Source organism: Pleurodeles waltl, chromosome 10, assembly GCF_031143425.1.
Source record: "Pleurodeles waltl isolate 20211129_DDA chromosome 10, aPleWal1.hap1.20221129, whole genome shotgun sequence".
NCBI classification, from domain to species: domain Eukaryota; kingdom Metazoa; phylum Chordata; class Amphibia; order Caudata; family Salamandridae; genus Pleurodeles; species Pleurodeles waltl.
The window spans coordinates 569,928,516-570,473,175 of NC_090449.1; the positions used below are offsets into that span (position 1 = coordinate 569,928,516).

Here is a 544,660-nt window from a genome sequence, read left to right on the forward strand (position 1 = left end):
CTTACAAATATTAAAAATGAATAGTTAAGCCTAGCAAAATATTTACTTTGCCAGGTTGAAATGGCAGTTTAAAGCCACATTCTGAGGCTGCAGTGGCCAGCTTGGATGGATGTTTTACGGTGCTACTTTAGAGGGGAGGCATAATGAGTGTTGCACCCCACTAGTAGCATTTAATCTGCAGTCCCGGGGTAGAGATAGTGTCAGATACTAGGAATTTATAAGTAAATTAAATGTGCCAGTTAGGTATATGCCAATTGTACAATGTTTAAAAAGGAGAACACAAACATGTTACCTCTGTTTATCAGGGTAAAGTGTTCAGAGTTCTCTAGCCAACAAAAATAGGGTTCAGTGAAAATGTTAAAAAATCCAAGGTGACCCTGCAGGAAGGGCAAATTTCCACCCAGAATTTAAGAGAAGATCTTCTTGATACTAGCAGTTGTAGTGTCTTTATATCGCCAATATACTTTTTCTCACAGGCTTCTCTAAGGCAGTAATTTCATGATCCACCCTCTCATCTTGACTTTTTTTATAGCGAGGGAAAAAAGAATAGTGGGGTGATAATGGAGCCCCGCCTTCAATATAATTTTAAGGCAGCTTCAGAGATTAGGTGCTTTCAGGTTAGTGTGGCCAAAGGTTCAAAACAAAATTTCTTCTCCCTGTTTACAGCCGCTACTTACCTGTATGAGCTACCTTTAAGAGACTCCCAAATACACATTTGGTAAATGAAAGTCCATTCATATGCAGAGGAAAACTATCTGCGCATGTGCAGAATCATTGCCATTACTTCAGGCCCTCACAAAAGTGCTCTAATCACCTGTGCAAGACTGAACAAAACTTAAATTGCTACAGGAAACTGCTAACTATTGTACTTATATTTGTACCCACACTGACAGGTCCCTCCAGTGCAAGACATTCAACAAGTATCAGTGGGCAATTTCATCTCCTTGACTACCCTTCCCACAAGACATGCTATGATTTGTGCTACCCCTCTCACTCTGTGCTGAGTACAGAAAGACCATAGGGCACTATATAGGCCAAATCTGAGCTAAGCAAGGAACTCAATCCCTTGGTCCATGTCTCAGCCATGTGCAGAAGAAATAAACAGAAAGTCTGTGGGTAGGCTTTGCTTTATAGCAAATGGACATTTCTCACTTCCTGTTCCTTTTCTCCTGCCTGTGGTGGCACCACCTCAGAAGTAATGGGTGGGATGAGGACTAAGAGATGGACAGATAAGGAAGCACATTGTAGTTTTTTGCACCATCTGGCACATCTTCTCGGCCCGTGCTGAGACGAGTGACGTAAGGACCTCTTGGACCTCTTCCCCCTGTTTTTAGTTTTCTTTTATATTTCATATTTTATTTATTTTAGCTAACCTGATTTTAACTCTGACATTTACACACATTTGTTGCATGATATTTTTCAAGAAAATGTGGTATGAGTTGCTTGTTTAGTTAGCCCTCGCACAACATGTAATCACTACTTTCTGTTCAAGGCTAGGGCACTGTAGACAACATCCTAGTTTTTATGTTGCTGGTGCTAATCTACAGTTTCCTGAGAGGATTGCCATCTACATCACAGGCCGACTCCTGACACTGTCTTAAGGTACGGGGTTAGGGCTAATCCTCTAGATCAGGCCAGGCAGAAGGCAACACTTGCTATGCTCTCAGCATAGATTTAGGGTTATGTAGGAACCTCTAAAATATCTAGAACCTCATTCATCATGGTTAGATTGTTTATTATCTTTACCATGTTTATAATGCTGAGTGCTTTGTTTCATCTGCCTAATTATCAAAGCTCAGTCTTTTTATGTCAAATTGCAATTGTTTCAATAAACGTATTGCAAACTTATCTCACATCTCTTTATGTCTCGTCTTGGAATGCATGAATAATACAATGAAAGGGTGAGATCTATTTCTACAGCTCTTTGAGGAGTTGGAGTGTCATGTTTAGATTAACGTATTCACGTTCCACACTGGTTGGTTTTGGGGTTCAGGTGAGGCACTGTGAGCTAGCCAGGAATTGGGCGGCAGCTTCTGACAGTGTGGACAGACTCAGATTCCCACAATCTGAAGTTCTGTGTCCTAAATACGTAGTCCTGTTTACCGAGTAGGAATTGCATAAAAGTTTCTGGGCGCCGCACTGGGAGAGGAGCACTTTCAGCCTAAAGAGGACAGCTGAAGCACAGCTGGTGATCAGACAGGAACAGCTAGTTTGCGTAAGCCTCTCCATTTGAGCCTGTGATAAACGGGAAGGCTTTACACCTACAAGTATATACTAATGCAACTCCTAGTGCCTTAAAACTGCTTATCATAGCCTAATCTGTAACATATAAATAAAGAAGGTTGAGTACTTCAAGACACAAGTCTACCTAAAGTTTGTGTACAACTGCAGCTGATCTCTGCTGATACTAAGGCACTAAATGCATCTGTTCTTATTAGTGAATTTCTTTAATATGCCGTCATTTCCAATCTGTGCTCTGCACAATGCATCTTAACAAATGCACCAGCGAAACAAGCAACGCTAGTCAGCAGTGAAACTACAACACCAGAAAACAGGGCCTCATGTACAAACAGTTGCAAAGCCCCAGATTCCGTATACCTGAGGGCCTGCCACTGCTAAAGCATGTTTTAAAATGTACTAAACATAATTAACCATTATTGAAACGTTTTCTAAACTATTAAACAGGTTTAGGAATCAATAAGGAATCAGTATTTGGAAGAGAGGTGTTTAGGGTGTCCATTGCAAATACAGATTTCTCATGCTACTATTAATATTTTATCACCAAATCAAAAGAGGTGGTTACAAATTTGCAAATGAGACCCTTCCCTTTTGTGACTTTTGTCAAAAACATCTCGAGGCCCCAAAAAGTGTAGCTTTCCACTTTTTTTTAAATGCAACATACTGTTCATGCTTTTTGTAAATGCTTTATTTAAAAGCAATCACAGACCTTTCTCGTGAATATTGATGAGGTTTGCTGAAATGCAACCCACTACAATTTTGTATTTTGATTAACCGACCAAACAGCAAACTTAAAAACAATTTACCATTTCTACGTAATCGCATATTTGTCCTTGAGGCCCATAATCCGTTGCAAAGGTAAACACAAATGTCAAAGAAATAAGATATTCTCTGATTTATACTTGATAAATATGTTTAATTTACATTAATGTTTCGATGGCAATTAGGACAAAACGCCACAAAACTCCATCAACGCCTATGAGCTCCTGCAACACAACGCACAAAACGAGGTAGGAGGTACTGTTCTTGTAAGCGTTATTAAGTCGTTGCTAAGGATTTTCCTCTAATACAAAGTATTCCTGACTGTACGCACTACACAGGAAGTACGGCGTGACGTCCGCATCACGTGACGGTATTTCGTTGTGAATGGTCATTCCTCTAAAGGGACCTAGTCCCGCCTCCTTTGAGGTGGGTGCTTTCGTTTGGACAAGGTTCCTGACGAGTTGAGCCCACCCCACACCCCCCCCCCCCGGCCGCCGAAGGGACCGAGAGTCCGGGGGCTCAGGTAATAAAAATGAGTAGCAAATCGTTCAGATCCTCTCCCCTAAGAACGTTCATCCTTAACACAATGGGACGTTACATCTGTAAGGCGGGTGGAGCTGAGCGCGAACCGTCACTGTCTCACGTAGCTACTTTTCATGTGTGGGGGAAGGGTGATCTGAGTCTTCCCTAATTTCCCTTCGACGCGTTCGCCATCGTTTATGATTTCGCTTTTACCATTTATTACAGGCCTATGTCACTTTGCGATTGAGCTACGACCCACAGCCTATCCCTCTCCATGTGTCTCTGATTTTCTCGTCCCTTGTAGAACTCGCTCCTCCTGTCGAACCTTGAGTGGTTCTGAAATCACCAGGTGGAGCAAATTAAAGTTAAGGGAGACAAACACATTTGAAAGTATTGATCTATTTGTTTGCAAGGGTGGGTACTGTTGAAATCCGTGCGAGCTTTGTGGGAGCACGAAGATTGTAATGAGGACGAAACCCTCCAAACGAGTGTTAACTTAATGAATATGGCGTTTCTGCCCGAAGGCATGTTCCATTGGGTATCCAGTTGAGCTATCCTTTGCCCTATTACGTTTACCCCAAACACTGGGATCTCAGCCACAGAGGCCTCTAAAAGTGCCGTTCACATCATGATGTGGATTGACGGATAATAGACCTAAATTAACATCTTTTTCTCATGCGAATCAAAAGGCGGGGGTGTGAGGTGAATCACGGAAGGCGGTACAGGTTGTTTTAGGGCTAGTTTAGTTTAGGGCAGTGCCACGTACCTTTGGCGGGGCCCGGAAGGATGCGCAGAACAAGGAGCATATCTACTTTGTACAAGGCATAGAATAGATACAAGGTGTCTCGGGGTCATGGGAGGCTTTCCTGAGTGTCGGTGATTTTACATAAGGAAATGAGGACTGCCGTGTTCTTCCTTGTTCTTTCGCCCTTAGGGCATGATAAGGTATTTGGCACAACTAATGGCACTCGTTACGAATGATGTTGGGTCTTTCGCTGATTTGCATGTGCAGTAGAGAGGACATGCAGAGTAGTAGTTCACGAGTTGTGCTTAAACCGACGTAGACTCTGCTGGCTATTATTGGCAACGTGTACTGGAAACTCAGATGGTGACTTTCACCGATTATTAGCAATGATATTCGTTCATTCCATTTACTCTTAATTACATAAATAACTCAACAGGAGTTGGGTGATCTCCCTGCTCCATCTCTACTCTGTCTGCCATTTATATCTCTCATCCGCTGAGCTTTCCATGAATCACACTCAGATGAAACAACAGACGAGACAAGGCACACCACCCCTTTCGAAAGGATGAAATCCAACAAAGGATGAACCAAGATTAGCAACTTCGTGCGTGCATATAGGGCCACAAGATGGACAAAACGTTGTAAGTAACATAAAGGCACTGATAGCACTCTTAGTCGCATTGTTGTACTCTCATGCACACTGTTTGCGAAAGTTGTACTCTGGCTTTCAACAGTTGTCACAAAATATGTGCACTGGGTGCAACAATCTATACGATTGCACTGTTACAGTCCTCTGTATAGTAACAGTAATTCGCAGTACTCCACAACAATGAGGATTCCGTTAACCACACTCGGTAACACGACACTTAAAGCAACACCTAAGCATATCCATGCTTCTCACTTCGTACCAAGTAAATAAATGGAGGATTAATGCATCCTATTCCAGGGTTATAATGAAACCCCTTTCGAATACTCAGCTAAATGACGAGGTGTGCGATTAACCTATGAACCCAATTATGCTGACGAATAAGATAATTGATTATAGTATGTATTGCACCTCTCTGCAAATGAAGGGCACTTTATCTAAACACATGTAGAACGAACGTAAGGAAGAGCCTAGAAGGTTCTCAACAACCTTTGTGGTATGTAATGGGACTTGTTATGCTTCTTTTCAACACTACAGTGAATTACAGAAACTTGGGAATAAGAAGACACCTTTCACGTTGTCACCACACCCATGGCTAAACAGTTAATGCCAGCTCAAGATTACTAAACATTGTCATAGTACCCAAAAATGTTGAAACCCCTTCTTTAAATGTATATCTTTCCACTGACTGTGCGCAGGTGTTAAGAGGAATGGAGGACCCTAACTGCAAGCTATTATACTGTTAACTGACATTAATGCTATTTCCAGCGTTGACTATCACACATTCTTACAAGATCGGACATTCTGTGCTGGAGCAAGGAGACCTACGTGCTAACCGGACTCAAATGACAAGACACAATAAAACAGCGTCCACTGCAGAAAGATGCGGGGGGATGCATTTTATGGTACCCTTGATCACATGGCAGGAGTGGAGGATTAAAGAGGGAAACTTGTGGTTTCCTTGAGTATGCAGGCGGTACAGGTCCTAACAGTTGGTAACTTGTTCCATTGTTAGCTAATGTTTCCTTTCTGTTCCTTTAGCTATTGTTGCAGTGCCTTTTCTCACAATTAATGTTCTAGGTGGAAATTCTGTTAGTAAGTGAATACTTTTGAATGTTTTTTTTTTTTTTTTTTTACTTGTGCTGGGTAAATGGGATGCATGTTTGATACTTTATAGCTAAGATCTTTTTAGCACACTTTTTGACCTAAAGTCGTAAGGGTAATCGGGCCCTTGTAATCACTGTTTCTGCATAGAGGAACTAGGATTTTAAGACTCTTGAAAGTCATGCCAGGTTGAAGGTCACTGTACTGTAAGACAAAAATATCTCATTGACTACCACTAAATTGTATAAGGAGATGTTGATTTAATCATAGTGAAAATATACATACCTTAATAACTTAGGAGTAGTCAATGTATTGGATGCAATATCTTTGTAATCGGTGTTGTGGACCCCGATAAAATGACATACAGCTAAAGTTAGGAATATTTTTGGATAACCAGTAGGGAGTATGTTGTTAATGAAGGGTATTTGGCTTTTTTCAGTGCTTTGCAAAAATGAATGCACTTGATTGTGAATTTATTGCTTAGGGTGTTACTTTATTAGAAAGAGTGTTTTTAATCCACTGGAGTCGTGTCCAAAGGAGGTACTGTTGATAGAATGTATCCTCTTTCCAGCAGCTTCCTACTAGTTTTTCACCAGGAGTTACTGCTTCTTTGTTGTTCAGATGACAACATGACCTTGTGAATGGCCTTTAGAAACTTTGAATATGTTTGAATGCAGGTCAAGAACTATTGTGTATGGGTATTAGAAATGGGATTTCTAGTCGGCTAGGGTATGCACCTAGGCCAGACAGAACCTACTCACTCTAGTCAGGACGAGGGAGTTACAAACCCAAGATAATCCCTGCTCACCCCCTTGGTAGCTTGGCACAAGCTTATCCCAGATGCAATGTGTAAAGTGTTTGCACAACACACACAGCACGCGAGACACAATAAATACACCACAAAGGAACCACAACAAGTTATATAAAAATAAACTGTATATTGCATAAAACATCACTAGACTAAACACAACATGTATCAACAATAACCTGCTACACAAGCAGCTATCAAAATACACAGGTTAGTGGTAGTCGTCGAAAATAAGCAGTAGTCAGGTTGTCGTTACCTCCAAAAATGCACGTCAGGATAACCCCATTATCATGAATGCCTAGACATCATCATGGGTGCACATAAAATGAAGCATCCCATATGGTGTGTGTCCTAGAACATTACTTTCCCCAACACAGGTCATCATTGTGACCACCGATGCACATGGTGTAATAAACACATTAGCAGAGATGCCAGGACACCACCACCACCACCACCACCACCACCACCACCATCATCATCATCACTAAGAGCGTAAACAAAAGTAATTATATACAGGTCCCGAACATTACATCAGGCTGAAAACTATGTAGACCCATTGAGGGCAAAGGAAACAATCGTGAACCAGGGAGCCTGAGACCGTCACCACATCGCCTGCCAAACGAAAGGCATAGCGCGCAGCTGTGCTTCTGTTACAGAGTACATGGTGAGAGCAAGACCCACTGTGCCAATTAAAGGAGTTCTTGCACTCATACAACCATTGATACAGTAATGCTATAAAAGGGGTAGCAGTCCTGCTTCTTTCACGTGACTTCAACTGCACGGAATGCCCCTCCTGGCCGGGTATCCCCCAGCAAGGGAGTGGCGGGGGAGACCCTCTTTGGGCTTCCCCAGTCAAGAAAAAGAAAAAGGGGGTAGCCAGGTGGCAGCTGTCTGTGTCCGGACGGTACAGCTGCTGTCTCTCGCACTGCGCGTAGCTTGGCTGAGGCCCCCAGCGCACCTGCACCATGACCTCTCTTCTTGAGAGGCAGGCCGGCTCCTTCTTTTTGTCTCCTCCTGGGCCACGCTGGTGAAACCTCTACTGTAGAGGCCTGTCGGTGCTCTGGGGACACTAGATGGAGCACGCTTCATCTGCGCTAAACTGAGCTTATCGGCGGTGTTTGCTGTAGGTTCCCTTCCGTCAGGGCTTCCTTCACCAGTGGAGGGGAGAGGGGAGGAGTGCGCAACAGGTGCTTTCCTTGCGCTGAATTTTGTGAAACCATCAAGCGCTGTCTCCACACTCAGGGTAATCAGCCAAACACAGTGCTCTCCAGGTGCTTTTAGGAAGGAAGTCACTAACCCTGCTGATCGGCCAGCACAAAGGGAACACAGCACTTCCGAGCCTCCAATGCTTCCATCGCATTAGGAAAATAAATGGTCAGATGCCCTTCCTGCACCTTGAAGAAGGGGAAATGTAGAGGAACTGGGGGGCACACTTCCCAGCCCCTGGAGAAAGCAATGGGTCACAGGGCTGCAGGGCCCAAGCAAGCAGTCCTGCACACCGTTTAGCAATCAGTGGTAGTCCCTTTCAATGACCTAGCAGGTCATAGGTCAGCACAACAGCAGCAGTTCCTGGCAAGTCCATTCAGCAGCATCTGGTGTCCTGTTCAGTAGTCCATTAGTGTCTGCGGATGTGGGGGGAAAAACCCCCTGTACTTAAAATCATTTTGAACAGCCTCCACAAAAGTGAGATGGGATTCCAACCAGTACTAACTGGTTCCAGGAGTGTCCCCTTTCTCCGCCAGCGCAGGCTCCAGACATCAGTGGGGGGTAAACAAGCCCTTTGTGTGAGGCCAGGGCACAGCCTTTACAAATGCAGGTGTTCCACTCCTCTCTCTCTCTCTCAGCCCAGGAAGACCATTCAATATGCAGATGCACCTCTGTGACACCTCTACCCTCCCTGTGTACAGGCTGTCTAAAAGATATGTACAAAGCCCTGCTGTCACACTGCCCCAGGCCTGGATTGGAGTCAAGCTGAAAAACACCAGAGTTATAAGCACAGAGAAATGCCCACTTTCTAGAAGTGACATTTCTATAAGGGTAATAAAAAACCCACCTACACCAGTAAGCACCATTTCTCGCTACCATTGCAACCATACAAAATATGCCTACGCTACCCATCATAGATCAGACAGTACCACTTAGACCTATGTTAGGGCATTTCCAATGCAATCCTATGAGAAGGGCAGCACCCACAGTAGTGGGGAACCAAATAGGATGTTTGTCACTACCAATATAGGCTACACAACCAGCCTATGTTTTACCCACACAGTACTCTGGCCTTATGGCTAGCTAGGGCCTACCTTAGGGGTGACATATATAGTGAAAGGGGAGTTCCAGGCTTGGCAAGTGAATTTAGATGCCTGGTCCCTGTGGCAGTAGACTGCGCATGCAGGCCCTGCAGTAGCAGGCCTAAGAGATTTGAAAGGCTACTTCAGTGGGTGGCGCAAGCTGCGCTTCAAGCCCACTAGTAGCATTTAATTTACAGTTCCTGGGTATAGGAATACCACTGTGCAAGGGACTTGCAGGTAAATTAAATGTGCCAATCAGGTGTAAGCCAATCATGCCAAGTTTAAAGGAGAGAGCACATGCATTTTAGCACTGATCATCAGTGGTAAAGTGCCCAGAGTCCTAACATCAACAAAAAGGGTGGAAGGAGGAGGAAGGCAAAAAGTTTGGGGATGACCCTGTAAAAAGGGGAAAGTCCAACAATTGGTGTGAATGTTTCTTTTCCCTGTGATGGTTTTGGATGGAACTGGAACTGGTTTCTGTAGCGTACGTGCCTTCAAACTTCTCTGATTCTGCTGCTATCTCTGGATGGTTAATATCACATATCAGTAGTTGTTCAGTTGTCTGACTGGTGGGGTATTTAAATAAGGTAAATTGTAATGAACAATACTTTCTCTTTTTTGACGCTTGTGAAGGTGAGCTGTAAATACTGCCCCATACTTAAGAATTGGCTAATCTCCACTGAAAGGATCAGTGGGACTTAGCGAGAATACATTCCAGCCCTGGAAATGTCTTCCTTTTGCTTGTGCTACAGGCATCTACCAGGATTTTTTATTAACTTTTTATCTAATATATATATATATATATATATATATTTTAAACTACGTGTATTGAGAACATTCTCCTATATTGGTCATAGTGGTCTACTTTTCCTGAAGTTGCCAAGTGACAGACATGTAAGTAGGGTGGCTCAGCAGGCCTGCAGATTGTGTATCCAGGTGAACGAACTGGTGATTGGCTCAACAAGGTTTTGTAACTCCTCTGATTATATTTTATTATTCTGTCCCCGGAGTCTTCTCGAGTCTTCTCATTAAGTTTGTAGAGGTGGACATCTGGTGATTGTGTTTGGCAGTGACGCAAAGCAGCAGCTTTTCGGACCGTTTATTTTGGTTCCTCGTGGATCCATAGTTTGCAATATTTTGAAGCGTTCTTTACTTTACTACAGCAGCCAAACCTTTGTCCTTTCTTTTATGTCCCAGTGACTTTGGCTTACGGGGTCAAAGATCTTTCGTGTAAATCACTTCTTCGTTCGTAATTGAACTTGATAAAATTTGTATTTGTATGGGGTACTTCTTCCATGTCTAAGACTGTAATGGACAGGTGTTACAAAGTTTAATATAGCCTTAGAACCCGCCGTAGCGGACTCTACCGGCTATTAAAGGCCCGAGCCTTTACACTGCCACTTCGACCCTATATGCGGAGAGTGAGGCCTCCACTTCTGAATTGCTTCCAAAATAACCTTTCTTCTGGCATTGATGGATGTCAAGTATGTTTTGAACTCAGAAGGAGTTGAATATAATTATTTGTTTTTAGCTGTCTTTTAAAATCTAGTGTAAAATTGGAATTTATAAGTAAAATTGTGATAGAGCAAATACTGTGGTAGCAAGAAAAACAGTTGCTTAAAAAAAAAAAAAACACCAAAACTTGTAGTCTTGAAGCACCTGCAACGTAATTTTGTTAGGTTATCTCATACTTTAGGTTTCTGTCAGTGTGTGTGTGTGTGTGTATATATGTGTGTGTGTGTACATATATACTGTATTAAGAAAGCAGACTATTAGGAATTCCTGACCATTGGGTGTTACATCCCCTGGGTCTTATATACTGAAGAGCCCGGGTTTAAGCCGTAGAGTAGGGCAGTTCCTTAGCTTGATAGAAACACCTACTCTCTAGATGTGCATGCAGTCTCACACCTGGCTTTAGGAGTTACCCAAAAAGCAACATAACTCTCCCAAGAGATGTGTGTGTGGTCCTTTACTCCTTAAGATTGTTCTTTCTACCAATCATTCTGGAAATCCAGAAGAATTGCTTGGAGGCCTTGGTGTTACCTGCGGCATCTTCTCACACCACTGATGTTGAAATTTAGGTTTGAGAATCACATGCTGACTTTGTTCCGTGGCATAGACGTGAGTGCTTGGTGGTCAGACACATTCCGTTCGCATATCAGTTTATTTTTAGTCGTCAGTGGGCTATTTTTTGTGAAGGAGAATAGAGCTCAGGATTAGTGTTAGTGGATAAGTTTTATTTTTCATCTCAAAGCTTAATAAGGGACGTTTGGATACGTTTTACTTCTATCCATTTCCAAATCTAGTTCGATGCCGTAAGCAGTTTTCACTCCAAGTAATAGTTATAAAGAAGATCTCTAGCAAGCATGGACATACTTTTCACGAAATGGTGTGGCAAAACGGCGTTCTCATGTATCGCAGTGCGCTGCGTCGGTGATTTTTCATCGATTGATGTATAGATCCTATCAGTGTATCAAAACTAAAATGCATCAGTCTTTGTGGCTCTACCGGCGATTGTGCGTGTCTGCGGTATGGCTATGTAAAAAACGTTCATAATGTGAGGGTCTGTCATCTAGTTTTCTAATGTGCCTGGCTGCTCCGAGTTGTGGCTGCTCCGAGAGGTGACGGCATGATACGATCCCACGCCTCCCCGTGACTGTTAGAGCCATGCAGCAGAGACAGTGGTTCAATTGTCAAGTGGTGAGCTTTCACGGAACGGAGGTACAAGTGCTGCCGAGACCTTCACCCGTTTCTGGTGCGTAGAGTATTAGTTTTGGGCTGACGTGGACTGCTCAGCAGCGGTGGGGGAGGGAGTGTTTGCAGATGTCAGTAAGTCAACTTTATGGTTATTGGATAAAGGTACCTGGGCGTTGCACGAATACAATCTAAAGTGTGCTGAATTTTTGAAAACACAACCACTCCTCCCTCACGTCGCTGTCAGTCGTACTTTCTCTTTCAGTCTGAAAAGCAACCTTATAGATTTCCGTGTTTTTCTGTTTAAAGGGACAGTCCCTGCCAATGGCTGTTGCTGCCTCTGCCATGGGAGTGAAAGTTCGGCCCCAGTGCTACTTTGACATCGAAATCAACCGGGAACCTGGTAAGAGAACTCTAAAAGATACATTTTCTATTGTATTGCTTTGTGTAATTCTTGCAGTTATGATCTGTGTATAATAGGTGCATACAATTCATTTTTTGTTGTCGGAAATGCTACGGCTGTGGGAGATTAAATGAAAAATGGTGTAACTTAAATGCTTCAAACAACGCTCACTAACGGCTCTTCAACATATTTTACTCTATAATATTAACGGCTAACGAATAAAACGTTTCCGTTTGGAGAATTTAAAATAATTTGTCTTGTCTGCCCCAAATTGTTTTCATTTTTAAAATCGGCATTTGCAGTATATTTGTGCTGTGTGTGTGTGTGTGTGTAGGGGATTTCTTATGTGCAATTAAGGATGATATCTGACAAAAATGGCTGCTGCCCCAAATTTGACTGTAGGGAAAAGTTATATTCTCGTTTCTGCCGCCAGTGTGTTTTTTTATTTATTTAAAATCTGCTAACACTCTTTATATTTCTTTAGGAAGGTCTATTGAACGTTGTAGCTCCTGGGAGGGACAGCTGGCACCATTACATTGGGACCAACGTACAGCCAAGGCAGTCATTGTTTAAAATTAGAAGTAAACTGTCAAGGCGTATTTGCAGCGCATTGATTAATGGTCTCAGTGTTTCTGTGTTTTTAATAATAATGTAGGACGATGCGGTTTAGAGACTATTGTTCAAAAGGCCAACTATTTCATTAAAATATTGACAAATTTAGATACTATTCAGATTTCTTTCATCAGTTGGATTGCAGAAAATGTGGTGTGCAGTTAAATATGTTAGAATATACAGCTTTTGTTGGTTAGCTGAATGGCAGACGTTGTTTTTTCTAGATTGTTTGTTTACAGTAAGACCTGTTTTTTGTTAGGATGCAGGTCAACAGTTATCTACAAAATTCCAATGCCTGGATATCATTTTTGAAGCAAGGAATTTTGACTAGTTACTTACTGTAAAACAGTACCCCAGGAAACCAAGCAGTTGCTCCAGCTCTTCATGAGACAGTTATCTTATTATTTTCACCTGACTGTACACTCATGTTGGGGACCGGCCTAGCTTGCACAGTACTTGGAAGAATTAACTCTCTGCTGTTGGTACGAGGAGGCTTATTTGCTCCACGTATGACTAAGCCCTGTGCTGGGTCTCAAATCAGCGTTTGTAATGTCCCAAAATAAGAAAGTAGGTAAACAAAGATCATCACATATGCTTTAAGTGTGAGTGGAGTATCTTTAAATGATAGGATGATTATAAATGGACTATTCCAAAGGCAAGCTGAGTTTCTGCAGATGTATCGCATGTAGTATAAAGTTTGTGCCCACAGGCTAAAGCACAATTTTGATACATCTTGTACCCTTTCGATTGTACTGTCTTTTAAAAAATCCTGTTTCAGTCTTTGAACCAGTCCCCTTAAATCTTTCACATTTTAGGAAGTCTAACAATAAAGATAACCAACCAGGGCATATTCTGTGCATAGTGGTAGTAGCTAAGTATGCAAATGCCCTTATTTTACTGCCTCACTCATTATTGGCACAGTGGTTCGTACATATGGTGGGTGTAACAGTACATAGCCTTTAGAAATCCATTACATCCACGTTAAGGTGCGCTAGTCCATTCAAATGTACTTTTTTGGACCCATAACAACATTGATAATAAAGTTTCAATAAACTTAAAATCATTAGATCTGAAATAGGTTCTCTGGGCTGAATGGTTGAAACGAATAGTGCTTTGCTATTTTCAGTCCACAGTGCTGGCCTAGCTTACCTGGGCACAGGAATGACTTTGATTCCCGTTATTGCTTATATGCAGTAAAACCCTATTTACCATATTAACGATCAGAGCAAGTAGAGACTCCTCTAGTATTTCCCATATAAAAATTGCTGAAGTTGATCTTACATGCAATGCCTGCTGCACAAGTCCACGTGACACATGATCATATTTGTTCTTTAGAGGTAGAACTCTGAAATTTATATTTTCAGGACACTTCTTTATATCAGCATTGCAACTTTCATTTAGTCTCTTATTGCTGGAGCTAAACGATTTGCCTATAAATATAGTGAGACATTTTGTACCCTAAAAAAATGGTATGCTGGCTTAAATTTCTTGAGTTGTTTTTAAAACTGTTTACAATAGGTTAAGCTTACAATCAAGTACAGTGTAAAACAGCAGATTGGTGTGAGGTAACCTTCATCTAAATCATCATATAACAACCTCATAAATTTAGGACGACATGGTCAGAAATTAAGTTTTTCAACTCCTCCGTTGAAACTTATAAAAACTTGTGTGTTTAGTTACGGTCTTGTTTTACAGAATTAGGCTTACCAATCTTTAACCCTCAAACACAAATTGCCTTTTTTAAATTTTGCCGTAGTGTTAGAGTAGTAATCTTATCAGCAGTATTGGCTGCTTTGGGAGCATTTATGGGTGGATCCCCTGGTAAAAGTTGTTAAACACTCAAAAGATGGAATCTTTTGATATTGATTAACCAGTTGCAGGAAGTTTCTACTCTGGGGAAATGCACACAGGATTAGTTCTCTGAAGGACAGGGGTTTGTGTACTGGCGTTGCAGTGAAGGGGATGAGAACTAGGAGTTAACCTCCTATTCATTTGAAAAAATGATGGGAAAACATGTTATTGCACTCTTAAATCATTTGCCAGACTGAAAAAAATGTTTGCTTGTTGCAATACGCACGCTGAACATTTGACGCATTTCAGTGTGTCCAAACATCTTTAACCTGGGTAGGCTTACAGTGGTACTCCTACATTGCTTTCTGAATCCAAAAATAAGACATTTTCATTGAGAAAGACTTTCTTTCCCAAGTTTTGGCAATCTGTTTCCTGATAGTTAAACTTTAACTGAATTCGAGCAGGTATAGTTTTAGTTCCAGGTGAGAAATCCCAGAAGTATTATGGCTTACCACCTTTTTAATTAACTGTGGAATTGGCATCAGGATAGTAACACTAATTGTAAATGTCCCCAGTGATCTGATACAGTAGGTGCTTCTGGGCTTGGTAAGTAGGGTCTGACCTTCCAATCCTAACAGCAGCAACAAGGTTGCAATGGCTAAAGTCGCCTCCATTTTTCCTTTGACTTACTGGCATAGAAATTATTTTACCCAGTTTTGGTTAAGTTATTGATTGAGCTTCAATAGTGGAAGAAAACTGTCACTTGCTAGCTCATCGCCTTTTTTGAGCACAGTAGTGATTTATACTTCATTTTGAATTAATGTTTATATAAAGAGGCGAGAGGATCATATCTGGTATTTGATTTCTGGCATAATCAGACCATAGATATAAATTCCTTCAGATCATCTCAAATTACACCCTATTGAAGTGAAAAATTGATCACATTGTTAAGATTATCTGCATTCTAAGAAAACATACTAGCTGCTCAAGTACCGTTAATATTTTTGGAGGGCCACAAACGACAGAGAAAAATTACACTTGGTGCTTCCTGCAAAATTGAGAGTTCAGAATGGCATTTCACTCTGCAGTAGTGAAATTACTCAGGGTCTCCATCACACTCAGACATGCTAGCCCAACTTATTTCAAAGATTTGTTTTACTGCAGGCATTACATGCACTCGGATCCTGTCCTAGTCTCCAATTATTGTTTTTATTAAGACCACCACCCACTGTAGGAGTCAGGGGAAAGGGATTGATGAACACGGGAGGGAGAAGGCTCTCATATGGTTTATGTATGCCCTGGAGTAGCCCTAATGATTTGCTGCCCACATTTTCTCCAACAGGATCTCCCTCATTAGTACATTTGTACCTGTTTCAACCAGAGCTTTGTCCCCTTTGCTACAGACACTCTGAGTGAATGTCTAGACCTAGCTACCTTGGGTACATTAACAGGATAAAAGAAGTGCTCCTTACTACATGCTTTTGCTCTCCTTTTGGTGGCATCCTGCAGCAACTCAGCATGCCTGTGGTAGAGGCGAGGAGCAACACATAATTGGCCCCACTTCTGTACTAAAAGTCACATTGTAGTGCAATAAAATGGTCAACCACCTTGACAAATTACCTCAGCAGGTTAAAAGTGTGGAAAATTGTGAAAAAGGTAAACATTTATTTGCCTTAAAATTATTTTTACGATTTAAGTCATCATCAGCTTTTAGCTGTTTTAGCACTAGGTTGCAAAGACTGCCTCTTTAGCCTTTGACATCATCGGCAATTCTGGAGATAAACGAGCAGTTGTGATTGTTTTGGATCTGGTTATCACACAGAAAAACATAGCTATCCCAAACCTAAAAATGTGTTTTATATTTTTTCAAAGAATTCATATCCACCTATGACTCAGTCATATTCACATTTAGGTTATGAGCTTGTGACAGACCTCAAATGATTTACATTTAAACTGCAGCAAATGAAGGTTTATTTTGGAGTGACAAGGGAAATATATACTAGCCCTATTCACACTCCTCAGCCTCCCCTAATATGGAATTTTACACACTTTGCTAATGAAAACAGGTAGAAAGGATTTGTTTTTGAGTATTGGAACATATGTATGAGACTTTCGTCAAAGCAGCACCTCTTAAACCTTAGCAGTTAACTTAAAATCTAAATTTGAATAGATATCCAAAACATCTAATTGTATGCAAAGCAGCATTGCTAGTCCAGATAAATAAAAATAGTTTCTGGTGAAGCGTTTTCCCTGCATAATGATTTATCAGTCAAGAAATGCATTCCGTGTAGTATGGTGCTGCCCACAGCCAGCTTGCACACATTGATACATGAAAGCCAGTTGCTTGATACTTTAGAGATTTGCCAAAGGTCAATGTACAAGCAGAACTCCTTTTTAAAGTGAAGTCTTTTAAAATGGTACATATACAAACAGCAGAATCCGGGTAGGAAAATACCCTGTATTAACACAGACTGAAAAGGTTCGTTCAAAATATAGAAACACTAAAGAATGAGTCAGTTTTTCTGTTTGTGGACTTGTAAAAGAAAAAGTTTGAACTTGCAGCAGAACTCTACAATAGCGAAAAGAATTGTGGCAACACCTTGCATGAGCCCTATTGGGAGAGTTATCTGATGTGTTGTGTATGACTTCCGGACTTCTCAACATAAGTGCTCTCCCTGGACAGGAGACAGGTTGCACACATAAGAAACCTTTACTCAGTGTGTTTCGCTACAATTAGAAAATCACCCAGCCACATGTGTAGACCAGTAATGTAAAATGGACTTGTTTCACTTCTTTGAAGGAACTTTTGTAATTTGATTAGTACAAATAGTAAAACACAGACGCAACAAAGGAATGCCTCTAAGTTAGAACAAATGCCTCTTAGGCCACAATTGTGCCTGTAAAAGAACAGAAAAATTATACAAAAATATTTGAATTAGTGTAGGCAAGAGTTAAGTTTTCTAGTGTGACCAGATACTTACAATTTTTAATTCTAGTAATAAGGGACAGTGGTAGTTTTCAGTTTTGGTGAGAGACTTTACTACGGTATTGCCCTATATTCCGTATTTTACTCCATATCTAGACCTATGCTTATCCTGCCATGTACCTATGATGAGAAGTCCTGGGGTTGTATGCCATAACCATTCCTGTGGAGCACATCCGCAAATTATCACCACAATTAATTACATTGTTTAAAGAGTTAGTCGTGGTTTAAAGCCTTTCCCAAAGAAGTCCAAAAATAGAAAAATGTACTAAATTGTTTGTGGTTCCAGAATTTTTATAAGAACCTGTTCATCCTGTATGGATATGGGAGGGAGGGGTTTCATCCCATGATCCTATTGTTTGTATGGTTATTATTTTTATTTTTTATGTTTGTTAATTTACACTTTGTGCAGTATGCATTGAAAGTACAAACAACATAAAAGTATATTCATGGTTGTGGAGAGGTTGACTCCTCTGGGACAAGTCCTTCTTAATCTTCCTTTATTATTATTTTTTTTAATCTGAAGCCACTGCAAACAAAAAAAAAAAAAAAACTGACTACACCCATGACCACAGCTGAGAGTTGTCAGCTGATGTAGCTATAAGAGTTATATCATAGCCTCCATGTTGAAAGTCATGTTACGTTGTGCTGCCACATTTGTACAGCATATTTCTGTTAGAATACTTTTCATTATGTATTTCCATCAACGCAAAGTATAATGCATGTAAACATATAACAATCCTATTACTGTAGCACTTTGGTTAATGATGAGTGAGATTGCCCAAGGCGAGGCAATCTTAAATATACCATTTGGAGTTAAGATCTTGGGTCTTCTTTGATGGCTGTTGCCTATGGTTCTAATGCCATGTGGTGAAAAACTGCATCTTGGGCCTAGTTCCCCTGCACACTTATGTTGTTTCTGATAAAAAGCCACTGCAGTTTACTTGGAATGTTGGTTTATTGCAAAGAATCTGCAGTATCTTCAAGTACCTCTGGCCAAACTCTGGATAGTTCACAGACGAGGTAGTACTATTACACTCAATTGAAGGCTTTCTTCGCATTGAGGTATATGGCCATCGCCTCTTTTAGATTGTTTGTAGTCTGCCAGAGTATATGTGGTAGGGACTGCAGATGGTTTCTGGAGAATGTTACTGGAACAAATCCTGCTAGATTTTTGCCTGCAGTGTAAGGTGTTGCTTAGTTAAGCCTATTTACTAGACTTTTTGCCAGAATTGTAATATTGGAATTCAAAAGTGAGATTGGTCTGTAGTTGGTATAGTGAAGGGGCTGTGTGCCAGGCTTTGGAATAAGTGTTATACATACTTTGTTGAATTCTCAGTTAAGCATGTTTGTATCATTAGCTTTTCTATAGACCTGTGTCTGCAATGGTAGTGTCACCTGCACTGTAATTTTATAGACGTCGCCAGGGAAGCTGTCTACTTGCAGCCCTTTTCTAGATGACATATATATTTTTGTATGGCTTGCCCAGTCTCCTCTTTTGGGATTGGAGGATTGTGGACATACTTGGTATATGTAGCTTATGAAAAAAAAGTGTCTTCATCCTTGGTATCTCATGGTGCCTCTGAGAAGTATGGTTGGGAAAAGTAGGAGACAAATTCCTTTGTAATATTCCTCAGGTCCGTTAATAGTCCTGTTTGAACTGTGTATCGCTGATATTGCAGAGGCCATCTCTTTGTTTTAGCTGCATAGCAAAGCAGCCTTATGGGCTTCTCTCTATGTTCATAGTGATTAACAAGTATTCTTTGTTACATTTCTCTGCACCAGTTGAGTACAGATTATTTAGTTTGTATTTCTTCTTAACCAGTAATCTTAGGTTTTCTGTGGAAGTGAAAATTCTATGGCGATTTTTGGGTGGTTAGGAACTCTTGTTCTGGAGACTTTTTTTTGGTCTTATGATTGTTCCCACTGGTTACTAGCTTCCTTGATCAGTCTACCATGCGTGTAGACTTTTTCTGCCGCTTACAGAATTTGGGCTGATGCAACAATTTTTGTTGAGGTCCAAGAACTATTTCACCTGTTCACATAGCTGTCTTTCCTTTGTCGGTTGCCCTTGATATAGGGTATTCATCCTCCATGTGCTTTAGTGATAGTTAGCTGAAGGTTTGGCATGATTGTTATGGGTGCATGGTCCAAATTACTGATGGGTTGTGTACTGCAAGCACCTACCTTTGGGAGTAGGTGGTATGGGTTAGAAAATAGTCTATTCTCTTGTCTCTTTGTTCTGTGAGCAGGAGAAATAGGTATAGTCCCCATAAGCTAAAACAGTAATCAAAGATCTCTGAATCCATGATCACTCATGAAGATCCTCTGTGTGTTCTTATCTTGGTTGTTACTGAAATCTGGTTTGCCAGACTGGTCAAGTACAGGATCAGTTACATTACTGTCCTCTTCCATTAATAACTGTTTGGTCAAATTCAGGACAGAGTCTGTTCTAGGGAAAAAGGCTACCTTGTTAGTATTTTGAAGATTATATTGATTCCACTAAGATGCAGTGGTTCTGTGTGTTCAGTTTTGCAAAGACAAGTCTACTGTGTCAGTCAATGTCTTTAGAAACCTTGTTTAGAGGAGTTTGTGTAGGAGGAAAGCTAACTCTCTCTCTTTTTTTGGTAAGAAGTTAGTGTATGTTTTTGTATCTGCATTTGGCGTGCAGGACCTTTCAGAATAGATAACCTTACCTGCCCAGTCTCTGCTTGAGTTTCTGATTCATCCTGTGTGTGTTGCGTCTGTTGATAGCATAGGGACAGTCAAGGTTACGAGAATCTGAGCGTATCCCTCTGTCTCAAGGGTTCTTGCTCATCTGTTCTCTCTTTGTATGCTTCCCTTAGGCATTGTGGTTTCAATTGCTTAGTGTCTAGATTTTTATAAGTCTTGTTATTTGTGTAGTTGTGAGTCATTACCCCTTTGCTGGTACCTTACTATTTACATTTCATTGTCTGCCAAGTTTGATACAAAGCTTTCTAGATCTTTTGGATCTTGGAACTCACAGATTCTAGCATCACAATCCTGATTGTCGGGTCTAAGAGTCTGTATCTGGCATTGAGGTTTTTTCTGTCGTAGGCGCAATGGGAATATTTTATTTTCTGATTAAATTTGTGTCATAGGAGAAGTCTGTAGAGAAGGTAATCACATTTTTTTGTAGTGATATGGTCGGTCTATGTTTTTGTATGTGTTGAGAAGTTGCCTTACATGTTGGGGATGGAGTAATCAAGCAATAATAGATGGGGATGATCTACTAGGATTAAATGTCTTTTGTTGCATGTAGTGCGATTAAATGTCAGTCCCGGTATAATGGGTGTTATGTTTGTTAGGTGGAGTACAATATTAGTACATTTGTTTAGCTCTGGGAAGCCGAATATGTGTGTATTATTTCTACTACTTCTCTCTTCAATAGAGGTCTCTTTTTCTTAAGGTTCTTTAATTTGATACCCCAGTGGGTACTGTTACGGACCTTTCTTCCAACTTGTCAATCTGGTTTTCTGATCATTTGAATTGTGACCTGAATTCTGCCAGTTCTTCAAGTGTCAGTTTTAAATCCCTTTTGATGAATGCTGTAGTCACTTCCACATTTTCTATTGAGATTTTATGTCCTTCGGCATGAGGGAGTCCAAGGTTACTGCCGCTGTGTTGGATATTGTTGATTGTTGTGTAGGCTTGGTAGCCTCACTTGAAGCTGCCTCAGTGCTTTATTTTTTGACGTAGTGTGGACGCAGGAACAGTCAAGGTCTGTAGATATTTATTTTATTTAAGTAGAACACATTAATTATCAAGTTGCAGGCTTTTTATGGAGAATCAGAAGGTTAATTGTTGCAAAGTTGCCTACCGAGCCTAGCAAGAGCAGCTTTGCTGCATTAGCTGAATTTTGAAAGGACGTAATCTGATTGTTGTACCATGAGTACCACCAGAAGCCTCTGGTGATTACTGCAGATAACCAGCAAGTGGCACTGGCTCCTTATTTTACAATGTTGGAAAGCTGTATGCCTCTATCAGGGCTGCACATATCTTTAAAATGAGGCCATCTTGATCCAAGATGGCTGCTCCATACATCGTTGGTTGTGGGGGGGGGGGGGGAAATCTCCACTGATTACCGGCTACAAGGGGAGAACAGTTTAGTTCAATCACTGCAGCCACAGTAGAGCCTTTCAGAAATTACTTCAGGTGTGTGACCACCATAGTGGGCATTGCTGTTTGCCCAGTTTTTCTTCCCTGGCGGCCCCATCGTTTGTGAGGCAGCTTGCCCCTCCATCGGCATTGGCAGCGTAGTACATCTTATGAGCTCCATGAAGTCCTGGGGCGATGCTAGTTGGGACGTTGTGTAGTCCTGTGCTTCGCGCATGGTTGTGGCATTGGTTTGATAGCAATTCAGTACCAAGTTATCAGAAATGGAGAGGAGCACAGATTCCCATCCTTGCAAGTGTATTCCCCTCGGGATCTGCATCCTAAACTATGATATATTGACCCAAGTAGAAGCATCAGTTCACAACATTTTATCCTTTGTATGCAAGGATGTCTCAGATCTCATTCAGAAGCTGGCTATCACCATGCGGCTAAGATCCGACCCCTGTGTAGATCATTTCTTCCCTTGCTCATGTCCTATCAAAGAATGGTATGTGCACAGACAAGACGAAGTCTATACTTTTAGTGATGTTTACTATATGCATGTAATTTGAAAGATTGTTGTTTAAAGTTTCTAGTTTCACACACTAGATATGCCATTAGGGTTTCACTGCTGTACTGTGAAAATATCTGCATTTAAAATAATGCAATATTATCATTTAAGCCACTTCAGACAATCTACATTCTTAAATTCATACCTTATCCATTTTGTGCATAGAAAGTTGAGCAAAATGGACTGAGCAAGGAACAAGTACAGAGGCCTACTCTTATCGGGTATCTTCCCTCTTTTCATTCTTCCTTTCGTAGGTAATTTTGTTCCTCTGTAAATGTGACTCTATTTCATTCCCAATCTTAGGGCACCCTGCAGTGTAAGTGATTTAACCTGAAACTGCTTTTTTAAAAATAACGCTTCATTTGAACTTTGTGCCAGTTACCATACATGCATGCATGTCTCATATACAGATTTTCAGTCAAGTCACCAACCATTTTCAGCATCTGACTTTATTAACCTTTATGTTGAATGTTTAGAAACCGGTTGTTTGCTGTGCTTCTGCATGTTTAGTGATGCCTTCTGTATCAGGTGCGTCTTGGGCTAGCTGAAGAGCATGCAGACCAAGTACAGGTGCCTCTATCATGTAGGGGGCCATTAGCTTTAATAAACGCCATTTTGGGGGAGTTTATGGGATCTGAAATAGGCTGTGACGAATTGAGCCATGGGGCACAAAGTCCAGGGACCTCACTCCCCTGCCCGATAAACATACATATAGCTGGTAAAATGATGTGGGAGCCTGTCACTATGGTGCTACTCCCTAATCCCCCATTACCACATATTTTGTGCCCGCTTCATCAGGCTATTGAAGTGAAGGGAAGGACCTCTAGACTCCATAGAGGTGTGCTTTGGGGACTAATCTCTCTCTTGCTCAGGTCCTTTACATTGTTGTGTTGAAAACCACTCCCTGCCTGTGGACAGGCGTTCAAAGGTGTTGGCAGTGTATTGTATTTCTGAACCAGGTTATCCTACTCTGTGTTGAGAAGGTGTTTTTCTTCAATTGGTCAGTAAGTCGGAACTTGTCAAGCGGCATCTGACTTGCCATGATCTCAGCCTGGTTAAACTACATTAATGCATAAACCCATTGTGCTCATGGTAGCTTGCAAATTGAAGATTATTTCTTTGAGGACTTAGCTGTTTGCCTTGAAGGGTGCTTGCTTGCATGTGCTACAAAAACACCTCTTTTGGTGGCCAATCTGAGTAAGTAGGTTAGATGTAGAGTGGGGAAAGTTTGAATCCTATTTTAACTTGAGAATTGTCTTAGGATGTTTCTAATTTTTTTGTATTCTCTGTGGGGCTTTTTTGTGTGTGTTCTCGATGTGCCCCATAGCTGCTCTTGGATGGGATAAGCACCACCTCAACTAATATCACAAATATAAGCTACACATTGGCAGCGCTAGTGCCTGTGTAATTATAGTGAGTTCTGGCTTTGCATAGGAAATTGATTTTCTTCTTCTTTGGGGCTGTTTGCTGAACCTGCATGAAATTCGATTTATTTATTTATTTTAAAAAAGCCCACTCACTTTGCCTCTTTTATGAAAGTTGGAACTTTATTCAGAGTGATTTTCATTATTTGGTGTAAATCTGCTCAGTCGCTTTCGAGAAATTTGTGTTTAAAAGTTAGCTGGACCACTATGTGCTGCGGGATTCCTGCTGAGCCGAAAATTAACAAAAAAATACTCTAATTGGCTGTGTGAGCCTTTTCTCCCCTCAGCCAATGGGGTACTGTATTGCGTGATCTGATGAACCAACTGCAACATCTCTTCAAACTGTTGGAGCAACCATGACAGGACTCCCACTTTCCTAGGCATTGGTGTGCGAGGGGGTTAAGGGTTCAGCAGTACACTTACAGGATCCAGAAAGGCCCTAGTTTGAGGCTCTGCAGTCCTCCCACCACCCCCACTTCCTAATCCGCCCACCCTTCCCAAGACCCACCTTGTAAGCGTCCACTACATGGTACAGCAAGGCCATTCAGTACTCCTGTATCCTGGGGTGGAAGCTTGCAGGGCAAATGCCACAGTAGTAATTTTTCAGTGTGGAAGGGGGTGTTGGATGCATTCAAAGAGTTGTCCTTTGGTCCAGATTAGAATATTATAAGAAAAACCGAAATTCACTGAAGAAAAAAAAATAATGTTGAAGTAATGCTATGGCTGAATTAAGTTGCAGACCTTAACATTAATGTGTTTTACCCATGTTGGGCAGCAGCACAGTTAAAGGCAAAGAAAAAGAAAACGCCATGATGCGGTCTGCGCCGACCGAGTCATAACCTTTTTCCCCCTTTACTTTAAGCATTTACTGCAGAGCAGCCTCTCTGGTGTATAACATGCTTAAGGAAAACACTGACAAAGCCAATTCCCATTGTGTAGGCAATATTTATTTTAAAGAAATCTGCCTATTATGAATGATTTCAGTTAACTATCACTCTGAATAAATTTGAACTGAAGTGACTGCCATATACCTGCACCAGTTGTTGATGTCCATCCAAGAACCTACTCACCTTCCTAATACTTTTCCTAAAGGAGCTGAGAGATGCATTCAGTGAAGCCAGATGTAACCGGGGATTCTGCAGTTATAATTCAGGGTGTAGAGTAGCCTAGAGGATTATTAAATCTGCTACTTAGGTGGACATGTAACATGGCGGGCACAGGTTCAAATCCCTTCTTGGCCTTTCCTGATTCAGTGCGGTAAATGTCTTGCAGGTTATAGTAGCTCGAATGAAAACTTTGCAGGGTGGAGATGCAGGCTGGAAAGCATGCTGTGTGTTACTTATTACTGATGAGGTGTGGTATAACATTCCTGCCCCTCAGTGTATCAGCCAGATTTCTCTAGCAAGGTAGCTAGGTGCCTTAGTTCCACATATGCTCAATGGGTTAAAAGAAGGGCTTGGTTATAGGAGCAAACACGTTTTTACTGTACCCAAAATCTCCACGAACTGGAATTTTCTGCTTTAGTTCTCAGATTTGCTAATCTAGGACTGTCCTCTTTAATAAGCTGGGTGGGGAAGTAGAGGGGATAGATTCTTTTTGCTACGCTTCAATATCTCCTTCAGAGCGAATGAAAATGAAAACCCTTGGATCACTACCTGGGTTGACATTAAGATAAGGATAATGGAGGTCAGTGAGACACAGCTAAAAATGTTGGAGGAAAAAGCACACTGATGTGGCAAGCGCTGGTCGCGTCATCTTTTTTTGTTATGGCAGGAAGTGAGTAGGCCAACATGGACATCTGGAGGGGGGAAGCACCACACGAGACAGCATGAGTAGGGCAATGGGTGGAGCAGGATTAGAGGCAGCAGGAGGGGACAGCAAAACAGCAGACTGCGTGAGGGGTAAACAACACCAGTGACAGTGGGAGGAGGTCAGAAGGGGGCATGAAAACCATAAACAATGGTAGAAGGGAGGTCTGCTGGGCAAGCAACGATGCAGAGCAGGGGAGACAACTTCAAATACATTTCCTCTACAACTAAAGCTTAAAAGAAAAAAACCTTCGGAAGCACATGACAAGTGGAGGATACTGGGCACTGAAAGGAAGTTCTTGGTCCATGCTTTACTGAACAGACAAAGGGACGAAGAGAAACTGAAGCTGGCATTTGCCAGTTCAGTTACAAGCAAGCAAATGGGAAGGACAATGAAGCCAACCAATGGTAAGTAACGGGGGTTCTGAGACCTCTTGATGTTGTTTAACAAATCTCTTGCAAGCGACAGCGCATATGCTGTTTCAGACAAGATCTAAATAAGTTAGTGATGTTACAATTGGGCGTTAGAATGAGAAATGAGCTAATTTTCTAAATCAAGCATCGCAATTCATGTAATTTGTATCCCATCATGCACTGCTTATGTTCTCACATATTACATCACTAATGACATGTAAAAAAAAAAAAAAGGAGAGACAGGAAAGTGAGTTTACTGTTTAACCTTTTGTTTTTTTCAGTGATATCTCTCTCTTTTTCTGTCTTTGCTCTTATTTGTTTTAATTTCTATATATTATGAGACCGTGGAGGAACCAATTGTCCGGTAAGAAAAGACAAATAATGCTGTACATTTTGTGATAGCATTGAATCATTATTTTGTCATTTTTCTACATGTTAACATTACCTGGGCAACGGTTTCACCTCATTAACAACAAATTGTCTCACAGATACAGCAATAAACACTTTGCGAGTGACCATCCACTGCTAGTTAACACGTTGCCTCATTGTTTAGAAACATTTGACCTATTGGAGCTAATACATTTTTTTAAAAAATCTGCACATAATGCAGCAGATGATCAATTATGTGGCAAATGCTTTTTCCACATAAATTTGGATTTGCTGCAACAGCATCAGAATTGCATAATTAGACTGGGGGTGGGTGTGTGTTACGAGCCCGTGTACAAGCTGAGCTTAGAAATTATTTGGAAAATCAGTCATACATCAACCATTTGAAAAAGTCTAAAGGGGCTGATCAAGAGTTTGGCGGATGGAAACACGCGTCTGTCAAACTACTGACTGGGTGGTCCCCTCCTTGCTGGTGACCTCTCCGCCGGCCACATTATGACTTTCCCACTGGGCTGACTGGCGGAAACAGCAGCATTGTGGAACCCGTGGCAATGCTGGCGCACCAGCACCCTCGAAATGACAGTGCACATACACCAGCAACCTCGAAATGCACACTGTCTGTAGACAGTGCGCATTTCGAGGGTGCTGGGCAGGGGGACTCCAGCACTGCTTATGCCGCAGGCATGGTCAGTGCCAAGGCCTTCCTGTGGCCCCATGCAAATGTTCTCCGCCAGTCTTTTCATAGCGGTTGAACCGGCATGAAATGTTTGGCGGAGAACAATTTTGTAATCAGCAGGGCGTTACCGAGTTCAGCGCTGCCCTGGCTGATTACAACCTGCACCGGCTTCAGCCCGTCGGGATCTGAGATCCTGGCAGGGATCCGCCAACCATGTAATGTGGCGGTCGGACCGTGGTGATCCTTGGACTGCCACCCTCATAATCAGGCTCAAAGTCTTGCCAAAAATGTGTATTTCTTTAGCAAAAATTAGTATTACACGTTAGTACAAATTGTTTTTAAAAATGAACTTAAAAAAAACTGCCCTTGTGGGCTGACAACAGTCTTACTTGTGAACTAAAAGGCAAGTCAGTTTTCATATCTACCCTACATGTGTCTTACACTTTTGTAACATGACTAACATTATAGTCTATTAAACCAAACACAAGGTTTTTGTGCAGCGGATATCTCTGAACTCACAAACTAATGTATTTTCATTGATGATGAAAAAAAGGAGGTTAGGTGAAATAAAATGTTTGTAGTCCGAGTTCATATTTTGATATTTTTTGAGCAGCCCAAGACCGAATTTCCACGATCCTGCATGGCCCAAGTCTTGGGAAGACACTTCACTCAAAACAGTTCACTGACAGTCCTGCAAAGTAAAAAAAAGTATTGGGACAGAGTTACATTGGTAGGATGGGACAGTTGGTACATTCGGATAAGTTTACTTTACTCCTCACAAGTTGACTTCTGAAGTTAAACCTGTGGTCCTTTTCTTGAAAGTGGTATTGCTGGAGCACATGACTCTTAATTAATTTATTTATTTATTTATTTATGGGGGAATGCAGAGTTTAAGTGATAGCCCCGTATGGCGAAGTAAACCATTTGCTTCTGAAAAGAGCTAGTTGTTTGTGTTTTTTTTTTTTAAACTTAAGTGGAGATGATAAATTTACCGGTGATAAGAAAGATTTTCTTTTTATTTTCAGCTGATTTCCAACAATTTTGTTTTAATTTCTAATAGCTACGTAAGGGAAGGGTATACTCGTTTCTTCCTGTGACTACCACTAGATTTGTTTTGTGCGTGATTACTTCTAGAACATAAATAATTATGATTTTGCTCAACAGGCAACTAGTTCAGTGTGTGCTTTACATAAGTGGCCCAACAAGTGAAAAAAAAGTGTGTCCTCTTACCCATACTTTCATCCTTAACGTTTATTAACAGTGGGGGTTTAGGAAAGTCCCTTTATTAGATTCTGTCTGGTTTGGTTGGAAAAACATTTGTGACATCATTCACTAGAAGGCCTACTTAAAAATGTGCTTCTTGTACCACCCAGCCTCTTATTTTGTACTCTTTATATGTATTGTTGAGAGATGCCATAGATTACATGACACACATCGTTTCAGAGCATTCAGCATGTCTAAAATATTGCTTCTTACTTGCTTTCCATTTTTGAAAAAAAATAGATAACCATATCTGCCCCTGAGAAGTAGGCAGCTCCTACATTCTGGATCTATTTCTGGCTGGTTTACATGTTTCAGGGCCACTTCTAATTCTTTTCAGTTTTTTGTTTTCTTTTGAACTATGTTTTTTGTTTTGATTCTACTGGTTCTTTTTCTTTGTTTTCTGGTAGCTAAGCTGGGCAATTTTTTGCCATAGCCTAATTCAAAGCAAGAATACACGTATTTATAGAAAACCTTATGATTTGTATTATATTTAGAAGAACAAGGCTTGAAAGTTACTTCTTTGTCTCTGGGGTTCAGTACTTCTAACTTGGTATTCCATGACTACTAGCCTGTCAGTTATTTTTAATGTATTCATCCTTATGGCCTATTCGTTTGCCAGGGATATGATCCTAAGGTTAAACTGTTTTACTTTACCATAGTTTGCAAATAGTCCTGTATGCAGGCTGAGGTGCTTAGCCATAGGTTAAGAAGCTTGCAGAACTGGAGAACACCAGAAGAATCTCTTGAAAGAAGCATCCTAGATGAACATAAGAAAGTCCCCTTTCTTTTCACATAATCCTTAACTAATGTTTGAATTGCTTCTGCAGATGTTTAACATTGCTGCACGGGGAAGGGCTGATCCTAAGATGCAGATGCTGACTAACAAATCCATCAAGTCCTCTCTGTGTTTCCCCGTTGAAACTCCAGAGAGTGCATTGTTTGATTCTTTCTGGCACCAGTTTTCTTTTATAACACTTTTGCAGTATTTGTCTGTTCTACCCCTGCCTAAAGGCAGTTGCAAACATTTGACGGTCGTGTTTGCACTGAGTCAGCGCCAGCTCTTTAATCATCTTTCATTATAAATGGCACCCATTTTGTGTATTGAGGATCCAGATGCAAAGCTCAGTTTCCCTGAAAATGCAGTTTTTAATTCAAAATGTAGTACCTGCGTGTACGTTATTCAACCTGTCAGATGTGATACTTTTAAAACTATGCTGTGATCAGTAATTTATTGAGCTGTTTGTTCCGTGTAGTTGAATCTCCACCTTTCCAAAGCTAGAAGGACTTGGTATCAGTGCAGTTGCCTGCAATTTTTGTGTTTTATCATGATTGCATTTTCCTATTCCAATCATTCTCTTGGCTCTGTATGGTCCAACCAAAAGTTTAGAAGCTTGGAATATTGGGGAGCCCCTCAAGAATCCCAAAAAAGAAGCAACACCTAGTGGAAGAAAGATCCAAAAGTGAAAATCCCCTCTCTTTTCCTGACTCTAGCTAAGAGTTGAAATTCCTCTGCAGGTCCCAGAAATTCTGAATGCTCTGAAAGTCTTAATTTGGATGGAGAAAAGACTCTTGCCTTTCAAAGAGTCTGTATGCGCATCGCCACGTTTTGGCAGATGTATTTTCAAAGGCATACAGCTCGTTTACATTTACTTACTAACCTGGTATTGTTTAAAAGGTGTACGTACAAGGTTTCACACACACACACTTATAGCTGATTTTCCAATACATTATTGATGATGAGTTGCGTTATTGCTATTTGCGAGCCAGAAGATGCTGAGTGACGATTTTTGCCTCCTGCTGTGGGGTCCTTGTCTTATTTGAAAGGACCATGGTGCATATACTGGTATGGTTAAATTGTTTCGCTTAGCACTGTAGCTCGTTCAGGACTCTTCCTGGAGACTATAAAATTTAGCAGTATAGTACCAGACAGGGCAGTTGGAAACCGAGGGCAAATCAAGAGTTTTCAAAAACTTTAAGTTGTGAACCTTAGTTTTATTTTCCTTCTCCTGCATGTCCAAAGTTGATATGCTTTCAATCTTTAACTTTAGCTTTTTTAAGTACATGTGCAAGGTACTCGTCAAATAAGTGTTTCTCAGCTACATGACAGCTTCACTGAAAATAAGGATGTTTGGTATCAGAACCTCATTTATAAAGCCCGACTAATACTAGGGATGGACTTAATAATACGTGCATGCAGATGGCACCTTAGTGGTCCCCCCTGAAAACCTACCAACTACCAGTGTGCGGAGTGACTAGTTTTAGCCAGCTTGCCACCACCACACAGGATGCTGACCCCCTAGGGCGAGAGCCTTTGCTCTTGGGCAGTCAAAGGAAATCTGCTCTGGTAGAGGTGCCAACACACCCCACACAACAGTAAGGCCTGTGAATCTGCATTCCAAGGCAGAGAGCTTCAAAGAAGCTCACCACACTTGATGTGCAGATCTGGCTTCACTCAAAGCAGAGAGGCTGAGCCCCTGGCCCGATGGTCCATTTGGCACTCGGACAGGCAGGAAATTTAGTATTCAGAGTGGCGTTTTCACCCCTTGGGTCAGTTCCACCCCTGATGCGGCCGCCACATTTAGAAATCTGCTATCTTGGTATTGGCAGAAGTAGGAAATCTGGGACAGGGTTATGCCCACTTCCTACAGAGTGTGGTTATATAGGGAGCTTAGTGACCCCAGAATTACGTAGCCCATTCGCTACAACCCTACACTCCACCAAACGCTCCTAAATTCAATATTTAGGTGATCCCCTGGCACACGGAAATCTGCTTGATGCTGACCTACGAAGGACACCCAAGAGCTGCAAAGACTGATAAAGAAGCACCTGACTTGGCCCTGCAGGCCTGTCTGCTGTTCCTGCCAATTTGCATCAAAGTCGACTCGTCCTGAAAGCTGCTGTGCCTCAAAACCCTAGGAGGCCTGCCTGCCTTCAACCATGACCCAGGAACACCTGTGGAACAGCTTCCCTGTATCTTACAGGCATCCTAAGAGAACTGGGTTTTCAGTGGGCCGGCGTCCTCGCAAACACTTGAAAGTACTACTGCACCCATGCTGCCTAGCTCAGGCTGAGTGGGCAAACTTTGCCAACTTGGTTCCCCCAGCCCTACAGAGACAAAGCCCATGTTGGACTTGTCCATTGTGTGATCACTGATGCCGCTTGTAGCCTCTACCTGCAGGCCCCCTCAACCGCAAATGCTCCTGGTGGAGAAAACCTGACGCCTCCGGGCACCTCCGTACTCGTTGCCTCCTGGCCCTTGGAGAAGAGGACCGAAGGTGTCCCTCTGTCCTGAGCATCTCAAGACTTGAACCCACCTGTTTAGTTTTCTTCGAATGGACTCCCTGTCCAAATTTGCAACCTAATTTCAAACAGACCGATCCACATTGAATAACATTGAGCACCTGATGCTGTACTACACATCTGCACCTAGCCACCCCACTACTATCAGGTTTGACCTGTTGGTGTGGTCCTGACCGTTGTTTAGTACTTACGATTGGTCCCGTAAGTCGTTGTACTGTACCTGTTTGCCCTATTTGTTTTTCCTGTACTGTTTTCAAAACTGTAAAAAAAATTCTTGCACAACATACTTAATTGATTGTATTGATTCTGGTGCCCAAGCATATATAAAGATACTTGTTATTTTGGTAAATTGGTGTGGATCCCTTTATTGAGTCGTGTGTCTTATTTGACTGTGTGTGTATTTGCAGATGTCTAACACTCCTCTCTAATAAGCATAAGGCTGCTCGACCACACTACTCCCGTGATAAGAGCGCCTTGTGATTGCTAGAGCAAGCCCGTGTCCACTGGTAAGGGAACCCCAGCACTCTGCACAATATATCTCATTTTGATGTATCCTATAAAGAGCCAGCTTCCTACAGTTGAGACCCTTCTTTAGTCCTTAATGAATTTGGTGATAAACGTCGTCATCTTATTGAAATTTTTGGTGGTGCAAGCCACCATACTGGCTAATGATGGTCTAGGGCACTCAGCCCTCGGCCATCCCATACTTCTTTATCCATCGGTTTCATAATGTGGCTGGCCACATACCTTTGTACTTTTATCGGTGGGAACCCATTGCGCAGAATGACAATGATATATGCCCTCTGGATTTACCATATCATGTACATCTGCAGAATCCTGCTTGGTATGGTTGCCCTTATTGTCCAGCCAGGATTTTATTGGCTTTGCCCTCTGGTCGCTACTGTCTGCTCGGACCTGGTTCATCACCATAGTCCCCATCAGGGGTGCCAGTCTTTCCCAGCTTTTTTGTCTAACTCCTGGGGGAAGGAGGTGGGGGGAGGGAGGTGGGAATGAATAATAAGAATCTTCATCTGGGGTGAACCCAGGTTGGGAATCCTTTGGAGTGTCCAGGGCGCTGAGACACTGCTTCAGGATGGCTTGACACAATTTTTCAAATGCATCAGAGGGTTGTGATACTGCTCTAACTTGGCCGTGTGCCTGCATTTGCCCTTATCTTCCCCATCAAGGGGTAGACTAATGAAGCGTACAGTGAGCTCAATAGTTTTCATGCTTGTGGGATCTAAGGCTGAAGAATCCACCCCTCTCTGCTGTGGCATCAATAGCATCCACCAACTCCTCATGGATGGGAAGGAGCATCTGCTCCTTCTCCACGGACTCCCAGTAGTCATTGCCATGCCCGCTCAGGCGGGATATATGTGTAGTGACCTATAAGGAAAGAAAACAGGCAGGAAAACCTTTTCTTATTCATAGGCAGCAATTATATGTGCCACTGCTTGTTAGACAGTGGTAATGTTTGACAACCACCGTCTAATGGAAAGCGACCAAGTGATCTCTAACGCACCATCTAATTAGTACAGTCAGCGTGAAAGAGCTCTGCAGGTAAAACTGCTTATCTGGAGCAGTTAGGGAAACCCTCACAGTCCCGCACGCTCGTGTCCTAACAATGTCTTCCCTTCAGTGTTGCCAGATTTTGAACCCCATCCAGGCCCAAAGCTGTCCATGTTCAAGCCCAAATTCAGCCCAATGTAGACTAGTATCAATCCAAAACCATCTCAAAGTTGCAATTTTCAAAGTATGCAAAAAAAAGCCTTCAGGAAACATTCTGACCATAAATCTAATTTCTGTTCAATAAGCGTATAGTGGGAGGAGTTTCAATGGACACCTATGCACTTCTGCAGTCGTGTCCAAATTCTATTAATTACCAATTTTGCAGATTGGTCTCCTGAAGGACCTTCTATATGGCACTTCACCACTAATCTGATCCTGGCACTGATGAATGAACTTTACAAGAACAGACAATAACTCATCTTAATTAAGTGCAAGTGCAGAAATGTTGAAACTCTTTAAGTAATGTAGTCCCTAAAACAGTATATTTAATGGATCTCGCAGGATTAACACCACACAATGATACACACATAAAGAAACCACCTTGTGGTTAAAGCAATTCCAGCACAACTGGTTTGGCAAGCTGGTAGGGTCATCACAGTACAACAGGAGTCCCATTTCTTCTAGTTAAAATTTAAGAAGGCCAGAAAGGCGATAGTCGCTTACTCTGATCAGTCCCCTGTCCTTCACTCGAAAGTCCTTCCACATGAGCACATAATCTGGCAATGAATGATACAGAGGACCTGTGTCGTTGCCTTCATTTTGCAGCAGAAATTACACTAAAGCATCCAGGCTTGGCAAGAAGCAGCTAGGTTTGTTTTAGTTCTAATTGAAGTAACGACCATTGGAGCAGGAAAAAAAAGATGCATTTCCTAGAACTTATGGTGAAACCTTCTCCTCAACATTTCAACTGTGACGCTGCCTCATCTCTGCTGACGCTGTCCTCACTCTTCCTGTCCCATCCAACTTCATCTTTAGCACTGTCCTGCTATCATACTATTACTGACCTGGGCAATCTCCTGAGGCGGTGCAACTCCATTATGGACTTTGTGTGACCGGTCCGACAACTGCCTTCAAAATGGATCCCTATATTCATGCTGTTAACTTTAAAGGGGAAAACATTGATTGGCTTTTCAATGAAGACTGGAAAACCCCTTAGATAATCCATGTCAGCAAAGCAGTCCCTGTTTATATTTCACATGCTTTATTCACCCATATGAATATTTCTTTTTCCCAGATGTTGTGTTTCTGTATTTTTATTTTCATATGACTTGTACAGTACATATTGCGAACTGAGTCGCCTCTTGGTGTCTGGGTGAGTTCAGATTATGGCTGGGTATTTGTGTGTGACATGGTTAAGAGCTCTAAGGCTGAAAGCAGTACAAGTTTCTCACTGTGCTTGCCAGTGAGTTTTTAAGATGTTCAGACTAAATGCAAATGCAATATTGTGCCTCTCTGCAAATGAAAGAAGTACTGCACTTGTGCAGCAGGAAGCTTGGTCAAGGGTATCTGGGCAACATGAGGCCAGGGCGGTTGGCTCCTTTCACTCCTATATCTTTTTCAAATCTTTCATTTGCATACCTCACATCACCCCTTTTCTCTTCAGCACCAGTTTCCACTCTCTTCTTCTTCTGTACATATTTCCTTTAATATGTGCAGGAAATGTGAGGATCAGGCAGCTATTATTGAGGTGGATTAGGGCCAGCATTAGTGCAATACTTTGAATTTGTCCCTGAGTAAGTTGTCTGCTTTAGTTTCATAGAAGCAATCTGTTGAGGGTCAGGAGGGCTGTATGGCTGTATGAGTAATTATACTAATGATGTAAATACCACTTACTCATTTACTTTTTTACTTCCTTTTATAGCTCTATTTTTCCTACTGTAGGGTGTCAAGGCACTATATGCTACTTAACCATATTTGACAGACAATCAATCATACAAGTGTGTAAATCAATGCATATGTTTTTTTTTATGTAAGGCAGTGAGAGGTAGGAGGTATAGGAGCCACATATCATCGTTCATTGGTAGCCATTCTCTGCATCTCGGGTGCGTGCTACGCTGGACGGGGCTCAGCTGACTATACTGAAAACAGCTGAGACCTCGCCACGGCTGCCTCAGAGGCAGTACCATCGTCACAACGCTCGTAGTTCCTTCCATCCTGTTTTTCAGCTGTGACACACCTCTGTCTGAGGACTCCTCTGTCGCGTTGGACAAAACTTATTTAAAGAACGGAAGCCCCTGGCTTGAGGTGAGAAAGGCTGCCTCCCAGCACGACCTCAGCAACAGCATGATGAGTGCATTGATTAGCACAACTGTTGCACAGTAATGCACTGCGAGGCCTGTGGCAGCTGCAGCATTTTCCCCAATTTGGTAATGTTTCATCCTAGAGGATTGGTTGCAAGTACATCTGTGTGTATGCCTGCACTTGTAATTACAGCATAGGCCCTCGCACCTCCAAAACAATCATACTGGAGATCAGAAGTTGTAGTAGAATAAAGATGCCTTTAAATTTTGTTTGTATCTAGCCCCACTTGCTGCGCATTCAGACAGAGGTCACATGTAAGGGTATGGCTTATGATAAAACCGATGCTTATTGTCTTACAAGGCAGTTTGGTGTTTATTTTTCTTTCTCACCCTGAAAAGTTAGAGAATTTTCTTAGGTGAACTCTGCAATAATCTAGCTTGGTACAGTGCGTGGGAAAGCAAATGCTGCAAATGGCATATTTTTCCAAACACACAACGAAATTGAAATACATGTAAATGAACATAATTTTGTCAACAAATTGAAAAAGCACAAGTGAAGCACATTTTTTTTTTTTAATTGAAGAAGGATGGAAACATATTTTAGTACAGTCAAAACAAGCACAAATGAAATGTTTAGTGAAACTAGAGTTCCACACTTCATTTGTAAATTTATTGGCCTTTACATTGGAAAATGTGCTGCCTGTAATGGACAGTGTGCTACCAAACTGTGCTTTTGTAATGCTTTATGATTTTTTTTTTTTACTTTATTGCTTGGTTCTACACATGAAACATTGGCAGTAGAAAATCACTCATTAGTACCTTGAAACCTTGGAAATTTCACACACATGTAAACTTGCTATGACTCTCTAGCACCCTGTGCAGCCCCGGCAAGTTAAAGCAAGATCGAGGATTCTCCAGGGATATAGAGATGCGCCCCTCACAATTCCCCCTCAAAAACAGCTCCCTGGAGGTCTGGATCGTTGTACACCCACCATTACTGATCTCTGTGAACCTGCCCACATCTAACACTGCAAGCAGCCCCCTCCAGGCCGCACATGCCATGCCTGCGGCATCGCTTAACTTGGCTGTTCTCAGCAAGCACTCCAGGCAGCAGCAATCTGCTCGTCCTTCCTCTCGATTCAGAGTGGAGTGTGTGCCTTGTGGGAGTTGCGGCCCGCCCAAACCATAGCTGGGCCAATCATAACAACAAAAATGAATAACTGGCTTGTCCCTAATGACTACATTGGTCCATAGTCAGACAATCTGGGGGCAGACCAGCAGCATGAAGCAGGGTGGTTAGGTAGCGCTTTTACGCTATTAATGATTGATAGCATGTTTTCAGTGGCAGCGCCAAATTCACACATTTTGTGCACAAACTGGCAAATAAAGACCAAATTTGTGCAACCCGCAAGGAGAGTTATTTCCTGCACGAATGAAAAGAATTTAGCCAATTGTGCGGGAAATACCCCAATCTTGCAACACTGCTTCCCTTCACTGGTTGATGGAAGAAGTCGACGAGCCGATGAGTCTGACAAGAAAGCCAGGAATGTGAGGCAGCCGTTCTCCATTGTTGGGAGAAATGTGCCCTCTAGTGAGCCTGACAGAGCACCGCAAGCCCCCCTGCCGTGAGCGGGTCCTCATGGCCTCACACACCCTATAGTGGTGGTCCCACTGCAGCGCATCGCACAGGAGCGGCGCTGTTATTAGGGGAAACTAGAGAGTGCTAGAATAACGCGCCGAATCCTGCAGTCCATGTAACACATTAACGGAAAAATACATGACATAAAAACTAATATGCTTCCTAAACCAGCTCAAAGCGGCAGCGAAGAAAGAAGTGTTTTCCTTGATGTCAAATGTATGGGGCTTGATCTATGAGTTCTGTTGTACTGAGTTTACAGCAAAGACACATGGGATAGGTCGTCTTTGAGTCTAACGCTATTGTTATGGGCTACTGAGTAAATAAAAGGACAAAAATAAAAAAGAAATACATAATCTGATCCTCCGGGCCTGACAGAAGTGTGTGACACGGCACAAAAATAAAAAAACAAAAAAAACTTGAGGTTCTAGGAAAGCTCTTCTCTTGCGTCCTGGCTTTGTTTAAAAAAAAAGAAAATCCTTTTGTAGATTGCACAAGAAACATTTTTTTGTCCCATGTGCAGGAATTGAGTTAACGTCTTTCAAATTAATACAGTAACGTAGGGGGCATAACCGCTGTGTCCTTCGTATTTAGAGTGTTTAAAGAATGTGAATGCTGCTATGCCAAACGGTACAAAGTGACAATAATAGCCTTGTGCAGCAAGAATAATTCCCTGGTTGTCAGCTGGAATAAGATCATTAAAGAAAAAAATGCTGCTCACGTAATTTCTAGGCGCACTTGCATGATGCTATGAAAGCTCAAATATCACCATGCCTGCATGCACTTATGAAATGACACGGCCAGTGTCCTTTACTTTTTATTTTTTTTAATGGCCGATGCTTCAGAGCTTTTTGGCAAAGCTTCAGAGCATCAACAAACCGCATTGACAAAGCAAATGGGTCCAAAACGACGATACTTGTTAGCATTGCCAATGCTTGACTTTTCCTGCCGTCTCTTTGGCAAAATTGATAAGTTTATAAAATGTTTGTTTTGGAGTTTAACTTTGAACCTTGTACATTCCTCGCCACTTCTTTGGCTGTTTGCTTTAATTCAGAATTTAAAGGTCAACAAAATAACAGTGATTTGAAAATGAAAAGTGATTTAACCGACTGTTTTTGAGAACATATTTACACTTGTCCCTTGCTGATCCACGGTGTTGCACAGGCATTTGCAGATATCTTAACCTTTGGATTTTGTTTGAAGTATCCTCTTGTAGTGAAGAAAATGAAGTTTTGATAGGTATGTTTGTTTTTCAAAGTAATTGTGACTTACCGAAAGGATTCTGTGGATTGGTTCATTCGAAACCTGCTTCGATATTTGCTTTAAGTGAATAAAATGCATGTTGAATTTGACTTGAGATTCTCACACCCTTTAATTCTTGTTTTCTTGCAGTCGGCCGTATCATTTTTCAGCTGTTCTCTGATGTGTGTCAGAAAACGTGCAAAAACTTTCTGTACTTATGCACAGGTAAATGATTGTTAATACATTGCACATTATTTGGCTGTGTTTGTCAAGTCTTCCCCATACCTGCTACCTTAATATTGGAAACATTTAACAATCGTTTAGTGACAAGTGAAAGTCTTTTTTTTGTTGGCTGTTAATCAGCTATGAGAAAAGTCCCTAAAATTGCTTAAATTTCAAACCTCTAGTAAAACGTTGTGATACTTTAAACCATAACACTGTTCCCTGTGTTATGGGAACTTCATCCACATTATATCTGGCATAAGCCGTTTTTGGAGGTCTTTGTGAAAATTGATTTAATCATTGAAAGTCCTTATTCACCACCATTGTAAAAGACAGTACTTGCCGCTTGACATGCAGTGCTCCACTAACAACATGTAAAGAACACCTATCACCCTGAAATAGAGGCAAGTAATCATTCTTTTTAACCTCAGTATTAGGAAATTGGAGTATTTGCATTCAAAATTTTCACGCTTCCCTGTAACCTTCATAAAATCCTTGAAGTGAGCTAGGCACCATGTGGAGACTTAATTCTACCGCTCATAAAATGTAGTGTATCTGGGCAGCGAACCCCAAAGATTTGGAACCAGCTGTCTAGTGCAAAGCATGATAATGGCAAACTGACCTCTTTAAATGCGCAGTGCATCCATTGGTCCCCCAAATGAGCCCAGAGCACCCAGTTGATGTAAATCCCCTGCTATTAAGCAGCCTTTTGTTCTCCATTTAGACATGTCTGCATTAAGCTGTGCAAATTCAGGGATCAGCCACAACGGTAAGTCCTGTGTGTACGGCAGCATCTTCCATCACTTGAATGGAAATATCTTTCATACAATTTCCACAAGGAGAGGAGCAGACTGTGCAGCCCTGCGAAGTTCCCCAGTTCCATGCTTGATGTTTGCTCCAGTCCAGGTTTTTTTTCTATGAATTCTTGGACCTATTATCTTGCTTATGCCTTTATAAAACAGGAGAACAAGTCCCAGGATACAGAGGTAAAAATCTGAACTGGAGCAGCGCATCACACATGGACATGGGAAACGTGATAGCTAGGACTGTGCAGCTTAGATTGTGAAAACAGATACCTTACTAAGTTATCATTTGTTAGTGCCATACCCAGAAGTTCTTTATCTATACTCCACCCTGAATCGAACATGCAGCCACAAACTATAATTGGGTAGCTGTATTTATGCTTCAGGATCTGGAACCCATAACCCGCCTCCTCATAACTTACATTTTAACAGTTCCATTTTGACTCTGTTCCTCTTTCTACCTCAGATTAGAGCATTCTGCACCGATCTTAGTTGACTAAGGCACACCCGGAAAATAGCATATAAATAGCATAGCATATAAACTACAATGGAAGTATGGGCATCTTGGCAGTAATAGCATTATTGCCACTGCTCTGCGCCCTGCCATCGATGGAGAAGGCAAGACTCAGAGATATAATGACCTTTGTATTTGCAGTCAGTTTGGGTGTGTTCAGCTCACACCATTTTGCTTGTTATGAGTCACCATTAACCCCACAAGTTTTGAAATAATGCCTTTTTCCATGGTATCTCTAATAACAAAAGTGGTCAAAGATGTTGAGCTGCCTAACATCCCATTTGGAATGTAAATGACTTGTTTGGTGAAGAATCTGGTTTAAGAATAAACACATTGCTGTAGTAGTCTTAGTAAGTGTAGCATAGCGTTTGTTGGATCCAGTAAGTGTAACTATAGATCATAATCGTACACAAGACCAGGTGTTACAACCATGAATATCTGTTACAAAGTTCCACAGGTATGACATAAGTTGGTATGCTATAGTCTGCATGACCGAATCAAACAAAAATGGACACAGATGACACTCCTGCCCTGCTCTCTGTTCCAGCTCCCATTCCTCTGATATTATCCAGTTTGTGTTACCCTTGCCATGCCAACAACTTTGTGTACAGGAGTTTAACTATTTTGATGAAACCAGGTCCAAAATTAATATCCTTCAGCTCTACAAACAGATAATGCCAGGACATAGTATGGAAGGCTTATTTTTCATATCTAATAACATCGAGCTCCTCCTGGCCATCCTCAGACTTGCCCGTTACATGTTCTAGTCTTCTGATATTAAGAGCTGCTCGTCTATCGGCTATACAACCACACTAATCCATGTGTTCTAGGTGACTTACGGCAGCAGCTTGCCCACTATCTTATCTATATTGAGTTAGAAAGTAAACCGTATGCCCTGAAATCTGCTGGATCTTTCCCTAGTTTTAATAATACAGCTATTAAGGCTTCCCTGATAGAACGTGTCGGATAGTTCACTTGCAGCAGCTCTTGCTATACCTCCAGTAATTTTCAATCAACTTCAAGATATATGTTTGGTATCTTGCTGCTGGAAGGCCATCCTTCCCCATTGTCTTTGATGCTTTAAATTCTTTGACAGTTACAATTTCATTCATTCATAGATATTGGTGTTTCTAGTTGTTCCCGTTGATTGGCAGTCAGGTGCTTCAAATCTCAGGATGTAAGGACCAGGTGCGCTCCTTTCCTACTTATCATATCTGTGTTCACATACAGCTGTCTACAGTACGAAAAAAGCACCTACAATATCTGTTGTTTTGTGTGGTGGCTAATCCCCTGGACCTTCTCTATAATCAGTAATTCTTGTGGGGGCTAACTCCCTTTTCAGGAGCCAGTCCAACTGTCTACCTGCGTTGTCCACGTCCATATGCAGTACATTGTGAAAAGAGCAATTTAGAAGTAGATTTTTCCAGGCGCTCTTTTCTAGTTTCTCCGTTCTGAGCTTTTCTAACACTACATCCTGTCTCACATTGGGGTTGGGTCGATTGTATTTTCGTTAATTCCATTGCCTTAGTGGTAAGGGGCAACTCCAGTTCTTTTTAATAAGTAATGACACCTGGGAAATGGCCATACCCCTCACGACCACTGTCGAGGTATCTTACTACACTCCCCTGATAGTAGCCCTATTCTCGTTTAGTTCAAAATAATCTGTTATCACGTTCCCCAATTATCAAATGAAACTCAAGTTCTCTCAAGGCCGAAACTGGTAGTTACCACACAGGTATTCTGACTATATTTGCTTATGTTGTACAGAAAACCTTACCAGGGGCAAACCCCTTCCCAGGTGTTGTATTTGTATGAGGCATTTTGTGTGGTCTCTATCCACCAATAAGAAAATCTATCCTTGTGTAGGTGTCCTGAAGGGAGAGGGGTAGGAATCGTGGGAGTGAGGCCAGAATTAGTATACTCTTTGTGTACCCTCCAAATATCATTCATATTTAAGCATTCCATAGCAGAAAGCAGTGAGCAAGACTTCCTTTGCTTATAAATAAAACTCTGCGGTGATCTACCCATCCCTTCATCTAAAATACAATTGATATCTCCCATTCACAACACCGCAGATCCCAGATACTGGGCTACAGTGCCGCTCAGGGGCCTATGAAAATAGGCAACATAAGGATTCAGGGCATAGACGCCAACCAATGTTCTATCTCTACCATTCGTTTAACCATGCAGTATCAAACATATGTACTTTTGTCTTCTGCAAATGGTACTTTAATTGGTGATCCAGAAACCCACTTGTTTCACATATCTGCTGTCACAAGCATGGTTAAAAAAACAGCTCTTCGTTTGCATTGTACCTCAGCAGTGAATATGTGTGTCTCCTGCAAGTATGCTATCCCTATTCCCTGTCTATGCAGGTATGTCCCAGCCTCGATATTTTTACGCAATTTTGTAACCCTCAGACATTCCAAGTAAACATTAACAGTTAGGAGCGCACCTGCCTGACATCCCAGCAATTAATCTGCCCCATTGCATCATGGTAGATGTAGTATCTTCAAAAAACGAACTCCATTAATTTTTAAATATTTCACCTTTAAGTAGGTACAGCCTTTACTGTGCATCTCTGGACACATGTGTTTCTGGGTTAGTCCCTTCTTCAGCAGAGAACATATTTGCGGGGTGCTGGGAATGCTGCCATAAATCCCCCGGTTTCAGTACCTCTTTCCTGGCATGCTGGTGCCTGCTCCAGAGCTCGTCAGCCCAGTAGCTCAAGGGAGCCTTTAAAGTCACAAACAGTTAGGAGCGCACCTGCCTGACATCCCAGCAATTAATCTGCCCCATTGCATCATGGTAGATGTAGTATCTTCAAAAAACGAACTCCATTAATTTTTAAATATTTCACCTTTAAGTAGGTACAGCCTTTACTGTGCATCTCTGGACACATGTGTTTCTGGGTTAGTCCCTTCTTCAGCAGAGAACATATTTGTGGGGTGCTGGGAATGCTGCCATAAATCACCCGGTTTCAGTACCTCTTTCCTGGCATGCTGGTGCCTGCTCCAGAGCTCGTCAGCCCAGTAGCTCAAGGGAGCCTTTAAAGTCACAAACAGTTAGGAGCGCACCTGCCTGACATCCCAGCAATTAATCTGCCCCATTGCATCATGGTAGATGTAGTATCTTCAAAAAAGGAACTCCATTAATTTTTAAATATTTCACCTTTAAGTAGGTACAGCCTTTACTGTGCATCTCTGGACACATGTGTTTCTGGGTTAGTCCCTTCTTCAGCAGAGAACATATTTGCGGGGTGCTGGGAATGCTGCCATAAATCACCCGGTTTCAGTACCTCTTTCCTGGCATGCTGGTGCCTGCTCCAGAGCTCGTCAGCCCAGTAGCTCAAGGGAGCCTTTAAAGTCACAAACAGTTAGGAGCGCACCTGCCTGACATCCCAGCAATTAATCTGCCCCATTGCATCATGGTAGATGTAGTATCTTCAAAAAACGAACTCCATTAATTTTTAAATATTTCACCTTTAAGTAGGTACAGCCTTTACTGTGCATCTCTGGACACATGTGTTTCTGGGTTAGTCCCTTCTTCAGCAGAGAACATATTTGTGGGGTGCTGGGAATGCTGCCATAAATCACCCGGTTTCAGTACCTCTTTCCTGGCATGCTGGTGCCTGCTCCAGAGCTCGTCAGCCCAGTAGCTCAAGGGAGCCTTTAAAGTCACAAACAGTTAGGAGCGCACCTGCCTGACATCCCAGCAATTAATCTGCCCCATTGCATCATGGTAGATGTAGTATCTTCAAAAAACGAACTCCATTAATTTTTAAATATTTCACCTTTAAGTAGGTACAGCCTTTACTGTGCATCTCTGGACACATGTGTTTCTGGGTTAGTCCCTTCTTCAGCAGAGAACATATTTGTGGGGTGCTGGGAATGCTGCCATAAATCACCCGGTTTCAGTACCTCTTTCCTGGCATGCTGGTGCCTGCTCCAGAGCTCGTCAGCCCAGTAGCTCAAGGGAGCCTTTAAAGTCACAAACAGTTAGGAGCGCACCTGCCTGACATCCCAGCAATTAATCTGCCCCATTGAATCATGGTAGATGTAGTATCTTCAAAAAACGAACTCCATTAATTTTTAAATATTTCACCTTTAAGTAGGTACAGCCTTTACTGTGCATCTCTGGACACATGTGTTTCTGGGTTAGTCCCTTCTTCAGCAGAGAACATATTTGTGGGGTGCTGGGAATGCTGCCATAAATCACCCGGTTTCAGTACCTCTTTCCTGGCATGCTGGTGCCTGCTCCAGAGCTCGTCAGCCCAGTAGCTCAAGGGAGCCTTTAAAGTCACAAACAGTTAGGAGCGCACCTGCCTGACATCCCAGCAATTAATCTGCCCCATTGCATCATGGTAGATGTAGTATCTTCAAAAAACGAACTCCATTAATTTTTAAATATTTCACCTTTAAGTAGGTACAGCCTTTACTGTGCATCTCTGGACACATGTGTTTCTGGGTTAGTCCCTTCTTCAGCAGAGAACATATTTGTGGGGTGCTGGGAATGCTGCCATAAATCACCCGGTTTCAGTACCTCTTTCCTGGCATGCTGGTGCCTGCTCCAGAGCTCGTCAGCCCAGTAGCTCAAGGGAGCCTTTAAAGTCACAAACAGTTAGGAGCGCACCTGCCTGACATCCCAGCAATTAATCTGCCCCATTGCATCATGGTAGATGTAGTATCTTCAAAAAACGAACTCCATTAATTTTTAAATATTTCACCTTTAAGTAGGTACAGCCTTTACTGTGCATCTCTGGACACATGTGTTTCTGGGTTAGTCCCTTCTTCAGCAGAGAACATATTTGTGGGGTGCTGGGAATGCTGCCAGCACCCCGCAAATATGTTCTCTGCTGAAGAAGGGACTAACCCAGAAACACATGTGTCCAGAGATGCACAGTAAAGGCTGTACCTACTTAAAGGTGAAATATTTAAAAATTAATGGAGTTCGTTTTTTGAAGATACTACATCTACCATGATGCAATGGGGCAGATTAATTGCTGGGATGTCAGGCAGGTGCGCTCCTAACTGTTTGTGACTTTAAAGGCTCCCTTGAGCTACTGGGCTGACGAGCTCTGGAGCAGGCACCAGCATGCCAGGAAAGAGGTACTGAAACCGGGGGATTTATGGCAGCATTCCCAGCACCCCGCAAATATGTTCTCTGCTGAAGAAGGGACTAACCCAGAAACACATGTGTCCAGAGATGCACAGTAAAGGCTGTACCTACTTAAAGGTGAAATATTTAAAAATTAATGGAGTTCGTTTTTTGAAGATACTACATCTACCATGATGCAATGGGGCAGATTAATTGCTGGGATGTCAGGCAGGTGCGCTCCTAACTGTTTGTGACTTTAAAGGCTCCCTTGAGCTACTGGGCTGACGAGCTCTGGAGCAGGCACCAGCATGCCAGGAAAGAGGTACTGAAACCGGGGGATTTATGGCAGCATTCCCAGCACCCCGCAAATATGTTCTCTGCTGAAGAAGGGACTAACCCAGAAACATGTGTCCAGAGATGCACAGTAAAGGCTGTACCTACTTAAAGGTGAAATATTTAAAAATTAATGGAGTTCGTTTTTTGAAGATACTACATCTACCATGATGCAATGGGGCAGATTAATTGCTGGGATGTCAGGCAGGTGCGCTCCTAACTGTTTGTGACTTTAAAGGCTCCCTTGAGCTACTGGGCTGACGAGCTCTGGAGCAGGCACCAGCATGCCAGGAAAGAGGTACTGAAACCGGGGGATTTATGGCAGCATTCCCAGCACCCCGCAAATATGTTCTCTGCTGAAGAAGGGACTAACCCAGAAACACATGTGTCCAGAGATGCACAGTAAAGGCTGTACCTACTTAAAGGTGAAATATTTAAAAATTAATGGAGTTCGTTTTTTGAAGATACTACATCTACCATGATGCAATGGGGCAGATTAATTGCTGGGATGTCAGGCAGGTGCGCTCCTAACTGTTTGTGACTTTAAAGGCTCCCTTGAGCTACTGGGCTGACGAGCTCTGGAGCAGGCACCAGCATGCCAGGAAAGAGGTACTGAAACCGGGGGATTTATGGCAGCATTCCCAGCACCCCGCAAATATGTTCTCTGCTGAAGAAGGGACTAACCCAGAAACACATGTGTCCAGAGATGCACAGTAAAGGCTGTACCTACTTAAAGGTGAAATATTTAAAAATTAATGGAGTTCGTTTTTTGAAGATACTACATCTACCATGATGCAATGGGGCAGATTAATTGCTGGGATGTCAGGCAGGTGCGCTCCTAACTGTTTGTGACTTTAAAGGCTCCCTTGAGCTACTGGGCTGACGAGCTCTGGAGCAGGCACCAGCATGCCAGGAAAGAGGTACTGAAACCGGGGGATTTATGGCAGCATTCCCAGCACCCCGCAAATATGTTCTCTGCTGAAGAAGGGACTAACCCAGAAACACATGTGTCCAGAGATGCACAGTAAAGGCTGTACCTACTTAAAGGTGAAATATTTAAAAATTAATGGAGTTCGTTTTTTGAAGATACTACATCTACCATGATGCAATGGGGCAGATTAATTGCTGGGATGTCAGGCAGGTGCGCTCCTAACTGTTTGTGACTTTAAAGGCTCCCTTGAGCTACTGGGCTGACGAGCTCTGGAGCAGGCACCAGCATGCCAGGAAAGAGGTACTGAAACCGGGGGATTTATGGCAGCATTCCCAGCACCCCGCAAATATGTTCTCTGCTGAAGAAGGGACTAACCCAGAAACACGTGTCCAGAGATGCACAGTAAAGGCTGTACCTACTTAAAGGTGAAATATTTAAAAATTAATGGAGTTCGTTTTTTGAAGATACTACATCTACCATGATGCAATGGGGCAGATTAATTGCTGGGATGTCAGGCAGGTGCGCTCCTAACTGTTTGTGACTTTAAAGGCTCCCTTGAGCTACTGGGCTGACGAGCTCTGGAGCAGGCACCAGCATGCCAGGAAAGAGGTACTGAAACCGGGGGATTTATGGCAGCATTCCCAGCACCCCGCAAATATGTTCTCTGCTGAAGAAGGGACTAACCCAGAAACACATGTGTCCAGAGATGCACAGTAAAGGCTGTACCTACTTAAAGGTGAAATATTTAAAAATTAATGGAGTTCGTTTTTTGAAGATACTACATCTACCATGATGCAATGGGGCAGATTAATTGCTGGGATGTCAGGCAGGTGCGCTCCTAACTGTTTGTGATTCCAAGTAAACATTGCAGTAGTATTCTGTCCCTTCCACTCCTTGTCTCTGTAAGCAATATTGACTTGCTCACCGAGCATACTGTGTACATTATGGCAAACTCCAACTAACGTGTATTAGAAGCACACCAATTATCCAGTCACAATGGGGTCTATGATAGTCGCCTAATCACTCATATATAGGAAGAATTTGAGGCATCTCATATTTCGTGGATATGATTTTGGCTGCTAAATCATTTAGGTCCAGCATCCATAGCCTGCATGCACAAGAGCTAAAACATATGAAACAGTACCTATAGTAGATATTATAGAAAGTAGGTAACAAGCTGTTGCAGACCCAGACGTTCCTGGTGGTGAGATGGAAAACAAATAGCTGAATCCCACAGTTGGGGTCCTGCCGAGAGTTCACATGATGGTGGGGTTGTCTCTTACTTAATGGTTATGTGTTTGCTGGTTGGGCTCCACATATTAAATGTGGCTCCTTACTTTTCCCCTTTTTCATTCTAGACCCTTGTGTGATCATTTGCCCAAAATGTCTGCGGTCCACAAGGACCCTGTTTCTCCAGTATTGGGGTATCTTTCATAGATTCACATGCTTGAATCATTCCCAGTCGTCGAAGTGGGAGTCCCACGTTATATAGAAAGCAGTAGATTAAATTTTAACATTGAAATCAATGGAAAAATACATTTGCTTTAACAGCTCCATTATAAAAGACCCAACGTCCATTCAGTGAGGCGAGACCACCCTTTAGAACCCTAAGAACAGAGGCTCCATTCTCTGATTTTTTTTTTTTTTTTTTTCTTACCGCTTTGCTCAGTTTACTTTTCCTGACAGGAAATTTTTCTAAATATTGTGTTCCACATAGACAGCTCTAAAAGGTTTATTTCGACCCTGCAACCCCTGTGGTAAGCTAGAGCTTCACTAGGAGGACCCTCACAAGGACTGCATTTACTGTGTTCACCAAGAGCACAAGGTGAAAGACTGTAACATTTGTAGAACTTTTCCTAGCAAGACCTTGAGGGACAGAGAAGCCAGGCTCCTGCTTTGGCTTCAGAAACTTCAAACCAAAGAAACTCTCTCTGATGATGACAGTTTGTGCCTCTGTGGCATCAAGGAAAAGATCTGTTGAGAATCTTTCTCCAAAAAGAAGTAAGGCAACCAAAAAAGTGCACTCTCTGAAGGAAAAAGCTGAAGAACTTCCTTCTACTTCAAAGAAACATGGCATAAAAGTCAGTTCTGAACCTTCCACTCCAGCTGTCAATTCAATAAAACTTAAGAAGCCATCTAGCTCTTTGCCACCGTCAACGTCAAAAAGCTCAGTCTTGTCGATGACAGGTTTAGCATAATCTGTTACCATGGCGACTTTCACAGCATCCATCGTCATGATGATATAAACGTCGTCACCGTTGTCATCGACGACCATAACATCGGTGAGCTTGAAGTATGGCTCTTCTTTATCTACCTAGGCTATAAAAATATCAAAGAAGTTCACTTCGGGTAAGAAGTTAAAATCTACATCGTCGACGCACACACTGTTGAGAGCTCTGTCAACGTAGACAGGTGAGCCACAGATTAAAACCCCGTCAACGAAAACCCTGTCGACACAGACTATGTCGACAACTACAAAAACGAGCACTCAGATGACCAGCACACCATCTACTACCGTACCATAGACCACAGCTCCATCGGTGGCCCATTTCACACTGTCGACAGTAGTGGAATCTGGAGGATATTCCTTCTTGCCCTTAAGAATTATAGAAATTAAATGTAATTCCACTCATCAAGCATTACTACATTCCCATACTTTGCCTAGTAAGGTGTCACTCGTACATCCACAACATCTCCTTGATGAGGACAACGAGGAATATGGAGATGACTACTCTGTTGATGGTCTGTGTCCGGTGGCACGTAGTCCTTCAGACCTGCAAATAAAATGCCAAGAAGAGAGTGAACAAGTATATATTCAGCACATCAAGAACAGCAACATTCACATGCCCAAGAGCAGCAACACGAGCCAACAGTGCAAATGCCAGTCAATAATTTCCAATTTGCAGCATATGCTGCAGAATTATTACACTAGATCCATGCCACCAGGATCAACCACTCCTCTGCAGCGTCCGCAAATGCTGTTGAGTCCTCCTCCCAGAGACCAATCCTCAGACTCTCAAGTACTTACGGTACTGATACTAACTCCATTGCCACTTTCTGAAAACCATCCGCCTTCTTCGGAAGACGAACAGGAAGAAGGTGAGATACAGGGCAGGTTCCCGTTCGAATTTAAGGAAGACACCAGGAAATTGGTTTGTGCGATCTTCCATTCCAGCGGTGCTTCCTAGGTTGGACAAAAAATACAAAGCACCAGAAAATTCACCAGTCTGTTTAATTGGTCAACCTAAACCTGACTCCGTAATGTCTAAGGCGGCCCAGCACAGATCCAGAAATTTATCCTCTCCACTTTCCGCACCCCCGGATAAGGAAGGAAGGCGCTTAGATTCTATAGGGAAAAATGTTTCCACAATGGTGGCTACAACAGTCAGAGCAGCAAACTCCTTGGCGATTTTAGGCAGATACGATCGACTAATGTGGTCGGACATCTCCCAATTCATCTATCTCCTTCCCGAGGATGCTAAAGCTAAATCTCAGAAGATATTTCAGGAGGGAGTAAAGATCTCTGCTGAGATCTTAGTCTGTGTAATAGATGTGTCATCTACAGGTTTCCGCAGCTAGCCAGAGCGGCAGTATTAAGACGTCAGGGGTGGCTAAAGGCCACATCCTTCCGCCCAGAGGTTCATATGAAGGTCCTGGATATGCCATATGATGGAGAACTACTATTTTGTAAGTACGTCGCTGATGCACTTCAATCTATAAAGACGGGCACAGACACAGCTAGATCACTGGGTGCTCTGCAATTCAAAAGGCAGCCCTTTCGTGGGGTGAGAGGAAGAGGACTGTATTATTACAGAGGCGGCCTGCACCAATATCAGCAGTACCAACCTTACCAGAGCCAGTTTCGTCCAACCACCAGTCAGCAGCAGCCCTATCGGCAACCACCATTTGCAGCCTACAGGTATACCACAAGAGCACTTCTTATAGAGGCAAGGACACAGCCAGAAAACACTGACCTCCATTTAGTGCCTGCATCCAACCCCTATCCCAACACTCTGATAGGGGCCATAATTTCCAGCTTCACCCACCAATGGTCCAAGAACACCTCAGACAGATGGATCCTCAATACTGTCACCAGAGGGCATACCCTGTAATTTCAACAATCTCCTTTGGAGGTACCACTATGTGGACGCCCACTTAAAATAGCTCCTTGTACACATTTCCAATTTGATAGAAAAAGGAGCAATAGAGATCATTCCAAATTCTCAGAGGGGAACCGGCTTCTACTCTTGCTTCTTTGTCCGGAAAAAGACAGGACAATGGCGAAGTGTCATAGACCTTCGATGTTTAAATAAATTCCTGAAAAAACATTAATTCCAGATGATCACTCTACAAGATGTTACGATTACTCACCCAAGTGGATTTCATGTCAGCCTTGGACCTCCAAGACACCTATTTCCATATCCCGATCCACCCCAGTCACAGGAAATTATTACGCTTCAAAGTTGCAGGCACCCACTACCAATTCAGAGTGTTGCCTTTCGGTCTGAGATCAGCTCCTCCAAGGTCTTAACTCCAGTGGCAGCCCACCTCAGACAGATGGGAATTCAAGTGTTTCCATACTTGGATGATTGGCTAATAAAAGCACAAACAGCGTCCAGGACAGCCAGAGACACAGCAACATGCTTCTTCCTCTTCCAGAGATTAGGCCTCTCGGTCAACTACCAAAAATCGCACCTAATGCCATCAAGCAACATCACCTTTCTATGAGCCGTTTTAGATACGGAACAAGCGAAAACCTTCGCCTCTCAGGACAGGCAGAAGAGGATTCAAAGTCTGGCGCTCCGCCTCAGCAAAAGAAAGTCCACTTCTGTCTGGATTTGCAAATCTTTTCTGGGTATGCTCTCCTTGTGCATTCCGTTGATACCAAACTGCCTTCTCCACATGAGAACACTTCAGCAACAGCTACAAAGTCAGTGGAATCAAATAGGCGGATCCTTCGATATTGTCCAAATAACCCCACCAATGAAACAAGCCATGGAATGGTGGAGGAAGACCCTCCACATCTCTGAGGGTCTCTCTTTTCTAAATCAAAGACTACAGCATGTTCTGACCACAGATGCGTCTCTGGAGGGATGGGGCGCGAACTTCGAAGACCTGACAGTGAGAGGGAAACTGAACACCCAGGAAGCAATGCTCCACATCAACCTGTTAGAATTAAAAGCCGTGTTCCTGGCACTCAGTCTTCCTCACCAGGATCAAAGGCTCATCGGTTTTGAGCCTAATCGACAACACCACAAGAATGCATTACCTCAACAAGTAGAGAGGTACAAAATCGCTGGTGCTCTCTTCAATTGCAGAAGAAATGGAATTGGGCACTTCAGCATCACATAACTCCCAGAGCAGAACACGTCCCAGGAATGTCCAACACCTTTGCCGACTCGTTAAGCAGAACCTCAACGACCTGCCACGAGTGGGAGCCTAACCAGGCAACTCTCTATCATCTCTTTATTCCCTGGGGCAAACCCAGTCTGGACCTATTTGTGACAAAAGAAAACAAAAAATATAAATACTACGCAAGCTGGCAACCGCAAAGAGGGTAAAGGGAGAATGCATTTTTGATCAGATGGTTAGGAATCTATGCTTACGCTTTTCCCCCGCTTCGCCTAATCCAGAGAATTTTACAGAAAATGAAGTGGGAACCTTGCCGACTGTTACTGATAGCTTCCAGATGCCCTTGCCAGTTTTGGTTGACGGAGCTCCTGCTCCTCTCGGAACAAACTCACATTCGGTTGAAACCAATACTGGACTTGCTAACGATGACTCAGTGCCAGGTCTGTCATCCCAACCCTACTTCTCTTTGATTATCGGCCTGGCTCCTGAATTCTATGAATTTGCGGACCTAGATATTCCACCAGACTGTCGAATTACTCGCCAGTGCCAGAGCCCAGTATACTAATAAGACATGCAAACTCAAATGGAAACAATTCTGTATATGGTGTAAAGCTTTCAGTATCCACCCTCTTCTCCAGAACAGACACTTCCATATCTTCTTCAATTGGCAAAATCAGGTCTCTCTCACTCATCGATCAAGGTTCACCTGTCAGCCATTTCTCGATTCTGCCGTACTGCTATTTCACCATATTTATGGTCCTCCAGAATAATAAAGCAATTCCTAAAGGGATTATTCAGATTGTTTCCTCGAAATAAACTCCCTCCTCCTCCTCCTCCTCCTCCTCCTCCTCATCCTCCCTGGCACCTCAATATGGTACTTTCACAAATGACGAAACATCCATTTGAACCTATTCACAAAGCAGAATTGAAATCTATTTCCTGGAAGACAGTGCCTCTTCTAGAGCTTACCTCTGCTAAGATGGTCAATTTAAACTTGACATGGTCATCCTTAGAACTAATCCTAAATTCATTTGTAAAGTTCCCTCGAACTTTCATCTGAATGAACCAGTAATATTAAAGACTTTCTTTCCATCACCAAAGCTCCAGCAGAAAGAGCGCTACATTCCTTGGAGATCAAAAGATTCTACATACAAAGAACTAGCAGCTTTTGTAAAGCTGTAGGTTACTGACAACTCAGAAAGGGGTACCCTGTTACCAAACAGTCGGTAGCCCGGTGGATAGCCACCGCTATATAATTTTGTCACCAGCTAGCGGGAAAAGCACTAACAGCCAACGTCAACGGTCATTCCTCCAGAGCTGTATCTACCTCCACAGCTCTCTTCGCAGGAGTGCATCTACAACAGATTTGCAGAGCGACAACGTGGACTAGCAGCCTCACCTTTACTCAGTACTACTGCCTAAATGCAGCAGACAGAATGGACGCAGCGGTAGGACAAGCCATTTTGAGTAATTCATTTGCATAAGGTGAGTCAGTATTTCTTTACCCCCCATCCTCTAATATTCGTGTATACGTATGTCTGTGTGTGTGTGTGTGTGTGTGTGTATGTGTAAATATGTGATGGCATGTGTAGCTGCAGATACACATGCTCTGCATAGCTCTTCCGACATCTAGGGTTGGGCTTGGAGTGTTAGAAGTTGTTTTTCTTCGCACAAGTCTTTTCGGAGTCACGTGACTCCTCCTCTCGGTTACAGTGCGCATGGGCATCAACTCCATTGTTAGATTATTTTCTTTCCGCTGTCGGGTTCGGACATGTTTTCTCTCGCTCTGAGATTTCGAATCGGAAAACCTTAGAAAACCTATTTAATCATCGGTATTGTTTTGATCGCGTTTCCATCTAGCATCGAGTTGGTAGTACCGTCGCAATCTAAATAAATCTGCCCTTCAGGGCGCATGCGCCAGACTCTGGCCTATTCAGGCCCACCACATGGAAGCCTGATGGATCATACTCCCATTTCGATTCTGCCCTCGGTGCCACGCAAAGTACCCGTATACAGACCAACATCTGATTTGTAATTTGTGCCTTTCTCCTGACCATCGAGAAGAAGATTGCGAGGCCCGTTGATCGTTTTGATCTAAAAAGACTTGCAAGAGATCGTAGAGGCCGAAGATTGGAATTGGCGTCAAAAAGCACAGAAGATCTCGACGTCATGGAAGAAGAGCAGACGCAGACAGCAGCCTCCATTTGAGATACTGATTCTGGGCAGGAATCTATAGAAGATAGACTCATCACCTCTGGCCAGCATGTGAGTATGTCTGCCCCTACTCCCATACAAAAAAAACTACAGAAGGCCTTGGGTACACCACTGCCGGAAGGCCATGGGTCGGCCTGAAAAAAAGACTGTAGGCGACTGACCCTCTGGTTCGGCGCCGACAAAGGCCACTCCTCCGTCTACTTTTGAGTCGAGAAAGTCAGTCAAAACTTCCACCTCGGACTCAAGTAAGTGTCCTCACTCCTCGGAGTCGAAGATTCGACACCCTGCTTTGTAGCTGAAACAGCCGACTTCTTTTTCAAGACAGAAAAAGATCCAGACTTCGGAACTGAAAAAAGCCTCATACACAGAGGAACAAGGACTTTCGAGTAAACTTAAACAAATCTTGAAGCCGATATTACAATCCTGATCAAGAGGACACTAAGATTCACCCAATATTGGACATTATGGATGAAAGACAATCTAGAATCCATATACATAAAGAGACTGGCAGAATTTTGACTGCACCTTAAAGACTAAAAGAAAGCCGGCCAACCACCAGCAAAGGTTCAAAGGGAGACGCCAGCACCTCTCCATACTTCTCATCCTCACTCTCCACAGCTTTCATTTTCACCTCCTCACAATAGTCCACCACCATTGCCTTCTCCAACACACTCACTATACTTGCATGGAGATACAGTGGATCCTTGAGATCTGTATGATCCTGAACCCATTCCTGACAATGATCCTGATCTATACCCCTCCTAGCCTTCTCCACCAGACAACACTACTGCCTACACTCAGGTAGTTTCTAGGACAGCTGCTTGCCATGGGGTGCTTATGCACTCTGAACCCGTAGAAGAAGATTTGTTATTCAACACTCTGTCTTCCACTCACTCTAGATACCAGTGTCTCCCAATGTTGCCTGGAATGGTCAAACATGCTGACCAAATTTGTAGTAAGCCCGTCAAGGCTAGAGTAATTACTCCTAGAATTGACAAAAAAAAATAAACCTGCTCCTACAGACCCAGACTACATCACACATATCCAGTTCCTCCAGACTCGGTAGTGGTGAGTGCGGCTAGGAAAAGAGCTAAGAGACAATCATCCAGAGATGCTCCTCCACCTGATAAGGATAGTAGGAAATTTGATGCTGCTGGCAAGAGTGTAGCCACACAGGCGGCTAATCAATGGCGAATTGCAAATTCACAAGCACCGCCTGCCAGATACGATAGAGCCCACTGGGATGATAGAGGCTCCTTTCGCAGGCCCCAATTCAGAGGAGGATATAAGCCACACTCCTCTGAACCTTCTACCTCCCAGTCAAAGCAGCGACAACAGACACAATATCAAAGAGGGGGCTTTAGAGGTTCCTATAGAGGGCATTATTTCAGAAATAGAGGCAAATTCCAAACCTCAAAGTAAGCCACTACACCATCCAAACAGTGACTTCTTTCCCACCCCTCCACCACACACATCTCCTGTGGGAGGAAGACTACAATTCCACTCTCATTGGCAAAACATCACCACAGACAATTGGGTGTTATCAATTATCTGCAATGGCTATTGCCTAGAGTTAATCTCCACCCTTCAAACATTCCACCACGTTACCACAAATTGTCCCCAGAACACAATGTTCTGTTACAACAGGAAGTCCAGTTCCTACTACTAAAACAAGCAATAGAATTGGTCCCACATTATCAACAAGTAACAGGTGTATACTCACTATACTTCCTCATTCCCAAAAAAGATGGCACTCTAATGCCTATCCTAGACCTCAGACCTCTCAATCTATACATTCTGTCAGAACATTTTCACATGGTAACTCTGCAGGATGTCATTCCACTACTACAAAAGCAAGATTACATGACTGCTTTAGACCTCAAAGATGGGTATTTTCATGTTCGATGGCATGTGTAGCTGCAGATACACATGCTGTGCACAGTCCGCCGTCTGGTGTTGGGCTCGGAGTGTTACAAGTTGTTTTTCTTCGAAGAAGTCTTTTCGAGTCACGAGACCGAGGGACTCCTCCCCTTTCGGTTCCATTGCGCATGGGCGTCGACTCCATCTTAGATTGTTTTTTTTCCGCCATCGGGTTCGGACGTGTTCCTTTTCGTTCCGTGTTTCGGGTCGGAAAGTTAGTTAGAATCTCTGAAAAAAACGTCGGTATTGTTGCGTTCGGTATCGGGTTAGTTAGGACAAATCGACACCGAATTTTGAAGAGCTCCGGTGGCCCTTCGGGGTAATTTCGATCCCCCGTCGGGGCCTGGTCGGCCCGACCGCATGCGACTTCAACACTGATGGAACGGACCCCGTTCCGATTCTGTCCAAAATGCCATAACAAATATCCGTATACGGATCACCATTTGGTCTGTAACTTGTGCTTGTCCCCCGAGCACAAGGAGGATACGTGTGAGGCCTGTCGAGCGTTTCGGTCCCGGAAGACGCTGAGAGACCGAAGAGCCAGAAGACTACAAATAGCGTCCACGCCCACAGGTCCACATCGGTTCGAGGAGGAAGAAGAAGAAGCTTTCTCCATCCACGAGTCGGATTCCGAAGAACTCGACGCCGACGAAACGTCAATTGTGAGTAAGACGTCGAAAATTAGGACTCACGAAAAGTCCACAAAAGCCCAGGGGACGCCACCGCCGACAGGCCAGGGCTTAACCCAAAAACAAGGTGACCGAGCCAAGGCACCGAAAACGGGCATGCTGGTGTCGAAGTCATCCGACTCCGGTCGTGATACCGCCACACAGCAACCTCGGAGCCGAGACAGCGGTTCCGAGAAACCTCGACACAAAGATGGCGCCGAAAAGGTTCGGCACAGAGACACCGAGCCGAAGCACAAGAAAACTTCTTCGGAGCCGAAAAGAAGTTCCGAAAAGATTTCGGTCCCAAAACACCCAGCCTCGGAGCCGAAAAGTGGTTCCTATACAGAGGAACAAGGGCTAACCACCCAATTACATAGCTTTGGAGAGGACCTTCACTCTGTGGAACATGACCACACACAGAGAAGGCTTCATATCCATGAAGATACAGGGAAGATAACCACTCTTCCCCCAATCAAGATCAAAAGGAAACTTGCCTTTCAACAAGGGGACAAGCAACCACAGGCAAAGGTGGCAAAGAGAACAACCCCACCACCTTCTCCACCACCATCAACACATGCATCACCAGCAACCACTCCACCACCAATGCACTCACCAGCTCATACAATGAGTCAGGATGACCCCGATGCATGGGATCTCTACGACGCTCCAGTGTCTGACAACAGCCCAGACTCTTATCCCACAAAGCCTTCGCCACCTGAGGACAGTACATCTTATACACAGGTGGTCGCAAGAGCAGCCGAGTTCCACAATGTATTGTTACATTCGGAACCAATTGAGGATGACTTTCTCTTTAATACCCTATCCGCAACCCATAGCCAGTACCAAAGTCTTCCCATGCTCCCAGGAATGCTAAGACATTCGAAACAAATATTTCAGGATCCTGTTAAAGGCAGGGCCATAACTCCAAGAGTGGAGAAAAAATACAAGCCACCACCCACGGATCCTATATATATTACGACACAACTGACACCGGACTCAGTAGTTGTGGGGGCAGCTCGTAAGAGAGCCAACTCTCATACCTCAGGCGACGCGCCACCTCCGGACAAAGAGAGCCGCAAGTTTGATGCTGCGGGTAAAAGGGTTGCAGCACAAGCAGCAAATCAGTGGCGTATTGCCAACTCTCAGGCACTTTTGGCAAGATACGACAGGGCTCATTGGGATGAAATGCAACATTTCATCGAACACTTACCCAAGGAGTTCCAAAAAAGAGCACAACAAGTGGTGGAAGAGGGGCAAAGTATCTCCAACAATCAGATACGATCTTCCATGGATGCAGCAGACACAGCTGCAAGGACAATAAACACTGCAGTTACAATAAGAAGACACGCATGGCTACGCACTTCTGGGTTCAAACCGGAAATCCAACAGGCTGTGCTCAATATGCCGTTTAATGAACAGCAATTGTTTGGGCCGGAGGTAGACACTGCCATTGAGAAACTCAAAAAGGACACCGATACAGCCAAAGCCATGGGCGCACTCTACTCCCCGCAGAGCAGAGGCACATTTAGGAAAACACCTTTTAGGGGAGGGTTTCGAGGTCAACCCACAGAAGCCACAACCTCTCAAACAAGACCTACCTACCAGGGGCAATATCAGAGGGGAGGTTTTCGCGGACAATTTAGAGGGGGCCAATTCCCAAAAAATAGAGGAAAATTTCAAGGCGCCAAAACCCCTCAAACTAAACAGTGACTCACAAGTCACACACCCCCATCACATAACACCTGTGGGGGGCAGACTAAGCCAGTTTTACAAACTTTGGGAGGAAATAACAACAGATACATGGGTACTAGCAATTATCCAGCATGGTTATTGCATAGAATTTCACCAATTCCCTCCAAACGTCCCACCGAAAACACACAAGATGTCAAAACAACATATAGATCTTCTAGGACTAGAAGTTCAAGCACTGCTACAAAAGGACGCAATAGAATTAGTACCAATTCAACAAAAGAACACAGGAGTTTACTCACTGTACTTTCTAATACCCAAAGAGGACAAAACTCTGAGACCAATACTAGATCTCAGAACACTAAATACCTACATAAAATCAGACCACTTTCACATGGTCACGCTACAAGACGTACTCCCACTGCTCAAACAGCAAGACTACATGACAACATTAGATCTAAAGGATGCGTATTTCCATATACCAATACATCCTTCACACAGGAAATACCTAAGGTTTGTATTTCAAGGATTACATTACCAATTCAAAGTGTTACCATTCGGAATAACAACTGCGCCAAGAGTTTTTACAAAATGCCTGGCAGTAGTAGCTGCGCATATCAGAAGGCAGCAAATACATGTGTTCCCGTACTTAGACGACTGGCTAATCAAAACCAACACTCTAAGACAGTGTTGACAGCACACAAAATATGTCATACAAACCCTTCACAGGCTAGGTTTCTCCATCAACTACGCGGTCACACCTTCTGCCGTGTCAAACGCAGCAATACTTAGGAGCGACAATCAACACAGCAAAAGGGATTGCCACTCCAAGTCCACAACGAGTTCAAACATTTCACAAAGTAATACAGGCGATGTATCCAACACAACAGATACAAGTCAGAATGGTAATGAAACTACTAGGCATGATGTCTTCATGCATAGCCATTGTCCCAAACACAAGGTTACACATGCGGCCCTTACAACAGTGCCTAGCATCACAATGGTCACAAGCACAGGGTCAACTTCTAGATCTGGTGTTGATAGACCGCCAAACATACATCTCGCTTCTATGGTGAAACAGTACTAATTTAAACCAAGGGCGGCCTTTCCAAGACCCAGTGCCACAATACGTCATAACAACAGATGCTTCCATGACAGGGTGGGGAGCACACCTCAATCAACACAGCATCCAAGGACAATGGGACATACATCAGAGACAGTTTCACATAAATCACTTGGAACTGTTAGCAGTATTTCTAGCGCTGAAAGCATTTCAACCCATAATAACCCAGAAATACATTCTTGTCAAAACAGACAACATGACAACAATGTATTATCTAAACAAACAAGGAGGGACACACTCGACACAGTTGTGCCTCCTAACACAGAAAATATGGCATTGGGCGATTCACAACCACATTCGCCTAATAGCACAATTTATTCCAGGGATTCAGAACCAGTTGGCAGACAATCTCTCTCGAGATCACCAACAAACCCACGAGTGGGAAATTCACCCCCAAATAATAAACAATTACTTTCAGATTTGGGGGACACCTCAAATAGATCTATTTGCAACAAAGGAAAACTCAAAATGCCAAAACTTCGCATCCAGGTACCCAAAAGATCAATCCCAAGGGAATGCTCTATGGATGAACTGGTCAGGGATCTTTGCCTACCCTTTTCCCCCTCTCCCTCTCCTTCCATATGTAGTAAACAGGTTGAGTCAAAACAAACTCAAACTCATACTAATAGCACCAACATGGGCAAGGCAACCTTGGTACACGACACTACTAGACCTGTCAGTAGTACCTCATGTCAAACTACCCAACAAACCAGATCTGTTGACGCAACACAAACAACAGATCAGACATCCAAATCCAGCATCCTTGAATCTAGCAATTTGGCTCCTGAAATCCTAGAATTCGGACACTTGCACCTCACACAAGATTGTATGGAGGTCATAAAACAAGCTAGAAAACCTACCACTAGACACTGCTATGCAAACAAGTGGAAAAGATTCGTGTATTACTGCCAGAATAATCAAATTCAGCCATTACACGCATCTCCAAAAGATATAGTAGGATATTTACTACATTTGCAAAAATCAAATCTAGCCTTCTCTTCCATAAAGATACATCTCACAGCAATATCAGCTTACCTGCAAATTACTCCTTCAACTTCACTATTTAAAATACCAGTCATTAAAGCGTTTATTGAAGGCTTAAAGAGGATCATACCACCAAGAACACCATCTGTTCCTTCATGGAACCTCAACATTGTCTTAACAGGACTCATGGGTGCACCGTTCGAGCCCATGCATTCTTGTGAAATGCAATACTTAACGTGGAAAGTTGCATTTTTGGTTGTCATCACATAACTAAGAAGAGTGAGCGAGATTCAGGCATTTACCATACAAGAACCATTTATTCAGATACATAAAAATAAAGTGGTTCTAAGAACGAATCCTAGATTTTTACCAAAAGTTGTCTCACCGTTCCACTTAAATCAAACGGTAGAATTACCAGTGTTCTTCCCACAACCGGATTCTGTAGCTGAAAGAGCACTACATACATTAGACATCAAGAGAGCACTAATGTACTACATTGACAGAACAAAACTAATTAGAAAAACAAAACAACTATTTATTGCCTTTCAAAAACCTCATACAGGAAATCCAATTTCAAAACAAGGCATTGCCAGGTGGATAGTTAAGTGTATTCAAACCTGCTATCTTAAAGCAAAGAGAGAGCTGCCTATTACACCAAAGGCACACTCAACCAGAAAGAAAGGGGCTACCATGGCCTTTCTAGGAAATATTCCAATGAACAAAATATGTAAGGCAGCAACATGGTCTACGCCTCATACATTTACCAAGCACTACTGTGTAGATATGTTAACTGCACAACAAGCCACAGTAGGTCAGGCTGTACTAAGAACATTATTTCAAACTACTTCAACTCCTACAGGCTGAACCACCGCTTTTGGGGAGATAACTGCTTACTAGTCTATGCACAGCATGTGTATCTGCAGCTACACTTGCCATCGAACGGAAAATGTCACTTACCCAGTGTACATCTGTTCGTGGCATGAGTCGCTGCAGATTCACATGCGCCCACCCGCCTCCCCGGGAGCCTGTAGCCGTTTAGAAGTAGATCTTGAACAATTGTACATTTGTAAATATATTACTTTAACCTTTATTATGTACATACGTATTCATTCCATTGCATGGGCACTATGACTAACATACACAACTCCTACCTCACCATCTGCGGGGAAAACAATCTAAGATGGAGTCGACGCCCATGCGCAATGGAACCGAAAGGGGAGGAGTCCCTCGGTCTCGTGACTCGAAAAGACTTCTTCGAAGAAAAACAACTTGTAACACTCCGAGCCCAACACCAGACGGCGGACTGTGCACAGCATGTGAATCTGCAGCGACTCATGCCATGAACAGATGTACACTGGGTAAGTGACATTTTCCATACCCATCCATTCAGCTCTCAGAAAATACCCCAGGTTCGTCATAGCAGGAAAACATTACCAGTTCAAAGTTTTGCCGTTCGGCATAACCGCTCCATGAGTGTTCACAAAATGTCTAGCAGTAGTAGCAGCCTACTTAAGAAGACAGCACACTCACCTCTTTCCATATCTAGACAATTGGCTAATAAAATCAAGCAATTTTATACAGTGCCACAACACTCTCAATATGTAATAGAAACCCTACATACACTAGGGTTCACTCTAAATTATCAGAAGTCACACCTTCAACCAGCACAGGTACAAACCTTGGTGCTATTCTAAATACTTAAAAAGCCCTAGCATATCCCAATACACAAAGGATACAAGCTTTCCAAAAACTCATCCTAAATATCCAACCAAAGCAAGTATACACAGTAAGATTTATCATGAAAATTCTAGGGATGATGGCATCTTGCATAGCCATAGTTCCACATGCAAGACTAAACATGAGGCCTTTACAACAATGCCTCTCACAACAGAGGTCTCATGCACACGGTCAGCTTCAAGATCTAGAGTTGATGGACCGCCATACACACATGTCCTTTCAGTGGTGGAATCTCAGCAATCTAATGAAGCGGCGGTCATTTCAAGACCCTGTACCTCAGACCATAATAACAGACGCATCAATGATAGGTTGGGGAGCTCATCTCAGCAATCATACCATTCAAGGGAAATGGGATTCCAAACAGGAACAACTTCACATAAACCACCTAGAGTTACTGGCAGCGTTTCTTGCCCTAAAAGCGTTTCAGCCCCTTCTCAAACACAAGAATGTTCTCATAAAAACAGACAACATGACAACCTTGTATTACCTCAGAAAACATGGCGGAACACATTCATCTCAACTGTCACTACTAGCCCAAACAATATGGAAATGGGCAGTTCACAATCACATTAATCTATTAGCAGAATACATTCCAGGAATACACAATCCGTTAGTGGATCGCCTAAGCAGAAATCACCAACAAACTCACGAATGGGAGATTCACACCGAAGTACTTCAAAAGTACTTTCAAAAGTGGGGAACACCAGAAATAGACCTACTCGCAACAAGCGAAAACTCAAAATGCCAGAACTTCGCATCCAGTTACCCACATCCTCTATCCAAGGGCAATGCTCAATGGATCAACTGGTCAGGGATATTTGCTTACGCTTTTCCCACTCTCCCACTCCTTCCCTTTCTGGTCAGCAAACTACGTCAAACATCCCTTACCATGATACTCGTCGCCCCAACATGGGCACACCAACACTGGTACACAGCACTCTTAGACCTGTCTGTAGTACCTGATTCCAAACTTCCAAACAGACCAGATTTGTTAGTACAGAACTAAGGTCAAATCAGGCACCCAAACCCCAATGCTCTCAATTTAGTGATTTGGCTCCTGAAGTCCTAGAATTTGGTTACCTAAAACTTCCATCAGAATGTATGGAAGTGCTTAAACAGGCACTGAAACCTACTACCAGAAAATGTTATGCTAACAAATGGAAAAGATTTGTTTACTACTGTCAATCTAAAAATACTGATCCACTCACAGCATCTATACACGATATTGTATGGTACCTACTTCATTTACCAAAATCAAATGTAGCTTTCTCATCCTTCAAAATCCACCTTACTGCCATATCTGCATATTTACAAAATATTCAACACACTTCCCTATTTAGAGCCCCTGGTTTTAAAGCTTTCATGGAAGGATTAAAAAGTATTATTCCACCTAGGATATCACCTGTTCCTTCTTGGAATCTAAATATCGTACTTACCAGACCATGGGCCCACCTTTTGAACCCATGCACTCTTTTCAAATTCAATTTTTAACATGGAAGGTTGCCTTCCTTGTAGCTATTACTTTGTTAAGAAGAGTTAGTGAAATACAAGCCTTCACTATTGAGGAAACGTTTTTCCAAGTACACAAACATAGTTGTACTTAGGACAAAAGTAGTATCTTCTTTTCACATCAACCAAACAGTGGAATTGCCAGTATTTTCCCACAGCTAGACTCAGTTGCAGAAAGAGCTCTTCATACTCTAGATCTCAAAATAAAAAAATCTCTTATGTACTTTATAGATAGAACTAAAGACTTTAGGAAAACAAAACAACTTTTTGTTGCTTTTCAACAACCACACAAAGGCAATCCTATATCTAAACAAGGCTTAGCAAGATGGATTGTTAACTGTATACAGACAAGCTACATCAAGGCAAAAAGACTACTTGTGATCACTCCTAGAGCACATTCTACAAGAAAGAAAGGTGAGTCAATGGCATTTTTAGGAAACCTACCAATGGCTGATATATGCAAAGCTGCCACATGGTATGCTCCTCCGACCATTACAAAACACTATTGTGTTGATGTTTTCTCACAGGAACAAGCCGCTGAAGGCCAAGCTGCCCCGCAGAGGGTGAGGTAGGAGTTGTGTATATAGTAATAGTGCCCATGCAATGGAGTAAATATGTATGTACATAATGTTGTTTAAAGTGATATATTTACAAATTTACAAAGATCAATATTTCTCAACTTAAAACGGCTTCAGGCTCCCGGGGAGGTGGGAGGGTGCATGTAAATCTGCAGCGTCTCATGCCACGAACAGATGTACACTGGGTAAGTGACACTTTCCGTTCGATGGCATGTGTAGCTACACAGATCTTGAACAATTGTACATTTGTAAATATATTACTTTAACCTTTATTATGTACATACGTATTCATTCCATTGCATGGGCACTATGACTAACATACACAACTCCTACCTCACCATCTGCGGGGAAAACAATCTAAGATGGAGTCGACGCCCATGCGCAATGGAACCGAAAGGGGAGGAGTCCCTCGGTCTCGTGACTCGAAAAGACTTCTTCGATGAAAAACAACTTGTAACACTCCGAGCCCAACACCAGACGGCGGACTGTGCACAGCATGTGAATCTGCAGCGACTCATGCCACGAACAGATGTACACTGGGTAAGTGACACTTTCCGTTCGATGGCATGTGTAGCTGCAGATACACATGCTGTGCATAGACTAGTAAGCAGTTATCTCACCAAAAAGCAGTGGCTCAGCCTGTAGGAGTTGCAGTTGTTTGAAATAAAGTTTACAGTACTGCTTGTCCTACTGTGGCTTGCTGTGTTGTTAACACATCCACACAGTAATGCTTGGTAAACGTATGAGGCGTAGACCATGTGGCTGCCTTACATATTTCAGTCATTGGTATGTTTCCTAGAAAAGCCATGGTAGCACCTTTCTTTCTAGTTGAGTGTGCCTTTGGTGTTATAGGCAGTTCTCTTTTTGCTTTGATATAACAGGTTTGAATGCATTTAACTTTCCATCTGGCAATGCCTTGTTTGGATATTGGATTCCCTGTATGAGGTTTTTGGAAAGCAACGAACAATTGTTTTGTTTTGCGAATCTGTTTTGTTCTATCGATTGTTATTGGTATCTTTCATAGATTCACATGCTTGAATCATTCCCCTTTTTAAATGCTTGTTCATTCATGAAGGCTATATGTATGTGTGCATATGGTATTTCTATTGTGTGAACCTATCCAAAAGGCGGCAGAGTACTGTACATGGTCAAAGATGAGCATTAAGCCATTGAGTAAGAGGAGTGGAAGCAGGGTTGTGAATGGTTAATACATTGTGATGTAGACCTTTAAAGAGGTGAGTCTGTAACTCTTTCCTAAATTGGAGCAGTGCTGTGGTGGCCCAGAGGGGTACAGGGATGTTATTACAGATTCCTGGTGCACAGACTTTTTTTTCTTTTTTCTTTTTACACTTTATACTCCACAGTCTGATGTCTTGGCTGTGGATGTGCCAAGATCCACAATAAATGATGAGCTTGCCTGTAGGATAAGCGGGGTGCCGGTCATGATAGCTTTGTTAATGATGTAGCTGGTTTTGACGATGATGCAGGCTGATAAGGGCAGCTAGTGGAGTTCAATCAGGATTTGGAGGGGGGGGGCTGGGGGGTATGATCATATTTATTCAGCCCTGGATGAAGCGTGCTGCAGCATGTAGGATGTCCCTAAGAGATGCCAGTGTAGATTATGGGAGGCCATGGAGCAGGGCATTACCACCACCTAGATGCATCAGTATGAGGCCTTGAACAGAAGTTCTGAAGTTGCTTCCTGGAAGAATGGTTTACTCTTTCTTTAGAAGATAGAATGGTTACCAGGCTGTCTTTGCTTTTTTCACAGTGTTTTCTTTTAGGGTATGGTTGGGGTCCAAGTTGAAGCCAAGAGACTTGGATTTTAGTGAACATCGGGGTTTGAAGCCTTCAAAGTTCATGTCCTTGAGCCAGGTTTGTACTGCACATTGTTTCTGGCAAGGAACAGGGTTTCGTAGTTAGGTTGAGCATCAGGTAGGCTCTGGACATACAGATCTGGATAGTGTAAAAGCAGTGCTTGAGTCATTGAATGTCTGAAACAGAGGAGACTTTCCAGTAGGGATATGCATCATCAGCATATTGGTGATACGTCATGCTGTAATCTGAGTAGTGCACCAAGGATAGAGGCACCAAGGATAGAGGATAGGTAAGCCCCTCGAAAGCAAAAGGGAATGTTTACTTGTACCAAAACACACCTCTCAACCAGGAATTCAAGGTTTTTGGTTGAAAAATTATCATAAGGGGGATGAAAGCCCCTCTAATACACCTCAAACGTGACACATACTCATGAGCACCTCAATAATTGAATATCTAAGGATGATCCCCTTTGTGATGGCTAGCTCAAGCCATCAATAGAGTGTGCTTTGCCTCCATATTTCCAACTACATTTGCAACTTTCCTCTAATTTCTTTAGGTAGGTTATAGCAGGTGGGGGGGGGGGGGAAGGGGCTCAAACACTTTCCTCTTGAAAGCTCTTCAAATGCATAAGAAGGACACCTGGATGCGATAGGGACTACACCAGTTCTAGTCAGCCAGGGCCATCTCCAATTAAAGGGACATTCGGCACCGAGTTCTAATGGCCTGCAACAGGAATGCACATTTAGGTGGAGAGGATGGTTATAGAGTGGCTATTATCCCCTGCTCACAAGCCTGCTGCAGCTTGAAAGGTATGTGGGCCTATGTATTTGGTGAAAATGTTAAGCTTTTTTGTACAATCAGAACCCCATGCTCCAGCAGTCAACAGTGCATGCTGAGGAGCAACAGACAGACTAGAAACATTAACAAGATCTATACTGGAGTCCAAGATTCCATTTCTTACTCTACACTAACTAGTATGGGGTTTCTGGGTGTAATGCTCATTATATGCACCTCTCATATGGGATACACGGGATAGACTGCATTAATGTTTCAGACGAGTTCCAGTCTTGTTCATTGGCGGAAAGAGACTCTATAACCCGCCAGGATTGTGCCCTATTTGGGTAACATTCTTAATTGCGACCTTGACCATATAACATTGCTACTCCAGAAAGGGAAATGGGCAGTGGCTGAGACTTCGCTTGGTTTTCACCGTGAAATGACCAGGCTCACGTTATAAGGTCTCACATTATGAGGCCATTCCTCTGAGAGATAAGTGCTCCCTGGAGTTTTCTTGGTGCTCATTGGACTGACAGACCCTGCGTCCAAAGGTTTGACTGTCGCTACTTAGTAGTAATTCAGGAAGGATTAAAACGTAGTAGTCATTCAGGAAATGGAAGCAAATGTAGGAACCTGAACACGGCTCACAGCACTTTAAGAGAGATCCATTTCAATAGAGGGACATTGCTGCTGTTCCCTTTTCAGAATCCCAGATACCTACCCATGCAGCTGCCAGAAAGTCTGAAGAGTAAATGGGGAGGGCAGGACCCCCTCTAGGATTACTGTCAAATTTGTGAGGTAAAGTGCAGATACTTCCCGTACAGTCCGTGTCAGCTTGTGTAATCTGCCCTTCCTATCCAGAATCACTTTGAATATAGTCATCAAGATCTACCTCACACTATTTCTTACCCCCTTACATTGTATGTCACTGTGACATGTCAAAGGATGAACACGTTCAGAATGTACTTGCTCTCTTTGCCCCATGCCCTGTCGTCCTGCCAACACCGGACCCAGTGGAGTAGGCCTCTTTAGAAACACATTGAATGTTATTGTGCCCGTGCTACCATCCTGAGGCCCACGACCTTCCTGATTGCAAACCCGGTGGCTGGGGTCCCAGCATTCTCTGCCAGCAGGCCTGTCTGTTAAGAGAAAGAATGGGATCATTACTAACAAATTTTACTTATTTTACTGTGCCCTTCGGTTACAGTGTTTATAATTGTTTACTCTTTTTCCATTTTTCCCTAGTAGAGGGAATACACCTGTTTCTATTTCATTGTTTGGTATGGCTTGTAGCTATTACCATTGTTCATGATAATGTGTGAGGGACAGGAAGGTGTCCTTTTATCTTTGTTTTCTGTTGGTACAGTGCAAGGTTCTTCTCCACCGACCCCAACGACGTAGCCCTCAGCCTCACTCTTTGGATCACCAACTGCGCAGACAACCTCGCACCTCTCAGACGCCTCCCAAGACAGACCAGCACCAGGAAACCTCAATGGTTCATAGACACCCTCAAGGAATAAAATAAAACCTGCCGTCAACAAGCAACTGACCAATTTCCTTGAAGACAACCACCTACTCGACCCCTCTCAGTCCAGATTCGAGCCAATCACAGCACAGAAACCACCCCCATCTCAGTCACAGACGACATCAGAACTGTGATGGACAACGGAGAAACAGTCGCCCTCATCCTCCTCGACCTCTCGGCTGCCTTCGACACCGTCTGCCACCGAACCCTAACATCCCGCCTGCACTCCACTGGTATCCAAGGACTGGCCCTGGACTGGATCACCTCTTTCCTCTCTAACCGCTCCCAAAGAGTCTACCTCCCTCCGTTCCGCTCAGACCCCACCGAGATCATCTGCGGCGTCCCACAAGGCTCCTCACTCAGCCCGACTCTCTTCAATGTCTACATGAGCCCCCTCGCCGACATCGTACGCAAACACAACATCAACATCACCTCCTACGCCGACGACACTCAGCTGATACTTTCCCTCACCAAGGACCCCACTGGTGCCAAGACCAACCTGCAAGATGGAATGAAAGACGTCGCAGAATGGATGAAACTCGGCCGTCTGAAACTGAACTCAGAAAAACCGAAGTCCTCATCCTCTGAAACACCCCGTCCGCCTTGGACGACTCTTGGTGGCCCACGGCCCTAGGCACCGCACCAACCCCCTCAGACCACGCACGCAACCTCGGATTCATCCTGGACCTGCTTCTCACCATGTCCAGACAAGTCAACGCTGTATCATCTTCCTGCTTCCTCACACTCCGCATGCTCCGAAAGATCTTCCTCTGGATCCCTGCCGACACCAGAAAAACTGTGACCCACGCCCTCGTCACAAGCCGCCTGGACTACGGAAACACCCTATACGCAGGAACCACCGCTAAACTCCAGAAACGTCTGCAGCGAATACAAACCGCCTCCGCCTGCCTCGTCCTCGACATACCCCGCAACAGCCACATCTCCGCCCACCCGCCTCAGTTTCTACACGCCCACCCGTCAACTTCGCTCCGCCAACCTCGCACTCGCCGCCGTCCCTCGCATCCACCGCACCACGGCAGCTGGGAAATCCTTCTCCTACCTGGCGGCCAAGACATGGAACTCCCTCCCCGCCAACCTCAGGACCACCCTGCATTCCGGAGGCAGCTCAAAACCTGGCTCTTCGAGCAGCAGTAACCCCCTTCCCCTAGCGCCTTGAGACCTTCACGTGTGAGTAGCGCGCTTTATAAATGTTTTTGATTTGATTTGATTTGAAGGTTCCATTAGCCCTTTTTGTCCTCTCCATTGTTTTGGAACCTCTAGTGAAGCATGCTCACCTACCACCTTCACACACCAGGATGGCAAAACAGGTGCAACTCCTCTAGACCGTTACTGGAAAAGCCCATTTCTTCCAAGATGCACCGCCATTGCCCACCCTTCCCTCAGACCTCTTTATCTCCCCGCTTTCCCTTACAATACCAGTCACGAAACGCAAGTATGCCAAAGGAGTAAATGTCCCCCTTGCTGACTTGAAGTGTTGACGTTGACTGACCTTAATGGAATTATCCTCAGCTGGTGTTTCAGACAGCTTACTCGATGCTATACTTGGACTGGTGTCAGGAATTATTCTACTAAAGCATTTCATGTCTAGGACAGATCACGTAAGTGGTGAGAAGAGCTTGACTGTTCCACTGTGTACTTGGTCATATGATCTCATGAAACTATCTGTGCACACTTCTTGCATGAGACTCTGATTTTCCAGTATTCCCAAACATTGAATCCCTAACAGTGCAATGTAAGTATCTCAGAACTACCACCTGATCCTCTTATGCTGGCTCAACAAGAGCGTCTTGCTGCATGTGTTCATCTCATCATGTGATTATGATAAAACCTTGTGAGTTGCAGGACTGACCTTTAGGTTGTCTGAAAAAGGAACTGCGCATAGTTAGAGCATCATTTTCTAATATTAAATGTATTTAATAAGTCCGTCTATAGCAAGAAGCATCTGATCATGATGGTAGCATGGAAGATAAGCAAACTTTTCCCTGATCTTAAATTTCCTCAGCAGATTTGTTCAATCTCACAATAAGCTGAGTGTCTTCAGCATGAAAGATCACCTTCAATCTCTGGTAGGGATAGTGAGGATGCTGCGTTCTTACCTTTTGTCGTACATAGAAACATTTTGTCAGGTTTTACAGCAGAATACTTTGATCCCTGGGTTTTTATTCGAGCTTTTACTGCTTGGTATTCTTTTGAAAGTGATGGATCCATGTAGTTCATTGTGGTAACAATTGTTGTCCCTGTGACAGTTGACATCTGTTAATGAAAACAGTCTCTGTGCTATCAAGAGACAACTGGTGCTCTTTGTTCTGTGCATTAAAGCTTAAAACTGAAATCTGGGCAGTGCCTTAATCGTACCCATTCCATGGAGGTTATGGACATGTTTTGGTACTGATTTGCTTCTATTTATTTTATTATTTATTTATTTTAAACAGGTTTCAGAGAGGCAATGCTGGGCAGTAATTTATTAATATGTAATATGTTTTAACAATAGCCCTTGTCATGTAGAGAACTAATCCTTTGTGATCATTCCCACTCTAGAAAAATCTCCCTTCAGTCCCCTACCTCATATTCCTTCACCCCTTTTTTTTCTTTACTCAATCTCCAGCCTGGTGTGGATCACAGCCTGATGGTGGTTTTTGGGTCTAATCAAGTGCTTTTCTGACCGCACCATAGTTTGCCCAAGCTATATTTTAATTAGCATTGCATTCACCAGCATAATGAAGTATGTAGGCTGTGTAATTGTTTTGACCAGAACCCATGGCTTTGTCAGTAAATGCCCAAATGTTGTGTGTGTATTTCCCTTTTGCAGGTCAAAAAGGAACTGGAAAGACAACTGGAAAAAGGCTGTGCTACAAAGGCTCTACTTTTCACCGTGTTGTTAAAAATTTTATGATTCAGGGAGGAGACTTCAGTGAAGGTAAATGTCCAAAATGCGAATTTTGGTAATTTTGATTTTAACTTGTTTTATATATGTTTTAACAATTACAGTTGGTATACTAATGAGATTGTTTGTTTAGCACCAGGAGGTTTTATTTTTGACCAGTATTTTGTATAATATATGTATAAATGTTTCAGAAATGTTATGCAGTTGAATTAATTTTGCCCAGCAGAAGCATATGTCCAATGGCATGTGTGGTTGTAGATGCACCTGCTGTGCATACTCCTGCCATTTAGTGTTCGGTCTGGATGTGTGAAAGGTTTATATCTTTGAAGAGGTTTCTTGAGTCACTAGGTAAACTGACTCCTCCTATTGGTGATAATGCGCATGGCCATTGACAAAAGCATTGTTAGCAAGGTACGATGGGTCCTATTGGGATGAAGTGGAGAAACTCCTCCAACATCTCCCTGATGAATATATAAAAAAAAAAATCATCAAATAGTACAGGAGGTTAGGCTTCTTTCAAATAACACTATCAAATGTGCTGTGCACTTAGCGGACACAGACGCCAGAGTAATTAACACCAGTGTACTTTTGCATAGACATGCTTGGCTGTGCATATCTGGTTTTAAGCCAATGGTGCGACCGAGTTCTAAATGCACCTTTTGATCAACTTCATCGGTTTGGTTCCAGGTGGGCCAAACCTTAGAGAAAATGAACAAGCATTTACAATGCAATTGGTCTCTCATTTGCTTGAGTTAGAGCTATTGGCGTTGTAAATACATAACTGAACTTTCAGGGTCTCCACTAACCTTGTGTCGGGACCCAGAGATGTTCTAGACAGAGAATGTTGTGGTGTACGTTTTGAAGGTGGTTGTCCTAGGGCCACAACAGGCCGAGTTATGAGCAAAAATGTTTTGTAAGTAATGCCCTACAAAGTATAATGGTGCGATTTTTAGTTGTGCAAATATTATAGTATGTTAACTTTAATTCTCAGAACAGCGCCTAGAGGACACCACAATAAAAATGACATTTGTAAGAAACATGGGCATGCAACCATTTAGTAAGCCCCTAGAGGGCATAACAACATGAAAAGAAAATGACAGAAAGTAATGCAGTGTTACCATAATTTTAGCCCTTAGAGGGTGTAATGCATTACACATTTGCAGGGCTAGTAGATCTACTGCAATGATATTACAAACAATACCCTTAAAAATAAACTACTCCCAGCTTTAATACAAAAGTTCCAGCCATGAGATGCTTAAAAAGACACTGAATGATAGGAGTGGTTATTAATTTGGGGTCCCCACTAACCTAGTGTGAGAACCCAAAGATGATGTAGACAGAAAGAGCACGTCGTGAACACCAGAAACCAGCCGAGCAGCAGAGAAACCAGTTTTATAGCTCTGGGTTTGAAAGCCTGGAACAAAATGATAGTGGATAAAAATACAATCTGACAGTGGAAAAAAAAACCGAACTTGTTACATATAAGAGACAGGCCAAACAATGAGTGAACAAAACTTATTCAAGACAGAGGAATGTCCTTTATGAAAATCCATTATTATTGGAGTACAAAAGTGAAGATTAAGCAATAGGGTTATTGTAGAACATATATTTATTTCTCTAACATATTTTATACCTTAACATTATACCTGTAAAATTATTTCTACTAATCACAAACATCAATACTTTGCTTTTCTCCAGAATTATGATGAAACGTATGTCATTGTGGTAGTATGAGCGAGAATGACAATCAATGAAGCTTCACACAGAGAGGTCCTTACCTTTTACTGGTCTACAAACATTTGATGATAAATTCTGGTCAGGCAAAAGCGAGCCATAATAATGGAAAAGTAAAAATAAAATAAAACAAAAAAAGTGAAACAAGCAACAGGAAAATTCTACAGTGGCCTGAGCTGAATAACAGACAGCGTAGACCACAGTAGTCATCCTGCCGAGGACTCAACGATGTCCGCGCTAAAAATCTTTTAAACTGCCTAAAGTTGGGTACACTAACTTTTATTTTTCAGAATGATGGAGTAAGCAACCCATTTCACATTTAACAAGTGCATTCTGGATACACATTGATCAAACATGGCTGATTGGCAGCAAGAAAAGCATAAACAAAAACATCAAACCCTGACTAAACGCCAGTGTGGGCAGATCAGGAGGGGAATCCCTAATGTGACAACTACGCTTCAGAGTACAATATTTAAGAACATAAGCGAGCTATTCAACTATTATAGACTGACAATTGTTGTCCATTCCTGCATGTGCATGTGCACTGTTCACTGGTCGAAGAGGAGCAATGCTTGCATGTCAAAAGATGTTCACAGGCTGGGGTGCACAGATGACAAAAACACTTTTATTTGGTCAAATGGCAAAGCATGACGGGCCCTGCAATCACCAACAAGTGTTCTATTTGTGGGCCATGCAGCAAACGTCAACAACTAGAATGCTAAATTATCTCTTAAAGTAAATCAGCGACCATGATGCAAGGCAAAACGCCTTCAAAAACCATCCCTTCCTTGTGGCGCAAGGTTAAGTTGTAGAACAAAATTGGTTCGGAATTAATCGCTCTCTAAAACTCAGGATACAAATGTGGATGCTGCTTCCAGTTGCAGAAGTGTGGAATGATGAGCGTGGAGTTCTTTCCTCCCATTGGTCATAAAGATTAAAAATGTAAACATTGCTTTCAACTGTGGCAAACCATTCATTTTTCTATTTCTAGCGCGATGAGCGCGAAGGAGAGATACAGAAGAAAGTTTACTCACAGTCAAACATATCAGCAATCGTGTAATTTTTCATGTAACAGGGTAAGTCTGCATGGCGGCAAAACAGCCCCAAGGCGGAACAAACATACAGCAATTACCAGTGCCATCAAGGGATTGTTGAAAGGCAAGCCCAGGAACGAATGAAGGTGATAGGTGTGAAGTGGGCGTGGTTAAAAGTCCACAATACTTACAACAGGTCACAAGCGCTTGCGCACTCGACTTAAAAAGAACATGGAGGTTCCTACATTTATGGGGGGCACAATAGCCCCCCACTCCTCATGGCCCCTTTCAACATCCCACATATAAGAGATGTAGTAGAACCACACAGTCAGATTCCTCTACCACCTCCTACAAGCAACATCACGCCTCCCTTTCAAGGGGATATGCAGACACACATATAGAGGGAATAATTCCAAGGGTCATAGAAAGGGTGCTTCCCCTTGCACCGCACCTTCCACCTCAAAACAGTAACTCTTTCCTCCAATCACTTAACCCTTTGGGGAAGACTGCACCAGTTCTATCACAAATAGAAAACGATTACAACAGATCAATGGGAATTGAATATTATTCAACATGTTTGTCTGAAGTTCATCAGAGCACCTCCCAACATCCCACCTCGCACAGTCTTTCTATTCACCATCTAACTTTGCTCAAACAGGAATTACAAGCTCTTTTGCTTAAAGGAGCCATATAGCCTGTTCCTCCTCAACAACAAGATTCAGGAGTATATTCTCTATACTTCCTCATTTAAAAAATGACGGTTTACCACGGCCTATATAATAGACCTCAGGCCATTAACTCATTACATCATCTGAGAGCATTTCCACCTGGTGACTCTACGGAATGGGATTCCTCTAACACAGCAAGCCGATTTTATGTCTGTGCTAGACTTAAATTACGCTTACTTTCCCATTCCAGTACCTCAGTTTTGTGATGGATGGGCACACGTTATCAGTTCAAGGTGCTCCTATTTGGAGTAACTTAAGCTACCCATGTTTTCTTCAAATGTCTTGCAGTAGTTGCAGCCCATCTACACAGACAGAGTATTGAAGACTTCTCATACCTGGACGACTGGCTCATAAAAGCTGGTACAAATCAATTATGTCTACAACATACTCAGTCCTTTCTTCAAAGTCTTTATCATCTAGGATTTAGAATCTGTATACAGAAGTCTGACCTTCAACCTTTACAAAATCAGCCTTATTTAGGGGCTGTTCTCAACCCAGCTGGGACTAGCCTACCCCAATGCAGCCAGGATTCACCATATCACAAGGTTGATTCGAGAACTTCATCATAATCAACAAATAGAACAATACAAAAACATTTGGGCATGGTTTCATCCTGTATTGCAATAGTGCCACATGCAAGACTACGTATACAGCCACAGCAAGAATGTCTGTTGAGCCAACGGTCACAGTCACAGGGTCAGTTACAGATCTAGTGTTGGTAGACCACCGCACCCATTACTCTGCAGTGGTGTAACCTACAAAATCTATCTAAAGGGGTGCAGTTTCTTGACCCTGTTCCCCAGATATTTTAACAGCGGATGCATCAATCACAGGATGGGGAGCACGCGTACAGAATCTAACAGTTCAGGGTCTTTGGGACACCAGACATCAGACCATTCACATCAACTACCTGGAGCTTCAAGCAGTATACCTAGCTCTAGTCCACCTGAAAGGCAAGGTTGCCTTAATCTGCACAGAGAACACAACAGCCATGTTCCCTTTACAGAAACAGGGGTGGGGACATTTGCTTTACAGTTATCACTCCTAGCTCAGATGATCTGGCATTGGGTAATATGTCACAGCATTCACCCGTTAGCAGAACACCTCCCAGGAATGGACAAAGAATTTGCCCACATCCTGAGCAGGATGTGGCAACAAGTCCAAGAGTGGGAACTCCATCCCAAATTCCTCCTCTCATACTTTCACAGGTGGGGGTTTCCACAGAAAGATCTGTTCGCAACTGCACATAACGCAAAGTGCCCACAATTGCCCTCCAGGCTTCCACACCCACTATCCAAGGGCAATGCTCTATGGATGAACTGGTCAGGGATATTTGCCTACACTTTTCCACCTCTCCCACTTCTTCAGTTTTTGGTTCGGAAGCTCAGGCACACAGCTCTCACCCTCATTCTGATAGCTCCCACTTTGCTCAACAACCATGGTTCACCACACTATTCGAACCTTCTGTGGTGCCTCACAAGAAGCTTCCCCTCAACCCGGATTTTCTCACTCAAAACCATGGAGAAGTCAGACACCCAAATCCAAAGGTACTCAACCTTCGGATTTGACTCCTGAGGTCATAGTTTGGTTACCTCAATCTCCCACCAAAAAGTATGACCATTCTCAAAGAAGCCTGTAAACCTACAAGAGCATGCTACATTGCTGAGTGGAAAAGATTAGTTTTCTACTGCCAGAGTAAACACATTGACCAGTTTCATGCAACCGTTCAAAATATTACCTGCTGTCTACTTCATTTGCAGACCTCTTGTCTAACAGACATTTCAGTACCCTTGCATCTGGCTGCAGTTTGTCAGTTGCAAAACAGACACACATTTATAACTGTTCAAACATGGGTAATTCCACCTGGAGTTACCCCTGCACCTACATGGAATCTCAACATTGTACTTACCAGACTGATGGGTCTGCCATTTGAACCATTGCATAACTGCTCCCTTCAGTTTCTATTCTGGAAGGCTGCTTTTTTAGTAGCCATAACTTCACTTTTGTGTGTCAGTGAGCTCCAGTCATTAAACTTGAAAGATCTTTTCTTCCAACTACACAGAGACAGGGTAGTTCTTCGAACTAACACAGAATTCCTACCAAAGGTAATCTCTACTTTCCACCTACACCAGTCAGTTGAATTACTGATTTTCTTTCCACAACCTGATTCAGTTGCAGAAAGAGCCCTTCATACATTAGATGTAAAAAAGAGATTTAATGTACTGTATTGCTAGAAATAGAGTTTTGTAAAACCCAACGTTTTGGTGCCTTTTCTCCCCCTCAAACAGGAAAACCCACATCTAAATCAGGTAGGTCAAGATGGATAATAAAATTAAACGTGTTATGTCAAAGCTAAAAGAATTTTGCCCACACCTCCTAGAGTACACTCTACTCATAAAATAGAATCATCGTTGGCTTTCATGGGCAATATGCCAATAGCTGAAATCTGTAAAACAGCTACACGGTCCACTCCACACACCTTCCCGAAGCATTAGTGTGTGAATGTATTAGCGTGCCAACAAGCAAATGAAGGACATGCAGTGCTTCATACACTTTTTCAAACAACTGCAGCACCCACAGGTTAGCCACCATTTTCTGGAGGACACTGCTTGAGAGTCTATGCACAGCATTTGTATCTACAGCTACACATGCCATTGAACGGATTGGTACTTACCCTGTAAGCTTCTGTTCAGTGCACGTAGTGCTGTAGATTCACATGCATCCTTCCTCCTACCCGGACATCTGTGGCTGTTGTAGTACCTTCATTAAACTCCCATATACGTGGACATCTCTTTACTAACACTTGCACTCTGTTCTCGCCCGAATGTGGAATTGATAGTGGGAAACTATCAGAACATGTTATGCCAGAGCTTGGAATATCATATTCGCACTGCATGGGACGTACTCCGATAGGAATGCAATTGTTGTGCCCTTCTTTCTGGTTAACATACCTCTTGCCAACATCTGCACGGCTGCAACCTGGGCATCCTCACACACCTTCACAAAACCCTACTGGTTGGACATTTGTTTCAACTAGGAAGCACAAGTGGGACAGAAAGTACTACAACACCTGTTTGCAGTTTACACACATTGCAATGCGTCCTTCTCATAGGACCAAATACCACTAATTAGATGTAGAGAGTTTGAATCCAGAAAGAGAATCATGCTGTAAAGTGAAATGGTTACTTACCAGCAGGAATAGTTTTGCAGCCTGAAGAGTGTTCTGGATTGAAATGCAACCATTCTATCTCCCCAGAAATAGGAGAATAGCTAACAGCTAAGGAGAAAAACGCGGGGAAAGAGGAAGGTAAAAAGGAAAAAAGAGAGGAAATATGAAGATGGTAACTCACAGGAACTTCTTGAGTGCAGTCTGGCTTCATACAAGTGATGGACTTACCACCAAATAGTGGTTAACGATGCCCGCCAAAAAGTTTAAAAAAAGAAAAAAAGGGGGGGGGGGGGATAAAACGACAATACATGATTCCAGACCCAGCCACTAGCTGGCGGAATAAATGCACAGCATGTGAATCCAGCAAACTGTTTAGGCTGCAAAACTACTCCTACTGGTAAGTAACCAGTCCCCACCCCTGCAGCTGCTGCAAAACCACTTCAATTTGTTCTTGTGGGCGCAAGATCACCTGGTAGGAGGTACTCACTTTTCACTTTCTCCAATGGCAGATCATCACGACAGACCAATGTGCGCTCCAGATCATAGAACACTAATACTCCCTATCCTAATGCCTTGGACATGCCACCCAAACTGCAGCACCTCTTGCCGGGCCACTTTACCGTACCCTGCAAAGATGTTCGGGCTCTCTGGCCAAGGGATCAGTAGAGAGGGATCTGGCATCAAAGATCAGGACTGGTTGCTTCCATAATTTTCTGGTGCTGAAAAAGAATGGAGGCATTCGCTCCCTCCTAGATATTCTCCCCCTAAATTTCTTTCTATGTAAGGACAACTTCAAGATGCTTACCCGGCTCAAGTTCTGTCTGGCTGGATCCAAGAGATTGGATGGTAGTGCTGGACTTGCAGAACGCATAGTCCTGGACTTGCAGGACACTTATTTTCACATCCTTGCCAGACAGTCTCACAGATGTTACCTGTGGTTTTAGGTAGGCCATGAACACATTCAGTTCTCTGCTCCCCTTTGGCCTTACCAGTGCACCTTAGGAGTTCACAAAGGTGATGGTGGTGGTTGGTATAGGATAGTCTTCCCAGCTGCTTAAGTTGGGCTTATTTTAAATAGTCAAGACTTCAGACTGCTGCTCTGTTGATACTGCTGGGTTTTGCCATCTACGTGCCAAGGTCACATCTGACTCCTCTTAACTGGATCCCTCCTGGAAATCTATGCTCTTTAAAGCCATTCCTGTGTCCTCAACAAGTTCCCCACAATTGGGATATGATCTTGATGCTTAAACCTTAGACCTGAGTCTCACTGAGAGCGGCTCTAAGACTCCTCTTTCTCTTCCCCTCCTGCATCCAGCGTGTGCACTATGTCAGGTGACACGTGAGCTCTGCAATGGCACCTGAAGTCTTAGTGGGCTTATCACCAGGGAACCCTTCAGACTCCATTTGGGTTTGGAAGAAAACTGTGAAAAAGTCTGCAGTGGAGGCTCCTCAACTGTGGTTCGACTGGTTGCATTGTTGCTGGTTTGAGAATGTCATCTGGGAGAGGTGGAGATCACTGGACTTTGGTCTTTGGCAGAATCTCGTCTCGCGTCAAATTGTTGGCGTTGCGCAGGATTTGATTGGCACTGAAGCATTGCTCCCGAACATCAAGGGGCAAAGGATGCAGTTTCTCACAGACAACACAACTGCTGTGTGATGTTACACCAAATAGGGTGGCATGTGCTTGTGAGTTCTCTACAGGAGGCTTTGCTTTCCTAGAAGTAGCTGAATGCTCAGGGAAACTTCTTGATTCCGCATAACCTGGCAGGATTGTTAAATGTCAGACGGAGACTTGGACGATGTTGCGTAACGGATCATGAATAGCAGTCACATTCAAAGGTGGCTCACATTTTAGCAGTGTGGAGAACACTTGATTGATCTGTTCTCCAATGCAGAGAATGCTCAGTGTCAAAAATGTCCAAAACAGTCCTTCCTTGGAGACTCCTTCTGCTGCACTGGGGTAGGGATTCCTGTATGCCGTACCTTTCCTGCTCAGGGTATGGAAGATCAAGAGAGACCAATCATCCTTGTTGCCCTGGCCTAGATGAGGAGAGTGTGGTACCCGCGACTTCTGACCATGCCCATTTGTCCTGTGATCTAGCTGCCCCTTCTCATAGATCAATTGTTGCAGCAATAGGGCCGAGTCTGGCAGTCAAACCTGCACAACATACACCACCAAGCATTGAGACTGAGCAGCGACAGCTGTTAGCTTTTGAGCCTTCTCCCGAAGTGGTTGATGTCATCTTGGCAACCAGGTATCTATCCACAAAATCTGTTTATTCTGTTTATCCATGATGCTGGAAGAAGTTTATTGCTTTGTTTTTCTCCCGAAACATCCAAACCTTGAATGCGCAGTTATTGGATATATATTTTTTTTTTTGCAGGTAGCCTAGCAAGGCTTGGCTGTGGCAAACATTGAAGGTTACCTTTCAGCTTTCTTACCTTTACCTGATCAGCTGCCCCGTTTTTACTACCCTGTGATGCGCTGCCTGAAGAGGCTCATGGTTTGTGATGCCGCAGTGGGACCTTAATTTGGATCTTGCTTATCTTGTGTGCACTTTATTCGAACCACTACACAGTTGCTCTCTTTGCCTCCTCCCTATCATGATGTGATTTCTTGTAACAGTAGTTTGGTGAGTGAGCAAAAATCCAGACCTCATCAGTGGTTCCTCCTTATACATATTTTATCCTGAGAAAAAGTGCCACTTTTGCCCAAGGGAGTCATGTCCACCTATTTAGTATTCACAATCCAACTACCCATATGGCAGCTTCCATACAACCGGAGACATGGTACAAACACTTCCCTGAGCTTCAATTTCTCACCTCAGGAAAAAGTTGTGATGTCACATGCAAAAGGTTCTCTGCATTAGCCTGGTCACCTTGCACAATCTTTATAGGATTAAGCAAACCTGTGAGGGCAATAAAAACCATACCTGCTGGCAAAGCTGCAGAGCTGGAAGGGGTCCAGGGAGACCTTTTTTATCTGATAATGAGCGCTGAGTTGAATATTTAAACACCCTATTCTTTCAGGGATGGAAATTCCACCATATTTGGAAGGGATCTGAAATTGTCCCGCTATACAAGCAAGAACAAAGGGATTCTCCTGCCTAACTGACGTATCACAAAAAGTTTTTAGTAGGCAGATATTGTTCCACTTGGATCAGTGAATCGTAGACCGTGGGGCTCCGTCTTGTCTCCAAGGGCACCATCGATCAGGTTTACAGGTTCACGGCCGTTTACTGAAAGACCATTTTACTGGAAAAATCACATTTATATCTGGTGTTCGTGGACTTGAAAACTGAGTTTGATTTTTGTCCCTTCTCAAAACTTTGGGAAGTCTTAAAAGGAAGTGGGGTGCCACCTGATCACTTGGATACAATCAGGCGTTTACATGAGAACACACATGTACAGGTCTGGTGGGAGGCCTATGGGTGGGTTTACAGATAAGAACTCGCAAGGCAGTCCAGCAGAGGTGCGTTCTTGCTCCCACTCTGTTTTTATTATATCTGAATGGTGTAGTTGCCTATTCGAAAGATTTTGTGACTAATGCACCCAGGCTGCTTTAAAGGTTTACATGGCCAAGGCAGAGGCCAATGCGCTCTATGGAGCAGAGTTATGGGGCAGCCAAACATAATAGAATTAGGCATGGTGGAAACCAACTTTTTGTGTTCTCTTGTCAATCTCCTAAAGAGCATGCCTCTAGTTCCTCTGCTACACAATCTGGACCTTGAACGGTTGGCCTTGACATTTACGCTTCATGCTCTTTTTTTGTGACATAGATAAAAGCAAACTCCTGCACTTTTGGAATTCCATCATGCTCTTAAGGATATTGCGGATCTAGACAAACCATGTACTGTTAAGTGCTTGCTTTTGTGAGACTCCATTTTTATTTTTTAAACTGACCTGGTTAAGTTCTGGGAGGTCGGTCCACCCCCCACCCCCGACTTTCAGCAGCTGTCTTAAAGGACTCCTTTTGGAAATGCAGGTGGGCAAAAGATAATTAATTGTGGCTCCCTTACTGAAGCCTTTCTGCAAGTTAAACCCCATTCAGAATTTTTTGATTATGCGATGGTCCCAGTTGCAAGAAACCTACTTCTTAAGTTGTGGTATGGCACTTTGCCTCTGTTATTTTTCACTTCAAAAGGGCGCTCTAAGATCAGCACTAATTTGCTGTGTCTGGTGTGCCTACAGGCCAATGAGTCTTTATTACACTTTCTGCTTTTCTGCCCAGGCTACATCAGACCACTGAAGAATTGGATCATGCAGATTTGTAGGCAGGTGGGGACCAGCCAGTGTCGCCCCCCAGTTTGTACAGAAACCAAGGAACCTATTTTATGTGCTGTCTAAATATTTGAAATGGAGCTAGGTGATTAAAACCAACGACTTGGAGTAGTGTCTGTTAAGACCAGCTGCTATTTTTCCAGTATTTATTTTGTATTCTATTGATTTTTGTTGTTAATTATTTAAGTATGTGCACTGATGTTATGCCCTACTTGGGCCTTGCGGCACCATCTGAAAACCCACTAATACTTTCGTATTTTACCTTGATCGTAATAGAGTAACACCCGAGTTATGGTGACTCTCTTTTCAGGCATATACATGTTGTTTGTCAAGCTTCAAATGTGTTTTATGACGTTTGCTATATTTAGTATTTACTGTTTTATTGTGGTGGTGTATGGTGATCTTTTTTTTTAATGTATCATCGATCTGTATTTGTTCTTTTATGTCTCGAATCAAACTTAATAATGATTCTGAAGGTATTCATAGTGGAATGTGTCAGTTGTTTGTAAACTCGTTTGTGGATGCAAACCAGGGTCCATTTGCCAATCGCTAAGTTTGGGTTGTACTGGATTTGAAAAGGGGAAGCTGTCCCATGGATACTCAAGGGGACAGCTTCCTTTAAAAAAAAAATTGGCAGTCTCTGGAAGAGCACGCAGTAGTCCAGGAGTTCACTGCTTGCCCGTCCTTATGTGCTCCCAGACTTTATTTTTTAAAAAGCAGCACCTGTCCCTATAATGGACATGGCTTGCTTTAAAAAATACTTCTGATTTGGATAAGCATATGCAGGAATAGAGGTTGGCTGCCTGTTGCAGGTCTTCTTTGCTGCATTTGGGGTTTATAAATTGCAGCCTGTTTGATATTTATTTGGTGGGCCCCTTTGCAAATTCACAATTTGGGATGCAGCTAATTAGCATTGCACGTTGTATTCTCTTTTGCACACTGGTCGCTGTGCAAATTGCACATCCTTTGCTTGTGAATGAGAACAGTACTTCAGGTCCTCATTGTAAGTTGTATGTCCTCGAAGATCCTGTGAGCAGCAAGTGTTCCTAAACATTGGGTACATAACAAAAAATATGGTCACTGCAAAGTGTTTTGGCAAAAAGAGATATAAGAAGGTTTTCATACTTATCTGTTTAGTTTGGCAAAAGAATATCTGTGAAGCTATCCTCAAGGTTTGCGTAATACAGAAGATAAGACAAAGATATTTGCCTCTCCTGTTGTTTAAAGTCTCTGTCTGTATAATTGTGGTCCCTTCAGTTCATATTAGCACTTGTATTCTTTACAATTCTAATGAAATACTGATATTAATGTGATTAGTTTAGTTGTGTTGCATCTATTAATAGTGTATTGGGTGCCTTATAGAATATAATATTACTTTCTTTTAATGACTAGCAATGTTTATACTTCTTATTTTTGTAATGATTTGTTTGCCCACAGGCCAAGATTTCTTTTTTTTAGTAGAAATGTCAGTTGTTAAAAAAATAGGCTGAATTGTGTTTTATTTTTTCAAGTGATGATTTTGTGACAGACGACAGTCGTGCTGTCACTGTTTGACAAATATCAGTGCAGAGTCTTGAACAGGGTCTGGAAATGTGTGGACTTGTTGTGTAAGTCTGTGGCGGTTGTACCTGTTACTGATTGTCCTAGCATTATCCTGTTGTTTTTTTCCCCAAATATGGCTTGCTGTCAAGTCCGTAATTACCAGTGCAGCCCTTTAAATTGGTGGCATTTCTTAGCCTTTAATTCACAAGTCTCAGAAGTTACATAATAAAGTTCCCTAATTTCAAAATAGAATTTAACAAACCTATTTCGAAATATAAGTTTTAGAGTTTACATTTTTGCATTTCTTTATCTAGACACTTACTAACTAAGGATATTTTATGAAAATTGGTGAGAGATCCTAATTAATATATGCAGATGACCTTTGACCACTATCTCCCTCGCTGTCCTCAAGGGCTTTTTAAACTGTAGATTGGAGGAAGGAAACGTTGGTTCTGTACTACTTGAGATCTGATGTACATCATCAGATCACTTAGCTCTCCCTTTGTCTCTGGAGCCCTGGCTACACTCTGTGAGTTCATTAGCTGAGGGAGATTCTGTTCTGATGTACTCCTGTGGGTGTTGCATATCTTTGAAACATGACAGGTGGGTATATTGACACAAGTACTCTGAGAATTCACTGATTAGTGGTCCACTCTCCAGTCTTGGTTTATCTTCCATTGTGATAAAAAAGAGCTGTTATACACAAATTGGAAATGACATGGTGGACCCATTCATCCTTGTCCAAGTTTTGGGAAGGAGATTCACCCCTCCTCCTCAGGTTGAACTCTGGAAATATTCTTGTTTTCTACCTCAGTCTTGCCTAACCAAACATTTCTGTTGCATCAAGAAACCTTGCCGCCCCAGAACCAGTTGAGCATACATTCTGCAGTGTCTGCAAACTAATGTTTGAAAATTAACTTCAAGCTTAAAATGCCTGGTAGATGCGTGGTACTGGATACAGATGGGAGAGAAGCTCACTTACCTGGTGTGGAGGCTTAGGAAGAAATATGTTTGGTTGGTCAATTTGTGCTGTTCTTACCTACGCTTAGCTTAAATAGACTATATTTGTTTAATAACTTCCCTGAAGATTAACAATGTACCATCTATCTAGTGTGATTCTAGTGCTTCCAATGCTGGAGCGCCAGTGGTAGAATGTTGCCTTTTTGGTGATAACTATTAGTGTGTACCACTGGGGCGTATCAGGATAGCTCGGAGTCAACGATTCAAGAAAACTCAAAGCATTTTACTACAAGCCCCTGACACTGCAGCCTGAGCTTTATGATCCCTAGCTGAATTTAAGTCCTCAGCACTGAACCTGTTAAAGCATCATTAAATATGAAAAATGACAACCATCCAAGGGGAAGGTTCAGTGATGATCTTGCCACTTCCCTTTGCATCAAGACCATCATAGAGTACTTTATTCAACTTGTCACTGACTTCATATTTTCCTACTTCACAGAAGGCTGATTTGGACTCATGTAGCCTGTTGAAATTCACCTTCAGCCTCTTCACCATGGATTTTAGCAACATGATGATGAGTGTCAGCGGGCCCTAATTCATAGAGTATACAGCTATGTGCTCCTCCTGGTTGGCCTGACCTCATTGATAGTCCTGTGAGAATTCTTGTTTATATTTGAGAAGTTTCTCCGGCAGTGTTTGAATTTCCTAAGCATCTTTTGAGCATGATATCAGTTTGTGTTCTTTTTATTAAATATATGTAGTATTATTTAGTTACATTGTGGTTTGAGTTATTTCTTTACAGTATTATTGTTTGAAATGTTACACCTCACAGCCCTCTGATCTATCTTGAGAGCAGTCTTTGAGCTCTGCCAAGTTAACAGTAGGTGATTTGAAGGATACTCTTTGGAAAGGGGTGATTTAGCTTTGTTGATCCCACATGGTTAGGATTGGTTTGTGCTCAGTTTCTCATAGTCTGTTGTTAATAAACCCAGGTATGTACGGTGTTTTAATGGGCATCTGTTGGCCAAAAGAATGTCTCTAAGTATGTATGTATGTGTGTATATATATATATATATATATATATATATATATATATGTTCTGTGGCATGCGTTGCTGGAGATACACATGCTGTGCATTATCCTGCCATCTAGTGTTGGGCTCGGAGTGTTACAAGTTGTTTTTCTTCAAAGAAGTCTTTTCGAGTCGCGAGACCGAGGGACTCCTCCCTTTCGGCTCCATTGCGCATGGGCGTCGACTCCATCTTAGATTGTTTTCTTTCCCCCATCGGGTTCGGACGTGTTCCTCTTCGCTCCGTATTTTGAATCGGGAAAGTTAGCTAAATATCGAAAATTTGACGGTATTGTTCTCGCTCGGCACCGGGTTAGTGTTATCGTATCGGCACCGATAGCAGAAGCGCTCCGGCGGCCCTTCGGGGCTTTCGCTCTTCAGCGGGGCCTGGTCTGCCCGAACACATCCATCGACGAAGACTAATGGAGCGGACCCCCTTCCGCTTCTGTCCGAAGTGCCACTCGAAGTATTCTTATACAGACCAACACCCGGTCTGTAATCTGTGTTTATCACCAGAACACAGGGAGGATACTTGTGAGGCCTGTCAAGCCTTTCGATCAAAAAAGACCCTTCGTGATCGACGAGCCAGAAGACTACAAATGGCGTCGACACAGAGACAACAACTCGACGCCGAAAAGGAGGAAAGAATTTCTGTCCAGGAGACGGACTCTGACGATTCCGAAAGTGAGCGAACCCGACGATTCTGAAAACAGGGAGTAAAACTGCCCCGTCCAAAACTCACACAAAGATCGTTAAGGTCAAGGGGACGCCACTGCCAGCAGGCCATGGCTTAACCCATCGAAAAGAAGGTGACCAAACATTGGCACCGAAAAAGGCCAGAGATTTGCCGAAGACTTCTGACTCCGGTCGAGATTCCGGCACCGAACGATCTCGACACAGAGAGTTCGACTCACCCAAGGTGTGAAAAATAACGTCGGAACCAAGAAAGACTTTATCGGAAACATAGGTACCGAAAAAAGCGGCTTCGGAGCCGAAAAGAAGCTCTTACACAAAAGAGCAAGGACTTTCCAGCCAAATGCATGAAAAACACAGATTTGAGCAAGAATATAGTATGGTTGAGCCAGACCATATGCAAAGGAGGTTGCGTATCCAGAAAGAGACTGGAAAAATACAAACTCTTCCTCCAATTAAAACAAAAAGAAAACTAGCATTTCAAGAGTCAGAAATGCAGCCAAAGGCGAAGGTGGCCAGAGAAAAAACACTACCACCAAATCTTTCTCCACAACCTTCCCCACTACACTCACCACAGTTGTCTCCGGTGGAAACACCTATGCAGTCACCTACGCATACAGGGATGACGCAGGATGATCCTGATGCATGGGACTTGTATGATGCACCAGTATCAGACAACAGTCCGGACTGTTACCCAACAAAGCCGTCCCCTCCAGAGGACAGTACTGCATATACGCAGGTACTATTAAGGGCAGCTACACTCCACAATGTAGCAATGCACTCTGAGCCAATAGAGGGTGATTTTTTGTTCAACACCTTGGCATCCACCCACACTTCCTACCAGAGTCTGCCAATGCTCCCGGGCATGCTCAGACATGCAAAACGGGTATTCCAGGAGCCAGTTAAAGGAAGGGCTATGACGCCTAGAGTGGAGAAAAAATACAAGCCTCCCCCAACGGATCCTGTGTTTATAACACAGCCACTTACACCAGACTCGGTGGTTGTAGGAGCAGCACGAAAGAGGGCAAACTCTCAGTCGTCAGGAGACGCTCCACCGCCTGAGAGTAGGAAGTTTGACGCAGCGGGCACACGAGTGGCAGCACAGGCAGCCAATAAATGGCGGATCGCAAACTTGCAAGCCCTACTTGCTCGTTACGACAGGGCACACTGGGATGAGATGCAACACATTATACAACACTTGCCCTAAGAACACCAGAAACGTGCCCAGCAGGTTCTGCAAGAAGAACAAGCAATATCCAACAACCAAATAAGGTCCGCATTAGACTCTGCAGACACAGCAGCACGAACAGTCAACACTGCGGTAACCATTCGCAGCCATGCATGGTTACGAAGCTTTGGATTCAAGCCAGAAATCCAACAAGCAGTCTTGAACATGCCTTTTAACCAGGAACAATTGTTTGGACCGGAAGTGGACACAGCATTCGAAAAATTAAAGAAGGATACGGACATGGCCAAAGCCATGGGCGTGCTCTACTCCCCACAGGGCAGAGGCACATTTAGAAAGCCACAATTTAGAGGGGGGTTTCGAATGCAAACACCAGAGCCTTCCACCTCGTAAACCAGACCCACCTATCAGGCACAATACCAGAGGGGAGGGTTTCGTGGCTCATATAGAGGTGGACAATTCCCAAGAGGAAGGGGAAAGTTCCAGACACCTAAAACAAGCCAAACCAAACAGTGACTTCAATGTCACAAAACCCCAACACTTAACACCAGTTTGGGAGACTTACCGCATACTATCAAAACTGGACACACATTACTACGGACGCATGGGTCCTAGCCATTATCCAACATGGTTATTGCATAGAATTCACAAAGTTCCCACCAGATGTGCCCCTAAGGGCACACAATATGTCCAAACAACACTTAGACCTATTACAAATAGAGGTCCAAGCATTATTACAAAAACAAGCAATAGAGTTAGTACCCAACCATCAGAAAGGAAGAGGCGTCTACTCACTATATTTCCTAATTCCAAAAAAGGACAAAACGTTACTACCTATATTACACCTCAGAACACTGAATCTCTTCATCAAGTCGGATATCTTCCACATGATAACACTTCAAGACATGGTTCCCTTACTAAAAAAGGAGGAGTACAAGTCAACATTAGGTCTCAAGGATGCCTACTTTCACATACCCATCCATCCTTCTCACAGAAAATACTTAAGGTTTGTCATACACGGCGTACACTATCAATTTAAAGTGTTACCGTCCGGGATAACAACAGCCACAAGGGTATTCACAAAATGCCTTGCAGTAGTAGCTGCTCACATAAGGAGACAGTACATGCACGTATTCCCATACATAGACGACTGGCTAATAAAAACCAACACTCAACAACAGTGTCTTCTACACACGCAGTACGTTATAGAAACTCTACACAAACTATGGTTTTCTATAAATTACCAGAAATCACATCTGCAGCCATCCCAAATACAACAATACTTGGGAGCAACACTCAACACACAAAAAGCGATTGCCACTCCAAGTCCACAAAGGGTCCAAGCATTCCAAAATATAACATCAAGCATACAGCCCAACCAACACTACCCAGTAAGGTTTGTAATGAAACTTCTAGGCATGATGTCTTCATGCATAGCCATTGTCCCAAACGCAAGATTACACAGGCAGCCCTTACAACAGTGCCTAGCAAAACAGTGGACACAAGCACAGGGTCAGCTCCAAGATCTAGTGTTGATAGACCGCCAGACACACTTCTCGCGTCAATGGTGGAACCTCAACAAGCACAGCATACAGGGACAATGGGACAATCAACAAAAACAACTCCACATAAATCATTTAGAACTGTTGGCAGTGTTTCTAGCATTAAAAGCATTTCAACCACTAATAGCCCACAAACACATTCTTGTCAAAACCAACAACATGACAACAATGTATTATCTCAACAAACAAGGAGGGACACACTTGTCACAACTGTGTCTCTTAGCACAACAAATTTGGCATTGGGCAATTCACAATCACATTCGCCTAATAGCACAATACATCCCAGGCATTCAGAACCAGTTAGCCAACAATCTCCATTGAGATCATCAGCAAACTCATGAATGGGAAATTCATCCCCAGATCCTACAGGATCACTTCCTTCGCTGGGGAACACCAAACATAGACCTATTCGCAACAAAAGAAAACTCAAAATGCCAAAACTTCGCGTCCAGGTACCCACACCCTCAATCCAAGGGCAATGCACTATGGATCAGTTGGTCAGGGATATTTGCCTACGCTTTTCCCCCCTCTCCCACTCATTCCTTATCTGGCCAACAAACTAAGTCAAAACAAACTCAAACTAATACTCATAGCACCAACCTGGGCTCGCCAACCGTGGTACACAACACTGTTGGACTTATCAGTAGTACCTCACATCAAATTACCAAACATACCAGATCTGTTAACACAACAGATCAGACACCCGAAACCAGCATCGCTCAGTCTAGCAATCTGGCTCCTGAAGTCTTAGAATTCGGACACTTGAACCTTACACAAGAGTGTATGGAGGTCATTAAACAATCTAGAAAACCTTCAACGAGACATTGTTACGCAAACAAATGGAAAAGATTTGTTTACTACTGCCACACTAATCAGATTCAACCACTACATGCCTCCACAAAGGATATTGTAAGCTACTTATTACACTTACAAAAGTCTAATCTAGCATTCTCTTCCATTAAAATACATCTCACTGCAATATCTGCTTATCCGCTTTTTAGAATCCCAGTAATCAAAGCATTTATGGAGGGACTAAAAAGAATCATACCCCCAAGGACACCACCAGTACCTTTGTGGAACCTTAATATTGTATTAACACGCCTCATGGGACCACCATTCGAACCCATGCACTCTTGTGAGATGCAATTCTTAACTTGGAAAGTAGCCTTCCTAATAGCTATCACATCACTTAGAAGAGTAAGTGAGATACAAGCATTTACTATTCAAGAACCCTTTATACAAATACATAAACAGAAAGTGGTTCTCCGTACAAATCCCAAATTCCTACCAAAGGTCATATCACCATTCCACCTAAACCAAACAGTGGAACTCCCGGTATTCTTTCCGCTACCAGACTCAGTAGCCGAAAGAGCCTTACATACATTAGACATAAAGACAGCACTAATGTATTACATTGACAGAACTAAACAATTTTGTAAAACAAAACAATTGTTTGTAGCCTTCCAAAAACCTCATGCAGGTAATCCTATATCCAAACAAGGCATTGCCAGATGGATAGTTAAATGTATTCAAGCTTGCTATATTAAAGCAAAAAGAGATCTACCTATTACACCCAGAGCACATCCCACTAGGAAGAAAGGCACCACAATGGCTTTTCTTGGGAATATACCTATGATGGAAATTTGTAAGGCAGCCACCTGGTCTACGCCTCATACATTCACTAAGCATTACTGTGTAGATGTGTTAGCAACGCAACAAGCCACAGTAGGACAGGCTGTGTTAAGAACATTATTTCAGACAACTTCAACTCCTACAGGCTAAGCCACCGCATTTTGGGGGAGATTACTGCTTATTAGTCTATGCACAGCATGTGTATCTGCAGCTACACATGCCACATAACGGAAAATGTCACTTACCCAGTGTACATCTGTTCATGGCATGAAACGCTGCAGATTCACATGCGCCCTCCCAGCTCCCCGGGAGCCATGTAGCCGTTATTAGTTGAATGAAAATTGTAAATGACTATTATTTTAATACACCTTATGTACATACATACCTACTCCATTGCATGGGCACATCTAGTATACTCACAACTCCTACCTCACCCTCTGCAGAGAAAAAAAAATCTAAGATGGAGTCGACGGCCATGCGTAATGGAGCCAAAAGGGAGGAGTCCCTCGGTCTCGTGACTCGAAAAGACTTCTTCGAAGAAAAACAACTTGTAACACTCTGAGCCCAACACTAGATGGCAGGATAATGCACAGCATGTGAATCTGCAGCGTTGAGTTTCGACCTCTCGGTCTTGTTCACAGTACATAGGTATTTCTTCTATGTTTGTTATTTATAGTCTCTCACCTCTAACATGTATAGTGCATTATGGGTTATGTAGTGACCTTTAAAACCATATTTCCAAACAAAACAGATATACTTCGCAATAAAACTATTTTAAAGGTGCATGTAAACCAACCAGAATCCAGGAGCATTAAAAAAGTATTATTGAAAACTAATTCATATACAAATTGGGAAAGAAAGTATGAAAGGGGTCTACATATTAGATGATGATCAATAAGCCTAGCATGGATTCCAAAAAGAAAGGAAAGTTAACTATTCTCCAAAATCATTAGTCACAGTCTATTCATATTTTCATATGTTCAACTTGGTATCAACATATTAACTGTTCATACATGTCTATTTCAAGGCACTCAATTATAAATGATAGTGGAGTTCCTCATCTCCATTGAGTCCCCTCTGGATCTTAGTTTTAAGCTGGATTATAAACCATGATTCCAGGTGTCTCAATTTGATTTCTCAATCTCCCCCTCTCTCACTACAATCAATATTAGCAATTCCAAAGAATTTCATATTTGTCCAATTTGCACCCTCATGTACCATCAAATGTTTTGCCATGGCGTATGTCATATACTTATTTTGTACAGCTCTTATGTGTTCCAGAATACGTTTCTTTAGTGGGCAAATCGTTCTTCCCACATAGCGTAAACCACAGAAACATTCTATTATATACACCACATGAGTTGTGTTGCAGGTAATCCTCTTGTTAATCACCAATTTGTAGCCACGATGATCTGAAAATTCTTTCATGTTGTTCCCTATACGGCACGCTTTACATTTCCCGCAACATACAAACCCAGTTGTCTGAGCTGTTAGCCAATTCGGCGATTTCTTCATTTGAAAATGGCCATTCACTAATAGATCTTATAGCGATGGTACCTTTTTGTATGTTACCATTGGTGTAAGGAAATGCCTCCTTGGCATGGTTGCCCCCTGACTTTTTGCCTTTGCTGATGCTATGTTTACAATTGAAAGTGTGCTGAGGCCTGCTAACCAGGCCCCAGCACCAGTGTTCTTTCCCTAACCTGTACTTTTGTACCCACAATTGGAAGACCCTGGCATCCAGATAAGTCCCTTGTAACTGGTACTTCTAGTACCCAGGGCCCTGATGCCAAGGAAGGTCTCTAAGGGCTGCAGCATGTCTTATGCCACCCTGGAGACCTCTCACTCAGCACAGACACACTGCTTGCCAGCTTGTGTGTGCTAGTGAGGACAAAACGAGTAAGTCGACATGGCACTCCCCTCAGGGTGCCATGCCAGCCTCTCACTGCCTATGCAGTATAGGTAAGACACCCCTCTAGCAGGCCTTACAGCCCTAAGGCAGGGTGCACTATACCATAGGTGAGGGTACCAGTGCATGAGCATGGTACCCCTACAGTGTCTAAACAAAACCTTAGACATTGTAAGTGCAGGGTAGCCATAAGAGTATATGGTCTGGGAGTTTGTCAAACACGAACTCCACAGCACCATAATGGCTACACTGAAAACTGGGAAGTTTGGTATCAAACTTCTCAGCACAATAAATGCACACTGATGCCAGTGTACATTTTATTGTAAAATACACCCCAGAGGGCACCTTAGAGGTGCCCCCTGAAACTTAACCGACTATCTGTGTAGGCTGACTAGTTTTAGCAGCCTGCCACAAACCGAGACATGTTGCTGGCCCCATGGGGAGAGTGCCTTTGTCACTCTGAGGCCAGTAACAAAGCCTGCACTGGGTGGAGATGCTAACACCTCCCCCAGGCAGGAATTGTCACACCTGGCGGTGAGCCTCAAAGGCTCACCTCCTTTGTGCCAACCCAGCAGGACACTCCAGCTAGTGGAGTTGCCCGCCCCCTCCGGCCAGGCCCCACTTTTGGCGGCAAGGCCGGAGAAAATAATGAGAAAAACAAGGAGGAGTCACTGGCCAGTCAGGACAGCCCCTAAGGTGTCCTGAGCTGAAGTGACTCTAACTTTTAGAAATCCTCCATCTTGCAGATGGAGGATTCCCCCAATAGGGTTAGGATTGTGACCCCCTCCCCTTGGGAGGAGGCACAAAGAGGGTGTACCCACCCTCAGGGCTAGTAGCCATTGGCTACTAACCCCCCAGACCTAAACACGCCCTTAAATTTAGTATTTAAGGGCTACCCTGAACCCTAGAAAATTAGATTCCTGCAACTACAAGAAGAAGGACTGCCCAGCTGAAAACCCCTGCAGCGGAAGACCAGAAGACGACAACTGCCTTGGCTCCAGAAACTCACCGGCCTGTCTCCTGCCTTCCAAAGATCCTGCTCCAGCGACGCCTTCCAAAGGGACCAGCGACCTCGACATCCTCTGAGGACTGCCCCTGCTTCGAAAAGACAAGAAACTCCCGAGGACAGCGGACCTGCTCCAAGAAAAGCTGCAACTTTGTTTCCAGCAACTTTAAAGAACCCTGCAAGCTCCCCGCAAGAAGCGTGAGACTTGCAACACTGCACCCGGCGACCCCGACTCGGCTGGTGGCGATCCGACACCTCAGGAGGGACCCCAGGACTACTCTGATACTGTGAGTACCAAAACCTGTCCCCCCTGAGCCCCCACAGCGCCGCCTGCAGAGGGAATCCCGAGGCTTCCCCTGACCGCGACTCTTTGAACCTAAAGTCCCGACGCCTGGGAGAGACCCTGCACCCGCAGCCCCCAGGACCCGAAGGACCGGACTTTCACTGGAGAAGTGACCCCCAGGAGTCCCTCTCCCTTACCCAAGTGGAGGTTTCCCCGAGGAATCCCCCCCTTGCCTGCCTGCAGCGCTGAAGAGATCCCGAGATCTCTCATAGACTAACATTGCGAACCCGACGCCTGTTCCTACACTGCACCCGGCCGCCCCCGCGCTGCTGAGGGTGAAATTTCTGTGTGGACTTGTGTCCCCCCCGGTGCCCTACAAAACCCCCCTGGTCTGCCCTCCGAAGACGCGGGTACTTACCTGCAAACAGACCGGAACCGGGGCACCCCCTTCTCTCCATTCTAGCCTATGTGTTTTGGGCACCACTTTGAACTCTGCACCTGACCGGCCCTGAGCTGCTGGTGTGGTGACTTTGGGGTTGCTCTGAACCCCCAACGGTGGGCTACCTTGGACCAAGAACTAAGCCCTGTAAGTGTCTTACTTACCTGGTTAACCTAACAAATACTTACCTCCCCTAGGAACTGTGAAAATTGCACTAAGTGTCCACTTTTAAAACAGCTATTTGTGAATAACTTGAAAAGTATACATGCAATTTTGATGATTTGAAGTTCCTAAAGTACTTACTTGCAATACCTTTCGAATGAGATATTACATGTAGAATTTGAACCTGTGGTTCTTAAAATAAACTAAGAAAATATATTTTTCTATATAAAAACCTATTGGCTGGATTTGTCTCTGAGTGTGTGTACCTCATTTATTGTCTATGTGTATGTACAACAAATGCTTAACACTACTCCTTGGATAAGCCTACTGCTCGACCACACTACCACAAAATAGAGCATTAGTATTATCTCTTTTTGCCACTATCTTACCTCTAAAGGGAACCCTTGGACTCTGTGCATACTATTCCTTACTTTGAAATAGTGCATACAGAGCCAACTTCCTACATTGGTGGATCAGCGGTGGGGTACAAGACTTTGCATTTGCTGGACTACTCAGCCAATACCTGATCACACGACAAATTCCAAAATTGTCATTAGAAATTCATTTTTGCAATTTGAAAGTTTTCTAAATTCTTAAAAGTCCTGCTAGGGCCTTGTGTGTTAAGTCCCTGTTTAGCATTGTCTTTTTAGAGTTTAAAAGTTTGTTAAAAGTTTGAATTAGATTCTAGAAACAGTTTTAGATTCTTAAAAAAGTATTCCAACTCTTAGCAGAATAATGTCTGATACAGAGATGCAGGTGGTGGAACTCGACACCACACCTTACCTCCATCTTAAGATGAGGGAGCTAAGGTCTCTCTGTAATATCAAAAAAATAACCATTGGCTCCAGACCTACCAAAATTCAGCTCCAGGAGCTGTTGGCAGAGTTTGAAAAAGCCAACCCCTCTGATGATGACATCACAGAGGAAGAAATTAGTGACTTGGAGGCCAATGTCCCTCCTCCAGTCCTAAATAGGGAGAACAGGACCCCTCAAGTCCTGTCTCCAACTGTGTTAGTCAGAAATAGTGAGTCCCTCACAGGAGGGTCCCACATTTCTGAAATCACTGAGGATGCTCTCAGTGAAGATGACCTCCTGTTAGCCAGGATGGCCAAAAGATTGGCTTTAGAGAGACAGCTCCTAGCCATAGAAAGGGAAAGACAAGAGATGGGCCTAGGACCCATCAATGGTGGCAGCAATATAAATAGGGTCAGAGATTCTCCTGACATGTTAAAAATCCCCAAAGGGATTGTGACAAAATTTGAAGATGGTGATGACATCACCAAGTGGTTCACAGCTTTTGAGAGGGCTTGTGTAACCAGAAAAGTGAACAGATCTCACTGGGGTGCTCTCCTTTGGGAAATGTTCACTGGAAAGTGTAGGGATAGACTCCTCACACTCTCTGGAAAAGATGCAGAATCTTATGACCTCATGAAGGGTACCCTGATTGAGGGCTTTGGATTCTCCACTGAGGAGTACAGGATTAGGTTCAGGGGGGCTCAAAAATCCTCGAGCCAGACCTGGGTTGACTTTGTTGACTACTCAGTGAAAACACTAGATGGTTGGATTCAAGGCAGTGGTGTAAGTAATTATGATGGGCTGTACAATTTATTTGTGAAAGAACACCTGTTAAGTAATTGTTTCAATGATAAACTGCATCAGCATCTGGTAGACCTAGGACAATTTCTCCCCAAGAATTGGGAAAGAAGGCGGACCATTGGGTCAAGACAAGGGTGTCCAAGACTTCAACAGGGGGTGACCAAAAGAAAGGGGTCACAAAGACTCCCCAGGGGAAGGGTGATGAGACAACCAAAACTAAAAATAGTAAAGAGTCTTCTACAGGCCCCCAAAAACCTGCACAGGAGGGTGGGCCCAGAGCCTCTTCACAAAACAATGGGTACAAGGGTAAAAACTTTGATCCCAAAAAGGCCTGGTGTCATAGCTGTAAACAGCATGGACACCAAACTGGAGACAAGGCCTGTCCCAAGAAAGGTTCCACTCCAAACTCCCATCCAGGTAACACTGGTATGGCTAGTCTCCAAGTGGGATCAACAGTGTGCCCAGAGCAAATCAGGGTCCACACTGAAGCTACTCTAGTTTCTGAGGGTGGGGTGGATTTAGCCACACTAGCTGTCTGGCCGCCTAACATGCAAAAATACAGACAGCAACTCTTAATTAATGGGACTAGAATAGAGGGCCTGAGGGATACAGGTGCCAGTGTCACCATGGTGACAGAGAAACTGGTTTCCCCTGGCCAATACCTGACTGGAAAAACTTACACAGTCACCAACGCTGACAATCAGAGAAAAGTACATCCCATGGCAATGGTTACTTTAGAATGGGGAGGGGTCAATGGCCTGAAACAGGTGGTGGTCTCCTCAAATATCCCAGTGGACTGTCTGCTTGGAAATGACCTGGAGTCCTCAGCATGGGCTGAGGTAGAACTAAAAACCCATGCAGCAATGCTGGGTATCCCTGAACTGGTGTGTGTGAAAACAAGAGCACAATGCAAGGCACAGGGTGAACAAGTAGAGCTGGAGTCTGGAAGGATGGCCCAGCCTACCAAGAGAACAGGAAAGTCAGTTGGGAAACCAACTACAACACAGCAAAAGAAAGGGAACCTCTCTTCTCAGGAAGAAGTTCTGCCCTCTGAGGGAACTGAGCCTTTGGAGCTTGAACCTTATCAGGTTGAGCTCTTAGGCCCAGGGGGACCCTCAAGGGAGGAGCTGTGTAAGGGACAAGAAACCTGTCCCTCTCTTGAAGGCCTTAGGCAGCAAGCTGCTGAAGAGTCCAAAGGCAAGAAAAATGGAACACATAGGGTCTATTGGGAAGATGGACTCCTGTACACTGAGGCCAGTGACCCCAAACCTGGTGCCACTAGGAGAGTGGTAGTGCCTCAGCTGTTCAGGAAGTTCATCCTAACATTGGCCCATGACATTCCCCTTGCTGGACATTTGGGACAAACCAAGACGTGGGAGAGGTTAGTCAACCACTTCTACTGGCCCAATATGTCCAACATGGTTAAGGAGTTTTGCCTCTCCTGCCCCACCTGTCAAGCCAGTGGTAAGACAGGTGGACATCCAAAGGCCCCCCTCATTCCACTTCCAGTGGTGGGGGTTCCCTTTGAAAGAGTGGGTGTGGACATAGTTGGTCCACTAGAACCTCCCACAGCCTCAGGAAATATGTATATCCTGGTAGTAGTGGATCATGCTACCAGGTATCCTGAAGCTATTCCCCTTAGGTCGACTACTGCCCCTGCAGTAGCCAAGGCCCTCATTGGTATCTTTACCAGAGTGGGTTTCCCTAAGGAGGTGGTGTCTGACAGAGGTACCAACTTCATGTCAGCATACCTAAAGCACATGTGGAATGAGTGTGGAGTGACTTATAAATTCACTACACCATACCATCCACAAACTAATGGCTTGGTTGAGAGATTCAACAAGACATTAAAGGGCATGATCATGGGGCTCCCAGAAAAACTCAAAAGGAGATGGGATGTCCTCTTGCCATGCCTGCTTTTCGCTTACAGAGAGGTGCCACAGAAGGGAGTAGGATTCTCACCCTTTGAACTTCTGTTTGGTCATCCTGTAAGGGGACCACTTGCCCTTGTTAAAGAAGGCTGGGAGAGACCTCTCCATGAGCCTAAACAGGACATAGTGGACTATGTACTTGGCCTTCGCTCTAGAATGGCAGAGTACATGGAAAAGGCAACCAAAAACCTTGAGGCCAGCCAACAGCTCCAGAAGTTTTGGTATGACCAAAAGGCTGCACTGGTTGAGTTCCAACCAGGGCAGAAAGTCTGGGTTCTGGAGCCTGTGGCTCCCAGGGCACTCCAGGACAAATGGAGTGGCCCTTACCCAGTACTAGAAAGGAAGAGTCAGGTCACCTACCTGGTGGACCTGGGCACAAGCAGGAGCCCCAAAAGGGTGATCCATGTGAACCGCCTTAAGCTCTTCCATGACAGGGCTGATGTGAATCTGTTGATGGTAACAGATGAGGATCAGGAGGCAGAGAGTGAACCTCTCCCTGATCTTCTGTCATCAGACCCAAAAGATGGCACAGTAGATGGAGTGATCTACTCAGACACCCTCTCTGGCCAACAGCAAGCTGATTGTAGGAGAGTCCTACAACAGTTTCCTGAACTCTTCTCCTTAACCCCTGGTCAGACACACCTGTGTACCCATGATGTGGACACAGGAGACAGCATGCCTGTCAAGAACAAAATCTTTAGACAATCTGACCACGTTAAAGAAAGCATCAAGGTGGAAGTCCACAAGATGCTGGAATTGGGAGTAATTGAGCGCTCTGACAGCCCCTGGGCTAGCCCAGTGGTCTTAGTCCCCAAACCTCACACCAAAGATGGAAAGAAAGAGATGAGGTTTTGTGTGGACTACAGAGGGCTCAATTCTGTCACCAAGACAGATGCCCATCCAATTCCAAGAGCTGATGAGCTCATTGACAAATTAGGTGCTGCCAAATTCCTAAGTACCTTTGACTTGACAGCAGGGTACTGGCAAATAAAAATGGCACCTGGAGCAAAAGAGAAAACAGCATTCTCCACACCTGATGGGCATTATCAGTTTACTGTTATGCCCTTTGGTTTAAAGAATGCCCCTGCCACCTTCCAAAGGTTGGTGAATCAAGTCCTTGCTGGCTTGGAGTCCTTTAGCACAGCTTATCTTGATGATATTGCTGTCTTTAGCTCCACCTGGCAGGATCACCTGGTCCACCTGAGGAAGGTTTTGAAGGCTCTGCAATCTGCAGGCCTCTCTATCAAGGCATCCAAATGCCAGATAGGGCAGGGAACTGTGGTTTACTTGGGACACCTTGTAGGTGGAGGCCAAGTTCAGCCACTCCAACCCAAGATCCAGACTATTCTGGACTGGGTAGCTCCAAAAACCCAGACTCAAGTCAGGGCATTCCTTGGCTTGACTGGGTATTACAGGAGGTTTGTGAAGGGATATGGATCCATTGTGACAGCCCTCACTGAACTCACCTCCAAGAAAATGCCCAAGAAAGTGAACTGGACTGTGGAATGCCAACAGGCCTTTGACACCCTGAAACAGGCAATGTGCTCAGCACCAGTTCTAAAAGCTCCAGATTATTCTAAGCAGTTCATTGTGCAGACTGATGCCTCTGAACATGGGATAGGGGCAGTTTTGTCCCAAACAAATGATGATGGCCTTGACCAGCCTGTTGCTTTCATTAGCAGGAGGTTACTCCCCAGGGAGCAGCGTTGGAGTGCCATTGAGAGGGAGGCCTTTGCTGTGGTTTGGTCCCTGAAGAAGCTGAGACCATACCTCTTTGGGACTCACTTCCTAGTTCAAACTGACCACAGACCTCTCAAATGGCTGATGCAAATGAAAGGTGAAAATCCTAAACTGTTGAGGTGGTCCATCTCCCTACAGGGAATGGACTTTATAGTGGAACACAGACCTGGGACTGCCCATGCCAATGCAGATGGCCTTTCCAGGTTCTTCCACTTAGAAAATGAAGACTCTCTTGGGAAAGGTTAGTCTCATCCTCTTTCGTTTGGGGGGGGGGGTTGTGTAAGGAAATGCCTCCTTGGCATGGTTGCCCCCTGACTTTTTGCCTTTGCTGATGCTATGTTTACAATTGAAAGTGTGCTGAGGCCTGCTAACCAGGCCCCAGCACCAGTGTTCTTTCCCTAACCTGTACTTTTGTACCCACAATTGGCAGACCCTGGCATCCAGATAAGTCCCTTGTAACTGGTACTTCTAGTACCCAGGGCCCTGATGCCAAGGAAGGTCTCTAAGGGCTGCAGCATGTCTTATGCCACCCTGGAGACCTCTCACTCAGCACAGACACACTGCTTGCCAGCTTGTGTGTGCTAGTGAGGACAAAACGAGTAAGTCGACATGGCACTCCCCTCAGGGTGCCATGCCAGCCTCTCACTGCCTATGCAGTATAGGTAAGACACCCCTCTAGCAGGCCTTACAGCCCTAAGGCAGGGTGCACTATACCATAGGTGAGGGTACCAGTGCATGAGCATGGTACCCCTACAGTGTCTAAACAAAACCTTAGACATTGTAAGTGCAGGGTAGCCATAAGAGTATATGGTCTGGGAGTTTGTCAAACACGAACTCCACAGCACCATAATGGCTACACTGAAAACTGGGAAGTTTGGTATCAAACTTCTCAGCACAATAAATGCACACTGATGCCAGTGTACATTTTATTGTAAAATTTAACCGACTATCTGTGTAGGCTGACTAGTTTTAGCAGCCTGCCACAAGCCGAGACATGTTGCTGGCCCCATGGGGAGAGTGCCTTTGTCACTCTGAGGCCAGTAACAAAGCCTGCACTGGGTGGAGATGCTAACACCTCCCCCAGGCAGGAATTGTCACACCTGGCGGTGAGCCTCAAAGGCTCACCTCCTTTGTGCCAACCCAGCAGGACACTCCAGCTAGTGGAGTTGCCCGCCCCCTCCGGCCAGGCCCCACTTTTGGCGGCAAGGCCGGAGAAAATAATGAGAAAAACAAGGAGGAGTCACTGGCCAGTCAGGACAGCCCCTAAGGTGTCCTGAGCTGAAGTGACTCTAACTTTTAGAAATCCTCCATCTTGCAGATGGAGGATTCCCCCAATAGGGTTAGGATTGTGACCCCCTCCCCTTGGGAGGAGGCACAAAGAGGGTGTACCCACCCTCAGGGCTAGTAGCCATTGGCTACTAACCCCCCAGACCTAAACACGCCCTTAAATTTAGTATTTAAGGGCTACCCTGAACCCTAGAAAATTAGATTCCTGCAACTACAAGAAGAAGGACTGCCCAGCTGAAAACCCCTGCAGCGGAAGACCAGAAGACGACAACTGCCTTGGCTCCAGAAACTCACCGGCCTGTCTCCTGCCTTCCAAAGATCCTGCTCCAGCGACGCCTTCCAAAGGGACCAGCGACCTCGACATCCTCTGAGGACTGCCCCTGCTTCGAAAAGACAAGAAACTCCCGAGGACAGCGGACCTGCTCCAAGAAAAGCTGCAACTTTGTTTCCAGCAACTTTAAAGAACCCTGCAAGCTCCCCGCAAGAAGCGTGAGACTTGCAACACTGCACCCGGCGACCCCGACTCGGCTGGTGGCGATCCGACACCTCAGGAGGGACCCCAGGACTACTCTGATACTGTGAGTACCAAAACCTGTCCCCCCTGAGCCCCCACAGCGCCGCCTGCAGAGGGAATCCCGAGGCTTCCCCTGACCGCGACTCTTTGAACCTAAAGTCCCGACGCCTGGGAGAGACCCTGCACCCGCAGCCCCCAGGACCCGAAGGACCGGACTTACACTGGAGAAGTGACCCCCAGGAGTCCCTCTCCCTTACCCAAGTGGAGGTTTCCCCGAGGAATCCCCCCCTTGCCTGCCTGCAGCGCTGAAGAGATCCCGAGATCTCTCATAGACTAACATTGCGAACCCGACGCCTGTTCCTACACTGCACCCGGCCGCCCCCGCGCTGCTGAGGGTGAAATTTCTGTGTGGACTTGTGTCCCCCCCGGTGCCCTACAAAACCCCCCTGGTCTGCCCTCCGAAGACGCGGGTACTTACCTGCAAACAGACCGGAACCGGGGCACCCCCTTCTCTCCATTCTAGCCTATGTGTTTTGGGCACCACTTTGAACTCTGCACCTGACCGGCCCTGAGCTGCTGGTGTGGTGACTTTGGGGTTGCTCTGAACCCCCAACGGTGGGCTACCTTGGACCAAGAACTAAGCCCTGTAAGTGTCTTACTTACCTGGTTAACCTAACAAATACTTACCTCCCCTAGGAACTGTGAAAATTGCACTAAGTGTCCACTTTTAAAACAGCTATTTGTGAATAACTTGAAAAGTATACATGCAATTTTGATGATTTGAAGTTCCTAAAGTACTTACCTGCAATACCTTTCGAATGAGATATTACATGTAGAATTTGAACCTGTGGTTCTTAAAATAAACTAAGAAAATATATTTTTCTATATAAAAACCTATTGGCTGGATTTGTCTCTGAGTGTGTGTACCTCATTTATTGTCTATGTGTATGTACAACAAATGCTTAACACTACTCCTTGGATAAGCCTACTGCTCGACCACACTACCACAAAATAGAGCATTAGTATTATCTCTTTTTGCCACTATCTTACCTCTAAGGGGAACCCTTGGACTCTGTGCATACTATTCCTTACTTTGAAATAGTGCATACAGAGCCAACTTCCTACAATTGGTCTGTGTCCAATTATTTTCCCAACATCTGGATCTTTCTTTAACACATCCCAGTATTTATTCTAAATATTTAGGATTAAATGATTCTCTTGGTTATGTCATTACCAATCTGATATTTTGTCCATCCTTTGTTGTATCAATCATTGGTTTGTTTAATATTTCTTCCCTTGCCTGAGATCTTGCTTTTTGGTCTCCAGATCTGATATCTTTGTATTTATATTTTCTCTGAATGAATCTGTCTTGTTTCAAACTTTCTCCATTTCTTGTTCAGTAGAGCAATTTCCTTTGATCCTAATAAATTCCCCATATGGTGTGCTCCTCTTTAGTGACATTGGATGGAAAATGTCTCCATGCAGTATGCTGTTCGTTGATGTTGCCGTTCGAAACAGAGTGGTCTACATTTTTTTTATTTTCTATGTATATTTGTACATCCAAAAATTGGATACATTTTGTGCTCATATTGTAAGTACATTGTAAACCCAAATCATACTGGTTCAATTTTTCAAAGTAGTGTACAAATTCTCCTTCTGTTCCATTCCAAATCATAAAAAGATTGCCTGTGTACCTCAGCCATATTATTGCTTTTTCTGCAAGCTCTTCATTCTCTTCTCCCACCAGCCCATGGTGAGATTTGCGTAGCTGGGTGAAAAGGAAACGCCCATCGCTGTTCTGCATATTTGGGCATTCAATTGATGGTTGAAGAGAAAGATTAATATTTCTCCAACATGGATCGATCATTTTCAAAAGCATTTGTGAATGCTTAATCTTACCAATGTCACGTTGTTATAAAACATAGCATACCGCTGTAAGCCCTACCTCATGGCTCATAGATGTATATATGGGCACTACATCTATAGTTTGTAGCCCTCCTCCCATCCAATCCCAGCCAAAACTCTCAAAAAGCCACCTGTATCTTTGATGTATGAGCTGAGATTAGATACCATTGGATCCAAAAAATAGTCCACATATGTTGAGACCTTCTCATAAAGTGATCCACAGCTGGATATGATTGGGCATCCTGGTGGTTTAGTAAGACTCTTATGTATTTTTGGGAGAAAGTATATTGTAGATACAATAGGACTTTCATTTCTCAAAAACACACTCTCCCCATCATTCATTATGCCCTCGTTGTGCCATATATCCAGATACTGATTTAGCTCTAAAGTCAATTTGGTAAGGGGTTCTTATCTAATTTCAAATAATGATTTTTTACATTTAGTTGTCAATATGCTTCCTCCATGTATTGTTGTTTCTCCATGATCACTATGTTACCTCCCTTATCATCCAAAGAATTACAAAACGACACCCCCAACGCGTTTCAACCTCTCGGTCTTGTTCACAGTTTGAAAAACTGTGAACAAGACCGAGAGGTTGAAATGCGTTGGGGGTGTCGTTTTGTAATTGCTGTGAACAAGACCGAGAGGTTGAAACGTGTTGGTGGTGTCATCTTGTAATTCTTTGGATATAAGCAATTAAACTCCTGGAATACAACAAATCAACTGTTAGACAATTGTTTGCTTTGGAGATTGTGGAGGAATGGTCCTTTCCTCACGTTTGCAACTGTGAAATTTGCGCGCCACATTGAGGCAAGAATTAATGAACATTTTTCAGTCTGGTACACCGATGTACTGAAAGGACAAACGCCTCGGTACAAGAGCCAACAAAATGGTGCTGTGCAAATCCGCTTTCTACCAGAAATGCCGAAAACATGATTTTAAACCAACCTTTCAGATGTCTAACCTCCAGATGGCTAAAACGTTTACCATGAAAAACAGAATATTCAGCACGGTTTCTTTAGACTTCTGAAAATACTTTTGTGACCTATCTCTTTAGACAACCTGTCCCAGACAAGCTGTTTGTTTTTGTTGCATGACCTGCGTTAGATCTCTGTTTTGGATTTAACTTTTTATCTTGACATCTTTTTCTAATGGTGACTTTTCACATAGTTTCCTCGTATCACGAGAATGTGTTGTTCACACATTGTTTCCTGGTAGATGTTGTTGCCCTGAAGTCTGCACATTCAGTCCAGAGACATAGTCAGAATGTGATGCCTTTGTTTTCCTATTCTGTGCTTGTTAGGAGACAACCGATTTTCGCTAGACAATCTAAAGTAGCAGTTCTGCACCTCTGTCACAGTGTGATAGGGAGAGAGTTTTGTTACATAAACAGTACCCGTGCTACGCTCTTTGAGATGAGCACTTCACGCCAGATGATCATGGAACCGCTGTGAACTGTGAGATGCACCCTTGCTTACTATGACCTGTATTTAAGAAAAGTAGGAGGACTGGGAGATTCAAACAGTAAGTTTGCGGCCTGCGGGTAGGTCTCTGGTGTGAACTGACAGAGCAAGAATTTTGCTGCAGTTCAACAGCTCGCGCATTTCCAAGGGGCCTATTTCTTATTTTGGGAGGGTCACCAACTAGGAAGTCTATACATCAGTGTAAGTAACACTTGCATGACCTATCCTGACACTGATAGCATACTTACTCTCCTTACAATGAGGACTAGGTGTTATTTTTCTTTCTGATCCTGAAGAAACATTGCTCGGTCCATAGGGATATGGCAGGCGTGAAACATGTCGACCAGTATTCTGTATTATTAACATACACAGATTCACATGGGGCGTGTAGGAACATTACTTTCCGTAATCCTCTTCCCTGTTTTTAACCTTGGCATAAGCACTTTTAGTTTCAAATAAAGAATAACTTTATCCACCACGATATTGGCCCCAAGATTGTAGGGTATTCTACAAATACTTGCTTTTTTTCTGCCGTAGTCTAGGTTGTATGAAGAGGTGATTACTTTTACCTTAATTCTCAAAAACCTGTCTTGATCAAAGTCCTCTGCATTAGACCGCAAAAAAAGTATTCACGAAAATGTTTGCTGGAATTTTGTTACCTGCAGTCACACAAAGTTTCTTTTGTAGGTAATGGAAAAGGTGGTGAATCTATTTATGGTGGCTATTTTAAAGGTAAGTGAGAAGTAACCTCTTAACATCTGTGTAACATTGATGTACCACACCGCGTGTGAGAAGCTAGTTTAAGTCCCTAGATTGTTATGTTATCTACTGATAAACTTACTTTTTGCATGAAACTAATATTGCATGAAAATATTCTGTGTGCATGATGTTCGGAATAAATATTTATAGAAGCTTAGTTAAAGCAGAAAAAGTTTTAATCTTGTTGGTTAAACACGACTTTCAGCATGGAGGTAAGGCAACTTTATTCATGAATATCTCCTATCTTCCTGCCTAAAACTGTCAACATATTCTTTTATTTATAGAGAATGTGGTCTTTTGCAAAATGAGAAGGTAAGCGACAAAAGCTCAGTAACACAATAAACTCTGTTCCCTTGCACCACCCCAGTACACAGATTACTTCATGAATACTCCATAACGGGATTTTTGTGTAGATTGAAGATTTGGAGAGTTATTAAATTATTTCTTTTTTTGACCCATAAGCATTTGTCAGAAAATTTCTGCTGCACTTGGAATAAATCCACTTAACAATCCTTTTTATCCCCTTTTGAAACAAAGTTAGAAATGTGGAATTTTTTCCTCACATTCAAGGTCTGTATGTTATTCGCCTGAAATTACTCAATGTTTAGTGTTTCAATTACTGAAGGTCTCTCACTTTTAGCATGTCTTTTCGTGGCTTGTCTCCTTGCTCAAGGTTACTCTTGGAAAGGTGTAAGTTAAGCAATCGTTTGAAACTCATTGCAGGTGTCGTAGAAACAGAATCATCCTGCAGCCCGTTGAATTATGCTAATATTATATGTTTTTTTAGTTTGCTTGCGTGTTTTTCCGTAATTTCCTTTTTGTATTTCAACTAGGTTAGTAAGTGCCAGTGTTTTACTTTCTACTCTGAGTACTCATCTCTACACTGCATTTTAGTTTCTTGAAGTGCCATTTCTCTTTAAGTGTGTAACTAGGTTGATCCTAGCTGGGTCTGCCTAAAAGAAAGAAGAATCAGTACATTCTGTGAAGCTGCATGATAACAAAGCATTGTGTGGATTCCGTTTTTTTAGGGTTTGCATTTCTGAATGCTACTTGCAGCATTCGTATGCAATATCCTTTGGGAGATATTTTTGTGGTGCAAGGTAGCAGGCGAACCAGTTGAGTTTCAAAACTGCATTAAAACCTTATATTTAGTTGGTTGCATTAAGTATGTAATATAGTAGATAATAAAAGAATAGATTAGACCCATACCTGTTTCCCAGTACTCCTTTTTAAAGCATTTTGATTCAGTTCTGTTGTGCTTTGGGTGAATAGTATTGCTGTTGATGGCACTAAATTTTAACAGGTTTAACAGGATTATGTTTCTAATAGATAATCCTATAGAGCACACCACGTATTGAAGACAAAGAATGTCTTCAACTGCATAGTCCAGTCTTTTCTAAATATGAAAATCATACTAGTAAATGTTAGTCATACATTGTGTTTTTGTGTGCCATTTTAGTAGTAATATCTCAAATATTATACCATTTAAATTTCTTGATATTGCAATATTTCTTGCAATGAGTACATTGAAATATTCATATTTTTCATTGCACCCTCAGAAAATCTGTTAATCATAGTTATTTTTCTACTGTGCTCCAGTGTTACTGCATTGTAATGGATCACATGTATTTGGCTCCAGCAGTATATGCGAATACAAGCAAAACACATGTTTTTATTCATTTTTTCTAGTTTATATTCTACTTTTGTGTTGGAAATTTGATTTGAGAGGTAGCTCTCTGTTGCATTCTTTTTTGGTGTACTTTTTTCTTTCCTATACTTTTTGGCCTTCTCTTTCATCATCTGTTCGCACACCAATCAGCAAAGGCAACACAACCAGTTTTTCAGTTTAGGCACATTTTGAGGCCCACTGGATTTAGCCTATGAAATTGCCCTCCTAAGAATGCTTGATTCCTGGCTCATCTTTCTGGAATGCTCCAGCCCACCCAGGAATATGCAGTATTTCAGGGATCATTTTTCACATGTTGCCTTGTGCAGAAATACTCATCTTGAAAATTATGCTCACTCTGTTTTTGTTGGCAAAGGATGGAGGTACTTACTATAAGTCGAACATCCTCTCTTCCTCTAAAGGCATTTGGCATGTTCTATTTCAGTGCCATTTTTTCTGTATTTCATAGTTATTTATAATTGGAAAACATATTGGCAAATCTCTCTGCTGCATGTAAAATAGTATCTGACATTTATGTGTAACTAATATCACCTATTGCTTTGCAGTTGGAGTGACTAACCGTATTTCTTTCCCCCAAACAGATGAAAACTTTATTCTCAAACATGACAGGGCATTCCTTTTATCAATGGCAAACAGAGGGAAGCATACTAATGGTTCCCAGTTTTTCATGTGAGTAGGCCACATTCAAACATTTACCTTTTAAACAGATGCATTTAGAATGAGAACTATATTGTGAACGTCCTATTATTTTTTTTTGTGTGACCAGTTATTGATAGAGATAACAATGCAGGCGTACACTGCTGCTTGTTGAAATGTTCATCTTAACTCCCATCATTGCCTTTATAACAATATACAGGTTTCAGTCTGTATGCAATTTTGTTAGAAGGTACCAAAAATGGTATGTTCTCGGGGATCATGGAATTCAAGCAAAAAGAAGCAAGAGCATGTGTAACTTCAGTACTTAAAGCAATAGAAAACCCTTGAATGGAAAAAATGTCTTCAGGAGGAGTTTCATTATCTGAAAACCTTCACAAATGTTTGTAAATGCATTGTGTAAACCTACCTTTTAATATTTCTTCTTTAGAAATCTGTTCTGTAGCAGTACACTGTCGGTTCTCAAGATTTTTTTGTTTTTATCTGAAAGGTAAAAACCTCCCTGTAGCACACAAAAACTGTACCTATTTGCAAAATAATTTGGCATAGCTTTTTTTCCCGAGGTTTAGGCAGTCATTGTTTTTGTAGCTATGTGGAGGGTTTGAAACCGTTCTTCTTTTTTCAGTCATCATTTCAGAGGGCATTCATAAGATTGAACCCATCCCCCTCACTTGCCAGTGGCTTTACTCATTGAGAACACTAGTAGTTCACATGCGCCAACTATTAGCAAATTACAGCCCATTTCTAAGAAGTAGGATTATTTGTAGGTGACTACCCACCTCAGGGAATGATCACAACCCTTGCCTTTGTGAACCTTTACTGTCACTATAGTAATTTGAGTTCAACCCTCTGGATTTATGACACAGAACAGATGCTTAACTCACTGCGATGTGTAAAATATTTATGGAGTAACAAAACTATTATAAACTCAAAATTTAAAACAATAAAAATCTCAAACTGAGGTTGAAAAATAGAGTATGCTTTAATAAACAAGTTGACACCAAAATGACAAACGTCCAGTAAGCGGAACTGGAGTTAAGAATTTCTGAGTAGTAATAGTTCCAAGAAGCACAAAGTGCCACTGATACTTAATGGTTGTGGTTTATTGGGCCCTGGGTGCAATGTGAGGCTGATTGCAATGGAGCACGGGTCGGATAGACCAATCTGATTCATTTTGTTCAAGATTTTACCTCATGACATAGTCCTTGATGTCCCAGTCCACCACAGGAGTATACTTCTAAAGGCCCCAGGATCTTAGGGGTGCCACGTAGAGTCTCAAAGTGCCTCAGGCAGAGGTCAGCAGTAGGGTCCATTTCTGGTTAGATGGGCAGTTACAGGAAAGCCCACTTGTAACTTGTGATATCGCTGTAGCTTGATTCAGGGGTCGTCCCTATGGCCCTTTGGGTCCACTTCTTTGTTCTGGGTACAAGAGGGAGCTGGTCCTGCCAGTCAGCCTTCTCTCAGATCCGAGACAGCAGGTCCAGTCCTCTATTGTTCTTCCCCAGGTTCAGAATTGTTCTGAAGTAGTTGCCTGGTGTGCCTCTTTTATGCCTGGCATGAGCTAGTGAGTAAGAGTGACTCCTGGGCATGTCCTAAACAATGGAGGACATGTTCTTGTGGCCAACCATACCCACTTTGGGTATTTTCAAGATGGCGAAAGTCTTGGTCCACACTCCACTTAGGCTTGGGGGACTTGGGTATGTGTGGAGAGTGTACTATAGTAATATAAATGTCCTTCCACACTGAAAACTAACATCCAAATTAAGGCAGCTCAGCAAACCCAGAAATAAGTCTGGTAGGACAAAAACTGGGTTCTTCAGCAGCTAGACAGTAGCTGCACAAGAATTGTCATGCCATCCTGTTCCCTTCCTTTCAAGTGCGTGCCAAGTGTTATATGTGAACCCAGAAGACCTGTCATGCAGAATTTGAAACTCAAGCAGAATCTTACTGGAATGTCCAGGAGGATGCTCCCAATCCCGACCCTTCTGCTGAGTCATCCCTGACTATTAAGGTCAACGTGTGAGTTAAAGTGATCTATTGTGGAGCTCCTACGAGGAATTTCACACCTCACTCAAACCAAGTGCAGGTTGTGGAAAGCTAGAGACTTAGAGCTGAGTTACATATACCAATTAAGAGTAAGCCAGTTCGATTCAACAATATTTAAAAAGTGACCAAAAGCTTTTTACTACTGGTTCAAAAGGGTGAAGTGCACCGAGTTCAAAAGCCAGTAAGAGGTGAATAATCCAGGGCTTCTATGCAGAAAATGCATACTTCCTATATGATTGATACCAACACTTAAATGCATCCCTTGAAATTCAGTGTTGTTTGCAAATTAGAACTATGTTTAAAGTATTGCACAATAAAACAAAAGTGGTCAGTTGACAACACTGTGCACAGTGTACTGCCGAATATTTTAGTTATATATGTAGATTTGTAAATTTACATTGACATGACTCCTCAAGAGAGTTGTTGCTCATACCCTGATGCACAAATTCAACACATGAAAATATTGCCACCCCAACATCATATTCAAAATGTCTTTGTGTTTCTACATGTCAACAGGCAATTTGTGTTTATGGCGTCCTTTCACTGTTGACCTCTGGCCTTTTTCCTACTTAGAAGTTGAGTGAAATTGTTGTGTTTTACTTTTACTAAAATTGGAACTTCCATGCACAGGTGATGACAGAAAGCGAAAGATTACTACCAAATACCAAAAGGACAATTTTTCAACATGCCTCACGCGTGCATGCTTTTTCTATTTTGTGGTCCTAAAATACAAAATTGCTGATGGGGTGCATTGGGAAAATGTTGATTTCCTCCATTAAATGTGTGTGCCATCAAAGTTGAGTCTAGTAAAATTACTTTGACGATTGTGTTTAAAAGCTTTTATTCCATTTGTTGGCTCATTTCTCTGTGTTATAGTCCATGTGATGTGTTACAGTTTTTAAATGCTCAATGTTATGGAGCCTAATTTTTTGTTTTCGGGTCGTCTTGAAACATTTTTCGTGTAATTTTGTAGGATCTGCTTGAGAAAGGTGTCACCTTGATTGCGGTGAACCAAGTGGTGGTGACATTAGCAGTAATTTAAGTTGGACTTATATTTTGAGAAAGAAATTTCCTTACAGACAAGGATGCAGAGTTCAAAGAAGGGCTGCTAGTTATCTTGTGCTCAGAAAAGCAGGGGAACTGTCTAAGGAGCCGTGCAATATTTGAAGATAACAGGGCTCCAGTAGATGGTTGTACCATAATCCATCTTCACACAAGTATTCCAGGGATCTGTTAAGTGCCATTTACCTTCTGCACTGGCCTCCCCTCAGTTTGAAGTCCGTTATGGCCCGGAATCTTCATCTGTTAGGCACCAATCTGCATCCAGTCATGACTGTATTATAAGAGCTCACCAAAGAAGTTCGCACCATTCAAACATAACTTATACATTGAGAGCTCTAGTATCCCAACCACCATGGGCCAAAGGAGTGCAGTGATGTCAGTCTAAGAAAGAAAAAACTCAAAACTGCAGAGTTTGTCTCTTTAACTTTCCATTGTTCCTTATTTTCCTCATATGTAGTTCATTGACTCCCATTGTGGGTCTGTGTTTGGCAGTTAGCTACTTATATACTTAGTAGTCATTTCTTTGGAGCTACAAGCCACCTGCCACACAAGAAATAATTATTACAGCTTGATAAAATATATTTTTCAAATGTGTTTGTTGCCATGTATGACATTCTTTCTTTGGACTAAATGGTGGGGGTAACTTCCATTTTTATTTCTTACATGGTTTATATTTGCTTGAAGCTTGTATTATTTGTTTATTTATGAGTCATAGTTATAGCAGAACAGGGCCAAGGGGTTGGAGTTCTTGACACTATGCATAGTTAGATTAGCACAAGATGCATTTAATCAAATACTGAGAGAAGCGACTGAAGTAAGCAACTCATTGGATCAATCTTATTGTAAGTATAACATGGAAGATTAATGTAAAGGTTTATATGCTGCTTCTTTTACAGAGGGTAGAAAGAGGGTTATGTGAATGACTGAGGAAGACGAGAGTTAGATAATTTAGAGAATTTTCCAAGATGTATGCAGTTTCGATTGCAGGTCAATAAAAAGATGGATTTTGGTACAGTAAAGTGTAAGGGATAAAAACTTGAATTAACGAAAGTGGTGGGATTGGAAGAATTGTAAAGGGGCCTGTTAAAAGGAGATTGTATTAGAGATAGTACATAGAAAGTAGCCTAGGTTCGTTAAGATAAGATCTATTATGTTAGTTTTTTTAAATTCCAGGCAGAAGCATTTTGTGAGAGGTCTATTGTCCGACAGGTAGTGTTGATGATTACAAAAAATATTGTTAAGCGAGCGCAAGAAAGAGTTTCAGATTCTTTTGTAGGGGATCTTCTTTGTTAATCGTAAGCATTTGAATAGTTCTGCCAATGTACTGGTGGAACTATCAAATACTTACAACTTCAGTGGAGTTTTCCCTACCAGGGAACTGGAGTTACAGGTTAGAGCGTATTCCTTCCTTCAGATGCAGTACACAATCTGCTTAAGTGTTGACTGATAGGGAAGTGCTTCAAGATTATTATTTTTTTCCTGAGAAGTTGGTAAGTAGATCAAACAAAGCTCTAGAGGATGACCGTTCCAAACTTTGGGGGTACAATGTTTCAATAGTGCAAAGTGATTGCAAAGTTTTTCAGTGGGATGGTAATGAAAGACTTAGGAATTGGACAAGGTAATTTGTAGGGGCATCTAGCACCACATTTTCAGTTGCCAGGCAGAACCCTTTGCCCAGGGGCAAGTCTAACCTCACTCAAGATAAATGACATAGTCTAGCACATGAAAGTTTTAGAACGAGGCATCTCACGAAGAGGTTTCTGTGTCATTTTATGAGAGGGCTATATCAAGAATTAAGTAAACTTACATTTAGCAAACTACTTTCTGGTCATTCAGTTTCTGCATCAAAGTCAAAACATAATTCATCCAAAAATGGTGTTCAAATCCAGTGAACTTATGAGCCATCCAAGATTGGTGCCTAAAATTTACGTTTGATAGGGAAGACATTTCTTCATTGTTGTTGATAGCCATTTTCAATAAAAGAAGTTCTTTTTTTTTTTTTTTTTCTATTCCACTGATTCACAAAGCGATCATCACTTTGCACTCTGTACATTTTAATAATGATGCCCCTCCCACTGACCTGATCGGACTTTGATTCAGACTTGCTAAACAGATGAGCCAAGTCGTAGGGCTTCATTACGAGGCTGGTGGGCTGACCGTCGGCCCGCCAGCCCTGTGAAGAGTTGATCACCATAGAGATGACAGCAACCTTTTTTTTTTTTGTATGTATTTCTATTTTTAATGTTCATGTTCATTGAAATTCACAACTTAGCATAGGCAAAAAGTTGACAGTAGTATCTTTTGCATCTACTTCACATCCACAGGCCAGTGCTCATAACCAATAACAGCCCACAGCTGCTCTACCTCCAGCCTCCCTCCACACAGCACCTCCATGATCATTTTCCAGTATGTCTGGATTGAGGGACACTCCCAAATAGTGTGGAAAAAAGAGTCCTCTGGGTCGTTGCATCTCAAGCAGTGTGGGCCTGGTGCACCCTATCAACAATCTTAACCCAAAATCTTATCCTAATGGTGTATACTGAACACTGCATTACCACTTCTCTTAATTGGTGGTTGAAAATCGTCCTATTCATAGGGCTGGAAGTTCTGGTTCATACTTCTAAGTAGAATTCACTTACTCTAATAACTCATGTATTCTTTGTAATTTAGGACTCCTTTATTTGTTCTCCTAAATTACCATAATTTCCACTTGCATCTCCAGAAAAGAGGATGGAAGTAATGGGATGCCTGTGTGATAATGGTTTGGAAAGAGCTAACACACAGAAGGTGAGAGAGACTTTTACCTCTATGGAAAAGAGAAAATAAAGATGTAAAAGTGTATCCCTCTACAGTGTGTAGAAGTTGTACTTATGTATTGTTTAAGCAGTGAAATTGATGGTACACCAGATATGGAGTATGACATCTTCAGAGATACATTACAGAAACACTAGGTTTATTGTTTAGTACACATCGTGCTTCTCATTGTTGGGAGTCCAACACTGACAGGTGGCAAACTCTGAAACTCATCCTAGTGGTATCTCCTACCACTTGGCATATACCTAGTAATATGAGCTGAGTCGGTGTCTGTGAGTCTGTATGGAGTACATTTTCTCTTGTATGTCTACAGCTGTAAAATCATATGTAACAAGTATGGACTGTTAAGTGAAAGTTAAGATACACTATAATTTTTGCTAGTTCCAAAGGACTTAAGAAAAAGCTGTATTGGCTCAGCAGCATACCCACTCCCGAGTTTAGGAAAATGTAAACCTTGCCTCACACACATTACAATCCCTTAAACAGTGCCATTTGTTTAAACATATAAGTGGTTTACCAGTTAGTTAATTGCCTGAAGTGAAACAGGTTGTTTCATATCAAGCACCTTATTTAAACTGAACAGGATCAAAGTAGGCATGCACAGAAAGCTGTACTATGAATTCACAGAATGTTAACCTCAAGAGAAACGTGGATATCTCATATAAGAGTAACACTTTTTAAGTATAGAAATTAGCATGGCAAAGCTCTTGGATCCACTGATAAAAGCAAAAGAGGTTCCATGAGGATGCTTGTGTTTTATTTGAGAAAAAAAAACATTTAAACCTTTTCTTGGGTCATTCCTCTCTTATTTCGAATCAGGATTGCCTTTCACCTTTTTTTCTTCTTTAAGCCACTATTTTAGAGCATCTCGTGCTTTTCCCCAGGCACTCGTTAATTTTGGAGCTGGGAGTGTGTGAAGCCACCCACTGTGTTTCCAGTAGCTGAGCTTGTAAATTTAGAGTACTAATACTCTTGTTGATTAATGTTAAATCTGGGGATTTTGCATTTAGGGGAAGGACTAAGAATTTGTGCGCTATTGTTGATAAAATTCATTTATTGTTTAAAAGTGATTTTTTGGTAAATTTGAACATGATGAATGCCTTCTGATAAACATTGTTAGGGGTACTTTGTGTGAGCCAAAGATGTGCTACCCGAGTTACCATTTACTGGAGGAGGTGTATATAAAACCATTAACTGTTTGAGGTTGTCACTGATGGCCTCCATTTCCTGCTGTGACATGAATCATACATATGGTTCAGTGCACTTTGAGATTCCTTTTCAGGCGCTCTCAAAATGTGGAACTGGGTCCAAATGAGGGCTTCTCTATACCCACTTTGGTCCCCTATCCTCGATTCACTTCTTTCTCCTCACCTTTTACAATGGTGTTTTTGTTTACATTTTTACAAACCTTTGTACTCAAACCTTGCAAAAACAGCAAGGCAAAGTGCTCTTTATGCATGCAAAACAGGTCAGCCTGTGAAACTCATTATCTGAAAAGTTTTTTTTAAAATGTATTTATTGTTTGAATTTTTTTAACCCCTTCGCTGCCAGGCCTTTTCCCCATCCTGTGCCAGGCCTTTTTTTTGCCTATTTGGGGCAGTTCGCGCTTAGGCCCTCATAACTTTTTGTCCACATAAGCTAACCAAGCCAAATTTGCGTCCTTTTTTTCCAACATCCTAGGGATTCTAGAGGTACCCAGACTTTGTGGGTTCCCCTGAAGGAGGCCAAGAAATTGGCCAAAATACAGGGAAAATTTCGTTTTTTTCAAAAAAAATTGAAAAAGTGGCTGCAGAAGGAGGCTTGTGGTTTTTCCCCTGAAAATGGCATCAACAAAGGGTTTGCGGTGCTAAACTCAGCAGCTTCCCAGCTTTCAGGAACAGGCAGACTTGAATCAGAAAACCCAATTTTTCAACATAATTTTGGCATTTTACTGGGACATACCCCATTTTTGCAATTTTTTGTGCTTTCAGCCTCCTTCCAGTCGGTGACAGAAATGGGCATGAAACCAATGCTGGATCCCAGAAACCTAAACATTTCTGAAAAGTAGACAACATTCTGAATTCAGCAAGGGGTCATTTGTGTAGATCCTACAAGGGTTTCCTACAGAAAATAACAACTGAAAAAGAACAATATTGAAATTGAGGTGAAAAAAACATCAATTTTTCTCTACGTTTTACTCTGTAACTTTTCCCTGCAATGTCAGATTATCGAAAGCAATATACCGTTACGTCTGCTGGACTCCTCTGGTTGCGGGGATATATAAGGCTTGTAGGTTCATCAAGAACCCGAGGAACCCAGAGCCAATAAATGAGCTGCACCCTGCAGTGCGTTTTCATTCTATACCGGGTACAGCAATTCATTTGCTGAAATATAAAGAGTAAAAAATTGCTATCAAGAAAACCTTTGTATTTCCAAAAAGGGCACAAGATAAGGTGTTGAGGAGCAGTGGTTATTTGCACATCTCTGAATTCCGGGGTGACCATACTAGCATGTGAATTACAGGGCATTTCTCAAATAGATGTCTTTTTTACACACTCTCCTATATTTGGAAGGAAAAAATGTAGAGAAAGACAAGGGGCAATAGCACTTGTTTTGCTAATCTATGTTCCCCCAAGTCTCCCGATAAAAATGATACCTCACTTGTGTGGGTAGGCCTAGCGCCCGCGACAGGAAACGCCCCAAAGCGCAACGTGGACACATCCAAATTTTTGGAAAAAAACAGAGGTGTTTTTTGGGAAGTGCCTACCTGTAGATTTTGGCCTCTAGCTCAGCCGGCACCTAGGGAAACCTACCAAACCTGTGCATTTCTGAAAACTAGAGACATAGGGGAATCCAAGGAGGGGTGACTTGCGGGGCTCGGACCAGGTTCTGTTACCCAGAATCCTTTGCAAACCTCAAAATTTGGCTAAAAAAACACATGTTCCTCACATTTCTGTGCCAGAAAGTTCTGGAATCTGAGAGGAGCCACAAATTTCCTTCCACCCAGCGTTCCCCCAAGTCTCCAGATAAAAATGATACCTCACTTGTGTGGGTAGGCCTAGCGCCCGCGACAGGAAACGCCCCAAAGCGCAACGTGGACACATCCAAATTTTTGGAAAAAAACAGAGGTGTTTTTTGGGAAGTGCCTACCTGTAGATTTTGGCCTCTAGCTCAGCCGGCACCTAGGGAAACCTACCAAACCTGTGCATTTCTGAAAACTAGAGACATAGGGGAATCCAAGGAGGGGTGACTTGCGGGGCTCGGACCAGGTTCTGTTACCCAGAATCCTTTGCAAACCTCAAAATTTGGCTAAAAAAACACATGTTCCTCACATTTCTGTGCCAGAAAGTTCTGGAATCTGAGAGGAGCCACAAATTTCCTTCCACCCAGCGTTCCCCCAAGTCTCCCGATAAAAATGATACCTCACTTGTGTGGGTAGGCCTAGCGCCCGCGACAGGAAACGCCCCAAAGCGCAACGTGGACACATCCGCATTTTTGGAAGAAAACAGAGGTGTTTTTAGCGAAGTGCCTACCTGTAGATTTTGGCCTCTAGCTCAGCCGGCACCTAGGGAAACCTACCAAACTTGTGCATTTCTGAAAACTAGAGAACTAGAGAATCCAAGGAGGGGTGACTTGCGGGGCTCGGACCAGGTTCTGTTACCCAGACATTGGCGCCAAAAAACAAATCCCAGGTACCTAGTGGTTTCTGCCCCCCTAAAATCGGCCAATCTGCCCCCAGGGGGGGCAGAAATGGCCTAAATACAATTTGCCCCCGACGGGGAGCGACCCTTGCCTGATGGGTCGCTCCCCATCTCTAAAGAAACAAACAAAAAAAAAAAATTGCCCTGGCGCCTAGAGGTTTCTGCCCCCCCCCCGGGGGCAGATATGGCCTAAAATAAATTTGCCCCCCCCCCCTCCACCCCCCCTGCGCCGGGAGCGACCCTTGCCTACGGGGTCGCTCCCCCTGTGTGACATTGGCGCCAAAAAACAAATCCCCGGTGCCTAGTGGTTTCTGCCCCCTTGGGGGCAGATTGACCTAAAATCGGCCAATCTGCCCCCAGGGGGGGCAGAAATGGTCTAAATACAATTTGCCCCCCAGGGGAGCGACCCTTGCCTGATGGGTCGCTCCCCATCTCTAAAAAAAGAAACAACAAACAAAAAAAAACACAAAAAAAAAATTTGCCCTGCCGCCTAGAGGTTTCTGCCCTCGGGGGGGGGGGGGTGCAGAAATGGCCTAAAATAAATCCCCCTCTCCCCCCCCCCCCCCCCCCCCCCCACCCCCCCGGGAGCGACCCTTGCCTACGGGGTCGTTCCCCCTGCGTGACATTGGCGCCAAAAAACAAATCCCAGGCGCCTAGTGGTTTCTGCCCCCGGGGGGGGGCAGAAATGGCCTAAATACAATTTGCCCCCCAGGGGAGCGATCCTTGCCTGATGGGTCGCTCCCCATCTTGAAGTACTGGGTGTTTCAGAACCCAGCGGTGCCAGGGAACACACCCTAAGACTTCGAGTCCTTCCTGTTTCAGACTACAGAAACACAGAGTCTTCTTGGTGAAGTCAAAGATCTTGTTTATTGGCTGCAGCCAGTAACAGGTATCCTAGAAGTACAACACGGTGTATATTCTCAGGAGACTGCTCCCTTTGCAAAGCTAACCTTCTCTTTTATACAAAATATTATGCTTTGGGCAAACATTCCTTATTTTACAGTTGACCATTCACATATTTTCACTACAAAGAAATAGAAGGTTTATGATGACAAGCCCATATTCCAGTTTGTCCAGCCCTCAATCAATTACCCGGCAAGGCTTAGTACTTTCATCAGATATCGACGGACCCCCAATATAAACGGGCACCTCCTCCTTGTAAAACAAGTCATAAAGAAAGAAACAGGGACAGGTGTGTGTAAGATTAGGCATGGTTTGTGTGTGATGAAAGGTTTATGATGTGTTGTGCCTTGATACTAATCTCATTCGGCCACTGGGAAAGAAACTGGCCGAACAGGTTTGGCTTCAGGCAGTGGAGTCAGCTTGCCCAGGTCACAGAGGAGTCAGCAAAGGTGTACGTGTCCTTCAGACTCGTTTTCAGCATTAGACATTGGCCTATGTGAGGGCAATCATAAAATGGCTGTCGTTTAAATGGAACATGAGGGTTTAGGACGGAAACTCTGATATTCGGGTGATTTCGTTACCCGAATATGAATACAATGCTTGTGCATACTATTCTAATCATTCCCGGTCTGCTGATACCAAAATCGTTGTGATACGACGACGTTTACAACACAGGTCCAGAATTTTCAGTACCACAGACCCTCCTTTTGCCCTTACATAGGCAATAACCTATACTCACGCTAATCTGAGTCCAGCTCTATATTCATAAAGTCGTTGAGATGTTGCTGTAGCATCATCCTATTACTTAGCTCGTCCCTTGATACAGGTTTCCTTACACACGATGTAGCACAGAGGCCACATATTGCAGGAGCACACTGTACACACAGGCAGGACAGGAAAAGAATGGCTAAGATCATCCCAATGACTACCAGAGTCTTCCATCCCCAGGAGGATATCAGCTCCCAGAACCACCCCATCAATGACCAATCTCCTTTATCCACGTGAATAGACTCAGAGATCTTATGCAGTTTGGAAATGGCCTGGTAGACTGTCGGAGCGTTATCTGGGATTAAAACACAGCAACTTGATTGGATCACTTTACATACCCCACCTCGGTCTGCAAGTATGACGTCTAATGCGACCCTGTTCTGAAGAGTCATAAGGCGATCCGACTGGAGCTCAGCAGTCTAATTACCAAGGGCACCGGCGGTTTCAACTACCGTGGATTAAACCACCCTTGTCAATTGCCTTATGTTCCTGCTGTTAACCATAGGACCCCAAAACGGCAGAAAACCCTTTACAAAATCTCTAAATTCTTGTCCTGTAGTGTCTTCTTTACTTATGACACCTCTAACTATCCTCGTCTTATGGTAATCTGCCGCGGCCGTGTAGGTGGGAGCTAACAGGAACGAAACAAAACATGTGCCTGAGAAGTCAGGAGGCAACCATGTATAGGCTCTATTATGGCAGATGAAATAGGTACCCTTAGCTGCTAAGAACGAAGGAGAAGTCTGAGATGCAAAAACATATGTTTCAGTGCAGATACTTTTCCCTAACTGAGCTCTGGGATTCTTGCCATTACCTTGCAGACATAGGTGACCCTGATGGGGTACAATCCAAATCGGGGAGGATCTCTTTGCTCGCTGGTTCCCACTCAGAGTAACTCCATATCCTGTTACGTTCCATCCAATATATGCTAGTGTCTCATCTCTCGGGATAGTCTCATAGGAAATATCTTCCCTAATCATATCTACTATACCCTTAGCTAGAGCACTATTCTTAGGTTTATCTTTCACAGAACGTAGGGGGTTGGCTTCATACGCGTATATGAACACCGTTCTATATGCCCATACAGAACCATTATGGCTGAAAGGCAGGACCAGATAAGGGATACCTTTATCAGTAGTATGGAGCGTAAGACCACACACCCAACAGTTAGTTGTGTTCACTACTAATTGGTGTTGGTGTAGAAGCTGAATGAATGAATTGTTGGCAAACTCTAATCTTCTGGCAGACTCGTGTTCAGGCAGGGGGTGAAAAGAATGCGAGGAAACAGTAGAAGGAGGTATGGGCTGAGTAATGGGTGCAAATGTCACTTGAAAAGAGAATAAAACATATCCTATTAAAAACGTCATTACACTAAGCAACATGAAAATACATAATATCAAAAATCGTTTCTTTGTCATTATTATACCCATTCTGGCTTTAAAGTCCAACTGTCTGGCAGGTCTCTCATTCTTGAAAAACTCCATCCTCTCTAATTGCTGCTCGTGGTGGTAGGGTGTTCTATGCTACGGAATGCTTCTGTCAGTCCAGGGCAACTCCCTTAGACCGACCAGAACTGTCGACCTAACGTCTTCAGCTGCACTCCAAAGACTTGGGCAACCACGACCCTACAGCTGAACCCGGATGGCGGTTCGAAAAGAAAAAAACAAAAATAAGAAAGTTTCTCAGATGAGAGAGCCGCACTTTAAAAACAAATATCAAAGGAACGGGAAAAAATTATTTGTCCTTAGTTCTTGGTCTCAAATTATAACGGCTTTTTCCAGGTACTGTCTGGTTCTGGAACAAGAGTTCAGGCTCTGTAGTGTTCAATCGAATTGACGGTGGCACAGCTTCTTGCAAATTATTGTCACTTTCTCGTTCAGAAATTGTTCCTTTTACACGTGCATCGCTAAATGGCAAAAACCGAGGCTCAGTCTCAGTCTCAGAGTCAGCGATCCCCCCCCTGGACCCATCGGTCGTACGGTAGAGGAAAAGGGACCCTCTTGCAGTGTACGCCATGGATCCAGTTCTTTTTCCCTTCCACTCGAACAGCTGATCTTGTTGAGAGAAGGACGAGGTAGGGGCCGGTCCAACAGGGCTGGTCATTCTTTGTCCACTGGAAGTTCTTGACCAGCACCCATGATCCAGGATCGATAAGATGTCCTGGAGCTTCAGAGACCTGAGGCAGAATATTGTGAACCTGTTGGTGTAGAACACGCAATTTAGCCGTCAATTCATACAAATAATCAAGCAGTACAGGGTGTTCGATCTCACTGAATTTTGTTGGTCTTGGCACTCCCCATATGTTGGCCGGGCGGCCAAACACCATTTCATAGGGACTAAGTCCCACTCGCGAATGTACAGTCATTCTTGTTGATAGGAGTGCTAGAGGCAGAGTGTCAGGCCATTTAAGACCAGAGCTCGCTTGTATCTTTGCCAACTTCAGTTTTAGCGTGCCATTATAGCACTCTACTAGTCCAGCTGATTGGGGGTGATTTGCAGCGTGGAATTTTTGCTGGATACCTAGCCCTTCACATACTTTTTTCATCACTCGACCCACAAATTCACTCCCATTATCACTCCAGACCATTCTCGGCATTCCAAACCTAGGGAAGAATTCTTTGACAAGGGCTTTAGCTGTGGATAAGGCAGTGTTGTCTTTTAAGGGATATGCTTCTACCCATCTTGAAAAAGCACAAACAACAACGAGTACGTATTTCAGATTGTTGCACCTTTCCATGTGGATGAAATCTAGCTGCAAAACCTCGAACGGATACGTTGGAGGTGCAAAATGACCAGCTGGAGTTGGGGTTCCCCTACCAGGATTGTATTTCAGACACACCATGCAATTCTTGACCACATTCTCTGCACATTTAGGAATTCCAGCATTTTGCCATACTGGAGCCAACAACTTACAAATCTCTTTCACACTGATATGGGCCATTCCATGAGCCATTGTCACCACTGCAAGCACATACGCATCGGGTAACAACCATCGCTGATGTTCTGACAAGTCAACCCAACAACCATTTTCATCCAATTTACCCGTACTTTCTTTCCACACACTCAACTCTTTTTCTGAAGCTTCAGCTTGAAGAGACTTCACACCCTCTATCGTATCTTCACATATTCCAACGTCACCAACCCATCTAGCGGGGCCTGCAACATACATTCGATTCATCACATCTTTTGCTGTTTCTTTTGCGATTTCGTCAGCAAATGCATTGCCACGACCGACATCATCAGTAACCTTCTTGTGTGCACTGCATTTCACAATCGCAACTTGTAATGGCAAGGTCAGTGACTCAAGAAGCTCATTCACCAACTGACCATGCTGAATTTTAGTTCCATGCGAAGTCAGGAACCCATGTTCTTTCCACAATCGTCCAAAACTATGGGCCACACCAAACGCATACTGGCTGTCGGTATATATGGTCACTTTCATTCCTTTCGATAACACACACGCTCTCGTAAGTGCAATCAGCTCTGCTGCTTGAGCTGAATTATGTGGTATACGTGCAGCTTCAACAATCGTATGCAAAGTTGTGACAGCATATGCTGCAGTCGTATCACCATTCGGAAGCTTGAAGCATGAACCATCCACCCATAAGGTACCATCACACTTTACAAGAGGAGTATCTTTAAGATCTACTCTCCCTTTCGTTTCTTATTCTGTCCTAAGAAAACAATCATGTTCTTCAACATCATCTGTCTCTACTGAAATCGGCAATAACGTGGCTGGACTCAACGTATTGCACCTCTTTATGTGCACATGACTCGCTAACAGTGTCAACTCGTAACCTGACAATCGAGCACTAGTTAAATGCTGTGTCTTGGTCCTGTTTAACAACGTGTCCACTGCATGTGGAACCATCACAATCAACATATTATTCATCACTAACCCAGCAGATTGTTGAATAGAAACAGCTGCTGCCGCTGTGGCTCTCAAGCAACTCGGCAGTGCTTTAGCTACCGGATCCAAAGTTGATGAAAAATATGCGCATGGGCGCTGCTTGTCTCCAAAAGACTGTGTCAGCACTGACAATGCACAACCCTCTTTCTCATGGACATACAGTGTAAAGGGCTTACTGTAGTCGGGGGTACCCAACACAGGAGCCGAACACAATGCATTACGCAATTCGGAAAAACTTTTCTGACAATCTTCAGACCACGGAACGGGGTTTGGTGTATCTTTATAGGTCAATGCTACCAAAGGTTTGGCCAGCAAAGAAAAATTTGGTATCCATTGTTTGCAGTATGATGTAATGCCCAAGAAAGCACGTACTTCTCTCTGTGTCCTTGGCACACTCAATTTTGCAATTGCCTGAATTCTTTCTGAGGTCAGTTTCCTTCCCTCCTTCGATAAGAGATGACCTAAGTAGGTCACTTCTTGTCGACAATATTGCAGTTTTGAAAGGGACACTTTGTGATGTAAATCAGACAAATGACGCAACAACAACAAGGTGGCTTCTTTACAAATCTCTTCAGTATCTGTAGCGACTAGCAAATCATCAATGCACTGAATAAGGGTAGCGCCGTCAGGTAAAACAATTGCATCAAGCTGTGTTTTTAAAGCCTGACTATATATTGATGGACTTTCACAGTCGCCTTGTGGAGCGCGTTTGAAGCGGAAACTTCGGCCTCCTAAACTGAATCCAAAAATATCCCTGCTCTGCTCTGCAATCGGGATGCTGAAGAAAGCATTCTTTAAGTCAATCACCGAGAACGAGGTGGCGGAAGCTGGAATCATAGTTAATATGGCAGTGATATCAGGAACAACTGGAAACTGTGGCACAACTATTTTATTTACCTCTCTAAGATCAATCACGAGCCTGTAAACAGGTGGCTTAGAGGGGTCAGTACGTTTCAAAACAGGCAGAACAGGACTATTACAAACGTTGCCTCTTGTCTCTTCAATTACATCTTTTTCAATTAAATCATAAATGATCGCTAGCAACGCCTTTTCACCTTCACTAGAGATCTTGTATTGTTGAATGCGTGGTAATTTAACATTGTCTTTCAATGTCACAACATAAGGCGGTATTTCCAACAGACCCACATCATTAGGACCAGTAGCCCAAATGATATCAGGAAGAAACGACAATTCGGTCGGAAGTTTATCCTTCGACAAATACATTGGAGAGACCACTTTCCTACCCAGTGTAAGTTGTACTCCTGAAGGAGAACAATATAATGTCGCATACAATCTTTTCAACAAATCCAATCCTAACAAGTTTTCACCACAACCTGTCGTCAGAATAAGGGGTGCTTCCAATTCACAAGGTCCAACAGAAAGGGACATAGGACTAGAAATCGTGTTCCTAACCGGGGCGCCAGAAAAACCTACTGAAACATTCATCTCGCCAGACAAAGGTGCGCCAGGGAGTTTTTAGTGCATAATAGAACTCTTTGTAGCACCAGTATCTAACAGAAAAGGCTCCGACAAACCTGAGGTAATTACCTTAACATAAGGTCCATTCTGATCCACTGGAACTAAAAAAACTCCCTCTCTTCGTCTATGGCTGTCCTAGCAATTATTACCTTCCAAGTTCTCATCTTCTCCATAGTAGTCGTCAGCATAGTACTGAGCCGTCCTACCAGACGCGTTATGTTGCTGGTCAAAACTATTCATTGAGTTTTGAGACAGAAAGGAACGCGTGTTCTGGGGAAAACTTCCACGTCCTCTACCTCTGGGAGCTTGTTGAACACCTCGACCTCTTGCGCCAGAAGCACCATTCGTACGCTGTAACAAAATAGGACAACTATACTTGAAATTACCCTCTTCTTTACAATATGAACACTGATTGGGACCTACAGGAACACGTGGTTGAGAAAACTCGAACCTTTGCGAGTTTCTCTGTAACTGTTGAGGTTGCTGATAGTTACTTTGACCACCACGTGGCGGATACGCCTGTTGTAAAAGAACCTTCGTCTTTAATTCTTTAGTTTTCTTGTCTGCTCTATCCTTCTCATCTTTATCCCTGTTTTCGTAGTACTGTGCAGTAGCCAATATTTGTGCTGAAGAGGAAACGGCCCAAGAACTCTCTGACTTCTTCAATTTCTTACACAGCTCTGCAATCAAATTGTGCACAAACTTGTCAACGAACAACCGTTGACCACCTTCTGTACTCATATCTTGACCACTGTGGTCGATAAACGTTTCCTCAAACCTGGTGAAGAAATCAGACAGTTTCATCTTTCTTCTGCTTACACGCAGAGAGTTTATCCCAATTCACACGCATCGCAGGCATTAAAGTCTTCATGTAAGTAATGATCCTAGCAGGCAGTTCTGCTACCAAAGGCTCAGGCTTGGCACCACCAACTTGCCTATCATTTGCAGCACTAATATTAGCCCATGAGTCACCTAACTCTTGTGCATGATCTGTATGGCGAATCAATCCCCACAAAGGCTGTGGAACAACATTCCCAAATAACATGTCTATGTCGGCTAAATTCATAATGCATGAGTCTGCAGTCTGTGATAATTCCTTATAATACCCTGCAGGGTTTTTACGGGGATCAGGCAAAGTCTGCTTAAGGGCTAAAACTTCAGCTCGCTTCCACGGAACATGTACCCAAACACGCTGAAAATGAGCTGGGACAGCATCAATTTGATTAGCAACATCAGCCTCAACGGCGTCCTTCCACAAAAAAAAAAAATAAAAATAATGTTTTGCCCTGGCGCCTAGAGGTTTCTGCCCCCCCTGGGGGCAGATCGGCCTAATAATAGGCCGATCTGCCCCCAGGGGGGGGCAGAAATGGCCTAAAATAAATTGCCCTCCCCCCCAGGGAGCGACCCTTGCCTAAGGGGTCGCTCCCTTTGCGTGAAATTCAAGCAAAGAAAAAACTCCCTGGTGTCTAGTGGTTTCTACCCCCCTTGGGGGCAGATTGGCCTCATCAAAATAGGCCAATCTGCCCCCAAGGGGGGCAGAAATGGCCAAAATATAATTTTCCCCCAAGGGGAGCGACCCTTGCCTAAGGAGTCGCTCCCCACCAAAAAAAAAAAAAAAATGGTCCCTGGTGCCTAGAGGTTTCTGCCCCCCCCTGGTAAATAAGTAAAACACACAGTAAAAATCTAAACACCAATTTATACAAATTAGAAATGTTTTTATCTTTAAAATTACAACAAAATGATGAAAATCCAATTCTGATGTTGCCAGAAAGGTAAAGTTGCCCAACCTCAGATGTCGCTCAACCCACCTCCTTTCTTAAACAGTCAGGACAGAAAGGCATGCTTTAGACCTCACAGAAAGTAGCCCCCCTCTACCTCCCCCTGAGATATCAAGGACTAGATACAGACAGTAAGTAAAGGCATGAAAAAGACGAAAAAAGGGTTCCTTGCTTCCTTTCCTGGTTATCCTACCCTTATGGAATTTGGTAGCACAGATTTGTGGTGCTAATACTTGCTCCTGCCTTTCATTAAAAAAAAAAAAAAAAAACACAGAAAAGCTTCTTATATTAAAAAAAAAAAAAAAAACACATTCATCAACTGTGTAAGGTATGTCCATTCTCAGACATATGGACTGAGCTTTGCATAAATAGTTTTAGTGCAGCACAGAAAGGCTATTTTCTGTTACAATGTTGCCACATGATTAGTGTTTCAAATGCTTGTTGGCAAGCTGACTTAGATTTCTTACAGTGCTTTTAACAGATTTTTTGATTTCTCGCATCACTACAAATGACTGCTTTTTCTTAACAGTTGAACTCCTTGCATGCAAAAATCCCATTTTAAGAAGTGCTTAAACTTCTAGGGTAGTGGATAGATCATTTTGAGATTTAAATATGCTAAGTACAAAGTGTGAAATGTTTACTCCAGCAAATCCATGGACTGGTGGACATGGACACTTCTGCCATACTCATCCATTATAGGTTAACAGTCAAAAATATATGTTTTGCATATCTTGATCAGAACACAAGATGCAAATGAATGTTTTTCTTATTTGGAGGCTACAACATAAACATTGTTTGTCTACTCACAAACTTCCAAACTTGAGAATGAGTGAAATTGATGTTAACTTTATACTCCAGTTTTTTGTAGACTTCATCTCCATTTCAGTAGATGGCTGTTGTGAAAGCCTCTAGTACTTTTAAAGTTGATTGAACCATGTATTGTTATTTTATGCAAGCATAAAAAAAGTTTAAAATGTAACCTGCTTTCAATTTATTGCGCTTTGCACTTAAGGGCGCACTATAGATACAGGCGTTGACCACATGAAAGAGCACCTTCATTGTCTACAAGGCAGTATTTCACCTAGATTCATGATACACTCAGGGAAAGAAAGTTTATTTTTTGTATTCAATTCTCCTGTCATCAAGCTAGCTTTGCCATCTCTAGAATAATATGACTTAGCTAAAACTGTAATATAGAAGTTGAAGAAAAGCTGAATGGTGCTATGTTCCTGTTCTGTTCTGATTAGAGATTTTTAACACCCCTTACTTGTCCCACTAGTTTTCCAGCTTTGTTCCGTTGATTGATCATTCAGGAAATAGGTACAGGAAGAATAAAAAGGGAATACAAGGCACAGTCATTTGTTTGTAGAAATTACTTGTGTTCTTTGTGTTAATCAGGTGGGCCATATTTGACACATTTTACTTTAAAATCCATCAAAATGTGTGAGAAAATGAAATCTTTGATGAATATTAGTCTGACAAAATGCACATTTTCATTTTGGTCTACTGCTTAATTGAATTATCCTATATTTAAAGGATCCCTGTGTTACCATATTACTGAATGGAGGCCCTTTGGGATCTTGGTGATTTTCATGGGTAAATAATGCATGGGCAGGTTGGCATGTCAGCACTAGAAGTTCAGTCCTCTGGTCCTAAAATCAGTAGCCAGTATGAAAATAATGTATCAACATTATATTTTACATACTCTACTGTGATTTATTTATTTTTATTTGCTTTAGCCAAGACAAAAAAAACGAACCCAGCCTAATTTAAAGAGCTGCTAGTATAGTCATAGACTCATCGGACCTGTTATATCCAAGAGAATAGCCGAAGGAAAAAAAAATCATTTACATTTTCAGCTATTGACTTCTATTTGTTCTAGTAATGTTTGATACTCTAATGTAACTTATGTGAAGCATTGAGTATATTTGAGGTTTGCCTGCACACTCACCTTAAAAAAAAAAAAAAAAAATAGCTTGTCTTTCATGTCCTGTATTGAAAAGCAAATAAAGTTCATGCTTAAGCAGAGTCTGTTTCGAGCACAGCACTGTAAAATATTTTTTTCGTATTTGAACAAAACACAATTTGAAAATTTGAGACTCGGATTTGTCTAGATATGTATTGCAATTTATTTTATGCCATTTTTGTATAAAATTTACAGAAACAGTTGCATCCTTCGCTTCAAAGGTAATATCCAATTTCTCTAAGGCTGTGTCCTGTCTTTCTCCTTTCTCCTTTTCTTTGTTTTTTCTTGTCTGTTCATTTACATTTAATACTGTAATTGTTTTCTTTTTTTTTTTTTAAATAAAATCGCACTGCATCTGAAAGGTCTTGTCGGTGAGGTTTTATGGGTAGACCAATGCACTAGTATCTTTTTCTGCAGACTGTTTTACATGTCCTTTCATACAGACCGTTATTCAGCTGCATGCATGTAACCGTATACTTTTTTCGCAGTGTCTCCATTTCCTATATCATTATGCTATGAGATTTATTAGCCAAGAAATGTTATATGTCTGCTGCATGAAGAGAAGGGCATCTGGGCACACAGTGGGCCAGCCAGGCCTCCAGTTCGGACAGAGCATGGCCTGTGGCTGCTTATGTCTAGAAGCTACCGGCCATGCAGCCAGGCCAAATGTCTTACCCGGTTTTCCTTTTTTCAGTGTTCTCTGGGTTTGACCTTCAGGCTGTGTTATTACTTCAGTGCTTTTAGGAATTCCGTATGGGAATTTCAATGAGAAATGTATTTTTAATTATTCCCATTAGCGCCTCCCTACACCTCCTTCTGCACAAGTCTTTACACATCTGCACAATTACACTCTGGACTTTTGTTTTTGGAAAGTTTTGTGCACATTTTACCACACAGGCCAAAGTAGTAAAACATTTGAAAAATGTTTTGGGCTTCGTTAAGTTCCAATAAAAATACTACTCTACAATGTCCTTATCACACTCGGTACCGATACCAGTTAGAGTTAGGAATCAGGCTATTATTAGGTTTAAATGTGTAGTGAAACACATAGATGTGTTATTGATCACTGTGTATTACGGTCCTCTAATGTAATCAAAGGTTATCTGGTGATATGATGAAAAAACATGAGGCGAGAGGTTTGTTATAATAATTCTGACATTACATTTTCGGACCAAAATATGTGTAATCCATAATTCTTGTATTTGATTAATTTGTTTTTGGTAGTGAATGATAGAATTGCTTTTTCCAAACTGAAAATTCCTTTCTAAAAGTCTAAGAGGTCATAATTTGAAGTGTTGTAGTCTGCTATTAATGACTAGAAAAACAGGTTGCTTATGCTGCACAAAAGGAGTTTTTCTGAAAACATGTTTTTTTTATTTTTGATTTGAAAGTAGAAGTTTCTGAATTTGGGTTTGAACATCTGCTTTGTTTCAGTTCTTTGCTAAACATGGATTACTGATTATATATAGTGTTTAGGTTTTGTTAACCTTTGCTTAGTGAACAAATTCCTTCATAAAATAGTTTGACATTTCTTAATTATCTTAACACATTGTTACACTTTAAGACCAATACATTTGTGAGTATCCAGTCTGAATGAGATACAGTTGTCCTAGGCATCATGCTTTTTATAACTGGGCGGAGGACAAGGTATATCATTATAAAATGCAACTCCCAAACATTTGTGTTAAAGGGAGTTCATGGTTAGTTGGATCATAAACTGAGAAGTAAAAAAAAAATATTTATATTCCATGCAAAATCGTCAGTTGAATGCAAGTTATGATTGTGACCCAAAGCATAAAAGTCACAGAATTTCGTCATATATGGTGAGCTGCACATTTTACAATACACTGTTAATGGCATCAAGCAGAACGATGCAAATAATATCAACAGTGAAATTACTGATAACTTTAGGCATTGTTTATAGAAAACATCATGCAGAAAACAACATTTGCTATCGCAAATGTGACACAAAGATGCAAGACTAAAGTTTCTTCTATTACTAGTCATCATCAATCTGTAATCTTGGCTGAACAATCTAGGCTATTTGATGTTTGTACAGAAAACTGGACATGCTTGTTTCCGAACAAACCCACTTATAACTGTATGTTTGGCACATTACTTAACAAAGCAGTTATAAGTCCTCTTTGTTAATTCTTAGAAAGACCTGGAGCTGAGGCCATAAGGCAGTATGTTTTCAGCAACTAAATCTGGAACAATAGTGTGTATTTATTCCACATAAAATATATTAACCCAGATAAACATTAAGCCTCAGGAATGAATGAGCAAGATCTGAATCCCTATGTCCAGATGATGCCAGCACTATAGGGGCCTAAAACACATCTGAGCACCTTGAGCTTTGACTGTAAGCTTTTTTTAAACACTACGCTCCCTATATTCAGTACATGTTGATGTTCTTAAATCTTGAATCCAGATCGGTTGCCAGACCTCATCTGGGATTGGATCCATACTTAATCTGGTCTATTCCCATACATGTATTTGGCACCTGTTTTTGGGACCCAGTGGACATATATACAGAGTAGGTGAGTATACAGGGTTGTACGCCTCCAAAAGTACCATGTGCTCCTGGCCCTGATGGACCTTTCAGAAACCCAATGACAAACATGGATGTAAAGACATTTCTTGTTTCATCTAAGCAACCAATACTTTTCATTCAACAAACTTAAGAGGTAGTCAAAAGTAAAGCTTCCTAATTCTATGGGGCCACTCATGTGCCAGCTAGTGTACGCCTGAGAGTTATAATACCGGTAGTCTTACTAGACTATGGTGTGCAGGGAACGGTAAGAACTGAATTCGTATTATTTACAGATACTTCAGTATTCTTGCATTTTCATTGCGGAAGTTAACGCTGCATTGTTCACATGATATTTAGTAGCCATTCTTCAGATGAATCAGGGGCAGTAAGGATCAAGATTGCTCCATGTTCTTCAGGGTTTCTCGTCTGAGATCAAAAAACTACCTAAGATATATTTTAGGTTGGATGTCAACAAGGATAAAACTTGTTAAAAGATACTATGTAGTTTTTTGGCCTGCATGTGCCTTCGTCCACTTAATCCTTTGAGGTACAACCAGGAACTTGGAAGAAAATTCTTCTTGAAAGCTGCAGTACTCCCGAGCCTAACAATGTCTAAATTGCCCCATCTGTGCAAATACCAGGTGGACCGTAGTACAAAGAGGTGCTGGAAAATGCTCTTGCATCTTATATTGATAAGAAGTGATACAAACGTCAAAATACTCAGTTGTTAAGTCCAAAAAGCTAAAAAAAAAAAAAAATGATAGAAAAAAATATATATATATTTGATGTTTTGGATATGGTATAGATACTTCTTATGGATACATCTACCTGCGAGTTCATCACGTGTTGAATGTCCCCATCTGCCATGATTCGAAGGAAACCTTTCTCCATAGCTCTCCACGCCGACGAGGACATCACAATAGCACCGCTCAGCATGCGACTCTGACGTCATCGGAGTCCTCGCCGGTGTTCTGACGTCATCGCAGTGTAGCAGTTTTTTTCCTTCTCTCCGATCGAGATTCACTGTATCGAAGGGAATCTTGACTTTTTTTGTCCTGCTAGCTACAATGTCTGCTCCAAAAAAGTCTGGCTTTAAGCCATGTACAGAATGTGGGGGTCAGATGTCTGTTACTGACTCGCATGTGGACTGCCTTTGGTGTCTGAGCTCTGACCACGACTTTGGGGTGTATTTGTGTCAAAGCATGAATCCCAAGTCCCTGGAAGAAAGCGAGGCAAAGCTTTTCTTGGGGGAAAGCGAAGAAAGAAAAAAGGAGTAGTCGTAGGTCCTGACCTTATTTGGCATCACCATCTCGACGCTTATCGAGGTCGTCCAGGAAAGAACATAAAAAGAGAAGGCACAGTACTCTAGGGATGCAACTCCGCAGCCATGTTCGCCTCCTTCGGAGGGTCCGAAGGTTCTCCGGTGCTGTTGCTGTTGGAGATTCCAGTATCACATGTGACTCTGGTACAACAGTTATCTCCTATAAATAACCCCCCCCCCCCTCTCCTCACGAAGCCAGAAGTCATACCATTGATGGCCAGGCTCTTATTAGCCTCCACAGCAGGAGCAAGATTTGCCACCTCCTGGAAAGGATCCATTGCATTTTTTTAATGCTATGTACAGCATCTTCAGTAGGGCCATGACTCCCTCGGGTGCGCTGGCCTGCCCCAGGGGTCCAATGTCCTTCTTTTTGGGAGAATTCCTAGCGCTGTACCAGCAGGCTCCATTCATGCCTTATATGCCCATGGTCCAGTTACCCTCGCCTTTGCCAGCATCGAGGAAGGTAACTCCACCGCCAACTGACACACTGCAGGAATCATCGGCACCAGTGGCACCCGCACAGACGTCGGAGAGGTCCCAGCCGACATTGCATCACTCTACTCCATCCCAAGTTGATTCCGCATCTTGAGTATTCAAGTCCCCACAAATGACGTTGGTCTGTGCTCCTCCGACGCTGTTACTGGAGTCGAGGCTCAGGTGTAGAAGAGAAGCTCTGAGGCTGCCAGAGGAGGAGCAGTATTTAGCCTCTCATCAGGATCTGGACCTGTAAGAAGGTGAAGTTATCTCACCGACTCAGGACTTTGAGGGCATAGAGGTGGACGTGGTTTGGACTCTTCCCCATAGTGGAAGTTATTGTCCCCACAAGGGTTGCCTCCACCTGAGGTGGCATAATATCATGCAGTCTTACGAAAGGTGGCTGATATGTTGGACTTGTCTCTCCCAACATCTGAGATGAAATCCAATTTATTGATATAGGTCCTGCTTTCTTCTGTTTCCCCCTCTGAGCTCTTATTGCGACTTAACAGGGCTTTGACAGAACTGGTGTTGAAGGCCTGGCGCAAAAGCCTGTGTCGACTCCAGTGGTGTTGAGACTGATCCCCGGGAGTTATAAGACTGCACCAGGTGATCCTGCATTACTGAACCACCATCCAACACTTGAGCGTTTGGTGGTGCAAGCTTCCTGCTCTTCCAGATCAGCCCCTGGATCCTTTCCATCGTCTCCCTTTGAAAGGGAATTGACGAGAATTGAGCAGACTACAAAGAAGATTTTTTCATCTGGAAGTATGGCACTAAAATTGCCTCTTGTTTACTGGGTCGATATACATCCATGCCCTAATGGACTCAGCCAGATTGGTCCTTCACAAGCTGCCAGAGGATTCGCAAGGACATTTTTCAGAACTGTTAAACGACAGCCAGGCTGTCATGGTGGCATCCTCAAATCTCAAGGGGAGTGGGATAGGGACTGTGGGTTGAGGGTAAACAAAAACATAATTTAAAAAAAAAAGTGTACCTGTTCCCTACACCTCAGCTCTCTGCTCTTCTTCTGGTGTCCCAGCATTGACTGGGACACGAGGATAGGCTCCCCAGCAATCCTGGCGCTGCTAGCCAAACACACATACACACTTAAAAGTGCACAGACTCCCTTCCCCATCCTCTCCCCCCCTCCTGTGGTCCAGCCCCACGCCACCCCTCCCTTCACATGGTGCTGAGCCAGGAGCTGAAAAATAAAATGATAATATATTGTTTTATTTTTCAATTTCTGGCTTAGAGGGGGCACTGTTCCTATTGGAGCATGGTCCAGACTGATTTGCACATGGCTGGTTCCAAACTGAGATGGCATGTTGTGCAAAATAACTATGGCCTGGGATGCAGCCTTAAGTAATTACCAGTGGGTGAAGTTTATTCAAGCATTCCATCCATTCCTTTTTAGTTTACTTTAGAGCAGGACATTGGACAAGTATGGTATTCACAGTGCTGCTTGTGCTTAAGAAGGATGGTGGTCTGTATCCGAACCTAGATCTCGAAGGCCTGAACCACTAGCTCTGGTATGAGAAGTTCAAGATGTTGACCCCAACTCTGATCCTGTTCCATTAAAAGCAGGGGGCTGAGTGGTGTCACTCTACTTGCAGGATGTGTGCTTCCACATTTGGATTATGTAGTGTCACAGAAAGTACATATGATCTGTGGTGGTGAAAAAGGTTAGTACCAGCAGCTCTTTGCCCTCTAGTATCTGTTGATGGGAGCCTTGAAGAACTTCCAGCTGCACAAAGCGTTCTGCCCCCACCCCAAATATATTTTCTTGACTCCTTGGGTTCTTAGAAAGATTCTTCAAGAGCGGGCCCAAGTCATTCTGTTTGCCCGGGATTGGCCAACTGCTGTCTGGGTAGATCTTCTGTCCCAATTGGGGGTACGGCGCTGAATCCCAATCTGCTTGTACTCCACCTTCATGTGTGGATATTTTGCAAGTACATCTATACTCCTTGCGTCTGCCACTGGAGGTGGTGGACGTCATCCTGTCAACAGTTTTGTTTAATGGGTTGCAGACAACAATGTGGGCCCATTATAAGCTTGAGTATCAAGGGCCCTCTAGTTTGCACTCTTTGTAGTTCGGAAAGGGTGTGCTTTAGCCTCTCTAAAAGAATATTTAGCTATGTTGTCCCATTCGTTTGTCCCTGAGCAGCCTTCCATGTTTGTATCCCCTGTTCTCTTATTGTGATAAAGTTCCTTAAAAGGTTGACCAATCCGTACCATTGAAATCCCTTTGTTGTGCCCCAGTGGGACATAAATCTTGGTGTAACGGTTCTTATGGGGTCTCAGTTTGAGCCCTTTCACAGTTGTCAATTGCCCTTATTAACCATAAAGACAGTCTTTTTGGTGGCCATCACTTTGGCAAGGATGAGCGGTAATCTGGAGGCCCATAGTACCTACCCGTTTATTACCATTTTCTCTGATAAGCTAGTGTTGTGAACCAGGGCAGCTTTCCTCCCAAAACAAGTTACACATTTCCACTGGGGTCATTCCATTACCCTCCTATTCCAATGCCATCCAACAAAGGAGGAGAAACAGCTACAGTGCCCAGACCCTAGGCGGGCAGTCAGTTTTTTCTTGACTGGATAAAAGATAAGCTGAGATTGTGCTTTCGCAGTTTATGCACAAGCCGTTTGAAGTGATGGCCTCATGGATGGGACTCAGAGCTACTTCTTGGACCACTGCTTTTTTGGTTGCCATTATTTTGGATACCCATTAGTGAGCAAAGTGACTCCTTGCTCCTTCAAATCGTGTGTGTCATCTTCCATCATGACACTGTTGCACATGATCTTCATTGTTTGTCCCATTCTTCCAAAAGGTCTTACCAGAATTCTGCTTCCGTTTGATATTTTTCTAGTCAGTGCTGCACCCCCACCATTCCTTGGATGGCTGTTGGCCAACACTTTTATCAGGCATGCTTTTCAATTTTATCTAGAACGGAACTGTGTTCCTCTTATCAAACTGCTTATGTCAGCGTCACCATGAATGACAAAGTTTGCCGCCAGTGTCACATGGATTACCTCATATTTTTCTTAATGCCTCAAAATGGACATTTCTAAAATATGTACGGAGTTTACCTTAGCCTAGGTGGATTCTCCATGTATGTATCTACAAGAGACCCACTGGGACTATATGGAACACCCACTTGTAACAATTCAGCCAGTAGGTCACAGAACCGACTGCTGCTTTTTCTCCTCTCTTTAGAATGTCCCTTTGTTGTTGGATCTACCAACATTTGAGAAACAGCACCAAGCTAGGACACAAGAGTACGATAACGTTGCTGTGTGGTAGCTCTACTGTGCTCAAAGTGAAACTCTTCTGTGCTCAATACCACTTAGAAACATCCCACTGGAATGGAACTGGTAAAGGTACATACTCACTGAACACTGGAACAGAGGGAAGTAGTTGGAAGGAAAGATACTTGAAGTGGTAAACCATGTACTGCATCCATAGACTTGTTTGGTACTCTTCACACGGTTCTTTGGTGTACAACAGCTATTTGGTGAAGTTGTGAATGCCTATAGGTTTTAAATAGGAAACTACCTATAAGAAAGATGTAACTGAGTGACCATGAAGTTAACAATATTCTTTTACATTTAGTTGAAAGTTAAAATGACGCTGAAATTGCTTTACTACAAAGAATACCTGGAATGATAAGAGCAATAATGCACCTGAAATTTCTATAAAATAAATTGTTTTGTAAGCTAGATAATAACTAGGCTGACATGGTGAAAACAGACAGTGCATCAAATTGAATTGAGACAAACACTTTATTCTTTAAGTAGATCATTGAGACCAACTGGCTGCTGTTTTGGTATTAATAAGGGAAAATCAACGAATGAATGACAACTTAATAGGAAGAATGATTCTGAAATGGTCATCGTTTTTTTTTTTTTTCTTTTTTTTTTTTTAAAGACGTCAATTGAGTTTTGTTTATATTTAGTTGAAGTAATTAAAAAGCATGCAAAAATGCTACTCTTAGAAAACAGTTGCAATAGATGATAAACTTCATCCAAACCTGAATTCTGTTTAAAAACAAAACAGCAGTCATTTGTTTAGTTAAAAGTAATAGCAGGCTAAAAGTTGTCACAAATGTGTAAATACAAAATAAAATTGTATGCACATAATCTGAATTTGGCATGTACTTTTTTAATCAAAGACCGCCTGAAAATTAAGATTTAATTGTAAGCAAAATTAATCATTTTGAGTCATTTCATGGCTGATGCAAATAAAATCTCCTGGGCAGGTGACATGTGAAATCTAAGTACCACCCTAACTTCCTTTTATGAATTTTCTCATTCTTTGGTCATAGGAGCTTGTTTAGATTTTTCCTATGTTTGTCACAATTGTCTTCTAGGGTTGAGCAGGCTTTCTATATACAGTGTTCTAATTACAAAGGGGAAAATCTTACAAATAACATTCAGATAGGATCTATACTTGTAAGCCTGTTTTTGGGCACCATACTTGATTTGTATCTTCTGAACATTTCAGGTTAATGGATCGTCTGTTGAACCAAAATGAGAGACATTTTCCTGTTTTAGTTGAAATAAGTAATGTTTCAGTGGACAGTGGGCACCTTCACATTGGCAAAGTAATTACTTCGAAACTGCAACTTGTTACGCACTCATTTAAAAACTTTCTGTAAGGCCTCTAAAATTTATTGCCAACAACACAATTCTATAAAGCATCTTTGAAAGTAAAGGTAGATTAGGGAAAATCGATTTACTTTTGCAGTGCTTTTGAGGAATTTGATTTCAGAACATACATTTGATCAGTTGCCTTTGCGTGAGGATTGCCTGTGTAAAACATTATTTTTAATTTCTTTGTGAGAGCTACCTATGTTTGAATATGAATATAGGCACGTACAACCAGTCTTCTTCAAACACACACAAAATATTGACTAATAGTCACAAGATTCCCAGTGTTGTTGGCTTAAAATATACCTATAATCTCATAAGAAAAATTGAGCATGGTGAGATCTCAGTTAATAGTTTTCTATTGGATCTTTGCATGCCTTCACATAGTGGTGTTTTCTTGATAGTTAAGCAGCTCTGTATTTTGTGTGTTGTTGTCTGTTCCGGATGTCCTTATAAAAGTAAATATAGTTTGTTTCCCCTGCCATTGCCACGAAAGTTTCTCATTGGTGTGTGTGTATTAAGTGAATGGGATTCATTTTAACTGCAAACTAACATAAATGTCTTCCCTGTGTAGCTCTGTTCCAGTTGGGCTCCCAGTCCCTTATTTCTGGTGTTGGTTCTTGCTGGGCCTTTGTATTAGACCACTGTACACTCTGTTGGAATGTGTTGCAATAGAAACAGTACCAGTGCTGCAGTACCTTGGCAGTTATAACAGAGCACTGGCTTTATCTGTAGGCCTGATTATTGACAGCAGAGCGTACCCCTGCTTGGATGTAGTCACCCGAGTGGGATGGGTTGAGATCCAGCCACAGCAAGAGCAACGGGCAGTATAGGGGGATGATTCCACTCCAGTTATACGAATGGAGCTCACAGCCTGTGCAACAGTATTACCCAAATATGATAAATGTTCCTTACAAACTTGGACAATCCAACAACTTTGCCCTAGACTTTATACTCAGTTCATAGTCTCCTTTGTGGGAAAACTAGTATATTGGGTGGGGGTGGTACTGTGTTTTAAGGCCTTGAGCCTAAGCTTGAAATTGAGTGAGTTTTGTATGGGTTTTTAATCTGTTTTTGAAGACCTTACAAACAAGTGAGTCAGTCTACATAGAAAGCCCTAGCCTGTGTCAGGTAGAATTCTTATTTGGTAAATAACTTTGTTATGTTTGTAATATGTGAAATCTGAAGTAGGAGAATTGTGCGTTGAAATGAACACATCGCCATTGCCAAATTGGAATTTGGCAAAAGAGGCCTTTTATTTAATGCGCCAACACTAGCATTCACGTTTTCTGTCTGCTGTGATAAAGAAAGTGCTGCTGCTCTAGCATAAAGTACCTGTTCTTCCCTCTTGCCAAGTCCTCCCTTGTACTAACAATTGGTTTCTTTGGACTACGTTCTAGGACCATTATGAGCTCTCACCTCACTTGAAATTGTGTGCTCGCCCCTCTTCTCCTCTCTTTTGAGAAAGTTCGCTCATCTAGTGCAGTTTCTCCTATTCTTCAAAAATCGACCAGAATAGATGTTCTGCCATAGACTGAATGAAAGGTAGCAGTCAAAATGCAATAGGGAGTTACAATTGTTTAAATCCTTGTGTGTGGAGAAGTTGCTGATCTCCATTCTACTATTGCAAATAAACACATCGCAGCTTCATTAAATTGACCCATTCCATTTGATGAAAATATCAGGGCTGGACCTCTTCCTTTGTGTCACATGAGGATGCAAGTAGTTGATCTCGTAATATACAAATTTAGATTTAGCTATCATCAGTTAAAGACCCAAAATTTGTCCAGAATGTGCATCATGCATGACCCTTTAATCTGCAAAAAGAATTTGATTCTTCTGCAGCAAGAAATTCTTGATGAGTTCCATTTTTCCCTGAAACATTCAGTCGGTAGGGATGCTGAAGAAGCGGTTTTACAATACCGTATATGTACTGTCTTTATTCTAATCGCATGCTGTGCCTTATCCAGCCTCACAAAAGAATTAGTGGTGCTACATGTGCAAAATAATCCCTCTCAACCAATTCTGGCCCTGCCTCGACTAATGATATCAGCTCACTATAAAGATCGAGTCCCTCCATTAATTATTACTGAGTGCAGAGATGGAAATCCGAACTATCTAGGATGAAACGGGCTGTTCAGACTGGTGCACTTAAATCTCAAGCAACCTGGATTCGGATCAGGAACTGAATGAAAGAGTAGTACAGCACCGTGAAGTGGGTGATGTCGGGGCTTCAGACTGTTTGGTGGTAATCTACAATATTTTGTAATAGGTATATTTGCGTTGTTCACAGTACTCTTGTATGTGTTCTTTAAGTTGGTAAGGAGTGGATTGATCTTAGCCTGGGGATTTCACAGTACAGAGGTTTGGGTTTTGCATATATTTGTAGTCTTTGTAGGTGGTGTACAGCTTTCTTTGGGGGTTAACTCAGTCAGCATTAGAGTAGTGGTGTTGACTCCCAGGCAGTGTTTCTACTTACACTTTGCTTTGCCCTGGGTTAGAGGGATAGGTTTTCATAGTCTCAAGTAAAGTGTCTGTTCAGGTGAAAAATCATACTGGTTCGGGATGCTTACCTACTTTGGTGGCTATTTATTTTCTGTGATTTTTTTGAATCATCTAATATTCGTTGTAATATATATGTACATCACAGAGCGTAAAATAAAAATTAAAACTGGTTAAATAAGGCTTTTGTACAGCAAGTACCAGTTACAATGTATTTTAATCTCTGACCACAGCCACGGTTCTCATAGGATTAGAATCTTTTTATCAAGACTTAGTTTTGAACTATTCATATAAATATGGCTAGCTTGGTGATGATACCATCATGGTTATTATAGTAATATACCAGAGTAGAAAGATCTATTAAGGTTCTTGAAATGTGGGTTGATTTCTGTCTAAACTTTTTGTTGTGACGCTGCTTAAAACAAGTGCAATATTCAACACTTTGAGAGTTTTTATCTCCTGTCTTGCTGAAATGCAAATTGCTGTATGAAAATTCTGTCGTTCCTGAAACAAATGGCAGATAAAATCCAGTCTTATTCATATGAAACAAAAATGTTCAGATGGAGGTCCTTTATATATAACTCTGCAGATATTCAAGGTCCCAGGGTCTTGGGCTTTCTTAATATCTTCTAGCTCTTCCTCTTGGGCTTGTATACAAGAATCAACATTCTTCCTTACCTAATGAAGCAGTTACCCTAACATAGTCAATTGATTCAAGTTCCCGTCTGGATTGAGAGAACCGTGACAAACTAATGAAGTATAATTGAGAACCTTTATCAATATTTCTCCAGACATGACATAGGAAAACTATGACCAACTAAATCACCTGGAGTTATCTGACCTTTGTCCTGCAAAAATGTTCTGACAGTTTGTGTAAACCAAGGGGATGTACATTTAGTTGACAATTTGAAATCCTAGTCTAACAATACCATAGTGTTTGGGCCTAGTCTTCAACTAAAAAGGGAAAAAAGACACCTGATCACTCCTATTTGTTGTGACTGTTCACAAAAAAAAATTGACTCAGAATTACATTGATCTAATCCCTTAGCATAGTGCATTACTGTTCGGTCCTGCTTTGGGAAGCCTTGGAAGATACTTCAGTTTTATCCCCATAAGCTTGGCTAGGCGCTAGTGCAATAATATCATTAAATTATAAGGCACACAAAATAAATTAACTTTGATTCCCCATAATTACTGTTATATTGCATGATACTTTTTTCCCTGATGCCATTGCTCACCAACCCCAAACTCCACCCAACACCCCTGCCTCCCCCCTCACATTATCTATTGATTTATTAAATCTGCCTTCCGTTATGAGGGTGCACGAAGAGACTTTAGTCACAAGTCTATAACGTGATGGTTCTTTGGGAAACTGTCTCATTTTTTGTTAATATCTCCACATCCACTGCTAGAGCTTTTAGTTGATTCGTAGATTTCACGCAGTCTCTACCCTGGCAAACTTTAAATTTGGCTGCGTCAGCAGATGCCTAAATAATGTACTGCACAGAGTATGTAGAATATACCTCGCAAACAACCATCTTTTGCCTGGGGTAAATAATACACTTCTTATGATTATTAAAGTTCATAAGCTCCTTGGTTAATGATCATCACAGTAGGACTTAGCTAAACCTTTTTCTTCTGCCATAAACATTGGTATCCAGATAAATGATCATATTTTGTCACTTTCTACTGCTCATAACTTTTATCTCTGTCTGAAAAATAAATGGGTTCTGTATTTGATATGAACTTTGTATATAGTAGGCAAAAGGGAAAACTTCTTTTAGAATTAAGCTAATACCTAATCTCCTGGTTGATGGGTCACTTACATGACAAATGCTTTCCATTAGAGAAGTATGACTACACCTTGGAGATTTCACATTTGAATATTTCTGCAACAAAAAAAAAACGTTCTGTGTATAACAAAAACAAGTTGATTAAAACACATTAAGTAACCCTGCTAATTTACTGTGTTGCATCATACGTTGTGAAATCAATTACATTATGGCACATCACTGTCTTTTTGATAAATAACCGCGGTGAAAGGGCAGTTTCAGTAGTAATCAAGTAGTAGAATTCTGTTTGTAACGTGTGGCTGTAGAATACATATGCTCTGCATACTACTGCCATCTAGTACTAGACTCAGACTTTGCAAGTTGTTTTTCTTCAAAGTTCTTTTTAATCACAATGTTTACTGTGACTCCTCCCTTAGTAGGGAACACTCATGGACTCCGACTTCATTGTTGGTTTGTTTTTCCCTGTCACTGGGTTAAGACACTTACCAAGAGGCTCCTGGACTTAGTTTCATGGTTTGTGCTTCAGGCTTCTGGAGTAGAAGCTTCGAGCCCCATCACAGGGAAGTTTCTCATCACCAGCTGCTGACAGTTCATAAAAACCACACCAAACATCGAACTTTGAGCCCTCATCTGTTGGCCTCAGTCTCCATGCTCCCCATCAACTCCAAAGAATGAGAGCTTTGAAGGGCAATGGAATGGACTGTTTTTAAAAGGTTCCCCTAGTGTCACTCCAAATACCCTGGGTCAATGCCTACGAGGTTTGTAACCTAGGCCACTACACTGATCATGGGGACACAGAGTATACTTTCTGTTTAGCATTTCACTGCAAGACGACTGTCTGACAACGAAGGGATCGACACCTACCACCCCCCATTATGCAGTGACAGTCCACTGACATCAAGCCTGACATCCCTTGGAGCTCTGAAGGAGAAGCAGGAAGGAGTAGAGAACCATGGTCTGCCAATTCATCATATCAGTCCACAAGTGATTCCATCCAGAGTGTCAGATAAACTAGATAAATTAGAAATCTATGCCAAGGGATAGGGAGTATTGATCAACCCTTTCACAAGAACAAGCAACCACATAGCGAGACAGAGCATCACCCCACCAGGGCAAGGTATCTGTCCCATCTCATTAAACATTGCCACTTCAGGGGCCTCTCCAGCTGCCTCTGAAGTAAGACTTTGTACTCTAAGAAGGGCTCAGGCAAAGACATTTATACCAATTGGTCCTCAGGCTCCCACATGTCCAAGTAGCCATCATGGCAAAAACCCGTTTCGACCAAGAAAACAGCCTTGACTTCGACTGTTTCAGAGTTTCCTTCTAAAGTTCCATGGGCCTCAAACTCAGTTAGCCCAGAAAATGCCTTCAGACCCCAAAGAAACACAGTCAGCTGCTGGTTCCCAGGACCCCGAAAGCAGATCCTCTAGATACTGCGGGAAAAGTTTGAGAGGCAACACCACAGCCACATTCATCCACAGACATGCAAAATCACTAATGGGGTCCCTACGGTCTCGGAATCCATCCCCAAGAAGAGGAGGTTGACTTTTGAGAAGGAGCCTACAGTGGACATTTCTTCAACCAATGCTTCGCAGGCTAAGCTTTTCAGAGATGCTGCCACCAGTCCTCCTCACTTGCATCTGCCTGTACACCTCCACCTCCACTGAAAGTGACACCTACGTCACCTTCCTTCCACTGCCTGCATGGTCTTCATATTCCTATTCCTATTCCTATTCCTACACATGCAGCCCCATTTCCTATACCCAGGAGCTGGCCCTTGAAAGGATTACAGTGTGGACCTCCCAAGGGATATAGATTTGGAGCCTGTCCCAGTCAGGAATTCTCCCCCTGATGGACACAGTCCCTGCCATAGATCAGTCAGTGGGCTGCAGTCTACCATAAGGTAGATATGCAAAGCATTACAGAGGAAGAGTACTTTCTTGTTGATACCGTATTTAGGTCGTAACAGTCTATGCAGTTACTCCCCGTGCTAAAAAGGGAATGCTTGCACCATATGTCTTTTAACATCCAGTTAGGCCACAAGTTGTCACCGTTGAAGTAGAAAAGAAATACAACTGTTCTCCTTCAGACCCTATATATTTTAGGGTCCATGTCTCTCCAGACTCCCTTGTGTGTACTGTTTGTAAACAGGCCTCTGCACAAACCACAGGGGAAGCTCTTTCCTTGGATAAGGAAAGCAAAAGCATAGATGCTGCAGGAGAAAAATGTAGCAGTAAGAACCACCACTCATTGGTGGGTTGCTCACTCTCTACACTCCTCTCTGCGCATGATAGGACACAATGGAGTAGATTGACGCCCCCTTAAAGCACCTTCATGAACAATTCAGAAAGAGGGGGAGAGGAAGTTGCTTTGGAAGGTAAAATCCTTTCCATCACTACCATAAGGTGCGGGTTAGATGCCATTAGCATCTGTCATTCTACTTGATACTCCTGCCTCCTTATCACTGGTTTTAAACTGGAAGGGCAACAACACTTGGTCAGCCTGTCTTTTCAAGAGAAGACCTTTTTGCTCCACAGATAGACCAAATATTGGAAAACATTAAAAAGGATACAGAGATTTCTAAGAGCATGTTGGTCCTCCAGACACCGTCACCCAGGACCCTTTTTCGGAAGCAACACAACTGGGACGAAGCAAAAGCCACTTCTTCAGAACACCCCCACTTGTACCCATGCCAGCAGCAGTCTTACCGCCAGCAAGCAGGCAAAGGTTACTTGTGTGGGTCATACAGGGCCAATTCTACCAGAGGTAAAGAAAGGCATTCACTTCTTCGGAGGAATCTCCGCCACAAAATAGCCACTTAACTCCTATTTCCCCCAATCACACTACATATGTCGGGGGAAGACTTCAGGCATTTCTTCCTCATTGGGAAGAGATCGTGTCAGACTGCTGGGTTTTAAGTACAGTAAAGCATGGCCACTGTTAAGAACGCCTTTCAACTCCATCAAAGACTCCACCCTGCTCACCCAAAAAGAGGTTCAAATGCTCCGTCTCAAGGGGGCTATATAGCAGATACCTTTGCAACACTGAGGCATGGTAGTGTACTCCCTGTATTTTTTGATTCCCAAAAAGGACAACTCTCTAAGACCAATCTTTGATCTCCAGCCTCTCATCAAATACACCATGTGGGAACATTTCCATATGACCACTCTCCAGGATGTTCTCATGTAGCAAGGTGACTCCATGAGCACTCTGTCTAAAGGATGTCTGCTTCCATATACCGGTCCACTCAGATCATTGGTGCTACTTTCCCTTCATGGTAAGTGGACAACAGTACCATTTCAAGATTCTACCCTTCGGGGTCACTACTACCCCAAGAATGTTAACAAAATGCTTAGCTGTGGTAGATGCCCACCTTACAAGAGGGGAGGCACACCTCTTCCCCCTACCTAGGTAATTGTTTTTTGTAAAACAAGGGCAGATAGCAATGCTTGGCAGACGCTCAAGCAACCATCTTCTGCCATAAAAAATTGGAATTCACAATAATCCTGCCTTTCTCGGGGTCTGTTCTGAACACTGTCACTGGCAATGCTTGCCCCTGTCCCCAAAGAGTCCTAGCCTTCCAGCAGCTGCTGCTGTCACCTCTGATTTGGCCAAATTGTCATCCCACAAGCAGAACAGTCATCCATCTTCCAGAGAGGATGCATTCCTAAGTAGACATATTTACCAATTCTAGATTACACAAGTGCCCGTTGCAACGGTTTCTAGCGACAAGGGTCACAGGCAGAGGGTCATCTACAAGATCTAGTGCTTGTAAATTTTCTCACCTGTCGCTCTCTGCAGTGGTGGAAAAGCAACAATCTGCTGCAGGGCAGCCCTTTAACAGACAGCATTCCGCAAGTGACTGTCAACACGGACCCCTCCCTCTTTAGTTGGTGGGCACATCAGGTACACCTTTGAATGGAGTAACTCCCGAGAGTTGACCACATCTTTGTGGACCTGGTCAATAGGATGCATCGACAAAGCTATAAGTGGGAATTCGACTTACAGATCCTTCTGCCTTATTTTCATTGGTGGGTGTTCGGCAGAGTCTCCTCTTTGCCACCCAAAAATCAAATGCCCGATCTTCGCCTCCAGGTTTCCACACCCACAGAACTGGTCAGGGATATTTGCATATGCTTTTCCTTCTCTCCTGCTCCTTCCATATGTTGTCGGGAAGCTACAGCAAGTCTGTCACCCCCATCCTGGTGGCCCAAAAGTTGGCCAGACAACAGTTCTCCACTCTAGTTGAGATGTCTCTTTCTCCATATGAGAAGCTCCCTGATGGGCAGACCTTCTCAATCAGAAACAAGGCAGGATCAGACACCCATACCACAAGAAGCACAACCTAGCAGTCTGGCCCAGGAGATATTTAGAGTTTAGGTATTTCATTCTACCACAAGAATACGTGGACTTTTAAAGGCAGCGTGCAGGCCTACTTCTAGGGCTTGCTACACAGCAAAGTGGAAAAGGTTTGTCCATAATTGTAACTCCAAGAGTTTAGACCCTCTTAGACCTGTGGTTCAAAACAAAAATCAGGTTATCGCACTCTTCCATACACCTACATCTTAGTCATTTCTTAATATATACAAAATAAAGAACATTCTTCTCTTCAAAATTCCTGCTAAGACTTTTATAGAAGGCTTTAAAAGAATGATTCTATCTACAGGGCCACCTGTCCCTCTATGGACCCTTAACATAATACTTGCTCAGCTTATTGGTCCCCTTTCGAGCCATTGCATTCATGTCCTTTGCTGTTTCTTTTCCGGAAAGTGGCTTTTCTTATAGTCATCACTTCGTTAAGACATATAAATGAGTTGCAAGCACTCGCTTTGCAGGAACCAGTTTTTCCTTTCAAAGGTGGTCTATCCCTTCCACCTTAATTAAAGAGTTTGGCTACCTGTTTTTTCTCTTGTTGAGCCTCTTCACACTTTAGATGTCAAGACCCTTAATGTACTGTATTGACAAAAGTGAGCCTTTTCACAAAACTCAGCAGCTTTTTATCATCTATGCTAAAAATCGTATAGAGCACCCAATATCAAAAACTGGCATAGCTAGATAGATTGATACATTTATCCAGACATGTTATTTTAAATCAAAAAGGTTTCCCTACACCACCTAGCCCACATTCTACTAAGTGGAAGAGGGCTGCCATGGTGTTTTTAGGGAACATTCCCATAACGGACATCTGCAAAGCAGCTACATGTTTAACTCCATGCACCTTTAGCAAACATTACTGTGTTAATATTATTGCCTGTGAACAGGATAGAGGTTGCCAAACCTTATTAAGAATTCTCTCAGACATCTGCATCATGCATGGATTAACCATGCTTCTGGGTGTAGTGCATTACAGTGTATGCAGAGCTTGTGTATCCAAAGCCACGCATGCTATGGACGGAATATGTTACTTACCTGGGAAGTAGATGTTAGTAGCTTGTAGAAGTGAAGATTGACTTGCCCTCACCCTCCTCTCTGGTGGTCAGTGCACTGATTGCACATCTCTGTAACATTATTTGTATACTTTATCATGGTTATCACATTCTCACTACCAACCCCTTCAAACTTAGACTCACCCACTGTGTGGAAATCAGTATAACATTGGAGTCTGCGCATTCCCTACTAAGGGAGGAGTTTCAGCATACCTTGTGACTTGAACGACCTTCTGTGGGGAAAAAAACGAATTGTAACATTCAAGCCAACACTAGATGGCAGGAGTATTTGCATTTTCAGCTCAGAGTACATGGTGAAAATAGAAGTTTAGTCCTCTTCACAAAAGCTAATGGAACTGATACTTTCTTGTTTAGCTCCAGAATATATTCCCTTTGAGTTATGTTAAGTTGCCTTGCCCATTGCTGCTTCTCAGCAGAACATTCTGCTTGACCAGCTCAGGCAGGGGAAGGCAGAACAAAGGAATTCCTTTGGGAGAGGGAGGCAACACCATCTCTCTTGGAAATAAGTGTTACGTGGCTGGGGAGGGGTAGCCTCCCCACACCACAGGCTTGCTTTGAAGGGCATATTTGGTTCCTTCCTTGCATAATCCAGTTTGCGCCAGTGCACGGACCCCTGGTCATTGATCTAACACGAAAGCTCATAGGAGAGTGACCACTCCCTGTCCACCACCACCCCAGGGGTGGTGCCCAGAGGCCCTCAAAGTGGCCATTTAATTCTGCCATCTTGAAAACAAGATGTGCAGATGCCTATGGAAGCATCTGGTTGGCCAGGACAGATGACTGACGTCAGTGACCCCTCTGATAAGTGGTCACCCTGCAGAGTGACCAATCCCCCTGGTAGGACCAGCTAGAGACTCCCTCATGGGTGGGTCTTCAGGTTCTGCGTGCAGGACTCCACCAGGACTCCTTTGCAACAACCACTTCTGCTCCTGGCCACCGGAAGCACAACTGGACTCTTCAGGAACCAAACAAGCCTGGAACTGCTGAGGCGACCTCACCTTGCAACATTGTTTCTCTGGCTCCCTCAAGCAACTCCAACATTTCCTCTGCTGTGCATCCTGTGTGGTCAGCAAGACTTCAGCTACACCAAAGAAACAAGAAGGAATATCCCTTGGAGTGAAGGAGTCACTCCCCTGCATCCGCAGGCACCGAAGGCAGTGGTTACCGGTTGTTGGGATCTTCTGCCATCTAGCTCCATGAAGAATCTCCAACACAGGTGATGGGTCAGAGTGGTCCCCTTGGTCCTCTCTACCTGCTGTCTAACTAGGGAGGTGGTGAGCCCTTGCCTTTCCTTGCAGGACAGTACCTCAGTACACCGCAATTCTTGCAGTAACCAAGGCTTGTTGACTCCTGTGCCACAGGATCTTCCTACTTCAAGTAGCCCCGGCCTCCAGCACTTCATGCTTGCAAGGACATCTCTCCTCTACTGCTCCAGTGACGTGGAGCTCCTTTCCAGTTGTGTTGACCGGGCCTCACTGCAACTTACTGTGCATGCCGCCAGTGACTTGCCGGTGGGGGCTGCGACTGCTTCTGCAAGCTCTCCTAACAGCTCAGTGTCAGCCCGGACTCCCCTCCAAGGGTCAGGTACTCTGGACCTTGCTGGTACTCTTCTTCACTGCAAATCTTCATTTGCTCCAGCTTGCATTTGCCAAGGCTTGTTGGTGGTCCTCCTGACCACTGACCAACTGTGACTCTGCGACTGACGTGGCACTTGATCTGTGCGGCTCCAAGGACTTCTCTGCAGCTCCTGGGCTCCACAGCTGGTTTTCCCTAGTTAATCAGGTTCTTCATCCATTGAAGGGTTGGTAGTGGCTCCTGCCCTGCCTGAACTCTCCTGATTGGCCCAGACTCTGTCCCTTTCTTTTTTTAGGCCCTCTTCTTCCGGAATCCACAGTTGGGTTCCACCGTACTGGTCCTGTGTTAGGAATCTTCCTCTTTCTAAGTCCTGTTGTTAGTCCTTGGGAAGACCAGGTACTTACCTCTGCTCTACTGGTTGCTGGGGGTCACTTGGGTACTCACCTTTTGGGGTCCCTAGATGGGAAAATCCACAAGCTGAAGTTAGACCAGGCCAAACCGAGGCTGCAGCAGCAACAGTTAGCCCTAGAGAGGGAGGCCCTGGCAGCAAAGAGGGAGAGACTGAATTTAGGACTAACACCCCATGGTGGCAGCAACAACTTTAGGGACACCAGGGTCAGGGAGGACGCCTATGACTCCGAGAACCTAAACAAAATTGTCCCTCCTTACAAGGTTGGTGATGATATCCAAAAGTGGTTTCTTGCCTTGGTGAGGGCCTGTAAAGTTTCAGAGGGCCCCTCAAAGACAGTGGGCAACCATCTTGTGGCTTTCCTTGTTTGATAAAGGCAGGGACAAAGGCCTCACCGTCAGAGAAGGAGATGCAGGTAACTATGAGGCAGTTAAGAATGCACTCCTTGATGGATTTGGCTTAATAACAGAAGAGTACAGAATTAAATTCAGGGAGACTAGGAAAGAGTCCACCCAGGATTGGGTAGTCTTTGTAGACTTCTTTGTCAGGTACCTGGAAGGTTGGTTACATGGCAGCAATGGGCATGATTTTCAGGGCTTGTATAATTTTATTGTGAGAGCACATTCCTAATAACTTCACATCTGATAGACTGCATCAATTCATGGTGGACCCAGATCTGACCTCTCCCCAAGAATTGGGTAAGAAGGCAGACAAACGGGGTTCGCACCAGGATGGGTTGGAAAACTTCCACAGGGGTGACCCCTAAAAGAAGGATTCTTCCAAGAATCAGGACAAGGGTGGGGACAAATCTAAACAAAAGAGTCTACTTCAGGCCCACAGAACTCTTCTGGGGTGGGTCTAAGTCATATTCCTCTTCCCACAAGGAATCTTGGTGCTGCATATGTAGACAGAAAGGCCAAAGGGCAGGTAACAACACTTGTCCTAAAAAGAGCACTCTACCCCTAGTGCCCCTAGCAGTAGCCATAACAATTGTAGTAGTAGTCAGTCCAGTTGGCCTCACCCTGGAGAATGTACTGGGCTCTGGGTTAGTCAGAGAGACCACTGAGGAGTTTTGGTCTCTGATGGTGGCATTGACCTTACCACCCTAGCTGCTTGTCCCCCTAATATGTGTAAGTTCAGACAGCATCCCCTTATAAATGGTGTTGAGGCCGAGGCCTACAGGGACACAGGTGCCAGTGTCACCCCTTGGCTGTCCACACTACTCAGTGCCACCCCATGGCTGTTGTTGACTTTAGCTAAGGGGGGGGGGGGGTTACTGTCACAAAGAAAGTTGTGTTATCCGCTGATCTACCTGTAGAGTCTCTATTGGGTCATTTGGAGACTTCAGCTTGGGCAGAAGTGAAGTCAGAAGATCATGCAGTAGTGCTTGATATCCCTGAGCACAACTTTTTCTTTAACCACAGCAAAGACCAAGAAGCAGGGAGAGGAAGGGGCACTGGAGCCTGGAAATTGGTAGGAAGCTTTCGAGAAGAGAGGCAGGCAGGGTAAAAAGTTGCCCTTGCTCAGACTTCCAGTGGGGTCCCACTCCTGAGGGAGTGGAACCTGTGTCTTGGGTGGAACCTGCATTAGAGAAGCTTAAGGCTGACACAGCTGAGCTCTTAGTGGCATGGGCACCCACCAGGGAAGAACTTTGTCTAGAGCAGAAGTCCTGTCGTACTCTAGAAAGTCTGAGGCAGCAGCTCCGAAAGCAGGGGATGTCAGTGGGACCCATAGGGTCTACTTGGACAACAAACTGCTTTATTCCGAGACGAGAGTCCAAACTTGGTGCAGCCAGGAGGTTGGTCATTCCTCAAAAGTTTAGGGAGTTTCTGTTGACTTTAGCACGTCATTCCCCTTGCAGGCCATTTGGGGCAAATCAGGGCTTGGAACAGACTTGTCCCTCACTTTCACTGGCCCCCTTTTGCCTGAGGATATATATTTAGTTTTTATCAAGCATTTATAATTGCTGGATTGATTAATTGACAAATGTATTTTCAGATTCATGTTTGAGGCCTTGTGTGAATTCTTAACTGAATTGGTTTTATTCATGTTCTACTGTAATGTGTTGACTGTTCTTGTGAACAATTCTAACTTTTTCACTTTTCATTTTTTCTTTACCATTCATCTTTCTAACATAACCATCGTTTTCACCTGAATCTGTGGCTTTCATCGTTGTTCCTTTTGATGTTTTTCCCAAGCAGAACTACAAGACCTGCTCCTCATCTCGATAAGTAAGTCTATTCTAACTGCTATTCAGAGCCTTGAACTAGAATTATGTTCTGTTTCTTTTTCATGTGTGCCTTTGCTGTATGACATTTTTTAGACGCATCTGCTGTGGTTTAGCTACACCATCCTTAATGAAGTCATGGAAATATTTATATACAAACACTTACATCAATAACTCCGTAACCACATTCATTCACTAGTTTGGAATTACAAAAATATAAAAAGAGTAAACCACAAGTACATACCATGATGCCAGATCCTCTCCAACTAACATGCTCAACAATTTTTTAGCAGAATAATGTCTTCATCTTTACAAGTGTACTTCAGGCTTATTATATAAAGGTTAATTTTTTTCATACCTTTACCAAACGTCCAGATTCTTGACGTTTTGATGGGTAAGTCTGTGTGTATATCGCATGCCATTAACCCCTTAGCTGCTGATTACCCAACCCCAAGCCCTCCCCCCTTTAAGTGCTGCGCACTTTTTGGTTCTTTGGGATAGTTTACGCTTAGGGCTCCATAACTTTTTTTTTTTTCCTAGGTAGGGTACCACGCCAAATTTGTGTTCTTCTTTTCCAGCAGCTTGGTGATATAAAGGTACTCCAAGGGCGTGTGGATTCCCCTGGAGAGGACCAAAAAAAATCCGCAAAATATAGCAAAATTTTGAGTAAAAAAAGAAAAAAGGCCTTCAGTTAAGTGTCTGTGCCCCCCCCCCTTCCCCCCCACCCCCCATAAAAAAAATCTGGCATCCACGGCTGACTAACTGCATTATATTCACCATCTTCCCAGATTTCAGGAACGTGCAGAGGTGAATAAAAAAAAGAACAAAAATTGAACCACAGTTTTGACATTTTTCTAAGAGGTAGCCTATTTATTCTATTTTTTTGTGCTCTTAACTTACTTCCAGTTTGTGATGGGAACCAGTGTGAAACCCATGGGTGATCCAGAGTTCTCTGTAAGCGAATAAGAGCCTTCTTACTGCCACGGATATAAATTTGGTACTCATTTTTTAAAGTTAATCCACCACTTACACTGGTTGGTTTTAGCACCTCCAGAAATGATGGTTTCAAAGCACGGATACTTATAAAAGTATCTGAATATTGATACCAAGACTTCTGAAGGTGAGCCATAAGGCCATATCAAGGCACCAACCGCTTTATGGTCCATTCACACGCCATTTATGCACCACACACAGGACTTTAATACAACCAGCCATGGGCCCAATCCAAACAATCAGTGCACTCATTCCGACATGCTGCTGCCATGCCAGTTCCTATCACATTCATGTGCCACAGGATGGAATCAGTTTGACTACACTTTACCACCCGTCAAGTAAGAGCCACCCTCTTTCTGAACATTACAGAATGCATGCTTAGTCAGCCTTTACTAATAGCTCCCATGAGAGCCACATGAGGCATGACTTTTATGTCCCTTTAGCGCACTGACTGTGCTAAATCCAACTCCTTCCAGTTTGTGGATGCAAGTTTGGGGTGTCCGAGTATGCCCCTGAGGGCTATTCCTTCGAACTGTGACATCAGTGTGTCGCATTCCCTAAAGTAATAAGCCAAACATATATCCTGCGGGACTCATTCCCTGGCACTTCTACTTTTGCTTTGACAGTGTGAAAACTCAATTACTAACTTGTATCTTACCCAGTGTTATTGTAAAAGGTTACAGGGCACAAATTTTGTATCATGATTGTTTTCACATCTTATGCTAAAGATGATTTAGTGATTGTCTGACAATAAACAATTGGGATAAACAAATCATCACCGAACAGGTGGGTTTCCCAATATGGACTCGATGAGCAAAACGTTTGCAGTAGTCCAATGGTCCGTTTATCCTGAAGGAACTCTGCCCTTGATCTAAGAGGAGCTACTTTAAATTAGGGTACTTAAGCTTATACATAAGTCCTTTTTCCACATTTTTTTAAACTTGCAGAAACACGTTGAGTCTCCATAGTGAGCACTAGGCCGTAGTTGTTTGTCCTGATAAAATGCCACTTGATCTGTAGAGACATTTTTGAGGCATGAAACATGTTGGCCTATACGCAGGGATAGAAGAGAAGATCTCTCTCCCCTCATTCTTTTATAGGTGAGTGCGAGAGCATTATTACTGGCAGCACTACTGCTTCCCTTTTTTAGTCTTGACATAGGCCCAGCAGATAAAATAAACTCATAGTGTTGGGGGTCCTATAGTTATTTTTATTGTTCACTTCCCAGTCCCTCACTTCCCTTATCCACAGGGCCAGTATGTCCCTGTGTTCAATCAAACAGCATCATTCAAAAGTTCTCCGGCAAAGAGCCCCCTTGTGGGGCCCGCTGAACATTGCAGTGCCGGTCCAACGAGGAGCAGGGCCAAGGATGACGCATGACACCTGTTTGGGTGTGTGAGGGCCTTTGCTTCTACTTATAGAAGTGCCTAGATTGACCTGTATCTAATTTAGGGGTCCTAGTTGGAACTCTCTCTTTAGGAATTGTGTACATTTATGTGATATTTATGTCTGTTAGGAGACTATACATTGGACTGTCCAGTCCCCCTCTTGCCTCTTGTTTTGGAGACAAATATTCCACAAACTGTCAAATGTTGAACAACCTGTCATGGTCTGGTGGCAATGCAGCAGAATTGTCATCGAAATCCAGCATGTGCTACAATAGCAAAAAACAATCTCTGCTCATGTACGGTGCAAAGATGTGGGTTACCTATTCTGTGCGAGTAGACGAGTAGGACTGCAATGTTGGATTCAACACTAAAATATTTGCAACTCCTTAAGTGAAGTGGCAGTCCACTGGCATATGCTAGAACCAAACCCTAGAGTGCCTCCATGCTCCCTCAGAAATTGTTTGGCACACACATTTGTTTGCTGGACAGTTGGTTTAAAAAAAAGTCAACATCCAAAAAGAGATGGACTTAAGTCATTTGGCAAAAAGTTGGCCGTACCGACTTTACATCCAGTGTCTCCAGTGTAAAGTGGAATTTGGGTCTGAACTAAATTGTGGGGGCTGCCAAGAGAGCACTTTGTCGGTGTTTGCTGCTGCACATACCTGCGCTCTGGGTTGGTCCAACCAGCTACTGTCTTCCCGCTGCACAGAATGTGCTTGCGAAGGAACAGCCCAGCTTTCATCATCATGTCCCCTACAATCACTGGAAGATGACGTCTGAAAAATCACTTCCAGATTCTGCTCCATTTTCCTCTGCCTGAGATGCTGTCCCAGTCTCTGATCCTGCATCAGAGCTGTCCTCCATTGAGCAGCAGTTATCCACTGAGACGTTATCTCTACTACTGGCTAAAACACTATACTATGTCAAAGGCAGATTTGTTCTAAAACAGTTGGTGCATGTGTGCATGAGTGATGTGTGCAACAGTCAATAACGACAATTACCTTCTGTTCTTCACTAAATCTGCAGGTTCTCCAAAGGCACTAAAAAAGAGACAGAATTACTTCATCTTGCCACATATCCATCATCGTAGCTTTTAGCGCTGGTGGTGCCCAGTTCGAGAATCATTTTTGGTGCCACCCCCCCAAACCACCCCCGCATCACCACCAAAATGTCCACCTCCTTGACTTCCCTCACCACGCCCAGCAAAAGTGCTCCTCATCTCTCCATAGCCCCTCTGTCAAATACATTTCATTTGTTCTAAAGCGCTCTTAATGTCTGGCTTTACCAAGCCACTCAGCTATCCACATGAAATACAGATCTGTTCTTTGCAGGAGGCATATTAACATTCTGAGCTACATTATGGCAATCCAAAACTGCCTCTAGACAAAACTCGGATCTCTCTCTCTCTGTCTCTCTTTCTCTCTGTCTCTTGCAGGAACATCACAGGAGTTATTGTGACTCCTATTGCTGCCTGAAAGCTGTGTATATACGTACGTGTGTGTGTGGGGGGGGGGGGGGAGGAAGAGGGAGGGAGGGAAAAAAGGAGGGAGCGAGAGGGGTAGAGAGAAAGAGAAACACACTCTCCCCCCTCCCCTGTCTGTGTTGGTTTGTGTCACTTTTTATTTTTTTCTTGATCGAGGCCTTTGGCCGAAACGCATTGCAGGGGCTAAGAAATTCTCCCAACCTATTCCTGCTGAGTGCGTGTGACTCTATTTTTGAGGTTTTTTAGACCCAGCACCATGTGACACAGCAAGTGTGTATATTTGCAGACTTCAGTCACTTTTTTTTTTTTTTTTTTTTATATATGTGTGGTCTCCCTGGGGGGCAATTGGCAGCCCCCAGGGTAACCACTCATTCGTTTTTAAAAAAATGACCCCACTGGGGGTCAGCTCGTGATCACCAGGGCAGACTCCCTGTCAATTTCTTCACACTTTTTATTTTTTATACTGTGTTTTATTTTTAAACATATGCCCCTAGGCTTTCATTGGGTGGGGGGGAGGGGGGTGGAGGGGCACTTTCATGGGGGCTGACCCACTTGCATGAGAGAGAACACCCCCCTTCACCCAACCCCTCCCACCACTACTGTGCTTCCCTGGTGTCTAGTGGGCTTTCCTGCCTACGGATCACATCGTTGCTACGACCACAGTCCGGAGACTCTTTCAGTAAGGCTTTGTTTGAAAGGGTAGACTCTCCCCTTTCAAACGAGGCCTCCCTGAAAGCTGGGGAGGCAGTTTCCCCCCCTGCCGGAGTGGGAGAGGATGCTTACCTGCTCCTCCTGTCCAATCCATTTGGGAAAATGTGACACTCTGACGTCACAGATCTAGAGACACAAACTATTCTGTATTTCTTCCTCAGGGTGTGTGTGTGGGGGGAAGGTGGGATATAGGAATCCTCTGGTGCGTTGCACAGCAAGATGTTTCCGTGTGTGTGTGTGTGTGTGTGTGAATCATTGGCCGACACACGCAATGAAGGCTTAGGTGTACAGAGCATGGTGAGGTCAGGTCTGTGAATACTATATTACCAGCTTTGACGCATGTATTTCTTTTTCTTCCTTACTGCGGCACTGCGGCACGCATCATGTTATTATTTTTATTTAATTTTTTTTGTTACAGGTGCCCTTTTGTTAGAGGCAGCAAGCTGGAGGGGGATTCACAATGCCTCTGCAGCCGCTACCGTCTCCCTGTGCGCAGGGCCCCTTTCTTTGATGTCATGCAGGGGGCGTCATCTAGTTTTTCCCACCTGATCTCTATGGGCAGTAGCAGCCCTGCTCTGTGCACCTCACTCCACCAGACATGGAGATTTGGGACAGCACACCACCATACAGGGAGCACAGGGATGCTCCTCCCTCCTCTGTGTTTGGTCCCGGGAGGTGGGGCCTCCTAGGACCATTTTTAGTATATTGGGGCCCTAAAGGATAAGTTCCCTCTGGTTATGATAGATCTCTGGGTGGGAGCCCGATGCACACCCCCCTTCATGAAAAAAGAAACCAATAAGTATGTGCAGACCCTCCAGAATTTTGCTTTCCCCAGCAGAAATGTTTAAAATCGGAGCAGAGTCATATGCATACCATTTCCCCCAGACCAGACTCTTTCCTCAATTTATCTGGTCCCATTATGATGATTTGCTTTAGAAAAGTGAAGTTTGGCGCTGGGAGGTGAGCTCTAGTCACCAGGTGCATTTTCTTCTGGCGGTTAAACATTGCTTTTCCTAGGAAATTGTTTTTAATTCTTTTGTTACTGAATCTGTCCTGGTCTTCCCCTGGGGGCTTTTTCAGCAGCCTGCTAGTAGAGTATCTCACTTGCTCACTCCCCCGGCCATGTGGCTATGGCTTTTTGCTTTTTACTGGACACCTGTGTGTCAGTAGCACACTCAGTGTCCCCCCTCCTGCTCGGGGTCACATGCCTCCTGGATATGTCCACAAAAGATCCAGGGGAACCCTCTATGGTCTTTCCCAGACAGGTCGATCCCTCTGCTGTGTCTCAGAAGGTAAAAGGAGGGACAGCACCACTGGACTGGGAAAAATATTTCTAGTCTATGGGTGCCAGTTGAAGTCAAAAGTCCTTCAGTCTATTGTAGTGAAGTCAGGTGACTAATCCTTCTAGATGGGCATTCCTCTGGCATTGTCGCATTCAGTGAGTTCTAAAGTGTCTATCCCTTATGCAAAGGCTTTTAAATAAAGGTGCAAGGTTCAAGAAGGAAACCACAGCCACTTGCTTAACTGACAAAATTGCCTTATCCCTTCCCACTGAACATTTAAAGGAGAGCCCCGTCTGTGTTTGACTCCAGAGGTCCGACTGTATTCATTCCTTCCTTTGTCAAGAACTGGGCCAGACATGGTCAAAGTTCTATTATGTAGGGAGTCTATTGATCCTTGTACTGCATAGTAATTAATTAACTTGGCTGTGTAGGGTGGTGGGCAAAGACCTGGTATCAGATTATAAGTGGTGCCATAGAAATATGACAATTAGCTAAGTGCCATAGGGAGTACATTTCTCACAAAAGCGACTCAAGGTACTTTCTTTTACCCTATGATTCATACTGGACTGGTATCTCTAGGACTGAGTGTGGCCAAATTGTGTGGTGGCACAGATTTCACCCATGAGATATGTAGCAGTGAGCAAACAGCCTTTTCAGTAATCACTATAGATGTACACTGTGCAATCCCCCCCACCTTATAAGGCCTACACAACGTTAGTACCATACCCTGAATGGTGCCTTCTTGCTGCAGGCTACTTGTGCGCAGACACCGGGTTGAGGTAGATGGTAGTCTCACATGTTCAGCCCACACGTGTGCTCACATGTTAGCTTGTTACCAGTCCACAGTCTCTTATGCAGCTGTGCAGCAACAGATCTAATATTAAAAGGTGAACATTGGTGGTTAGTGCAAACCTTCCACTATTTCAGAATATACAGTGAGGTGTGAGTTGGTGAGAATCACTGTAGGAAGTTGGCTCTGTATGTGCTATTTCAAAGTAAGGAATAGCATGCACAGAGTCCAAGGGTTCCCCTTAGAGGTAAGATAGTGGCAAAAAGAGATAATACTAATGCTCTATTTTGTGGTAGTGTGGTCGAGCAGTAGGCTTATCAAAGGAGTAGTGTTAAGCATTTGTTGTACATACACACAGGCAATAAATGAGGAACACACACTCAGAGACAAATCCAGCCAATAGGTTTTGTTATAGAAAAATATCTTTTCTTAGTTTATTTTAAGAACCACAGGTTCAAATTCTACATGTAATATCTCATTTTTTGCAATGGTATTGCAGGTTAGTACTTTAGGAACTTTGAATCATTACATTAGCATGTATACTTTTTACATAAAACACAATAAGCTGTTTTAAAAGTGGACACTTAGTGCAATTTTCACAGTTCCTGGGGGAGGTAAAGTAATGTTAGTTTTAACAGGTAAGTAAGTCACTTACAGGTTTCAGTTTTGAGTCCAAGGTAGCCCACCGTTGGGGGTTCAGAGCAACCCCAAAGTTATCACACCAGCAGCTCAGGGCCGGTCAGGTGCAAAGGTCGAAGAGGTACCCAAACCACATAGGCTATAATGGAGAGAAGGGGGTGCCCCGGTTCCAGTCTGCCAGCAGGTAAGTACCCGCGTCTTCGGAGGGCAGACCAAGGGGGGTTTTGTAGGGCACTGGGGGGAACACGAGTCAGCACAAAAAGTACACCCTCAGCAGCGCGGGGGCGGCCGGGTGCAGTGTGGGAACACGCGTCGGGTTTCCAATAGTTTCCTATGGGAGACCAAGGGGTCTCTTCAGCGATGCAGGCAGGCAAGGGGGGGGCTCCTCGGGGTAGCCACCACCTGGGCAAGGGAGAGGGCCTCCTGGGGGTCACTCCTACACCGGTGTTCCGTTCCTTCAGGTGCTGGGGGCTGCGGGTGCAGGGTCTTTTCCAGCCGTCGGGAAATGGAGTTCAGGCAGTCGCGGTCAGGGGGAGCCTCGGGATTCCCTCTGCAGGCGTCACTGTGGGGGCTCAGGGGGGACAACTTTGGTTTCTCACAGTCTTGGAGTCGCCGGAGGGTCCTCCCTGAGGTGTTGGTTCTCCACCAGTCGAGTCGGGGTGCAGTGTTGCAAGTCTCACGCTTCTTGCGGGGAGTTGCAGGGGTCTTTAAATCTGCTCCTTGAAACAAAGTTGCAGTTCTTTTGGAGCAGTGCCGCTGTCCTCGGGAGTTTCTTGTCTTTCTTGAAGCAGGGCAGTCCTCAGAGGATTCAGAGGTCGCTGGTCCCTTGGAAAGCGTCGCTGGAGCAGGTTTCTTTTGGAAGGCAGGAGACAGGCCGGTAAGTCTGGGGCCAAAGCAGTTGGTGTCTTCTGTTCTTCCTCTGCAGGGGTTTTTCAGCTCAGCAGTCCTCTTCTTCTTGTAGTTTCAGGAATCTGTTTTCCTAGGTTCAGGGAAGCCCTTAAATACTAAATTTAAGGGCGTGTTTAGGTCTGGGGGGTTAGTAGCCAATGGCTACTAGCCCTGAGGGTGAGTACACCCTCTTTGTGCCTCCTCCCAAGGGGAGGGGGTCACATCCCCAATCCTATTGGGGGAATCCTCCATCTGCAAGATGGAGGATTTCTAAAAGTTAGTCACTTCAGCTCAGGACACCTTAGGGGGCTGTCCTGACTGGTCAGTGACTCCTCCTTGTTTTTCTCATTATTTTCTCCGGCCTTGCCGCCAAAAGTGGGGGCCGTGGCTGGAGGGGGCGGGCAACTCCACTAGCTGGAGTGTCCTGCGGTGCTGGCACAAAGGGGTGAGCCTTTGAGGCTCACCGCCAGGTGTGACAGCTCCTGCCTGGGGGAGGTGTTAGCATCTCCACCCAGTGCAGGCTTTGTTACTGGCCTCAGAGGGACAAAGGCACTCTCCCCATGGGGCCAGCAACATGTCTCGGTTTTGGCAGGCTGCTGGAACCAGTCAGCCTACACAGATAGTCGGTTAAGGTTTCAGGGGGCACCTCTAAGGTGCCCTCTGGGGTGTATTTTACAATAAAATGTACACTGGCATCAGTGTGCATTTATTGTGCTGAGAAGTTTGATACCAAACTTCCCAGTTTTCAGTATAGCCATTATGGTGCTGTGGAGTACGTGTTTGACAGACTCCCAGACCATATACTCTTATGGCTACCCTGCACTTACAATGTCTAAGGTTTGGCTTAGACACTGTAGGGGCACAGTGCTCATGCACTGGTGCCCTCACCTATGGTATAGTGCACCCTGCCTTAGGGCTGTAAGGCCTGCTAGAGGGGTGTCTTACCTATACTGCATAGGCAGTGAGAGGCTGGCATGGCACCCTGAGGGGAGTGCCATGTCGACTTACTCGTTTTGTTCTCACTAGCACACACAAGCTGGTAAGCAGTGTGTCTGTGCTGAGTGAGGGGTCTCCAGGGTGGCATAAGACATGCTGCAGCCCTTAGAGACCTTCCCTGGCATCAGGGCCCTTGGTACCAGAGGTACCAGTTACAAGGGACTTACCTGGATGCCAGGGTGTGCCAATTGTGGATACAAAAGTACAGGTTAGGGAAAGAACACTGGTGCTGGGGCCTGGTTAGCAGGCCTCAGCACACTTTCAATTCAAAACATAGCATCAGCAAAGGCAAAAAGTCAGGGGGTAACCATGCCAAGGAGGCATTTCCTTACAATCACTAATCGTAAAAGTCCAAAAACCGGGTAGTTGGAAATTAAACAGTCGGGGGGGGGGGGGGGGGGGCGTGTAATGAGACAGAATCCGTTTTCTGCAACTAACTTTTATAAAAGCAAATACACATGAAAAATCGCCTGTTGATGTTCACAGTTATATGCTTTCTCTTATTATTGGTTAAAGGAGGGGGTATTTTGACCAACTTGAGAATTCTCATGCATCTAAACCCTCCCACTCAATAAAATGGTAATAAATAGAATTTTAGACTGTGTATGCAGCTATATTATAAACCTATATATAACTCAGTAGCAGACTGCACTGCATATTTATGGTTCAGCTAGCTGCACTTTCCATTAAAAAGGATTTATTTTAATTTGCCCTCAAATTTTGACCCCAGGAACTAATTTTTTGTGCAGGGGAATAAAGTTAAAGGGGATTTGAAAAAGATGATTTCCAATTTTTAGCTCCCAGAGGAAATTTTGCTTGCACCGTCAGCCCATATGACAAAGTATAGCAAACTTGCCATGAAAGTAGAACTTAATTCAAGAGTGCTTTATTTTTATGCTATAAATCTGTTCAGTAGTTTTTTGACATTAACATTTAAACAAGTTGATAGATGGACTTTAAAATGTGATGTTGTGTATGTATGTGCTTTTTAAAATTGTGAATCATGATTTGTGATTCTTGCCAATCACATTTTGTCTCTAACCTTATACGCAACTTTAGCCCATCTTCACCTTATCCAGACCATTATTACATTATTCCACCATCCAGAATCGGCTCGATCTTCAAGTCAAAATTACATCTGCACTTTTTTCAATCAACAAAATGCATAATAGAAGTTACAAAGTACCCTCTGACATACATTATAAGGATATTGCAAATCAAAGAGAAGTTCCATAACCACATCCTTTATAAGATTATGGAACTCCAAGATGATTTGCATATGTACGGCAGGGGGGTACTTTATCCCACATAATATATGGTCACAGCATCCCCTTTCCCACAAACCATTTAACATCTTTGTGGTGTCGCTCTTTAATATGAAAGAACAAGCATGTTTACAAACATGAATAATAATAATAAAATCTGTAGTGAAAAATGAAACATATTAGACACCTGTTAGATATTTGTTGCAGACAGACATTAGAAACAGTTCAATACAAGTCAGTTTAAAAAAAAAAAAAAAGAAAAGAAAAAAAGCTGCAGTAGCTCGGAACGTGTATAAACATGCAGAAAGATTCAAGCTGTTTGCTGTCTAAGGAGTGTAAAAACTTACCATGTTCTCTCTGCTTGCCATTGTAAGCTATTAAAATAAAGCAGAAAAAAGCAACATTCCATTTGTTGCTTTAAAACAGCTGCTTTCATTACTCTCTCTTACCTGAACTGCTTTCCACCTCGGGTGCTGGCTGTGGCAGCTTGCATTGTGACATCATAACTCATCTTTAATAACCCTATAATTGTAGAGTTCTGACATCTTTTCTTCTATAATCGGCAACTGGGTGTCGTTTATACAGGTATTACAGAATTACATGTATTATTCCATGTATTACAACTTCATCACTACATCTTCATCACTCCACCTCAAATGCATGGTCTTCTCCTTAGCGTCATGAATTTAGCTCGTTCCCATTGTGGAATCTTTCAGTCCCTGCGACACCCATCAGTCTCTGATTTGTCAAATGAATGACTTTCACCTCCTCTAGCACAAACACTGCTATATCCTTCTTATTAAAACTTACACTGCTTCCTGACTGTCCCCTTTCCTCACCTCTGCCTTTCTTCTTGGAAATTTTCGAACACATGGTATTCAACAGGTCAACCCACAGCCAGTCTTTAAATTCTGCTCAAACCCTCTGGCCTTTCCTTGCTGTTCGCTCCACTGAGACAGTCTCAACTAACTTCTCCAGCATTATCATCCAAGCTTGCCACAACCGTGTTCTATTCATACACTACATATAAAGAAAAAAAAGGGGGTGAGAAAGAGTAATAAGCGCTCCTGCCCTCAAATCAAACAACCCATAATATAACACACTACACGTTGCAAACACTAGGGTTTCACCCTCCAAACACCCCACACGATAACACAAATGGTTATCCAAAAGTTTGCAATAAGTATTGCACACGTGTACAATTAACAATAAAGCAATACATCAGTCACTGAATAATGATTCAAAACACAATATTTTATCCAAAATAATGTCCTTTCTTCAGTTAGAAACACAGTTCATTCCAAATAAAAATAATCATTCCAAAGATCCATATGTGTATCCTTGTGAAAGTAAAGTCCCAATTCAAACAGTCTCTGATCCAAGAATTTCAAATCATTTCACGTTCCACTTGGTAATCCGAACTTATTCCCATATATAATGTCCAAAAATTAATTTCATTCCAAATTTCAAAATGTATTCACTTGCTTGTCCGTCAACACGTGTTTCATCCGGGGAGTGCCCCTGGATTTCTTCAGGACCTCCTAAAACAATATTCCCATAAGTAATATGTCAATATACAGTTTATTAATTAAATTCCTGATCTCATTATTAGTGATACATAAACATCTCCGTGTCAAACAGTGGGAACCGTGCCAAATACTCTTCCATAGCACTCAGTAACGTCACAACATATGAAAATTATCTTACTAATATTTAATTTAAAGATTGTGTGTGTGTCAAGCATGCTCAACCAAGAGAAACAACCACCACAATAGTGATATATTTACTAAACCCCATACACCTCCTCAAATGTAGACCAAAACGTCCATCTGAGTGAATTATAAAAAGTATATACCTTCCAAATAGACTTAGATTGTTTATCCAACTACTTAGAAAACCCAAAGTTCTGAAATACTTCAATAAGTGTCCATACCCTATAGCTGAAAAACAAAACAAATAAATATACGTGGATATTAAATATCCCTAATACTCTTCACTAATTTAACAAGTTACGTTAATTGAGTCCTCCAAGTAAGGTTTACAAATAGGGGTCACAAATAAGGAAGAACTACACGATGAGATCTCTACCACTTGTAATTACTCTGGGATGTATTACAATCCATCTGTTTTTGTTTCTTATGCCACTACAGCCAGACCAACTGTGGATCAAAAGGGACCACCTAGCCCTACCACAAGGCCACATTCTTTGTGTACGAAACACAAGGAGCAACATACATGGTTCAACATTATTTTGCCTCATTACATATATGCAATTTGATTCCTGTGGAATATTGGGCTATTCAGCATACTTCCAGACATACCTGCCTTCAATAGTGTCATAGACTCTCGCATTGGTAATGAGACTGCTGGATTTCGGGGGTTAGCACCACAGAGTGTGGGGGGCTGAGTCTAATCCCACGCCATGTGACAGCTGTCGGCCTAACCCCTTCTGGCTACCTAGCAGCACCTCACCAGAGAGTCACAGTAAATCCTGGCAGCCTATCGCATGACACTCAAACCCCTCAGGGGAGTTGTGGTGGAGCAGATCCCTTTTTCGCAGACATACAAGTCTCACACATGCAAGGACAGAACAGCAGCAGGGTTTTGCTTCAATAGGTTTTATTGAAGCATCTGTGGTCTACGTAGGAGGGCAAGAATGGTGATATTAAGGATAATGAAACACAGTGTCAGGACAGCAGTAATCACGAGTGAAACACAAGAAAAGTACCACCATGCTGTCATATTAGTACGGTGTTCCTTCATGAAAGCAAGTAGCAGTGTTAGCCCTAATTAGCCCTTCTGGTCTTGGGAAGGAAACCCAATCCTATATCTGCGCTGAGGTCAGAAGAGGTCTGTTAGTCTGCTGGGAGTCCTCCCACGTAGATGAAGAGGAACCAAAAGGTTTCTGCAGAAACTGTGACGAGGTGCATAACAGGATGGCAAACTGGCTGGAATGTCCCCTCTAAGATGTTGTGGGCAGTGTGGTGTTTTATAACAACATATCTGTGGTTCTAAGAACTTGCCCTGACATGAAAGTACATATTTTCTGTGTAAGGTAGACGGTGTTCCCTTTGGATCTGCAATACCTGTAAATCATTGTGGGCAGCCTTCAGTTCAACACAAGATGAGACATGTTGTGCAAAGAACTGAATAACAGTTTCTGCAAGGAAGGACAACTGATAAAAGAAATAAAACCATCTCCTCAAAAATGAAGCATCACTAAAATAATAACAGGAATAAAAAGTGAAATGTAACTGGGTAAATGGGGACAGACCTGAGGACCACGGCTGAATAATTTGCCTGTGTAAAAACTCTAAAATAACCTCACAACTATAGTTACTCCAAAAAAAAAGAACAAAGCATGATACGTTGAATGCTTCAGTTAATGTCAGAAATTAGTCATTATTCCAGACTTTCACCAACATCACCTTATTCCACAATTCAGTCTAACACCTTTTGATCATTGTTAACCGCCATAGTGCATCATTGCCCTAAATTTAGAAACAACCCCATAATGCATCATTGTCCTATATTATGAAATGACTGGTTGAGGTTTTTTTTTATTATAATTGTTTTTGTTGCTTAATAAAAGTCTTAGCGTATTTGCTATATTTAAAGCGGAATTAGTTGTCTGTTAAGGTATATCAAACAAAATTTTCACCATGCATAAGGGTCTTTCAACATTTATAATACTGGCAATAGATGCTTTTTTGAATAGTCCTTACACATTACACCACCTGCTATTCAGGTTAATGCCATCAGCTTTTGAACTTGTGCTCAAATGCCTCTTGATGCACCAGATAGCTGTGCATCATTAGGTAGGGTGTAAGAGCTCCAAACGCTAACAACTAAAGGACAGTTTTTATTGGTAAAATAGATATGGTCGTAATGACAGTATGTCCACCATTTACAGCTAATTACTTTATTTTTTAATAAGACTATAGCATCTCCTGCGTTTTTTTCTAACCCTTAATCATAGCAGAAAGACCTCTTTACATGCTGCATAGAACAGGTCTTTATGTATTACATTGTTTAGGCCAAAGGAGTTCAGAAAGAAAGATCATCTTGTTTTGGTTTTTGATTCTCCAAAATAGTACACTAAGGCAAGTATTAGATGTTAGATTATATACTGTGTTCAGTCTTGATTTATTTCTAGCTCATAAAATGCTAGAAATAAATCAACATTGCAATATAGAAGTGGAAAGGTAGCAGCATGAGTCCTTTTCGGGATTCACATGCTGTGCATCATTCCGCCATCTAGTTGTTGGGTCCAGAATTGTCTTTCTTCTTCTTCCCTCCCTCCTCATAGGCTTCATCGACCACCATTTGGTGCTTGGTCCGTCCCCTGTGTGACATCAGACGTCGCCTCGGACGTTCCTGTGCTTGGGAGCCATCTTCAGATTCTTTTTTCTGCTGTTGGGTCTGGAAGCAAAAGAAGGTGCTCCAAAGGTTTTTTTGGGATAACATTGAAAAAAAATCAGGAAAAATAAAGGTACTTTTTAGAAAAATATCGCAGAATGAAGGAAGAGAAAAGTGACAGAGAAGGGAAACGCTGGACATATCAAAAGTAAGAAGCTATTTTTATCAGTTTGTTTGTGAAAGATGGAGGAATGTAGAATTCTGTCCTTCAATATGATTTGTAGGTCCAGAAAAGCAACCTCCTTGTCAGAAGTGCTGGTACTGAAGTTTCAGTGTTGGTCTAATGTATTGATCCAATACACAGATCTGCTGAACTCATCCATGTCCCCCTTCCATACAATCAAGATATCATCAATGTATATACGCCATAGCCGAATATTAGAAAATAAGGGTTGTTTGGGTTCTAAAATGTGACGATTCTCAAAAGAGTACATATATAGACAGGCTAAACTAGGAGCAAAGGTATTGCCCATAAAAGTGCCTTGAGTCTGATGAAATCATCCTCAAATTGGAAAAAATTCTCTTTGAGAGCTAGTGTGGCACACTCGGTAAGACAAAACTAATGGGGATATTGTAATGCCAGGTATTGGTGGTGAGAATTTCCTCAACCACTTCTAAAGTGGCTTCTTGTGGTATGTTAGTACAGGGAGTGCAGAATTATTAGGCAAATGAGTATTTTGACCACATCATCCTCTTTATGCATGTTGTCTTACTCCAAGCTGTATAGGCTCGAAAGCCTACTACCAATTAAGCATATTAGGTGATGTGCATCTCTGTAATGAGAAGGGGTGTGGTCTAATGACATCAACACCCTATATCAGGTGTGCATAATTATTAGGCAACTTCCTTTCCTTTGGCAAAATGGGTCAAAAGAAGGACTTGACAGGCTCAGAAAAGTCAAAAATAGTGAGATATCTTGCAGAGGGATGCAGCACTCTTAAAATTGCAAAGCTTCTGAAGCGTGATCATCGAACAATCAAGCGTTTCATTCAAAATAGTCAACAGGGTCGCAAGAAGCGTGTGGAAAAACCAAGGCGCAAAATAACTGCCCATGAACTGAGAAAAGTCAAGCGTGCAGCTGCCACGATGCCACTTGCCACCAGTTTGGCCATATTTCAGAGCTGCAACATCACTGGAGTGCCCAAAAGCAAAAGGTGTGCAATACTCAGAGACATGGCCAAGGTAAGAAAGGCTGAAAGACGACCACCACTGAACAAGACACACAAGCTGAAACGTCAAGACTGGGCCAAGAAATATCTCAAGACTGATTTTTCTAAGGTTTTATGGACTAATGAAATAAGAGTGAGTCTTGATGGGCCAGATGGATGGGCCAGTGGCTGGATTGGTAAAGGGCAGAGAGCTCCAGTCCGACTCAGACGCCAGCAAGGTGGAGGTGGAGTACTGGTTTGGGCTGGTATCATCAAAGATGAGCTTGTGGGGCCTTTTCGGGTTGAGGATGGAGTCAAGCTCAACTCCCAGTCCTACTGCCAGTTCCTGGAAGACACCTTCTTCAAGCAGTGGCACAGGAAGAAGTCTGCATCCTTCAAGAAAAACATGATTTTCATGCAGGACAATGCTCCATCACACGCGTCCAAGTACTCCAAAGCGTGGCTGGCAAGAAAGGGTATAAAAGAAGGAAATCTAATGACATGGCCTCCTTGTTCACCTGATCTGAACCCCATTGAGAACCTGTGGTCCATCATCAAATGTGAGATTTACAAGGAGGGAAAACAGTACACCTCTCTGAACAGTGTCTGGGAGGCTGTGGTTGCTGCTGCACGCAATGTTGATGGTGAACAGATCAAAACACTGACAGAATCCATGGATGGCAGGCTTCTGAGTGTCCTTGCAAAGAAAGGTGGCTATATTGGTCACTGATTTGTTTTTGTTTTGTTTTTGAATGTCAGAAATGTATATTTGTGAATGTTGAGATGTTATATTGGTTTCACTGGTAATAATAAATAATTGAAATGGGTATATATTTTTTTTTGTTAAGTTGCCTAATAATTATGCACAGTAATAGTCACCTGCACACACAGATATCCCCCTAACATAGCTAAAACTAAAAACAAACTAAAAACTACTTCCAAAAATATTCAGCTTTGATATTAATGAGTTTTTTGGGTTCATTGAGAACATGGTTGTTGTTCAATAATAAAATTAATCCTCAAAAATACAACTTGCCTAATAATTCTGCACTCCCTGTATATTATGCCTCAACATCAAGGAATATCAATATATCTATACTCCCGCTGCTATTGATGTGATCCAGAAGTATCAAGGTATACTTAGTGTCTTTTAGAAAAGTCAGAGTTTGTTGGACAATAGGTTGGAGAAAGAAATTACACAATTTGGATAAGGGTTCCAATATAGATCCTATCCCTGAGGCAATCAATAGGGTGGCCTAGGGCAGGGGTCCCCTTGTTTATTTTAGGAAGACAGTTAAAATAAGGGACTATCTGGCTCCTTTGTATCCAAGAACTCTGCTTCTTGATGTGTAATTCAACCCGCACTGACTGCTTCCTCAATCATTCTGCGAAGGGTACATTGTGACCTATGAGTTGGGTTGAACACAATGTGTTCACAATGAGAGCTATCACTCAGTAGTCTCCTACATTCTTGGGTGTACAGAGTAGTATCTAGAATTACAATGGCTCCTCCTTTATCTGCTGGTTTAATGGTAATGTTTGAATCTTGGGACAGAGAGCGGATAGCATTCATCCACGACATCTTTCTACAAAAGATCTCCGGCAAAGCGCCCCCCATGAGGGGCCCGTCAGAATTGTAGTGCCAGTCTGACGAGGAGCAAAGCCCGATGATGAAGCATGTCACCTATTGGTAAGTGAGGGCTCTTGTTCCTGACTCTGGACATTCACAGGAACTGGATTTAGTTTTTCCCCAGACGGAGGTGAAAAACATTTCCTTTACACTCTCTTTGGAACTGTGCATTCATTGTTTTTTGGTGTATATGGCAGTGCGTGCACAGGGCCAATTTTTTCTAAATCTCCTACGATTCTGTGCCCTTCTATTTTGGTTTTGACATCCAAAGACATAACCAAGGGTATACCTTTCAAGACAACTCCACCAGTGACCATCACAACAGACATGTCTCAAAAGGGATGGGGAGCACACACACAGACAACTTGAGAATTTGAGGCTAGTGGAGCAAGGCAGATGCAATAAAACACAATTTCCTAGAGGTGAATACAGTGTTGCTAGCCATGAAGCTTTTCAAACACAAGTATTAGGGAAAATCGTACTAACCTAGACAGACAATACAACAACAGTGTTCTACCTGCCCAAACAAGAGGGGCACAAAGTATTTTACCCTAAGCAACCTAGCCCAAGAAATATGGAAATGGGCGATACCACATGGGATCAACTCACAGTCAACCTTCTGGGGAAGAACAGCATAGAGGCAGACAGGAAAACCGCACACATGAATGGTAGATAAAATAAAATAGCTTAGAAAAAATATTTCTGGATTTGAGGCACACAAACAAATGTCAACTCTTCACCTCTAGGTTTCCCCACCACCAGTCAGGGGGAATGCCCTCTCACTAGACTGGTCAGGGAGATTTGTCTATGCCTTTCCTCCAACTCCTCTAATACCAAAAGCACTGGAGAAGGCCAGACAACCGGGAACAAATCTCATCCTAATAGCACCACAATGGGCCAAACAAACACGGTATTCAAACCTACTCGAGCTGTCCAAGGGACAAATGATCAAGATAATAGTGGAACAGGACCTGCTCACCATGCAACCTGTAACTAACAACATTCAATCTAACAGCATGGTGCATGAATACATAGAATTCAGACACCTAAACCTACCACATAGGACAATGGAAATACTAAAGGAGGCTAGAGAGACACCGACAAGAAAATGCTATGCATCAAAATGGAAATGATACCTCCTATGGTGCACAGAGAAGAATACCTTGGAGACAATAGAATGACAGGAAAACTATCTTACACACTTGTTGGACAGCGGACTCAACTACTCTTCTCTCAAGGTACATTTGGCAGCCATATTGGTCTAAACTAGGGGAACTTTGTGTAAACATTTTGTTACAGCATCTATTATAAAAGGGTTCCTGGAGGTATGCAAAAACAATTGTCCCCTCCAAAAATAGCACCAGCCCCAAGTGAAGCTTGAACACTGTATTGACGCAGTTGATGACGAAAAACCATTTGAACCTATGCACTAAACAAACCTCCGGTTTACCACATTCAGTACTGCTTTTCTGATAGCAATCACATTGCTACGAATAGTAAGCAAGATTCAAGCGCTAACAATTCAGAAACCATACATGCAAATTAGCAAGGACAAAGTAGTCCTCAAAACAAATCCTCAATTCCCACCTAAGGTGGTGACCAAACCATCCATTTGCCAGTTTTCTTCAAGAATCCACAGACAGTCGGAAAGGTTCATTAAATTACCTTGATGTGAAAAGGGTGCTAATATGCTATGTAGAGGAGACCAAAAAGTTCTGTAAAGAGTACCAACTGTTTGTTTCATATGCCAAATCCAGAAAGGGGTCACCCGTCACAAAGGGAACTATTGCACAAAGGATTGTGGAGATAATCCAAACAGGCTACACATCGGCTGGCAAACATCTATATCACCACCCTAAAGCACACTCAACAAACAAGCATTTGCAATGCAATGGGTCTCGCGTTTGGTCGTGTTAGAGCTAATAGCGTTGTAAACTCCTAACCAGACTTTTCACTCGTAATGAAACCTATCGTCTAAAGGGCAATTATGTACGTAACTGGAAAAAGTGCAATTAACTGTGTAACAGGGTCAATATTATGCAAAGCGCTCAACTTCTGCCAAGCGAGATCGTGCTGCGAAAATAGAGGAAAAGTAGTCCACGCACTAGACGGAAACACAGGCCTCGTATGTTTCCTGTACTTGGTCAATGCACTCGAGGAGGGCTAACCACCGGAAAAGGCATGAGGTATGCATGCCTTCCACTAATTAAATCAGGCAGATTCTAACAGGCAAGCCCACGAACCAATGAAAGACACTGACGTGACGTGGACGGGGCTTTGAGTCCTTTTTATTTCCTAAAGCGTCTTGCTTAGCGAAAGGCATGCGCAAGCGCATGCGACGCATGCTCGACACTAAAAAGGACACAACACTAGCATTCATGGCAAAGGTGCCCATAGAACACTGTTGCAGAGCAGCAACATTGGCATCCCCACACACATTTACAAAGCACTAGTAGATGGACATTCAAATGCATAAAGAAGCTCAAGTGGGAAAGAAAGTACTACAGCACGTGTTGGCAAGCTCATCATTTCACCCCAACCAACCCAGGGAAGGGGAAACCACTACATAATCTAATGCACAGCATGTGAATCCAGAAAAGGATTCATGCTGCAAAACAAACTAGTTACTTACCAGTAGGAATAGTGTTGCAGCCTGAAGAGTTTTCTGGATTCACATGCGACCCACCCACCTCACCAGAAATAAGAACAGGACAAACGGGTGGGAAAGAGGTCTTATGTATATAAAAGCAAACTGAAAAAAAAAAGCAAATGGAAAAAGAATCTGAAGATGGCTACCATGCAAAGAAACTTCCAAGACTCCGTCTGACATCACACAGGGGACAGACCAAGCACCAAATGGTGTTTGATGTCGGCCAAGAAGAAATTGAGAAAAAAATACCTTCCTGGATCCAACCACTAGATGTCGGAGTAATGCACAGCATGTGAATCCGGAAAAAAATACAGGATGCAAAACTAGTACCATTTCGTTTTTATTTGGATTTAATTTGACACTTCAAAGCCAGATACATACAAGGCTGTAGCGTGGCTATTGGCATGTTGGACCTGGCAGATCTTGGTGTGATCTCCCTCAGCTTTTTGCTTCTGACCTGTTTTTGATCTTGTGCTGATCTTTGTTTTTGCTGGTTTTAGGACTCTGGGCACTTTACCAATGCTGACCAGTGCTAAATTGCAAGTGCTCTCTGTCTAAATTGTATTGGTGATTGGCCTATCCATGATTGGCATATTTGATTTACTGGTAAGTCCCGAGTAAAGTGCACTACTTGTACCCCGGACCTATAAATAAAATGCTACTTGGTGGCCAGCAGCACTCTTTAAACATGACTTAGACCTACCACTGCGTTGTCTGTGTGTGCAGTTTTTACTGCCAGTTCGACATGGCATGTGCACCCAGGTGCCAGGCCCAAACTTTCCCTTTTACTATAGGTAAGTCACCCCTAAGGTAGGCCCAAGGCATCCCCATGGACACAGTGCAGTGTATTTAAAAGATAGGACATGTACTGCTGTACTTTACATGTCCTTATAGTGAAATACTGCCAAATTTGTTTTTTAAATATTGCAAGCCTTATCTCTCCCATAGGTTAACGTAGGGATTGCCTTGAAGTATCTTGTAAGTGCAGTTTCCCATTGGGAATGGCATTTGGGGTCTGAGAACTCACAGTTTAAAAATGCATCTTTTGGTAAAGTTGATTTTCAGACTGTAAGTCTAAAAATGCCACTTTTAGAAAGTGGACATTTTCTTGTTTAACTATTCTGTGCCTCTGCCTGGCTGAATGCACGTTTTGGTCAGACTGACAGTTGGGCTCTTTGTGAATTCACTCTAGACAGTCACACAAAGGGAACTGAGGTGTGTCCTGCATATCCTTATGGCTTTTGCTGGGCTAGAGTGGTGGGAAGAGCTGACATCTGCACCTGAATATGGCTGTGCCTGTCCTCAGACAAAGCAGTCTCCCACCCCCTAGAGTGTGTTTGGGGCCAGGACAGGGAGAGGCAGGGTCTTGTGCACCACAAAAACTGTCCTTTTGGAAGTTTGCCTACTTCAGAGGCAGAAATGAGTATAAGTATTGGACTGTGACCCCACAACTTTAGAACAATTCTGGACTGAGGACATTCTGCCAGGAAGAACAGCTGGATGCTGTAGGAGGAACTGCCACTCTGCCTGTTGCTTTGCTGTGCTAGAATGCTGCTTGCTGCTTCTGTCCTGGGAGTTGAAAGGACTGGACTTTGCTTTCTACATCCTGCTTTCCAAGGTTCTACCAAGGGCTTGAACTGAGCTTGTCTCTGGTTGTGAAATCTCAGGAACATCAAAAACGTAATCTGCTATAGACTGGGCACTCCTGCTGAGAGTCCTGACTTGCCATGTGGTGCCAAATCCAGTCCCTGGGCCCTTGGAAATGGAAGCTAGTGACCTGAAGTAAAATCCACACACCAAGGTCTTCGCGGCAGAAAAATCGACGCAGCGCCTGCACAACAGCTGAAAAATCGACGCAGCGCCTGTCTTTTGTCTGCAAAATCGACCCATCGCCTACTTCAGCACAAATCCATTTTTGCTGTGTCTCTAGTTTTTCCACACATCATCCGTAGGCATCATTCTCTTGATCTACGCTGCACCGCAGTAAGGAATAGCATCGCCAGCCTAGTGGGAAAAGAATTGACGCATCATAAACCCGTCTGGAAAAGAATTGACTCATCCCCCCCTAATGACCGAGCTGAAAACAATCTCTGGAATGCACTTCTTAGTTTAAAGAAGACATTTATTACTTCACGAGGTTCCTGAGAGAAGGGATTAGTAGGTTGGAGGCACACGTTCAAAAGTAGTCACAGCAATGAAAGGAAAAATATATCAAAGTGCTTCTCAATTGTAATGTACACAGCAAATACATGTGATTTATATTATAGCATAACTGTCAAAGAAAAGAATTAAAGTCCAAATTCATCACCGTAGGGCCTATCACTGCTCATCATCTTTCTAATGCCTGCAAGTTGATGACTCCTGTTAAACTGTGAGAAAGAGATTTTCCACCCATACAGGAGGTCAGGCAGCTGACGTCCGCTCCTGACTGAAGTCTTGGAAAATTCCCCCTCACTGCTGCCCAGGGACACTGTTTATAATGAAAAAGCCTGCTAACAGGCCCTTTCCTCTAATAGTCAAAACATGCTGGCTACTGTACATCAGAGTTGGAAAAGAACAAGCTGGAGGTTGGCCAAGTCTCCTAAAGCCTGTTCCTTCCCAAGGCTGGGTAGAAGGAAAAAACACAAAATATACGCTCCCTTATCACACTAGGGTTCGGTGAGAACACAATACGAAAAACACAGCTTGGTCTACCATGTGGACAAACACAGCTCATCTGCAATGTCTCAACTGCAATGTCTAAATCTACGATAAAGCCCATAGGCAGCTAAACTAAATACAAAATGTAATGTCTAATGCCACGTTAAAGCCAATAGGCAGCTAAACTTAATACAACATGTAATGTGCTACTGGTGAACATTGAACAACTAATATGCGCAGTGGTGAAACACAAAGTCAGTTGTCAAACACAATTAACGGCATAACACCCCCATCCAGTGGAGACATAATAGACGCATAGCCTGCATTTCCGATGCATCACCTCTTTTGTAGCCCCATTATCTTTGTTTTTGACGCTTCCAAGGTTCTGTGTGTTATAAGAATACAACCACTGTTTTTTCAGGATTAAGACTCTTTTAATCCTTTAAAAAGTCATAACTTTATTTGCGTATGTTGGATTTTTGGTCTTGTTTTACTCGGATTGATTTTTTTTTTTTTTTTTCAAATTGGTATTGAGTACATTGATGGGAGGGAGGGAGAGGGAGAATATTCTAGTGTTTTGCCATTGTTGCATAGAATTGGATTTAATGTTACCTATGGCAATAACTTTGCAGCTTGACATTTTGCACATAATAATCTGTCTATCTGTGAGGTGTGTCAAGTTAGCTTATAATACAAAGGGTAATACTGTATGTTATATGATGGTAAATTCACTCAGAAGATGGTATCCAGGAATTGGGCCGTTGTTTCGGTATCAACATCATAGTGAGTCATTCAAGTCACACCTTTAATAATCCTGCTGTTACAAAGTTTATTTAAAAAGGGGATTCTGAGCTGCACCTTTCAGTGGAAGAATTCTGTAAGTTTTGTAATTCTGTTACAGGTAGGGATCATATTTATTTCAACTGCCAGCTCTCACTTTTTAGCTTCTAGTGCCCCACAAAAAAAGTACATTCTAAAATCATGATGCAGTTAATTATCTTGAAGTAACTGTGGCCACTTTAGTTCCTTAAATCTGGGATGAAAATCAAGGGGTTGTGTGCAGCCCTGTTATGTTTCCCAGGCCCATGCGTGATGTGCCGCTCCAGTCAAAAGTTTTTATTTTGAATTCTTGGACTTGTAGTCTATTTTATTCCAGTTAAAAATAGGACTGCAAGTCCCAGAATTCAGACAAAACCTGGTCTGGAGCAGCACATCACTTGTGGAACTGGGAAACTTGACAGTGCCTGATGCTTGCATACTACATGCTAGATGTTCCCCATTTTTTTTTTTTATTTGATGGTAGTCTTCCTGAGGACTCCTTTGAAAGTTGGTTAGCTTTGTGAGTCATAATGATGGTGACACCGTCTTTGTTGTGAAATTTGGCCTCATATTCACATGTATTTTTTGTTGATAAAAAGAGTGTCTTCCTGAAAGTCGATTTGAATACATCGCCAGCTTGTGTCTTGATTGAACCTTTACGTTGGTTTAGCTGCTGTGGATTTTTTGTTTTTGCATGATCGATCTGGGAATTTACTGGTAGAAAGGTGTGTTCCTTGTAACAGGAGTCCTTTATGCATATGACTGTCAACACCTCAGTTTTTCTATTTTGTAGACCTTTCCTTAAGGACATAACTGGCTTTACTAAATGTTCGGGTTCTATGCCTGCCTAAGATTTCCTGGCGAAAAACTGGAGAAATGTTAAAAATATGCACAGTTGACGTAGATTCCGAAAGTTCTTCATAGCTACTTAATTTATCATAGATGTTGCTTGTTTGGTCAGTCTTTGTAATCAGAATTTAAAACACAAAATTTAAGTTACAATAGGATTTTTGAGGTTGAGAAAAAGTATAAAATGCAGTTAGGAAAAAAGGACACCTTGTGCTTGTAGGTTGGGGCAAATATAAAAAGTGGCATTGCCCATGTTTGTAGACAGTCAGTGATTTTCTTAGCTTTCTTTAGATCTCCGGAAGGAAGTGGGTGCTTCTAGGCACTGATCTGACGAGTCTGGTAGTGCTAGTGGGAAGCTGTGATTGATACCAGTAGACCCCTGTGGATAAAAGGTTGGGTCATAAATCTGGTTGTGTTAGTTTCTTGTTTTTTTATTCTTGTTGTTAGGCAACTTACGAAGACTTTTGCTACAGCTACCAGATTGCTTCTCTTTTGACACCTTTTTACTTTATGCTGCCATTGTGTGGAACCATAAGATTTCAGAGTAGGATAGTTGGATATTGAAACCAAAAGTCTTCTCCTGGCATTACCGGTAAACCATTAAAATCAAAATGCACACATGGCACGCAAAGAAAAGCATGCTTAAGCCATAGTGGTGTAAGCTTTCATTGTAAAGAAATTGAGGTGTTGAGATTGACTTAAGGGAATTAATTAGCTATATGTATTTGTTTGCATTTAGGTAAGATTGTTTAAGCACTTCTACAGAATCACTGTGAAATAAACTTAACACAGTTGTATTTCTTTGCAATTCCTTAGCGTGCATGTAGTATTCGGATTGGTTATTTCTGGATTTGAGGTTATCGAGACTATAGAAAATCTAAAAACCGATGCAGCAAGTAGACCATATGCTGATGTACGAGTTATTGATTGCGGACTGCTTCAAACACAGCAACCAAATGATGGTAAGTTAACTTTCAGAGATATTTTGCCCAGAGTATGTCTTAGCCACTCATATCAGTCATCTCCTAAAATGTGCAATAGTGAGAAATGTATGCAATTTCTACAGTACAGCACTAAACTGCCTCTTGTTACTGATAGTCGTCTTTGGGTAGTAGTTAGTGTTTTGAAATTTAATGCAACTCCGTTATCTTGGAAACCAACAGATAAGGGTTAGAAAAAATTGTGGGTGTGTCCAAGTCAACCATATGTTTCTCTTTTTAGTGCTACATGTGAATTCATACTGTGGTCACGGTTTCGGAAGGAGGAGTGGGGTGTCCGGGACTCCATTGGTCAAAGATCTAAACGGCCTTTAGAGAAAGAAGTACAATCTGGGAATATTGAGAATACAATGATATGAAGATTATTTTATGGTTTTATTTGTTAATGTAGTTCTGCTCTTCAGCTAGTCCTCACCAATTTGTAACAGGAGATGAATCTAACTGCATATGATAAATAACAAACACAACTTTCGCTTTGTCCTTTATTATCTAAAATAAAAAGCAAATATTTAGTATCATTGTGGGAAAAGGTGTATCCCGTTTCATCAATTTGCGAAAACCCCTTTAGCAGCAGTAACTTGAAATTACCTTTTCTTGTTGGAGTTTATTAGTCCATCGGATTGCTTGGGAGAATCCTAGCTGGCCCCTGATTACAAAACAGCTTAAGCTTGATGATTTTGTAGGGCATTTGTTTATTCACAGCTCTCTTTAAATCCCACAACAGTAGCTTAAAGGGCAGTTGGATGACTAATCTGCCACTTTCATAGTATCTTCCAAATGAGTCCCCAGAATCAAATGCTTTGAACACCATATTGCCTTTGCTGAGTGGTGTCCAAACCTGGAGAGAGCAACTCTGTCGTCTGCCATTATCCATCCTACTCACCAAGCAGTTGTACGAGATGACAATGCACCAAATGGCTCCTTGATTGCTATTAAGAGCTATTGACTTCCTGCTGGTCGAATCTTGCTCCTAATGTCTTTATATGCCTTGGAGCACCTGACCAGCATAACCTAGGCAAATCCTTGAAGGCGTGATAAGGTGCAACCAGTGTTGTATTCTGTCCGAGATAAAAACCTGACTGTGGCACATCTAATGCTCTCACTTCAGATACACTCCTTCAAGATACCAAACAAAGGAGCATAGCCAGCCAGGGTACCAGACAAAGGAGCATAGCCAGATTATCCCAAAAATGGAAAAATAACTTCTTATCCTGTTATGATAGTACAAAATTCAAGGCATTCCATAAAAGGGATAAGTTAAAGAGCTGGAGGGGAAGTCTTATTGATACCTCTCATAAGCCTGCAAACTGTAGGATGTTCCATACCAAGTCCTAGCTGATTTGAACATGACCTGCTTAATTAACTGTTTGTATAGCCTTAGTTGTCCTAGATGGCAATCTGCAAACCCTGAAAGAAATTTTACATGTGAACAAGATATGCCGCCTGCACACCAACAGGCCTGTTATCTTGATACTGATGCTCATTGCTTGATTATGCCTCTGCCATAGCTCTGTGAACGTGTCTCTTAACCTGGCATAAAAACCTTGGGATTTCCCAATGCCCCTGGTGATCCCTCTTGAACCGGTTGATGCAATCTCCCCTTGCAGTCTGTTAGAATGTTTAGAATCTGGAACTATGGTGGAGAATCCCAAGAATGTACTGGTAGATCTGGAAACCACACTTCAGACTCCAAAGTGGTGTCACCAACACCACTTTTGCTAACTGCCTGCGCACCTTGGCTGTCAATCTCTTTGTAATCACAAAAAAAGTGAATGGTGTATTTGCAGCCTGTCCTGCACTCGTGCGGAAAGACCTCTACTGCCCCCCACTTCCCTCCCTATCAGGAGTTTGCCTCCAACTCGGGTTCTTTGGAAGTTGATGGTCCATTTATGAGAGGATTAGGTCAAACTCAAATGGTTCCCAGGCCTTTCAACAGTTTCCTGAAGACACACGGATGTAGCTTTGTGCACTGGAATCTTAGATAAATCTTGAGTTCCAGTTGGCCTTCAGGTTATTTGCTCAGGAGATATTCCTCTGTAACTGAAATCCTTTTGTCCAGGCAAAGGGCCAAAAGGTCCCTGGCCAGATCTCCCCTGTGCTTTGGTCCTGGAACCACCTCCTACCCTCTTTCCATGTCCCACCCCTGACCTTTGATGTATCTCACTGTTGCCCATCTTTAAGTGAACACAGATGATTACTCTGACTTTGGTTAGTTGCTTCACTGTGAAGAACCTGCCAGGACTTCCAGGCAGTTGGTGCGACGTTCTGGCTCTTGAAATGACAAGTGTCCACCTGTTCAAGCATCTTCACTTCTGGCCCCACAGCCTGGCATCTGGTCTGTCTCTTGATCCTACATGACCCCAGTCATTGACCTTCCTTTCCATGCTTCCATGTGATCTAGATGTTGCTGTAACCCCACCCATGCTTCCTGGGATAAGCTTATCACTTCAAAGCATGTGATACCCAGTCCTTAGATGAGACGCCTTGAGACATATAAGTTCATTTTAATGGAGTAGGTGTGCAACAATGACCAAGATGGAGTGACCCGAAAGGCCGATTAGTCTTTCCAATTACCTCTGTGAAATCTTCCTGATTGTCTTACTCCATTCTTTCTTAATGGATTTCTTTGTCTTCTGTGTTAGTTTAACGGTTGCAGACTTAGAATCCAGCACAAACCCCAAATTAAGGACTGTGCCAGGACCAGCTCCTATTTTTCTGTGTAGACCCCTAAGCTCTGGAGAAGACTGACCGCTGTATCCGTGTGGTCTGCGCTCTGGCCTGCCACTGGTCCATGAGAAGAATGTGATTCACGTATACAAACAGAAGGATTCCATCACTGGCCTCAAGAGCTTGTTGAGACACAAAGGGGCCAAGGAGAGGCTGAACTGTAGGTTCAGCAGTATGGGCACCTGCTCTAGCCAAATAAATGAAAGGGATTGTTAGATAGGTTTCTATTATGTACAGCCTGAAAATCCAGTCTCCCAGAAGAAGTACCTCCCTGAGGAAATGAGCACCTTCCATTTGAAACGTCTGTACACCAACCACTATCTCACAGAGATTGATGAATCGCTCCTGGTCTTTGACCTTTTTCTGAACAAAAAATAGGTTGCTAAAAAAAAAAACCTTAGAGTGCAGCTTGGCCCAGATCACCACGTCTATCCTTTCTAAATCCGGCAGCTGCCTGTTTCAAAGACCGTAATGGTAGAGCCTTCTCTGTTGTACAGGAGAGTCTTAGTACTTTGTGGAGCCATCTTACTGTCCGGTGAGCCCAAGTGTTCCCCATCCGATCCTCTCACCTCTAACCAAAGAGGGCCAACTGACGTACGTCTTGTAGGGGGGGGTATTTTTCTTTACTTGAAAAACTACATATGGAGTTAGCAGCCACTTTGAAGCTCCATTTGCCACCATGTCCACCACCTCTGGTGTGGAAAAAACCCTTAGATGGTATGTCATCTTTCCTATTGTCCAATTCTGCCAGTCTGACCTCCCTGACGGTCTTCAAATCCGAGCTGCCCAGTCATCACCCCCTGCACGACCATACCCTTGAACTCTTGGGGTTAAAGACTTTCTTTATCAACACCTTAGCTTTGTTAAATGAACAAAAGGTGATGATTAGTGTCTAATTATTTGATAAACGGTGCCAAACCATTCCCTTTGGATCTGCCTCTGAAATGTCAAGTTTGGGTTCCACCTTGATAAGGAGGGAGTGTATGTGGTCCGTAGAAAGCACACAGTATTTCTCAGGAAACCTGCTGTGCTTTGTGCCAATCTGGATATATTTCTGGAGGGATCAGATTCCTGCATTCTTTGGCCTCTTCAAAAATATCTAGAATTTGGATTAGTGGACTTGTGATCCTGGCATGCCGGTCAGGGCCTGTCCCACCTTTCTTTGGTTCTATTTTAAACCTAGACATTTTGTCAACTATTAGTGGGGAAAAGAATGCAGAAACCAAAAAATGGTTAATATATATTGAATATATATAATATAATATATATATATATATATAATTAGCAATCGATGCAGGCCTCAAAGAGGCTAGTGTGGTCTTCTTGAATGGTGTTTGGTCCTCCGCAGTAACCAGGGAGCTAAAAAATACTCTGGAGAGCTCCAACAGGGGAGCATCACCAAAGCTCTATCAAGAGTGTGCTTTGATGCTGTACTGCACGGTGGACACCCACAAGTTTTCTGTCGGTCCATGCAACTCTGAGAATCTAAACATGAAGAGAAATATATACCAAATGCATAATAACACCAAGAGTCGTGAGCAATCAACATGCATAAATATTGTGTCTTGCTTGCCTTCTAGACAGGATTGTTTTGGTGGTTTCTTCTGTTAAATGTATCTTTCATTAAAGCGTACTACATAAATTGATGTAACTTCCATAATTAGTTTTATTTCAAATGTATTAGCTTGTTTTATTTTTTCTATTTTTACATTTCAGAAAGGAGCACATGTGTTTCAGCATGCCCTGAAGCTCCTGTTTCAAAGAATATTACAAAAGTCATGCCTGTTCCGGAAGCATCTATTTTGGAGACAATTACTAAAATTCCCTCAGTCCCTGAAGCATCTGCTTCAAAGAAAGTTACAAAAATTCCACCAAGTCACGATGCATCCATTTCAAAGAAGATTTCAAAATGTCCACCAGTCCTTGAAGCCGCTGTTTCAGACAAAATTGCTAAGGTTCCATCTGTCAATGAAATGTCTGGTTCAGAGAAAATGAAAGTTCCAGCTGTTTCTGAAGCTCCAGCATTAAAATTTTTTACAAAGGCTCCACCTGGTCAAGAGACTTTACTTTCAGCAAAAAGTACAAATGTCACATATGTTCCTGAGGCTACAGATTCATCTTCCAAATCTGCAACATCTTCCGACACTTCTATCTCCGACAGTGATCTTGAAGTTGAGAAGACCCGAAAGAGAAAGAGAAAGAGAAAAACTAAAATGAGAGCTAAACATGAGCAAAAAAGAAGGAAGGAAGAGCGCAGAAATGAACAGCCAAGAAAAGAAGAAAGAAGGAAAGAAGCAGTCAGGAAGGAAGAGAGAAGGAAAGAAGAGTCAAAGACAAAACGACTTGCAAATCAAAGAAGGTGAACTGTAGATTTTTAAATGCTTTGAAAATGTGCAGAGAAAAGCCTGTTTGTAGAGGAGATGATTCACAAAGCATTTACGAGTGAGAGGTAGTCCTACAGGAGTACTCGTATGCTTTGTGAATCAGCTACCAAAGGTCCAACAACCTATTAGTAAAAGTGTAATTGTACATGACTGTTTCCTACATATTCCCATTGTAGATGTTCTGTAGCCATTTAACTGTGGCATTTAAGATGTGTACAAGTACTACTTTACCTTTTATTTAGCACAGTCTGCTATCATTACAATTGCTTTTGCATCTTCAAGTGACCATACTGTATCTCCTACCATTAATCAGTAGATATTCATTACCTATGTATCTATCTATCTATATAAATATGTGTGTGTGTGTGTATGTGTGGTTTCTTTTTTTTTTTTTTTACTCAGTAAACACACACAATTCATGGCTTGTTCAGTAGTAGTTGGGCAAGGAAGTATTATTCAAATATTTCATACTATTATTCTTGGTATTCCTTCTTCACCTCTGTTTGGGGTTTGCCTGCATGGTATGAACGATAAGAAAACACTTATTGTTTAATGTGAAAAGAAAATCACTTCACAGTTGTGCTGCAATGATCCCAGCGTGAATGCTGCAGGCCCTGTTACAGACCATTCCACTTATTACCAGTAACAACTCAATTGCTGGTTTTGCCATCAAAAAAGGGTTCTTTCAATAATCACCCTTTCTTGGATGTCAACTTTTATATTAGTGTCTTGTCTTCGGTTTTTTGAAGCAGCACTTTTTCTTATGTTTATCAGTTTTGATTGACTTCAAAAATTCTTCCTCTTCCAAATAGGGTGTTTAAGACTAGCTTTGGTCATTGAGTTCACAGCTCATTTGTCCCAGTTCTGCTGTTTATGCTTGGGAAATGTCATGCAGTGAACTCTGCTCACCCAGCACAGGAATCTAGTCAAGGTTGTGGCGGATGAGACCTCTGTTGATGGGGCCAATACTTGAAGTGACCATTGATTTTGGGACTGTGAGCCAGCTATCACACACAAGATGGATTTGAAGCTGGGTACAGTAGTTGTATTTACAATGCCTCTTGGTACCAGTTTGTGCATTTCCTAACTCATTACCCTGCCAGTAGGGAATTTCTCAGGTCAGAAGATTTAGGACTCCACAATACCAGAAGACATATTCAAATCTAGGATTTCACAATATCTGACAACCTATTTAAACCTGAAGAAATATTTACAGTACTCTTGGGAATAGGGCAGAGATAGTGACCTTTCTTTAGTCAGAATACCAATGAAAAGGCTGAGTTTTCTGGGTTTGAACAGATCCCCAAATGTCTTTGTCTGTTGATGAGCTCTTTGTCAAATCAATTCTATGAGGTAGAGTCCAACTACCTGTAGTCTTGTTACATTGTCATCTGGTTCCAACAAAGCTTTGCTCCATTATTGGGCAGCTGAGCTCTCACTGGTTTGCATTAATCCACAATTTTGTAAGCAAGCAAAGGGTTTCTTTTTCTCTAGGACAAGATACTGTACCAGTTTTAGTTCTTTCAACTGTGCACAGCAAACAGCACAAGACTAAGAATAACAAGATGTAGATAGGCAGTAGGAAGAAAAGCAGTTCTGCATTGGTTTCAGTTAGTAATCATGCAATGATTGTGGGTTCCTCATATCAGTAGTTATTGTATTTCATTTGTAACCTTTGCAGCACCATTTTAAAATATTATGCTCCCCAGCATGCAGTCTTTAATTGATTCACATGCATGATCCATTTCCAGTAGTGTTAAAGTTTAATTTCTATTAGTTGTGTTGAATTTCCTATGAAAAAGTAAAATTTTTAACGTAAGCCCCTCCTCCCTTTGCCTCCACTTCCTCAATTAAGAGGCATTTGCATATGCTGTTGAAGATTCAAACATCATCAAATAGATCCCCTATACCACTTTCTTTGGTTGGTAGTCTAGAGATCTGCATTCTAGTATGAACTTCGGTTTGGAGATATCTGAAGGCCTGTCATCTGCAAATGGCATTACATTACCTCCAAATATATTTTCATCTTAAACCTCACCAGTCTGTAGTCTGATCGGGGTGGTATGGGCGCTGTAAAGAATAAAAGTAGATTCCCTGCCATGCATGTGTTTGCTATATCAGCTATCATTTTAAAATAACTTCCCATTGTTTTTAAAGAGGTGGATACACATCCCCATCCTAGCAACCTGCATATAGAAGTACCGTTTGTTTTGATTTTTCTGAACATCTACTAACATTTTAGCTACAAAGGAGATTTAATTAATAGAACCAATCTTTTCATGAAGTAGATTTTCTAATGAAGTCATTAGTTGTGCCTGTTTTTACTATAGTGTCCAAGGTCTGATTTGGATCTACGTACATATCTCTTCTTCAGCATCTCTGCCCCAAAACACACAATCAGGCTTCTGAAGAAATATTTGTACATCTCCCTCTCCTTCCAGTTCTCAGAGGCAGTCGCTGCTCTTCAATTTAGGTTTTCTAACAACTTGCCAAAGTCTCTTGTAGAGCCTGCCAAGCACCTTCTTTACATCGGGCTGGAGCTGGATACACCACCCCTCAGACGTCTTCCTCTACAGGCGATTCAGAACATACAAGCTATGATTCTGATATTTTTGGAGGTAGAAACGTCTTACGTCTTTTACAGTCCTGTGTCTTCTGGGTTTCCTGGCCTTAAATTTTCTGAATGTCAGCCACGCATGTCAAATGAGGGGCCCTCAAGTGGAGCCTTCTCTACCTGTGGGCTCAGCAGTGGCGTGTTATGACTGACCTGATCTAGGTCTCTCTAGAGGCAACACAAGACCTTTCGTGGTGGTTAGTGATGGAGCACTTGATTTGTAGGGGACCGTTCTGTCTGTCTCTAACCGTAGCTACCAAGGTAAAGGATGGCTACATCCTTGGTTGGGGTTCACATCTGGTGACTGTGGAGCTCAGTGGCCTTTGGTCTCCAAGAAGTGCAGCATTGGTGTGCTCGAGCTTAGAGTGATCCTTGCTGCCTTAGACGTTCTTGCCCTCTGTCCTCAAGCCATTGGTTCAGGTCCTTAAGGGCAATAAGACTACCATATAGTGTGCCATCCAGCCGGGAGGACTTGGCTCACTCCTCTTGTACCTAGAAGTGCTTTAGTGGTAGGTTTGGGATGGGGCTTAAGCTCAAGAGGTCTGGCTGGTTGTCAGCTACCTAATGGGGTCCTTAAATGTGACAGCAGACAACCTTAGTCTGTGCTACCTAGCTTGACCAAAAGTCTGCTTTTAAGTGAAGACTGACACAAACAAACTCACTTTGACTCAATTAACCGTCCACAGTGTGGTATCATTCCCACTTTTGAATGCAATTACAGTAAGGTCAAAGGCTGTAGAATTGCGTACTTAAATGTGTTTGTTTCTGTGCATCCAATTAGCATACCAATTAAACAATGCACTATTTTGCCTTTTTCCACAGCCACCACTCTGTTAAAAACAGTTTGAATGAGGAGTCATCTAAAGATTTGAACTCAAAAAGGGAAAAACCAGTTGTACGCCCTGAAGAAATCCCTCCAGTGCCTGAAAATAAGTTTTTGTTGAGAAGAGCCGTACCAGTTCCCACTTCGGAGCCTGAACCGTAAGCCAGAAAAATTATATTTCCTTTTTGGAATCACTTTTTTCTTTTTGCAGCTCCCACCAAAACCACATTACAAATGTTTTAACTATGCTTGTTTACTCTCTACCATGACCTTTAGAATACATTATAGAGATGTCTGTTAATGTTGTGTATTAATGGTGCAAATATTTCTCTTGCAAATAACCATCCAGTGTTGCTGTCTGATTACCCGTGAAGTCCAAATATATGATCAAGCAGAAATAGTTCTGCTCCCATTCTGTACCATCTGGTGGTAGTAATCAAACCTCAATTTAAAATGACTTTCATTCTGATAAAATCCTCTGTTTATCCAGTCTTGTTATCTCATAAAGTAACAAAAACTGATAGGATACCCTATAACTTGCACACAAACTTTGGCAGGAGAAGGGAGACAAAACAGTGGTTCCTGAAATTATATTTAACAGTCATATCTGATACCGACATCTAGTTGCAGATTCCTTACCTTAGAAAGTCTCCCAGTCTAAATCCAGAGATTTTCTTGAGCAGTACCCCTGCGCGCCGTTAAGTGGCTTGGATGGGGCTCTGTGTCAGTCGGCATTGGCGTCCACCACGGATATGACATTTAATTTGCTGGTCCTATATAGACGTGCATTGGAGTCAGTTCTTTTCTTTCTGCATCAGGCAGTGCCTATCGAAAGAGAGCTACCCCTTGGTCATTTTTTGACCAGCCTTTTTTCAGCTTTTCTTCAACGTTTTCTTTTTTTTTTCTTTTTTTCGTTTTTAACTCCTAGTGTGTCGAGGTATGTCATCTATGTAGACCGGGTTCAACTCCTGCAGATCTTGTCATCCAGCGATGTCCTCTGTCATCGTTGTCCCACTCCAAGTCCTCCGGATGATGGGTAAGCAAAGGCATAAGAAGAAGTATAAGAAAGCGAAACGTTCTTCAACTTCACCTCTTCCGTCCTCCAACAGGTTGAGCGAGCCAAGCATCGTTGTTCAAAGCCTCTGTCGGTGGAGCCTGCTCTTGCCTGCTTCTGCGCATCTTGAGTTTCCAGAAGCCTGAGTGACCTATGTCCGGATAAGAGTTTTATGAGGCCTTGCGCTGCATTTTTGGGTAGTCTGACATCGCTGGAGCGCCTTTGGGCCCCATGGAGTCGGTTAGGGCTGCATTCGGCTTCCGCTGCTTCGGCTTCTGCCCTTAGGGGCTCCCATGGATCCATGAATGCATCGGGGATGGTGTTGATCATTCCATCATGACGTTTCGGGATGCTGGTGCTGCCACAGACGTTCCGTGCGCCACCCCCGTGCCCCCATCCTCTTTGCCGATTCCAACCCAGAGCCCAATGGGCATCGTATGAGGCCAACAGGAGCCGTGCCTCCTATGTCAGGTCCTGAGCCTTTTTCATTATGGGCTAGGGTACAGTGAGGAATGGGAGGGGGGTCACTGGACCCTTTCAAATACCATGTCCAAGACCCCGTGGACTGGCGTACAGACTTGGGTGAAGCCAGTGGACTGGACACCTCCCCAGATACTGACTTGCTTTTTCCTTCTGCCATGGCTACGGATGAGAGTGTTTCATATTCTATGGTGGTGAGGAGGGCAGCTGAGGTCCTGGGCCTTGAGCTCCCTTCACTGGCAGTCAGGACTAACCTCTCACCAGAGGTGATTCAATCTTGAACTACATCCTCCAAACCCGTGCCCCGATTCAATGAAGCCTATACAGATGTCCGACTTCGGTACCTGGTCCAAACCCAGCACACGGGCTCCTGTGAACAGGACCATTGCCTGTCACCATCACTCTGCTCTGGACGACCCAAGTTTCCTTACACAGCACCCCACCCCTGAGAGCTTAATTATCCAAGCCTCCACCCACATGGTGCTTTCCCTTCTGCACCCCCAGATAGGGAATCCAAGATGCTAGGCACTCTGGGTAAGAAGTAGATTTCTTCCCTCAGCTTGGCATTGCGGTCTGTGAACACTGCATGTCTTTTGAGCCGTTATTACCATACTCTGTGGGATATGGTTGTGCAGTTGCTGCCTCGGGGTCTGGAGGAGACCCAGGCTGTGCTCTCCTAAGCAGTTGCTGAGGAGAGGGATGCAGCAAAGTTCATGATCTGATGTGAAGTGGAAACAACTGACTCACTCAGCAGGACATTTAAATCAACAGTGGCCCTTAGGCCAGGCCAGGGATATTGGGTCCACAGACCTTGTGTATCAGAGAGCCAGCAGTCCAGTGAGTCAGCTGATTATAATCATCTGGTCTCTGGTGGAGTTTGGACTCCACATCAACCTGTTGGAGCTCCGTGCAATCACACTGGCTCTAAAAGCATTTTTCTCCTCTCTCATGGAGAAAGTAGTGCAGGTGTTCATGGCCAACACCACCGCCTAGTGGTACTTCAACAAGTAGGGTCGGGTGCTGTCAGGGACCCCTTGTGAGGAGGCTCTGCGCCTCTGGACATGGCTGGAACAACAGGGTATATCCGGTGTTGGTCAACATCTGGTGGACTCTCTGAACGCCAAAGCAGACAAACTTAGCTTACAATGCTTAGTCAATCACGAATGGTGTCTCCATCCGGAGGTGGAGCAAGATCTCTTTTAGAAATGGCCGAGAGCCTTGGCTAGATCTGTTCGCTTCTGTAGAGAACGCACAGTGTCGGCAGTATTGTGCGTCGGAATTTCCAAAGCAGCAATTGCTGTGCAATGCTTTTTGTCTCCAGTGGAACTCAGGCCTGGTCTACACCTTTCCGCCCATACCTCTTCTGCCCAGAGTTGTCAAGGAGATCAAGTACGACTGGGCCCAAGTAATCTTTGTGGTACCGGACTAAGCACAGAGAGACTGGCATCCCAAGCTACTGAGCACTGCCATCAATACTCCAATCACCCTGCCCCTTCAGGAGGATCCACCCGAACCTGTTCAACCCACGCCTTCTTGCATTGCGATCAAGTGGTGACAGTTGACGGCTTTTGATCTGCCCACAGTCTATAATGTAGTTTTGGCAGCCAAACGTCCCTCCACCAAAACAGTAAACGCCTATTGTTGGAAGAACTTTTTGGACATGATGAACAACCAAATCTGTTGAGGCCCCCCCGCCCCCCCCTTTCTGCACTTCTTTCGGAGATTTTTGGTTTATATGTCCTTTGACCTAGAAGTTCTCCTCTATGGGCACTCTCAAGGGCTATTTGTCTGCAATCTCCGCCTTTATAAGGTTTCCTAATCTAACTTGTTTGTCTCCTGTTGTTGATAGGTTCCTTTAAAGTCTTAGTCATTTGTTTCCTCCATCCCCATTCATTATGCCCCAGTAGGATTTGGATCTGGTTTTGACATTTCAGAGGTATGCTCCATTCGAGCCTCTCCACAGTTTTCCTCTCAGGCTTCTCACTTTGAAAACAGCCTTCCTTGTGGCCATTACATCTGCCCGCAGGGTGAGTGAGCTGCAAGCATTGTTGTAAGGAAATGCCTCCTTGGCATGGTTGCCCCCTGACTTTTTGCCTTTGCTGATGCTATGTTTACAATTGAAAGTGTGCTGAGGCCTGCTAACCAGGCCCCAGCACCAGTGTTCTTTCCCTAACCTGTACTTTTGTATCCACAATTGGCAGACCCTGGCATCCAGATAAGTCCCTTGTAACTGGTACTTCTAGTACCAAGGGCCCTGATGCCAAGGAAGGTCTCTAAGGGCTGCAGCATGTCTTATGCCACCCTGGAGACCTCTCACTCAGCACAGACACTCTGCTTGCCAGCTTGTGTGTGCTAGTGAGGACAAAACGAGTAAGTCGACATGGCACTCCCCTCAGGGTGCCATGCCAGCCTCTCACTGCCTATGCAGTATAGGTAAGACACCCCTCTAGCAGGCCTTACAGCCCTAAGGCAGGGTGCACTATACCATAGGTGAGGGTACCAGTGCATGAGCATGGTACCCCTACAGTGTCTAAACAAAACCTTAGACATTGTAAGTGCAGGGTAGCCATAAGAGTATATGGTCTGGGAGTCTGTCAAACACGAACTCCACAGCACCATAATGGCTACACTGAAAACTGGGAAGTTTGGTATCAAACTTCTCAGCACAATAAATGCACACTGATGCCAGTGTACATTTTATTGTAAAATACACCCCAGAGGGCACCTTAGAGGTGCCCCCTGAAACTTAACCGACTATCTGTGTAGGCTGACTAGTTTTAGCAGCCTGCCACAAACCGAGACATGTTGCTGGCCCCATGGGGAGAGTGCCTTTGTCACTCTGAGGCCAGTAACAAAGCCTGCACTGGGTGGAGATGCTAACACCTCCCCCAGGCAGGAATTGTCACACCTGGCGGTGAGCCTCAAAGGCTCACCTCCTTTGTGCCAACCCAGCAGGACACTCCAGCTAGTGGAGTTGCCCGCCCCCTCCGGCCAGGCCCCACTTTTGGCGGCAAGGCCGGAGAAAATAATGAGAAAAACAAGGAGGAGTCACTGGCCAGTCAGGACAGCCCCTAAGGTGTCCTGAGCTGAAGTGACTCTAACTTTTAGAAATCCTCCATCTTGCAGATGGAGGATTCCCCCAATAGGGTTAGGATTGTGACCCCCTCCCCTTGGGAGGAGGCACAAAGAGGGTGTACCCACCCTCAGGGCTAGTAGCCATTGGCTACTAACCCCCCAGACCTAAACACGCCCTTAAATTTAGTATTTAAGGGCTACCCTGAACCCTAGAAAATTAGATTCCTGCAACTACAAGAAGAAGGACTGCCTAGCTGAAAACCCCTGCAGCGGAAGACCAGAAGACGACAACTGCCTTGGCTCCAGAAACTCACCGGCCTGTCTCCTGCCTTCCAAAGATCCTGCTCCAGCGACGCCTTCCAAAGGGACCAGCGACCTCGACATCCTCTGAGGACTGCCCCTGCTTCGAAAAGACAAGAAACTCCCGAGGACAGCGGACCTGCTCCAAGAAAGGCTGCAACTTTGTTTCCAGCAGCCTTGAAAGAACCCTGCAAGCTCCCCGCAAGAAGCGTGAGACTTGCAACACTGCACCCGGCGACCCCGACTCGGCTGGTGGAGATCCGACACCTCAGGAGGGACCCCAAGACTACTCTGATACTGTGAGTACCAAAACCTGTCTCCCCTGAGCCCCCACAGCGCCGCCTGCAGAGGGAATCCCGAGGCTTCCCCTGACCGCGACTCTTTGAACCTAAAGTCCCGACGCCTGGGAGAGACCCTGCACCCGCAGCCCCCAGGACCTGAAGGACCGGACTTTCACTGGAGAAGTGACCCCCAGGAGTCCCTCTCCCTTGCCCAAGTGGAGGTTTCCCCGAGGAACCCCCCCCTTGCCTGCCTGCAGCGCTGAAGAGATCCCGAGATCTCTCATAGACTAACATTGCGAACCCGACGCTTGTTTCTACACTGCACCCGGCCGCCCCCGCGCCGCTGAGGGTGAAATTTCTGTGTGGGCTTGTGTCCCCCCCCCGGTGCCCTACAAAACCCCCCTGGTCTGCCCTCCGAAGACGCGGGTACTTACCTGCAAGCAGACCGGAACCGGGGCACCCCCTTCTCTCCATTCTAGCCTATGTGTTTTGGGCACCACTTTGAACTCTGCACCTGACCGGCCCTGAGCTGCTGGTGTGGTGACTTTGGGGTTGCTCTGAACCCCCAACGGTGGGCTACCTTGGACCAAGAACTAAGCCCTGTAAGTGTCTTACTTACCTGGTAAAACTAACAAAAACTTACCTCCCCCAGGAACTGTGAAAATTGCACTAAGTGTCCACTTTTAAAACAGCTATTTGTCAATAACTTGTAAAGTATACATGCAATTTTTATGATTTGAAGTTCCTAAAGTACTTACCTGCAATACCTTTCGAATGAGATATTACATGTAGAATTTGAACCTGTGGTTCTTAAAATAAACTAAGAAAAGATATTTTTCTATATAAAAACCTATTGGCTGGATTTGTCTCTGAGTGTGTGTACCTCATTTATTGTCTATGTGTATGTACAACAAATGCTTAACACTACTCCTTGGATAAGCCTACTGCTCGACCACACTACCACAAAATAGAGCATTAGTATTATCTCTTTTTGCCACTATCTTACCTCTAAGGGGAACCCTTGGACTCTGTGCATACTATTCCTTACTTTGAAATAGTGCATACAGAGCCAACTTCCTACAATTGTCTTCTAAGCCAACCTATTTTTCCATGTTGTAAGGAAATGCCTCCTTGGCATGGTTACCCCCCGACTTTTTGCCTTTGCTGATGCTAAGTTTTGATTTGAAAGTGTGCTGAGGCCTGCTAACCCGGCCCCATCACCAGTGTTCTTTCCCTAACCTGTACTTTTGTTTCCACAATTGGCACACCCTGGCATCCAGGTAAGTCCCTTGTAACTGGTACCAAGGGCCCTGATGCCAGGGAAGGTTTCTAAGGGCTGCAGCATATCTTATGCCACCCTGGGGACCCCTCACTCAGCACAGACACACTGCTTGTCAGCTTGTGTGTGCTAGTGGGGATAAAAAGACTAAGTTGACATGGCACTCCCCTCAGGGTGCCATGCCAACCTCACACTGCCTACAGGTATAGATAAGTCACCCCTCTAGCAGGCCTTACAACCCTAAGGCAGGGTGCACTATACCATAGGTGAGGGCATAAGTGCATGAGCACTATGCCCCTACAGTATCTAAGCAAAACCTTAGACATTGTAAGTGCAGGGTAGCCATAAGAGTATATGGTCTGGGAGTCTGTCATGCAGGAACTCCACAGCACCATAATGGCTACACTGAAAACTGTGAAGTTTGGTATCAAACTTCTCAGCACAATAAATGCACAATGATGCCAGTGTACATTTTATTGTAACATACACCCCAGAGGGCACCTTAGAGGTGCCCCCTGAAACCTTAACCGACTACCTGTGTAGGCTGACTGGTTTTAGCAGCCTGCCACACTCCAGACATGTTGCTGGCCACATGGGGAGAGTGCCTTTGTCACTCTGTGGCTAGTAACAAAGCCTGTACTGGGTGGAGGTGCTTCACACCTCCCCCTGCAGGAACTGTAACACCTGGCAGTGAGCCTCAAAGGCTCACCCCCTTTGTTACAGCACCCCAGGGCACTCCAGCTAGTGGAGTTGCCCTCCCCCTCCGGCCACAGCCCCACTTTTGGCGGCAAGGCCGGAGGAGATAATGAGAAAAACAAGGAGGAGTCACTGGCCAGTCAGGACAGCCCCTAAGGTGTCCTGAGCTGAGGTGACTCTAACTTTTAGAAATCCTCCATCTTGCAGATGTGGGATTCCCCCAATAGGATTAGGGATGTGCCAAACTCCCCTCAGGGAGGAGGCACAAAGAGGGTGGAGCCACCCTCAGGGCTAGTAGCCATTGGCTACTAACGCCCCAGACCTAAACACACCCCTACATTTAGTATTTAGGGGCTCCCCAGAACCTAGGAACTCAGATTCCTGCAACCTAAGAAGAAGAGGACTGCTAAGCTGAAAAACCCTGCAGAGAAGACGGAGACACCAACTGCTTTGGCCCCAGCTCTACCAGCCTGTCTCCCCACTTCTAAAGACACTGCTCCAGCGACGCTCTCCCCAGGGACCAGCGACCTCTGAAGCCTCAGAGGACTGCCCTGCATCTAGAAGGACCAAGAACTCCCGAGGACACCGGCTCTGTTCACCAAAGACTGCAACTTTGAAACAACGAAGCAACTTTGCAACAACTTACGTTTCCCGCCGGAAGCGTGAGACTTGCTACTCTGCACCTGACGCCCCCGGCTCGACTTGTGGAGAACAATCACTTCAGTGAGGACTCCCCGGCGACTGCGAGACCGTGAGTAGCCAGAGTTGCCCCCACAGCGACGCCTGCAGAGGGAATCCCGAGGCTCCCCCTGAACGGGGCTGCCTGCTTCTAAGATCCGACGCCTGGTAAAGACTCTGCACCCGCAGCCCCCAGGGCCTGAAGGATCCGACCTCCAGTGCAGGAGCGACCCCCAGGTGGCCCTCTCCCTTGCCCAGGTGGTGGCTACCCCGAGGAGCCCCCCCCCCCTTGCCTGCCTGCATCGCTGAAGAGTCCCCTTGGTCTCCCATTGACAAACTCTTACTTCCCCCAGGAACTGTTGAAAATTTCACTGTCTAGTTTTAAAATAGCTATATGTGATTTATGTGAAAACTGTATATGCTATTTTGCTAATTCAAAGTTCATAAAGTACATACCTGCAATACCTTTCATTTGAAGTATTACATGTAAATCTTGAACCTGTGGTTCTTAAAATAAACTAAGAAAAGATATTTTTCTATACAAAAACCTATTGGCCTGGAATTGTCTCTGAGTGTGTGTTCCTCATTTATTGCCTGTGTGTGTACATCAAATTCTTAACACTACCCTTTGATAAGCCTACTGCTCGACCACACTACCACAAAATAGAGCATTAGAATTATCTCTTTTTGCCACTATCTTACCTCTAAGGGGAACCCTTGGACTCTGTGCATACTATTCCTTACTTTGAAATAGTGCATACAGAGCCAACTTCCTACACATGTATCCTGACAAAGTAGTTTTTTGCACTAGGACTTTCTTTTTGCCAACATTTTTCACACCATTTCATGTAAGCCAATCCATCACCTTGACTACTTTTTACGCATCCTCACATCCTTCTAAGGAAGAGGAGAGACTCCACAGCCTGTACTCAGAAAGAGCTTTGGTGTTTTACCTTGATAATACAAAAGAGTTCTAGGTGGATGATAAACTCTTAGTCAATTATGTGCTTGCGAAGAAAGGACAGGCAGTGCAGAAGCGAACCATCTCTTGTTGGGTCGTACTCTGTATTGAAATCTGCTACTCACTGGCCAATAAGCAACCACCTGAAGGGTTGCTGCTGATTCTACCAGAGCCCCACTTCATAAGTACTCGGAGATGCAGCCCTCACCAAGCACATGCCAGGCTGCCATTGCGGGCTGTTTCTCTTGGTGCAGACAAAAGGGAAAGCAGGACATGTCGCACATCCCTGTGCGCCATGTCCCCTAAGACTGCATATGTACGTCACCCGTACAGGCAGCCTGACAGCTCTTAAGGCAAGGTCCCTTATATTGCATGTGAGGGCAAATCTGCAAGAGCAGATATTCCCCTACTATGTCTTTGTCTATTCTTAGACATAGTAAGTGGGCAGGGAAGCCATTTTAAATGCATGTGCTGGACACTGGTCAATGCGAGTCCCCCAGCTACATGATGGCTTCACTGAAGATAGGAATGTTTGGTATGAAACATCTCGTATTGATATATCCATCACTAGAATCAATGTGGGTTTATCAATGCATGCACCCAGAGGGCACCTTAGGGGTGCCCCCTGAAAGCCAGCCAGCCTCTTGTGTGCTTGCAGACTGGTTTCTGCCACCAAGACAGTGTTCTGGCCCTCTAGGGTGAATGTCTTCTGCTCTCAGGATACCCAAATCAAAGGCCTATCTGGGAAGCGAGAGTAACACCCCCAACCACAGGATGAGCTGCTGATTAGCCTTTCTAAGGCAGCAAGCCTCAAAGGGTTGCCACCTTTGAAATGCAAATCTATGCTCCCCCTCACAGGAGATGAAGCCAACCTCCTTTTCTAGAGCCCTTTGGCACCTGGACAGGTGGGAAAATCAGTACCATCCTTAAGGTGAGCAAAACCGAAATGAACATGATTTTTCAGACGCAGCTATCTTTGGGATGGCATACCTAGGAATTCTTGGACAGGGTTATGCCTACTTCCCACAGGAAGTAATAATATAGGGAACATAGTGACCCCAAGGGTCAAAAGTACATTGGCTATAAGCCTACACACTCTAACACCCCCTAAAATTCTGTATTTAGGGGAGCCCTTGGCACCAGAGAAGCAGATCCTGACACCCTAAGAAGACCAGTAACACTGAATAGCCACAAAAGCAGAAGAGGAGAAAAGAAGCAGCTGACCTGGCACCAACCCCGCCTGTCTGCATCCCTTGACGAAATTTGCACCAAAGTCGACTCGTTCTGCAGCTGTGACTCCAGAAATTCAGGAGGACTGCCTGCCTTCAATAAAGACTCAAGACCTCCCATGGACAGCAGACCTGTTCTCCTTCACGCCCCAAGAAAGGACTCTGAAGCCTCTCGAACTGGCCAAAATCTGAACCCTGAGACCACCACTGCACCTGTCGCCTTGGGCCCAAGTTGAATTGGACCACCGGTGCCAACAAGGTTCCCCAGTCCTCCAGAGACCTAGTCCATTGTGGTTTCACCACTCCTGGACTACCCGACGACACCTGCAGCCTCTTCACGCAGCCCCCCTCTACCGCAACCACCCCAGTAAGGAAAACCAGACACCTAAAGACACCTCTGCACCTTTCGCCCCTAGACTGTACAGGAGAGGATCAAAGGTGCCTACCTGTGCCCGAGCATTGTGGGGCCTGACCCCGCTGTTGGTTCAGTCCGACTGACTTCCTGGTCAGAGCCTGCAGCCTTTCTTCCACAGTGACCAATCTCCATTGAAACACTTGGTCACCCGATGCTGTTCTGCACCCGGCTGCCCCCATGCCACTGGAGGTGTACTGCTGGTGCTGCCTTGGACCTTGCCCACCACTTACCTTAACTCCTGGAGGTTAGTCTTGTAAGTCACTGTACTCTGCCTGTTTGCAAAACTTGTTTTTCCTCCCATAGGACCACATTGCAGAACTGTGAATTGCACGGTGTCCACTTTTTAAAGTGAAAATAATTACTATTTAAAAATGCACTTACCTGAATGCTTTTTCTCTGATGCCTGAACATATAAAAAGATACTTGTTATTTCTATAAATTGGTGTTGATCTCCTTTTTGAGTCGTGTGGCTCATTTATTGACTATTGTGTGTATTTGTGGATGTCTTGCACTCCTCTGTGTTAAGCCTAAGGCTGCTCGACCACACTGTCTCCAAATAGTGCACTTTGGGTTTGCATAGCAGGCCCTGTCTGCTTATTGGAGAACCCGTGGGCTCTTTACAAGGTACTGACATTCCACATAAAGAGCCAGCTTCCTACACTGCATCTCTTAGGGGATTTCTTTAGTACCTATGCCCTAGGTAACAGAAGTACCATTTACTAGGGACTCACAAAGGTGCTAAAGGTCTGGTCACTTGGGGATCAAGTGATCAGTATCTTGTTTTTGGGGAAGGAGCTCTGGGTTCCTGGTTAGCAGGAGCCCAAGGCGCTTTAGTCAGGAGTTGCATCAAAAACAAGGCAATAAGTGGGGGGACTACTGAAACCAAAACCCAGTTTCCTACAAGCCTTGAATGCGGTAATGGTATCCTATGGGGGGAACATACACTGCATAGGGTCACTTGCGAGCACCTTGCAGGACTGTTCTTCTGGGCCGAAGGTAAGTATGGGACAAGGTTCTGGAAAGCACCAGCGGTTCGGGTTTACCTGCCTTTGTGCGTCCCGGTGCATAGGTGCTTCCAGCAGTGGTAGCCTCGGATGCTCCATGTGAAAGTCAGTGGGGAGAAGTACCTGTGGAAAAGAGGCTGCAAGTGAGGACTAGCGGGACCAGTCTGTCAGAACCCAGAGGAGGTCGGCTCGAAGGGGGAATCGGGACAACAGACACGTTGATTCTCGTGCGCCCAGGCGGGGGAGCTCGGGTGTGGAGGTGTTCTGTCCTGCAGGGTCAGTGAATTAGCTTCCACATTCTTGGTGTACCTGCAGGAGAGGGGAAAGAAACCCAGCGAGGCGATTTATGACGTGGAGCTGGCCTCTCTCGAAGTCCCACGTCATGCCAGTAAGTTGTGGTGGTGTTGGAACTAAACACAAACAGGCCTTGGTGCTTGCATCTGGCGGTGGTACCCAAGATATTGGTGCATAGAGGCATCGGGCAGGCTCAGCATCTTAAAAACTGGATGGATCGATGGGGCTGCATTCTCGGAAACTCTGGATCCTCTTCTTGGCAGTTGCTCCCTCGGTGAACCAGATGGTCATCAGAACAAGGAACCAGCCACTCACGGTTGGGCCTGCTTGTGCAGGGAAGTAGCTCCACTTCTCCAAGTGAGATGTTGGTGAAGTGCTGGCAGGCCTCTGAGGCTTTGGGATGGTGCAGAGCTGTTGGGCATGTCAGGTCTTTGCAGCTGTCTGGACAGGAGCATGTAGGAAGACTTTGGAGCCAAAGTCCACAAGTAGTCCACAGTTCTTTTGCAGGTCGGCTGCTCTTTGTCCTTCTTCTTGTAGGCCGACAAATCTAAGTTCCTGGTGTTTGGGTGCCACCTAAATACTAACTTTAGAGACATTTAGGGGAGTAGCCAATGAGCTACTTACCCCTCAGGTGACTACACCCCCTTTATGAGGTCTTTCTATGGGGAGTAGGCATAACCCTGTCCCAGAGTTCATAATTCCACCAAAACCAGGATGGTGGAACCCTTCCTTCATGGAGCACATCAGACAGCTGCCTTAGGGGTGTGACTAGCCTGGTGTTGCAACACGCTTTTTGCACAGCTAACTACCCACATGCCCGATGCCAAATGGGCCTCAGGGCAGGAGGTACCTTGCCTTAGTGTGCAGATTCATGAGCCATCCTGCTGGAGGAGGTGTGAACACCATCTTCCAAAGCAGGAATTGTTTCTAGCCTCAGAATGTGGGCTCATCTCCAGGGGGTCGGAACCTCGTCGGTGGTGGCAGACTGGTCGACCACAGCCAGCCAACTCATTAGAGGACCAGTAGGTTTTCAGGGGGCATCTCTGAAGTGCTCTCTGGATGTATGTCATAATAAATTCAGTATTGGCATCCGTATTTATTAGGACAAAGTGGTTGATGCCAAACACCATTATTTTCCGTGCAACCATCATGTAGCGGGGTACTCGTGATGACCAGTGCCCAGTACATGTCCTTAAGATGGCTGCCTGGTCACTTGCAATATCTAGTAGTGGAACTAGACCTCACAGGGGCATATTTGCTCATGCAGATATGTCCTCACATGAAGTATAATGAACTGTGCTTTAGGGCTTAAAAAGCCTGCTGTAGAGATGACTTGCATATATTGTATGCAATGACTGTGGCATGGCACACAGTGAGTGTGCTATGTCGTGTTTTCACTCATGGTTTACACCATGACACACCGCTTGCAGTGGCAGACTACGTACATTTTGGATGGGGGTCCTTTAGGGTGGCAAAATACATGCTGCAGCCCTTGGGGACCCTCTTTAGTACCCATGTCATAGGTACCAGGGGTACCATTTACTAGGGACTTACTTACAGGGGTGCTAAAGTGTGTGCCAGTTGGGTTACAATTAGACCATTTTACCTTGTTTTTAGAGAAAGAGCACTGGGGCCTGGTTAGCAGGGACCCAGTGCACTTCAGTCGAAAAACATCAGTACCAGAGGCAAACAATGGGAGGACTATGACAAAAAAAAGGGGAACCTACCTACATTTTATGTTATATATAATATATGTAAGTAATAAATATATTAGTGTGTGTGGGTGTGTGTGTGTGTATATATGTATGTGTATATATATATATATATATATATATATATATATATAAATGTTCGATGGCATGTGTAGCTGCAGATACACATGCTGTGCACATCCCGCCATCTGGTGTTGGGCTCGGAGTGTTACAAGTTGTTTTTCTTCGAAGAAGTCTTTTCGAGTCACAAGACCGAGGGACTCCTCCCATTTCGACTCTATTGCGCATGGGCGTCGACTCCATCTTAGATTGTTTTTTTTCCGCCATCGGGTTCGGACGTGTTCCTTTTCGCTCTGTGTTTCGGGTCGGAAAGTTAGTTAGAATCTCGGAAAAAACGTCGGTATTGTTTGCGTTCAGTATCGGGTTAGTTACAACAGATCGACACCGAATTTTGAAGAGCTCCGGTGGCCCTTCGTGGTTTTTTTCGATTCCCCCGTCGGGGCCTGGTCGGCCCGGCCACGTGTGACTTCAAGGCTGATGGAACGGACCACATTCCGCTTCTGTCCAAAATGCCATAACAAGTATCCGTATACGGATCAGCATCTGGTCTGTAACTTGTGCTTGTCTCCAGAGCACAAGGAAGATACTTGTGAAGCCTGTCGAGCGTTTTGGTCGAGGAAGACATTAAGAGACCGAAGAGCCAGAAGACTGCAGATGGCGTCGACGCCGACAGGACAAGAGCGTTTCGAGGAGGAAGAGGAAGCTTTCTCTATCCACGAGTCGGACTCGGAAGAGCTCGAGGCCGAAGAAATGCCGAAAACCGTGAGTAAGACGTCGAAACATAAGACTCACGAGAAGTCAACAAAAGCCCAGGGGACGCCACCGCCAACAGGCCATGGCTTAACCCAAAAATTAGGTGACCGATCCAAGGCACCGAAAAAGGGCACGCTTGTGTCGAAGTCATCCGACTCCGGTCGAGATACCGCCACACAGCAATCTCGGACCCGAGACATCGGCTCAGAGACATTTCGGCACCGGGACAGCGGCACCGAACAGGTTCGGCACCGAGACACCACCACGCCGAAAATTAAAAAGGTGTCTTCGGAGCCTAAAAAGACGTCCGAAAAAGTTTTGGTTCCGAAACATCCAGCCTCGGAGCCGAAAACAGGTTCCTATACAGAGGAACAAGGATTGTCCTCCCAAATGCAAAAACATAGATTCGGAGAGGAACTTGAAGCAGTAGAGCCAGACTATACTCAAAGAAGGCTCCACATTCAAGAAGACACAGGGAAGATAACCACTCTTCCCCCAATTAAAATAAAAAGAAGACTTGCCTTTCAAGAAAAGGACAAGCAGCCACAGGCAAAGGTAGCAAGGAAAACAACTCCACCACCGTCAGTGCACACATCACCGGTAGCAACTCCTCCACTGATGCACTCCCCGACTCATACTACAATGAGTCAAGATGATCCCGATGCATGGGACCTTTACGATGCTCCAGTATCGGACAACAGCCCAGACTCGTACCCTGCCAGGCCGTCCCCACCTGAGGACAGTACATCTTACACACAGGTGGTCGCAAGGGCAGCTGCTTTCCATAACGTCACCTTGCATTCCGAACCAATTGAGGATGACTTTTTGTTTAACACGCTATCCTCCACTCATAGCCAACACCAAAGCCTACCTATGCTCCCAGGAATGCTAAAACATTCAAAACAAATCTTTCAGGATCCTGTTAAAGGCCGAGCCATAACTCCAAGGGTGGAGAAAAAGTACAAGCCACCGCCAACAGATCCAGTTTATATTACAACGCAGTTAACACCAGACTCAGTAGTTGTCGGGCAGCTCGTAAGAGAGTGAACTCTCATACCTCGGGGGACGCACCACCTCCAGACAAGGAGAGTCGCAAATTTTATGCTGCGGGCAAAAGGGTTGCAGCACAAGCAGCAAACCAATGGCGCATTGCCAATTCACAAGCACTTTTGGCAAGATACGATAGAGCTCACTGGGATGAGATGCAACATTTCATAGAACACTTACCCAAGGAGTTCCAGAAAAGAGCACAGCAAGTGGTGGAAGAAGGACAAAGTATCTCTAATAATCAGATACGGTCTTCAATGGATGCAGCAGATACTGCTGCAAGGACAGTAAATACTGCAATAACAATAAGAAGGCACGCATGGCTGCGCACGTCAGGGTTCAAGCCGGAAATTCAACAAGCTGTGCTAAATATGCCATTTAATGAACAGCAGTTGTTTGGGCTGGAAGTCGACACTGTTATTGATAAACTCAAGAAAGACACTGATACAGCACAAGCCATGGGCGCACTCTACTCCCTGCAGAGCAGAGGCACATTTCGCAAAACACCTTTTAGGGGAGGGTTTCGAGGGCAACCTACAGAAACCACAACATCACAAACAAGGCACACTTACCAAAGCCAATATCAGCAGGGAGGTTTTCGGGGGCAATATAGAGGGGGACAATTCCAGAAAAATAGAGGAAAGTTTCAAAGCCCCAAAACTCCTCAAAATAAGAAGTGACTTACGAGTCACACATCCCCATCACATAACACCTGTGGGGGGGAGACTAAGCCAATTTTACAAACATTGGGAGGAGATAACAACAGATACTTGGGTACTAGCAATTATCCAGCATGGTTATTGCATAGAATTTCTCAAATTCCCTCCAACAGTCCCACCGAAAACACACAATATGTCAAAACAACATATAGATCTTCTAGGATTAGAAGTTCAAGCATTGCTCCAAAAAGAAGCAATAGAATTAGTACCAAAACAAGAATTAAACACAGGAGTTTACTCACTGTATTTTCTAATACCCAAAAAAGACAAGACTCTAAGACCTATACTAGATCTCAGAATATTAAATACATACATCAAATCAGACCACTTTCACATGGTTACATTACAAGAAGTAATCCCACTGCTCAAACAACAAGACTACATGACAACACTGGATCTAAAGGATGCATATTTCCATATACCAATACATCCTTCACACAGAAAGTACCTAAGGTTTGTATTCCAAGGGATACATTACCAATTCAAAGTGTTGCCATTCGGAATAACAACTGCGCCAAGAGTTTTTTTACAAAATGTCTGGCAGTAGTAGCTGCACATATCAGAAGGCAGCAAATACATGTGTTCCCATACATAGACGATTGGTTAATCAAAACCAACACGCAAATACAGTGTTCACAACACACAAAATATGTCATAGAAACCCTACACAAACTAGGTTTCTCAATCAACTACCCAAAGTCACACCTTCTGCCGTGTCAAACACAGCAATATCTAGGGGCAACAATCAACACAGTAAAAGGGATTGCCACTCCAAGCCCACAAAGAGTCCAAACATTTCACAATGTAATACAAGCCATGTATCCAAAACAAAAGATACAGGTCAAAATGGTAATGAAACTGCTAGGCATGATGTCTTCATGCATAGCCATTGTCCCAAATGCAAGGCTGCACATGCGGCCCTTACAACAGTGCCTAGCATCACAATGGTCACAAGCACAGGGTCAACTTCTAGATCTGGTGTTAATAGACCGCCAAACATACATCTCGCTTCAATGGTGGAACAGTATAAATTTAAACCAAGGGCGGCTTTTTCAAGACCCAGTGCCACAATACGTGATAACGACAGATGCATCCATGATAGGGTGGGGAGCACACCTCAATCAGCACAGCATCCAAGGACAATGGGACATACAGCAAAGACAGTTTCATATAAATCACTTAGAACTGTTAGCGGTATTTCTAGCGCTGAAAGCATTTCAACCCATAATAACCCACAAATACATTCTTGTCAAAACAGACAACATGACAACAATGTTTTACCTAAACAAACAGGGAGGGACACACTCGACACAGTTGTGTCTCCTGACACAAAAAATATGGCATTGGGCGATTCACAACCACATTCGCCTAATAGCACAATTTATTCCAGGGATTCAGAATCAGTTAGCAGACAATCTCTCTCGGGATCACCAACAGATCCACGAATGGGAAATTCACCCCCAAATACTGAACACTTACTTCCAAATTTGGGGAACACCACAAATAGATCGATTTGCAACAAAGGAAAACTCAAAATGCCAAAACTTCGCATCCAGGTACCCACAACATCAGTCTCAGGGCAATGCGCTATGGACGAACTGGTCAGGGATATTTGCGCACGCTTTTCCCCCTCTCCCACTCCTTCCATGTCTAGTAAACAAGTTGAGTCAAAACAAACTCAAACTCATACTAATAACACCAACATTGGCAAGACAACCTTGGTACACAACACTACTAGACCTTTCAGTAGTACCTCATGTCAAACTACCAAACAGACCAGATCTGTTAACACAACACAAACAACAGATCAGACATCCAAATCCAGCATCGCTGAATCTAGCAATTTGGCTCCTGAAATCCTAGAATTCGGGCACTTAGACCTCACACAGGAATGTATGGAGGTCATAAGACAAGCTAGGAAGCCTACCACTAGACACTGCTATGCAAATAAGTGGAAAATATTTGTTTATTACTGCCATAATGATCAAATTCAACCCTTACACGCATCTGCAAAAGATATAGTAGGATACTTACTACATTTGCAAAAGTCAAAACTAGCTTTCTCTTCCATAAAAATACATCTTACTGCAATTTCAGCTTACCTGCAAATTACGCACTCAACTTCATTATTTAGGATACCAGTCATAAAAGCATTTATGGAAGGCCTAAATAGAATTATACCACCAAGAACACCACCAGTTCCTTCATGGAACCTCAACATTGTCTTAACACGACTCATGGGTCCACCTTTTGAGCCCATGCACTCTTGTGAAATGCAATACTTAACGTGGAAAGTTGCATTTTTAATTGCCATCACATCTCTAAGAAGAGTGAGTGAATTTCAAGCATTTACCATTCAAGAACCATTTATTCAAATACACAAAAATAAAGTAGTTCTACGAACAAATCCTAAATTTTTACCAAAAGTAATCTCACCGTTCCACTTGAATCAAACAGTAGAATTACCAGTGTTCTTCCCACAGCCAGATTCTGTAGCTGAAAGAGCACTACATACATTAGACATCAAAAGAGCACTAATGTACTACATTGACAGAACAAAACTAATACGAAAAACAAAACAACTATTTATTGCCTTTAAAAAACCTCATACAGGAAATCCAATTTCAAAACAAGGCATTGCTAGATGGATAGTTAAGTGCATTCAAACCTGCTATCTTAAAGCTAAAAGAGAGCTGCCTATTACACCAAAGGCACACTCAACCAGAAAGAAAGGTGCTACCATGGCCTTTCTATGAAATATTCCAATGAACGAAATATGTAAGGCAGCAACATGGTCTACACCTCATACATTTACCAAGCACTACTGTGTAGATGTGTTAACTGCACAACAGGCAACAGTAGGTCAAGCTGTACTAAAAACAAAATTTCAAACTACTTCAACTCCTACAGGCTGAACCACCGCTTTTGGGGAGATAACTGCTTACTAGTCTATGCACAGCATGTGTATCTGCAGCTACACATGCCATCGAACGGAAAATGTCACTTACCCAGTGTACATCTGTTCGTGGCATTAGTCGCTGCAGATTCACATGCGCCCACCCGCCTCCCCGGGAGCCCGGAGCCGTTTAGAAGTAGATCTTGAATATTTGTACATTTGTAAATATATTACTTTAAAATTCATTATACACATACGTATTCACTCCATTGCATGGGCACTATTACTAGCATACACAATTCCTACCTCACCCTTTGCGGGGAAAACAATCTAAGATGGAGTCGACGCCCATGCGCAATAGTCGAAATGGGAGGAGTTCCTCGGTCTCGTGACTCGAAAAGACTTCTTCGAAGAAAAACAACTTGTAACACTCCGAGCCCAACACCAGATGGCGGGATGTGCACAGCATGTGAATCTGCAGCGACTAATGCCACGAACAGATGTACACTGGGTAAGTGACATTTTCCATATATATATATATATATATATATAAATAAATGTTTGGTGGCATGTGTAGCTGAAAATACACATGCTGTGCATTATCCTGCCATCTAGTGTTGGGCTCGGAGTGTTACAAGTTGTTTTTCTTCGAAGAAGTCTTTTCGAGTCACGAGACCGAAAGACTCCTCCCTTTCGGCTCCATTGCGCATGGGCGTTTACTCCATTTTAGATTGTTTTCTTTCCACCATCTGGTTCAGGCGTGTTCCTCTTGGCTCTGTATTTCGAATCGGGAAAGTTAGCTAAATTATAAAAAATTTGACGGTATTGTTATCGTTCGGTACCGGGTTAGTGTTATTGTATCGGCACCGACATCAAGAGCGCTCCGGCGGCCTTTCGGGGCTTCCGTTCTTCACCGGGGCCTGGTCGGCCCGACCACACCTGTCGTCGAAGACTAATGGACCGGACCCCCTTCCGCTTCTGTCCGAAGTGTCATTCGAAGTATCCCTATACAGACCAGCACCTGGTCTGTAATCTGTGTTTATCACCGGAACACAGAGAGGATACTTGCGAGGCTTGTCGAGCGTTTCGATCAAAAATGACACTAAGAGATCGACGAGCAAGAAGACTGCAAATGGCGTCGACACAGAGAGAGCAACTCGACGTCCGAGAAGAGGAAATCATTTCCATCCAGGGATCGGACTCCGACGAATCCGAAAGTGACCGAACCTCGACAGAGCAGCGAACAGTGAGTAAACCTGCCCGTCCAAAATTCACACAAAGATCTTTAATGCCAAGGGGACGCCACCGCCAACAGGCCATGGCTTAACCCATCGAAAAGGTGACCAAACATCGGCACCAAAAAGGCCAGGGATTTGCCAAAGACTTCCGACTCCGGTCGAGATTCCGGCACCGAACGCTCTCGACACCGAGAGTTCGACTCATCCAAAGTGAATAAAAAAACGGCTTCGGAGCCAAAAAGAAGCTCTTACACAGAAGAGCAAGGACTTTCCAGCCAAATGAAGGAAAGACATAGATTTGAGCAGGAATTAAGTATTGACGAACCGGACCATACACAAAGGAGGTTGCATATCCAGAAAGAGACTGCAAAAATACAACTCTACCTCTAATCAAGTCTAAAAGGAAACTTGCATTTCAGGAGACAGAAATGCAGCCTAAGGCAAAGGTGGTTAGAGACAAATCCCCACCACCAAGGTTTTCACCACAACCGTCCCCACCACACTCACCACAACTGTCTCCAGTGGGAACGCCTCCAATGCAGTCACCCACACATACAGGGATGACACAGGATGATGCTGATGCATGGGACTTATATGATGCACCAGTATCGGATAACAGTCTGGATTGTTATCCAACAAAGCCGTCACCTCCAGAAGACAGTACTGCATATACGCAGGTACTATCCAGTGCAGCTACGTTCCACAACGTAGCAATGCATTCAGAGCCAGTAGAGGATGATTTCCTGTTTAACACCTTAACATCCACCCACGCTTCCTATCAGAGTCTGCCAATGCTCCAGGGTATGCTCAAACACGCAAAACAAGTATCCCAGGAGCCAGTTAAAGGAAGTGCTATCACGCCTAGGGTTGAGAAGAAGTACAAGCCTCCCCCAACGGATCCTGTGTTCATAACACAACAACTTACACCGGACTCAGTGGTTGTAGGAGCAGCAAGAAAGAGAGCAAACTCTCAATCGTCACAAGATGCTCCACCGCCTGACAAAGAGAGCAGAAAGTTTGACGCAGCGGGCAAACGAGTGGCAGCACAAGCGGCCAATCAATGGTGGATTGCTAATTCGCAAGCCCTACTTGCTCGCTACGACAGGGCACACTGGGACGAGATGCAACACATCATACAGCACTTGCCCAAAGAACACCAGAAATGTGCCCAACAGGTTGTGGAAGAAGGACAGGCCATATCCAACAACCAGATAAGGTCCACACCAGACTCTGCAAACACAGCAGCACAAGCGGTCAACACAGTGGTAACCATTCGCAGGCATGCATGGTTAAGAAGCTCTGAATTCAAGCCAGAGATCCAACAAGTGGTGTTGAACATGCCATTTAACCAAGAATAATTGTTTGAGCTGGAAGTGGACACAGCAATTGAAAAAGTAAAAAAAAAAAGACACGGACACAGCCAAAGCCATGGCCGCTCTACTCCCCACAAGTCAGAGGCACCTTTAGGAAACCACAATTCAGAGGAGGTTTTCGACAGCAAACATCAGAGCCTTCCACCTCTCAAACCAGACCCACCTATCAGGCACAATATCAAAGGGGAGGGTTTCGTGCTTCCTATAGAGGACAGTTCCCAAGAGGAAGGGGAAAGTTCCAGGCAACCAAACCAAGCCAGACCAAACAGTGACTTCAACGTCACAAAACCCCAACACTTATCACCAGTGGGGGGGGGAGGCTAACCACATATTATCAAAACTGGACACATATTACTACAGACGCATGGGTCCTATCAATTATCCTACATGGTTATTGCATAGAATTCACAAATTTCCCGCCAGATGTGCCACCAAGAGCACACAATATGTCCAAACAACACTTAGACCTATTACAAATAGAAGTCCAAGCACTATTACAAAAACAAGCAATAGAGCTAGTACCCAATCATCAAAAAGGAACAGGAGTCTACTCACTATATTTCCTAATACCAAAATAGGACAAAACGTTAAGACCTATCTTAGATCTCAGAATTACTGAATCTCTTCATCAAATCAGACCACTTCCACATGGCAACACTTCAAGACGTGGTTCCCTTACTAAAAAAGGAGGACTACATGTAAACATTGGATCTCAAGGATGCGTATTTCCACATACCCATCCATCCTTCTCAAAGAAAATACTTAAGGTTCGTAATAAAAGGCGTACACTATCAATTCAAAGTGTTACCGTTCGGGATAACAACGGCCCCAAGAGTATTCACAAAATGCCTAGCAGTAGTAGCCTCTCACATAGGGAGACAGCACATGCACGTATTCCCCTATTTGGACGACTGGCTAATAAAAACCAACACTCAACAACAATGTCTTCTTCACACGCAGTACGTCATAGAAACTCTACACAAACTAGGGTTCTCTATAAATTACCAGAAATCAAATCTGCAACCATCCCATATACAACAATACTTAGGAGCAACACTCAACACACAAAGAGCAATTGCCACTCCAAGTCCACAAAGGGTCCAAGCGTTCCAAAATATATCAAGCATACAGTCAAACCAACACTACCCAGTAAGGTTTGTAATGAAACTTCTAGGCATGATGTCTTCATGCAAAGCCATTGTCCCAAATGCAAGGTTACACATGAAGCCCTTGCAACAGTGCCTAGCAAAACAATGGACACAAGCACAGGGTCATCTTCAAGATCGAGTGTTGATAGACCGCCAAACACACTTCTCGCTTCAATGGTGGAACCCTATAAATTTAAACAAAGGGCGGCCATTCCAAGACCCAGTGCCTCAAGCTGTTATCACAACAGATGCTTCCATGATAGGGTGGGGAGCACACCTCAACAAGCACAGCATACAGGGCCAATGGGACAATCAGCAAAAACAACTCCACATAAATCATTTGGAACTGCTAGCGGTGTTTCTAGCATTAAAAGCATTTCAACCACTGGTAGCCCACAAACACATCCTTGTCAAAACCGGCAACATGACAACAATGTATTATCTCAACAAACAGGGGTGGGGGGGGACACTCGTCACAACTGTGTCTCTTAGCACAAAGAATTTGGCATTGTGGAATTCACAATCACATTCGCCTGATACCACAATACATAACAGGCATTCAGAATCAGTTAGCCGACAATCTCATTCGAGACCACCAGCAAACTCACAAATGGGAAATTCATCCCCAGATCCTACAGGATCACTTCCACCGCCGGGGAACACCAAACATAGACCTATTCGCAACAAAAGAAAACGCAAAATGCCAAAACTTCACGTCCAGGTACCCACACCCTCAATCCAAGGGCAATGCACTATGGCTGAGTTGGTCAGGGATATTTGCTTACGCTTTTCCCCCTCTCCCACTCATTCCTTATCTGGTCAACAAACTAAGTCAAACAAACTCAAACTAATACTCATTGCACCACCCTGGGCTCGCCACTGTGGTACACAACACTGTTGGGCTTATCGGTAGTACCCCACATGAAACTACCAAACATACCAGATCTGTTAACACTAAACAAACAACAGATCAGACACCCGAATCCAGCATCGCACAATCTAGCGATCTGGCTCCTGAAGTCTTAGAATTCGTACATTTAAATCTTACACAAGAGTGTATGGAGGTCATTAAACAAGCAAGAAAACCAACAACAAGGCATTGTTACGCAGATCCAACCACTACATGCCTCCACAAAGGACATTGTAAGCTACTTATTACACTTACAAAAGTCCAATCTAGCATTATCATCCATTAAAATACATCTCACTGCAATATCTGCCTATCTGCAGATTACTCACACAACATCGCTTTTTAGAATCCCAGCCATTAAAGCATTTATGGAGGGACTAAAAAGAATCATACCCCAAAGGACACCACTAGTACTCGTGGAACCTTAATATTGTATTAACACGACTCATGGGCCCACCATTCGAACCTATGCATTCTTGTGAAAATGCAATATCTGACTTGGAAAGTAGCCTTTCTAATAGCTATCACATCACTTAGAAGAGTAAGTGAGATACAAGCATTTACTATTCAAGAACCCTTTATACAAAAACATAAACATAAAGTGGTTCTCCATACAAATCCGCAATTCTTACCAAAAGTCATATCACCATTCCGCCTAAACCAAACTGTGGAACTCCCAGTCTTCTTTCTGCAACCAGACTCAGTAGCCGAAAGAGCATTACATACATTAGACATAAAAAGAGCACTAATGTATTACATTGACAGAACAAAACAATTTCATAAAACATAACAATTGTTTGTAGCCTTCCAAAAACCTCATGCAGGTAATCCTATCTCCAAACAAGGCATCGCCAGATGGATAGTTAAATGTATCCAAACTTGCTATATTAAAGCAAAATGAGATTTACTCGGTCTTGTGACTCGAAAAGACTTCTTCGAAGAAAAACAACTTGTAACACTCCGAGCCCAACACTAGATGGCAGGATAATGCACAGCATGTGAATCTGCAGCGTCTCATGCCACAAACAGATGTACACTGGGTAAGTGACATATATATGTATGTGTGTGTGTGTATACATATATATATATATATATATATATATGTTCGATGGCATCTGTCGCTGGAGATACACATGTTTTGCATAGCTCGCCATCTGGTGTTGGGTCGGAGTGTTACAAGTTGTTTTTCTTCGAAGAAGTCTTTCGAGTCACGGGACCGAGTGACTCCTCCTTTTGTCTCCATTGCGCATGGGCGTCGACTCCATCTTCGATTGTTTTTTTTCCGCCATCGGGTTCGGACGTGTTCCTGTCGCTCCGAGTTTCGGAACGGAAAGTTAGCTATCTATCGGAAGATTACGTCGGTATTGTTGCGTTCGGGATCGGCTTAAATAGAATCGACACCGCATCGAAGTTTGGAGAGCTCCGGTGCCCTTCGGGGTAGCTTTCGATCCCCCGTCGGGGCCTGGTCGGCCCGACCGCGTGTCAGACAACGCAGATGGAACGGACCCCGTTTCGTTTCTGTCCCAAATGCCACAACAAATACCCGTATTCAGACCAACATTTGGTCTGTAACCTGTGCCTGTCGCCTGAGCACAGTGAAGAGACTTGCGAGGCCTGTCGTGCGTTCCGGTCCCAAAAAACACTCCGTGACCGTCGAGCCAGAAGACTTCAGATGGCGTCCACGCCGACAGCACACCGAGAGTTCGAGGAACAAGAGGAGGAAGAAGCCTTCTCGATCCACGAATCGGACTCCGAAGAATTCGACGATCCAAGAACTGTGAGTAAGACGTCGAAGGCAACACACAAGAAAAGTGACAAGGCCCAGGGGACGCCACTGCCACCAGGCCATGGCTCGACCCATAAATTCGGTGACCGACCGTCGGCACCGAAAAAGGCCGAAACAGTGCCGAGATCGTCCGACTCCGGTCGAGACACCGGCACGCAGCCTGCTCGGGACCGAGACAGTGCTGCTGAAAGGGATCGATGCCGAGAAAGCGGTGCCGAGACGGCTCGACGCCGAGACAGTGGCACCGAGGAAGATCGACGCCGAGAGGTTTCGACTCCAAAAAAGAAAAAAGTCACTTCGGAGCTGAAAAAGAGTACAGACAGGGTTTCGGTGCCAAAACGAGCCGCAACCGACCCAGTTACCGGTTCCTATTCAGAGGAACAATCACTGTCCTCTCAGATGCGAAAGCATAGATTTGAGGAAGAGTTGCAATCCACCGAAGTGGACCATACGCAGAAACGTATTTTCATACAGGAAGGAACAGGGAAAATAAGCACCCTTCCCCCAATTAGAAGGAAAAGGAGACTGGAGTTTGAAACAGACCAAGCACCACAAACAAAAATGGTGAAAAAGGTAACTCCGCCACCCTCTCCTCCACCTGTAACTAACGTTTCACCAGCACAAACTCCATCACATTCCCCGGTTCACACCACCGCGAGCCAAGGTGACCAAGACCAGGACGCTTGGGACTTATACGACGCCCCAGTGTCGGACAACAGTCCAGAGGCGTATCCCACAAAGCCCTCACCACCAGAAGACAGCACGGCTTATTCACAAGTGGTGGCTAGAGCGGCAGAGTTCCACAACGTAAACCTCCACTCAGAACCAGTCGAGGATGACTTCTTATTCAACACCCTCGCCTCCACCCACAGCTCCTACCAATACGGCACGCAAAAAACATCTTCAAGGAGCCGGTCAAGAGTAGGGCAATAACACCAAGGGTGGAAAAGAAATATAAAGCGCCTCCTACAGACCCTGTTTTCATCACCTCACAGCTGCCACCAGATTCCGTCGTAATAGGAGCAGCTCGCAAGAGAGCCAACTCCCACACATCTGGGGATGCACCACCCCCAGATAAAGAGAGCCGCAAGTTCGATGCAGCTGGAAAGAGTCGCAGTACAGGCTGCAAACCAGTGGCGCATCGCTAACTCCCAAGCACTACTTGCGCGCTATGACAGAGCCCATTGGGACGAGATGCAACACCTCATTGAGCATCTACCCAAGGAAATGCAAAAGAGGGCGAAGCAGGTGGTTGAGGAAGGACAGAACATATCAAATAATCAGATACGCTCCTCTATGGATGCAGCGGACACGGCTGCGAGGACAATTAACACATCTGTGACTATAAGAAGGCACGCATGGCTACGAACGTCTGGTTTTAAACCAGAGATACAGCAGGCAGTGCTCAATATGCCATTCAATGAAAAAGAACTGTTCGGACCAGAGGTGGACACGGCAATTGAGAAACTGAAAAAGGACACTGACACTGCTAAAGCCATGGGCGCACTCTACTCCCCGCAGAGCAGAGGCACTTATAGCACCTTCCGCAAGACAACCTTTAGAGGGGGGTTTCGGGGTCAGGCCACACAAGCCAGCACCTCACAGACAACACCGTCCAGCTACCAGGGACAGTATCAGAGGGGAGGCTTTCGGGGCCAATACAGAGGACAATTCCCTAGGAATAGGGGAAGATTTCAAAGCCCCAAAACCCCTACAACCAAGCAGTGACTCACATGTCACTCATCCCCTCCACACAACACCAGTGGGGGGAAGAATAGGCCAATATTACCAGGCATGGGAGGAAATAACTACAGACACTTGGGTCTTAGCAATTATCCAACATGGTTATTGCATAGAATTTCTACAAATCCCTCCAAACATACCACCAAGAACACAGAATTTATCAAAACAACATTCAGACCTTCTGGAAACAGAAGTTCAAGCATTATTGCAAAAGAACACAATAGAACTAGTACCAGAAACACAAATAAACACAGGAGTTTATTCACTGTACTTCTTAATACCAAAAAAGGACAAAACACTGAGACCAATCCTAGACCTCAGAACACTAAACACCTACATCAAATCAGAACACTTTCACATGGTCACGCTACAAGAGGTGTTACCATTGCTAAAGCAACAAGAGTACATGACAACCTTAGATCTCAAAGACGCGTATTTCCACATACCAATACATCAGTCGCACAGGAAATACCTCAGGTTTATATTCAAAGGAATACATTACCAATTCAAAGTATTGCCGTTTGGTTTAACAACCGCGCCAAGAGGCTTTACAAAATGTCTAGCAGTAGTGGCTGCACACATCAGAAGGCAGCAAATACACGTATTCCCGTATCTAGACGACTGGCTAATCAAGACCAACTCACTGACAAGGTGCTCAGACCACACAGATCAGGTCATACAAACCCTCTACAAACTCGGTTTCACCATCAACTATGCAAAATCACACATTCTGCCGTGCAAAGTACAACAATATCTAGGAGCCATAATAGACACAACAAAAGGATTAGCCACTCCAAGTCCACAGAGAGTTCAAAATTTCAACAAAATTATACAACGCATGTACCCAACACAGAGAATACAAGCAAAAATTATATTACAACTCCTAGGCATGATGTCCTCATGCATAGCCATTGTCCCGAACGCAAGACTGCACATGAGGCCCTTACAACAGTGCCTAGCATCGCAATGGTCACAAGCACAGGGTCACCTTCTAGATCTGGTGTTAATAGACCGCCAAACATACCTCTCGCTTCTATGGTGGAACAGTATAAATTTAAACAAAGGGCGGCCTTTCCAAGACCCAGTGCCACAATACGTAATAACGACAGATGCTTCCATGACGGGGTGGGGAGCACACCTCGATCAACACAGCATACAAGGACAATGGGACGTACATCAAACAAAACTGCACATAAATCACCTGGAACTGCTAGCAGTTTTTCAAGCACTAAAAGTATTCCAACCAATCATAACTCACAAGTACATTCTTGTCAAAACAGACAACATGACAACAATGTATTATCTAAACAAACAGGGGGGGACACACTCACCGCAGCTGAGCCTCCTAGCACAAAAGATATGGCGCTGGGCAATTCACAACCACGTTCGCCTAATAGCACAGTTTATTCCAGGGATCCAAAATCAACTTGCAGACAATCTCTCTCGAGATCACCAACAGGTCCACGAATGGGAGATTCACCCCCAAATTCTAAACACTTACTTCAAACTTTGGGGAACACCTCAAATAGACTTATTTGCAACGAAGGAGAACGCAAAATGCCAAAACTTCGCATCCAGATACCCACACAGGCAGTCCCAAGGCAATGCCCTATGGATGAACTGGTCAGGGATATTTGCGTACGCTTTTCCCCCTCTCCCTCTCATTCCATATCTAGTAAACAAATTGAGTCAAAGCAAACTCAAACTCATACTGATAGCACCAACATGGGCAAGGCAACCTTGGTACACAACACTGCTAGACCTATCAGTAGTACCCCACGTCAAGTTGCCCAACAGGCCAGATCTGTTAACACAACACAAACAACAGATCAGGCATCCAAACCCAGCATCGCTGAATCTAGCAATCTGGCTCCTGAAATCCTAGAATTCGGACACTTAAACCTCACACAAGAATGTATGGAAGTCATAAAGCAAGCTAGAAGACCATCCACTAGACACTGTTATGCAAGCAAATGGAAAAGGTTTGTTTGCTACTGCCATCAGAATCAAATCCAACCAATACACGCATCTCCAAAGGATGTAGTGGGCTACTTACTACACTTACAAAAATCGAACCTGGCCTTCTCTTCCATTAAGATACACCTCTCAGCAATATCTGCATACCTGCAGATTACCCATTCAACTTCACTATTTAGGATACCTGTCATTAACGCGTTTATGGAAGGCCTCAAAAGAATTATACCACCACGGACACCACCCGTTCCTTCATGGAACCTTAACATCGTCTTAACAAGGCTCATGGGTCCACCCTTTGAACCTATGCATTCTTGCGAAATACAATTCCTAACCTGGAAAGTTGCATTTCTCATTGCCATCACATCTCTAAGAAGAGTAAGTGAGATTCAAGCGTTTACCATACAAGATCCTTTTATCCAACTACACAAAAATAAGGTAGTCCTAAGGACTAATCCTAAATTTTTACCGAAGGTTATTTCACCATTCCACCTAAATCAAACGGTGGAACTACCAGTATTCTTCCCACAGCCAGATTCCGTAGCTGAGAGGTCACTACATACATTAGATGTCAAAAGAGCATTAATGTACTACATTGACAGAACAAAGAGCATCAGGAAAACTAAACAGCTATTTATTGCATTCCAAAAACCTCATGCAGGAAACCCAATATCAAAACAAGGTATAGCCAGATGGATAGTTAAGTGCATCCAAATCTGCTACCTTAAAGCAAAACAACAGCTGCCCATTACACCAAGGGCACACTCAACCAGAAAGAAAGGTGCCACCATGGCCTTCCTAGGAAATATTCCAAGGCACGAAATATGTAAGGCAGCCACATGGTCTACGCCTCACACATTCACCAAGCACTACTGTGTAGATGTGTTATCTGCACAACAAGCCACAGTAGGTCAAGCCGTGCTAAGAACCTTATTTCAAACCACTTCCACTCCTACAGGCTAAACCACCGCTTTTGGGGAGTTAACTGCTTACTAGTCTATGCAAAACATGTGTATCTCCAGCGACAGATGCCATCGAACTGAAAATGTCACTTACCCAGTGTACATCTGTTCGTGGCATCAGTCGCTGAAGATTCACATGTGCCCACCCGCCTCCCCGGGAGCCTGTAGCAGTTCGGAAGTTAACTTAAGCTTTGTACATTTGTAAATATATTATTTAAACCTTAAATAGGTACATACTTAGTCACTCCATTGCATGGGCACTATTACTACAACACAACTCCTACCTCACCCTCTGCGGGGAAAACAATCGAAGATGGAGTCGACGCCCATGCGCAATGGAGACAAAAGGAGGAGTCACTCGGTCCCGTGACTCGAAAGACTTCTTCGAAGAAAAACAACTTGTAACACTCCGACCCAACACCAGATGGCGAGCTATGCAAAACATGTGAATCTTCAGCGACTGATGCCACGAACAGATGTACACTGGGTAAGTGACATTTTCAATATATATATATATATATATATATATATATGTTTAGGGCATGCGTAGCTACAGATACACATGCTGTGCATTATCCTGGCATCTAATGTTGTTATTGGTTGTTATTTGGATTAAATTTGCACTATTGATACCTCGTGGAGTGCAGTGAATACTTTTTGAAATATATATATATATATATATATATATATATATATATATATATATATATATATATATATATATATATACAATTAATGTTTAAGCAGAATTCAAAAAGATTGTAGTTTAGGAAGCAAGTGGCAAAAAGATAGATAGTGAATTAGCATGCTCTGTGTTCAAGCGATTCCCACAACGTACTGTTGTATGAAGTGCAGAGAAGTGACCAGGTAACCAAAATCTTAAGTTGCACAGAAAAAAATGTAATAGCTTCAACACAGGCAAAAATAAATTTGAAAAGGTTCATATGGGTTTAGTTGATATTTCGACCCTTAAAGATATGCGGGTCATCAACAGGACTAGAATATTGGGAGAGAGATAAAGATGCGAACTGGAAAAAAAAGTGAAAAACAAGAGACTGCAGACCTACATGGTTTGCTTGCAGCAATGGCTAAAACAGAGAACGCATCCTCAGAGGGAAGGTTGAGGGTCCTAATTTCTTGAGGGAAAACAAAAACATACGAAGTATGCAACCATAATCACACGTAGGAAAGAGACATACACCCAGACAGTGATACTTAGAGTATGGAGTCCCACCTGTTGAGCACAATGAAGGAAAGTTAGGACAGAAAGTAACACAGGAGAATCCATTGAAAAAAAAAAAAAATGCAGAAGAGTTGGTTTACCTGCTTACCTGTTTCCAAATGACTAACAGTAATACAGTTTGGAGTACGGTCGTATTGGTGCCCCATGGTAGGTGTGATGGAAACAGGTAAGCCAGTGGGCACGAGAGAAGGGAATGCACATAATATGTATTTCCTGTATTCAATAAACAGCATATCGTAACACTGAGTAGTCGTGCCCACAGGGAGGAAACAGGAGTACCTTAAAAAAAATGATGAATCTATTAGATATAAAAGCTAAGGACATCCGGTACTGCTCCTAGCTGTGCCCTGCAGCTCACTATACTACATGTTGACGGGGAGGTTGAGCTCCCCCCACCCTCCCTTAAATTAGCACGTCAACTCTCAAAGCAGAAGAAATGAAATGAGAGGTGGGTATTGAAAAGGAAGGAATGAAGATAATACAGTCCCTTCTATGTCATTCTCTACTTCTAGTTCTTATCCCACAGCTGTTTGATTTCAGAATGCTTTTTTGCCAAGGATAAATATTGTAGGATGGAAGAGCTGCATGCCATTGCACCACATGGAGCCAGATAGTTTCAGATGTTTTTATTTAACCCAAGGAAAAATCCATACAGTGTCTATCTCCTTTCTGGGCCACCGACACACAGTCCTATGACCATGCAAGGAGCCACATGCTGTTTTGATTTATTTCGTTGTCAAAGAAATAAGCAAGGGGCTGTTACGTGCTCTGCTAAAAATTTGACAAATGTTATGTTAGGCCATTCTGCTGGTGGCCATTGAGTGCGCAGGTTAGGTACCCAGCGATAGAAACTTGAGGATGTGTTGATTTGGAAGGTTTGTGGCTGTGGTATTTATCAATGTCGGGGAGGGGTGATATTTGCATCCAAAAGATAAGGACCCTAAGATTGCATTTCACTTTCAGTTTTCCAAATATCATATATGTACTGTATCAAGTTCTGAGGGCATCTTGAATACATGGAGAACTCCTATATGTCTATTGCCCCCACACTCATGAGACTTTAAAAAAAAAACACAGTTGGGCGAGGGGGGTCAATCCTTGGCAGTGATATGATACTGCACAAAAGTGACTGACTGGGAGTTTAATTTATTGAGGAAAAATAGCTAAGAATTGGACCAGCGTCCTTGTCAGCGTGTCTGCCAGTATGCCAGTCTCAGCAAGGGAAGTCTTATTTACTGCAGTAGGTTCCTGAGATTGCATTGTTATATTTTACATATAGTGCAGAATTTGTTGTCTGTCATAAAATAAACAGTGCACCATGAATAAAAATAAAAAATCCCACAATTTAGTAAATGATTGTGCAGATTATGTTCCTTTACCAGATAAAGTCCTCTTGCAGCATCCCTCCTTCAGCCATATACAGCTAGTTCTTGTTAGGTCGAAGCTTACCAGGCAGCGCAGCTGTCCGGTTTGCTGTCTGTTTTGCTAACGCCATCCGGGGGACCTTTTAAAAGCTTCCCTGGAAATGCATTCCACCCATTGGTTACCATTGGTTTTGTGATTTGTAATTCATATTTGCTTGATTGATAGTTGCCTGCTTTTTTTGGTTTTCGTCTGTCCACCTTGATTTAGTCATCCCTTATCCCATACCCTGTTTACGGTATCCTTCCACCAGTTTTAAATTTCTGTAAACAGGTCTTTAAATCTTGTTCTAATCTTGTCACGTTTGCTGTGCATTCAAAAGCAGAGGTCAGTCAAAATAATAATTATTTAGACCATAGTCTTTAAACAACAGTGAAACTGTTAATAATAAAGTGTTTATTTGTTTTACAAAAAGAGATGCAATTCACAGTATATGCTTAAAATCACGATCCCTAAAAAACCTTATACAATACTGCAAGACTGAGATAAACTTTCCTTCATTTTTAGTTAAAAATGCCTCCTCCTCATTGTATGCCTAAAAACGGAACCCCTGAATGTACCCTACTATGCACCTTAAAGCTATGCACCATGACACACCAGTGCCTCCCAAAGTGACCTGTTGGTGCTACTTTGGACCTTGCCGCAAACGTGCCTTAATCCCAGGAGAACAGTTCTGTAAGTCGTTGCCAAGTGCCCAAATGAGGTAGATGTTTCTTTTCCCATAGGATAACATTAGGGCACCAAGCGCTGAAAAGCACCTCTGCACCCGAATGCCCCATTGCCTCCTGGCCTTGCCCTATACTTAACTTAATTGCAGTACATTGGGTCCTGTAATTCACTGTAAAGTAGAAAGATTAGTGTTATTTTTGTAAATTGGTATGGAGCTCCTTGAGTTGTGTGCATCATATGAGGGTGTTGTACCTTGACATTGACAGTTAATAGGTGTGTGGGAGGTTGATAGATGTGGGGAGGATGTAATGGGGTTATCTGCTTCTCACAGGCCTAGCCACGCCCGACCAATCACAGGGTGAGCCTTGACCGACTGCCTCGCAGTTTCAGTAGTATTTTTCCATTGGCATGAACACCACCAAATGTATAACACACATACAACAATGCAGGCTAGGGGGACCTTGCATTGTTTACTGTGTTTAATGTTACGGCTGTAAATAACCTATAAAGGGAAGGAGGGTCATGGCCCATCTAGAGAGGCGATACCACAAGAAATGCACATATCACCCTCAATACCTGCTACACTGGCCAGACATTCTTAGATATTTCTCCTGCTACAGTTCATATTCCTGAGGATTGTGCATACTAATCAGTGAACATGTAAACACCAGATTATCCCAACAATACACAGGCCACAAAAGCTGCTGTATCATAGTAGAGTGGTCACTTTGTGGCAGTCAGATAGTGTTAGTTAATATTTATGTTTCTTGTGTAGACACCCCAGAGTTACTCCCAGGGATATATTCCTTTCTACGAAACATGAAGCCTGGGACCATCATATGGGGCAGTGACTTCAACCTTATGCTCAATAGAACTCTAGAATGCAGCAGACATGCCAACACCCACCAGCCTCTATCAGTCAGGGTACTAGAGGAGACTATAGACATGTGGATTATTTGACATCTGGCGACATCACAGTCACTTTAAACAGAACCGCTTATTTTATTCACTTCCACATAACTTGTTTTCACATGTTGATAACTGGCTTCTTACTAGAGATAAGGGCTCCCTGTCAGAGGCCTCAACTCTTTGGGATACCTTTAAACTGTACATATGGGGCATAGTTATCTGTAAGTGAGTAGGGATACTTGGTGATATCCGTTCCCAGCTGGACCGCACAGAGGCCGATCTTCGGGGTCTCGAGCACCTTCAATCCCGCAGGATCGTTACCTCAAGGAGACTAATGAGCTGCTGTGAAAAATATCAGGATTTTGAGGGCCAAGAAATAGCTTGTTTGGGCACTAATGGGCACTAATGGGTGAGCATGGCACTACAGAGAAGGCAGGTGGTCAACAGAAATGCTGTCCTGGTTTGTGGAGACTGTGGCAGCTTCTTAACTAAACTGATTAGGACTGTTACAGCTAGTGAAGTAATTGTTGATGTTCTCGTTACATTTTATATAAGACTCTATACATATCCAGGTTATACAATAACTCATAACAATACAGGAATACTTAGACAAGGGGTCGTGTAGGTTTGGCTTGGAAATTGCTACAGGTTCTATATATGGAATGGCATGTGTGACTGTAGATACACATGTTCTGCATACTCTTGCTATCTAGTGTTGGGTTGAGTGTTGCAAGTTGTTTTTCTTCGAATATGTGTTTTCGAGTCACAGGATCGGGTGAGTCGTCCTTCACAGTGATACTGCAAACAGGCATCGACTCCTTTGTTAGATTGTTTTCTCTCGCCATCTAGTTCGGCAATGTCTTTGCTCCATCTTTCGACTTGCTCCAAAATCTTTCCTACCATCTTCTCTTTATCTATGGCATTGTTTCTTGATTGTCTGTTTCCATCCTCACATTTGTTTCCACTCATCAGGCCAGACAACAACTGCGTACCCTTTGGGGTGACCTCGTCCGTATTGGGCCTACCTCACCACGCGCCACAGAAGAATATGAAGAGCTGATGGATCAGGCGCTGTTTTGTTTGTCCTCTGTGGCACTCTAAATTCCCCTATACTGACTAGTATCTGGTGTGTAACTTGTGCCTCTCCCCCAATTACCAGGCAGCTACCTGCAATACTTGCAAATCCTTCCGGTGAAAAAAGATCCTTCGGGACCAAAGAGCTTGTCGGTTGGCGATTACTCCAGACGACACTCCAGACATCTTTGGGGAGGAGCATTCCCTCCCATTTTTGACTCCGATATCCAGTCCGATAGCATAAGCCTCCTCCCACCGTAATACTGCTAAAAAGCCCCTTACAGGGGTAGCCAGACTGCCACCAGGCCAGTTCCAGCTCCGAAAAACTGCTTCAGCTGCCCTGCCCGGGCTCTGAAAATAGCCAAGACTGCAACACAGTCTTTGGCATCAACATCCAGCTTCTTGGTTCTAGCCATCTCGAGCTGGACTTTGGCTCTGAGTACTTCGGCTCTGAGCCGACCAGCTTTCACCCCTGCTTCGATGCCGGCAAAAGGACACCAACCGAAAACAAAGGAGCTAACGCCTTCAGAGCAGAAAGCGCCAGCCAGTCTTCAGCTAGGCCATCACCTCTTGAGTCTATTTTGGAGATGATGGACCCTCAATCAATCATGGATTTGTGAAGCGCGGCTAATCACTCATAGGGTCTCAAGGTGCTGAATGTAGGCATGCTGCTTAGTCGAATAGCTAGGTCTTGAGATCCTTCCTCTACTGCTTTAGAGATGCACTCTGCCCGAGCTTGATGGGCAGTGTGTTCCATGTCCGTACTGCTAAGTAGGAGAAGGATCTTCCTCCTCCTGTACTTTTCTGGATCTTGGGGACAGCTGCACGGATGAGCTGGGAGAAACTGAGACATCTGTTGGGTACGTAGAAGGTGAGGCGGTGATTGAGGTATGCTGGTCCTATGTTGTGCAGTTCCTTGAAGGTGTAGATCAGGAATTTGTATGTGATGTGCTTGTTGACTGGGAGCTACTGTAGGTCTCGGAGGTGAAAGGTGTAGGTCTCTGAGGTGGGGCGCTCCATAGCGCCGCCTCCATATCCAGGATGGTGCATTATTCCCCAACCCTCCCTCCCCCAAACAGTCCTTCTAAGAGACTTTGGACACTTCCCCACCTCCAGAGAAAGTCACCAAGGACAAGGCTACCAGCACACCTCACAAGCCTTTTTTTCATCCTCCTCCTCCTTCTCCTGATCCACCTTCGCCACCTCCTCCACTCCCTGCTTCTCCTCCACCTCCCTCACCGCCTCATTTACCTGCCTCACCTACTGCCAAGACCTGACACCTCAAGGCTCCCTTGTTGATACTGGGGAAGATTTGGCTGGAACACAGCAGGACCCAGGTCCATGGGACACATATGACCCTGATCCCATGTTCAATATTGACACAGATTTGTATCACGCACGATCCTCCCCACCGAAGGGTACTACATCCTACCAGAAGGTCGTAGCTCAGGCAGCCGCCTTCCATGATGTTGAGCTGCACAGGGACCCCATTGTTCTGGACTTCTGTTCACACATAGAGATATCCAGTTTCTCCTTATGCTCCCTGGCATGCTTTGTCACGCAGTCAGAATTTTTAGAGAACCTGTCTGCTCTAGGGTTATTACCCCTAAAGTAGATTAAAAAAATATATATATACACCTGCTTCCTCTGACCCGTTATACATCAGATCCCAGGTCCCTCCAGACTGTAGTGGCCACCACTGCACAGAAACAGGGCAATAGTCAGGCCATAGGGTACTCTCCTCCAGATAAGGAGAGTAAAAAGCTGGATGTTGCTGGCAAAAGGGTGGTTGCACAGGCAGCCAGTTATTGGTGAATCTCCAATTCACAGGACTTGCCAGCGAGATACGGCCAGGCTCACTGGGATGAGATGGAGGCACTCTTCCAATTTTTCCCAGATGAACACCGCAGAAGAGGGCAGGAGATTGTTGTAGAGGGACAAACAATCGCAACTCCATCCAATGTGCCGTCGATGCTGCAGACACAGCTACATGCAGTATTCACACTAGTGTGGTAATAAGGAGGCATGAGTGACTGCAATGCTCGGGGTTCAAACCAGAAGTCCAGTAAGCGGGGCTTAATATAGCCTTCGACAAGGAGTGCCTTTTAGGGCCTTACGTGAACTCCACCTCTGAGAAGCCGAAAAAAGAAAAAAGATATGGACACCACAAAAGCCATGGGTGCTTTTGAAGCCCCCTTACAAAGGGGCACTTTTTGTCACCCTGCATTCAGAGGTGGTTACAAATCTACAGCCTCGGAGGCATCTACCTCCAACCCAGACAGCCTTCAACCTCCTATTCTAGGAATTTCTTCATGATAGCCTATAGAGGCAGTAGCAACTGAGGCAGAAGAAAGAGCACCGCTACCTGAGGCTCTACCTCCACAACAAAACAGTGACTACCTAAATCTCCCACCCTCTCAGTCCACACCTGTTGGGATGTTAGAAATGGGGTCTCTACTTGGCAGTGGTTTACACACTTTCCAAGTAGGGACCCTCACTCTAGTCAGGGTAAGGGAACCACACAGCTAGGATAACCGCTGCTCACCGCTTGGTAGCTTGGCTGAAGCAGTCAGGCTTATCTCAGAGGCAATGTGTAAAATATTTGTGTACACACACAGTAATACAGTGAAAACGCCACGGAAGTACACCACACCAGTTTAGAAAAATAGTCAATATTTATCTGAGTAAAACAAGACCAAAACCACTTGTTTTACTCAGATAAATATTGGTTATTTTATGGATGAATTGGTCAGGAATATTTCCTTACGCTTTCCCACCTTTCCCTTTCATTCTATTTCTGGTTTGGAGGATCAGGCAGACATCTCTTACCATGATCCTTGTAGGTCGCACTTGGGCGTTTCAGCCATGGTTCACCACACTGCTGGACGTCTCAGTAGTTATCCACGAGAAGCTCTTCAACAGGCCGGACTGTCTCAGTCAAAATCAAGGTCAGATCAGACATACAGACCCCAAGTCACTCAACCTTGCAATATGACTTTTAAAGTCATAGTTTGGTCACTGCGGAATGTATGGGCATTGTAAGGGAAGCTTGTAGACCCACAACTAGAGCATGTTATGCTGCTAAATGGAAGCGTTTTGCATGCTACCACCAACCCAAACATATTAATCCCATTAAAGCTACTGGTTAAGACATTGTTTATTTGTTCTACTTACAGAAAGCAAATTTAGCCTACACTTCCATTCGCTTAAGTCTCGCAGCTATGCCTGCATATCTACAGAAAGCAACATTCTTTCTTGTTCAGAATCCCATTCATCAAAGCTTTCATGGAAGACCTTGAAAGGGGTATTCAACCCAGAGTGCCCCCTGCACCATTGTGGAACCTCCGTATTGTGCTTACCAGGCTCATGGGCCCTCCTTTTGAACCACTTAAATCATGCCCTCTTTAGTATCTTTCTTGGAAAGTGGCATTCTTAGTCACTATGACATCACTCAGAGGAGTTAGTGAGCTCCAGGCCCTAACCTTGGAAGAACCTTTTTTCCAAATTCATAGAGGCAAGGTGGTCCTTCACATGTGCCGTTCCTTGCGCCATCCTGTCTTCTTTATACTTGTATATAGTTGTACATATGTACTTACCTTTACTTGAACATCTTTCTCTATACTTCCTCAACACTCCTTTTCTCACTCGCCTGCTGGAAAACACTCTTAACAAAGGAGTCAATGCCCATGCGTAGTATCACCGAGAAGGAGGAGTGACTCAATCCCGTGAGTCAAAATTGCTTCTTCGAAGAAAAACAAAACAACTTGCAACACTCCGTACCCAACACTAAATGGTACGAGAATGCAGAGCAAGTTAATCTACAGCGTTACATGCCACAAACAGATACTTATTGGGTAAATAAGCTGATAGCAACTGGCGAGATATTGTCATCTATCTGTACAGGTACGGACTTTGAGTTTTTGGATATTGCATTACGCAAAGAAGGTAATAAGATATTGACTTCACTGCATCGCAAAGACACTGCAGGTAATACATCCTACATGCCAGAAGCCACCACCCCAGCCCACTTAAATTGAGTATTCCCTATGGTGAACTCCTCAGGGCTAGACACCATTGCAATGGGGATGCTGAATTTGCCAGAGAAAAGAATCGCATTCCATGAGATTCTTGCAGAGGGACTATCCACCTGGCATTTTGAAACAAGCCACAGATAAAATTGAATGTGTCTCGCAGGAGCAGGCTCTATTCCCCAATCCTTCTAGAAAAGATAGATCACAATCGGATGTTACTCCCAGGTTTATCACCACTTTCAACAAAAGCTCACAAAAATTAGGGAAATGTATTAATAAACATTGGAAACTTAATAAAACTGACCCGGTCGTAGACCATACAATGAGACAATACAATGAGATACATCCCGGCCAACACCTATAGGAAGGCACGCTCTAAAAGACATATTCGTGCACAGCTATATTTCTCCACGAAAAAAGTCTTGATGGACCCCGAAATCTGGCTTTTACAAATGTGGGACATGCGAAGCCTGCAGTGGTAGTAAAAACTGGAATTCTGTCCCTTTACATACTGGTAGAAAATGGTTTATTAAGCAACTTGTGTTTTTCACTACAGATCATGTGTTCTACATGCTTGAATCTCCATACAACTTAAAGTATGTGGGCAGGTTAAAAAGAGGATTTTTTTATTTCCTGTTTGAACACTTTTTTTTTTTTTTAAATACTAATTGTGGTCACAGCTAGATTTTAACTACACAGTATGCCAGAGGGATTCTGTCAGTGGGTTTTTGTGGAGGATTAAGAGTTGTTCAGTTGGGGGAATAGGCCAAATTATATGGCTAATATAGTATGTATTTGTGTTCAACTGAACAATTGGAATGAGCAGTATTGATTTTTGATTGGGATATGTATTTGGTCAATAGGAGCTCCTATAAATGTGAATTTGCTATTTTTTATTTGTCTTTATTTTCTTTCGTTTTTTGCCTTTCATCCCCTTCCGCTCAGTTTTTTTAAATTTTTTATCTAGAACAATATGGCAAAGGTGTTTTTTTCCGTTTTTTTTGCACTGTTGCACTTTATGCCGAACAAGGTTCCAATGAGCAGCTGGGAGTGTTGATTATATGATTACAGTATAAATTCTCTGAAATTAATTCTTGAGCAGATATGCTGGCTAAAAATAGATTCATGGGTGAATTTCAGATGTATTGTTTTTACTAACGATCCTCTTATGATGTATATGTTCAGCTGCTTGTATTCAAAGTCTTCACTGTCTATGACCCACCTGCGTATTTTTGTGAAGTGTACCTTAACTTGAGAAAGGCTACATGTTGTGTGGCAGTAAATCGAAGTGCTGACTTCCCTGTTCTTAAATTGAAGAGCAAATGTTTGATAATAAATTACTTTCCAAGGTGTTAATGAACTTCCTCTTGCTCCTAATAGAGCTAATTGTAGCTTCAGCCCCGGCTTACCTTGTACCACAAAGATCCACGACCATAAGTCTGTACCCCATTGTAGGAAGTTGGCTCTGTATGCGCTATTTCAAAGTAGGGAATAGTATGCACAGAGTCCAAGGGTTCCCCTTAGAGGTAAGATAGTGGCAAAAAGAGATAATTCTAATGCTCTATTTTGTGGTAGTGTGGTCGAGCAGTAGGCTTATCAGAGGAGTAGTGTTAAGCATTTGTTGTACATACACAAGCAATAAATGAGGAACACACACTCAGACAATTCCAGGCCAATAGGTTTTTGTATAGAAAAATATATTTTCATAGTTTATTTTAAGAACCACAGGTTCAAGATTTACATGTAATACTTCAAATGAAAGGTATTGCAGGTAGGTACTTTAGGAACTTTGAATTAGCAAAATAGCATGTACGGTTTTCACATAAATCAAATATAGCTATTTTAAAACTAGACAGTGCAATTTTCAACAGTTCCTGGGGGGAGTAAGAGTTGTTAGTTTTTGCAGGTAAGTAAACCACCTACCAGGTTCAAGTTTGGGTCCAAGGTAGCCCCCCGTTGGGGGTTCAAAGCAACCCCAAAGTTACCACACCAGCAGCTCAGGGCCGGTCAGGTGCAGAGGTCAAAGTGGTGCCCAAAACGCATAGGCTTCAATGGAGAAGGGGGTGCCCGGTTCCAGTCTGCCAGTAGGTAGGTATCCGCGTCTTCGGAGGGCAGACCAGGGGGGTTTTGTAGGGCACCAGGGGGGGACACAAGTCCACACAGAAAGTACACCCTCAGCAGCACGGGGGCGGCCGGGTGCAGTGTGCAAACACGCGTCAGGTTTTCAATAGGTTTCAATGGGAGACCAAGGGGTCTCTTCAGCGATGCAGGCAAGGGGGTGGGGGGGGGGGGGTGCTCCTCGGGGTAGCCACCACCTGGGCAAGGGAGAGGGCCACCTGGGGGTCGCTCCTGCACTGGAGGTCGGATCCTTCAGGCCCTGGGGGCTGCGGGTGCTGAGTCTTTACCAGGCGTCGGATCTTAGAAGCAGGCAGTCGCGGTCAGGGGGAGCCTCGGGATTCCCTCTGTAGGCATCGCTGTGGGGGCTCAGGGGGGGCAACTCTGGCTACTCACGGTCTTGCAGTCGCCGGGGAGTCCTCCCTGAAGTGATTGTTCTCCACAAGTCGAGCCGGGGGCGTCGGGTGCAGAGTGGCAAGTCTCACGCTTCCGGCGGGAAACGCAGGTTGTTGCAAAGTTGCTTCTTTTTTCAAAGTTGCAGTCTTTGGTGAACAGAGCCGCTGTCCTCGGGAGTTCTTGATCCTTCTAGATGCAGGGCAGTCCGCTGAGGCTTCAGAGGTCGCTGGTCCCTGTGGAAAACGTCGCTGTAGCAGTGTCTTTAAAAGTGGGGAGACAGGCCGGTAGAGCCGGGGCCAAAGCAGTTGGTGCCTCCGTCTTCTCTGCAGGGTTTTTCAGCTTAGCAGTCCTCTTCTTCTTAGGTTGCAGGAATCTGAGTTCCTTGGTTCTGGGAGCCCCTAAATACTGAATTTAGGGGTGTGCTTAGGTCTGGGGGGTTAGTAGCCAATGGCTACTAGCCCTGAGGGTGGCTACACCTTCTTTGTGCCTCCTCCCTGAGGGGGGGGGGGGCACATCCCTAATCGTATTGGGGGAATCCTCCGTCTGCAAGATGGAGGATTTGTAAAAGTCAGAGTCACCTCAGGACACCTTAGGGGTTGTCCTGACTGGCCAGTGACTCCTCCTTGTTTTTCTCATTATCTTTCCTGGACTTGCCGCCAAAAGTGGGGGCTGTGTCCAGGGGGCGGGCATCTCCACTAGCTGGAGTGCCTTGGGGCATTGTAATACGAAGCCTGAGACTTTAAAGCTCACTGCTAGGTGTTACAGTACCTGCAGGGGGGAGGTGTGAAGCACCTCCACCCAGAGCAGGCTTTTGTTTCTGTCCTCAGAGAGCACAAAGGCCCTCACCACATGGGGTCAGAAACTCGTCTCTCAGCAGCAGGCTGGCACAGACCAGTCAGTCCTGCACTGAACAATTGGGTAAAATACAGGGGGCATCTCTAAGATGCCCTCTGTGTGCATTTTTTTAATAAATCCAACACTGGCATCAGTGTGGGTTTATTATTCTGAGAAGTTTGATACCAAACTTCCCAGTATTCAGTGTAGCCATTATGGAGCTGTGGAGTTCGTTTTTGACAGACTCCCATACCATATACTCTTTTGGCTACCCTGCACTTACAATGTCCAATGTTTTGCTTAGACACTGTAGGGGCATAGTGCTCATGAACCTATGCCCTCACCTGTGGTATAGTGCACCCTGCCTTTGGGCTGTGAGGCCTGCTAGAGGGGTGACTTACCCATGCCACAGGCAGTGTGAGGTTGGCATGGCACCCTGAGGGGAGTGCCATGTCGACGTAGTCGTTTTCTCCCCACCAGCACACACAAGCTGGCAAGCAGTGTGCTGAGTGAGGGGTCCCTAGGGTGGCATGCTGCAGCCCTTAGAGACCTTCCCTGGCATCAGGGCCCTTGGTACCAGGGGTACCAGTTACAAGGGACTTACCTGGGTGCCAGGGCTGTGCCAATTGTGGAGACAATGGTACATTTTAGTTGAAAGAACACTGGTGCTGGGGCCTGGTTAGCAGGGTCCCAGCACACTTCTAAGTCAAGTCAGCATCAGTATCAGGCAAAAAGTGGGGGGTAACTGCAACAGGGAGCCATTTCTTTACACCCATCTTTTCAGTGACGCACCAAGTTACACTTCCCCCCACCCCCCAGGAGGAGATGTTGTGGCGCTACTAGATGCCAAAAAGGCCTTTGATTTGTTGGAATTGCGTTTCTCATTACTACTCTGAGATTTGGTATCCCAGACTCGCTAATTAAGCTCACACAGCATGCAGCCAGGTTGCAGGTAAGTGGCATTACATTAGACCCCTTCTCAGTATGTAGAGAAAGGAGACAGGGGTGTCCTTTGTCCTCCACTCATAATTGTTCTGGTCTTGGATTGCCTGGCATGGCTTCTACAAGAGGGACACATATACAGAGGCGTTCACCTCCCTTTGGGACATCTATTACACTATGTATGCTGATAGCATCTTACTGTTGATTCAGATCCCAACTGAGATCTTGCAGCCACTCGTCCACAAAATACAATTTGGATCGGTGTCAGGGGTATATGTAAACTGGGACAAGACTGAGCTATTTCCCCTAACCCATTGTACGTGCAAGCCTCCTTCTGAATTCCTAGTACAATGGAGGGAAGATTTGGTTAAACACTTGGGGGTGACTACATAGGAAACCCTGCAGAGCTATTATGGCTAAATTATGTTCCGGCATTAGAAATACTGCCACATCATGTGGAGTTCTGGATTAAGCTTTCACTGTCAATGGCTGGCTGGACAGCCCTTATTAAAATGTTAGTTGTTAGTGTTCCCATGTTCCTGTTTCTATTTACCACCGTCCTGATTCTGTTAAATAAAATATTTTTCTGCATTCTTAAAACACTCATCATGAGAATCACATGGGTTGGCTACCATCCAAGAATAAGTTTTGACACATGATTATTGCCTTATGATGGGGCAACTTTGAGGTCCCAGATCTTGAGGTTTAGTAGTTGGTAGCACAGTGTCTCTAGAGTCGACACTGGTACCACCCATACCTACACTTTCAAACTTAATACTGGAGAATGTACAAGAAGGGCCAGTCCCCACAGCATCCTGAGTGTGAGAAGCTTGGCAAACAGTTGTTAATTATGTCTGTTGAGCAGATGTCAAGTAATCCTATTCGGCCACTTACTGATGAGAGCAAGGTCATAGACCTACTAAACAGGACAAACATCAAGGAGATGGGACAGTTGTGGGGTGAAGGCCAGTTCCTCACACTAGCTCAGTTACAGGATGTGTGACTTTGTGCACCAGAATAAATGTATACTCTACAGGCTTGGACACACAGCCCAAGAGACAATACCAGGGTTCCCTGCAGAGCTGCAGGAATTTAATCACTTGACCTAACTAATTAGATCCCCTGATGCGCCAAAATGTGTCTTAATGCTTTACAGCCTGGTGGCCAAGAGGAAGCTAGTGGTAGGGAACAAAAACCTAAACAAGCTTGGGATGTTAGTTGGAAGACATGGTTTGGAGATACTGCTGATTTCAGACAAGGGCCCATATCCATAAATCATAGGTATAAATTGCACGTTTATACATTTATGTTGTGTATACTGTTCCCTTGAGAGACAACCAGAATTATCCCAGTGACCAATAGAAGATTTATCGACCTTGCTGAATTGCTGTCTAAACACTTAGTTGCTATAGATTGGCACAGAGATAGCGCACCTACAATAACAAACTGGTCTATGGACATGGCAATGTGCACCGAGGAAGCAGACAGGGAGCGATATGTTTGTCCATTACACTCCTCGGCGAAAAGAGAAGCACTGGTAGACGCACCCCAAAATCAAAGTGCAGCACATGACCAGTAGTCCTATGGGATGGACATCTTGATTAGTGGGCACAGTTTAGCAGCAGTACTACACCACAGTAGGAAATCTAGAGTCAGAGGTCACTTTAGTGCTCTAATGTACCCTTTCCGCATGGTACTGCCCTGAAATGGCATTATTTTGCATTCTACTGTGTAATACTTTGGAAAGTTGCAGAATGAAGCTGTGGTCATATCCTGCACATTGAGGTACAACGCTGTGACAGTATAACAGTGAATTAACTGTATTGTTAATTTTGTTTGTTGTACAATAATAAGATTGGAAGATAAAAATCAATTCATGGGTTACTAGCTGCTGCATGTGTGATTGCAGCAGTTGGAGCTGACACACGGGAATCTCCCTTTCTGCACCAGTCTTCTAGGAACAGTAGAAACAACTCTCTTTTAGATACAAAATTAGCAATTCCAATAAAAGACATTCAGTCATAATGCCACATTGTAGTAAGGACCTCTTGGACCGGAGTTGGTTCTCCCTGTATTTAGCTTTGTTTTACATTTTCATAAAGGGCTATGAACATTGGAAAGAAACAATTGATTTAAAGTAAATTTGGGGAACAAACGATTGGCAAGTGCAATGCTTGGATGCCTCATTTAAAACATCTCTGATTCCATTACAGATGAGTTTTGTGAATGACACTGTTTAGCAGACAAATTGCCTAGGTCGAGCAAAAAATGAAATACATGAATGTGCCCAGTAGTCCTTAATTTGCCAATTTTGACAAAAGATAGGTCAACTCGATGTGATGGTCAGAAATGGTCATTTTCTTTAGCACTTTCAGGTCCCAACAGGTGGTTACTGTGGCCAGTGGACACAGATGGCTGTCGTGCACGTTTTATAAACTTTTCGCAGGATTTCAAAGCAAGCTGAACGAACCCTTGTTATATCATGACACAACACACAGGGATTGTCACCACAAAGGGATTAGTCACCACTTACAGTGTAGGGAAATTGTGTCAGCAATGGTTACATCATTACACTTAGTCAGCTGTAAAAGAGCACCTTTATCTCCCTTCTGATGACATGAATTTGCAAGATTTTGTGTTAGGTTCTAGGTAACGACGCTCCAAAAGGTTCCAAAAAGATTCTTTTATGCAATCTGCAATGAAATATGGAAGCTTTTTCAAACGAGAAGCTTTTGCTCATTTAAGGCAAATACATCAGGCTAATTTGGAGAAAGCATTGGCTGTTGTCAATAATCTAATGAATACCTTGTCCACTCATAATTACAAACTTAACATTGTGTCTTATGCAATTGACATAATACAAAATGACGTCTTTTTTTTTTTTTACCAACACAGAGACAGCTTAGTTCCATAATGCAGTTGTTAGACATTACAGATTCTAAAACCTAACCGAGTGCCCCGGAAGCATTTGAACTCGAAAGAGTTACTCTTACCCTTCAGTTTAACATGCAAACAACAGATAATGGCAAAGAAGAATGCAACATATACAATGCTTAACATATACAATGCTTAACATATACAATGCTTAACATATACAATGCTTAACACATACAATGCTTAACACATACAATGCTTAACACATACAATGCTTAACATATACAATGCTTAACATATACAATGCTTAACATATACAATGCTTAACATTGAAAAGTTTAAAAAGTTGCCTTTCACTGTGGCTGAAACTCCATCGGTGGTGTGGTTAGTACATGGAGTTATCTCCCTGACAATCTCCAAATTTCTGTCCACATCATGTTTGATGCATTTTCTAGTAGGCACATTTGAGACTTTAGGGGAGAGTTTTATACAGGAGGTGTGGGAATGACCTTTCAATTACAAATGTATGAGCAGGGAAAAGGAAATATTTCTCAGTGGAAGTGATTGTGAAACTTCTATAGGCCACTCAATGATTTGTAAGCAGGTGAGATTGCACGGTTTATGTAATGCATCAGTTGTTAATTTGGCATGTTAATTGAAGGGAGTTCCTGTCCCCTTGATTGGGCCAGTGTTTCAGTTGCTTTTGAACGGTAGTTACTTGATATTGAGTGATCAAGGCTGTTGTGGGATAAGAGCAGGTGTGCCTGAGGCGATTTCTGTTTCTCAAATAGTGACCTGATGTGATAACATATTATTTACCCCACACGCATGAGATAGGATAGCGAGTTTGTGGCCTTCCATTCTTACCCTTAATGCTAACTTCAACAAGCTGAGCCGACTAAAAGCACTATTGTTTCATGCTTACAGCTGCCTGTGAAACCTTTGAATTGCAAGTGGTGAGGTCATCCGCTGAGATAGTCGCTTTTGTATACCAACTTTCCAAGACACTTCGTTGAACTTGTGAGGTGCATTTGTAATGCTCCAACACCTCGGGTGTTGTACACTTTTTTTAAGGGAATTCGGTCCAGCACTTGTGGGCTAAGACGGATTCTCTCTGCATACACTTGCTATGTCCTCTGTTTGCTTTGTCACAGAATAATATGGGTTGAGTATGACAATTTACTATTGCAGATTTCCACTTCATGTTTTGTTGTAACACATTTTACTAAATTGAGTGAAATTACATGTTTATTAAATGTTATTTTTAAAATGATTTTCCTAAATTAGAGGACTGGGTTTTGCATTAGAAGAATAACATTTGTATATAATTTACCTAACATAATCCTTAAAGTCAGTGTTGCAAATTGTGTAGTGTAGTGCGAAGTGGATGTGTCAGGCAAGGTTGTATTTGTGAAGGACAAATTGTACTTAGGTTGCTTAATACCATTAATTTATCATTTATTAAATTATATTTAGTAATGTATTTTGGTATGTTGAGATATAGTTAAACACTAAAATATGCAAACAAATTATGGATGCAGTACTTGAATTAATGCCAGTCACTGCTATTTACTCGGGCTGCATCCCCGTTCATTGTTTTTGTGCACACCACTCCACGTCAATTTGAATCCAGCCAGCCAGGCAACACACTAAAGTATACAAAAAAGTGATGGATGAAAAGCTTGAGTTAAACTCTGCCACTAGTAATTATTCAGGGCCTGATGTCAATGCTTTGCTATTTTGCACATCATGCCACCTGAGTTTGAAACCCGAGATACTGCCAGTGGCTGAAAATAATTCAAGCGTTCCATCCATTACCTTGTTTTTTGATGCCCTTATTGTGATAGTTAGGTTTCAGTGGCACAGTGGTTCCAGTGCTTACTGTGCCATTGAAACTAAACTATGTGTGTCTGAGTGTCTGATGAGCCCTAATAAGGGCGAAATGGGTTCTGGGTTTGTCTGTTACGGTTCATGGAGGAGTTAGCCTGGCTTTTAGGACTGGACCTTTCTCATTAGAGCAAGGTCAAGGCTCATATCCATATGGCTGGGCCCAAACTTAGGTAGCTTTTTGAGCGTTAAACAATGGATTTGGGATTCATTTCCAAACTATTTATTGCCAGTGGCTGAGATTAAGTCAAGCTTTCCAACCATCACCTTGTTTTTTGGGATATAGATAAGGGGCACCCTGGTTTCTTCCGCCACCCCCTGTTTTAAATATGTAGTCTAAATTGGTCTATATTTTGAATAGTTGTTGTTTGTGTATGTTTTAAAATGTAGGAATTCTGTGATAAGCTATGTAGGAAGTTGGCTCTGTATGCACTATTTCAAAGTAAGGAATAGTATGCACAGAGTCCAAGGGTTCCCCTTAGAGGTAAGATAGTGGCAAAAAGAGATAATACTAATGCTCTATTTTGTGGTAGTGTGGTCGAGCAGTAGGCTTATCAAAGGAGTAGTGTTAAGCATTTGTTGTACATACACACAGGCAATAAATGAGGAACACACACTCAGAGACAAATCCAGCCAATAGGTTTTGATATAGAAAAATATCTTTTCTTAGTTTATTTTAAGAACCACAGGTTCAAATTTTACATGTAATATCTCATTTGAAAGGTATTGCAGGTAAGTACTCTAGGAACTTTGAATCATTACTTTAGCATGTATACTTTTTACATAAAACACAATAAGCTGTTTTAAAAGTGGACACAGTGCAATTTTCACAGTTCCTGGGGGAGGTAAGTTATTGTTAGTTTTAACAGGTAAGTAAGTCACTTACAGGTTTCAGTTTTTGGTCCAAGGTAGCCCACCGTTGGGGGTTCAGAGCAACCCCAAAGTTATCACACCAGCAGCTCAGGGCCGGACAGGTGCAAAGGTCAAAGAGGTGCCCAAAACACATAGGCTTCAATGGAGAGAAGGGGGTGCCCCGGTTCCAGTCTGCCAGCAGGTAAGTACCCGCGTCTTCGGAGGGCAGACCAGGGGGGTTTTGTAGGGCACCGGGGGGGACACAAGTCAGCACAAAAAGTACACCCTCAGCAGCGCGGGGGCGGCCGGGTGCAGTGTGCAAACATGCGTCGGGTTTTCAATGGAAGTCAATGAGAGACCAAGGGGTCTCTTCAGCGTTGCATGCAGGCAAGGGGGGGGCTCCTCTGGGTAGCCACCACCTGGGCAAGGGAGAGGGCCTCCTGGGGGTCACTCCTGCACAGAAGTTCCGATCCTTCAGGTGCTTGGGGCTGCGGGTGCAGGGTCTTTTCCAGCCGTCGGGAAATGGAGTTCAGACAGTCGCGGTCAGGGGGAGCCTGGGGATTCCCTCTGCAGGCGTCGCTGTGGGGGCTCAGGGGGGACAACTTTGGTTACTCACAGTCGTAGAGTCGCCGGAGGGTCCTCCCTGAAGCGTTGTTTCTCCACCAGTCGAGTCAGGGTCGCCGGGTGCAGTGTCGCAAGTCTCACGCTTCTTGCGGGGAGTTGCAGGGGTCTTTAAATCTGCTCCTTGTAACAAAGTTGCAGTTCTTTTGGAGCAGTGCCGCTGTCCTCGGGAGTTTCTTGTCTTTTTCGAAGCAGGGCAGTCCTCAGAAGATTGAGGTCGCTGGTCCCTTGGAAAGCGTCGCTGGAGCAGGTTTCTTTGGAAGGCAGGAGACAGGCCGGTAAGTCTGGGGCCAAGGCAGTTGGTGTCTTCTGTTATTCCTCTGCAGGGGTTTTTCAGCACAGCAGTCCTTCTTCTTGTTAGTTGCAGGAATCTGTTTTCCTAGGTTCAGGGAAGCCCTTAAATACTAAATTTAAGGGCGTGTTTAGGTCTGGGGGGTTAGTAGCCAATGGCTACTAGCCCTGAGGGTGAGTACACCCTCTTTGTGCCTCCTCCCAAGGGGAGGGGGTCACATCCCTAATCCTATTGGGGGAATCCTCCATCTGCAAGATGGAGGATTTCTAAAAGTTAGAGTCACTTCAGCTCAGGACAACTTAGGGGCTGTCCTGACTGGCCAGTGACTCCTCCTTGTTGTTTTCTTTGTTTCCTCCAGCCTTGCCGCCAAAAGTGGGGGCCGTGGCCGGAGGGGGCGGGCAAGTCCACTAAGCTGGAGTGTCCTGTGGTGCTGTGACAAAGGGGTAAGCCTTTGAGGCTCACCGCCAGGTGTTACAGCTCCTGCCTGGGGGAGGTGTTAGCATCTCCACCCAGTGCAGGCTTTGTTACTGGCCTCAGAGTGACAAAGGCACTCTCCCCATGGGGCCAGCAACATGTCTCTAGTGTGGCAGGCTGCTGGAACCAGTCAGCCTACACAGATAGTTGGTTAGGTTTCAGGGGGCACCTCTAAGGTGCCCTCTGGGGTGTATTTTACAATAAAATGTACACTGGCATCAGTGTGCATTTATTGTGCTGAGAAGTTTGATACCAAACTTCCCAGTTTTCAGTGTAGCCATTATGGTGCTGTGGAGTTCGTGTTTGACAGACTCCCAGACCATATACTCTTATGGCTACCCTGCACTTACAATGTCTAAGGTTTTGCTTAGACACTGTAGGGGCACAGTGCTCATGCGCTGGTGCCCTCACCTATGGTATAGTGCACCCTGCCTTAGGGCTGTAAGGCCTACTAGAGGGGTGACTTATCTATACCTGCATAGGCAGTGAGAGGCTGGCATGGCACCCTGAGGGGAGTGCCATGTCGACTTACTCGTTTTGTTCTCACCAGCACACACAAGCTGGTAAGCAGTGTGTCTGTGCTGAGTGAGGGGTCTCCAGGGTGGCATAAGACATGCTGCAGCCCTTAGAGACCTTCCTTGGCATCAGGGCCCTTGTTACCAGGGGTACCACTTACAAGGGACTTATCTGGATGCCAGGGTGTGCCAATTGTGGAATCAAAAGTACAGGTTAGGGAAAGAACACTGGTGCTGGGGCCTGGTTAGCAGGCCTCAGCACACTTTCAATTTAAAACATAGCATCAGCAAAGGCAAAAAGTCAGGGGGTAACCGTGCCAAGGAGGCATTTCCTTACAAGCTATATTTAGTGCAAGCTTGGCTAACAGTAGTTAAGAATAGGTCTTACAACTCATGTTCCCAGGTCCTGCTAAACTCCAACATTGGAAGCATCAGCCTTAACTGAATTGAGACCCAGAGCATGTTTGTATGTCTGTCAACCTGTCAGAAACATTTGCAGGAAATCTTCAACCTCATTTTTGAGGCTTCTTCTTGGCCAGCCGTTGACCAATCTGCTACTCACTTGAACACAAGACATGACTGGTGTGCAGCCTGGCTGGGCTGGAGTCCTGGCTTCTTAGGGATGGTCTGATGTTGAATTGGTTGGGGCCGGTCTTGTAGACTTTTCTTTAGCCTTCTTTTGTTTCAAAACTCCATCTGACAATCAGAGAGCACCTATGATGTTCACTCAATCTATTTCCCCAAGTTGGCATTACCAGGTCCCGTTTTTAGACACTCCATTTCCTTTACACAGACACCATCTAGATCATTCAAAGACAGTACCCCTGCTTTTAATTAATTTTAGCTTTATTTCTTGTTATGGGTAGGTAGGTATGCATGGATTAGTTTGTTGTTTTTCTTGCATTGTGTCAGGTTATACTAGAAGTCTATAGTTAATCACAGTTGGCTTAACTGACGTAATTCAGTTTGCTTGAAAATTTCTTTAAATTTGTTTTATCTTTTATCCTCTTCACGTAAAGAGATTGCTCAAATCCATCTGTCTTATATTTCAGAAAACCTGTTGCTTTAACACCAGTTGATAATGACCAGAAGCCATCTGTCTCAAAATCTGGACGAAAAATTAAAGGTCGAGGCACAATGGTAAGGTTTTGACTTCATTGTTGTCAATTCACCTGTGCTCTTTGTGTGAAGCAGACAAAGGAAAGTAATATTTTTCTACAGTATAGTAGATTGTTGGTAAAAAGCAAACCATGCTGGTTGTTTGAGTGCATCAGGTGCAATTTACATGGTAAAAACTATTGTCTTGAGGAGAAAACTGTAGATGCATCTCTGCCAGCCTTTTGTATTCCATCCTGATTAAACAAAATTTCTTCAGTTTACCGGTTTGGTACTCATGGTGCAGAATTATGTATGAAACAGTTTCTGTGAACATACTAATTATCAAGAATAGCGTGTCACTAAAAATCATACTTTTACAGTATTTCTCTGTCAATAAGGGTGGTTTAAAACACATTTTCAATTTGTTGGTATTTTTGCCGGTCTCCACTGAGATTCATTCTCATACAGTACAGACGCCAAGTGGAATTTTTTGATTATTTGTTAGGTGTCTGACTTTTATTTGTAGGTCAAGAAAGGAAGCTAAATTGGTAAATCAGTTTCCAAAATTACCTATACCGCAGGGTACAATAAGTCTGGGGTGCAGAATTACTGCAGTATTTTGAGTTCTACACTCTCAAATAATGATTAAAGTCAAGAACCTGAGTGGCTCACCCATTCCTAGATGTATTTCATATATTCCCAATTCGGATCAGTTTGCAACCTCACCAAGGTGGTGAAGCACTCAGTTAATTTTAAAATGCCTTATAGCACAAGTTATTTATCATCATTGTTTTCATTACATTCATATAATTCCATATTCCTCCCTGACAGAGCCATTGACATGGAATAAGAGTATTTTGAGGTCTTCTTTTATGAGTATGTCAAAACAAACTGGGAGATGAAAGGCTACTGTTCAAAAGGGAGAACATGAGGTTACAGCAACAGTTTAGCTCCAGAAATTCTTTTTTTAATATATTAATTCAATTAAACGATAAGCAATATAAAAGATTGTGTTTGCATATGCATTACTTGTTTATAGTTGGAGGGATTTCCTTGCTATCCGGATCCCTTGTGTACAAAGACTTTATCATATTTACGAATGTAAGTAAGGTAGCCATGATGGCAACTGGTGTCACAGGTAATTAGCTTTTTCCTTTTGATTCCCTTATTGTTTTATTAAAATATTGAGCAATGTATTTCCATCTTAATGTGGATTAAATGTACTTCAGTACACTCTGGCATACATGAATCACACAAAATTAGGATCTTTGGTTGACAGTCAGGTTACCCCCTGTTCAAGCAAGGACCCTCACTCTAGTCAGGGTAAAAGAGAATCACCCTCAGCTAACCCCTGCTTACTCCCTTGGTAGCTTGTCATAGCAGTAGGCTTAACTTCAGAGCGCTAGGTGTAAAGTATTTGTACCATCACACACAGTAACTTAATGAAAACACTACAAAATGACACAACACCAGTTTAGAAAAATAGGAAATATTTATCTAAACAAAACAAGATCAAAACGACAAAAATCCGACAAGTCAAGTTATTGATTTTGAAAGATTAAACTCAAAAATAGCTCTTAGAAACAAAAATGCTTCGATGAGGTGTTAACACGGCGTCGTGATGGAGTCGTTCCCAACAAGCTGACACCAACAGCGCCGGACATGGAGTCGCGTAGACCCCCAAGTACAGTAACTTTGGTGAAGAGTGAAAACAAGTCGATGCGCGAAGTCGGGGTTCGCAGCGTCGGGGCGAAACGATGAATCTGCGCACTTCGAGCGGCGTCGGTCACGACGTGGTGCGGCGACTTCCACGGAGTCGTGGACTTCAGCGGGGCTGCAGCGGCGTCGGGCTGCGAAGAGCGTCTCGTTCCAGCGAAGGTCTCGGCATCGGGTGCAGGCTGCGTCACCAGATTCTGCAGCGGCGTCGGTCCGAAGTCGATATCCTTAGATTTCCACCAGCTTTCCTTTCAAGGGCCCAGGGACTGGATAGGGCACCACTTGTCAGAGCAGGAGTCTCTCCAGAGACTCCAGGTGCTGGCAGAGAGAAGTCTTTGCTGTCCCTGAAACTTCAAACAGGAGGCAAGCTCTGAATCAAGCCCTTGGAGATTTCTTCACAAGATGGAAGGCACACAAAGTCCAGTCTTTGTCCTCTTACTCTAGCAGAAGCAGCAACTGCAGGATAGCTCCACAAAGCACAGTCACAGGCAGGGCAGCACTTCTCCTCAGCTCTTCTCCAGGCAGAGGTTCCTCTTGATGTCCAGAAGTGATCCAAAGTCTGTGGTTATGGGTGCCCTTCTTATACCCAGTTTCTGCTTTGAAGTAGGCCTACTTCAAAGTAAAGTCTCTTTGGAATGTGAAATCCTGCCTTGCCGAGGCCAGGCCCCAGACACTCACCAGGGGGTTGGAGACTGCATTGCGTGAGGGCAGGCACAGCCCTCTTAGGTGCGAGTGACAACTCCTCCCCTCCCTCCTAGCACAGATGGCTCATCAGGCTAGGCAGGCTACACCCCAGCTCCCTTTGTGTCACTGTCTATTGTGAGGTGCAACCAGCCCAACTGTCAAACTGACCCAGACAGGGAATCCACAAACAGGCAGAGTCACAGAAATGGTATAAGCAAGAAAAATGCTCACTTTCTAAAAGTGGCATTTTCAAATGCACAGTCTTAAAATAAACATTACTAAAAGATGTATTTTTAAATTGTGAGCTCAGAGTCCCCAAACTCAACATGTCCATCCGCTCCCAAAGGGAATCTACACTTTAATCAGATTTAAAGGTAGCACCCATGTTAACCTATGAGAGGGACAGGCCTTGCAACAGTGAAAAACGAATTTAGCAATATTTCACTGTCAGGACATATAAAACACATTACTATATGTCCTACCTTAACCATACCCTGCACCCTGCCCTTGGGGCTACCTAGGGCCTACCTTAGGGGTGTCTGGCATGTAAGAAAAGGGAAGGTTTAGGCCTGGCAAGTGGGTACACTTGCTGTAGGAAGTTGGCTCTGTATGTGCTATTTCAAAGTAAGGAATAGCATGCAGAGTCCAAGGGTTCCCCTTAGAGGTAAAATAGTGGTAAAAAGAGATAATACTAATGCTCTATTTTGTGGTAGTGTGGTCGAGCAGTAGGCTTATCCAAGGAGTAGTGTTAAGCATTTGTTGTACATACTCATAGACAATAAATGAGGTACACACACTCAGAGACAAATCCAGCCAATAGGTTTTGTTATAGAAAAATATCTTTCCTTAGTTTATTTTAAGAACCACAGGTTCCAATTCTACATGTAATATCTCATTTGAAAGGTATTGCAGGTAAGTACTTTAGGAACTTTAAATCATAAAAATTGCATGTATACTTTACAAGTTATTGACAAATAGCTGTTTTAAAAGTGGACACTTAGTGCAATTTTCACAGTTCCTGGGGGAGGTAAGTTTTTGTTAGTTTTACCAGGTAAGTAAGACACTTACAGGGTTCAGTTCTTGGTCCAAGGTAGCCCACCGTTGGAGGTTCAGAGCAACCCCAAAGTCACCACACCAGCAGCTCAGGGCCGGTCAGGTGCAGAGTTCAAAGTGGTGCCCAAAACACATAGGCTAGAATGGAGAGAAGGGGGTGCCCCGGTTCCGGTCTGCTTGCAGGTAAGTACCCGCGTCTTCGGAGGGCAGACCAGGGGGGTTTTGTAGGGCACCGGGGGGGACACAAGCCCACACAGAAATTTCACCCTCAGCGGCGCGGGGGCGGCCGGGTGCAGTGTAGAAACAAGCGTCGGGTTCGCAATGTTAGTCTATGAGAGATCTCGGGATCTCTTCAGCGCTGCAGGCAGGCAAGGGGGGGGTTCCTCGGGGAAACCTCCACTTGGGCAAGGGAGAGGGACTCCTGGGGGTCACTTCTCCAGTGAAAGTCCGGTCCTTCAGGTCCTGGGGGCTGCGGGTGCAGGGTCTCTCCCAGGCGTCGGGACTTAGGATTCAAAGAGTCGCGGTCAGGGGAAGCCTCGGGATTCCCTCTGCAGGCGGCGCTGTGGGGGCTCAGGGGGGACAGGTTTTGGTACTCACAGTATCAGAGTAGTCCGGGGGTCCCTCCTGAGGTGTTGGATCTCCACCAGCCGAGTCGGGGTCGCCGGGTGCAGTGTTGCAAGTCTCACGCTTCTTGCGGGGAGCTTGCAGGGTTCTTTCAAGGGTGCTGGAAACAAAGTTGCAGCCTTTCTTGGAGCAGGTCCGCTGTCCTCTGGAGTTTCTTGTCTTTTCGAAGCAGGGGCAGTCCTCAGAGGATGTCGAGGTCGCTGGTCCCTTTGGAAGGCGTCGCTGGAGCAGGATCTTTGGAAGGCAGGAGACAGGCCGGTGAGTTTCTGGAGCCAAGGCAGTTGTCGTCTTCTGGTCTTCCTCTGCAGGGGTTTTCCGCTAGGCAGTCCTTCTTCTTGTAGTTGCAGGAATCTGATTTTCTAGGGTTCAGGGTAGCCCTTAAATACTAAATTTAAGGGCGTGTTTAGGTCTGAGGGGTTAGTAGCCAATGGCTACTAGCACTGAGGGTGGGTACACCCTCTTTGTGCCTCCTCCCAAGGGGAGGGGGTCACAATCCTAACCCTATTGGGGGAATCCCCCATCTGCAAGATGGAGGATTTCTAAAAGTTAGAGTCACTTCAGCTCAGGACACCTTAGGGGCTGTCCTGACTGGCCAGTGACTCCTCCTTGTTGCTTTCTTTGTTCCCTCCAGCCTTGCCGCCAAAAGTGGGGGCCGTGGCCGGAGGGGGCGGGCAACTCCACTAAGCTGGAGTGCCCTGCTGGGCTGTGACAAAGGGGTGAGCCTTTGAGGCTCACCGCCAGGTGTCACAGCTCCTGCCTGGGGGAGGTGTTAGCATCTCCACCCAGTGCAGGCTTTGTTACTGGCCTCAGAGTGACAAAGGCACTCTCCCCATGGGGCCAGCAACATGTCTCTAGTGTGGCAGGCTGCTGGAACCAGTCAGTCTACACAGATAGTTGGTTAAGTTTCAGGGGGCACCTCTAAGGTGCCCTCTGTGGTGTATTTTACAATAAAATGTACACTGGCATCAGTGTGCATTTATTGTGCTGAGAAGTTTGATATCAAACTTCCCAGTTTTCAGTGTAGCCATTAGGGTGCTGTGGAGTTCGTGTAAAACAGACTCCCAGACCATATACTCTTATGGCTACCCTGCACTTACAATGTCTAAGGTTTTGCTTAGACACTGTAGGGGTACAGTGCTCATGCACTGGTACCCTCACCTATGGTATAGTGCACCCTGCCTTAGGGCTGTAAGGCCTGCTAGAGGGGTGTCTTATCTATACTGCATAGGCAGTGAGAGGCTGGCATGGCACCCTGAGGGGAGTGCCATGTCGACTTACTCATTTTGTTCTCACTAGCACACACAAGCTGGTAAGCAGTGGGTCTGTGCTGAGTGAGGGGTCTCTAGGGTGGCATAATACATGCTGCAGCCCTTAGAGACCTTCCCTGGCATCAGGGCCCTTGGTACCAGAGGTACCAGTTACAAGGGACTTATCTGGATGCCAGGGTGTGCCAATTGTGGGATCAATGGTACATTTTAGGTGAAAGAACACTGGTGCTGGGGCCTGGTTAGCAGGGTCCCAGCACACTTCTCAGTCAAGTCAGCATCAGTATCAGGCAAAAAGTGGGGGGTAACTGCAACAGGGAGCCATTTCTTTACACAAGCCCCCCCCAGCCCACAGGCCAGGAGACTCAGCCAAAGCTGGAAGAGTCTTCCTAGTCTGTCAGGCGAGGAAGAGTAGAGGAAATGGCTGGTTTGTTGCAGGGCCTACTCTGCCTTACATCCTCCTGTTCAGGTCATTCCCTCTGGGGAACTGACCCACTTCCACAGTGATAGGACCTAGTCTGAACTGCCTCTTGTCTGTGCTTTTTATGTCTTCACCCATTCTCTCTATTTTGGGGTTAGAGGTATCCACCTCTGCTAATCTTATCTTAGCCAGGGTCACCCCTAGCTTACCCAAAGAGGTTACCCAGAGCTGGAGTAACCCCACCATGACCAACAGGGTCAGGGGGCCTAACTTGCTATTTGGCATGGGGTCAGACCACCATGCCAAGGATAGTGCAGCCGTAAAGGCTAACACCCAGCAGAGGCCACTGACAGCTGTCAGTGCCCAGAACCACACCTTTAGCTCTTCACCTACAAGGGAAGGGGCTAAGTTACAGGCTTCTTTGGGTTCAGGGTGCCTGTCTGCTGTATTAGAGTGGGGGGTTACCACATCTTGTAGTAAACACCCTTCTTCCACTCTTTCTTCTGTTAGCTGAGGAGCCACCCACTCAGGCTTAACAGTTGCCTGACTAGCCAGGACTTCTTGTGGGTCAGGTTGGACTCTATCAGAGCCACTTTTGGAGTTCTCCCCTACTGGAGCAGAATCTCCTTGGCTTGCTGGAACCTTGGCTAAAGGTTGTCCACCTTTCCTACTCTGTTTCCTTTTCTTTTTCTTCTGGGGCCTACTTGCATTTACTGCAGAGGCAGGCACTCCAGAATCCTTGGGAGAGGACTGGCACTGGACCAGTTCCTCTCTTAGGCTCCGACTAACCTCTGGGTAGTCATTTCCAAGGAGACAATCAAGGGGGAGGTCTGTACTGACTACCACCCTTCTCCAGCTAAAAGTTCCACCCACTTCTATGGGCACAAGAGCCACAGGCCTATTAGTGACCCTGTCTGGGCTAACTCTTACTCTGGCCATCTCTCCTGGGATGTACTGGTTTGAGAGCACCAGCCTGTCATGCACAATAGTGTGACTGGCACAAGTGTCTCTCAGGGCAGTGGCTGGGATTCCATTCACCTGTAGGTGGTGGAAGTGTCTACTTCCCTCTGGAATCTCCAACTCACCTGTTGGGCCCATTTTCCAGTTGAAAGCTATGAAGACCTCCTCATCTGAGGAGTCATCCCCAATGGCTACACTGGTTACCCCTGGGATTTTGCTAGGGGGTTTGTTTTTGGGACAAGAAGGGTCATTGGTGTGGTGCCCTGTCTGTTTACAGTTATGGCACCATGCCTTAGTGGCATCCCAGCTCTTACCCTGGTACCCACCTTTGTTTTGGGTTGTGTCTCGGGGCCCACCCACCTGGTCTGGTTTTTGGGGGCCTACAGAGGACTCTTTTTCTTTGTTTCTAGTGTCACCCACTTTCTCCTGAGGAGGTTTTGTAACCCCTTTCTTTTGGTCACCCCCAGTGGAAGTTTTGGTTACCCTAGTCTTGACCCAGTGGTCTGCCTTCTTTCCCAATTCTTGGGGAGAAATTGGACCTAGGTCTACCAGATACTGATGCAACTTTTCATTGAAGCAGTTACTTAAAATGTGTTCTTTCATAAACAAATTATAAAGCCCAACATAGTCATACACTTCATTTCCAGTTACCCAACCATCCAGTGTTTTCACTGAGTAGTCAACATAATCAACCCAGGTCTGGCTCGAGGATTTTTGAGCCCCCCTGAATCTAATTCTATACTCCTCAGTGGAGAATCCAAAGCCCTCAATCAGGGTACCCTTCATGAGGTCATAAGATTCTGCATCTTTTCCAGAGAGTGTGAGGAGTCTATCCCTACACTTTCCTGTGAACATTTCCCAAAGGAGAGCACCCCAGTGAGGTTTGTTCACTTTTCTGGTTACACAAGCCCTCTCAAAAGCTGTGAACCATTTGGTGATGTCATCACCATCTTCATATTTTGTTACAATCCCTTTGGGGATTTTCAACATGTCAGGAGAATCTCTGACCCTATTTATGTTGCTGCCACCATTGATGGGTCCTAGGCCCATCTCTTGTCTTTCCCTCTCTATGGCTAGGATCTGTCTTTCCAAAGCCAATCTTTTGGCCATCCTGGCTAACTGGATGTCCTCTTCACTGGGGTTATCCTCAGTGATTTCAGAGGTGTTGGTCTCTCCTGTGAGGGAACCAGCATCTCTGACTATTATTTTTGGAGTCAGGGTTTGAGGGACCCTGTTCTCCCTAGATAGGACTGGTAGGGGGGAATTTTCCTCCAAGTCACTATCCTCTTCCTCTGAGTTGCCACCCTCAGAGGGGTTGGCATTTTCAAACTCTGCCAAAAGCTCCTGGAGCTGTATTTTGGTAGGTTTGGGGCCCATTGTTATTTTCTTTATTTTACAGAGTGACCTTAGCTCCCTCATCTTAAGATGGAGGTAAGGTGTGGTGTCGAGTTCCACCACAGTCACATCTGTGCTAGACATTTTGCTTCTAAAAGTTGGAATACTTTTTAAGAATCTACAACTGGTTCTAGAATCTAATTCAAACTTTTACAAACTTTTAAACTCTAAAAGAAATGCTAAACAGGATCTAACACAAGGCCCTAGCAGGTCTTTTAAGAATTTAGAAAACTTTTCAAATTGCAAAAATCAATTTCTAATGACAATTTTGGAATTTGTCGTGTGATCAGGTATTGGCTGAGTAGTCCAGCAAATGCAAAGTCTTGTACCCCACCGCTGATCCACCAATGTAGGAAGTTGGCTCTGTATGTGCTATTTCAAAGTAAGGAATAGCATGCACAGAGTCCAAGGGTTCCCCTTAGAGGTAAAATAGTGGTAAAAAGAGATAATACTAATGCTCTATTTTGTGGTAGTGTGGTCGAGCAGTAGGCTTATCCAAGGAGTAGTGTTAAGCATTTGTTGTACATACTCATAGACAATAAATGAGGTACACACACTCAGAGACAAATCCAGCCAATAGGTTTTGTTATAGAAAAATATCTTTTCTTAGTTTATTTTAAGAACCACAGGTTCCAATTCTACATGTAATATCTCATTTGAAAGGTATTGCAGGTAAGTACTTTAGGAACTTTAAATCATAAAAATTGCATGTATACTTTACAAGTTATTGACAAATAGCTGTTTTAAAAGTGGACACTTAGTGCAATTTTCACAGTTCCTGGGGGAGGTAAGTTTTTGTTAGTTTTACCAGGTAAGTAAGACACTTACAGGGTTCAGTTCTTGGTCCAAGGTAGCCCACCGTTGGAGGTTCAGAGCAACCCCAAAGTCACCACACCAGCAGCTCAGGGCCGGTCAGGTGCAGAGTTCAAAGTGGTGCCCAAAACACATAGGCTAGAATGGAGAGAAGGGGGTGCCCCGGTTCCGGTCTGCTTGCAGGTAAGTACCCGCGTCTTCGGAGGGCAGACCAGGGGGGTTTTGTAGGGCACCGGGGGGGACACAAGCCCACACAGAAATTTCACCCTCAGCGGCGCGGGGGCGGCCGGGTGCAGTGTAGAAACAAGCGTCGGGTTCGCAATGTTAGTCTATGAGAGATCTCGGGATCTCTTCAGCGCTGCAGGCAGGCAAGGGGGGGGTTCCTCGGGGAAACCTCCACTTGGGCAAGGGAGAGGGACTCCTGGGGGTCACTTCTCCAGTGAAAGTCCGGTCCTTCAGGTCCTGGGGGCTGCGGGTGCAGGGTCTCTCCCAGGCGTCGGGACTTAGGATTCAAAGAGTCGCGGTCAGGGGAAGCCTCGGGATTCCCTCTGCAGGCGGCGCTGTGGGGGCTCAGGGGGGACAGGTTTTGGTACTCACAGTATCAGAGTAGTCCGGGGGTCCCTCCTGAGGTGTTGGATCTCCACCAGCCGAGTCGGGGTCGCCGGGTGCAGTGTTGCAAGTCTCACGCTTCTTGCGGGGAGCTTGCAGGGTTCTTTCAAGGCTGCTGGAAACAAAGTTGCAGCCTTTCTTGGAGCAGGTCCGCTGTCCTCGGGAGTTTCTTGTCTTTTCGAAGCAGGGGCAGTCCTCAGAGGATGTCGAGGTCGCTGGTCCCTTTGGAAGGCGTCGCTGGAGCAGGATCTTTGGAAGGCAGGAGACAGGCCGGTGAGTTTCTGGAGCCAAGGCAGTTGTCGTCTTCTGGTCTTCCTCTGCAGGGGTTTTCCGCTAGGCAGTCCTTCTTCTTGTAGTTGCAGGAATCTGATTTTCTAGGGTTCAGGGTAGCCCTTAAATACTAAATTTAAGGGCGTGTTTAGGTCTGAGGGGTTAGTAGCCAATGGCTACTAGCCCTGAGGGTGGGTACACCCTCTTTGTGCCTCCTCCCAAGGGGAGGGGGTCACAATCCTAACCCTATTGGGGGAATCCCCCATCTGCAAGATGGAGGATTTCTAAAAGTTAGAGTCACTTCAGCTCAGGACACCTTAGGGGCTGTCCTGACTGGCCAGTGACTCCTCCTTGTTGCTTTCTTTGTTCCCTCCAGCCTTGCCGCCAAAAGTGGGGGCCGTGGCCGGAGGGGGCGGGCAACTCCACTAAGCTGGAGTGCCCTGCTGGGCTGTGACAAAGGGGTGAGCCTTTGAGGCTCACCGCCAGGTGTCACAGCTCCTGCCTGGGGGAGGTGTTAGCATCTCCACCCAGTGCAGGCTTTGTTACTGGCCTCAGAGTGACAAAGGCACTCTCCCCATGGGGCCAGCAACATGTCTCTAGTGTGGCAGGCTGCTGGAACCAGTCAGTCTACACAGATAGTTGGTTAAGTTTCAGGGGGCACCTCTAAGGTGCCCTCTGTGGTGTATTTTACAATAAAATGTACACTGGCATCAGTGTGCATTTATTGTGCTGAGAAGTTTGATACCAAACTTCCCAGTTTTCAGTGTAGCCATTAGGGTGCTGTGGAGTTCGTGTAAAACAGACTCCCAGACCATATACTCTTATGGCTACCCTGCACTTACAATGTCTAAGGTTTTGCTTAGACACTGTAGGGGTACAGTGCTCATGCACTGGTACCCTCACCTATGGTATAGTGCACCCTGCCTTAGGGCTGTAAGGCCTGCTAGAGGGGTGTCTTATCTATACTGCATAGGCAGTGAGAGGCTGGCATGGCACCCTGAGGGGAGTGCCATGTCGACTTACTCATTTTGTTCTCACTAGCACACACAAGCTGGTAAGCAGTGGGTCTGTGCTGAGTGAGGGGTCTCTAGGGTGGCATAATACATGCTGCAGCCCTTAGAGACCTTCCCTGGCATCAGGGCCCTTGGTACCAGAGGTACCAGTTACAAGGGACTTATCTGGATGCCAGGGTGTGCCAATTGTGGGATCAATGGTACATTTTAGGTGAAAGAACACTGGTGCTGGGGCCTGGTTAGCAGGGTCCCAGCACACTTCTCAGTCAAGTCAGCATCAGTATCAGGCAAAAAGTGGGGGGTAACTGCAACAGGGAGCCATTTCTTTACACAAGCCCCCCCCAGCCCACAGGCCAGGAGACTCAGCCAAAGCTGGAAGAGTCTTCCTAGTCTGTCAGGCGAGGAAGAGTAGAGGAAATGGCTGGTTTGTTGCAGGGCCTACTCTGCCTTACATCCTCCTGTTCAGGTCATTCCCTCTGGGGAACTGACCCACTTCCACAGTGATAGGACCTAGTCTGAACTGCCTCTTGTCTGTGCTTTTTATGTCTTCACCCATTCTCTCTATTTTGGGGTTAGAGGTATCCACCTCTGCTAATCTTATCTTAGCCAGGGTCACCCCTAGCTTACCCAAAGAGGTTACCCAGAGCTGGAGTAACCCCACCATGACCAACAGGGTCAAGGGGCCTAACTTGCTATTTGGCATGGGGTCAGACCACCATGCCAAGGATAGTGCAGCCGTAAAGGCTAACACCCAGCAGAGGCCACTGACAGCTGTCAGTGCCCAGAACCACACCTTTAGCTCTTCACCTACAAGGGAAGGGGCTAAGTTACAGGCTTCTTTGGGTTCAGGGTGCCTGTCTGCTGTATTAGAGTGGGGGGTTACCACATCTTGTAGTAAACACCCTTCTTCCACTCTTTCTTCTGTTAGCTGAGGAGCCACCCACTCAGGCTTAACAGTTGCCTGACTAGCCAGGACTTCTTGTGGGTCAGGTTGGACTCTATCAGAGCCACTTTTGGAGTTCTCCCCTACTGGAGCAGAATCTCCTTGGCTTGCTGGAACCTTGGCTAAAGGTTGTCCACCTTTCCTACTCTGTTTCCTTTTCTTTTTCTTCTGGGGCCTACTTGCATTTACTGCAGAGGCAGGCACTCCAGAATCCTTGGGAGAGGACTGGCACTGGACCAGTTCCTCTCTTAGGCTCCGACTAACCTCTGGGTAGTCATTTCCAAGGAGACAATCAAGGGGGAGGTCTGTACTGACTACCACCCTTCTCCAGCTAAAAGTTCCACCCACTTCTATGGGCACAAGAGCCACAGGCCTATTAGTGACCCTGTCTGGGCTAACTCTTACTCTGGCCATCTCTCCTGGGATGTACTGGTTTGAGAGCACCAGCCTGTCATGCACAATAGTGTGACTGGCACAAGTGTCTCTCAGGGCAGTGGCTGGGATTCCATTCACCTGTAGGTGGTGGAAGTGTCTACTTCCCTCTGGAATCTCCAACTCACCTGTTGGGCCCATTTTCCAGTTGAAAGCTATGAAGACCTCCTCATCTGAGGAGTCATCCCCAATGGCTACACTGGTTACCCCTGGGATTTTGCTAGGGGGTTTGTTTTTGGGACAAGAAGGGTCATTGGTGTGGTGCCCTGTCTGTTTACAGTTATGGCACCATGCCTTAGTGGCATCCCAGCTCTTACCCTGGTACCCACCTTTGTTTTGGGTTGTGTCTCGGGGCCCACCCACCTGGTCTGGTTTTTGGGGGCCTACAGAGGACTCTTTTTCTTTGTTTCTAGTGTCACCCACTTTCTCCTGAGGAGGTTTTGTAACCCCTTTCTTTTGGTCACCCCCAGTGGAAGTTTTGGTTACCCTAGTCTTGACCCAGTGGTCTGCCTTCTTTCCCAATTCTTGGGGAGAAATTGGACCTAGGTCTACCAGATACTGATGCAACTTTTCATTGAAGCAGTTACTTAAAATGTGTTCTTTCATAAACAAATTATAAAGCCCAACATAGTCATACACTTCATTTCCAGTTACCCAACCATCCAGTGTTTTCACTGAGTAGTCAACATAATCAACCCAGGTCTGGCTCGAGGATTTTTGAGCCCCCCTGAATCGAATTCTATACTCCTCAGTGGAGAATCCAAAGCCCTCAATCAGGGTACCCTTCATGAGGTCATAAGATTCTGCATCTTTTCCAGAGAGTGTGAGGAGTCTATCCCTACACTTTCCTGTGAACATTTCCCAAAGGAGAGCACCCCAGTGAGGTTTGTTCACTTTTCTGGTTACACAAGCCCTCTCAAAAGCTGTGAACCATTTGGTGATGTCATCACCATCTTCATATTTTGTTACAATCCCTTTGGGGATTTTCAACATGTCAGGAGAATCTCTGACCCTATTTATGTTGCTGCCACCATTGATGGGTCCTAGGCCCATCTCTTGTCTTTCCCTCTCTATGGCTAGGATCTGTCTTTCCAAAGCCAATCTTTTGGCCATCCTGGCTAACTGGATGTCCTCTTCACTGGGGTTATCCTCAGTGATTTCAGAGGTGTTGGTCTCTCCTGTGAGGGAACCAGCATCTCTGACTATTATTTTTGGAGTCAGGGTTTGAGGGACCCTGTTCTCCCTAGATAGGACTGGTAGGGGGGAATTTTCCTCCAAGTCACTATCCTCTTCCTCTGAGTTGCCACCCTCAGAGGGGTTGGCATTTTCAAACTCTGCCAAAAGCTCCTGGAGCTGTATTTTGGTAGGTTTGGGGCCCATTGTTATTTTCTTTATTTTACAGAGTGACCTTAGCTCCCTCATCTTAAGATGGAGGTAAGGTGTGGTGTCGAGTTCCACCACAGTCACATCTGTGCTAGACATTTTGCTTCTAAAAGTTGGAATACTTTTTAAGAATCTACAACTGGTTCTAGAATCTAATTCAAACTTTTACAAACTTTTAAACTCTAAAAGAAATGCTAAACAGGATCTAACACAAGGCCCTAGCAGGTCTTTTAAGAATTTAGAAAACTTTTCAAATTGCAAAAATCAATTTCTAATGACAATTTTGGAATTTGTCGTGTGATCAGGTATTGGCTGAGTAGTCCAGCAAATGCAAAGTCTTGTACCCCACCGCTGATCCACCAATGTAGGAAGTTGGCTCTGTATGTGCTATTTCAAAGTAAGGAATAGCATGCACAGAGTCCAAGGGTTCCCCTTAGAGGTAAAATAGTGGTAAAAAGAGATAATACTAATGCTCTATTTTGTGGTAGTGTGGTCGAGCAGTAGGCTTATCCAAGGAGTAGTGTTAAGCATTTGTTGTACATACTCATAGACAATAAATGAGGTACACACACTCAGAGACAAATCCAGCCAATAGGTTTTGTTATAGAAAAATATCTTTTCTTAGTTTATTTTAAGAACCACAGGTTCCAATTCTACATGTAATATCTCATTTGAAAGGTATTGCAGGTAAGTACTTTAGGAACTTTAAATCATAAAAATTGCATGTATACTTTACAAGTTATTGACAAATAGCTGTTTTAAAAGTGGACACTTAGTGCAATTTTCACAGTTCCTGGGGGAGGTAAGTTTTTGTTAGTTTTACCAGGTAAGTAAGACACTTACAGGGTTCAGTTCTTGGTCCAAGGTAGCCCACCGTTGGAGGTTCAGAGCAACCCCAAAGTCACCACACCAGCAGCTCAGGGCCGGTCAGGTGCAGAGTTCAAAGTGGTGCCCAAAACACATAGGCTAGAATGGAGAGAAGGGGGTGCCCCGGTTCCGGTCTGCTTGCAGGTAAGTACCCGCGTCTTCGGAGGGCAGACCAGGGGGGTTTTGTAGGGCACCGGGGGGGACACAAGCCCACACAGAAATTTCACCCTCAGCGGCGCGGGGGCGGCCGGGTGCAGTGTAGAAACAAGCGTCGGGTTCGCAATGTTAGTCTATGAGAGATCTCGGGATCTCTTCAGCGCTGCAGGCAGGCAAGGGGGGGGTTCCTCGGGGAAACCTCCACTTGGGCAAGGGAGAGGGACTCCTGGGGGTCACTTCTCCAGTGAAAGTCCGGTCCTTCAGGTCCTGGGGGCTGCGGGTGCAGGGTCTCTCCCAGGCGTCGGGACTTAGGATTCAAAGAGTCGCGGTCAGGGGAAGCCTCGGGATTCCCTCTGCAGGCGGCGCTGTGCGGGCTCAGGGGGGACAGGTTTTGGTACTCACAGTATCAGAGTAGTCCGGGGGTCCCTCCTGAGGTGTTGGATCTCCACCAGCCGAGTCGGGGTCGCCGGGTGCAGTGTTGCAAGTCTCACGCTTCTTGCGGGGAGCTTGCAGGGTTCTTTCAAGGCTGCTGGAAACAAAGTTGCAGCCTTTCTTGGAGCAGGTCCGCTGTCCTCGGGAGTTTCTTGTCTTTTCGAAGCAGGGGCAGTCCTCAGAGGATGTCGAGGTCGCTGGTCCCTTTGGAAGGCGTCGCTGGAGCAGGATCTTTGGAAGGCAGGAGACAGGCCGGTGAGTTTCTGGAGCCAAGGCAGTTGTCGTCTTCTGGTCTTCCTCTGCAGGGGTTTTCCGCTAGGCAGTCCTTCTTCTTGTAGTTGCAGGAATCTGATTTTCTAGGGTTCAGGGTAGCCCTTAAATACTAAATTTAAGGGCGTGTTTAGGTCTGAGGGGTTAGTAGCCAATGGCTACTAGCCCTGAGGGTGGGTACACCCTCTTTGTGCCTCCTCCCAAGGGGAGGGGGTCACAATCCTAACCCTATTGGGGGAATCCCCCATCTGCAAGATGGAGGATTTCTAAAAGTTAGAGTCACTTCAGCTCAGGACACCTTAGGGGCTGTCCTGACTGGCCAGTGACTCCTCCTTGTTGCTTTCTTTGTTCCCTCCAGCCTTGCCGCCAAAAGTGGGGGCCGTGGCCGGAGGGGGCGGGCAACTCCACTAAGCTGGAGTGCCCTGCTGGGCTGTGACAAAGGGGTGAGCCTTTGAGGCTCACCGCCAGGTGTCACAGCTCCTGCCTGGGGGAGGTGTTAGCATCTCCACCCAGTGCAGGCTTTGTTACTGGCCTCAGAGTGACAAAGGCACTCTCCCCATGGGGCCAGCAACATGTCTCTAGTGTGGCAGGCTGCTGGAACCAGTCAGCCTACACAGATAGTTGGTTAAGTTTCAGGGGGCACCTCTAAGGTGCCCTCTGTGGTGTATTTTACAATAAAATGTACACTGGCATCAGTGTGCATTTATTGTGCTGAGAAGTTTGATACCAAACTTCCCAGTTTTCAGTGTAGCCATTAGGGTGCTGTGGAGTTCGTGTAAAACAGACTCCCAGACCATATACTCTTATGGCTACCCTGCACTTACAATGTCTAAGGTTTTGCTTAGACACTGTAGGGGTACAGTGCTCATGCACTGGTACCCTCACCTATGGTATAGTGCACCCTGCCTTAGGGCTGTAAGGCCTGCTAGAGGGGTGTCTTATCTATACTGCATAGGCAGTGAGAGGCTGGCATGGCACCCTGAGGGGAGTGCCATGTCGACTTACTCATTTTGTTCTCACTAGCACACACAAGCTGGTAAGCAGTGGGTCTGTGCTGAGTGAGGGGTCTCTAGGGTGGCATAATACATGCTGCAGCCCTTAGAGACCTTCCCTGGCATCAGGGCCCTTGGTACCAGAGGTACCAGTTACAAGGGACTTATCTGGATGCCAGGGTGTGCCAATTGTGGGATCAATGGTACATTTTAGGTGAAAGAACACTGGTGCTGGGGCCTGGTTAGCAGGGTCCCAGCACACTTCTCAGTCAAGTCAGCATCAGTATCAGGCAAAAAGTGGGGGGTAACTGCAACAGGGAGCCATTTCTTTACACTTGCCAAGTCGAATTTACAGGTACAACTGCACACCAAGACACTGCAATGGCAGGTCCGAGTCATGATTACAGAGCTACTTATGTGGGCGGCACAATCAGTGCTGCAGGCCCACTAGTAGCATTTGATTTACAGGCCCTGGCACCTCTAGTGCACTTTACTAGAGACTTACTAGTAAATCAAATATGCCAATCATGGATAAACCAATCACATACTCATTTTGTAAATGAGCACTTGCACTTTAGCACTGGTTAGCAGTGGTAAAGTCCCAGAGTAACAAAAATAGCAAAATCAAGAGTCCAGCACACATCAACAACCTGGGAAACAGAGGCAAAAAGTTAAGGGAGACCACGCCAAGGATGAAAAGTCTAACACATATGCATTACTTGTTTATAGTTGGAGGGATTTCCTTGCTAACCAGATCCCTTGTGTACAAAGACTTTATCATATTTAGGAATGTAAGTAAGGTAGCCATGATGGATAACTGGTGTCACAGGTAATTAGCTTTTTCATTTTGATTCCCTTTTTGTTTTATTAAAATATTGAGCAATGTATTTCCATCTCAATGTGGATTAAATGTACTTCAGTACATGAATCACACAAAATTGCATAAGTGCCCATAAACCTTTGTTTAACAATTGTACATAACTTAGGTAAGGCAAAAAGTGGAGTGCCTGACTGGCCTCAATGGTACACAAATATGATGTATAATTTCTTTCTCAATAGCCCTCAGAGTCATGTTTAAACCAATCACATAGGTTTTCAAGAAAAGAGGCAAGAACAGGCCAGCCTCAACAGCCAAGCCTGATCTTGACCAGGTTGAGTTGTATTCTTTGTACAACCTTTGTACCTCAGCTTTAAAGGTAACACCCTTTTCCTCAGTAGAATAATGGGATGAGAATTGGGAAAAATGTGACCTGTAGAAGTTCGGAAATTCGAAATACAGCATACAGGAGAACAGCCGTCTTTTCACTGGAAAAACTAAGGAGTACATGATAGTACATTAGCAACGCCAAGCTTGCGTCTCCTATGACTCCAGCCCCTCTGCACTACATCCCACAGTAGTAATCTTTCAAACCACTGTCACTCAGACCTGACCCACTTTCTCAACTACCTCAAAGCTAACTCTTTGGCTATACAGGGAGTGCAGAATTATTAGGCAAATGAGTATTTTGACCACATCATCCTCTTTATGCATGTTGTCTTACTCCAAGCTGTATAGGCTCGAAAGCCTACTACCAATTAAGCATATTAGGTGATGTGCATCTCTGTAATGAGAAGGGGTGTGGTCTAATGACATCAACACCCTATATCAGGTGTGCATAATGTAGGAAGTTGGCTCTGTATGTGCTATTTCAAAGTAAGGAATAGCATGCACAGAGTCCAAGGGTTCCCCTTAGAGGTAAAATAGTGGTAAAAATAGATAATACTAATGCTCTATTTTGTGGTAGTGTGGTCGAGCAGTAGGCTTATCCAAGGAGTAGTGTTAAGCACTTGTTGTACATACACCTAGACAATAAATGAGGTACACACACTCAGAGACAAATCCAGCCAATATGTTTTGTTATAGAAAAATATCTTTTCTTAGTTTATTTTAAGAACCACAGGTTCAAATTTAACATGTAATATCTTGTTTGAAAGGTATTGCAGGTAAGTACATTAGGAACTTTGAATCATTTCAATTGCATGTATACCTTTCAAGTTATTGACAAATAGCTATTTCAAAAGTGGACACTTAATGCAATTTTCACAGTTCCTGGGGGAGGTAAGTTTTTGTTAGTTTTACCAGGTAAGTAAGACACTTACAGGGTTCAGTTCTTGGTCCAAGGTAGCCCACCGTTGGGGGTTCAGAGCAACCCCAAAGTCACCACACCAGCAGCTCAGGGCCGGTCAGGTGCAGAGTTCAAAGTGGTGCCCAAAACGCATAGGCTAGAATGGAGAGAAGGGGGTGCCCCGGTTCCGGTCTGCTTGCAGGTAAGTACCCGCGTCTTCGGAGGGCAGACCAGGGGGGTTTTGTAGGGCACCGGGGGGGACACAAGTCCACACAGAAATTTCACCCTCAGCGGCGCGGGGGCGGCCGGGTGCAGTGTAGAGACAAGCGTCGGGTTCGCAATGTTAGTCTATGAGAGATCTCGGGATCTCTTCAGCGCTGCAGGCAGGCAAGGGGGGGTTCCTCGGGGAAACCTCCACTTGGGCAAGGGAGAGGGACTCCTGGGGGTCACTTCTCCAGTGAAAGTTCGGTCCTTCAGGTCCTGGGGGCTGCGGGTGCAGGGTCTCTCCCAGGCGTCGGGACTTAGGATTCAAAGAGTCGCGGTCAGGGGAAGCCTCGGGATTCCCTCTGCAGGCGGCGCTGTGGGAGCTCAGGGGGGACAGGTTTTGGTACTCACAGTCTTAGAGTAGTCCTGGGGTCCCTCCTGAGGTGTTGGATCTCCACCAGCCGAGTCGGGGTCGCCGGGTGCAGTGTTGCAAGTCTCACGCTTCTTGCGGGGAGCTTGCAGGGTTCTTTCAAAGCTGCTGGAAACAAAGTTGCAGCCTTTCTTGGAGCAGGTCCGCTGTCCTCGGGAGTTTGTCTTTTCGAAGCAGGGGCAGTCCTCAGAGGATGTCGAGGTCGCTGGTCCCTTTGGAAGGCGTCGCTGGAGCAGGATCTTTGGAAGGCAGGAGACAGGCCGGTGAGTTTCTGGAGCCAAGGCAGTTGTCGTCTTCTGGTCTTCCTCTGCAGGGGTTTTCAGCTAGGCAGTCCTTCTTCTTGTAGTTGCAGGAATCTAATTTTCTAGGGTTCAGGGTAGCCCTTAAATACTAAATTTAAGGGCGTGTTTAGGTCTGGGGGGTTAGTAGCCAATGGCTACTAGCCCTGAGGGTGGGTACACCCTCTTTGTGCCTCCTCCCAAGGGGAGGGGGTCACAATCCTAACCCTATTGGGGGAATCCTCCATCTGCAAGATGGAGGATTTCTAAAAGTTAGAGTCACTTCAGCTCAGGACACCTTAGGGGCTGTCCTGACTGGCCAGTGACTCCTCCTTGTTGCTTTCTTTGTTCCCTCCAGCCTTGCCGCCAAAAGTGGGGGCCGTGGCCGGAGGGGGCGGGCAACTCCACTAAGCTGGAGTGCCCTGCTGGGCTGTGACAAAGGGGTGAGCCTTTGAGGCTCACCGCCAGGTGTTACAGCTCCTGCCTGGGGGAGGTGTTAGCATCTCCACCCAGTGCAGGCTTTGTTACTGGCCTCAGAGTGACAAAGGCACTCTCCCCATGGGGCCAGCAACATGTCTCTGGTGTGGCAGGCTGCTGGAACTAGTCAGCCTACACAGACAGTCGGTTAAGTTTCAGGGGGCACCTCTAAGGTGCCCTCTGTGGTGTATTTTACAATAAAATGTACACTGGCATCAGTGTGCATTTATTGTGCTGAGAAGTTTGATACCAAACTTCCCAGTTTTCAGTGTAGCCATTATGGTGCTGTGGAGTTCGTGTTTGACAGACTCCCAGACCATATACTCTTATGGCTACCCTGCACTTACAATGTCTAAGGTTTGGTTTAGACACTGTAGGGGTACCATGCTCATGCACTGGTACCCTCACCTATGGTATAGTGCACCCTGCCTTAGGGCTGTAAGGCCTGCTAGAGGGGTGTCTTACCTATACTGCATAGGCAGTGAGAGGCTGGCATGGCACCCTGAGGGGAGTGCCATGTCGACTTACTCGTTTTGTCCTCACTAGCACACACAAGCTGGCAAGCAGTGTGTCTGTGCTGAGTGAGAGGTCTCCAGGGTGGCATAAGACATGCTGCAGCCCTTAGAGACCTTCCTTGGCATCAGGGCCCTTGGTACTAGAAGTACCAGTTACAAGGGACTTATCTGGAGGCCAGGGTCTGCCAATTGTGGATACAAAAGTACAGGTTAGGGAAAGAACACTGGTGCTGGGGCCTGGTTAGCAGGCCTCAGCACACTTTCAATTGTAAACATAGCATCAGCAAAGGCAAAAAGTCAGGGGGCAACCATGCCAAGGAGGCATTTCCTTACACAACCCCCCCCCCAAACGAAAGAGGATGAGACTAACCTTTCCCAAGAGAGTCTTCATTTTCTAAGTGGAAGAACCTGGAAAGGCCATCTGCATTGGCATGGGCAGTCCCAGGTCTGTGTTCCACTATAAAGTCCATTCCCTGTAGGGAGATGGACCACCTCAACAGTTTAGGATTTTCACCTTTCATTTGCATCAGCCATTTGAGAGGTCTGTGGTCAGTTTGAACTAGGAAGTGAGTCCCAAAGAGGTATGGTCTCAGCTTCTTCAGGGACCAAACCACAGCAAAGGCCTCCCTCTCAATGGCACTCCAACGCTGCTCCCTGGGGAGTAACCTCCTGCTAATGAAAGCAACAGGCTGGTCAAGGCCATCATCATTGGTTTGGGACAAAACTGCCCCTATCCCATGTTCAGAGGCATCAGTCTGCACAATGAACTGCTTAGAATAATCTGGAGCTTTTAGAACTGGTGCTGAGCACATTGCTTGTTTCAGGGTGTCAAAGGCCTGTTGGCATTCCACAGTCCAGTTCACTTTCTTGGGCATTTTCTTGGAGGTGAGTTCAGTGAGGGCTGTCACAATGGATCCATATCCCTTCACAAACCTCCTGTAATACCCAGTCAAGCCAAGGAATGCCCTGACTTGAGTCTGGGTTTTTGGAGCTACCCAGTCCAGAATAGTCTGGATCTTGGGTTGGAGTGGCTGAACTTGGCCTCCACCTACAAGGTGGCCCAAGTAAACCACAGTTCCCTGCCCTATCTGGCATTTGGATGCCTTGATAGAGAGGCCTGCAGATTGCAGAGCCTTCAAAACCTTCTTCAGGTGGACCAGGTGATCCTGCCAGGTGGAGCTAAAGACAGCAATATCATCAAGATAAGCTGTGCTAAAGGACTCCAAGCCAGCAAGGACTTGATTCACCAACCTTTGGAAGGTGGCAGGGGCATTCTTTAAACCAAAGGGCATAACAGTAAACTGATAATGCCCATCAGGTGTGGAGAATGCTGTTTTCTCTTTTGCTCCAGGTGCCATTTTTATTTGCCAGTACCCTGCTGTCAAGTCAAAGGTACTTAAGAATTTGGCAGCACCTAATTTGTCTATGAGCTCATCAGCTCTTGGAATTGGATGAGCATCTGTCTTGGTGACAGAATTGAGCCCTCTGTAGTCCACACAAAACCTCATCTCTTTCTTTCCATCTTTGGTGTGAGGTTTGGGGACTAAGACCACTGGGCTAGCCCAGGGGCTGTCAGAGCGCTCAATTACTCCCAATTCCAGCATCTTGTGGACTTCCACCTTGATGCTTTCCTTAACATGGTCAGACTGTCTAAAGATTTTGTTTTTGACAGGCATGCTGTCTCCTGTGTCCACATCATGGGTACACAGGTGTGTCTGACCAGGGGTTAAGGAGAAGAGTTCAGGAAACTGTTGTAGGACTCTCCTACAATCAGCTTGCTGTTGGCCAGAGAGGGTGTCTGAGTAGATCACTCCATCTACTGTGCCATCTTTTGGGTCTGATGATAGAAGATCAGGGAGAGGTTCACTCTCTGCCTCCTGATCCTCATCTGTTACCATCAACAGATTCACATCAGCCCTGTCATGGGAGAGCTTAAGGCTGTTCACATGGATCACCCTCTTGGGGCTCCTGCTTGTGCCCAGGTCCACCAGGTAGGTGACCTGACTCTTCCTTTCTAGTACTGGGTAAGGGCCACTCCATTTGTCCTGGAGTGCCCTGGGAGCCACAGGCTCCAGAACCCAGACTTTCTGCCCTGGTTGGAACTCAACCAGTGCAGCCTTTTGGTCATACCAAAACTTCTGGAGCTGTTGGCTGGTGTAAGGAAATGCCTCCTTGGCATGGTTGCCCCCTGACTTTTTGCCTTTGCTGATGCTATGTTTACAATTGAAAGTGTGCTGAGGCCTGCTAACCAGGCCCCAGCACCAGTGTTTTTTCCCTAACCTGTACTTTTGTATCCACAATTGGCAGACCCTGGCATCCAGATAAGTCCCTTGTAACTGGTACTTCTAGTACCAAGGGCCCTGATGCCAAGGAAGGTCTCTAAGGGCTGCAGCATGTCTTATGCCACCCTGGAGACCTCTCACTCAGCACAGACACACTGCTTGCCAGCTTGTGTGTGCTGGTGAGGACAAAACGAGTAAGTCGACATGGCACTCCCCTCAGGGTGCCATGCCAGCCTCTCACTGCCTATGCAGTATAGGTAAGACACCCCTCTAGCAGGCCTTACAGCCCTAAGGCAGGGTGCACTATACCCTAGGTGAGGGTACCAGTGCATGAGCATGGTACCCCTACAGTGTCTAAACAAAACCTTAGACCTTGTAAGGGCAGGGTAGCCATAAGAGTATATGGTCTGGGAGTCTGTCAAACACGAACTCCACAGCACCATAATGGCTACACTGAAAACTGGGAAGTTTGGTATCAAACTTCTCAGCACAATAAATGCACACTGATGCCAGTGTACATTCTATTGTAAAATACACCACAGAGGGCACCTTAGAGGTGCCCCCTGAAACTTAACCGACTATCTGTGTAGGCTGACTAGTTTTAGCAGCCTGCCACAAACCGAGACATGTTGCTGGCCCCATGGGGAGAGTGCCTTTGTCACTCTGAGGCCAGTAACAAAGCCTGCACTGGGTGGAGATGCTAACACCTCTCCTAGGCAGGAATTGTCACACCTGGCGGTGAGCCTCAAAGGCTCACCTCCTTTGTGCCAACCCAGCAGGACACTCCAGCTAGTGGAGTTGCCCGCCCCCTCCGGCCAGGCCCCACTTTTGGCGGCAAGGCCGGAGAAAATAATGAGAATAACAAGGAGGAGTCACTGGCCAGTCAGGACAGCCCCTAAGGTGTCCTGAGCTGAGGTGACTCTAACTTTTAGAAATCCTCCATCTTGCAGATGGAGGATTCCCCCAATAGGATTAGGGATGTGACCCCCTCCCCTTGGGAGGAGGCACAAAGAGGGTGTACCCACCCTCAGGGCTAGTAGCCATTGGCTACTAACCCCCCAGACCTAAACACGCCCTTAAATTTAGTATTTAAGGGCTACCCTGAACCCTAGAAAATTAGATTCCTGCAACTACAAGAAGAAGGACTGCCTAGCTGAAAACCCCTGCAGAGGAAGACCAGAAGACGACAACTGCCTTGGCTCCAGAAACTCACCGGCCTGTCTCCTGCCTTCCAAAGATCCTGCTCCAGCGACGCCTTCCAAAGGGACCAGCGACCTCGACATCCTCTGAGGACTGCTCCTGCTTCGAAAAGACAAGAAACTCCCGAGGACAGCGGACCTGCTCCAAGAAAAGCTGCAACTTTGTTTCCAGCAGCTTTAAAGAACCCTGCAAGCTCCCCGCAAGAAGCGTGAGACTTGCAACACTGCACCCGGCGACCCCGACTCGGCTGGTGGCGATCCAACACCTCAGGAGGGACCCCAGGACTACTCTGATACTGTGAGTACCAAAACCTGTCCCCCCTGAGCCCCCACAGCGCCGCCTGCAGAGGGAATCCCGAGGCTTCCCCTGACCGCGACTCTTTGAACCTAAAGTCCCGACGCCTGGGAGAGACCCTGCACCCGCAGCCCCCAGGACCTGAAGGACCGGACTTTCACTGGAGAAGTGACCCCCAGGAGTCCCTCTCCCTTGCCCAAGTGGAGGTTTCCCCGAGGAATCCCCCCCTTGCCTGCCTGCAGCGCTGAAGCGATCCCGAGATCTCTCATAGACTAACATTGCGAACCCGACGCTTGTTTCTACACTGCACCCGGCCGCCCCCGCGCCGCTGAGGGTGAAATTTCTGTGTGGACCTGTGTCCCCCCCGGTGCCCTACAAAACCCCCCTGGTCTGCCCTCCGAAGACGCGGGTACTTACCTGCAAGCAGACCGGAACCGGGGCACCCCCTTCTCTCCATTCTAGCCTATGTGTTTTGGGCACCACTTGGAACTCTGCACCTGACCGGCCCTGAGCTGCTGGTGTGGTGACTTTGGGGTTGCTCTGAACCCCCAACGGTGGGCTACCTTGGACCAAGAACTGAACCCTGTAAGTGTCCTACTTACCTGGTAAAACTAACAAAAACTTACCTCCCCCAGGAACTGTGAAAATTGCACTAAGTGTCCACTTTTAAACAGCTATTTGTCAATAACTTGAAAAGTATACTTGCAATTTTGATGATTTGAAGTTCCTAAAGTACTTACCTGCAATACCTTTCGAATGAGCTATTACATGTAGAATTTGAACCTGTGGTTCTTAAAATAAACTAAGAAAATATATTTTTCTATATAAAAACCTATTGGCTGGATTTGTCTCTGAGTGTGTGTACCTCATTTATTGTCTATGTGTATGTACAACAAATGCTTAACACTACTCCTTGGATAAGCCTACTGCTCGACCACACTACCACAAAATAGAGCATTAGTATTATCTATTTTTACCACTATTTTACCTCTAAGGGGAACCCTTGGACTCTGTGCATGCTATTCCTTACTTTGAAATAGCACATACAGAGCCAACTTCCTACATTGGTGGATCAGCGGTGGGGTACAAGACTTTGCATTTGCTGGACTACTCAGCCAATACCTGATCACACGACAAATTCCAAAATTGTCATTAGAAATTGATTTTTGCAATTTGAAAAGTTTTCTAAATTCTTAAAAGACCTGCTAGGGCCTTGTGTTAGATCCTGTTTAGCATTTCTTTTAGAGTTTAAAAGTTTGTTAAAAGTTTGAATTAGATTCTAGAATCAGTTTTAGTCTCTTAAAAAGTATTCCAACTTTTAGAAGCATAATGTCTAGCACAGATGTGAATGTGGTGGAACTCGACACCACACCTTACCTCCATCTACAGATGAGAGAGCTAAGGTCACTCTGTAAACTAAAGAAAATAACAATGGGCCCCAAACCTACCAAAATACAGCTCCAGGAGCTTTTGGCAGAGTTTGAAAAGGCCAACCCCTCTGAGGGTGGCAACTCAGAGGAAGAGGATAGTGACTTGGAGGACAATTCCCCCCTACCAGTCCTATCTAGGGAGAACAGGGTCCCTCAAACCCTGACTCCTAAAATAATAGTCAGAGATGCTGGTTCCCTCACAGGAGAGACCAACACCTCTGAAATCACTGAGGATAGCCCCAGTGAAGAGGACATCCAGTTAGCCAGGATGGCCAAAAGATTGGCTTTGGAAAGACAGATCCTAGCCATAGAGAGGGAAAGACAAGAGATGGGCCTAGGACCCATCAATGGTGGCAGCAACATAAATAGGGTCAGAGATTCTCCTGACATGTTGAAAATCCCCAAAGGGATTGTAACTAAATATGAAGATGGTGATGACATCACCAAATGGTTCACAGCTTTTGAGAGGGCTTGTGTAACCAGAAAAGTGAACAGATCTCACTGGGGTGCTCTCCTTTGGGAAATGTTCACAGGAAAGTGTAGGGATAGACTCCTCACACTCTCTGGACAAGATGCAGAATCTTATGACCTCATGAAGGGTACCCTGATTGAGGGCTTTGGATTCTCCACTGAGGAGTACAGGATTAGGTTCAGGGGGGCTCAAAAATCCTCGAGCCAGACCTGGGTTGACTTTGTTGACTACTCAGTGAAAACACTAGATGGTTGGATTCAAGGCAGTGGTGTAAGTAATTATGATGGGCTGTACAATTTATTTGTGAAAGAACACCTGTTAAGTAATTGTTTCAATGATAAACTGCATCAGCATCTGGTAGACCTAGGACCAATTTCTCCCCAAGAATTGGGAAAGAAGGCGGACCATTGGGTCAAGACAAGGGTGTCCAAGACTTCAACAGGGGGTGACCAAAAGAAAGGGGTCACAAAGACTCCCCAGCAGAAGGGTGATGAGACAACCAAAACTAAAAATAGTAAAGAGTCTTCTACAGGCCCCCAAAAACCTGCACAGGAGGGTGGGCCCAGAGCCTCTTCACAAAACAATGGGTACAAGGGTAAAAACTTTGATCCCAAAAAGGCCTGGTGTCATAGCTGTAAACAGCATGGACACCAAACTGGAGACAAGGCCTGTCCCAAGAAAGGTTCCACTCCAAACTCCCATCCAGGTAACACTGGTATGGCTAGTCTCCAAGTGGGATCAACAGTGTGCCCAGAGCAAATCAGGGTTCACACTGAAGCTACTCTAGTTTCTGAGGGTGGGGTGGATTTAGCCACACTAGCTGTCTGGCCGCCTAACATGCAAAAATACAGACAGCAACTCTTAATTAATGGGACTAGAATAGAGGGCCTGAGGGATACAGGTGCCAGTGTCACCATGGTGACAGAGAAACTGGTTTCCCCTGGCCAATACCTGACTGGAAAAACTTACACAGTCACCAACGCTGACAATCAGAGAAAAGTACATCCCATGGCAATGGTTACTTTAGAATGGGGAGGGGTCAATGGCCTGAAACAGGTGGTGGTCTCCTCAAATATCCCAGTGGACTGTCTGCTTGGAAATGACCTGGAGTCCTCAGCCTGGGCTGAGGTAGAGCTAAAAACCCATGCAGCAATGCTGGGTATCCCTGAACTGGTGTGTGTGAAAACAAGAGCACAATGCAAGGCACAGGGTGAAAAAGTAGAGCTGGAGTCTGGAAAAATGGCCCAGCCTACCAAGAGAACAGGAAAGTCAGTTGGGAAACCAACTGCAACACAGCAAAAGAAAGGGAACCTCTCTTCTCAGGAAGAAGTTCTGCCCTCTGAGGGAACTGAGCCTTTGGAGCTTGAACCTTATCAGGTTGAGCTCTTAGGCCCAGGGGGACCCTCAAGGGAAGAGCTGTGTAAGGGACAAGAAACCTGTCCCTCTCTTGAAGGCCTTAGGCAGCAAGCTGCTGAAGAGTCCAAAGGCGAGAAAAATGGAACACATAGGGTCTATTGGGAAGATGGGCTCCTGTACACTGAGGCCAGAGACCCCAAACCTGGTGCCACTAGGAGAGTGGTAGTGCCTCAACTGTTCAGAGAGTTCATCCTAACATTGGCCCATGACATTCCCCTTGCTGGACATTTGGGACAAACCAAGACGTGGGAGAGGTTAGTCAACCACTTCTACTGGCCCAATATGTCCAACATGGTTAAGGAGTTTTGCCTCTCCTGCCCCACCTGTCAAGCCAGTGGTAAGACAGGTGGGCATCCAAAGGCCCCCCTCATTCCACTTCCAGTGGTGGGGGTGCCCTTTGAAAGAGTGGGTGTGGACATAGTTGGTCCACTGGAACCTCCCACAGCCTCAGGAAATATGTATATCCTGGTAGTAGTGGATCATGCTACCAGGTATCCTGAAGCTATTCCCCTTAGGTCGACTACTGCCCCTGCAGTAGCCAAGGCCCTCATTGGTATCTTTACCAGAGCGGGTTTCCCTAAGGAGGTGGTGTCTGACAGAGGTACCAACTTCATGTCAGCATACCTAAAGCACATGTGGAATGAGTGTGGAGTGACTTATAAATTCACTACACCATACCATCCACAAACTAATGGCTTGGTTGAGAGATTCAACAAGACATTAAAAGGCATGATCATGGGGCTCCCAGAAAAGCTCAAAAGGAGATGGGATGTCCTCTTGCCATGTCTGCTTTTCGCTTACAGAGAGGTGCCACAGAAGGGAGTAGGATTCTCACCCTTTGAACTTCTGTTTGGTCATCCTGTAAGGGGACCACTTGCCCTTGTTAAAGAAGGCTGGGAGAGACCTCTCCACGAGCCTAAACAGGACATAGTGGACTATGTACTTGGCCTTCGCTCTAGAATGGCAGAGTACATGGAAAAGGCAACCAAAAACCTTGAGGCCAGCCAACAGCTCCAGAAGTTTTGGTATGACCAAAAGGCTGCACTGGTTGAGTTCCAACCAGGGCAGAAAGTCTGGGTTCTGGAGCCTGTGGCTCCCAGGGCACTCCAGGACAAATGGAGTGGCCCTTACCCAGTACTAGAAAGGAAGAGTCAGGTCACCTACTTGGTGGACCTGGGCACAAGCAGGAGCCCCAAGAGGGTGATCCATGTAAACCGCCTTAAGCTCTTCCACGACAGGGCTGATGTCAATCTGTTGATGGTAACAGATGAGGATCAGGAGGCAGAGAGTGAACCTCTCCCTGATCTTCTGTCATCAGACCCAAAAGATGGTACAGTAGATGGAGTGATCTACTCAGACACCCTCTCTGGCCAACAGCAAGCTGATTGTAGGAGAGTCCTACAACAGTTTCCTGAGCTTTTCTCCCTAACCCCTGGTCAGACACCCCTGTGTACTCATGATGTGGACACAGGAGACAGCATGCCTGTCAAAAACAAAATCTTCAGACAGTCTGACCATGTTAAGGAAAGCATCAAGGTGGAAGTCCACAAGATGCTGGAATTGGGAGTAATTGAGCGCTCTGACAGCCCCTGGGCCAGCCCAGTGGTCTTAGTCCCCAAACCTCACACCAAAGATGGAAAGAAAGAGATGAGGTTTTGTGTGGACTACAGAGGGCTCAATTCTGTCACCAAGACAGATGCCCATCCAATTCCAAGAGCTGATGAGCTCATTGATAAATTAGGTGCTGCCAAATTTCTAAGTACCTTTGACTTGACAGCAGGGTACTGGCAAATAAAAATGGCACCTGGAGCAAAAGAAAAGACAGCATTCTCCACACCTGATGGGCATTATCAGTTTACTGTTATGCCCTTTGGTTTAAAGAATGCCCCTGCCACCTTCCAAAGGTTGGTGAATCAAGTCCTTGCTGGCTTGGAGTCCTTTAGCACAGCTTATCTTGATGATATTGCTGTCTTTAGCTCCACCTGGCAGGATCACCTGGTCCACCTGAGGAAGGTTTTGAAGGCTCTGCAATCTGCAGGCCTCTCTATCAAGGCATCCAAATGCCAGATAGGGCAGGGAACTGTGGTTTACTTGGGCCACCTTGTAGGTGGAGGCCAAGTTCAGCCACTCCAACCCAAGATCCAGACCATTCTGGACTGGGTAGCTCCAAAAACCCAGACTCAAGTCAGGGCATTCCTTGGCTTGACTGGGTACTACAGGAGGTTTGTGAAGGGATATGGATCCATTGTGACAGCCCTCACTGAGCTCACCTCCAAGAAAATGCCCAAGAAAGTGAACTGGACTGTGGACTGCCAACAGGCCTTTGACATCCTGAAACAAGCAATGTGCTCAGCACCAGTTCTCAAAGCTCCAGATTATTCTAAGCAGTTCATTGTGCAGACTGATGCCTCTGAACATGGGATAGGGGCAGTTTTGTCCCAAACAAATGATGATGGCCTTGACCAGCCTGTTGCTTTCATTAGCAGGAGGTTACTCCCCAGGGAGCAGCGTTGGAGTGCCATTGAGAGGGAGGCCTTTGCTGTGGTTTGGTCCCTGAAGAAGCTGAGACCATACCTCTTTGGGACTCACTTCCTAGTTCAAACTGACCACAGACCTCTCAAATGGCTGATGCAAATGAAAGGTGAAAATCCTAAACTGTTGAGGTGGTCCATCTCCCTACAGGGAATGGACTTTATAGTGGAACACAGACCTGGGACTGCCCATGCCAATGCAGATGGCCTTTCCAGGTTCTTCCACTTAGAAAATGAAGACTCTCTTGGGAAAGGTTAGTCTCATCCTCTTTCGTTTGGGGGGGGGGGTTGTGTAAGGAAATGCCTCCTTGGCATGGTTGCCCCCTGACTTTTTGCCTTTGCTGATGCTATGTTTACAATTGAAAGTGTGCTGAGGCCTGCTAACCAGGCCCCAGCACCAGTGTTCTTTCCCTAACCTGTACTTTTGTATCCACAATTGGCAGACCCTGGCATCCAGATAAGTCCCTTGTAACTGGTACTTCTAGTACCAAGGGCCCTGATGCCAAGGAAGGTCTCTAAGGGCTGCAGCATGTCTTATGCCACCCTGGAGACCTCTCACTCAGCACAGACACACTGCTTGCCAGCTTGTGTGTGCTGGTGAGGACAAAACGAGTAAGTCGACATGGCACTCCCCTCAGGGTGCCATGCCAGCCTCTCACTGCCTATGCAGTATAGGTAAGACACCCCTCTAGCAGGCCTTACAGCCCTAAGGCAGGGTGCACTATACCCTAGGTGAGGGTACCAGTGCATGAGCATGGTACCCCTACAGTGTCTAAACAAAACCTTAGACCTTGTAAGGGCAGGGTAGCCATAAGAGTATATGGTCTGGGAGTCTGTCAAACACGAACTCCACAGCACCATAATGGCTACACTGAAAACTGGGAAGTTTGGTATCAAACTTCTCAGCACAATAAATGCACACTGATGCCAGTGTACATTCTATTGTAAAATACACCACAGAGGGCACCTTAGAGGTGCCCCCTGAAACTTAACCGACTATCTGTGTAGGCTGACTAGTTTTAGCAGCCTGCCACAAACCGAGACATGTTGCTGGCCCCATGGGGAGAGTGCCTTTGTCACTCTGAGGCCAGTAACAAAGCCTGCACTGGGTGGAGATGCTAACACCTCTCCCAGGCAGGAATTGTCACACCTGGCGGTGAGCCTCAAAGGCTCACCTCCTTTGTGCCAACCCAGCAGGACACTCCAGCTAGTGGAGTTGCCCGCCCCCTCCGGCCAGGCCCCACTTTTGGCGGCAAGGCCGGAGAAAATAATGAGAATAACAAGGAGGAGTCACTGGCCAGTCAGGACAGCCCCTAAGGTGTCCTGAGCTGAGGTGACTCTAACTTTTAGAAATCCTCCATCTTGCAGATGGAGGATTCCCCCAATAGGATTAGGGATGTGACCCCCTCCCCTTGGGAGGAGGCACAAAGAGGGTGTACCCACCCTCAGGGCTAGTAGCCATTGGCTACTAACCCCCCAGACCTAAACACGCCCTTAAATTTAGTATTTAAGGGCTACCCTGAACCCTAGAAAATTAGATTCCTGCAACTACAAGAAGAAGGACTGCCTAGCTGAAAACCCCTGCAGAGGAAGACCAGAAGACGACAACTGCCTTGGCTCCAGAAACTCACCGGCCTGTCTCCTGCCTTCCAAAGATCCTGCTCCAGCGACGCCTTCCAAAGGGACCAGCGACCTCGACATCCTCTGAGGACTGCCCCTGCTTCGAAAAGACAAGAAACTCCCGAGGACAGCGGACCTGCTCCAAGAAAAGCTGCAACTTTGTTTCCAGCAGCTTTAAAGAACCCTGCAAGCTCCCCGCAAGAAGCGTGAGACTTGCAACACTGCACCCGGCGACCCCGACTCGGCTGGTGGCGATCCAACACCTCAGGAGGGACCCCAGGACTACTCTGATACTGTGAGTACCAAAACCTGTCCCCCCTGAGCCCCCACAGCGCCGCCTGCAGAGGGAATCCCGAGGCTTCCCCTGACCGCGACTCTTTGAACCTAAAGTCCCGACGCCTGGGAGAGACCCTGCACCCGCAGCCCCCAGGACCTGAAGGACCGGACTTTCACTGGAGAAGTGACCCCCAGGAGTCCCTCTCCCTTGCCCAAGTGGAGGTTTCCCCGAGGAATCCCCCCCTTGCCTGCCTGCAGCGCTGAAGCGATCCCGAGATCTCTCATAGACTAACATTGCGAACCCGACGCTTGTTTCTACACTGCACCCGGCCGCCCCCGCGCCGCTGAGGGTGAAATTTCTGTGTGGACCTGTGTCCCCCCCGGTGCCCTACAAAACCCCCCTGGTCTGCCCTCCGAAGACGCGGGTACTTACCTGCAAGCAGACCGGAACCGGGGCACCCCCTTCTCTCCATTCTAGCCTATGTGTTTTGGGCACCACTTGGAACTCTGCACCTGACCGGCCCTGAGCTGCTGGTGTGGTGACTTTGGGGTTGCTCTGAACCCCCAACGGTGGGCTACCTTGGACCAAGAACTGAACCCTGTAAGTGTCCTACTTACCTGGTAAAACTAACAAAAACTTACCTCCCCCAGGAACTGTGAAAATTGCACTAAGTGTCCACTTTTAAACAGCTATTTGTCAATAACTTGAAAAGTATACATGCAATTTTGATGATTTGAAGTTCCTAAAGTATTTACCTGCAATACCTTTCGAATGAGCTATTACATGTAGAATTTGAACCTGTGGTTCTTAAAATAAACTAAGAAAAGATATTTTTCTATATAAAAACCTATTGGCTGGATTTGTCTCTGAGTGTGTGTACCTCATTTATTGTCTATGTGTATGTACAACAAATGCTTAACACTACTCCTTGGATAAGCCTACTGCTCGACCACACTACCACAAAATAGAGCATTAGTATTATCTATTTTTACCACTATTTTACCTCTAAGGGGAACCCTTGGACTCTGTGCATGCTATTCCTTACTTTGAAATAGCACATACAGAGCCAACTTCCTACAGCTGGCCTCAAGGTTTTTGGTTGCCTTTTCCATGTACTCTGCCATTCTAGAGCGAAGGCCAAGCACATAGTCCACTATGTCTTGTTTTGGCTCATGGAGAGGTCTCTCCCAGCCTTCTTTAACAAGAGCACTGGTCCTCTTACAGGATGACCAAACAGAAGTTCAAAGGGTGAGAATCCTACTCCCTTCTGTGGCACCTCTCTGTAAGCGAAAAGCAGACATGGCAAGAGGACATCCCATCTCCTTTTGAGCTTTTCTGGGAGCCCCATGATCATGCCTTTTAATGTCTTGTTGAATCTCTCAACCAAGCCATTAGTTTGTGGATGGTATGGTGTAGTGAATTTATAAGTCACTCCACACTCATTCCACATGTGCTTTAGGTATGCTGACATGAAGTTGGCACCTCTGTCAGACACCACCTCCTTAGGGAAACCCACTCTGGTAAAGATACCAATGAGGGCCTTGGCTACTGCAGGGGCAGTAGTCGACCTAAGGGGAATAGCTTCAGGATACCTGGTAGCATGATCCACTACTACCAGGATATACATATTTCCTGAGGCTGTGGGAGGTTCTAGTGGACCAACTATGTCCACACCCACTCTTTCAAAGGGAACCCCCACCACTGGAAGTGGAATGAGGGGGGCCTTTGGATGCCCACCTGTCTTACCACTGGCTTGACAGGTGGGGCAGGAGAGGCAAAACTCCTTAACCATGTTGGACATATTGGGCCAGTAGAAGTGGTTGACTAACCTCTCCCACGTCTTGGTTTGTCCCAAATGTCCAGCAAGGGGAATGTCATGGGCCAATGTTAGGATGAACTCTCTGAACAGCTGAGGCACTACCACTCTCCTAGTGGCACCAGGTTTGGGGTCTCTGGCCTCAGTGTACAGGAGTCCATCTTCCCAATAGACCCTATGTGTTCCATTTTTCTTGCCTTTGGGCTCTTCAGCAGCTTGCTGCCTAAGGCCTTCAAGAGAGGGACAGGTTTCTTGTCCCTTACACAGCTCCTCCCTTGAGGGTCCCCCTGGGCCTAAGAGCTCAACCTGGTAAGGTTCAAGCTCCAAAGGCTCAGTTCCCTCAGAGGGCAGAACTTCTTCCTGAGAAGAGAGGTTCCCTTTCTTTTGCTGTGTTGCAGTTGGTTTCCCAACTGACTTTCCTGTTCTCTTGGTAGGCTGGGCCATTCTTCCAGACCCCAGCTCTACTTGTTCACCCTGTGCCTTGCATTGTGCTCTTGTTTTCATACACACCAGTTCAGGGATACCCAGCATTGCTGCATGGGTTTTTAGTTCTACCTCAGCCCATGCTGAGGACTCCAGGTCATTTCCAAGCAGACAGTCCACTGGGATATTTGAGGAGACCACCACCTGTTTCAGGCCATTGACCCCTCCCCATTCTAAAGTAACCATTGCCATGGGATGTACTTTTCTCTGATTGTCAGCGTTGGTGACTGTGTAAGTTTTTCCAGTCAGGTATTGGCCAGGGGAAACCAGTTTCTCTGTCACCATGGTGACACTGGCACCTGTATCCCTCAGGCCCTCTATTCTAGTCCCATTAATTAAGAGTTGCTGTCTGTATTTTTGCATGTTAGGCGGCCAGACAGCTAGTGTGGCTAAATCCACCCCACCCTCAGAAACTAGAGTAGCTTCAGTGTGGACCCTGATTTGCTCTGGGCACACTGTTGATCCCACTTGGAGACTAGCCATACCAGTGTTACCTGGATGGGAGTTTGGAGTGGAACCTTTCTTGGGACAGGCCTTGTCTCCAGTTTGGTGTCCATGCTGTTTACAGCTATGACACCAGGCCTTTTTGGGATCAAAGTTTTTACCCTTGTACCCATTGTTTTGTGAAGAGGCTCTGGGCCCACCCTCCTGGGCAGGTTTTTGGGGGCCTGTAGAAGACTCTTTACTATTTTTAGTTTTGGTTGTCTCATCACCCTTCCCCTGGGGAGTCTTTGTGACCCCTTTCTTTTGGTCACCCCCTGTTGAAGTCTTGGACACCCTTGTCTTGACCCAATGGTCTGCCTTCTTTCCCAATTCTTGGGGAGAAATTGGTCCTAGGTCTACCAGATGCTGATGCAGTTTATCATTGAAACAATTACTCAATAGGTGTTCTTTCACAAATAAATTGTACAGCCCATCATAATTACTTACACCACTGCCTTGAATCCAACCATCTAGTGTTTTCACTGAGTAGTCTACAAAGTCAACCCAGGTCTGGCTCGAGGATTTTTGAGCCCCCCTGAATCTAATCCTATACTCCTCAGTGGAGAATCCAAAGCCCTCAATCAGGGTACCCTTCATGAGGTCATAAGATTCTGCATCTTGTCCAGAGAGTGTGAGGAGTCTATCCCTACACTTTCCTGTGAACATTTCCCAAAGGAGAGCACCCCAGTGAGATCTGTTCACTTTTCTGGTTACACAAGCCCTCTCAAAAGCTGTGAACCATTTGGTGATGTCATCACCATCTTCATATTTAGTTACAATCCCTTTAGGGATTTTCAACATGTCAGGAGAATCTCTGACCCTATTTATGTTGCTGCCACCATTGATGGGTCCTAGGCCCATCTCTTGTCTTTCCCTCTCTATGGCTAGGATCTGTCTTTCCAAAGCCAATCTTTTGGCCATCCTGGCTAACTGGATGTCCTCTTCACTGGGGCTATCCTCAGTGATTTCAGAGGTGTTGGTCTCTCCTGTGAGGGAACCAGCATCTCTGACTATTATTTTTGGAGTCAGGGTTTGAGGGACCCTGTTCTCCCTAGATAGGATTGGTAGGGGGGAATTTTCCTCCAAGTCACTATCCTCTTCCTTTGAGTTGCCACCCTCAGAGGGGTTGGCCTTTTCAAACTCTGCCAAAAGCTCCTGGAGCTGTATTTTGGTAGGTTTGGGGCCTATTGTTATTTTCTTCAGTTTACAGAGTGACCTTAGCTCCCTCATCTTAAGATGGAGGTAAGGTGTGGTGTCGAGTTCCACCACAGTCACATCTGTGCTAGACATTTTGCTTCTAAAAGTTGGAATACTTTTTAAGAATCTACAACTGGTTCTAGAATCTAATTCAAACTTTTACAAACTTTTAAACTCTAAAAGAAATGCTAAACAGGATCTAACACAAGGCCCTAGCAGGTCTTTTAAGAATTTAGAAAACTTTTCAAATTGCAAAAATCAATTTCTAATGACAATTTTGGAATTTGTCGTGTGATCAGGTATTGGCTGAGTAGTCCAGCAAATGCAAAGTCTTGTACCCCACCGCTGATCCACCAATGTAGGAAGTTGGCTCTGTATGTGCTATTTCAAAGTAAGGAATAGCATGCACAGAGTCCAAGGGTTCCCCTTAGAGGTAAAATAGTGGTAAAAATAGATAATACTAATGCTCTATTTTGTGGTAGTGTGGTCGAGCAGTAGGCTTATCCAAGGAGTAGTGTTAAGCACTTGTTGTACATACACCTAGACAATAAATGAGGTACACACACTCAGAGACAAATCCAGCCAATAGGTTTTGTTATAGAAAAATATCTTTTCTTAGTTTATTTTAAGAACCACAGGTTCAAATTTAACATGTAATATCTTGTTTGAAAGGTATTGCAGGTAAGTACATTAGGAACTTTGAATCATTTCAATTGCATGTATACCTTTCAAGTTATTGACAAATAGCTATTTCAAAAGTGGACACTTAGTGCAATTTTCACAGTTCCTGGGGGAGGTAAGTTTTTGTTAGTTTTACCAGGTAAGTAAGACACTTACAGGGTTCAGTTCTTGGTCCAAGGTAGCCCACCGTTGGGGGTTCAGAGCAACCCCAAAGTCACCACACCAGCAGCTCAGGGCTGGTCAGGTGCAGAGTTCAAAGTGGTGCCCAAAACGCATAGGCTAGAATGGAGAGAAGGGGGTGCCCCGGTTCCGGTCTGCTTGCAGGTAAGTACCCGCGTCTTCGGAGGGCAGACCAGGGGGGTTTTGTAGGGCACCGGGGGGGACACAAGTCCACACAGAAATTTCACCCTCAGCGGCGCGGGGGCGGCCGGGTGCAGTGTAGAGACAAGCGTCGGGTTCGCAATGTTAGTCTATGAGAGATCTCGGGATCTCTTCAGCGCTGCAGGCAGGCAAGGGGGGGGTTCCTCGGGGAAACCTCCACTTGGGCAAGGGAGAGGGACTCCTGGGGGTCACTTCTCCAGTGAAAGTTCGGTCCTTCAGGTCCTGGGGGCTGCGGGTGCAGGGTCTCTCCCAGGCGTCGGGACTTAGGATTCAAAGAGTCGCGGTCAGGGGAAGCCTCGGGATTCCCTCTGCAGGCGGCGCTGTGGGAGCTCAGGGGGGACAGGTTTTGGTACTCACAGTCTTAGAGTAGTCCTGGGGTCCCTCCTGAGGTGTTGGATCTCCACCAGCCGAGTCGGGGTCGCCGGGTGCAGTGTTGCAAGTCTCACGCTTCTTGCGGGGAGCTTGCAGGGTTCTTTCAAAGCTGCTGGAAACAAAGTTGCAGCCTTTCTTGGAGCAGGTCCGCTGTCCTCGGGAGTTTCTTGTCTTTTCGAAGCAGGGGCAGTCCTCAGAGGATGTCGAGGTCGCTGGTCCCTTTGGAAGGCGTCGCTGGAGCAGGATCTTTGGAAGGCAGGAGACAGGCCGGTGAGTTTCTGGAGCCAAGGCAGTTGTCGTCTTCTGGTCTTCCTCTGCAGGGGTTTTCAGCTAGGCAGTCCTTCTTCTTGTAGTTGCAGGAATCTAATTTTCTAGGGTTCAGGGTAGCCCTTAAATACTAAATTTAAGGGCGTGTTTAGGTCTGGAGGGTTAGTAGCCAATGGCTACTAGCCCTGAGGGTGGGTACACCCTCTTTGTGCCTCCTCCCAAGGGGAGGGGGTCACAATCCTAACCCTATTGGGGGAATCCTCCATCTGCAAGATGGAGGATTTCTAAAAGTTAGAGTCACTTCAGCTCAGGACACCTTAGGGGCTGTCCTGACTGGCCAGTGACTCCTCCTTGTTGCTTTCTTTGTTCCCTCCAGCCTTGCCGCCAAAAGTGGGGGCCGTGGCCGGAGGGGGCGGGCAACTCCACTAAGCTGGAGTGCCCTGCTGGGCTGTGACAAAGGGGTGAGCCTTTGAGGCTCACCGCCAGGTGTTACAGCTCCTGCCTGGGGGAGGTGTTAGCATCTCCACCCAGTGCAGGCTTTGTTACTGGCCTCAGAGTGACAAAGGCACTCTCCCCATGGGGCCAGCAACATGTCTCTGGTGTGGCAGGCTGCTGGAACTAGTCAGCCTACACAGACAGTCGGTTAAGTTTCAGGGGGCACCTCTAAGGTGCCCTCTGTGGTGTATTTTACAATAAAATGTACACTGGCATCAGTGTGCATTTATTGTGCTGAGAAGTTTGATACCAAACTTCCCAGTTTTCAGTGTAGCCATTATGGTGCTGTGGAGTTCGTGTTTGACAGACTCCCAGACCATATACTCTTATGGCTACCCTGCACTTACAATGTCTAAGGTTTGGTTTAGACACTGTAGGGGTACCATGCTCATGCACTGGTACCCTCACCTATGGTATAGTGCACCCTGCCTTAGGGCTGTAAGGCCTGCTAGAGGGGTGTCTTACCTATACTGCATAGGCAGTGAGAGGCTGGCATGGCACCCTGAGGGGAGTGCCATGTCGACTTACTCGTTTTGTCCTCACTAGCACACACAAGCTGGCAAGCAGTGTGTCTGTGCTGAGTGAGAGGTCTCCAGGGTGGCATAAGACATGCTGCAGCCCTTAGAGACCTTCCTTGGCATCAGGGCCCTTGGTACTAGAAGTACCAGTTACAAGGGACTTATCTGGAGGCCAGGGTCTGCCAATTGTGGATACAAAAGTACAGGTTAGGGAAAGAACACTGGTGCTGGGGCCTGGTTAGCAGGCCTCAGCACACTTTCAATTGTAAACATAGCATCAGCAAAGGCAAAAAGTCAGGGGGCAACCATGCCAAGGAGGCATTTCCTTACACATAATTATTAGGCAACTTCCTTTCCTTTGGCAAAATGGGTCAAAAGAAGGACTTGACAGGCTCAGAAAAGTCAAAAATAGTGAGATATCTTGCAGAGGGATGCAGCACTCTTAAAATTGCAAAGCTTCTGAAGCGTGATCATCGAACAATCAAGCGTTTCATTCAAAATAGTCAACAGGGTCGCAAGAAGCGTGTGGAAAAACCAAGGCGCAAAATAACTGCCCATGAACTGAGAAAAGTCAAGCGTGCAGCTGCCACGATGCCACTTGCCACCAGTTTGGCCATATTTCAGAGCTGCAACATCACTGGAGTGCCCAAAAGCACAAGGTGTGCAATACTCAGAGACATGGCCAAGGTAAGAAAGGCTGAAAGACGACCACCACTGAACAAGACACACAAGCTGAAACGTCAAGACTGGGCCAAGAAATATCTCAAGACTGATTTTTCTAAGGTTTTATGGACTGATGAAATGAGAGTGAGTCTTGATGGGCCAGATGGATGGGCCCGTGGCTGGATTGGTAAAGGGCAGAGAGCTCCAGTCCGACTCAGACGCCAGCAAGGTGGAGGTGGAGTACTGGTTTGGGCTGGTATCATCAAAGATGAGCTTGTGGGGCCTTTTCGGGTTGAGGATGGAGTCAAGCTCAACTCCCAGTCCTACTGCCAGTTCCTGGAAGACACCTTCTTCAAGCAGTGGTACAGGAAGAAGTCTGCATCCTTCAAGAAAAACATGGTTTTCATGCAGGACAATGCTCCATCACACGTGTCCAAGTACTCCACAGCGTGGCTGGCAAGAAAGGGTATAAAAGAAGGAAATCTAATGACATGGCCTCCTTGTTCACCTGATCTGAACCCCATTGAGAACCTGTGGTCCATCATCAAATGTGAGATTTACAAGGAGGGAAAACAGTACACCTCTCTGAACAGTGTCTGGTAGGCTGTGGTTGCTGCTGCACGCAATGTTGATGGTGAACAGATCAAAACACTGACAGAATGCATGGATGGCAGGCTTTTGAGTGTCCTTGCAAAGAAAGGTGGCTATATTAGTCACTGATTTGTTTTTGTTTTGTTTTTGAATGTCAGAAATGTATATTTGTGAATGTTGAGATGTTATATTGGTTTCACTGGTAATAATAAATAATTGAAATGGGTATATATTTTTTTTTGTTAAGTTGCCTAATAATTATGCACAGTAATAGTCACCTGCACACACAGATATCCCCCTAACATAGCTAAAACTAAAAACAAACTAAAAACTACTTCCAAAAATATTCAGCTTTGATATTAAAGAGTTTTTTGGGTTCATTGAGAACATGGTTGTTGTTCAATAATAAAATGAATCCTCAAAAATACAACTTGCCTAATAATTCTGCACTCCCTGTATGTTACCCTCATCCGTCATTAAAACCGCTTACGGTGAAACTTTGACATTCCTACATACGTTTGTCAATCCCTCCATAATGCTTGGGATATTCCAAGTTCTCAAGACAGGCCAGGTCTTTTACCTGCCAAATACATCCACACTACTCCCTGATGACCTTGTTAACTACTGACCAACCGCTCATCTAATGTTAATTACCATGATCGTTGAAAAAGCAGTCTGTGCACAACTCCGTAGATTGTGCTGTGCTGATCACATTTAAAGGTGAAAACAGTTTCCTGATATTGCTGGGCATCTTCACCTTCAGGTTAGCTGCTCATTACACGCTGATACACACAATTACGTCTCAAAAGAGATTCACCTGCAATGTCCTTCACTGTTTCTCCTGCCTATCCAAAGACACTACATTTGCACCTCTGACCCTGAAAGATCACTTTCCCTTTAGGAATCCCCCAGGGTACAATTTTCTTCCATAACTTCAGCATTCAGTCCCTAGGTGCACCCCTTTGGAACTCTACTTATGGATAATCACATCACAATTCAGCAGCATGCCAATGTCACACAGCAATTTGAAAGTCTTCTCTGCTTCAGATAATCCAACACCTTAAACACTACCTACACCTCATCCAGACTTGGAGGACCAGTATGCACCTGAAGCACAAGCCCACAAGATGCAATTTCTACTATTTTTACTACTACAATAACGACAACTAGTCCAAACTTGGCTCAAAGACATGAATTAGACCGGGCTTGAACTCCAAATTGCACCTAGTACCAAGTCACTCATTCACCCTGGGCAACAAACGCTCCCTCATGTAACACATTGCAAAGAAAACCAAGGCAGCATAGCACCAGCTATTGCATGAAGAAATTGGTGGACAGCATCAGCGCAACTCACCAGAAGAGTTCTCATAGGCACACAACCCATTTTCCTCACTGGCACTTAAGAAAGGAATTTGCCAAAAATAGGTGGGAACGTGTCTTCATTTGCTGAACACTTCAACTCTCGAATAAAAATCTTTCCTCCAGTTTGTGGGTGGAGGCAGCAATCCTAGTCCATCCAGGGAGAGGTGAATGACTGTGAATCTGTTTCTTGGGCTAGTGTTACCTGATTTGTTTCACTTTTTGTCTTTGGAGTTAAAGCCCTTCCGTTTTAAACTTAACTCCACAAAGGCGTCATCTTTCCAAGCAAGAACTAATTGGTCTGGCTCATACCTTGTCTTCTCTTCTTTGAGTAGGAAGATCAGTACAGCATTTATTTTAATTACTAATCATGACAATAAAAAACATAGAAACCTCATTTTTATGAGAAGCCAAGGAGGCGCGCAAACAGTAAAAGGAGGGAGAAAAAAAAGTCTGTACATTAGAAGGTCTTCCAGCCATTCCAGAACTCGTCCCCAAACTTTCTTTATTAGAAGCAGGAAGTGAAAGTAATGTGCTAAAAGTTATCTAAATAATAAACAAAGACCAACAAGATATTGACATTTCAGTGGCGCACTTGAAAGCCTCTCCAGTAAAAACTTCTTCAAATGTGGGCACAGGTAGTCCACGCTTCCTAATTGATAAAGTTGTACAGCCTCCTGCTACAGGGATTTTTCAATTATAGGCACACTCACTGGACTTCACAATACCAGATTTAGGCAGGAGCCTGTTACCCTGCACAAGTAGGAATATATCTGCAAATGAGACTTTAGAGCTCTTTAACAGAATGCCGAGTAACTTGTCACAAGTCCGTGGAGGATCTCTCACCTTATCCTGACTTTCCTTTAACTCCCTCTTGCCATCCCTCCGCGGATTGTCCATGTCACTGAAGCCATGTTAGCTCTGTAAAGAATAGTCAAATCCGTTTTGATATTCCTTGAGAAAGGTATCTTCTAATTCTGACCCCAACTTTGAAATTCAGACAACAATTTAAAAACATTTAACTAGCCAAAATGGTTCAACTTCGATAATAAAGAAAAGTCATCAAATAGGAAATCAAAATTCTATACCTCCAGTCCAAGCAGGAATCTCGCCTAAGTGGAATCCTCAAATAAGATCAAATGTGACTCAAACAGGAACAATAAAATTAATACGGAAAATGACAAACTGTATACGTACTACAAACATTATTTTCAGAAACCTAGGCACTCCAGAAGATGACTTCAAAATCAGTTTCTCTCCCCTGCTTTCCGATCCTTAAATGCTTGAAGTCTGTGTCAATCAAGATAGTTTGACTAATGCAACACTTGGGCCCCACAGTTAGACCTGAGTATTGATTGAGTGGCAAGCACTTCTAAATTAAGGAAAAGATTTAAAAGAAGAAAAGCAAATTGTAGAATTACCCAAAAAGTTTCCAAAGTATAAAGCCTGTTTCACAAATTGATATAAATGGCGCATTGACAAATAAAGTCACCAAAGTAAACAGCAATAAATCTCAACATACTCTGGAATATGTTGCGTTGTTCCAGCAATAAACTCATATATTGAGTTACCACAGGCAGAAACCGTATCCAGTATTTCCGCAATCTCTCTCAGTTGATAGAGATTACAGACCTCTTGCCAAACGGTAGTAATCCCCTAAACGACACAGAATTTTAGGGTTATTACGTAATTACCCCAAAACTAGATTCCCTCTCTTTGCCTGAAATAAAATTGGTTTATTTTCCAAAGAACACGACTTGTCAACTGCGTGAGTAGAATTTCAGTCTAACTTTATTCCTTCAATAGTTTTACAGGACCGTGAAATTCTGTATAACAAGGGTTTTGAGATGTAGGGTGGTATAATTTGCACACCATTTTCGTACAGGAGTTATAGCCAAGTCTGTGATATGGAATCTAAGTCTTTGCATTCCCCTAATCTTGCTTACAACAGTGTTTCCAAAAAAAGGTCTTCCTTATACATTTACTGTACATGTTGACAGCAAAGGGCAACAAACTAATCTGCCCTCATTAGATTGTAAAAATGATGATGTTTCTTGGCCCTGGCTCACCTGGAAGCTCAATGAAAATAAGTTGAATAACACCTTCAACCTTCCATTTTAACAGTAACTTGGTTATAAGCTCCTGGAATTTACCAGGACTGCGATCCTATAAACTCAATATGTTAGCAGATTTCAGTCCTTCAATTATTTTCCTCCAAGAGACTTGTTCTGTAGCCAAATTTAATATGGACTGTTATGTAGTTGATGTCTCCGCATAGAGGGTAAAGAAAGAGCATGCTAGAGGAGGTCTCGTCATTCTTTCTGTAAGATTCTGGTAGGACTTAAAAGTAATATCTCTGGCCTGCAGTAATGTCCAGTTTGTTAAGCTCAAAATGACCAAGCCAAACATCTCTCATACAAACACACTTTTATGTGCCTCCTAATCGGCAATACAGTTCTCTCCTAATGGAGATCTTTGACCAAATAGAATCCATCCTAAAGTCGGAACAAAATTTCCATATAACTATGGGCAGTTGTGATGCTAAAATATTGAACGCTGCTCTAATCGCCCACAAGAACAAGGAATTCAATGAAGCTTGGATTATTACTGATCTCGTTTTTCCATCCAATCAAATAGCAGGCAAATGTGGAAGGCTGCTCTTGGATTTACTGTTGGGTATAAAGGGGGTGATTTTAATTGGGAGTCTAGAAAGGGATGTTCTGGCATCCTGTATTAGAAGAGGTGCTTATGGTTTTTCAATTATTGTTTATATGATTTCCAAATACAAACTGTTGCGTAATTTCTCTCAGCGCCAAGTTCAGTTTGATCAGGGCAGTGATCATGCAATATTCAGTCAATCCTTGAGTTACAATTTCAATTAAGTTTGTCTTGGTCTTGGTCTGTGAATAAAGGGAATGGTAAAGGAGCAATTGACCTTAAAGAGTTCCCGATTATCTGGAACACTCTCTCAAAGAAACTAATTTCTAAGCAAATTATAGAACTTTCAGTACTCGGCGGGCAAAGAAATAGAAGTCCTACGTAAAAAAGAAGAAACACTTGCTTAAAGTTGAACAAAATAGTGGTTGATCGAAATTGGTTGGACTGCCATTATGCATCACTGCAAAATAATCATAAATTCTTTTGGAAGCATGTTGCTGAGTTTAGCAGTGGTAAGGAAGTTCCCCTTGCATTTCTTAATGCCTGAGTAACAAAACTACTTATCTCAACTTTATGGACAAAATCCAATCGCAACCCATCATATCTGGGGAGCTCAACCCCCCCGACCCCCCCCCCCCCCCCCCACCCCCCCCCTGCAGATTGAGATATTTATAGAAAATATCTTTTAGAAAAAACCCTAAATTTACTGCAGCCATGGTCTTCGACAAGATCCCATTAAGCACAAAGTTGGAGTAAATTCCTCACTCCTCTGTTCTCACAATGCTATGACCGGGCAAATTCTGTATTCCTGGTCTAGGAGTCCAGTTGTTTCTCTACATAAAATAAAATCTCGTTCTTCACCATGCAACTACTGACAGATCTGTCTCCTTGATGCCACAGGGAAGATCTCTATGGCAAGCATCCTGGAGCATTTAGAGAAGTGGGCATATTCCACTAGAGTGATACCTCAAGGTCAGGTGGGTTTCAGACTTAAACACTTAATATCCAACAGCATCATAGTAGTCCAAACCCTGATTGATAAATATGACATGTCTAAATCACAGATTTTATATTCTATATTCATTAATATTTTTTTTTTACAGGGTGGGTAGAAAAACCCACTAAAAGCAATTGGTCCGACTGGGGATACCTTTAAATTTATGAAGATTGTAAAGTTCTAATGGGTGGGAACATGGGTTTGTTTCCCAAGATTCCAACAGAAAATGGTTTGAAATGGGTTTGTATTTTAGCTCCTCTTTTGTTTTCTATTTATCTTTGATTTACCTTCTCAATTCATTAATATTAAGATCTTCCCCCTCGACTTGCTTTTTCAGGATTTGCATGTTTTGTTGTATGCGAAGGATGTCATTTTTTATTTTACCCCAGTTGATAGCCAACAAAATCTGAATCCTTTATTTCTTTAACATTTTTACAACAAATATTACTAGGATCAAGTTGATGCCTTTTAGGGTAAAGAACCAGTGCCGTTCGTTCATTAATTTATATGGAAGGAAGATTCTTCGCAAATTAATGCATCTCCCGTTCAAGTCTTGGGCCTGACATTTGCACTTACTAGTGCATATATTATATCTATGGCAAATGTACTCATGGGCATTCATTCATACACATACCTCAAATGGTACCCTGATAGATGTGTTAAAGTGGGAAACCTTTAATATAAGGACAAAAAATTATGCTTGTAATATCACTCTCAGGGTTGCCATTACTCAATTGCAATGTAGAGTTGTTCACTTACAGACTGTACTCCTGCTCACCTCAAGCTATTTGTATTTATTTTTTAAGAACAGCCCATAGAATGTTATTCTAGTGACATCCAGTGCTTGTCTTTAAAATCATAAAAATCTTATCCCGATACAATGGCTTTTTAGCAGACCCAAACATGGTTATCTCTTTGCTTGAGGCAATGAATAGTCATGTTACATCTAGGCATTTTGCCCTTAAAGGCTAATAAAAGACATTGGTCTGGCATCAGTAGTGCAACCAAAATAGGTGATTTCCATTATGTGGGATACAGGACCTTAGGCATGTACTCTTCATCTGTCCGAACGTGACAGTTGTTGACCCTAGAGATCGATGTAGAATACCATTGTATTTTAAATGTATACTCTCAAAAGTTCATGAATTGATTGACATGGTAAAATCTCTTCCAAATGAGTTAGTTATATTCTTTTTACATTTCTAAACTCTATTTCAAAGATGTTTTAGCAGTTGTAGATTTGTTTTGAATGTATGTGAATTTGTTGATGAATATTTTCTATGTTTTATATTGTTGATGTCAGATTAGAGCTTAATCTATAAAAAAAAATTGGACTTTGAAGAAATGAAACCATTCCTCCCAGAACGCGATATCAGAAGTGCTATTCAGGTCCTCACACTCTTGCATCTAGATAGCAGCAACACCCTGCTCCAAGGCCTTAGCGTCCACACTTGCCCTCTTTAGGGGCATCCTGAAAGCTGCAGCACACCTCAAAGACCTGACAAAATATAACCACATCAACCACACCCTCATGGAACTCCAGTGCCTTTCTCTGTCCATACCATTTTCAGAACCATCTGCATCATCTACAAGGCCATCACAAATGGTTCCCTGGCTATCTGGCTGACAATTTACACCCTGCCAGTGCTTCTTGCCAGATCCACATCCAGGACACCATCATATTGGAGAATTGAGAAGTGCAAAGAAGGGAAGAAGACAACAATCATTCTCAGTTTATGCACCCAATATCTGGAATTGTTTCCATCAGGACTAACCAAACCCTGCTCCAATTATCAAAGAGCTGAAGGCACACCTTTAAATAACACACTGTCACTGCAAAGGGCCAGTAACAGTCCCTCTCCATTCTCAGAACTGAAGCTCCCTCCAGTCTCTGACTGTATCTTGGTATTCCTGTACTGCATGCCACTGCATTTTAGGTAGGTTTGTGTTATACAAATATTACAAACAGAGCTTGATGAGGTCCACCAGACAATGTTGAAACTCGCTTCCACCCAGAATTCATCTCCTGTGTATGTTTTAGCTATTGTCACTCCATTTGTCTCTTTTTATTTGTAATCACTCCTCATGTGCTTCATTGAATTGGCTTTCATTGTACTGCACACCTAACTGTGATTAGCTAAATATTTAGCTTTGCAAAGTAGGATAGAGCTACATTGCTAGGACAGAGTTGACCATTTTTCTTTTGTTCATAGGTTATTCTCAGTCACCAAAGAATCTTTAGCATTATGTCCCTACGTCTGATAGTTAAAGCATACCTATTGGTGAACCTCCATGTCATTGGCATCTCTTCATCTGTGTTTTTTTAAACTACCTGTTAGACCGATAGTCAACTGGTTCCATGGCAGTGTTGTGCATGAATGTCTGCCTGCTGTCTTCATTCGCTTTTAGCTGTGTTCTGCACATTCTTAACTCCCTTTCGGCGCTTTTTTTTTCCTCACTCCTTATCAAATCGTAATAACATTGCCAAAGTAAATGTCACCTATCTTCAGAATCAGATCCATACTTTATCCATACGGCCAGCATTTACAGAAAAAGACCACCACCAACATAACACCTTGAAAGAAAGCATGCAAATGGACACTTTGTGTGCTTCAGCTCTGTGTGGCCTGATGGTACTCTTGTTTGATACTTTGAGGTTTTCACATGATGTGGCCGTTAACAGCTACCTTGGCTCGTGAATACACCAGACGTGCCGACCTGGAAGGATTATGGGGAAAGTTCCATGAGCCATGTTGATTTGAGAAGTATTATTCATGCAAGTTGTTTTCTTCGATCTGTGCAGCACTTTTTTCTCTGCACATGTGCAGCAGGGGGGAGTTCTCCACTGAACCGGTCTAGTCCTTGCCTTCTTGCATGGAGATTGAGCAGTGGAAGTTGACAGCTTTTTACCTTCACGAAGTCTATAACTTTATCTTGGCAGCCAAACGTCCCTTTACTAAAACGGTTTACTCCAGTTAGAATCTTTTTGCGGAATACATTTCTGGCATGATGCACAGACAAGTATGTTTATCTATTTCTGAGATTACCTGACCAATCCTCTTTTTTAAATCCCTTATTGTTAGGAGGTTCCTTAAATGGCTTTCCCACATGTTTCCTCCATCCTCTTTCATCATGCCCCAGTGCCATTTGAATTTAGTTCAGACATTCCTTATGTGTGCTCCTTTTAAGCCGCCCCATAATTGTCCCCTCAGGCTTCTGACGCAGGGTGAGCTCGCTGCAGGCATGATCATGTAAGCCAGCCTATCTTACCATCTACTCTGACAAAGTGGTGCTTCACACTAAGGCTTCTATTTGCCAAAGGTGGTCATGCCCTTTCATGTAGATCAATCCATAACCGTGCCTACTTTTCACGCACCCCCACATGTTTCTAAGGAAGGGGAGAGACTCCACCGCTGAGACCGAAAAAAACTGTTGAAGTTCTATCCTGATCGTTCCAAAGAGTTCTGGGTGGGTGACTTCATTGGTTATGTGGGTGCGAGGAATGGTCGGTGTTGCAGAAGAGAAGCCTCTCCCGATGGGTCATTCTCTGCATCAAACTGTGCTGCGCATTGGCTGAAAAGCATTTCCTGCAGGGTTTGCATGTTCATTCTACCAGAGCGACAGCTGCAACCACTGCGTTAGCACGTGGAGCTTCAGTCATGGATATCTGTCAGGTAGCAACGTGGGCATCTCTGCAAACATTCACCAAACACTACTGCCTGGACAGTCAGGTCCGAAGGGACAGGTACTTTCCCGTTCGGTCCTGTAGGATTCCTAGTATGATCTTGCTTCGCAGACCCACCTCCGGGAATGTTATGTTCGATGGCATCTGTCGCTGTAGATACGCATGTTCTGCAATAGCTCGCCATCTGGTGTTGGGCCGGAGTGTTACAAGTTGTTTTTCTTCGAAGAAGTCTTTCGAGTCACGGGACCGAGTGACTCCTCCTTTTGTCTCCATTGCGCATGGGCGTCGACTCCATCTTCGATTGTTTTTTTTCCGCCATCGGGTTCGGACGTGTTCCTGTCGCTCCGAGTTTCGGAACGGAAAATTAGCTAATTTCGGAAGATTTTCGTCGGTATTGTTGCGTTCGGGATCGGCGTACTTAGATTCCACACCGCATCGAAGATCGAAGAGCTCCGGTGCCCTTCGGGGTAGTTTTTCGATCCTCCGTCGGGGCCTGGTCGGCCCGACCGCGTGCTGAAGAACGCCGATGGAACGGACCCCGTTCCGTTTCTGCCCCAAATGCCACAATAAATACCCCTACACAGACCAACACTTGGTCTGCAACCTGTGCCTGTCACCTGAGCACAGCGAAGACACCTGCGAGGCCTGTCGTGCGTTCCGGTCCCGAAAAACACTCCGAGACCGTCGAGCCAGAAGACTTCAAATGGCGTCCGCACCGACAGCCCAACGGGAGTTCGAGGAACAGGAAGAAGAAGGTACCTTCTCGATCCAAGACTCAGACTCCGAAGGATTCGACGATACACAAACCGTGAGTAAGACGTCGAAAACCACACAAAGAAACATTTACAAGGCCCAGGGGACGCCACTGCCACCAGGCCATGGCTCCACCCATAAATTCGGTGACCGACCGTCGGCACCGAAAAAGGCCCAAACAGTGCCGAGATCGTCCGACTCCGGTCGAGACACCGGCACGCAGCCTTCTCGGGACCGAGAAAGTGCTGGAGATAAGCCTCGACACCGAGATGCCGGTGTGGACACGGCTCGACGCCGAGACAGCGGCACCGAAACAGATCGACGCCGAGAGGTTTCGGCCCCGAAAAGGAAAAAAGTCACCTCGGAGCCGAAAAAACACGCAGACAAAGTTTCGATGCCGAAACAAACTGCAAGCGACCCAGCTTCAGGCTCTTATACAGAAGAGCACTCGCTAACCTCCCAAATGCAAAAGCATAGGTTTGAGGAAGAGCTACAAGCAACTGATGTAGACCATACGCAAAAGCGTATCTTCATTCAGCAGGGGACAGGAAAAATAAGCACCCTTCCCCCCATTAGGAGAAAGAGAAGGTTGGAGTTCCAGACGGAACAAGCACCACAACCAAAAGTGGTGAAAAGAGTTACACCACCACCCTCTCCTCCGCCCGTGATTAACGTTTCACCAGCACAAACTCCATCACACTCCCCAGCTCACACCACCATGAGCCAGGGTGACCAAGATCAGGACGCGTGGGACCTATACGACGCCCCAGTGTCAGATAACAGCCCGGAGGCATACCCTACAAAGCCATCTCCACCAGAAGACAGCACCGCGTACTCTCAGGTGGTGGCTAGAGCAGCACAATTTCACAACGTAAGCCTCCACTCGGAACAGGTCGAGGATGATTTCTTGTTCAACACACTCTCCTCCACCCACAGCTCATACCAAAGCCTGCCTATGCTCCCTGGTATGCTCCGGCACGCAAAAGACATATTTAAGGAGCCGGTCAAAAGTAGGGCAATCACACCAAGGGTGGAAAAAAAGTATAAGCCGCCTCCTACGGACCCGGTTTTCATCACTACACAGCTGCCACCAGACTCTGTTGTTGTAGGAGCAGCTAGGAAAAGGGCCAACTCTCACACATCTGGAGATGCACCACCCCCAGATAAATAAAGCCGCAAGTTCGATGCAGCTGGTAAAAGAGTCGTAGCACAAGCTGCAAACCAGTGGCGCATCGCGAACTCCCAGGCACTACTTGCGCGCTATGACAGAGCCCACTGGGACGAGATGCAACATCTCATTGAACATCTGCCCAAAGACTTCCAAAATAGGGCAAAACAAGTGGTTGAGGAGGGACAGACCATCTCCAACAACCAGATACGTTCCTCCATGGACGCTGCAGATACAGCTGCACGGACAATTAATACATCTGTAACTATCAGAAGGCATGCATGGCTCCGAACGTCTGGATTTAAACCAGAGATTCAACAAGCAGTTCTCAATATGCCTTTTAATGAAAAAGAACTGTTCGGTCCAGAAGTGGACACACCGATTGAGAAACTCAAAAAAGATACGGACACTGCCAAAGCCATGGGCGCACTCTACTCCCCGCAGAGCAGAGGGAATTACAGCACATTCCGTAAAACGCCCTTTCGAGGGGGCTTTCGGGGTCAAAGCACACAAGCCAGCACCTCACAAGCAACACCGTCCACTTACCAGGGACAGTATAGAGGAGGTTTTCGGGGACAATATAGAGGAGGGCAATTCCCTAGAAATAGAGGGAGATTTCAAAGCCCCAAAACCCCTACTACTAAACAATGACTCACATGTCACTCACCCCCTCCACACAACACCAGTGGGGGGAAGAATAGGTCATTATTACAAAGCATGGGAGGAAATCACTACAGACACTTGGGTTCTAGCAATTATCCAACATGGTTATTGCATAGAATTTCTACAATTCCCTCCAAACATACCACCAAAAGCACAAAATTTAACAACACACCATTCCAATCTCCTGGAGATAGAAGTGCAGGCACTATTGCAAAAGAATGCAATCGAATTAGTACCAAACACACAAATAAACACAGGAGTTTACTCACTGTACTTTCTGATACCAAAGAAGGACAAAACGCTGAGACCAATCCTAGACCTCAGAGTAGTGAACACTTTCATCAAATCAGACCACTTCCACATGGTCACACTACAAGAAGTGTTGCCATTGCTAAAACTACACGACTACATGGCAACTTTAGACCTCAAGGATGCTTATTTCCATATACCAATACACCCATCGCACAGGAAATACCTAAGGTTTGTATTCAAAGGAATACATTACCAATTCAAGGTACTGCCTTTCGGATTAACAACAGCACCAAGAGTCTTTACCAAATGTCTAGCGGTAGTCGCTGCACACATAAGAAGGCAGCAAATACATGTGTTCCCATATTTGGACGACTGGCTAATCAAGGCCCATTCGTTCATACAGTGCTCAAATCACACAAATCAGATCATACAAACCCTCTTCAAACTCGGGTTCACCGTCAACTTTACAAAATCCAACATTCTGCCGCGCAAGGTACAACAATACCTAGGAGCCATATTAGACACATCAAAGGGAGTGGCCACTCCAAGTCCACAAAGAATTCTAAATTTCAACACCATCATACAACGCATGTATCCAACACAAAAGATACAGGCAAAGATGGTATTGCAACTCCTAGGCATGATGTCATCATGCATAGCCATTGTCCCAAACGCAAGACTGCACATGAGGCCCTTACAACAATGCCTAGCATCACAGTGGTCTCAAGCACAGGGTCACCTTCTAGATCTGGTGTTAATAGACCGCCAAACTTACCTCTCGCTTCTGTGGTGGAACAACATAAATTTAAACAAGGGGCGGCCTTTCCAAGACCCAGTGCCACAATACGTAATAACAACAGATGCTTCCATGACAGGGTGGGGAGCACACCTCGATCAACACAGCATACAAGGACAATGGAACGTACATCAAACAAAACTGCATATCAATCACCTAGAACTTCTAGCAGTTTTTCAAGCACTAAAAGCTTTCCAACCAATAATAGTTCACAAATACATTCTCGTCAAAACAGACAACATGACAACAATGTATTATCTAAACAAGCAGGGAGGGACGCACTCCACGCAGTTAAGCCTGCTAGCACAGAAAATTTGGCATTGGGCAATTCACAACCAAATTCGCCTAATTGCACAGTTTATACCAGGGATCCAAAATCAACTCGCAGACAATCTCTCTCGAGATCACCAACAGGTCCACGAATGGGAAATTCACCCCCAAATTCTGAACACTTATTTCAAACTCTGGGGAACACCTCAGATAGACTTGTTTGCGACAAGGGAGAACGCAAAATGCCAAAGCTTCGCATCCAGATACCCACACAAACAATCCCAAGGCAATGCCCTATGGATGAACTGGTCAGGGATATTTGCTTACGCTTTTCCTCCTCTCCCTCTCCTTCCTTACCTGGTAAACAAACTCAGTCAAAGCAAACTCAAACTCATATTGATAGCACCAACTTGGGCAAGGCAACCCTGGTACACAACGCTGCTAGACCTATCAGTGGTACCCTGCATCAAATTGCCCAACAGGCCGGATCTGTTGACACAGCACAACCAAAAGATCAGACACCCAGATCCAGCATCGCTGAATCTAGCAGTCTGGCTCCTGAAATCCTAGAATTCGGGCACTTACAACTTACCCAAGAATGTATGGAAGTCATAAAACAAGCCAGAAGGCCATCCACCAGGCACTGCTATGCAAGTAAATGGAAGAGGTTTGTTTGCTACTGCCATATTAATCAAATACAACCATTACACACAACTCCAGAACATGTAGTGGGTTACTTGCTTCACTTACAAAAATCTAACCTAGCTTTCTCTTCCATTAAAATTCACCTTGCAGCAATATCTGCATACCTGCAGACTACCTATTCAACTTCCCTATATAAGATACCAGTCATTAAAGCATTCATGGAAGGCCTTAGGAGAATTATACCACCAAGAACACTACCTGTTCCTTCATGGAACCTAAATGTTGTCCTAACTAGACTTATGGGTCCACCTTTTGAACCCATGCACTCCTGCGAAATACAGTTCCTAACCTGGAAGGTGGCATTTCTCATCGCCATTACTTCCCTAAGAAGAGTAAGCGAGATTCAGGCGTTTACAATACAGGAACCTTTTATACAACTACACAAAAATAAAGTCGTCCTAAGGACCAATCCTAAATTTTTGCCAAAGGTTATTTCACCGTTCCATCTAAATCAAACAGTGGAACTTCCAGTGTTCTTTCCACAGCCAGATACCGTAGCTGAAAGGGCACTACATACATTAGATGTCAAAAGAGCATTGATGTATTACATTGACAGAACAAAAAACATCAGAAAGACTAAACAACTCTTTATTGCCTTTCAAAAACCTCACGCAGGAAACCCAATTTCAAAACAAGGTATAGCCAGATGGATAGTTAAATGCATCCAAATCTGCTACCTTAAAGCTAAACGACAGCTGCCCATTACACCAAGGGCACACTCAACCAGAAAGAAAGGTGCTACCATGGCCTTCCTAGGAAACATCCCAATGCAAGAAATATGTAAGGCAGCCACATGGTCTACGCCTCACACATTCACCAAGCACTACTGTGTAGACGTGTTATCCGCACAACAAGCCACAGTAGGTCAAGCCGTATTAAGGACATTATTTCAGACTACTTCCACTCCTACAGGCTGATCCACCGCTTTTGGGGAAATAACTGCTTACTAGTCTATGCAGAACATGCGTATCTACAGCGACAGATGCCATCGAACTGAAAATGTCACTTACCCAGTGTACATCTGTTCGTGGCATCAGTCGCAGTAGATTCGCATGTGCCCACCCGCCTCCCCGGGAGCCTGTAGCAGTTTGGAAGTTACCTCCAATTATTTATATATGTATCATCTCAACCTTAAATAGGTGCATACTTAGTCACTCCATTGCATGGGCACTATTACTACAATTCAACTCCTACCTCACCCTCTGCGGGGAAAAACAATCGAAGATGGAGTCGACGCCCATGCGCAATGGAGACGAAAGGAGGAGTCACTCGGTCCCGTGACTCGAAAGACTTCTTCGAAGAAAAACAACTTGTAACACTCCGGCCCAACACCAGATGGCGAGCTATTGCAGAACATGCGAATCTACTGCGACTGATGCCACGAACAGATGTACACTGGGTAAGTGACATTTTCATTCTTGGGTATCTAGTCTAAGGTAAGGAATCTGCAACTAGAAGTCTATCAGATGAACAAGTTACCTTTGGTAAAACCTTATCTGGTAGAAAAATATTCTAGTTGCAAATTCCTTAATGACTCACCCATCCTCCCTGCTCTTCAAACTGACTTCTAGGGACAAGGACTTCCCTTTCAGGCCCCTAGTTTTTGACGCATCAGTGGTCAGTGTCCTCGTACTTCTGGCGTGATAAGTCGTGAGAAAAAAATTACATCAGCGTGCCGGGGTGGCGCCTTGGACCCACAACCTCATGTCCGGCATGCCCGACACAGACAACGGACGTGAATCTGACAGACGCCACCTGATGGCGTGCAGGGCTACTGCTCATGAAACATCTCCAGATCCAGAGTGACTCCTGGGGGAAATTGTAAGGTAAGGAATCAACAGCTAGAATGTCTCTACCAGATAAGGCATTACTGAACCTTAGCTTAGAAAGATGTAAGCAAAGCCCCTCTGGTCACTCTCTAGGCATAGCTCTGCCTTTTTAGCAGTCCCTACAACAAGCTCACTTCTATCAAGGCTTTGGCAGAGGATATCACCACAGTCTGCATCAGTATATGCATTAACATTACATATGCACTAACTCTTTTGAGTTAGAGGCTGGGGATCAGGCCAGCAGTGTCCAGGCCCCCGGGGGCATCTTACTTCTCAAGCCGCAGCCTCCTTCCTTCTGCTGCCCCAAAACTACATTAATTTATCATCAGAAGATCACAATCGACAGGAGGGAATCGTCACCAAATTCCTCTCCGGGTCATGGTGCATCACATCCAACCAATGGGTGCTACATATTGTGGACTATGGTTACTCCTTACCCTTCCTTTGTTATCCTTCAGTTATGCCTCCAACATCACAACACCTCTAGCAGGATCACTTGCCCATACTCCGAGAAGTTCAAGCTCTCTTGGCCAAGCAAGCCAAAAAAAAGGGTGCCAGCTTCAAAGATCAGGAGTGACTCTTACTTCCAATGTTTCCTTTTGCCGAAAAAGGATGGAGGCCTCCATCTTGTCCTCAATCTGTGCCCTTTGAAATGCTTTCTCAGGAAGGACAAGTTCAAAATACTAACCTTGGCCCAGGTTCTGCCCTTGATCCAGCAGACTTGATGGTGTCATTGGATTTGGATGACACCTATTTCCTCAACCCTATCCTGCAGTCCAAGAAACTTGACCTGTAGTTCTATGTAGGACAGGAGCACTTTCAGTTTTCCGTGCTCCGCTTTGACCTAACCAGTGCACCTCAGGTGTACACAAAGGTTGATAGAGGTGGTTGCAGCCCGTCTACTAAGGTTGGGAATACCAGTCTTTCCATACCTCAAAATGTGGCTTCTGAGAGGGGTCTTGACTCCAGCAGACATAAGTCACCTTCAGATGACAACCGACCTGCTGACATTGCTGGGTTTTTACATCAACATGCCGAAGCCACACCAACTGCTTCACAGCGACTCCCCTTTATTGAAGCCATCCTGAACACAGTGCTTTTCTGAGCCTTTCCTCCCTCTCAACGAGCCCAAGACATTCAGGTTATGATCTCAATGTTTTAACCCTTGACCTGGTTCTTAGTCAGAGCGGCTCGGAGGCCTCTTGGCCTCCTGTGTCCTGCTTGAACACCTCACCAGATGGCACATTTGGTCTGTAATGGTATCTGAAGGTTCAGTAGGCTCAGCACTAAGGGAACCTGTCCGAGTCCGTCCAAGTGTTGGCGGAGACTGCGAAAGGCCTGCAGTGGAAGCTGAGTGACCGCAAATGGACCAGCACCAGACCCTCCTCCTTTTCCCACCCACGAACTGATGGTTGTGACTGATGCATTTTTGCTGTGTTTGGAAGGCCACTCAGGAAAGGACTCTCGTCTCTGGAGACTTGGCTTTACATCTGCCTGCTAGAGTTGTGAGTGATTCACTTGGCTCTGAAGGCATTCCTCCCGACCATCGAGGGGGAGCGCTTGCAGGTTCTCAGACAACACAATCAGTGTGTGGTATTGCAGCAAACAGGGAGGAGTTGGGACTGGGGACCTACACTCATATGCTTTACGTCCCTGAAAGTAGCAGTATGTTTAGGGCAGTCCACTGATAGCTGAGCACTTGGCAGGATCTTTAAAACCGAGTGCAGACAAACTCAGCTGAAATTGCCTAGAGAATCACATATAGTAGTTACTATCTGAGGTACATGGCATCTTTGAGTGACAGGAGTACCCCAGTTTGATCAATTTACTACCACAGTGAACTTGCAGTGTCAAGGTTTATGTGTCTTCGAATGCACAAAGCACTTCTCCCTCAGAGATGCCTTGCATCTCAGCTGGGGCTTAAGAATTCTGTTTGCCTTTCCGCCCCTTCCTCTCCTGCCCAGCGTATTAAAAATGATCAGGAAAGATCTACCCAAGACATTGGATTTGGTGAGGAGAGTGTGGTACCTGGAACTTTTGGCCATGAGCTTTTGTTCTCTGATCCAGCTGCCCCTTCGGGAATACATCCTGTCTCAGCAGCAGGGCGGATTCTTCATCTGACCCCGCACAACCGGCACCTCCATGCACGGAGATTTATTGGTGACAGTTTTTGTCTTTTTAAACTCCTTTCTGAAGTGGTTGGTGTCATCTTGGCTGCCAGATGTCCATCCACCAAAATGGTATAGGCAATGGTGTTCTCCCTGTTACACCCAACCCTTGAATGCAGAGTTGCTAGTATTATGCTGTTTTCCCTGTCTTTAGCCCAGCAAGACCTTACTGTGGCAACAGTTAAGGATTATCTTTCAACATTTTTATGTTTGCGAGATTGGCCATTACTTATAAAACCACCTGTTGTGTTGGTTTCTTGAAAGGACTGACCCACTTATTCCCAGCAACATTTTTTCTGATACCAAAGTGGGACCCCAATTTGGTTTCTCTTACCTGATGTGCACTTTCTTTGAACCGATGCACAGCTGGCCTTTACGCCTGCTGACCATCAAAGAGCAGTCCTCATCGCCATTACATCTGCTAGATGAGTGAGTGAACTCCTGGCCTGATCCATCTAACAGCCATATGTCATTCTTCCAGACAAAAGTGGCAATCTTGCCAAAGGTAGTTATGCCCTTCCATATGAGGCAGTCCTTCAACTTGCTATCTTTCTACGCTCCATCTCCCCCTCCAAGAAGAAGGAAGTGCTCCACTGTCTTGACCAAAAGAGGGACCTCAGTGTTTACATTGATCAGACTAGGGATCATTTTTAGATGTTCAGCTGTTTATGGGTCTCTTTTGTGTGAAAAATAGGAAAGGGGTGCGAAAGAGAGCCATATCCCTAGGGATTGTCTCCTATGGACATGCTAAAAAAGCAGCCTCAGAAGGAATGTGCTCATTCCGCTAGAGCAAAGTCTGCTATCTCTTTGCTTGCATGTGATCTTCCACACATCGGCCAGGCTGGTCTGTGGGTGTCACTGACACGTTCACAAAGCACTGCAGCCTGGATGGCCAGGTCTAGCGGGACGGGCCCTTTTACCAGTCAGTCCTACAAGATTTTCTGCTCTGAGCCATTCCACAGACCCACCACTTGGGGAGGTACTGATTTTGTATCTTTTCGCAAGACGAGGAATCTGTGATTAGAAATTGGAATAACAAGTCAATTTGGTAAAGCCTTTTCTTGTAAAGATTCTAACTGCCTGTTTCTCACCAACCCCCCCCCCCCCCCCCCATTCTGTGGAATGGATTTGTGCTCTCCATCAATAATAATATAGTCTACAGATCTGCATTCTGGCATATTCTGATTTCTATTGGTTCAGCATCTGATGACTGAGACAGAGATAGCAAAGAAACTGATGTCAGTAACTAACTTTCCGACCCGAAACACGGAGCGAAAAGGAACATGTCCGAACCCGATGGCAGAAAAAAAACAATCTAAGATGGAGTCGACGCCCATGCGCAATGGAATCGAAAGGGGAGGAGTCCCTCGGTCTCGTGACTCGAAAAGACTTCTTCGAAGAAAAAAACAACTTGTAACACTCCGAGCCCAACACCAGACGGCGGACTGTGCACAGCATGTGAATCTGCAGCGACTCATGCCACAAACAGATGTACACTGGGTAAGTGACATTTTCCTTACGTTGCATCTTGGTGGAGGAGACAATCTACTGACTCGCAAGGCAAATGCTGTCAAAATTCTCTGGATCCAGTCTGGTGCCTGGGGAAATTCATAGGTTTGAAGAATCTGCAATTAGATGATCTTGACCAGAAAAGGTGTTGCCATAGGTAACAACCTTATCGCCCACATCTTCTCTAATTTACCATGCCACCTTAGATTAGTCCCAGTGACATGCAGATCAGACTTGACCCTTCTCCAGTAGGAACAGTCCAGCCCGAACTGCCAAGCCAGGTCCTCTTGACCTGGGTTGGGATGCTACCCCAAGCCAATGCCAGTGGGTAGACAAATTACAAGCATTCCTCCCATCACTTTGTGTGTTTGAATTCTCTTCTTAACTTGTATCAATCAGATTTTCAATTCAGGCTCAGTACTGAAAAATTGGTGATGGCCACCAGCAATGACATCTGTATTGTTATGGATGCCAGGGGATCTTCAGCCCTCGATTTTCTTGACTGTTCAGTGGCTTTCATCACAGTTTCTCATGACCTGTTCCTGAGCGGGCTGTCAGCAGTTGGTCTGTAGGGCACTATACTTAGTTTGTTCATTTCCTTCTTGAAGGGATGTACTCAGCCAGTCTGTATGGCCCACTGTCATCCTGCCTTTAAAACATTCAACTACCGTGTCCCCCAATGCTCATCATTGAGCCTCATCATCTTCAGTTTCTATGTGGGTATGTTTTTCACTTTTATTGTGGACACATGGATGATACTCAAATGATTTTACATGGGTGATACTCAAATTATTCTGAATTTGAATGGAGATCCTGAACTAAAAGGCTCGTTCAAAAGCTGCAATTTTGGATCATTATCCTACTTTTATGTTTATATGAGAATCTTTAGCCATAAAACATATACATGGTAAAAATAAGTGAAACAAGGTCAATGTTTCCTTAAATAGCAATTATGAATGGATGGATTATGAATACAAAAATTACAAATACAAGTTGGCTATTCAGATAAAATGGAACACAAGTTGGGCACAGTGTCTTTAAAACTTTGATCCTGACATAACCTATTACTGCTTTCGAGAGGAGTGTGGGATCTAAAGCAGCACATGCTGCAAACCAAAAATGTTAGCTGTAACAATCAGTTTGCAGCTTGTAGTGCTTCAGATGCATTTATAGGATCATACTTCATCACATTTGTACTGCACCAGTATGAATACACTGGCCTCCATACTTTCTCTTACCCTCCTTCTAAACCATGATCTAAGAGGCAGTCTTTTTCCTGCTGCTTTATGGGTTTTGGTTTGGGGCTTAAGATGAAAACATTTATTTCAGAGAAAACCAACTTGCAATGCCCAATGCAAGATGAAAGCAGTTTGAAAAGCATGTGATCTGCCAAACTAAAGGCTGCAAACCAGTTACTACAAGTAAGTATTTCTTTTTAATACAAAATGTGAACCTTCCAGTTAGGTTGTCTGTTTATATGTATGTCTGCTCTCTATTTGATTTCATTGGCTATTTTCTGTGATTTTAGCGATATCACACACCGCCTCGGTCAAGATCTTGTTCAGAATCTGAAGATGATGATAAAAGCAGTGAGACGCCTCCTCACTGGAAAGAAGAAATGCAGAGAGTAAGAGCTTACCAACCTTCAAGTGGAGAAAAATGGAGTAAAGGAGACAAGTATGTTGTTATTACTGTAAACTCTGTTGAATATATCTATAAGGCGTGTATATAGACTATTAAGACCTTTTTCAAGTATTAGGACTGTCAGTAGTACAAGTTGTATCTTCTATATCAGTATACTTTTTATTTTATGCTTGCTGTACAATTTATGGCAAGTAAAAGTCCGCAGTTGGCATATCTGTACCAACGTTGCAAATAAAGGGCACATGAACATGGTACTGGTAAAAGTCTTTGTTAGCCTTACAGCATTGATTGGTTATAACTGAAATGTGTGGGCTGGATGGTTGGAAGCTAGGGTAGGGAAGGCTGGAGGTAACAACTCTTAATTATAGCTGTTTCTATGGAATAATGTTATTGTCAAACATTTAGTAGGGATGACAATATACGTCACACAAGTGAGCTCTGCTTTCCCCAAACCATTGTCCCTCCGATCAATTTAGCACATTGTAAGTTGCAAGTAATGTACCACCTGTACTATTTTTCACTCATTTTCCATAACACAAGACAATTATCAGAATGTTTGTTTTTTATTTCTTAACAGTCTTGTTTTATCTAAACCAAACTATCAAGTGGGACAAATTGAATTTATGGAACAGTGTCTAATTTGAAACTTGTTTTCAAAATCAAATTTAGTATTATTTATGAAGATATTTAGGCTTTATTCTGAATAGTGGCCTCTGGGTAAAATAACAGAAAGGTTTTTTAATATTATAAAACAAAAAGGTCAACACTTAAAAAACATTTTCTCATTTACTTCTAATAAGTAACGTAATACTCTGTGAAAGGGTATGGAAACCAAAATGTTGGGTTTAATGTAGTCCTCTATGTTTGTATTGGTTGTACTACAATAAAAGAGTAATGCATAGTCAAAACCTTTTCTCTTGTAATGCATTGTTACTTTCTTGGTAGGTTAAATGATGGCAAAAGAAGGGAACATAGAAGTTTGTCCCAAAGGTCAAGGTCTTGGTCACATGATGGATATTATTCAGATTTAAGTAAAGAGAAACGTAAAAAGGATAAAAGGTCAAAACATAAAAAGAAGTCAAAAAAACAGAAACAATCCAGAAAGATTAAACAGCCAAAGCCAGAAAAAAAAGCAGGCCTAGAATTGGGAGTATCTCGTTCTTCTCTCAAACGAACGAAAAGTTCCCATGCTCAAGAAAGAAGATCATCATCTTCACCATCTTCATCCTCTGTGTCTTCAAGGCCTTCATCTAAAAGAGAGTGGTCTAAATCTGACAAGGAGCAGTCTTATTCTTCATCATCAAGAAAATCAAAGTCATACTCTAAGTCCAGGTCAAGGTCATACTCTAGAGAACATTCAAGGTCAAGAACTGCATCTGAATCTTCAACCAGAACGCGAAGTAGGTCAAGCTCCAGATCAAGGTCGCGGTCTAGATCCAGTACAAGATCTAGAACAAGATCAAAGTCGAGCTCTAGGTCCAGACATCGCAGGTCAGTGTCTAAATCACCCAAAAATAATTCATCTAGAGGAGTTGAAAGTAAATCTAAAAAAAATGACCTCCCCAAACCAGTTGTAGAACATAATGAGAAAAAAGTAACCACTGAATCAGAAAGTGTTCCTTTAATGCCTTTGAGTGATAGCCCTCCACCTTCAAGATGGAAACCTGGCCTAAAGCCCTGGAAGCCATCATATGAAAGAATTCAAGAAATAAAGGCAAAGGCTTCTAGTGCAGTTACAGTTCAGAGTGGTGGAGTATCCCAAGTAAAGCAGACTTATGCCCGGTCATACAATAAGCGCCAGACACGTACAGACAGCGACCAAAGTGAAGAGAGCTCAGGCTATCGACAAAAGTCAAAGAGCAGATCTTCTAGAAGTAGATCATACACCAGATCTTACTCTAGGTCAAGAAGTCGTACTAGCTCGAGATCAGGATCTCGGTACACAGCCACATCTCAATCCCAGAACAGATATCACAGTGCTAATTCATCTTGTTCTAGGTCATCAACATCTGATTCAGACAACGAAAATGTCAGACGTAATCATAAGATGAAAACTATTAAACAAAAGAAAAACCTTACTGTAAAGACAATAGAAAGTAGCTCTGAAAGTATACTTAACAGCCAGTCAACTGTAGATTATAATGAAACAGATCAGAGCACAGCTATGGAATTCATTGATTCTATAGAAGGGAAATCTAGTCAAAAGAAAATGCACAAAACAGTTCATGAAAACGCAACAAATAATCCCCATTTCAGCACAAATAAAAACTCAAAATGTGATCAAACATGTGCATCCAATCTCATTTCAAACACAGTTGATCAGGAATCAGCATTAGGTAGTGACGCGAACACCAAGTTTTCTGAAAAACCTAACCAAGAAGAAAAAATACCTTCTGACAAACACCCTGATGATGAAAACACAAGTAGACCTGCAGAGGCAAATAGTAAGGTTGAATCTACACCAGTTACAGAAAAAGTAGAAAGCAAGCACCTTCCTGATGATCCCATCCCATCTTCTGGCAAGGAAGAAGGCGAAGCTAGCTCTGACTCTGAAATGGAAGTCTGTGATGATAAACGTGATTTGAATTCAAAACCGCCATCTCCTGAAAATCAGAAACCTGTCATTTCTGATAAAAATTCAAATGGTAAGCCCGTCTCATCTGACGTTGAGAAGTTCCACTCTGCTTCTGAAAATCGCAGAGAAAAGTCCAAGAAACATAAGCACAGGTCTACGAAGAAAAACTTAAAAAAGGCGCGTTTAAAGAAAACAAAAGAAAAGGCAAGGTTGAAAAAAGAGAAGAAGGAAAAACATCAGAGACGGAAGCCAGCTTTAATATGGCAGCCTCCATTAGAGTTTGGTGAGGAGGAAGAGGAGGAAGTTGTCATTGAAAAGCCAATATCCAAATTTGTGAAAAAAGATAAACGCCAACCATCTGAAAACAAAACCACTCAAAATTTCAAGACCAGTAGAAAAACTGAATGTACTCAACTGACAGGTCTCAGCCTTCCATGTAAAGAGGCTAGTGACCCAACCAGCTCTTCAAATATTTCAAACTCAGCAACACATCATGATTCAGGAGACACGCTTGCTTTTGTCTCTGGCAAGAAGAGAGAAGTTGGTACTGAAGGTGATTCTCAGTCAGATGATGATATGGATATCTGTACTCCTGATCATAGCTCACCAGAAAATAATGCAGAAGTGTCCTCCCCAGCAGTCACAGCTGCCGGTCCATCCATAATTAACAGTGGCCAGCCTTTACCAGGAGAGTATGCTGAGAAAGGCTTTCTCAGTCTCACAAAAAGTGAGAATGAAAAAGAAAATCTTAAAGTTAATGACAAAACTGGAAAATTAAATAATTCATTACCACTTTTGATAGGTGAGAACAATCGGAATCAAAACGAACATATTACAAATTCTAATAACTTGGTGGTGGACAATAAATGGAAACCTGTACAGGGTCCTACCAGCATGAAGGCAGCTCCAGTCCCAGTTAATATGGCCATTGTCAATACTAACACAGAACAAGAAAGTAAACCTCAGGGTGTTAGAATAGAGATAAAAAGCAAAAATAGAGTGCGACCTGGATCCCTGTTTGATGAAGTTCGAAAGACTGCCCGCCTAAATCGGCGACCTCGGAACCAGGAGAGTTCAAGTGATGAAAGTTCGTTAAATTCAGGTACTAAAAGCCTATCCAAGAGTCCGAGTAGGTCTCGCAGCAGAAGTAATTCCTGCACAAATTCACACTCCTACAGCCGCTCTAGAAGTCGATCAAGGAGTTCGAGTTACACTTCCAGGTAAGCGATATTGACATTTCTTTAATTTAACGTGCATATCTCTGTATGTTTTGTTTTTTCAGGACTAAACATTTTCCCATGACGTTAAGATATTGTATATGCAGACACTCATTGTAAAGGGCAAGGACTATGTCTAGAGCAAAAGCAAAACTGAAATGGTTGAATTATTTTGTAAGTTGAGTGATCTATAGCTATAGGGAAGAGGAATCCTATATGAAGTTGAACTGCTCCCACAACCTCAAATTAGATTAAAGAAATTATTTCCAAATTAATAATCTTGAAAAGTGCATTGAATTTTGATTGTCAAAAAAGAAAGGCTGCATTTAATGCCTTTGGACAGTGCTTTAGCTTTTAATATTCCAGACTCAAATTAGCTGTAGTGCTCTTTTACCCAAGGATGAAATATCACCCCTTGTTCCTGTAATGTTACATTACAAATTAAAAACTTAACACCCAGGAGTCTACTTTCTCTTGACTGTTGTCAACTTTCTGCAGCTGAAAACGTATTCATAATGTGACCATAATAGCCACACAAGCACACAAAAGCCACACAAGCAGAACATCTAGTTCCAGATAAATTGTTGTAAGAACCATAAGTGGAGAATGTGTAATTGGTCGAAATAAACTGAAATAAGCAGGTTGTGTTGCATAGCCTGGTTCCCTCACTCGTAAAATGCTCCAAATTACACACATTATGGCCCTCATTTGGACCATGGCGGTCTTTTAGCCAGGCAGGCAAGGGCCTATAAAGAGGGAGAGGGCCTTTAACAACCAGTATAGCCAGAGTTAGAAGAGCTATAATGCCATTAGAACACTTCATCCACTTAGGGTAGAATGCTCTAAATTAAGAAGCATTGGCAAAGCCAATAGGCCTAACTAATACAAGAGGTTTTGGCTTTGACCATGTCTTTTAGCCACGTTGTATAGCAGCACAGACAGCGCTGGCCGTCTTATAGCGCCTTTTTGTTCTAACCTTTAGCATGCAGCACAGATACGCTGCTGTACAACAGAGCTAAAAGACACTGACAATACCAGTAGCTCTCACATATGGGAGACCTATTGGCCTTGCCAGTGCTTGTCGAACCACGTACTTTGATTATGTAGCTTCTCTCATGCTGAACTACTGCACCCCCCCTGTAAAGTCGTGTGAACTAAATATATGCAGTTGTGATACTCTCCTAATGCTTTCCTTGTGCATCAGCTCTCTTGTAAATGATAATTATAGAAACTTAGTTTAGGACTCTGGTAAACACTGATGGCATTTTACTATGTTCCTGGCCCCTTGATAAAATGAAAGACAGTATATGTATGTTTTTGTCTTCCCTGTTTGTGGTGGTCTGGTGTGTTTTCTGCTCAGGTTGGAATGCTTCTTTTCTCCAAGAGACTAAGTGCGAGGGAGGGGAGCGAAGAGAGTTACAAGGGAACAACTCCACGGCTTCTGAAAGGGGAGGGCTGAGAGAGAAGAGGATCAGCCTATTGGGCATTTGCCTCATGCCATTTGATTTTTCTCAACTTTTGTTGCTTTGTACTGTAATCTCTACTTAAAAAAAAACAAAAAAACATTCCAAGTAGTAGGAAGTATAAATGATCCTTCTGGTTGCAACCTTAGCATTGAAAGGTGAGAATAGTTTTTAGCCCATATTGCCAAGCATGTACGTAGTGATGCAAAATTCCCAAATAAAGCATAGCGGTATCGTAAAGGACGGGAGAGCATGTACTAGCATTTCCTGTAGGGGGACTGTATCATTATAAATTTTCGTAGACTAAAAGTGGCTGAGGAAATTTTCTCAAGCAAGGCAAGGTAAGGTTTGTCTTATACACTGCCCCTATAAAGATTCCTCCCTTGGGGTACTTCCTCTAGGGTGAGGGTGCCAGGCAGTCGCCTTATAGATCACCACTTGGGCAGTCTCCTTCGAGGGAGTCGCTACGTTATTGACTGACTTGAATATTTAATGCATCAATATGTGAGGCCAGTACTGACAGTTGGGATAAGGAGTTTGCCACTGTACCACGCTTCCAACTTCCTCTTAAACCAGTCATACCTCTCCAAAGTGCTCCAGGTTTGCCCATTACTTCCTCAGTGGGCTGTAGTTGCCCTGCCCCTCAAATGATCTTTAACGTCGTGGGAAAACTAGGCCCCCAGTTCCTGGCTTGCACGCAATGCGCCCTGGTCTGATTAGGCATGCAACATCTTCATGTACCCCTGATAAGGATGAGGGCCTCCTACTTAAATTTCTTAGTTGTAACATTGTGGGTGTTAACTCCAAATTAAGCAGTGTTGATTGGGTCACCTTCATTAAGGGGTTTGATATTGTTTTTCTCCAGGAGACATGGTCACATGGGGATAGCCCCCTTGATGGGTATGTCTCTTATAATCTTTTTGCTTCTCCATCCGATGCTGGGCAATCAAAGGAGGACACGGTTTAAACTGGGTCTTGTGTATAGAATCAACCCATTAGTCCTGGGTAATGCATTTATGCAAGATTTCCAGATAAGGTGGGCCTATAGGTCTGTCATTCACATGACAGGCTGTTTTCTTGAATTGATGCCCTGGTAATCAAACATGTGGGTTCACCTGGCCCATTTAGTCTGATTCTAGCAGGTGATTTTAGCACAAAGATAGATTTCCCATTGCCTCCTCAGCTTGACCAGAATGAAGCTGATTGCACATATGGTAATGCCATGGTACCCAGAGGTCGCCTTTTATATTCTTTTTTGCTGTCTTATAATTTGGTTAGTGCTATTTCAGCTCATACCTCAGCTATTATTCCTACATTCATAGGGCGAGGTGGTGGCTCGGGTAGTTTTTATATAAAAGAGTGTTTGTCACTTGGTGGCTGATAAGAGGGTGATCATCCCCCTTTACACAGTGACCATAATCCCCCTAGCCCTTTCTATTGGTATTGGTAATAAGACTTCTAGTAAAAATAGTAATAATTTGCCTCTGGTTATTTAGTATGAAGGCCTGCACTTAGTCTGGCATTCGACTAACATGTCCAGAGTGATGACGCACTTGATTAATGAGCGCACCTGGCTCAATATGTGTGGTCGTCGGCATCCTTGGATCATTCTTACTAACTTTAAAACCCTTACTGGTTACATAAGAAGTATGCTGTGTAAACCTCTCCAATCCACCATTGGGAGGTAGAAGTCTTGGCTTGATAGAGCAAATAAAGCTGCCAGGGACAAGCTGCATCTTGCATTGAAATCTAATCCTAGGGACCAGGGGCTTACGTTTTGCAGGACTGAATACAAACATGCTCAAAAAAATTGGAAAGGCTGAGCTGCGAGACGAAAGGTGGAACAACCTGGTGTTATCCTGTGAAGTTAGGGACACCCAAGCTCTCTGGAAGTCCATCAGGGTTACCCTTGCTGTGGGGTGGTCCCCCTGATATGGTAGCTACCCACATCAATCCTGAGTCATGGGTTAACCACTTTAGCAATATTTGTCTAATGTCAGTTGTGATGTAGAAGGGTTACTTGATTTACCTTTGCTGTTGGGTATTACATTCACAGAGGGTGAGATTTTTAATGTTATTCAGAAGCCTGACCAATAAGGCCTCTGGCCCTGATGGGGTCCCTTTGGATCTCTTCAAGGAAAACCTAGAGTGTTGGGATCCTTTGCTTGCAAACGTCTGCGGCTAAATGTAGTATTTCTGAATCTTGGTGGGAATCAGTTATTGTTCGTGTTTAAGAAGGGTAGATGGAATGACCACGCATGCTACCGTCGTATTTTCCTCCTTGATTCAGTTACAAAAAGTATTGGGCGGGCTATCTTGGGCTGCTTGCTTGATTGGATTTCTAGTAACAATATCATTTTCCGAGTTCAGTAAGGGTTTGAAAAGGCTTAGGAACTATTTAGCAATGTTTAAGTCTTCATCTGCTAACAGCTAAGTGCAAGATCACCAAAGGTTCCTCAATATACCTGCCATTTATGGATCTGACCAGCACATTTGACTGCATAAATCGGTCAAAGCTGTGGGGAAATTTGACCTCTTGAAGTGGAGGCTGACCTCGTCGCTTTTTTCGCCGACTCTATTGGGATCCGAAATCTGCTATTAGATTAGGAAGCAATAATGATTGCACGTTTACTTTTCCTGTTAAGCATGGGGTACGCCAGGGGTGTGTTTTCGCTACAATTGTATTTTTACTCCATATTAACAAGCTTGAGCGGGTCTTAGGAAATGTGGGGGCTGACATGCCAGTTGTGAGTAACAGGCCAGTGCTGGCTCTTCTTTGAGGACGACGCCGTGCTATTGGCCAGGACCTCTAATGCCTTAAAAAAGTTGATTATCTCAACTTTATGGAGGAGCTGGACTTGTAGGCCAATCTGTCTTAAGACACATGATTTGTGGGCCCGAAAATACCAAAATGCACCCCATTTGCTTAAGTGGTGAAACCGTTCTTAGAATGAGCCAGTTCTCGTATCTGGGGGTTGTGTTTGGGGATTTTAATCCCCTCGGGCTCCGTGAGCAATTTGTTTTATTTAATAGAACATTCTGCCCTGAGTGGCAGAATGTTCTAATAGCCTTAGAACCTCTCCTTCGGCTCGGGCATTTAACGCGGGAGTGGGCCTTTAATAGCCGGTAGAGCCCGCTAAGGCGGGTTCTAAGGCTATATTAGAAGTAGAAGGACACAACAGAAAGTACAGAGTTTAGTTTGTTTTCCACAATGACCATAAATTTCCAGAATCGTGCACCAAGATGTAGATTGGGTGCTTAATGGCGAACCGTAATTGCTTGCCTACAAGAACAAAGTCCTCAGTAGTTAAAATGGTTTTAAGAGAATTAACCTATCCTGTAAAAATCCAGGTCATGTGCAGACTAAATGGACAATGGATTCCTTGTTATTTTTACAGAGTCGAGTGGCTAATGGGCATCTTACTAAACCCTTTTGGATCAAAATCTAAGGTCAGCAAGCCTACAAGCCAATAAAGTTTGCAAATGTTTGTTTTTAAAGGTTCTTGAAAAACGTGCTCTGAGTCGTTTGTCACCTGAATTTTGAATAGTTGTTAATGATCTTCTAAGCATGGGCACGCTTCCCAATTTGCTGTTTGTCTTCTATCGATGATAGACACTACAAAGTTTTCTTTTAATAGCAATGTTTGAATATAGTGGAAGTAACAGGGGTGACTCGTAAGTCCGTGATCTGAGGATTCTGCCTGGATGATTCAAAAAAGCTTGTGCAGGTATATTAATGTTTGGGTTGGGGATCTGCACAAACTGGCGTTCTAATGAGTTTTCCTTTGCTGCTGTTAGCTTAAAACAGATTTTTGCAAGGGCCCCTTGTCTTTCTATAATTTGTTTTATTAGGACACACTCTGTATTTGTGCAGGGGAACAGTGTCTCTCTAGGTGGAATACCAGTCTGTATATGTTTCTAATCAGTTGATCCCTGAGCCTGGGCACGCTTTTACATGATTTCAGACCCATAAGCAATTGCTGGAAGCAGCTTTGCATAAATAACTTTTGCATTTGGACCCAAAGTGAGGCCCCAGTGTTCTCTGTAGAGGTTTGGGTAAGAGTGCATCAAGGAAGGCGCTTTTGATTTTATAAATTGATTGTGGGGGCGGAATGACCCCAAGTGTCAATTAGAATGAGTTAGATTGTGATTGCTTGAATGAAAATTCAAATAAGGATGTTAGTGTTAGTTTGGTGCATTCGTAGTACGATAGGAAATCAGTCACCCTTTGTCTGATGAATATTCAACGATACAGAAAGTATTGAATAATAGATGGGGAGGGGGGGGGGGTTTGACCGAGGCGTCAAGATGGCGGTCGCTCTTTAGAAGTGCTCCAGACTCCTCTGTCATCCGTCTTCGTTTAAGCCCTACAAACCCCTGCCCCTCCTACTGTTTTTTGTTATACCTCAGGTACCTGGGGTAATTGAGGACCTTCCACGAAGCAGACGCCATCTGCTCGACGCTTTGAAATGCTGTCCCTCGCTGTTGGGGACAGCTGAGGCTGGGCCATCTGAAGCGATGAGAGGGACGAAGTGGTGTGCTGAGGTGGCTGGACGAGGTGACTTGCCGCCCCCAGCTGCCCTGGGGGCCTAGGCGCGGCCCGGTGCGGGGCGCGCACACACAGAGGCATCGCCTGGCCGTCTGGAGGGGGATCTAGGGGCTTGGTCGGGGCCTGAGGCGGTTGGTCCTGCGAGGGCGGTGGCCCCTGAGGCGGTGGCTGATGGGTGCACTGCTGCCAGGGAGATGAGATAGGGGCAGCGGCCCCTGAGTGCAGACCCCGTCCGGTGGCTGTGTGCCTTAATGAAGAGAACGGAGTGGGCCCGGCTGCCCGTCTTGGGCTCTGAGGCACCTTGCGGCCCCGGGCTGCTCTAAGGGGCATGGGTAGCCTGGTGCAGGGCAGCACACAAGCTGAGGTGTTGCTGCCTGGGAACCATGGCAGTGAGAGGAGGTGGCCTCTGGCCTGCCTGTCTGGAAGTGGATCTAGGGGCCTGGTCGGGCCCTGAGGCAGTTGATCCTGTGAGAGCTATTCCCCCCCTCCCCCCACCACCACCACCGAGGTGGTGGCTGACGGGTGCACCACTGCTGCAGAGATCTGAAAGGGGCAGCAGCCCTAGAGTGCAGAAGAGGCCCCTGTCCAGCGGCTTTGTGCCGCAATGTGAGAGTGGGGTTGGAGCCAGATGCCTAGCTGAGGCTCAGGACCGCATGGAAGAGCACGGCTGCACTGGGATACTGGACCCGAGGAGCCTGCGGCCTCCGACAGTAGAGGTGGGGAGGATGTGACTGTAGACTGAGGAGTGGACTGCGGGGTTTGTTCCCTCCCTAAGTTAGAGACTATGGAGCCCCTCCCCTCACGTCCTGAGTGACCCAGCTGGAGCTATGGGAAGGTCCACTAGTGACGACAAAGGTCCATCTTTGGGAGTTGTGGCACCCAAGGGGACACTGGAGGGTCCAGACCCAGGGTGACCTGCGAAGCAAATCAACGAAGAAGAGGCAGCAGCACAATCACGGAGGGGTGAAAGGCACAGCGGTGCGGACCCACGGGGAACCAGTGGACACAGAAGAGGGCCCCGGTGAGCTGGGCGGTGGCTCCAAGTTTGAGGAAGGGGAACTATGACTGCAGGCCGCGGAGTGGAGTGACTCTGAGGGGCCACTCCTAGGCTGGAGCTGGTCCCAGGGGTGATGGACGTTGGAGCAAGCACCCCCACCCCTCTGGAAAACACTTTAAACAATTATAACAGGCAGAAGAACCAACTGAGGACCATAATGGACAAGGATAAACCAGCCTGCTCAGCATCAGCGCAGATGCGCATAGACCAGTTTGCCACAGATCCGGGTTCGATCTCGGCTGGGGAGTGGGGGACGGGGAGGGGAACCTCGGCCCCAGGAGATGTGACCACCATCCTCCAGGCCATACACTCCTACCAAGCGGCAGTAGAGACAAAAATCTGGGAAGTTAGAGTGGACGTGGCTCTGGTGCATCAGGATCTGCGCAATGCTACAGCAAGAATCACGGAGGCAGAATCCAGACTGTCCAAAGTGGAAGACAAAATTAATACCCTAAAAAAAGCAGGTTGCCCAGCTTCTTGTGCGAACATCTGAGTTACACCGCAGGGCAGAGGACGCCGAAAATCGATCACGGCGCAACAACAGTAGCATAATTGGTGTCCCTGAAAACGCTGAGTTTTTCTCACTTGCCTCCTATCTAAAGGACTGGTTTAAATCTTGGGTGCTATTGAACTGCCTCACACCTTGGTTTTTCAAAGAACGGGCTCATAGAGTGTTGCCGACCAGGCCTCCTCCGGGATTTCTGCCCGAGACCAGTAATTCTTTGATTTTTCAACTATAAAGACAGAGATGCAGTGTTACAGGCGGCCTGCGACCAGGGTGAGCTGCGCTGCAATGGAGCAAAGGTTCTTTTGTTCCCGGATTACACCTGAGAGGTTCAACACAACCCTGCTCTTACGCAGGGGTAAAGCAGAAACTGAGGGCAATGGAAATACCATACTGCCTTCTCTTCCTGGCTCACCTCAGAGTAATAGACGCCAACAAAATCATTTTTTTTGAGTCTCCTACGGCAGCCTGGTCATGGCTAACTGAGGAGATTCCGTTGACAACATCTGGAGGCGGCCTTCAGCGGGGGCCGCCTGCACTGGGTTTGGAGCACCTATCTTCATGACTGCAGAGCCAGCGACACTGTACCAGGTCTGGGAGGTGCAGAGGACGGCGGGGTCCCGACCTGGTTCTCCTGTATGGTGGCCGTCGGGGGTTCTGCTGATCCAGCCCCCCACAGAGCAAAGAACACAAACAAGACTCAAGGAGCAGTAATGGAACCATCAGGGGATGGGTTGCTTCCTGGTCTGGGGGACACCTCCAGTGACTCTGACCTGTCTCAGGGTCCAAAGCTCTAAATGGGAGAAACAGGAAAGGGGGAAACAAGATCAGCACTTTAAATTCTTGTTATGTTACTATTTACTGAAATTGATCAATACATCCGGCTTTATGGAGGGGTCACCATGACTGGTTAGCTAAGATGCTTGGGGGGGGGGGTATGGGATGGGGTGGGGTGTGAGTTGGAGGGCTCAAGGGTATGCCTGCCAGTGAGCAGCTCATGTTGTTGCTGTTAGTTGTTACTTGCTTTTCTCTTACTACAAACACACAGCGTTCTAGACACACACCTTGGTTATTAAGATGCCCTGACAGACATGGAGGCGATAGCCCCACTTCCTCACCTCGTGCAGCAGGTGGTGTGACCCCCGACCACAACGTTCTATTAACTTATGTACACATAAATGGTAGGACCAATACAGGTTCTCTCTTGGAACGTCAACTGACTTTTGGATAAGATCAAGCGCACAGCCGTCTTCACATATGCCCACCGCCACCAACCTGATTTGCTTCTGCTTCGGTAGACCCACGTACTAGGAGATCATTGTCCTTTTCTAGCGCGTAGAGGCTTTGACAGATTATATCACGCTGTTTGTTCAGGGGTCAATGGGGGTGACGGTGATGCTGCGCAGATCCTTTCCCATGATGATCACAAAAGAACAACGGGATCCCCAGGGGCGGTTCCTGCTCCTGTCGGGGAGGCCTCGAGGGGCTCACACAATGTCATGTGCGTATGCGTTCTGCCAGCGTCCCTGTTTCTGTTGCTGGCTACAGACTGCAGTCGACTTAAACACATTGAGATCCTTTCTAGGGGCATCGCCGATTATACTCTGCTGCGACTCGTACTAGGGTCTGTTTCTTCGGATGACCGCCCGATGTGTCGGCAGAACGCATGGTACTTGCAACACAAACCCTTTACCCAACAATTGCAGATAGTTATTCAGGAATACTTTTCCCTAAACACGAACTCGGTTCCCTGGCGGGCACCCTGTGGGGAGCGTGTAAGGCAGTGGTTAGTGGGGTTGCGAAGCGTCTGGTCCACGCCCAGGAACAAGCCCAGAGGCTTCACACTTCTAGTTTGGAAGAAAGAGCTCTCCATCTGGAGGCCAAACAATCCACACAGCCCACTGAGGAGCTGAATCAGCAACTCATGCTCATACGGGAGGAGATACAAGACCACTCTCTGGAAGCAGCAAGACTCTTATGGCGTGCTTCCACCTGTGTATATGGGTGGGGAGACAACAATGGGAAATTGCTTTATTGGTTGGTATCACATCATCACTCATCTAGAATTATCCCCGACGTTAGCAACACGGGGGTGGTCTCCAAGCGACAAGAGGTAGCAAACGCTTTCGCCTTTTATTACAGTGCCTTATACAAAGCTTCCTCGATGATTATTCCAGAACATGCCAGACAATTTTTGATCGATGTCCTCCTCCCAGAGCTGTCACAAACTGACATAGACATCCTTGATGAACCTAAAATGGGGGAGGAAATAAATGAGGCAATTATGGCACTGGGGGCGGGGAAAACTCCTGGGCCCGATGGGTTTCTGCTGGAATTCTACAAAATGTTTAGAGAGGGATTAACACCGCAACTTTGGGCCCTCTGTCACCAGGTGGCCGAAGTTGGTTCCTTCCCAGACGGAATGGACATGGCAAATATAGTGGTGATCCCCAAGATACAGCCGCCGACCAGGTCTTGCGCAGACTACCTACCAATTTCACTTATTGATAATGAAATAAAAATCGATACCAAAATTCTCGCGACCCGCCTCAAGAGGGTCCTGCCTCTTCTGATTCACCCCGACCAATTCAGCTTTATAACCAACCAGAGTAAACAGCATTGTATAGCTCGTCTCCATGTAGCATTTGCTCAACGTCACCTCATTCCATCTGATTTCGCACTCCTGTTTATTGATTTTGAAAAAGCCTTTGACACAGTGGATTAGGACTACTTGCGTTTAGTGCTAATCCGGGCAGGCTTGAGGCCAAGATTTCTCCGGATGGTCCAAGCTCTGTACAGCAATCCAGTAGTCTGTGTTTGGATGAATAACACGCTATCTTTCGCCTTTTCCATTTGTCAAGGGACACGCCTGGGCTGTCCTTTTCTCCACTGCTTTATGCTCTAGCAGTTGAACCCTTAGCTCACCTGATTAGGATGGACCCCAATTTACCACGGGTGGGAATGGCATCACAGTTGTGAGGATGGCGTGGCGTTATACGCCGACGACATTTCATTATACATGGCAAACCCCAGTGACACTGGCCAGCGGAGCCTTCATTTGTTGCGCTGCTTCGAGGAAGCATCAGGCTTGCGAATGAACCCGGCTAAGTCGGTGCTGGTGCCACTGGCCACCTCACGTGACTGCTATGATTGGCAAGATCCGGTTCCTAGCTGTTGATTGAGCTTTAAATATTTGGGTGTCTGGTTGACTCTCCTCCCTGAGCTGATGCAGGCCCTAAACATGACCCTGCTGGCATCACGGGCGAAGGCAGACTTGGCAAGGTGGCAATCCCTGCCAGTAATTGCTTTGGGTCATGTGGCCCTATATAAAATTATGATTTTGCCATGGTTCTTGTATGTTCTTCATAACTTTCCACTTCCAATCCCTTGCTTGTGGTTCCGGGCTCTGGACCAAGCAGCAGCCCCCTTTCTCCAACGTGGCACTGGACGCCGCATTGCGGTACAGTGCTGTCAGAGAGGTACATACGAAGGTGGGATGGGCATGGCCACCAACATCTGTATTACATGGCAACACAACTGCTGGTCAGTCACGATTGGTTTAACGGAGGCTTGACAGACCCGGCTTATCAGCTTGAACTGACAGCCTTGAGCTTTCCTCAGATACTAACTCTTCTTTACGGATCATACTCCCTTGTGACCTAGAATCAGTGACCAGGGAGGTGTTTCTCGCCTGGTGGGCAGCTTTACGGCATATGCGTTGGGAGAATGTAGTAACCCAGCAAACACCCCTATGGCATGGTACCTGTCTGAAGAAATGAGCGGCTTTGCATGGGTTTGGGAGGTGGGATCTGCTGGGCCTATCTCTGCTGGGGGATGTGTGGAAGGGGAACTATGAAACTCTTTCAGGACTTACAGGCTACCCATCAGCTTTCCCTGTCACAGTTTTATAGATACCTCTAGCTCACATATGCCCTTCACATACATTTAACACACGATGGCATGATACCAGAATATAGCCCGCTAGAGGCCAAGGTGCTGATGGGAGCTATGGAGAAGGGGGTGTTTCCCAGCTCTGTAGAAGGCTAATTAATAATACTCCCAGTGACTTGGACCATCTTCGGGCCCAAGGGCACAAGAGACTTGAGAATGGCGGGCAAGGACAGATTCTATCTTGTTGGGTTACTTCTCAAGGTGTACGACTATTCGCATGTAACAAATCTCCGTCTTTGTCGATCCATGTCTCTTACCCTGTGGTGTATTTCTCTTTATCTTCAAAAATCAATACAATTGTTTTATTAAAGAAAATAACAGATTTTAAGACTAATAATACTATCATACTTTTTCTGGTTTCCAAGAATTTGACTCAAAAGATTTACACATTACATAGTTTGTCTGGTTTTTGTTTAATATGGCCTGTTCAGTTAAATAGGGATATATTGTTCTGCCACTGATTTATGCTTAAATTTAAAACTGAATTTCAATTGTAGGTCACGAAGTTATACTAGAAGTCACAGCAGAAGACGGTACAGTAGACATCGAACAAGGGGTCGTAGTTACTCCTCAGACCGTTATAGAAGTCGTAGGTGAGCTCATCTGATATATCTATTGATCACATTATCGCCTTAAGTTCAAATAAAGAATATTCACTCATAAGTCACATTTTTCATTTTCAGTACTCACTGCTAAACATTTTTCTTACCTTTTTTATTTTCTGCTGCATGAAATTGATTACAAATATAAAAGGTTATTTTAAAACATTATTTATTAATTCTCTCATGATGTCTAAACTGTTTGCAGAGTCACCTGATAAGTTTCAGCTCCACACCAATCAATACCTAAATAATAATTCTCCATTACTGCGTCTGTTATTTATGGGCATACACTATTTGTCTTTTCATTGAATCCCCCCCCAAAAAAAAAAAAAAATATATATATATATATATATATATATATATATATATATATATATATATATATATATATATATGTTCGCCTGCCATCTAGTGTTGGGCTCGGAGTGTTACAAGTTATTTTTCTTCGAAGAAGTCTTTTCGAGTCACGAGACCGAGGGACTCCTCCCTTTCAGCTCCATTGCGCATGGGCGTCGACTCCATCTTAGATTGTTTTTTTTCTGCCATCGGGTTCGGACGTGTTCCTCTTCGCTCCGTGTTTCGGTTCGGAAAAGTTAGTTAACAATCGGAAAATGTGACGGTATTGTTTGTGCTCGGTATCGGGTTAGTGATAGCACATCGACACCGAAGAAAAGAAGAGCTCCGGCAGCCCTTCATGGCTTCCACTCCTCGGCGGGGCCTGGTCGGCCCGACCGTGTGCGTCTTCAAGGCTCATGGAACGGACCCCATTCCGCTTCTGCCCCAAATGCCACGCTAAGTATCCTTATACAAACCAACATTTGGTCTGTAATTTGTGTTTGTCCCCCGAACACAAAGAGGATACGTGCGAGGCCTGTCGGGCATTTCGGTCGAAGAAGACGCTGCGGGACCAGAGAGCTGGAAGACTTCAAATGGCGTCGACAACGACTGGTCACACCGACGTCGAAGAAGAGGAGACATTCTCCATTCCAGATTCGGACTCGGGCGAGCCCGAGAGTGAGCAGCCGACGAGGCAACAAACCATGAGTAAACCAGCCCGAAAAAAACTCACTCGAAAATCATGAAGGCCCAGGGGACGCCACCACCGAGAGGCCATGGCTTTACCCGAAAGCACGGTGACCAAGCATTGGCACCGAAAAAGGCCTCACAGCATCCGAAAACATCCGACTCCGGTAGAGATACCGGCACCGAATATACTCGGCACTGAGATACCGGCTCCGACCAGATCCGGCACCGAGAAATCGGCACAACGAAATCCAAGAAGGTTTCTTCGGAGACAAAAAAAACTGCTGAAAAGTTTTCGGGGCCGAAACACCCAGCCTCGGAGCCGAAACAAAGCTCCTATACGGACGAACAGGGCCTTTCCTCACAACTACAAGGCCACAGGTTTGAACAAGAACTGGGATGGGAGAGCCAGACCATACCCAGAGGGGTTTCCATATACAGAAAGACACAGGGAAAATAAGTACACTTCCCTCAATTAAGATGAAGCGGAAGCTCGCATTCCATGAGGCGGAAATGCAGCCAAAAGCAAAAGTGGCTAAAGAAAAAACACCACCACAGTTTTCTCCACAGCCATCACCACCGCCCTCACCGCATATGTCCCCAATAGCAACACCCCCAGTGGTGCATTCACCAACGGACACAGGGATGAGCCAAGATGACCCAGATGCATGGGATGTGTACGATGCACCAGTCTCTGATAATAGTCCGGATTGCTACCCGGCAAGGCATCACCACCAGAAGACAGTACTGCTTACATGCAGGTGGTTTCCAGGGCAGCTACTTTTCATAACGTAGCATTGCATTCAGAACCTATAGAAGATGACTTCTTATTCAATACCCTGTCATCAACACACAACCAATATCAGAGTTTGCCAATGTTACCAGGCATGTTAAAACACACCAAACAGGTGTTTCAAGACCCAGTCAAGAGCAGAGCCATCACACCTAGGGTGGAAAAGAAATATAAACCTCCCCCTACGGACCCTGTGTACATTACGCAACAGCTGACTCCTGATTCAGTAGTAGTGGGAGCAGCCCGGAAAAGGGCAAACTCACAATCTTCTGGGGACGCACCGCCACCCGACAAAGAAAGTCGGAAATTCGATGCTGCAGGCAAAAGGGTGGCAGCACAGGCAGCCAATCAATGGTGAATTGCCAATTCGCAGGCTCTATTGGCAAGTTACGACAGGGCACATTGGGACGAGATGCAACATTTCATTGAACACCTTCCAAAAGAGTTCCAAAAGCGTGCCCAACAGATTGTAGAGGAGGGTCAAGCCATCTCCAACAATCAAATAAGGTCGGCTGTGGACTCAGCAGACACGGCGGCCAGAACAGTAAACACAGCGGTCACCATTCGGAGACACGTGGCTACGTACCTCCGGATTTAAGCCAGAGAGTCAGCAGGCTGTGCTGAATACGCATTTCAACGGACAACAATTGTTTGGGCCGGAGGTGGATACAGCAATAGACAAACTAAAGAAAGACACTGACACGGCCAAAGCCATGGGCGCGCTCTACTCCCCACAGAGCAGATGCACTTTTAGGAAGCCACACTTTAGAGGGGGGTTTCGGGCCCAAAGCACAGAGCCTTCGACCTCACAGGCCAGACCCACATACCCGGGCCAATACCAAAGAGGAGGCTTTCGGGGACAATATAGGGGTGGACAGTTCCCTAAAACAAGAGGGAAACTCCAAAGCCCAAAAACCCCACAAACTAAACAGTGACTCCAACTTCACAAACCCCCAACACACAACCCCAGTGGGGGGGAGACTCACACATTATTACCAGAATTGGAAACACATAACTACGGACTTGTGGGTCCTAGCCATTATCCAACATGGTTATTGCATAGAATTCCTACAAATACCACCAAATGTGCCTTCAAGAGTACACAACATGTCCAAACAGCACTTAGATCTGTTACAACTAGAAGTCCAAGCGTTGTTACAAAAAGAAGCAATAGAACTAGTGCCCAACCATCAAAAAGGAACAAGTGTTTACTCCCTGTATTTCCTAATTCCAAAAAAGGACAAAACACTGAGACCCGTATTAGACCTCAGAACACTAAGGCCCTCATTCTGACCCTGGCGGTCCTATACCGCCAGGGCCAGAGGCAACGGAAGCACCGCCAACAGGCTGGGGGTGCCTCATTGCCCATTCTACCGCCGCGGTCAGAAAAGGGGATCCGGCGTTTTCCCGCCGGATTTCCCCTGGGCCAGAGAATCCTCCATGGCGGCGCTGCTTGCAGCGCCGCCATGGGGATTCCGACCCCCTTCCTGCCATCCTGTTCCTGGTGGTAAAACCCGCCAGGAACAGGATGGCGGGAACGGGTGTCGTGTGGCCCCTGGGGGCCCCTGCACTGCCCATGCCACTGGCATGGGCAGTGCAGGGGCCCCCTAACAGGGCCCCACAAAGATTTTCACTGTCTGCTATGCAGACAGTGAAAATCGCGACGGGTGCTACTGCACCCGTCGCACCCCTGCAACTCCGCCGGCTCCATTCGGAGCCGGCTTCCTCGTTGCAGGGGCTTTCCCGCTGGGCGATCTTCTGGCGATCGCCCGCCGGCCCAGCGGGAAAGTCAAAATGATAGACCGCGGAGCGGTCTTTTGGTGGTTTCCGCCCGGCGGGCAGCGCCCGCCAGGCTCAGAATGAGCCCCTAAATCTTTACATCAAATCAGATCACTTTCACATCGTGACACTTCAAGGCGTGATTCTATTGCTCAAACAGGACTACATGTCAACATTAGATCTCAAGGATGCTTACTTCCACATATCCATACATCCTTCCCACAGGAAATACTTAAGGTTTGTAATCCAAGGCGTGCATTACCAATTCAAAGTGTTACCGTTCGGGATAACAACAGCACCAAGAGTATTCACAAAATGCCTTGCGGTAGTAGCTGCTCATATCAGGAGGCAGCACATGCACGTATTCCCTTACCTAGATGATTGGTTAATAAAAACCAACACTCAGCAACAGTGTCTTCAACACATAAAATACGTCATAGAAAGCCTTCACAAGCTAGGGTTCTCTATAAACTACCAAAAATCACATCTACAACCGTGTCAAACACAACTATACTTAGGAACAACAATCAACACACAAAAGGGGATTGCCACTCCAAGTCCACAAAGGGTACAAGCCTTCCAAAATGTAATTTTAAACATGTACCCAAACCAACACTATCAAGTGAGGTTTGTAATGAAACTCCTAGGCATGATGTCTTCATGCATAGCCATTGTCCCAAACGCGAGACTACACATGCGGCCCTTACAACAGTGCCTAGCAACACATTGGACACAAGCACAGGGTCAACTTCAAGATTTAGTGTTGATAGACTGCCAGACACACTTCTCGCTTCAATGGTGGAATCCTATAAATTTTAACCAAGGGCGGCCATTCCAAGACCCAGTGCCACAATACAACAGATGCTTCCATGATGGGGTGGGGAGCACACCTCAACCAGCACAGTATACAGGGACAATGGGACATTCACCAAAAACAACTGCACATAAATCAGTTAGAACTGTTAGCAGTGTTTCTAGCATTAAAAGCATTTCAACCACTGGTAGGCCACAAACACATTCTTGTCAAAACCGGCAACATGACAACAATGTATTATCTCAACAAACAAGGAGGGACACACTCGTCACAACTGTGCCTCTTAGCACAAAAAAATTGGCATTGGACAATTCACAATCACATTCGCCTGATAGCACAATTCATACCAGGCATTCAGAACCAGTTAGCCGACAATCTCAGTCGAGATCACCAGCAAACTCACGAATGGGAAATTCATCCCCAGATCCTACAGGATCACTTCCTCTGCGGGGGAACACCAAACATAGACCTATTTGCAACAAAAGAAATCACAAAATGCCAAAACTTCGCGTCCAGGTACCCACACCCTCAATCCAAGGGCAATGCACTATGGATCAGTTGGTCAGGGATATTTGCTTACGCTTTTCCCCCTCTCCCACTCATTCCTTATCTGGTCAACAAACTATGTTAAAACAAACTCAAACTAATACTCATAGCACGAACCTGGGCTTGCCAACCGTGGTACACAACACCGTTGGACTTATCAGTAGTACCTCACATCAAATTACCAAACATACCAGATCTGTTAACACAACACAAACAACAGATCAGACACCCGAATCCAGCATCGCTCAGTCTAGCAATCTGGCTCCTGAAGTCTTAGAATTTGGACATTTAAACCTTACACAAGAGTGTATGGAGGTCATTAAACAAGCTAGAAAACCTACGACGAGACATTGTTACGCAAACAAATGGAAAAGATTTGTTTACTACTGCCACAATAATCTGATTCAACCACTACATGCATCCACAAAGGATATTGTAAGCTACTTATTACACTTACAGAAGTCTAATCTAGCATTCTCTTCCATTAAAATACATCTCACTGCAAATATCTGCCTATCTGCAGATTACACATACATCATCGCTTTTTAGAATCCCAGTCATAAAAGCATTTATGGAGGGACTAAAAGATATCATATCCCCAAGGACACCACCAGTACCTTCGTGGAACCTTAATATTGTATTAACACGACTCATGGGACCATCATTCGAACCCATGCACTCTTGTGAGATGCAATACTTAGCTATTAGGAATGCTACTTTCCAAGTTATCACATCACTTAGAAGAGTAAGTGAGATGCAAGCATTTACTAATCAGGAACCCTTTATACAAATACATAAACATAAAGTGGTTCACCGTACAAATCCCAAATTCCTACCAAAGGTCATATCACCATTCCACCTAAACCAAACTGTGGAACTCCCAGTCTTCTTTCCGCAACCAGACTCAGTAGCCGAAAGAGCCTTACATACATTAGACATAAAGAGAGCACTAATGTGTTACATTGACAGAACAAAACAATTTTGTAAAACAAAATTGTAAGGAAATGCCTCCTTGGCATGGTTACCCCCTGACTTTTTGCCTTTGCTGATGCTATGTTTTGAATTGAAAGTGTGCTGAGGCCTGCTAACCAGGCCCCAGCACCAGTGTTCTTTCCCTAACCTGTACTTTTGTTCACCCAATTGGCACACCCTGGCATCCAGGTAAGTCCCTTGTAACTGGTACCCCTGGTACCAAGGGCCCTGATGCCAGGGAAGGTCTCTGAGGGCTGCAGCATATCTTATGCCACCCTGGGGACCCCTCACTCAGCACAGACACACTGCTTGCCAGCTTGTGTGTGCTGGTGAGGACAAAACGTGTAAGTCAACATGGCACTCCCCTCAGGGTGCCATTCCAACCTCACACTGCCTATGCAGTATAGATAAGTCACCCCTCTAGCAGGCCTTACAGCCCTAAGGCAGGGTGCACTATACCATGGGTGAGGGCACCAGTGCATGAGCACTGTGCCCCTACAGTGTCTAAGCCAAACCTTAGACATTGTAAGTGCAGGGTAGCCATAAGAGTATATGGTCTTGGGTGTCTGTCAAACACGAACTCCACAGCACCATAATGGCTACACTGAAAACTGGGAAGTTTGGTATCAAACTTCTCTGCACAATAAAAGCACACTGATGCCAGTGTACATTTTATTGTGAAATACACCCCAGAGGGCACCTTAGAGGTGCCCCCTGAAACCTTAACCAACTACCTGTGTAGGCTGACTGGTTATAGCAGCCTGCCACACTCGAGACATGTTGCTGGCCACATGGGGAGAGTGCCTTTGTCACTCTGTGGCTAGTAACAAAGCCTGCACTGGGTGGAGATGCTATCACCTCCCCCAGGCAGAAGCTGTAACACCTGGCGGTGAGCCTCAAAGGCTCACCCCCTTTGTTCCAACACCACAGGGCATTCCAGCTAGTGGAGTTGCCTGCCCCCTCCGGCCACGGCCCCACTTTTGGCGGCAAGGCCAGAGGAGATAATGAGAAAAACAAGGAGGAGTCACTGGCCAGTCAGGACAGCCCCTAAGGCAACCTGAGCTGAAGTGACTCTGACTTTTAGGAATCCTCCATCTTGCAGATGGAGGATCCCCCCCAATAGGGATTGGAATGTGACCCCCTCCCCTTGGGAGGAGGCACAAAGAGGGTGTAGCCACCCTCAGGGCTAGTAGCCATTGGTAAACACACCCCTAAATTCTGTATTTAGGGGCTCCCCTGAACCTAGGAAATCAGATTCCTGCAACTAAAGAAGAAGAGGACTACTGAGCTGAAAAACCCTGCAGAGAAGACAGAGACACCAACTGCTTTGGCCCCAGCCCTACCGGCCTGTCTCCCTCCTTCGGAAGAAAACTGCTCTAGCGACGCTTTCCCCAGGACCAGCGACCTCTGAATCCTCAGAGGACTGCCCTGCTTCCAAAAGACCAAGAAACTCCCGAGAACAGCGGCCCTGTTCAACAATGACTGCACTTTTGTTTCCAGAGGAGCAGATTTAAAGACCCCTGCAATTCCCGCCAGAAGCGTGAGACTTGCAGCACTGCACCCGTCGACCCCGACTCGACTGGTGAAGAAACAACGCTACAGGGAGGACCCCCCAGGCGACTCCAAGACTGCGAGTAACCAAAGTTGTCCCCGCTGAGCCCCTACAGCGACGCCTGCAGAGGGAATACAGAGGCTCCCCCTGACCGCGACTGTCTGAGTCTCCAATCCCGACGCCTGGAAAAGACCCTGCACCCGCAGCCCCCAGGACCTGAAGGATCGGAACTCCAGGGCAGGAGTGACCCCCAGGAGGTCCTCTCCCTTGCCCAGGTGGTGGCTACCCCAAGGAGCCCCCCCCTTGCCTGCCTGCACCGCTGAAGAGACCCCTTGGTCTCCCATTGTTTCCTATTACAAACCCGATGCTTGTTTGCACACTGCACCCGGCGGCCCCCACGCTGCTGAGGGTGTACTTTCTGTGTGGACTTGTGTCCCAACCCCCCTCCCCCCCCACCCCATTGCCCTACAAAACCCCCCTGGTCTGCCCTCCGAAGACGCGGGTACTTACCTGCTGGTAGACTGGAACCGGGGCACCCCCTTCTCCATTGAAGCCTATGCGTTTTGGGCACCACTTTGAACTCTGCACCTGACTGGCCCTGAGCTGCTGGTGTGGTAACTTTGGGGTTGCTCTGAACCCCCAACGGTGGGCTACCTTGGACCCCAATTTGAACCCCGTAGGTGGTTTACTTACCTGCAAGAACTAACAATAACTTACCTCCCCCAGGAACTGTTGAAAATTGCAGTGTCCACTTTTAAAATAGCTATATGTGTTTTATGTAAAAAGTATATATGCTATTGTGATTATTCAAAGTTCCTAAAGTACTTACCTGCAATACCTTTCAAATGAGATATTACATGTAGAATTTGAACCTGTGGTTCTTAAAATAAACTAAGAAAAGATATTTTTCTATACAAAAAACTATTGGCCTGGAATTGTCTCTGAGTGTGTGTTCCTCATTTATTGCCTGTGTGTATGTACAACAAATGCTTAACACTACTCCTTTGATAAGCCTACTGCTCGACCACACTACCACAAAATAGAGCATTAGTATTATCTCTTTTTGCCACTATCTTACCTCTAAGGGGAACCCTGGGACTCTGTGCATACTATTCCTTACTTTGAAATAGTGCATACAGAGCCAACTTCCTACATTGGTGGCAGCGGTGGGATACAAGACTTTGCATTTGCTGGACTACTCAGCCAATACCTGATCACACGACAAATTCCAAAAATTGTCATTAGAAATTGATTTTTGCAATTTGAACTATTTTTCAAATTTTTTAAAAGTCCTGCTGGGGCCTTGTGTTAGTCCCTGTTAGCATTTCTTTTAGAGTTTAAAAGTTTTGTGAAAGTTTGAATTAGAACCTAGAACTAGTTTTAGATTCTTAAAAAGTATTCCAACTTTTAGAAGCATAATGTCTAGTGCAGAGATGAATGTGGAGGAACTCGACCTCACACCTTACCTCCATCTTAAGATGAGGGAGCTAAGGTCACTCTGCAAAATAAAGAAAATAGCAATGGGCCCCAGACCTTCCAAACTACAGCTCCAGGAGCTTTTGGCAGAGTTTGAAAGAGCCAACCCCTCTGAGGATGGCAACACAGAGGATGAAGATAGTGACTTGGAGGAAAATTCCCACCTACCAGTCCTAACTAGGGAGAACAGGGCCACTCCAGCCCTGTCTCCAAATATAATAGTCAGAGATGCTGCTTCCCTCACAGGAGGGACCAACATCTCTGAAATCACTGAGGATAACCCCAGTGAAGAGGACATCCAGTTAGCCAGGATGGCCAAAAGATTGGCTTTGGAAAGACAGATCCTAGCCATAGAAAGGGAAAGACAAGAGATGGGCCTAGGACCCATTAATGGTGACAGCAACATAACTAGGGTCAGAGATTCCCCTGACATGTTAAAAATCCCTAAAGGGATTGTGACTAAATATGAAGATGGTGATGACATCACCAAATGGTTCACAGCTTTTGAGAGGGCTTGTGTAACCAGAAAAGTGAACAGATCTCACTGGGGTGCTCTCCTTTGGGAAATGTTCACTGGAAAGTGTAGGGATAGACTCCTCACACTCTCTGGAAAAGATGCAGAATCTTATGACCTCATGAAGGGAACCCTGATTGAGGGCTTTGGATTCTCCACTGAGGAGTAAAGGATTAGATTCAGGGGGGCTCAAAAATCCTCGAGCCAGACCTGGGTTGATTTTGTAGACTACTCAGTGAAAACACTGGATGGTTGGATTCAAGGCAGTGGTGTAAGTAATTATGATAGGCTGTACAATTTATTTGTGAAAGAACACCTATTAAGTAATTGTTTCAATGATAAACTGCATCAGCATCTGGTAGACCTAGGACCAATTTCTCCCCAAGAATTGGGAAAGAAGGCGGACCATTGGGTCAAGACTAGGGTGACCAAGACTTCCACAGGGGGTGACCAAAAGAAAGGGGTCACAAAGCCTCCCCAGGGGAAAGGTGTTGAGACATCCAAAAACAAAAATAGTAAAGAGTCTTCTACAGGCCCCCAAAAACCTGCACAGGAGGGTGGGCCCAGAGCCTCTTCACAAACCAATTTTGGGTACAAGGGTAAAAACTTTGATCCCAAAAAGGCCTGGTGTCGTAGCTGTAATCAGCCTGGACACCAAACTGGAGACAAGGCCTGTCCCAAGAAAAGTACCACTTCCAACTCCACTCCAGCTAACACTGGAATGGCTAGTCTCCAAGTGGGATCAACAGTGTGCCCAGAGCAAATCAGGTGTCACACTGAAGCTACATTAGTCTCTGAGGGTGGGGTGGATTTAGCCACACTGGCTGCCTGGCCTCCTAACATGCAAAAATACAGGCAGCAGCTCTTAATTAATGGGACAAGTGTAGAAGGCCTGAGGGATACAGGTGCCAGTGTCACTATGGTGACAGAGAAACTGGTTTGCCCTGGTCAATACCTGACTGGACAAACTTATCCAGTCACCAATGCTGACAATCAAACTAAAGTACATCCCATGGCTATGGTAACTTTAGAGTGGGGAGGGGTCAGTGGCCTGAAACAGGTGGTGGTCTCCTCAAATATCCCAGTAGACTGTTTGCTTGGAAATGACCTGGAGTCCTCAGCATGGGCTGAGGTAGAACTGAAAACCCATGCAGCCATGCTGGGTATCCCTGAACTGGTGTGTGTCAAGACAAGGGCACAGTGCAAGGCTCAGGGTGAAAAAGTAGAGCTGGAGTCTGGAAAAAGGGCCCAGCCTACCAAGAGGAAAGGAAAACCAGCTGGGAAACCAGCTGCAACACAACAACAGAAAGAGAACCTCTCTTCTCAGGAAGAAGTTCTGCCCTCTGAGGGAACTGAGCCTATGGAGTTGGAACCTTATCAGGTTGAGCTCTTAGGCCCAGGGGGACCCTCAAGGGAGCAGTTGTGTAAGGGGCAAGAAACCTGTCCCTCTCTTGAAGGCCTTAGGCAGCAAGCTGCTGAAGAGTCCAATGGCAAGAAAACTGGAACACATAGGGTCTATTGGGAAGATGGACTCCTGTACACGTAGGCAAGAGATCCCAAACCTGGTGCCACTAGGAGAGTGGTAGTGCCTCAGGAGTTCAGAGAGTTCATACTGACCTTAGCCCATGATATTCCCCTTGCTGGGCATTTGGGACAAACCAAGACGTGGGAGAGACTAGTCAACCACTTCTATTGGCCCAACATGTCCCAGAAAGTTAAGGAGTTTTGTGTCTCCTGTACCACCTGTCAAGCCAGTGGTAAGACAGGTGGACATCCAAAGGCCCCCCTCATTCCACTTCCAGTGGTGGGGGTCCACTTTGAAAGAGTGGGTGTGGACATAGTGGGTCCACTTGAACCTCCCACAGCCTCAGGAAATATGTACATCCTAGTAGTAGTGGATCATGCTACTAGGTATCCTGAAGCTATTCCCCTTAGGTCGACTACTGCCCCTTCAGTAGCCAAGGCCCTCATTGGTATCTTTACCAGAGTGGACTTCCCTAAGGAGGTGGTGTCTGACAGAGGTACCAACTTCATTTCAGCATACCTGAAACACATGTGGAATGACTTATAAATTCACTACACCCTATCATCCACAAACTAATGGCCTTGTTGAGAGATTCAACAACACATTAAAGGGCATGATCATGGGGCTCCCAGAAAAACTCAGAAGGAGATGGGATGTCCTCTTGCCATGTCTGCTCTTCGCTTACAGAGAGGTGCCTCAGAAGGGAGTAGGATTCTCACCCTTTGAACTTCTGTTTGGCCACCCTGTAAGGGGACCACTAGCTCTTGTGAAAGAAGGCTGGGAGAGACATCTTCATGAGCCTAAACAAGACATAGTGGACTATGTACTTGGCCTTCGCTCAAGGATGGCATAGTACATGGAAAAGGCAAGTAAAAACCTTGAGGCCAGCCAACAGCTCCAGGAGTTTTGGTATGACCAAAAGGCTGCAATGGTTGAATTTCAACCAGGGCAGAAAGTCTGGGTTTTGGAGCCTGTGGCTCCCAGGGCACTTCAGGACAGATGGAGTGGCCCTTACCCAGTGCTAGAGAAGAAGAGTCAGGTCACCTACCTGGTGGACCTAGGCACTAGCAGGAGCCCCAAGAAGGGTGATCCATGTGAACCGCCTAAAACTCTTCCATGATAGGGCTGATGTGAATCTGTTGATGGTAACAGATGAGGACCAGGAAGCTGAGAGTGAACCTCTCCCTGATCTCCTCTCATCAAACCCTAAGGATGGCTCAGTGGATGGAGTGATCTATTCAGACACCCTCTCTAGCCAACAGCAATCTGACTGTAGGAAGGTCCTGCAGCAGTTTGCTGAGCTCTTTTCCCTAACCCCTGGTCAGACACACCTGTGTACCCATGATGTGAACACAGGAGACAGCATGCCTGTCAAAAACAAAATATTCAGACAGTGTGACCAAGTTAAGGAAAGCATCAAGGTGGAAGTCTTCAAGATGCTGGAATTGGGAGTAATTGAGCACTCGGACAGCACCTGGGCTAGCCCAGTGGTCTTAGTCCCCAAACCTCACACCACAGATGGAAAGAGAGAGATGAGGTTTTGTGTGGACTACAGAAGACTTAACTCTGTCACCAAGACAGATGCACATCCCATTCCTAGGGCTGATGAACTGATTGACAAATTAGGTGCTGCCAAATTCTTAAGTACCTTTGACTTAACAGCAGGGTACTGGAAAATCAAAATGGCACCTGGAGCAAAAGAAAAGACAGCATTCTCCACACCTGATGGGCATTATCAGTTCACTGTTATGTCCTTTGGTTTAAAGAATGCCCCTGCCACCTTCCAAAGGTTGGTGAATCAAGTCCTTGCTGGTTTGGAGTCCTTTAGTGCAGCTTATCTTGATGATATTGCTGTCTTTAGCTCCAACTGGCAGGATCACCTGGTCCACCTGAAGAAGGTTTTGAAGGCTCTGCAATCAGCAGGCCTCTCTATCAAGGCATCCAAATGCCAGATAGGGCAGGGAACTGTGGTTTACTTGGGACACTTTGTAGGTGGAGGCCAAGTTCAGCCACTCCAGCCTGAGATCCAGACTATTCTCGACTGGGCAGCTCCAAAAACCCAGACTCAAGTCAGGGCATTCCTTGGCTTGACTGGGTACTATAGGAGGTTTGTGAAGGGATATGGATCCATAGTGACAGCCCTCACAGAACTCACCTCCAAGAAAATGCCCAAGAAGGTAAACTGGACTGTAGAATGCCAACAGGCCTTTGACACCCTGAAACAAGCAATGTGCACAGCACCAGTTCTAAAAGCTCCAGATTACTCCAAGCAGTTCATTGTGCAGACAGATGCCCCTGAACATGGGATAGGGGCAGTTTTGTCCCAAACAAATGATGATGGCCTTGACCAGCCTGTTGCTTTCATTAGCAGGAGGTTACTCCCCAGGGAGCAGCGTTGGAGTGCCATTGAGAGGGAGGCCTTTGCTGTGGTTTGGTCCCTGAAGAAGCTGAGACCATACCTCTTTGGTACTCACTTTGTAGTTCAAACTGACCACAGACCTCTCAGATGGCTGATGCAAATGAAAGGTGAAAATCCAACTGTTGAGGTGGTCCATCTCCCGACAGGGAATGGACTTTATAGTGGAACACAGACCTGGGACTGCCCATGCCAATGCAGATGGCCTTTCCAGGTTCTTCCACTTAGAAAATGAAGACTCTCTTGGGAAAGGTTAGTCTCATCCTCTTTCGTTTTGGGGGGTGGGGGTGAGAGGTTGTGTAAGGAAATGCCTCCTTGGCATGGTTACCCCCTGACTTTTTGCCTTTGCTGATGCTATGTTTTGAATTGAAAGTGTGCTGAGGCCTGCTAACCAGGCCCCAGCACCAGTGTTCTTTCCCTAACCTGTACTTTTGTTCACACAATTGGCACACCCTGGCATCCAGGTAAGTCCCTTGTATCTGGTACCCCTTGTACCAAGGGCCCTGATGCCAGGGAAGGTCTCTAAGGGCTGCAGCATGTCTTACGCCACCCTAGGGACCCCTCACTCAGCACAGACCCACTGCTTGCCAGCTTGTGTGTGCTGGTGGGGAGAAAATGACTAAGTCGACATGGCACTCCCCTCAGGGTGCCATGCCAACCTCACACTGCCTGTGGCATAGGTAAGTCACCCCTCTAGCAGGCCTTACAGCCCTAAGGCAGGGTGCACTATTCCACAGGTGAGGGCATAGGTGCATGAGCACTATGCCCCTACAGTGTCTAAGCAAAACCTTAGACATTGTTAGTGCAGGGTAGCCATAAGAGTATATGGTCTGTGAGTCTGTCAAAAACGAACTCCACAGCTTCATAATGGCTACACTGAATACTGGCAAGTTTGGTATCAAACTTCTCAAAATAAAAAACCCACACTGATGCCAGTGTTGGATTTATTAAAAAATGCACACAGAGGGCATTATTAGAGATACCTCCTGTATTTTACCCAATTGTTCAGTGCAGGACTGACTGGTCTGTGCCAGCCTGCTGCTGAGAGACGAGTTTCTGACCCCATGTGGTGAGGGCCTTTGTGCTCTCTGAGGACAGAAACAAAAGCCTGCTCTGGGTGGAGGTGCTTCACACCTCCCCCCTGCAGGAACTGTAACACCTAGCAGTGAGCCTCAAAGGCTCAGGCTTCGTGTTACAATGCCCCAGGGCACTCCAGCTAGTGGAGATGCCCGCCCCCTGGACACAGCCCCCACTTTTGGCGGCAAGTCCAGGAGAGATAATGAGAAAAACAAGGAGGAGTCACTGGCCAGTCCGGACAGCCCCTAAGGTGTCCTGAGCTGAGGTGACTCTGACTTTTAGAAATCCTCCATCTTGCAGATGGAGGATTCCCCCAATAGGATTAGGGATGTGCCCCCCTCCCCTCAGGGAGGAGGCACAAAGAGGGTGTAGCCACCCTCAAGGAGAGTAGCCATTGGCTACTGCCCTCCCAGACCTAAACACACCCCTAAATCGAGTATTTAGGGGCTCCCAGAACCCAGCAAGATAGATTGCTGCAACCTAAGAAGAAGAGGACTGCTAAGCTGAAAAACCCTGCAGAGAAGACTGAGACACCAACTGCTTTGGCCCCAGCTCTACCGGCCTGTGTCCCCCCTTCTAAAGACACTGCTCCAGCGACGCTTTCCACAGGGACCAGCGACCTCTGAATCCTCGAAGGACTGCCCTGCATCTAGAAGGACCAAGAACTCCAGAGGACAGCGGCTCTGTTCACAAAAGACTGCAACTTTGCAAAAACTTGCGTTTCCCGCCGGAAGCGTGATACTTGACACTCTGCACCCGACGCCCCCGGCTCGACTTGTGGAGAACAATCACTTCAGGGAGGACTCCCCGGCGACTGCAAGACGGTGAGTAGCCAGAGTTGCCCCCCCTGAGCCCCAAAAGCGACGCCTGCAGAGGGAATCCGAGGCTCCCCCTGACCGCGACTGCCTGCTTCTAAGATCCGACACCTGGTAAAGACTCTGCACCTGCAGCCCCCAGGGCCTGAAGGATCCGACCTCCAGTGCAGGAGCGACCCCCAGGTGGCCATCTCCCTTGCCCAGGTGGTGGCTACCCCAAGGAGCCCCCCCCTTGCCTGCCTGCATCGCTGAAGAGACCCCTTTGTCTCCCATTGAAACCTATCGAAAACCCGACGCCTGTTTGCACACTGCACCCGGCTGCCCCCGTGCTGCTGAGGGTGCACTTTCTGTGTGGACTTGTCGCCCCCCCCCCCCCCCCCCCCCCCCATCTCCCGGTGCCCTACAAAACACCCTTGGTCTGCCCTCCGAAGACGCGGGTACTTACCTGCTGGCAGACTGGAACCGGAGCACCCCCTTCTCCATTGAAGCCTATGCGTTTTGGGCACCACTTTGACCTCTGCACCTGACCGGCCCTGAGCTGCTGGTGTGGTAACTTTGGGGTTGCTCTGAACCCCCAACGGTGGGCTACCTTGGACCCAAACTTGAACCCTGTAGGTGGTTTACTTACCTGCAAAAACTAACAAACTCTTACTCCCTCCCGAAACTGTTGAAAATTGCACTAAGTGTCTAGTTTTAAAATAGCCATATGTGATTTATGTGAAAACTGTATATGCTATTTTGCTAATTAAAAGTTCCTAAAGTACCTACCTGCAATACCGTTCATTTGAAGTATTACATGTAAATCTTCAACCTGTGGTTCTTAAAATAAACTAAGAAAATATATTTTTCTATACAAAAACCTATTGGCCTGGAATTGTCTCTGAGTGTGTGTTCCTCATTTATTGCCTGTGTGTGTACAACAAATGCTTAACACTACTCCTTTGATAAGCCTACTGCTCGACCACACTACCACAAAATAGAGCATTAGAATTATCTCTTTTTGCCACTATCTTACCTCTAAGGGGAACCCTTGGACTCTGTGCATACTATTCCTTACTTTGAAATAGTGCTTACAGAGCCAACTTCCTACAATTAGTATTATCTTCTTTGGACTGTTAAGCCTCTGGGGAACCCCTAGACTCTGTGCACACTATATCTCATTTTGATACCGTATTTTGACAGAGCCAGCTTCCTACAATGTCCCACTGTAGGACACAGAACAGAATTCCAGAGGGCAACTGCCCTATATCGAGATTCTACTCTAGGAGAAAGACAACAACCCTATTCTTAAGAGAGCATCAAAAGAACAAACCTTAAAAGAAAAGACTGAGCTAAAAGCCTGGTAACAAATTGTAGTATGCATTCCCAGATAGTTCCTGATCCTGTCACTTTCAATGTTTTTGCTGTTGGGTGGCATCCCCAAATTTAATAAAGTTTCCAACATGACTGTTAGGAAACCTGCATTTTACTCATGTAAAAACATCTATTATGTTTGATACTTTGCAACCTTGTGCCACATTTCATCTTCTTTGGTACTTGTTGTGTTACCTGCTTCCACTGACCTGCATCTTTGACATTTTGATAAATTAGCCAGCAGAGTAAATTTATACTTTCCAATTCAGTACTTACCAAATATTTTAGACCCACAGCCTAAAGTTTTGTACAAATATTTTTACAGAACATTAGGCAAGCTATTTGTAATGTGGTAGGCCTCTCTCATTAATGGACACCGCGTTTTCCATTGAAATATCCACTAAATGTCCACCAATATACAATTTGAGTAATACAACTATATGGCACTCAAATGATAATGTTTGGAAACGGATTTCAGTGAATATCTATCATTTATACATCTCCAAGTAAAGTACCTTGGTTGTGTTGGTGAAGTGTTGGTCACACTTCAGAAATTCAAAAAGTGCTTACTTTTTACTTTCCTAACTGCTGAATGTGTACAGGTCATATTTTACAGGTATTAACATTTTGTTGTGTTACAAAAATTGGCATCCTACAGCCTTTCCTAGTATTCTCCCTGTACCCAGTGAAGTTTGTCACAGTGTTAACTTTATTCTTTTCCTGACTGCAAAGTGAGAGCAGTTTGTAAACACCAATTCCCATGTTAATGCATAAGCAGCAATTATCAGAAGGCATAGCCTGACATTTAACCTCTATCTTTGAAGTGCAGCAAATGTGGCAAGATACATGCAGGATTTAAAGGCTTCTTTATATGTTTTTTTTTTTTACTTTTGTGACCCACCAAAAATCGACTGGCAACCTGCAGTTAAGGAAACACTCTTCCAATTATTTAAAAAAGTACCAGTTCTCCACAGCTGGTTTTTGTTTCTGCTTTCTGAAAAAGGTATTCAGCCTTACACACTTCTGGTGCCCCTCTCCACAAAAAGCAGTGAAATGGGCTCAGTTTGAGAAAGCCTGTGGATCCTTAATCTGCACCCTAATGATTGAGGTCAGCCCCTCTACCAGGTTTCTGACAGCTTGATTTGGGATTTGTGGATCAATTTACATTACTGCTTCCAGAAAGCAGGAGTGTCATGCAACAGTCCATGATTGTGAAGGATGTGGCTGACACACCTCTGCGTAGATATTGTCAGGGTCATCTGGTATGCAACCTGGCTTCACAGAGCTTTTTTTTCCCACAAAAAAATCAAGAAATGTTATTGCGTGATTGCTTAGAAATCTTTGCAAAAGAACACATAATGTGACAAGTTACAGATGTCAGCTAGTTATGTAAGTAATACGCTGATGTTGAACAATAATCACAATTCTCAATTTGTAAAACCGTTAAAATTGAGGCCTAATAAAATTAAAGAAAAATTAGAGGTGCAGCAATAGATATCAGAGCTTGGTATATTCCAGGCATCCTACTTTCAAAATAAGACATTAGTTTATAGCAGATAAATGATTAAAAATGTAATCAGTTCGACGTGCGGTTTTCATATAAGTTTGCTTGCAGTTGCAAAATAAATTTCCCGAATTTGGCCGGCCCTACTGGCTCTTTTAGAGTGAATACCAAAGTTCTAGCCTCGGAGCAAGATCTTATGCCATGGCAAAGGAAGAGAGGTCTTAGTAAGGTGTGTGATGCGTTCAGCAGTGACAGACAGCAGCATAATAGATGGATACATGTCTATGTTTTATAGCCACAAAGTCTGCAACAGTTTATACTGGTGAGGGAATGCCAATTTGGTTTCAGTTCCTTTATTTTTAGGCCAAGCAGTCTAGCAAAGGAAATTAGTGTCACGCAGGCCTTTGTAGTTGTGCTAGCTAAGTAGGGCTGGGGTGCCAGATGTGTATCACTCTTATAGGATGCTGCCACCACTCTTTGCACTGCTGTGTTGCTCAGTTGTCCCAGACTACATGCAGGGGAAAGGATATTTATCTGTCTTTTCAGGATCGCCATAATGGATATTTGTGACTGTGCCAGTTTTGTCAGTTCATCTTAATCGATTTGTAAGCCTGTTAGTGCTGTGGTTAAGTATTGTCACCATGGGTTTGATTTTGTTTCGAAGATGTGGCAAAGGAACGATTTCAGAGTGTTAGTTGGTGCCATGGTTAATTTATGGTAGTACTTCAAGAAAGCCCCCATGTGTGCCCAGTTTTGACCTTTCAGCCCAAATTCTAACCTTATCAGATTACTCCTTAGATATTTTGGGAGTTTGAATATTCTTTTATCGATTTTCACTTGACGCTTTTCTATCTACGTGGAAAGGTGACCTGAGTAGGCTTCATGCCCATAATTTAATGCTGGTAAGAAAGAAGCTTTCAGTACTTGAAGAATTAATCTGGCGGTCGGGCTTTCCATGATTTTGTTTAACTGACAGTCTAGTTATTATGAAATCAGCTTTTGCCTTCAAGTGATGAAGATGAATTTTTGGCTTTCCCTTAGCCGATAGACAGACGCCCAGGTAATTATAGGCATCTGTGCTGCAGATGTTGTTGAGTGGCCCCATTTTCCAGTATAGGTGCTGATGTTTCAATGGCCCACCAAAGATTATTACTTTTGGTTTTGAGGGATTTACCATCATTTTATTTGCGATGTTGTAGCCATACAAAGCAGTAAGTGCTTTTTGTAGGCCAGTTTTTGGGTGGTCCTACTAGACGATGTCATCTGCATATTGCAGAACGGTGAGTCAGAGATTCCCAATTTTTGGTGGGTTCAGGTTTGCGTGTTTTAGTGCTTGTGACATGTCTGCTGTATAAAGATTGAATATCAGAGGCGCGAGCACGCAACCTTGTTTTAGCCCGCTTGTGGTGGGGATCTTCTTGCTAATGGCAGAGCTCGATAGCTTGACTCTTAGCCAGATTGATGAGTAAAGTAAAATTATTGCCCTTATAGTTTGCTTGGAACTCCCCAGTTTTGGAGCTTTGTCCATAGCTGTTTCCGGCCCACCGCATCAAATGCTGCAGAAGAGTCAACAAAGCACGCAGATAATGGAAGGTTCTTTTTAGTAGTTGCTTCGTGTATCAGAAATGAGAGAGCCACTACGTTATCTATGGTTGCAGATTTTGCCCTAATGCCAGTTTGGCAGAGAGGTACTACCCCAGGGTCCTCTGCCCAGTTTTGTAGTTCATCCAACAGGACAAAGGCAAAGCCTTTTCTTTCGATGTCTAATAGGGAGGGAAGACGGTAGTTGGCTGGGTCGTTTCCATTCCCCTGTTTAAAAAATGGATGCAGTATGGAGCCTCTCCAGGCTGGGGGTATTTCCTCTGATTCCAGACAAGAGCAGTAGAGTGCGGACAGAACCGGGGACCAAAGGTCTTCGTTTTCTTTGAAGATTTGTGCAGGGATGCTATTTGGACCGGGTGCCCCTGATGATCTCCTATTTTGCAGGATGATAGAAATTTCCCTTCGTTCAGGCGCAAAGTCGTGAGCCAGCGGGGTATCGTATATGCAATATTTAACCAGTTGGTGTTCAGATAGCGTTGGGTTCTCTGTGTACAGTTTCTTGACATGTATTATCCATTCTGTTTCATTTATTGCATTGATTCGAGGGTTACTCTTTTAATGTACCTCCTTAAATCAGCATGCTTGTGCTTTCCAATGAAGGAGTAGATATGGGCAGCCTCGCTTTCCACGTGTTTTTGTTTTCGTGACCAAATCAGCTGTTTGTGTTTAACGTGTTCCCATAGTTTTATGGCTAGTGACATTTTCTCTACAGCATTCCTAGTTTTGTTGTGTTGTACTCTCAATCTACCAAGTCTCCGTTTGCGTCCATTATGGGAGGATGGGGGAGGATTTTATTGAAGTTCTGTTGTGAAATATGTGATGATCCTGCTTGTTGCAAGAGGTTGTCAGCGATATCCGACCAGCTAGCCCAAAGTGTGTCGCCAGCCGCTGTCAGCATTGTGGGGCCATTTAGTTTCATCCATGAGATGTATAACCAGGTTGCCACTGGACCCCATTTTATCTGCCTGATTAGTTGTGATTCTTCCTCTCCTTGTGAGATTCCTATTACCTTTTGTGTTTCCATGCATCTTATAGCCTTTTTGATGATTGCGATGAGTGGGAGATGATTGCTAGCGTTTACTTGTCAGATTTCGAAGGAGACAAGATTTCCTCTGAGGCGAAGATATAATCGAAGGTGCTTTTACCCTGAAAGGTTTTAGGGAATGACTGTGTATGAAAACTTGTATTTTTCGAATGCTGAAAGGAAAAAAGACTGTTTGCTAAGGAAATCATGGCAATGTTCAGTGGCCATACACATACTGGTTGTTCAGCGGCTGACCTCTCTCCCAGGGACCTGAGGTTAAAGTCTCCGCACATTATAACGTTGTAACTAAAGTGTTCACAAAGTATTCCGTCCAGAGTATCTACTAAGTGGGCCATATTTTCTGATCTGTCATGACTGAATTTATTAAAATAAAGATTAAGTACTAGGAATTTTAACTTAATGTGTTTTGGAGTTAAGATTTCCAGCCTAATTATCTATAGTATTTCATTTTGTGTGGGAACCACTTGTACAGTGAGGCCCGGATTGACATTCAAATCTATTGAAAGGGCGCCAGACGATGTGCCAAATATATTTATTTTTATTGCAACTTTTTGTATTTCTTGAAAGCCCGGGATTGCCAATTGAGAAATTAGCCATGTTTCTTGTAGGCATATTATCTCAGCTTTTTTTAGGAGCAATTGTGCCCGATCATACTTCATAAGTCTAGTCAGGCCTGTCACATTCTACGAGACAAGTGTCAGATAGCGCTGCAGCACCTCTACGGTGTTTTTGTTATTAGGTATATTGCTGGTTGATACGCTGAGACATCGAGGAGCTTCTGCTGGTGTTGGTTTCAGTTCCTCAGGCTTGGAATACTTTCCTAGTGCTGCTCATTTGAGTCGAGCAAAATATAGTAAGGTTGGTATTCTGCCCTGCTACCTTGGAGTAGCCTGTCCCTTTTTAGGACACTGTTGGCTACTATCTCAAGCCCACTATGCAGCAAACATTTATGGACCTGGCTTTCAGCATTCTTCCTTGTTTGGCATAAGTGGCAATGACTAGGTGTGAAGGCTAAAGTGGATACTCTAAAATGTCATCTCTTTACCAGCAAAAGAGTAAGGAGATCACTTAATCCTATCCCGTTTCCATGTGGAAATGTTTCATGGTCAGTGGTGTTGTTCTCTACACATGGCAGAGCATCAGCCATAAGGGAAGTAAGAGGAGTATAGCAGCTATAGGGAACGCTTCAAACTACTACCCAGAATTAGTCCCTACTGGAGAACACTTCACACGGAGTAACTTTCAGGTACCATCAGAGAATCATAAAGAACAAATTGGTTTGCAGTATGAGGACAGATGGACTCTTATAGTCAGAAATGCTTGTCACGATATTCCTCTGAGAATCTACAAGCTTCTGCACTAAGCCTTCTGAATTGAGAATTTCCTACCCTATAAGGAGCTATTGGCTCAGACTTGCCTGCAATCAGTTACCAGATGTCTGGTATCGTATGCATGTCCTCAAAAAGCCAACATACTCTTACAGGTACACCTAACCCTATTCCATCAGAAAGAAAGCATTTTTTGTTTTAAATTTTTCCTGTAAGACTACAAAGGATCTGTGGATCCTGAAAGAAATGTAAAAAATAAAATAAAAAAAAACAGTGGTCTCACGTACTTGTTTGTATTTGAGCCCCTGGTTGGACCAGGTCCTGGGGTCAGATTATTTTATAAATTGTAGGGGGGTGGGTGCATGTGGTTGAAACCCCCTCCGTATTCCTTTTGTGGCCCCGGGAACTGTCACCTCCCCGGGGCTTGACCTTTAGAATAAGAGAGGGTCGGGACCCACCTCCCCTCTAAGGGCACCGGGGACCACTAGCTCCCACCAAACAAGAGCAAACTAAGTCTGATTCCAGCGGGAGGGAAGCAGGGAAACTGCTCCTGCCCGCTGGGAGGCAAGTTTTCATCTTGAAAACAGATGAAGCAATGGCAGACCTGCTGCAGGGAGTAGCATCTCCTACTTTCTGCATGTTTGTGCAATAGAACCGTGGGGTGATTGAGCTTCCGCTGTGGTCCACAAAAGTGCACACTCTGGGTGGGGCCAGAGCATCCAATAAAAAGTGGACAGTTCAATTTCTGAGTTTTGAAATGTTAACATATGGGAAGAAAAACAAGTTCTGCAAACAGGTAGCATACTGCAACTTACAGGACCAATCGCCAGGAGTAGAGGTGAGTAGTGGGCAAGGTCCAACGCAGCACCCACAGTACACCCTCAGCGGCACAGGCGTTGGCCGGATGCAGATTGCAAAACAGCGCTGGGTGCCCATTGCGTTCCAATGGAGATCGGTCACTGCAAAAAGTCTGTAGGCTCTGGAAAGGAGGTCAGACGGGCTGAACCAACAGCAACACTCAGGCTTCACGATTCTCGGGTACAGGTAGCCACCTTTGGTCCTCTTCTCCACGACTCGGGGGCAATGGGTGCAGAGGTGTTCTTAGGTGTCACATTTTCTTTACCAAAGCAGTCACGGTAGAGGGGTCTGCATGCAGAGGCTGCAGGCGTTATCAGGCAGTCCAGGAGGGGTGAAACCACAATGGAATCTGATTCTGGAGGCCTAGGGAGCCTTGCTTGCACCATTAGTCCACTGCAGCTCAGGTCTGAGACAGACAGTGTCAGGATGGCAGAAACCAGTCATTGAGCACACAAAAGGTTGGTAAGGTTTTAGGGGACACCTTTTAGATGCCTTCTAGGTGCATGTATTGGTAAATCCAACACTGGCATCAGTGTAGGTTCATCAATAGGAGATATTTGATACCAAACATCCCTATCTTCAGTGAAGCCATCATGTAGCGGGGGAACGCGTATTGACCAATGTCCAGTACATGCATTTAAAATGGCTTCCCTGGTCACTTACTATGGCTGAGAATTAACAAGCCATAACCGGGGCATAGCTGCTCATGCAGCTGTGCCCACACATGTAATATAATGCACCCTGCCTTAGGGCTGTGAGGCACGTTAAAGGGGTGACTTAGATATATTGCATGCAGTGTTAGGGGACATGGCACACAGGCCGTGTGCCATATGGCTTTTTCACGTTTGTCTTCATCAAGACACACAGCCTGCCATGTACGTGGTGAGGAGTCCCTCAAGGTGGCACAATTTGTGCTGTAGCCCTCCGGGATCTCCTTTAGTACCCCAGGTCCTTGGTACCAAGTGTACCATTTACTAGGGGATTACAGAGGGTGCTAAACATTTTGCTAATTGGGGAAACAACTGCATTTTTAGGAAAGAGCTCTGGCACTGGGGACCTGGTTAGCAGGACCCCAGTGCACTTTGTCGACATCACGTCATATACCCGGCAAAATGTGGGGGGTAGCAATGTCAAAAAGAGGCGCTTCCCTACACTTATCTCAAGACACTATAACTTGTGCTCTAAGGTAACTATAACTTGCACCCTCGCCATACACTGCTACATACCCCACATACCCCTCATTACAACAGTAATGAAATCTTCTGTGACAACATGTATAATATAACTGCAATATTTTCAATAAAATTATTGATGAGAAAACTGCCTGGCGGGGCGACAAGTTACGGTTACCTTAGAGCAGGAGTTATAGTGTCTTGAGGTAAGTATAATTACAACTGTTGAATATCAATGGTTTTGTTAGTGTAAAATCGAAGCCTAACTATGAAGTCCCACTATCCTTTGTTTTTTTGAGTGGAAAAAAATATACATGTGCAAGTATATATATGTATAAATCCATAAGGTAGACTTATTGATCTCTAAGGCAGGGTGCTGTATAGTAAAATGTGTTTTATATAGCCTGACAGTAAAAAAACAAAATTGTGTTCTTGCTGTAGAAAGTCTGGCCTCCCAATTGGCGAGCACAGGGTTACACCCCAACAACTCAGTTGTGCTAAGTTCTGAATGGGCATTCTAAAGTAGGTACTCTGAGGTATCAAAAGAATCATTACATTAAACCCAAATTGATGCCAAAGTCGCTTTTAGTGTAACCATTAAGTAAATGGGAACTCTGTAAAGTTACTACTCTGTTGCCCAAGCTTTCAAGTGACTGTTAACAGTTACTGCCACGAGACAGCTTCTGTCCTCCTGGGGGGAGATGTGAACAGCTCTCAGGATGGAGCATGAAGGGCCTGCCTTTGGAAGAGATATCACGTCTCCCTGGTAAGAAGGCCAAATTTGGTGTGAGCCCAAAATATGAGCGTGAGAGGGGAAGCCGTCTTGGATGGTCAAATGGTGGACACACGACAGGGTTACTCTTTTGTAGTAGAGGGAGATTCCGGCCAGGAACCTACAACTAGATGCTGAATGCCCCATTGCAGATGCTGATGCAGATTACAGGCCTGTGCTCAGGTATGAGGGTCGATGTCCTTCCGGGGGAACCTGAAAGGCAGGCTTAGAGCTTCACATGCTGTGCTCGACATATAACTTAGAGAAAATAATCTAGTGGCACTATGATAGCCTTATTCTTGTGCTTCACTCTCATCGTTACTATTTTAATTCTACTGTGTTTTGTAGTTCTGGTTATTGCAGCTCACGCTTTGCTATCTAAAATGCAGTCTTTTTATTAAAGCAATCTTTAAAACTTAAACTGCCTTTGTCATTTATATATGAGACCGTACTGTGTATGAGAGAAGCGGTTGTGATCTGAGTGACCACGACTTCCCTGGGAAGTGCCAAGATGTCATGCGCTCGGCTGACCAGTTGTCTCTCCCATTTGGGAGAGATGAGACACTGCTAGTTAGCCGGAGCAAAACCTGGATTTAGAGTGACAAGGGTCCTTCACTGTGGGTCAGACTTAGTCCCCCACATTGTGAACGATCTTGCCGCTGCAGACAGGTTGGCGTGGGAGACAAATAGGGGGAAACAGTTGCCAACCCAGTTTTTCTTTGGGCATTTAGCCATCAGGTAGCCACACATCTAGGGTGGGTGGGCTACCCAACACCATGCACCGAGAAGCGAAGTGGGCAGAATATTTCATTCTGAGATAGGTAGATGCTATACTTTGCAGGAGGGAGGGGGACTTATTAGCCCATTGGCTAGTGGTCATAGCATCCCCGAGGATAAGTCCTAAGCATAAAAGTCACGCCCTTGGCATCTTCACCTCAGTTCAAGTCTGCACTGGATAGAGGAGCGAAGGGCTCTAATGCACATGCTGACAGGTCACCAGTGCCAGATCGTTCTCCCAAAACTGCACAGTTGTTTTCCAATTGGCAAACCCTTTATTTGCCACTGTAAGTCCCTAGTAAATGGTACCCTCTGTACCAAGGGCATGTGGCACTCAAGAAAGCCCCAGAAGGCTGCAGCACAGACTGTACCTCCCTCAAGGACCCTCTCACCAACTGCACACAGTGCTGCAATTGCAGACTGTGTGTCTTGGTGCAGAGATGAGATGAAAACATGAAATGTCCCACAGCCTGTGTGACAAGTGACCAGTGAAGCCTTTTTAAGTACATGTGCTGGGCACTGATCATTACTAGTTCCCCAGCTACATGATGGCTTCACTGAAGTTAGGTGATGTTTGGTAGCAAACATCTTGTATTAATAAACCCTCACTGAATTAATTGATGGATTTATTAATACATGCACATGGAAGGCACCCCCTGGAAACCTACCAACCCCTACCATGGTCACTGCCTGATGCAAACCAGTGCAGCCACCTTAGACAGTGTCCTGACCCCCTGAGATGAGAGCCAACACTTTCGAGGGCTCAGAGCAAAGGCCTCCACTGGGCAGAGGTGACAACACCTTGTCCAGGCATGATGGACATTCCAGGGCAGGGAGCTTCAAAGGTCTTGCCGCCTCTGAAATGCGACCCAGCCTCCCCAAATGATATAGAAGGCTGACTCCCAGCTCCTGACTCCACTTTTGGCAGGAGGACTGGCAGGAAAATTTGTTAAATTAGGGGGAGTGTCCACTTCATGTTAGGTGTCCCACCCCTAAGGTGGACGAGCTGAAAAGGACACTATTTTTTAAATTCTTCCATTTTGTTTGCAAGGAATTAGGCTGTTAGGGCTATGCCCACTTCCCATAGGAAGTGGCCATAAGAAGGGTGTAGTCACTCTAAATGTGAGTAGCCCATCGGCTACCACCTGGCACCCCTGTAACGTCCCTAAATTCAGTATTTAGGCAGCACCCCTGAACCCTGGAACTCATATTCCTGACAACTTAAGAAGAGCCAGATAGTACAGCGTCACACCAGCAGAGAAGACTGCAGACACCAACTGACTTGACCCCAGCCCTACCGGCTTGTCTGCAGCTCTCAACGATTCTGCATCAGAAGACGACCCATCTTGCAGTCCAGCGACATCCAAAGCCCTGGGAGGACTGCCTGCCTTGAACAAAGACCAGATCACCCGTGGATAGCAAACCTATCCAGGTGAAACTAACTTTAAAGAAAATGAACTCTGGCCGTTGGAACTGCGAAACCGCACCCGGACCCACCTCTGCGCCTCATGCCCACGGCCCGAGAGCCCACTGCTCCTGTGAAGGTTCCCCAGTGATTCTGAGTATTTTGTGGGTTGACCCTACCGGAATCTGCCTTGAAGCCTCAATCCAAAGATTTCCCCTTGACCGTGACTGTCCAGTAAGCTGTTTTTCGACGTCAGAGGACACCATTGCATCCTGAGCCCCTGGACCTTGGGGGGCTGGAATGAAGGTTTCCAGAGTCCTTCAACATCCAAACTTTCCTGGGCAGCTATGGGTTTTCTTCATTCAGCCTCCTGGCTCAAGCCTTCATCCTTTTTCCAAAACAGACCTCTATTGACTTGCATTTGGCACCTGACACAGTTGGCACTCTGCACCTGGCTGCCCATGTGTTGCTGTGGATGCATGTTTGGTGCTTATTTGGACCTTGCCTGGCGTTCACTTAAAACCCAAGACTGAATTTGTATGTCGAGTACTTTACTGCAAAACTCCATTCTTCCTTTCCTCCCATAGATCAACGTTGAAAATTCTGACTCTTAAAATTGCACTGTCGATTTTTGAAACTGAAAAGTACTTTTAATTTAAAAACTGCTTACCTTATAACCAAGTTCTGTGGTTCAGAGCCTATATAGAATCAAATGATATTTTTCTAGTTTGGTCTTGGATTTATTCGTTGAGTGTGTGCCTCATTTATTGCCTCTGTGAGTACAGCAAATCTTTAACACAACTCCTTGATAAGCCTAACTGCTCGCCAAACCTATTACAAATTGAGCAATAGACCTATCTATTTTTGCCTCTGCAAATCTTTGCCGATCAACTGGACTTTCTGCACTGTATACTTTATTTTAGTGCACCATATGGAGAGCCAGCTTCCTACACTGATTCTCGGGCTAGCAAAGAGAGGACTGTGCCTGCGGTGTCCTGCTAAAGGAAAAATCTTCCCCAAGCCTCCGACAGAAGAAGTGACTCCAAGAGTTAGTTGGCTGATTTCCTTTTGCAGTTACAGAGACACAAAAAACTGAAGAAGTGTGTACTGGCAAGTTAGTAGCCACAGTTGCATGTCAGCCACTCATTGCTGAAGTGCAGTCTGGGAGACAGTCTTGACGCTCAAAAGTTGCACCAAGTCTGTTGGACGCAGAGTGCAGTTTGATCGTCCAACAATGAACACTAGCCTCACTTAAAGGGAACCACTGGTTTCACAGCCTGAATCTTTTCTGGTTTCACATGCTGTGCATTATTCCACCATTTGGTGGTTGGGTCTGGAATTTCTTATATATAGAAGTCCTCTTTTTTTTTTTTTTTTGGTCAGTCTCCACCGTTTAGTACGTATTCTGTCCTCCAGTGATGTCAGATGCCCTCCTCAGAAGCCTCCCTCCCATTTGCCATTTTCAGGTTCTCTTTCCTGCCATTGATTCTGGAAGCATTTGGAAGGCTAAAAAGAAGCAAGGCAGTTTTTTTTGTCGAAGGGGAGGGGAGAAAAACTCAAGAAAATAGAAGGATATCTGCGAACGTAAAATAAAATCGAAGTAGGTTGAGCTTTGTTGAGAGGCAGAGAATGCACAAACAGGGGGACCTCTGCTCATAAAATTTAGAACACTCCGTTCCTGCCCACAGTGCCACCACAAGTTTGACTAGCAGGTCAGCCATGGGGTCTGAAATTGGATCCTACAAGGCCTGCACAAAGTTCAAGGTGAAGGCGCTGAAGGCCCGAGACAAACAAAGGCATACACACAACGCTATACAGGGTCAAAAGGACGCTACCTCACTCAGAGACTTAGGGTTGTCGAGTGAGGAGGAAGATAAAGCTGACAAACAAGCAAAAGATGATTCTGACATTGAGAAAGACCTCATCGATGTGGAGAGAACACAGAAGAAAAACACTGACAGGTAACACCGAAAAAAGGTAAAGGTGGTTGAGTTGAAAACTGACTCCTGAAAACAAAAGTCAGCCTCAATGCTGAAGATCTCGCTGACCGAAGGGAAGACAAAGCACAAGGATGCCATTGTATCCATCCAACAGATACTGCAGGTAGGAAAGATGCCGAAAAAACTTCGAAGGACAAACTAAGCTGAGAAAAAAAAAAACGCAGCCCAATCTTCAATGCTGAAAAAGAGAAAACCAACTACCCTCTGCGCAGAGGAATGTGAATTCTAGATAGAGTGCAAGAAAAAAGGCTTGAAGCCAAAATGGCAGAAATATTGCAAAAGAAGAAAGAATTTGACGCCTCATTGCAGGCTTTCAGAATTTCATTGAAGTCTTTGATGGAAGATTAGAGAGAAGGGAGCTAGAACCACCGCTAACACCGGAGTCTAAGGTGGAAGAGTTACAACAGTTCTTCTACAAAGATGGGAAAACAGGGGAAGAGCTGAGATTAAGATGTTGAGGAATCAGAAGGTGTTTTAAAGACCAATGGCAGAGTCTCGGAGCAGATTTCCCTGAGGAAGCCATTGATACTTATCCTTCCAGGCTATTGCCTCCAGATGTTGTGGCCATGTATAACCAATCATTAAAAAAAAAAGCAGCTGAAAGGTACGGGGTGCAGATAAAGGAAGGAAAGTCACAGACTTATTTCTTACTTGAAACATTATTAACACCACAGAACAAGGTAAAGTAACTTCCTATGCTGCCAAGCATCATGGAGCAAGGAAAAAAAGGACTTTAAAGAATCCGCAAAATGCACGGCAGTAACTCCTAGGGTAGAGAAAAAGTACAAGCACTCCTGCAAGGATTCAGCATACATCCCGGGCAATGTAGTGGCAGATTCAATCATCTTATCCACATCCAAGAAGAGAGCAAATATCCCTACCACCTCTGGTTCCCTGAAATGTGGGGAGAACAGAAGGATTGAAATGATGGTTAGAAAATTCGAAAGAGGAGCCTCTGCACAATGGAGTATAGCAAACTCAAACACTTTGCTAAACAGATAATGTCCATCAGGTGTGGTAGGAGATGGCGGGACTAATGAAGCACCTGCTTGAGCAGTATCAAAAAAGAGGAAAAGCCATTGTCTAGGAAGGAAAAGGCATTGCAAACACATGCCTAAAGTCAGCACTTTATGATGCAGACACAGCAGCATGTCAGATGGTGACAGGAACAACACTAAGATGCCATGCATGACTCAGAATATGAGGTTGAAGAATGAAGTACTCCCAACATCAGCAGTCTGTTCCATTGTGAACATTTGTTGGCAAAGCAGCAGATGACATGCTGCCCCATATTAAAAAAAAAAAAAGACAATGATACAGCAAACTCATTGGGGGCCCTACAGTTCAGGGGTCAGCCTAGAAGGGGAACTCCCTTAAATAGAAGAGGTGAGTTTCAGACAGGAACACCACATCAAGGCTTCCAAAGCACAAACCAGTCACAGCCTGCAACACATCATTGGCAGTTTCAAACATCACAAAGACAGTCCTTTCATGGTTGAATAAGAAGAAGAACCCTACCATTGAGTAGGGCAGCAACAACATCAAAGTGACTCCTTGATGTTGGTTTTCCATCCACACACACCACAAGTGGGGGGAAATTTAAACATCCTCCAGAAGTGAAGGGAGGTATCATCAGGCAAGTGGGTACTAAATATAATACAGTAAAGATATTCCATAGAGTTGGAGAAACACCCGCCAACATGTTATCCAAACAAAAACCACACACAAAGGAAGAGATAACATTAAGTAAAGGAACTGCTCCAAAAAGAAACAGCAGAAAGAGCGCCTTCCAGAGAGAGAAATCAAGGAGTCTCCCAACATATGTTCTGGTTCCAAAACCAGACATGGCACTGCAGCATATACTAGGTCTGTTTCTTGAACAAATTCATAAAAACACAATTTCAAGATGACAACCCTTCAAAACGTTATTTCTCAACTCCAGCAGAGGGATTTCATGAAAACCATAGATCTAAAGGATGCCTTTATGCAAAGTCTAGTGATTCCAAAACACCAACAAAGTTCTGCGTTTTGTGATGAGCAAAGCACACTACCAGTTTAAAGTACTGCCTTTTAGCATAAAGTCAGCCTCAAGGGTATTCACATAGTGCCTGGCGGCTGTGGCAGCACACCTGAGAAAGAAAGGAATATGTCTGTCCGTACTTAGACGATTGGATGGTAAGAGCAAACTCAGTGCACAAGTGCAAAAAAATAAAGACATTGATGACAGTACTGCACAGACGAGGATTCTCAGTGAACATGGAGAAGTATTCGCCAAAATCAGAAACTACTGAAACTCTTCTTAGGAGTGAAGATAGACAGAATTCAAGGGAAAGTGTTCCCATGAGTCAAGAGGGTACAAGCTACAACGCAGGAAGCTCTCCGATACCAGAAGGGTTAGTCTCTGACAGTGAGGAATGTGGGGGAATTATTAGGAATGATGGCTTCATGTATACCACTACTTCCATATGTGAAGCACCAGATGAGACGAATCCAGGAATTGATGCAGAGTCAATTGGCACAAGCAGCTGGGAGGATTTAGTGGTTGTTGCGCAAAAAATACAACGAAAAGATGAGATGATGGAACAAGACAAATGTAACAGTAGAAGACCATTTATTACTTCAATGCCAACAGTGACCATTGCCACAGACACCTCACATATCGGATGGGGAGAACATGTGGGGAAACTAAATGTGAGAGGAATATGGAATCCTCTGGAAGCAGCTCAACATATAATCCTGCTGGAGTTGAAAACTGTGTTCCTATCCTTAAAAGCTTTGCAGCAGCAGTTGTGAAGCCAGTCAATATAGATACAAACAGACAATACAACAACAATATTTGGAATATGTGACAGAACAACTAGGTCCTAAACAACTACTGCTAAACAACTAATAAGTCTCTACAACTAAGTATTGAACAACTACTGTCTAAACCACAATTGTGCCTGAATAACAATTGCCTGAACAATATATATATATATATATATATATATATTCTCTAAACAACTAATAAACCATGAAAACCAAAAAGAAACCCTTACCTTTAAAATTAGTTATTCAGGTACAATTGTTGTTTAGACAGTAGTTGTTCAGTACTTAGTTGTAGAGACATTTTAGTTGTTTAGCAGTAGTGGTTCAGGCAAGTACTGGTTTAGACCTAGTTGTTCAGGATGTTTCCCCAATATTTTATCTCAACAAGTGGGAAGTGGGGGGTAAACAAAAAGTATTTTTCCCTGTCAAAGATGGCACAATGAATATGCAGATGGGCCATTTGAAAACGAAAAAGATGACAAATGACAATTACAGTGATACATCTACCAGGAGTAGGCAGTGTGCTGTCAGACAAACTTGCCAGACAAACATCCATCTCAGACGAGTGGAAACTGAATCAAACCATATGAGAGACAGAGTTCCAACAGTGGGGAACCCCAAAAATAGACTTGTTTGCAACACCACAAAATGGAAAATGCCAGTTCTTTACATCCAGACATCCATACCCTCAGTCCTTGGGGAATCCACTGTTGATAATTTGGTAAGGGAAATTTGCTTACTATTTTCCCCCAATACCACTGCTTCAAGAGTAATAAACAAGTGCAGACAGTCACAGATGTTGCTCATATTAATAGCGCCACAGTGGCCAAGACAGACTTCGTACTCAGATTTGATGGTGATGGCAGAAGAAATGGAAATGCTACAATTATTGCAAGATCTACTCTCCAAGGAAAGAGGAAGGGCTTTACATCCAGAACTAAACACATTGAGGCTAACAGTATGGCTCTTGCAGACATAGAATTTGGCTGTTTAGTATTACCTGAAACATTCGTGGCAGTCCTCGGATAGGCAAGGAAAGCAACAACTAGAAGATGTTACATTGAAGAATGGGAAAGATTCACATATTGGTGCCAAAAACATTATTTGCCTACAAACAGGTCAGGAAAAACTACAGTAATTAGATATTTAACTCATTTGTTGTAAGAAGGCATAACAGATGGTTCAATGAAAGTACGTCTAGCAACAATAGTAGTATACACAAGGGGCTACATGAGGAAACATTTGTTCACTGCTGCATTAAGCAGAAGATTTTTAGAAGGGGCAAAAAGAATAGCACCAACTAGGAGCGTGCCAAATCCTACAAGGAATTGCAATGTGGTCCTCGCACAGTTAATGAAGGAACCATTTGAGCTAATCTGTAAATCAAGTTTGAAGTTCATCATGCCAAAAACATAATTTCTAATTGCCATGACTTTACTAAGCAGAGCAGGTGAGTTACAGGCACTCACCATACTGGCACTGTGTATGCAAATACATGAAGATAGGATAGGCTTAAGAACTAACCCGTAATTCCTCTCTAAGGTCATATTCCAATTTCACATAAATCAAATGATACACATGTCAAGTTTGTTCGCCAATCCAAAGACCCAAGCAGAGACGGCAATAATGTTTTACATAGAAAAAACAAAGACCATCAGAAAAGGAAAACAACTTTTCATTTCATTTGAAAACAACAATACAGGTGAATCAGTTGCTAAGAGAGGCATTGCAAGATGGATAACACAGGTAATCGAAATGTCATAAAAAATTGTCATCCAACTAGAAGGAAAGCCAAGGGCGTACTCTATATGGGAGAAAGCAGCAACATTAGCCTTTCTAGCAAATGTTCTGCTGAGCGTCATCTGCATGCCAGCCACATGGGCATCAATACACGTTTTAAAAAAAAAACACTATTATATTGATGTTCAAGTAAACCTAGATGCACAAGTGGGACAAAAAGTTCTAAAACATCTGTTTAGAAGTTCAACCTCCTCTTCAACCTTCTCTTCAACCCAACCATCACTATGAAGGAAGCTGCTACAAAACCAATGCACAACATGTGAATCTAGAAAAGATTCAAGTAGCAAAATGAAATGGTTAGTTACTAGTAGGAGTAGCTTTGCAGCTTGAAGAAATTTCTGAATACACAGGCGACCCACCCGCTCCCCAGAAAATGAGGCAACACAAGTAAACATAGAACATTCATACCGAACACAAACAGGAAGCTCAAAAAAAAAAAAATCTGACGATGCAGCCAGGAGGAAGGCTCCTAGGGAGGGCGTCTGATATCACATACGGAGGGAACAAGCACCAAATAGTGGAGACCGTACATGCCCAACAAAAAAAGTCTATGCCCAACAAAAAAGAAAAGCAATAGACGAACTACCATATAAAAGAAATTTCCGACCCAATCACTAGATGGAATTATGCACAGCATGAGAATCCAGAAAATTCCTCAAGCTACAAAACTACTCTTACTGGTACATAATAACAATTGCGTTTCACTGTAGCCAGACCAGTTGACCAGTGGCAACCTTTCGGTAGGACTTCGAGGGACACTGACCCCTGCAGCCAGAGTTACTCCACAGTGTTGGTGGTCCGAGGTTTGGCCCCAGGAAGACCCTTGCCACCGGATCAACATCTTTCAACACCTTCATCATCCTGTATCCCTTGCATCAGGACCAAGCCATTGATATCTATGGCGTTTTGACCGTAGAGCGTGGACCCTGTCTGGAGACTGCTTTAACTACAAGGTAACTGTCCTGCCAAGCCTCATTGACCCCTGTGACTTGTTCTGTCAGAGTTGGTAGCCCAGACCGGGCTGGAATAGTTGTACTCAGCTTTACAAAAGATTTTGAAAATGTTAGCTAAGTAACCAGTAACCGCTTAGCTGCCAATGCATGCTTGCCATTTGAATGAAAAGCAGTGATTTATTATTTGTTTAATAACATACCTCCGATGGATTTTGTTCATTTCAGTGTCTAAAAATCCCCCAAAAATAAGATTTTTTTTGTAAATCGTTTAACAAAGTCTGACTGCTTGAAGCGACAGCTAACTAGGGTTGAGTGTAGGTTTTGCATGCGAGCCTAACTGGACCCCAAAACAGATCTCTAAGTTTGATACATGATGAGGTAGCACAACCACACCATATAGTAAACTGCTTTCCTCACACAAATGATATGTTGGTATATTTAAAAGCCCCACAACAGTTGTTACAGATTCTTCTTTCAAGAGTTAGCCCAGTTTGGTAATATACCTGGTCTCAGGATAAATAGTAAAAAGTCATTGTTGTACGCTCTGGAAGGAATGCCCCTGAGGAACTGCTGGGTGTAGGCACAAGATGGAATTTAAACCACTCTCAATATGTATGGCCATCTAGGTGACAGTTGACCCTGACGAACAGTAGGACTTCAGTATGGAAAGGGTGATGTCGGGCCTCGCAGGCTTGGTAATATTCTTGAGTGCACTAGCATTGTTCATCTTGGACTGGATAGCACTAGCGAAGATGGTGTTTTATCCTTGTATGTATTACTGTATTACGAACCCCTGCCCTTGAAGATGTGTTTGTGAGTTGAAGAGGTTGCTTGTCTTCTTCATCTCTGCAGTAAAATGCAGTGGTGTTAGACTGGATTGTTTGTAGGATCCCATGGACAAAAGGTGGGCTGAGGTTGCCTGACTTATGTATGTTATGCTGGGCTGAGTGACAACACACTGTTTTAACCCGAATGACAATTGGGAGAAACAGTATTGGCTGCAGCCGACCCCATGCATGACCTGACTAAAACCTTCATGATGGGGAAACAGGCAGGAACAGTGTTTCCATACTTAATCAGGCAGACAGCTGCTGTATGGGAAAGAGTGATCAGTGGTTTTGATAAGCCCCCATATGTCCCAAACATCACTATCACTATGGCAGGTGGATGGGTGTAGTGGTGTGGGAGACCACTAACTTATCAATCAGGTTTTTTCTTTTGATCAGTTGAGGGATGCCTTTACCTTTGGTCGAGGCCAGTTTTTGTATCGCACTCTTGGCTGCTTTCTTTGAAGAACCTTCCACAACAGAAGAAAATGCATTGCCCTTCCAGTAGCCAAGATCTACCCATACAGAACCTCAGCATGCCCTAAGTGCAACATAAAATAGCCTCTCTTTTTGAATATGATTTTAGGATGCTCACAAGTGGCTGCATTTGTGCGGGGTGGGGTCAAAAGTTTGCAAATGATGACAAATGGTATGCCGGAGAGGGCAATGAAACATTGCATACTAGAGATATTTCTTATTGTACAAAAATTTTAAATGAGGATATGAATGATTGACTTGGGCACTGTGTTGATGTCACCTAGAGCTCCAAAATACGATTCCTGATCAATTAGAATGGGCTGTAACTGAAATAAATGACTAACATTTGAGAAATACAAGTAAGGACGAGAAACTGACATAGGATCTTGCTGATTGGGCCAACCTGTTAGTGAAATTAATTGATCGTCCAAACGGTAGATCGCCTTGAACTTGGAAAATAACACAGAAAATTTCACAGATAAATGCATTGGGTTAATGATGAACCAAACAAAGAATTATAGTTGTAAATGTAATACAAGAATGATAGATGTAATAGTGGGGGGTGTGGGGAGCAGGAGGTTGATATTGGATACCTGTGTGTTGATGCTGAGGTGTTTGCTTTCTTTTAAATTAAAACCCAATACATTTCATTACAAAAAAAGGTTGCTTACTGAGAATCTCAAAAGTGAGGTTCAGTAGCCCTGATATCATTTTGTGCCCTTTAGTTTACAATATTCTTAGAAGCCCTTCTATGGTGGCTACCATGAGGTTGGGTTCTTACCATAGATAGAGCCCTGTTGATTTTCAAACCAAATAAAAGAAGCTGTGGATGTAATGTGTTTCCATCCCAGCCATGCTAACATATCATCATGTTTGGCTTTTATCATTTTATGGTTTTGAGCGTTTTTTGCCTTTTAAGTCCAGTAGTCAAAACTGGTGAGTAGTTTGTAGGACAAGGATAGGTAGATTGTGTTTTTTTCACCCATGACCGTTTTGAATATAAAATAGCATGCTTCACTTTCCATCCTGCTTCTAAGCCAGCTAAGACAGTAGCAGTACAGCTGCTCAAAGCATTGACATCTGGATTCATTTTTTCAGTAGCCCTCAAACTAGTCAAATATAATGTGTGGACTATTGGTTGTGTTACAAATTGCTTACTGTTAAATAGGCTTCCTAGTATACAACAAATATTTTTTATATTTGTAGAGCACAGATCTCACTGCAAGAAGTATAGTATACTTCATGTAAGGACAAAGAGAAAATTATCAACCCAGGAAGTGCTGTGTGCTAAGCTGAGAGGGTTTCAGTGAGTGGATACAAAAAGCAAGGGTAGTGTGGGTGCAAGTTTTTAGGAAGAATTACATGAAAGTTACTAGCAGTAGATGCTATGCAACATTCGTACAAAGCTGTAATCCCCCCCTGTAGATTAAAATTTAGAAACAAAATCAGTTTTTTTTTCAAAGCACCCCATTTGTTTTACTCTTGTTGATAGAGTGCCCACTTTTTTTTCCTAAATAGATAGGTGTCTCAGTTCGCAAATGTTACATATTTTTGTATATTTAATACATTTTCAGGGTCATTTTACAATGTTTTTCTTGCGTGAAATTAAAGTAGTACATAACAAATTAAGTGCCCATTGTACGTGAGTAGACGAATATAGGAAGTATCTCCAGTTACTCCAGTATTGGAACTTTCATAGATTCACATGCTTGAATCATTCCCCGTCTTTGAGATGGGAGTCCCCGGTACCTCAGAAAAGATAATGTCTCCATAGACAAAATGAAGGCTTACTGGCTTAATCTTAAGTAATCTATCCAAGTCATTATGTAAAAAAGGGCTAAACTCGAGTCCACCAATCAGATGATCCCACCCTCTAGAACCCTCCTGAGAGAAGCTCCAGTACCTAAGATTTTCTACCATACGTCGTGCTCGGGAGTCTCCATTGAGCTCTGCTCACTTGTTTCCTATTTGGAATAGATTTTACCACTACAACTTAGATTCTTATTTGTCCTAGAGTGTTTTTTCACACACACAATACCTCTGGACTGACATTATCGTCATAATGTCTGACATGGAGAGAAAAGGTCTATTTAGAGCCTGCAGTACATGTGAGAAGAAAATACTTCATTCTGAGGATTCACATAGAGACTGTATATTGCCTCTGTCCAGATCATTGTGCTAAAGAATGTAAGGTATGTCGTACCTTTTCTTCCAAAACTGAAGGATAGAGAGGGAAGTCTGTTCATGTGGCTGCAAAAGCTTAAAACAAGAAAAAACTCTGTCTCAGATTCAAACAGCGAGGATTCTTCCTGGTCTTCCAAAAAGTCTTACAAAAGACAAAGATCACCTCATTCTGAAAAGGGTTCAGAACAGCCCTCTAAAGCTTTCAAAAAAGCCTAATAGGGGTCTGGTAAAGGCCGCAGCCTATCAAAATCGCCTCGTGAAAGGAAGTCTTCCTCATCAAAACACCAGCCTTCAACTTCAAAAGAGGTTTCTAAACCTTCTTCAGAGCCACACCGCCACCAAAGATAATTGCTACATTTAAAAAGCCTTCTTCAGTTCCTCCAGATGAAAGACCGTCGACGATGAGTCCACCGTCTGCAGAGTCATAGTCGGCGACACCATGATGGGCCATTTGGGGCGGCTCATAGTCCTTCTCAGCTCCAGGTCAAGTATCAGGAGGAAGAAGACGAATATGACCAAGAGTATGACAAGCAATATTACTCTCCTCAGAGATACCAACGAGGTGTGTCAGAGGATATGGTGTTTATTCCAAGTTCCCTTATCACTGATATCCAACTTGCACTGTCGGACTACAAAAAGAGGTTTCCGTCTGCACCACAGTTAGAAAAAAATTCAAACGTAACCTCAACCGTCTCTACCTTATCCTTCCACCCCAGTACCGAGACCTACGTCTTCGCCCAGATCAGCGAGGAGTACTCCGCAGGGAACATTTCTACAGGATACAGACTCCTCAGAGAAGGAGAGGTACGAAGGAGAGCTCCAGGACACAAAATCTGAATGCAATAGCTATTTAATACCAACCCTATCATCTCCATCGCCTACTTCTGTGGATTCACCCCCAGGAGACATTGGGGGTTTCCATAATCTGCTTGAAAAAAGAGATTTGCGCTACCCATGCATCTAAACAAATTGTCTGCTTGTTCTATGATTTTAAGAACCCCTTTCAAGAGAGTGTACGATCTATGCCCATAGTGAGTTACATTTGGGAGGAAGGTTTAAAGGTGATGAAGAACATTCCACTGTAACTTCTGTCTTACCAAGAATAGACAAAAAGTAAAAAGCCCCAGAAGACTCTCTAGCACATCTAATTGTGCATCGGAAACCAGACTCAGTAATAACTCCGGCAGCGCAGAGGCAATCAAAGAATCCGTCAACGCCAATTTACACCATCTCCGGACAAGGAAGCAAGAAAGCTAAGACAACATTTGGAATAGGTTTTCCTCCATGTCTGGGCTTATAGTGAGAGCAGCAAACTCCTTAGGTGTTTTGGGCAGATAGGACAGGCAATTATTGGCGGATATCGCTCCATATTTAGACCAGCTTCAGGAGGATTCAAAGATCTTGTTTGAAAAGAGCGCACCTCAGCGGAAATCATTGGCTGCGCAGTGGATAGTGCCACCACTGCTTTTAGACAACCAGCAGGTGGGGTGGTGCTCTGTAGACAAGGCTGGCTTAGGGCTACTACGTTTCAACCGGAGGTGCAGAATAAGATATTGGACCTTCCGTTTGATGGGGAGGCTGTCTTTGGCAAGCACATAGATGAAGCCCTACAAGCGATTAAAACAGATATGGACACTGCCAGATCACTGGATACCCTACAGTTTAAGAAGTTGCCTTTTCATGCCGAGGTCGAGGAGTACCATCATATAGAGGGAGTTTTCAAAACTTTCATTACCCCTCCTATGCAACTCAGCAGTTTTGGACACAATATTCACAAAGGCAACCTCCCCAAGCGTCCTATGCTAGACCTCCACCTAAGGGCATAGCACGTCAAGGGAAAGAAACAGGTCATCGCCAATAACTGGTTTCAGGCTCCAGCTACCTCTTCAACACTGATGCAAAGAATAGGGGGAAGAATATCCCACTTAAAAAAATGGCCAGAAATACCATTGAACCAATGGGTATTAAATAGTTCAATTCGGTCACACCCTAGAATTCACCGAAATCCCACCATTACACCCTCAAAATACCTTCATTCAAAAACATCTAAAACCTCTCCGGTTGGAGGTCAAGACCATGCTAAAGAAGGGAGCAATAGTCCCTTCTTCGGAGAAGGGGTGAGGATTCTTCTCCTGTTTCTTATACGCAAGAACTGGAAAGAATGGCGTCCCATCATCTACCTCCGAGACCTCAACAAATAACTCAAGCGTCAAACCTTTTGCATCGTCACGTTGCAGGACATTCTCCTCCGTATGAACCACAGAGACTATTTGGCAAACCTGGATCTACATGGTGCATACTTTCATATCCCAATCTCTCCGGCCCACAGAAAATTCCTTTACTTTACAGTAGCCAGCAGCCATTTCCAGTTCAGAGTTCTTCCGTTTGGTGAGAAATCTGCCCCCAGAATATTCACAAAGTGTCTGGCTCCGGTAGCAGCTTGGCTAAAAAAGCAAAAACTCCAGATTTTTACATATTTAGATGATTGGGTCATAAAAGCACAACCGAATCGATTGGCTCGCAATTCAACAAGAGCTTGCGTGGAATTATTTGACGGACTGGGTCTCACTCTAAATTGTAACTAATCAAAGATCTTGCCAGCAAGAGTAACTACTTTCTTAGGAACAACAATAGACACTGTCAGAGACAAGGCCTTCCCTACATTAGAAAGACAAACCAAACTCAAGTCCTTAGCAACCAGACTTCAAAGAAGAAAGTTTCTGTCGGTACGCAGTTACAAATCTCTATTGATGATGTCATCTTGCATTCAGCTAATTCCATATTGCTGCCTAAGAACGCGCCCCCTACAAGAAGAATTGTATCTTCAATGGGTACAAAAGGAGGGGTCATTAAATGACACTGTCACAGTGACCACGCGTGATCGAAGCTCTCCACTGGTGGTCAAAAAAGTCAAACATTGCGATAGGTCTTCCTATTCGGCTCTGGAAGGATGGGGGCTTATCCTCAAGACCTAAAGCTCAGCGGAAAGTGGAAGAGCTCTTTTCAAAAATGTCACATCAGTTTCTTAGAGCTAAGAGCAGTTTTTCAGGCTCTGCAGGCTTTCCTCCCCAGAATAAAACAGTCTGCTGTTCTCATAAGAACGGACAATACAACAACAATGCATTACCTCAACAAGCAGGGAGGAACAAAGTCGCTTCTTCTATCTCGAGAATCTCAAAGTATTTGGAATTGGCTATTCAAAATGGGGTGAGTTTTAAGGGCAGGACACCTACCAGGCAGACAGAACGAGACAGCAGACAAACTCAGCAGACTAACATCCTCCTGTCAGGAATGGGAGTTGAATCAAAAAGCTCTCATCCAGGTCTTCAAGAAATTGGGCAAGCCCAACATAGATCTCTTCGCGACCCCGCAGAACAACAAATGCCACTTTTATGCAAGCTGGGATTACCATCCTTTTTGATCTCATAGTTCAGAATATTTTCCTATGCTTTTCCAACCATTCCCCTGATTTCAAGAGTGCTCACAAAAATTGAGAGAATGTTGCAGACTAATCTTGATAGCCCCATATTGGCCTCGCCAACAATGATTTTTGGAAATGCTCCTGTTCTCTGAGACAGACCGCATTCCGCTAAAGCCCTGCAGAAAGGGCTCTTCACTCGCTGGACAGCAAAAGATGTATTAAGTTTTATTTGGAGAAAACCAATCATTTTCCCAAGTCAAAACAGTTATTTGTCGCTTATAGTGCCCCGCGAAAGGGCCAACCCCTTTTGAAACAAGACATAGCAAGATAGATAGTAGCTACTATAAAGTTTTGTCACCAGGCAGCTGGAAGGCCTTTGCAAGCTTCAGTACTGACCCATTCCACAAGATCTGTCTCAACATCGATGGTATTGTTCGCAGGTGTACCCCTACAAGGCATTTGCAGAGCGGCCACCTGGAAGAGTACACACACGTTTACCAGACACTGCTGTCTGGATGCAATACTTCAGGGTGATATGGCTGTAAGACAGGCGGTCCTGCGGCACCTGTTCCAGTAACGGTGAGCTAACTCTGCCTCCCACTATGTTTGTTTTCTGCTACTGCACATTGCATATTTTGATAGTTGGGTTTTATATGTAGGTATCATTGTTTACGAACATGAATAATTGTGCTTATAAGTGACCACATCTTTGCATGTTAAAATACTTACATGCTTTATCAGATAAAATATGTATCTATCAGCAATTCTAATGATTTGTTGTCAATGCAGTGTACCGTAAATGCTGCTTTATAGTCTGATTCAAGCATATGACTCTATGAAAGTTCCACTTACCTGTAACTATAGTTCTCCAGTTTTGGAATCTTTCATAGATTCGATATGCGACCCACCCACCTCCCTGGAGAAGCTCACCTTACTTCTCTCAATAAATTTGTAAGGATACGCACTTGTGCTTGGAAAGTTTGAGGTGCTTGAGCTTTTCTCATGAGGGTTCTAGAGGGTGGGGTCATCTGATTGGTGGACTCTAGAGTTTAGTCCTTTTTTACATAATGATATGGATAGATTACTTTAGAGTAAGACAGTAAGCCTTTATTATTATGTATATGGGGACGTTATGTTTTCGAAGGTATTAGGGACTCCCAACTCGACGACGGGGAGTGATTCAAGCATGTGAATCTATGAAAGATTCCAGTACTGGAGAACTATAGTTGCAGGTAAGTAACTTATTTTCATATCAATTAATGGAGCAGGAAAATTGCCATAGCATGTGCTGATAGCCTTACAGTCTTCAAATCTGAATTAAATTTAACATTTGAAAGTCTTGTATTAATAGAGATTGCTGTTAGAATGATTGCTAAGAATTCTGTTTGAGTTATAAAAAGCTGTAAAACAATGGAACTAGCACCTTACATTTTTTTCCGTTTTGGTAGTAGCAGTACCTACAGCAGAAGCCGCTCCAGGAGTCGTTCCTACAGTCGCCACAGAAGATCAAGGTACATTTTAATTCGATTTTCTTACTTGATGACAGTTGATACAGCCTTTTTATTGATTAAGAAGCTCTATAAGGAATGTAGGCATTTGAAGCAAAAATAATTGTTCTCCATCCCGTGCCATTCATTGCCATTCAGAAACAGAATATATGCCTAGGTACAAAGAGTTTTTTTTGTTTTTTTTTGTCAAATTATAGGTATATTGTTTTTTCTTCCTATTTATTTTTGTTTTTAACATTATAATTTATATCTTTAAAAGGGCAATTTAGAGGCCACAGCCTCTGGAGTTTTGCAGTTTCCCTATCTGTAAAGAAATGGCTCCCTGTTGCAGTTACCCCCCACTTTTTGCCTGATACTGATGCTAACTTGACTGAGAAGTGTGCTGGGACCCTGCTAACCAGGCCCCATCACCAGTGTTCTTTCACCTAAAATGTACCATTGTTTCCACAATTGGCACAACCCTGGCACCTAGGTAAGTCCCTTGTAACTGGTACCCCTGGTACCAAGGGCCCTGATGCCAGGGAAGGTCTCTAAGGGCTGCAGCATGTCTTATGCCATCCTGGGGACCCCTCACTCAGCACAGACACACTGCTTGCCAGCTTGTGTGTGCTGGTGGGGAGAAAATGACTAAGTCGACATGGCACTCCCCTCAGGGTGCCATGCCAACCTCACATTGCCTGTGGCATAGGTAAGCCACCCCTCTAGCAGGCCTTACAGCCCTAAGGCAGGGTGCACTATACCACAGGTGAGGGCATAGGTGCATGAGCACTATGCCCCTACAGTGTCTAAGCAAAACCTTAGACATTGTAAGTGCAGGGTAGCCATAAGAATATATGGGCTGGGAGTCTGTCAAAAACGAACTCCACAGCTCCATAATGGCTACACTGAATACTGGGAAGTTTGGTACCAAACTTCTCATAATAATAAACCCACACTGATGCCAGTGTTGGATTTATAAAAAAAATGCACACAGAGGGCCTCTTAGGGATGCCCCCTGTATTTTACCCAATTGTTCAGTGCAGGACTGACTGGTCTCTGCCAGCCTGCTGCTGAGAGACGAGTTTCTGACCCCATGCGGTGAGAGCCTTTGTGCTCTCTGAGGACAGAAACAAAGCCTGCTCTGGGTGGAGGTGCTTCACACCTCCCCCCTGCAGGAACTGTAACACCTAGCAGTGAGCTTCAAAGGCTCAAGCTTCGTGTTACAATGCCCCAGGGCACTCCAGCTAGCCACTTTTGGCGGCAAATCCAGGAGAGATCATGAGAAAAACAAGGAGGAGTCACTGGCCAGTCAGGACAGCCCCTAAGGTGTCCTGAGCTGAAGTGACTCTAACTTTTAGAAATCCTCCATCTTGCAGATGGAGGATTCCCCCAATAGGATTAGGGATGTGACCCCCTCCCCTTGGGAGGAGGCACAAAGAGGGTGTACTCACCCTCAGGGCTAGTAGCTATTGGCTACTAACCCCCCAGACCTAAAGACGCCCTTAAATTTAGTATTTAAGGGCTTCCCTGAACCTAGGAAAACGGATTCCTGAAACTACAAAAAGAAGAGGACTGCTGAGCTGAAAAACCCCTGCAGAGGAAGAACAGAAGACACCAACTGCTTTGGCCCCAGACTTACCGGCCTGTCTCTCCTGCCTTCCAAAAGAAACCTTGCTCCAGCGACGCTTTCCAAGGGACCAGCGACCTCTGAATCCTCTGAGGACTGCCCTGCTTCAAGAAAGACAAGAAACTCCCAAGGACAGCGGCACTGCTCCAAAAGAACTGCAACTTTGTTTCAAGGAGCAGATTTAAAGACCCCTGCAACTCCCCGCAAGAAGCATGAGACTTGCAACACTGCACCCGGCGACCCCAACTCGACTGGTGGAGAACCAACACCTCAGGGAGGACCCTCCGGCGACTCCGAACCTGTGAGTAACCAAAGTTGTCCCTCCTGAGCCCCCACAGCGACGCCTGCAGAGGGAATCCTGAGGCTCCCCCTGACCGCGACTGCCTGATCCTAAAGTCCCGATGGCTGGAAAAGACCCTGCACCCCCAGCCCCCAGCACCTGAAGGAACGGAACTTCAGTGCAGGAGTGACCCCCAGGAGGCCCTCTCCCTTGCCTAGGTGGTGGCTACCCTGAGGAGACCCCCCTTGCCTGCTTGCACCGCTGAAAAGACCCCTTTGTCTCCCATTGAAATCTACAGAGAACCCGATGCTTGTTTGCACACTGCACCCGGCCGCCCCGCGCTGCTGAGGGTGTACTTTTTGTGCTGACTCGTGTCCCCCCCCCCCCCCCGGTGCCCTACAAAACCCCCCTGGTCTGCCCTCCGAAGACGCGGGTACTTACCTGCTGGCAGACTGGAACCGGGGCACCCCCTTGTAGGAAGTTGGCTCTGTATGTGCTATTTCAAAGTAAGGAATAGCCTGCACAGAGTCCAAGGGTTCCCCTTAGAGGTAAAGTAGTGGTAAAAATAGATAATACTAATGCTCTATTTTGTGGTAGTGTGGTCGAGCAGTAGGCTTATCCAAGGAGTAGTGTTGAGCATTTGTTGTACATACACATAGATAATAAATGAGGTACACACACTCCGAGACAAATCCAGCCAATAGGTTTTGTATAGAAAAAATATATTTTCTTAGTTTATTTTAAGAACCACAGGTTCAAATTTAACATGCAATATCTTGTTTGAAAGGTATTGCAGGTAAGTACATTAGGAACTTTGAATCATTTCAATTGCATGTATACTTTTCAAGTTATTCACAAATAGCTATTTTAAAAGTGGACACTTAGTGCAATTTTCACAGTTCCTGGGGGAGGTAAGTTTTTGTTAGTTTTACCAGGTAAGTAAGACACTTACAGGGTTCAGTTCTTGGTCCAAGGTAGCCCACCGTTGGGGGTTCAGAGCAACCCCAAAGTTACCACACCAGCAGCTCAGGGCCGGTCAGGTGCAGAGTTCAAAGTGGTGCCCAAAACGCATAGGCTTCAATGGAGAGAAGGGGGTGCCCCGGTTCCAGTCTGCCAGCAGGTAAGTACCCGCGTCTTCGGAGGGCAGACCAGGGGGGTTTTGTAGGGCACCGGGGGGGACACAAGCCCACACAGAAATTTCTCCCTCAGCGGCGCGGGGGCGGCCGGGTGCAGTGTTAGAACAAGCGTCGGGTTCGCAATGGAAGTCAATGAGAGATCAAGGGATCTCTTCAGCGCTGCAGGCAGGCAAGGGGGGGCTTCCTCGGGGAAACCTCCACTTGGGCAAGGGAGAGGGACTCCTGGGGGTCACTTCTGCAGTGAAAGTCCGGTCCTTCAGGTCCTGGGGGCTGCGGGTGCAGGGTCTTTCCCAGGCGTCGGGACTTAGGTTTCAGAGAGTCGCGGTCAGGAGAAGCCTCGGGATTCCCTCTGCAGGTGGCGCTGTGGGGGCTCAGGGGGGACAGGTTTTGGTACTCACAGTCGTAGAGTAGTCCGGGGGTCCTCCCTGAGGTGTTGGTTCTCCACCAGCCGAGTCGGGGTCGCCGGGTGCAGTGTTGCAAGTCTCACGCTTCTTGCGGGGAGATTGCAGGGTTCTTTAAAGCTGCTCCTTTGTATAAAGTTGCAGTCTTTTTGGAGCAGGTCCGCTGTCCTCGGGAGTTTCTTGTCGTCGTCGAAGCAGGGCAGTCCTCAGAGGATTCAGAGGTCGCTGGTCCCTTTGGAAGGCGTCGCTGGAGCAGAGTTCTTTGGAAGGCAGGAGACAGGCCGGTGAGTTTCTGGAGCCAAGGCAGTTGTTGTCTTCTGGTCTTCCTCTGCAGGGGTTTTCAGCTAGGCAGTCCTTCTTGTTGTTGTTGCAGGAATCTAATTTCTAGGTTCAGGGAGAGCCCTTAAATACTAAATTTAAGGGCGTGTTTAGGTCTGGGGGGTTAGTAGCCAATGGCTACTAGCCCTGAGGGTGGGTACACCCTCTTTGTGCCTCCTCCCAAGGGGAGGGGGTCACAATCCTAACCCTATTGGGGGAATCCTCCATCTGCAAGATGGAGGATTTCTAAAAGTTAGTCACCTCAGCTCAGGACACCTTAGGGGCTGTCCTGACTGGCCAGTGACTCCTCCTTGTTATTCTCATTATTTTCTCCGGCCTTGCCGCCAAAAGTGGGGGCCGGGGCCGGAGGGGGCGGGCAACTCCACTAGCTGGAGTGTCCTACGGTGCTGTGACAAAGGGGTGAGCCTTTGAGGCTCACCGCCAGGTGTTACAGCTCCTGCCTGGGGGAGGTGTTAGCATCTCCACCCAGTGCAGGCTTTGTTACTGGCCTCAGAGTGACAAAGGCACTCTCCCCATGGGGCCAGCAACATGTCTCTAGTGTGGCAGGCTGCTGGAACTAGTCAGCCTACACAGACAGTCGGTTAAGTTTCAGGGGGCACCTCTAAGGTGCCCTCTGGGGTGTATTTTGCAATAAAATGTACACTGGCATCAGTGTGCATTTATTGTGCTGAGAAGTTTGATACCAAACTTCCCAGTTTTCAGTGTAGCCATTATGGTGCTGTGGAGTTCGTGTTTGACAAACTCCCAGACCATATACTCTTATGGCTACCCTGCACTTACAATGTCTAAGGTTTTGTTTAGACACTGTAGGGGTACCATGCTCATGCACTGGTACCCTCACCTATGGTATAGTGCACCCTACCTTAGGGCTGTAAGGCCTGCTAGAGGGGTGTCAAAGGCCTGTTGGCATTCTACAGTCCAGTTCACTTTCTTGGGCATTTTCTTGGAGGTGAGTTCAGTGAGGGCTGTCACAATGGATCCATATCCCTTCACAAACCTCCTGTAATACCCAGTCAAGCCAAGGAATGCCCTGACTTGAGTCTGGGTTTTTGGAGCTACCCAGTCCAGAATAGTCTGGATCTTGGGTTGGAGTGGCTGAACTTGGCCTCCACCTACAAGGTGGCCCAAGTAAACCACAGTTCCCTGCCCTATCTGGCATTTGGATGCCTTGATAGAGAGGCCTGCAGATTGCAGAGCCTTCAAAACCTTCTTCAGGTGGACCAGGTGATCCTGCCAGGTGGAGCTAAAGACAGCAATATCATCAAGATAAGCTGTGCTAAAGGACTCCAAACCAGCAAGGACTTGATTCACCAACCTTTGGAAGGTGGCAGGGGCATTCTTTAAACCAAAGGGCATAACAGTAAACTGATAATGCCCATCAGGTGTGGAGAATGCTGTTTTCTCTTTTGCTCCAGGTGCCATTTTTATTTGCCAGTACCCTGCTGTCAAGTCAAAGGTACTTAAGAATTTGGCAGCACCTAATTTGTCTATGAGCTCATCAGCTCTAGGAATTGGATGGGCGTCTGTCTTGGTGACAGAATTGAGCCCTCTGTAGTCCACACAAAACCTCATCTCTTTCTTTCCATCTTTGGTGTGAGGTTTGGGGACTAAGACCACTGGGCTAGCCCAGGGGCTGTCAGAGCGCTCAATTACTCCCAATTCCAGCATCTTGTGGACTTCCACCTTGATGCTTTCCTTAACATGGTCAGACTGTCTAAAAATTTTGTTTTTGACAGGCATGCTGTCTCCTGTGTCCACATCATGGGTACGCAGGTGTGTCTGACCAGGGGTTAGGGAGAAGAGTTCAGGAAACTGTTGTAGGACTCTCCTACAATCAGCTTGCTTTTGGCCAGAGAGGGTGTCTGAGTAGATCACTCCATCTACTGAGCCATCTTTTGGGTCTGATGACAGAAGATCAGGGAGAGGTTCACTCTCTGCCTCCTGATCCTCATCTGTTACCATCAACAGATTTACATCAGCCCTGTCATGGAAGAGCTTAAGGCGGTTCACATGGATCACCCTCTTGGGGCTCCTGCTTGTGCCCAGGTCCACCAGGTAGGTGACCTGACTCTTCCTTTCTAGCACTGGGTAAGGGCCACTCCATTTGTCCTGAAGTGCCCTGGGAGCCACAGGCTCCAGAACCCAGACTTTCTGCCCTGGTTGGAACTCAACCATTGCAGCCTTTTGGTCATACCAAAACTTCTGGAGCTGTTGGCTGGCCTCAAGGTTTTTGCTTGCCTTTTCCATGTACTCTGCCATTCTAGAGCGAAGGCCAAGTACATAGTCCACTATGTCCTGTTTAGGCTCATGAAGAGGTCTCTCCCAGCCTTCTTTAACAAGAGCAAGTGGTCCCCTTACAGGGTGACCAAACAGAAGTTCAAAGGGTGAGAATCCTACTCCCTTCTGTGGCACCTCTCTGTAAGCGAAAAGCAGACATGGCAACAGGACATCCCATCTCCTTTTGAGCTTTTCTGGGAGCCCCATGATCATGCCTTTTAATGTCTTGTTGAATCTCTCAACTAAGCCATTAGTTTGTGGGTGGTATGGTGTAGTGAATTTGTAAGTCACCCCACACTCATTCCACATGTGTTTTAGGTATGCTGACATGAAGTTGGTACCTCTGTCAGACACCACCTCCTTAGGGAAACCCACTCTGGTAAAGATACCAATGAGGGCCTTGGCTACTGCAGGGGCAGTAGTTGACCTAAGGGGAATAGCTTCAGGATACCTAGTAGCATGATCCACTACTACTAGGATATACATATGTTCGATGGCATCTGTCGCTGTAGATACGCATGTTCTGCAATAGCTCGCCATCTGGTGTTGGGCCGGAGTGTTACAAGTTGTTTTTCTTCGAAGAAGTCTTTCGAGTCACGGGACCGAGTGACGTGCGCAATGGAGACAAAAGGAGGAGTCACTCGGTCCCGTGACTCGAAAGACTTCTTCGAAGAAAAACAACTTGTAACACTCCGGCCCAACACCAGATGGCGAGCTATTGCAGAACATGCGAATCTACTGCGACTGATGCCACGAACAGATGTACACTGGGTAAGTGACATTTTCATTCCTGAGGCTGTGGGAGGTTCTAGTGGACCAACTATGTCCACACCCACTCTTTCAAAGGGGACCCCCACCACTGGAAGTGGAATGAGGGGGGCCTTTGGATGCCCCCCTGTCTTACCACTGGCTTGACAGGTGGGGCAGGAGAGGCAAAACTCCTTAACCTTGTGGGACATATTGGGCCAGTAGAAGTGGTTGACTAACCTCTCCCACGTCTTGGTTTGTCCCAAATGCCCAGCAAGGGGAATATCATGGGCTAAGGTCAGAATAAACTCTCTGAATGACTGAGGCACTACCACTCTCCTAGTGGCACCAGGTTTGGGGTCTCTGGCCTCAGTGTACAGGAGTCCATCTTCCCAATAGACCCTATGTGTTCCATTTTTCTTGCCCTTGGACTCTTCAGCAGCTTGCTGCCTAAGGCCTTCAAGAGAGGGACAGGTTTCTTGTCCCTTACACAGCTCCTCCCTTGAGGGTCCCCCTGGGCCTAAGAGCTCAACCTGATAAGGTTCAAGCTCCAAAGGCTCAGTTCCCTCAGAGGGCAGAACTTGTTCCTGAGAAGAGAGGTTCTCTTTTTCTGACTGTGTTGCAGTTGGTTTCCCAACTGACTTTCCTTTTCTCTTGGTAGGCTGGGCCTTTCTTCCAGACTCCAGCTCTACTTTTTCACCGTGTGCCTTGCATTGTGCTCTTGTTTTTACACACACCAGTTCAGGGATACCCAGCATGGCTGCATGGGTTTTTAGTTCTACCTCAGTCCATGCTGAGGACTCCAGGTCATTTCCAAGCAGACAGTCTACTGGGATGTTTGAGGAGACCACCACCTGTTTCAGGCCATTGACCCCTCCCCATTCTAAAGTTACCATTGCCATGGGATGTGCTTTAGTCTGATTGTCAGCGTTGGTGACTGTATAGGTTTTTCCAGTCAGGTATTGGCCAGGGGAAACCAGTTTCTCTGTCACCATGGTGACACTGGCACCTGTATCCCTCAGGCCCTCTACACTTGTCCCATTAATAAAGAGCTGCTGCCTGTATTTTTGCATTTTAGGCGGCCAGGCAGCTAGTGTGGCTAAATCCACCCCACCCTCAGAGACTAGAGTAGCTTCAGTGTGGACCCTGATTTGCTCTGGGCACACTGTTGATCCCACTTGGAGACTAGCCATTCCAGTGTTACCTGGATTGGAGTTTGGAGTGGAACCTTTCTTGGGACAGGCCTTGTCTCCAGTTTGGTGTCCAGGCTGATTACAGCTACGACACCAGGCCTTTTTGGGATCAAAGTTTTTACCCTTGTACCCAGGATTGTTTTGTGAAGAGGCTCTGGGCCCACCCTCCTGTGCAGGTTTTTGGGGGCCTGTAGAAGACTCTTTACTATTTTTATTTTTGGCTGTCTCACCACCCTTCCCCTGGGGAGGTTTTGTGACCCCTTTCTTTTGGTCACCCCCTGTGGAAGTTTTGGACACCCTAGTCTTGACCCAATGGTCCGCCTTCTTTCCCAATTCTTGGGGAGAAATTGGTCCTAGGTCCACCAGATGCTGATGCAGTTTGTCATTGAAACAATTACTTAACAGGTGTTCTTTCACAAATAAATTGTACAGCCCATCATAATTACTTACACCACTGCCTTGAATCCAACCATCTAGTGTTTTTACTGAGTAGTCTACAAAGTCAACCCAGGTCTGGCTTGAGGATTTTTGAGCCCCCCTGAATCTAATCCTATACTCCTCAGTGGAGAATCCAAAGCCCTCAATCAGGGTACCCTTCATGAGGTCATAAGATTCTGCATCTTTTCCAGAGAGTGTGAGGAGTCTATCCCTACACTTTCCTGTGAACATTTCCCAAAGGAGAGCACCCCAGTGAGATCTGTTCACTTTTCTGGTTACACAAGCCCTCTCAAAAGCTGTGAACCATTTGGTGATGTCATCACCATCTTCATATTTAGTTACAATCCCTTTAGGGATTTTCAACATGTCAGGAGAATCTCTGACCCTATTTATGTTGCTGCCACCATTGATGGGTCCTAGGCCCATCTCTTGCCTTTCCCTTTCTATGGCTAGGATCTGTCTTTCCAAAGCCAATCTTTTGGCCATCCTGGCTAACTGGATGTCCTCTTCACTGGAGTTATCCTCAGTGATTTCAGAGTTGTTGGCTCCTCCTGTGAGGGAACCAGCATCTCTGACTATTATTTGTGGAGTCAGGGCTTGAGAGGCCCTGTTCTCCCTAAATAGGACTGGTAGGGGGGAATTTTCCTCCAAGTCACTATCTTCATCCTCTGTGTTGCCATCCTCAGAGGGGTTGGCCTTTTCAAACTCTGCCAACAGCTCCTGGAGCTGTAGTTTGGAAGGTCTGGGGCCCATTACTATTTTCTTTATTTTACAGAGTGACCTTAGCTCCCTCATCTTAAGATGGAGGTAAGGTGTGGTGTCGAGTTCCACCACATTCATCTCTGCACTAGACATTATGCTTCTAAAAGTTGGAATACTTTTTAAGAATCTAAAACTAGTTCTAGGTTCTAATTCAAACTTTTACCAAACTTTTAAACTCTAAAAGAAATGCTAACAGGGACTAACACAAGGCCCTAGCAGGACTTTTAAGAATTTAGAAAACTTTTCAAATTGCAAAAATCAATTTCTAATGACAATTTTGGAATTTGTCGTGTGATCAGGTATTGGCTGAGTAGTCCAGCAAATGCAAAGTCTTGTACCCCACCGCTGATCCACCAATGTAGGAAGTTGGCTCTGTATGTGCTATTTCAAAGTAAGGAATAGCCTGCACAGAGTCCAAGGGTTCCCCTTAGAGGTAAAGTAGTGGTAAAAATAGATAATACTAATGCTCTATTTTGTGGTAGTGTGGTCGAGCAGTAGGCTTATCCAAGGAGTAGTGTTAAGCATTTGTTGTACATACACATAGATAATAAATGAGGTACACACACTCAGAGACAAATCCAGCCAATAGGTTTTGTATAGAAAAAATATATTTTCTTAGTTTATTTTAAGAACCACAGGTTCAAATTTAACATGTAATATCTTGTTTGAAAGGTATTGCAGGTAAGTACATTAGGAACTTTGAATCATTTCAATTGCATGTATACTTTTCAAGTTATTCACAAATAGCTATTTTAAAAGTGGACACAGTGCAATTTTCACAGTTCCTGGGGGAGGTAAGTTTTTGTTAGTTTTACCAGGTAAGTAAGACACTTACAGGGTTCAGTTCTTGGTCCAAGGTAGCCCACCGTTGGGGGTTCAGAGCAACCCCAAAGTTACCACACCAGCAGCTCAGGGCCGGTCAGGTGCAGAGTTCAAAGTGGTGCCCAAAACGCATAGGCTTCAATGGAGAGAAGGGGGTGCCCCGGTTCCAGTCTGCCAGCAGGTAAGTACCCGCGTCTTCGGAGGGCAGACCAGGGGGGTTTTGTAGGGCACCGGGGGGGACACAAGCCCACACAGAAATTTCACCCTCAGCGGCGCGGGGGCGGCCGGGTGCAGTGTTAGAACAAGCGTCTGGTTCGCAATGGAAGTCAATGAGAGATCAAGGGATCTCTTCAGCGCTGCAGGCAGGCAAGGGGGGGCTTCCTCGGGGAAACCTCCACTTGGGCAAGGGAGAGGGACTCCTGGGGGTCACTTCTGCAGTGAAAGTCCGGTCCTTCAGGTCCTGGGGGCTGCGGGTGCAGGGTCTTTCCCAGGCGTCGGGACTTAGGTTTCAGAGAGTCGCGGTCAGGGGAAGCCTCGGGATTCCCTCTGCAGGCGGCGCTGTGGGGGCAGGTTTTGGTACTCACAGTCGTAGAGTAGTCCGGGGGTCCTCCCTGAGGTGTTGGTTCTCCACCAGCCGAGTCGGGGTCGCCGGGTGCAGTGTTGCAAGTCTCACGCTTCTTGCGGGGAGATTGCAGGGTTCTTTAAAGCTGCTCCTTTGGATAAAGTTGCAGTCTTTTTGGAGCAGGTCCGCTGTCCTCGGGAGTTTCTTGTCGTCGTCGAAGCAGGGCAGTCCTCAGAGGATTCAGAGGTCGCTGGTCCCTTTGGAAGGCGTCGCTGGAGCAGAGTTCTTTGGAAGGCAGGAGACAGGCCGGTGAGTTTCTGGAGCCAAGGCAGTTGTTGTCTTCTGGTCTTCCTCTGCAGGGGTTTTCAGCTAGGCAGTCCTTCTTCTTGTTGTTGCAGGAATCTAATTTCTAGGTTCAGGGAGAGCCCTTAAATACTAAATTTAGGGGCGTGTTTAGGTCTGGGGGGTTAGTAGCCAATGGCTACTAGCCCTGAGGGTGGGTACACCCTCTTTGTGCCTCCTCCCAAGGGGAGGGGGTCACAATCCTAACCCTATTGGGGGAATCCTCCATCTGCAAGATGGAGGATTTCTAAAAGTTAGTCACCTCAGCTCAGGACACCTTAGGGGCTGTCCTGACTGGCCAGTGACTCCTCCTTGTTATTCTCATTATTTTCTCCGGCCTTGCCGCCAAAAGTGGGGGCCGGGGCCGGAGGGGGCAGGCAACTCCACTAGCTGGAGTGTCCTGCGGTGCTGTGACAAAGGGGTGAGCCTTTGAGGCTCACCGCCAGGTGTTACAGCTCCTGCCTGGGGGAGGTGTTAGCATCTCCACCCAGTGCAGGCTTTGTTACTGGCCTCAGAGTGACAAAGGCACTCTCCCCATGGGGCCAGCAACATGTCTCTAGTGTGGCAGGCTGCTGGAACTAGTCAGCCTACACAGACAGTCGGTTAAGTTTCAGGGGGCACCTCTAAGGTGCCCTCTGGGGTGTATTTTGCAATAAAATGTACACTGGCATCAGTGTGCATTTATTGTGCTGAGAAGTTTGATACCAAACTTCCCAGTTTTCAGTGTAGCCATTATGGTGCTGTGGAGTTCGTGTTTGACAAACTCCCAGACCATATACTCTTATGGCTACCCTGCACTTACAATGTCTAAGGTTTTGTTTAGACACTGTAGGGGTACCATGCTCATGCACTGGTACCCTCACCTATGGTATAGTGCACCCTGCCTTAGGGCTGTAAGGCCTGCTAGAGGGGTGACTGACCTATACTTGCATAGGCAGTGAGAGGCTGGCATGGCACCCTGAGGGGAGTGCCATGTCGACTTACTCGTTTCGTTCTCACTAGCACACACAAGCTGGCAAGCAGTGTGTCTGTGCTGAGTGAGAGGCCTCCAGGGTGGCATAAGACATGCTGCAGCCCTTAGAGACCTTCCTTGGCATCAGGGCCCTTGGTACTAGAAGTACCAGTTACAAGGGACTTATCTGGATGCCAGGGTCTGCCAATTGTGGATACAAAAGTACAGGTTAGGGAAAGAACACTGGTGCTGGGGCCTGGTTAGCAGGCCTCAGCACACTTTCAATTGTAAACATAGCATCAGCAAAGGCAAAAAGTCAGGGGGCAACCATGCCAAGGAGGCATTTCCTTACACCCCTTCTCTCCATTGAAGCCTATGTGTTTTGGGCACCTCTTTGACCTTTGCACCTGACCGGCCCTGAGCTGCTGGTGTGATAACTTTGGGGTTGCTCTGAACCCCCAACGGTGGGCTACCTTGGACCCAAAACTGAAACCTGTAAGTGACTTACTTACCTGTTAAAACTAACAATACTTTACCTCCCCCAGGAACTGTGAAAATTGCACTGTGTCCACTTTTAAAACAGCTATTTGTGTTTTATGTAAAAAGTATACATGCTGATGTAATGATGCAAAGTTCCTAAAGTACTTACCTGCAATACCTTTCAAATGAGATATTACATGTAGAATTTGAACCTGTGGTTCTTAAAATAAACTAAGAAAAGATATTTTTCTATAACAAAACCTATTGGCTGGATTTGTCTCTGAGTGTGTGTTCCTCATTTATTGCCTGTGTGTATGTACAACAAATGCTTAACACTACTCCTTTGATAAGCCTACTGCTCGACCACACTACCACAAAATAGAGCATTAGTATTATCTCTTTTTGCCACTGTCTTACCTCTAAGGGGAACCCTTGGACTCTGTGCATGCTATTCCTTACTTTGAAATAGCACATACAGAGCCAACTTCCTACACTATCTATCAAACATACCAGTAGATTGCGCATCCTCAACATGCCTCAGAGAGATGTCCTCCAAAACATCAGACACTTCCTTATATGCCAAGGAGGGGTCATACTGCATCTAAAAGATACCACCTCAGAGACTTTGTTATGTGTATTCCCTTGCTTCTCTGAGATCACCATCCTGAGTTGGACCAGTTGTTAATAGCTTCTCTTTAATGTTCTCATAAAGGGATGCAGGTCGTTGAACCTACCCTTATTACGTCATAGTAGGCTACCTTTCTCATTAAGGGCTCATCCATACATGCTTATCTGCATCTTTATGTCCAGCATCAATTTGGCTTTAGATGTTCGTTTTTTTTTGTCCTTCTGTAACCAGCAAGTGGCATTTAATAACACTGCTAGAATTCTGCTGAAAATGTAAGTGGATTAATATGGGGTACGAATGGTTTTAATCCAGGCCCTATTCATATTATACTCCAGTAATTTGTAAGGTGTGTGTAGTATGGTCTTTAAGAGTAGCCTGAAAAATGTTCCTATATTAATAGGAGTAGTATAGACATATGTCAGTGGGGGGGCACAGTTAAATATCCTTACTACAGTATGGACCGTTTTCTTAGTCCTGCAACACAGGACCAATTGATAATGGCTCTTGAGCCCATGCCTGTTTTACTCAGTTGAAATGATATCAATAATCAGCACTGAGAATGGGTTAGTCAAGATATTGTTGAATTTTGAATCATATGTAAACTTTTCAAAAATAGAGCTTAATGAAGATTAATGCAAAGTTCTTATTACGAGAAGGTCATATTCCTAGGGAACCCTATTTGGACTTAATAACACCAAGCTTTACATGGTCAGCGAATATAACTACTTATAGCGTAGATGGGCTTCACAATTGGCTAACAGTACCTGTATGCTCACAACTAGCCTTAGAGGTTCTGATGCCTGCAAAATACCCCAGTGTGTGTAACATGTATGTTTCCCCTCAACTATGACCCATAGCAATAATACATTTTTGCCATGTGCATACAGATGTCAGCACTCTTTACAGGTAACTATTTTGAGCAGACAGGACATCAGTCAACATGACTTTGTATATTCTTGTCATGAAATGGCTAAACTAATTTCAAGAAATGAAGAGATTGCTCCATTGATCTATGCACAGTTACTTAACTTTTGAAACACATCCAGTTGATGTCAGGAATACATTTAAAAAGCGTAAAATTAAAATTAACCACTTTATGAAGAGTATTATCATTCATATACAAGTGTGTTTCCTAAGTCATATAAAAGTTCTGTTCCTTTTTGCACCAAAAGCAAAATAAGGGATTTTAACTTTTGTCCTCGAGGCTGATTTGGAATAAGCATGGAGAATCTACACAAAATATATTTCCTTCATTCACATCAAAGAACTGCTTTGCTTGATCAGAAACCTATTGTCACAATACCTATCGGAGATATTGCATGAGAGGCATAGCTGCATTGGTTCTGGGTCTGAGGGTGAAGAGCTACCACAGAGCCAGAGGTAAAGAGAAGTCATAATTTTATTCCAGTTTCAACATGCTAAGTAATTCAGTGCAACACTCCCGTCCAACCAAGTGCAAGCATCCTCTCTAAACAGCTTCTGTTGTTCCCTTCCTTCCCCTTAACATGATCTAGAATACACATTATTCAGTGGGACCCTACTACAAATGAGCCAAAGACTGATATCCATTACAGTTGGCTGATTGTATGTATCAAATAATGGGTTGTATGTACCAAATAATGGGTTCACTCAAAGGGAGGGAAACAATTAAGAATAAAACCCATTAAGATAATCTAGTAAATAGGACTTTTAGAAATTAAGTAAATACACACATCCCTACCTTAGACTTACCCTATTACATTTTGTTTTGTTCTTAGTTAATTGTTCTACCCCAAGCACACACACACACCCGTGAACCCATTATTTGATATATATCTACACTAGCCTGGTTCTGAGAATGATGGGTTTGACCCAGTCTGTTGTTACAGGTTAGCTCCTTATGGCAGGTTGGTTGAGAGCCGGTCTGTGGCCAACTCTGGATGTTCAATACCCTTCACTCTCATTTTCCTGCATTCTTACTCATTGTTTCACTCACCCCATTTCACCTCCTGTCCATTGCTTTCACTTATTCTCACTGACATGCAAAATTGTCAACATAGGTTTTTTATCTTTTTTAAAACTATTAAGGTAAAATTGGTACTACAACAGCTCCAAAATCTTGGTCAGTAGCTTCAATGAGTCAATCTCTTCAGACAGTGCTTAGCTCTTGATTTTATTCATAGTTGAGCCCATTGGCAATCCACTGGGAAACATAAGAATTTTATTGATTGGGACAAAATTGGTATCAATTTTGCGATGTTCATCACAATCCCAACTCCTGGAGCAGAATCAATGTATTTAAGTACATGACTAGGGAGAACTTTGGCTGTTTTGTTAAGCACCATAGGCCTGAAGACAGCCCAAATGGGAGGACCTTGAATTCGTACCATTATTTCTGCCACTGAAGTTGGAGAAATATCCTGAGTGGGGCAAATATCATGAGTACTAGATAGGCATTTTTATATCCAGTTACGTTGGAGGGGGAGGTCTCTAAACAGTTGGATTCCTTCCATCTTGAAGCACCTGTAAAAATTCCAGGATTCAAAGTCTTGATAGATTACACCACTGAATCCTTTTTTTCATCAAAAATTAAATTATTACAGAACTCCCTGAGGTGAGGGTCTGCCAAACATATTGCCTCAAAAGGCTCTTAATTTATGTGTCTATAAAACTCCTGTCTGGACAGGAAAATTCAGTTGACTAGGATTGTTTCCTTGCATCCTAGTACCGTAAAGTTTTGAAAAGTTTGCAATCTTTCATAGTTTCTAGGACCCTCATACCTTGCCAATACCTTCAAATTGTGAAGAAAGACTTATCCTGCCATCCAAAATCATATGCGATAAAGGTGTAACTTGAACCTGTCAGTCCGTCTCCTATGGGCCAGTTTCCTCAATCTGGATGGGAAGAACGTTCCCCTCCGCGTAGGCTGTTCTTACCAAGTTCCATGTCTTAGGTACTGAAACCCCCTCTGGGACCTCGAAATGTGGATCAGCCTGGTTATCATCCCTGTTATTACCTATCCTGCCCAAAATAGCCAGTTTGAAAACCCTTTTTTTCAGTAAGAGTTGGCCCCTTTCCAAGGATGTAAATGTTGTCACAAAGATCCTTGATCGGTGGGTCTCTGAACAGTAATCTTTCTCCAGCAGGGCCTGCTTTTGCAGTTGCAAGGTCAGTGAGCTTTAGATGTATGAGCATTAATATTGAACATTTCGGTTCAGTTCAAATTGTGCAGCTGGTGTTAGTTAACTGGCTTTTAGCATGCTGGACACACCCAGGGAGCATGTCTGGATCGATTAGGCACCTGAAGTCTTTAGCTTGGTAAACTAGCTTTAGGGTTTTGGTTAATAGTTCCAATAAATCTAGGAGCCTATCCTGATGTGGCGCCAGGACTTATCCAAACCTTTCTCAGGATCCCTGGATACCTTTCTCATGCAGTTGAACATGTTTGAATCCATCTCCAAGTTCTTCACATTCTTCCCTGGTAAGGCGGGCTGGGGGCATCCTTTTTCAAATCCTCTACAACATTACTCATGTACTTGCCCTGTTTATTCAGTAGTCTATCCAACAAACATGGATGGGGTGTCATCAGGATCAAACATTAGCACAGAGGTATGGCTCTATTGTGGTGTCACTGTTGCTTGCGACTTACGCTAACGTGTTTCTTTGCCGGAGAATAATGGCTTTTGTGAAGAGTTTGAGTGGGACTAATGTCTGTCTCGTCCTGCCTATCCTGGAATTTCACTAGAGAGATCTTTTGGAGTTGGTGGCGCTGTAACCGCTGTCCAATAAGTAACTCTTTAATTGCTTCTGAAGGGAATCTCTGTCAATCCATTTATCACATTTGTTTCCACACTTGGCCGGTTTGCATTTTTTGGCAGCCTTTTCCATTCTGCTAGATGACACAGAGTTTTCCTTGTTATGCAGAAGCTTGTAGCAATTCGACTAGTTAGTAAAAATGGCAAAGGTCATTAGACCGGGCTCTGTCCAAAGATTGCTTTACTTAGTTGTCCAGTGCCAAAACCTAACTTTTTCGAAATGCGCTTCTGGGCCCTCTTCATAGTATTCCCCGAGATCAAAAGGTTGAGTTTCTATGTGCCTGCGGTAGTCTCATGGCTGTAAAAATTGGACTGCATTTGCAGACTGGGGCGGTACAAGCACAGTCACGGCCTAATTATCCTGCTCCACTCTGCAAAACAACTGCAGTGGTCTGTTAGGAATTTGAAAAGTACGCAGAACTTATGATTACCAAATAAACATGGTGGCAAAGAAATAGAAACAACCATGTGTCAGCGCAACTTCACACAGAAGAAAGCACACTGCCACAAATACAATGAAACAAGATAAATGAACCCATTTGTATGTAGCAAAGCTTACCCAAACGTATCAGTTTGTCAAAACAATCAAAACCTTCACTCCACAATAAATATATCATGTCATAACAGTACATTAGAAGAAAACAAGACGACAGCACTTGCCTTATCTGCTGAGCAGCAAGGAGGCAGCAAGATGGTACTCATCTTGTCATGTTTGAAAGGATGTTTTTATGGTGCTTGGTAGACTGTGCTGATTTAATACTGTTAATGGAAATGTAAATTGACTTTAACATGTTTTTATTGGCTGCTGTGAAAGTTCAGTAAAAGAAAGAAAAGCATAATCTGAGCCTCCAGTATAGACATTGAATTGCAGAATGCGATTGCACAAGGAAGAATCACCCTTTCTGCTCTGATTTTGATCTTTCTTTGCCTCCTCTGCAGCTCTTTATTTCTCGTCTGGTACTATTTTGACAGAATTTCCATCTTTTGACAGAAAGAGTAGAAGATAAGGACACTACACGCTGTGTGAATCTGTGACAGCCAACTTCCTTCCGCAGGAAGAACACTTCACAAATTGTGAAGGGATTGGGAGGGAAAATACCTCGCATATGAGAGTGAAAAGTTAGCGTTATCTGTGCCGTAAATGACGTTGTGGTACCTGTATAGGCACCACCCACGCGCACCAGCGTCAGTTCTTTCCTTTCCACACAAGCCAGCACTGATCTGAGAGAAGAGTTACCCCTCAGGCATTTATTTAGGCCGATCTTTTTCACTTTTGTCTAATATTTTTTAGGTTTCCCTCTGTGTCAATGATGTTGTCATGCAAGATGAGTTGTAAGCCCTGCAGATCCTGTCACAGGGCGATGCTGGTGATGGATCCACATCTCGTCTGTTTGTGGTGTTTGGAGTGCGACCACAACCCAGAGTTGTGCTCCAAGTGCCAGGCCATGCATCCGAAGGAGTAGTCCTAAAGCTGATTGCAGCCCAGCACTCAACTCCGCGAAGGTCAAGGTCCCGGTTGAGTAGAAGGTTCTGGTACTGGTTACGGAGTCAGAAGTCACAGAGTCAGAAGTCGTCGTCGCCCCACTCCAAGTCCTCTGGACAATTGGGTAAGTCTAGGTAGAAGAAGAAAAGCAAGAAGTCGAAGCGGTGACTTCTCCCCGTTCGTCGGCAGATGTGACGCGGGTGTGTCTTTATTCTAGGCCTAGTTGTTTGGAGCCTGGTCGGCTCTGTTCCTCCACGACTTTCCTGGAGCCGGGGCAAGTCCTGCCCAACTGAAGGAGCACTATGAGGTCATGCTCTTCATTTTTTGGGCAGACCGACCCTGTGGGCGCACCTTCCAACCCCACGGAGTTGGAGGAAGCCCCATTGATTCAGCACCAGCAACTTTGGTTTCTGCTCCAATGGGCCCCAGAGGATCCACTTCTGGAACCAGACAGACATCGGTCATACCACCTTGAACTTCCTGACCTTGATGTCGATGCTCCAGGTGCCCACCGGCGTAGTCATCCCTGACTCCAACATGGAGCCTGAGCCCAATCCTGTTGGGCTAGACGTCGGGAAAGACTTGGAGAGTTTGCTGAACCCTTTAATATTTAATCTGCCTTTCACTCCTTTTGGGGCTACAGAAGAGGATTCCAACCACGCCACTTCCCGCCCAACTGCTGTACCATGCATGCTGCCCAGCCTGTGTGTGGATGAGGGTGCGGTACCTCGTGGACCAGGTCACCAGTGGTCTGGTCAGTATGCTCCCCCTGACATCCCCTAGCTGCAGCAGCCTCTAAACCCTCCTAGTCTGCTTCTTTACCAGCAAGAGCACCCAGTTGGCAGGATTCGTCATCACTTATCCTACTGACTGTACATAACATCGGACACTAGAAGGGGCTACACCCTCCCCTTCAAGACTACCCCTTACTCCATGCCACCATCTCACAACCTGATGACTGAGGATCATCTGTCCCTTCTCCACAAGGAAGTTGCGTCTGTCTTGACCAAGGGAGCCATAGAGAGGGTTCCGGTGCCAGGCGTAGGCTATGCTTTTTTATTTCTGCTATTTTCTTGTTCCCAAAAACGGCAAGGGTCTTCGCCCTCTTTTAGACCCACGAGCCGTCAGTCTCCTCCTGAAGAAGAAGAAATTCAGTATGCTCAAATTGGCTTAGGTTTTGTGTGCCCTAGACCCAGGAAACTGTATGGTAGCGTTGACTTGCAGGACACATATTTGCACATCCCTGTCCTGCCTGCACACAGATGTGACCTGCGGTTCACAGTAGGCCACAAGCACTTTCAGTTCACCGTGCTTCCCTTTGGCCTTACCAGCAACCCTTGAGTGTTCACCAAGTTGATGGCAATGGTTGCAGCTCATCTGAGGAGATCAGGGGTGTCAGTCTTCCCTCTGTGTCGACGACTGACTGTTGTTGGCGGGCTCACCCAAAGCTGTTGTCTCCCACCTCCAGACTACACTGAGCCTCCTGCATTCACTGGGGTTCACTATAAATGTGCCAGTCACACCTGACTCCCTCTCATACACTCCATTTCTTTGGAGCTGTTCTGGACATGGGGAAGTTTCTGTTGTATCCTTCCAAGGAGTAAGTCCAGGATATTCAGGCTTTGATACCGATGTTTGAGCCCGTAACATGGATTTTGGTGAGACTGACTCTCGGGCTATTGGAACTCATTTCCTCCTGCATCCTGCTGGTGACACGTGCCAGATGACATATGCGTGCTTTGCAGTGGGACCTGAAATTTCAGTGGGTTCAGCATCAGGGGAATCTCAGACATGGTCAAGATCTTGGTGGGAACTACGAAACATCTGCAGTGGCGGTTAACGGACCACAATTGTGTCAGAGACAGATCCCTCTTCCATCCCCAACCAGATCTGACGGTAGTGACAGATATGTTACTCCTGGCATGAAACAGCCATCTGGAAGAGGTGGAGATCAGCGTTCTCTGGTCTCTGGCGGAATCCGTTCTCCACATCAATCTGCTGGTGCTCCAGGCGATCTGACTGGTGTTGAAAGCCTTTCTACCCTCCATCAAGGTAAGGCTAGTGCAGGTGTTCACAGACAACATCACTGCCATGTGGTAATGCAGCAAACAGGGTGGGTGGGGACATGGACCCTTGGTCAAGAGCCTCTGCACCTATGGGCATGGCTGGAACAACAGGGCATATCCCTGGTAGTTCAACACTTGGTGGGCTCTCTGAATGAAGCTCATGAACTCAGCTGAAGATACCTAGCGGATCACAAATGGAGTCTCCACACCGGAGGTGGCCAAAGGTCTCTTTCAGCAGTGGGTAGAGCCTTGGTTAGATCTGTTTGCCTCTGCAGAGAACGCACAATGTCAGCAGATTTGCACGCTGGAGTTTCCAAGGCAGCTCGTGCTCTGAGACAATTCTTCTTGAGAAATTCAGGCCTCCTGTACACCTTTCTGCCAATACCACTCCTGGCCAGAGTTCTCAAGAAGATCAGGAGTGACTGGGCCCAAATAATCCTCGTGGCTCTGGACTAGGCACAGAGAGGCTGGTATCCTGAGCTGCTGAGCATGCCCATCGAGCCTCCAATCAGACTGCCCCTTCAAGAACATCCCCTGCCACAGCAGCAGGGAAGGGTTCTTCACCTGAACCTGTCCACTCTCTGCCTTCTTGTGTGGAGATTGAGCGGCGGCAGTTGACAAATTTTAACCTTCCTCCCTAAGTCTGTAACGTCATCTTAAAATCCCTCCACTTAGACGGTATTCGCAAGTCATCTGAAGAAGTGTGTGGCATGGTGCACAGACAAGTCTGTTGATTCCCCTTTGTACCCTCTCTCTGAGGTTTGATTTTTTTCATTCTTTCCCTTGCCCAACAGGGCTCTGCCCTGGCCACTTTCAAGAGCTATTTATCTGCCTTTTCTGCTGTCTTGTGGTTGCCACCTTTGTTTAAAACGCATACTCTGCATGGGTTCCTCAAAGGTCTTATCTATTCCCATCATTTAAAGCAGACACTTAATTAAAGATATTAAACCTTGAAATTTTAAAAGTGCTTGTTCCCTTACCCGTGACTGTTTAAATTTTCCTCTTGGTTTTTGTGCATTTTGTACTTTAAAATTGCTGTTTTGTGCTACCCATGACTGTTTACATTTATCTCCTAGTTTTTCCCCAGACTGTACTAAGCCCCCCCCTTTACAAGGTAAAAAGGCAAATTACACCTCAGAGGCTAACCAGAGTGTGTTTAAGAGACTGCTTAATCTGCTTTATGGTTCAACCTGTGTTTGGAAAGTGTATGTAGCACTAGTTTTGGGCTTTATAAAGTGGTTAGTTCAGGTGTGTGAAAAGCAGTATTTCAGTGGCTTCTGAATTGGACCTTACCTGCAGAGCTGAACGGGAAGCTACAAAATGTGGATTTGAGTCTCTTTGTATCTAAGGATATTCTGAATTCAGGAATAGCTCCCTGCCATGCAGCCTGTGCTAAAAAGTCCCCCCTTATATACGTTTTTACTGGTTGTTGCGTCTGTGCTCTGATTGGTTGCTGTGGCTAGGGTTTCTATTGCACTAAGGGCTTTGAGGTTTGTTTGGCTGTTAAGGCTAGGTTCAGATTAGTTGCTCCAGCTAGGATTTATATTGGACTAAAGGCTTAGTGTTTGGGGTTTTATTGCCTGATAGGGCTAGGTCTGCGATTGGTTAATAGGGATAGGTCCCATTTGCTCTAAGGTGTAGGGCTAGGGTTTCCATTGGCCAATAGGGCTATTTGAGCCTAAGACTCAGTGGGTCTCAGCCGAGTGTTGAGGCTAAGAGCAGAGAGAGCCTGTTTGTGCCTGTTCGGGTCGGGCCTCTGGCTAGAAATGCTTACCTTTTTGCCATTTACGTCAACCACCTTAAGCCATCCACATCCACTAAGTTTCACTCACCAACAGTACTTTACATACAAATCCTTCTTAAAAAAACACTACATAAATATCTCTTCTCACAACTTCACAAAAACGAATTGTAACACACATTCCAGCACATTAAAGTCTCTTGCATGCACTTTCCTAATACTTTCCATCACAAATTAGAAACCTAATCCCACCCTTATGACTACACAAATAACGCATTGCCTAAAAAAGTCTGTCCTCCCAGATTTTCCATCTTCACCAACACCATCCACAAGTACACCGATATAACAAATCTCATTCACCCGCCTCTCATCCATTGCACAATTTACAGCCTTAAAATAAGATGCCTATGCTCCACCACCACACCTAATCCACACACCTTCTACCGTAAACAGATGCAAACAAAATAAACAGGCCGCTCTTCACAACCTCGCATCTCCGTGTCTATTACACAACAAGGCTACTCTTCAGAAACACAACTCAACTTCTCACTTTCAACCAACACACACACACACACCCAACAAAATGCCTACTAAGTGTGCTGGACAAGGAATACCATATAGAAAAACAACACTATTGCGGCCCTTATACAGTTAATACCATCACTAATGACACGCCTGCTACAAGTTCAAAATATACTGCTCACTCTTCTAGAAAACACCACCACTGTAGGAAAGTGCCCATTTCTGACATGGTCACCCCCACTTTTTGCCTGGTACGTGATGCAAATTTTTACTGAAAGTGCACTGTGTTCTTGCCAGACAGGCCCCAGTGCCAGATGATTTCTTTCCCTAAAACTGTGCAATTTCTTTTAATTGGCAATTCCTTTAGTCCCCTTTAGGGCCCTAGGAAATGGTACCCCTGATATGGGTACCAAAGAGGGTCCTCAAGGGCTGCAGCATGTATTGTGCCACCCTCAGAGACCCCTCACCTAGCTCATGCAGACTGCCATTGCAGGTTGCATGTCTTGGTGAATCTAAAAGTGAAAACACAATGTGGCACACAACTGAGAACTGTGCTGGGACCCTGCTAACCAGGCCCCAGCACCAGTGTTCTTTCACCTAAAATGTACCATTGTCTCTACAGTTGGCACAACCCTGGCACCCAGGTAAGTCCCTTGTAACTGGTACCCCTGGTACCAAGGGCCCTGAAGCCAGGGAAGGTCTCTAAGGGCTGCAGCATGTCTTATGCCACCCTAGGGACCCCTCACTCAGCACAGGCACACTGCTTGCCAGCTAGTGTGTGCTGGTGGGGAGAAAATGACTAAGTCGACATGGCACTCCCCTCAGGGTGCCATGCCAACCTCACACTGCCTGTGGTATAGGTAAGTCACTCCTCTGAAGCCTCAGAGGACTACCCTGCATCTAAAAGGACCAACAACTCCCGAGGACAGCGGCTCTGCTCCAAAGAGGAAACATCTTTGCAACAAAGAAGCAACTTTGAAAGAACACCTGTTTCCCGCCGGAAGCGTGAGACTTTGCACTCTGCACCCGACGCCCCCGGGTCGACTTGTGGAGAACTAACACTACAGGGAGGACTCCCCGGCGACTGCGAGCCCGTGAGTAGACAGAGTTGACCCCCCTGAGCCTCCACAGCGACGCCTGCAGAGGGAATCCAGAGGCTCCCCCTGACCGCGACTGCCCCCCCCCCTGGTTCCCTACAAAACGCCCCTGGTCTGCCCTCCGAAGACGCGGGTACTTACCTGCTGGCAGACTGGAACCGGGGCACCCCCTTCTCCATTGAAGCCTATGCGTTTTGGGCACCACTTTGACCTCTGCACCTGACCGGCCCTGAGCTGCTGGTGTGGTAACTTTGGGGTTGCCCTGAACCCCCAACGTTGCGCTACCTTGGACCCAACTTTGAACCTTTTAGGTGGTTTACTTACCTGCAAAACTAACAAACACTTACTTCCCTCAGGAACTGTTGAAAATTGCAGTGTCCAGTTTTAAAATAGCTTATTGCCATTTGTGTGAAAACTGTATATGCTATTTTGCTAATTCAAAGTTCCTAAGTGAAATACCTTTAATTTAAAGTATTGTTTGTAAATCTTGAACCTGTGGTTCTTAAAATAAATTAAGAAAATATATTTTTCTATATAAAAACCTATTGGCCTGGAATTGTCTGAGTGTGTGTTCCCCATGTATTGCCTGTGTGTGTACAACAAATGCTTAACACTACCCTCTGATAAGCCTACTGCTTGACCACACTACCACAAAATAGAGCATTAGAATTATCTCTTTTGCCACTATCTTACCTCTAAGGGGGAACCCTTGGACTCTGTGCATGCTATTTCTTTGAAATAGTACATACAGAGCCAACTTCCTACACCCACTTCCCACAGGAAGTGGTCATATGGGGGTGCTGTGACCCAAGGGATAAGTAGCCCATTGGCTACTACCCTACACCCCTCTAAATTCAGTATTTAGGGGTGCTCCTGTCACCCGAAAATCAGATCCTGAAGAAGGATGCTCCAGAGACACAAAAGCGAGAACTGAAGACCAGTGACCGACTCAGCGCCAGCCTGCCTGCCAACTTCGACAATCGTGCCAAAGTTGCCTCGTCCTCCAGCTGCTTAAACTCCCAAAAGCCCGGAAAGATAGACCGCTTTTACCCCAGCACAAGAGAACTCCCATGGAGTATTGGAGCTGCTCCCCCACATCCTTGCAGGTACCCAAAAACCAATGAGGAGGATTCTGGACTCCCAAAACTGCTGCAGTACAGCACCGTTGTACTCAAGCCTCCCAGCCTGTGTTGAAGTGGGCCAGCAGTGCCACCCTGGTCCCCGGCCTCTCCAGAGACAAGGTCCTTTGTGGTTTTCCCCACTGCGACCTTCACTCCGACACCTGCAGTCTCTTTGTGCACGCTCCCTCACAATCCAGGCCATCTCTGGTGACTGCAACCCTGACGGTCCACTGCACCTCTGCACCCGGATGCCCCGGACCGAGGAGAAGAGGGCCACTGGGGACTCTGCATCCCCCGGGCTCATGAGACTTGAGACCTCTTGTTGGTTTACCTTGGATGGTCCCCCAGTCCACGCCTGCAATCTGCTTCTGTGGGCCTCGCTTCACCACCACTGATGACTGAAACCCGGTTGTCTAGGAACCCTCTGCACCTGGATGTTTCAGACTGAGGAGAAGAGGACCACTGATGTCCCTGTGTCCCCGCGCATGGCAAAACGTGAGCCCACGTGGTGGCTCACCCAAACTGGAACCTGATCCTGATCTGCAGCCTCTTTCCAACTGGACTGATCCAGTGACTACCAGTGGGCATCTGACACCGTCCTACACAGCTGCCCCAGTGCTACCAGGTATGACGTGCTGGTGTGGTCCTGACCATTGTTCAGTACCCACCTTAATTCCAGGAGATTGATCTTATAAGTTGCTGTACCATACCTGTTAGCTGTATTTGTTTTTCCTCCACGGAGTAACATTGCAACTTCAAAGAAATGTATTATTGACTTTTCTAAATTGTGAAGATTCTTCTGCAAAACGGATTGACTCTGGTGCCCAAACATTTATAAAAATACCTGTTATTTTTGTAAATTGGGGTGGATTTCCTTATTGAGCTGTGTCTTATTTATTGACTGTGTGTGTATTTGCAGACATCTAACACTCCTCTCTGATGATCCTAAGGATGCTCAACCACACTACCCCCGAAAAGAGTGCCTTGGGATTGCTAGAGAAAGCCCCTGTCCACTGGTAGGGGAACCCCTGGACTCTTGATGTGATGTATCAAAAATGAGATATATCGTGCAAAGAGCCAGCTTCCTACAACCACTAAAACACAATCTCTAAACTGCCTACTAATAAATGTTCGATCACTCTCTAACAGTAAGTGCCACATCTACGACTTACTGACACACAATCTGACTTTCTCTTCATAACTGAATCATGATTGGGAGATGACATGACTCCAGTGTTACATGAAGCCAATCCTCCAGGCTATCAAACTATCACACACAATCATATAGGCAAAAGAGGAGGTGGACTAGCTGTTATATTCAAGCAAACAATAAATCTCACCGAAAGCGACATTTCCATATAAAGTTGTGAGGCCCTGATCGCTAGATGCAACACTATACCAACCCCCTCCTGTGGCTTCCTACGCCTTTACAGACCACCACCTAGCAATGCAACATTCTCAGAACAGTTTCTAGACACAGTTTCAAACATTTTAACACTACATTCCAACTTATTCATTCTTTGGGACCTGAATATTTGGTTTGACACAATATGCCCCATCCAAAAACTAACATCACTGGCCTAGTCACACTGATCCTACATCGGATCGTACACAAACCCAAACACATCACTGGACACATCTCAGATGTCTTTTTTGCAAATTCAGAACTAGTAATTTTTCAAAGGATTTCTCAAGTCACATGGTCATACCAGCATTTGGTAGCTTTCCAACATAAAATACTACAAATCAACACACCGAAGATTACCTTGCATGCATTCTCCTATCGACCATGGAACAAACGCAATTTTGAATACTTAGAAACACAGCTAACAGCCAACACAGATCTAGACACACAAAAAATGTAAGTGAAAAGCTTTGAGTGGCTAAGGAAGCTTTCGATACCTTAATACTACTAAGAAAAATAGAACAGGTCAAAAGAAAACAAGCACCTTGAGAAATACAGAGCTAAAAAACAGATAAAACAATCAATACAAATTTCACCTATGCACACTTAACAGAATGTACAAATTAACAATCAAAAAAGCTAAAAAAAATAATTAAAAAAGGTGCTAAATGTGCAAATAAAGCATTTTATAAAATTATCACAGAATTTTGTAAACCTAAATACACGGAAGGAACTCATCTCATTACTCCAGAAATACCAGGCAAACTGGCAAGCCATTACATAACCAAAGCAGACATGTTGGATTCCTATTTAAAGCAAAGGAAAACCAACAGCACCAGCCCGTTTCCAACAATCTCCTCCAAGAGTAGGCTAAACGGCCTCTGCAATCTTTCAAACAAATATCACAAAGTGAATTTATGGATCTGGTCAAAGCAAGCAGGCTTTCTGGCTGCCCTACTAACCCTTTCCCACAACACATTTTCAGGAGCATTCTTTTATCTACCTCTACTGCCACACAAGTGAGAAAAATCATCCAAAATTCTTTAACTACAGAATCTTTACATAAGAACTAAACAATGCATGCATACACCCATTATTAAAGAAAACAAACCTGGATCCTCATGACCCTATCAACTACAGACCAATTACAAATGGACCTTTCCCGGGCAAATGGTTAGAAAGAACAGTATTCACCCATATGTCACAAATCATATGAGATACCTCCATACGTTCAGACTACCAAACTGGATTCAGCCCAATAAAAGTCACAGAATCTGGCCTCATTGTCATCTGGGATGACATTAAAAACTCAGTAGACTGCAGGGTTGCTGCACTACTTCTCTTGGACTTCTCAGCCTCCTTTCACACAGTTGACCATGACACCCTAATACAAAGACTATACTTTGCCAGCACGGAGGGGACTGCTGTTGACTGGATCACATCATACCTCCAAAACAGAATGTAAGGAAATGCCTCCTTGGCATGGTTACCCCCTGACTTTTTGCCTTTGCTGATGCTAAGTTTTGATTTGAAAGTGTGCTGAGGCCTGCTAACCAGGCCACAGCACCAGTGTTCTTTCCCTAACCTGTACCTTTGTTTCCACAATTGGCACACCCTGGCATCCCTTGTCCCTTGTAACTGGTACCAAGGGCCCTGATGCCAGGGAAGGTCTCTAAGGGCTGCAGCATGTCTTATGCCACCCTGGGGACCCCTCAATCAGCACAGACACACTGCTTGCCAGCTTGTGTGTGCTAGTGGGGATAAAACGACTAAGTCGACATGGCACTCCCCTGAGGGTGCCATGCCAACCTCACACTGCCTATGAAGTATAGATATGTCACCCCTCTAGCAGGTCTTACAGCCCTAAGGCAGGGTGCACTGTACCATAGGTGAGGGCATAAGTGCATGAGCACTATGCCCCTACAGTGTCTAAGCAAAACCTTGGACATTGTAAGTGCAGGGTAGCCATAAGAGTATATGGTCTGGGAGTCTGTCATGCACGAACTCCACAGCACCATAATGGCTACACTGAAAACTGTGAAGTTTGGTATCAAACTTCTCAGCACAATAAATGCACACTGATGCCAGTGTACATTTTATTGTAACATACACCCCAGAGGGCACCTTAGAGGTGCCCCCCTGAAACCTTAACCAACTACCTGTGTAGGCTGGCTGGTTTTAGCCGCCTGCCACACACCAGACATGTTACTGGCCACATGGGGAGAGTGCCTTTGTCACTGTGGCTAGTAACAAAGCCTGTACTGGGTGGAGGTGCTTCACACCTCCCCCTGCAGGAACTGTAACACCTGGCATTGAGCCTCAAAGGCTCACCCCCTTTGTTACAACACCCCAGGGCACTCCAGCTAGTGGAGTTGCCCGCCCCCTCCGGCCACGGCCCCACTTTTGGCGGCAAGGCCGGAGGAGATAATGAGAAAAACAAGGAGGAGTCACTAGCCAGTCAGGACAGCCCCTAAGGTGTCCTGAGCTGAGGTGACTCTGACTTTTAGAAATCCTCCATCTTGCAGATGGAGGATTCCCCCAATAGGATTAGGGATGTGCCCCCTCCCCTCAGGGAGGAGGCACAAAGAGGGTGTAGCCACCCTCAGGGCTAGTAGCCATTGGCTACTAACCCCCAGACCTAAACACACCCCTAAATTCAGTATTTAGGGGCTCCCCAGAACCTAGGAACTCAGATTCCTGCAACCTAGGAAGAAGCGGACTGCTGAACTGAAAAACCTGCAGAGAAGACTGAGACACCAACTGCTTTGGCACCAGCTCTACTGGCCTATCTCCCCCCTTCTAAAGACACTGCTCCAGCGACGCGTTCCCAGGGTCCAGCAACCTCTGAAGCCTCAGAGGACTACCCTGCATCTAGAAGGACCAAGAACTCCAGAGGACAGCAGCTCTGTTCACCAAAGACTGCAACTTTGCAACAAAGAAGCAACTTTGAAACAACACACGTTTCCCGGCGGAAGCGTGAGACTTTGCACTCTGCACCCGACGCCCCCGGCTCGACTTGTGGAGATCAATCACTTCAGGGAGGACTCCCCGGCGACTACGAGACCGTGAGTAGCCAGAGTTGACCCCCCACCCACAGCGACGCCTGCAGAGGGAATCCCGAGGCTCCCCCTGACCGCGACTGCCTGCTTCAAAGACCCGACGCCTGGTAAAGACTCTGCACCCGCAGCCCCCAGGACCTGAAGGATCCGACCTCCAGTGCAGGAGCGACCCCCAGGTGGCCCTCTCCCTTACCCAGGTGGTGGCTACCCCGAGGAGCCCCCCCTTGCCTGCCTGCATCACTGAAGAGACCCCTTGGTCTCCCATTGAATCCTATTGCGAACCAGGCGCTTGTTTGCACACTGCACCCGGCCGCACCCGTGCCGCTGAGGGTGTACTTTTTGTGTGGACTTGTGTACCCCCCCCCCCCCGTTGCCCTACAAAACCCCCCTGGTCTGCCCTCCGAAGACGCGGGTACTTACCTGCTGGCAGACTGGAACCAGGGCACCCCCTTCTCCATTGAAGCCTATGCGTTTTGGGCACCACTTTGACCGTCCCTGAGCTGCTGGTGTGGTAACTTTGGGGTTGCCCTGAACCCCCAACGGTGGGCTACCTTGGACCCAACTTTGAACCTTGTAGGTGGTTTACTTACCTGCAAAAACTAACAAACACTTACCTCCCCCAGGAACTGTTGCAAATTGCACTGTCTAATTTTAAAATAGCTATATGTCATTTATGTGAAACCTGTTTATGCTATTATGCTAATTCAAAGTTCCTAAAGTTCCTACATGAAATACCTTTCATTTGAAGTATTACTTGTAAATCTTGAACCTGTGGTTCTTTAAATAAACTAAGAAAATATATTTTTCTATACAAAAACCTATTGGCCTGGAATTGTCTCTGAGTGTGTGTAGGAAGTTGGCTCTGTATGCACTATTTCAAAGTAAGGAATAGTATGCACAGAGTCCAAGGGTTCCCCTTAGAGGTAAGATAGTGGCAAAAAGAGATAATACTAATGCTCTATTTTGTGGTAGTGTGGTCGAGCAGTAGGCTTATCAAAGGAGTAGTGTTAAGCATTTGTTGTACATACACACAGGCAATAAATGAGGAACACACACTCAGAGACAATTCCAGGCCAATAGGTTTTGATATAGAAAAATATCTTTTCTTAGTTTATTTTAAGAACCACAGGTTCAAATTCTACATGTAATATCTCATTTGAAAGGTATTGCAGGTAAGTACTTTAGGAACTTTGAATCATTACATTAGCATGTATACTTTTTACATAAAACACAAATAGTTGTTTTAAAAGTGGACACTTTGTGCAATTTTCACAGTTCCTGGGGGAGGTAAGTTTTTGTTAGTTTTGTCAGGTAAGTAAATCACTTACAAGTCTCAGGTTTGGGTCCAAGGTAGCCCACCGTTGGGGGTTCAGAGCAACCCCAAAGTTATCACACCAGCAGCTCAGGGCCGGTCAGGTGCAGAGGTCAAAGAGGTGCCCAAAACACATAGGCTTCAATGGAGAGAAGGGGGTGCCCCGGTTCCAGTCTGCCAGCAGGTAAGTACCCGCGTCTTCGGAGGGCAGACCAGGGGGGTTTTGTAGGGCACCGGGGGGGACACAAGTCCACACAAAAAGTACACCCTCAGCGGCACTGGGGCGGCCGGGTGCAGTGTAGAAACAAGCGTCGGGTTTTCAATGGAAATCAATGAGAGATCAAGGGATCTCTTCAGCGTTGCAGGCAGGCAAGGGGGGGGGGGGCTCCTCGGGGTAGCCACCACCTGGGCAAGGGAGAGGGCCTCCTGGGGGTCACTCCTGCACAGAAGTTCCGATCCTTCAGGTGCTGGGGGCTGCGGGTGCAGGGTCTTTTCCAGCCGTCGGGAATTGGAGTTCAGACAGTCGCGGTCAGGGGGAGCCTGGGGATTCCCTCTGCAGGCGTCGCTGTGGGGGCTCAGGGGGGACAACTTTGGTTATTCACAGTCGTAGAGTCGCCGGAGGGTCCTCCCTGAAGCGTTGTTTCTCCACCAGTCGAGTCGGGGTCGCCGGGTGCAGTGTTGCAAGTCTCACGCTTCTTGCGGGGAGTTACAGGGGTCTTTAAATCTGCTACTTGAAACAAAGTTGCAGTTCTTTTGGAGCAGGGCCGCTGTCCTCGGGAGTTTCTTGTCTTTCTCGAAGTCGGGCAGTCCTCAGAGGATTCAGAGGTCGCTGGTCCCTTGGAAAGCGTCGCTGGAGCAGGTTTCTCTGGAAGGCAGGAGACAGGCCGGTAGGACTGGGGCCAAAGCAGTTGGTGTCTTCTGTTCTTCCTCTGCAGGGGTTTTTCAGCTCAGCAGTCTTCTTCTTCAGGTAAGTTGCAGGAATCTAAATTCTTAGGTTCAGGGGAGCCCTTAAATACTAAATTTAAGGGCGTGTTTAGGTCTGGGGGGTTAGTAGCCAATGGCTACTAGCCCTGAGGGTGGGTACACCCTCTTTGTGCCTCCTCCCAAGGGGAGGGGGTCACATTCCTATCCCTATTGGGGGAATCCTCCTTCTACAAGATGGAGGATTTCTAAAAGTCAGAGTCACCTCAGCTCAGGACACCTTAGGGGCTGTCCTGACTAGCCAGTGACTCCTCCTTGTTTTTCTCATTATCTCTCCTGGACTTGCCGCCAAAAGTGGGGGCTGGGTCCATGAGGCGGGCATCTCCACTAGATGGAGTGCCCTGGGGCATTGTAACACGAAGCTTGAGCCTTTGAAGCTCACTGCTAGGTGTTACAGTTCCTGCAGGGGGGAGGTGTGAAGCACCTCCACCCAGAGCAGGCTTTGTTTCTGTCCTCAGAGAGCACAAAGGCTCTCACCGCATGAGGTCAGACACTCGTCTCTCAGCAGCAGGCTGGCAGAGACCAGTCAGTCCTGCACTGAACAATTGGGTAAAATACAGGGGGTATCTCTAAGATGCCCTCTGTGTGCATTTTTTAATAAATCCAACACCGACATCAGTGGGGGTTTATTATTCTGAGAAGTTTGATACTAAACTTCCCAGTATTCAGTGTAGCCATTATGGAGCTGTGGAGTTCGTTTTTGACAGACTCCCAGACCATATACTCTTATGGCTACCCTGCACTTACAATGTCTAAGGTTTTGCTTAGACACTGTAGGGGCATAGTGCTCATGCACTGGTGCCCTCACCTATGGTATAGTGCACCCTGCCTTAGGGCTGTAAGGCCTACTAGAGGGGTGACTTATCTATACTGCATAGGCAGTGTGAGGTTGGCATGGCACCCTGAGGGGAGTGCCATGTCGACTTACTCGTTTTGTTCTCATCAGCACACACAAGCTGGCAAGCAGTGTGTCTGTGCTGAGTGAGTAGTCCCCAGGGTGGCATAAGATATGCTGCAGCCCTTAGAGACCTTCCCTGGCATCAGGGCCCTTGGTACCAGGGGTACCAGTTACAAGGGACTTACCTGGATGCCAGGGTGTACCAATTGTGGAATCAAAAGTACATTTTAGGTGAAAGAACACTGGTGCTGGGGCCTGGTTAGCAGGGTCCCAGCACACTTCTCAGTCAAGTCAGCATCAGTATCAGGCAAAAAGTGGGGGGTAACTGCAACAGGGAGCCATTTCTTTACAGTGTGTGTTCCTCATTTATTGCCTGTGTGTGTACAACAAATGCTTAACACTACCCTCTGATAAGCCTACTGCTCGACCACACTACCACAAAATAGAGCATTAGAATTATCTCTTTTTGCCACTATCGTACCTCTAAGAGGAACCCTTGAACTCTGTGCATACTATTTCTTACTTTGAAACAGTGCATACAGAGCCAACTTCCTACACAGAACAAATGTCATCCATATTTCCGCTTTCTCATCCAAACCATACTTCACAAAAGCAGGGGTCCCTCATATGACTCCATCATCTCACCCATGCCTTTCAACATCTACATAGTCATTACCGGCAAAGAACAATACATTTCAGCTTACATGCTACAACTGTGCAGATGAGACCAATACTCCTTAAACTGGAAAGCCCCAAAGAAATCCAAAACAAATCTACAGTTGCCTCAGAGCTGTTGATCAGTAGATGACAGGGAGCTTTCTCAAACTGAATGCTTGCAAAACAGAAATACTTACATGTCGTGATTGGAAAAATTATGACCGATTCTACGCCTGGCCGGATGATCTGGGATCACCTCCTAAAGTATCTAAGGAAGTAAGAAACATTGGAATTTCCATGGATTCCAAGTTCACAATGAATGCCCAAGTGGACAAATTAGCAAGATCAAGCTTGGTCACCATGAAAACTCTGCGACACATCTTCCCCCACTTCGGATATCCATACAAAGTCCAGGCTACTATCTCTCTTGTACTGGCTAAACTGTATTACACCAATGGCTTCTACCACGGATCCACTCTCAACTATAAAAAGACTAAAAAGGATTCAGAACTCTGCTGCCAGAGTACTCCTGCATGTAAAGCCACAAGGTCACTTTTCCCTTGCCTTGAGGGTCCTACATTGGTTACCAGTTGTCAGAAGATCTATCTTCAAGCTGCTTTATATCCCCCACAAAGCAATACATGGAACAGGACCGTTTTTCATCAGGAATAAAATCACCAGTAAGCAGTAAGGCTAGTAAGCTAGCATGTCAAGGCAGTGAGCGTCACAGAGCACACCGCCTTGATATGCAAGCCTGGCTTTCCCTAGACCAGGAGGATTCCACCCCCTTCCCTGCGGCCCATTTGGCACCCGAACAAGTGGGAAATTAGCTACGCTAAGACGTGAGTTACACCTCCAGGCTAGTCACACCCCTAAGGTGGTCGACCTGAAGTGAACACGAAAATCAGAATTTCACTATCTTGTTCCCTTCAGCCACAGCATCCAGCAGAAAATGCCAAAACTTGAGTCAGGTTTCCACACCCTCTCTCCATGGACAACAATCTATGGATCAATTAGTCAGGGATATTTACTTACGCTTTTCCTCCTCTCTCACTAGATCAGGAAGCTCAAGCAAACTTCCCACACCCTCATCCTTGTGGCTCTAACATGGGGCAGACAATCATGGTTCTATACACTGTTCTAGATGTCTGTTGCCCCACAGGAGAAGTTCCTCAATAGGCTGGACCTTCTCATCTATGACCAGGACATAGTCAGGCACCTGGGCCCACATAGCCCAACCTATTGGTTTGGCTCCTTAGGTCATAGTGTTTGGTTTCATTAGTTTTCCAAAGGAGTGTGTGGACATGTGCAGCGAGGCACACAGACCTACCACACACACACCTATTACGCTGCTAAATGGAAACGATTAGTGCATTACTGTACTCAAAACAGCATTAATTCACTTAAACCTGCTGCTGTGCAATACATCATCTGTTATCTCCTTTACCTTCAAAAGTCAGGTTTGGCCTATACCTTAGCCAGATTACACCTAGCGATTATTGCAGCATACATGCAAAATAAGGAACATTATTTTGTCTCTCAAATTCTTGTTATCAAAGTCTTTATGGAAGTCCTCTAAAGAGTCATTCCATCTAGGGATCTTCGGCCCCTTCTCAGAACCTTAACATTGTCCTTACAGGACTGATGGGTCTACACTTTCAGCCCATGCATTAATGCCCTCTTCAATTTCTCTCATGGAAGGTGGCTTTCCTTCTCTCAACTACTTCACTTAGGCGCCCTCAGTAAGTTGAAAGCCTGCACGCTTCAGGAAGGATAAAGTGGTTCTTAAAAACAACCCTATGTTTTTGCCCAATGTGGTGTTTTCGCTCTAAATCCACCAGTTTAGAAACATCCTTAACCATGTGTTGTAAACAATGCGGACGTTTACCACACAAGCTTAACCACGCTTGCTAGAACAACAACCGCCTTTTTCTTTGCCTTAACCATGCATGTGCCAAACTACGCGTATGCGTGGTTAAGGCAGAGAGCAGGAGGGGATGCAGTTACGTAAGTGTGGCTGGGGTTGGAGGTAGTTTTTAGGGGTGGGGGTGGATTAAAATCTTTGTGGGGGGAGATGTCGGGCTATATATATATATATTTTTTTTTTTTTAGGGCTTAGGGTGGATGCGACATAGTTTATTTTTTAGGGTTGGATGATCTGGGTAGTTAATTTGTTTTGTGTTTCGGGTGGGTGGGGAGTCAGGGTAGTTTAGCTATTAGCAGTGGGGGTCATTTTAGGGCTCAGGTTGGGTGGGGGTTTTGGGGTAGTTTTGTTTTGTGAGGTGGGTGGGTCAGGGCAGTTTTTTTTGTTTTTTTTGTTTTAGGGCTTAGGGTGGGTGGAGGGTATTGGGGTAGTTTAACTGTTAGGGTTGGCTGTAGTTTTGGGCCTCATGTCAGTATAGTTTTATGGGCAGGGGTGGGGGGATCGGGGTAGTTTGGGCCTCAAGGCAGGTGTGGGGTGTCGGGTAATTTAGTTTTTATGGGCAGGGGTGTGTTTTCTTTTCTTTCTTTATTATTATTTTGTTTTATTTGTGGCTTAGGGTGGGTGGGGGTGTCGGGGTAGTTTAGCTATTAGGGGTGGGGGTAGTTTGGGGCCTCAGCATGTCGATCCAGAAAATTCTTCAAGCTGCAAAACTACTCCTACTGGTAAGTAACAATTTTGTTTCAGTCTACTTATAAGGACAAATAGATTTAGCTTCACTAGCTCTTTTACCAATGTTGTCTCACAGTCCTGGGTAGTCTTTCTTACCCTGTTTTCTTTGTCTTTATGATGTAATTGCTGTGGTTCTTTACACTGTATTAATTTGGTGTTCGTGCATGTGTTCACATCCCACTAAGGGAATAAGTAGCTTAATATTCATTTTGTTAGTTCGCATCTAACACCAATTGGTCATTTTTACATGGATTTTCTTTATTATGTGCTTTGACTGTTTGACTCCTTATCTGTGGCTTCACCCACAAGTTTTTTGTCGTGAAATATGTTAGGGCTCACCTACATTCTTATGAATGCCCGGTCTTTTTGATTGATTCTAGACCAGTTTTGTTATAAGAACATATTTCTTATAGTATCGATCAGGAGTGATGCTATTTCCATTTTTATGACTTATTACTGTGGTCCTTTACACAGTTCTTTTACTGAAAAGGATGTGTTTCCTCATAGTTATTCTTATGAACGCATGATCTTTTTCTCTTATACTAGACTAGTTTTCTTCTGGTCAGAGACTTTCAATGTTTTTGGGTCGCTTCTGACCAACATTTGACATACTAACATGGATGTGCCTATACCCATGTTTTTCATGTTTTATGGTTTCGTTTACCTGTGGGTTCTTCCACAGATTTTGATGTCGTAGAGTATATTATTACTCACCTTAATATGATTGTCCCTCTTTCTCTTGTTCTAGACCGGTTTTATGATTCTTAGAGACTTTTTTGTGAAGTCTCAGCTCCTATTTCCCTCCTTCTGGTTACTATCTACTTTGGTACCTGATTCTAAAGTAAGGAATCTGCATCTTGATGTCTGTCAGATGAACAAGTTAGTTACCTTCAGTATTACATTATCTGGTAGAGATAGGATCCAGCCACAGAATCCTTACAACCGTCCCATCCTCCCCGCTCTGCGAACTGAGTTCTCTTTGGTCTCAGAAGATTTCGTTTTGAAAATCAAGACCTTAAATTACGAATTTGATGATTATTTGACACAGTGGTGTCTTTTGTGCTACCACACTGTTTCAGTAGGTAGTTTCTATTCGTAGCTAAACATTTTGAGCACAGCAAATAGTCACCGAAGAAACTGACGTCCGCAAGGGGATTATTTGGACTCCGCTGACTTCACATCCAGTGGACGACATCTCTTAGAAATTGGGTCTCTAGTTGGCAGAGGTATAAACCCTTGTCTAAGTAGGGACCACAATCCTAGTTCGGGTAAATCACAACACAATCCAAATTATACTGTGTTCACCCTCTGGTAGCTTGCCACAGAGCTGGCAGGATTAACTTAAAAGGCAAGGTTTAAAGTATTTGTGCAGTAACTCATACTGTAACACAGTGAAAACACCACAAAAAGTACTCCACACTCACTGTGATGCGTGTATATTTTGATGCCCAGGGGCAATGCGTTGAAATCCCTGACGCATTGGTATGAAGGAGCAGGTGCTGTCCTTGTCTGATAGGCGATGCACTGAATTTTCAGCCGCAAGGCAGGTGCTGTGTCTATTTCTGCATTTGTTGCTTTGATTTTTCCAATGCACTGGGGATTTTTTCTTTTGAGGCAAGCTCAGTCTAAGCCCTTGGAGAGCACTTGTGTGGAAGGCAGAGCCCTTCCCTTCCAGCAGAGTCGGAGGCCAGCAGGCAGCAGAGCTACAAACAGGACAGCGGTCTTTCTCAGCAAAGCAGTCCAGATGAGTCCTTTGGGCACTCAGGCAGTCCCTCTGACAGAGTGCAGGTGTAGATCCAGAAGCGTCAGATTTGGTGGGGTCAGAGACCCAGTATATATACCCAAAAATGCTTTTGAAGTGGGGGAAACTTCAAAGGGTGGTTTTGAAGTGCACAAGATCCCCTTTCAACCCAGCTCTGTCTGCCAGGATCCGTATGTGGGGTTATCAGTCCATTGTGTAAGGGCAGGCTACTGGCCTTTGAAGTGTAAGAGAGAGCCCCTCCACCCCTCCTGCCCAGGAAAACCCATCTGTATGCAGATGAATGCAGATGCTGCGGAGTGTCCTGTGTTTATGGCTGTCTGGGTGGATGCACAAGGGGAGCTGTCAACCAGCACAGCACAGCCCAGACCAGATGTGGATTGGAGACAGGCTGTAATGCACAGATGGCAGTAAGTGCAGAGAAATGGCCACTTTCTAAAAGTGTAACTTCTGCTGCATCCACACAGGGAACAGAACTTGCTGCCCCAGTGCTTATACAAGGCCCGGCCTGTCTGCCACTGGGATCCTCTGCGATTCGAGGGCGATTCTATCACAAGCTGGTTTACTCTTTCTCATAGGCAAACTATACTCATGGCCCTTCACCGCAAACTCCCTCCCCCCCCAACCAGTGGGCCTTCTACTTTTCAACTTTCTCAGGCTATACAGGCCTGGTATTGGCTGCTTGTGCAGTATTCCCCAGTCTCTCAGGCACATCCCATGTCCTGATGATGATCCCGGTACTAATTATGGGATCGAAATGGCGTTGACAACAGTTCCCTGATTCACAGTTTTAAGTTAGTGTAAAAGCATAGGCAACATATGTATGTGACTTATTCTGTATTTCTGTTATGTCACAATGAACTTGCCTGAGTGTCTGAGGATGGTTGCTTTTAATGCTTTTGGTTAACGACATTATTTATCTATTTAATAAATGCAAATACCATTTTGAAACAATTTATTCACCTGTTTTCATAGATTTCATTGCAACTCTGTTAACATCATCTTATTAAATTCAGGGACCATTGTTCCTTCAGAGTAACTTTCTAAAAGTGGCATTTCTGAAATAATATGATTAAATCCAACTTCACCAGTGTAGGAAAATGCCACTGTTGGCATGGTTTACCCCCTAACGTTTTGCCTTTTGTTGATGCTAGCTATGGCCCCAGCACCAGTGTTCTTTCCCTAAAACTGTATTTTTGTCTCCACAATTGGCACAGCCCTGGCACACTGATAAGTCCCTTGTAAATGGTACCCCTGGTGCCAAGGGCCCTGTGGGCAGGGAAGGTCTCTAAGGGCTGCAGCATGTATTATGCCACCCTGGGGACCCCTCACTCAGCATATGCACACTGCCTCACTGCTTGTGGGTGCTGGTGGGGAGAAAGACTAAGATGACATGGCACTCCCCTCAGAGTGCCATGCCCACAACCCACTGCCTGTGACATAGGTACGTCACCCCTCTAGCAGGCCTTATAGCCCTAAGACAGGGTGCACTACACCACAGGTGAGGGCACATGTGCATGAGCACTATACCCCTACAGTGTCTAAACCAATTCCTAGACATTGTAAGTGCAGGGTAGCCATAAAGAGTATATGGTCTGGGAGTTTGTCAAACACGAAACAGCTCCATAATGGCTACACTGAATACTGGGAAGTTTGGTATCAACCTTCTCAGCACAATAAATCTACACTGATGCCAGTGCGTGATTTATTGAGAAATGCACTCAGAGGGCACCTTAGAGATTCCCCCTACATGCCAGCTCAACTGCTAGTGGTAGGCTGTCTCTGCCAGCCTGTCTCTTCCAGACTAGTTTCTGGCCACATCGTGTGAGTGCCTTTGTGCACTCAGTGGCCAGAAACAAAGCCTGTGCTGGGTGGAGGTGCCTCACACCTCCCCCTGCAGGAACTGTAACACCTGGCTGTGAGCCTCAAAGGCTGAAGCCTAGTGTGACAACCCCCCAGGGCACTCCAGCTAGTGGAGATGCCCCCCCCCCCCCCTTCCCCACTTTTGGCGGCAAGTCCGGAGGAGATAATGAGAAAAACAAGGTGGAGTCACCCGCCAGCCTGGACAGCCCCTAAGGTGTCCTGAGCTGAGGTGACCCCTTCCTTAGAAAAACCTCCATCTTGCTCTGGGGGATTGAGCCCAATAGGATTAGGGATGTGCCCCCCTTCCCCAAAGGGAGGAGCCACAAAGAGGGTGTGGCCACGTTCAGGGACAGTAGCCATTGGCTACTGCCCACCAGCCCAACACACACCTAAATTTAATATTTAGGGGCGACCCTGAACCTAGGAAAACAGATTCATGACTACCTGAACAAGAAGGAGGACTGTTGACCTGAAAACCCCGCAGAGGAGGAGGAGACGACAACTGCTTAGGCCCCAGCCCTACTGGCCTGTCTCCAAATTCAAAGAACCTGCAACAGCGACGCATCCAGTGGGAGCACATCTGCTGACTCAGAGGACTGCCCTGCAAACCCAAAGGACCAAGAAACTCCAGTGGACAGTGGCTCTGTCCAAAGCAACAAGAAGAAACCATCTTTAAAGGGACTCTCACCTCACTCCTGAAGCGTGAGTCCCCAACACTTTGCACCCAATGCTCCGGTCCAGAGAAACCAACACTGCCGCGAGGACCCCCCAGGCAACTCCCACGGCGTGTCCGCCGTGAGACGACCTCCCTGCACCCCCAGGGTGGCGCCTGCAGAGAGAATCTAGAGGCTCCCCTTGACCACGACTGCCTGGTAACAAAGAACCCGACGCCTGGAAGAAACACTTCACCCACAGCCCCCGGACACCCGAGAGCAACCAACTACCGGTGTAGGAGTGACCAGCAGGCGGCCCTCATCTTTGCCCAGTCGGTGGCTGGCCTGAGAAGACCCCATGTGCCTTGTCTTCATCGCCAGTAGGACCCCCGGGTCCCTCCATTGATTTCAACGTAAAACCTGACCCTGAGCCGCTGAGGGTGTATTGTGTGTGCCTGTTTGGCAACCCCCCCCCAGTGCTCTACAAAAAAAAACCTAGTCTGCTCCCCGAGGACACAGGTACTTACCTGCTAGCAGACTGGAACCGGAGCACCCCTAGTCTCCATAGGCACCTATGTTATTTGGGCCCTTCTTTGACCTCTGTACCCGACCGGCCCTGTGTTGCTGGTGCTGAGTGTTTGGAGTTGACTTCAACCCCCAACGGTGGGCTGTCTATGCCCCAGAGACTGAACTTGTAAGTGCTTTACTTACCTGACAAACTAACCTTTACTTACGTTCCAAAGGAACTGTTGAAACTGTGTACATTACTCTTTTCATTCAAAGTTCTATATTTACCTATGGCAAGCACCTTAAAATGTATGTACTTACTTGAATCCTGAATCTTGTGGTTCTAAAATAAATTAAGAAAAGGATATTCTTCTATATAAAAACCTATTCTCCTAGAGATAAGTCTTTGATTGTGTGTTCTCGTTTATTGCCTATGTGTCTACAACAAATGCTTAACACTACCCTCTGATAGGCCTACTGCTCGACCACACTCCCACAAATAGAGTATTGGTATTATCTATTATTGCCGCTATCAACCTCTAAGGGGAACCCCTGGACTCCGTGCACACTATCGCTCACTTAGAGGTAGTATATACAGAGCCAACTTCCTACAACCAGTAATCAGGATTTTCTACTACCATTTTGGGCATACTAAACATGACAGGGCTACTACTTTCGGATTAGAATCTACCACTTAATAGTAGAAGAGGGTAGTTCTAATGCTGGTCTATGAGAGGAACAGGCCTCACAGTGGTGGAAAGTGAACTTGTGAGTTTTCCACTACAATGACATGTAAAACACATAAGTACAAGTCCTGCCTTTTACTTACACAGTACCCTGCCCTAAGGGTTACCTAGGGCCTACCTTGTGGTGACTTATATGTAGAAAAAGGGGAGTTTAATGCTTGGCAATTAGTTTTAAACACCAAGTTGAAGTGGCAGTGGAAGTACACACACAGGCCTGAGACATGGTTAAGGGGCTACTTATGTGGGTGGCACAATCAATGCTGCAGACTCACTAGTAGCATTTAATTTACAGGCCCTGGGCACCCATAGTGCTCTTTACTAGGGACTTACAAGTAAATTAAAGTTGCCAATTGAGTAGGAGCCAATGTTACCATGTTTAGGGGAGAGAGAACATGCACATTAGCACTGGTCAGCAGTGGTAAAGTGTGCATAGTCCTAAACCAGCAAAAACAGGGTCTGATAAATGGAGAGAGGCAGACAACAAGTTGTTGATGACCACCCTAAGGCTGTAAGGTCTAAAACGTTGAAATGGAGTCATTCAACACCCTCTTCTGGTGCGCAGATATGCTTTGGGAAAAAGGTTTTCGGATCCGGGCTCACACCTGGGGAGAATTCTAAAGTAAAGAATCTGCAGCTAAATCCTGTCTCTACCAGATGTGTTATCAAAGGTAAGTAACTTGTTTGACAGAACCAAACCTTTCCATAAGACACTGCAGTTATTTGTAGCCTTCTCCAAACAACATAAATGACATGCCATTTCAAAGGCAGGAATAGCCAGGTTGATCATCAAGTGCACCCAAACCTGTTATAATAAAGCTAAAAGAACCCTACCCTCCCATCCCATTCCATCCACATTTCAGCTGTAAACAGGATGCTACTATGGCTTTCCTTGGGCATATTCCCGTAGTGGACATTGGTAAAGCTGCCACTTGGTCCACTCCACATACTTTTCCAAAGCATTGTGTGTACATCCTATCAAGGGACCAATCCAGAGTTGGTCAGGCTGTCCTCCAAACATTTTTTCAAATCTCTGACCATCCATGGGTAGCCAGGAGGACTGCTTTTAGCTATGTACAGCATGTGTATCTACGCCATGTGTTCTTTGAACAGAATATGTTCCCTGTAAGCATCTACTTGTGGCATCTGTAGATTCACATGTGCCCACCCTCTTTCCCAGAAGCCATTATCTTCCGGGAAAGCCACTGATTTTATCCCCCCCTTCAGTAGGCTTCCTTCTGCTTGTATGGTCACTTTTCTGTTCTATAACACTGTGCCTTATTTACACTCACCTTTTGGGCAAATAAAAATCAAACAATGGAGTCTGTGGTCACACGTATTGGCGCCTAGAGGAAGTCACAGAGACCTCATGACTTGGAAGACCTCCTCAAAGAAAAACAACTTGCAAAGCTGAGCCCAACACTAGATGGCAGGAGTTTGCACAGCATGCAAAACAATAGCACTACATGCAACAAACAGATGCTTACAGGTTAAGTAACATATTCCTTAATGATTTACCTGATCTTTGTGTTATTATAATTTCTGTTTCAAGAAAAGTCACTGGTTCATCCGATGTAAATTAACAAGGTGGCTATTTAGAGCTTGACAGATACGTGATATTCTGTCCGCTCTAGAATGCGCCCAAATTAATACACTATAAGTAGGGCAGACTGGCCAGACTCTTTTTGGCAGGTGTCGGGAAGTTACTTAGAATTTGGCCAAAGTGTTTTGGGTTCCTTTTTGGGCTTCAACCAAATTTCATACAAGGATTGTTGTCCTCCTTCCAAATTGAGTGCTTCATTCTGTCAGGCATCAGCTTAAGTCCTATCTTTCTGGGTGTATCGATCTTTAGTGTCCCGTTTAGCTATGTGTCAACGCCTCAGTCTTTGCAGGCACATCTTTTCTCATTCTTAGTAAAGAAAGAATAGGTTGACCTCAGTGTTAAGATGAGTAGGGCAAGAGGTCATGGATTCCTCATGTGTCTCGTCAGTGTTTCAGTCTTCATCCATGTCCTCTGTCAGTATTTAGGAGGTGGTTTCCTGTATCAAATGTTCTGCATAGTTCGCATTAAGAAACGGTCGGTCACCCATTGTTAATAATAAGAGTAGGAAAAGGGTTCATAGATTCCTCATGTGGTGCAGTCTCCTTCCATGACCTCGGTCAGTAGTTGGGAGGTGGTTTCCTGTATCATGTTCTTGTCAAGCTTGCTCAGTCAGAGTGTAGCTGGCATTGGTGACATTTTACCACATGTGCCAACAAAGTACATCTTTATGGTACTTAGATGAGATATGACTCACAGGCCTTAATCACTAGACGGCTGATCCCATAGATAAACTGTTTCCTTAGAGGAGTAAGCATGAACTTGTTCACCTGAAGCTTTTCTGTCTAATACTTTTTTATTCTCTCCACCAATTCCTATTGGAGAAGCTCCTACATTTTATGAATACAATCGAGTTTGCATGAGAGGAAGTTGTTTTTTGGCTTTCCTGGTATTCCTTGTCATATGCGCGCTCCTCTTATTAAAACCCCATCTTCAACCATTCATGCCATTGACTATCACTATGATCTATCAAATTTATTTTAGGAAACATATTTATAGAATGTATTGTTGCTGAATTTAACATGTATGGCACCGGCCAGGTTCAGTTAATGTCAGAAGGTTTTGCAAATGAGCAGTTTCTTCTCCTACTGCATTGTGCTAGGTCTCTGATTAATAATAGTAGATGGTCTGTGACTAGGAAGACCTGTGTCATGACAAAGCTGTATCTGTTTATTTTACATAATCTGTTTTCTCTCAAATTGTATTTCTCATAGAAGCCGATCCTACACATACGACAGCTACAGTAGGAGTAGGAGCCGAAGCAAGAGGAGTTACAGCAGATCACGCAGTTATGATGGACGGTCCAGGTATTTTTTGGCTCATTTAATTTATTTTTTAATAATTTACAGCAAATTGTTTGCTTTTAGATTTTCACGGGTTGTACCTTTAAAAATCTAGACTTGCCATTGATGATTTCTTTCACAGTGAACTTGTAATTTGTACTGGTGCAGTGATGTTTGCTGAGTAGTGGAAAATCAGCTCAAATAAATAAGTACTTGTCAAAATTCTTCCTTGGCTCGGCCATCAACTCTGCAAAGTCTTTGAACATTTGGGCTGTTCCACTGGATTGACTCCTTAATTTCTGATACGCTCAATGACAGGCTGTAAGTGAGTGCATTAATTGGCAGGCTGAAAGTGAGTGCATTCAGGGCTGAAAGATTTTGTCCCTGAGAAGGCCATCCAAACTATTTTTTTCCACTCATGTTTGGCACTGATTTGTGATTATGAAGATGTAGGGGGTGGTTTTAATTTCATTCGTTTTTTAAAATGGTAATGTTTTTACTTTACTTCATCAGCATTTTTTAATTGTCCTTAAATATAAATATATTCTTTATTTACAGATAACAGATTCATAATGTTTGAGCATTAGCACACATCACCTTTGAGTTGGTGAGGAAGATAGGTGTCAAAAAAGTCCATCTGTAAGTCTTACAAACTGTACTAAAACAGACAAAAACAGAAGTCAGGAACATGTTTAGTTGTCATACAGCCCTGAAAGATTAGGACCTCTCAACAGGCTGCGGTCAGGTAGATGGTTGATAGTGGCATAAACAGGGGTGCTGTTCCCAGGCCTTTTCACTTGTAACCTGGGAGACATACTTCAAAATCTCTTGCGGAAAATCTTTCAGCCAACTTATTTGGGTTACTTGTCTACCCTCTTGTCTGTAGAGTGTGCATTCTTGGTTGCCTATAGGCTGTGTAGTGGTGCTGGTGAGGACACAGGCACTGCTTCACCAAATTAGGGTTCTGATTCAGTTTATTCATATGTATCTGACAGCCCTAAGTTTCAAATAGTTAAGAAAATCAGTATGTTTGTGTTGCCAAGCTGACATCTGCTTGAGAAGAAAGGACTTTCCAGAACTCACTTTGCTGCTCCATCTGCCTTCATGCTAGAACTTGCCTCTCCTTATGGTTCCTTCACGGTGTCCTCTGTTATACAGTACACTTATGTATGGGCGTCCGTGGCCTCTTACATTGTCCAATGTTTTGCAGCGTGAATCTTTTCTCTGTGTATTATCCTGCCATCCTAGTGGTCGACTCTGAAACTCTCCAGTATTGTAGTAATGCTTAATCGCTTTCTCTTTATTTATTTTTTGGGTTGGTCGTCGACGGTCCCACCATTTGGTTTCCAGTCTAGCCTCCTCTAATGTCATACACCCTCCCAGGAACTTCCCACATCTGGTCGCCATATTCAGGTTCTTTTTTTTTTTTTTTTTTTTTTTTTTTTCACCGTTTGAAAGCATTGCTAACGGCCCCCCCAGTCTGCGAGGAAAAATGTTTTAGGGAAGTTTTCACTGATACCAGAGGAGGAATATCAGTTGAATAATTGAGTTGACATCGGAGAATGCCGGGACAATCGGGCTTCCTGTTCACTGTGATGTGGAGAAGACACCGTTACAATTCTGCCCTAAGTGCCACTATATATTCACCCTTTAGGACAAACATCAGGCGGGCAACCTGTGCCTCTCACTACATCACAATAGCGAAGACTGCAAGGCCTGTGCAGATTTTAAGCCGAAGACACCGAGGGTAAGGGACGAGCAGAAGCACTCACAATACTCCATGCACGGCCAGAAGCCTTCTCCATCACTTAAAGACCTAGGGTTGACAAGGGATGACCAGGATAACATTGCCATAGAAGGAGAAGGCTCAGGCTTGGACATCAAACTGAGAATCGTCTGTCAAGAGGGAGCAACACAGACCTAAGGTAACACAAAAAAAAAAAAACATTCCGGAGGAGAGTCTCGAAAGCACAAAGAGCTGCTTCGGCGTCGAAAAAATCATGGACTGAAGACATGCTAGAACAAAGAGAACCCCTTGGGTCCCAGGGCAGGGACGCTACAGGCAGCCGCCCACCCGAAAGACAACAGCGTCGAAGAAGGATCGAAGTCGAAAAGGATCAAAGTTCAGAATGTTTGATATTGAAGGAAGAAAGAAGGAGAAAAATGCAGAAAAAAGAGTTGATAGACATTCTGTCGAAAGAATCAACAACGGTGCTCAAACCTGAAGATCGAGTCACTGAAATCGAACATAAAAAAACAGCGACTTGAGGCAGAAATGGCTGCAATTCTGCAGAAGCATAAGGATTGTGAAGCATCCCTTCTGGAATTCCAAATTCTTCAGAAATATTTAGGCCTAAAGAGCAGACTGAGAGTGGTGTCGAAGAACTAGATTCCCCATTGAAACCTGAGCCACAGGAGGAAGAGGACGAGCAAGAATTCCTCTTCGAGGAAGAGGATCCTAACTGTTTGTCCATGGGAATGTTTCTGGACTCACAAGGTTCCGACTTTACCAAAACTCAGTTGGAAGACTTTGAAACAGATTCCCTCGATGAGGGAATTGACACATATCCATCAAGGCCATCGCCTCCGGGTGACATAGTTATGTATGGACAGCTTATCAAACGACCAGCTGAAAAGTATGGCGTTCACTTAAAGAAGGAAAAATCACAATCCTGCTTCCTCTTATAGACACTGCTGCCTTCTCAGACCAGGAACCAATCCCTGCCAATGCTGCACAGCATTTAAAAATCGGGGGAGAGAGGCTTTTAAGGAGCCTGCAATGTGCAGAGCTGTGAGACCAAGGGCAGAGAAAAATATAAACATTCATCCAAAGATCCTTTATACCGAGGAGAAACAGTCCTTGCTGACTTTATTATAGCAGGTACAATCAGAAAAAGGGAGAACATCCCAGCTACATCTGGTCCACCTTGAGACAAAGTAATATATGATGGGCCGCAAATTCGAGAGAGGAGCGGCACCTCAATGGAGAATCATCAGATCTATTGCTCTGCTAAATAGGTACGCATATCAGCAGTGAGATGAAGTGGAAGAGATAATGAAGCACTTACTGTAAAAGAGATGCTTCTTGGCGTAAGAAGACAAAAACATCGCCAATACATGCCGTAAGTCGAGTCTGGGCACTGCAGATACAGCAAGTCAACAGATGTTGTTGATTTTCAACACTTAGACACCATGCATGGTTGAGGGTGTCTGGTTTTAAATCAGAAGTTCAGTGAACATCATCAATAGCTCTTTTATTGGAGAACATCTTTTTGAAAGTACAGTAGAAGAAACCTTACAACAGCTGAAAAAGGGCAACAATACAGCTAAATGTATGGGAGTGCTACAATTTAGAGATAATCTAAGAAGAACAGCACTGGTACGGAACCGGCAGGAAGAGGAAATTTACCTACCTACCTCCTCCTCCCACCATGGGTTTCAAGGCACAAGCCAACCACAGACAACACCTAAGCACTGGCAGTTCCATTTGCATGGACGACAGTCCTTTCAAGGACATGCATAAGGTTGTCTGCAGCCTCACAGGAAAGGAGCAGCCCCCACCAGTAGGTGACTCAACACTCCATCAAGGCCTCTCACACACAACACCAGTGGGAGGCAGAATAAAAAACTTCCTTTAGGAGTGGAGGAAAATAACGTCTCACAGTTGGGTTTTAAACATCATGAAGTTTGATAGTGCATAGAACTGATCGAAACACTTCCAGCAAGGGGACCAAGTGAAAAGGTCCACTCAAAGGAAGAAACATCCCGTCTACTCAAAGGAGTAGAGGAGCTGCTGGAAAAAGAAGCAATAGAAAAGGTGCCCAGAGGGGAGATCAGTTGGGGAAATTACTCAACATATTTCCTAATCCCAAAACAAGATGGAACTCTACATCCATTACTAAAACTATGGCTCATAAACAAGTTTATAAAGAAAGCCTTTCAGAAAGAGTTATGGGGGAAATATATATTAATCCAAACAGATAATACTCTGTCGATGTTTTACATCAACAAACAGAGAGGAACTCAATCCTTTGTTCTATCAGGACTAGCACAGTTCATCTGGAAGTAGGACCATCAGAGACGGATTTATCAAGCGGCAATTCATCTTTCAGGGAAAGACAATGTCCAAGCAGACAAGTTAAGCTGTCAAGCACCATCTTACCACAAATGGGAACTTAAATCAAGCCGTACTCACAGATATTCAAACGTTGGGGAACACCTGAAATAGATCTATTTGCAGTGCAAACGATTCCTGGAGGGAGCAAAGATAATAGCACCACCCTGACTTGTGCCAGTACCCGCATAGAACCTGAAACTAGCACTAACACAACTCATGAGGAAAACCTTTTAGCCTCTACACATAGCCACATTAAAAATGCTCACATGGAGAACAGCCTTTCTGGTAGCAACGATATCACTCCTCAGGGTGAGTGAACCATAGCTGCTTCAATCCAAGAACCATACCTTCAAAGACAGAATAGTCATGAGGAGAGATCCTCAATTCTTTCCAAAAGTAATTTCTCAAATTCATATAAATCAAACAATTCAAATTGCAACAACCAAAATATCAAGCGGAAAGAGCATTACACTCGCTAGAAGAGCTACCACGTACTACGTGGAAAGAACAAAAACAAGTAGGAAGACAGTCATTTGTTTCTTTTGCAGACAACAGCGTGGGTAAACCAGTGATTAAGAGTGCAATTGCTAAATGAATCTCACAAATCATTCAAGTATGGTGCGCAAGTGCAGGAATACAGTTAAATTGTAAACCAAAAGTGCTCTCTACACAGAAAAAAGGAGAAACTATTGCTTTTCTAGCAAATATACGCTTATAGGACATTTGCAGGGCAGCTTCTTCATCGGTCCACACAGTTACTAAACATTATTGCCTAGACATTCAAATGAACAAGGAAGCTCAAGTGAAACAAAAAGTACTCAAACATCTATTTACAAATGTAAGCTCATCTTCGTCTCAGCCAACACAAGATAAAGAAACCACTACAAAATCAATGCACAGCATGTGTATCCAGAAATGATTTACACTGCAAAACAAAATGGTTTCTTACTAGTAGGAGCAGTTTTGTGCCTTGAATAATTTTGTGGATTCGCAGACAACCCACCCACCTTCCCTAGAAGATGAGATGAGACCTTTAAGACGATAGAAGAAGGTAAAAATGGAGAGAAAAAATACTTCTCTGCAGATTGCAACCATGAGTGGGAGCCTATGAGGAGGGTGTATGACCCACAGAGGAGGATGGATAGGTCACCAAATGGTCAGACCGTTGATGCCCAATTACTAAAAAAGGGGTGGAGAAGGACTGCTACTATATTGGAAAATTCCAGACCCAACCACTTGATGGCGGAATAATGCACAGCATGTGAATTCTGAAAATGTTTTTGTTGCAAAACTACCCCTACAGGTAAGAAACCATTTTGTTTTGACCCATCAGAAAACTGAAGCAACTCTTAATAAGAAATCTACATCCACATCTCTGAACTGTTTGTACTGCGCCTCTTCCAGTGAGGATGGTGTTCAATGCACTTGTTAGCTGAAAATGTTGATTCTAAACCAGCCAATATTGTTCGTGCCCCTAGACTCCTTTGGCTGCCCCTAGTTGCCCTAAATATTGGTCCTGCAGAGATGGTCTGTTTTTTTTTAGTGTACTTCAAAATAATCTCTATGCATCAGCTATGGCCAGAGATGTTCGTCCAGTACCAGGACATTGAAATGAGCTATCTGAAGCTAGGACTAAGTTTACAACATAGGAAAGGTCAGCTTTTACAGCTGTCAAATGAACAGGATGGGGAGATGAGCGACAATGACGTGGAGGAGAATAGAAAAACACCAGCTAACTTGAATCAGTGTGGAAGATCACTCAAAATTAGTCTGCCTAGAAATCGTGAGAGCCCTTAGTCAGTCTATTGATTGTAGCCATTCCTAACAATTTTCCAAGGTGTAGTCATGGAGCAACTGCACTTGTAGATGAGCCTGTATTGCCTGTGACTAGCCTGAAATTGTGTAGACATGTAATTGTCAGCCAGAGAATAACAATGTAAACATCTTGATTTCAGCTTTGTTGCTTGTGTGTGTTCGGTAAGCTGAGGCTTGTTTCTCTGTTTCCAGAATTGCTGTTCAAAGTTATGACAAGACCACAATTGGATACTAGTGCCAGTTGCCTATGAGAACAAATGAGCCTGTTAAATGTGTCATTGTGCATGAGAGCCTTGAAAATGTTTGACATTAACTATCTGTTGTTGAAATATTGTCCCTCTAAGGTTTGATTTTTTTTTGGTGGACCTATGTCGAGTTTCCAACTAATACACTGACTGTTGGGACCATGTAAAATCATAAATGCTCCCTTTGACTTCTCATTGTTGCCCCTATCACCTACCACTGAGTACCTAGTGGCCCTATGAACTAGCTCTGGTACCTTGTCTTTGGTAACGTTTTTTTTGTCAACCATAGTTATTGTGTTTTTTGTGCCTTTGGAGGTTTTGGAAGCAGAATCCTCTACTAGATTCACATGCTGTGCATTATTTCACTATCATATTCTTTCATCCAGAAAAATGTAAAACTAAATGTTTTTTTAGAGTGAGCATCGACCAAGGTGGAGCTATAGAAGACCTTATGACATCTACCATAAGTCCACAATGCACCAAAGCACACCATACATTTTAGATTATTTTTGTTGCTCATTGGTCTTGAAGTTGGTAGGAGAGAGCTCTTGGAAAGACAACAACGTCATTGAGATTTTCACAGGAATAGATAAGAATCGTACCGAAGAACACCAGTAGTTTTTTTTTATTTAGATTCTTTGGGCAGGTTGGATAATCTTTTATCTGGTTTGTTTACCTTTAGTCTATTTGACTTCATTTTTGAGCATAACAAGTCTGTTCAGGTTCTGCTCAAGCTGCACATGCAAGTTTGTATCCAGTGATGAACACCTGATACACATGTTCTGTCTTAATAAACACCATATGTCTGAAAACTGTTAGGCTTGCTTGCTGCTTAAGTCACATACTTTAATAGATAGAAATAACTTTATTTTGGCATTGTGGAGTGAGATGAAGTAATCAGAATTGTTGCTTTTAAAACAAGAGATTTACTCCAACCATGGAAGAAATTGATTTTCACCTAAGGAAATCTTAAGACCCGTTCAGACCGCAATAAAATTGGTGCTTATTACAGACATACAAGAAGGGCTACCAAAAAATTAGGGCCTCCAAAAAGTAAAGAATGGAAGCCCCCAGTTCCTCAAATGAAAGATTCTTCAGAACAGCTTGAACATTCTCAAGCCTTTCAATTTGTTGGGAAAACAGAAAGATATTCTCCAGCCGGTTCCAAATGGAGAGCCACTACTAAGGGGAATGTCAAAAGGCCTGAACTCCACTTTTACAAACAATCCAGATGTAATTGAGATGGAGAGGACTTCGTAGCTCACGAGGTCATCTTGAAGTCATAAGCTACAAAGAGTTTGTAGGATCTCTGTATCGAAAAATGAACAACAAATTCAGAGCTCTACAAACTCACAGCTATATCAATACCTTAAATAGAAGAAGGGCTGTGATTCTGTAGTGGTGATGAGGGCCTTGCAAATGAGGAGGGTCCTTTCTTAGGAGTTACTCTATAGGAGAATAGGGCCAGTAGAATGCCCTTGCAAATTATGCCACAAAGACAGATCATGTCTACCAGTTTTCTCGAACTAATACCAGTGGTGCCAGAACAGTCATGTAAGACAGGTTTTTTTTTTTTTTTTTTTTGCTTTTTGCTTCATGGGAAAAAGAAAAGGTCAGTAAAGAAAAGACCCCTTCCAATAAATAACCATTCAATGGCATGCGTGGCTGTAGATATACATGCTATGCATAATCTCACCCTCTAGTGTTGGATTTGGACTTATTTTTCTTCAAAGAAGCTTTTGGAGTCACATGATCAAGTGACTCCTCCTCTCAGTAATACTGCACATGGGCATTGAGTTGTATGTTAGACTGTTTCTCTCTGCCGTCGGGTTCAGATGTATGTTTCTCTTGTTCCGAGTTCTCGCTTTGAAATGATCCAAAACTGTTCTCTCTCCATCTTTCTATCACCGTCGGTATTGTTCGCTTGTGTTTTCTCCCCTCACTCTGTCTTCGGTGCCAACCTAAAGCCGAAATTGACTCTCTCCCCTTTAAGCATATGCAGCCCTCCTGGGCCCTCTTCGGGCCTATCTACTCAGTGTGGCATCCAACTGTGTAAGGATGGACTCCATTTCGGTTTTGCCCTCAAGGCCACTCCAAATTTCCACACACCGACCACCACCAGGTGTGTACTTCGTGTCTCTCCTCTGGCCACAATGAGCAGACCTGCAATGCACGTCTATCCTTTCAGTCAAAAAAAACTCAGGGACTGAATGGCTTGTTAGATGGAAAAGGCGTATTAGACACCAGACAACACACCGGACATCTCTGGACACAAGCATGCACAGGAAGAGCCCCAACAAGAACAGGCCTTTTCCTTCAAAGACTCAGACCCTGATGTTCAATCCGACATCGAAAGCCAACCGTTGCAGTTGTCGCTGCCCGTGAGTAAAAAGACCCTTCAACCTAGTTAAAGACTACATCTAAAGAGGTCACCGGTCCGCCACTGCCTTCCGGCAATGGTCGAAGCCGAGAAACTCCTTCGGATGCCCCGCCCTTTGGCTCGGCACTGAAAAAAACCAAAGGCAGATCTCTGGCATCCACCTCAGGTGCCCGTACTTCCACCTTGGCACTGACCCGACCAATTGCACACGGTTCTTCGGTACAGGCCATTGCGGCACCAACAAAAAAACCTACCATCCTCTGTTTCGGTTCCAAAATTATCCCACAAACTAAAATCTTCAGAACCGAAAATTTTAAATTAAGACTTCATTTGATTATGGGCAATCTTCAACCACCCCTTCACTGGTGGAACCAATTTTAGAAGTTATGGACGCTCAACAGCGCTGACTTCAGGACCAAGAGGGAACAGTATGTAATATAACATCACCCCCGTCCCTTTAAAAAGGAAATTGACATTTCTTTTCAAGAGGCGCTTAACTCCTCGCCTCCTCCTTAAAAGCCTACCAAGGAGAAGGCTCCATCTCTCCCACGACCTTTTCAGTCCTGTCCACCTCCTCCTCCAGATCCCTCTCCTCCACCAACACTACCCTAACTCACCCCTGGGTGGTTTACATGACTTGGGAGACACGTTAGATGACCCAGACCCACAGGATACATATGATGCAGGCCCTGTTACATCAAATGATCCAGATCTCTAATCAGGTAGACCCTCACCACCTGAGGATTCTACCTCATATTAGCAAGTCACATCTAGAGTGGCTGCATTTCATAACATGCACATGTATACTGATCCCATAGAAAAAGACTTTCTATTTGATACCCTGGGCACCTCAAACAAGGAAAGTCAGTTTCCTCCAATGCTCTCATGCATGCTCGGACATGCAGATGAAATCTTTAAAGTGAGAGCACGAGTTAGCACTCCCAGAGTAGACAAAAAATATAAAGCTGCACCCACTGATCCTTTATTTATCAAGGCTCAAATTCCTCCTGACTCCATTGTTGCCTCTACTGCTCGCAAAAGGGCTAACAGCCAATCAACAAGAGAGACACCCCCTCCTGAGACGGAAAGTAAAAAGCTAGATGTGGCAGGTAAAAGGGTGGCAGCTCAAGCAGCCAATCACTGGCATATTGCTAACGCACAGGCATTTTTATCCCGCAATGCAGGGCACACTGGAATGCCATGCAAGAGCTTCTATAATAGCTCCCCTAGGAACATTCTAAGAGAGGTGCAGAAATTGCAGCTGAAGGGCTAATTATTAACAATAATTCTATATGCACTGGATGCTGCTAATACAGCAGCATGCAGTATTAATACCAGCGTCATCATAAGACAGCATGCCTGGCTCAGGTGCTCAGGCTTTAAACCAGAAGTACAGTAGGCAGTGTTAAACATGCCCTGCTATAAAGAGCACTTATTTGACCCACAGGTTGATACCACACTTGAAAAGCTAAACAAGGGTAATTAAACTGCCAAAGCTATTGGAACACTCCAAGCCAGCACACACCTAGGTAATCTTTGTCACCGGGGGTTTTCAGAAGGCTTTCAGTCATCCTTTACAGACCAGTATTCCACACAAACAAAGCCCACTGAGGAAAGCCGCCTACATCTAGAGGCTCCTCATCCCCCACCAAACAGTGACTGCCTCCACCTCACACCGCTCCTGTAGGGGGAAGGCCTCAACATTTTTACCCACAGTGGTCTCAAACTACCACAGATCAATGGGTACTTTCAATTATCCAAAACGGTTACTCTTTGGAGCTCACTTCCACTCCACCAAACATACCCCCTCATACTCAGACTTTCCCAAGAACATATCACTCTTCTCAAAGAGGAAGTACACTCTCTTCTTCTCAAAGGAGCCATAGAACCAGTTCCATTACAACACCAGGTACAGGAGTTTACTCCATCTATTTCCTAATACCCAAAAAAGTCAGGTCTCTCAGACCAAGACCAATCATAGATCTCTTAAACCTTTACATCCTGTCAAAACTCTTCATGTCATTCCCCTTCTCCAACGGGGTGATTTTATGACAGTGTTAGACCTAAAGGATGCTTATTTTCACATTCGGGTTCATCCAGCACACAGCAAATACCTCAGATTCGTGGTTTCAGGAAAACATTACCAATTCAGGGTCTTACCTCTTGGGGTCACACCCGCTCCCAAAACAGTCATAAAATGTCTTGTGGTAGTGGCCACACATGTCAGAAGACAACACATTCATGTCTTCCCTTACTTGGACAACTGGCTTATCAAAGCCAGTACTGTCCAACAATGTCAAAATCACACTCAACTCACAATTCATCTCCTACACTGTCTAGGATTCACCATCAGCTAACTCAAATCACATCTTCAACCACTCCAGATACAGCCCTATCTGGGAGCGATTCTCAATACACAGTTAGGAGTAGTGTTTCCCAGCTCAGCCCTTATTATCGCCTTTCAAACGATGATTGTTCTATTAACAGAGAACCATTCATACACAGAAAGGACTGTTATGGGGCCTAATAGGGATGATGGCATCCTGCATTGCCATCGTACCTCATGCCAGGCTTCATATGCACCCCCCGTCAACAGTGCCTCTCTCGTCAATGGTCTCAAGTGCAGGGTCAACTGGAAGAGCTAGTGTTTCACAGCCAGGCTCATCAGTCTCTGCATTGGTGGAACACCACAAACCTTATGAAAGGGCAGCCTTTTTTAAACCCTGTGCTTCAGATCACTCTCACTACAGACACCTCACATACCGGTTGGGGGAGCTTACCTCCACAACCTCACAGTTCAGGGGCTATAGAACACCACTTAACAATCCTTACACATCAGTCACCTGGAACTGCAAGTAGTCTTCCTAGGGATGAAAGCGTTCCTTCCACACTTTCAACACAAGGTGTTGTTGGTATGTATAGACAACATGACTGCCATGTACTATCTTCAAAAACAGGGGAGGAACACAATCACCTCAACTATCCCACCTTGCACAAACAATATTGAAATAGGCTATTCATCACCACATTCACATTGTGGCACAATATCTCCCAGGGTCAGACAATCAATTTGCAAACCTGCTCAGCAAGAAGCAGCAACATGTCCACGAATGGGAGTTCCACCCACAAGTCCTTCACCAGTACTTTCAAAAGTGGGGAACACCTCAAATACACATATTTGCCACACCTCAAAACACAAAATGCCGAAACTTCACCTCCAGGTAGCCTCACCCTCAGTCCGAAGGCAAAGCTCCAGTGTGAGATAGTCAGGAATATTTGCTTACGCTTTCCGCCCCTCTCCCACTCATTCCTTTTCTAGTTCGGAAGCTCAGACAATCTTCCCTCACCATGATCATGGTAACTCCTACATGGGCATGTCTACCATGGTTCACAACACTTTTGGATCTCTCAGTAGTTCCACATCAGAAGCTCCCTAACAGACTGGACCTTCTAACACAAAATCAAGGACAAATAAGACATCCAGACCCAAAATCTCTTAACTATCGATATGGCTCTTGAGGTCAAAGGGTTTGGGTATTTACATCTGCCACAAGAATCTATGGATTTTCTTAAAGAAGCATGTAAACCCACAACTAGACAATGTTACATGGCAAAATTGAAACGTTTTGTTTGCTATTGCCAGTCAAAAAAACATTGACCTCTTGAGCCAACGGTTCAACAGATTGTTACTTACTGCATTTACAAAAAGCTAATCTTGATTACATAGCCATTTGTCTTCATTTAGCAGCCTTAGCTGCATATTTTCAAAACAGACAGCATACTTCTTTGTTTAGAGTTCCCATTATTAAGGCATTTATGGAAGGACTTAACAGAATCATTCCACCAATGGTTCCTCCAGCCCCATCCTGGGACCTTAAAATTGTTTTCACAAGCCTTATGAGTCCCCATTTTGAACCACTTGTTCTGCTTTTGCTTAAACTAAGAGGAAACAATGCCAAAGAATGCAGCACTCTTAGTCTGAGTGAATTTATTAAGGCTCTTCTTAGATATCAAATAAAAGCACACAAATAAATGAAAATTAACATTTAACTCTAATGAAATAATGCATTTGTATGTTCAAGAATAATCACAGCAGTTAAGCATTTAGCACTCATGGAAAGAAATGTGCAGTGTATCAACAAAGTATTGACATGTATAGCTGAATAGTTAAAAGTTAATCTGCATCACCTTAGGGGCAAATCAATCATCCTTGCCAGCGCAGACAGGAGGAATCCTCAAAACAGCCAAGGCAGGAGACCTTCCCCAAATGGAATTTCCTGGGCAGTGCATCCACCCCATAGGTGAGTTCCTGTCTTGGCGCCAACTTCCCCCATCTTTTATATCTAAAACAAGTTAGGAGAACACCCACCGCTCTATTATGAAATCAAACGCTGGCTGTACTTGGTCTGTGTCAAAAACACGCAAAAGAACTGGGCAAGCCCCAATGCACACTCCTGAGACAGAGCTGTACCTTTCCCTGATAAAAACATTCTCAGTCTGGTATACTCTTATCGCATCCACATCCCCCATAATATGTTCTAGCATCTGCTCTGGTGAGAAGAGCGATAACACGTTCAGTGTGGAAAGCAAGCTTTGTGTAGAAAAACCCTTCGTCACCACAATGGCAACGAAAGCAAAGCACAAAATGAAGTCAGTGAAGTCGGTGGTCAAATACACATAGCATTACACCCCTACACTCCTGTTCTTTACAATTCCCATCATGGAAAGTAGCCTTTTTAGTCGCTATCACTTCCCTTAGATGTGTGAGTGAGGCTTTAACCTTGCAAGAACATTTCTTCTAAATTCACAAGGAAAAACTTGTATTAAATCTAATCCAAAATTCCTTCCAAAAGTAGTTTCACAATTTCATATCAGTCAGTTGAAATACCGGTGTTCGATGGCATGTGCAGCTGTAGATACACTTAATTTGCATAAGTCTGCCATCTAGTGTTAGGCCTGGAATGTTACAAGTTGTTTTTCTTCTAAGAATATTTTCGAGTCACGAGATCGAGTGACTCCTCTCGGTGAGATTGCTCATGGGCATAGAGTCCTTTGTTAGATTGTTTTCTCTCCGCCGTTGGGTTCAGGCATGTTTTCTTTCGCTCAGGTGGATCTCAGTTCTGTATCTTCTGAACTTTATTCTACCTCTCTGTTTATGTCGGTATAGTTTTTGATTGCCCACTCTACACTTCCGATAGTCGATCCGATTTCTATCGTTGGGGTCGATTTAACGCCCGTACTGGCATCCACACCCTTCTTGTGCCTACTTTGTCAAATTGTAGTCTAAGAATGTTAGGCTGATGGAACTAACTCTTTTTCGGTTCTGTCCTCTATGTCACTCTGTTTCTCTAGCACCGACCAGCACTTGGTGTGTAATCTGTGCCGGTCTTTGGAACACAGAGAAGAAAACTCCGACACCTGTAGATCATTTCGATCAAAGAAGACCCACGGGGACCGAATAGTGCGTCGATTAGAGATGGCGGCCAAATCAACAGATGACACACCTGACATCTTCGGAAAAGAGCATTCACAGGAAGAATTAGGACAGTGCACAGCCTTCTCCATTAGATACTTGTATTGAGACTCTGGTGTCGACAGCCAGTCAATACCACTGGTGCAGTACGTGAGTACACCAGCCACATCACACCAAGCAAAGACAATTTAAAAGACTCCTGCATTGGTCGTCCGTCAGGCCATGGTGGGAGCCGAAATATACATTTGAATGACCAACCTTCGGGTTCGGGACCAAAATGCACTCGGCACTAACCAGATGTAGGAAGTTGGCTCTGTATGCACTATTTCAAAGTAAGGAATAGTATGCACAGAGTCCAAGGGTTCCCCTTAGAGGTAAGATAGTGGCAAAAAGAGATAATACTAATGCTCTATTTTGTGGTAGTGTGGTCGAGCAGTAGGCTTATCAAAGGAGTAGTGTTAAGCATTTGTTGTACATACACAGGCAATAAATGAGGAACACACACTCAAAGACAATTTCCAGGCCAATAGGTTTTTTGTATAGAAAAATATATTTTCTTAGTTTATTTTAAGAACCACAGGTTCAAATTTTACATGTAATACTTCAAATGAAAGGTATTGCAGGTATGTACTTTAGGAACCTTGAATAATCACAATAGCATATATACTTTTCAAATAAATCACATATAGCTATTTTAAAACTAGACACAGTGCAATTTTCAACAGTTCCTGGGGGAGGTAAGTATTTGTTAGTTTTTGTAGGTAAGTAAACCACCTACGGGGTTCAAGTTTGGGTCCAAGGTAGCCCACCGTTGGGGGTTCAGAGCAACCTCAAAGTTACCACACCAGCAGCTCAGGGCCGGTCAGGTGCAGAGTTCAAAGTGGTGCCCAAAACGCATAGGCTTCAATGGAGAAGGGGGTGCCCCGGTTCCAGTCGGCCAGCAGGTAAGTACCCGCGTCTTCGGAGGGCAGACCATGGGGGTTTTGTAGGGCACCGGGGGGGACACAAGTTAGCACAGAAAGTACACCCTCAGCAGCACGGGGGCGGCCGGGTGCAGTGTGCAAACACACGTCTGGTTTCCAATGGATTTCAATGGGAGACCAAGGGGTCTCTTCAGTGATGCAGGCAAAGGGGGGGGGGGGGGTCCTCGGGGTAGCCACCACCTGGGCAAGGGAGAGGGCCTCCTGGGGGTCACTCCTGCACTGGAGTTCCGATCTTTCAGGTCCTGGGGGCTGCGGGTGCAGAGTCTTTTCCAGGCGTCTGGATCTGGGAGTCAGGCAGTCCCGGTCAGGGGGAGCCTCGGGATTCCCTCTGCAGGCGTCGCTGTGGGGGCTCAGGGGGGGCAACTCTGGCTACTCACAGTCTCGTAGTCGCCGGGGAGTCCTCCCTGAAGTGTTGTTTCTCCACAAGTCGAGCTGGGGGCGTCGGGTGCAGAGTAGCAAGTCTCACGCTTCCGGCGGGAAACGCAGTTGTCTTGAAGTTGCTTCTTTGGAAACAAAGTTGCAGTCTTGGGTGAACAGAGCCGCTGTCCTCGGGAGTTTCTTGGTCCTTCTAGAGCAGGGCAGTCCTCTGGGGATTCAGAGGTCGCTGGTCCTGGGGAAAGCGTCGCTGGAGCAGTGTCTTTTAGAAGTGGGGAGACAGGCCGGTAGAGCTGGGGCCAAAGCAGTTGGTGTCTCCGTCTTCTCTGCATGGTTTTTCAGCTTAGCAGTCCTCTTCTTAGGTTGCAGGAATCTGATTTCCTAGGTTCTGGGGTGCCCCTAAATAATGAATTTAGGGGTGTGTTTAGGTCTGGGAGGGCAGTAGCCAATGGCTACTGTCCTTGAGGGTGGCTACACCCTCTTTGTGCTTCCTCCCTGAGGGGAGGGGGTACATTCCTATCCCTATTGGGGGAATCCTCCATCTGCAAGATGGAGGATTTCTAAAAGTCAGAGTCACTTCAGCTCAGGGCACCTTAGGGGCTGTCCTGACTGGCCAGTGACTCCTCCTTGTTTTTCTCATTATCTCTCCTGGACTTGCCGCCAAAAGTGGGGGCTGTGTCCAGGGGGCGGGCATCTCCACTAGCTGGAGTGCCCTGGGGCATTGTAACACAAAGCTTGAGCCTTTGAAGCTCACTGCTAGGTGTTACAGTTCCTGCGGGGGAGATGTGAAGCACCTCCACCCAGAGCAGGCTTTGTTTCTGTCCACAGAGAGCACAAAGGCTCTCACCGCATGGGGTCAGAAACTCGTTCTCAGCAGCAGGCTGGCACAGACCAGTCAGTCCTGCACTGAAGAATTGGGTAAAATACGGGGGCATCTCTAAGATGCCCTCTGTGTGCATTTTTTAATAAATCCAACACTGGCATCAGTGTGGGTTTATTATTCTTAGAGGTTTGGTACCAAACTTCCCATTATTCAGTGTAGCCATTATTGAGCTGTGGAGTTTGTTTTTGACAGACTCCCAGACCATATAGTCTTATGGCTACCCTGCACTTACAATGTCTAAGGTTTTGCTTAGACACTGTAGGGGCATAGTGCTCATGCACCTATGCCCTCACCTGTGGTATAGTGCACCCTGCCTTAGGGCTGTAAGGCCTGCTAGAGGGGTGACTTACCTATGCCACAGGCAGTGTGAGGTTGGCATGGCACCCTGAGGGGAGTGCCATGTCGACTTAGTAATTTTCTCCCCACCAGCACACACAAGCTGGCAAGCAGTGTGTCTGTGCTGAGTGAGGGGTCCCTAGGGTGGCATAAGACATGCTGCAGCCCTTAGAGACCTTCCCTGGCATCAGGGCCCTTGGTACCAGGGATACCAGTTACAAGTGACTTACCTGGGCGCCAGGGTTGTGCCAGTTGTGGAGACAATGGTACATTTTAGGTGAAAGAACACTGGTGCTGGGCCTGGTTAGCAGGGTGCCAGCACACTTCTCAGTCAAGTCAGCATCAGTATCAGGCAAAAAGTGGGGGGTAACTGCAACAGGGAGACATTTCTTTACACAAGCCCACCCCCCACCCCCACCCCCCCCCCAGCCCCCCAGCCCACAGGCCAGGAGACTCAGCCAAAGCTGGGAGAGTCTTCCTAGTCTGTCAGGCGAGGAAGAGTAGAGGAAATAGGCTGGTTTGTTGCAGGGCCTACTCTGCCTTACATCCTCCTGTTCAGGTCATTCCCTCTGGGGAACTGACCCACTTCCACAGTGATAGGACCTAGTCTGAATTGCCTCTTGTCTGTGTCTTTAATGTATCCACCCATTCTCTCTATTTTGGGGTTAGAGGTATCCACCTCTGCTAATCTTATCTTAGCCAGGGTCACCCCTAGCTTACCCAAAGAGGTTACCCAGAGCTGGAGTAACCCCACCATGACCAACAGGGTCAGGGGGCCTAACTTGCTATTTGGCATGGGGTCAGGCCACCATGCCAAGGATAGTGCAGCCGTAAAGGCTAACACCCAGCAGAGGCCACTGACAGCTGTCAGTGCCCAGAACCACACCTTTAGCTCTTCACCTACAAGGGAAGGGGCTAAGTTACAGGCTTCTTTGGGTTCAGGGTGCCTGTCTGCCTTATTAGAGTGGGGGGTTAGCACATCTTGTAGTAAACACCCTTCTTCCACTCTTTCTTCTGTTAGCTGAGGAGCCACCCACTCAGGCTTAACAGTTGCCTGACTAGCCAGGACTTCTTGTGGGTCAGGTTGGACGTGACCAGTGCCACTTTTGGAGTTCTCCCCTACTGGAGCAGAATCTCCTTGGCTTGCTGGGACCTTGGCTAAAGGTTGTCCACCCTTCCTACACTGTTTTCTTTTCTTTTTCTTCTGGGGCCTACTTGCAGTTACTGCAGAGGCAGCACCTCCAGAATCCTTGGGGGAGAACTGGCACTGGACCAGTTCTTCTCTGGGGTTCTGACTAACCTCTGGGTAGTCATTTCCAAGGAGACAATCAAGGGGGAGGTCTGTACTGACTACCGCCCTTCTCCAGCTAAAAGTCCCACCCACTTCTATGGGCACAAAAGCCACAGGCCTATCAGTGACCCTGTCTGGGCTAACTCTTACTCTGGCCATCTCACCTGGGATGTAAGGGTTTGAGAACACCAGCCTGTCATGCACAATAGTGTGACTGGCACAAGTGTCTCTCAGGGCAGTGGCTGGGATTCCATTCACCAGTAGGTGGTGGAAGTGTCTACTTCCCTCTGGAATCTCCAACTCACCTGTTGGGTCTTTTTCCAGTTGAAGGCTATGAAGACCTCCTCATCTGAGGAGTCATCCCCAATGGCTACACTGGTCACCCCTGGGATTTTGCTAGGGGGTTGGCTTTTGGGACAAGAAGTGTCCTTGGTGTGGTGCCCTGTCTGTCTACATTTTGGCACCATGCCTTAGTGGCATCCCAGTCTTACCCTGGTACCCACCTTTGTTTTGGGTTGTGTCTCGGGGCCCACCCACCTGGTCTGGTTTTTGGGGGCCTACAGAGGACTCTTTTTCTTTATCTCTAGTGTCACCCACTTTCTCCTGGGGAGGCTTTGTAACCCCTTTCTTTTGGTCACCCCCAGTGGAAGTTTTGTTTACCCTAGTCCTGACCCAGTGGTCTGCCTTCTTTCCCAATTCTTGGGGAGAAATTGGACCTAGGTCTACCAGATACTGATGCAACTTTTCATTGAAGCAGTTACTTAAAATGTGTTCTTTCATAAACAAATTATAAAGCCCAACATAGTCATGCACTTCATTTCCAGTTACCCAACCATCCAATGTTTTCACTGAGTAGTCTACAAAATCAACCCAGGTCTGGCTCGAGGATTTCTGAGCCCCCCTGAACCTAATCCTGTACTCCTCAGTGGAGAATCCAAAGCCCTCAATCAGGGTACCCTTCATGAGATCATAAGATTCTGCATCTTTTCCAGAGAGTGTGAGGAGTCTATCCCTACACTTTCCAGTGAACATTTCCCAAAGGAGAGCACCCCAGTGAGATCTGTTTACTTTTCTGGTTGCACAAGCCCTCTCAAAAGCTGTGAACCATTTGGTGATGTCATCACCATCTTCATATTTAGTTACAATCCCTTTTGGGATTTTCAACATGTAAGGAGAATCTCTGACCCTATTTATGTTGCTGCCACCATTGATGGGATCTAGGCCCATCTCTTGTCTTTCCCTTTCTGTGGCTAGGATCTGTCTTTCCAAAGCCAATCTTTTGGCCATCCTGGCTAACAGGAGGTCCTCTTCACTGAGGCTATCCTCAGTGATTTCAGAGGTGCTGGCCCCTCCTGTGAGGGAAGGAGCATCTCTGACTAACACATTTGGAATCAGGGATCGAGGGGGAGAATTCCCCCCTTCCAGTCCTAACTAGGGATAGTTAGGACTGGAAGGGGGGAATTCTCCTCCAAGTCACTAACATCATCCTCTGGGTTGTCATCCTCAGAGGGGTTGGCTTTTTCAAACTCTGCCAAAAGCTCCTGGAGCTGTTGTTTGGAGGGTCTTAAGCCAACTTGGATTTTCTTTATTTTGCAGAGAGACCTTAGCTCCCTCATCTTAAGATGGAGGTAAGGTGTGAGGTCGAGTTCCACCACATTCTCTTCTGCACCAGGCATTATGTTTCTAAAAGTTGGAATACTTTTTAAGAATCTAAAACTAGTTCTAGAACCTAATTCAAACTTTCACAAAACTTTTTAAACTCTAAAAGAAATGCTAACAGGGACTAACACAGGGCCCTAGCAGGACTTTTAAAAATTTAGAAAAATAGTTCAAATTGCAAAAATCAATTTCTAATGACAATTTTTGGAATTTGTCGTGTGATCAGGTATTGGCTGAGTAGTCCATCAAATGCAAAGTCTTGTACCCCACCGCTGATCCACCAATGTAGGAAGTTGGCTCTGTATGCACTATTTCAAAGTAAGGAATAGTATGCGCAGAGTCCAAGGGTTCCCCTTAGAGGTAAGATAGTGGCAAAAAGAGATAATACTAATGCTCTATTTTGTGGTAGTGTGGTCGAGCAGTAGGCTTATCAAAGGAGTAGTGTTAAGCATTTGTTGTACATACACAGGCAATAAATGAGGAACACACACTTAAAGACAATTTCCAGGCCAATAGGTTTTTTGTATAGAAAAATATATTTTCTTAGTTTATTTTAAGAACCACAGGTTCAGATTTTACATGTAATACTTCAAATGAAAGGTATTGCAGGTAAGTACTTTAGGAACTTTGAATAATCACAATAGCATATATACTTTTCAAATAAATCACATATAGCTATTTTAAAACTAGACACTGCAATTTTCAACAGTTCCTGGGGGAGGTAAGTATTTGTTAGTTTTTGTAGATAAGTAAACCACCTACGGGGTTCAAGTTTGGATCCAAGGTAGCCCAATGTTGGGGGTTCAGAGCAACCTCAAAGTTACCACACCAGCAGCTCAGGGCCGGTCAGGTGCAGAGTTCAAAGTGGTGCCGAAAACGCATAGGCTTCAATGGAGAAGGGGGTGCCCCAGTTCCAGTCTGCCAGCAGGTAAGTACCCGCGTCTTCGGAGGGCAGACCAGGGGGATTTTGTAGGGCACCGGGGGGGACACAAGTTAGCACAGAAAGTACACCCTCAGCAGCACGGGGGCGGCCGGGTGCAGTGTGCAAACACACGTCGGGTTTCCAATGCATTTCAATGGGAGACCAAGGGGTCTCTTCAGCGATGCAGGCAAGGGGGTGGCTCCTCGGGGTCACTCCTGCACTGGAGTTCTGATCTTTCAGGTCCTGGGGGCTGCGGGTGCAGAGTCTTTTCCAGGCGTCGGGATCTGGGTGTCAGGCAGTCCCGGTCAGGGGGAGCCTCTGGATTCCCTCTGCAGGCGTCGCTGTGGGGGATCAGGGGGGGCAACTCTGGCTACTCAGTCTCGTAGTCGCCGGGGAGTCCTCCCTGAAGTGTTGTTTCTCCACAAGTCGAGCCGGGGGCGTCGGGTGCAGAGTAGCAAGTCTCACGCTTCTGGCGGGAAACGCAGTTGTCTTGAAGTTGCTTCTTTGGAAACAAAGTTGCAGTCTTGGGTGAACAGAGCCGCTGTCCTCAGGAGTTTCTTGGTACCTCTAGAGCAGGGCAGTCCTCTTGGGATTCAGAGGTCGCTGGTCCTGGGGAAAGCGTCGCTGGAGCAGTGTCTTTTAGAAGTGGGGAGACAGGCCGGTAGAGCTGGGGCCAAAGCACTTGGTGTCTCCGTCTTCTCTGCAGGGTTTTTCAGCTTAGCAGTCCTCTTCCTCTTAGGTTGCAGGAATGTGATTTCCTAGGTTCTGGGGTGCCCCTAAATACTGAATTTAGGGGTGTGTTTAGGTCTGGGAGGGCAGTAGCCAATGGCTACTGTCCTTGAGGGTGGCTACACCCTCTTTGTCCCTACTCCCTGAGGGGAGGGGAGCACATTCCTATCCCTATTGGGGGAATCCTCCATCTGCAAGATGGAGGATTTCTAAAAGTCAGAGTCACTTCAGCTCAGGGCACCTTAGGGGCTGTCCTGACTGGCCAGTGACGACTCCTTGTTTTTCTCATTATCTCTCCTGGACTTGCCGCCAAAAGTGGGGGCTGTGTCCAGGGGGCGGGCATCTCCACTAGCTGGAGTGCCCTGGGGCATTGCAACACGAAGCTTGAGCCTTTGAAGCTCACTGCTAGGTGTTACAGTTCCTGCAGGGGGGAGGTGTGAAGCACCTCCACCCAGAGCAGGCTTTGTTTCTGTCCTCAGAGAGCACAAAGGCTCTCACCGCATGGGGTCAGAAACTTGTCTCTCAGCAGCAGGCTGGCACAGACCAGTCAGTCCTGCACTGAACAATTGGGTAAAATACAAGGGGCATCTCTAAGATGCCCTCTGTGTGCATTTTTTAATAAATCCAACACTGGCATCAGTGTGGGTTTATTATTCTGAGAAGTTTGGTACGAAACTTCCCAGTATTCAGTGTAGCCATTATGGAGCTGTGGAGTTCGTTTTTGACAGACTCCCAGACCATATACTCTTATGGCTACCCTGCACTTACAATGTCTAAGGTTTTGCTTAGACACTGTAGGGGCATAGTGCTCATGCACCTATGCCCTCACCTGTGGTATAGTGCACCCTGCCTTAGGGCTGTAAGGCCTGCTAGAGGGGTGACTTACCTATATCACAGTCAGTGTGAGGTTGGCATGGCACCCTGAGGGGAGTGCCATGTCGACTTAGTCATTTTCTCCCCACCAGCACACACAAGCTGGCAAGCAGTGTGTCTGTGCTGAGTGAGGGGTCCCTAGGGTGGCATAAGACATGCTGCAGCCCTTAGAGACCTTCCTTGGCATTGGGGCCCTTGGTACCAGGGCTACCAGTTACAAGGGACTTACCTGGGTGCCAGGGTTGTGCCAATTGTGGAGACAATGGTACATTTTAGGTGAAAGAACACTGGTGCTGGGGCCTGGTTAGCAGAGTCCCAGCACGCTTCAGTCAAGTCAGCATCAGTATCAGGCAAAAAGTGGTGGGTAACTGCAACAGGGAGCCATTTCTTTACACCAGACAACTAGCTTAATCTGTTTTGGTTTCAAGCCGAAATTGGACATTTCCACCAGGTGCTGAAAAAATTAAAACCAATTTCGTAGCTGACATTTCCTGTTCGGGTCAAGCATTCGGTGTCAACCTTCGGAACTGAAAAGGCACAGCAGTAAACATTCAGCAGTTACTGAGGTTTCATCTGGCATAGAACCTATACTGGAAGTCATGGACGCTAAACAGCGCAAACACATACAAAAGGGAACAGTAAGGATCATAGCCTCTCCTTCTGTGACAACTAAGAGAAAACTTACATTTCAAGAGACTTTAGACGCTGGGCCTCCACCTAAAAAAAAAGTCTATAAGGAAAAGGAGAAGGAAAATGCTACAGAACAACCTTCACCCCACCACATTCTTCTTTCCTTCCTTCTACACCACCACCACCCTCACCTCTATATTCTACACAATTCTCTCCACAAACCTTACCAACATCACCTCATAGGGAAGACTTAAGTGATGTTCAGCAGGATATAGACCCATGGGATCTATATGATCCTCATCCCATTCTCTCTAATGACCCAGATTTATACCCGGCAAGGCCATCTCCCCCAGAAGATGCCACTGTTTTTAGTCAAGTGATAGCTAGAGCAGCTGTGTATCACAATGTACAATAACATACAGATCCCATTGAAGAGGACTTTTTGTTTAATACTTTGACAACTACAAATAAGGAATACCAATGTCTCCCTATGATTCTAGGCATGCTTAGACATGCCACATACATTTACACTTTCAAAGAACCCTTCAAGGCAACAATCATCCCACGTAGGGCTGATTAAAAAAAAAAAAAAAGAAATACAAACCTGCACCTTCTGATCCAGTTTTCATTGAAACACAATTACTTTCAGACTCCATAGTTGTAAGTGCGGCAAGAAAACGTGCCAATAGTCAGTGTACAGGAGGTTTTCCTCCAGACAAAGAAAGTAAGAAATTAGCTTCAGCGGGCAAAAGAGTGGCTGTCCAGGCTGCGAATCACTAGAGGATTGTAAATTCTCAGGCACTCCTTGCAACGTACAATAGAGCCCACTTGGACGAAATGGAAGAGCTATTGCAATACCTTCCATAGGAATATCTGAAGAGAGGGCAACAAATAGTTGCAGACGGACAGTCTATTTCTAACAGTGCAATTAGATGTGCTACTGATAAAGCAGGGGGTGGGGGGGTCAACACTAGCATAGAAATCAGGAGACATGCATGGTTGAGATGTTCAGGTTTTAAACCCGAGATACAGCAAGCTGTATGAAACATGCCCTTTGATAAGGAGCATTTATTTGGACCAGAAGTGGATAGCACCAGAGAGAAGCTTAACAAAGACCTGTAAACAGCTAAGGCTATGGGTACACTATAACCACACCCACTAGAGGCACTTTTTGTCGGCCCCAATTTAGCGGTGGTTTCAAACCATGAACCACAGAGACATCCTCCTCGCAACAAAAACATGGAGTCACACTTCTACAGCAGAGGTTCATTTAGAGGTTCATACAGAGGCTCAAATAATAGAGGAAGAGGTAAAACATCTGCCTCAAGAGGTTCCTCCACCCCAACAAAACAATGACTTTTTACAAGTCCCCGCAGCGCATACATCTTCTGTGGGAGGAAGGCCGGTAAGTTGTATCCACAATGGTACAGTATCACTACAGATCAATGGGTTCTATCAATTATCCAGCATGGCTATCGTCTATAACTCATTTCCACTCCACCAAACCTTCCTTCTCGTTCCCACAAACTCTCTCATGACCATCTCACTCCTTCAAAAGAGGAAGTACAGTCCCTTCTTCTCAAAGGGGCTATAGAAACAGTACCTGCATCCCAACAAGGGTCAGGAGTAAATTCACTTTACTTTCTAATACCCAAAAAGAATGGTTCATTAAGACCAATTTTAGATCTCAGGCCTCTCATTATACACATACTCTCAGAACATTTCCATATGGTCAGTCTGCAAGATGTTATTCCTCTATTACAGCAAGGGGATTACATGACAGGATTGAATCTCAAAAATGCTTATTTACATATTACCATACACCCAGCACACTGTAAATATCTAAGATTTGTCATTGCAGGAAAGCACTACCAGTTCAAGAAATGACCAATCGGGGTAACAACAGCTCCAAGGGTATTTACAAAATGCTTGGCAGTAGTAGCAGCATTTCTCAGAAGACATCACATACGTGTTTTCCCATATCTAGACGATTGGCTCATAATGGCCAATACCATTCAAACTTGCCAGCAACACACTCAGTACAGTGTAACCCTTCTACACCATTCGTGGTTCACAATAAATGAACTCAGATCTCATCTTCAACATCACAAATACAGCCTTATCTGGGAGAAATTCTAAACACTCAGTCAGCATTAGCATATCCAAACCCAATAAGGGTTCAGGCTTTTCAAAATCTCATCTTTCAGTTACAGTAGAATCATACTTACACAGTGAAGCTAGTGATGCAACTATTGGGAATGACGGTTTCCTGTATAGGCATAGTTCTCCATGCAAGACTACACATGTGCCCATTGCAACAGTGGTCTCAGTCAAAGAGTCATCTTCAGAATCTAGTGTTGTTGGACCACCAGACTCACCATTTTCTGCAATGGTGGCATCCCACGAATCTTTCAATAGGGTGGCCCTCTCAGGACCTTGTGCCTCAGATCACTCTTACGACAGATGCATCACAGAGAGGTTGAGAAGCTCACCTCAACAACCTCTCCATACAAGGGAAATGGGATCCCATTCAACAAACTTATCACATTGATTATTTGGAATTTCTAGCAGCTTCCTAGCACTCAAAGCATTCCTTACACAAATCTCACACAAGGTAGTGTTAGTACGCACAGACAATATGACAGCCATATATTATCTGCAATAACGGGGGGAGGCACTAATATCAATTATCCCTTCTAGCTAAGACAATTTGAAAGTGGGTGACTCACAATCACATTCAATTAGTGGCAGAATATCTCCCAAGAATGGACAATCAGTTAGCGGACCTATTAAACAGGACACAGCAACAAGTCCACAGATGGGAAATTCACCCACAACTACTTCAAAAATACTTTGAATTATGGGGAACACCAGAGATAGAGCTCTTTGCCCCTGCAGAAACTCAAAATTCCAAAACTTCTCATGCAGATACCCAAACCCTCAGTCCAAGGGTAATGTTCTATGAATAAATTGGTCAGGGATATTTGCTGACGTTTTTCCGCCTCTCTCACTCATACCATTCCTAATATGCAAATTGAAACAATTGGTCAGGGATATTTGCTGATTTCCGTCTCTCCCACTCATACCATACCTAATACGCAGAATGAAACAATCATCACTCACCATGATTCTTGTAGCCCCAACATGGGGAGGTCAGCATTGGTTTACAACGTTGTTGAATCTGTCTGTCGTTCCATATCACAAACTTCCAAACAGACCAGATCTTTTCACTCAAAAGAGAGGTCAAATCAGACATCCAAACCCAAGGCACTCAGTCTTGCTATATGGCTCCTGATGTCATAGAGTTTGGCTACTTACAACTTCCCTCTGAATGTATGGACATCCTAAAAGAAGCACACAAACCTACAGCTGAACAGTGTTGTGCTGCTAAATGGAAACGTTTTGTATATTATTGTCAACCTAAAAATATTGATCCGCTTAAGGCCTCAGTACAAGACCCTCTCTGTTATTTGCTACATTTACAAAAAGCAGATTTAGCTTATTCTTCTATTAGGCTTCATTTAGCGGTCATAGCTACTTACCTCCAAAACAGGCAACATGTTTCTTTATTTCGAATTCCTGTAGTCAAGGCATTTATGGAAGGCCTTAATAGGGTTAATCCACCCAGAGTTCCTCCAGCTCCTGTATGGAACCCTAATATTGTACTTTCCAGACGTATGGGTCCACCATATGAACTCATGCACTCCTGTGCTTCACAATTCTTTTTATGGAAGGTTGCTTTTTTGGTAGCTATACCTTATTTAAGGAAATTTTGTGAGATAACACGTCTTCACTTTAGAAGAACTCTTCTTCCAAATACACAAAGACAAAAAAGTACTTAGAACAAGTCCAAAATTGCTACCTAAGGTAGTTTCACCTTTTCACAATAAGCAATCAGTGGAGTTGTCAGTCTTCTTCCCACAACCAGACGCAGTCGCTGAAAGAGCTCTCCATACACTGAAAGTTAAGAGCTCTGGTGTATTACATTGACCGGACAAAATGTTTTAGGAAATCAAAGCAACTGTTCATAGATTTTCTAATGCCTCACAAGGGTAATACAATTTCAAAGAATGGATTAGCTAGATGGATAGTCAAGTGTATCCAAACTGGTTATTCTAAAGCGAAGACAACTATAAGTAGCTCCTAACGCGCACACTACCAGGAAAAAAAGGTGCATCTATGGCCTTTTTTTAGGAACCATTCCAATAGCAGATATTTGTAAAGTTGCTACTTGGTCTACACCACACACATTTACTAAACACTACTGTGTAGGTGTTCAAGTTTGTCAACAAGCAAATGTTGGCGAAGCAGTCCTTAGGACACTTTCAAGCTACTCCAACTCCTATAGGCTAGTCACCGCTTATTTGGGAGGGGACTGCTTCACAAACTATGCAGAGTATGTGCATCTACAGCTACACATGCTATCGAGTGGAAAATGTTACTTACCCAGTATAAATCTGTTTGTGGCATGTAGTGCTATAGATTCACATGCGCTCTCCCTCCTCCCCGAAATATGTACAACATATTGTAAATATGTACTTACTCCAGTATTGGAACTTTCATAGATTCACATGCTTGAATCATTCCCCGTCGTCGAGATGGGAGTCCCGGTATAAATTTTAATAAGTAATGTTAAAACATATTGAAGAGAAAAAGGCCCTAGGCCTCTTCAATTTGATAGTCTATCAGAGTCATTTTGTGAAATGGACCAAACTTGATCCTCCACCAATCAGGCGACAGCACCCTTCAGAACCTCCTGAGAGAAGCTCTAGCACCTCAGATTTTCTACCGCACGTCGTGCTAGGGAGTCTCCTCAGAGCTCTGCTCTGTTTTCACACCTTTATTCAGCTCTTTTTCTCTCAGAGAAACTCAATAATTTTGATTTGTCAGCTATTTTTCAACTATGTCTGACAAGGAAAAGAAAAGTCTCTTTAGAGACTGCAAGACTTGTGGGAAGAAAAGACTTCACTCTGAAGATCCTCATCAAGACTGCATTTACTGCCTTTATCCAGATCATTCAGCCAAAGACTGTAAGATTTGCCGTACTTTTTCTTCTAAAACCTTAAAGGATAGAGAAGGCAGATTACTAATATGGCTGCAGAAACTGAAGCATAGGAAGGATCCAGTTTCTGATTCTGAGAGTGAGGAATCATCAACATCCAAGAGATCAACTAAAAGAGCAAGATCACGCTCTAGATCTCCCTCACAAACCTCAAGAAAAGCCCTCAAAAAGACTGCTTCAGGGTCTTATAAGGGTCGCAGCCCATCTTCTTCCCCAATTAGACTCTTAAGTAAAGAGGGGAAAAAAACGTTCTTCCAGTTCTGAGAGGCACAGGAAATCTTCATCTGTTCCTCCATCTGTGCCTTTCAAAAAACCATCTTCTGTGACTGGAAAAAAGGCCTCGTCGACGGATTCCCCGTCGACGGCACCGTCGGTGGGCGCATTGCCGACGACTCCAACTACTTTAGGTGTTCCGTCGTCCACGGCTCCGTCGGCGACATCGTCGATGAGTACACCACCGTCGACGAGAACTACAACGACGACAGCAGCGTCGACGACCGTCTACACCTCGTCATCGTCGACGGCGCTGACGTCGGTATCAGCTTTACCGTCGACGGTAGACTCGTCGGCGAAGCTTGCAGCTATTAAAATAACAGTGCGTCCAGCATCGACGGCACCGTCGACGACAAAGTCAGTTTACACGTCGTCGACGAGATCGTCGACGAGGGAAAAATATCAAAAAAGAACAGACACATTAACACCAACCCACACTTCACCTAGTAAGGTATCCTCCCTGGTACCAGTACATCTTTTGGAGGGAGATGATGATTCAGACGAAGAGGGACCTTTTGGTACGGCCCACAGCCCATCTGAACTGAATGTAAAATATCAGGAAGAGGAAGAATATGAGGAAGCTTATGATCCCCAGGCTTCCTTGGAGCATCAGCAGTATCAACAGGGAACGTATATCCCTTCCGACCTGCTTACTGGCCTTAGAGCCATGTTGGTGGATTATAACAGAAGGTTTCCTCCACAAGGAGAACAGCCTCATCCATCGCCCATTTCTGGTCCGTCTACTCCACATCAAAGACCGACGACTTTGCATCTCACAGATGTGGCTACCCCAGACATGACAATTCCCCAGGACACTGACATTTCTGATGGAGATCAAGAAGGAGAGCTCATAGATGCTCACTCAGAGTGGGACGAGTATATTATTCCTGCTCCACCTTCTCCTTCTCATTCGAAGGTGGAATCCCCACCTGAAGACATTGGAGGTTTTCACAATCTCTTAGAGAGGGCAGCCAAGCGCTTTGCATTACCGCTACCGACGAAGCAAACAGATTGTTTCCTCTATGATTTTAAAGAGCCCTTCCAGAAGTCTGTGCGTTCCATCCCGATGGTGAACTGTTTGTGGGAAGAAGGCCTTAAGGTCATGACTAATCCAGCAACAGTCACAGCAGTTTTACCACGTCTGGATAAGAAATACAAAGCTCCCGATGATGCCCCAACATGCTTAACAGGCCATCCTCCTCCAGATTCCGTAGTAGCTCAAGCGGCTCAAAGAAAATCAAAAAATCCTTCTGCTCCAATTTCTGCGCCCCCAGATAAGGAGGGTAGAAGGCTAGACAACATAGGAAAGAGATTTTCTTATATGGCCAGCTTAGTGCTTAGAGCTGCCAACTCCTTGGCTATTTTGTCTCGATACGACAGACAGCTTTGGGCAGATATTGCACCTTTCATTAGTCAACTGCCGGAAGACGTAAAATCAGAGGCAAATAAGACTGTGCAAGAGGGTCAACGCGCGTCTGCAGAGCTTATAGACTGCGCAATGGACATAGCGACCACTGCTTTCAGACAGCTTGCAGGTGCGGCTGTATTAAGAAGACAGGGCTGGCTCAAAGCCACCTCATTTCGTCCAGAAGTACAGAATAAGATCCTAGACTTACCCTTTCATGGCCAAGCGTTATTTGGGAAACATGTGGACGAAGCCCTACAATCAATTAAGACGGACACGGACACTGCAAGGTGACTAGGGACCCTGCAATATCGGAAAAAGTCCTTTCGCCCTAGGGGGCGTGGCCAGCCCTCTTACAGAGGAGGGTATCAGCAACAGAGATACTCTTCCTACCCCTCATCTTCGCAACAATTTCGGCCATACTATTCTGTAGGAAGTTGGCTCTGTATGTGCTATTTCAAAGTAAGGAATAGCATGCACAGAGTCCAAGGGTTCCCCTTAGAGGTAAAATAGTGGTAAAAATAGATAATACTAATGCTCTATTTTGTGGTAGTGTGGTCGAGCAGTAGGCTTATCCAAGGAGTAGTGTTAAGCATTTGTTGTACATACACATAGACAATAAATGAGGTACACACACTCAGAGACAAATCCAGCCAATAGGTTTTTATATAGAAAAATATCTTTTCTTAGTTTATTTTAAGAACCACAGGTTCAAATTCTACATGTAATAGCTCATTCGAAAGGTATTGCAGGTAAGTACTTTAGGAACTTCAAATCATCAAAATTGCATGTATACTTTTCAAGTTATTGACAAATAGCTGTTTTAAAAGTGGACACTTAGTGCAATTTTCACAGTTCCTGGGGGAGGTAAGTTTTTGTTAGTTTTACCAGGTAAGTAGGACACTTACAGGGTTCAGTTCTTGGTCCAAGGTAGCCCACCGTTGGGGGTTCAGAGCAACCCCAAAGTCACCACACCAGCAGCTCAGGGCCGGTCAGGTGCAGAGTTCCAAGTGGTGCCCAAAACACATAGGCTAGAATGGAGAGAAGGGGGTGCCCCGGTTCCGGTCTGCTTGCAGGTAAGTACCCGCGTCTTCGGAGGGCAGACCAGGGGGATTTTGTAGGGCACCGGGGGGGACACAAGTCCACACAGAAATTTCACCCTCAGCAGCGCGGGGGCGGCCGGGTGCAGTGTCGAAACAAGCGTCGGGTTTGTAATGGAAGTCAATGGGAGATCTAGGGATCTCTTCAGCGCTGCAGGCAGGCAAGGGGGGGGTTCCTCGGGGAAACCTCCACTTGGGCAAGGGAGAGGGACTCCTGGGGGTCACTCCTCCAGTGAAAGTCCGGTCCTTCAGGTCCTGGGGGCTGCGGGTGCAGGGTCTCTCCCAGGTGTCGGGACTTTGGATTCAAAGAGTCGCGGTCAGGGGAAGCCTCGGGATTCCCTCTGCAGGCGGCGCTGTGGGGGCTCAGGGGGGACAGGTTTTTGTACTCACAGTCTTAGAGTAGTCCTGGGGTCCCTCCTGAGGTGTTGGATCGCCACCAGCCGAGTCGGGGTCGCCGGGTGCAGTGTTGCAAGTCTCACGCCTTTTGCGGGGAGCTTGCAGGGTTCTTTAAAGCCGCTGGAAACAAAGTTGCAGCTTTTCTTGGAGCAGGTCCGCTGTCCTCGGGAGTTTCTTGTCTTTTCGAAGCAGGGGCAGTCCTCAGAGGATGTCGAGGTCGCTGGTCCCTTTGGAAGGCGTCGCTGGAGCAGGATCTTTGGAAGGCAGGAGACAGGCCGGTGAGTTTCTGGAGCCAAGGCAGTTGTCGTCTTCTGGTCTTCCTCTGCAGGGGTTTTTCAGCTAGGCAGTCCTTCTTCTTGTAGTTGCAGGAATCTAATTTTCTAGGGTTCAGGGTAGCCCTTAAATACTAAATTTAAGGGCGTGTTTAGGTCTGGGGGGTTAGTAGCCAATGGCTACTAGCCCTGAGGGTGGGTACACCCTCTTTGTGCCTCCTCCCAAGGGGAGGGGGTCACAATCCTAACCCTATTGGGGGAATCCTCCATCTGCAAGATGGAGGATTTCTAAAAGTTAGAGTCACCTCAGCTCAGGACACCTTAGGGGCTGTCCTGACTGGCCAGTGACTCCTCCTTGTTATTCTCATTATTTTCTCCGGCCTTGCCGCCAAAAGTGGGGCCTGGCCGGAGGGGGCGGGCAACTCCACTAGCTGGAGTGTCCTGCTGGGTTGGCACAAAGGAGGTGAGCCTTTGAGGCTCACCGCCAGGTGTGACAATTCCTGCCTGGGAGAGGTGTTAGCATCTCCACCCAGTGCAGGCTTTGTTACTGGCCTCAGAGTGACAAAGGCACTCTCCCCATGGGGCCAGCAACATGTCTCGGTTTGTGGCAGGCTGCTAAAACTAGTCAGCCTACACAGATAGTCGGTTAAGTTTCAGGGGGCACCTCTAAGGTGCCCTCTGTGGTGTATTTTACAATAAAATGTACACTGGCATCAGTGTGCATTTATTGTGCTGAGAAGTTTGATACCAAACTTCCCAGTTTTCAGTGTAGCCATTATGGTGCTGTGGAGTTCGTGTTTGACAGACTCCCAGACCATATACTCTTATGGCTACCCTGCACTTACAATGTCTAAGGTTTTATTTAGACACTGTAGGGGTACCATGCTCATGCACTGGTACCCTCACCTATGGTATAGTGCACCCTGCCTTAGGGCTGTAAGGCCTGCTAGAGGGGTGTCTTACCTATACTGCATAGGCAGTGAGAGGCTGGCATGGCACCCTGAGGGGAGTGCCATGTCGACTTACTCGTTTTGTCCTCACTAGCACACACAAGCTGGCAAGCAGTGTGTCTGTGCTGAGTGAGAGGTCTCCAGGGTGGCATAAGACATGCTGCAGCCCTTAGAGACCTTCCTTGGCATCAGGGCCCTTGGTACTAGAAGTACCAGTTACAAGGGACTTATCTGGATGCCAGGGTCTGCCAATTGTGGATACAAAAGTACAGGTTAGGGAAAGAACACTGGTGCTGGGGCCTGGTTAGCAGGCCTCAGCACACTTTCAATTGTAAATATAGCATCAGCAAAGGCAAAAAGTCAGGGGGCAACCATGCCAAGGAGGCATTTCCTTACACAACCCCCCCCCAAACGAAAGAGGATGAGACTAACCTTTCCCAAGAGAGTCTTCATTTTCTAAGTGGAAGAACCTGGAAAGGCCATCTGCATTGGCATGGGCAGTCCCAGGTCTGTGTTCCACTATAAAGTCCATTCCCTGTAGGGAGATGGACCACCTCAACAGTTTAGGATTTTCACCTTTCATTTGCATCAGCCATTTGAGAGGTCTGTGGTCAGTTTGAACTAGGAAGTGAGTCCCAAAGAGGTATGGTCTCAGCTTCTTCAGGGACCAAACCACAGCAAAGGCCTCCCTCTCAATGGCACTCCAACGCTGCTCCCTGGGGAGTAACCTCCTGCTAATGAAAGCAACAGGCTGGTCAAGGCCATCATCATTTGTTTGGGACAAAACTGCCCCTATCCCATGTTCAGAGGCATCAGTCTGCACAATGAACTGCTTAGAATAATCTGGAGCTTTGAGAACTGGTGCTGAGCACATTGCCTGTTTCAGGGTGTCAAAGGCCTGTTGGCATTCCACAGTCCAGTTTACTTTCTTGGGCATCTTCTTGGAGGTGAGTTCAGTGAGGGCTGTCACAATGGATCCATATCCCTTCACAAACCTCCTGTAATACCCAGTCAAGCCAAGGAATGCCCTGACTTGAGTCTGGGTTTTTGGAGCTACCCAGTCCAGAATGGTCTGGATCTTGGGTTGGAGTGGCTGAACTTGGCCTCCACCTACAAGGTGTCCCAAGTAAACCACAGTTCCCTGCCCTATCTGGCATTTGGATGCCTTGATAGAGAGGCCTGCAGATTGCAGAGCCTTCAAAACCTTCCTCAGGTGGACCAGGTGATCCTGCCAGGTTGAGCTAAAGACAGCAATATCATCAAGATAAGCTGTGCTAAAGGACTCCAAGCCAGCAAGGACTTGATTCACCAACCTTTGGAAGGTGGCAGGGGCATTCTTTAAACCAAAGGGCATAACAGTAAACTGATAATGCCCATCAGGTGTGGAGAATGCTGTCTTTTCTTTTGCTCCAGGTGCCATTTTTATTTGCCAGTACCCTGCTGTCAAGTCAAAGGTACTTAGAAATTTGGCAGCACCTAATTTGTCAATGAGCTCATCAGCTCTTGGAATTGGATGGGCATCTGTCTTGGTGACAGAATTGAGCCCTCTGTAGTCCACACAAAACCTCATCTCTTTCTTTCCATCTTTGGTGTGAGGTTTGGGGACTAAGACCACTGGGCTAGCCCAGGGGCTGTCAGAGCGCTCAATTACTCCCAATTCCAGCATCTTGTGGACTTCCACCTTGATGCTTTCCTTAACATGGTCAGACTGTCTAAAGATTTTGTTCTTGACAGGCATGCTGTCTCCTGTGTCCACCTCATGGGTACACAGGTGTGTCTGACCAGGGGTTAAGGAGAAGAGTTCAGGAAACTGTTGTAGGACTCTCCTACAGTCAGCTTGCTGTTGGCCAGAGAGGGTGTCTGAGTAGATCACTCCATCTACTGTACCATCTTTTGGGTCTGATGACAGAAGATCAGGGAGAGGTTCACTCTCTGCCTCCTGATCCTCATCTGTTACCATCAACAGATTGACATCAGCCCTGTCGTGGAAGAGCTTAAGGCGGTTTACATGGATCACCCTCTTGGGGCTCCTGCTTGTGCCCAGGTCCACCAAGTAGGTGACCTGACTCTTCCTCTCTAGTACTGGGTAAGGGCCACTCCATTTGTCCTGGAGTGCCCTGGGAGCCACAGGCTCCAGAACCCAGACTTTCTGCCCTGGTTGGAACTCAACCAGTGCAGCCTTTTGGTCATACCAAAACTTCTGGAGCTGTTGGCTGGCCTCAAGGTTTTTGGTTGCCTTTTCCATGTACTCTGCCATTCTAGAGCGAAGGCCAAGTACATAGTCCACTATGTCCTGTTTAGGCTCATGGAGAGGTCTCTCCCAGCCTTCTTTAACAAGGGCAAGTGGTCCCCTTACAGGATGACCAAACAGAAGTTCAAAGGGTGAGAACCCTACTCCCTTCTGTGGTACCTCCCTGTAAGCGAAAAGCAGACATGGCAGGAGGACATCCCATCTCCTTTTGAGTTTTTCTGGGAGCCCCATGATCATGCCTTTTAATGTCTTGTTGAATCTCTCAACCAAGCCATTAGTTTGTGGATGGTATGGTGTAGTGAATTTATAAGTCACTCCACACTCATTCCACATGTGCTTTAGGTATGCTGACATGAAGTTGGTACCTCTGTCAGACACCACCTCCTTAGGGAAACCCACTCTGGTAAAGATACCAATGAGGGCCTTGGCTACTGCAGGGGCAGTAGTCGACCTAAGGGGAATAGCTTCAGGATACCTGGTAGCATGATCCACTACTACCAGGATATACATATTTCCTGAGGCTGTGGGAGGTTCCAGTGGACCAACTATGTCCACACCCACTCTTTCAAAGGGCACCCCCACCACTGGAAGTGGAATAAGGGGGGCCTTTGGATGCCCACCTGTCTTACCACTGGCTTGACAGGTGGGGCAGGAGAGGCAAAACTCCTTAACCATGTTGGACATATTGGGCCAGTAGAAGTGGTTGACTAACCTCTCCCACGTCTTGGTTTGTCCCAAATGTCCAGCAAGGGGAATGTCATGGGCCAATGTTAGGATGAACTCTCTGAACAGCTGAGGCACTACCACTCTCCTAGTGGCACCAGGTTTGGGGTCTCTGGCCTCAGTGTACAGGAGCCCATCTTCCCAATAGACCCTATGTGTTCCATTTTTCTTGCCTTTGGACTCTTCAGCAGCTTGCTGCCTAAGGCCTTCAAGAGAGGGACAGGTTTCTTGTCCCTTACACAGCTCTTCCCTTGAGGGTCCCCCTGGGCCTAAGAGCTCAACCTGGTAAGGTTCAAGCTCCAAAGGCTCAGTTCCCTCAGAGGGCAGAACATCTTCCTGAGAAGAGAGGTTCCCTTTCTTTTGCTGTGTTGCAGTTGGTTTCCCAACTGACTTTCCTTTCCTCTTGGTAGGCTGGGCCATTCTTCCAGACTCCAGCTCTACTTGTTCACCCTGTGCCTTGCATTGTGCTCTTGTTTTCACACACACCAGTTCAGGGATACCCAGCATTGCTGCATGGGTTTTTAGTTCTACCTCAGCCCATGCTGAGGACTCCAGGTCATTTCCAAGCAGACAGTCCACTGGGATATTTGAGGAGACCACCACCTGTTTCAGGCCATTGACCCCTCCCCATTCTAAAGTAACCATTGCCATGGGATGTACTTTTCTCTGATTGTCAGCGTTGGTGACTGTGTAAGTTTTTCCCGTCAGGTATTGGCCAGGGGAAACCAGTTTCTCTGTCACCATGGTGACACTGGCACCTGTATCCCTCAGGCCCTCTATTCTAGTCCCATTAATTAAGAGTTGCTGTCTGTATTTTTGCATGTTAGGCGGCCAGACAGCTAGTGTGGCTAAATCCACCCCACCCTCAGAAACTAGAGTAGCTTCAGTGTGGACCCTGATTTGCTCTGGGTACACTGTTGATCCCACTTGGAGACTAGCCATACCAGTGTTACCTGGATGGGAGTTTGGAGTGGAACCTTTCTTGGGACAGGCCTTGTCTCCAGTTTGGTGTCCATGCTGTTTACAGCTATGACACCAGGCCTTTTTGGGATCAAAGTTTTTACCCTTGTACCCATTGTTTTGTGAAGAGGCTCTGGGCCCACCCTCCTGTGCAGGTTTTTGGGGGCCTGTAGAAGACTCTTTACTATTTTTAGTTTTGGTTGTCTCATCACCCTTCTGCTGGGGAGTCTTTGTGACCCCTTTCTTTTGGTCACCCCCTGTTGAAGTCTTGGACACCCTTGTCTTGACCCAATGGTCCGCCTTCTTTCCCAATTCTTGGGGAGAAATTGGTCCTAGGTCTACCAGATGCTGATGCAGTTTATCATTGAAACAATTACTTAACAGGTGTTCTTTCACAAATAAATTGTACAGCCCATCATAATTACTTACACCACTGCCTTGAATCCAACCATCTAGTGTTTTCACTGAGTAGTCAACAAAGTCAACCCAGGTCTGGCTCGAGGATTTTTGAGCCCCCCTGAACCTAATCCTGTACTCCTCAGTGGAGAATCCAAAGCCCTCAATCAGGGTACCCTTCATGAGGTCATAAGATTCTGCATCTTGTCCAGAGAGTGTGAGGAGTCTATCCCTACACTTTCCTGTGAACATTTCCCAAAGGAGAGCACCCCAGTGAGATCTGTTCACTTTTCTGGTTACACAAGCCCTCTCAAAAGCTGTGAACCATTTGGTGATGTCATCACCATCTTCATATTTAGTTACAATCCCTTTGGGGATTTTCAACATGTCAGGAGAATCTCTGACCCTATTTATGTTGCTGCCACCATTGATGGGTCCTAGGCCCATCTCTTGTCTTTCCCTCTCTATGGCTAGGATCTGTCTTTCCAAAGCCAATCTTTTGGCCATCCTGGCTAACTGGATGTCCTCTTCACTGGGGCTATCCTCAGTGATTTCAGAGGTGTTGGTCTCTCCTGTGAGGGAACCAGCATCTCTGACTATTATTTTAGGAGTCAGGGTTTGAGGGACCCTGTTCTCCCTAGATAGGACTGGTAGGGGGGAATTGTCCTCCAAGTCACTATCCTCTTCCTCTGAGTTGCCATCCTCAGAGGGGTTGGCCTTTTCAAACTCTGCCAAAAGCTCCTGGAGCTGTACTTTGGTAGGTTTGGGGCCCATTGCTATTTTCTTTAGTTTACAGAGTGACCTTAGCTCTCTCATCTGTAGATGGAGGTAAGGTGTGGTGTCGAGTTCCACCACATTCACATCTGTGCTAGACATTATGCTTCTAAAAGTTGGAATACTTTTTAAGAAACTAAAACTGGTTCTAGAATCTAATTCAAACTTTTAACAAACTTTTAAACTCTAAAAGAAATGCTAAACAGGATCTAACACAAGGCCCTAGCAGGTCTTTTAAGAATTTAGAAAACTTTTCAAATTGCAAAAATCAATTTCTAATGACAATTTTGGAATTTGTCGTGTGATCAGGTATTGGCTGAGTAGTCCAGCAAATGCAAAGTCTTGTACCCCACCGCTGATCCACCAATGTAGGAAGTTGGCTCTGTATGTGCTATTTCAAAGTAAGGAATAGCATGCACAGAGTCCAAGGGTTCCCCTTAGAGGTAAAATAGTGGTAAAAATAGATAATACTAATGCTCTATTTTGTGGTAGTGTGGTCGAGCAGTAGGCTTATCCAAGGAGTAGTGTTAAGCATTTGTTGTACATACACATAGACAATAAATGAGGTACACACACTCAGAGACAAATCCAGCCAATAGGTTTTTATATAGAAAAATATCTTTTCTTAGTTTATTTTAAGAACCACAGGTTCAAATTCTACATGTAATAGCTCATTCGAAAGGTATTGCAGGTAAGTACTTTAGGAACTTCAAATCATCAAAATTGCATGTATACTTTTCAAGTTATTGACAAATAGCTGTTTTAAAAGTGGACACTTAGTGCAATTTTCACAGTTCCTGGGGGAGGTAAGTTTTTGTTAGTTTTACCAGGTAAGTAGGACACTTACAGGGTTCAGTTCTTGGTCCAAGGTAGCCCACCGTTGGGGGTTCAGAGCAACCCCAAAGTCACCACACCAGCAGCTCAGGGCCGGTCAGGTGCAGAGTTCCAAGTGGTGCCCAAAACACATAGGCTAGAATGGAGAGAAGGGGGTGCCCCGGTTCCGGTCTGCTTGCAGGTAAGTACCCGCGTCTTCGGAGGGCAGACCAGGGGGATTTTGTAGGGCACCGGGGGGGACACAAGTCCACACAGAAATTTCACCCTCAGCAGCGCGGGGGCGGCCGGGTGCAGTGTCGAAACAAGCGTCGGGTTTGTAATGGGAGATCTAGGGATCTCTTCAGCGCTGCAGGCAGGCAAGGGGGGGGTTCCTCGGGGAAACCTCCACTTGGGCAAGGGAGAGGGACTCCTGGGGGTCACTCCTCCAGTGAAAGTCCGGTCCTTCAGGTCCTGGGGGCTGCGGGTGCAGGGTCTCTCCCAGGTGTCGGGACTTTGGATTCAAAGAGTCGCGGTCAGGGGAAGCCTCGGGATTCCCTCTGCAGGCGGCGCTGTGGGGGCTCAGGGGGGACAGGTTTTTGTACTCACAGTCTTAGAGTAGTCCTGGGGTCCCTCCTGAGGTGTTGGATCGCCACCAGCCGAGTCGGGGTCGCCGGGTGCAGTGTTGCAAGTCTCACGCCTTTTGCGGGGAGCTTGCAGGGTTCTTTAAAGCCGCTGGAAACAAAGTTGCAGCTTTTCTTGGAGCAGGTCCGCTGTCCTCGGGAGTTTCTTGTCTTTTCGAAGCAGGGGCAGTCCTCAGAGGATGTCGAGGTCGCTGGTCCCTTTGGAAGGCGTCGCTGGAGCAGGATCTTTGGAAGGCAGGAGACAGGCCGGTGAGTTTCTGGAGCCAAGGCAGTTGTCGTCTTCTGGTCTTCCTCTGCAGGGGTTTTTCAGCTAGGCAGTCCTTCTTCTTGTAGTTGCAGGAATCTAATTTTCTAGGGTTCAGGGTAGCCCTTAAATACTAAATTTAAGGGCGTGTTTAGGTCTGGGGGGTTAGTAGCCAATGGCTACTAGCCCTGAGGGTGGGTACACCCTCTTTGTGCCTCCTCCCAAGGGGAGGGGGTCACAATCCTAACCCTATTGGGGGAATCCTCCATCTGCAAGATGGAGGATTTCTAAAAGTTAGAGTCACCTCAGCTCAGGACACCTTAGGGGCTGTCCTGACTGGCCAGTGACTCCTCCTTGTTATTCTCATTATTTTCTCCGGCCTTGCCGCCAAAAGTGGGGCCTGGCCGGAGGGGGCGGGCAACTCCACTAGCTGGAGTGTCCTGCTGGGTTGGCACAAAGGAGGTGAGCCTTTGAGGCTCACCGCCAGGTGTGACAATTCCTGCCTGGGAGAGGTGTTAGCATCTCCACCCAGTGCAGGCTTTGTTACTGGCCTCAGAGTGACAAAGGCACTCTCCCCATGGGGCCAGCAACATGTCTCGGTTTGTGGCAGGCTGCTAAAACTAGTCAGCCTACACAGATAGTCGGTTAAGTTTCAGGGGGCACCTCTAAGGTGCCCTCTGTGGTGTATTTTACAATAAAATGTACACTGGCATCAGTGTGCATTTATTGTGCTGAGAAGTTTGATACCAAACTTCCCAGTTTTCAGTGTAGCCATTATGGTGCTGTGGAGTTCGTGTTTGACAGACTCCCAGACCATATACTCTTATGGCTACCCTGCACTTACAATGTCTAAGGTTTTATTTAGACACTGTAGGGGTACCATGCTCATGCACTGGTACCCTCACCTATGGTATAGTGCACCCTGCCTTAGGGCTGTAAGGCCTGCTAGAGGGGTGTCTTACCTATACTGCATAGGCAGTGAGAGGCTGGCATGGCACCCTGAGGGGAGTGCCATGTCGACTTACTCGTTTTGTCCTCACTAGCACACACAAGCTGGCAAGCAGTGTGTCTGTGCTGAGTGAGAGGTCTCCAGGGTGGCATAAGACATGCTGCAGCCCTTAGAGACCTTCCTTGGCATCAGGGCCCTTGGTACTAGAAGTACCAGTTACAAGGGACTTATCTGGATGCCAGGGTCTGCCAATTGTGGATACAAAAGTACAGGTTAGGGAAAGAACACTGGTGCTGGGGCCTGGTTAGCAGGCCTCAGCACACTTTCAATTGTAAACATAGCATCAGCAAAGGCAAAAAGTCAGGGGGCAACCATGCCAAGGAGGCATTTCCTTACATATTCCCAGAGACAACCGGCTCAATCAGCCTATAATAGACCGGCAGGCCGTGGACGCTCAACCCGCCCTGCTAAGGATGCAGCGCGTAGAACCTGATGTCTTCGAGGCGCCGGCTACGCCCAATCTTCCTCCTGTCACCCTGGGCGGAAGAATTTCCTAATTTCTCAGTCAATGGCAAACCATTACGTCAGACAAGTGAGTCCTACAATTAGTGGAACAGGGCCATACTTTAGAATTTGTCCAGAAACCTCCCCCCAACCCTCCCCGCAGGACTCCTTCAAGATACCCTCAACAACTCAAGGAAGAGGTCTACAAGCTCCTTCTCAAGGGAGCTATAGAGAAGGTACCGCGGAATCAAAGAGGAACAGGATTTTATTCCAGGTTCTTCATAATTCGAAAAAAGTGGAAGGATTGGAGACCGATCCTCGATTTAAGGCAACTAAATGTATACCTCAAGAAGCAATAGTTTCGAATGATCAGCCTGAAAGACGTCCTTCTGCGTCTCAATCAAAGAGATTTTATGTCATCGCTAGACCTCAAGGACGCATACTTCCACATACCAATCCACCCTGCCCACAGAAAGTATCTGAGATTTACCGTAGCCGGGAGCCATTATCAATATCGCGTCCTTCCTTTCGGGCTCAAATCAGCCCCAAGAATATTTACCAAATGCCTGGCACCAGTGGCAGCCTTTCTCAGGAGAAGAAAGCACCAGGTCTTTCCATACTTAGACGACTGGTTAATAAAGGCAAAGACTTACACAGGAGCACACAAGTCAACAAGAAAGTGTGTTTCCTTGCTGACCAATCTCGGATTCACGATCAACTGGGAGAAGTCCAACCCTCTACCAGGCCGCAGTATTACTTTTCTGGGAGCAAAACTGAACACGGAATCCGGCATTGCATGTCCCACGTTAGAGAGACAACAAAGGTTACTAACCCTAGGGAGTGTCATACAAAGAAGACGAAAGGTTACAGTCCGTCTCTTCAAATCACTATTGGGCATGATGTCTTCATGCATACCTCTGATCCCTCTGTGTCGGCTAAAGATTCGCCCCTTGCAGGAGCAGCTCAACCGTCAATGGCTTCAAGTATCAGGAACTTTCGAAGACCAGATACAAATTACTCCGACAATGATCAGAACTCTCAAGTGGTGGTCTCAAGACCATCATCTCTCAATCGGTCTTTCGTTTCTGCAACAGCCAGCCCCCTGGACCATAACAACAGATGCCTCACTGGAGGGCTGGGGCGCAGTATTACAGGACCTGAAAATAAGTGGCAGATGGTCAACTCATCTGGCATCAAGACATATCAATTGGCTAGAACTCAGGGCAGTACACCTTGCTCTACAAGCGTTTCTCCCAAGAATCCATGGATCGCGAGTGGTGATAAGAACGGACAACACCACTACGATGCACTATCTCAACAAACAAGGAGGTACAAGATCTCTCACCCTCTCCAGGGAAGCCCAAGCGATCTGGAACTGGGCCTCGCAGCAAGGCATCACTTTATCGGCGGTGCACTTGCCGGGAATAAACAACAAAGCAGCGGATGCACTCAGCAGACAGAAATCGGAATGCCACGAGTGGGAATTAGACCAGACGGTGCTCACCCAGATTTTTTCCCAGTGGGGAACACCAACAGTGGATCTGTTTGCGAAGAAGGACAACGCCAAATGCCAGTTCTTCGCAAGTTAGCATCACCAAAAGGGATCCTGGGGGAATGCGTTTTTTTCGATAGTCTGGTCAGACATCTTTGCTTACGCCTTTCCTCCCATTCCGTTGATCCCAAGGGTCCTCACGAAGATGAAAACAGAACCGTGCACTCTCATACTGATAGCCCCGTATTGGCCGCGCCAACATTGGTTCACGGAGCTCCTCATTCTCTCAGTCAAACCCCATATTCCGCTGGAGCCGTTACCTCATTTACTAACAATGAACAACGGCCAAGTCCGACACCCCGATCCACACTCGCTACGGTTAGCGGCATGGCTCCTCACCACAGAGAATTTGCGCATTTAAATATTCCGCAGGACTGCAGAGATATTTTGTCACACGCCAGAGCGGATAGCACTAACAAGGCGTATCAGTTTAAATGGAAAAGATTCTGTGCCTGGTGTCATCAACGTCAAATTGACCCTTTTCTTTCACTACCAGAAGAGATTTTGCCGTATCTCTTAGAGTTAGCTCGAGCTGGCCTAGCACACTCGTCCATTAAAGTTCATATAGCAGCCATAGCTGCATACAGACGTTCAGAGGACACACCTTCGCTCTTCTCTTCTCGGCTGATTAAGAGATTTCTAAAGGGGCTGTTCAGGGTTTACCCTCCTTTCAGACCTCCACCTCCTTCGTGGAACCTGAACATTGTTTTGGTACAACTGATGAAGCATCCTTTTGAACCGATCCACCGTACTTCCCTCAAACATTTATCGTGGAAGGTTGCCTTATTGATAGCCCTTACATCGGCTAGGCGGGTCAGTGAGGTACAAGCGCTCTCCATCCAAGGGCCATTCCTACAGTTTAAACAAGATAGACTACTAATGCGCACTAACCCGCATTTTATTCCAAAGGTTCCGTCAGACTTTCACATTAACGAACCTTTGGTCTTCAAGTCTTTTTTCCCTCATCCGTCTACTTCAGCGGAGAGAGCATTACACTCTCTAGACGTGAAAAGATGCGTTCAATTTTATTTGGACAGGACAAAAGCTTTTCGACGTTCTAATCAACTATTTGTAGCGTACAGTGCCCCTAGGAAGGGGTACCCGCTATCCAAGCAGAGTATTTCAAGATGGATCGCCTCTGCTATTCGCTTCTGCCATCAGGCAGCGGGCAAACCTTTGCAGTCGTCTGTGCATGCTCACTCGACAAGAAAAGTCTCATCGTCAGCGGCACTGTTTGCCGGAGTGCCACTACAAGACATTTGTAGGGCAGCAACATGGAAGAACTGTCATACCTTTACTAAGCACTATTGCTTGGAGTCCCTCTCGCACGGAGAGGTAGCAGTGGGCCAAGCTGTTCTCAGGAATCTCTTCAGGTGAAGGTGAGCCATTTCTCCTACATCCCTCCATCCTAGAAAACGTATGCACATCAAAAAAAAAAGAAATGTATCTAAAGATAATTGATCACTATCATAATCCCATAGTCAGCGGGTTATCAGATATTGATCAGCTTTCATTACTGTCTTATGTTTTAATACTGGATTGTTATTTAAATTTCAGCATGTATCTTCACAGGAATACCTTATTTATATTAGAGATAATTACATACTGTTATTTATGTATATATATATACGTGTGTATAGATAGAGGTGTATATATGTATATCTATATATAGATGTTTATGTAGAAACATATGTCAGTACACTCATATACTTCATCACGTTATACAGGATGATAAGATTTTGTGGTCTAAGATAACCTGTTTCTTAAAAGGGGTTGTCATTTTACAATGTGCATACTTATTGCTTTCTACTCTGATTCAAGCATGTGAATCTATGAAAGTTCCAATACTGGAGTAAGAAAATAAGTTACTTACCTGTAACTGTAGTTCTCCAGTATTGGAATCTTTCATAGATTCACATGCGACCCACCCACCTCCCCGGAGAAGCTCACTTCACTTCTCTCTTTCTAGTAGTACATATACTATACTCATTGTAATATACGCACTTGTGCGTGGAAAATCTGAGGTGCTAGAGCTTCTCTCAGGAGGTTCTGAAGGGTGCTGTCGCCTGATTGGTGGAGGATCAAGTTTGGTCCTTTTCACAAAATGACTGATACACTATCAAATTGAAGAGGCCTAGGGCCTTTTTCTCTTCAATATGTTTTAACATTACTTATTAAAATTTATACCGGGACTCCCATCTCGACGACGGGGAATGATTCAAGCATGTGAATCTATGAAAGATTCCAATACTGGAGAACTACAGTTACAGGTAAGTAACTTATTTTCATACATTGCATGGGCATCTTTTATTTACTATCTACTTATACATATATACACTCTACTTCACCCGCCTGTGGGAAAACAATCTAACAAAGGATTGGATGCCCTGGCGCAGTATTGGAAGAGGAGGAGTCACTCAAAAATATTCTTCAAAGGAAAACAACTTGTAACACTTTGAGCCCTACAGTAGATGGCGGACTTACGCAAAGCACAATAATCTACAGCAGTACATGCCACGCACAGATGTCCATTTTCCTTCTGGAGTCATCCCTAGCACATACAGCACCAGTAGGGAGCAGAATCAAGGACTACCAAGAGTACAGCTCCATCTCAAAATACAAATTGTTATAAAACATTTTAAATTTGGGAACTGAATAGAATTCATAAAAAAGTTACTATAAATCCCTTGAAAGTGAAAAAGATACTAATAAAGACAGAAGTATTGGATTAGGAGCTAATGGATCTATGCATGAAAAATGCACTAGAAGAGGGAGGTTCCCGCAGAGGGACCTTTTTGAGTTTCAGGTGTGTATTTCCCAATTCCCAAACAGGATATTGAGAATTTTAATAGACATAATATTGTTTACCACAATTGGTAAAGAATGAATGCCTGCCCCCCTAGACCTGAATATTACATACTTGCATATAACAGTGCATCCTTCTCTCTCATCTGAAGTATGTCAGGTTTGTGATAAATGGTTCTCATTACCGATTGAAGGTTCTATCTTTTGGTATGAAATCTGTGCAAAGAGTCTTTACAAAGACACTGACAGTGGTGGCAAGATGTCACTGGAGTGAAGGTGTTTTCACCTTTAAATGCTTACGTGGACAACTGGTTGATCAGGTGAGTTCTTTCTAACAAAATCTTTATATGTTAGTAAATCTTTTGTATTAATTGGACTTCACAACAAACATAAAGAAATCATCACCAAGTCCTCAGACACAGAATCATTTTCTGGTACAAAAATATATTCTAAATTCATATTAGCACATCTCATTCACCGGAGAGTGGTGGCACTACAGGGAGTGCAGAATTATTAGGCAAATTAGTATTTTGACCACATCATCCTCTTCATGCATGTTGTCTTACTCCAAGCTGTATAGGCTCGAAAGCCTACTACCAATTAAGCATATTAGGTGATGTGCATCTCTGTAATGAGAAGGGGTGTGGTCTAATGACATCAACACCCTATATCAGGTGTGCATAGTTATTAGGCAACTTCCTTTCCTTTGGCAAAATGGGTCAAAAGAAGGACTTGACAGGCTCAGAAAAGTCAAAAATAGAGAGATATCTTGCAGAGGGATGCAGCACTCTTAAAATTGCAAAGCTTCTGAAGCTTGATCATCGAACAATCAAGCGTTTCATTCAAAATAGTCAACAGGGTCGCAAGAAGCGTGTGGAAAAACCAAGGCGCAAAATAACTGCCCATGTACTGAGAAAAGTCAAGCGTGCAGCTGCCACGATGCCACTTGCCACCAGTTTGGCCATATTTCAGAGCTGCAACATCACTGGAGTGCCCAAAAGCACAAGGTGTGCAATACTCAGAGACATGGCCAAGGTAAGAAAGGCTGAAAGACGACCACCACTGAACAAGACACACAAGCTGAAACGTCAAGACTGGGCCAAGAAATATCTCAAGACTGATTTTTCTAAGGTTTTATGGACTGATGAAATGAGAGTGAGTCTTGATGGGCCAGATGGATGGGCCCGTGGCTGGATTGGTAAAGGGCAGAGAGCTCCAGTCCGACTCAGACGCCAGCAAGGTGGAGGTGGAGTACTGGTTTGGGGTGGTATCATCAAAGATGAGCTTGTGGGGCCTTTTCGGGTTGAGGATGGAGTCAAGCTCAACTACCAGTCCTACTGCCAGTTCCTGGAAGACACCTTCTTCAAGCAGTGGTACAGGAAGAAGTCTGCATCCTTCAAGAAAAACATGATTTTCATGCAGGACAATGCTCCATCACACGCGTCCAAGTACTCCACAGCGTGGCTGGCAAGAAAGGGTATAAAAGAAGGAAATCTAATGACATGGCCTCCTTGTTCACCTGATCTGAACCCCATTGAGAACCTGTGGTCCATCATCAAATGTGAGATTTACAAGGAGGGAAAACAGTACACCTCTCTGAACAGTGTCTGGGAGGCTGTGGTTGCTGCTGCACGCAATGTTGATGGTGAACAGATCAAAACACTGACAGAATCCATGGATGGCAGGCTTTTGAATGTCCTTGCAAAGAAAGGTGGCTATATTGGTCACTGATTTGTTTTTGTTTTGTTTTTGAATGTCAGAAATGTATATTTGTGAATGTTGAGATGTTATATTGGTTTCACTGGTAATAATAAATAATTGAAATGGGTATATATTTGTTTTTTGTTAAGTTGCCTAATAATTATGCACAGTAATAGTCACCTGCACACACAGATATCCCCCTAACATAGCTAAAACTAAAAACAAACTAAAAACTACTTCCAAAAATATTCAGCTTTGATATTTATGAGTTTTTTGGGTTCATTGAGAACATGGTTGTTGTTCAATAATAAAATTAATCCTCAAAAATACAACTTGCCTAATAATTCTGCACTCCCTGTAGAAGAACAAACCAGACATATCAGTCTCTAGCATTGAAAACAGTAAAGACTTTATCATGAATGGTGATTGCAGACTGTACTCATTTGATACCAAATGTGAGACTTCACATGAAACTAATTCATGAGTAGTTCAGCAATCTCAAGTGAAAGGTAATTGGGAGGATCTAGTGATTGGAACAAACAAAGTACAGCACAAGTTACATTGTTAAAACTAAACAAAAATGTTAAAGGGAAACTTTAATCCACACCTAGAAACCATTTTTACATCCTATGTCAGAGGAGCGGTAGGGGGTATACCATCACAAGGCGAAAATCAAAGAGCAGTGATCAGTGCAGGATGCACGAGCAAAAACATCATAGAGTTTAAGACAAAAGCTTTAAAAGCTTTCAAAGTCATAAAAAAAAACAAATAGACCCAATATTAACAGACAGAACAGTACCAGTGCTCCACATCAACATACCTAGCAGGGCAGTGTCTCATCCTTTGTCAAGATTTGATTTAGAGATTTGGCATTTGGCAAATGAAAGAATGATGTTTCTAATGGGTAATCATGCCAAGGCTGGAAAACAAGCCAATTTCGTAAGTAGACAGGTAGGGCTTCTAATGAGTGAGAATTTTGTTAACAACTAAAGGGTTGTAGAGGATATACTTGCTACAAAAGAAGTACACAATATCAAAACATTCCTCCAGGGCACTTCCCTGCAGAGTTAAAAGAAAAGGCTCTTTTGATTAATTGATTCAAGATGTTTGCTTATGATTTTCCACTTGCAGCCCTGGACCGGTTGCAATGAACACATTCAAAATAACCAGCATGAAATCCCTTTTCTATAGCATCCAAGTGGACTTGGCAGATATAGTTCGCACAAGAAACACAATTGTCCCTTGTAAAGAGGGTGCCAGTAGTGATAGACTTACAAAGTAGGGAAATGGGGAGGGTAATCATTCAGACTCTCTGATTCTACATTTGGCAGCAAGATTTCAAAAACTCTTAGAATTTGAACACTTGAATCTACCACAGAAGTGTGATCATTAGATTAGATAGTAGCCTTGGACGCAAAAATATTCAGCATCAAAATGGTGTACGTATCTAAATTAGTATATTTTGTTTTTCTATACCAAAAATAACAGGAATCTTGTTTCAAATACTAAGAATCTTATTGGGATAAAAGATTATATCCTCCACGTTCAAAACCAGCTCCTCCCTGGAACGTTAAATATAGTTATAGTAGACCACCCTCAGAAACTGTATTTTATGCACTGGTTCAAACATTCAAAACTGCCTTTCTAATTTCTGTTACTTTTTTAAGATGGGTAAGTTAATTACAAGCAGGGTTTGTAGAAGAAAATGACTTGCACATTTACAAAGATAAGCAAGGTATGAGTAAACATCCTAAATGCGTTCCTAAAGTGGTTTCTCAGCTCAACATGAATTAATCTATTAATCTTCCCACTTCCTTTCAATCACCCAAAACTGCTTTCATTCTTTTTAAATGCAAGAACATAGATCATGTACTTCTTGGAAAAAAAACAGGGATATTAGGAAAACGAATCAGTTTTTAATAGTATATTCCGTGCAAAACAAGTATGCTTATTATGAAAGGAAGAATTGCCAGGTGTATTGTTAGAGCAATAGAGGTGGTCTTCACATTGGACAGTAAAACATTAGAAACAGGTCGAAAGCACATTCCACAAGAAATGAAAGAACATTAGCCTTTTTATCTAGGGTATCTTTAAAGGGCATCTTTGTGGTGGCCACATGGTCACCCACATATACTTTCACAAAATATTACTGTATAGATATCGAGTCACAAAAATTAGTGTTGTTCTGATGGATACTTGTACCGGCAGATGCCTCACCTATAGACTAATCCCAGGTGTCAGACTAGATGTGGAAACTTCAAAGCTCTCCCATCAGCAGTGGGGGGGAGCTTGCTTCATCAGCAGTATGGTTGCTGGCTTAGATTCGATGCTGGAAGTAGTCATATGAAGTCACCAAAGCCATTTAGTGACAACTCGGATTAATGATGTATGATCCCTTTTTCCTCGCCTTCGACATGGCTCAGAAGCTGTTTTCTCCTGAGAGTTGTGAGTTTGCCACACACAACTATCAATGTACAGTGTTTCTGTCTCCTCTGAAGCATTCAGGCTTCAAGCCATGTAGGGACTGTGAGGGACAGGTGCCTGCCATGGAGCCTGACACCCATCTGTCTGTGGTGTGTCAGATCTGACCATCATTCCTTCACTTGCGCCTCCTGTCAGAAGTATGCACCTGAGACCACCAAGGAGAACAAAACCAAGCTCTTCAGGGCCAGGGCATGTGTTGGTAGGCAGAGTCATCAAGATCTCCATTCTCACAAAGAAGCATAAGCAGCATGGATGAGGTAAGTAAACCAGGCAACACCATGCTCCCATATGATCTTCTTCTTCAGAGTTAGAGCAAGTTAGCTCAAGATGCAGTGCAGCCTTCTTACCCTGCTCTTTCTGGCATCAAGCTTTCTCCACAGCCAGACCCAGCACTTAAGTCAGCTCTACCTGTGCCTCCAGCTCCAGCAGCTCCAACTCAGTCTTTAGAGGGTACACCAACTCTGCACCCTTCTTTTCTGGATTTCCCGTGCCCGGTATGGCCCCTGCAGCGTTCCGCAATGCTGTGTTAGAAATCTTTAAGGTATCACATGCAGTTGCTGTATCCTTGGGACCTGCAGTGCTGCTCACCCTTCCCATGTTCATGCCAGAGGTGCAATAAGGCACCTGGGTCGACCTCTCCAGGACCGACTTCAGCCTTCTCTCCAGTGCACAACTACATAGTTCGATCATAGACACCATGGCCGGCCACACCACCTCCACCGGTGCCATGCCCAAAGTCACGAGAACTGTCCTCCAAGTTTGGAACCCTCTTCTATCAAGAGGTCCAGTGTAGGAAGTTGGCTATGTATGTACTATTTCAAAGTAAGGAATAGTATGCACAAAGTCCAAGGGTTCCCCTTAGAGGTAAGATAGTGGCAAAAAGAGATAATTCTAATGCTCTATTTTGTGGTAGTGTGGTCGAGCAGTAGGCTTATCAGAGGGTAGTGTTAAGCATTTGTTGTACACACACAGGCAATAAATGAGGAGCACACACTCAGAGACGATTCAAGGCCAGTAGGTTTTTGTATAGAAAAATATATTTGCTTAGTTTATTTTAAGAACCACAGGTTCAAGATTTACAAGTAATACTTCAAATGAAAGGTATTTCATGTAGGAACTTTAGGAACTTTGAATTAGCAAAATAGCATATACAGTTGTCATATAAATGACATAGCTATTTTAAAACTAGACAGTGCAATTTTCAACAGTTCCTGGGGGAGGTAAGTGTTTGTTAGTTTTTGCAGGTAAGTAAACCACCTACGGGGTTCAAGTTTGGGTCCAACGTAGCCCACCGTTGGGGGTTCAGAGCAACCCCAAAGTTACCACACCAGCAGCTCAGGGCCGGTCAGGTGCAGAGGTCAAAGTGGTGCCCAAAACACATAGGCTTCAATGGAGAAGGGGGTGCCCCGGTTCCAGTCTGCCAGCAGGTAAGTACCCGCGTCTTCGGAGGGCAGACCAGGGGGGTTTTGTAGGGCACCGGGGGGGACACAAGTCAGCACAGAAAGTACACCCTCAGCGGCAAGGGGGCAGCCTGGTGCAGTGTGCAAACAAGCGTCGGGTTCGCAATAGAAATCAATGGGAGACCAAGGGGTCTCTTCGGCGATGCAGGCAGGCAAGGGGGGGGCTCCTCGCGGTAGCCACCACCTGGGCAAGGGAGAGGGCCACCTGGGGGTCGCTCCTGCACTGGAGGTCGGATCCTTCAGGTCCTGGGGGCTGCGGATTCAGTCTTTACCAGGTGTCGGGTCTTTGAAGCAGGCAGTCGCGGTCAGGGGGAGCCTCGGGATTCCCTCTGCAGGCGTCGCTGTGGGGGCTCAGGGGGGGTCAACTCTGGCTACCCACGGTCTTGTAGTCGCCGGGGAGTCCTCCCTGTGGTGTTTGTTCTCCACAAGTCGAGCCGGGGGCGTCGGGTGCAGAGTGCAAAGTCTCACAGTTCTGGCGGGAAACGGGTGTTGTTTCAAAGTTGCAGTCTTTGGGGAACAGAGCCGCTGTCCTCAGGAGTTCTTGGTCTTTCTAGATGCAGGGTAGTCCTCTGAGGCTTCAGAGGTTGCTGGACCCTGGGAACGTGTCGCTGGAGCAGTGTCTTCAGAAGTGGGGAGACAGGCCGGTGGAGCTGGGGCCAAAGCAGTTGGTGTCTCCGTCTTCTCTGCAGGTTTTTCAGTTCAGCAGTCCTCTTCTTAGGTTGCAGGAATCTAAGTTCCTAGGTTCTGAGGAGCCCCTAAATACTGAATTTAGGGGTGTGTTTAGGTCTGGGGGTTAGTAGCCAATGGCTACTAGCCCTGAGGGTGGCTACACCCTCTTTGTGCCTCCTCCCTGAGGGGAGGGGGGCACATTCCTATCCCTATTGGGGGAATCCTCCATCTGCAAGAAGGAGGATTTCTAAAAGTCAGAGTCACCTCAGCTCAGGACACCTTAGGGGCTGTCCTGACTGGCCAGTGACTCCTCCTTGTTTTTCTCATTATCTCCTCCGGCCTTGCTGCCAAAAGTGGGGCCGTGGCCAGAGGGGGGCGGGCAACTCCACTAGCTGGAGTGCCCTGGGGTGCTGTAACAAAGGGGGTGAGCCTTTGAGGCTCACTGCCAGGTGTTACAGTTCCTGCAGGGGGAGGTGAGAAGCACCTCCACCCAGTACAGGCTTTGTTACTAGCCACAGAGTGACAAAGGCATTCTCACCATGTGGCCAGCAACATGTCTGGTGTGTGGCAGGCTGCTAAAACTAGTCAGCCTACACGGGTAGTCGGTTAAGGTTTCAGGGGGTACCTCTAAGGTGCCCTCTGGGGTGCATGTTACCATAAAATGTACACTGGCATCAGTGTGCATTTATTGTGCTGAGAAGTTTGATACCAAACTTCACAGTTTTCAGTGTAGCCATTATGGTGCTGTGGAGTTCGTGCATGACAGAATCCCAGACCATATACTCGTATGGCTACCCTGCACTTACAATGTCTAAGGTTTTGCTTAGACACTGTAGGGGCATAGTGCTCATGCACTTATGCCCTCACCTATGGTATAGTGCACCCTGCCTTAGGGCTGTAAGGCCTACTAGAGGGGTGACTTATCTATACTTCATAGGCAGTGTGAGGTTGGCATGGCACCCTCAGGGGAGTGCCATGTCGACTTAGTCGTTTTATCCCCACTAGCACACACAAGCTGGCAAGCAGTGTGTCTGTGCTGAGTGAGGGGTTCCCAGGGTGGCATAAGACATGCTGCAGCCCTTAGAGACCTTCCCTGGCATCAGGGCCCTTGGTACCAGGGGTACCAGTTACAAGGGACTTACCTGGATGCCAGGGTGTGCTAATTGTGGAAACAAAGGTACAGGTTAGGGAAAGAACACTGGTGCTGGGGCCTGGTTAGCAGGCCTCTGCACACTTTCAAATCATAACTTGGCATCAGCAAAGGCAAAAAGTCAGGGGGTAACCATGACAAGGAGGCATTTCCTTACATCCAGTAAGTAAACTCAGAGACTGATCAACAAAGAGGAGTAGAGGCAGCAGATTCACAACCTGTGTGGGCTGCTCCTCCTGCTCAGTATCCTCAGGTCCACGCCGAGCCTATGGGAGGGCAGGTGTCCTAATTCATGCTGGCCTGGAAACTTGTTACTTAGGACCATTGGGTTATTCCAATAGTGGAAACAAGCTACACCCCTTCCTTTAGGCTCCACCATACATCTCACCCCCATCCTCATCTCCAACCCTGGACTACCTTGCAATCCTGCAGCAGGAGGTGGCAGCACTCCTACATAAAGGAGTGGTGCTGAAGAGGGAATGGACCAAGAAGTCTACTTCCATTATATCCGTCTACTCAAGAAGGATGGGGGTCTGCGTCTGATCCTGGACCCTAGGGATTTGAATTTCTTTCTCAAGGAGAAGTTCAGGATATTGACCCTAGCCTAAGTGTTGCTAGTGTTGGCATTTGGAGAATTGATGGAGTCTTTCCACCTGTAGGATGCTTATTTGCACATGCCCATCCCACTATTGCATCAGAAGTATTTGTTTACGCATCTCAAGTTTGCAGAACTCCCCTTTGGATTAACATTGGCTCCTCCAGTCCTCACCAAGGCATGTGATTCCAGTGATTGCGGCTCGCATTGGGAGGTCAGAGGTCTCCATTGTCCTATACTCTGACTACTTACTATGCATAGCCAGGTCACCAGAGGAATTGGTGTGCCATCTCCAGGCAACAGTATCACTGCTGTTTGACCTTGGGTTTTCAAAATACAAACAGTCTGTACAGGACACCACCCTGCTCTGCATCCTTCCTCTACATCAGAGGATTGCCGACATTCAGGAAATGGGCCCATCCTTTCAGCAAGATACAAGAGTTCCAGTTCCAAGGTTCCCGAGATTCCTAGATCTGCTGCCTTCATGCATTCTCCTAGTCACCCACACACAAGGGCCATTCAGGGGTTTCTCCACAGACAGTGGCAACAGTACATGTGTTACCTGTGGGACTCCATTGTGATTTCCTTCAACGGTGCAATGGAAGCAGTTTGGTGAGGAAACAAGGTGAATCACTACCACAGGATGGCCTTCATTTCCCTTCTGACTGTGAGTAGGGGTGTGGCAGGTGCGTCCATCTTAAGTTAGGAAGCTCATCTGGAGATCAAAGCCCTCTAGTCTCCAAAAGAACAGGTTCTTCACATCAGCCTGTTGGATCTGTGGGCAATTTGGCTGACGCTGAAGGCTTTACTCTCCTCCATCCAAGGTTGATCTGTCCAGATCTGGACGGACAACACAATGGGGATGTACTTTGTGTGGAAGCGTTGATACTGTGGTCTTGGGCACACCACCAAGGGATCTTATTAACCACTGATCCCCTAGCATTGTCTCTACATGTCAAAACTGACAGCCTGAACCGGCATTATCTTGCTGATCACAAGTGGCAATTACTACCGATGGTAGTCCAGGACATTTTGGCCCAGTGGGCCACTCCTCATGTAGACTTGTTTGCCTCATCAGACAATGCTCAATTCCAGCGGTTCTGTGCCCTCCAGTATCCATTAAGTTTCAGTTTAAATGACATTTTCTTCTGCCCCACACACACACACACACACACAAACACACACACCCCCCCACCCCCCCCCTCCCACCCCCATCCCCCCTTGAGTCCCTGGTTAGTGAGGAAACTACACCAAGACATTCTCATCACCCAAAATTGGTCAGGGATGGTGTGATATGCAGACCTTCTGGGCTTCCCCCTCTCAAGATGCCATTCAGACCAGATCTCCTTCCTCAGAGGGGATGGTGTGCACCCCAGTCTCTAAATGCCTGGAGACTGGGTAGGGGCAACAGAGTCGCTGTCAGCAGCAATATGAAGTGGTTTACATCATTCTTTCGGAATGTCGCCCTTACACTGGCAGGTGGAGTACCTTTGTCGCGTGGTGCACAGTCAAAACCACAGACCATTGCAGACCAAGTTATCCCAAGTTCTAAAATGTGCACTTTCCCTTGCCCAGAGGGGATGTGCATTTTGTACTGTCAATTTAGCTGCATTGTTGGTGTTCCTGTGTCTGCCAGACCTGCTATAGATTTATTGGATCCTAGCCAGGCTGTCAACTACTGCCTAGACAGCATCAAGGATACACATCTGGATGATCAGGATACTGTTGTGCCAGAAAGGGCGCGGTGTTGCAGTAATAGACTCTCTCAAGGTGGCTCCTCCTCTGCATTAAGAACTTCGATGCATTGTCAAAGATGGAGCCAGGAACCTAAGCCACGCATTCTGTCCTTGCAAGGGGAGCTGTGATGGCAGCCACATAAGCTTCTGTGCACAAATTCGGCAAGTATTACTGCCTGGATTCTGAGGTGAGTAGAGATGGTAGGTTTGCCAGATCCTTTCTGTAGGATTTCCTGGTATAACTATCCATCAACCCTCCTCTTAGATCATTATGACTATGGAATGTATTCCACAGCTCAGGATCCTGCAGGTAAAAGTATCAGTATGAAGAAAAGGTTACCTACCTGCATCAACTATCCTTCTGATAGATACTCTACCTGCAGATTCCTCACTGACCTTCGCATTTGATTGATAGCCATAGGGAAGGATAATAAGTACAAATTATGTATACATTTTGGCACAGCACTACTCTATCAAAGTCAGTTGTCCTCTCTCCTTGAAGGTGGTAAAATAATGGAAGGAAAGTGACAGTGTTGCCCCAGGGTGGGTGTTAAATGGCTTTGGTGACGTCCTTTAATGCCACTTCCTACGTCAATACCATTACGGGAGACGTGAGAGTTTGAAGTTTCTGGATTTAGTCTTGTTCCTGAGATTACTGTGCAGGTGAGGAATCTGCAGGTAGATAAGAGTATCCACCAGAAATTGTGGACTCTTATGCAATTGTCACATTTCATTGAGTCTTCTAGCTTTCACTGTGCATTTAGCTTCAAATAGCCCTCTCCCCGACCTCAGTAGTCAGTGACGTGGACATTTGGATGCCTGGCAGGAGAAAATAAGGCAGCAGCCCATATCTGCTGTTTACCTTCATTTGTGTAGTACACAGTCTCAGGGAGATGACAGTGATTTGGAGTCAAAAAGTGTGGCATCGTCAGCCAATCTAATAACCTTGCATGCAGAAGTACACTGACATTCAAACTCAGAACTGGACTTCCATTTGTTACTGTGAACTGAACAAAGTCTGAAGACAGTGGTACTTCAAGCATGCTGGTGTGATTACAATGGAACAGGCCCATATCTAGTTCAGAGGGCCACCCCTAACTCAACAGGTCTTAGCAGCAGTCCGAGGTGCTAAGGTGAGACATTAAGTGGTGTAGCATCTGTCACATAGCACCCCAGAGTGTTAAGAAAACCCCTGTGGTCTGTATCCTGAAAACATCAGGAGAAAATAATGTTTTTCTGGTATTTGTGGTACTCACTGGGAACCCTAAAATTACAACTGCAGGTACTCTGAGACTGTATCCTTATAAGGATGGTGCACATTGTTCTGTGTTCAGCGCTACATGAAGCATCTACTTTATACTGTAATGTAAGGCGTAACCTTTTGCTTTTCTCTTGAGTGGTAAATCAGAAGATAACCAGACTCTAGAAAGTCCATCAGAACTCAGGTGACCTCTCGAGGCCATTCTCAATTTACTCTGTGTAGAAGTTCAGGTGTTCACTACCCAGTTGAAGGTTTACAGGTGGCTGATCTAGATGAGGTCAGCAGCGTGCATCATTCTTTACTGAATACCAGCATATGCTTACTCTGTTGTGTTGAGACCATGTGAAGTGCAGGTCAAAAAGGTTTCCTTAGTTGGCAATCCATTTGAGCTGGGATGCAGATTCTTGTGGCGTCAGACTAGTGCCCGTCTTAAGCACTTTTTTGCCTTGCTGGGTGCATTTTGGGAGACTCCTGTCCCATCCATTCTGTTGGTTTGGGTGGATTTGTACCAGTATGAACTCCTACATGTTTGTGGAATCTGATTTCAATTCTCCTCCTCAGCCTTCTGCTTACACACCAGTGCGGGAGGTTGTAGAGTAAGAGGAGGCTCTCAAGGTGGTGAGCCACGGTTTGCACCACAAAAAGTAGCAGAAGAGGAATACTGTTTCCACTATCCCTAGCAACAGACTACAGATTGCAGACTTGCTGAAAGCACAAAGAGAACTGGAGGCATGTGTAGGCGTCTGTACCTGCTACAACACACCTCCAGACAGCCATTTGCAGTTGTGCTGGTTACCCCGGTCACTGCTTCACACGGTCAGTCTCCAAATTATACGACCCTTGCTATATGTTCTCTCCAGCCATATGCTGGAAGTTGTAAATGGTGTGGTATGTTTTTCTTCATCAATAATAGTAGTTCTCAATCATGTGTAATCTTAAAAGGGGTACTCCACTGCCGGGAATGCACTTTTCTCCCGTGGAGGAGATTTCCCTTCCACCATACTTGAATCCAAATTTCCACCAAATTTAATGTTCTCACATTTGTTGATGACATGCTCTATTTCGCCCACCATCAAAGCCGCCTCGTTTCTGGTGGTCATCAAAGAAGTTGTGGAGGAAGTGACCTTTTAGCAACCAGAGAGCCCGCCTCAACTTTGAATCAGGGCAGGGTAATTATTATCCTTCCTTTCGTCATTAAAAGGAGAACTGGGTGCTTTCCAGCAATGTATTTTGCCCTGGTTCTTTCCTTTCAGAAAGTGAAAATGCTGACAGTGATTCTGTTGCTGCCTTCTCAACTAGACAACTTCCAGAGTCTAGGCCTAACTGCTTAGATATAAATTTGACGGAAAAGTTTCAATCTGGGTTTTCTACTGATAGCCAAAACTGACCGCTCACTCCATCTTGGATTATGTAATGCTTTTACGCCATTCCGGGCACTGTGTATTGATCTCTATCAAGTTAAAATTCCTGGACTATAGCACCACGTTAGATGGTTTCTCAAACTACTGGGATTTCCTGTATCCGGCATAGGGGTTGCCCTCAACCACCCCGGCCCCTTTGCCTAAAGAAACAAGACCCTTGCAGCTTCACATGGTAGAGCGCTGTGGCCAGATTCTATTCAGCTTCTCCTCTTGACTTCAGAGTGGTAGCCTGACAACTTTGCTGGGCGGGTTTTGCCTTCTCTGTACTTCATGACTGTAGGTCATCATAAACATGATTTATTGATTTATTAGTCATCATAAACGTACAGCTTTTATGTTCACATATTTGCTCATCAGCGCATCACGTTCTTTTTTTTTTTTTTTCTTTTTTTTCCCAAAAAACATGCTGGAGTAAAATGCATTATTTCTCGTTCAAGACTTCCTATTCAGGACCAAAGTGATATTTGTGGACACCAACACTGTTTAATACTAGGATGCAGACGAAACCCATTCTCTTTATCTCTCCTTTAGCGGGCTGTCTCCTCATCCTCCCTGAAATTGCAGGGTTGTGGATGCAAATGGGATTCAGCAAAAGATGATGCCTTCGCTCCATGCCCTTCTGTAGTCGAAAAGTGGATATATTCCACCACAACCAAGGTGGCATACCTCAGAGACATTTGCATAAGTGAAGTTTGCAAGATAGCTATGGGGGGGCCATGTTACAACCATTCTGCAAACACCACTGCAGTGTTGATTCTTCAGAGTGAGGGGACCAGATGCTGTTTTTTGTTTTGTGTGTTCTAGAATCGCCTAGTGGTGGAAACTAATTGAATCACAGTACATTAGAGTAGGATACATTATATTTATGGTGGATCTGTTGCTCCCGCTTCATAAGGTCTCTTAAATTCCCAACACCTACCCACCAACCCCATTGACATCAATCAGAACCATTATATTCAATAAGGTAACTAGTGATGGTTTGCTTCATCACACCTCCAAAGTTTATCACTGTGATATTCATTCTTTCAAATTGAGGAGTCATTTCTCAGGTGTACACAAAAACCTTTTGTGTTCTGTAGAAGTCCACCAAATCGATTTCAATTCCCAATTATGACTGTAGAGCTGTCAAGTCTAATATTACGAGGTTCGATCCACATCAAAGCCGTCTTCACGACATATTCATGTTTGGGCTACTTGGAGTTTTTAGCAGTCCTTTCAACGTGGTTGGCGAGGAATCTAATCATCTTACCCTTCTTAACCTGGCAGTAACAACACAATTATCAATCATTGTGCATTAAATCGACGAAACTATTGACTGTGTCTAAACCGTATTTTTTCTTTTAACATCTTCATTTTCATTAGAGCATGTGCCAGTCAAAAACATAGCCAGATTCGAAGCGTTCCATTTGTATTTGTAGATGGTTTGCTGTTTACTATCTTTCCTCATACCAACATTAAAAAATGTCTGCCATTAGGTATGAAAATAATTTTTCTTATCGAACCGATGAAGGTCTGGATCTGTTTTGTAATCGTGACTGGAATTGCACCATTTCAACTTGCAGTTCAGAACAGGACTTTTGTCAACACTCCCTAACATTTAACTCATTCTAGGCTATAGAGACTACAAAGTGAAATAGCCTGCCATCAGTAAGCACGGGTTTTGCCCATCACTATACACTCGCAACATCAGCTTGCTGTACAAGTACAATCAATAAATCTGCCAGTCTCACTTTGGTGGTTTAGCTCCATTCACCACTTTTGCAATCCAAAAAGCGTGAATCTCAGGCGGCAACCTTAAAGGGCTTGTTTTAGCTAAATCTGAAATCGGAAGGTACTGAGCATGAGTGGATCATTCCTGATGGTGGCACTAAGTTTAGACAAATGTACGCCACTGCTTTATGCAGGCATATTAATATGCTCCTAATTTTTTTTTAAACTGTTGCTAGAGGAGGGGAGCATCTACGGTAGACATATAATTTTGGCTGGCAAAGTGCTAAAGTCACAGTGCAAGAGAGCCATTGCTTAGCATTTTTATTTAGGATTTTTTTTTTTTTTTTTTGTAATCCTGAGTCTGACGAGACAATTTAAATCGGCAGTAACGTCTTTAAATACGTACCACTTTGGTCTCCTTGTGCACCCACCATACAGGATATGTTTTTTCAACATATTAATGCTGCGTACTAGTGCAAACTTTCAGCACCAATATTTCATTGTATCTCTGAAAATGTGGAGCTATTTTCATTTTTTGACAAATATTTTGTTCCTTTTCTCAAATGGGGAAAAATCATCCCTAAACGCTAAAAAAATTAAATGTGCTGAATTTCTGGATTCTGGCAATACTAAATATCTGCATTTTCCAGGGGAATCTGCACAATCAATTATGTAGCATTATTGCAGGTCACTAAATCACTATGGTACACTGTTCGTTTGATGACATATCAAACTTGTGACCTAATAGAAACAATAAACAAGTATGTATTTCTAATTCTGTGCAATCTGAGTACTTTATTGGTGTAAAACAGCCCACCCATGCCCTTACTGGCTGGCCGGCAGTACACTGAACAACATGTTTGTCAGTTTTTTAGCAGCTTTTCCGACATGTTGTAATGTATTTGTGGGCTTTAACTATGGCCAGCTCATGCCTATCATTTTAATTCAATCCTGGGCTTGCCTTGCAAAAATCCCTTGATGTCATTGGTAAATGCTCAACGTTTGGCCCGTCTTGAGCCTGTTTCGTTACGCCTTGCAGACTGACCCTCTTACAAGGATAATTGCACTATTGCTGAAATACATTAGTGTGGGCAACCTTTTTTTTTTTTTTGTCTCGCCACTTTGCGCTCCTGGCCCTTAAAGTTTGATACAGCACGAACTTGATCGGCGGTATTGGAGTGCTTTTCTCTTCCCAGACTAGTGTTTTGGGTTTTTTTTAGCATTTGCTTGCGAACTACTATACAAACACATTTGAACAACCACAGTGTTTTATTTTTTTATTTTCGTTTTTGACTTTTTGCTGCTCATTTTTATTTTATTAGTGGCTTTGTGTGATGCTGCGCTTTATCTTTAAATATGGCGGCCACGCCTTTCTTTTTTTCTGCATGGCGCGGGTCGCCCACCTCCATTTCAATCAAGCTATGCCCATTTCACAAGCAACATGCTTTATCTACTTGTTTTTGGTTTAATGAGAGCTAGTTTTCCAGCAAAATATTGGCCCCTACCTTAAAAGCTCCCGCGGCGCCTGCTTCATGCTGTCCATGCTGGTTGCTAGTAGGTGTTCCCCGTCATTTGTTACTCTGTAACTTGTTCTGTAGACTTCACTTTTTTCATATTTGTGCTTCCATGGGTCCCAGATATACACCAAACATTAGACGCCGGCTGCCTTGCACTTTACTGTTCTCAGAGACCGTGTTTATACTTATTTTTCAGTTTTTGTTTACCTTTGACCCCTCAGAAAGTGAAAGCAGGACAACCGTTGTGTGTGCAGGTACGTTTGTAAAACTGTTTCATATTAACTAGGGTTGTGCTTGTTGAGCCACTGAACAGAAAAAAAAAAATCCTCTCAAATGTTCAGAACACGGGCAATTCAAATGTACAAGTCAAATGTACATGCAGCGAAGTTCAGTGAAGATTCCTTGCATGTTTGTTGGTCATTGTACTAATTGAACTGGATTTTACCACTCGGTGTCTGGGTCAGGATTTCGCAGAGTCCAACTCTAGCATTAATTGCATCAAGAGTCTTTTATTCAGTGTCTTTAAGACGTTGTGGTGTATGGTTTCAAGTACATTTTGTTTGTACTGGATCTTCGCATTGATTTCTTTAGCATCTAGCTTTTTCCCCCCTTATGTAACATCATTAGTGTTATGTTGCTATTAGTCTGTGCTGTTGGTATGTTTTGATTATAAAAACAACAGCATGTTCAATTTTTGTGATGCCATTACTCTGATCATTGGGTGGTGAAAGTGGTATTCTTTTGGGATTAGCATGGCGTATTTAAATTAGGCAACATTTTAATTTTTGCTGCAAAAAGAGGAAGAAGGTAAATGGAAGTGCTTTAGTTATATGCAGGGCCACTGCAATTATGTGGCAGGAAACCACTGAATTATGAGGCATTTATAAATTTACAATGCCAATCGCTTTAACTCAAGTAAATGTGAGACCTATTGCATTTCAAATGCTTGTTTCCTATCAGTTTCCCTCACACTTGGACATAACCCTGAAAGGCTTGACCCCAGATTTCTCTTGTTCTGATTCTAAGTGTGGTGTACCGGAAATGTACAGGTTTTCTATTTGGTTAGTATACCCACGTGAGTGTGGTGCATTGGTGTAATTTTAAACCTCCTGAAGCAAAATGGCAAGTAACAACACTTTTTTTGGTCGCAGGTATCATCCCTGGGCTCTATGGAATCCTACCAGTACCATATATTTCGAACGTCATAAGGTCACTGGATGCCATATTTCAATAGCAAAAGAAATTAGGTTGATTTTGGTCATCGTCCATCTCGGGGAAAATAACCAACCCTTGTAAACCACAGTTAGATTGTTGGCTATGGGTATCATGGTCTATTAATGAAACTTCATCCACTGTTCATTTGTGCAGCACAATTCTGTGCCCCAGCTAGGAGAAACACCCTGTTTGAATTTTTCTTAGACTAAAATAAAATGTAAACATGTCTGGCTACTGGGGCACAGGCAATATAATATAGTAAATAAAGTTTGTTATACTATTTTTTTATATGTATAATTGATTTCACTAACATTTAGCCCGTAATTTATCTGCACACCTTCGGTCACTGGGTCTATACCTAGACCCTGTTGCCTTCGTCCCTGATCCCAGGATGCCAATCATGCTGTAAAAAGGAGGGGCAGGTATGACTCCATCCTATCCACGCTCCACCGATCCCAGGGAGTACAATATTTATATGTTCAATGGCATGTGTAGCTGCAGATACACACGCTTTGCATAAATGCGCCATCTAGTGTTGAGCTCAGAGTGTTACAAGTTGTTTTTCTTCGAAGAAGCTTTTTCATCAAGTGACTCCTCCTCTCGGTGATAGTGCACATGGGCATTGAGTCCTCTGTTATATTGTTTTCTCTTCCGCTGTCAGGTTTGGATGGGTTTCCTCTCGCTCCGGTAGATCTCGGTTCAGTACTATCTGAACTTCTCTCTTCTTTCTCTAAACGTTGGCATTGTTTCGATCACGTTTTCTCACTTACATTCGATCCGATTGCATCGTCTGGGTTGATTAAACGCCCTTTCGGGAGACCTCACCCTTCTCCAGCTGGCTTCGACTCGTGGTTGTCAAATTATGTCAGGCCGATGGATCGGACTCCATTTAGCTTTTATCCTCGGTGTCACACCAAGTTCCCATACACGACCAACACTCAGTGTGAAACCTCTGCCTTTCTCCCGATCACTAGGAGGAAAGCTGTGAAGCGTGGCAATCCTTCCGTTCCAAGAAAACTCTGCGGGATCGAAGAGTGCGTTGTTTAGAGATGGCATCCAAGTCATCGGAACAAAGGCCCGATATTTTCAAAGAGGAACAAGCTCTGACTGCAGTTTCCATCGCAGATTCTGGTTCTGACCGAGACTCTGATGGGGACAGCCAATCAATTCTAGTGGCGCAGTACATGAGTCCGTCAGCCTCTTCCTGTCACAAAAAGCCATCTAAAAAGACATCAGCACTGGTCTTGGGTCCACCACTGCTTGCTGGTTATGGTCGGACCCGAAAAATACCTTCCGATGACCAACCCTTGGGTTTGGCACCGAAAAAGACCAAAGTGCATTCACCATGGACCGAACAGCGTTCCACACCTGTTTCGGGATTGAGTTGAAGAGGAGACTTACACCACTGAGCCGAAACACCCATCTTTTACCTCAGAGCCAAAACACCTATCATCCATTTCGGAGCAGCAAAAACTACCATCTATTCGGAGCCGACAATCTCGGCCCTATGGAAACATTCGGTCTCCTAATTTTCAGAGCCAGTACCTGTGGGAGGGAAATATGCCCCAACTACAGGAGTCTTCAGAAATAAGGCCCATACTTGAAGTGATGGACTCTAAGCAGCAAAAAATCCAAATCCATAAAGATACTGTAAGAATTATTGCTTCTCCTCCTTCTACATCTAAAAGGAAATTAACTTTCCAAGAGATTTTAGAAGCTGAATCTCCACCTGAAAATATTTTCAAGCACAAGGAGAAACCAAAGGCAGTACATTAGCCATCACTACCACATTCTCCTTTGCTTCCTGCTTCTCCGCCACCTCCACCTACACATTTTTCTCCACTGTCCCCTGTTTCTTCACATGGGGATGTGTTGGGTGACACTCCTTACAGTGTAGACCCATGGGATTTATATGACCTGACCCTATTCCACCCAGTGATCCTGAGTTATACCACACCAGTCCATCTCCACCTGAAGACACCACTGCCTATAATCAGGTCATTGCTAGGGCAGCAGCATATCACAATGTGCAGTTGCATTCAGATCCCATAGTGGATGATTTTTCAATTAACACACTATCCTTTACGCACAAGGAGTATCAATGCCTACCAAAGCTCCCAGGCATGCTTAAACATGCTGATGACATTTTTAAGGAGCCAGTGAAGGCTAGGGTTATAATACTAAGGATGGACAAAAAATACAAAGCTGCACCTTCAGATCTACTCCTTATCTCTCAACAATTGCCACCAGACTCTATTGTGCAGCAATGAAAATGTCAATAGTCAGTCCATCAGGGATGCTCCTCTCCCAGATAAAGAATGCCGCAAGTTTGATGCAGCAGGGAAAAGAGTGGCACTTCAAGCTGCTAATCACTGAAGAATTGCCAGCTCTCAGGTTCTTTTAGCCAGATATGATAGAGCTCCTTGGGATAAGATGGAGAAGTTCTTACAATACCTTCCACTAGAACACCAAAAAAGGGCACAGCAGATAGTTACAGAGGGACAGGCTATCTCCAGCAACCAAATTAGATCTGCCCTTAATGCTGCAGACACCACAGCAAGGGGTGTATTAACACCAGTGTAGTTATCAGAAGGCATGCATGGTTGCGAACTTTAGGGTTCAAACCTGAGATGCAACATGTAGTACTCAATATGCCTTTTGACAATCAGCACTTACTTGGCCCAGAGGTGGATACCATCATAGATACATTTAAGGAAGACTCCGAGACAGCTAAGGCTATGGGTGCCCTTTATACAACACCTGCTCAGGGTACTTTTTGTAAGGCACAGTTCAGAGGTGAGCCCTCTACATCCCAACAAAAGCAGGGACAGCAGGGTCTTTCAGAGGATCCTACAAGGGAAACAACTTTAGAGGTAGAGGTAAATCCACCACCAGAAGCAGTGCCTCCACCTCAACTAGACTGGAAAATTTCTGCCAACAATGGCACACTACTTCAAATCAATGGGTGCTGTCAATTATCCAAAATGACTATTGCCTAGAACTAATCTCTACTCCACCAAACATCCCCCCTCGCTCACAGAAGCTTCCTCTAGAATACCTCAATTTGTTAAAACCAGAAGTACAATCACTTCTACTCACGGTGCACTAGAGATGGTACCTATACCTCAACAAGGGACAGGAGTATACTCTCTATACTTCTTATGCCAAAAAACGTTAGTACTCTCAGCCCAATCCTAGATCTCAGACTCCTCAATCAGTACATTCTGTATTTCATGCTACTCCAACTCCTACAGGCTAGCTGCCGCTTACTGTAGGAGGGGACTGCTTTTCAGTCTCGGTAAAGCATGTGTATCTGCAGCTAAACATGGCATCAAACTGAAAATGTCACTTACCCAGTAGACATCTGTTTGTGGCATGTAGTGCTGCAGATTCACTTGCGCCCTCCCTCCTCCCCAATGGCCTGTAGCCGTTGTAATACTTTCTTTATGTAAATATGTATATACATTGCATGGACATCATCTTTTCTTAAACACCCACACACACACACACCCACTCCTCCTCCTTCCCCCAACTCGCCCCTCCCCCACTCCTCCTCCTCCTGGAAAGCAATCTAGCAAAGGACTCAATGCCCATGCACACTATCACCAAGAGGAGGAGTCACCCGATCTCGTGACTCGAAAAAGCTTCTTCAAAGAAAAACAACTTGTAACACTCCAGGCCCAATACTAGATCGCAGACTTATACAAAACATGTGAACCTGCAGCACTACATGCCATGAACACATGTCTACTGGTTAAGTGATATTTTTATTTTTGTTTGCGTAGCAGTTAAACTATTTTATGTATTTTTTGTTCACCTTTCATGTAGACATCGAAGATCTTATGCCTCAAGCAGAAGTGACCGCAGTTACTCGTTCAGCGACAGCACCACAGATGGCTGAGACGTCACCGTGGATATTAATTGTATTTAATTGGTGAGGGCCAAGAACGCATTTAGTGCTGTAGTTTGTTGCTCTCCAACTTACAACCTACACTGCGAGGATTCTGCAGCTAACTGCAAGGAGACAAGTCCCTATTCGATGTGACAGGAAGATAACCTGTTAGTTTACTTCTAGCAGACCAGTGCCAGCTTACAAAAATACCTAGAATAGGTTGTTTCTAACCAGATGCTCGGTAAGAAAATTCTGAAAGCTGATTTTCATTTTTCACTTTCCAAGCCAAAAATGTATTCCTGAATAATTATTCTTTTATAGCTTTCCCTAAAAAGAGCTTCCTTTACATATTTATTTTCATATAAATATATATGTATTTGTTAATAAAATACCATTTGTACAGCAGAGGTTTTGCTGGATATTTATTGGCAGAATATTTCGTTATTTGTGCCTTGAAACAAAAGCTGTTTCTGGAAACACCCTCAGTAATTCATTCTCTGGATTGGTGACGTCACACTCGCCGGTAAACTGATTAGACCCGAGAACTGCTCCATTTATCAGAGTTGAATACAAGGTAACTTCATACCTTTGCTTCGTTGGACCACAGTTTTGCACAACTTTCAATATATAAAAGCTCTGCCTTGGACAAAGGAACTCGCTCAACGGTTACTTAAAAAAAAAAAACTCTTAAATGATCCGGGGTTCATTTAAATACAGTGTGTTTGCTGCCTTTTTGAGGTGTACTTGTACAGTATTTCATTTTAATGCTACTACACACAGTGACCTTTGTACGGCAACAGAACAAGTGCAGTGAAAATACATGCTACGCCATTGCTGTATACTCTACTGACGAATATTTCAGCCGTAATTCAAACTGTAACAACGGTTGACTTGTATCTATGTTTCATATTGGTTAGATGTTTTCTATTTTAAACACCTATTCAGGTGTTGTGTATAAATTGTAAATATATTGTGTAAACATGATTTCTGTGACTTTGAGATTTCAACGCAATTTACTCAGACTTCAAAAGGCTTGGAAAATGCAGATGTTGTGAATAGGAAGGATAGCAATACACGTTGGCTTTCTCTCCAGGAAAACATAAAACGTTTCCACTGCCTTCTACGATTTTTATGTGGTCTTCCTATAATCGGCGAGAAGTGGGGTGGAGGAGGTTTGTACTAATGTGAATCACATTTATTAAAGAAATGGATTTGTCATTTTATTTCAGGATGGCTGCAAGTAAATTCACCTCTGTTAAATATCATTTGATGCTTCTGCAAGCGAATGTATTCCTGGCCTGCTCGTAATGGTTTGTTTATAATATTGTGCAGCACCTTTTCTATTTTTATCTAGGATCAGCTTGAGTTCTGAAATTGAAACAGTAGATACTGACTGCTGTACATATCTGCACGCATTTATTTGTATACCTTATGGTGGTAAGGAGTTTTCACCGATTTGTAAAGGGAACTTTTACTGGTTAAAAACCATTGTCTGAATTGTACACGGATCTGTTGGACTACTTTATTTTCCCCTTGCTTTGAAAATGAGTAAATATGTTTACAATAAAAATCAGTTTAAAGATGAACCGATGCCTGGTTTATGCGTCGTGATATCACTAAGGCTTTATTGATTTATTTTTTTTAACTTGATTTCAGGTTCCATAAGTTGTATGGAAGAGCAAGCTTTTTTTGATAAGCTCAATGTATATTATTTTCCAAAATCCAACCTGTTGCTGATACAGCCTCCTCTTTCAATTGGATGTATTTACATTTTCCTTTTACAACGTCTTGTTAACAATATAATTAAATGTTATGATTGCACATTATGCAATGCCTTACATACAAGGAAACTTAAAAAAAGTGAGGTGTCACAACATTGCAAAACCCTTTTTGAGGGTGCAGTTTTTTGTTGTTGTGGCAAGCATTTTTTTCAATGTGCAATAATAAAATCGTGATGTATCATAATTTCTTATGTAGAGCATTTCAAACGTTACTGGACACGCAAGTACTTTTATAAAAGACCTCTCCAGTAAAAGTAATTGAACTGGTATGTTTTTGGCTTTCCTCTAAACAGAACAAGTCCATGCAGACTTTTAATTCCAGTCTTTAGCAGGTTGTAAGGAAATGGCTCCCTGTTGCAGTTACCACCCACTTTTTGCCTGATGCTGACTTGACTGAGAAGTGTGCTGGGACCCTGCTAACCAGGCCCCAGCACCAGTGTTCTTTAATTATTGGAGCAGTCATGAGATTTTTACTGCTTGACTGAAGCTGTTTGCAAAACTGGTAGAATGAAAGCAAGAGTAGTTAGCATGGAAAGGCTCATTCATCCATATTGCTTTTTGTGCTGAGATGTGGAAAGGAAGTTAAAATTCATAAGTGTCCTGTAACTTTTGTCATGAGGCTAGTGGGGTAGGAAGGGAGGTGTGACAATGCTGCATGTGCAAATGAATGTGTTATATCATGTAATAACTAAAAGCGAGACTAAAACGTAAAGTACAAAGTTGTTAGGCCATCATACATTTTTCCATTAACATGTTGGGATGCTAGTGCTTGTTATAGCTGTACTACATTGAAAAAGTTCGAACATGCAGGGACTTTAAATTATCAACATATAAAAATGCTGCATAAGGCCAAAACAGACTTATGAGATCCCCCCCCACTTCTGAGTGTCTCTTGAAAACAAAATGCTTCTTTTAGTATAGGGCTACATGCAGGTGAAAGAAAAAGTTGCTTATCTTTGTTGACCATCCTTCTGGTGGATGCTTTACTTGCAGATTCCTCAACTCTTGAATATCACAGGTGCCAGACTGGATCCAGAAAAATTCAGTTGCTCTTCCATGAGGGCAATTGCTCATAGTCTGTTACTGAGGCATACAGCACCTGCCACAGCATCTGACTTAAGTTCCCTTACTTAGTTTTCCATGCTCATTGCAACTATCAAGAGAACAACATCATTTTGAAATGGTGCAGTGCAATCTTCTAAATTGGAATCATCTTATTTTCTGTCTGTATCCATCCTTCGGAACAGGGAGCTTGACAGAAATGATGTGGAGTCCCAAATGTTTAAACACAATTAGATTGACAATGTGCTCCCCTTTTGGAACTTCAAAAAATTCCTGAAGTGGTGCTTGTTTGTTAGTTTACGTGTGTGCGAGGGTATCACCTTTTGAACATAGGCATTAATAAAATTAACTGTTTGTGCAGACCCCTTTCTGGGAGCAACATCCCTTGCGTGCACTACCGTTGGTCCCACATTGGGGCTTGTACTTCTGTATCTTCCAATTGTTAGGAGTAATTCCTTGTGCTTGATAGATGCATTTCAACAATCATGGGTACGTTTTCATGAGGTTTGTTCTTTGCCTAAACACGTTTCATCACTAACATGTAAGAACAGTCATTCTTGGGTACATGATATTAAAGCAGCCACGTGTGCTGTTAATGTATACAGAAATCTCAATAATCCGGATTCATTTTGGGCAAAAGCCCTTCTTCAGGGGGATTTGTTTTCCTAAGAAGCAACACAACAAATAATAAACAGAAATTGTGTTCATTGGTTTAAAGAATGGCATAAGTAGGTGACCATTGGAGTTCGTAGGCAGGTGAACACCTGGATCCGTCATCAGATGTGAGACTAGTGGCACGCATTTCCCAAAGTCCTGAAAATATGATGCCACATTTATTTACATGATTATGTGCATGTTAGTAAGAAACATCTGACTCAAAAGGTAGTGCTGCGAGTCAAACGTTTCTGTTCTAAAATAAATTGAACTACCTTCACTTTCGTCATTGTGTGAATGGAAAATCCGTCCCCGGCCCAAAAAGGGCACAAAAAGCACTGTGACGAGAGTCACAAAAGCGTTACAAGGTGATCCAATAATATTTAAGTGGACACCGAAAAGTAAGAGGTGCACCTACCAAAAAAGTGCAAGAAAGGCCTTGCAGCAACAAATTGCGATACAAAAAGTTGCAGAGGGGGGTGGGGTGGGGTGGAAGGAAGTTAAATGGGACTCATAATGATCATCCTCATAACAAATAAAAAGTAAAAATACTTGAGACATAGAAGACAACTGGTAAGCATTACAAACCTACTGGATATGAAATGTGGAGATGACGTACTTGCAAACTTACTTATAGTGACCCTTGGCCAAATTCTCATGCCTCCTGATCATAACTATGTGATGTGGTGACTCAATATCATAATAGAATTTGAAAGCCTGCTCAGTGTAGATAAAACCAAATCATGATACATAAGTGTAGGAAGTTGGCTCTGTATGCACTATTTCAAAGTAAGGAATAGTATGCACAGTGTCCAAGGGTTCCCCTTAGAGGTAAGATAGTGGCAAAAAGAGATCATTCTAATGCTCTATTTTGTGGTAGTGTGGTCGAGCAGTAGGCTTATCAGAGGGTAGTGTTAAGCATTTGTTGTATACACACAGGCAGTAAATGAGGGACACACACTCAGAGACAATTCCAGGCCAATAGGTTTTTGTATAGAAAAATATATTTTCTTAGTTTATTTTAAGAACCATAGGTTCAAGATTTACAAGTAATACTTCAAATGAAAGGTATTTCAGGTAGGTACTTTAGGAACTTTAAATTAGCAAAATAGCATATACATTTTTCACATAAATGACATATAGCTATTTTAAAACTAGACAGTGCAATTTTCAACAGTTCCTGGGGGAGGTAAGGGTTTGTTAGTTTTTGCAGGTAAGTAAACCACCTACGGGGTTCAAGTTTGGGTCCAAGGTACCCCACCATTGGGGGTTCAGGGCAACCCCAAAGTTACCACACCAGCAGCTCAGGGCCGGTCAGGTGCAGAGGTCAGAGTGGTGCCCAAAACGCATAGGCTTCAATGGAGAAGGGGGTGCCCCGGTTCCAGTCTGCCAGCAGGTAAGTACACGCGTCTTCGGAGGGCAGACCAGGGGGGTTTTGTAGGGCACCGGGGGGGGACACCAGTCAGCACAGAAAGTACACCCTCAGCGGCACAGGGGCGGCCGGGTGCAGTGTGCAAACAAGCGTCGGGTTCGCAATAGAAATCAATGGGAGACCAAGGGCTCTTCAGCGATGAAGGCAGGCAAGGGGGGTGGCTCCTCGGGGTAGCCACCACCTGGGCGAGGGAGATGGGCCACCTGGGGGTCGCTCCTGCACTGGAGGTCGGCTCCTTCAGGTCCTGGGGGCTGCGGGTGCAGAGTCTTTACCAGGCGTCGGGTCTTTGGAGCAGGCAGTCGCGGTGAGGGGGAGCCTCGGGATTCCCTCTGCAGGCGTCGCTGTGGGGGCTCAGGGGGGTCAACTCTGGCTACTCATGGTCTCGTAGTCGCCGGGGAGTCCTCCCTGTGGTGTTTGTTCTCCACAAGTCGAGCCGGGGGCGTCGGGTGCAGAGTGCAAAGTCTCACGCTTCCGGCGGGAAACGTGTGTTGTTTCAAAGTTGCTTCTTTGTTGCAGAGCTGCAGTCTTTGTGGAACAGAGCCGCTGTCCTCGGGAGTTCTTGGTCCTTCTAGATGCAGGGCAGTCCTCTGAGGCTTCAAAGGTCGCTGGTCCCTGTGGAACGCGTCGCTGGAGCAGTGTCTTTAGAATTGGGGAGACAGGCCGGTAGAGCTGGGGCCAAAGCACTTGGTGTCTCCGTCTTCTCTGCAGGTTTTTCAGTTCAGCAGTCCTCTTCTTCTTAGGTTGCAGGAATCTGAGTTCCTAGGTTCTGGGGAGCCCCTCAATACAGGATTTAGGGGTGTGTTTAGGTCTGGGGGGTTAGCCAATTGCTACTAGCTCTGAGGGTGGCTACACCCTCTTTGTGCCTCCTCCCTGAGGGGAGGGGGGGGGGCACATCCCTATCCGTATTGGGGGAATCCTCCATCAGCAAGATGGAGGATTTCTAAAAGTTAGTCACCTCAGCTCAGGACACCTTAAGGGCTGTCCTGACTGGCCAGTGACTCCTCCTTGTTTTTCTCATTATCTCCTTGGGCCTTGCTGGCAAAAGTGGGGCCGTGGCCGGAGGGGGCGACCACTAGCTGGAGTGCCCTGGGGTGCTGCAACAAAGGGGGTGAGCCTTTGAGGCGCACCGCCAGGTGTTACAGTTCCTGCAGGGGGAGGTGTGAAGCACCTCCACCCAGTACAGGCTTTGTTACGTAACACGTACACGTAATACGTATGACGTAAATGGCAAATTTATACCTAAAGGATGCATACCTACACATTGCATGAATCACAGATACAAGATTCCTGTGCGTTTTGATAAACAAGATACACTAAGAACTGAGAGTGCCTCCCATAAAATCAGCTCACAGAGTGGTACCAAAATGGCTGCCCGCAATGACGGTGTACTTGATGGTCAGCTAGTATAAGCATGCCTGCTCTCTCGATGCAGCAGGAGCTGGACTCACCACACAAGCTGCGGTTTGCGATAAATGTAGATATTATCAACAGGTAGCGAAAAGCTCTTTGTTGGAACAAGAATCAACACAGTGGATGCAAAAGCCTGCACCACCATCAAGAGGATCCAAGTGCTAACAGAATAGACTCACCGCTACTGCGGGGGGGTAAGTCTCTGACGGTGCAGTTTGAGGGTAAAATGATCTGCACGATGGCCTCCTGCCTCTCATTAATTCCCCATGAAAGGCTGCACATGAGACTGATTCAGGAATGAATCAAAAAGTCTATGGTTACAAGCAACAGGAAGGGAAGATCCAGTGATTGAAATGCAAAAAGAACAGAAAGAGATGAAGTGGTGAACAACATAACAGTGGGCATACCTTTCTTGTAACCAACTCCAGTGGTGGCCATCGCCATGGACATATTCCACTTGGGCTAGGGAGTGCATATGGAGAAATTAACATATGGAGACAATGGAAAGCGAAAGAAGCAGCACAACACATAAATGTCCTGGAACATAAGAAAGTCTTTCTGGCCTTAAAGGCCTTCCCAAGTGTAGGGGAGAGACTGTGCAGGTCCAAATGGACAATATTGCCAGTCTTTTACCTCAACAAACAAGAAGCAACAGTCATAAGCCCTATCAAAGCTAGCCTCGTAGATTTTTAAATGGGCCAGCCAGCGAAGCAGACTAACCTTGATAGCTATACTTTTGACAGGGTTAGAAAACATAGAATCAGACATATTAAGCAGGCAAGAATTCGCTTCACGCAAATGGTAACTAAACCAACAAGTAATTCAAAATGTTCCACGAATGGGGCACTCCAGAGGTGGACTTATTCTCAACACAAGGCAATGCAAAACCTTACATCCTGCACCCACACCACCACTCCCTGGGGAATGTTCTATCAATAGACTAGTCCACGAAAATTTGTATAGACCTTTCTGCCAATTATACTTTTACCTCTAGTGATAAAGTAAAGACAGTCTCATATGACGTTGCCCCTAATCACCCAACAGTGGATAAGGCAAGCATGGTTCTCAGACCTTGTTTTAAATGATGGAAGGAAAATACAAAAGACTACCAGCTACACTTGACCTGCTCCCATGGAAGGAGGTGGAGTCTTTCACTAGGAACCCAACAGCCTGAATCCAGAAGCTTGGCTCCTAAGGACATAGAGTTTGGATGCTTAAGACTCCTTAAGCAATCATTGGACATCCTAAAGGAAGCTCAAAAAACAAGGACAAGAAATTGCTACGCAGCAAAATGGAGGCGATAATATCTGTAGTGCAGAGAGGGGGAATTGTTTGACAACATAAAACAAGATAATAGTGGTCAAGTACCTAACATACTTAATAAACAAGTTTAACTTGCACTTCGGTAAAAGTCCACTTGGCAGCAGTAGTAGCCTTCACACGTTGATAGAGAGAAAGAAGCTTTTTTACTGCACCCATGATCAAAGGTTTCTTAGAGGGAGCACAAATAATAGCTCCTCCCAGATCCATACCAACTCCCATGTGGAACCTCAACCTGGTGCTGACAGCTAATAAAGCTGCTCTTTTAACTGCTGCTCAAGGCAGAATTTGGGTTTTTAACCTTAAAGACCACCTTGCTGATTGCTATCACATCACTACGTATGGTGAGTGAACTGCAACCGCTAACCACCCAGGAACGCTACCTCCAGCTACACAAGGACTGTGTCATCATGTGTAGCAACCCGCTCATCCCACCAAAGTACATTTACCAGTTTTATGTGAAAAAAATAATTCAGCTACCAGGCTTCTTTCAACAACCTAAAACACAAGCTGAAGAAGCCCTTGTTATGCTTGATGTATGTAGGGCAGTAATATAGCCCCTGGAAAGGACAAAGAGAGCCAGTTCTTTGTGTCCTTCACAAATTCAAACAGGGGCTCACCAATAGCAAACTGCACAATTGTAAGATGGATAGTCCAAACAATCCAGATATGCCACCAGAATGCTGGTGCGCAACTAGAGACAAGACCAACAGCACATCCCATAAGGAAAAAGGAAGCTACTTGTACCTTTCTAGTAAACTTACCAATAAACGACACAGCCACTTGGTCCTCCATTCTTACCTTCACAAAACACTACTACTACTGTGTGAACATTCAAGTAAGCAAAGATTTGCAGGTTGAACAAAGAATATTGAAGCATCTGTTTGCAAGTTCAATGTAACCTCCAAGGGTGACTAGAGATACTGCTACAAAATCAGTGCAAGACATATGAATCCAGAACAGATACATGCTGCAAAATTAAATGTTTACTTACCAGTTGGAGTAGTTTTGCAGCTTGAAGAATTTTCTGGGTTCACCTGTGACCACCACACAAAATGAGGGGCATAAACTCTACGAAAAAAGACCCTTTCAAACACAGCAAGAAGCTGAAAAGAACAAGACCAGTTGCCAAGACAACAAAAAATAATCTGAAGATGGTGACCGCACATTGGGGGTTCTTCCACTTGTCAGATGCCTCAAAGGGTTGGACATAGCACCAACTGGTAAAACACAATGCAGAGCAACAGCAAAAAAACAACAAAGCGGAGTAAGGAATTCCATCCCCAACCACTCAGATAATGCCAAGCATGTGAATCCAGAAAATTCTTCAAGCTGCAAAACTACTATGAGTAAGTAACCATTCCGTTTATTTACATTGCAACGTTTAAAATGTAGTAGTCTAGCAAGGAATTGACTGTTGATAGTATGGTTTGTGGGTGAGGCAAAAGGAGTAACATTTTCTCAGTGATCTGAAGTTTTAGCGGTATAAGCTTAGTGTCCATTAAAGAACACTCCCATCTTACTGACAGTCATCATAAAACTAAGGGTAAAACAGGACAGTGATTTTTCAAGCTTTATTTATTATTTAAACAAATATTTTTATTGAATGCAGAAAAAAACAGTTCATTATAAACAGTGGGAAGAAGAGAGAGCAAGAAACAATAATACAATACTTTACTAATAAAGTGCTATGTGCCTCATTTTTCTTTCCCTGAGCCACTACCTAGACCTAACCCAATCCCCAAAGAGCCCACATATGATCTGCCCCTTGCGTCTAGCCTTCCTCTCCTTACGTTGATAAAGTGCAGTTTCCAAATGATAGATAAATAAAAGTTGTCCCAGCCACTGCTGCAATGATGGGGGTTGTGGGTCTAACCATGCAGATGCAACACACAATCGATAAACAACCATTGATATAAAAATAAATGTTTTTTGTGGCATTCCTACTTTCTCTAATACACCTAAAACCATAATATCCGGTGTGAGCGCCACATCATATCTTACCACCCTTCTTACAAAAATGTTTAATCTTCCCTTTGTGCGGTTCCCCATTTAGCTATTTTAGATGGAGTAAAATATAGGTCATATATTGTCTCATAATGCTTTGCCTGCAATGCTGATGAAATCAATACCGTACAACCAGATTCAAGGGATTCATAAAATGTAATACCTCCATTATTAAAATTACCTTCCCATTTATTACTGTATTTCTCAAGATCATTAGGTTGCTCCGACATGAGCATTGAGTATAAAGAGCTTATGGACAATCAGCCCCCACCTGTTATCTTCTCCAAAAGTGGCCCACCGGTTTCTTACTTAAAAAATCTCTTATTTGTAAATATTTTTTTTAAACTCCCTTTGCACCAATCCATACCTTTATTGGAGATCCCCAAATGTTCTGACCCCAGTTCCCTCATAAAAATCTCCTAATCTCCGAACCCCTTGCAAGCCCCACTTGGCAAAGCAACAATCTTTGAATATCTCTGGAGGGAGGGGTTATTATCTATTGGCGGATACTGGTTAAACCTGCCAAGTCCTGCATTTTCCCCACCAAGGGCTCCAACATTTAAAAGCAGCCTCTAATACCTTGAACCACACTTTCTTGTAGTAACTGGATTCCATCAACACCAACAATCTACCATTAGATATCGGTCCAATTAATAGCTCATAAATATTGGCCAATATCCTACCCCTGTCACCCCATTTTTGCCTACCATCAACGGACGCATATTTTGGAAAGCAGCTGCCAACTGATATAATTTTAAGTTTGGTAAGGACCATCCCCCCTTCTATCTAGGTAAGGACATAAACTTACCAGCTCTTCTACTCTTACCATACGCCCAGATAAATCTTGTTACTAGCAGATCTGTTGCTATAAACCATGATTTTTCAAAAACCAATGGAATTGTCCGAAAAAGATACAGCACATTGGGTATAAATATCATTTTGATCATATTCCATCTCCCCATTATAGACATATGCAAGTTGTTCCATCTGCTAAAATCTTGTTTTGCTTTCAAAAATCGGTGTCAAGTTTAGACTAACTATCTTCTCCACCGTAAGGGTAATATCTATACCTAAATATACTGCATGGTCCACTTTACGAATATTGTGAGTAGTCGTATACTTATTAACCAACAGCTGAGTTTTTTCTCTGTTCAATAAATACCCGGAAAACTCTCCAAATGTACTTGCTGCCGCCTCTATTTCTTTTAGGGCTTGATCTGGATTAGTTGTTACAAAGCTGTGTTATCCACAAATGCTAGTATCTTGGTATTCCATCCATACCTATGAACTGGTAAAATGGCTGGGTTATTTTCTAACTGCCTGAGAAAGGGATCAATATACACTGCAAACAGCAATGGGGAGCTTGGACACCCTTGTCTGGCCACCCAATTTGTATACTATCGGATTGTCCTCCCATAAGTTGTAGCCAAGCACTTGGATGTATATAGATAGCTTTTATTGCCAACAAGAATTTATCTCCCAGACCATACACCTTCAATATTTTCCACAAATAATCCCAACTAACCCTATCAAGGGCCTTTTCAGCATCTAGTAAATGCCACTGCCATAGATTCTTCTGCCACGTCTGTTGCATCAAAGAGCGTGATAACTCTTCTAATATGATCAAGTAGTGTCACTCCCGGGAACAAACCCATGTTGATTTGGTGTGACTAATTTCTTAATAACAGTAGAAAACTGTGATGCAAAGATTTTAGAGTAGATCTTAATATCACTCTATATTAATGTGATTGGCCTATACGAACTAGGATTTTGCGGCGTTCCCCCTTTTTAATCAAATACTACTATATTGGCAGAAGACCAAGAGGGGGGAGCTCTGCTACCTTTTTGCACCTGAGTAAACAGCTCTAGCATAACAGGCAGCAATAAAGCCTTAAAGTTTTTATAAAATTCTAAGGGGATTGCATCCATTCCTACGGCTTTTCCAGTGGGAAGTCCCTGAATTGCCTCTTCGAGTTCATCCATGCTGATTACGTCCCCCAGTGCCTCCTGTTCCCCCTCTGTGAGCTTACCTATCTCTATAGTGCTTAAAAACCTATACATTGCATGCACGTCTATGGGAGGGGCAGGCTTATAGAGTTTGACATAATACATTCGAAACACCTCCCTAATACCTTCAGGATCTGAGACAATCTGTCCCTGTCGGACTTTAATTTCTGTAATAATACCTGTGGCCGCCTTATTGCATGCCTATACCGCCAATAGACGGCCCGCCTACTCACTATATTCATAGCATTCGGAGCGCCTTGAGAGGTATTTTTCAGCCACTTTTTTGCTAAGATCTCGTTAATTGCTGCTTAAGCAATAGCAATCTTCTGTAGGGCAGCATTCACTTCCCTACTCCCCTCAATAACTAAGCGTAAGTTGACTTTCTGCCTCTTTGAGCTTTAAATATGCTTCTTTAATCAGAGTTTGGGCATGCTTCTGCCTTCTGAGGCTGGAACTCAAAGTTTCTTCTCGTATCCCTGCCTTTAAAGTGTCCCATACAGTCTCCACTGGAGCAGTCCCCCTATTAATTTCAAGAAATTCCTTCAACCATATATTCATATGGTGGCGATATTCTGGATCATTAAGAAGCCCTCTCAAAGGTCCACCCCCTCTTATTGTATTTAAAGCCCTTCATGTTTATTTCCAATATTAGTGGATTGTGATCTGACATGAACCGTGGACATATTTCCATCCTTGCCCCGTTAACAATTCAGGGGAGATTTTAAAAAATTGTCTAATCGAGCCAGTTTCACATGAGGAGCTGAATAGTCTGGTGCAGAGTCTTGGCCCGGCATCCACCAATCCTATTTCTTTTTGCAAGCTACAGAGAGCTTTATATACTCTTGGTTTACGTCCATAATATCTATTGGGGGTGGTACTCATTAGATCTTTTAAACCATCCCAAGAGCCATTAAAATGCAAATCTCCATATAATATATAGGGGGACAGCCACTCCGCTAACTCCACTGATATAAAATCTAACACCGATGGATCATCCATCACTGCACCATATAGGGAACATAAGGTAAAACATCCTTTACTATGATGACACTCTACCAACACCCATCTTTACCTGCAATCCATTTTGTAAACTTACATTTACTACTGCCAGCTAGTATAGCTACCCCCTTGGTCTTAACATTCTGTTCAGTACAAATTACTACCTTCATCCCTAAAGAATCTAAGATAGATCTATTGCAGTACTCTACATGCGTCTCCTGCAGGCAATATATATCCGCCCTCAGCGTTTTCAAATCTTCAGCAATTTTTAGCCTTTTTTGGGGATTATTTAGCCCACATATATTTATAGATGCAATTCGCAACCTAGCCATTTGTCCATCGCCTCTCACAGGTTACCCTTGGGCACATATAGTTGTAGATAATCATACACATTTTACCATTACTAGCTGTCATCTTCTTATACCAACTATCGCACTTCAACATTTGTTGTCTCTTATTCCTCCCCTTTTTTCTTCACAATCTCCTCCTCTCTCTTCACCCCCTGCAATAATCAACTTCCAGTCATCCTTTTCTTTTTCTTATTTTAGTGCCTACCCCCCGCCCACCCTCCATCCCCTTCCCATTATCCCACACCTTTCCCCTTCCCTCCCCCCACTCTTCCACCACCACCCTCACCTCCTCCACCCCCCAAGCTTTAATGCAGGAAAATCCAATATTTTAATGCAAAAGCAAATCACGATTATCTGCATTACTTTATTAATTGCACTCTCAGCTGCAATAAAGATGAAGAAAGACATTGTGCTATGTTGATGTCCCATCAAATATATTGAACCTCAGTCCTAGTCCATCATCATCATTATCTTGTGATCCATGAAAAGGACAGAAGAACATTTGAGTAATTTCCAGAAAAAACAGCCAGCAGTTTTGTTCCAAGTGACTTAAGAGAAATCTGTGGTGAGGTTACAGAGAAGTCGAGTAAGGCCCGGAAAAACCTAGAGAACAAGTACACACTTAAGTCTGCATTATGGATAGCATGGCATAGCGTAGTTTTAACGGAGAAAAAACAACTTCAGAGTATTCCTAAAAGAACAAGCCAGTCATGTCATCAATACAATCTTCTTCCCTGTCTTAAATATTAGATCTTTAGATTAGGTCCCAATTATGAGGGAAGTCTAGCAGACATGCAACAAAGTCTCTAAGTGAAAGAAAAGGAGGAGGGGAGCTCATATTTATAGGCAGTCTCTTGAATCATCAAACTCCTTCAGACAAGTTCTTTTTCAAGAGCTAAAGCACATGTTTAAAGCTAAAGCACTGATTCAGCAAGAGACATGCATTACAAAACCGGTCTAAAATCAGATTTAGATGGTGGACATCCCCAGCAGACAGATGCCCACAAGCAGAGATGACTGATTAAGAGTTCCTGGTTTGGAGCAGGAAGTACAGATATTAGTCAAAATGCACTTTGAAGGAGAGACATTATTTTGAGCTGATGTGGCTAAGCCCCTCCAGCAAACAAAGGACAGTGAAGGTATAGGGCTGTGAAGTTTAGTGGGGCCTATAAAAGAAGAACCAAACATCTGAGAAGAAATGCAAATAGAGGTGGATTTCAACCAGTCCTCTGGAGGCCATGTTTTCTTTCATACCAGTGGACAAAGCAGGACAGCGAAATGGTTGTACACCACTATGCCAAGACAGCCCTTTCAAGGAAGAGCTAGAGGAATAGGACATACAGCAAAAGGGTCAGGTCCGACATCCAAGAGACTCACCAAGTAAGTGGGCACCAACACAATCACAAGAGGGGGCAGAACAGGTTTTTTTAAAGACAGAGATAAAAATAACCTCTAACAATTGGCTACTCAATATTATACAACACAGCTACTGTATGAAAGTGATATGAAAACCACCAAATATACATCCAGAGTATGGAAGGATAAAAAAAAGGAGCTCATCCTCATGAAGCAGGAGGTTAGAAACCTCGTAGAGACTATCTAGGAACTCTGTTTCTCGCACAAGTTCACCAACAGCCAGAAATTCAAAATGATGATGCTGCAAGAAGTAATTCTACTCCTTTAATAAAAAAGAGGACTACACAGCAGCTGTAGGCCTAAAGGTTACTTATCTACACGTTCCAATGCACATTAAGCACAGGAAATATCTCTGTTTTGAGGGGGGAAAAAATGACTTGATCAATTCAAGGTCCTCCCCTTTCGAATAAAGTCGACACCTAGGGTGTTTACAAAATAAGTAGCAGCACACTTAAGAATATAGGATACATGTGATCCCTACATGCATGACTGTCTGATAAAGGAGAACTAACCCACACAGTGTCAGCAGTGGATATAGACAATAATACAGATACTGCACACACTGGGTTTTTCACTGAAATGGGAAAAATATTTGCCAGTTTCTGAGAGAGAGGGGTTCAATACTGAACTCAAGGAAGGCCAATGCATTCCCCATACAAAAGAGGCTTTTAGTGCAGCAAGCTTAACTTTGACAAAGGAGACAGTCAGACAGCGAGGACTGTTAAAACTGGCAGGAATTATGTCTTCTTGAATACCTATAATTGGTCATGGTGTACTTCATAGAGGACCAATCAAGAACTAGCTTCACAGGCAAGTTAATATTCTATGTTTATCCTGAGGTCCCCTATGGGGAAATACCGCCTCCAGCATATTCATTTTCTGTGCCAGCCAGAATGGAGTCTCCTCCCTTTTCGCTGGCACTTTACCCATAATAGAGTGGACAGTCACCGTGTTTATACCTGGTACTACTGCGTGTGGTTGGGCTGGAGCAGTACGCGCTGGGTTTGTATTTAGTGTCTGCATCACAAATTGTACTAAACGTCTATAGGTAGCCATTAGGTCTGTATACAAGTGTCGAACCTCAGCTACCTCCATATTTGCTGCAGCAGGATGTGGTGTATATGTGGCCAGTAAAGGCCATGTAGGACCATCATTGCTAAGTGGACCTAACCTTACTGGTAATATGGTATGTGGTAGGGCGCCATCAAGCCAATTATTATGTTCTTGATAAGATAGAGGTATCTCCAAGTATGCGTACGCCCTGTACTGCCCAGGCGCGTTCGCAACTGTATATGTGTGGAATGTATTTGTGTTTCCATCAACTGGTGGAAATGTGACCCAAGAGTAAAAAAGTTCTGTTCTATAGGCTGCGTGGGCAGCCATCACAAACGTGACTGGACCACCCTGGATCGTAAGGCCATTTACAAGCAAATGTGCTATGAGCGGTTGTCTCATATTAAGAGCTATTTGTATGACCTGGGGATTTGCCATTGTTATAACAGCGATAGTTCAGAGAAGGCACACCAAGACGGGGTTTTTCCTTTTAAGGTTCAAGCTTGAACAACCATCTGCTGTAAATAGGATTACCTTTACCACGGAGGTGGAAATCCTCAGTGCCACGGACGCCTCCGCTAAAGGAACTAAGGGATCATTATATGATATGAGACCAAGAGAAACTGGTGGACCCGAAAATTGGAGCCAGACCAAACGTTGGCAGCGCCATGTCGCGTAGGCTCTCATTATCCTAATGAGACTACTGGATTTTTGGGTGGCAAGATCGTTCGCAGTGTGGGGGACTAAGTCTAACCCACGGTGAAGGACCCTTGTCACCCCAAATCCGGGTTATGCTCTGGCTAACTAGCATTGCCTCATCTCTCCCGAAGGGAAGAGAGAATTGGGCAGCCGAGCGCATGACATCTTAGTACTTCCCAGGGAAGTCGTGGTCACTCAGGTCACAACCAGTTCTCTCATACAAATTACAGTCTCATATATAAATGACAAAGGCAGTTTGAGTTTTAAAGATTAGTTTAATAAAACAACTGCATTTTAGATAACAAGGCGTGAGCCACAATAACCAGAACCATACAACACAGTAAGATGGAAATAGTAACGAGCAGAGTGAAACAAAAAAATAAGGCTATCATATTGTAACTAAATTATGTTCTCTCTAAGTTATATTTTGAGCACAGCATGTGAAGCTCTAAGCCTGCCTTTCTGGTTTCCCCGGGAGGACATCAACCCTCATACCTGAGCAAAGGCATGTGATCTGGATCAGCATCTGCAACAGGGCAGTCAGCATCTAGTTGTGGGTTCCTGGTCGGAATCTCCCTCTTACGTGTACCGGGACTAGAAAGTGTTTTTATACTATTGATGTGAACACCCCGATGTTCCTACTTAAGGATGTGTACTGTCTACGAACCATAAAGACTAAACTTCTACCACGTCTATCGGCAATGTACCAGACTGTATCCTTGACTGAAGCACAGAGTGAGCAAGAATTTACTGTTTGAGAACACAGTGCTGAAGTAAGCTAAACAGTGTGATAGAAGGAAATAAAACAAGACCGTGAAACTGGTTATTGTAAAATAACAGTGCGAGGCTAAATAAAATGCATCTAGGACAAAGTGCACAGAGGCCTAATACGTTAAGCTAACGCGCATAAAGCTACAATAAAAAGGGCCACACTACAGTGTCAAGCAACTGAGTGCTGGGATGTTCTAGTGGTTTTAACTGCAAGCATTCTAAACGAGATGCAATTATGAAACTTAGAAAACCTGATGATAAGTAGTCTGTTCCAGCAGCCTACTCCCTCAGTTGCCATTTCTAAAAAGGCACCCCACTTGGGATGTGAGGTGACAATGGAAGAACTAACTGTCAGGGTCAATGTAACTTCCTGGAAGCTGCGGAACGCATGCATGTGTTACAACTAAAGGCTCTTCCTAGCACTAAAACATTTTTACATGCACATTGGGGGCAAGGTAATACAAATCCAGACTAACAACTTTTCACCTGAACAACGAGGGAGGAACAAGGTCTTTTGCAGCCTATACTAGCACAAGAGTTATGGAATTAGGCAATACGGGGATACATAACTGTAATTAGCCATTCTTCTATTAGGCATCCAAAAAGTAAAAACAGACAAATTAAGCAGGCAGCTCAAGAGAGGGACCTACAACATACGATAGAGAGTGGAACACATCAGAAATGGACCTCTTTAAAACAAACACAAAATGCCAAATCTGTGCATCCAGTTAAACTTGCCACCATCTCAAAGAAACGCTCTGTTGATTTACGGATGAAGAAAATATGTTTATTTTTCTCCTAATTCTATTGATTCCGCTATTACGCCAGACAGGCACACAAGCCTGATGCTTAAACTAGTTGCCCTGCTGTGGGCCAGGCAGACATAGAACTCTCACCAGATGAAAATGACAGGGCATTATAATAAAACGGCCTGCCTTACAGAATCTACTATCTATACAAAGGGGGAAGACAAGTGGGTCTCACAGAATCAGCCATCTCAGCTTTGCCGTGTGACTCCTGAGGCCATAGAACTTGGGCAACTAGGACTTCCCCCAAAGGTGCATGGCTTTGGAAGCCAGGAGACCAACCGCATGTATGTGTTCCACTGCCATATGGGACAGATTTGTCCATGACTAGGGCGGATCGACTAACGAATAGTCTAACATGATATACGATTATCTGGTAACTAGCACCCCCTTTAGACTTGGAGCTTTCATGCACATCACAAAAAGTGCATCTTGTCAGATATCGTGGGGAACACAAATGGCATTATAAGAGGTTTCTTGAATAGACCTATTATCAAGATTCCTAGAAGGGGTAAAGTGGTTGGCACCACCAAAATCAGCACCCACACCAGCATGAAATCTAAACTTGATGTTAGCACAATTATTGAAACCACAGTTCGAGCCTTACAGAGAGTTGAGCTCAGACGGTTAACTCCTAAAATGGCCCTTTTGATTGCCATCACTGTGTTGTATTGAGTCAGCGAGCTGCAGAGGAGGCCTATACTACCAACAGGAAACAAAGCTGTTCAGAAAGGGTAACCAATTCTTCATTTTCTGCACACCTCCAAGTAAGGGGTCCCGGTTATAAAAGTGATCATTGCAAGACGGATAGTACAATCCATCTAGGCTTGTTATCGGCAAGTGTGGGTAGCGCTAGAGCACAGGACAATTCAAAAGTAAGAATCAGCCAGCCCACACATTCTCACTAGCAAATAAGTGGATATCCTCACAATCTGGGTAAATTCCTTGGGAGAAAAGTGAAGAACAAAAAATACAGCTGAAGTGTTGAAAACGGTGAATTTTCGGGGGAACTGAGTTAAATTGCCACAGTAGGTGCAAGGTATAGACGTTGAGAACATAATACGCAAGTTGGAGGGTCTGAAGAAAATACACAAAGCTTACAACTAGTGTTTGAAATGAAGGGGGCAAAAGAGGATACTGAAGGCTATTATACTTCAACACTTAATGAATAACAAAACTTATCTTTGTGAGGCAGTATGCAGAAGAATAATGGATTAGGCCTGTGTCGTTTCATAGTGTCACAATACATTTTGTCTGAGTGGTTTTCTTTTACTGTTGAAGAGAGTGTTAGTGAAGACACGAGTCACTTGAAGGTGTTAATTCATTTAATAGCAACAGCATAGCCCGACAGCCTCTTTTGCACTGAGTGCACCATTGCTGGTTTTGCTGCATTCTATGCAGAACGTTTAGTAATAAGAATATTCTATAGGGTATTACAATGCAACTTGGGTCAACACTACTCATGTTTGTCCTTATGGGAAAGCAGAATAGGAAGATGGACAGGAGTGAACTATTTATAGGGAACTAAGAAGCATGCGGTACTTCTATGATTGCAGGGAAAGAAACCAGTCACAAATGCAAGACAACCCCTAAAATTCGAATAGAATCTTAAACACAATAGAATATATAAGAATAAGCTCTAAAATAAAGATACAATGACAAAGAAAAAGAATAATTGTACCCGGAATAATCAGACACTTTTGGAGGATTGATCATTCTTTGGGAAAACCATACTATTAGGAATCACTCACATACAGAATCATCAAACCTCATGGGACATGTCACCATCCATTTGGAATGGCCCATCACCAAAGTCTCCTTCACAGTTTTCTAGTGTCAATCAAAGGGGATACGTCCATCATCCAAACTCAGTAATATTTTAAAAAAATCTGTACAACACGCCAAGGATCAAAGAACACACTCCCCCCTGTTTGGTTCCTCACAGGCTTCTTGATGTAGACCCACTTGCCGAGATGGAGAAGAGACTGTCAAGTGCGAAGGCTCTGAGTGCAAGGCTGTGAGGTTAGTTTTTCTTGGTTTGATAATCGAGCTGAAGGTGGAGCAGCAAAACATCTTGAATAGAGGTTTTTGGGGGCAGCCGACCTGGGGCTGTGGTAGTCAAGGAGACATTCAAGGAGACTACAGGATAGGATTGGTTCATTTGGTGGGCATTAGTGGGGCAACATATATGTCATCTGACAGTTACCTGCCATCATTTTAGGAAAGGTGATATGAAGGCTGGGCGGAAAGGCAGGGCAGTTTTAGGGCTGAGTAGTTAGTGGCTAGGTGGTTCTACTTCTAAGGTGACAGAATGGCAGAGAGTTACAAGGTAAAAGAGGTGCTACACCCCTTAGAAAGAGGCTTGGTGCAAGGACGTGCTGGTGCTTGGTGTGGTCGTAGGCGGTCTTGAGTTGGTCGCTGTCATATGCTATACTCAGTAAGTGGGAGGATAGTGAGGTGGGCCAGGAGAGTTTTGGTCAGCAATGCATAACATGACCTCCTGGAGCACCCATGAGCTTACCTGGGAAGGTGGATGCGAGGTTGGAGTAGGTGTGGTCACCCACTGGTGCCTTGCCACTTTGGGGCAGCTGGAGGAATGACCCAGGGCTAGAGGAGCAGCATGCATAGGCAGTTTACTCACGTTAGCTGTCAGACGCGTGGCTGTGGTGGTCAGATGAGTACGTATCCATTGGTTATGCGTCCACCGATACTCTGAAGTCATTGTGAGAGCGGGGCCAAAGTCTATTGATGCAGGGAAGTGACCAAAGGAATGTTTCTGAGGGACCACAGCAGGGAATAGCCTCTGTCATTGTTATGCTATTTTTAGAATGGATCAATGACAAGTACACCCTTAGAGGGGAGACATCAGAAAAAAGAGCAGGGGGTGGTTAGGACCCAGAGTACAGCAGTGATCCCAGGTAAGACACTGAAGGTATATTGGAGGAAGGGGAGAGGCAAACACCAGCAGCAAAGGTGTGAGCTAGTAGTAGTACTTTTGGAGATGGGGGACTGGTGTTGGGGTTAGTGTTGTTGGTGGGCGAATGGAGATAAGACTGATAGAATGGTACTGGAAGATGGTGACAGAATAGGGGAAGTAAAGGTGCAGCGAGATAGCATCCCCCAGCACTCTGGGCCTTTTCAGGTGCAACACAGCACATGGAGATAAACAGGACTTGTCAGTCTTGTGTGGCTCCAATGCCCCAAGAGGAAGAGAAAGCATGGTTAAGTATTGCTGGCCCAAAGGCGCCACTAGACATCAGCACGGCAGACTGGGGAAGGTCTGGCGTGGACTCAGGGGTAGAGTGGGGAAAGTCTGGGGCAGTCTTCCCAACAATCAAGGAATGGCACTCGGCATGTGACTGGTGGGATTACACATGGTGATGAAGAAATTGCGGGTCCTAGCTACCTACAGCGATGGATGTTTGAATTGAGGGAATGTTGATATTGGTTTATAATGAAGATGACACAGAAGAAGGGGAGTTGGTGGAGAAGGACATGAAGGAGGAAGACGGCTGAGAGGCATTGGTGGTCACAAGGTGTGCAGTTAGAGTGATAGATCAAAAAGGTGAGGATTAATGTTTTTAATCGTAACAGGATGGGGGTGAGGGCTAAAGCCAAAGTGCTGGATACTTGAGAGAGGCTGAGGACCAGGGTTCGGCGTGGTCCTGAGGTTACAGCCAGGTAAGCAGTTGAAAGGTAGCACACAATCTGTAATGGTGTCAAAAGGGCTGGGGGTGGGGAGGGATGGTTCACTTGCAGGATCAGAGGTAAGGTTGCAAAAAGGGACCTGTGTTGCAGACAGGGGTGTAGGGACCGAGAATGCAGTGAAGAAAGAAGGGAAAGGTGCAAATGAAGAGGCTACGGAGGGTAACAAAGTTAAGGATTTGGGAAAAGGTAAAGTGGGAGAAGGATAGAAAATCGATTAAAGGGGAGGAAGGATAGAAGATCATGAAAGCACACAGGGATTTAAAAGTAAACAAGCTGCCATTTATGGGGTTTACAAAGCCCTTACAAAGCTGTTGGGGGCCAACCTCATGGGGTCCATGAAGGGATGAATATAGAATATGAATATTTAAGCTCCTACACAGGGAAGTAGGAGGTAAAGAATGTTCTAAAGAAGAGAAATATGAGCTGGCTAAGAGACCCCAAGTTCCAATGACTATTGAGAACTGGACAGCTGTGTTTACAATATACGTAAGTGTATACTGTGAGAAATACCCAGAGCAATGCATGGCCCTCAACGGACCACAATATTGTTGGGGTGTATGCTTGTGTTTAGAACAATAAGGAGTTTTTCTGCGAAGTTTTCAGAAGAAGAGGAAGCAGAAGGGAAATGGGGAGGACCAGATAACAACCAGGCCAGCCCGACTGTTTACAGCCAGTGGCCTGCAGTGGTTTACAGAACCTTTCAATGGCATCCCATCCAGTGCAGGGTGTGAGTAGTGGGTGCGGAGTGGCAGGAGATGGTCAGGACAGGGCGGGCATTTTGGGCCTTCAAAAAGGGGGTTTATAACAGGGAGTATTGTAAGTTTCGAAACGTGGTGAAGGTGCACAGCACAACACCTGGTCTTTCACTGTGGAGGTAAGATAGGTAGGGCTCAGGAAATGTGGGGGTGGAATTAGCAGCAGGCTCAGAGATGGGGTAGAGAGGGGGGTAACAAGGACCTGCGGGCAAGGGCTCTTACCCCAGTTAAGTTGGAGAGGTTGGCCTGCTGGTTGCAGTGGTATGAAATGGGAGAACAGGCGCATTTGTTATTGACAGGTTTCCAATTAGGTCTGAGTTGGAATCAGGAGGACAGGAGGTGAGCAGAGAATTTGAAATCAGTGAGGAGCACACAGAGGTAGTGTGAGCAAAATGTTTGAAAGACGTTCGGGAGGACAGAACGGTGGGGATGTTTCATGAGTGAACCCATGGAAAGGCTAATAATTTCACCTAGTGGAATAGTGCCCATTAAAGATAACGAATAGTTCAGGCTGATTCAGCACCTGTCTTGGCCAGAATGTCAGTCAGTGAATGACTATGTCCCTGATGGCTTGTCATCTGTAACATACTCCTCAGTGGATGTGGCCATTGGACCTGGTAAAACAGGTATGTGTGGGGGTATGGTTGACGAACAGCGACATCATTTGCCATTCCACCGCTTGCTGGTGCACCTAGCAGAGTTCATGTTTTTAGTAATACAGTTTGACTGGCAATGGTACATAGACAAAGCTTTACCAGTTTGTTCTATATCATGTTTCTCTGAGAGGTTTAGTTCTTTTTGCATACTCTGTAGCCGTTTGTGTTGGACACAGGACGGTAACACTCTGACATTGTCTTTTTGGTGTGAACACCCAACCCTGTGGAAATCCAGTAGATGCTAGTTAGTTTTCAAGAGCTCATGGAAGACATGTGGGCATATGGTGATTGAAAAGATGGTAGGGCCACACACTGAGCTATCTTTTCTAGTAACTGGAATGGACTGAAAAAATGGAGGCAAGATTGCCAGAGAATAAGAAACAGGTGATGGAAGCATTCGTAAAGAAGATGTGGGTGTGGGAGGTACAAATACTTTTTGGAGGTTTGAATTTTGCTTGTAGAGTGACATGGGCAGGCAGGACTTTTTCTAGTATTGGCTTGGCTTTGTTAGGCCTGTCAATTCCACATTACAGATTTAGGCTGTCTGAGGGTGGGAAAGAGGATCTAAGGATGTTCATTTCTGGAACACTTCAACAGGATTTCACTGTGGAGCTCAGGGATGGGATCAGAGTGGAATATACAAACTTTCTCAGACGCTGTGGGTGGCACAGGATTTGGGCTTTTTTGGCAAGGGCATTGGTGCACACAACAGTAGCCTGACATTTGGAAGAATGGAAGGAGAAGCATTGCTTTCCAAGAATTCTTCCCACTAGTGGTTGCATTGTGTTTGTGGGACTACAGATTTTCAAACAAAAAAGTGCTATTTAATGTGGACAACGTGGCAGTGGTGCAGATAGTTAACAGACAGTTGGCAAGTGACTTGAAAGTGCTGAAACTGTTGGAAGTGTTTGTGCTAGGTTTCATATGTCATAATATAGTGTTCAGGGCATGTCAAGTTCCAGGATTTGACAATTACATTGCAGATACCATGTCATGTTCACAGTGTAAGAGGTTCTGTGAGCTTTCTGCAAGAATGAATGAAAGGAAAAAAAACAATGCCATTGGAACGATAGAAGATAGGCATATGAGGATTTTGCAGTTGATTGTTTGACCTTTTGCCCTGTCTACATAGAGGTCATATACTCAGACTTGAAATGAGTTCTTGAAGTCTGGGGCACAAATGAGAGTAAGTGAAGAGGAAGCATCGAGGAAGAGTAAGGATGTGGTACATTTTATCATAGACATGATAGACAAAGATTGGTCAAGGGTTACGATCTTGGGTAAGGTTGCGGGTATTGCTTTTTTTAGAAGTTACTTTGGGGGTACATGCCAATGGCCAGTGAATGGAGGAGCAGATTCAGGAAGGCTGGGGATGAGAAAAGGGGAATGGATAAGACCGCAGAAGCCTTTAGTTAAGTCTTTGCAATGCATAGTGGAGAGTGCCCTCCCTACCCGATGCAGGGATGAGTCAGAGGTGGTTCTTTTTTCCTTGTTAATGATTTGAATGTCTTTTGAGGTATTTAGAGTATCAGAGTTTCTGGGGGCAGTGCTAGTAGGGGAATGGAGTACGAGGATGGTGGATGGCATGTTGTGGGTATGGAAATACATCTTATAAGATCAATGACAGACCAGAGGGCGCGATGGAGGAAAATACTATTAAAGGCGTCTCTGGCATGTCGTTTCTGCAGTGTCCATTGGTGGCAGAGATATCAGTCAATGGGAAGGGTTTAGCAGGTAAAGTGTTTCAACACAAGGATCAATCTGACATTTTATCCTTCTAGTTGCCACCAGTATTGGGTAAGGCTGTAGCGCAGCTGGGTTTACCAGGAGAGGGTTATGGGATGCACACCTTTAGGGTAGGAGCATCGATTGAGGCGGGCAGGCACGGTTGGTCCAGAGACATGATAATGCATATGAGATGTTGATCTTCAGAGTGCTACAAGAGATACGTGTGTGGAGGGTGTGGTGAATACTGAATGATGTTAATTTTCTTTACTGCTGGTTTATTTTAGGTTCCATTACTGGCCTGTCGCAGGGTGACATGTTTTTTTGGATTGTAAGCCACTCATTTGTGAAATACGCATAGTTGAGGTGATCATGAGATTTTGTGGGATCCAGTTGGACTTTGAAGTACCCAGAATACAAGTTAAGTGGTATGGGAAAGTGGATAAGCTTTTGACCAGGAAAGGATGCCTGATGTGTTTGCAATACATCTTCGGGAAAACTGTCTAGTCAGAAAGAAAGGTATGGCATTAATAAAGGCAATGAAAGGGGACATGAAAAGAATTCAGTTGCGATGGGCAAGTATTTTCTGGGCTATGAGTCAAAGTTTTGTGTGGTGACAGACAGCATTCATCCACCCTGGGGATAGATCTGTATCTGATTCCGTTGTGAGAGCCAATGCAAAGGTTTTGGGCACTGGGATGTGGCTAGGGTGACCTTAATTTTAAAGCCAAAAACCAGAACATGTCACAGAAATAGAGCTATAATGTTACCCCAACCGAGAGCACCAAATGACCATGCTCACCAGTGTAGAATTACAGAAGAGGCACTAAGGGGCATATTTACAAGCTCCTAGTTCCACCAGAGCTTCACTTTTAGCAGCGCTCTAGTGGCACTGTGCACTGCCCCATATACATATGAGGTGGCGCTAAGCCACTTTTTGTGGATTAACGCGGCCTTGTAAATATGGGCCTCTAATGTAGTTTTCTGCAGGCAGAGGGCTGACTAATGGGTGTTGCTGTGGGCGTTCCACCACACCACCCATTGTTTTTGACGCTGCCCCAGATTTACAAGGAATTGTAAATCTGAGGCATCGTCAAAAACTAATGCCACCCCAGGGGTGGGGTCAGCATAGTGCAATGAGGAGAAATAATCCTATTTCTCCTTGTTTTTGTTTTTTCTATGTGTCCTGCATTCTGCAGCACACAGAGAAAGAGCAAAAGGCCAATAATGATTGTTTATGTGCTTGAAAGTGTCCCTTCCTGCACATATACAATCATTCAATAATGACGATTTGCTACGTCTATGTGTTCTGCATTCTGCAGCACACGTAGAAGTGCAAAATCCTCATTGTAGATTGTATATGTGCAGGAAGGTGCCCCTTCCTGCACATAAACAATCATTCTCTTCAATTGACACCCTTGCACTATGGTGCAAGGATGCCTGAATTGGCAGTTAAATTTAATGCCAGAGCTAAGGGAAACAAAGGTGTGTGCTGTATTTTTGTGAATATGGCGCATACCTGCATTTCAGAACTGATGCAGGGTGGAGCTGACAATTTTGTTCCAGCACAGCGCTGCCCCAGTTCATGTAAATGTACCCCTACGAACATAAACAAATGCAATTTTTAAAGCCAGTTTCGTGCCTATTATTTGAATTGCTTTCTTGTACCAGCTGCTAACTATCCCTGCTTTGGAAAATATAAAACGGCACCTCTCACTATTATTAGTAGACCCTCTTTAAAAACCAGGGCATAAGCTAAGGGCCATATTTATACTTTTTGACGCAAAACTGCGCTAACGCAGTTTTGCGTCAAAAAAATTAGCGCCGGCTAACGCCATTCTGAAGCGCCATGCGGGCGCCGTATTTATTCAATGATGTTGGCCGGCGTTAGCCACCGGCACTGCCTGGTGTGCGTGAAAAAAAACGACGTACACCAGGCAGCGCCGGAGTAGGGGGAAAATGGAGTATGGGCGTCCAAAAATGGTGCAAGTCAGGCTGAGGCAAAACAATCGCCTCAACCCGATTTGCGCCATTTTTTTACGACGCCCAACCCCCATTGAAATGACTCCTGTCTTAACAAAGACAGGAGTCATGCCCCCTTGCCCAATGGCCATGCCCAGGGGACTTATGTCCCCTGGGCATGGTCATTGGGCATAGTGGCATGTGGGGGGCACAAATCAGGCCCCCCTATGCCACAATTTTCTTTAAAAAAAAAATACTTACCTGAACTTACCTTAATGTCCCTGGGGTGGGTCCCTCCATCCTTGGGTGTCCTCCTGGGGTGGGCAAGGGTGGCAGGGGGTGTCCCTGGGGGCATGGGAGGGCACCTCTGGGCTCATTCTGAGCCCACAGGTCCGTTAACGCCTGCCCTGACCCAGGCGTTAAAAAGAGGCGCAAATGCGGTGTTTTTTGCCCCGCCCACTCCCGGGCGTCATTTTTGCCCGGGAGTATAAATCCGACGCATATGCATCGGAGTCATTTTTTAAGACGGGAACGCCTACCTTGCATATCATTAACACAAGGAAGGTGTTCACGCCAAAAAATGACGCTAACTCCATGAACTTTGGCGCTAGACGCGTCTAACGCCAAAGTATAAATATGGAGTTAGTTTTGCGTCGAATTTGCGTCGAAAAAAACGACGCAAATTCGGCGCAAACTGAGTATAAATATGCCCCTAAATCTCCAGAGATCTGCCAGGACAGCTGGCGAAAAACTGGAACTGTCCCAGCAAATCCGGGATGCTTTGTCGCCCTTGATGTGGCGAGGTATGTAGGCTACAGTTAGGGACAGTGAGTGTGAACGGGGGACGAGGGAGGAGGGAGGGACAAAAACATCGACTTAGGCAGGGGTTTTCTGAGTGGTGCTTGCCGGGATGTTTTGAAAGGATTTTATTGCCTGTTGAAAGCAGTTTGAATGGAGGGTGGGAGTAAGTTGGCACTTATAGACCACCCCAAGGTTGTCAGGTCTAACAATTACAGTTGCTGGAACTATGATTATTCATGTAACACATTATAAACATTGTTTTTTCTATTTTTGTAATTTTCCTTTTTTCCGTTTTCTTTATTATTTTTTCCATGTTCATGTTGATGTTGTACTTGAAGGTACTTAAAGCACTTTCATCCTGGCGCCACGCATTGTAACATAAGCTAGTAATAGGGGATACCCATAGCCGTTTTCCCCATGGCATCTGGAATAAATATTTGCACAAAATCGAGTGCCGGATCTCCTTTTGGGAGACGCCAGAAGTGACAGCAGATTTAGGGAGGTGGCGGTACTGCCACCAACTGAGCACCACTGGCGGGCAGAAGCACACTGGAAATATATATATGAATGGAATGGGGTACTTTACCTGAAATTAGAGAACAAGTGAATACGACCAATTACCAATTTTTGAGCATCAATTCCTAGATAATCGAGATTGTCAGTCAATATAAGATTGTATTAATTAAGGAAAGATACGGGCTGATTATTAATGGTCTGGGTGTTTTTTACAGTCTCTAGGAGAAGAATTGGTTTTAATATTTTACAGTTCAAAAGGTATGGTCCATTGCAGAGTCGATTATATCACACGATTTACATTTGTTTTATTAATAATCATGTTGCATTTTAATATTTGCTCTAATTGTGTTTGGACACTTTGTGCTGTTGTGGAAAAATATTGCACCTGCTTTTAGTAATGCTGGAGTGTTGACTGTGAAATAGAGAGACAGTTGTAACCACTAATATATGTCAAAGGAAATGTTATGCCCGGTCTAGTGTTTTAACGGAGGGTGGTGGTAGGAGGGAATGTTTCCCTTTAAATGGACCCTCTATTTGCACTACTCTGTGGCCCAGTTGAAGGCTTCGGCCGAAACGCGTAGGTTATGTTTGTTTGAACCATGCATTTTGGCAGCTGAAATATGAAAATTAAAGACTGAATGATCAATTACAAGTCTGCTAAATTCTGCCAGATTGTGCCATATTCCTTATTTGAACCTGCGACGATTGTGGAAGCGAAGGTGGACTCAGGCTCTGTATGTGAGGATTCAGTTTTATATACATGTATGTATGTATGTATATATATATATATGTATGTGTGTGTATATATATATATATATATACATATATATATATATATAGAGAGAGAGAGAGAGAGAGAGAGACAGCAAGAGAGAGATTAGGTAGTAGTTATAGTTAAGACCATGTTTGCATAGGAAAAGCATTTTTGACTTGCCATTATCGTTGGCGTCGTTTGACAAATCTTCCCAAAATGTTCCCAAAAAAGCGTGCCGGTGATTCTTGTTGCGCATGGAAAGTTTCAGGGTGATCCATCAAGCAGGGGCAGAGAAAAAGGTGGAGTTAACAAAAAGGGTGTTTCTCATGTTAATTTTCATAGGAGTTTGAACATGACTACAGCCCAAACCGCTAGATGGAATCACACCAAATTGTGACAGAAAGCTAGATTTTGTTCCGTAGATTGTACTTTTTGTTATATGGTGTAAATCTGTTCAGTAGTTGTTAAGAAATGTAAGGAAATGCAAATTTGTCCATCTGTGACGACCGCGAATAATCACAAGCTTGTTCAGCGAAATGCAGAGCTCTGATTGGCTGCCAACATATCACCTCAGAAGAGTTGGCAGCCATTTTGGGACGCAGCTTCATCTGAGTCCTACAAAAAAAAGTGAAAAATGCCAGGGTAAGAATATGCTGACCACCAAGCCTTGTTCTCGGCATCCCAGACGGACACCAGCGGGAAAAAAAAGCATTTTATGAAAGGTGTTTTTGCTGCAAATTTGCACCCTAAGGTAACTATAAATCACACCCTCGCCATGCACTGCTAATTACCCCACATATTACATCACTCATGACATCTTTGATAACATCATTGATAATATCAGTGTAACATTTGCAGTAAAATTATTTAGCAGAGAATAGTGCATGGCGGGGGTGCGAGTTATAGTTACCTTAGGGCACAAGTTATAAGCCCTCATTACGAACTTGGCAGCAATCACCGCCGACTGCTGTGCTGACGGTGAACAAAAGACCGCCAGTGGCGGTGAATTGCATACCACCGTATAATGATGCCAAAAAGGCAAACCTCCAAAAATCTTGCAACCTCCACCCAGCGACAGCACCAACGATGGTGGAAAGGCAGTACAACTCACCCTGCCACCGCCATGCAGACAAATCCCCTGCCCACCAAATAATGATGCACAAATCAGCTCGGAAGACAGTGAATGTTGAACGACCATTGGTGGCATGGACCGCCACGGCCAGCAATGGGACTCGCCAACAACAAATGCACACATTGGCAAGTTCGAAAAGCACACACCTGACACACATCCCCAACACATTAAAACACACACATAAACACCCCACAATCCTTTGCAATGCCAATAGCATGACAGATATTGACAACACAACACGCATACACTGAACTCACCATCACACGTCACACACACAAATATACCACCAAAACACATACATTGCTCAACCACCATCAGAAGCAACACACACAACCACACAACAGCACCCTCATCAATACACCCACAACACACCACCCCCAACACACACCATGGCACCCCCTGAGCACCCCTGCCTGCTTCACAGACAGGGAGTTAAGGACCATGGTGGATGAAATACTCAGGATCGAGCCACACTTATTTGGGGCACAGGTGCAACAGACACACTTGGCAAGGAAGATGGAGCTATGGCAGAGGATAGTCAACAAGGTCAACGCAGTGTGAAACCATCCATGCACAAGGGATGACATCAGGAAGAGATGGAACGACCTGCGCGGGAAGGGTCGTTCCATGGCATGCAGGCACAACATCGCCGTACAGAAGACTGATGGTGGTCTCCCACCTCCTCCCCCCGAATACACCGACTGGGAGGAGAAGGTCCTGGCTATCCTGCACCGGGAGGGCCTCACTGGACTCACTGGAGGACTTGACTTGGGTAGGTCAACTACAATACCATAACAGTCACCACACCTATAATGCATGTATCACCCCATCCCTCTCACTACCACCAGGACCCCATCCCCTACCCAGTCCACAACACACACACACTCACATGCAAGTCACCTACATGCCCACAATCCCCAATACAAGTCACCATCCAGCCCCCTGTGCACAGTCACCAACCCATACATGGAATCCCAGTAGCACTACAACACCTCCAATGCACCATCACCCCCTCAATAAATGCATCAAAATGTACATGAAGGGACCTTGCATGCCACTACATGGGAATTCAACCACCAGTTACTGCTGACCAGTGCTGCAATTGACAAGAAACTGCTGGACACCCACATCTCTATTCTCTCACACACAGGCACCACCACCCATGCCACTCGGACGGAGATGTCAAGGAGTGCCAGTCCTCCACCTGAAGATGGAGGCCCCACTCAGGATACCACTGACACACCTACTACTCAGCCACCACCATCAACTCTGGCCAAACGACCCCACACCAGTGTCACCATGCCATGGACTTGCTGCCAACATGTACAGAGGCCGGAGTCTCTACCCGCCACCAGGCAGGATGATGAAGGGCCAACTGCAAGTGGGACTGCCAGACCTGTGCAGGGGGCACAGGGGCTACTGCCAGTGGGAGGGCATCAGTGCCGGGGGTGGCCCAAGGAGGGATGCTGCTGCCCAGGAGGTGATTTCTGAGGTCCTGGGGGCATACCAGCATCCACAGGCAGAATCAGAGGCTGCAGGTAGCACACCACCAGGAGGCCATGGAGCAATGGAAACAGCTCAGTGCCACCATGGCCTCCATTGCAGGCGTGCTGCAGCACCAGACAAACATCCAGCCTGAGTCCTCCACCACCTGCAGGCCCCTACCACTAGCCAGGACACTCACTGCCCTGCCATCTACATCTACAGCACCCACTTAACTGGTGGCACTGCCAGAGGACTCACAGGACACCAGCACCCATACCCCTACAGCCCAGCTTCATCTTTGCAAATGTGCCCTCAGACCCAGACATCCCACTGAAACACCAGCCAAGACCAAGCCCAGCACCAGGAAGTGACTCTGCCCTGAACTGTCTCCCTTGTGTGCCACTGAGATACATCGTTGATATGCACTGCCATCTCACCATATTCCAGTGGCCCCATGGACGATACCCCTGTGCAACCAACAGCTGAGCATTTGTACTTGAGTGTGTTATGTTCACCATGTGCCCACTCCCTTTCACTGCCCCAACACTCATGGATGTTTTAACTTGGAATAAATACACCTGTGCACTCAAAACACCTGTTCTTAATCAATATGAGCTATCAATTGTGAATGTGAATGCATTAGCCAGTTACCATCATAATGCCGCTTTTATTGCAGGACGGGGTCTAACAGACTGTAGTGTCTGAAGTACGTCACACTGTGCATTCCATTGCGTGCACTGGCATCTGCCACTTCAGTCATGATTTTGCTTAATCACTGCTAAAGGACACCACAGTACTTACTACATGAGTCAGCCTGAAACAATGCAGTGAAGCCATCAGCATCATTGGACATGTACCTGAGAGTCACTGGAAGTATAGCTGGATTAGCTGGGCTTGGAGTTGATATCTTCCCCCTCTTCTTCACCATCATCACTCTCATCCCTCCTCTGAGGTGGCCGGGCTGGTTGGACAGCATCCTCCTCTTCCAGAAGTGGGATAGCTTTCATCACAGCCAAGCTGTGCAGCATGCAGCAGGTCACCACTCTCTTACACACCTTGTCAGGGACATAGCACAGGGATCCTCCTGAGAGATGGAGGCAACAAAATCTTGCACTCAATCACCCTCCTGGTACCACCATGTGCCTCATTATAATTCCTCTCTGCATCTGTCCTGGGATTCCTCACAGGTGTCAGGAGCCATTGCATGTTGGGGTAGCCCGTAGTGTGTCTGGCAGTTTTTGGCTTGAAATTTGTCAATATGCATGTCTCCATGGGCCATGTCAGTTTGAACGGGCATGGCATTTGTATATGGGGCACCCACACTGACGTCTGTTTCTTTACTCTGTGTGTCCCATGCAGGTCAGCGGACTGTGGCAAGCCACCGCCAAGGATGTGCGGACCCTGGGGGTCTACAACCTGCAGAGAACCCACTGCAGGAAGCGGTGGGAGGACCTGAGGCGAGGGCCAGGAAGACCGGAGAGGCCCAGCTGGGGAAGGCCTCCCAACGAGGGAGGGGTGCTCGTCGGACCGTGACTCCCCTAATGTCCCGCATTCTGGCGGTGGCCTATCCAGAGTTGGATGGGCGCTTGAAGGCAGCACAGCAGCCACAAGGGGGTGAGTGTCAACCATGTTGTGATGCCACTATGATGAGTGTAGTTAGATGCTAAGGGGTGCATGCATAGTAGTGCCAGGCACATAGACAGGTGTGTCCCTGCAGTCCTGTCCCCTCCACGTATGTGAGATAGTATCATAGCTAGTTTTGGTAGGGTCTGTACGCCTGTGAGAGGTCCCCTGTTTGGACCATTGTATTCAATGTAGCCTCATGAAGTTGTAGATGTGTTGTCATCGTCTCTCATTGGTTCACTTCACAAAGTGTATCAGAGTAGTGGGTCAGGATGGTAATGTAGTGTATCGTGAGGTCATGCCTACCAGTCAGGGGCACATTCATAACATGTGTTGTGTCTGCTGAGGGTTTGTGTCTGAGCTGGGTCGGAGTGTACGTGTCCCAACACGTACATATTTCCTGGAATTGACATACTTCTTTCTTGTTTTGTTTCCCCACCCCTGTGCTCTTGTGTCCCTCTGTACATTAGCATCATCTGGCAAGGGAGCTGTGGCACTGGTGAGTGGGGATGCTGCAGCCCACGGTTCCCAGGGGCAGAGTCGACTGACGCCAAGGGGACCAGTGGGTTGGAGGGTGAGGGGAGTACCACGGGGGAGGCAACTACCACAGGAGGTAGTGACTCTGATACCTCCTCCGACGGCACCTCCCTGATGGTGGCAGACCCTACTGGGCCCACCCGTTCTTTGTCATCTTCTGCCACCCCACATACCATCACCACCCTCCCAGTTGCTCCCCACCGAGTTGTCGGTGCCTGCTCACACAGGAAGGTGGGCGTCTCCTTCGCCCAAGGCACCTCATCCCCTGCCCCAGCCAGCCGTTCTGCCCTCACAGAGGAGGCCATTGACCTCCAAAGACACCCACACAACATCCATATACACTGGCAGCTTGTCTTCTCCGACTGTGTCCACCCCCACTCCTCCCAAAACACTCAAACCCTCACACTCATTTACACCACACACATTCACCATACATAGGCAGACTAAACAGGCACTTTCATCCACCTACACCTCGTGCCACCATTCCCTCAACGTCCACTCCCAGACCTGGCTCCAAATCCCCTCCAACTGCACCAAAGAAGCTTTTCCTCTCCCGTGTTGACCTGTTTGAACCCACTGGCCCACCCCGTCTTGTCCCTAAACGTTCCCATGCCCTCGTCAAAGTCCGCACTTCCCATTCAGGTGCCCCTTACACAGGGAGGAAGAAGCCCCGTGTTGGCCCAAACCCTCTCCACCTCCTAATCCTAAGCCCGAGAACCCCCCTTCAAGACCTGACTCACCACCCCCCACCCCCTGCCCCCGTTCCCTGAGGTGCCTGGCTGCACCATTGATGCCCCTTCTCAGTGGAGTTTCCTTTGCCATCGTAGGAGTCAAGTCTAGCCTATATTTGCCCTGACGGGACTTGTATATGGACTGGCCTATGGCCTTGTTTGGACATTTTTGACTATTTCTTTTTATTAAATTTGGGTGCCCAGCAGAGCTGTTGGTGCTATATTGAGCCGTTGTGCAGCGTTTCACTGTGGGGGTGTGGTGTGTGCATTGGTGCAGGTATTTGTTGGCTTGTGTCTGGTAAGTACATCTTGTTATGGTATGTATGACTTGGGATGGTGGGAGGGGTTGGGAGTGCGTTGCGGTGTGGGTGGGTGTGTAACTGTGCCCTTTCTTCCCCTGCGGTACTTACCGTCGTCGGTCATGGTCCTGGAGAAATATGTATATATATATAAGGAGAAGCACTGGGATTATTTCCAACTCTCCGGTGAGTGTTTCCTTTTATATGGGTCGTTTCCGCCACGCTTTGCCTGGTGGTGGTTCCCTCCCTGGAACTGATGGTGGTGTGGTGTTTCATAATTTGGTGGCCAGGCAGGGCCTTTCCACTGGGCTGAGGGTGTCCTCCCCTGTCATCAGCGGGACTACCAAAATGGTGGTGGGTGGATGGTCCGCTGCTTGTCACTTATGTGCTTCATTATTTGGCGGACCGGACCACCAACCTGTTGGCAGTAGTTACCGCCACCGCCGGCGGTGCGGTGTTTCCTGCCATGTTCATAATGACCACCATAGTTACTTGAGTTAACCATAAATATAACTACTGAAGTTCTATGGTTTTCTACAAGACTTAACATCCTAACTATAATGTTCCTGTAACCTTTGTGTTTTTTTGAGTGAACATATTACGCATTGGCAATAGCAAGTAGGTAGGTATAGTTAGACCAACTTTTCCCATGGATGAAGCATTTTGTGTTTTGCTAATAACTTTGGTGCCATTTGGCAAATCTTGAAAACATTTTCTAAACTAGTACGTTAGTTCGGCTTCTATTTACTCACACAACAACAGAAAACCCTGCTAGAAGGCCTCACATTCCCATTAGTATAGAGTATAGTAATGGTGCTCAATACATTCTAAACATGCCTGTTGTCAAACATGTATTATGGAACAAGAGACCTTGTACCAACAAATTATATCTCAAACTAAGAATGGAGCACACTTAGAAAAGTAAATAGAATTGCATTTTCTAGTTAAATCCATAGAATCCTAAATTCTGCTGAAAAGTTTAGTACATAGACATAATATAATCAAAAAGAAAAGAGAACATATGTGTATGGCAATGGTGTGTGATGTATCAGAAACTGTACTGTTACAATTGCACTTTTAATACAAAGAATACAAATGTATTATACATATATACAACAGAAGAATTGTAAAAAACAAAAAGAACATATATATTGAGATCATGTCAAATACAAACATAAATAACACACATTTGACCCAAAACCTCTGGCCTAATCAAAGCCTAGTGTTTTTCAGCAACTACAACGTCAAGGCACCATGCTCCAGTGAGTCCATAAAGCAAATAAATAATGTCCAAATCGTTGACTTGTAGCACTGAAAGTTCTTATCATCCAATGTAGAAGATCAATATGCAGATTAATGATCCAATTCAACCCGATATAGAAGATCAATTTGTAGATTGATGATCCAATTCAGCCGACACGTGTTTCGTCCCATACGGGACTTTATCAAGGCTGACAAGACAAATCGTATCAATCCTTAATATATCTTATTTTCCCATAAATACTTCAACAATTCTCCATCTTAACCCAATAAGTGGATTTTAAAATCTAGTGTGGTGACAAACACCAAATACGTGTAAAATCATCTGAGCAACAGAAAGTGCAAATAAAGAAAAACCACTACACCAAAACACCAGCCAACATGCCATCAAATCTTTATATATTCAAAATAATTTGAAAACTATCCAATATGTCTAAACCAGTGGCTTCTATACTATTTGAAATACCAGAAAGGAGACATTGTTTGTCAGGTAGTCAAAGAGAAGAGTAATGTGCATGCTGTGTTCATGCAAGTTAATGTTAATTGTTACACAAGGTGAGTAAGATGCGATGTGCCCGGTCCCCATATATTCAAGGAAAAGGAAATACTCCATCTAACCATGAGTAAAATGCTCTAATTTAGAGCTTGGTGATGTATAAGAAATGTTTGAATCATGTACCTTATTTTCCTGTACTCTTTAAGAATTAATTTCCCTTTTCCAGGCTTAGGTTTAGCCAATTGTACACAGCAGCACTGCAAAGCTACAACAAGACAAAGTCAGTAGACCATGTCAAATGAGAATAACGACAAATGTTTCCTTGTGTCAATAACCCAAGAGTATCACTAACCTGTACTTATTTTTCTTTCGACTCCGATTGTAACGTTCACAGGTATGAATAATTCACACACTACGCAGCCTGAAACATATTTAACAAACAATGAACTTTAATGATGTTTCTTCCCGCAAAACCTTATGAAAAGTAATCAAATAAAACCATGGTCCCTACTACCCAGTAATTCTAGACATCCAAGACATCCAAATATTTACATATGTATGCTGTTTTATAAGTATGCATACACGGAATAAGTCCACATTCATAGACCACTTGAAGTCGGTCTCCTGTCTGGAAAGTTTTGGGGTGATTCATCAAGTGGGGCCTGAGAACAAGGGGATCCCAAAACATTTTATTACACCTTACAATGTCTATGAGGATTTTGCATTTTTTTACCACCATTACCCGAACCCCTGAACAAATTTACATCAAATTTGGAAGAAAGCTAGATCCTGGTACAGAGGGATCTCTTTTTGTTATTAAGTGGAAATCTGTTCAGTAGTTTCCGAGTTATAAAATGAAAAAAAAAATTGATATCTAGGGACACGGATCCTTCACAGATCTGTGGTGCCAGGGGGCCCAAAGACCAATGGGGAAAAAAACTCACACACCATACCTCTGCCGCACACGGCCAAAGGCTGTGCACAGTGCGGTGTTGGATGCATGTGTGTGGTTGGCTGCAGGCCCGGTGGCCAACCCCACTGTGCAGCAGAGGTTGTTTTAACGTATGGAATTCATATTACTTTACGTTAAAAAAAAACTAGAAATTCACTGAAAAAAACAAAGGTTACAGGGAAGTTATAGTTATGTTCACATTTAACCCACACAAACCATAGAAATTCAGTAGTTATACTGCCGTTAAGTAACTTTAGGCCACCAGTTATAGTTTCTTAACATAAGTATAAATATAAGTGTAACTATAACTGCTGAATTTGAATAGCAATGGTTCCACCCGCAAAGAAACAATCGTCAACCGACCCTCGGTTTTGGCGCAGAAAAAGGCCAAGACGGCCCCCCAACAGGCTACCGAACCTGTTTCGGTGTTGAGCTCGAGCCGAAAGATACAGGCTTCCACCTCCGAGCCAAGTCGCGCCCTACTACATCGGAGCCGAAACAACCTCGCTCTGCTTCGGAGCTGAAACATCACCTTCAGAGCCGAAAACATCTTCCTATACAGAGGAAACTGGAATTTCAACTTGAATGAAGCATGCTGCCAGGAAACTTACAGAGCATTCTTTTAAAGGCACAAAACATGCTTTAGAACAACGAGGGGATGAATCAGACATCTAACCCATTCTGGAGGTCATGGACAATAAACAAAGGAGAATTCCAATCCATAAATAGACTGGATAAATTATTGCTTCTCCGCCTCCGTTTACCAAAAGGAAGCTAGCATTCCATGAAACTCTGGATACTGCCCCTTCACAGGCGTAAATTTACAAAGAAAAGGAAAAGCCAAAACCTGTTATACTTTCTCCACCACATTCGCCTCAACTTTCCTTTTCACCACAACCTCTTACTCCACCACCTTCACCCACACACTCTCATAGTTCCTCACAGGACAAAGATAGAGGTGATACTAGTTATACCATAGATCCGTGGGATATGTATGGCTCAGATCCAATCCCACCTAACGATCCTGATTTGTATCCCGCAACACCATCTCCACCCAAGGACACTACAGCGTACAATCAGGTTATCTTCAGGGCAGCCACATATCATGGGGTGCAACTGCATGCTGCACCATTAGAGGAGGATTTCCTTTTCAACACCCTCTCCTCAACTCATAAGCAGTACCAGTGTTTACCAATGCTCCCTGGTATGCTCAAACATGCAGATTATATTTTTAGAGAGCCTGTTAAAGCTAGGGTTTTAACTCCCAGAATTAATAAAAAATATAAGCCTACACCAACAGACCCAATTTATCAGCAGTTACCACCAGACTCCATTGTAGTCAGTGCAGCCAGTAAGCGTGCGAACAGCCAGTCCTCTGGGGATACTGCTCCCCCTGACAAAGAGAGCCGCAAATTTGTCGAGGCAGGTAAAAGGGTAGCAACACAAGCAGCCAATCAATGACGTATTGCTAATTCCCAAGCCCTTTTAGCTAGGTGTGACAGGGGACATTGGGATGAGATGCAAGAATTCTTGCAATATCTCTCCAAAGAATATAAAAAAGAGCGCATCAAATAATGGAGGAAGGGTAAGCTATCGCAAACAATCAGATTAGGTCTGCTTTAGATGCAGCTGATACTGCAGCTAGAGGAATAAACACCAGAATTACCATCAGGCGACATGCTTGGTTAAGGTCCTCAGGTTTTAAACCCCAGATACAGCAGGCAGTCCTTAATATGCGGTTCAATAAACAGCAGCTTTTTGGACCAGAGGTGGACACAACCATTGACAAACTCAAAAAGGACTCAGAAACAGCAAAGGCCATGGGAGCCCTTTATACTACACTAGTTCGGGGCTCCTTTCATAAACCTCAATTTAGAGGAGGATTTAAATCACAAGCTACAGAGGCTTCCACCTCCCACTCAAAACAGGGACAACAGTATTACACTAGGGGGTCTTTCAGGGGTTCTTACAGAGTACGGAATTTCAGGTCCAGAGGTAAATTCCCTGCCTCAAAGGGTGCTTCTACCTCCTCAAAACAATGACTTCCCAACCAATCTACAGCAACATACATCTCCTGTAGGAGGAAGACTGCAACATTTCCATTCTCAATGGCAACAAATTACAACAGATCAATGGGTACTGTCAATTATCCGCAATAGATATTTCCTAGAACTCATCTCTACTCCACCAAACATTCCACTCCGTTTTTATAGGCTCTCTCTCAAACACACTGCTCTGCTAAAACAAGAGGTACAATCTCTACTTCTAAAAGAGGCAATAGAAATAGTTCCCGTCAGTCAGCAAGGGACAGGAGTATATTCTCTATACTTCCTCATACCAAAAAGGGATGGTACTCTCAGACCTATTCTCAATCTCAGGCCTCTAAATCAATACTCTACAGGATGTCACTCCCTTGTTATAAAAACAAGATTACATGACAGCATTAGACCTAAAGGATGCTTGCTTCCACATTCCTATACACCCAGCTCACCGCACGTACCCAAGGTTTGTAATAGCAGGCAAGCACTATCAATTAAAAGTGCTACCCTTTGGGGTAACAACAGCACCAAGAGTATTCACAAAATAGCTGTAGTCGCTGCATACCTCAGAAGACACCACATACATGTCTTCCCTTATCTAGTTGGCTAGTTAATAAAAGCCAGCACCATTCTAAACTGTCAACAGCACACACAATACACAATACAAACCCTGCACAAATCAGGGTTCACAATCACTTACCAGAAATCTCACCTTCAGCCAGCACAAATACTACCTTATCTGGGAGCAATTCTGAACACTCAGTCAGCATTAGCCTATCCAAATCAACAACTAACACAAGCGTTTCACACTTCCATTTCCCATTGCAGGTCAATCAAACTTACACAGTAAGGTTTGTCATGAAGCTATTAGGAATGATGGCATCATGCATAGCAATAGTTCCAAATGCACCTCTAAACATGAGACCACTGCAACAGTGTCTCTCGCAACAATGGTCTCAGTCTCAGGGTCAACTACAGGATCTGGTGTTGTTGGACCACCAAACTTACAAATCTCTGCAATGGTGAAATCACACCAACTTATCAAAAGGGTGGCCATTTCAGGACCCTGTGCCAAAGACCATAATCACAACAGATGCATCAATGACAGGTTGGCGAGCCCATCTCAACAATCTTACAATACAGGTGGAATGTGTCTCAATCCAGCAAACCTACCACATAAACCACTTGGAATTGCTGGTAGTGTTTTTACCCATCAAAGCATTCCAACCACAGATCATACACAAAACAGTTTTAATAAGGACAGACAACATGACAACAATGTATTATTTGCATAAACATGGGGGACACACTCATCCCAATTGTCCCTTCTAACACAAACAATTTGGAAATGGGCAATTCACAATCACATTCACCTGCTAGCAGAATACATCCCAGGGAAACACAACCAGCTAGTGGACCTCTTAAGCAGGATGCAGCAACAAAAACATGAATGGGAGATTCACCCACAAGTAATTCAATATTACTTTCAGAATTGAGGAACACCAAACATGGATCTTTTCACAACAAGCGAAAACGCAAAATGACAAAACTTCACGTTCAGATACCCACACCCTCAATCTAAGGCAATGCTCTATGGATCAATTATAAAACAAGCACGGAAACCTACAACCAGGCAGTGCTACGCAAATAAATGGAAATGTTTTGTATATTACTGCCAACCTAAAGACATTGATCCACTTAAGGCATTAAGCGAATCTTGCATATGCATCTATTAAAATTCATTTCACAGCAATAGCAGCCTACCTCCAAAACAGACAACATACCTCTCTGTTTACAATTTCTGTCATAAAAGCTTTTTTGGAAGGGCTTAAAAGAGTTATTCCACCTACAGCTCCACCAGCCTGAAACCTTAACATTGTGCCCACAAGACTTATGGGACCACCATTTGAAACCATGCATTCTTACGCTCTTCAATTTCTCTCATGGAAGGTTGCTTTCCTGGTAGCAATTACTTCCTTAAGAAGAGTAAGTGAAATGCAAGTATTCACTTTAGAAGAACCCTTCTTCCAAGCACACAAACACAAAATAATACTTAAGAAAAATCCAAAATTTCTACCCAAAGTAGTTTCACTATTTCACATTAATCAGTCAGTGGGATTGCAGGCTTCTTTCCACAGCCAGATTCAGTTGCTGAAAGAGCTCTCCACATTCTTGGTCTCAAAATAGATCTAATGTATTATGTAGACAGAATGAAAGACTTTAGAAAATCTAAACAACTTTTTGTTGCTTTCCAACAACCTCATAAAGGTAATGCTATTACCAAGCAAGGATTAGATAACTGGATAGTAAAGTGTTTTCAAACTTGCTATCTTAAAGCTAAAAGGCAACTATTAGTAACTCCTAAAGCACATTCCACTAGAAAGAAATGTGCTTCAATGGCATTCTTAGGAAATATACCAATGACAGACATATGCAAAGCAGTCACATGGTCCACACCACACACATTTACTAAACACTACTGTGTAGATGTGTTATCTCGACAACAAGCAAATGTTGGTCAAGCAGTGCTTAGAACACTATTTCAAACTACTTCAACTCCTACAGGCTAACCACCGCTTACTTGGGAGAAGAAGTGCTTTTCAGTCTATGCACAGCATGTGTATCTGCAGCTACACATGCCATTGAACAGAAAATGTCACTTACCCAGTGTACATCTGTTTGTGGCATGTAGTGCTGCAGATTCACCTGCGTCCTCCCCGGTAGCCTGTATCCGTTGTAGTAATTTATCATGTAAATATGTATATACATTTCATGGACATCTACTTCACTTTCTATATATATTTGTACATACACAATTCTTCACTCCTTACTTCACCCTCCTGCGGGAAAACAATCTAACAAAGGGGTCAATGCCCATGCACACTGTCACTGAGAGGAGGAGTCACTCTATCCTGTGACTCGAAAAAAAAAAGCTTCTTCGAAGAAAAACAACTTGTAACACTCCGAGCCCAGCACTAGATGGCGATATATGCACAGCATGTGAATCTGCAGCACTACATGCCACGAACAGATGTACACTGGGTAAGTGAAATTTTCCATATATATATATATATATATATATATATATATATATATATATATATACAGATATCATTCCCTCCTCCACCTCGATGCTGCAGAACTCACGGGCGGGTGCCTCCATTCGTGTAGGTGGAACATGTGATACATCCAAAACTCCCAAAAGATTAATGGGCACTCACAGGGTCATATTCTCATTTGGCAAGCAAACAAACGCCATTCGTCTACACACCATTGTCAATGTTTGCAAAAGCAGTGAAATGGACATGATTTTAATTACGTACTAGCATTTCATTGAAGGCTGGTAGATAAGTAATCATGAAAAGAGAAAATGAACCGTAGATATCCTGATTCATATCAGCAGCCACACTGAAAATACCTAATTCTGTAAGACTTTTCCACATATCCAAATAAAAATATCTCAAATTAGGTCATTTACATAAAATTCAGCCCAAATATTGAAATTAAACATAATACAAAATAAACAGTGCCACCAATGAATCATGATGGAACATGTCTCATGAATAGCATTGCCTTAATGCTGTTGCTCGTATATTTTTTACAGCAATCCATAATTCTGAATCCCCTCTTTGTTATGCCACATGAAAGTATCAGAGCCTCCTTGTCTAGGGAGTTTACCCAATAACAATAGAAATATGTAAAAAACTAAATTAAGCCAAGCTCATTCTGCCTAAATCGGCCAATCCAAATTAATCTATTGTAACCTTCATTGTTTCTGAAAGGGTTACTCTGATGTTCATCAAATCTGATATTGCATTCTAAGACACATAATTGCGCCCTGGATGGGACTTTATGTACCAACATTTCTCATATATTTCATCCTGTACAGCATAATTGTGCACTGAACGGGCTTGGCCTGAAATTACCTAAAAATTACTCCCCCCCCCAAATGTGTGGCCAACTCCTCGTCACTGTTTAAACCCCTGGAGACTCTGCTCTGTAAATTGATCATATATTTAGAGTCCAAGCATCTTAAAAGCAGGACTCTGTCTTCTCCTCGTTCCCCCTGGATGGGACTTTATGTACCAACATTTCTCATATATTTCATCCTGTACAGCATAATTGTGCACTGAACGGTCTTAGCCTGAAATTACCTAAAGATTACTCCCCCCCCAAATGTGTGGCCAACTCCTTGTCACTGTTTAAACCCCTGGAGACTCTGCTCTGTAAATTGATCATATATTTAGAGTCCAAGCATCTTAAAAGCAGGACTCTGTCTTCTCCTCGTTCCCCCTGGGGACAGAGGCCAGACAAAAACACCTAATCAGATTTCTATTACTATTGTGGGACAATTCAAAATGCCTAGCTCCCGGTAATGGGGATTCCCTAATGCTCACTGCTGCACGTTTTCCAAGATATTTCATTTGGTGGGATGTATTGTGCTACCAATATATTGTTTTCCACAAGGGCAGACCAAACAATATATTCTGTGGTCCATGTTACATGTCATCATAGGCCTTATCTTGACTGGTTTGGATTGTCCTGGGACAAAATATTCTTTTACTTTTTGACTAATTTTGTAGGCCTTGCATTTTTTTTTACATGGGAAAAAGCCTCCTATGCATTTATTGTCAGCTTTTCGAGGCATACTAAATGGCTATGTACCAAAGTGTCCTTCAACGAAGGACTTTTTCTGTAGGTTAATAATGGGTAACAAGACAAAGTAGGTCCTAGAATATTGTCTGATTTAAGGACATGCCAATTTTTCTGCATAATGTGGGTAATGTCTGTAGCATTGTCAGAGTAGTCAATGATTAATCGAGTCTCTGGAGTCCCACTAGACTTTTGTTTATTATAAAGGAGATGTTTTTGTTCTACAGTAATCACTCTAGTGCTGGCTGATTTCAAAAGCCAGTGGGAATAGCCTCTTGACTTGAAACATACGATTGTCTGCTCAGCAGCCAATTTATTATTATGTGACCTTGTGCAATTGCATTTTATTTCCAGGAGCCCCACATAGGCGATTCTCCATTTCAGTTTACTCAGATGACTGCTAATAGCATGAAGCAGGGAATCACCTACTGTTGGTTTCCTAAATGTGCTCTGCCTGTGCATACCCTGTCTGCCACAACAAATACTCTAAAGTCTAAAGACGTGACTTCCTGTAGACTCATCTGACACATAAAATGAAGATTATGTGTGTTGTCATTACGTTTTGCTACATATTCACATCACCTTCCAAATTATAAAGAGATCATTGATATATCTCCCTTACAATGTTACTTTGTCCGTTCAAAACTCATTAATCTCCGACCAGGCCACCTGCTTCTCCCACCAGCCCACAAAAAGATTTGCGTAGCTGTGGGCAAAGCATGTGCTCTTAGCCATCGCATATATCTGTTTGTATAAGCTGGTCTGCAAGCAAGAAAATATTGTTCTTAACCCCTTAGCTGCTGGGCCTTTTCCCCCCCAGTGCTGAGCCCTTTTTTGGCTATTTGGGGTAGTTTGCGCTTAGGGCTTCATAACTTTTCGTCCACATAAGCTAACCACGCCAAATTTGCGTCCTTTTTTTCCAACATCCTAGGGATTCTAATGGTACCCAGAGTTGGTGGTTTCCCCTGGAGGAGACTAAGAAAATAGCCAAAATACAGTGAAAATTTAGTTTTTTCCAAAAAAATGGGAAAAAAGGGCTGCCGAAGAAGGCTTGTGTTTTTTTCCCTGAAAACGCCATCAACAAAGGGTTTCTGGTGCTGAAATCACTATCTTCCCACCTTTCAGGAACGGGCAGACTTGAATCAGAAAACCAAATTTTTCAACACAAATTTGGCATTTTACTGGGACATACCCCATTTCTACTATATTTGGTGCTTTCAGCCTCCTTCCAGTTAGTGACAGGAATGGGTGTGAAACCAATGCTGGATCCCGGAATGCTAAACATTTATGAAAACTAGACAAAATTCTGAATTCAGCAAGGGGTCATTTGTGTAGATCCTACAAGGTTTTCCTACAGAAAATAACAGCTGAAATAAAAAAATATTGAAATTGAGCTGAAAACAACAGCCATTTTTCTTTATGTTTTACTCTGTAACTTTTTCCTGCGATGTCAGATTTCTGAAAGCAATATACCGTTTTGTCTGCTGGACTCTTCTGGTTGCGGGGATATAAAGGGCTTGTAGGTTCATCAAGAACCCTAGGTACCCAGAGCCAATAAATGAGCTGCACCCTGCAGTTGGTTTTCATTCTATACTGGGTATACAGCAATTCATTTGCTGAAATATGAAGAGTGAAAAAGAGGTATCAAGAAAACCTTTGCATTTCCAAAATGGGATCAAGATAAGGTTTTGAGGAGCAGTGGTTATTTGCACATCGCTGAATTTCGAGGTGCCCATACTAGCATGTGAATTGCATGGCATTTCTCAAATAGACGTCTTTTTTACACACTCTCTTATATTTGGAAGGAAAAAATGTAGAGAAAGATGAGGGGCAATAACACTTGTTTTGCTATTCTGTGTTCCCCCAAGTCTCCCGATAAAAATGATACCTCACTTGTGTGGGTAGGTCTAGTGCCCGCGACAGGAAATGCCCCAAAACACAACATGGACACATCCTATTTTTTTTATAGAAAACACAGCTGTTTTTTCCAAAGTGCCTACCTGTAGATTTTGGCCTCTAGCTCAGCCGGCACATAGGGAAACCTACCAAACCTGTGCATTTCTGAAAACTAGAGACCTAGGGGAATCCAAGGAGGGGTGACTTGCGGGGCTCGGACCAGGTTCTGTTACCCAGAATCCTTTGCAAACCTCAAAAAGTGGCTAAAAAAACAAGTTTTCCTCACATTTCGGTGACAGAAAGTTCTGGAATCTGAGAGGAGCCACAAATTCCCTTCCACCCGGCGTTCCCCCAAGTCTCCCGATAAAAATGATACCTCACTTGTGTGGGTAGGCCTAGTGCCCGCGACAGGAAACGCCCCAAAGCGCAACGTGGACACATCCAAATTTTTGGAAGAAAACAGAGGAGTTTTTTGAGAAGTGCCTACCTGTAGATTTTGGCCTCTAGCTCAGCCGGCACCTAGGGAAACCTACCAAACCTGTGCATTTCTGAAAACTAGAGACCTAGGGGAATCCAAGGAGGGGTGACTCGCGGGGCTCGGACCAGGTTCTGTTACCCAGAATCCTTTGCAAACCTCAAAAAGTGGCTAAAAAAACAAGTTTTCCTCACATTTCGGTGACAGAAAGTTCTGGAATCTGAGAGGAGCCACAAATTTCCTTCCACCCGGCGTTCCCCCAAGTCTCCCGATAAAAATGATACCTTACTTGTGTGGGTAGGCCTAGCGCCCGCGACAGGAAACGCCCCAAAGCGCAACGTGGACACATCCAAATTTTTGGAAGAAAACAGAGGTGTTTTTTGAGAAGTGCCTACCTGTAGATTTTGGCCTCTAGCTCAGCCGGCACCTAGGGAAACCTACCAAACCTGTGCATTTCTGAAAACTAGAGACCTAGGGGAATCCAAGGAGGGGTGACTCGCGGGGCTCGGACCAGGTTCTGTTACCCAGAATCCTTTGCAAACCTCAAAAAGTGGCTAAAAAAACAAGTTTTCCTCACATTTCGGTGACAGAAAGTTCTGGAATCTGAGAGGAGCCTCAAATTTCCTTCCACCGGGCGTTCCCCCAAGTCTCCCGATAAAAATGATACCTCACTTGTGTGGGTAGGCCTAGCGCCCGCGACAGGAAACGCCCCAAAGCGCAACGTGGACACATCCAAATTTTTGGAAGAAAACAGAGGTGTTTTTTGAGAAGTGCCTACCTGTAGATTTTGGCCTCTAGCTCAGCCGGCACATAGGGAAACCTACCAAACCTGTGCATTTCTGAAAACTAGAGACCTAGGGGAATCCAAGGAGGGGTGACTTGCGGGGCTCGGACCAGGTTCTGTTACCCAGAATCCTTTGCAAACCTCAAAAAGTGGCTAAAAAAACAAGTTTTCCTCACATTTCGGTGACAGAAAGTTCTGGAATCTGAGAGGAGCCACAAATTTCCTTCCACCCGGCGTTCCCCCAAGTCTCCCGATAAAAATGATACCTCACTTGTGTGGGTAGGCCTAGCGCCCGCGACAGGAAACGCCCCAAAGCACAACGTGGACACATCCAAATTTTTGGAAGAAAACAGAGGTGTTTTTTGAGAAGTGCCTACCTGTAGATTTTGGCCTCTAGCTCAGCCGGCACCTAGGGAAACCTACCAAACCTGTGCATTTCTGAAAACTAGAGACCTAGGGGAATCCAAGGAGGGGTGACTTGCGGGGCTCGGACCAGGTTCTGTTACCCAGAATCCTTTGCAAACCTCAAAAAGTGGCTAAAAAAACAAGTTTTCCTCACATTTCGGTGACAGAAAGTTCTGGAATCTGAGAGGAGCCACAAATTTCCTTCCACCCGGCGTTCCCCTAAGTCTCCCGATAAAAATGATACCTCACTTGTGTGGGTAGGCCTAGCGCCCGCGACAGGAAATGCCCCAAAACAGAACGTGGACACATCACATTTTTTCATAGAAAACAGTGCCTACCTGTGGAATTTGGCCTCTAGCTCAGCCGGCACCTGGGGAAACCTAGCAAACCAGCACATTTTTGAAAACTAGAAACCCAGGGGAATCCAAGATGAGGTGACTTGTGGGGCTCGGACCAGGTTCTGTTACCCAGAATCCTTTGCAAACCTCAAAATGTGGCTAAAATACCACGTTTTCCTCACATTTCGGTGACAGAAAGTTCTGGAATCTGAGAGGAGCCACACATTTCCTTCCACCCAGCGTTCCCCCAAGTCTCCCGATAAATATGATATCTCACTTGTGTGGTTAGGCCTGGTGCCTGCGACAGGAATAGATCACACAACGGTCAATGTTGGTCCTTACGTGAGGCAGCTGTTGACCCTGGGGTGATCCATTCCTGACACAGGCACTAGGTGTAGGCACTCAAGTGGGGTAGTGTTTTTATCAGGACAGGTGAGGAGTCACTGGGTGGTAGGAATGTTGTGGATCCCAGCATATTCCTGTAGTTTGTGTGACAGAAATGTGAGAAAAATAGAGTTTTTTTTCAACATTTCAGCTTTGCAGGGTATTCTGGGTAAGAAAACTTTGGGGAATCCACACAAGTCACACCTCTGTGGACTCCCCCGAATGTCTAGTTTCCAGAAATGTTTGGGTTTAGTGTGTTTCTCTATATGGCCGCCGAATCCAGGACCAAAAACACAGGTGCCTGCCTTACAAAACCAGTTTGTTTTGCCATAGACAATTTTGATGTCTCCACAATATGATTTGGGTGGTGGAATTTGGGGCTGAACTAAATTGGTGAGCTCCCAAGAGAGCACTCTCTCTCTGCTTGCCGCCGCATTCACCTGCTCTCTGGGTTGGCCTAACCCACTATTACCCAGTTGCACGAACAGCTTGCGAAGGGACAGCAGGACTGTCCTCATCACCTCCCTCATAATGTACTGGAAGAGGAGTTTTCGAATGGGACTCCTCTGACTGAAAAATCACTCCCAGAGTCTGCGCCATTGTCCTATCTCTCAGATGCTGTCTCAGTATCTGATGTCTCAGTCTCTGATCCTATGTCAGAGCGGTCCTCTATAACCCAAGTGCAGGCAGCAGTCATCCATCAAGATGCCATCTCTGCTATTGGCTAAACTGTTGCTCTAAAACACTAGCCTACGTAGACAGTCACAAAATCGATGGTGTGTGTGAGATACGTGCAACAGTAGAGGCCACCTTACCTGCGCTTCTTCCCTCAATCAGCACGTACTTTCAAGACACTCAAAAAACACCTTGTCACATACCATTCGTCACAGTCTTTAGCACCTCCTGCGCCCAGTCCAACAATCATTATTGGTGCTCCCACTCCCTCCTCCTCGGATTCCCTCATTACCACCCAGCAAAAGTGCCCTTCATCTCTCCATAGACTTTACTAATGTACTCAGCTATTTACATAAAATACAGATGTGCTCTTTGCAGTAGGCATATAAACCTTCTGCGCTTCTTTATGGCACTAAAACTGCCACTAGACAAGTCGGACCCTTTTCCCCCCAGGGAAACCACACACATATTGACAAAAGTGATGTATATATGACAGCCAACCACCTGAAACTCAACTCAAGCAAAACCGAAATAATCCTCTTTGGCCCACACAAAAACACCTGGGACCCCCCATGGTGGCCCACCACGCTAGGCCCTGCACACACCCCCGCAAACTACGCACACAACCTCAGCATCATCCTAGACTCCTCCCTCTCTATGACCCAACAAATCAACGCTCTTACCTCCTCATGCTTCAACAAACTCCGTATACTGAAAAACATTCAAATGGATCCCCACAGAGACCAGAAAAACTGTCACTCACGCACTCATCAGCAGCAGGCTTGATTACGGAAACGCCCTCTACGCCGGCACCACTCTAAAACTCAAGTGCAAACTACACGCATCCAGAACTCCGCAGCACGACTCATCCTCGACCTCCGCCGACACGAACACATCTCTCCACACCTCAAATCCCTCCACTGGCTCCCCATTGACAAAAGGATCACCTTCAAGATCCTCATCCTCGCACACAAATCACTCCACAACACAGGCCCTGCCTACCTCAACGAGAGTCACCTTCCACACCCCCACACGAAACGTCCGCTCAGCTGACCTCTCTCTCGCCTCTGTCCCCCGCATCAAACACACCACCACCGGGGGCAGATCCTTCTCCTACATTGCACCCAAAACCTGGAACGCACTCACAACCCACATTCGCAAGACCCAAAACCTACTTCTTTTCAGGAAGGGCCTCAAAACCTGGCTTTTTGAACAGTGAACCTCCTAGCCCCTTTCCCTCCCCCTGTCCCCCCCCCGCAGCGCCTTGAGACCCTCACAGGTGAGTAGCGCGCTTTATAAATCTCTTTGATACAGATCTACCTATATATATATATATATATATATATATATATATATATATATATATATATATCTACATAGATATATCTATAGATATATCCATGTACCTAGATATATCTATCTACATAGATATATATATATATATAGATATATACATATATATTTTTTTTAGTTGCTGTATGGTTTCCTTGGGGGCCAAAATGGCCCCCAGGGAAACCCTACAACATCTAAAAAAAAAATTGCCCCCACAGGGGGTCACCCTGCCCACGGGCGACCCCCTGTCATTTCATTTTTTTTATTTTTATTTTTATTTATTTTTTAAAAAAAATCCCCTGGGGGGGGCGCAATCGCGCCCCCCCCCCCCCCCCCAGGGGGCACCTACCGTTTTTTTAATAAAAAAAATTATGCCGGGGGGGGGCGGCCCGTTTTCCGGGGGGCCGCCCCCCAAAAGTGAAATCCCTGGTGTCTAGTGGGTTTCCTGGCCCCCGATCGCAGCTGTGCTGTGATCGGGGCCCAGGAAACCGTTTCAGAAGGCCTCGTAAAAAAGGGGAGACTCTCCCCTTTCTTACGAGGCCTTCTGAAACTGTTTCTGGCCCTTTCAGGAAGGCCTCGTAAGAAAGGGGAGACTCTCCCCTTTCTTACAAGGCCTTCCCGAACGTGTAAAAGGCTGTTTTCCCCATGAAAGCAGGAAGCGGCCGCAAGGCTGCATCCTGCTTTCATGGGGAAAACACCTTTGCAACGTCAGCGCGCCTCGCGGCGCGCTGACGTCACAAAGGAGCGGGTGGGGGGCGGGGGGAGACACGGTAGCTTCCGTGTCTCCCGGGGGTAGTAAAAAAAAAAAAAAAAAATCCTCGGGCGCGACGCACCCGAGGATTTATTAATGCCCTTCCTGGTGCCGACGCCCGCACTCAAGCGGTTAAGGCAGAATTCAATCATTTGTAATAACATCCTGTTATACTCATAATACCTCAACGTCCTGCGTCCCAAGAAATAGTCCACCGCTCTAATAACCCCAACATGTTCAATGCTTGTATAGAGACTGGTGATATCCGGAGTGATAATTAGAAAATCATCTTCACAAACAATGTCTTGAATCTGTGTCAAGAAGTCCCTTGTGTCTCTAATGTAAGACTTAAGCTTTTAACAAAAAGAAACAAACAATAATAAATTTACATGGACAAATGCGCAAGTAAATTTGACTTTGATTAAATTATAGGCATCTAGTGGGCTGGTTGCATGCTTATGGATTTTAGGGAGATTGTCCAAAGTTGGTATCTGTAGGAATTCACATTTCACAAAAAGGTATTCTTTTATGTCCACCATACCATTATCCCTACAGTTCTCCAACATATCATAGCACTTGTGCACACTTCTAAAATATGTCTCTCTTGAGATAGGTTCATAACATGTTTTATCATTTAGTTAGCGCAAAGTTTCCTGATGGCAATACTCTTTCGTCAAGAGAACCACATCTCCCCCTTTGTCTGAGGATGCGTGGAAAAGTCCTACAGAATTAGGCATTTAAATATATATATATATATATATATATATATATATATATATATATATATATATATATATAAAACCTCCTTGCAGTCTTTATAGTAGTTATAGTTAGGGCCTAGTTTCCATAGGAACAGTGTTTTTTGTTTTGCCAATAACTTTAGCGCCATTTGACGAATTTTCACAAACTTTTCAAAACTAATTCGACAGGCAGTTTAGCTGCTGTCTTGAAAGTTTCAGGATCATCCCTCAAGTGGGGCAGAGAAAAAGGAGGGTCCCAAAATGCGTTTTCACCATGCATTTTCCCATTGGGTTCTTAGACACGCCAACAGCCCCAACCACTGGACAGAATTACTACAAATGTCTTGATGCACGGATTGTGCTTTTTGTGATTTGGTGTAAATCTGAATAGTAGTTTTAGAGATGTTAAAGGGAAAATAAATATTGATATCTAGGGCTGCAGTTCCTCTGCTGATCCAGCAGTCCCCATGCTCATATCTGATTGGCTGCCAGAACTTCAACCAGGACGTGTTGACAGCCATTTTTGGTACTCTGCTACAAAAAAGTGGGCAGGGTAGGAATACCCTAACCCCCTAGAATTGGTACTGGAGTCCCTCTTGGACCGCAGCTGGGCAAAAAAGTATTTTAACTAAAAAATAAGCAAAATCTCTAGAGGAGCCATTAATTTTGCTGAAAATTAAAAAACCAACAAGCGCGGTCTCCCGTGCTTCTCATTAATTTAGCCCCCATGTAGGACAGGTCCAGGGGACATGTCAATTTTTTTTTTTTAAATGAAAAGCCCCGTGGCCAACACCTCCTTAGGGATCCCCCCCATGGTCGCCAACACAATAAAGGAAGTAAAAAACATCAAAGTTTGTTTTCTCAGCAGTTCCACCTTGAAAAGTTATGTGATGAAGACGCTTGAGAAACAATAACATTGGCAAAGTTACAGACACAAGGTTACTGAAGGCATTATCTGGTGTCCTTCACGCAGCTGTAGTGCACTGTATGCACTTTACATATACTCAACGAGGCAGCGCATACTAATTAGCCAGTAGAAAGTACTTGAGTTGGGTGGACATTTTGCACAAAACAGTGGTCTCCTGGATAAATACGCAGGGCAGGATTCATTCTAGCATAATGCTAATTTCACAGAAATCTAACCTAAACTAGAAGCACTTACAGATATAAACAAAGCAGATGCCCAAGTTGAAACTCCACTTCTGTAAAGTACTAATCATCCTAATTTCTTGCTGATGCTCAATGCAAAGCAAGTGTTTTTTCTCTGCATTTCCATCTTGAAAAGTTATCTGTAATCCTTAATAGAGATTTTTGCATCCTTGCTTTTTTTCAAGTGCAATATCTCATGTAGTGACTGTGATGAGTGGGTTCTTACTTGTCATGTGCTGCTGAGACCAGAGTCTACAGAAACTACAAGTATGCAAAATGTCCTAGAAGCCTCGCCCTTTTGGTCCACCCTATATATATTAGAGGTATGCAACATCTTCCCACCATTTTCCCATGATAATGGACAGCTTACTAAATAGACCCCAGAGCGCATGTCTTGCAGAATTTGGAGACCCGTTGTTGATGCACAGAAATAAGATCACATCTCCACCAAACAAAGAAGTACTTCATGAGTGGCATGGGGTGGGGTGGTTATAAGGGGTAGGCCACAGGGTCTGGCCACAGGCCAGGCTCTACAGCCAACCCTCACTGCGAACCAAAGGTTACAGGGATGTTATAGTTAGGAAATAGAATTTTTAAAAACATAAGAATTCACTATAAAAAAAAAACAAAGGTTACAGATGTACAAAACCAAAGAAATTCAGCAGTTATAGTTGTGATTACCTCAAGTAACTCCAACTCATGCCCAAAGGTAACTATAAATTATGCCCTCGCCATGCATTGCTAATTACCCCACATATCACAACACTCATGGCATTTTTGATAATGTCATTGATATTGTCAGTGTAACTTTTGCAGTAAATTATTGAAGACAAAACTACCAAGGTGAAAATTATGGCAAATCTGCGGCAAACGCCAGGGACTGCCACCTCCCTTAGGCAAACTTTTATAGATTAATGCAGGGGGACCTCGGTGCCCGCCCGAAGCCCCACGTACCGTCACCTCCCTGGGGCAAAGTCCTTAAATGAATGCGGGGGGGCTGCACAGCTCCTTTCCCCCGCAGCCCCGGTGTCTGCCACCTGTCCAGTGGCATCAGTATGATATATGGCCAAAGGCCGTCTGCGGCGGTGGTTGAATTAAGGTATAGTAATTAAAATTACTTTACGTTTAAAAAAACATAGAAATTCACAGGAAAAAAACAAAGGTTACAGGGAAGTTATAATTAGGAAATAGATTTAAAAAAAATAGAAATTCACTTAAAAAACAAAAGTTTAACGTCCCTGTAACCTTTTTTTTTTTACAAGTAAATTTCTGTGTTTTTTTTATTCTATTTCGTAACCTTTGGCTCTTTCAGTGAATTTCTATGTTTTCTTAATTTAGAGTCATTTTATTTACTATATATTAATCCAACCACTGCAGGGCATGGCAGATTGGCCACAGGGTCTGTCCTCTAGCCAGGGCCTGTGGCCAACCCACTATAACAATCCAAGCCTTAGCCACACATAGCGTTTGGCCGCCAACGGCGTTGGTTGGCCGCACAGCCTGGCCTGCCAACCTTGCACCATGTACAGCCTTTGGCTGTGCGCAGCAGGGGTTGGCAGCAGGGCCTGGCTTATGGCCAGACCATGCGGCCACCTCCCTATAATCATCCAACCCCATGCCACGCTACACCTCCGTGGGGCTATCTTAAAAAATATGTGACAGGGCCACGCGGACCTCCCCAGGGCTACCTAATAAAAAATGTTGGTGGGCCACACAGACTCCCCCAGGCCCCGGGGACCACCACCTCTCCAGGGATACCAAATAAATATTGTTTGGGGGAGCGCATGGACCCCTCCCCCGTGGACCATCATCCCCGCGGGGCTACATAAAAAAAATATTGGGGGCCATGCAGACCCCAACTGGGCCCGAGGGACCACCACCTCCCCAGGGCAACAAATTAAAATAGTTGGGGGGGGGGGACTATGCTGACCCCCCCTTGGCTCCTAGGACCATCACCTCCCTGGGGCCACATTTAATAAATATATGGGGGAGCAGCGCGGAGACCACCATCACCCTGTGGCTACTTTAAATAAATTGATGGGGGGCCACATGGACCCTGCATGCCCTGGGCACCACCACCTCCCCAGGGCTATTTTTGTGGCCCTCTCCTGAGACTGATTTTGGCCCCAGGGACCCCATTCTCTTGGGCCTGCCATGTCGTCCTAGGTGTCCTGGCCCCACCTAGGGTACCCAGTAGTGATAGATGGAGCCCGGCAGGGAGCTTCAAAGTCCCTGAAGTCCCACTAGCGCCCACCTACTGTGGGAGCCGGCATTGTTTCCGCACACAGGAAGCTGCTGCAAATAGCAGTTCCCTGCATGTGACAGCAATGTTTTCATGTTTTCATGAAAACTCCGCTTTCAGCAAGCTGGAGCATTTTTAAACCTCCTGCTTGCTGAAAGTGGAGTGTTTGCTTTTGCTTTGCAGGAACTGACAGCTCCCGCCAAGTAAAAGCAAACAGTCACCTACCAAGGGTGGGCACCTCAGGAGGTAGCAGGAGCCAGCTCTAGGGGATGGCTGTCCCCAGGGCCATGTATGGCTCCACAAGGTGGGGTGGGGGTGCCGGCCCCTCTCCATCTTTTTAACTTTGCCTCGGGAGGTGGTGGTCCCTGGGGCTGAGGGTCTGCAAGAGACCCACTCCTAAAATCATTTTCTAGCCCCTGGGAGGTCGCGTCACCGGGGCACGGGGGGTCAGACCCCCCTATTAATTTTTCAAAATATTGCCCGGGGAAGTGGTTATTGTCTCATTGCCCCTCTAATTGCTTTTCCTTTTATGATTCCTCCTGGTTCTTTTTGATTTCCTACAGTTTTACCCCACATTTTTCTTGACCGTCGCTTGGTAGATCATCCCAAAATGTTACATGCACAACAAGACCCAACTTGACACTTGTTTTGGAAACTTTTGTGAAGATTTGTCAAACGGTACCACGGTGCCAAAGATATAGGCAAGTCAAAAAATGCTTTTTATCTGGAAACTAGGGGCCAGATGTAGCAAAGGTTTTTTCCCATTTTGTGTCAATGGGAAAATGTGTTCATACATATGGCCCCAAGTCCTAACTATAACTACCTACTGGTGACGGTGTATATATATATATATATATATATATATATATATATATATATATATATATATATCAAAAACGAAGTTGTCCTCATGTGAAAGCGCACTCCCAACAGGTTATATAAACGGGAAGAAAAAGCAAAGCCAGCAACTCACAGTGAATTCTTTAAGCAGTTTCATTATTCCAGGCCTTAAGTTATAAAATCATCTCTGGACACGTGTTTCTAGGTCAATCCTTTCTTCAGCAGAGAAAAATATAAAAGTGTTTCACCCTCATAGGTGCAGCCAGTGCTGGAAGTGTTCCAGGCATTTCTTTCTTATTGACCCACTTGGGGCAAAATTAAAAAATTGCAGGACCACCATAACCAGCATGCACTGTACTCACTTGAGAGGCCCACTGGGGCGGACTGGTATTTAAAGAGACTAATCAGGTGCCTGCAATTAGACAAGCTGAAGCCATGCCGGTCTTTTCAACAAGAAAGAAATGCCTGGAACACTTCCAGCACTGGCTGCACCTACAAGGGTGAAACACTTCTATATTTTTCTCTGCTGAAGAAAGGATTGACCTAGAAACACGTGTCCAGAGATGATTTTATAACCAAAGGCCTGGAATAATGAAACAGCTTAAAGAAATTCACTGTGAGTTGCTGGCTTTGCTTTTTCTTCCCGTTTAATTAACCTGTTGGGAGTGCGCTTTCACATGAGGACAACTTCGTTTTTGATAACTAACTGGCCCGTCCAGTCGGGAAAGCAGCACCACTGCACATCGAAGCAGGTCTGTGTGACTAAAAATGGATTGTCACATAAGAGCAATCAGGTTGGGCTATTCACAGCAAATCTGACAATTTTACTTTGGATTCGCCTACATAGGTTTTGCATTTGGGTTCATTATTTCGTTTGGCTCCAGCAACCCACTTGGGGCAAAATAAAAAATTGCAGGACCACCATAACCAGCATGCACTGTACTCACTTGAGAGGCCCACTGGGGCGGACTGGTATTTAAAGAGACTAATCAGGTGCCTGCAATTAGACAAGCTGAAGCCATGCCGGTCTTTTCAACAAGAAAGAAATGCCTGGAACACTTCCAGCACTGGCTGCACCTACGAGGGTGAAACACTTCTATATTTTTCTCTGCTGAAGAAAGGATTGACCTAGAAACACGTGTCCAGAGATGATTTTATAACCAAAGGCCTGGAATAATGAAACAGCTTAAAGAAATTCACTGTGAGTTGCTGGCTTTGCTTTTTCTTCCCGTTTAATTAACCTGTTGGGAGTGTGCTTTCACATGAGGACAACTTCGTTTTTGATATATATATATATATATATATATATATATATAATTCAAACAAGAAGTGCTGCACTTCTAGAGGCTTTATTTTACAGAAGATTCCATTTATTCACAGAACAGTATTTCAACCGACACCAAAACGCGTTTCTACTACCTGTCTTTCTCGAGCGTCTTCAGTCTTTAAGCACACATTGTTTCCATTAACATGCCTTACATTTACTCAGAGGCATTCTAGGAATTATAGTTCAATATGCATCCTTTCATGGTCCTTATTATGCTGTAGCTTAATTGACACTATTTATGGCAGCCCAACTCCTGCTGATTTCACAGCCATTGAAACTTTTATGGGTGAATTTAATTGTCTTCATCATTTTGCTCAGTGCAAGTAAACTCTTTGTTCTAAAATCTAAAATTCTAAATTAACTGTACTGCCAATATATCTCTTACCACAATCACATTCCATTACATAGATTACATGCATTGTATCACAATGAATCCACTCTATAATCATTCTTACCCTGCCATCTTGTGGCCATGCTGACAAGCTTTGCACTTCTGGCATTTAAAAAAGACCAGTTTTTTAAGCCAGTTATTCGTGTGAATTCTTTGTTCAGAAAGATAACTTTGGACCAAAATATCCCCAGCGAAGCTGTTTTCCTTAATGTGATTCTGGGGTGATCTGAGACCCATCCCTTCAAATCCTCATCCATCCTTATCATGCTTCAGTTGTTATCTAGCAATTTTCTAATCACTCTCTCTCTCTGAGAGATTAAAATCCATAATATACCTCATTATCGTCTTCTTCATTGACTTCCTGGTTGGTTTCGTGATCAAAAGGTTTCCCTACTCCTCAATCTTGCCTTTTTAATGCATCTTCCAATAATAAAATTGGATAACCACGTCTATTGAATATTTCAAACATCTCTTTCCCTTGAATCTCAAATTTGATGGTTTCAGAGCAGTTTTGTTTTGCCCTTAAAAACTTTCCAAATGGCACACTCCACTTAAGTGCTTTAGGATGTGGACTGTCCGCAAACAAAATGCTATTGTAACTAGTCAGTTTTCTGTGTATTTTTCTTCATATTTTATTTTTTCTATTTTTATATATACTTCACTGTCCAAATAATCTATTTAGCTGTAACTCATTTCATAAGTAAATTGTAACCCCTGAGCCTTATTGTTCAATGACTGTAAAAATGATGTCAACTTCTCTTTCCCACCTTTACAGATTAAAAACAAGTCATCAATAAAGCAGACCCAAAAGATCACCTTTTCAAGTATTTCATTGTTTTCCTCAGTCCATATGGTTTCTGACCACCCATATGGCTCATGGTTATGTAAGCATATGTTGGTGCAAAAGATGTGCCCAAAGCTATGCCCTGTTTTCGAATATAATACTTACCTTAAAAAATAAATACATTGTTTGTTAAGCAAAATTAAACGATTTCCACCATCATCTCAGTATGATCTAATAAACCTAATGATCTAGAACGTAAAAAAACACCTGCAGGCTTTCAAACCATTCTCATATACTATGGAAGTATACAGGGGCACTACATCTATTGTCACCATGATGTACTCTTTTTTCCAAGGTATATCATTGATTCGATTTAAGAAATCCATGGAGACCCTGAAGTATGGCGGAAGGCTGGCCACATAAGGAAACAGAAAAATATCCACAAACCTTGAAGCATTTTCCAGCAACAAATACAGAAACTGACTATCGGGTGACCCAGCGTGTTTTCTAGTCAAATATAAACTTAAGGAAGCACATAGATGGTTGGCGTTATGGGATGATTTTTCCTTAAATACAACAACTCTCCATACAAGAGTCCTTGTGCATGTCAATTATTTAATTTCTCATGAAAAACTGCAATGATCTCCTTCATAGGATTCCCCTCTAATCTCCCATAATGATGTGGTTACTCAATTGTCTTAATTTCTTGATGGTATTTACTTCAATCTAAAATCACAACATTTACCTCTTTATCAGAGGGTTTAATGACTATATTGTTGTTGTTTTGTATATCTGTCAATGCCCACCAATCTTCTGTAGTCATGTTCCTTTTTCCCCAGGGCAGGATTCTTTTTTCTTTTGCTGCTATTCCCCTCAAACCTCTGTCGCCAGTCCTTGGAAAAGATCCACATTATTCCCTGGTGATAATTCCGGGCAGAATTTGGACTTTATTTTAGATCCACTTGCAAGAGATTTGTTAGTTTCAATGCCTCCTGCTACACAAAATTCAAAACAGAGATCTCCTCACCATTTCCTATTTCTGCTAGTCCTGTAGATTCCATTTCCAGGGCGCAAAGAGCTTTCAAAGGACTGACATCAACACTTGTTAAAATTGACAGCTTCTGGGGTACACAAGATTTTGTTCTATGATAATCTCCCATTGCATAGTATTTTTAAGTTTCCGTTTCCTGCGGAACTCATACACAAATCAATCCTTGATGTTGCCAAATCCATTCCAATGCTAGGACAAAATGTCAATCCTTTATTCAAAAGATTATTGTGTTTCTCCTTCAGTTGTTTTGATGAAAGATGTATTATTAAGTCATACTCTAGCCAATCTCTTATTATCTTTTTGTCCAAGTGCCAGCCTTTACTTTTATGACTACCCCCCAAGTTCTTTTTATTTTTCTGCATTCTGGTCCCCCCCACCCCCTCCAATTTCCTTCTAAAGAGTCTATTGGAATTAACTTGGGAAACCCACTGTTTTTTTAACCCACTTTTTTCTCAGCCCTTGCTTGATGGATTCTCCATAAATTTTCCATGTACAACAAAACCCAACTTGACACTTTGTTTTGGAACATTTAGTGAATTAGATAGACAGTTAGCCACACAGCTCCCTTTAATAAGAAGAGGCCGGGAACTCGGAGATACGAAAAATGATCTGTTTATTGTTCCAAAAACACCGGACACAGATGTATGACGCGTTTCGTCTGCAAACAGATTTTATCAAACTGCATATCGCCATTTTGTCAGTCAGTAAGTATTCCTGGTGAAAAATAAACATTAAAAAACATACTGAAACGTGGTTCTCACATTAATAAATGAATGTCACATAAATGTTACAGTTCAAAAAGAGAGAAAATAATATGTACACTGAATGATTAGCAATGTGATTAACGGCATGCCACACCCAATGTTACTTGCAGGGCCGCAATTTGGCATGCCTAAAATTCACAACCTATATCTGTGCTGCTGCGAACGGAAATACGTTTACTTCATTTAAGCTGAAAGTTAATCAGTTAAAGACATATGTCAGTTGCTCCCCGCGTGCAGCTATTAAAATGTGTAAGCACTTTGCATCGCAAGGAGTTAAGTTTGGATTTGTAAGCAGCACGTGGCGCTTCGCTGTTCACGGCACTGCAGGCAATTTGGAGCCCGCAGGCAAACATGTCTGAAGAAGATAATTATAGAGGTCAGCAGGACCCCTGCGAGTTGGAATTCTGAGGAGTGGTGCAGTGTAACAGGTTCTGGAGGGCACTTCTTACATGGCATTTTGATCCTCGCTGGATATTTGAATGCAGGAGCCGGAGCTCCAGGCACTGTGCCAGTAGAGCCACACGTGAGCATAATTGTATTCTTGAAAGGATGGCGGAAGAAGAGCTATCAGCAAGGCTAGCGGCGGCGAACACATTGGCCCTCATTCTGACCCTGGCGGTTCTCTACCGCCAGGGCCAACGGGGGCGGGAGCACTGCCGACAGGCCGGCGGTGCTCCCTTGGTCATTCTGACCGCGGCGCTTTGGCCGCGGTCAGAACGGGAAAACCGGCGGTCTCCCGCCGGTTTTCCACTGACCTTAGAATCCTCCAAGGCAGCGCAGCTCGCTGCGCCGCCGAGGGGATTCTGACCCCCCTACCGCCATCCTGTTCATGGAGGGAAAGCCGCCATGAACAGGATGGCGGTAGGGGGGGTCGCGGGGCCCCTGGGGGCCCCTGCCGTGCCCATGCCAATGGCATGGGCACGGCAGGGGCCCCCGTAAGAGGGCCCCGCAAAGTATTTCAGTGTCTGCCTTGCAGACACTGAAATACGCGACGGGTGCCACTGCACCCGTCGCACCTTCCCACTCCGCCGGCTCGATTACGAGCCGGCATCCTCGTGGGAAGGGAGTTTTTCCCTGGGCTGGCGGGCGGTCTTTTGGAGACCGCCCGCCAGCCCAGGGAAAAACTCATAATACCCTCCGCGGTCTTCAGACCGCGGAGCGGTATAATGGAGGGCGGGATCCTGGCGGGCGGCCTCCGCCGCCCGCCAGGGTCATAATGAGGCCCATTGTTTCAAAAGACAGGACAGAGGTTTTAGGCAACACGAGAGAGGCATCCAGAAATACAGACCTGCAAGGGCAGCTGGTAAAACTGGAACAATTGTTAAAACTGGAGATCTCGAAGTGGTGGAATGCGGTCTCCCTTTACAATTACATGGAAGCAGGTAGGATCCCACGGGGACTGCGCATTATGGTTGTTCCAAGATATGAAAACCCACATCCATATTTAATTAAGGAGTGGGTAGAAGCAAACACGAGCAGTTAAATGAACATGATTAAGATTCTAGTGAAATATGCAGACATTGAAAGGGACAATGCTTTGGGGCAAATTAAGGAAATAAATGCACAATTGAGTGAAGAAGGAGACCAAGAGAGAATAATGAAATTTAAGAAGACATGAAGGCACACCTGCCAAAATATGAGGACGGACTTAAGCAATGGAAAGTGCATAAATTCCACTGAGATAAAATTGATTAATTTATACATTAACACATAGGTTTGAAACAATGTGCAGACAGCGCATTGGAGAATAAATCAATTAAGGCACAAGTCCCATACAGTGATGTGAGTTCAGATCCAGGATCAGAGGTGGAGGGTGAACGAAGGAAGGATGGAAGGATATGCGCATCAATTCAAGATGAGTTTCATTTTGTTACGGATTGACAGACCGACCAATCACAGGTCAGGGAGGCCACAAAAATCAGCAGAAGGATGAGACAGAGGCGGGGGGGCAAGGAGGGGGACAAGGAAAGAGAAACCGGCATTGAGCAGAAAGGATGAACAATTCCCAGTAAACCAAAGTACTAGCGCCAGATAATACGATAATGAATCTTACCGACTTTCCCTTATCCCTGGAAGATAAGTTGGTATTTGCTTTAGGTCTATCATTTTGTCCACGGACGGGGTTTAACTATGCACAGCCCTGTATAGACTAGTACAAATTTGTACGGAAATTGAGACTTAGGAAATACTTTGCTATGAGACCAAGGCAAAATATTAAGGATAGACAAGTAAGGCATCTACTTGACATATTACAAGTTAGAGATCCGGAAAATCTTAATGATTTGATTGCATTGGGGGGGGGAGGATAACGATGTAAACACCTCGATTGATATGGCATAAATACAATCTATGTTAGACCTTAATGAAGTGAGCAATATGGATTTTAGACCCAAATCTAAGTTTATACCCCCAAGTACCCATGATAACATAGAAGCGTTCTCAGAGTCAATGATAATGGAAATAAACACAAATGATGTGCAAGAAGGGAATGAGATATACTGATGAGCTCAAAAAATTCAAGGAAGTTATAGATAAATGGGCAGATGGGAATGATTGTGTTGTCCAGGCCTCTCATAAAGGGGGTAAATGTGGTAATATAGAGGAAGACATCTTATATGACAGAGGCATATAGGCAATTGAATGATGCACAATGTTATACCAGAATAACTAAGGTAATGTATGATAGAGTGAAATGTGACTTTTTTAAACAATTGGTTGAATGGAGAGAATCTGGACTACTCATCTGGGATGAATACAGTTTTTTTGAGAGTGGAAGAACCTGTAATACCGGTATTTTAATCTTATTCTGAATGTGCATAAGGATGCTTATAACACTGCTGGCAGGCCAATTATAGCCGCACTACGCAGTTTATTTGAAAACACCTTTACTTATATTGATCAGTTTTTGCAACACCTGGTCAAAACACTTCCACCATATATTAGTGACTTCAGAGTTTCTTAAGATGATATTTGATGTCCCATGGGAGGATGGTAAGTAAATTATGACTTCAGATGTCTCCCCTCTCTATACGAGCATATGTCATCATAACGGTATGAGACCAGTTCAACATTTTTTGAGAATGCGTCCTTTTAAATTCTGTGCATATAATGATAATGTTACTCAGAAAGATAGAATGGTGTTTGACCCATAACATCTTTATGTTTAATGGAGAGTTGTTCTAACAACAGAGAGGGACATCTATGGGAACATTCTTTACCCCCAGTGATGCAAATTTGCAAATGGGCTGGTGGGAGGAGCGGGGCCTCCGTTGCGCTGAGATGGAAAAATAGACAGATAAAATCCTGCTTTGGGTAAGATTCATTGATGATCTGTTGTTTGTGCTGTGGAGAGCTGATGAGAATTCAGCCAGTGAATATGTTGAAGTTATAAACAAGAATGAACTACATTTGCACTTTATGTCTAATGTGAGTAAAACCGAGCTAGATTTTCTAGATGTACGTATACTGGTGCAACATTCAAGATTGGTCACTACAGTTTTCTTAGAAACCAACAGCAGGGAACAACTCACTTCATGCGCAAAGCTTCCATTCTGACACACTGAAACTAAATATTCCATATGGCAAACTGGTGAGGGAAAAATGTCAATTAAATTTGTGTCTACTAGAGTAGAGAAAATACATTGAATTGTAGATATATACAACAACCCATCAATGATGAAGGGATTCACCCCCGCAGCCCCAGGGACTGCCACCTCCCGGGGGCTTTAAATAAATTAAACATGGAGGGGCTACCCTCCCTCCCGCAGCTCCAGAGACTGCCAACCCAGGGCTTCAATAAAGCAATGAAGGGGGTCTGTTTCAGACCCCCAGAGACCACCACCACCTCCCTGGGGCTATTTGCATGTTGGAGATGGGCCGTGCAGCCCCCATCAATCGGCCAATAATGGCCCTGGGGACCGCCACCCTCCAGGGCCAGCTCCTGCTATGTCCCTGGGTGCCAACCTCTGAGGCACAGCTGTTTGCTCTGACTTGGCGGCTGCTTTGGCAGCTCCCACCAAATCAGAGCAAACACTCCTCAGATTAAGCGAGAGCTGTCAAACAGCTCTCACTTCATGTGAGCGGAAGTCTCCTCTGTTTTTCTGCCTGCAGAGATGCAGACAGGGAAACAGAGGAAACATTGCTCTCACACAGAGGGAGATGCTTTAGCAGCTCCCTCTCAGTGAAAGCAATGCTGGCTCCCACAGGAAGAGGGAAGCAGGCTGTGATTGTGGGGGCCTTCAGGCTCCCCCGGGGTCCCTAACATTGTCAGTGGGTGCCCTGGGGGGCACCCAGGTCACATGGCCAGGCCCCCACGATGGGGTCCCTGGGGGCTAAGCTCAGCCCTAGGGAGGGGATCACACAGATGCCCTCCCCCCCAAAAAAAAAAATTAGGCCGGGCTCTGAGGATGGGGTTTCCAGGGCCAAGATTGACCTGGTTGGGTGGGAGTGGGGGGCCAAACATTTTTTATCATTATGCCCGGCCCTGGGTGATGGGGTCCCTGGGGCCAATATCGCCCCTGGGGAGGGGAGCCATGAGCACCCCCACTCCCCAAAAAAACAATAATTAGGCCAGGCCCCTGAGGATGTGGTCCCCCGATACGAAGATGGGCCTAGGGACGGGGGCTACGCAGACCCCGCCCAATTTTTTTAAAATAATTAGGCCGGGGGATTGGGTCCCTTGTGTCAAGATTGGCCCTGGGGAGGTTGCTGCACGGCCCCCCTTCCCAAAAACACAATTAAATATTTAAACAGGTCCCCAGGGGATGGGGTCCACAGGGCCAAGATCGGCTGGGGTAGGGGGATCTTCTCCGCCCCAGAAACAAATATATATTTAGACTGGGGGAAGGAGTCCCCGGGCTGAGATCAACCTGGGGAAATTTGTTTTAGAAATCTGGGCCTCAGGGGATGTGGCCCTGGGGCCAAAACTAGCCTGGAGAGGGGGCATGCATACCTGCTGCCTATTACCACAGTTCATGGCCAAAGGCTGTGCGCAGAGCGGGGTTGGGTGCTCATAGGGGTTAGCTGCAGGGCCTTGCCATAGGCCAGACCCTGCAACAAGTCGCTGTTGCTCACCGCTGTAGACTGTGCATGGTGGTGGTTGGATTAACGTATAGTAATGAAAATTACATGACATTAAAAAAATGTAGAAATTCACTGAAAAAAACAAAAGTTACAGGGAAGTTATAGTGAGGAAACAGATTTTAAAAAAACACAGAAATTCACTTACAAAGGCATGAGTTACGGTTCTTTAAGATAACTAAAACATGTGAATTGTTATGGTTTAAAAAAAAAAAATCTATTTCCTAACTCTACCATCCCTGTAACCTTTGTTTTTTCTCTATATATATAGATGTGTATATATATATATATATATATATATATATATATATATATATATATATATATACACATATACATTATATATATATATATATATAAATATATATATATATATATATATATATATATACATATATATATATATATATATATATATATATATTAACAAACAAGCAGTCTCTACTTCAGAGCCCACGGAGCACTCTTTGGATTCCCAGCATAATTATTTCACACAGCATGACGCGTTTCGGCTTCTTGCCTTCCTCAAATGCTGATAAAAAAGGAAACACTCACTTGCAAACACTTTAAATAGTTTTCATTCATTGTTCTAATCAGTATGCTCATAAGTGAAAGAGGACTAACATGTCTCCATAAATCACGTAGTTCAAGGCGCCGCCATAGTCAAATGTGTTATCTGATATTTAAATGTCCCAGTCACAATTATTCTTGAGCAGATTTAAGAGCCAAAATGGTTCTGGGCACATTACTTGTTCTTATCGTCACTTGCGCGCTTTAAACAGTTAATCTTCCATGTTGTTGAAACATTATGAAGCATGCGAGTGTCTCTGGGTGAATTACATAAACTGAGCCATTGCATCCAGCCATCTCTTTGCCCACATTGTAATCTCTTTTCATACCTGGAAGCACATCATTCCAGAACACTAGTATGAATCCAGCCGGACTCTACATCTCTCCCAAACATTATTTAAAAGAAACAAACAAGTCCAATCTGTGGGAGAGAAATAAACACTAAAATAAACACCACTAAGACTCGTCAGGTAGTCTGCGGGACATAATGACTGGACAGGTGCAGCTGGGGTACTCAACATCACTGCATGCCTCCGTAGTTTAACTAGACTACTTTGGGCATGAATGGCAGTGTTGGCAAAGTCCGGATCCCTTAATCGCCTGGCCATGAGGTTACATTGCACTTAGTCAATGTTGGTCCTGCCCGACCTGGACTGACGGTGTGGAAGTCTGTTTACAAAGTCCACTGGGATGCTGCATCCTGGGCAGTGGTGAAGTCCATTTACAGAGTTCAATGCGGGTGCATCAGGAGCAGTGGGGAGTCCACTTCAAGGACCTCTTGGAAGGTGCTCCGGCTCCCAGGATAGTGGAACTGCAAAGACCGAGGATGATAACGGACAAAGGGGTGTCTTCCTTGAAGGCCTTGGTACTTTCCAACGTCCGCTGGTAGAGCAGCTTCAGGCTTCCCTCTCTTGCCAGGACTCCATCTCACAGGAGTCTCCATGAGACCCTTTTTCCGGGCTGACACACTGAGGAACAGCCAACAGGACCACATCCAAGTAATTTGTGCTGCCACGAAGGGTGGTTGTCTCAGGGTCTGTGTGCTCTGGCCATCAGGACTATGATGCACTGGTCTTTGTCTAATAGTCTTTGGGTGACCAGTCTCCGCTCTCGACCTCAGTGGTTCCCTGTGCCTGTCGTGGAGCTGGCTTGAACACACCTCTCTTGTCAGAAATCCCCTCTCACTAGAATTTCCTTGAGGACCCTGACTCTGGATTGCCACAGGAATGCATGGGCTGTGCGGGCCTCTCGTAGGCCAAGGGGGTCGATGTGGAACTCCCAACAGTGCCAGGTCCAAGCCTTGCGCAACCCCATGGGTGAATGGTCCGATGGTCGAGTACGCTCTCTTCAGCAGGTCTCCAGTTCACAGGGCTCACAGCAGATTTCAGGGTGGTCAGCCTCCCACGGTGCCAGGGATGCCTTGTCAACTTCTGGTCTTTTTGCTGACATACAGCACTCTGTTGGTGCAGTGCTCCTAAGATGGTTTGGGTGACGATCTTACCGAGTAATAATTAGAACAACAGGTGGCGGTGCCTTGCTTGGAGAAGGGATGACTCGAGGGACTTTGTAGGCACTTGCGGTTCTCATTTAGCATGTGCAGCTACCAGCAGGGTTACCATCTATGTCAGGTAGCTGGTAACAGGTGGCTAGATGGTCGCATTGAAAAACGTGGAGCCTGGACTGGTTTGTGCATATTGGCGACTTACAGTTGGTCCACCCGAAGAGCTATCTCCAATAACGTTTGTTCACTCCGGTGGCTGGCTTGTGTTGATAGATGCCCGTTCTGGTACTGGTATGAGTCCTCATTGCTATTGCTTTTCTCCCTTACTCTTGTGCACCTGTGGTGTTCCTGACCTTCTGTGTGACAGGTCTTTCACACAATTTTCTTCCTCTAAACTTCATGATGTGGTGTCGTGCCACATTCGTCTCTGTTCTCCATTTCCTTTCTCGATGTGGCGCTGCACCACAGGTCACATGTTGCGTGAAATGGACCTCTCGCTGGCTGTGTACTGCATCTCGGATGGTTCATCGTCTTCCTATGCAGCCTCACACACGCCTAGTCCTGTCAATAGAACTTGATTCCTTCACCTTGCAGACCTCACGCCGGTCCTGTCCCTTCCTCAAGGATGTTCTTGGTGGTCCGCTCCCTGACTGGAGGGTCACCTCTTCTTTCTTCCCGTCTTCACTTGACTCTACCATCGCAGCCCTTGCTCTTGCCTCCGTGTCAGTTTACTTGCCAGGGTTGGTCACTCCTCGTAACAAGCTCACTGTTGGGTCAACATTGGCCATCTGGTGCGGCCTCATTCGCTGACATTGCTTCTCACACTCAGAGAGCTCTGTCTTTCTCTCGGGCTCCTGCCCGTCCTGTCAGGTTCGCCGGTGCAGTCGTCTGCGTACCTCTAATAATGTCTCTTCCTCCATGGGCACCCTTTTAGCTGGTGCTGGTCATGCCAGTTCTCTGGGCCTTTAGTTGTGCCCTTCACCACTGGTGGCATGTGGCACTCTTCGGGACAGTCTTCTGCTGTGGCTGCTTAGGGCAGTTATGAGGGTACTGGTGGCTTTGCTGGCCTGCAGCAAGGTGGTGCTGCAGCCGCTCCTTCTCCTCTGCAGGCCTTATGCGTGATGGAAGCTCTGTGCAGTCTCCCATGGCTGTCAATTTTACCCCGGCAGTGAGGTCCACAAGTGCCTTGGGGAATTACATGCTCCATACACATGCCTGGTAGTAGGGCAGCATGTCTCTTTTAACAGTCTTAGCCCTGTCTGGGCTACTCCATGGTGGACACTGTTGCTGGGTGCTGTGCAGTGCGCAACTGGTAGGGGCTACTTTGTGGGTCCTGTCAACTCTTCGCTGCCACCGGTCGGAATGGTGGCTTGCCTGTTCTCAGGATCGACCCCCAATTGGGCTCCCTCACACATTTCTTGGCTGTTGTGCAGTGTAGGAGAGTAACCACTAAGTGGCGCTGTCATTTCATTCCTTGAGACCACAGCTTTGCTTCCTCAGCACCACAGGCCTCTCGGAATGCTAGTGCGGGTGTGGTGTGGGCCGCATGTTGCCGGAGATGCAGGTGGAGCGTATCAAGTGGCCTGTACATGGAGGGGGACACCGAGCCACAAACTTTGAAGGTGCCCACCAGAACACGGGAGCAGCAGCGGGGTCCGCAGCGTGAGAGTGGGGGAGACTCACTACTCAGCCCGAAATTATCTGCATGATGTCAGAGTGGCTTGTACCCAGTTTCTCAGCAACTGGACCACTTCTTTGTAGACTATGTTCTCTGTTCTAGTGTGCCACCGCAGATAGCTGCTGTAGTCTCACGGGTCACTTCTCCTGTGTCGGCGATGCAAGTTGGTTGCAGGCTGCACTTTCTTGGGAGGGCACTCCTCCCACCTTTTGCCGTAGGGACCAGATAGTGTCATGCTGGGCGGTAGACGGGCATCTCCGTTTCTGGAGGAGGGGGAGTGAGCACCGGTCAGCCAGTTGTCTAGCAGCAGGCGGTGGCTACAGGGGCCTCACTGGGGACTCCGTTGTCCACGCCGGGTGTCCGTCTTGTCGCCCTGCACTGGTGGCTGTCATGCTGGCAGTGGGTGCAGAGGTGCTTTATGTGGAGGCTACCCTTTCCCCCACAAACAATGACAGAGGTGCTGCCAGCGTGCACTCGGGGTCGGACTCGCTCATCTTCATCACTGTAGTGTTGGGGGCCCTAGGTCCTCATGCTACTCAAAGTAACGAAACAGACACAACATTATAGTTCCTAGAACTGGCCTCGAGCATGTGTGCCAGACCCTTTTAATGGCAGGGTCACCTGACTGGTGACACCTGTGATGGATGAGTGTGGGGTGTGGACGTTATTTCACGCAGGCTCCAGTGGCGGCCTGTGTAAGAATTGTCAAAGCTCCCTATGGGTGGCAAAAGAAATGCTGCAGCCCATAGGGATCTCCTGGAACCCCAATACCCTGGGTACCTCACTACCATATACAAGGGAATTATATGGGTGTACCAGTATGCCAATGTGAATTGGTAAATGTAGTCACTAGCCTGTTCGTGACAAATTTGGAAAGCAGGGAGAGCATAACCACTGAGGTTCTGGTTAGCAGAGCCTCAGTGAGACAGTTAGGCATCACACAGGGAACACATACAGGGCACATACTTATGAGCACTGGGGCCCTGGCTGGCAGGGTCCCAGTGACACATAGACTAAAACAACATATATACAGTGAAATATGGGGGTAACATGCCAGGCAAGATGGTACTTTCCTACAGGTAGCACTTCTGGTGAACCACTTTCAGCACTTACATCCTCCAACCTTCTTGCTAGCACAACCCTCTCACAGCACGTATTCATGAGGCATTTTAAAGTCTAAATGTTTTGCTAAAAATTGCAAAATCTTTTAATCAAAACCTTAGACTTAATTACAATGTCTATTAAAATGAACATTGTGCTACACAAGAGCATAGTGCTGAATGTGAAAGACAGGATATTGTAGCCTCACAGAATCCCACTCAATACAAATAGAGTTATTGCTTTTGGGTTAGTAACAATCCATGCAAAGGAATCAGAGGCACACTGGTAACAGAAACAAACCTATTTTGTTATTCACAATATTACAAACAATGCACTAAGAGTATAGACACTTTTACCTTAAAGCATTTATTTCAACATGGCAGACCTGTTTCTCAGCACCTCTAAAATAACTACACAGGATATCATAAAAATAGCAAGAAGGCACCATGTGGACAAAGAGAATTAAATGAACATTTCTAATGTAGTCAAAAGTTATATTAAATCCAACACCTTACAACCTACTTCTAAGGGCTATGCTAAGGGAGCATGGAGAGTACAGCAATTTGTACTCTGAGTTTCTTAAGGAGAAACAATGCACTGCATACCTTTTTGACTACAAGAGCTGTTGTTATCAGCAGAGGCTCAAAGGCAATGTTCCCTGCAAACAGCAAACACGCTACAGTAACAGCCTTGCTCCAGAACTTAGCTTTACCAGCATTAGGCTAGATGCAGCATCTTTGAAGTGCACTGGCAGTAGGAGAGACCACCTCTGGCTGAATCTTGTGCGATTATCTGGGTGAAGGACCTCTCCTGACAAGCGGTCAAGTGTTAGGCCTTATATACTTAATCCTAGCATAGATTAGAATTTCTGACTTAACTTTAGGAATGTCCGCATAGATTATATGCATCAAGGTGTAAGTATGAGAAATTTCTGTTAGATGCAGTTGTTCCGACTGGCAGATTCACAGCAATGAGTGGGTTTTTGTAGAAACAGCTGTAGAATCCACTTCCAAGGTCCCAGGACCGGATTGGCACCACTTGACAGAGGAGGAATTGCATTTGGCAGAGTCCAGAGGCTGTAGCAGGGGTGAGCGAAGTCTTTGATGTCCCTGAGACTTAATAACAGTAGGCAAGCCAGCAAGCCCTTGGAGTCACTTTGGTTCTGGGGATATAGAGATGCAGGTCTTGTCCTTCTCACTCCGAGGCAACGAGAGAAGCAGGACAGAGGCAGCAGGGCAGGCACAACAAAGCAGGAGTCTAGCAAGGTTCTGCAGGGTTCAGAGTGATAGCCCCTTCAGCAGCACAGTAGTCCTTCTTCCTGGCAAGACGTCCTCAGATCCAGAAGTGTACTCATGTGGTAGTGTCCCGATGTCCAGTACTTATACATCAGTTATGCCTTTGAAGTGGGGGAGACTTAAAAGAGAGACCTTTAAAATGCACAAAGTCCCTGCCCTTACTCCCCGGCTCCAGACTCACTACAGGAGGGGCATGCATTTCTTTGTGTGGGGTCAGGCGCAGCCCATTCAGGTATAATTGTACACTCCTACCTCCCATTTATTTGTTCTTATTTGACTTTGACATAGTGGTAAGTAGACATGTGGCCCCGACTGACGTCCCATCAGGTGATATATCTGTGTGATTAGTTGAATAACTTGACACTTTCATGATTCTTAGAAAGATGAGATCAAACATCTGCGTCAATGGCAGACATGACTGATTCTGCATAAAAGTGGGAATATGGCAATTCCTGGAACTTAAGATGTTGTCATGGCTTTCTCAAAATGGAGTTGGACCTTATGGGCTTTATGTCACTCTCTCCCTTCATCAGGTGAGAAATGGGTACTGCCCATTTAATCTCCATATATTTTCCACTTTTTGAACTACCTTGTTTATGGACTTCTGCCATGAGTGAGTCTCACTATCTGAGTCTCACTCACTGTATGTCATATTATAATGGATTGGGAGTGTTAACTGCTATGGTCAGCCTTTTAGATAAGGGCTACTGCTGCTACGATAAGAAATTCTGGGCTGCTTGCACATGTACATGTATGTACACATGTGCACATTCCTCTTGCTGGACCAAGTTAATTACTTTGCCGGCCACCTAGAGGATCAAATGCTTCACCTCACAATAAGGCCATTAGTCATTAAACAGAACTGCTCCTAGGAGAGTAGATAAGGATGGAATCTGCATGTGCTAATTCTCTTTCACATTGCACCTGGCCTGGTAAGGCTCATCCCCACAGATATAAAGGAGGACAGCAAGACCTTTGAGACCAACGCAGGGCGGGCTCCCCTATCAAGCTTTACAATGCAGGGGGCAGGCAGCCATGGCAGTTGAAGGTGTGGTTCTAGGATCTTGAAGAGGTCCTTCAGTAGGCCACTTCAAGTCGCCCTGCAGGAATGTCCCTAAACGCTGAACAGGAGGGTTAGGGCAGGGGTGTAGTGATGATGTATCACCCTAGGATTGAGCAGAAGTGCTACAGTCTAGAATTTTCAATCCCCTCTTAAAATCCCCTGCACAAGGTAGAAACCTTTGAGGAAAGTGATGCCTGATGAATGCTCAGATGGAAAAGTGGCCTTACTACCGCAGTGGTGGACTTCGGAACCTTTGTATCCTATCCTCATGAGCGGCATTGACACATGCCTGTTGGCATATGAGGGCTCTGCAGTAGGACCTGAAATTCCAGTTGTCACAGCATTAGGGTTATCTTTCCAACATGGTCCAGATCTTGGAGGAAACTGCAAAAGACCTGCAGTGGTGGCTAACTAACTATGATTGGGTCAGTGGCAGATCCCTCTATCTTCCCCAACAAGAGCTGACTGTAGTAACAGACACATCGCTTCTGGGCTGGGGTGGCCACCTGTGAGAGGTGGAGATAAAAAGACTTTGGTCCCCAGTGGAATCTGGACACCACATCAATCTGTTGGAGCTCTGAGCGATCAGACTGGCATTAAAGGCCTTTTTTCCTTCAATCAGGAGATGACTGAAACAGGTGTTCATGGACAGCATCACCTCCAAGTGGTATTGCAACAAACAGGGTGGGATGGGGTCATGGTCTACTGTATTTGTCAAGGGGTGCTGTGCCTCTAGACATGGCTGGAACATCAGGGCATATCCCTGGTAGTTCCACACCTGGTGGGCTCAGTGAATGCCTAGTGGATCACGAATGGCCATCCGGAGCTGGAGCAAGGTCTCTTTCAAGAATGGGGAGAGCCATGGTGGGATCTGTTTGCCTCTGTCGAGAATGCACGTCAGCAGTTTTGCAGAGCTGAGGCCTCCTTTATGCCTTATCACCAATACCACTACTGCCCTGAGTTCTCAAGATCAGTAATGACCAGTCCCAAGTCATTCCTGTGGCTTCTGATTGGACAAAGAGAGTCTGGTACCCCAAGCTGTGGAGCATGAGCATGGGTCCTGCACCCAAACCTGCCAAGTCTCCACCTTCTTGCATTGAGACTGAGCGGCAACAGTTGACAGCTTTTCACCTTTCAGCCAAAGTCTGCAATGTTATCTTGGCAGCCAGGCGTCCCTCCACCAAGATGATGTATGCCTAAAATTGGAGCACGTTTGTGGCATGTTGTACAGATGAACAAGTTGACCCTCTACCTCCACCCCTTCCCCAGGTTGTTTATTCTTAACGCAGCCCAGCAAAGCTCTGCTTTGGGAACACTGAAAGGTTATTAGTGTGCCATATTGACATTTCTGCTCTTGTCTGATCAGTCATCTCTTTAAATCCCCTATTGCAAATAGGTTTCTCATAGGTCTTCAGCATATTTTACTACCAGCTCCTTTCATTATGCCACAGTGAGATCTCAACTTAGTGCTCACATTTTTTATGTGTGCTCCGTTCGAGATGTTAAACAACTGCCCTATCAGGCTCCTTACTATAAAAAAGGCCTTCCTAGTGGTGATAACATCTGCCTGGAGGGTCAGTGAGCTACAGGATCTGTCATCTCAGCCTCTGTACCTTACTACCAACCCAGACAAACTGTCCTTCAGACTAGAGCATCCTTCCTACTGAAGGTGGTAACTCCCTTTCATGAAGGCCAATTCAGCACTGTGCCTACCTTTTACGTTCCACCTCACCCCTCTAAAGAAGAGGAGAGACTCCATTGGCTGTACCCAAAAAGAGCATTGTAATTCTACCTTGACTGAACAAGGGAGTTCCAGGTGGATGATCTCTGAGTACTCATACTGGATATCTGTCAGGCAGCAATGTGGGCTTCCCTGCACATGTTTACGAAGCACTACTGCCTGGACTGTCAGGTCCAGTGAGACAGGAATTTTGCCTGTTTGGTCATACAAGACTTTGTAGTCTAATCTGTGTCGCAGCTTCACCTCCAGGGAGGTACTGCTTGGCTATCTATTCTAAGGTAAGTAACATGCGACTAGAAGTCTCTATTAGATGAACAAGTTACCTTCGGTAACGGCTTTTCAGGTAGAGACTCTATATAGTCGCAGTTTCCTTACCAATCGCTTTTTTCCACAGCAAGATTGCTGACATCCACAGCAGCTTCAACACCCCGACCACGCCCACCTCCGTCACCACCTCAAACCCAAGCATCGCCAACCCCATCACCGCCTGGTCCAACGTCGACGACGACGCAACACGCAAAATCATGAACTCCATCCACTCCGGATCACCGGCTGCCCCCTGCCCCCACCACATCTTCAACAAAGCCGACTCTATCATCGTGCCCCAACTCTGCAAGATCATAAACGCCTCCTTCGAAACAGGCACCTTTCTGGAAAGCTGGAAGCACGCAGACGTCAACGCCATCCTCAAGAAACCCAAAGCCGACCCCAAGGACCTCAAGAACTTCCGCCCCATCTCCCTCCTCCCCTACCCAGCAAAAGTCGCAGAAAAGATCGTCAACCTTCAGCTGACACGCCACATCGAAGACAACAACGTCCTCGACCCCTCACAAACCGGATTTAGACGCAACCACAGCACCGAGACCGCCCTCATCGCCGCCACAGATGACATCAGAGGCCAACTCGACCACGGCGAGACCTCCGCCCTCATCCTCCTAGACCTCTCCGCGGCCTTCGACACGGTCTGCCACTGCACCCTACTATCACGCCTCCAAGAAGCCGGCATCCAGGAAAAAGCCCTAGCCTGGACCTCATCCTTCCTCTCCGGCAGAACACAGACCGTCCGCCTCCCACCCTTCCGCTCAGAAGGCAACAACATCATCTGCGGCGTCCCCCAGGGCTCCTCCCTGAGCCCAACGCTGTTCAACATTTACATGGCCCCCCTCGCACATGTGGCCCGCCGTTACGACCTCAACATCATCACCTACGCCAACGACACCCAGCTCATCCTCTCCCTCACCAACGACCCTGCCACCGCCAAAGCCAACCTCCACGAAGGAATGAAAGCAGTCGCCGACTGGATGAGAAATAGCCGCCTGAAACTCAACACCGACAAGATCAGAAATCCTCATCCTCTGGACATCCCCCTCCGCCTGGGACGACTCGTGGTGGCCCACCACCCTTGGAACGGCTCCGACGCCCACCGACCACGCCCGCAACTTGGGATTCATCCTCGACTCCGCACTCTCCATGGACAGACAAGTCAGCGCCGTCACCTCCTCCTGCTACAACACCCTCCGCACCCTCCGCAGGATCTACAAGTGGATCCCGACCGACACCAGGAAGACAGTGACCCACGCCCTCGTCAGCAGCAGACTGGACTACGGCAACACACTCTATGCAGGAATCCCAGCAAAACACCTCCAACGACTCCAATGCATCCAAAACGCCTCAGCCCGACTCATCACCAACGCACCCCGCCACAGCCACATCACCCCTCTCCTCAAAGAGCTCCACTGGCTTCCTGTCGACAAAAGGGTCACCTTCAAGCTCCTCACCCACGCACACAAAGCACTCCACAATGCCGGCCCCTGCTACCTCAATGACAGACTCAACTTCTACACACCGACCCGCCAACTGCGATCCGCGAGCCTCGCCCTCGCCACCGTCCCCCGCATCCAACGAACCACCTCCGGCGGCAGATCCTTCACCTACCTCGCCACCAAGAACTGGAACACGCTCCCTACCTACCTCCGACAGACTCAAGACCTACTCGCCTTCAGAAGACTCCTCAAGACCTGGCTCTTCGAGCAGTAGCAGTCTCCTCACCCCCCCCCCCCTCCCTCAACGTCTTGGAACCCTAACGGGTAAGTAGCGCACTTTATAAATGTCTGTGATTGATTGATTGATTGATAACATACCAGAGCTTCCAAGGCAAGGTTGAATAGCAAGGGGGAGAGGGGACACCCCTGTCAGGTGCCCCGAACCACCTTGTAACTCACAAATATTGTTTGCCTCTATGCAGACCCTAGCCGATGGGTCTGTGTAGAGCAATCGGATCCAGGTGATGAATTCCCGGCCCAGCCCAAGGAGTGCCATGACACTATAGAGAAAGGGTAATTCCAGGCTATTAAAGGCCTTCTCAGTGTCTACCGCCAGTATGGCCGCCCTTGTTTTGCCATACGTATTGGCTCCCAGTATCAGGAGGACATTATGGGCTGTGTTACGTCCTGGTATAAAGTCCACTTGGTCCTTATGGATAAGGGTTGGCATATGAGGCAAAAGGCGTGTAGCCAGGATTCTGCTCAGGATTTTATCATCTGCATTTAACATTGATAACGGCCAATAGGCCTGTTTGTCGCATGGGTCTTTCCCCTGTTTTAAAGGGGGTACTATCAAGGCTTCGCCAGTGAACTGTGGGAGGATTCCTGTTGCGTTAGCAGAATTAAACGTATTAACTAATCTAGGGGCTAAAGTCTCAGCATATGTGGAGTAGAACTCTACAGGAAACCCATCAGTACCAGGTGTCTTATTTTGGATTGTGGTCTTAGTAGCCACCTGGATCTCCTGAATGGCGATTTCTCTCCCAAGGCCCTCTGCACCCTCTCTAGGAAGTTCTGCCAGTTGCAGAAGAGCCAGATAGGTTTCTATGAGTTCCAGGTGAAGATCAACACTTTTACTGTACAGTTGAGCGTAGTATGTATAGAATTCACCATTAATGTCGTCCTGGCAGTATTTCTGTGAGCCTTCTTCTGTGGAAAGCTCTACAATCACCATTCCTCTCTTTGCTGGGTTCGCTAACCATGTAAGGAAGGGGGCGGTGCAGGCCCTCTCTGCTTGAGCTCTCACCATATAGTTTTGATAATCAAAGCAGAGTAACCATTCAACTTTTTCGGCCACCCTTTCTTTTGAGTCCAGCAGTTCAGGTTGTAGTTCCAGGTGACTGGGGCGGCACTTCTTGTTTGTTCGCAGTATTTCTTCAGCATCCAAGGTCTCCCTCAGTAAGGTTTCCCAGATCCCCACTGCCTCAGAGATGCACTTCCTCCTGAGTACCACCTTTAATGCATCCCATTCCGACAGGCAATGTGCAGCAGTACCGGTATTATTTTCTAAGTATTGGTCAATGCCTATGCCAATTGTGTCTCGGAAGACAGGATCCTCCAACACTTTCGGAGCAGGCACCACGTCAGTATACAGGGGTGTATCCTCTCCCACTTTAGTCCCATAAGAAGGGGATTATGATCAGAAATGGTGCAGGAGAGATATTTAGTGGTCTGTGCCTGCACATGAACATCTGGGGTGCAGAGGAGGCCATTCAGCCGCATGTTAGCATCGTGCAGGCTGGAAAAAAAAAGAGTAATCCTGGTCTTGCAGGTGATATAGCTGCCAGGAGATCACTAGCCCCCATCCTGCTTGCCAGCTCGCGAACGTCCTGGCCACTCGTGCAATCGATGTGTCACAAAGGGGTGGGTGAGAGTGGTCCAAGTCCAGGTCTGCTACACAGTTATAGTCCCCTCCCAATATGACGGACCCTACTAAATAAGGGGCTAATACACAAGACAATACAGCAAAAAA

General features: G+C 44.8%; 1 protein-coding gene across 4 annotated transcripts; it reads left to right on the forward strand.

The window, feature by feature from the left end:
* The first annotated feature begins 3,390 nt into the window (after positions 1–3,390).
* On the forward strand, positions 3,391–468,244 carry NKTR (natural killer cell triggering receptor). 4 transcript variants are annotated; one of them, XM_069211010.1, is made up of 17 exons: positions 3,391–3,523; positions 12,117–12,210; positions 38,393–38,467; positions 70,867–70,974; positions 105,454–105,498; positions 107,794–107,881; positions 151,180–151,209; positions 176,613–176,758; positions 181,238–181,880; positions 185,342–185,500; positions 237,612–237,699; positions 297,774–297,922; positions 298,835–301,684; positions 313,704–313,799; positions 356,845–356,907; positions 400,998–401,090; positions 466,595–468,244. In XM_069211010.1, exons 2-17 carry the CDS (start codon positions 12,132–12,134, stop codon positions 466,665–466,667), a joined length of 4,785 nt encoding a protein of 1,594 aa, XP_069067111.1. In that variant the 5' UTR covers positions 3,391–3,523; positions 12,117–12,131; the 3' UTR covers positions 466,668–468,244. The 4 variants fall into 4 exon arrangements, with proteins under 4 accessions (XP_069067111.1, XP_069067112.1, XP_069067113.1 ...); XM_069211011.1 differs by having other exon boundaries at positions 356,848–356,907; XM_069211012.1 differs by lacking the exons at positions 3,391–3,523; positions 12,117–12,210; positions 38,393–38,467 and adding an exon at positions 105,810–105,837 and having other exon boundaries at positions 70,910–70,974.
* Positions 468,245–544,660: the final 76,416 nt, after the last annotated feature.

What these genes read in the sequence shown, in the direction of transcription:
- NKTR (XM_069211010.1), top strand. Translation starts at nt 12,132, where the DNA reads ATGGCTGTTGCTGCCTCTGCCATGGGAGTGAAAGTTCGGCCCCAGTGC. An exon ending in CTTTCTGTACTTATGCACAG is followed by an intron (nt 38,468 to 70,866) that starts GTAAATGATTGT and finishes TCCCTTTTGCAG; the next exon opens with GTCAAAAAGGAACTGGAAAG. An exon ending in TTATGGTGGCTATTTTAAAG is followed by an intron (nt 105,499 to 107,793) that starts GTAAGTGAGAAG and finishes TCCCCCAAACAG; the next exon opens with ATGAAAACTTTATTCTCAAA.